Source organism: Schistocerca nitens, chromosome 9 (assembly GCF_023898315.1).
Source record: "Schistocerca nitens isolate TAMUIC-IGC-003100 chromosome 9, iqSchNite1.1, whole genome shotgun sequence".
NCBI classification, from domain to species: Eukaryota; Metazoa; Arthropoda; class Insecta; order Orthoptera; family Acrididae; genus Schistocerca; species Schistocerca nitens.
In genome coordinates, this window is record NC_064622.1 from 358,520,665 (window position 1) to 359,064,664 (window position 544,000).

General features: G+C 40.0%; 5 protein-coding genes across 5 annotated transcripts; 2 read left to right on the plus strand and 3 right to left on the minus strand.

The window, feature by feature from the left end:
• Positions 1–127,153: 127,153 nt before the first annotated feature.
• LOC126203769 (akirin-2) lies at positions 127,154–152,927 on the minus strand. Its single transcript, XM_049938138.1, has 4 exons — positions 152,414–152,927; positions 152,116–152,315; positions 131,742–131,904; positions 127,154–128,161 (listed from the first exon to the last, which is right to left on the minus strand). Exons 1-4 carry the CDS (start codon positions 152,586–152,588, stop codon positions 128,151–128,153), a joined length of 549 nt encoding a protein of 182 aa, XP_049794095.1. The 5' UTR covers positions 152,589–152,927; the 3' UTR covers positions 127,154–128,150.
• Positions 152,928–153,059: 132 nt separating this feature from the next.
• On the plus strand, positions 153,060–343,438 carry LOC126203768 (translocation protein SEC63 homolog). Its single transcript, XM_049938137.1, has 17 exons — positions 153,060–153,276; positions 190,642–190,744; positions 196,114–196,228; positions 206,454–206,559; positions 206,641–206,771; positions 209,040–209,132; positions 246,505–246,666; positions 252,441–252,669; positions 254,403–254,548; positions 256,834–256,981; positions 278,289–278,494; positions 295,871–296,005; positions 304,731–304,853; positions 320,312–320,437; positions 327,418–327,621; positions 337,631–337,799; positions 341,945–343,438. Exons 1-16 carry the CDS (start codon positions 153,153–153,155, stop codon positions 337,772–337,774), a joined length of 2,295 nt encoding a protein of 764 aa, XP_049794094.1. The 5' UTR covers positions 153,060–153,152; the 3' UTR covers positions 337,775–337,799; positions 341,945–343,438.
• Positions 343,439–371,979: 28,541 nt separating this feature from the next.
• LOC126203323 (anaphase-promoting complex subunit 15B) lies at positions 371,980–372,756 on the minus strand. The gene has a single exon (XM_049937590.1). The coding sequence runs from the start codon at positions 372,643–372,645 to the stop codon at positions 372,283–372,285; it is 363 nt and encodes a 120-aa protein (XP_049793547.1). The 5' UTR covers positions 372,646–372,756; the 3' UTR covers positions 371,980–372,282.
• A 38,885-nt stretch (positions 372,757–411,641) lies between these two features.
• On the minus strand, positions 411,642–449,172 carry LOC126203397 (uncharacterized protein CG3556-like). Its single transcript, XM_049937702.1, has 5 exons — positions 449,013–449,172; positions 439,409–439,478; positions 423,197–423,386; positions 419,687–419,841; positions 411,642–411,878 (listed from the first exon to the last, which is right to left on the minus strand). The coding sequence occupies exons 1-5, from the start codon at positions 449,082–449,084 to the stop codon at positions 411,817–411,819; spliced, it is 549 nt and encodes a 182-aa protein (XP_049793659.1). The 5' UTR covers positions 449,085–449,172; the 3' UTR covers positions 411,642–411,816.
• Positions 449,173–476,259: 27,087 nt separating this feature from the next.
• LOC126203088 (translation initiation factor eIF-2B subunit gamma) lies at positions 476,260–527,297 on the plus strand. Its single transcript, XM_049937329.1, has 10 exons — positions 476,260–476,412; positions 478,172–478,342; positions 480,176–480,330; positions 487,130–487,292; positions 499,452–499,647; positions 502,959–503,080; positions 505,197–505,390; positions 505,552–505,775; positions 526,526–526,629; positions 526,720–527,297. Exons 2-10 carry the CDS (start codon positions 478,186–478,188, stop codon positions 526,770–526,772), a joined length of 1,368 nt encoding a protein of 455 aa, XP_049793286.1. The 5' UTR covers positions 476,260–476,412; positions 478,172–478,185; the 3' UTR covers positions 526,773–527,297.
• Positions 527,298–544,000: the final 16,703 nt, after the last annotated feature.

The window sequence follows — 544,000 nt, forward strand, 5'->3', positions numbered from 1 at the left end:
TGGATAAGACGACTAATTCTCAACATAAATGTCAATGTAAGCATTAATTTCTGTTGGAACGTGCTTACTGGACCAAATAACATACATTTCCCTCGTCTTCAATGCGAATCATGTAGCAAATGTAATTTAAAGGACATAAAAAGATCGAGTGAATTTACTAACATAATTATGAACCACTCACGAACGTAAATCGATGGTCACATAGTTGTCAAAAGTATTCTATAGTATCGCCATTGTCCATTAGACTAGCAGCAGGAAGAAAACGTTCGCTCAGCTGTGCTGAGACATCTTGCACTGACAAAGCTCGAGCTTCGAAGACGCCACAGCATCGTCTGCCACCATTTCATGGGAAACGAAATATCTCAAGTATACAGTCTTAGACATAAAAACTAACCGCCAGCCGGCCGCCTCAGAGACTAAAAAAATGGTTCAAATGGCTCTGAGCACTATGGGACTCAACTGCTGAGGTCATTAGTCCCCTAGAACTTAGAACTAGTTAAACCTAACTAACCTAAGGACATCACAAACATCCATGCCCGAGGCAGGATTCGAACCTGCGACCGTAGCGGTCTTGCGGTTCCAGGCTGCAGCGCCTTTAACCGCACGGCCACTTCGGCCGGCCTCAGAGACTAAGTCCGAGTCGTTCACTTAACGTGGCCAATAAAACACAATCTGGCAACACTGTTAGATGCGGAAGTCTTAGGAGGAAGTGTTGTCTACTTCCGAGATGTTCTCGGATTGTGTGAGCCCTTGGTCTAGTGGTGCCCGAACGGTAGTTCAGTGTGTTCGGTCAGAGGGCTAGCTGCCCTCTAACAATAAAAAAAAAAAAAAAAAAAAAAAAAAAAAAGCTGGTTTAATGGATCAACAACGAGCTGAAACGGGTGTCTTTCGACGTCCGCCCCGAGCAGATACAACGAACGAAAACGAACAAATTGATATGAACTTTGTGCATTCTAAACTTATGGTCGCCTGTTTGCGTCCAACTGTTTTTTTTTTTTTTTAACCGCATTTCGGTCTAAAGTTATGAGTCTGATTGAGCATCGAAGATAATTCGCATAAAATTCTACTCACCAGCAATAACAAGTATTCCAGAAACAACTCCGCAGGACAGCTCGCGGCTGCGTCGCGATCATAACAGCTTACGCTCGAGCGTTTCCTCGCGCTGCAGCGGCTACCGGCCACCGGCCAGACGCCACCCGCCACCTGAAATTCGGCGCCGCCCATGTGAACGCGGCACCTCGCTGTCAGTGTATGTATCAACTGTCATTTTCAAATTTGAAGTTCTAGTTATCATCTTGCAGTTAAGCACTGGATTTTGCATACGTGAAAATCATGAACTACAGTTAAGCATTGTAAAATTGAGGCGCAAGTGGAAAGAGGTGTAACATCTGCAACACAACGTTTACTTTTGGTATAACAGAGGGGTGAATGCAGAGGAGGCAGCTAGAGAGATTTGAACTGTGTTTGGAGCGAGTGCTTTTGGGAAAAATACGCCAGAAAAAGATATTCGTGTATCAACAAAGATCGTTCTGGCGTGAATGATTTTCCACATTAAGGAAGTCTCGACTACTGATATATGTGATAGATTACCATTTTACCATCATGCGACATTTGCATTCAACAGGCAAAGTTCAGAAGTCTGGTGTAGGAGTACTGCATGCTCAAATTCGAAACAACAAAAATCAACGGAGTGACTATTATTGAACGTCATCAGGTCGCACATCGAGCATTCCTATGCAGTTCTGTTACTGGTGACGTGTCATGATGCCTTTATCGTTAACTTCCTAAGAGGAAATGAAAGGGGGAGCCCCACCAAAAGAAGTAAACTCGAGGAAAGAGTAGTGTGAACATAATATTTTACATCTGATAAATCCAAAAGTGTGTTTTGGGCTACGAATTCTGCCCCTAGGGTGTGTGCAACACAGCTGGAATTTGTTGCCAACAACTGAGACACTTTTCGGTATCAGTGTAAGAAAATCGAGGAACAAAACTACATCACCTGTGCTACTGCATGATAACGCACTATGTTGATTTGAGAAACAAAACTATCCAGGAGATCGATAGGAAAGTCGTCTCTCAGGCACTTGTATTGATAGGGAAGTCCTCTCTCAAGAACTTGTCCCTCTCGTCATATATTTGTAAAATTTTACCTTTCCCGCTCTTGATCGATCAACCATCAAGGCAATTCATTTCTAGACGAAAATACTCTTATAACTACTCTGGTTTAATGACATCGTTAGAACCAGTAGATTTCTACAGGCGTAGAATTTGTAAACAACTTTAGCATTGTCAGATCGTTTTAGATATCGTGAAAGAAAATTCTGCTGCTGATTAATTTCTCCTTGATAATCACTGTTGCGTTTAGTAAACTAATGGAAAATGCAATTAAAATACTCACTGTACTATTACAAATTAAATTCAGCTTACTACAGAAACATCACGACGGCAGTCTAACTTAATGAAGCATTAAGTGTCTGTGAGACGATTAAGCCTATGTTAACACGAATTAGTAGGATATTACCGACTTTTGACTTCGAAAAGATCTTTATTTATTTCATTTCCTGTACCATTCGTAAGTATTATGAAAATGTGACATATCATAGATAAAATTATGTATTTACAACAACAAAAAGTATGTCGGTAGAAAACAAAAATGGCATTATGAATTTGGCAGTACCGTAAGGTACTAAGGGTTACTGAAAGAAGCAAGACGAATTTTGCTCTAGCGTTGTCTTACGATTTCCTTATTGAGATTTTGTCTGCCTGCTTGTAGCTGTGCTACAAAAGAATGAAAAGTCTGGCTTTCAGCGAGTCTCGAAAGGCGTACGAAAGCAGCTTGCACCTGGCAGCTAAGCATGTTACCTGGGAAGTGGTTTTTTCCTAAAGTGGGAAGACATCCTTTTGTGGTTGAATTGTTGGCAAATTGTCAGTCAGACGCGTGCTGTTGGTCTAAGCGTTTCGGTGTGTTGAATTTGTACCAATGATTTTTCTACAGGTTTTTTTCTGTCCCAAATAGAGAGTTGAAGTCTCCCATTAGTATTTTCATGTCATCTTGGTGAATTTTGCTCATAGTATTTTCGAGTGGGTTCCAGAATTTTCGGCATTTTCGGTGTTTTTCTTATTTTCGATGTCGGTGGGGACACGTGCATTGATGAGTGTTTATTTTTTCCAGGGGCTCTGAATGAGCATAGTCGTAAGTCGCTTGTTGATGGGCCGGCTGCGGTAGCCGAACGGTTCTAGGCGCTTCAGTCCGGAACCGCGCGACTGCTACTGTCACAGGTCTGAATCCAGCCTCGGTCATGGATGTGTGTGATGTCCTTAGGTTAGTTAGGTTTAAGTAGTTCTAAGTTCTAGGGGACTGATGACCTCCGCTGTTAGGTCCCATAGTGCTCAGAGCCTTTTGAACCGTTTGATTGTTGATGGGTGTGATTTCTTTGACAGAGTTGATGATAGATCTGTGTTCGAGAAATGCAATGCCGAAGACTGGTACGCCTTTCGCTACCTTTTGTTGTATTTTGCTCTTGCAATGGTTTCCCTAATGCAAGATTTCATTGTCAGTTAGTCGTGGTTCTTAAAGAACAAGGATGAGAATTTTTTGTCGGTCGATTTCTTTTGTGAGATTATTTAGTTTTCGTGTTTGGATCAATGTATCGATGTTTATTTTACCGGACAGGACCAGAGGGTGTTGAAGCCTTTGAAAAATATTTTCAGCCAAGCTCATTGAGCTAACAGACGCTGACCAGAGTAACGGTGATTTTCACTCAGACGTGTCTGGATTTTGGGTTCAACGGACTGAGTAGCCGTTCAGGATTGTGTTAGTATTTGGTTCACCCCCCTGTATTTGATTTACTCGGTACCACCCATATGGGGGAGGGTTTCCCCTATCCGCCACACGCGATTATTATTATTATTATTATTATTATTATTATTATTGTCATTATGTCATCAGCAAATCCGATATGGTGTATCTTCCCACCACTGAAATAGACGTGTATTGTTCGACTCAGTATTTCCATCACATAAATGTGGGTTATAATTACGTTACATTGTTGCTAGTAGACATATTTCTCAATTTTTCGTAGACAGTTGCTACGTTACTCCATCATAGGAATTTATGTGCGCAGCATTGTTGCAATACAGACGTTCAAATTATCCGATTTCTGTAATTTGATTTCGATACCAGATCGTTCTAATCGGATTTAGCCAGGCAGTCTTAATGTGGAAATCCGACTACGACTCTCATCATATGATAGACGGGGTAAACCACATTCTTAATCGGACTGTTGAATATAGATCACTTATCTATGACAGGGCCTGAATTCTTAAACACTGTGGAAAATAATAATCCAATGTGCTTATTACAAATACGTTATTTAAATATAAATATATGAACTAACGAGATAACACTCAATTTACAGGAGCAGAGCCCCATCCATCATAGCAAAGCAGTGCGAGATTGGTTTCAGGGCCAAGAGAGGGTAAAGCTGTTGCCGTTTGTTCCACGATCACCAAACATCAACCAGATAGAGAATATGTCCATGTGGATCTACAAAAGCAAGCGACCTTTGCACAAATATAGAAAACATATGTTGGGAAGTAAACCGTCACGCTACACTGTCGACGGCTTAATGAAATCAACTCCCCTACGCCTTCGAGAAATCTTACGTAATGGTCGTGGGTGGTTTGGTTACTAAAAGTATAAAATATGTTCAAATGTGTGTGAAATCTTATGGGACTTGACTGCTAAGGCCATCAGTACCTAAGCTTACATACTACTTAACCTAAATTATACTAAGGACAAACACACACACCCATGCCCAGGGGGGGACTCGAACCTCCGCCGGGATCAGCCACGCAGCCCATGACTGCAGCGCCCAGACCGCTCGGCTAATCCCGCGCGGCTACTAAAAGTATACTCGTCCACAAAACCCATGTGGACAGTTATCTGATAATCGGTCAAGCTTTGCTTTGTCGCAGCTCTTTAGCATACAAGTCCATTTACTTTCTGTCTCCTCCTTGCAATTCTTGCAATGCAAGGTAATTGAAAAAACTCATCCACTCGACGCCAACTGAGGAACTGACTGGTGCATATGTTGTTCAACACACAGTAGTTGTCACCCTCACTGGAATCAATGATTGTGTGTGTGTGTGTGTGTGTTTTCGTGTTTATGCACAATCTGAATCAATACTATTAACATTAGAGAGACAACCAACAATAAATATTGAATCAGATATGACTGTAAAGTATTTTAATGCGATGGGAAGTTACAAACTGAATTTTCACCCAACCCACGTCCTGCAGATTACGTTAAGTAAGACATATTAACTACATGGTATCGTTAGCAGAGGCAGTGCGCTCTTCTTGTCGAGGTTCGCGACACGTGCAGTGATCGGCAGTGCCCAATGCCGCCGCGATTTGTTTATGCTGGCTGAGCGTGGACACTGCAGCAGACGCTTCGCCATAAACAGAAAGAAATCACCTTGGCTCTGACTGCAGTGAGCGGATATCACTGCCTGCGTGTTCTTATAGTAACCAACGTGAGACTCTACTCACAGGTGCCATGGAGCAATTGCAACGGGTATCATGTCATTAGTCATCAGAATATTAACCAGTGACGAAATGTCCACTCTATTTGAATCCGAAGAAAATAGGAACCTGCTCGCAAAGGAATGTGAGGTGATACCAAAATTTATCCAGCATAGAAAAATTAGCTGCAGCGTTTTCATGTATGCAGTAGTAGTACACAAGGAAATATTATGTTTTGGAAGCGTATATTTCATTTCCTCGTCTCATATTAACGCCCTTGTTTTAGCATGAAGTGAGAAAATAAACACGAAAACCTTAAGTTCCTGAGAAGCATATGAGTCATTTCCTCTTCTCGTATCATACCTGTTGTTTTAGTATGAGGTAAAAAAATAAAGAGGTTAGGGTTCTGAAACATTATATGACACCAGATTCTTATCGTAAGCGCTATCGGAAACGCTAAAAGCAGGGAGCTATCCATTCTTTTGTCCAAAAGTCTGTTTCCTTTCATGCATTACTCACGCTAGGAGATTCTTATTTAAGGATTTGTGAGCATCAAGTTCTTCAGCAGAACAAGCCTTATGTTATTGTGCTAATTACGGTATGGAAAAAATGCAACAAAGACGAGTTCCGCTGGAGCAGTGAGGATATTTGCACATGTCTGTATTCAGCAATGACTGCCAGCTGCCACAGAATCCTTGCGGCAGGCAACACAACTGTGCGTGCACTTCAGACTTCATTCAGTAAGTCGTCAGGAAATGGATGGAAACGACAAATTAACGTTGCTATCCGAGTCGTATTCAATCCAGAATGAGGTGTTATTAAGGTAGTTGAACGTCCTAGCAATTACACTTCTATAATTCCCGTATGAGTATTCCGATAGCCAAAAGAACTCGTTAGTGTGAAACCGTCTGGAACTGCATTAACCTCAAACTGCAAGAGCTTGAGACAATACGTGGACTCTTCTCTTCGCTAGGTGATCTATTACTGATAGCCCGCATCTCGTGGTCGTGCGGTAGCGTTCTCGCTTCCCACGCCCGGGTTCCCGGGTTCGATTCCCGGCGGGGTCAGGGATATTCTCTGCCTCATGATGGCTGGGTGTTGTGTGCTGTCCTTAGGTTAGTTAAGTTTAAGTAGTTCTTAGTTCTAGGGGACTGATGACCATAGATGTTAAGTCCCATAGTGCTCAGAGCCATTTGATCCATTTATTACTGATATTTAGGATTCTCTGCGTCCTAGGCGAACTTCAGAGGCGCTTTCCGCTATTCTTGACAAACATGAGAAACTTGTAATCACTGCGAGTTACAACTGCGTGATGATAATGGTTCAGGTTGTCAGTAGTTGTGGTTGTGTTATGCTGTCAAACTGCTTACAGCAACGTTAATGGTGGCACACATAATTTAGCGCTGACTACCTACTTAAGTAAAGATAGTGTTGTGGCGTCGTCGCTTGTCTTTATTTGGCCTCAGTTTGAGTAATCCGATTTAACGAACATAGTACTACATCCGCGGGCTGCTAATGATACAGTATGACTATAGAGATCATCTTGCGGGTATTACATTATTTCAGGAATGAATTGCTTAAAAAAAATTACCCTCAGCTATGCAGCTGGAATGACTCACTACACAGGTACTCTACGTTAAAGTTTGTTAAGTGATCAGTTCGCTGCAATCCTGCTTCTACTGTTTGTAAATACTTGTATACTTCAAAAACGGTTCAAATGGCTCACAGCGCTGTGGGACTTAACGTCTGAGGTCATCAGTCCACTAGAACTTAGAACTACTTAAACCTAACTAACCTAAGGTCATCAGACACATCCATGCCCGAGACTGGAGTCTAACCTGAGACCGTAGCTGTCGCGCGGTTCCAGACTGTAGCGCCTAGAACCGCTCGGCCACCCTGGCCGGCATACTTGTATACTGACCATTCGTTATTTGACTGAATATGAACTACAATCTAATTCGCATGTATACGACATGGGTTAGCGCCGGCACAAAGGTATGACTAGGGATTGGATGCCGTTGGAGTCCCGTTATTTTGATGGCAAGACAAATGTTCGCAAATCACCTCTATTGCCTCAAAAGACAATTGCATCTTAAATATCGAGGGACCGATGGCCACACTGTCACAGCGTGTTGAAATACAGCAACGACGGCAGTTGAAAATTTGTGACCGACTGAGCTTCGAACCTAGACCTCCTGCTTACTAGACAGACGTGCTGACCACTGCACTATTATTTGTTTAAAAAGTTTGAGAAGACTTTCAGCACCAGCTAGGCGGGGGCAAAGAGGGCAGGGGTCGAAAATCCGAGGCCTGGCCACAATGCCTCCCCCATACCTGTCACTGAGCAGCTGCATTATTCACATGTATTCCATGTGTGCATTCATATATTCCTTTAAATTGAAGAACAGAACTGAAGTAGTCATTAAGGTAAAATAAATTACAGATTGTCGCCTCCAATGGCGTGCGTTCCTTGTGGAACATAACTTATAACATTGAACAGGGTGACGGAAAAATAAATAGCAAACATTCATTCAGAAATATATTCACAATTTAAGTTATTATGCACTGGATGTATATGAGGCCTGTAAGGAAGCCATATATTTGTCAACAAATGGAAGAAGTTTCGGAGCCGGAGTGGTTTTGCCAAATTAGAACAGTTCTGATTTTAGAACCAACGTAAAAGAATATTCCAGGAATAGAAAAAAGTGAAAGAATATTATTCTGCTTCTAATCAATAAAATTGTCCACCTCTTTGTAGCCCACATAAAGCAATAGATAAAAAAATTTTAAACCATTCCTTATATTTGTTATTCTTCTTCAGCTTAAAATGTTCTTCTGCAATATAAAACATGCACTCTTCTAAGTTTTGTTTATTACGACGTAAAACACAAACTGTCCCAGAAGCCACGAATAACTGTTATTCTTTGCGGACGGGTAACATTTCCAGTCGGGCTGTAAAGCTTCAGTTATAGGTATATGACTTTCTGCGGTTCTGTTGATAGTGCTAATTTCTTCCTAGTCCAGTTCGAAATTCTGATTCTATTTTCACATAAGAAGGTGTGCGTTACAGTTTCTACAAGCCCACATTTGTCGCAGTATAGAGATGGTCTCAATTTTATTTTTCATAATCGTTCGGCTGTGGGTATGGTTTCGTCTACAACGTCGCACCGTACGGCACTGACTCTAGTTGGTATAATTTTATTGTTCATATTTTTCCAGACGTTCCTCCAATTTTTTGTAGGTTAATTTACCGGAATTGGTTTGTGTAGACGATGTCTGGTAACATAATCATAGACGGTTCTAGTGTTGGTTTGTGCTGGTAGACGTCTTATACAGCTCCAGTCGCCATAGTACTTTCGGACGTAATCTATGCTGGCGTGCTACATTACCAGGAGCGTTCCTGTCCCCAGGCTCTAACGAGAGGAACAGAAGTTTCGTGATGCCTGTCTTAATGGCGTGTATTAGTTTAAAAGCACGTCTTTAATTCCAAGTCCTCTGTTTTGCCTCTGCAAAGTCGCCGTGTGACAGGTTAAAGGCGAAGTCTACAAAGAAAAAGTAAACCCAAAAGCCGATTTGATCGTTCGGATTATGAATAGTGCAGCCCCCATAAAAGAACGCAAAGACGACCTAAGAAGAGCTACACGTGGTGTTATCTAGAGAAGTCAAATGTGCATTGAAGTTGGTGGCGGAATTTTTGAAAGTCAACTTTGAACGTTCTCATTTGCCTTTGATTTGAGTGTGTTAGGGTTACGTACTATCAGCTGTATCTCTGTCCTCAATAAAAAGTGGACCCATTTATATGGAAGTTTTTTATGCAATTCGTCTGTACTACCACCTGCTAAAATATCTACTATTCCTCCCGAAACACCCTGCCTATGGAGATATGTGTGGTGTCTGTTCTTTCGGACATGTCCGAAAGAAAATGCTTCATGGCATTCTGCCACGACCTTCGATCTAGTTACAGGGGCTGATAGAGATTTCAGAGCTGCTTGGCTGTCTGAATAAAAGTAGATGCTACGATTTTTGTAGGCTCTACTCCAATTCTCCTCCGTGCACATGCTGATAGAAGATGTCATGTAATACTGTGGCCGTCTTCCCTAAAGAGATTCTAGGCAGTACACCGGACCCAGTACTTTCATCTGTTTTCGACCTGTCAGTAAACCACTATATTATGTCTACTGCACGGTGTAGTGGTTCGTTCTTCCACTGCTCCCTGCTTCCAAGTGTTACATGGCAAGGTTTATTGAAACAGCTAGAAGTTATTGTATAGTTAGTCGGCATTTCCCCAACCATCGCCATACTGATTTGGGATTCCGTATATTCTAACTATATCCAGATATTTACAATTTATAGCCTTTATGTCCCTGCCGCTGCCTCCATTTTAAGCCACAGGTGTAAGGCGGGCATGTCTAGCGTAATATCAATCACAGGAGTGGATGTCCTGCTAATTCCATCTGTTTGTGAAAGCAGATCAGTCTCTGCACTTTGCCAGACTCCCTAGCAGCCACCTTCTGTTCGACTTTGTTCATATTATAGGCCTATAAATTATCAATGGTCTTTTTGCAGAGGTGTATATCCAGTAAGTATTGGGTTTCGACCCCAGTTTACCCTACAGCAGCTTCTAGTGCTTATAAGATTGTCTTTCGCAGTGGAACACATTCTTTATGTGAGGTGTTCATAATATTTTTTCCATCCAGGGCTACCTCTAGATACACTACAACCCAGCTATATGTATGTTCGATAAAAATTGGACACATGTTATATGTCACTGTTTCAACAATTTTTTCTATACTACCATTTCCTACAATGTTTACTACTTCTCCTGAAACATCCTATATAACTAATTGGGTCTCGGCGGCTCATCTATAGTTTTCAGTGCTAGACGCACGACATCGTCCGAACCCACGCGGGAATACAGTGTAGGGGCGAGCGAGTGAAATAATGGCCGGGGGGCCTGGTCCCATAAGTTCTTGTCACAAATTTACAAAATTTTAAATCCAAAATACTGTATCTCGGTTCTTACAGTAGTGCAATAGGTGCGCACTGGTTAGATGTAACTGCCGGCCTGAGTGGCCGAGCGCCTCTAGGCGCTACAGTTTGGAACCGCGCGACCGCTGCGGTCGCAGGTTCGAATCCTGCCTCGGGAATGGATGTGTGTGATGTCCTTAGGTTAGTTAGGTTTAAGTAGTTCTACGTTCTAGGGGACTGATGACCACAGCAGTTAAGTCCCATAGCGCTCAGAGCCATTTGAATCATTTTTTTTTGTTAGATGTAACTGAAGAGAGACTCTAACTCGGATTGTGATTAAGGGCGAATCCCAAGCGCATGGCCACGAACAATTGGGAGCGGAAACTTAATGTCATCAGAACCTTGTTGAAGGTCCATGACATGCGATCGTTAGACTGGCTGCAGAAAGTTCAGTTTATAAATACACACATACTTAGCAAAATTTATCATGTCGCAGCAGTCTTACCGATACTGCAGGTCACAGCACATTAAATATTAGCTGTAGCCTCTTGGTATGAGTGGAAAAAAAATCTTCAAAGTATCCTGTCACACGGCGACTTTGCAGAGGCAAAACAGAGGACTTGGAATTAAAGACGTGCTTTTAAACTAATACACGCCATTAAGACAGGCATCACGAAACTTCTGTTCCTCTCGTTAGAGCCTGGGGACAGGAACGCTCCTGGTAATGTAGCACGCCAGCATAGATTACGTCCGAAAGTACTATGGCGACTGGAGCTGTATAAGACGTCTACCAGCACAAACCAACACTAGAACCGTCTATGATTATGTTACCAGACATCGTCTACACAAACCAATTCCGGTAAATTAACCTACAAAAAATTGGAGGAACGTCTGGAAAAATATGAACAATAAAATTATACCAACTAGAGTCAGTGCCGTACGGTGCGACGTTGTAGACGAAACCATACCCACAGCCGAACGATTATGAAAAATAAAATTGAGACCATCTCTATACTGCGACAAATGTGGGCTTGTAGAAACTGTAACGCACACCTTCTTATGTGAAAATAGAATCAGAATTTCGAACTGGACTAGGAAGAAATTAGCACTATCAACAGAACCGCAGAAAGTCATATACCTATAACTGAAGCTTTACAGCCCGACTGGAAATGTTACCCGTCCGCAAAGAATAACAGTTATTCGTGGCTTCTGGGACAGTTTGTGTTTTACGTCGTAATAAACAAAACTTAGAAGAGTGCATGTTTTATATTGCAGAAGAACATTTTAAGCTGAAGAAGAATAACAAATATAAGGAATGGTTTAAAATTTTTTTTATCTATTGCTTTATGTGGGCTACAAAGAGGTGGACAATTTTATTGATTAGAAGCAGAATAATATTCTTTCACTTTTTTCTATTCCTGGAATATTCTTTTACGTTGGTTCTAAAATCAGAACTGTTCTAATTTGGCAAAACCACTCCGGCTCCGAAACTTCTTCCATTTGTTGACAAATATATGGCTTCCTTACAGGCCTCATATACATCCAGTGCATAATAACTTAAATTGTGAATATATTTCTGAATGAATGTTTGCTATTTATTTTTCCGTCACCCTGTTCAATGTTATAAGTTATGTTCCACAAGGAACGCACGCCATTGGAGGCGACAATCTGTAATTTATTTTACCTTAATGACTACTTCAGTTCTGTTCTTCAATTTAAAGGAATATATGAATGCACACATGGAATACATGTGAATAATGCAGCTGCTCAGTGACAGGTATGGGGGAGGCATTGTGGCCAGGCCTCGGATTTTCGACCCCTGCCCTCTTTGCCCCCGCCTAGCTGGTGCTGAAAGTCTTCTCAAACTTTTTAAACAAATAATAGTGCAGTGGTCAGCACGTCTGTCTAGTAAGCAGGAGGTCTAGGTTCGAAGCTCAGTCGGTCACAAATTTTCAACTGCCGTCGTTGCTGTATTTCAACACGCTGTGACAGTGTGGCCATCGGTCCCTCGATATTTAAGATGCAATTGTCTTTTGAGGCAATAGAGGTGATTTGCGAACATTTGTCTTGCCATCAAAATAACGGGACTCCAACGGCATCCAATCCCTAGTCATACCTTTGTGCCGGCGCTAACCCATGTCGTATACATGCGAATTAGATTGTAGTTCATATTCAGTCAAATAACGAATGGTCAGTATACAAGTATGCCGGCCAGGGTGGCCGAGCGGTTCTAGGCGCTACAGTCTGGAACCGCGCGACAGCTACGGTCTCAGGTTAGACTCCAGTCTCGGGCATGGATGTGTCTGATGACCTTAGGTTAGTTAGGTTTAAGTAGTTCTAAGTTCTAGTGGACTGATGACCTCAGACGTTAAGTCCCACAGCGCTGAGAGCCATTTGAACCGTTTTTGAAGTATACAAGTATTTACAAACATTAGAAGCAGGATTGCAGCGAACTGATCACTTAACAAACTTTAACGTAGAGTACCTGTGTAGTGAGTCATTCCAGCTGCATAGCTAAGGGTAATTTTTTTTAAGCAATTCATTGCTGAATTAATGTAATACCCGCAAGATGATCTCTATAGTCATACTGTATCATTAGCAGCCCGCGGACGTAGTACTATGTTCGTTAAATCGGATTACTCAAGCTGAGGCCAAATAAAGACAAGCGACGACGCCACAACACTATCTTTACTTAAGTAGGTAGTCAGCGCTAAATTTTGTGTGCCACCATTAACGTTGCAGTTTGACAGCATAACACCACCACACTACTGACGACCTGAACCATTATCATCACGCAGTTGTAACTCGCAGTGATTACAAGTTTCTCATGTTTGCCAAGAAAAGCGGAAAGCGCCTCTGAAGTTCCATTTCCATTACGCCTAGGACGGAGAGAATCCTAAATATCAGTAATAGATCACCTAGCGAAGAGAAGAGTCCACGTATTGTCCCAAGCTCTTGCAGTTTGAGGTTAATGCAGTTCCAGATGGTTTCACACTAACGGGTTCTTTTGGCTATCGGAATACTCATACGGGAATTATAGAAGTGTAATTGCTAGAACGTTCAACTACCTTAATAACACCTCATTCTGGATTGAATACGACTCGGAAAGGAACGTTAATTTTACGTTTCCATCCACCTCCTGACGACTTACTGAATGAAGTATGAAGTGCACGCACAGTTGTGTTGCCTGCCACAAGGATTCTGTGGCAGCTGGCAGTCATTGCTGAATACAGACATGTGCAAATAGCCTCACTGCTCCAGCGGAACTCGTCTTTGTTGCATTTTTTCCATACCGTAATAGCACAATAACATAAGGCTTGTTCTGCTGAAGGACTTGATGCCCACAAATCCTTAAATAAGAATCTCCTAGCGTGAGTAATGCATGAAAGGAAACAGACTTTTGGACAAAAGAGTGGGTAGCTCCCTGCTTTTTGCGTTTCCGATAGCGCCTACGATAAGAATCTGGTGTCATATTATGTTTCAGAACCCTAAACTCTTTATTTTTTTACCTCATACTAAAACAACAGTTATGATATGAGAAGAGGAAATGACTCATATGCTTCTCAGGAACTTTAGTTTTTCGTGTTTATTTTCTCACTTCATGCTAAAACAAGGGCGTTAATATGAGAAGAGGAAATGAAATATACGCTTCCAGGACATAATATTTCCTTGTGTGCTACTACTGCATACATGAAAACGCTGCAGTTAATTTTTCTATGTTGGATACATTTTGGTATCACCTCACATTCCTTCGTGAGAAGGTTCCTATAAGGTTACTATAAGAACACGCAGGCAGTGATATCCGCTCACTGCAGTCAGAGCCAAGGTGATTTCTTTCTGTTTATGGCGAAGCGTCTGCTGCAGTGTCCACGCTCAGCCAGCATAAACAAATCGCGGCGGTATTGGGCACTGCCGATCGCTGCACTTGTCGCGAGCCTCGACAAGAAGAGCGCACTGCCTCTGCTAACGATACCATGTAGTTAATACATCTTACTTAACGTAATCTGCAGGACGTGGGTTGGGTGAAAATTCAGTTTGTAACATCCCATCGCATTAAAATACTTTACAGTCATATCTGATGCAATATATATTGTTGGTTGTCTCTCTAATGTTAATAGTATTGATTCAGATTGTGCATAAACACGAAAACACACACACACACACACACACACACACACACACACACACACACACGCACGCACACACACACAGTCATTGATTCCAGTCAGGGTGACAACTACTGTGTGTTGAACAACATATGCACCAGTCAGTTCCTCAGTTGGCGTCGAGTGGATGAGTTTTTTCAATTACCTTGCATTGCAAGAATTGCAAGGAGGAGACAGAAAGTAAATGGACTTGTATGCTAAAGAGCTGCAACAAAGCAAAGCTTGACCGATTATCAGATAACTGTCCACATGGGTTTTGTGGACGAGTATACTTTTAGTAGCCGCGCGGGATTAGCCGAGCGGTCTGGGCGCTGCAGTCATGGGCTGCGTGGCTGATCCCGGCGGAGGTTCGAGTCCTCCCTCGGGCATGGGTGTGTGTGTTTGTCCTTAGTATAATTTAGGTTAAGTAGTATGTAAGCTTAGGTACTGATGACCTTAGCAGTCAAGTCCCATAAGATTTCACACGCATTTGAACATATTTTTATACTTTTAGTAACCAACCCACCCACGACCATTACGTAAGATTTCTCGAAGGCGTAGGGGAGTTGATTTCATTAAGCCGTCGACAGTGTAGCGTGACGGTTTACTTCCCAACATATGTTTTCTATATTTGTGCAAAGGTCGCTTGCTTTTGTAGATCCACATGGACATATTCTCTATCTGGTTGATGTTTGGTGATCGTGGAACAAACGGCAACAGCTTTACCCTCTCTTGGCCCTGAAACCAATCTCGCACTGCTTTGCTATGATGGATGGGGCTCTGCTCCTGTAAATTAAGTGTTATCTCGTTAGTTCATATATTTATATTTAAATAACGTATTTGTAATAAGCACATTGGATTATTATTTTCCACAGTGTTTAAGAATTCAGGCCCTGTCATAGATAAGTGATCTATATTCAACAGTCCGATTAAGAATGTGGTTTACCCCGTCTATCATATGATGAGAGTCGTAGTCGGATTTCCACATTAAGACTGCCTGGCTAAATCCGATTAGAACGATCTGGTATCGAAATCAAATTACAGAAATCGGATAATTTGAACGTCTGTATTGCAACAATGCTGCGCACATAAATTCCTATGATGGAGTAACGTAGCAACTGTCTACGAAAAATTGAGAAATATGTCTACTAGCAACAATGTAACGTAATTATAACCCACATTTATGTGATGGAAATACTGAGTCGAACAATACACGTCTATTTCAGTGGTGGGAAGATACACCATATCGGATTTGCTGATGACATAATGACAATAATAATAATAATAATAATAATAATCGCGTGTGGCGGATAGGGGAAACCCTCCCCCATATGGGTGGTACCGAGGAAATCAAATACAGGGGGGTGAACCAAATACTAACACAATCCTGAACGGCTACTCAATCCGTAGAACCCAAAATCCAGACACGTCTGAGTGAAAATCACCGTTGCTCTGGCCAGCGTCTGTTAGCTCAATGAGCTTGGCTGAAAATATTTGCTTTCAAAGGCTTCAACACCCTCTGGTCCTGTCCGGTAAAGTAAACATCGATACATTGATCCAAACACGAAAACTAAATAATCTCACAAAAGAAATCGACCGACAAAAAATTTTCATCCTTGCTCTTTAAGAACCACGACTAACTGACAATGAAATCTTGCATTGGGGAAACCATTGCATCTTCAAGAGCAAAATACAACTAAAGGTAGCGAAAGGCGTACCAGTCTTCGGCATTGCGTTTCTCGAACACAGATCTATCATCAACTCTGTCAAAGAAATCACACCCATCAACAATCAAAAGGTTCAAATGGCTCTGAGCACTATGGGACCTAACAGCGGAGGTCATCAAAAATGGTTCAAATGGCTCTGGGCACTATGGGACTTAACATCTATGGTCATCAGGCCCCTAGAACTTAGAACTACTTAAACCTAACTAACCTAAGGACATCACACACACCCATGCCCGAGGCAGGATTCGAACCTGCGACCGTAGCAGTCGCGCGGTTCCGGACTGCGCGCCTAGAACCGCGAGACCACCGCGGCCGGCAATGACAATAATAATAATAATAATAATAATAATAATAATAATAATCGCGTGTGGCGGATAGGGGAAACCCTCCCCCATATGGGTGGTACCGAGGAAATCAAATACAGGGGGGTGAACCAAATACTAACACAATCCTGAACGGCTACTCAATCCGTAGAACCCAAAATCCAGACACGTCTGAGTGAAAATCACCGTTGCTCTGGCCAGCGTCTGTTAGCTCAATGAGCTTGGCTGAAAATATTTGCTTTCAAAGGCTTCAACACCCCCTGATCCTGTCCGGTAAAGTAAACATCGATACATTGATCCAAACACGAAAACTAAATAATCTCACAAAAGAAATCGACCGACAAAAAATTCTCATCCTTGCTCTTTAAGAACCACGACTAACTGACAATGAAATCTTGCATTAGGGAAACCATTGCATCTTCAAGAGCAAAATACAACTAAAGGTAGCGAAAGGCGTACCAGTCTTCGGCACTGCACTTCTCGAACACAGATCTATCATCAACTCTGTCAAAGAAATCACACCCATCAACAATCAAAAGGTTCAAATGGCTCTGAGCACTATGGGACCTAACAGCGGAGGTCATCAAAAATGGTTCAAATGGCTCTGGGCACTATGGGACTTAACATCTATGGTCATCAGGCCCCTAGAACTTAGAACTACTTAAACCTAACTAACCTAAGGACATCACACAACACCCAGCCATCACGAGGCAGAGAAAATCCCTGAACCCGCCGGGAATCGAACCCGGGAACCCGGGCGTGGGAAGCGAGAACGCTACCGCACGACCACGAGATGCGGGCAGAAGGTCATCAGTCCCCTAGAACTTAGAACTACTTAAACCTAACTAACCTAAAGACATCACACACATCCATGACCGAGGCTGGATTCGGACCTGTGACAGTAGCAGTCGCGCGGTTCCGGACTGAAGCGCCTAGAACCGTTCGGCCACCGCAGCCGGCCCATCAACAAGCGACTTACGACTATGCTCATCAGAGCCCCAGTAAAAAATAAACACTGACTAACAATTTGCCAACAATTCAACCACAAAAGGATGTCTTCCCACTTTAGGAAAAAACCACTTCCCAGGTAACATGCTAAGCTGCCAGGTGCAAGCTGCTTTCGTACGCCTTTCGAGACTCGCTGAAAGCCAGACTTTTCATTCTTTTGTAGCACAGCTACAAGCAGGCAGACAAAATCTCAATAAGGAAATCGTAAGACAACGCTAGAGCAAAATTCGTCTTGCTTCTTTCAGTAACCCTTAGTACCTTACGGTACTGCCAAATTCATAATGCCATTTTTGTTTTCTACCGACATATTTTTTGTTGTTGTAAATACATAATTTTATCTATGAAATGTTACATTTTCATAATACTTACGAATGGTACAGGAAATGAAATAAATAAAGATCTTTTCGAAGTTAAAAGTCGGTAATATCCTACTAATTCGTGTTAACATAGGCTCAATCGTCTCACAGACACTTAATGCTTCATTAAGTTAGACTGCCGTCGTGATGTTTCTGTAGTAAGCTAAATTTAATTTGTAATAGTACAGTGAGTATTTTAATTGCATTTTCCATTAGTTTACTAAACGCAACAGTGATTATCAAAGAGAAGTTAATCATCAGCAGAATTCTCTTTCACGATATCTAAAACGATCTGACAATGCTAAAGTTGTTTACGAATTCTACGCCTGTAGAAACCTACTGGTTCTAACGATGTAATTAAACCAGAGTAGTTATAAGAGTATTTTCGTCTAGAAATGAATTGCCTTGATGGTTGATCGATCAAGAGCGGGAAAGGTAAAATTTTACAAATATATGACGAGAGGGACAAGTTCTTGAGAGAGGACTTCCCTATCAATACAAGTGCCTGAGAGACGACTTTCCTATCGATCTCCTGGATAGTTTTGTTTCTCAAATCAACATAGTGCGTTATCATGCAGTAGCACAGGTGATGTAGTTTTGTTCCTCGATTTTCTTACACTGATACCGAAAAGTGTCTCAGTTGTTGGCAACAAATTCCAGCTGTGTTGCACACACCCTAGGGGCAGAATTCGTAGCCCAAAACACACTTTTGGATTTATCAGATGTAAAATATTATGTTCACACTACTCTTTCCTCGAGTTTACTTCTTTTGGTGGGGCTCCCCCTTTCATTTCTTCTTAGGAAGTTAACGATAAAGGCATCATGACACGTCACCAGTAACAGAACTGCATAGGAATGCTCGATGTGCGACCTGATGACGTTCAATAATAGTCACTCCGTTGATTTTTGTTGTTTCGAATTTGAGCATGCAGTACTCCTACACCAGACTTCTGAACTTTGCCTGTTGAATGCAAATGTCGCATGATGGTAAAATGGTAATCTATCACATATATCAGTAGTCGAGACTTCCTTAATGTGGAAAATCATTCACGCCAGAACGATCTTTGTTGATACACGAATATCTTTTTCTGGCGTATTTTTCCCAAAAGCACTCGCTCCAAACACAGTTCAAATCTCTCTAGCTGCCTCCTCTGCATTCACCCCTCTGTTATACCAAAAGTAAACGTTGTGTTGCAGATGTTACACCTCTTTCCACTTGCGCCTCAATTTTACAATGCTTAACTGTAGTTCATGATTTTCACGTATGCAAAATCCAGTGCTTAACTGCAAGATGATAACTAGAACTTCAAATTCGAAAATGACAGTTGATATATACACTGAGAGCGTGGCGCGCGTTCAAATGGGCGGCGCCGGATTTCAGGCGGCGGGTGGCGTCTGGCCGGTGGCCGGTAGCCGCTGCAGCGCGGGGAAACGCTCGAGCGTAAGCTGTTATGATCGCGACGCAGCCGCGAGCTGTCCTGCGGAGTTGTTTCTGGAATACTTGTTATTGCTGGTGAGTAGAATTTTATGCGAATTATCTTCGATGCTCAATCAGACTCATAACTTTAGACCGAAATGCGGTTAAAAAAAAAAAAAAAAAAAACAGTTGGACGCAAACAGGCGACCATAAGTTTAGAATGCACAAAGTTCATATCAATTTGTTCGTTTTCGTTCGTTGTATCTGCTCGGGGCGGACGTCGAAAGACACCCGTTTCAGCTCGTTGTTGATCCATTAAACCAGCTTTTTTTTTTTTTTTTTTTTTTTATTGTTAGAGGGCAGCTAGCCCTCTGACCGAACACACTGAACTACCGTTCGGGCACCACTAGACCAAGGGCTCACACAATCCGAGAACATCTCGGAAGTAGACAACACTTCCTCCTAAGACTTCCGCGTCTAACAGTGTTGCCAGATTGTGTTTTATTGGCCACGTTAAGTGAACGACTCGGACTTAGTCTCTGTGGCGGCCGACCGGCGGTCAGTTTTTATGTCTAAAACTGTACGCCAATGTGTTTCTTTCACATACCTGTGTGGCGCTAAAGTGTGGTTATGGATAATAGGTATGCTCAGATTGCGAATCTTAAATCATAAATAAAGAGAGGGAAATGAATCAGGCGTCCTTCGTCTTCCGTAACATCTAATATATTTTAGTTATTCTATCTTAAATGAACTGCGCGGAAAATCATTCACCAGAACTAAATAACTTGTTAGCAACATCAGATGATATTAACAGCTTGCCGGCGCGGGTTAACCGTGCTTTCAACGGCGTCATTCCGCGGACCGCACGGCTGCTTGCGCCGTCAGTTCGAATCCTTCCCCGGGCATCGATGTGTGTTAGGTTACTTTGATTTAAGTAGTTCTAGGTCTAGGGGCTGATGACCTAAGCAGTTTGGTCGCATAGTTCTTGAACCCATTTTTTGACCTTTCGCGTAAATTTTCTTTACATAAACGGCCGTATCTTTAGATTGCGTTGACGTAGAAGGGTTCCATTTTTACCGGTTTAGGTGTCGAAATCCTAACAACGAAAACAGCTACGGCAGCTACTGAAGATGAGGGCCGCATAAATAACACCTACTCTTTATTCGAAATGTTCTACTTGCAGTCGATACATCACCGTATTAATCGTAGCTACGCTTTCGATCTAAATCACGTTTACAGGAATGCAAATAGAATCCATTTGCCTATACACGTGGTAATTCACATCCCAGTATTAATGCCACCGTGTTTTATAAGTGCGAACATTCCCATTGCTAGCTAGCTTAAGAAACACTTCGGCTAATTAACGTTTTCTGGCTGTGGCGAGTCCAGTGGAGAATTAGAAACAGTGTAGAATACGTTTGACAGCTATGTAGCCGTTTATTTCCAGGGGTGGTGCAGAATTATCCTACTAAATTTACTCTCTAATAACAGTATTTTGTTATTTCGATAAACATCCCGAATGATAGTCACGTAAGCGGTGACATAAAGGAAGAAAATTCATGTTTTTGAGTCCAGAAAGCTCTATGCAACAGACTCTGCAGATCATTTTGCCATTTTCATTGCGAAATTGCCGGCTTATTCATGTCTGGGGTAATAATAGAGGGCTGTTTTCCGGGGTTGTCTGCTAGCGTAGTGAAAGGAAGGTCTGGTTTGTTTTCGGTTCTAATCTCGATGGAGGCAGGTAGAATATCAGCAAAGCAATTTTAAGAAATTCTCGCGCCCCCAATACGTTTTATCGCTACCTTTATTCTGTACTGGCGCCCTGTGGATGTCAATATGACACTCTTGTAGAATTTCATACATGTTACTGCCTACTTTTTCCGCTTCTGTCAATAACGAAATTGACTTAAGTTTGGCGTTGAATGATTTTTAACTGAATTTCGTTATGAATCTTCACGCATAGCTAAATTTGCACACTTTCATGGTAAGTCAGCAACAGTAATCCAGTATGACTGGTCTGAACGTTAACACAGACCGTTTCGCGGCCGAATGCTGATAAAATTTTGCTAATTCGTAACAATCTGGGGTTCTTTGTCTTACTAAAACAGTTATGTTATGTCGATAAGTTGAAATTCATTTTTATTGATACAGTTCATACCAATCAGCGTTTCTTCTTTCAGTTCTGTCTTATATTTACGTGTTGTATTTAACACACTAATCAGCATTGATATAGTCTTACAAATTATTGAAAACAGTTTAAAAAAATTCAGATAGTTTGTCAATTTCACGCCTGTGCATAGTATGTTGGTAGCACTTCGTCGCCTTGCCTGTTATGCTGTGTAGCAGACTTTAAAGCCGTGCGGGTCAGCATAAAGAAAAGGCGAGGGGTCTCGCTCGTTTTGTCCACGACTGTACATGTACAGACTGCATGGGGGCTTAATTAAAATGAAATGCAAATAATTTTAATTTTTGCTTTAGTAGCTGTCTGTCCGATTACGAAGTCTCGTAAACGGTTGGCCCTGACTGTTATTATTACGCAATCTGACTGCTTAGAACAATAACAAAGAATGAAATGGAAATTTTCATTAACACAATTAATTAATTAAGTCCCCAGCAACTATAAAAACCTACGAAACCAAGCACAAGTGTAACTGTTCTGTGTGTGGAAGTATGACTCAACGTACGCATCTGGCACGGTTCTTCTTCAATAACACAAGAAATTTTAAATATCATTTATACTGAATTAATTAAAGAAAATAAAAATACCATAATTACTCAAGAGAACCACAATTACACTCTAATCCAAGAACACAAGCCAGATGCTTTGTTGACTGAACCTGTAATGACGCATTATTTAAAACATGGAAATAATGAAAAATAAATCAAGTTTCGTTACCTTCATATATTGACCAAAATCACTCTAATCATTACAATATATCTCCACACCGACTCGCTATTACCACATCTCAACAAGAACTTTTCAGTATCACATCTCAACAAGCACTCCCTACTAGCACATCTCAACACGAACTGACTACTACGAGTCCTCGACAAGCACTGCCCACTACGACATCTCAATAATCACTGCCAGTGGAGGCGGCGGAACAATGCTCTCTAGCGATCTCTGGCGCTGTAGCTCAGTGTAGCCACCTTTCATATGCCCTTCCTCCACGGCTAGAATTTGATGGTATTTTTGCCAGCATTGGTGGTGAAAATACCACCAAATTCGTCAAAAAAATACAGACAAAAATAAAAGATAATGTTAATACGTAAATATCATATAACTAGATAAAATTTTGGCTTTGCACTGACCTTTCAATAACCTAATATATAAAATACAGTAAGCAATACAAATTCTTTCATACATGTGACTTTACATAATAGTTTACACAAGTATTATGTGGTTAAACAGTTCAATCAATAGCGTCAGCAATGACGAATATGTGCAGGTAAGAGTCTCATAACTTTTCACAATCAGTAATACACAAAAAATCAGTTTATACAAATATTCACATAAACGCTTTCCATAGCTCAAGAATAAGCAGTTGACAGTTCCAGCAGTAGCACCCAGCAATGGTCAACAGGTGCAAAAACCAACAAGTAACATTTTTTCAATAGAAACAGTCCATCAGTGGCACCCAGTAATGTTGAATAGGTGCAGACACCAACAAGTAACACCATTTCAGTATAAGCAGTTCCATTAGTGGCACCAGCAATGTTGAGCAGGTGCACACAGCAACAGGTGACATCTTTTCAGTAGAAGCAGTCCATCAGTGGCACCCAGCAATGTTGAGCAGGTGCACACAGCAACAGGTGACATCTTTTCAGTAGAAGCAGTCCATCAGTGCCACCCAGCAATGTTGAGCAGGTGCAGACACCAACAAGTAACACCATTTCAGTAGAAGCAGTCCATCAGTGGCACCCAGTAATGTTGACCAGGTGCAGACAGCAAGAAGCAACATCATTTCAGTAGAAGCAGTCCATCAGTGGTACCCAGTAATGTTGAGCAGGTACACACAGCAACAAGTCACAATTCTCAGCAGAAGCAGTTCCATAAAATTCAGTATCACTGATCACACTGTTCATCAGAGTTTATAAGCAGAAATTAAACATGTCCTAGTGGCACCAATCATGTAGAAAAGGTACAAGTAACAGTCCATAATTTTTACAATCACTGATCACACAGTTCATCAGCAGAAATTAAACATGACTAAATGTCACACATCATGTTGAAAAGCGCAGCACCATCACTAATCAGACAGTTCAGGCATGAACAATAGTTTGAATACACATACAATGCTTTTACACTAAACATACAAATCATAACAAACACACAAATGATATCAGATAATTGTCCTATTAACTATTACAATACACAAATACCAGTAAACCTATAACATTTATGGGTGTCAGTGCAAGCCACAACAACAAATAAAATAATATTTAGGAGATAGGTGGGTAGGATTAGGAAAGGAAAACACACAAAACACACTCACTCATCTTTCAACCACATTAAGTACTACTGTGTAATTGAATAGTGTTAACTGTGTAAATGTAACTCTGTCCAAGATTTGATGTTCATCATGTGTACCAAGTAGTAGTGGCAGCAATGTATAACAGTCAATAATAGTTAAGTCAACGTCATAGTCATCATGTCAAGACCAATGTTTGCCAAGCCAGATCAAAATGTACGGTTGCTGAACAACTGTCAGTGTACCAAGATATGCAAATGCTTCCTCTCTCAAAAAAAAGTATATACTGCTTAGTGATTTGACAAAGTGTGTGTGTAGACAATCTTCCTTCTACTTGAGTGTTCTAGTCTGCCATCTTCATCCTCCTTGTTCCATATGGACCAACAAAAAAAAAATATGCTCCTCACTTACTTTACCTCTTATCCACCAAAACTCCAATAATCAACATAATCTCAATACTTCATTAATACCTCTTCAATACGTCGATACATATAAACCTTATCATCAATATCATTTACCTTACCTCTTGTCCACGCAAACTCCAATAATCATCACTTAATCTTAATACTTCAATAATACCTCTTCACTACGTCGATATATATAACCTCAGCACCAATATCATTTCACTTCCATAACAACTCTTTCCTCTAGTCAGTCTCCTCGAACAAGTACAGACAAAATCCTAGTGCAACTTCAATTCATGATCCCATACAATCCGAAGACACAGTGTCTACACACAACCTCTGTGTAATCCATCTGACCCAAATTTTCTACTCATTATAAATTGTAAGATACATTTTGGTTCCTTGTCCATCATTAAATAAAAGAAATGCATACATGACCTCTAACAGACTTAGTTCGAATAACTCTCAGTAATTAAGTACGATTACGGAGTGTGAATGATCATAATATTTCACAGTGTGTACACCACTTCAAGACTTATGGCAAACAGAAGCAAACATGTGGAGTATTTCTTGTGTTAAATGTCACTTCCTATTTCAATTGCTCACGAAAAATGCAGTGTAATGACTGTCAATAGTCTATACCTAGTTTCGGTATGTCATGTCGTTAGCTTCCTTCCTAGTAACATAAATTTATACAGCTTCCCTAAAACCTCAGCTCATGTGACTTCTATGAAGTTTCTTGTACTAATGTCGTTCGTCGAATTATAGCAGTTCATTTTCCTATCTTAAAAATATAAGGCACTGAGCGTAAGCAAAACAAGCAATAGCGAGTAAATTTACCAGTAGAGAACAGAATGTCAACAAGTGGATGCAGCACAATTCTTACAACGAGGCTCTGCCAAGCGAACAATCTATAATTAATACCACAGTGTAACCTAAACTCTATGTTCGTACACTGTACATCAGCAATGCTATATTCTAAATTGAAGAGTAATTATGACAACAAAACAGAAATGTGTAAATATGCAATCCATACAAAAAGCAGCAAACATATATCTTACGTGATAAACAAGTCATTAGCATCATATCAGCATAAGCAAATAAATGTTTATATGTAATCTTAATGAGTAAACATGAAGGCGCAAGCAGATAAATCACAAAGTGTAACCTACATACATAACAGCACAACTAATCAGGTGGCAATTATAATTTAAATAAATAAGCACAGCAGGCACATAAAAAATATGACATCAGTGAAAAAGCATAGCAGCCAAGCGATGCATAATATATACAAATAACAAGCCTGTTCATTAATCAATCATTGTCAAAATCAGTTAATGTCCGCAAGCACGTCGTTTCATAAGTAAATTCATAGAACATGAAATTTAGCACAAAGAATGAATCACGTAATCGCGAGCAGCAAATTACGTCTAAAGTGCGTACCTAAGTGGAAATATGTTACCTGAAAAATAAACTCAATTAATCGTTACCTTTTTTGTTTATTACTTTCTTTTCGAAATGACATTCTTCCTGAAATTTTCTCAATAGCAAGTCGTCTTAACGTCGGACACGCACAGAATTTACCTGAAGTTCTTAAATATTTTATAGAACCATATCCTGAAAAATACTGAACGTTAATAACATAATTTATCAAGTCACTATAGCTTTATACAGAATTTAGTCGGAGAAATTAGACTGTGTATTTGTTTACGTCTGTCAATGCATTCGCACTGAGCGCTCGATCAGCTGTAGGCGCGTGACGTAGGAAGCGAGTGTTTGCGGTCAACGACTGCCTTGTGCGGTGCGCCGACTTGACTGTTGCTTTGAGTATGTGCCGCCGCCGGAACACGGCGCGGTATCCTTGTACTCTCCGCATGTTTACATGTAGTTGTTAGTTTCTCTAAAGTATGTCATTCCACAAAAATTTTTACGTTCGATATATGATGTATTCCTTTAGAGCGCCGAGATTTAAGAGTTTCTACTTCAACAGTGTTATCATGAATGATTTTGCGAACTCTATATGGACCGTTATAAAGCAGAAAAAATTTGCGACATAAGCCTTTTCCTTTATGAGACAAACGATGAGACTTAATTAACACCTTTTGACCGACTGACAAAATTTTTAAACGACCAGGACGTTTAGCTGATTTCTCTCTTCTTGCAGCCGCAGACGCAAGACAACTTCAGAATGCCGCAGTTTCCGTGAAGGCGGAAAAGGGACGATTTCAGAAATGCGATTTGTTGGTACTTTATTTTTTAATATCAGTATAGGCGGTAAAGAAGTTGAGTCATTAGGAAGTTCATTCAGAATGTTTTGAAAAATATGAAGATACTGATTCCACGTTCTGTGATTCTGATGACAATAAAGACGACACAATTTATTAATTTCTTTCATCCATCTTTCTGAAGCATTAGATTGAGGGTGAAAAAGTGAAATAAAAATTGGTTTAATCTTACGACGCCGTAGAGTACGAAGCCAAATTTTAGAGCGAAACTGTGATCCATTATCTGATATAACCTTATCAACATGACCAACTTCTTTAAGAAAATGTTTGATGAAAGCTTTAGATACTGAACGAGCTGTTGCTTTGCGTATAGGTGTAAAACACACATATTTTGATGTCAATTCCACTGCTACGAAAATGTACGCAAAACCATTAGTAGAACGAACCACTGGACCGAACAAATCGACTGCAGCCATGTCCTTTAATTTCGCTGGAATGATAGGAAACAACGGTGCTTTGTGAGAAATAGTTGGCGGCTTAGCCTTTTGACATAATTTGCATTTGGCCAGAACAGATCGAATACGTTTTTCCATATTACTGAAGTAGCAATTTTCTCGTAATTTATGAAAGCATTTTCTGGGACCAAAGTGCGCATAACTGAAATGTGTAAACGAGGTGTGGCCATATCATCCAATCTAACAAAGCGTCTAAGAAAATTACAGACACCAAGGAAACTACGAACATCACGTTTTGTGGAAGGAACAGCATAATTACGAATAGCGTCTAGTTTTTCTGGATCAGGAAGAATACCTTCTGTAGAAATAATGTGACCGAGAAATTTCACCTGTGAACGACCAAATTCAGATTTTTCCAAGTTCACTGTCATGCCAACTCGTGCAAAAATACGTAATAATGAATCCAAAATTTTGTTGTGCTCACTCCAAGAACGTTTAGCAATAAGAATATCGTCAACATATGAAGTAATATTCTCACGAAGAGAAACAGGTAAAATTTCGTTTAAACTACGAATGAATGCTGCAAAAAATATAGTAAGTCCAAATGGTAATTTCCAAAGTCACTTTTGGGTAAAACAGTCAAATCCGGTTATTCTTTAACTACTGTCTAGATAGATGGATAGTAGAAGAATTGTTTTTATAGATGCAAAGAATAGTGAAAGAGTAGGCAGCGGTGCAGAAAACTAAAAGGGAAATAGCACCACTACAGCTCGGGGCCCTGTGATCGCTACGGCACATATTCACTTAGTGTAGTGAATCCCCTGAGGACTTTAATAACTGCACATAAATTTCATTTTGTGACTCAGTGGCAAATCTGGCTGAAGTGCGCACGTAAATCGATCCAACCATGAACATGGACGTATGTCATTCCTAGAATTGCAAAAGATCTTAAATTTCCGAACAGTCAAGAAGTGTTTACAGTCAAAGCTTCCGCCTCGCGGCGACAAAGACCTACCGCGTCTGTCCCAGTTTGAATGTCGATTATTGTCAAGTTCGCGCGCCTGGCGCTCTCTTGTTGCATCCCGTAAATGAAATAAATTACTTTCTTCCAACCCCTCTGCTATCTGTGATTCCAAATTTCTTTTGCTGTCTTTTCCTACAATTTCGCCTTCGATTTGTTTGACTTGCATTCGTAATGCCTCAACTTCCTTTTTAACGCTTTCATTAAATTTTGCCGGATTTTCAACATGCTTATTTATGTTCTGGTACTCTTCGGTTTCTGCAAATGGTAATGGAGCTGTATCATCTGAATCTCTGTCCCCATGTAAACTAAGATTTGTCAGTTTATCTGAAATCTCCTCAACTCTTTCCGATAAGTCACCTATTTTTTCTTTCTGTTTACCTACGTCTTCCGTAAGTGTCGCGACTCGGGTTTCAGTGTTGTCACATTTGGTAGTTAACTGTTCATATTGTTGTGTTAGATTATTTATTCTGTCATTTGGTACGGATTCCTCGATTCTCTCAAATATCTCTTCCTTATCGTGTGCACATTGTAAATTTAGCTCTGAAACTTTTTGTACTATCACGCGATCTCTTTCTTCCTGTTCTCTATCCTGTTCCTCTTGTCTGATTTCTACTGCAATTAATCTATTATTGTGAGAATTCAAAATCGGCTGTACTTCCTCTCTAATTTCTTTCTTTAATTCATCTTTCATGTTTTTGAAACATGTCCCTATTCGTGAATCCAAACGTGTTTCCATTGTTCCTATCTCAGTTTTTAATTCAGATCCTAACTGTGATCCCAGTGAGTCAAACCGTGTTTCCATTGTTCCCCTATCTGTTTCTAATTCAGATCGTAACTGTGATCCCATTGTTCCCATCTCTGTTTTTAATTCAGATCTCAAAGTTCCCATCTCAGTTTTAATTGTTCCTATTTGTGATCCCAAATTTAATATTGCACTCATCAACTGCTCCGTACTAACTTGTTCGAAATTCTTTTCGCCCCTAACATTTCCCGCAAAACCAGTTTCCTTCGTCACAGCTGTAAAGCTATCTGTGTTCGATACTATTCCAGAATCTTCTATCGTTAATCTCGTATTCTGTGAATTTTCTGATTGAGAAAAATTTTGAAAGGCTTCTGGACTATTTTCCTTGCTTATTAAATTGTTTTCAACTTCATTATTTATCATACTGTTCTCCTGTGTTGGCGAGTTCGCCATGTTAACAATTTCGTCATTCTCACTATCCATCATTTTTGCCTTTTTCATCGATCGAGTAATCATTTACAAAAAATACAAAACTCGTCACTGTACGAAAATTACACACAATGACTCTTTATAATCAACAATACCATTCACTCGAAATGTTTCCCTCAAACACGATTAACGAACAATTGAAATAATTGCGCTAAATCGTCAACGCGTATACAAGACAACAAATCAAATTCAGAGAAAAAATACCATTATAAGAATGACAATTACCAAATCTACACATGCAAAATAGACTATAATTACTAAACTACAAATTACTACAACAATGCTACTGTCTACTATTTTTACAATCAGAAGATTCCAAGGGACAATCCTGGCAGGGTCGCCACGTGCATGGGGGCTTAATTAAAATGAAATGCAAATAATTTTAATTTTTGCTTTAGTAGCTGTCTGTCCGATTACGAAGTCTCGTAAACGGTTGGCCCTGACTGTTATTATTACGCAATCTGACTGCTTAGAACAATAACAAAGAATGAAATGGAAATTTTCATTAACACAATTAATTAATTAAGTCCCCAGCAACTATAAAAACCTACGAAACCAAGCACAAGTGTAACTGTTCTGTGTGTGGAAGTATGACTCAACGTACGCATCTGGCACGGTTCTTCTTCAATAACACAAGAAATTTTAAATATCATTTATACTGAATTAATTAAAGAAAATAAAAATACCATAATTACTCAAGAGAACCACAATTACACTCTAATCCAAGAACACAAGCCAGATGCTTTGTTGACTGAACCTGTAATGACGCATTATTTAAAACATGGAAATAATGAAAAATAAATCAAGTTTCGTTACCTTCATATATTGACCAAAATCACTCTAATCATTACAATATATCTCCACACCGACTCGCTATTACCACATCTCAACAAGAACTTTTCAGTATCACATCTCAACAAGCACTCCCTACTAGCACATCTCAACACGAACTGACTACTACGAGTCCTCGACAAGCACTGCCCACTACGACATCTCAATAATCACTGCCAGTGGAGGCGGCGGAACAATGCTCTCTAGCGATCTCTGGCGCTGTAGCTCAGTGTTTCCACCTTTCAAGACAAACAAGTGATTAAAATTTCAGAAAAATTACATTTGATTTATTCAAGAGACAAAGCTTCACAAATTGAGCAAATCGGTAACGGGTTTGTCCACCTCCGGTCCTAACGCAAGCAGTTATTCAGCTTATTATTGATTGACAGAGGTGATGGATGTCCTCTTGAAGGATATCATGCCAAATTCTGTCCAATTTGCGTGTTAAATCGTCAAACTCCGGAGATGATTGGAGACCTCTGCCCATAAAGCTCCAAATATTCGCAGTTGGGCAGAGATCGGGCGACATTGCTGGCCAAGGTAGGGTTTGACAAGCACGAAGACATCAGTAGAAACTCTCACCAGACGCAGGCGGGCGTTATCTTGCTGAAATGTCAGCCCAGGATGGCTTGCCATGAAGGGCAACAAAATAGGGCGTAGAATATTGTCGACGTACCGCTGTGTTATAAGTGTGCCGCGGATGACAGCAAAAGGAATCATGCTATGAAATGGAGTGGCACCCCAGGTCATCACTCTTGGTTGTCGAAACGTATTGTGAGCAACAGTCTTGTTGGTATCCCACTGCCTGGGGCGTCTCCAGACACGTCTTCGATGTTGTTGTTTGTTGTTGTGGTCTTCAGTCCTGAGACTGGTTTGATGCAGCTCTCCATGCTACTCTATCCTGTACAAGCTTCTTCATCTCCCAGTACTTACTGCAACCTACATCCTTCTGAATCTGCTTAGTGTATTGATCTCTTGGTCTCCCTCTACGATTTTTACCCTCCACGCTGCCCTCCAATGCTAAATTTGTGATCCCTTGATGCCTCACAACATGTCCCACCAACCGATCCCTTCTTCTAGTCAAGTTGTGCCACAAACTTCTCTTCTCCCCAATCCTATTCAATACCTCCTCATTAGTTACGTGATCTACCCACCTTATCTTCAGCATTCTTCTGTAGCACCACATTTCGAAAGCTTCTATTCTCTTCCTGTCCAAACTATTTATCGTCCATGTTTCACTTCATACATGGCTACACTCCATACAAATACTTTCAGAAACGATTTCCTGACATTTAAATCTATACTCGATGTTAACAAATTTCTCTTCTTCAGAAACGATTTCCTTGCCATTGCCAGTCTACATTTTATATCCTCTCTACTTCGACCATCATCAGTTATTTTACTCCCTAAATAGCAAAACTCCTTTACTACTTTAAGTGTATCAATTCCTAATCTAATCCCCTCAGCATCACCCGATTTAATTTGACTACATTCCATTATCCTCGTTTTGCTTTTATAGTTAATTATAGAATTTCAATTCGAAACGGGACTTATCACTGAAAACAATTCTACTCCATTCAATGAGATTCCAGGCTGAATGTGCCCGACACCACTGCAAACTGGCTTTTTACTCAGCCCCCTTCCTGTGAGCCGGCTGTTAACGGTGCTCATCATCACTGAAGCATCAGCCGCACGTCGGATTGATGATAATCATGAATCCGGGGCTCTGAGTGTCTCTCTGACGATTGCTCCGCTTTCACATTCTGTCGTTTCTCTAGGTCGACCACTTCTTTCTTGGCGATGTTTTTAGACTATGGTCCACCCATTCCTCCCAACATCGTCCAATAGTGGCATCACTATTATTCAAATGTCGAGCGATTCGTCGGTTACTTCTTTGAGACCAACTACACGTCCTCTCTCAAATGCTGAATTCCATGTATATTATTCACATGCCTGTCTGTGAGGCATAGTTACTGTCTAAATGAGTACACGGAATAAAATGAATGAATGAATGAATTCCTAATATCGACATGTGCCCTGTTTACTGTCCTTGCCAGCTAAGCGTTGAAACTGCGTTGCAGCTTCACGCATTCATTCATCGGCCACCAAAGTTTACAATTTTGCGTTTTCCGCTGGTACCTATATGAATATCAAATTGTGAACAATTTGCATAACTCCATCGAGATCCATCTTTTTTTTCTTATAGTGTAATTGTTCAGAACTAGCTTTTTAACCAGAAACTTTCGCACTTTCAAATCGATTATTAATGCTGTTGTATTAACTTTAATAAAACTGTCTACAGAGCTACATTTCTTAAACAAATATTTCGAGAAAATCGTAATTCCTTTTAAACACTGTAGTTCTTTAACAAAATCTCTTATCACGCCCTCTAAACCCATGCTGATATTGAGACACCACCTAGTCTTTGTGAACGATTCACTGTGATTTACTATAGTCCTCCGTTAACTTGAGACCCATCTCAGCTTTCAGTTCTGTAATTTGGTGTAGTGCGTGGACAAAATCTTCATGTACCTGCCACTGCGACGAATCTGTCTTAAGGAGCTAGACACTCAAGACTAATCTGGTAAAACAGTCTCATTTTACTAGAAAGAAATTGTTCAATACCATTATTGACAATTTATATCATTTGACATATTCATACTAGAATCTTTTTCATATTTTCGTCTGATTGTTCTGGCAGACGATTCAGTGCGTTGACTACTTCCTTTTTTGACTCAGGCACTTAATTAGGATCAAAGATGTCCAAGCTGACAAGACAGACACAGGCATTATAAATGTTTTTTTTTTTCAGTCTTACATGAGAGGCATCATGATCTACAACCTGATGCTGGTTAAGCTTTAAAAGCATACTGAAATTCGGTTAATGTGCTTCGGCTGTTAAAGGGGGAGGAGGCTCCAGAAGGGCTTTCTAAATACGCGGTGATAAGGCAAACACAAATATAACGAACATATTCTCTTAATCTATTGTGATCATGATTCAGATTCATCAAAAATATCATTTTCAAGCAATAAATACCGCGTTGTGTAGCCCCTGCAGCATGGAAAGATATTCCACGAGGTCTTTCTTCAACAAGAAAGATCGGATTTAAATCTAAAACTTCATTATAATTGACTAGGCTGGGGCATAATTTTAGAAGCTGCTTGGATTTTCAGAGATGACACATTAATTTTGAAATATCGGATTAATTAATCTTCGTAAGTAATGATTTCCTGCAAAGGTACCATGGGTTTGGGGAAAGGAACACTCATCGAGATATCTGCAGTCATAATGGAAGATACTATTGGTGATCACTTAATGATGATGATATGAAGGAAATGCAGTTAAGGGGGGACGTTGATGAAAAACACACACTATTTCAAAAACGCACCAAAACCGGAGTTTTGGAGATATGGTAATGAAATTTTGTACTACGCTTTACATGAAAGTAAGACATTTACATATAAAATCATTTGATTACATATATTCAACTTTTTTTAATGAAATATCAAGTTTTATTTTCAAAAAATAATATATGTTCTTTTTCTCAGAAAGTATTCAAGAGATTTCTACAAAAAATTCTCTGTTTCATCTCTTTATATGTTGTAAGCTTCTCTCATGAAGTTTTTGGAATAGGTCAAATAGGAGAATTTTCACAATTTTTTAATTATAATTCCACAAGTACAATTTTAAATTCATGCAAAATTCCAATCACTTTGTCCCATATCTCAGCTTGCAATCAGAATTTCAAAATTTGATCTTGAAACAACGTTTATTAGGTTTACAGAAATATGTGTACAAAATGTCAAAATTCTAGCTTTCATAGAATTTGAGGAAAAGGAACATAAACTTTAAAAAACAAACTTTTCAGGAAACGCAATTTAAAGTTCAACCTAACTTTCTTCCTTATGTCACTTCTTCAGAAGGCACCACATTTGTACTCTGGGTCGTCTTTCCCTTCAAGGCTTCTCTTCTGGTTTCTTGTTGTCTGTCTTCTTTCCTTTACCAGGTCTTCTACTGACTTTTCAGCTGCAGAGAGGCGCTGTAAATCTGTTTTTCTCAGGATGTCTTGACTAAAATTTCCTATCTTGAAGCCCATTCTTTCTAATACCTTCATCCTCCCGACGTTCCCATCATTACAATAACTGCATCATAGGTTGCAATTCTGACAACTGTAGCAGATACAAATGTGTTTTTAGGGCATCGTTTTCATATGAGTGAATTTAGAGACTCATTTGGATTTTGGGTTTTGCCATGAACATACTTTTTGAGAAGTGCAGTATCGGTCAAAGATGATCTATAAAACCAACGAGTATGTATCATGGCCTTCTAGATGTATCCCTAGACGTTTGGTTGAAAGTAATGCACAGAATCGTTGTTCACTGAGCTGATATTGAAGTGCTGCTTCAAAACGTGGGCGTGGTGGGGAGGCCGGGTAACACTTTTAATTAATTTTCATGCACTTCGGATGCGATATCAACATTGAAACTTTGGGAGCTTATTGTCCATGAGTCGTACTAACAAATAAAAAATAAATCGAAAATTGATATTTTTGGTCAATTTCATCAACGTTTCCCCTTGTAATGCGGAGCCAGTTTATGGCGAATGCGGAATTTCATACCTGCGCCCTGGGTGTCACTACTGGCATTAAACTCCTCAATCTTAATCACAGTGATGTCAAGGTCATCTCCTTAGATCACAGCAGTGATGATAGGTGTGCCAATTGCTGATTGATATTGTCTGGGTCATGGAGAACCGAGAGGGAGCAGTGATGTTTGGATACCAAAATCAGGAGTGAACATACGAGGCATGTTTTTTAAGTAAGTACCGTTTTGAAATTAAAAAAAGACGTGCTAAGATATCTCAATAATTTTATTTTTACTTGAAAGCCTGTACCTTAATCTACGCACTGACGCCATTACAGTCTGATTCTTCCTTGTTTACGTTGTGTACTGAGTGTTTAAGATGCCTCCGATAATCGTGAGTCCCGCCGACTGTGAAGTACGGGCTGTTATAAAATTTCTTAGTGCTAAAGACCTAAAAGCGATCGATATTCATCGTGAGATCTGTGCAGTTTACGGAGAAAACATTGTGAGTGATGGAATGGTAAGAAAGTGGGTGAGAGCATTTAAAGATGGCCGCTGGTTTTAAATAGCCTAACTCCAGTCCATATTTTTTTTTTTTTTTAGTTTGACATTCTTTGATATTCTGAAGGTGGCAGGGGTAAAATACAGGAAGCGAAAGGATATTTACAATTTGTACAGAAAGCAGATGGCAGTTATAAGAGTCGAGGGGCACGAAAGGGAAGCAGTGGTTGCGAAGCGAGTGAGACAGGGTTGTAGCCTCTCCCCGATCTTATTCAATCTGTATAGTCAGCAAGCAGTAAAGGAAACAAAAGAAAAATTCGGAGTAGGTATTAAAATCCATGGAGAAAAAATAAAAACTTTGAGGTTCGCCGATGACATTGTAATTATGTCAGAGACAGCAAAGGACTTGGAAGAGCAGCTGAACGGAATGGACAGTGTCTTGAGAGGAGGGTATAAGATGAACATCAACAAAACCAAAACGAGGATAATGGAATGTAGTCGAATTAAATCGGGTGATGCCGAGGGAATTAGATTAGGAAATGAGACACTTAAAGTAGTAAAGGAGTTTTGCTATTTGGGGAGCAAAATAACTGATGATGGCCGAAGTAGAGAGGATATACAATGCAGACTGGCGATGGCAAGGAAAGCGTTTCTGAAGAAGAGAAATTTGTTAACATCGAGTATAGATTTAAGTGCCAGGAAGTCGTTTCTGAAAGTATTTGTATGGAGTCTAGCCATGTATGAAAGTGGAACATGGACGATAAATAGTTTAGACAAGAAGAGAATAGAAGCTTTGGAAATGTGGTGCTACAGAATAATGCTGAAGATTAGATGGGTAGATCACATAACTAATGAGGAGGTATTGAATAGAATTGGGGAGAAGAGAAATTTGTGGCATAACCTGACTAGAAGAAGGGATCGGTTGGTAGGACATGTTCTGAGGCATCGAGGGATCACCAATTTAGTATTTGAGGGCAGCGTGGAGGGTAAAAATCGTAGAGGGAGACCAAGAGATGAATACACTAAGCAGATTCAGAAGCATGTAGGTTGCAGTAGGTACTGGGAGATGAAGAAGCTTGCACAGGATAGAGTAGCATGGAGAGCTGCATCAAACCAGTCTCAGGACTTAAGACCACAACAACAACAACATCCGGTGATACCAATGTTGAAGACTATGCCGTGCCCCAGGGATAGGAGGTGGCGGCAACTTTGAAATCTCTAATAGAAATATTCCATATTTATTGGGGAATCTGATTTTACGGCAAAAAATACGCATCCTTTGTAAGCATCACTTTTGTCATTGCACAACATATAACGCTGTGATCGACAAATTACACAGTTGAGTTGCAAACTGGTATTACACTATGTGATCAAATGTGTCCGGACATCTCCAAAAACATAAATTTTTCATATTAGGTGCGTTGTGCTGCCACCTACTGCCAGGTCCTCCATATCAGTGACCTCATTAGTCATTAGACATCGTGAGAAAGCAGAATGGGGCGTACCGCAAAACTCACGAACTTCGAACGTGGTCAGGTGATTGGATGTAACTTGTGTCATACATCTGTACGCGAGATTTCCACACTCCGAAACATCCCTAGGTACACTGTTTCCGATGTGATAGTGAAGTGGAAACGTGAAGGGACTCGTACAGCACAAAATCGTACAAGCCGACCTCGTCTGTTGACTGATAGAGACCGCCGACAGTTGGTACAGGGTCGTAATGTTTAATAGGCAGACATCTATCCAGACCATCATACAGGTATTCCAGACAGCATCAGGATCCACTGCAAGTACGATGACAGTTAAGCGGGAGGCGAGAAGACTTGGATTTCTTGGTCCAGCGGCCGCTCATAAGCTGCACATCACATGGCCTCGCTTGGTGTAAGGAGCGTACACATTGGACGATTGAACAGTGGAAAAACTTTGTGTGGAGTGAAAAATTACGGTACACAATGTGCCGATCCGATGGCAGGGTGTGGTTATGACGAATGCCCGGTGAACGTCATCTGCCAACGTGTGTAGTGCTAACAGTAAAATTCGGAGGTGGTGATGTTATGCTGTGATCGTGTTTTTCAGGGAGGCGGCTTGCACCCCTTGCTTGCGTGGCACTATCACAGAACAGGCGTACATTGATGTTTTAAGCACCTTCTTGCTTCCCACAGTTGAAGAGCAATTCGGGGAGGGCGATTGCATCTTTCAACACGATCGAGCACCTGTTCATAAAGCACGGCCTGTGGCGGAGTGGATACATGACAATACATCCCTGTAATGGACTGGCCTGCATAGAGTCCTGACCTGAATCCTATAGAACACCTTTGGGATGTTTCGGAACGCCGACTTCGTGCCAGGCGTCACCGATCTACATCGATACCTCTCCTCAGTGCAGCACTCCGGGAAGAATGGGTTGCCATTCCCTAAGAAACCTTCCAGCACTCGATTGGACGTATGCCTGCGAGAGTGGAAGCTGTCATCAAGGCTAAGGGTGGGCCAACATCATACTGAATTCCAGCATTACCGCTGGAGGGTGCCACGAACTTGTAAGTCATTTTCAGCCAGGTGTCCGGATACTTTTGATCACATATAGTATATCCAGGAAAATTTTCTTAATAGGAAACACAAAAACAAATGTGTGTGGAAAACGACTCAGTGTTTTGCAGTTATCTCTGTGTGCCTGTTTTGAAACATTCATTAATAAATCATATGACTTGATTTCATTGCGTGTACATCGCCCCTCATTTGTTAAATACGATTCTTCCTAACCTCACTGAGCTATTAGAATCTAGATAGAAGAAAAAATTGAAATTGGTCGGATTTATGCAGAAAGTGGCAGGAATTCGATAATACTCAATGTTTTTCACGCCACTCTTTTTGTCGGTTTATTAGACAGTTCTCCACAGGTGTAACTGTAGAAACAAGGAAAAGTAACGGTCAAGGAATCGTTGCAGGACAGAACAAGGAAACTGTGACATTAGCTGCAGTGAATCATAACCCCCACAAAAGAACTAGGCAGTTAAGTCGTGAATCGGGTATCACTCGGACTACTGTCTGCAGAATTTTGAAATGTAGACAATGTCATCCGTTTCACAATTCCCCCAACCACGAACATCATGACAGTGATTTCTAGAACCTGGTAACATTTTCCACTGGTCGCTTCAGCTAATACAGAGCACCCCAATTACTTTTGACGCGTTGCACCTCAATTTTTAACATAAGCTTTCTGTTCATTTTTAGAACCTTCCTAGAAATCAAAGCTTCATTGTAAGATGGTAATCACCTAATTATTAAAATTGAGCCGGTGTTTGACATCGGCAAAAACCTATAGCATCATTGTTCGGAGTCCAATGACCGAATCATTTGTAACATCTCTTGGATGGAATGGTTGCAAGATCGCTGATTGCTATGAACAAGTACAAATTAATGACTGAACATAAAGCGCGTTCGGTTATTTTGTCTATCCACAATGATCTACTGACTCCACTGGATCCTACGGCAAAAATCATGACAATTATCAAATTTGGAGGAGGTAAATTTAAAATAATTGCATAGGTTCTTAACAGATATCACATTTAATTGCACTAAAACCAGAAAACCAAACTATAGCTTCCATCAGAGAATTTACATAGCACGTCTGCTTGCTAAGACAGACTACGAGAGAAAGACAAAGTAAGACAGACTGAGACTGACACGAGCTCCTTTTCAAAAACAAGTATAGCTCAGGACAGTAGTACCCTAATAGATAATGTATTTGTACAGCAAGAGGATGTAGAACAAACACATGCTTTCCCTGTGGTTAATGCATTATCTGACCTTGATGCACAACTGATTAACTTACAAAACCTAACAGGGTGTACACTTCAGAAACCATTAAGTAAAAGTATGAGGGTGCTCAACCCGTTATCTATACATCACTTCAGAGAAAGTTTAGGAAATGTAAACTGGGAAGATGTATATAATGATCCAAATGCTAATGATAAATGCAGCATATTTCTTGATAAATTTATATCGCTTTTTGAACATTGTTTTCCAAAGAAAATTACTACAGGTAACACCACAAACTTTTCAAAGAAACTTTGGATTACTACAGGTATTAAAGTGCCTTCAGAAAGAAAAAGAAAACTGTATGAGACAGCAAGAACTAGTAAAGATCCAGAAGTAGTTTTACACTATTAAAATTATTGTAACATACTGAGAAAAGTTGTAAGGAAATCAACAAATATGTATGTTAGAGAAGAAATTAAAAACTCCAGCAATAAAATCAAATCAATATTGAATGTTGTTAGAAGGGAGACAGGATAAGTATCCACTGGGGTAGGTAGTATTACTGTTAAAGAGAATGAGACCATCTTAACCAACAGTACACAGGTAGACAATGTATTTAACAATCACTTCTTAAGTGTAGGAGAAAAAATTGGTGAGAATAGTTCGAAAGAAAAAGCCAGGCAGTACATGGAAGAGTCAGTTTTGAAAAATTTTAGTCAGATTAAGTTTCACCTAACAACCTCTTGTGAAATAAGGAAAATTATTAAATCTTTGAAAAATAAATGTTCTGTTGGAGTAGATGACATCTCTAACAAGTTATTAAAACAATGTGGAGCAATTACAGCTTATATTTTGATTCACATATGTAATGCATCACTGACTCAGGGTATTTTTCCAGACAGGTTAAAATATGCCATTGTCAGGCCTCTCTACAAAAAGGGGGAAACCACAGATGTCAATAATTACCAGCCAGTATCCTTGCTTACAGCATTTTCAAAAATATTTGAGAAAGTAATGTACTTAAGAGTGGTTAGCCACCTGAACAGTAATGGGATACTTAGTAAATCACAGTTCAGATTTCAGAAATGCTGTTCCACTGAGACAACAATATACAGTTTCACTGTCCACATAATAGAGTCTTTAAATAGTAAAATGTCACCAGTAGGAATATTCTGTGACTTATCCAAAGCATTTGATTGTGTGAACCATGACATTATGTTAGAGAAATTACAATTCTATGGTATAAATGGAACAGCAAATGAGAGGTTTAAGTCATATCTACAGAACAGGAAGCAAAAAGTCTCTTTATATGCTTCAAGTGATTCAAATGAGTTTGCCACTTCATCTAACTGGAGTGAAATTACATTTGGTGTTCCACAAGGTTCGATCATGGGTCCCTTCCTGTTCTTGATATATGTGAATGACCTCCCTTCTTATGTAAAACAAGATGATGAACTGACACTGTTTGATGATGATACAAGCATAATTATTAATCCAGTAAAAGAAAGTCCGATAGAAAATGATACAATTAAGGTCTTTGGAAAAGTTATTAATTGGTTTTCTGCAAATGGGCTTGCTCTGAACTTTGAAAAAACTAGCTGAATTCTTGAATATGAGTAAATAAATCTGGAGAAATAATATATGCATTTTGTGCCATTTAAGGGAATGGTGTAGATAACAGAAATATTTAGGTATAAACTATAATGTAAACACAGTGTATCCAATTTTCTGCTGCAAAAAGTATAATTCCTTTAATGAACATAACACATCAAAAGAAGTCAGTAACCAGGGCAGAGCATACTAAGTTTTTGGGTGTACATATAGATGAAAATTGGAAAATTCATGTTTTGGATCTCCTAAAGCGACTAGGTTCAGCAACTTTTGCAATCAGAATAATTGCCAATTTTGAGGATGTAGAAATTAGTAAGCTAACATACTTTGCATACTTCCACTCTCTGATGTCATACGGAATAATATTCTGGTTCAACTCAACACTTAGGCAAAAGGTATTCACTGCTCAAAAGAAAGTAGTTAGAATAATGTGTGGGGTTCATAGTCGCACATCTTTTAGGCATCTGTTTAAAAGGTTAGGAATTCTTACAACTGCTTCACAGTACATTTCCTCAGTAATGAAATTTTTTCTCAACAACATGGACCAGTTTATAATCAACAGCGACATTCACGATTACAATACCATAAAAAAGAAAGACCTACACTATCCTTTACTTAACCTATCTTTGGCACACAAAGGGGTAAAATATACTGCTATAAAACTTTTTGAAAATGTCTGACAGACAGTAGTAATAGTTTCAAAAACAAATTGAAATCATACCTCATTGACAACTCCTCCTATACCTTAGCTGAATTCTTGAATATGAGTAAATAAATCTGGAGAAATAATATATGCATTTTGTACCATTTAAGGGAATGGGGTAGATAACAGAAATATTTAGGGTTAAACTATAATGTAAACAAAAAGAAAAAACCTGTGCACATTTCTTTTGCATTTGACACGTTCCACCTCATAACGGTTTTCTGTGCTATTGATAAATGGAACACGTAACTAACTAGCTGTCCTGGCCGTATACAAAAACGTTTTTTCAGGTCGTGAGGGTTCAGTTTGAAGCGGGACTCATCATGGAGACAGTTCTACTCCAGTCAACGAAATTACAGTTTTCATGCACATCACATCTACCTATAATTCCTTCTCGATGTGCCTTTTTTTTCCACTGCATCTCTTGATTCTTTGAAAGGCCGTTTCAAACTAGACATTTTTTCTGCTAAGTGTCTTCTTGCAACTGGATATGCACATCATCGCACGTCTGGAGATACTCTTTGTCTGTAGAAACTGACAATCCTTTCTATTGAGTCTTTGCTTAAGTATGCTTGGAAAATTAGATTGAACGATCCAATTTTGATATTTTCCGAAAATTGAGAGAGTACCAATATAGCTACTAATTGCTGCAACCACTAACATAGTAAAATATTTATTTCTGTCATGAGTTTCTACACCATTATGCCTTTTCTTCAGAAAAGGTGCACAGAAGAACGATTACCTCATTACTATTGAAGTGTCAGTGGAGATTATTTGATTGTGACAAAAGTTTGGATACTTTAATGTTGTGCCTTGAGTGACAGTTTCTTCTGCAAATTATGTCAAAGGTTTAGCTTGTAATGCTGCATTTAATTGGCTTGTGGGTAAGCTATAAAAATGTAAATTGAATATTGATTAGTTAATAACTAATTTTAAAAAACTGCTCGAGTTCAGAAGTAAAAATAAAGATGTTAAAGAACGACTGTGAGTGCCTGTTGCATTAGTGAAATGCATATACTGCGTGTTCGAGGAAGAGTTGTGTATAATACGAGGGGCGTTTGAAAAGTCCGTGTAAAGTCCGAGAGATGGCACCACCGGCGCATATCGAGGTCATGTTTAGTTAGTAGCATCTTTGGAAGGAACGCGCACGAAGTTTCAGCCATATGGGTCTATTTCTTTGCGTTCGGCATTCGTGTGAATCAAGGAAGTCGAGTGATTGTCAAAAAATGGACGAAAAAGAATTTATTGTGGTGATTAAACATTACTTTATGAAAGGCAAAACGCCTCAGGAGACTAAAGAGAAGCTTGATAAACAGTATGGTGACTCTGCACCTTCGATTAGAACAGTTTATAAGTGGTTTCAAAATTTTCGTCACAAGTGATGCTGAAACATCTGGACGCCCTGTGGAGGTTACGACTCCAGAAATCATTGATAAAATCCATGATATGGTATTGGTTGACAGAAGAGTTAAGGTGCGTGAGATTGCTAGTACTGTGGGCATCTCGAATGAACGGGTACATAATATTTTGCATAAACATTTGGACATGTGAAAGCCATATGCAAGATGGGTTCCGTGAATGCTCACGCTTGTCCAAACCCGGAATAGTGTGAAGTTTTGCAAGGATGGTTTGCAGCTGTTCAGGAAGAATCCACAGGACTTTAATAGTCGTTTCATCACTGTGGATGAAACGTGGATACATTACTATACTCCTGAGATCAAGCAACAATCTAAACAATGTGCTACCAAGTGAGAATCTGCACCAACAGGAAAGGTTATGGCGACTGCCTTTTGGGATTTGCAAGGGATAATCCTCATCAACTATCTGGAAAAGGGTAAAACTATTAGAGGTTTGAAAACCGAGCTGCTAGGAAAACACTGGCGACTGGACTGTAAAAAACTCCTTTTCCGTCATGACAATGCACCAACACACACCTCAGTAGTTGTGGTCGCAAAATTAATGGAAATAGGATACCAACTCGTTTCACATCCCCCCTATTCTCCAGACTTGGTTCCCTCAGACTACTGTTTTTTCCCCAATGTGAAGAAATGGCTGGCAGGACAAAGATTTTATTCAAACGAGGATGTGATTGCAGCAACTAATAGCTATTTTGCAGACCTGGACAATTCCTATTAATCAGAAGCGATCAACAAATTAGAACAGTGTTGGATAAAGTGTATAATTCTAAAAGGAGACTATGTCGAAAAATAAAAAAGGTTTACCCTAAACACATAAGTAGTTTTTATTTTTGCACGGACTTTTCAAACACCTCTCGTACAGCTGTTCTGTAAGTAATGCAACACCTTTTTTTTCTTGGCCAGCTTCAGTTGAAAAATGCGGTATTTGTTGAGGGACATTGTGGAATATTCCTGCTTCAGCTCCTGAAGTTTAATAAAGTTCAGACAGGTGACGATGCTATATGTAGCCTTTGAAATTGAATCTCTAAGGGAGGTGCATTCCAAGCGGAGACCTGACATTGAGTTTCTTCTGGCGGAGAACCAGAGCATAACGGATGTTTGTAGACCTGTCTACGGTGACCTGGCTGTGAACAAAAGCACGATGTATCGATAGGCGAGGCATCTGTCATCATCGCAACAAGGTCGCGCAAACCTGTCCGATCTCCTGCGTGCCGGCCGACCAAACACAGCTGTGACTCCTGCAATGTTGGAACGTGCAGACACTCTCATTCTATGCGACTGACAGATCACAAACAAACACCTTGCTGCACGACTTGATGTCTTTGTTGATTATGCTGACGCGTTTGTCCGCTATTTGGGGTACTCAAAGTTGTGTGCCCGCTGTGTTCCTTGCCGTGTAGAACAAGACCATAGAGAGCAACAAAGGACCATCTGTGCGGGATTGATTGTGCATTACGAGGCTGATAGTGACAAATTTTTGTCTAACATCACAGGGAACGAAACATGGGTTCGCCGCTTCAAACTGAAAACAAAACGCTGTTCATGGGGTGGGCCACATCACGTCTCCTTCGACGAAAAAGTTCAAAGACACACGCTCAGCCAGTAAAGTCATAGCGACAGTCTTCTGGGACACTGTTTAATTTCCTTCCTCATGGTGCAACGATCAATTTGGAAGTGTACAGTGCTAACCTCAGGAAACTGAAAAATGGAAATGAGCGTTTGGCGTCATTGTCCGGGAGGTCCCTTATGGAGCAGGTCCGGCTGCCTTGGTGCAGGTCTTATTACAATCGACGCCACATTGGGCGACCTGCGCGCCGGATGGGGATGAAATGATGATGAAGACAACAAAACACCCAGTCCCTGAGCGGAGAAAATCCCCGACCCAACCGGCAATCGAACCCGGGCCCGTAGGACGTCAATCCGTCACGTTGACCACTCAGCTATCGGGGCGGACAGGAGACTGAAGAAACGACTTCAGTGTATTCGTCGCCACAAAACTGCAAACGAACTTCACCATGACAACGCAAGGCCTCCCACAAGTCTGTGCTCCTTAGAGAATATCACAAAGCTTCTTTGGACTGTTCTTCCTCCTCCACCCTGCAGCCTGGATCTCGCACTTTCTGACTTCCATCTATTCCGCCCAGTGATGGATGCAGTAGACAATAACCAGTACACGGATGATGGAGATGTTATTGATGCAGAAAGCCATTGGTTCCGACATCGACCAGTAGAGTGGTGTCACGTAGGCACACAGGTCCTCCCAGTAAGGTGATATAAGGCCGTCACATTGAACGAAGATTGTTAAAAAAATAGGGTTTGTTGCCGAAAGAGTGGGGAATAATATGGTCTTTTGTAATCCTGAATAAAACCAACGTGCTTCTAGAAAAAAAAGTGTCGCGTTACTACACGAACACCACTCACATTTAAAACAGTCCATATACATGTGTTCTACTGCTCTTGTGTATAGGTATATTTGCTGGTTACAGAGAGGAGTTTTGATTTCGCTTATTGGTACTCCAGTTGCTATGGACAGATTTATCGATTGTCATTTTTGTTTTGAAATCAAAGGTTAAGTTGGGCTTGGGTTTACATTATTGAATTTTCCACCTGTGATCATGATGACGAATTGTTGGCAAATTCTACTATATCATTCAAACTAGCAGCACGGATTTTCAAATGCTAAATATGTCGATATAGTATTGCTGTGCGATTTTGTAATAAACGCCGCTGCTACTAGTAGAGAATGTGCTACATAGACTATTTTCCAGCTGCACAGTACCAGATGCAAGAGTGTTTACAATGTTCTCACTAACCTGGGTGAGACTGTTATAGTGCCCTGCAGCCATACTTCGTATGAATGTGCAAATTAACAGAGTGTGAACGAAGTAAAAGACAGTATTCAGTAGGTACATTGTAATCCTTACACAAGCACACACAGAATTTCTACACGTATCTGTGTTCTACACACGAGAGTAAGGTGGATGTTGCACATGCGCGTCATGTAGTCTTATCATTTGCAGCGAATTCGACACCTTCGAGGATACATTACTGGTATTTTGCTATCGGCTAATTGCATGACCCCAGCAGTCCACTTTATACATTTTACTGATAAAGCAACGTCCACTCGTGTCGGTTTCAACAACACTTGTCACTCTCTTACCTGTGAATCAAGGACGCCCGTGCCCCCTCTCCCTCCCCACCACTAGGTCTCGGGGAAGGAGAAAAATGGCTCAAATGTCTCTGAGCACTATGGGACTTAACCTCTGAGGTCATCAGTCCCCTAGAACTTAGAACTACTTAAACCTAACTAACCTAAGGACATCACACACATCCATGCCCGAGGCAGGATTCGAACCTGCGACCGTAGCGGTCGCGCGGTACCAGACTGTAGCACCTAGAACCGCTCGGCCACTCCGGCCGGCGGGGAAGGAGAAAATATAGTGCAGCCTCTGTTTTTCTTTCAAGAAAATTGTTTAAAAAGTTGGCACTTTTTAGAAATGGTTCAACAGTAAAATATTTCTTATACAGGGTGTTACAAAAAGGTACGGCCAAACTTTCAAGAAACATTCCTCACACACAAAGAAAGAAAATATGTTATGTGGACATGTGTCCGGAAACGCTTACTTTCCATGTTAGAGCTCATTTTATTACTTCTCTTCAAATCACATTAACCATGGAATGGAAACACACAGCAACAGAACGTACTAGCGTGACTTCAAACACTTCGTTACAGGAAATGTTCAAAATGTCCTCCGTTAGCGAGGATACATGCATCCACCCTCCGTTGCACGGAATCCCTGATGCGCTGATGCAGCCGTGGAGAATGGCGTATTGTATCACAGCCGTCCACAATACGAACACGAAGAGTCTCTACATTTGGTACCGGGGTTGCGTAGACAAGAGCTTTCAAATGCCCCCATAAATGAAAGTCAAGAGGGTTGAGGTCAGGAGAGCGTGGAGGCCATGCAATTGGTCTGCCTCTACCAATCCATCGGTCACCGAATCTGTTGTTGAGAAGCGTACGAACACTTCGACTGAAATGTGCAGGAGCTCCATCGTGCATGAACCACATGTTGTGTCGTACTTGTAAAGGCACATGTTCTAGCAGCACAGGTAATCCCGTATGAAATCATGATAACGTGCTCCATTGAGCGTAGGTGGAAGAAACTAAAAAGAGCTCTAACATGGAAATTAAGCGTTTCCGGACACATGTCCACATAACATCTTTTCTTTATTTGTGTGTGAGGAATGTTTCCTGAAAGTTTGGCCGTACCTTTTTGTAACACCCTGTATATTGTGTGGTGACCAGGCGAAACTACTTTCGTCTGGCCACAACTTTGGATTCTTTGATTGCTCTGAGAGAAAGCTCGTCATACTGGAACACATGATTAATTCACTTTATTACGTAAATGAATAAAAGATTTACTTGACCTCGATACACTTCTTTGACATAGGAGTACTGGATAACTTATAGACTAGCAAAGCATCGCTTGACACACTAAGTAACAAAGTTTTCTCTTGAGGTGCAATGTTCGAAGTTCACTATAGTACACGTTCATCTGAAACCTTAACGACCCTTTTTGGGTCTTATACTATGCTGTTGACTGCTGTAGCTGAGGTCTCGAACTGGTGCTCTGTTCCTATATGCTCGATACTGAATTAAATTCAGTGCGAGGGAGCTGCTGTTGCCGAGAGGGAGGCACGGTATCCTGGAGCGCCTCCCATTCGTCATTGCAGGTTGCTGCAGCGATACTTTGGTAACGTCCGTGGTACGGAACTGTGTTCACAACTTTGCTGTGGCACAGCGATCTCTGGACGATACCACATAGCGTTTTTCATATAATTACGTACTTCATTGATATATATGCAGGGTGGTCCATTGATGGTGACCGGGCCAAATATCTCACGAAATAAGCATCGAACGAAAAAACTACTAAGAACGAAACTCGTCTAGCTTGAAGGTGGAAACCAGATGGCGCTATGATTGGCCCGTTAGATGGCGCTGCCGTAGGTCAAACGGATATCAACTGCGCTTTTCTAAATAGGAACCTCCATTTTTATTACATATTCGTGTAGTACGTATGGAAATATGAATGTTTTAGTTGCACCACTTTTTTCGCTTTGTGATAGATGGCGCTGTAATAATCACAAACGTATAAGTACGTGGAATCACGTAACATTCCGCCAGTGCGGACGGTATTTGCTTCGTGATACATTACCCGTGTTAAAATGGACCGTTTACCAATTGCGGAAAAGGTCGATATCGTGTGGATGTATGGCTATTGTCATCAAAATGACCAACGGCCGTGTGCCATGTATGCTGCTCGGTGTCCTGGACGACATCATCCAAGTGTCCGGACCGTTCGCCGGATAGTTAGGTTATTTAAGGAAACAGGAAGTGTTCAGCCACATGTGAAACGTCAGACATGACCTGCAACAAATGATGATGCCCATGTAGGTGTTTTAGCTGCTATCGCGGCTAATCCGCACATCAGTAGCAGACAAATTGCGCGAGAATCGGGAATCTCAAAAACGTCGGTGCTGAGTGTGGTGTCACCGCCAGACACCACACTTGCTAGGTGGTAGCCTTTAAATCGGCCGCGGTCCGTTAGTATACGTCGGACCCGCGTGTCGCCACTATCAGTGATTGCAGACCGAGCGCCGCCACACGGCAGGTCTAGAGAGACTTCCTAGCACTCGCCCAGTTGTACAACCGACTTTGCTAGCGATGGTTCACTGACAAAATACGCTCTCATTTGCCGAGACGATAGTTTAGCATAGCCTTCAGCTACGTCATTTGCTACGACCTAGCAAGGCGCCATTATCAGTTACTATAGATATTGAATCATGTACCGTCAAGACCGACGTTCACCATTAATGGATTAAAGTTAAGTATTCCGCCAGCTACGTCCATTTATCTAAATTCTAATTTCCTTGTCCTGTTCCAGACCTCACGCCAGCCTGCGTGAGCTAAACGCGTGCCTTTCGGCCTCCTCTAGTAACACGGTGTTGGCTCTCCTGCCAACCAAAACACTGAGAATGCTACATCAACATCGATTGCACCTGTACGATACTTCTATGGGCCAGGAATTGGATGGCGACGACTTTGAATGTTGTGTACAGTTCTGCCACTGGGCACAAGAGAAATTACGGGACGATGACAGATTTTTTGCACGCGTTCTATTTAGGGACGAAGCCTAATTCACCAACAGCGGTAACGTAAACCGGTATAATATGCAATATTGGGCAACGGAAAATCCACGATGGCTGCGATAAGAGGAACATCAGCAACCTTGGTGGGTTAATGTATGGTGCGGCATTATGGGAGGAAGGATAACTAGCCCCCATTTTATCTACGGCAATCTTGGTTCAAATAGCTCTGAGCACTATGGGGCTTAACAAAAAAATTGTTCAAATGGCTCTGAGCAATATGGGACTTAACATCTGAGGTCATCAGCCCCTCGGCCATCCCGGCCGGCGATGGCAATGTAAATGGTGCAATGTATGCTGATTTCCTACGTAATGTTCTACCGATGTTACTGCAAGATGTTACACTGCGTGACAGAATGGCGATGTACTTCCAACATGATGGATGTCCGGCACATAGCTCGCGTGCGGTTGAAGCGGTATTGAATAGCATATTTCATGACAGGTGGATTGGTCCCCGGATTTCTTTCCGTGGGGAAAGTTGAAGGATATTTGCTATCGTAATCCACCGACAACGCCTGACAACATGTGTCAGCGAATTGTTAATGCATGTGCGAACATCACGGAAGGCGAATTACTCGTTGTTTAGAGGAATGTATTGCCAAATGCATTGAGGTTGGCGGACATCATTTTGAGCATTTTTTGCATTAATGTGGTATTTACAGATAATAACGCTGTAACAGCATACGTTCTCAGAAATGAGTTCACAAAGGTACATATATCACATTGGAACAACCGAAATAAAATGTTCAAACGTACCTACGTTCTGTATTTTAATTTCAAAAACCTACCTGTTGCCAACTGTTCGTCTAAAATTGTAAGCCATATGTTTGTGACTATTAAAGCGCCATCTATCACAAAGCGAAAAATTGTAAGCCATATGTTTGTGACTATTAAAGCGTCATCTATCACAAAGAGAAAAAAGTGGTCCAACTAAAACATTCATATTTCATTCCGTACTACACGAATATGTAAGAAAAAGTGGGGGCTCTTATTTTAAAATAACGCAGTTGATATCCGTTTGGCCTATGGCTGCGCCATCTAGCGGGCCAACCATAGCGCCATCTGGTTTCTCCCTTCAAGCTAGACCAGTTTCGTCCTTTGTAGTGTTTTCGTTTGACGCTTATTTCGTGAGATATTTGGCCCGGTCACGATCAATGGACCACCCTGTATACATATCCAGTTGCAAGAAGACACTTGCAAAAATCAAGAGAAAAAAGAGACACACCACGAAGGAATTATCGGTAGACGTGGTGTACATGAAAACTATAATCTCGTTGACTGGAGTAGAATTGTCATCGTGATGAGTTCCCCTTCGAACTGAACCCTCACGACCAGCAAAAACGTTTCTGTATACGGCCAGGTCAGGTGTGGAATGACAGCCTGACCATCGCCCGCTTTAAGGTCCAACTACCAGGAGTGATAGTCGGGTGTGGCATTTCATTTCATAGCAGGATTCCTTTGCTTGTCATCCGTGGCACTCATAACGCAGCGGTACGTCGAAGACATTGTACACGCTGTTTTGTTGCCCTTCATGGTAAGCCATCCTGGTCTTACAAGTCTGCTAGATTTCTACTGCTCGTTTCCACCCTCGCCAAACCCTACCTTGGCCAGCAAGGTCACCGGATCTCCTCCCAACTGACATAACGTTTGCAGCCTTATGGGCAGGGCCCTCCAACCATCTCGAGATTTTGACAATTTAATGCACCAGTTGGACAGAATTTGGCACGATTCTCCTCAGAAGGACGTACAACTCTGTCAATCAATAGTAAGCCGAATAACTGCTTGCATAAGTGCCGGATGTGGAACAACGTGTTACTGACTTGCTCAATTTGTGAAGCTCTTTCCCTTGTACATCCCGACTGTCCATTTCTGTCCCGTTCGGATAATTCCTTCGTGGTGCGTCGTTTTTTTTTTTGTTTTTTTTTTTGAGTGTATTATCATATTCCATATTCAAATGATGGCATTTACTTTTTATGTGCTGCAATATTTTTCTGCAGCTACAGAAATAACTCCAGAAGATTAAGGTTTTTACCACGATACAACATGGTCTTGCACCTGGAATCAAACTTCCATTAAAATTCATAAGCGTCATAGTCTAGAAAATATTGCAATACTGCATTTAATTGCTATCTATTACATAATTATTCTGCTACACATTAATGATCAGTAAACGAAATCAAATTAAGCAGAAGTATTAAAAGAGAAAATAGTTCCTAAACTTCTGCCAAATTTTGCAGAACATTAGGAAGCGTTTTCTTTTTTATTATAAGTTATCATGTTTTGCCAAGCTTAACAGTTAAGCTTAGCATGATCAAAAACCATTTCGAAGGTAAATATATTTTGTAGTAGAAGTTGCTGGGGACTATCACAAATTTTCTTTTTCAAGATAGGTAAAATTATTGAGGCATTGAAGGAACTTATTTCGTTTGCAAGTACCACATGTTCCAAGGTAAAAGACATCCTTGTGTTTCGAGGTACAGGATGTTGAACGATCGATGAAGATGACTTAACTGTCCTCGTTATATAAATAGTTCTAATAATATATATCATTTTACTCACTATAAAAGTTGTACCTGAAGAATTAACAACACATTCAAAACAGCTTTAATACGTTATACGGCTTTTAATGTGTGGAATGCGAATATTTACAAATCCTGTAAAAAACGCCGCCTCATGTCTAAGAACAACAAAAGCTGTGCTTACTGGCGGAAACTGTTTATGGCGGTCTCTAGCGCGCATTCGTTCATGTGATTCTAAAATTAGTCACTCGAATAAAGTACCGACCAAAAAGCATCGAGTGTTCCTAGGTTCACTTTCCTTTAGGTACAAAACTTTCCCCTGTCATTCGTACATCTAGTGATTGAAAGCTCCAAGCAATTTCCTTGAGAAGACTGAACAAAAAATTTTGGTCGGGCCTCTGTTAGCAACTGGAATACCCAACTCACCGTCAGTTCAAAGAAACACAGCTCCTTACACGAAACTAACTGTTCCTTTGAGTCCACCACACAAATCACGCCGACATTGCAGGGGTGTAATTTAAAGCATGAATGGTTGCCGTGACCCCGGCGCAATAAGAACGTTTCAAGCCTTTTAAGAGCCTCGTAAGGAGGAGCCATTGATCTCCAAAGTGGAACGACCGCAGCAGTATTACGCTCTGTGTGTTCCCTTTAAATTTAAGCCTTTGGCCCTCTGTCCCTTTGAAAGAACATCAGTACCAAATTTTATTCCGATACTTTTCTGTTACAGCATCCTGGTTGGCAGCCTGCCTGAGTAAAACCGCCCGAAGTCTGCAACGGACAGTCACCATCGTGTGTGTGTGTGTGTGTGTGTGTGTGTGTTTTAAATACCTCGATTATCGTAGAGTAATATGGTTTTTCGGAAGGAAAGAAGTGTTTCTGGTTATTTCAAGGAAGTTTGGCTGTGAAAAATATGAAAAATGTATCTTTTTTGTTTTCCGTTGCTTAACAAAGAGCTGTGGTAGTGCAGGTAACGAAAATGTTTTAGGCAAACTAAACTAATATAATGTAAGTTCCATCTCCTCAAACGGCTGACAATCATATATCCATTAACAGATTGTAGCACAGGAGTAAACAAAACGTCGAAATTTCGCCTCCCAACGTTCTTGGCCACTCCTCTTCTTGATGTATGTGTATGTACACTAAGGATTTTCTCAAAAACTGTGTTTCCCACACTATGAGAATATTAAACAAGTACTGGACTTAAGCATCCCATATGCGGCCAAAGATTGGTTCTTTGTAAAAACGTTATTTCTACTGTGTACCATCCTTGTCATAATAGACCTATAAGTATGCAAATGTATACAGGGTGGGTTTTTTATCTGGTGACAACGAAACATATCAAAAACTACCAATTGGCTAAAAATTCCGGCGATTTGAATTCTGACCGACTTGTCTCCGTCCCACCCCCTCCTTTTTTCTGGGACATTGGAGGCAAATAGGAAAATCAAACAGTGGATACTTTTTAGCAACCATCAAACTTCTCGCAAAGTACAATCAAGTATTACGCGATCTATTAAATAAACAAAAGTTGGCCTGTACACAATAGTACCTTGGCCCTTTAATTCAAATGTCCTATCCCATGTAGGTGAGAAAGAAAGTATTAACGACATTAACGTTGCCTCATTATTTTCTGTTATTACAAATGCAACGTAGGACATCACAAAAAGAGATCGGTTACCTCAGATATTTAGATACAGGGTGGCGCACGAAATGTGTTACCAATTCTTCCTTTCACAATTTACGACGCACTTTAGATATCCCGCTGGGATCTCTACAGCAGTACCAGCAGAGCTTGGAAAAACAAATGAGTTACGAAATGACGTGTAATTCACGATACTGCCGCTAGGAGACTAGTAAGCAGCAATGGCTGACAATGGAAGACTGACGACACAGCAACGATCGGCAATTGTGTTACTTTTTCATGAAACGAAAAGCCTTGTTGTGACTCAGAGGCGTTTTCGACAACAGTTTAATACACGATGGGTCCTTTGCAAGAAGACCACCCATGGGTTGTACGATAAATTTGTGTAGGAAGGAACAGTATTGGAAGCTAAGCGACCTCAGCCTAAGCTTGTTTGTTCGCCGGAGAATATTGAAGCGGTACGAGTTGCTGTACAGAGAAGTCCCGGGAAATGGTGTAGAAGAGGCAACAGTGCAACTGGGAATATCCAGACACTCCGTTCAACGCACTCTTAAAAGTGAGCTCCATGTGTACCCATACAAGATGACCTGTGCATAGAAGCTCACTGAAGAACACAAGCAGCAGAGACTACTGTTTGCTCAGTGGGCGGAGGATAGGGAAGAAACTCTCAACAACGTTTGGTTTTCGGACGAGGTGCATTTTCATTTAGACGGTGTGGTTAACAAACAAAATGTACGCTTACCCACAAGTGCTTCATGAACGACAACATTATGCTCCGAGGATTACAGTGTGTGTTAAGTCCCATAGTGCTCAGAGCCATTTGATTACAGTGTGGGCAGCAATTTCCAGTCACGGACTTATTGGATCCTTTTTCTTTGAAGAAACTGTGAACAGCGACCGTTATTTGAGCATGCTTCGCAATAGCTTCATTCCACAGCTTCTTGCTACTGCCTTGCCCTTCAACACGCAGTGGTTCATGCAAAATGGAGCAAGGCCACATACTGTAAAAACTGTGTTGGAGTTTTTACACGAGCATTTCGACATGCGGATCATTTCACTCAGGGTTCCAGGTCGCCTCAATGACGGACAAAATTGGCCCAGTAGTCCAGACCTCAATCCATGTGACTTTTTTCTTTGGGAGTACCTAAAGGAAAAAATTTTCCCGAAACGTCCACGTGATTTAATGGAGCTCAGAAGACTTATTCTTCAAGCTTGCAGTGAAATTACGGAAGACGTGTGCCGTAGGGTAACCACTAACTTCAGTGTTCGTTTGAAGGAAGTTAGGAAACGAAATGGTGGACATATTGAGCATGTGCTGAGTTAGAACAAATCTCCATGGACGGCTCTTCATTGTAGTATATGTTTCTTTCAGATTGTATTGACATTAAAGTTTATATTCAAAAACAAAATGGTAACACATTTCGTGCGCCACCCCTTATGTTACCGTGGAAAGCCTTGTGACATGAAATTAATGAAATAGTTTTAAGTTTTCACGAAATGAGATCAAAGTGCATTAGGAGTAGGAAATGAAATACTAAGCGCAATAGATGAAAAAGGAGCTTTTTAACTCAGTGCTGCGTCAGGGTTATGACGGTTGCGCCAATATGTCAGGGATACCCAAAGCTATCAGAACGAGAATACAACAAAGACAAAAGACTGCAAAATATGTGCATTATGCAGTGCACGCTTTAAGTCTAGCACTTAACAATGATATATGTGGAATTCAAGAAGTTAGGTCCTTTAACGACACAGTAGTGTTGTATCTTTTCATCAGTCATAGAATTAAAAGATGGGAATCTCTGGTATCTTCTTGTGCCGTAAAATGCGGTGAATTGGATCAGGTGGTGTCAATCCGATCATTTATCGGCTTTTCCACGTTTGGATATGCACCGCAGCTGACCATTGTCGTGAATTCTTGATAATTCATCAACAACAATGGCGTCCTGGAGTCCGCACAGTCAGCAAATCGCATTGGCAGTAGGTGTGTGATTCTTGTGCTATACTCGTGTAGTCAACACAATAGTGCGAAAACTTCTGCTGGCGCCTGTTACTTCCGTAGTGTAACTGGCAAGCTGCAGTATTATTTCTTGCATATGAACGTCTTAAGGGGATACGGAATCACCTATCCCCGCAATGTTAATATATGCCTACTATAGGTAACATTTTCTCACAAACTACTGGAGACAGAGAGGTAAAAATTTTACTGTATGTGCATTCATATGTTACAACAATACTGAAACAACAGTTTATTGTCAAAGTATTTTCTTACAGAGATATTGTACATTTATTTTTAAGTAAATTTTTTCCATCGCTTTTTACTAGACTATCACCCCTAAGTCTTTTGTAAATCAACTAATTAAAAAATCGTTGTTTCAGTATGTAATAGGGACCTATGTCACTACGTCATAAAAATTTCAGACTTCTAGGTTGACCAGTACCTGAGATAATGTTCCTAGATGAAGTAAAAAGTAAACTTACGGGAAACGGAGAAAGAAGATTAAAACATTCCTGATCCGTAGCTAATACCCCCTTCACAGTCTTCATAATCATCTTCAAGTCTTCTTTTGGCACCCCTCTGCACCTGTCTTGCTTTTTTCACTAATGTCTTGATTATATTATCAGCATGCCTTAGTCTGTGCTGATCTAAAAAGAACATAGCACGTACCGTACGGGAACCAACACACATACCCCACTTTTGAAGGACCTGGCATTTAGTTATATTTCCAAGATTGAAGGTTGCCACAGCATCATACACACCAAAATGTAGTGTATTAATTCCGACAAACACTGTTTTTGGGAGACGATGCCATATCACACTATTCAAGCACTCGTTGGGGTTCTGCGTTTTTCCGTGAAGACATTTCATCAGAAGACTTCTGTCAGCCAGATCTCTGAAAATGGGCTTTATTTCTGCCATGATGGCTGATGGTAGACTGTGGTGGTGAATGTATTTCTCTCCTGTTGTTAGTCCCCTATTGTATTTACACCAGCTGTTTTCACCTTTGGGGCACAAACCATGTTGTGGATGCTCATCCGTGGATGCGGTGTGGAAATATAAAGCCCATATAGCTCTCCTCATTTCTTCAAGATTGCCTGTATTTTGCCTGATTGCAAGGCCATAGCAGTTCTGAATGTGGTCTATTATGAAATCAGTCAATCTTCCTCTGCCATCCAAGGTTTTCCCATCATCTAGTTTTTTCCCTTTCATAACTGATTTTAACCTTCTCAGCCTGGCACCCATTCTCTTCTGCACATGTCCTATACATTCAAGTTTGCTTATATTTACACTGTTCCCATATGGTTTGCTTTCCAAAACTTCTTTGAATGCTTTAGAGTCACCATCTCCCAGATATTTGACATAGCGAACATTATACCACTGTGAAGAGCGATGAAAAATTTTCTTCACCCCAGCAACCTCCATGCCACCACTACTACCATAATAATTAGCAATACAGTCATCACTGTGTTCATTTTTCAGCCTGCCTGTGCACCTACAGTATTTAGACATTATTGCAACATCAATAACCTTGCCAGTATCAACACTAGTTGCTGTTACAACACCATTGTTGGAGGTGTGGCCCCTTTTCTGCCACGTGCCATCAAACGCCACTGTGAGGTCACGACTGCCGTCATTTTCTTCCACTGCTTCTTCCACAGCAACCTGCATTGACTTCTGTGCTACATCTTCAACTGCAGATCCTAGTACATAATTGTAAGCTTCAAACTTTGAAGGTGCACTTGGAAGATTTAGAACACCACATAGCATATCACCAGCTGCTTTGCCCTTACCAATTGCTCGCAATCCATAAACTAACCTAATATTTACACTATAAAGTTCAGTTTTCTTGTATCCATTATTTACAGTTACTGAAACCGAACTTGGAAACTTACAGCTGTATTTACAAACACTGCATATTAAATTAAACTGGGCAGCCAAGCCAACATGGGATTCTACTTTCAGAGAAACGTTTCCATGACATTTTTTGCTGCACAAACTGTTTTCAAGAGCTTCACACAATATATTCGTATCAATGAGTTCAAAAACTTCATTCCCTCTATCAAGTAAATTATATTTCTCTTCCAAATCTCTTAGTTTTTTATGAGAAGCACTGTTTTCATTTGGTGTAAGTTCGTTCGGCAAATCAGTAATAAGTGGATTCACATTTTCCAACAGTGATGATGATGAACTGCTTTGCTTTGCTAATGAATCATTATTTCTTTTCTTTTGCCAGTTCACACGCTTTTTAAATACTTTTGCTTTAGCTCTAGGCATTTTCACTGCGAAAAATGAAGCACTAAATACGAAATAACTCAACAACAACTACTTTCTTATATCACACTGTTTACAAAACAGTCCCGCCACAAAGTCAAAGAGTAACTTGAGGAAACCAGAGAGAAACATTTTCGGGCAACTAGTGTATAAATAGTCGCTGGAAACCGGGATATTTGAATTCATGTCACTTTAAAGGTACTGCCAAAAAGTTCATGGTCAGCCACGAGAGACGTGTATAACTAAAGCACAATACCCGATCTCACAAATATATAAAAATAAAATAGTTATAATTGTAGTAGAGCTATGTATGATACGTCATTTTAAAGAGGAAACATGGCAGAATATAATACGCCAATAAAAAAAAATTCGATTTTTTAACCCAAAATCCGATTCCGTATCCCCTTAAGTGATAGTTTTTTTTTGTTTTTTTTGTTAATACTGCTTAGTCACTGTGCAGGCCTAAATACAAAATTGCATTTTTGTAGGGTGAATCCGATCATGCGAGTACACCAAAAGGTTCTGGGACCAACACGGAAATCTAGCTACAAACTAGAATTTCTTCTAAATGCGGTGAAAGCCGTCAAATTAGGGAAATTAAGCATCCGGAAAGCTTCAGAGCAATACGCAGATCCATGTACTACATAAAATGGCAAACTCAAGGAAAGTTACAAATACATAGGCGGCTTACCAGCGTTAACCAATAGTGTGGAAAATAGCCTAGTTGAAGGACTATTGTGTTGTGGGAAATTGGGGTTTCCTTTGAGGAATAATGATGTTAGGGGCATTGTACAGGCATATCTCAATCGAGCACGGAGGATTGAAAAAAGATTTCGTGACAATCGACTTGGGCACAAGTGGGTAAAATCTTAACTGAAAAGAACTAAAGATCTAATGGTTAGAGTATGTGAAAATGTGGAGAGGGCAAAGGCAGCAGTTACCAGAAAAACAGTGATTGATTATTTTAAAAACTTGAAGTGACCTTGAGTGGTGTCCCTCCCTCCAACTTTATAAACTATGACGAAACAAACTTTTGTGATGATCCTGGACAAGTGCAAGTAATAGTGAAGCGAGGCACAAGACATCCTGAATGGATAATAGAAAGTTCTAAGTATCAGTATGATGACAGCAGCAGTTGCCGATGGCTGTCTTCCCACCATACACAGTTTATAGGGAAAAACACCTCTGCGATACTTGGACTGAAGGGGACATAACTGGTGCAGGTTATAATACGAATCAAAGTGGTTGATTTGATCTAACAATGTTTGAATCATGGTTTGTTGAAATTGTCTTGCCTTATCCCAGCAATTAGAGGGACTTAAAGTGATTATAGGTGAGTCATCTGTCATATAACATGATATCTTTGATATAAAGTGCCGGCAACAGGACATTAAAATTGTTCTTCTATCACCTAATTCTACTCATTTGTGTCAGCCACTTGATGTAGCCTTTTTTTTAGACCTTTAAAACCTGCGTGGAGAAATGTGCTAGATGACTGGAAAAGGAAGAATAGAGGAGTGGTGCCAAAATCCGAATTTCCTAGGTGTTGAAAGAAATCTTTGAGAATATACCTATCACGTCCAAATCAAATGTAACATCTGGGTTCATAAAAGCAGGAATTTTTCCTTTCTGTCCAGACAAACTCATTCCACAGATTCCAGAAGCAATCGATAACAATGCACACGGCACCAGCTGATCAAAAGCAATTGAAACAAGTGCGCTCCAACGAAACAAAACGAAAGCCGCGCCAGGCCAGGCCCCCACAACCGCACGAGTGGTCGACTGTGAAGCGCGGACAAATTGAATAGCTGGGCGGCGGCCATTAGAGTGCTAAACTGACGCGCGGGGTTCGAATGTTTATACATCGCTTTTGGTTATAAAATGCCTTCCCTTGAGTTAAGTCACAAACATATGCCTCATTTAAATACGTTACTACAATATACTTTTTAATTTATGAACAAACAGCAACTAGTCACTGTTTATGAATTTATCTTACGTACTACATGGAATCTGCCGTTGCTAAAAGTTTTGTACTGGACCCCTAGCATTTTTCGTAGTTCATTTACGATAGATGTACGCAAAATGCATCAAAATACTCGAAGATTTGCCCACTATATTAATAGATATTTTCTGACTCTACCTTGCTTTAGATTTTATAACGAGAAGTGCATTATATATGGGCATAGTGCTTTGGCAACTCACAACCAAATTATCAAGTTTCAACCTAACCTAGGCCATGAAAAAACAACCGATCAGCCAACTTTCTTCAAAATGATCGGAACATATAAAAAGTTATTATGTCGGTCGGAAATCTTCCCTCCTGACAGCTGTAACCATTTTTTTAACAGCTGTGGTTTTAGAAAGGAAACCTGCAAATAGATGCACAGACATTATGCTAATACCGTGTTACAAAAACATTTATTAAGCAAATGCACTGACATACAAAACAACTTAAAATACCCACATACCTGTGAAATGTAATATTCGTTCCTTTCTCGAATTTATTTGTACAATTAATCGCTGCACAACTCTTCACCATTGTACTTCTTTTGATAGGAACGTACAAACAGTAGAATTACGAGTAACAAATACTGTATGTACACCCCAACAAATATACAACGTTGAATCAGGGTCTTCATAAACAACAATACTACACAATACATCAGACTACAACCACTATAATGGCGTCCAGCCGAAGGTTCAAATTATACCGCGACTGCAGCGCCATAAGTGAGTCTAGTTATTTTTTACAAGTCTTTGCGCCAGGCAAAGCGTTTAACATTAACTCCAGGAAGAGGAATAGTTATCAGCGACTTCAATGAAAATGATAGTGACAGGGCGGCTAGCTGGAAGTTCCTATCCGGAACATCTAACAGTGATCTAGGACGTCACGAGTCAAATGAAAATGAAGATATGGACAAGGAGAAGGATAAAGATTGGCAGCAATTTAAAGAAAATTATTTCCTATGAAAAAAAAAAGTTCAAGTTTTTTTGGTAAAATTGGAAGCATCTCTAATGACACCTATGAAATGACATTTCAGAGAAAGAAAGTTCGTGATGGTAATGTTTATTTTGTCTTTCCAAAAACTGACGATGCAACTGAGGTACAAAGAGCCCAAATTATTAAAAAAAAATTGTTCCAGGACATAGAAGGCGAGGTAAATTTATTTTTGAAGGGACAGGCGATTATAACACTGAGTAAATACTTTTCACATTCATTATGACATACAATAAACAAAAATTAATATTTGTTTGTCAAATGCAGGTGTTTTTATTGCAAAAATCTCAAGTTTAATTTGCTTGTAAAAATTTGTTTAGTCAAGAAATTGTAAAATTTTGTTGCAAATACAGCAATATATTTTAAAAAAATCAAAATAGTGGTCGGATTCACTCCACTGGAAGTCTGATTCCGTTCCTGCCTACAAAATACAATGGTGATCGGATTCGCCCCAACTGAGGAGGTGAAACCGATCAACAATTAACTTAAAATAATAACTGTAGTTACAAACTAAAAATAACGTAATACTTGAATATGTCGTTACCAAGGTTGTGAAATTAACACACTGAATTTTTATTCCGATATCACAACAGAATGGACGAAATTTAAGAAAAACCGCCGTTTTTGATCGGATTCACCTCATTTTACGGTATCTTAAAAAAGTATGGCCCAACACATTCATCTTCAAGATACCAGTCCGTAAAAGCCATTCGTTATACTTGTGTCCACTAGACTACTTAAGGTTCCATAAAAAGCAATATAGACATCTAAGTAAAGAGAATAAAGAGAACAAGCTGTTATTTTGAAAAACCAATTGGAGAAAAGTGAATTCATTTTTCACATAGTGCGGCAATTGAACCTTTGCAATTTAGTCTCAGATTATGCAATCGGAAGATGTAGAGTTTGATGGAGCATGTTCTCTTTTTCAGATGCAGCTGATAATTTATCTTGCTATCGACACAATTTTTAAGAAGCAATATCATCGGCTACATCTATGGCAAAGAAATGGGACATCTCAATGACTGTCTAGACATCACTGTAACCAAGTAAATGGGAAAATTTGAGGGTCCGCGCATAATGTTAACCATTCCTTCAAAATTTTATAAATTCTGCTGCCAATGAAGAGACTCACAATGCATTAATAATTCTTCAAAATGAATATGAGGAGGATTTATCCAGTAAATTCCTAGACCAAAGAAGCTCTGAAAAAAGAAACAGCCTCATTAACCTCAGTAGTTGATTAACAAAACTTATAATAACAGAGAATTCAATTGTAGCTGTAGCATTCCAGATTAATGCACAAAATTTTACCTGCTTTTAACTATTCCTTAAGCTGTTTCTTCAGCATAATGCTTATTTTTGAAACACATACTTATAGAGAACTATCAGTGGAATTCTGTGATCCAAGACAAAGTAAGTAAACTCATCCTCCACAGTACCCAAAGTGACCTAGTATTGATGCTAGTGAAACAATAACAGAAGGTACGCTGCACGGCCCAGTTTCACCAGAGGTCAAGGTGATTACAGTGAGGTTTTATAATTACAAATTAATCAAACAACAGATAGAACTATAGGCCTGTGCTTATTAGTATTGACTGTCAATATATGCAATGTGTTTAAATTGTAATAACATTTGTCGATATTAATAATTTTTGTTTAATACTTTGATTATGGTAAACAAATGACCTCTTTGTGTATGGGATTTTACAACACACTCCATAAAATTTCTACTTCTACCTGCTGTAATGAAAGCTATGTTAGTTAATGACAGGGTATACATTTTATGTTAGGCAGGTCAGGAGTTTTATTTTTGCAGATGGGCCCTTATCGCTTATGTGATCTCATTTCTGTTTAAGTCAGCTGTGTTACTGACTGAGGTGACAGTCTCAGTGTATGCTTATAGAACTGGTATATTTTACTTCGTCAAAGTACAGATCTTTATGACACAGGCAACATTCATAAAAGATTACAAATGAATGGTAATCATTTCAAAAAATATTGAGGCTCCCCAGAAAACATTTATTACATTCCCCCACTGATATGCACACACAGAAATTTTGGAAAGACAGTGCCCTTGATCACACCCCACGTGAGACAGGGTTTATACTAAGTTACTGGGGATGAGACGTGTAGTGTAATGGACAAAGACAATTTTCGTTTACCACTTGACATATATTCTTAATGTAGTAGCTGATCCAAGAAAACAAACAGTGTGATTTTTTATAGCTACTGTCAATACTTTATTGTTCATTATCCAGTGTTGTAAAGAAGTATAAAATCTTATAAAACTTGCAAAAAAATATTATTTTTGTGCTAGAATTGGGTAAAATCAACATGAAAATGTTTATATTTAAAAGAATGTTCAACTATACATTATCAAAAAAACTGATGTAAAACATAGTACTTTCATATATGATTTTGTTAACATGTTAGCACATTTCAGCTTGATGTATTTATTATATAGTTTTATTAAAAATTGTTGTTAACTGTACTGATTTCAAAAAATTTAATGACAAAGAAACTTTGAATATTGTATCTGTGATTTACATTTCCAGGCAATCAGTAAACTGTATTGATGTCATTAAGTTATTGTAAAAGCTATAACTTTTAATTATAAGTTTAATTAACTGACCATTGTAGGAACACTTTTGTAACATTTGCATTGTAAAAATCTGATACTGTATAATGTGTGGTTGTGTCAGCCATGAGTGTGTGTACTTATGGTCATGTTAAGAACTAAACTTGATACAATTATTGTGATTTTTTTTTATAAAAAGGGATCATAAGTTTATTGAATCATAGTGATAAACTGAAAACATGTGTTGATCATTTACATAACCTCGAGCAATACAGAAATGATTGATTTTACATTTATCTGCAGCACAGCTGATAGTGGTATGACTGTAGCACACTATAATTAATATAATCCCATTCTCGTGATCACTAAGAGAGTAATTGTAGAGAATTGTAGTACATTCCTAGATCCATCAATTAAAGATAGTACTTCAAAATTTGTAAGTAGCCTTACCCAGCGTAATTTGTGTATATCTTCAAGTATCCGCCAGTTCAGTTTCATCGGCATTGCCTTGACACTCTCCCATGGACCAAACAAACCTGAGATGATTCACACTACCTTTCTCTAGGATGAGTTGCATGTGTTATGCAACCTTAGCTACCACTCTGAGACAATTTCTGACTGAAACCACAGGCAGCACTTTGAAGTTTGCTGCCAACCACAAGCTTGGCCTAGTCAGCAATCTCCACGCCACTGTCAATGAGATGGGCTTCTGCATTGCGATAAGTATCAACCACAGGAAGCAACAGACAGTTCATGTTTGACTTTGGCATACAACAGTTCTAGTATGTAGTTTCAAGGTTGCAGTTCATTGCTACCATTCATAGTGGAGATCTTCATGCAAGACATAGCCTACAAGTGGGTTTGCCTATAGTCTTCACACAGGGACAAGTGTTTACTACATTGATTGAGAGTGTAGTGCCCAGGATTGATGTAGTCTTGTTGACATTGTACTCAGTAACACATACTTTGACAGTGTGGCACATAGGACAGACATAGTCTTGCTGACATTGCATTTAGTAACGCATGCATTGACAGACCACTGCTTAGTTGTATCCGTCAGCCAGTGCATCCAACGAGTTGCTGTACAACTTTATTTAAGTATCACAGCACAATAAAGTATATATTTGTGTGTCACTAATTTGTTTGCACTCTCACAGCTCCTCTGGCCCACTCGGAGCACCTAAACCTAATATGACATGTGTGAGCTGTTTTCTCCAAATGACCTGTACACATTTGGTGACAAGGATCCCAAACTCACTGTGCTGCATCATTTCCTATGTCACTTTGCTATTCGTTGCTTTCTTGTTTCTTAACTTTTCGTGCTTGTGGAAATATTCTGTTATAGATTGGTGCTCTTTGCTTTTTCTATTTATTTCCTGTGCTGCCGCAGTTCATAAATTAGTTTTAGGATTTCTTGTGTGTTTATATACCATGTCAAACCCATCATTCCAAATCCCTCACTTGCCTGCCTCACAATTAGTGACGCCCCAATGCAAATTACTACAGCACCACCACTGTGCCACAAATGCAAATGCCTGTGGCACCACCACTCGATCTAAATCAGTTTCTTCAGTTACAGACACAGTCAATGAACCAGCTTACAGAACTGCTGAAGGGGTTCATCCAAATGCAGATGGCAACAACTAAGATATGGAATCAACTTCCATCACCCACAGCACTGCCACAGCATCAAATTCTCTGTTGCTGCCTCCATTTTGACAATTTTAAGAAGAAAAGGAAGACAGGTCAGAACATTTGCCACAGTTTGAAGCACACTTGGCTGCTCACTATCTTTAAGGTACTGTGAAGCAGTCTTTCTTTCTGTCCGCCATTCCCTATGACGAGACAAGAACTAATCAGCTATGAGGAGCTGTAAGCCTGTCTGGAATCTGCTAAATCCAGAGTCAGAGTAAGGGCTGCCAAAGATCGCTGCATCAGCCCCGAGCACAGTAGTGCGGCAGGCAGGTTGCTCACCCAATGGTTTGGAAGGCATTTCCCATAGGATGGTCTGCTATGGATGAGTCTGTCACCACAGTGTGTGTGTTTTTGGTTCACATGCTGTCCTAAGAGTACTCTGTTCCTCTCAGGTCACTGCCCATTTTGTCTCATCAAATGAAACATGATGTCAGGTGCCATGATGTGTTAAAGGCTGATCCTGGCCTGCCAGCTTGGTAGGCCATCTGATAAAAATGATACTGAAATTCCAGAGCAGTTGGTGCCCTGAACTGGAACAGTCTTTGTAAACTCAAGGACTAACCATCAGTGGTGGCTTCTGTACTGGGTGCTTGTTCATAGTCATCTTTGGCTACAGATTGACATTCATCACATTAGGCAGTCAGAGTATAACCAATATTGGAAACAATCTCACACAAAGTCTTACAATATAATTTCCATGTACCAGCAGTTCACCCAAAGGGATCAGCAACCCCTCAGACACTGAAGCCTCATGGTCTGGCACATGGACAAGGCATTGCCTCCCCAGACTGCGCCAATCACAACAAGGATGACAGAATAAGAGCCACCAGAGGTCCTCCATAACAGGGACCTATTTCCTCTGCCGTGTCGTGTGTGGAACTGGATCGGTGTGAATTCCTCTACACCCCAGTTATATAGGGTGGCACAAGCCAACGCATGGGCAGTTCCCTCCGCCAGAGCTCTGGGGCAATTCATGCACTGGCTCTTAGCAGCCCGTCAGTCAGAGCCCAGTCAGAAGCCACCGCAGCAGGACCTATGACTTTCCAGCAATATCCCAAGATGTACCTGTTGACCATCTATGCCGAACGCTCAACCTCTGACATTAGGAATTATCAGTGACATATTCTTCATGTCCCTCTATGTTTATTCACTGTGTTTTCCATGTGTATGCTGTTATTGTCTGAGAAGATGTATTATTTTTTGTTGAGAATAGTTCTCCTACTGTGGTTGTAAATGACCCTTGTTCTTGTTTACCTGTGTCTTATCATTTCTTATCAAGCATCTCCCCATGTGAACATGACAATAATAATCAGAGAATCAAGTTTAAATGACATGAACACCATTAATCCTAATGATAAACTCACTTCTAGGCTAGGAGGGTGGAGTATTTATGGCATCAAAGAGCGGCTTTGTTTATATTTGTTTATATAACATCATTTGTAATAGGCCTAACTGAATCAGTCTCAGTCATTATGAGGCATCAGCGGTCTTCAGTTTTGCTGTATTGACTTAATCGATTTGTTTCAGTATCATAACTGCTTTTAAACCCCAGACAGATGTTGCATCCTGCCTAGTGCTTCTTAAATAATATTACAAGAGTAATGGGGGCAAGTTGTTTGACACTTGTCTTATACTTTTTAGCTAAGTTCACTCACACTTTGACACTGAAGTGTTGATGTCACACTCTTGGTGGCTGACTAACTGCGTTGAAATTTTTACACCTAACAGCTGGCTATGTTGACACTTCCATGTGCATGAGCAATGCCAGGTTGCAGTGACTTAGAACAATTTTCTGTCTCCCATTCCCTTACTATCTTCATGCATAAGAAAACATAGATGTATGGTACTGAGTCAATACTTTTCAGAAATCAAGTAGTACTGCATCTATCTGATTCCCTTGATCAGTGGCTTTTAGGGTGACATGACAAAATTTCAAGTTGGGTTTTCACATGATCAGTGTTTTTGGAAACAGGAATGGAAAAACTGGTAGTAGCCAATCTTGGGGAAGATCATTTTGGATTTCAGAGAAGTGTAGGAACATTTGGGACACAACTTATTGTAGAAGAGAGGTTAAGGAAAATGCAAATCTACGTTTATAGTAATTGTAGACTTAAGCAAATGTGTTTCGATTTGTGACTGAATGAAGAAAAGACGTCAGCTCGGTTGCTCAGCATCCTTGCTGAAATAATTTATAACGGAAGATCCAAGAAGTTCTTTTAATTTTCTTAGAATGTCACCAGAACTGTTCACGTTTCTTCTAAATAGAGTTAATTATGCGATAAGGAATAAAGGTACTGCAATGCATGAAGCACTGTGGCCAGTAATGAATTACATATACTGCGTGCATTACATTCGAGAGCACTCGGCATGCTATAAGATACAGTTTTAGTTGGTGATGATGCTATTTCACTAACACCAATAATTATTGACATTAACAGTAATAATTATTAACATTCACAACAATAATTATTTGAAGCAGGCCGCATTAAGAGAAGAATGGTATGCAAACTACTCTCTTGAAGATAGATCTGTACAGTAACAATATTTCAAAAATCTAACATGTGAGTGGGGAGTACTGCAGTGATGTTTTAAATAGATGAATATTGAATAAAGAGTGCAGCTTCTTGAATTTGTATAGACAAGAGCATTCATAGCTAGAATTACACTTGCTTGTATTTTTATTAATTCAGTTGTATATGTGCTCCTAACTCAATACATTTTGCCCTGCAGCTCAGATATTGTCAAACCATCTATGTTATGATTGCACATGACAGTCTCAGGGGCAGCAATATGTTGCTTATTTTTGTAATCAGCATCACTGAAATCCCACAAACACTTATTCAAAGCATAGAGATCCAAAAAGTGAACATTATTCTCCATTCCCCACTTCATATTTCAGTTTATCTATACTCTACAAACACATATCCTCAAAACCCATGCAACTAGTGTCGCCAAAGTTGGAACACACCGAACGTGTGTAGTTTCACCAATGAGATACACAAACTCATGGCATGCATGCGCAGTGGCCGGTAGTGCAGTTGCCTGCAACTTAGTGTCGTTGTGTAAACTAGGCTTTAGAGAAAGCTTTTGGCAGTGTTGACTGGAATATTATCTTTTAAATTCTGAAGGCATTGGAGGTAAACTATGGGTACAAAAGAATCTTTATAGTTTGTATAGAAAGAAGATAACTGTTATAAGCATCGGGGAGGGGGGGGGGGGCATGAATAGGAATCAGTGATTGAAAGTAAGTGAACAGGGTTGTAGCACACCCCTATGTTATTCAATCTGTGCAGTGAGTAAACCACAGAAAAATTTGGAGAAGGAATTAAAGTTCAGGGAGAAGAAATAGAAACTTTGGAGATTTGCTCAAGACACTGTAATTCTGTCAGAGACAGCAAAGGACTTGGAATAGCCACTTAATGGAGTGGCCGTTGTCTTAAAAGGACAATATATAAGATGAACATCAACAAAAGGAAAACAAGGATAATGGAATGTAGTCAAATTAAATCAGGTGATGGTAAGGGAATTAGATTAGGAAATGAGACACTAAAAGTAATAGATGAGTTTTGCTATTTAGGTAGCAAAATAACGATGATGATTGAAGTGGAAAGGATATGAAAGGTAGGCTTGCAATGGTAAGAAAAGCATTTCTGAAGAAGAGAAATTTGTTAACATGGAGTATACATTTAAGTGTTAGGAAGTCTTTTCTGAAGATATTTATCTAGAATGTAGCCACATATGGAAAGGAAAAATGGATCATAAACAGTTTAGACAAGACGAGAACAGAGACTTTTGAAATATGGTGCTATAGAAGAATGCTGAAAATTAGATGGGCAGATCATGTAACTAATGACGAGGTACTGAATAGAAGTGGGGAGACAAGAAATTTGTGGCACAACGTGTCTAAAAGAAGGATTCTGCTACATCAAGGGATCACCAATGTAGTACTGTAGGGAAGTTGGGGGTTCAAAATTGTAGAGGGAGACCAAGAGATGAATACAGTAAGCAGATTCACAAGGATGTAGGTTGCAGTAGTTATTCATATATGAACAGGCTTGCACAGGATAGAGTAGCATGGAGAGCTGCTTTAGACCAGTCTTTGGACTGAAGACCACAATAACAACAGCTGGTCGGCATGGAAGAGGTCATTCAGCTTGAGACACCGCATAATATTTTAGCTCTAATTCTAAGAATTTACAGGTGGATGTTAAGGATATTGTGCTTATATAGCTTGTGCTTTCGGACAGCTTCTAGGTCAGTGCTAATTAACTTGAAAATGGTGCCAAATAACAGATTTTTTCCTCAACAATTATTTCTCAGCACTACCTGCTCTGCAACACGCTTTTCAGACTGTCAGACTGTGTCTGACGACACACTGCACAGTACAGTCCTCTGCTTTGTTATACACTGAGGTGACAAAAATCATAGGATAGCAATATGCACGTATACAAATGGCGGTAGTATCAATATACAAGGCATAAAGGGACAGTGCATTGGCAGAGCAGTCATTTGTACTTAGATGGTTCATGTGAAAAGGTTGAACTTTGAATGCGGAATGGTAGTTGGAGCTACATGCATGGACATTCCATTTCAAAAACTGTAAGAGAATTCAATATTCTGAGATCCACAGTGTCAAGAGTGAGCCGAGAATACCAAAATTTGGGCCTTATTTCCCACCACAGACAACTCAGCAGGTGAAAGTCTTCACTAATGCCTGAGAGCAGCACCAGTTGTGTCGAGTTGTCAGTGCTAACAGACTAGCAAAACTGTGTGAAATAATCACAGAAATCAGTGTGGTATGTATGATGAACGTATCCATTAGGGCAGTGTGGTGAAATTTGGCATTAATGGACCATGGTAGCAGATGACCGATTCAAGTGCCTTTGCTAACAGCACATCATCATCTGCAGCACCTCTCTTGGGCTAGTGGTCATATTGGTTGGACCATGGATGACGGGAAAACTGTGGCCTGGTCAGATGAGTCCATATTTTGGATGGTAAGAGCTGATGGTATGGTCTGACTGTGGTGCATACCCCACAAAGCCATTGACCAAGTTGTCAATAAGGCACTGTGCAAGCTGGGGGTGGCTCCACAATGGTGTGGGTTGTGTTCACTTGGAATGGACTGCGTCCTCTAGTCAGATAAACTGATCATTAACTGGAAATGTTTATGTAGAACTACTTGGAGACTGTTTGCAGCCATTCATGGACTTCATGTTCCCAGACAATCACGGAATTATTACAGATAAAAATGCCTTGTCACCAGGCCACAATTGTTCGCAATTGGTTTGAAGAATGTTCCAGACAATTCGATCAAATGATTTGGCCACCAAGATCACCTGACATGAATCCCATTAAACATTTATGTGATATAATTAAGTGGTCAGTTCATACACAAAATCCAGCACCGACAACACATTCACAATTACAGGTGACTATAGAAGCAGCATGTCTCGATTTTCTGCAGGGGACCTCCAACATCTTATAGAGTCCATGTCATCTTGAGCTGCTTCACAGTGCCAGGCAAAAGGATGCCCATTATGGTCATATGAGGTATTCCATGACTTTTGTCACCTCAGAGTACACCTATTACACAGTTTCTTTGCAGTGACTGTATACCACCGAGTTCCGTGCCATCATGAAGTGTTCTACTAGTCACATATCTATCAAGTGCATGGTCTACTATTCTTCTAAACCTAAGCCACAATTCTTCTACATGCTCCTCTCCTGAGCCATATGTTTTAAGTTCCTTATTAAGATGTGACACTGCTCCCTATTTATATAGTTTGCTGAACATATAAATCATTCTGCTTGTTGTTTTTGCCCTTGTACTTTGTTATCACTATTATTTCAAATTCCTCACAGTAGTACAATGCATCCAGGATTATATTCTTTATTAAGAGAACATCATTGTTAAATTGAAGACACTTACAAACTTTCGCTAGGCAAATATTTGCAGACCAATGACACTGTTATATATGAGACAATGAAAAGGACAAGCTCATTTACATTATGAGAATGTTTTCATCAATGATGATGATGAAGTCCCATACTCCTTGATAGAGCGTAGGGGATGATGCGGGAGACCCGCACCGCCGTACTAGGCAAGGTTCTAACGGAGGTGGTTTGCCATTGCCTTCCTCTGACCGTAATGGGGATGAATGCTGATGATGAAGACGACACAACTACACCCAGTCATCTCGATGCAGGTGAAAATCCCTGACCAGGCCAGGAATCGAACCCGGGACCCGTGCTCGGGAAGCAAGAATGCTACTGCGAGACCACAAGCTGTGGACTTTCAAAAATTAAAGCTACTTTTTATGATGTCGCAGAAATATAAAACCCAAAACCATCAATGATGTGAATCAAGAAGTTAATGCAGACCTGAGGGAAATGGAAATAATGGAGGAAGAAATAGGAGAAAGAGAGAAGTTTAGAGTAACAGTAAAAAGTTGCAAGGACTTCCAGGGAAAAGGAAGAAAATGACAAAAAAGAAGAACACAATGTAGGGAAAGAATGGAAAAGGAGAAAAGAAAGAAGGCACATGTTTGTTTATTTGTCCTCAGTAGGCAAAACCAATAATAATAATAATTCTTTACGTTCAACAGCCTAGTTTAAATTTCAATTGGATGTCACTGTGTCAACATGCATGTTCCTTCTTACGTCAGTAAACATATTGGGGGAAAGGGGACCTTAGTCCAACATGGAATCTGGACCACATGTCTTTCCTGGTGAAATTTCACACAATGAGAGATGAAAGTTAGGTTTAGGCAGACTGAAATATTCCGTGGTTCAACCTGGATTCAATCCCATGATCTTATGGTTTCCAAGAACACCCTCTATGACTAAACCGCCACACCAAACATGATAGGCATTGCTAGATGACTATAATATGGACAATTTTTCATTTCTGGTGCATAGCATTTATTGAAACTGTGGCTTGCAATGGTGTTGGTTAGATGAGTTTAATACAGTGGTCTGAACATTAAGACAAAGAACAATTTTGTATATGCAATTATACAAGGTGTTGAAAAATTTAACTCCCAAAATTGCACATATGATGATGGGAACATTAATAAATACATTTTGTCTAACAACCAGATGGCAGAAATGCATGTCGTGCAAGTAAGAAACATCTAGGACATCTGGGATGTGACTGAGATTAAAATAATATTAAATATGTTTACCTTTTATTGTTCTGAACAACTTTACAATAAATGTTCAAAATGAGCACCATTACCTTCAGTACAGCACTGGTATTGATGCAGTAGGATGTCCCATGTTTGACAGACAACGTGTGGTGTGTTTCTATGTTGGAATAATCCTTGACACTAATTTTTCCTCTGAGTTGTACAGGTCCTCCCCAGCCAATCCATCACAGTCAAAACTTTGTAAATGTACATGTAAACATACATATATATGTACATTCAACCATGTAATGTACATGCTGCATGTACTGGATGTGCAGAGTGCATCGAGGTCCTTTCATGCTTGAACCACATCCTCCCTCTGGTATGTAGGGGTACCTCCTCCAATAATGTTGACACATGCTTTTGCAAGAACAATCTGTACACTGGCCACTTGAGTTGAGAGGCAACTTGTAGGGCCCATGCAAGTTGTTGCCCATGATACCATCTCACATGTTTACTGCAAATAGTCTCTCATGGCATTGCATAACTGTTGTACATAAGTTTTTATCCACCCATACATGTCAGTTGTGACAGTTGCACATCCCTTCTGAGTAAAGTGAACCACTTCATAAACAGAACAATTTCAGGAAATTGAGGACCTCCATTAACTTGTTGCAGAAACCAGAATACAAACTCAAAATGAGGCGTATAATCTCCTGGTCCCATGGCCTACATTTGGTAGGACAAAAAGGATGAACCAGCTGCTCACGCAATATGTTCCATACTAATTATGGTGAACACAAGACTCAGCAGCAATTGCTCTCATCCTTGCCTCAGACCACCAGTTTTCATAGAGTAACAGCACATCTTTCTCAAAGGCAGGTGTACCTTCTGTCCAAAGCCTGCTTTCATTACGATGCTCTGAGCAAAAAATGTGCAAATTTAGAGAAGCAACTGCCTCTTAAAGATTGCTGTCATCTGAGCAATTCAAATACAAACAGTGACAAGGCACCAACCTAGAAATAGAGCAAAAACTGAAAGTGCAAACATATTAAATGTCACAAATAAATTTGCTGCTCTTGAGCTTGAAGAAAAATGCAGCAAAATGAAAAATGATAAAAATGTTTTTCGTTGCCAGAAGTGAACAACAGATTGAAAACACATGAAACAAGCGATACCATTATTGATACTGCAAATATCTCAATGAAAAATGACCCAAACAAACACAGAACATATACAAATATATATGAATGGTCACAGGTTTGTTTAATCCATGGGAGAGTGTCATAGAGATACTGAAGGAACTGAACTGGCAGACTCTTGAAGACAGACATAAACTATCTTGATAAAACCTATCAACAAAGTTACAAGAACCAGCTTTAAATGAGTACTCTAGGGATATACTACAGTGCCCTACATATTACTCACACAGTGATGATAAAATCAGAATAATTACTGCATTCAAAGAGGCATTCTAACAATTATTCTTCCCACACTGTATAGGTGAATGGAACAGACGAAACCCTAATAACTGTTACAATGGGACGTACCCTCTGCCATGCACCTCACGGTGGTTTGCAGAGTATGGATATAGATGAAGATGCAGATAATAGGTGTAGATGAAAATGAACTATGCACTGCGAAAAAGAAAGAAACAAAAATAAACGTATGAGGTGCTATCCAAAATTTTCGGGATTGGTGCTGCCATCTGTAGAAAACGTGACCTGTGGACTAATGTTCACCATCACCCTTGAAGTAATTGCCATCCCCACGTACACACTGGTCCCAGCACTTCTGCCACTGGTCAAATGTTTTCTGGAAGTCCTGTTCTTTGAGGGTGTTTATCACCGCCAGCGATGCTTCTTGAATCCTCTCTAGAGTGTCGAATTGACGGCCTTTCAACTTGAGTTTCAGTTTTGGGAGTAGCATGAAGTCGCAAGGTGCCAAATCTGACAAGTATGGTGGGTGGGGTATACCCACCATGTTGTTTTTTACCAAAAAGGTCCTGGTGAGCAAGGACGTGTGACAGGGCACTTTGTAGTGATGCAGCAGCCAGTTCCTTTGACGCCAAATTTCGGGCCATCGTTGCTGCACGTTTTCATGGAGCCATCACAAAACGTTGAAGTAGTATGTGGAATTCGCTGTTTGGTTGGGTGGGATGAATTCTTTGTGCACAATTGCCTAGATATCAAAGAAAACAATGATCATGCTCTTCATTTGGCTCTGCACCTGTCTCACTTTTTTGGGTCTTGGAGAGCCCGGGCTCTTCCACTGGCACGATTGTTGATTTGTCTCTTGGTCATAACCATGAATCCAGCTGAATCACTGCAAAGGTCTCTGTAGCACTTTTCCCAAGATTCGCACAGAATTTGATACACACGCGCTGTTCTGTTCGCAGATCCATCGTAAAATTGCCACACACCAAACACAGAGTATTACGGAAATCACTGTGGACACGCAACGCATCCTCCCAGCTGAACGCCACTCTGCACACTGACTCATCAGATATGCAGCTCTCGCCACGTAGCGATGCAAAGATCTACTACTCCTACTTTCCGGATGGCAGCAGCAGTCCCGAAAATTTTGGATTCTGCCTCGTATATAGAGACAATAATGCAAAAGGACTTTCTCAGGTACTTAACATCAGTAGTAATTCATTGGCAGTAAGAGGTATGATTAACCAGGTGCCAATTTCAAAAAGGTGATGAGAAATATCGTGAAAAATGACTACACTGAACAGGATGGAGTAATGACTTGTGCTGGAGCAAGTAACATTTACAAAAATAGAGCCTTAACCACGTTTAAACAGTTCTTGAGACTTCTGTTACTTCTCACTAATACAAATATCATACTCGGAAATTTCAGCCACAGACATGACCTACCAGAATGCTCACCTATGCACACCGAAATTCACAGAATAAATGAACACCTAAAAAACATATGTAAGTTGTCCAGTAATGTCAAACTAATAGAATTCAATTCACTTCATAAAGTATGTTTTGTCAGACATGGACTTCACTTGAATAGTAAAGGAAGTGTATGTTAGGAAAGTTGTAAGTGAAGCAATGAAAAGTAAGTCCCAGAAGAGAGTCAGTGAACTTGGGTGATGTGAACCATATACAAGTAGCCCAGATGCAAAATCTGCTCCTGCATGATAAGCAAAACTGATATAATCACGAAAAACTCAATGCATCCAAACTATTAAAGTTACAGACTTCATTCTTTTCTAAAAATAAGTAAAAAAATAATTAATTACACAGTATTAATAGCTGAAATCTGTGATTATGTTCTATACATTAAAATCTTAACTCAAATATTGACTTAGCAGTTTCTTCACTTGATTTACGCAGTTAGCAGGTTTTGCATATGTATTGATCCAATTACAAAACAAACTTTTGTTTGCAAAACCCACTATTCGGTGATATGTTAGAAGTGACAGAAAGGTGGAATTTAATCATTGCGAATGTAAACAGGATATGTTTTATTTGAAAGAGAAGTCTGAAAATTCTACAAAGATGGAATATAAAAATATGAAGGTGACATTATTGTACCAGGAAGAACTTACTTTCTTGATGTCAAAAAGAGAACAGAGATGAAAGTTTAACATTAGGTTTCTTTTAAAAAAATACACCATCAAGTTTTTGACGTCACGAGATATTGTAGAAAATAAAATAAGCTCCAAATTGCATCTTTGTAAAACATCAAAAAATTTTAGAAAATAATAAAATTGAAGGAAAAGTTGCATCTTAATTAAAACAGTGACAAAAAATTCTGGAAAATGAAACTGGGTGAAAAATGCTTTTAAATGACATCGACCTCAACACTGCCCATCAACTCAAAATCACTTCTGGCATCTTAAGATGGTTGGCAGTGGCAGGAGTGACTCTAGGGAGTGCCTTCCTGCTCATCTAACATCTCAGTGAAGAGTCTGAGTTTGTCATTGGTCACCCAGTCTCCACCAAAGCAGAGCTCCAAAACCTTTTTGATGTCTCCGAGTACGGCTTCTGAAAGTTCTGTACCCGCTGTGATTGGTGTTTGGCCATTTCCCTTGCTGAAATTTTTTCCCCTCTTCAGGATGTTCTTCCCGTCTCCAACTTCAGAGTTGTAGAACAGCTCTCCATGAACTAGACAAATCCTCTTGTTTTTGCTTTTTGTGAACATAGGTGTTTTTTTTTTTTTTTTTTTTTTTTTTTTTTTTTTTTTTTTTTAAATCTGGAAATGCCAGTTACCAGTAACTTTCACTAATCCTTTCATAACAATTAATGGCAACACACTATTCATTGCATAACACAGCTTTAAAAATATTTTTCGTGTTCCTATCTTTCTGACATTCCATTTCTTTCCCCCACTCCATTGACAGGAATGGGGGAAAGAAATACAGTAGAAGAAGAATGGGTAGCTTTGAGGGATGAATAGTGAAGGCAGCAGAGGATCAAGTACATAAAAAGAAGAGGGCTAGTAGAAATCCTTGGGTAACAGATGAAATATTGAATTTAACTGATGAAAGGAGAAAATATAAAAATACAGTAAATGAAGCAGGCAAAAAGGAATACAAACGTCTCAAAAATGAGATCGACAGGAAGTGCAAAATGGCTAAGCAGGCATGGCCAGAGGACAAATGTAAGCATGTAGAGGCTTATCTTACTAGGGGGTAAGATAGATACTGCCTACAGGAAAATTAAAGAGACCTTTGGAGAGAAGAGAACCACTTGTATGAACATCAAGAGCTCAGATGGAAACCCAGTTGTAAGCAAAGAAGGGAAAGCAGAAAGGTGGAAGGAGTATATAGAGGGTCTATACAAGGGCGATGTAAATGAGGACAATATTATGGAAATGGAAGAGGATGTAGATGAAGATGAAATGGGAAACACGATACTGCGTGAAGAGTTTGACAGAGCACTGAAAGACCTGAGTCGAAACAAGGCCCCCGGAGTAGACAACATTCCATTGGAACTACTGACGGCCTTGGGAGAGCCAGTCCTGACAAAACTCTACCATCTGGTGAGCAAGATGTATCAGACAGGTGAAATACCCTCAGACTTCAAGAAGAATATAATAATTCCAATCCCAAAGAATGCAGGTGTTGACAGATGTGAAAATTACTGAACAATCAGTTTAATAAGCCACAGCTGCAAAATACTAACGCGAATTCTTTACAGATGAATGGAAAAACTAGTAGAAGCCGACCTCGGGGAAGATCAGTTTGGATTCCATAGAAATACTGGAACACGTGAGGCAATACTGACCTTACGACTTATCTTAGAAGAAAGATTAAGGAAAGGCAAACCTACGTTTCTAGCATTTGTAGGCTTAGAGAAAGCTTTTGACAATGTTGACTGGAATACTTTCTTTCAAATTCTAAAGGTGGCAGGGGTAAAATACAGGGAGCGAAAGGCTATTTACAATTTGTACAGAAACCAGATGACAGTTATAAGAGTCGAGGGACATGAAAGGGAAGCAGTTGTTGGGAAGGGAGTAAGACGGGGTTGTAGCCTCTCCCCGATTTTATTCAATCTGTATATTGAGCAAGCAGTAAAGGAAACAAAAGAAAAATTCGGAGTAGGTATTAAAATCCATGGAGAAAAAAAAAAAAACTTTGAGGTCCGCCGATGAGATTGCAATTCTGTCAGAGACAGCAAAGGACTTGGAAGAGCAGTTGAATGGAATGGATAGCGTCTTGAAAGGAGGATATAAGATGAACATCAACAAAAGATAAACGAGGATAATGGAATGTAGTCGAATTAAGTTGGGTGATTCTGAGGGAATTAGATTAGGAAATGATACACTTAAAGTAGTAAAGGAGTTTTGCTATTTGGGGAGCAAAATAACTGATGATGGTCGAAGTAGAGAGGATATTAAATGTAGACTGGCAATGGCAAGAAAAGCGTTTCTGAAGAAGAGAAATTTGTTAACATCGAGTATAGATTTAAGTGTCAGGAAGTCGTTTCTGAAAGTATTTGTATGGAGTGTAGCCATGTATGGAAGTGAAACATGGACGATAAATAGTTTGGACAAGAAGAGAATAAAAGCTTTTGAAATGTTGTGCTACAGAAGAATGCTGAAGATTAGATGGGTAGATCACATAACTAATGAGGAAGTATTGAATAGGATTGGGGAGAAGAGAAGTTTGTGGCACAACTTGACCAGAAGAAGGGATCAGTTGGTAGGACATGTTCTGAGGCATCAAGGGATCAACAATTTAGTGTTGGAGGGCAGCGTGGAGGGTAAAAATCGTAGAGGGAGACCAAGAGATGAATACACTAAGCAGATTCAGAAGGATGTAGGTTGCAGTAGGTACTGGGAGATGAAGAAGCTTGCACAGGATAGAGTAGCATGGAGAGCTGCATCAAACCAGTCTCAGGACTGAAGACCACAACAACAACAACATCTTTCTGTTTTGGAAACATTTCTTTACCACTGATCAGGATGCATCTTCCTTTTCTGGGAGGGACTGTTGCCCTCGGCCGCATTCTTGTCTTTTGCAACTACAACTCTGTATTCAACTTTTTACAGAACTCCTACTGTTTCAATTGTTCTCACTTCATTTGTACCATCTTCTGCATTTAGACCATCCACAAAATCACTTATTTTCTTCAAAGCACTAATGCAAATTTGTCAACAAACATCCTACTGATCAGCTGAACTGTGCTTATCAGCGTATATTTCAACATCACATGATAGCAAGGGCTTCATTGTTGCATACACATTTGCTACAGTGCAACCAACCTAACTCTGAATAAGAAAAATATCCCTTCAAATTGTAACAAACGGAAAGGTTGCTTTGAATGTCCAGATTGGTAAGTCTGACATCAGTTGGCATTCCCTGCACCTGGACATGACAAGACAACCACCATGCCTAATGAACTTGGCAGGTTTTGCAAATGATGGACATTTAGTGGGCTTTGCACCAGAAGAGAACCTGCAGTTAGTGGCTTTTGCAACCAAACACAATTTTCTACAGCCAATTTCAATGTTTTATAACAAGTTTTGCAGCCTGAAACTTATTTCATCATATCCACACTGAAAAAAATCTATACAGTACAGTGCTCAAAAAATGCATTTAGTGGCTTTTTGCATCCGGGCTTCTCATGTAGATCCCACTACTGAGCCAGCAGCAGCAATCACTTCAACAGATCGTGAGAACAGTTACCTGGCCAAAACTTTAGATACAGCCACATCAGCAGCCAAGAAGAAGGATAGTGCTGCCACTTGTTCATCTACCAGAAGCAGGTATGTGAGTAGCTGCAGTGAAAATTTTCCGTGACCTGTCATGCTCCAGCCAGTGCCATCAAAGTTGTAAATACAGATACATTATGTTCTTTACATCAGAATAGTGTTCAGAGATGTAGCTCGAATGTACCAACAATTGAGAAGAATGGTAAAGCAATAAATTTAAAAACCAACATAAATGTTTCTACTGTATGATTTCTACACCAGCATGTATATATAGTATGTATCAAGTAAATTAGTTAGATAGAAGTACTAGTAGTAGCAGAACTATGACGTATATTTACTATGACAGAACATGGGTTAATAGAAAATGAAATTGGTATTTACAACATACAGACTATGGCTCAGCAAGATGGCCGCCGAGTAAGTGACGCCAGAAACCATTTCCAGAAAGTTAAGTGATTTAGACAGGAATATAATTTAGTTTAACGCCGACAACAAATTAAATACGTGCATTAGTGTATCGTTTAGTCTTGCCGTTAAAGGTTTGTCTTTTCTTTGCGTATTTTTTCAGAAAACACGAAAAGATCGTAACTTCGCGAAGTCGCGCTTAGGCTTAAATTTTGTAAACGTGTTTACTTCTTGTTTCACGGTAATTTAACTAGTTTCTCGGTAACAAATAAGTAAACTACCGTAAATAGCGAATAACTTCATTGTTTTAATACAGATTTCAGAAAAACAGCGTAACTTTATATCAGAAACTTGCTTATATACATTTGTTTATAGGCCTAATTCTCGTAACGTTTTTGGAGAATCAAAGTTAAAGTATCTCGTTTAATTGTCCTTTTTTTTCATTCCATCGAGTGAAATATATAATAAATTGCGTATACCTTCATTGTTTTAATACAGATCTCAGAAAACCAGCGGAATTTTAAATCAGAAACTTGCTTATATACATTTGTGAATAGGCTTAATTCTTGTAACGTCTTTTTTGATTTTCGGTAATTTAATTGATTTATTCTAGCTAAAGTATTATTTTTGCCATGAGTGAGAAGTGCCTGACTTGCCGTAGAATTGTTCGTTCCGGGGTTTGGTGTGATGGATGCAGTAGTTTTATTCACTGGGGGGACTGCAGTGGCGTGGGTGTTGGGAAAGTGGATCAGGCTCATCAGTGGTTATGTAGGATTTGCAGCAGAGATAGGAAGATAGTGGAACAGGAGGGGAAAATTGCTGCCCTTCAGGCTGAGCTAGATCAGGCTAGGGAAGATCTGGACAGGTTAAGGAGGGAGAAGGGCAAAGAGAGGTGGGAAGTGGCAACAGGTAGCAGAAGGAACAGGCCTAGAACTAAGTCTGACAGTTTTGTGGTGAATGTCAAAAATAAGTTTGACCTGTTGCTTCAGTTAGAAACTGTTGAGCCTCAAGCAGAGGTAGGTGTAGACAGGACACAACAAACTTTCAATAGGAAATTGAAAAAGAATGTAGGAAAGTCATCGAAAAGGAAGAAAGTTTTGTTGTTAGGCAGTTCTCATGCCAGAGGTGTAGGCCAACTTCTGCAGGAGGAATTAGGACCAGAATACAAGGTCACAAATTTTTTCAAACCAAGTGCTAGTCTGGATCAGGTGACAGAGGATTTAGGTTCACTCTGTAAAGGATTTACTAGGGAAGACACCGTGGTTATTGTGGGAGGGCCAGGGAACAGCATCGACAGAGATCCTAGGTACAGTATAGAGTGTGACCTGGTAAAGATTGCGTCGGCATCGAGACACACCAATGTTGAATTTGTATCTGTCCTGAGACGCCATGACCGGCCTCATTTGAACTCTTCTGTTGGGAGAGTTAATTTGGAGTTGGAATGGCTGCTTGGGTCGGGTGCGGGGGCTCATATTGGTGTGGTTCCTGTTGATTATCTCAGTAGGTGGGACTATACCAGGCACGGCCTACATCTCAACAGGAAAGGGAAGGGGAAACTGGCTGGGGTAATAGCAGGAAATTTAAGGGGTGGAGGCACTGCCATGAATGGTAAAATACCAGTGGTTACAGGTGTTGGAGCAGCACCTTTTTTAGGATAGGTAAGACAGAAAGATGTCAAGTTCTACGAGAGGTTAGGATTGAAACAAATCTTCAGTTTAGGAAAGAAATTAAACAGCACAATTCTAGCACATTGGATCACCAATCACAGCTGTCAATTATAAATTTTCACCAATCACCAGAAATTTTATCTCCACCAAGTTGTATCTCAGTCCTAGGTAATTGCATTGATCAATTAAAGTCACCCAACCCAGTTGACATAATCTGCCTCTCTGAACACCATGTGACCACTGGTATAGGAACTAGGCCTAAGCACAATGAGAAACTCAGACAGGAGAGTACTGCAAATGTTAGAATAAGGAAAGGTTCTCGTAAAAGTATAATTAAAAATAATGTAAGTATATTTCATCAAAATATTGGGAGTTTAAAGAATAAAGTAGATGAGCTTCTGGTTTGTTTAGAAGATTTAGAAGCTGAGAATGAAATAGATATACTATGCCTTCTGAGCATCACATTGTTACTGATATGGATAAGGTAAATGTAAGTGGATATAAGCTCTCTGCACATGTAATGAGAGAAAATATGGAGAAAGGAGGAGTTGCCATATATGTCAAAAGTTATCATTGTGCAAAAAGTATAGAATAAAAAAGTTTTGTGTAGAGAAACATATAGAAGCATGTGCCTGTGAGCTTAAATTAAATAAATGCACATTTATAATTGTAACTGTATATAGGTCCCCATCAGGAAATTTTCATCTATTTCTGAAAAATTTGGACTCCTTGTTGTGCTATCTGTCAGACAGAGGGAAGCAAATTATTATTTGTGGGGACTTCAATGTAGATTCTCTTAAAGAGGGTAATAGGAAAAATGACCTTGAAGTATTACTTGGTTCTTTCAATTTGACACCCGTTATTGATTTTCCTACTCGGGTGGTAAAGGATAGCAGCTCACTGATAGATAACTTCTTTATAGACCAAGATAAGTTTAATCAGATAAATGCTCAGCCTGTCGAGAATGGTCTTTCTGATCATGGTGCACAGCTAGTTACAATATATGACATAGCTCCATTCAGCAATACTAAACAGTCCTCCAAAGTAGTACGTTCAGTCAACGATTTAACAATTGCAAATTTCAGGGAAAGCCTACAGCAGTTAGACTGGGATGAGGTGTACCGTGAACCTGATGCCAATTTAAAATATAATTTATTTCATGACATTTTTGTAAATGCATTTGAAAACTGCTTCCCCAAGAAAATAGTTAAATATACTCATAAGAAACCTTATAACAAACCATGGCTTACTAAGGGTATAAAAATATCTTGTAACCGGAAAAGGGAAATGTATCTGACAGCAAGAAAGAGTAGTGACCCAGAAACTATCAAACATTATAAAAACTACTGTGTTATATTAAGAAAAGTTATTAAAAAATCCAGGAGTATGTGTATCATGTCTGAAATCAGCAACTCTGATAATAAAATTAAAACAATTTGGAATATTATTAAACGAGAAACAGGTCAACCAAGAGCAGAGGAAGACAGTATTACCATCAAATTGAATGAAAACTTTACGAACAAAAAGTCAGAAGTTGAAAATCTTTTTAATAATCATTTTCTAAATGTTGTGGATATAGTAGGATCCAGGTGTTCATTAGAAGATTTGATACAATTGAAGTCTCACCCACTTCTCCCTCTGGAATTAGGAAAATAATAAACTTGCTTAAAAGCAAAAACTCACATGGAATTGATGGCATTTCCAGCAAAATACTAAAAGCTTGTTCTCATCAGATAAGTAAGATTCTCAGCCACCTGTGTAATAGCTCTCTGGAACAGGGCATTTTCCCTGATAGACTGAAATATGCTATTGTTATACCTTTGCATAAAAAGGGGGATAGATCTGATGTCAACAATTACCGTCCAATCTCCCTTCTAACAGCTTTATCCAAAATTTTTGAGAAAGTGATGTATTCAAAAGTAGCTTCACATATCTGTAAAAATGAAGTACTAACAAAATGTCAGTTTGGTATCCAGAAAGGTTTTTCAACAGAAAATGCCATATATGCTTTCACCAGTCAAATTTTGAATGATATGAATAACCGAACACCACCCATTGGGATTTTTTGTGATCTCTCAAAGGCTTTTGATTGTGTAAATCATGAAATTCTGCTAGACAAGCTCAAGTATTGTGGCATGAGTGGGACAGTGCACAAATGGTTTAATTTGTACCTAACTGGAAGAGTGCAGAAAGTTGAAATAAGTAGTTCTCATAACATGCAAAGATCAGCACATTCCTCAAACTGGGGAACTATCAAGAATGGGGTTCCACAAGGGTCAGTCTTGGGTCCTTTGTTGTTCTTATTATATATTAATGACTTGCCATTCTATGTTCATGAAGAGGCAAAGTTAGTTCTCTTTGCTGATGATACAAGTATAGTTATCACACCTGACAAACAAGAATTAACTGATGAAATTGTCAATACTGTCTTTCAGAAAATTACTAAGTGGTTCCTTGTAAACGGACTCTCACTGAATTTTGAAAAGACACAGTACATACAGTTCCGTACAGTGAATGGTATGACGCCATTAATAAATATAGACCTTAATCAGAAGCATATAGCTAAGGTAGAATATTCCAAATTTTTAGGTGTGTCCATTGATGAGAGATTAAATTGGAAGAAACACATTGATGATCTGCTGAAACGTTTGAGTTCAGCTACTTATGCAATAAGGGTCATTGCAAATTTTGGTGATAAACATCTTAGTAAATTAGCTTACTACGCCTATTTTCACTCATTGCTTTTATATGGCATCATATTTTGGGGTAATTCATCACTGAGGAATAAAGTATTTATTGCACAAAAGCGTGTAATCAGAATAATAGCTGGAGTCCACCCAAGATCATCCTGCAGACATTTATTTAAGGATCTAGGGATATTCACAGTAGCTTCTCAGTATATATACTCTCTTATGAAATTTGTTATTAACAACCAAACCCAATTCAAAAGTAATAGCAGTGTGCATAACTACAATACTAGGAGAAAGGATGATCTTCACTATTCAAGATTAAATCTAACTTTGGCACAGAAAGGGGTGAATTATACTGGCACTAAAGTCTTTGGTCACTTACCAAATAGTATCAAAAGTCTGACAGATAACCAACAAGTATTTAAGAAGAAATTAAAAGAATTTCTGAATGACAACTCCTTCTATTCCATAGAGGAATTTTTAGATATAAATTAAGGGAAAAAAGTATTAAAAAAATAAAAATTAAAATTAAAAAAATAAAGAAAAACAAAAAAACACAAAAAATAAAGTTGTTATATTAACTTAAGTATGTTGTTAAATTAACCTAATTATGTCATGTATTGGAAAATTTGACTCGTTCCACATCATTACGAAATATCGTATTCATGATCCATGGAACTTGTATTAATCTAATCTAATCTAATAAAAGGGGTTACTTCTGCAGATGTCAACATTAAGGTGGAGGAGTTACAGACTGCCTACCATGGACAGTGGACCACAGTACAGAAATGCTATTTGAAGCAGCAGCAACACAGACAACATTTGAAGGGGAAAAGTGTTTGATATTAGGAATATGCAAATCACCAAACAGACAGGTAAATGGTTTTCTAAAAGAGTTAGAAGTTTTGTTAGGCTAGGCTGTTAGGCAATTCACATACATAATAGTAGCAGGAGATCTAAATATTAACACACTGAATGAAAGCTGTTACACAAGGAGTTTCAGTGATTTAATCAACACGATTGACGAGATACCGTGCTCAGTCATGATGAGATGTGCTAGTGTCATATCAGACCCACTCTCACACATCATAAACATATCATTTTCAGAAGGTGTCTTTCCACAACGATTAAAAATTGCAAAAGTAAAACCATTGTATAAAAAGGGCAATATACATGAAGTGGGAAACTATAGACCAATAGCTTTATTATCGGTATTTTCAAAAGTAATAGAGACAGTCATGAAAAACAGAATTACAAATTACCTCGAGAAATTCAATCTATTGTCTGTAAACCAACACGGCTTTCGCAGAGGAATGAGTACAGAGTCAGCCATCACCCAATTCATTGAAAATATTGTAACAGGGGTAGATAAGAACAACAGTACAATAGGAATAAATTTGGACCTCTCAAAGGCATTCGATACTGTCCAACATAATATCCTGCTAGACAAATTAGAATATGTCGGTATACGAGGAGTAGCTAAAAAGTGGTTTCAGTCATATCTCCATAGTAGGAAACAGGTAGTAGAAATTGCAACAACAAACAGTAAAAACCAAAGTATTGTTTACAGATCGGATATTCAGACTGTGCCAATAGGGGTACTGCAGGGGAGTGTTCTAGGACCTCTCCTATTTCTTCTTTACATAAATGATATCAAGATTCCAGTAAATGGTACTCATATAACCCTGTTTGCGGATGACACAAACATTGTAGTAACTGACATAAACCGGGTATTGCCAACATCTGCAACCAGAGTTATAGAATATTTGCAAAATTGGTTTGAAGTGAACAAATTAACCATAAATATCTCTAAAACTAATTATATCCATTACAGGAAAGCAAAGTCACATTCTGATCTAGATCTCAGAATACAAAATAAAGAAATTGTGAGAGTTGCTACCACAAAATTCTTAGGTGTACATATAGATGAAAATTTAGACTGGAAATCCCATATCCTGTATCTCTCGCATAAGTTAAGCTCTGCTTGCTTTGCTTTACGCGTTATTAGTTTTGTATGTAGTAGGGAATGTAGCAGAGCTGTTTACTTTGCTTATATACATTCTGCTATTACCTATGGCCTCATCTTCTGGGGTCATAGTAAGAAAAATCTCAAAACCATCTTCACTCTACAAAAACGAGCTGTTAGAATAATTACCAACAGTTCAAGGCTAACTCCTTCAAAGCAATTATTTAAACAGCTGAATATTCTACCCCTACCGTGCCTCTATATACAGAAAAGCGTAATTAATGTAAAACGAAATATTAACAATTTCCAATCCAACTCGGATCTACATACTTACAACACAAGAAAGTGCAATGACATTCATATAAAAAGAGTTAACAAGGCTTTGGCGCAGAAACAAACAAACATACAAGGAAGCAGATTGTATAACAAACTACCGTTAAAGATAAAAGAAATAAAAAAAATTGTCTTCATTTAAAGAAGCAGTATTCAAGTTTTTAATGACCAACTGCTATTATAGTGTAAAAGAATACCTGGAATAGCTTCATACTAAACAATTATATTTATGTACTCTGTGCCAATAGTAATTTTTATCTGACTGTTACTATGATCTAAATAAATAATATGTACAAAAGTGCTAGAATTGTATGTGTTATATCTAAATGTCAACTGTGTATTCCATGTAAAAAGTCTTTCTCATACATCAATGTAAATAATCAAAGTTGTACATGCTATTTCAATGTGGTCTGATGTTATGTAGTCCACTATGCACATCTGTATTTTGTATAGTATTGTTCACCCTATATGTGTGTGTATATATATACACTATGTATTTTTTGACGAAATCCATGCAATGTAAATTGTCTCGTGTATATATATACTATGTATTTTTTTGACGAAATCCATGCAATGTAAATTGTCTCTGGATGAATAAACAACAACAACAACAACAACAACAACTTAAAGATACAGAAACATTAATAGATGATGCAATTACCAATATACCACAGTACACACAAAAAGCGCATGTTATAAACACAGCCACTGATGATCACCATTGGGTATTAATAGAGGTATGAGATAAGGTAATTTTTGTTAAAGAGTTGCGACCAAAAAAAAGCAAGTAAACATATGAAGGCCACAAAGATTAATGCATTGTGACGACTGGAGTGATATACACCAAACAGCAAATGTAAATGAGGGATGGGAATCATACCCCAAAACATTATGCTATTGCACAGATATTCCATGTCCACTAATATGTAGGCATAAAAAAGTTAAGTACAATAAAAATTGGGTCACAACAGATATAAAAAGGAAGAGCTAAAAACTATGTATGAACAATCTCAGATAAATCCAACACAAGCAAACTGTGATACCTACAAGAATAAGAAGATATCATATAAGAAACTGATAAAAGAAACCAAATGCAGTTATTACACAAACAAAATTACACCTTTTAATAGTATCACAAAGCCCATACAGTCACACATAAAGAAAGAGAGGTAAAGTGTAGACATAAAAAAAGAGTGGGAATGTAAATATAAAGAAAAATGGGAAGGAAATTAGGGCCCCTTAAAAAGTCAGTAATATTTTAAATCAACATTATGTTGAGGAAGAGGGTAAATTAATGAAGCAAAACTCTCCTGACAGAAAACGCACACAACATACTGCTCATGAGACAAAAAATTGTTCCTTCTGTCAAAAATGAATTAGTAAAAATAACACACTGATTAAAACCAGAAAATACTTGAGGACTAGAGTAATTAAATGCTGCCCCATTGGAATAAATTATCTCCTGTTGGTATCTTCTGTGACCTTTCTAAGGCCTTTGATAGTGTTAGTCATGAAATCCTCTTAGCAAAGGCTGAATATTATGGTATAAGTGGCTCAGTTGGCTCATGGATTAAATCCTACCTAGCTGGAAGAAAGCAGAAGGTCATGTTGAACGACTCTGAGGGGTGCTCTGTGTCATCTAGCTGGGGCTCTATTGGCTATGGTGTTCCTCAGGGCTCTGTACTTGGCCTCCTTCTCTTCCTCATCTTTATCAATGACCTTCCCTTGCATACTAGCTTTAAAACTCACTTTACTCTTTTTGCTGATGACACCTCTATCCTCATCAAGAAGACTACCAACCTCAATCTTGAGGAATCGGCCAATATTGTCTTTAGTGAAGTATGTAACTGGTTTGTAAATAATGAGTTATCACTAAATGTTAATAAGACCCAGTTTGTGCATTTCCAAGTAAGGAAAAAAGTTGAGGATCAATTAAGTATTACATTAATGGTAGTGAGTTACTACAAGTTGAGTCAACCTAGTTTCTTGGTGTACACATTGACAACAGTCCAAAATGGTCTGAACATATTTTGCACCTCCACAAAAAACTCAGCTCAGCAACATTCGCTGTTCATATTATTTCCACTGTATGTGACCGAGACACCACAAAAATTGCTTATTTTAGTTATTTCCATGCATTATTTCTGTATGGCATAGTTTTCTGGGGTAATCAGCCACTATCCAAAAAAATATTCATTGCCCAAAAGAGAGTTATTAGGATAATGAGCGGAGTCCAGCCTAGACATTCTTGTAGGAACCTTTTCAGAAAATTAGGGATACTGACAACTGCATGCCAATATATCTCCTCCCTGTTATGTTTCATTTGTAAAAATGGACAATCGTACAAAACCAATGATTCATACCATACCCACAATACCAGGAGGAAGATGGGCCTCCATTATGAATCAAAAAACCTTACTATTGTACAAAAAGGAGTCCATTACATGAGCTGCAAGGTGTTCAGTGCTCTCCCACCATCACTGAAATTACTTATCCATGACCTTCCCAAATTTAAACAACAGCTCAAACAGTATTTATTAGATAATTCCTTCTATTCGGTAGAAGAATATTTCAGTAGAGTTAACTGTAATTGATTTTTTCATTTACTAATTTGATATGCTATTGTGCATTACCATACTCACAGTCACTGTTAATATTACTGTGTCTTTCATTTAGCTATTAAGATCTACCATATTTTTAATGTAATTTTTTCTATACCTATTAATGTGTATTTTGTCTTATACCAGATATCCTCTTGCAAGAGGTACTTTTATGTATTCCTTTTGTATTATTTGTAATAATTCTGACACGTCCTACATCCCTGCGAATGCCTCGCAGTATTGGATCTATGGGATATAAATAAATAAATAAAGCCTATCTGGCTTTTCTCATAAACTTAGCCATGAAGGGAGGGATATGTTTCATTGGTAAAAATGGACAATCGTACAAAACCAATGATTCATACCATACCCACAATACCAGGAGGAAGATGGGCCTCCATTATGAATCAAAAAACCTTACTATTGTACAAAAAGGAGTCCATTACATGAGCTGCAAGGTGTTCAGTGCTCTCCCACCATCACTGAAATTACTTATCCATGACCTTCCCAAATTTAAACAACAGCTCAAACAGTATTTATTAGATAATTCCTTCTATTCGGTAGAAGAATATTTCAGTAGAGTTAACTGTAATTGATTTTTTCATTTACTAATTTGATATGCTATTGTGCATTACCATACTCACAGTCACTGTTAATATTAGTGTGTCTTTCATTTAGCTATTAAGATCTACCATATTTTTAATGTAATTTTTTCTATACCTATTAATGTGTATTTTGTCTTATACCAGATATCCTCTTGCAAGAGGTACTTTTATGTATTCCTTTTGTATTATTTGTAATAATTCTGACACGTCCTACATCCCTGCGAATGCCTCGCAGTATTGGATCTATGGGATATAAATAAATAAATAAAGCCTATCTGGCTTTTCTCATAAACTTAGCCATGAAGGAAGGGATATTCCCAGCGTGCTGTTTTAAAAATATAAAGTATCCCTATTTTTAAAGGACGCAGCAAGGAAGACCCTGGAAATTACCAACCAGTAACTATTACACTTGTCTTATCTAAAATAATAAAATGTGTAACTATAGACAAAACAGTAACTTTTATAGAAAAATGCGACACTTTCAATGATGTACAGCATGGGTATAGGAAGGGTAAATACACCAATAGCTGAATTTATTGTGTTTGGAACTAAGGTGTCAGATGAACACAAGAAAGTTTGTGGTATGTTTCTTGATCTTTTAAAAAGCTTTTCATTGTGTAGCTGTGGCATATTATTAGAAAAGCTTAAATGCTGTTTATAAGAGGGATAGCAGCCGATATAAAATCATTCATGGAAAATAGAGAACATTGCAGGGAAATAAAACAAAATGTAAACAATACTATTAAAATGTGTACTCAAATTTTGAATTTTTTTTATATGCAATGCCTTGAGGATCAGTGTTGGGCCTGCTACTTTTATTTTATACGTAAATGATGTGCTAAAAATAGTTGGTGGAAGAGTTGTCATGTATGAAGATAAAACTTCATTTGTTATAAGCAGATCAAGGCGTTGGGGCAGGGTTGTACGGGGTTCAGCCAAGACTGGAGAGCAGTATCTCTCTAGGGAAACTGGCCTCTGTATTCCAAGCTGAAATTACTGCAATCAGGGCATGAGTGGAGGAGAATATGCATAGGTGCTACAATGATCGTAGCATCTACATCTATTCAGACAGCCAGGCAGCCCTGAAATCATTGGCAGCTCCTGCAACAAGATCTAAAATTGTTGCAGATTGCCACAGGGCTCTGGTGGAGCTAGGGGGAAGCAATAGGGTAAACCTAGTGTTGGTCCCTGGCCACTCAGGGATCTGTAGCAATGAACAAACTGATAGATTGGCTAGGATGGGGGCAACAACTCCATTTATTGGACGAACCTGTTTTGATAACCACCAAGGCTATGATCAAATTAGAACTACAAAACTGGCTTAGGAAACAGCACGTAGGATGATGGACCAAGGTCCATAAACAAAAACATGGTAAGGTAATAATGCCCAAGCCGTGTTTTAAAAGAAGCTCTGTAATCCTGGGATTGAACAGGAAAGAGATCAAACTCATGACTGGACTGATGACCGGCCATGGGAACTTCAAAAAACACCTACACACAATGGGTATAATGGAAGAGGACCCTAAATGTAGGATCTGTGATGAGGGTGAAGAAACTGCATCACACCTAATCTTTGAATGCATGGCATTGGAAAGTAAAAGATACGGAATCTTCGGGACAACTACACCTGAAGAAATTGTGTCTAACAAAAAACTGGTAGAGGGACTCCTTGCACTATTTAAGGGCACTGGTTGGCTTTACTAGATATACAGGGAGCAATAAACCTAGTTTCGTTGCAGGCAGTGGTGGGTTAGACCTAAGTTGTTTTAGCTCTCCTGTTAAAATCAAATCAATACCCCGCGTGGTGTAAGGCTACCTACTCAGGGATGTTGCCTGGTATCCCTGAGGCTCCATTTGCAACACATCTTCCCATGTGCCATGCACTCCTCGGCACAGATCACAACACACCTTGGGTTGAGAAAGGAAATTGCGTGGGACTAGGAGTGGAGAGGGAAGATGGGACATTATGGGACACTCTTAGTCTGATCCATCAGCTGAGGCCTTTCTGACAGTAGGTCCTCCAACTTTGGCATAGCCCTAAGCTTCACGTGGATACTCAAGCCTCTCCACCTGCACAGACAGTGCTTCGTCAAAGTGGTGTCCCCTGGAGATGAATCCCATCATGTACTGGTGCTGCTACTTGCAGTGTGGTATCAGTTGCCTGAGACTGCAGTCTCACGTGTGTGTGTGTGTGTGTGTGTGTGTGTGTGTGTGTGTGTGTGTGTGTACTTAGTGATCGAATTGCTAAAAATGTGTACAAGATCAATGGATTTTTAATGGTAACAGAGGAGGGGTTCATGATAATGTGTACAAATGAATGGTTGTAAACACTGGCAAGTTGTCTGTAGATGATGGTCATTCACATCCATTTGTCCCAATATGAACAAGACTTAACCCTTTCATCGTTGTTGGGACACATATGTCCCACTAATTTAAGACATAATTTAAAACACTGGGAGATGAGTTGCATACTTCTGCATAGTCCTGCCATCTGTTGGCAGCCCTTCTGAACTCAGAAAAAAATTAAGGTGCATGAATTCTCATTGTATAGAAGGCTACGACTCTTAAAATGGGCTGTCACATGAGTTTCCACTGTTTCTTGTGTCTCAAAATGGTTTTGTTGTTTTCTTGCTACTAAAAATGTCTTAAGTATGTATTTTTGCCATCTTATGTTTCTTAGATGTTTACGAACAATAACTACACTTTTTAAAACTCATTTTACTTCTAAAGCTTTTTTTCGGTGTATTTACAATATGTAAGATGCATGTGGCCCAGTGACCATTGTGTGGCCCTGTAGTGCCTTTATGTTGCGATATTGTAGTACACATATTTCAAAGCCATACACTATTTTCTGTAAATCTTGGTGCTAAAAAGCACAGCATGTGGTTCACAACAATTACCTATAATTTTAATTACAGAAGCCGAGAGTCAACGAAATCTGTTTTTTTTTTTTTTATTTTCACTGCCAGATAACCCAGAAGACCCATAAACTGAAGCTGATAACAATGACATTTATGAAGATATTTCATTTTGTGATCATTTGTCTACTCCAAGCACCTCACTAGAAACACGCACAGACAGTGTTATAGAACAGATTGGTACAAATAATATATTGATTTGTTGATAGAGGAAAACATCAGTGTTGCAAGTAAACTGAAGTGAATTATGATCAAAATGATGAAACTGGTGAGTCTGTAGATTCTGACTTGGATGAAAATTTAACACATTTCAAATGACTAAATTTACCTTCGGTGCTTGAACCAAAACCAACAACAAACTTCACTTTGACAGACAATGGATTTGTGTATTTTGAAAAATTATTTGATGATTCTTTCATGCATAAGATCTGCTTTCAAACAAATCTGTATACCAAACAGAAGAATAGTGCACAATGGAAAGAGCTCACAGATCAGGAACTAAAAGCCATTCTGGGCATGGTAACAGTAATGGGTATTCATCGGTTACCTGAAGCAGCCAGTTACTATATCTAAATGTAAATGTACTTGTCCAGACTGGGCAGGAAAATCGACCATTGGCCCAACAGGACAGGCATCCTGTGCTGTCTCAGAGTTATCATCAGCATTGGGTAGCACCTCGTACCTGTTGCTAAGACGTAGGGAGCCAGCCGCATAGCCTGCTTCCTCTTTCACCTTCTGCCCGGTGACATGTGAACGCAGCACTGTCTGCCACCCACTCTAAAGTGAGGATGGACCGGTCAGATGTTGCATATCAGAAGCCACAGCACTGTCCGGGTCAGCAGCAGATCCCAGTGGCACCAAATGTGTCACAGGTCTCGTCACTGGTGCTATAACATCACCTAAACTTTGAGCATTAGCTAGAAGCTTGTCAACAGTAGCCAATGCAGCTTCCAGGTGTTTACGGACAGCAGCGAACTGTCCTTGTATCTTCTCACAAGAAGCACAGACCATAGCCATACCGTACTGTGTATAAAATAGATATAAGGTCTCAAATGGCACTACTGAGTTTGAAAATATACCAGATGAGAATAAAGTAACACTAAAAGTTGCTGTGCAGATTTCTCACTGTATTCTGAGACCGCAAGCCATCAAACAGAAACAAATTTCTCTACCGAAGGGGGGGGGGGGGGGGGGGTTGGTTAAGACATAATATAGCTCAACTCAGTTGATTGACACCTTGGTCAGTGGCCGTTGTGCTCTGTGTTGAGCGTTCTCTCACTGTGGGTGATGATATGGTGCAGACTGAGTAGGACAGCCGAAATGGTGGCTGCACCATGCCGGTGTGTAGCACGATGTGTGTAAAGTGCCACAGATTGGTGTGCCCGATTACTTTACTGGTGCCATGCCGTGCTGGTGAGTGTGGTTGAGGAGGGCTGTGTGGGTGCAAAGCTTTCTGCCAATGGTGGGGCTGAAGCATCATGAAACAGTATTACTTTCTTCACAAAATCACCAGGGATGGTGAGAGGTTGTCTGGAAAAAAGGTTGGTCAGTGAGGCACTGACCTCTTCTCTCAGTATTACTGGAAGGCCAAGGAGTACCAGCCACAGTGTTTCCATCCACTCTATGTTGTGGCAAGTTAGAGAGGCTTTCTGTGTTCAACAGAGTCACTTGACCATAACATTAGATGCTCAGTTGTAGCTGGTGGTTCTGTGCAATTGCGTGCCACTCAGTCGGGCGATGTGTGTGAACAGTGCGCAGTTGAACTGACAGCTATGTTCCATTGTGATATGAGTGGGGCAGCTGAAGCATGCCAACCAGATGTTGATGAAGGCAGTAGTGACAGTCTGGTGATTAGCACTATGAGTGTTGCCTCGAGCCAACGAGTGAACCAGTCTCACATAGTCAATGAGCAACTCTTGCCATGGAAAAGGGGCAGTGGGCCCTGATGTCCATGTGGACGTGTGCAAAATGGCGTGTTGCATCAGAGAACGTGCTGATGGGTGCATGAGTGGACTGGTGTTGTTATGCTCTCGAAAGTAGGTCCTACTTATGTATTAGAGAGATTATTATTAAGTTACATTAAATGAAACTTTAAATATTTTAATGTAGTAACAGCAATCAACATTTTTCTTAATCATGCTTTAGCTACGTAGTTTTTATTTCAAAAATCGTGTACAGCCACAGTTTCTGTACTACTGTGCTCCAATTGTCACCCTGTTAATACACAGTATGAAAATGGCTGAGGCTGCTTCCTGCTCCATAGTGAAACGTGGGTATGGAAAGTGGTTAAAAAGTGCCAATAAATAGGTTTTTCTTGATGTTTTTCATAAATTTACAGAAATAATTTGCTTTGAAGTTTTCCAATGGACTATATTTCATCCACTTGAGATAGAAATACACATTGTATTTGTAAGGATAGTAGAATCACTAGTGTCAGGTGCAATTCATGGATTGCTGGTTCAAATCTCGCCTCGGTCATCCTTTTTTTTTTTTTTTTTTTTTAAGTAAATACATCTCATAGTTGTAAAATTCAAAAACATTTTTTATGTGCAATGCATGTCTTCTTGTTTCTAATTATACATTGCACGCAAAATTCCTGTTTTCATTTGAAATATAAATTCTTAATGGGAGATGGCATCAGTCTTGCACTGATGTCTTTATAATTCCATGTATATCTCTGTCATTTTTTGTTCAATCTCATCGAAATTTTGCGCACTTATGTATAGGGATCCAATACGGTTTAAACAATTTTTACATAATTGTTAACTGGTACAATGGGGCGTACCGTCTGCCGTGCATCTCACAGTGTTTTGCAGTGTGTAAATGTAGATTGTTCTTTCATATTTAGAGAAGCTTGCTTTTGAAGTCACCTGTTGAAACAGTGAACCAAACGATGTCCCCCGTACGGTGTCGAACTGTTTTCTCCCACTGCTGCCTACTTCCAATTATTATATTGTAAGGCTTGTCAAAGCAGTTAGGAGTTATTATATAGTCAGCGGGCATTTCCCCAGCCATTCCTATATTTACCTCACTCACTATGTTAGTGTGTGATTCTGGATATCCAAATGAGACCCAGTTTTGGCCAATTTTAAGTCTGTATGCCCCAGCTGCTGCTTCCATCTTAACCCAAAGGTGAAGTGGAGGCATGTCCAGCATGGCTTCCATTCCAGCGGTTGGTGTGCTGCTAATTCTGCCCGTTATGGCTAAGCAGGCCAATCTCTGCACCCTAGCACTTGAGCAGCAACCCGCTGTTCTACCTTCTTCCACCACACTACGGCCCCATAGGAAATCCTAGGTCTAACCACTGTGGCGTATATCCAGGGCATACCTCTGGGGCTTAAGCCCCAGTTTTTGCCACAAGCCCTCCTAGTACTCACTAAAGTGCTTTTTGCTTTGGAGCAGATACTCTTAATATGAGGGGTCCAAGTTGGCTTCTCATCCAAGGTTAGGCCTAGATATTTCACTGTCCCCTTCACAGGTAGATTTTCATCAAGGAGCTTTAGATTCCAACTTGCATGCTGAATATGTCTCTTTGTAAATGGCACCACAACAGCCTTCTTAGGATTAACTCTCAGATCCTGATTATGCACCAATTTTGCGCAACATCCAACCCTCCTTGTGCCATATTCCTAACTGTATCAGTGAATTTGCCAAGTATTACTATGACAAGGTCATCTGCGTATGCTTGGCAGAAGCATTGTCTGGAATTTAGTTCCTCAATGAGTTCGTTCACCTCTAGATTCCACAATAGAGGGGACAAAACTCCTCCTTGTGGGCAGCCTCTAGTGGTCTTAATTACCATCTTTTCATTCATCACGGTATCCCCTACCTTCCTTCCACTAAGCATGGCTCTGGTCCACCTACATATAGTGGTCCCCAGGTCAGGCACCTCTGCTGCCCTTACCATGAAATTGAAGGTCGTGTTACTGAAGGCCCCCTCGATATCCAGGAAGATGCAGAAGGCTATTTATTGGAAGTGAAGTGCCTTCTCCACCCTCCCAACAAGTTGGCGGAGAGCTGTCTCACATTATTTACCTGGTTGGTATGCATGTTGGTTCAGTTGTAGAGGGACTCTACATAGCCTCCTCTCCTCAACGTGTACATTAACCAGTTTTTCCAGCGTTTTGAGAATGAAGGAGGACAGGCTGATTGGTCTCATATCCTTGGCCTTGGTATGATCAATTCTCCCTGGCTTTGGAATGAAGACAACCTTCACTGCCCTCCAAACATTGGGAATGATTCCTACTGCTAAGCTAACCCTAAATAGCCTGCATAGGATTTTTATAAGCTTTCCTCCTGCCTGTTGCAGGAGAGCTGGAAAAATTCCATCTGTGCCAGGTGACTTGAAAGGCTGGAATGTTCCCACTGCCCACTGTATTTTGTTGAAGTTCACACACTCCTTGGCCGATTCCCAGTCCTCTCTTAGAGTATCTGAGAACTGTTGTCTCTCTGGGGTCACATACTGGTCGGTGTTAGCCGGCAGAGCATATTGAGGAAAGTGAGTTTTGAGGAGCAATTCCAGGATCTCATGTGCTGTCTTTGTATATTCCCAATCCTACTTCCTCAACGTACCTCCTGGGTTAGTTGGTACTCTAGTGAGAATCCTGTGAAGTCTGGCTTGTGCAGCCATGCCTTCCCCTTCCTCACAGAATGCCTTCCAGGATGCCTCCATTGCTTGTCTTATTGCAAGGTTGTAACTGACAAGGGCCTCACGATATTTAGCCCATTGTCCTTTGTGTCTCTCAATATTAAACAGTCTCTGTACCTGTTTTCTTTGCGTTACCAATTTGTTATTCCACCAAGGAACACTCCTGTTTGTGCACTTCCTGGTGATTGTGCAGTTATCCTGATATTAAGTCACTATGGCAGAGGTAACAGCCTCTGCTACTTCCTCAAATTCTACTGGTTTCCTTATCGTGGTTTTAATTTCCGATAAGCCTAAGTCAAGGTCCCTCCTATATGTCTCCCAGTCTGTTTTCCTGGGATTTCTATAAGTCATGGTCTGTCTGATTCCCATTTGAACCTTAAATTTAATGTACATGTGGTCCGATGAGGATGGCTCCAACACCACATGCCATTGTTTGACATAGCTACCCATCATCATGGAACCAAAAGTTATGTCAATTACTTCTTCCCTTCTGCTATTCCTTAATGTAGGTTCATTGCCCCTATCCAGGACCTCTAAGTTGTTAGCTAAGAAGAATTCAAGAAGGTACTCACCTCTACTATTGGTTTCCTTGCTGCCCCACACTAGGTTGTGGGCATTGGCGTCGCAACCCACCAGCAGTTGGTCTCCTTGCCGATGGCTAGTCTCTACCAGTCTCGTCACCTCCAAGGGAGGGGGAGAACTGTCTTCATAAGGAAGGTATGCTGAGGCCAAGACAATTTCCCCCATGATACCTTCCTCACATTGCTGCATTTTGATGGTCACTAAGTCCCTAGAGCAGAAATCCATCATTGGCATGAAAGAAATGCTGTTTCTAACATAGATGCATGTTCTAGAGTTTCTTAGATTTCTAGCATAGATCAGCTTACCTCCAGTGCCTCCGAGGCCCCCGATACACCCCCTTTGTATAAATAGGGTTCTTGTATCAGGGTCACGTCCACTTCCTGTCTCTACAGGCAGCGGCTCAGGGCAGCAGAGGCCCATTTACTGTGCTCTAGATTAATCTTCAGCACCTCCAGGCTCCATCTTACTGCCATCCTTGAGGTCCTTGAGAACCCTGACGGTGACCTGCAAGAACCCTAAAAACAGTTTCAGGTCCTGCTCCCGCATCACCAACCTCCACCACCAGGGTTCGTCCTTCCGGAGCAACCTTCTGGTTAATCACCCTCCAGTCTTCTGTCTGGACTTTTGGGTTCTGGGCCCCTATTTTCCCGAACAGAGTCTTGGGAAAGACTTCATTAAGCATCTTTGGTATCCATATTGACACCTTTGCAGTCTTAAGAAGCTCCGCTGCCATCTTGACCAGCAGCTTCGCATCTTCCCATGGGGATATCATGGGCACCTTGTCCTTAAGCCATTCTACTGTGTGCACCCCCTCACAGACAAAAATGAGTGCACCACGGTCTAGATAGACCCTCCTGAAGTTGGGACCTGGGCCAGTGTCCCCCCAATCTTTTCAAAGAGGGCCATCCGTACTAGTTCCTCCTGCTGCGAGGTAATGGCCACCAGTGGATAACTTTCCTGGATAACTGCCATCCTAAAAACTGAGACTATAGGTCTGTTTCCCTATTTCTTGCCTCAGTTTTTTCTGGACTCGCTTATCCAGGGAGGAGGGAGTCTTCGATTCCTCCCTTATCTGCTTACTACCTGTCTTTGACATTGTGGGGGTCTGCGTGTCCCCTTCAACCTGAGACAGTTTTTTCCTGGGGTCTTGGGTTCTTGTCCCTTTACTTTCCTCCATTTGTGTTTAGGAAGCCATTCTTTTCCTTCCTTTTCCCTCTGTTCCCTGAGTAGCTTCCACCTTTGGGCCCCAGACAAGCCTTTGATCTTAATCTGGTCTAGCTTCTCGGGTACAGTTCCCACTTCTGGCTAAGGTCTAGACCCTGATTCAGTAGTGGAAGTGCCTTCCATTGGTTCAGTCCCCGATGTTTGGGTATCTGAGGTCTCAATTTGCCCCTCAGTTTCTTTTTCTGTAATCATGTCCATGTCGGTCCCATGAGATTTGGGGATCTAGAAGGTTCACACCACAAATACCCCGCACGGTGGAAGGCTAATTACTCAGGGAGGTTGCCCGGTATCCCTTAGGCTCCATTTGCGACACATCTTCCCATGTGCCATGCACCCCTCGGCACAGATCGCATCACAGCTTGGGTTGGGTCAGGGAATAGGGTAGGACTAGGAGTGGATAGGGAAGAAGGGACGTTGTGGGACACTCTGATTCATCGGCTGAGGCCTTTCCAGCAGTAGGTCCTCTACCTTCGGCATAACCCTCAGCTTCCCGCGAATACGCAAGCCTCTCCACCCAAGCGGACAGTGCTTCTTCAAGGTGGTGTCTCCCGGAGAGGCGCGGGGTATTCGTGGAGTGGTGGACTGTGTAGATCTACAAATCTCGTGGAACCAATATGGACATGATTAGAGAAAATAAAGAAAAACAAACTGAGCGGCAAATTGAGACCTCTGACACCCAAGCATCGGGGTCAGGACCGATGGAAGGCATTCCCACTACTGAATCAGGGTCTAGACCTAAGCCAGAAGTGGGAACTGTAACTGAGAAGTTAGACCAGATTAAGATCAAAGTCTAGTTTGAGCCCAGAGGAGGAAACTACTCAGAGAACACAGGAAAAAGGAAGGGAAAGAATGGCTTCCTAAAGACAATTGGAGGGAATTAAAGGGACTCGAACCTAAGACCTCCAGGAAAAAATTGTCTCAGGTTGAAGGGGATATGCATACCCCCACAATGTCAAAGACAGGTAGCAAGAGGATAAGGGAGGAATCTGACTCCCTCCTCCCTGGATAAGCAAGTCAAGAAAGGAAAGAGGCAAGAAATAAGGAAAACAGACCTATAGTACTGAAGTCTCAGTTTTTAGGATGGCAGCTATCCAGGAAGACCATCTGCTGGTGGCCATCACCTCACAGCAGGAGAAATTGGTACAGATGGCCCTCTTTGAAAAGATTGGGGGTGACGCTGGCCCAGGATCCAACTTCAGGAGGGTCTATCTAGATCGTGGTGCCCTCATTTTTGTCTGTGATGGGGTGCACATGGTGGAATGGCTTAAGGACAAGGTACCCATGATATTCCCATGGGAAGATGCGAAGCTGCTGGTCAAGATGCCAGTGGAGCTTCTTAAGACTGCAAAGGTGTCAATAAGGGTACCAAAGACCCTTAAGGAAGTCTCCCCTAAGACTCTGATCAAGAAAATAGGGGCCTAGAACCCAAAAGTCTCAACAGAAGACTGGAGAGTGATCAACCAGGTTGTACCAGATGGATGAACCCTGGTGGTGGAGGTCAGAGAGAAGTCCCTGAAGGCAATGCGGGAGCAGGACCTGAAATTGTTTTTAGGGTTCTCTCAGGTCACCATCAGGGTTCTCAAAGACCTCAAAGATGGCAGCAAGACGGAGACTGGACGTGCCTCTGCTGCCATAAGCCGCTGCCTGTGGAGGCAGGAAGTGGACGTGGCCCTGATACAAGAACCCTATTTATATAAAGGGAGTGTATTAGGCCTCAGTGGCACTGGAGGTAAGCTGATTTATGCTAGAAATCCAAGAAACTCCAGAACATGCATCTATGTAAGAAATGGAATTTCTTTCATGCCAATGATAGATTTCTGCTCCAGGAAATGCAGCAAAGTGAGGAAGGTCTCACGAAGGAAATTAGTTTGACCTCAGTATACCTCCCTTACGAAGACAGCTCACTTCCTCCTTTGGAGGTGAGGAGACTGGTACAGGCTTGCCATTGGCAAGGTGACAAACTGCTGGTGGGTTGTGACACCAATGCCCACAATTTAGTGTGGGGCAGCAAGGACACCAACAGTATAGGTGAGTAGCTTCTTGAATTTCTTTTAGCTAATGACTTGGAGGCCCTGAATAGGGGCAATGAACCTACATGAAGGAATAGCAGAAGGGGAGATGTAATTGACATAACATTTGGTTCCATGACGATGGGTAGCTATGTCAAACAATGGCATGTGGTGATAGAGCCGTCCTCATCGGATCACATGTACATTAAATTCAAGGTTGAAATGGGAATCAGACAGACCATGACGTATAGGAATGCCAGGAAAACAGACTGGGAGACATATAGGAGGGACCTTGTCTTAGGCTTATTGGAAATTAAAATTTCAATAAGAAATCCAGTAGAGTTTGAGGAAGTAGCAGAGGCTGTTACCTCTGCCATAGTGACCTCATATCAGGACAACTGCACAATCACCAAGAAGTGCATAAATAGGAATGTGCCTTGGTGGAATAATAACTTGGAAATGCAAAGAAAACAGGTACGGAGACTGTTTAGCATTGTGAGACGTAAAGGCCCTTGTCAATTACAACCTTGCAATCAGACAAGCAAAGAAGGCATCCTGGAAGGCATTCTGTGAGGAAGTGGAGAGCAATGGCTGCTCAAGTTAGGCTTCACAGAATTATCACTAGAGTACCAACCAGTCCAGGAGGTCCATTGAGGAAGGAGGATGGGAAATATACAAAGACAGCACATGGGACACTGTAATTGTTCCTCAAAACTCACTTTCCTCAATATGCTAAGCTGGACAACACAGACCAGAATGTGATCCCGATGAGACAATGGTTCTCAGGCACTCTAAGAGAGGACTGGGAATTGGCCAAGGAGTGTGTGGACTTAAATAAAATCCAATGGGCAGTGGTAACATTACAACCGTTCAAGTCACCTGCCCCTGATGGAATTTTTCCAGCTCTCCTGCAACTGGCACAAGAGAAGCTCATAGGAGTCTTATGCAGGTTATTCGGGGTTAGCCTAGCAGTAGGAATCATTCCCAGTGCTTGGAGGGCAGTGAAGGTTGTCTTCATTCCAAAGCCAGGGAGAATTGATCGTACCAAGGCCAAGGATATGAGACAAATCAGTCTGTCCTCTTTCATTCTCAAAACACTGGAAAAACTGTTAATGTATACATTGGCGAGGGGAGGCTAATTAGGGCCTCTATACATTCAAACCAACATGCATATCAACCAGGTAAAGCATGTGAGACAGCTCTCCGCCAACTTGTTGGGAGGGTGGAGAAGGCACTTCACTTCCAATAAATAGCCTTCTGCATCTTCCTGGATATCGAGGGGGCCTTCAGTAACACGACCTTCAATTTCATGGTAAGGGCAGCAGAGGAGCATGACCTTGGGACCACTATATGTAGGTGGACCAGGGCCATGCTTAGTGGAACGAAGGTAGGGGCTACCATGCTGAATGAAAAAGTAATTAACACCACTAGTGGCTGCCCACAAGGAGGAGTTCTGTGCCCTCTATTGTGGAATCTAGTGGTGAACGAACTCATTGAGGAACTAAATTCCAGACAATGCTTTTGCCAGGGATATGCAGATGACCTTGCCATAGTAATGCTTGGAAAATTTACTGACACAGTTAGAAATATGGCACAAGGAGGATTGGACATTGTGCAAAATTGGTGCATCAAACAGGATCTGAAGGTTAATCATAAGAAGACTGATGTGCCATTTACGAAGAGACATGCCCAACACTCAAGTTGGAATGTAAAGCTCTTTGATGAAACTCTACTGTGAAGGTGATAGTGAAACATCTAGGGGTAACAGTAGATGAGAAACTAACATGGACCCCTCACATTAAGAGCATCTGCTCCAAGGCAAAAAAAAGTACTCTAGTGAGTACCAGAAGGGCTCATGGCAAAAACTGGGGCCTAAGCCCCAGGGGTATGCACTGGATATACATCGCAGTGGTTAGACCTAGGGTTTCCTACGGGGCCGTAGTGTGGTAGAAGAAGGTAGAACAGTGGTTTGCAGCTAAGGAGCTTGCTAAGGTGCAGAGACTGGCCTGCTGAGCCATAACAGGCGGAATTAGCAGCACACAAATTGCTGGAATGGAAGCCATGCTGGACATGCCTCTACTACACCTTTTGGTCAAGATGGACACAGCAGCTGGGGCATACAGACTTAAAACTGGCAAAACTGGGTCTCATTCGGGTATCCAGAATCACACACTAACATAGTGAGTGGGGAAAATATAGGAATGGCTGGGGAAATGCCTGTGACTGTATAACAACTCCCAAGTGCTTCAACAGGCCTTACAATATAATAATTGGAAGCAGGGAACAGTGGGAAAAAGCAGTTCAATACCATATGGGGGACATCGTTTAGTTCACCGTTGGGTTGACATCAGACGAAGGAGTTGGTGCAGGGGTGTACGGGGTTCAGCCAAGACTGGAGAGCATCATCTCTCTAGGAAAACTGGTCTCTGTATTCCAAGCTGAAATTACTGCAATCAGGGCACGAGTGGAGGAGAATATGCATAGGTGCTACAGTGATCGTAGCATCTACATCTATTCAGACAGCCAGGCAGCCCTGAAATCATTGGCAGCTCCTGCAACAAGATCTAAGATTGTTGCAGAATGCCACAGGACTCTGGTGGAGCTAGGGGGAAGCAATAGGGTAAACCTAGTGTGGGTCCCTGGCCACTCAGGGATCTGTGGCAATGAACAAGCTGACAGATTGGCTAGGATAGGGGCAATGACTCCACTTATTGGACCGGAACCTGTCCTGATCACCAAGGCTATGATCAAACTAGAACTACAGAACTGGCTTAGGAAACAGCACGTAGAATATTGGACCAAGGTCCATAAATAGAAACATGGTAAGGTAATGATGCTCAAGCCATGTTCTAAAAGAAGCTCTGTAATCCTGGGATTGAACAGGAAAGAGATCAAACTCATGACTGGACTGATGACAGGCCATGGGAATTTCAAAAAACACCTACACACAGTGGGTATAATCGAAGAGGACCCTAAATGTAGGATCTGTGATGAGGGTGAAGAAACTGCGACACACCTAATCTTCGAATGCATGGCACTGGAGAGCAAAAGATACAGAATCTTCGGGACAACTAGACCTTGTGTCTAGTAAAAAATTGGTAAAGGAACTTCTTGCACTATTTAAGGGCATTGGTCGACTTTACTAGATATACAAGGAATGATACTGCACAATAAACTCAGTTTTGGCATGGGCAGTGGTGGGTTAGACCTAAGTTGTTTTAACTTCCCTGTTAAAATCAAATCAAATCAAAATCAACGTGATGGGAGTGGTGACTGGGTGTGGGGAAGGAGGAGGTTGGAACGGGGAGGGGGAGGGATAGTATGGTAGGGGTGGCAGACAGTGAAGTGCTGCAGGTTACAAGGAGGGAAGGGAAGAGGTGGGGAGGGGGTGGGGGATAGTTGAAGAGGAGATAAGTAAAAATATTGTGTGTGGTGGTGGAAAGATGGCTGTGTAGCACTGTTACATTCCATCCCAGATTTTCCATTGTTTGGTTTGTCAAAATTATAGCTTACTTAGTAACCATTGTGTTTGTCTATTATGCATGATGGGTTCAGTTATTCACAAATAAAGATCTATTGCATAATGAACTTTTAACCTTCATTATTTTTCTTCATGTCATGTTTCAGTTTAATTTCAGAGTTTGGTTTACAGTCTTTAACATCACAATTTCTTGACAGGATCTTTAGAAGATCTCACTTCAAAACAGACATCTTCTAACTACTTGTACCATTACTCAACTTTCACTGCTTGTTATGCACAAATCAACTACATCCAAAGAGTCTTATACAGTTTATATTTCTTGTTAAATATTTTCAGAATAAATCACATACATATGAATAATGACAGTAGCTTCAAATTATAATTACAATTTTAAATTAATTTGGCAGTAAATCTTGTGTTGTTATTACATAGCAGTTGTATTTATGAGAAAATGAGGTTATTAGACAGTAAAAATTATTTATGTTGGATTGAGTTATAAATGTAATGTTAGTATTGTACTCTATGATAGGAGAGAGAGAGATAAGAGCACTGACCAGTTTCATTACACCATGAACAAGTGTTTTTACTGGAGAGAATGGAAGAGAGAACAAGAAAATTAGCATAGCCTGCCAACATTATGGACATTGCGTTATTGTTTTTTCGGCACTGACAATTGCTTTACAACATTGTCTCCAAACTGTTCCTCTACTGTACACAGTAAATAATTTTGTAAATTGTGTTCCTATTCTTCCACATTTAGTATTTTCTTAAGCACAATTTCCATGAGAAACACCCCCATACTGTAACATCACCTCCTCCATATTTCACTGTTGCCACTACACGCCATAGCAGCTAACATTCTCCAGGCATTTGCCAAACCCAGTCTCTTCCAATGAATTTCTACAGAGCACTGCATGATTCATCACAGCAAATCACTCATTTTCAGTCATCTACTGTTGAGTGGCATCACTCTTTACATCACATAAGCATCGCTTAGCACTGACTACAGAAATGTATGGCTTATGAGCAGCTACTCGACCTTCATTCCCCATTCTTTTTAACTTCCTGTGCACAGTGCACAGTCATTGTGTTATCTGGATGGCTGACTTCAAGGGTGTCCAAATGATAGCAAGGGGGGGGGGGGGGCGGAGGCTGCAATATTTGGGAGAATGTAGTACTTTCAGTATTTTGGAAGTTGAATGGTGACTCCCAAGTACTCACAAAAAAGATACAGTTCTGACCCTGTTAAAAACTTGCATAGAACCAACTTTTAAAACATTTTCTTGAATGAAAACTGCTTGACTACATTATATTTTTTCCTTTGTCTGAGAGCTATGGGGGGAGGAGGGGGGTTGTAGTACCTCCCTTGGCCCCTGGGTATGGTGGGCGTCCTTGAGTGGTAGCACTTGGGAAATCACGGGTGATTCCTTCCACTGTGTAAGAACACAGGACAAAAAAATTAGCCACACTCAGCAGGTATCATGCTAATACCATGTGACACTGGTAAAGTAGTCAAGAGGAAACTCCACAAGGTTGGTTATGCTTCTTCTTCCTTTTCTTTTCTTCCAGGGAGGTAGGGGGTTGTGATCATTTTTGAATTCATTATAAAACTGAAACTGAGCTAAAAGTTTCTCTTCTAAAGTGAACTGGACAGATTATTTAAATGTGATATTGCAGTACCATGATACAGCGGAGTGAATCAGGCTTATATAGTGTTTGCACTGATGAAGAATAAACATTGATATGGAGTCAGGCTAATGCTTATTTAATACACCAATAAGTACTCAAATACTTCATTATTTGAACTTTACACAATTTGAAAATAATTATTATTGCAATCATAGAATATATAACAGTGAATTTTTCACAGCGACAGCAATAAACAGAAAGTTGTCAAGACATTCAACAATGAGGGCAAACAGTAAAAACAATTGTTCCACAATATTTAGCCATCAATGTTAAATACAAAGAAAATTTTCTGGAAATTAAACTTTAGGTTTGAAGAATAAAAAACTGAAAATCAGAGCACTTTGTGTGCACTTTCTGTGGGAGATGACTGTGGCTCATTTTCTGGGAAGAGCAGCTCAAGACAGCAATGACAGAGAGTGCAGCGAGTGTGCTACAGCTGTCTAGCAGTGATTGGCACTAAGTGTTCACAGTCAGCAGTTCCACACATCGAAGGGAACCACAGATTGGGCTTCCACTGATGATCAAGCACATAGTCTCTATAGACATGACCTACATGAACTTTACATGGGATTTTCTTCATTAAAACTCAATGGGATCAGTTTAAATAACATACCATTTATAGTGCAGTAGATATTTTATTTTTATTTATACAGTGATCTTTTTAGGTAAACTCCAATTTATACAGTTAACTTGTTAAATGATTTTCAATTTAATTGGTTTACGAAAAATTTGGATCAAAGAAATAAACATCCTTTGCTATTAGTACCTTCCTACTTATTGTCAATACTATTTGCACATTTTTTAATTATTATTTGTGAAGACATTGATTACCATGGCACTCACAAAGGGAAAAGAGTTAACAGAAGCAATTATGCAGCTGTTGACACACCTGGCAACAGAAATGAAGGCACTGACACATCTGTCAAGAGAAATGAATGAAAACATATCTCAAATAAAGAACAGATTTTTCCAAAATGAATGAAAGATTTTCTCAAATGGACAGTACACTGCTAGATTTGCATCCTTAATTAAATGAAAGAGTGTACATACTACAAAAGAGAAACTGATACTGAATTTTGAAATATGTACAATATTTAGATGATCTTCTACAGCTGGTGAAAGAAAAGTTAGAAAATGAAGTTGAGCACTTACATATAATTAAATCAGTATAGGATATTTTGGTGAATAAAGTGTAAATATTAGAAAATTAATTCATAGAAACAAAAGGTAATTTAGAACAAGTCATGAATAAAAATGACAAAGCACTTAACAGGATAAGGAATGAAATGGAACCACCGTTGGGAAAATTAGAAGCTAGTAGAGATGTTCTGGTAGTGAGAGAAGTGATCAAAATAGAGATCTGATATGGGGTACATTCTTACATTCTGTTATTAATGTACAAGCTGAGATAGGAACATCATTACATAACAGCGGAGACAAAAGCTCTGCTACACAGTAGTCATATATAAATAATTACTTAAACTTTGAACATGTCAGACATGAAATAAGTTAACACAGCTGATCTATATTTTGGTCGCAAACAGTGTGTGTTGCAAATAAAAAATGAAAAGCACCATTTTAAGAACTTGTTTAGTACAGTGAAGAAAATACTGGGAAGATACAGCACATGTTAGAAAGTGAAAGTAATTTCTTTAGGTACATACAACAGTTTATATCAAATAACACAAGATTTTTTTAGAATCTTGTGGCTGTGAACATCTCTGGTTCATTGTCTCATTACTACATCATTTTTGTAGTAACACAAAAATACCAACAACAAATATTACAAATGTAACACAGAAATACCAACAATAAATATAACAAAACATGACAGAAATACCAACAACTAATATGTGACTAATATATGACACAAATATTAACGAATGTTTAAGAATGGAGAGAAAAAGAGTGGAAGAAAAGATCGACCACAGTTTCAAAATTTTGGGTACTGTAATATCTTCATGATCATCAAACAATGGTTTGGCACTGGAGGGGGGGGGGGGGGGGGGGAGCAAACATTCATTGCTGTAATGATTTAAGAGAATATTTTTGAGGACATCTCACAGGTAACTACATTTGTTTTATCTATATAAACTGTAATGGGCTGTTAGAAGATGAAATGGAATATGTAATTATAGTGTGAAAAGCAGGAAAGCTGTCTAGCAGAAAATGAAGATATGTATACAATATTACACACTGAAGCACCAAAGAAACTGGTATAGGCATGCATATTCAAAGACAGAGATATGTAAACAGGCAGAATACAGTGCTGCAGACAACAACGCCTATATAAGACAAGAAGTGTTTGGCGCAGTTGTTAGATCGGTTACTGCTGCTGACAGGTTATCAAGATTTAAGTGAGTGCACAAGCAATGGGATACAGCATCTCCGAGGTAGCGATGAAGTGGGGATTTTTCCCATACGACCATTTCACGAGTATACTGTGAATATCAGGAATCTGGTAAAACATCAAATCTCTAACATTGTTGTGGCCAGAAAAAGATCCTCCAAAAAATGGGACCAACAATGAATGAAGAGAATGATTCAGAGTGACAGAAGTGCAACCCTTCTGCAAATTGCTGCAGATTTCAATGTGAGCCATCAACAAGTGTCAGTGTATGAACCATTCAACGAAACATCATTGATATGGGCTTTCGGAGCCAAAGGCCCACTCGTGTACCCTTGGTGACTGCATGATACAAATCTTTATGCCTCGCCTGGGCCCATCAACACCAACATTGGACTGTTGGTGATTGGAAATATGTTGCCTGGTCAGATGAGTCACGTTTCGGATTGTATCGAGTGGATGTACGTGTACGGGTATGGAGAAAACCTCATGAATTCGTAGACCCTGCATGTCAGCAGGGGACTGTTCTAGCTGGTGGAGGCTCTATAATGGTGTGGGGCATGTGCAGTTGGAGTTATAGGGAAGCCCTGATATGTCTAGATACAGCTGTGACGGTGACATGTACGTAAGCTTTCTGTCTGATCACATGCATCCATTCATGTCCATTGTGCATTGCGATGGACTTGGGCAATTCCAGTGGGACAATGTGACACCCCACACATCCAGAATGGTCTTAGTATCCATTGTCCTCTGTGCAGAGAGGCATTTTTTCTAATTTTGTAGTCAGAATTTAGCTTACAAAAGGGAGTCCAACAGAAATGATAATGCTACTGTTGGAGAAGCTGCAGGAAAGATGACATCCTCGTGGAGTTTTCTGCTATGGGAGACTTGCTCTAAATTAATGATTGTGTCAATCCCCTGTCAAATTTCTAGATTAAGATTATGGGTATATAATTTTATTTATTTTTATAGTGGAATTTTGTAAGTGTGATTTATTAAACGGTGACATTTGATATGGGTTTGTACTGTTTTTAACAAAGTGGTAAGATTAAAATGGTAAAGCTTTTGCACAAATGGAATTTATACTGTTTGAATTATCTGAATGATAATATGGTTGGACTGTATAATTTTCTAAGAGTGGTCATCTTAACTGTAGTATAAGTAGTCAAGCTTATTTTCATTACTGCCATGCTCAATGATTTGAAGAATAGGTTGCATGTATCACTAGAGTTATTCAATCCAGTTTGTAGTCTGGTTCATATATCCAGACAGTGACCAGTCAATATAGCTTGTTTAATTGGTATCACACCAGACATGACATAAAATTTATCTAAATAAGAAATCATATTAACGCTTACTTTAAAATACACACATCAGAAAAAGTTTTGCTTCACCTCAGGTCCGAGGGTTCCCGAAACTGTACAGAAAATTGGAATAGAGACCAACATAAACATCATTTCTGCCCTTTTTATTGCTCATGAAAACCACACATTGCATGTTGTACTACCATACAGTGAGACCTTCAGAGGTGGTGGTCCAGATTTTTGTACACACCAGTACCTCTAATACCCAGTAGCATGTCCTCTTGCTCTGATGCGTGCCTGTATTCGTCGTGGCATACTATCCACCAGTTCATCAGGTCGCTGTTGGTCCAGATTGTCCCACTCCTCAATGGCGATATGATGAAGATCCCTCAGAGTGGGTGGCGGATCACGTCATCCATGAACAGCCCTTTTCAATTAATCCCAGGCATGTTCGATACGATTCATGTCTGGAGAATATGCTGGCCACTCTAGTCAAGCGATGTCATTATCCTGAAGGAATTCATTCACAATATGTGCATGAAGGGGCCACAAATTGTCTTCCATGAAGGCGAATGCCTCGCCAATATGCTGCTGATATGTTTTCACTATTGGTCGGAGTATGGGTTCACGTATGGTACAACTGTTACAGCACCTCCCATGACCACCAGCAGTATACGTCGGCCCCACATAATGCCATCCCAAAACAGCAGGGAACCTCCACCTTGCTGCACTCACTGGACAGTGTGTCTAAGGTTTTTGCCTGACCGGGTTGCCTCCAAACACGTCTCTGACGATTTGTCTGGTTGAAGGCACGTGTGACACTTATCGATGAAGAGAACTTAATGCCAATCCTGACCAGTCCATTCAGCATGTTGTCAGACCCATCAGTACCATGCTGCATGGTGTCATGGTTGCAAAGATGGACCTCACCATGGACATCAAGAGTGAAGTTGCCCACATGCAGCCTATTGCACACAGTTTGAATCATAACACGGCGTACTGTGGTTGCACAAAAAGTATTATTCAACATGGTGGTGTTGCTGTCAGCGTTAGTCTGAGCCGTAATCTGTTGGTAGCAGTCATCCTCTGCAGTAGTAGCCCTTGGGCGGCCAAGCGAAGCATATCATCGACAGTTCCTGTGTCTCTGTATCTCCTCCATGCCTGAACAACATAGCTTTGGTTCACTCTGAGACACGCCTGGCCACTTCCCTTGTAGAGAGCCCTTCCTTTCACAAAGTAACAACACGGACTCAATCAAACCGCAGTATCGACCATCTAGGCATGGTTGAACTACAGACAACACGAGCCGTGTACCTCCTTTCTGGTGGAATGACTGGAAAAGATCGGCTGTTGGACCACTTCTGTCCAAAAGGTGCTGCTCATGCAAGGTTTTTTACATCTTCGGGTGGGTTTAGCGACATCTTTGAACAGTCAAAGGGACTGTGTCTATGATACAATATCCACATTCAACATCTATCTTCAGGAATTCTGGGAACCAGGGTGATGCAAAAGGTTTTTTGATGTTTGTATATTGGGTGTACCAATATGGAGCAAATATTTTTGTGTAAAAGAAGTAAATTACCTAAATATCCTATGGTACTGTCACTGGGAGGTCATTAGAACCTTTGTTGTAATAAGTGGAAGATGGTGGGATGGTCACTGGAAAGTCAGGAGATCCTTGTTATAATAAGTGGAAGACTGTAACCAGCCAGAAGTGATGGGCCTGTTTGGTCACACATGGTATACTTTAGCATTAGCATAAAAAATGATATTAAAATTAATAATGTCCTTTCACTTTGAAAGAAAAATGAGAATAATAATAATAACAACAATAATAAAGGGTAATGATACAAAAAATATGTATTTACTTACCTGATATAAATCGTAAATCACTACTTTCGAGATTAAATCAAGAATGATACAAATGTTTTGAGCAGTTTAATATTTAATTAAGGAAATGAAAAAATAAACATGATTACTACTCAAGTATTTGTTGCACATCATAACTGAAGAATGATTCTTCTCATGGTAAATAAAAAATTTTAAAATGGTCAATTTTTTGTGAAATGATTTGTCTAAAAGTAAGAACTAAAATAATTACAGAAACATTTGATATGTTTCTCGTTCATTCTTAGAAACATGTACAGAAATTCAAATACCGAAGCAAAAATGTGGTTGACTTTGCTTGGCAAAAGCAAGTACACTCTAAGACAAAAAAAATTATGCATCATAAAGGAATTATCCAAACTGGATAGAAGTCAGAAGATGTGATGTACATATGATTAAAATTTCAGAAAAATTGGATGATTTATTCATTAGTTTGAGTTTCATAAATTGAGCAAGTCAATGAAGTGTTGGTTCACCTCTGGTCCTTATGCAAGCAGTTATTTGACTCGGCATTGATTGGTGGTGTTGCTGGCTGTCCTCCTGAGAGATGCTGTGCTAAATGGTGTGTTAAGATTATCAGCAGCACCCTTGCAGCATAGTGGTGCACCAACACTATTCAAGCACCGTTTTGTTGCCCTTCGTAGCAGGCCATCCTGGGCTTACATTTCAGCAAAATAATGGCCACCCACACACAGCAAGAGCTTCTACTGCTTGTCTTCATGCTTGCCAAACCCTACCAGGGGCAGCAACATCACTGGACCTCTCCTTAATTGAGAACATTTGTAGCATTATGAGCAAGGCCTTCCAACCAGCTTGTGATTTTGACGATTTAATCCACCAATTGGACAGAATTTGGCACAATATTCCTCAGGAGTACATCCAACAACTCTATCAATACCAAGCTAAATAACTGCTTGCGTAAGGGCCAGAGGTGGACAAAGACGTTATTGACTTGCTCAATTTGTGAAGCTATTCCTCTTGAATAAATAATCCAATTTTTCTGAAATTGTAATCATTTGCTTGTCTAAACAAGTACATCACATCTACTGTCAGTTGGAATACTCCCATGTTAATTACATAGAAAGAGCACTGAGGAGACTCTGCAGTTTGATTGGAATTGCTATCTGATTTACAGTTCCAATTTAATCCATTTTTTAAACTAATTTTTGTATCAGGAACAGTGAGTGCGCAAGAACAATAATATCAACAGCACTTGTAAGGAAGGCATTAGTTCCTGTGCCACATACATTCCCTTTCCTGATATTTGAAGGATTCCCTATTGAGAAACTACTTAGAATGAAAAATTGTTGGAATTTTTTTACACCTGAGACACAGCTGAGATAAATATGTCAAGGTCACAGACTGAAGACTGCATGGTCTACATAATCCACCTGGTTAATGTACTTTAGAACTCTTTAAATTTCTCTGATTATGAGTTAAAAATTGATCTTTAAATTCTCAATAGGCTTTTAATATGATGTACGTGATTGCAAGCATCACTCAGGAGCACATCGAATGTTTCTCTAATCTATTTTATTTCTTACTTTTAGCCAAATCATTTTACAAAACATTGACACTTTTTTTATAATTATTTTTTTTATTTTCATGTTTTGCTCAGAAAGCATGAAGAATAATATATTTAAATACCAACCAGTACTGGTATTTTATTATTATTAAGGGTACATAGATCAAAAGCAAGCAAATGAGGTGTCAGTTGTCAATTTAAATGTCTATGTTTAACTTAGAATTTTAAATAGTGCTGGAGCATATTTGTCTGGTGGATTTTTCTTAATCACCCAGATTACTTTCAAGCAATTAAATTGTTTCCAGTATGAATTTTCACTTTGCAGCAGAATATGCAAGCATTTTAAACTTCCCAGCAGATTAAAACTGTGAGACAGCCCGGGACTCAAACCTAGGACCTTTGCCTTTCATGGACAGGTGCTCTACTGACTGAGCAATCCAAGCATGATTCATAACCCACCTTCACATCTTTACTTCTGCTAGTGCCTCACCTCATACCTTTCAAACTTCACAGAAGTTCTCCTGCACATAATGCTGGACTAGCACTCCTGTAAGAAAGAATATTGCAGAGACATAGCTCAGTGACAGCCTGGAGCATAGCTTAGCGACAGCCTGGAGGACTGTTTCCAAAATGAATTTTTCATTCTGCAGCAGAGTGTGAATTGATTTGAAATTTTCTGGCAGTTTAAGACTGTGTGTCAGAGCAGGACTTGAATCTGAGACCTTCGGCTTTCCTGCGTAATTTGGAAAAGGGCACAGGTCATCCCCGTTTTCAAGAAGGGACGTCGAACAGATGTGCAGAACTATAGACCTATATCTCTAACGTCGATCAGTTGCAGAATTTTGGAACACGTATTATGTTCGAGTATAGTGACTTTTCTGGATACTAGAAATCTACTCTGTAGGAATCAGCATGGGTTTCGAAAAAGACGGTCATGCGAAACCCAGCTCGCGCTATTCGTCCACGAGACTCAGAGGGCCATTGACACGGGTTCACAGGTAGATGCTGTGTTTCTTGACTTCCGCAAGGCGTTCGATACAGTTCCCCACAGTCGTTTAATGAACAAAATAAGAACATATGGACTATCAGACCAATTGTGTGATTGGATTGAAGAGTTTCTAGATAACAGAACGCAGCATGTCATTCTCAATGGAGAGAAGTCTTCCGAAGTAAGAGTGATTTCAGGTGTGCCGCAGGGTAGTGTCATAGGACCCTTGCTATTCACAATATACATAAATGACCTTGTGGATGACATCGGAAGTTCACTGAGGCTTTTTGCAGATGATGCTGTGGTGTATCGAGAGGTTGTAACAATGGAAAATTGTACTGAAATGCAGGAGGATCTGCAGCGAATTGACGCATGGTGCAGGGAATGGCAATTGAATCTCAATGTAGACAAGTGTAATTTGCTGCGAATACATAGAAAGATAGATCCCTTATCATTTAGCTACAAAATAGCAGGACAGCAACTGGAAGCAGTTAATTCCATAAATTGTCTGGGAGTAGGCATTAGGAGTGATTTAAAATGGAATGATCATATAAAGTTGATCGTCGGTAAAGCAGATGCCAGACTGAGATTCATTGGAAGAATCCTAAGGAAATGCAATCCGAAAACAAAGGAAGTAGGTTACAGTACGCTTGCTCGCCCACTGCTTGAATACTGCTCAGCAGTGTGGGATCCGTACCAGATAGGGTTGATAGAAGAGATAGAGAAGATCCAATGGAGAGCAGCGCACTTCGTTACAGGATCATTTAGTAATCGTGAAAGCGTTACGGAGATGATAGATAAACTCCAGTGGAAGACTCTGCGGGAGAGACGCTCAGTAGCTCGGTACGGGCTTTTGTTAAAGTTTCGAGAACATACCTTCACCGAAGAGTCAAGCAGTATATTGCTCCCTCCTATGTATATCTCGCGGAGAGACCATGAGGATAAAGTCAGAGGGATTAGAGCCCACACAGAAGCATACCGACAATCCTTCTTTCCACGAACGATACGAGACTGGAATAGAAGGGAGAACCGATAGAGGTACTCAGGGTACCCTCCGCCACACACCGTCAGGTGGCTTGCGGAGTATGGATGTAGATGTAGATGTAGAAATGCTCTACTGACTGAGCTATCCAAGCGCAACCCATGACCCGCCCTCACAGTTTTACTTCCACCATTACCTCATCCCCTACTCCAAACATACATCTATTCTTCCAGGAGTGCTAGTCCCACACAGTATGCTGGAAAACTTCTGTGAAGTTTGGAAGATAGGAGATGAAGTTCTAGTGGAAACAGAGCTGTGAGGGTAAATCATGATTTGTGCTTGGTCCGATCAGTTAGTAGAGCACTTGCTCAGGAAAAGCAAAAGTCCCAGGTTCAAGGCCCGCTCTAACTACTCCAGCTGCTGTGACTACACTCCTAGCAATAACTGGTTAATTTCTCTCTTCATTTTGAAGTTATTTACATGCATTAGGTATGAGTAGTATCTGCACTATGTTTCATACAAATTCATTATTCCTATCATAATTTTTAATCTACTGATTGCAATAATATACATAGTTTTACTGAAAATTGTGTGAATTAAAAGTTGCTGATAATTGAACTTATCATAATGATGCAGGGATAGATTTTGAGTGAGCTAATCAGTCATATTAGACATACTGAACTTCACTAGTAGAAAGCTAAGAATCCAGACTTTACAACAACATGGTTAAATTTTCCTAAAACTAATTAACTTAGAGAAATTGCAATCAAAGTTTGCAGCCATCGAAAATTTCTGTTCCCAATTTAAACATTGTGCTTGTTAGATTCCAGCTTTCACTGCTATACTTCTGTTGCCTTAAATTTTCCGAACTGAATGACACCCTTTATCAATTAATTAAGAATGTCCATAAATTATTATAAGTGTAAATATGGTTGCCATACTTGTAATTAGGGAATTCACAGCATAGATACACTAAATAGTTCTGTTATCTTTTTTATTTCATTAACTGACCTATCTATTACTGTATGTTAACAAAATTATTGTGGAAACACACGGCTCAGCCAAATTTGTAAAATCTAATATAGCAGTTTTTCAAACCATTACATTTTTCCAAAATCACAATATATCTGTACGTAAGTCTTTATAGGGCCAGCTTCACCCCAAAATCTTCATCCTGCATTCCGCTACCACCAAGGTTATATCTCCCTGTCACTATGATTAATGTATTTGTGTAAATGTCACGTAATCTCGTACATTGTATCTTAATAAAAGCTCTTCAGAAAAAGTTAAGTTCACAGCTAAACATCGATCATGCAGTGTTTCATGGTCTCTACCAGCTAATAATGCGTCAATTGCTCAGTAACAACTATATAAATGTATGTTTATCATTACCAGCTGTTGTGCAACTTATTATGTCCACTAACTGTAATTTGGTACCAAACTGAGATTGTTCATTTTTCAGACTTCAAATACAAAATTGTAAATCTCTTACTGTGATACTGTGTGAGGGGATTGCAAAAATGCATACCTTTAAACAACCATTTCACATGAAAACTGGAACTGGTCATCATGTATATAATAAGAATAAATGTGAAAAATGTCACCTCAATTAACACCTTTGATATGTCACCCAAGACTCATTAGCTGCATTAGAGACTAGGGTATCATCTTGAAATTGTTAGAAGTGGTGTGATGTACATTAATGGAATATTTCCGATAACACCAGTTTTACAGCAAGTTGACAAACTTTCTTCATTGAGACACTGATAGCAGGATAAAGGTTTTCAGAAAGCTTGGATTTCAATTAACTCTTGGTTTGGGTATGAAAATTTGGATCAAAATGTTCTCTCAAATCTCTGATTAAATTTTTCTCAATTACCTCATTTACTTTCAAGCAATTACACCGTTTATTGAAAAACTAGACCTCATGTTGGACGATACGATATCCCATTTGTCCATTTCTGACTGTTCTTTTGGCTGTGAAAAATACATTTGTTTTTTGCAAACCCATACCTCATGCTGATCAATTTCATACGCCATTTGTCCATTTTTCACTCTTCATTTGCCTATGAAAATTCGGTCAAACACCCACTGCATAATTTATAGGAGGCTTTATTTTCTCTCCACTCAAACATTTGACCAGTTACATGGATAAGAAAATAGAAACATGTTTACTCATTTATATAGGTGGCATATGTGAGAGTACAGAATTTGGCTGAATTAAGTTTGCAGTTTTCTTTATGAAACTTTATGGTAATTTTATTATAATTTTAATAATAATTAAATGAGATAAGACTAGTACAGAAAGTTGTTATTTATGCATATGCTATGTTAACATATTTGTTTTCTGTTTTTATTATTTGTTTGAGGTACACTACAGGTGGTGTGTGGTGGCTGAGTTTGTAAGCAAGAAACCTTACATCACAATAGGTGCTCGCATGGAGCTGCCAATGCTGTATAGAGTGTCAAGGAGGACCTCAGTGTACCCTTTGCTATGAAAAACCATGGAGAAACCAGTTAACGATAACAAATGTGTCCAATAGGAATTGATGTAAAGTTTTAGTTTCAGTGTGAGCTCAGTCGCTGCTCAACATTTGTAATCATATTTGTATATATAATAAAAGTTTATAATTATTTGAAAAATGTGGAAATTACTCAACTCAAATAGTAACAGAAATTTATTTATTACAATCAAAGGATAAATGTATCCAGAATTGGTGTCCACTTTTATCACACAAAACAGCAGGTGAGTGCTTTTGTATTGTGAGCACTGAAGTAGAAAGCACACAACCTTCCTTAATGGTTCTCTGAAAGACCGACAAATACTGGAACACAAGAATGAGCACTTGCGAATATGAACCAAATATGACCCAATGCTATTTGCTCACACTTGCTTAATGTTTACCCCATAGAGACCACTAGGAGCACTTGCGAATGTGAACCAAATACGACCCAATGCTATTTGCTCACACTTTCTTAAAGTTTACCCCATAGAGAACGCTAGTTGGTTGATGGACATTCCCTTATGGTAGCCTTGGTTTAAATGAGGCCTTATTGATACACTAGGATATCTTGACCTAACTCTTAACCCCAAAGTAACTTGGTGTTCCTTGTTTGCTATCCATCAAAACGCCTACTACAGACTAAAATTACTAAAACTATTAACAGTTTGTTCATGGGAATTACACCCTTGCATCATCTTCCACTTCCACAAAAACCTTATTCTACTGATTCTTATTTCTGCCATCATAGACTGCATTGCAGACCCGTAAAATACAGGGTGATTCAAAAAGAATACCACAACTTTAAAAATGTGTATTTAATGAAAGAAACATAATATAACCTTCTGTTATACATCATTACAAAGAGTATTTAAAAAGGTTTTTTTTCACTCAAAAAGAAGTTCAGAGATGTTCAATATGGCCCCCTCCAGACACTCGAGCAATATCAACCCGATACTCCAACTCGTTCCACACTCTCTGTAGCATATCAGGCGTAACAGTTTGGATAGCTGCTGTTATTCTCTGTAAACTGTTTATACCAACGTTTAATACACCACCTATCAGGAGGTTTAACACCATACTTCGTTCGAAATGCACGCTGAACAACTGTCGTCGAGTCACTTCTGCCGTACTCAATAACACAAAAAGCTTTCTGTTGAGCGGTCGCCATCTTAGCATCAACTGACGCTGACGCCTAGTCAACAGCGCCTCAAGCGAACAAATGTACAACTAAATGAAACTTTATAGCTCCCTTAATTCGCCGACAGATAGTGCTTAGCTCTGCCTTTTGTCGTTGCAGGGTTTTAAATTCCTAAAGTTGTGGTATTCTTTTTGAATCACCCTGTATTACCAGTCTTTACCAGTCCTAGGAAAATGCTTTCCAAGTTTTCCCCATGGTGACACCCTTCTAATGTATACACTTCCATGAGACACCCTTTCACTATTCTATTGCAGAACATCATATTTTAAAGAAATATTAATTTTTATAATTATAAGTACAGTATAAACAACTATTGCGAGAAATCTACTAACAAAGTTTCAAGAACTGGCTTTAAATGATGATTCTAGGAATATAGTACACCCTCCTCAGTATTGCTCGCATAGGGATCATCAGGACAAGATTTAGAGGTACAACTGTTCACAGCTCAAAACAAATGTTTGCAGGTTAAATTACTGTTTACGGGTTCAATACTTTTCAGTACTATTATGAATTCTGTGACTCAGGTGGGCTTGACAAGCTTAACAAATCTGTTTAATACTACTTTATATTTAGGGCAAATTCACACATAATGCCTCATCTAACTTTCTTAAATTTTCACATTTAACTGTTTTTATATTAGTCATAACAGAAAAAGCACTTTCACCTGAATGTGTTGTACAATACTGCAGAAAAATGATGAGTGCTCATTTACTCAGGTGAGTTAATGCATAGAAATTCAGAAGTTGCTTGTACACACAAGTTTTAACGTGCAGTTTCTCTTGTCTGCCAGGTCACAAGTGCTGAAAAGTGTGAAAGGATTTCTTATCCATCATACTGGTTTATGTCTAGGAAAATGTCCATCAAATCTCTCTCTCTCTCTCTCTCTCTCTCAGTTGCACACCTACGTCTACGTCCATACTCTGCAAACCACCACAAAGTTCATGGCAGAAGGTACATCTCATTGTCCCAGTTATTAAGGTTTCTTTTCATTTCATTCACATATGAAGTGCTGGAAGAATGATTGGCTGAATGCCTCCTGCATGCTGTAATTACCGTGATTTTTCCTCATGATCCCTATGAGAGTGATACTTAGGGGGTTGTAGTGTATTCCCAGAGTCATAACTTATAGCCGGTTCTTGAAACTTCGTTAGATTTCTTGGGAAAGTTTGTGTCTATTTTCAAGACTCTGCCAGTTCATTTTCTTCGGCATCACTGTAACACTCTCTCACAGGTCAAACAACTCTATAACCATTTGTGCCGCCTTCCTCTGTATGCGTTCAGTATCCTCTGTTAGCCCTATTTTGTATGGGTCCCATGCACTTGAGCAGTACTCTCAAATTGGTCGTACGAGTGATTCATAAGCAATCTCCTTTGTATACTGATTGCACTTCACCAGTATTCTACCAATAAATCGAAGTCTACCACCTGCTTTACCCACCAATGAGCCTATGTGATCATTCCTTCTCATATCCCTACGAAGTGTTACAGCCAGGTATTTGTACGAGTTGGCCAATTTCAGCTGTAACTCACTGATATTATAGGATACCAAGTTTTTTTTTCATTTTGTGAAGTGCACACTTTTACATTTCTGAATGTTTAAAGCAATTTGCCAATCTTCGCACCATTTTTAAATCTTATCAAGATATGACTGAATATTTATGCAGCTTCTTTGAGACTGTACTTCCTTATATTTAACCGCATCACCTGCAAAAAGCATTACATGAACAGCAAGGATCCCAACACACTTCCCTGAGGCACACTCGAAATTACTTCTACATCTGAAGATGACACACTATCCAAAATAACTTGATGTGTTCTCCCTACCAAAAAGCATTCAGTCTAGTCGCAAATTTCACATTATAACCCATATGATTCAACTTCTGACAATAAGCATAGGTGTGGCACTGAGTCAAAACTTGGAAATCAAGAAATACTGCAGCTACCTGGTTGCCTTGATCCAATGCTTCCAGTATGTCACGTGAAAAATGTGCAAGTTGGGTTTCACATGATCAATGTTTTCAGAATGTTAGTTGGCATGGAGGAGGTCATTCCATTCGAGAAACCTCATTATGTTTTAGCTCGGAATATGTTCTAACATTCTACAACAAATCAGTGTCGAAGATATGGTCATGAGTCAATGACTGTATTTGTTACTGATTATACATTTAAGATGTCCATGGAAATATTTCAAAATTGTGTTTTTTCATTTTTCTCAAGCATATCTTGGCTTTATCTTTTAAGGATGCAATTTTATCTGTGGTGGTAAGAAGAATTAAATCCTTTTCTTGTAGATTAGTACTTGTCTTATTGAGTATTTCAAATAAATCATAAATGAAAGCTAGCACTGGGCTACGCAATTCACCTTTCAATGCATAAACAAACTCTGTTTTGTTTTCTTGCTCAAATAACTGCATCCAGAACTTCATACACATGACTAAGTATTCTCCCTCTGGACAGCCAATAGACTTGTGTATGGAGGAAGTGATTATAATTGCGTGTTTCTAGCTCACCACAGATTTGAGTGAAAAGTCTTGACTTGGAAGGCCTGCCTTTGATGTCATTTATCGTTTTAACAGTCTTGTCCAAAACAGATTTAAAACCCTTTTGAATTGTTTTTGCTATGAGCACTTCCATATGTAAAAAGCAGTGTGTAATAACAAAGTTTTCACTTCGTTGTTTGGCTGGTGTGAAGAATCCTTTTACGGAACCTGTAATTGATGGGGTGCCATCTGTGCATATGCTGACAGAATTCTTCCACGACAAATTCAATGCCCCATGTAGCACTTATTACTGAAAAAATGTCTTTGCTTTTGGTAGTTAAGGGAATTTCCTAGCAGCAGAGACATTGAGTTTTAACTGAATGTTCAGTGTTTCTAGACATATCCTGGATATGTCTTCTGACTGTCTTATCAGCTAATGGAATTTGTTTAACATCATGTTCATATTCAGGGACAAACATTGGTTTGGCTTTGGCACTGCAACTACAAGAAGTAACATGAGTTTGCATTAATCTCAGCTACAAGATAACTAGCTTCTTGAGATTTATCACATGGCTTACATTTCTTGGTAAACAAAGAACTTTGTGAGTCTTCTCTTAGAATTTCTTTGAAATAGTAAAAGCTTTTTCTTGTAAATGTCTGCACTTTGTTGAAATAAGGCACGGCAATTTATTCATTACCATGCTTGCACTGGAGTGCTTTTCTTCACATATCACACGCAACTGGTATAGGATACCATTCATCTCCACACCATATGAACCTCATTTTTAAGAATTCATCATACAGCCTTAGCCTCACTTTTGTTCTTGCTACAGCATGATGGTGTGGAACAAGCACAGAGCATTTGAGATAAGGAACATTGCTTGACTGTTGCTCTGCTCTGATGTTTCACAAACTGGCAAAGATATCTTTCTGACAATAAATTCATCCATTTTTAATGACTTCTGTAAATTACATCACGAATGTCACAAATGAAGCAAAGACAGAAAATGTACAATCTCACATTATTGCCACACGAACAGATTGTTAAGACATGGACTGATAGTGTGTGCGCCAATGTACAGCAGCAGAAAAGAAACATCTAGTGCCATATCTAATTGGAAGTTACATGCACAAAATAGTGGAATTCAACATACATGTCATTCATTTAATACATGATCTGATCAGTGGTTACACTGAACAAAGAGGATATTTTGCAGCACTTCATCATAAGTTTTTTTGTTTTAGATTCTGAATTTACCAGTCTCACAACATCCTTGATGCTACTACTTGATACCTGCATTGTCAGGGTATCCAGTATGGAAAGCTCTTTCCTAGAACATTGTGCTTTCCATATCAACTTATCTTTCCTGTATACATTATTAGCTGATTAAATTGCCTCCTAAATACCTTTGTAAATCCTATACTTGGAAGATCGAAATCCACTGCCTCCACAAACCTCTCCTACCCTGGGCTGCTGCCCCTCCTTTCACCTCCACACCCTACCCCAAACAAGCTTCAACAGGCTACCTCTTGCTAATATAAAATTCTGCTCTAGCATTTACTCAGCCCTTGCCCTTCTTAGCTCAAAGTTCCAATATCCCTCCAAACATCCTGGCCACCGTAACATGACCTGCCTCTTCCTTGTCCCAGTGCCCACTTACCCATCACTTACCAGACAAACACTCACCCTCATGTCCCATGTGCTCGCAGATGTATTGATACTCAGATCACGTAATAATTCTTGTCCAATCTGGAGTGATTCATACCTTCTGCATAACTCTACTTGGAAATAACCTCTGTGCACTTGCAAGAAGAAGCAACATCACCTATGGTATAGTACTCGCCAAAGCATCACTTACTGTCCCATAAAAAGGAATCTGTTTTTATTTAATTCATGTCAATTCTTCATACCTATATATTATATTTGTTTTAACACTGCTTTTTTAAAAATCGGCAATATGGCCTGTGTGGGATGAATGAGTGCGTGATGAAGAGATAGTGGAAAGGTACTACAAAAATTTGACCAATGATGTTTTTAATGTTGTGCTAAAACTTGCATTAAAACTGAAACATCCCAACCCTCACTACCTGCTATTACTTATGCATTTCAGACTGCACAAGCAGCCATCCTAATAAATACTAGTCCAACATCCAGAAAAAGTGCATCTGCAACTATTTGATTGTACAACTATTATCAGACCCCCCATGTGTGGGGGAGCAGAACAGTCTGTTGAACAAATTGTAGAGGAATGTTCCAATAGATGTTTTAGTGGAGGCTGGAATGGCATAATCAACGCCTCACCAACAGTACTGGATTGGATAGACTCTTCTGGATATCAGTTTGTGATATAATTAATGACCATAACTCTTGTACATTCCTTTTGTTATGTATAAATATTTCTTTTGTATTGTGTCAATATCGCTGTGAACTGAATGTGTATTTCCATATGATAAATAAATAAAAAATTCAGAAAAAGCCATGCCACTAGAAGCAAAAGGATGCCTCCAGTAACTGTAGAAATTAAAGCGGGAAGAGATTACAAGATATTCCGGGTACTATAGACTGAAAACATTTCAGGGACTGATGGTAAAATCACCAAGTCTGTGTTATCATCAAAAACGTACTTAATTGTATTAGTGACTAATCTGATTTTAGCCTTCATAAATCATTTTTAATCATAGATTACTATTCATGTAACATTTACAATCATCCCATTTGTTATGAAATACATAGGTACATTCCAGGAATCAACACTTTAAATTGCAAGTTTTTGAAAGTAAATTGTTTCCAACACAGTAATGATAAATTTCAGATCTGGTTGTTGAATTGAAATTTTATGATGGTGTGGCAATTTAACTCATTAGTGCAAAACCACACAGATACTTTAAGTTACTGTTGACCTGAATGCAAATTATGTGTAGGTACACAATGTATCAACAGGTGTCCGAAAATAATTCATTTATTATTTATGAACAATTCTAATGATATCTATGAAGTACTGAACAACTACCTGGCTGCTTCCATTTTATCAACAATTATTAAATTATTGAGTTAAAAAACAACACTGTTTCACTGACACCCATACAAATTATTTCAGCTGATGTATATTTGGCTTTTAGGAATTCCAACAGATGTCTGGAAATAGTAATTAATGTCATTGTGGTGATGGGGTATTGGATTAGTTTCCAATGCATGAAGAAACAGCTGTATTTCTAATATCCAAATTGGACTGCACATGAAAAGATAATTTTTGGAAATTTGTGGTTAAGTTCCTATGTGACCAAACTACTGAGGTCATTGGCCCCTAGGCTTACACACAACTTAATCTGACTTAAACTAACGTACACTAAGGACAACACACACCCATGCACCAGGGAGGACTCAAACCTCTGACGGGGGCGGGGGAGTCGCCTAAACCGCACCAAGGCACCTCAGATTGCGCAGCTGCACATGAGAAGGAAACAGAATCTCAATATATGTAACACTCCAAGATGCACAGTTTGGCTGCTAGTTTCCTACATAATGCCAGCAATCATTTGTTCCTTGAGATACACTTCACAATTATTACTTATCAATCCAGTCTTTTCTATAAAGGTGTAGTTCTTGCGATAGAAGTGGAACTACTTGGTACACAAAATCATTGCAGCCATACCATCCTCCTCTTTCCTGCTGCCAGAACCATGTGCACTTTTATTGTCAAAACTGCTACAGTAGGTTGTTTCTTGCTCTTTTATGGCATACAAAAGAATCATGTTCCTCACTTGCCAGTAGGCCAAAAACATTACTACATAAGAGACTGGGCCTAGGTTCAGCTGTAGACCAATCAGGTATGGCATTGATGGAACATTTGAAAGGAACATTATGGCTTGATGTCCCACTCACAATTAGGTCAGCAGGGCACAAGCTCAGATTGGCGAAATAAACTTGCTCTCTCTTCCTCAAATAAATAGTGCCAGTATTTGCTTCAATTAAATTTGGCAACATGTTACATGTGAGTTTTGGAAAGATAAGCCCGTGTCTTGGTTACATCACATCAGTGTTTGATGCCTTCCCCAACAAGGATGTGAACTAAATCACAAATGAGGTTATCAGTGCAATGAGACTGTAAAACTTACTCTAAGAAGTATTTACCACTGATAATACAAAACTTCTGAACAAAAGAAGTTGTGTATCCCATCTATATTTGTACTCTTACAATTTGTCACTTGACAATATTTTTTTACCACTTATAACTATGCACTAAATCGTTAACTGTATCTTGCAGCCACAGACAAATGTATAGCAACAAAGTTGACTTTGATGTCAAACACACCCATCACCAGTTTAGTGTCCAGTTGACAAAAGCATTAAGAGGCAGGCACTATTAAACAAGACAGATATAAAATAGCTTCAGAAACATATCAAACCATGCCACTTTTAGTTTAAGAAAAAATTCACAACTGATCAGTACTTAGACTTCTCTTACATATTCATGTCTCAAAAGCTATTATAACACACTGACTGCCATAAGTTTAGTGATGGATGTTTCCCAGCCGGGTCAGGGTGGTTAATTCTAATGTCATGACTCCAGTTTTACCCCCGTTCCACTATATCATTCAGCACATAGTTCTTGTACTGAGAAAGACAGTCTAACTATTGAGAACATGATTTTCAAATGCATTCCATTAAGTACAATCTTTAACAAAACCTCTCGAACTGCATAGAATTAAGCTGAAAGAAAATTGATGTCACCCACAGTTTTAAATATCCAAGTGGGTAGCAAAATGTTAAAAGCTTAACCAGAATGAATGAACGAACAAATGAATGAATGCACTACCAAAAATTATGCACCATTTATAAATTTTAGAACATTTAACCTAAACCTGTGACAGACTGCTGACCAATCCCATTCAAAGTGAGTGAGAGATAGCCATATGGAGATATGATGTGGGCAAAGGTATGTACTGATAATTCTAATATGGGAGAATTCAATGTATGACCATTATAAGAAATGGTTTACTATGATCAGAGTGTTCAAAGATTTAAAGCTTAACATTCTAGCTAACACTGCTTGGATGAATCACTTGAATCAGCTTTTGCTGTCCTCACAACAGCAATCGAAATTCATGCCTATGGATGAAAAATTCACTCTTTGGCAGGTGCACAACACAATGAAAGTATTAAAACACACACACACACACACACACACACACACACACACACACACACACACCTCAACAAGGCCCAAATTGAAAGAATAAGGATTCAAAATATAATGTATGAGGTGTAAAACAAGACAGTTATAGATTAAAATGAAAAACAACTATGCCATTTCAGTGTCTTTATTTTACATTTGATACGCAGCAGTTCATTTCCACTTGCTTTCAGACCAAATGATTGTGCATTTTTGTTATTTTTATATGCACCACAATGAAAACAAAGTAACATAGAATAATTATACAAAACATATCTACATTTCCTATAGCAGTCGCAAAATTAACAATAATACAAACAACATTGATGCCACAAAAACTACAACTTTTACTAAAACAGGGCTTGCCTATAAATTACAAAAGCTTACAATTTACAAGACATCTCACAAATCAGGCAACTGTTATGAATACTTACAAATATGCACAAATACTTAATTTGTAGACAAGTAAAACCTACTCTGGAGGAACAGATGTAGGGACAGTAGTAATGTGGTTTCAAACCCACAACTTAAAACCAACAATATGTTATATATACTTATAAATTACATCAAATGTTGTGATATGGAATATACTCAAATACAGCCCACATTATATTGTTCAATATCAATGTCAACATCAGGGACTATACACAAAAGAAGATAATCACAATGGGCACACTTTTCTTTTGGACCTGTCAAGTCACAAGTACAGTGTATTATAAAACTTAAATCGTGATCTGATGTTAGTAATAACACAAACCAGCTGACATTTCCCAATTCAAACATAAAAAATACTGGATAAATTACGTGAAATTCAGTCCTTTTGTAGTAAAAAGGATCACTTGTAATCATTTTTTATCTTCTTTTACACACAAACACCATAAATCTGGACAGATGTGAAGCTTAACAGGTTTAACGTCAGGAATAGAGCAACAAAAACAGTAGTTCACCCTATTCATGCATGGTATTCCACTTTTTTAAATTGTGCACAATGACAGAAGGTGTTTTCATGTTCACGTCTCATTGTTCTTAAAGCACTATGTGCAAAACACACACACACACACACACACACACACACACACACACACACACACACACACACACACACATACTTACCTTTCACTGGCTGCAGAATCAGTCACTGATTGACAATATTCCTATGTACGCCTAATATGTTACACTCAGCATTACAATCTACATTAACTAAATTATCAATTTAAGCACAATATCAATGAAACAGCATTTAGTGAATGAGGTGACAGTCACACTTTAATATTCTCAAAATGTTTGTTATACAATACAACAATAAACAAGGATTAACTAATTTTGAAGACAAATTTTCCACTTTACAGCTGTTCCACAGTACGATATGAAGTGCACAGTCCTACAGTTCAGTGTCATCAATTCCTCCTCTGCATGTCATGCCACTGCTTTCCACACTACACAGAAGTGCAATTATACTTTCGTAACAGAGCCTTCTGGGAATATAAGCTGATATATTAATATGTGCATGATGTGACAATGAATTTCTTCTACACATTCAAGCCAGTTCACTATTACTGCATCGACTTCATTTGTCACCAATCAGGTTTCCACAATTCTCAGCAAAGCGACTTTATCGCTAACATTCAGCATGCCTCCATAGAAATATCTTTACTTCTAGTACTTTAAGTGAACTTGTTATTTTCAACTGCCGTTCACTTTAAGATCTCAGTTATACTGCAAAACAATTCTAAACAGTTGCTCATTACATGGCACAACTAGGGTTCAAGTTAACTGTGGCAACCGGGACATGTACAAAATATTTATTATTGACAATATGCAGTCAACATAAAGGGAAATGCCTAGCAACATACATAATTCCCCACTGCTATGCACAGATTTCCTTTCTACCAATTTCGTCTTCTTATGAAGTCTGTTCATTGCATTTTTACTCAGCAATTTATATAATTATTAGGCACAGCATTTAAGACTACAAGGAAAACGTGGTTCTGAAAGAATTTGAGCTGCTGCATCATTCATGGCAGCAACAGTTGTTTAAGACAAATCTGAAATCACAAAATAAATAGGTATATACTATGTTCTAATTTTATAATACTACATTACAAACAAACATGAAATGACGTAGTTGAAAATAACTGAAAATAATTACTGCACATTTATAAAATATACGAAGTTAAATTTTAAAAAAGTACTTAATACTGAAAAACATTAATAATGCGATTGGAAAGTTTTCTACTATTTTGCACCTCTGTAGCTCTCCTGCAAACAAGGATGTTTTATTCACCTTCATTATAATAACTTGCAGATCCTTAATATACGGAGTGTTTCAAAATGACTATATGGGTTTTAATGCTTTATAACATTTACTGAATTCAGCTTATGATTATAAATAATACATCAAATGAAACAACAACTCAAACAGATTTGTCTGTGTACCCATGCTCAGAGTGAAGAGTATGGAACGACCAAGAATGACTGAAGAACGCGTTGAACAAGTGAGGGTCTTTCACGTGTAGCCCCAAGAAATTACTTCGGAAGTCTATTCGTGAATTAGCAGTTCCAGTGACATGTGTGTGAAGACTTTTAAGGAAATGCTTAAAACTACATTCGTATCATTTGCAGTTATTACAAGAGCTAAATCTGACGGACTATGGTTTACTTGCCATGTAATGGTACGGTAGCAACAAGACTCCCCTAAATTGAATGTTTTATCTGCCATATCCTGGTGGAAAGTTAATGGGCCATTGTTTTTCAGTGAAGCAGCTGTAACGGGTGTTTATATCTTGAGTATTAGAACTATGGCTGTTTCCTCAATTGGAAGAAGCTGTACCACATAATTTTATTGGCAGCAAGATGGTGCACTGCCTTACTGGCATAACTCTGTAAGCGACTGGGTAAATGACGACGTACCCGACCACTGAATTAGTCGCAAGGGGCCACATGACAGCTTGTTTTGCATGACCTCCACGTTTACACATGATCTCATCCCATGCAATTTTTAGCTTTGATGTACATGAAAGACAATGTGTATGTGCCTCCACTACCAGTGGATCTACCTGACTTTAGAAACAGCGTTGTTGCAACAATAACTCCAGACACACTGTTCAAGGTTTGGGAAGAACTCTTAATGACTGTGTGACAAATCGTGTTCACATTTAACACTTGTAAAAAACATAATTGTTAGTCGCTGTTCATATGTAATGCCATAAGCTAAATAAATAAATACTTGTAAAAAAAGTGTTCGAGCTGCTCTTTCATTTGATGTATTATTTTATAGCTGTAAGTTGAACATAATAAATGCTACAAATCTTTAAAACCTGTATATTCATTTTGAAACACACTATACTAGAAACCACCATAAAGCATCTACCTGGAAAATATTCGCAACAAGTCTCGTCTGTGTTTATATGCATGCAAACTATACAGGTTATACAGATTTTACAACTTTTTGGTCTCACCAACCTGCATATTTTTTGGTACAAAACTTGCATGGTCAGCTCTACTTGTTAGTAAAATATCAAACTCACATTATATATACAAGGCAATATTTATCCATCACGCACATTCTGAAGCTTCTCTTCAATGAACATATGCAAAGAAAATTGCATAAAAAACTGCTATGAATCAAAGTCAGTGCCTGACACTATGCATTATCACAATTTAAAGCAAATGTTTACAAACAGGTGACTAGCAGAAAATTTTGGTGTTCAGAATGAATTCTGATTTTTTAATAATGTGGCAAAGAGAAGAAATATTACAGAAAATAGAGAAACAGCCAGTTAAAAATATCAAATTAAGATTGTCACGCACAAACAATTTGGTCCGAATTCTTTCTGGCAACAAATGTGATGTTCAGATCTGGCAATTTGCTATAGATTTGGAGGATAGGTGGTGGAAAAAAGCTCCCACCCTTATACAGTGAGCCAATTCTCCTGGTGTATATATGAGGGCAAAGGCACATGCTACATCTCCCACCCCCACCCCCTTAACTGATCGTGGCTAGTGGAGTACTGAGGCACTCAAACCATAACTAAATTTGCTTCAGCTCTCTTCACTTCAATTTCCATGGGAGCATTCTCTCCATTGCCAAACTGACTATGATATTATACACTAGTCTATTTCCTACTTCTGAATTACAAAATAACAGCTGCAACCTAAATACCACCACCCAATAGCAATTTTAGCACAGAAAAAAGTTATTGGCTCCAGCAGTCAACCCTGTGTGAAAATATGGACCATAATTCTGACAGTCTGCCGTTCTGACCATCTGAAAGTACAGCTTTTAAATTTATTTGTATACTATTGATACGGAAACATCAGCCCAATGCGTTTTTAAATTCTGTCCAATAACACATTATTCTATATGGAAAATAGTAAGTAATAAGAGTATGAAATATGTCAACCTCGTGCACATATATGTTCAATATTATTTCAGTAATATTCTTGTACTGAAATTCTACAGCTATGTATATGCTTCAAAATCAAAGTGAAAAAACCTAAGCAACTGAAGAATCGTTAATGAGGTTAATTATTTTAGATCTACAGTTTAGTCATGTCCAAACATTTGGAAAAACAGTGCATTTGCCAAATGCATTTATCCTGCACTTGTGAACTGCAAGTGTTCTCTGGCAACAGTTACAGTTTAGAAACCATGCATTTTCACACAATAAACTAATCATTCTGCGAGTGTCGAAACAGTAATTAACAAACTTTTCTCACTTCACTGTATAGTACTTCGCACTCAGGCATAATGTGGCTGCAGTGTGGCAAAGTCAATGTAACAACTGGTAAGTGGAAAAATTTGAAAGCTGTAAGTTTCAGAAAGTTATAATTATAGCCTATATTTTTGCAGGATCGACTGCTGGGTCTGATATCTCACAAGAGTGCTTTTTTTCCCCTCCTTAAAATGTGAGAACAAGTTTGCTATGTTTCCTTGTTAGCTGACCAACATCCACATTATGCACAATCTAATGACATCCGCATGTTATGAAATACTGCCTTAAATCTTCAAACCCAGCAAGATGCTGACATCCAATCGACTGTAAATATAAGTATCTTTTCCACATTACTGTCATGTGGTAAAATCTGTTCTATGCAACTTTTCAGCTGTAGATATTCTAATCCTATCACTGACAGTAAAAAAAATCTTCAAGGAAATGGTGACCACTAGTTTATCTAACATTTAATTATGTCCATTTTATATAACAGCAAGTGTTACAGCACTTGTTTTAATAACACTCAGATCATCTGGAAAATCTCTCCAAACACAACTACTCCTGAACTCTGGAAATGGAAAGTGATTCTCCAATATGTGCTAGGCCACAGGTATCTGCTATGTTTTCACATTAATGTGTTACTGCTCTGAAAATCATGTCAGCGTATTTCAAAATTTCCCCATTTTAGTAGCTGACGAGTATACTGTCTCAAATCAAACAGATATTTTTCTGTGCATCTTTCAATTAAAAGTAACTGGTTCAAAGAACATCAACAAAAATTTCAATTACTATTTCCATTCTGTGGAGATAAGACACTTTCAATCATGAGATATTAAACATTAGATCATTGAAATTTTTTATAGTACAAGACTAACATTGAATTTAAGAAATCACAAATATCTACACTTACAACTTGGTACAGCAGCAGCCTCAAAACGTTTCTGAATCTGATCGTAAGTAAATTTCACAAAGGCATCATACTGCTCTGATAGCTTTATGTTTAAAACACGATCGTACTCCTCACGAATTTGGCTCTCTCGCTCCTTCAGCATGCGTTCACAAATCAAACCAACCTGGAAAATGTTGAAACATATAACGAGTATCAATGACATTGACAAAATCTGTACATTTTATTATAATTTTAATACAGTAATGCTAATTTTACACCAATAATCTATTCTTAGTGTTAGCAATACTCAAATTTTAACCAGCAATTGACAGACTGTCCCTAGAAGAATTACGTGAATAAATTCTCAAAACAAAAAGTAAGCCACATATAAAGCCTTTTATTGCTTATGAAACTGCTAGTGCACGTAATGTCAATGAATCTGCTTGCTCTTAAAGCATATGTGGACACAAATTTTGGGTGTAGATCACTAAGATGATTCTGTCTAACCCTGTGCCTGGTTAGTATTAAACAAAGATCTGGAAATTCAGGGTACCAGAATTCTGAAGCAACAGCAACCATTTTATCTTACATTTACCTTATTTTGATTACTACTTCTATAACAGTGGCAGTCCTTCCAATACCACAATGGTCTTGCTCTCCAAATGAACAACAGGAATTTATAAAAGTGTAGGATTAACAATGACATGGTACTGTATTAAATATTTCAACAGCCCACTACAGTTCACTTTCTTCCTGTTTACCACTGTCAACTCATCAAACCGAATGCCATGCATATGCAGAATTAGGAATTATGTACATGTTTCATATGCAACTATCGGATTTGTGCACAATGATGAAAACTGATGAATTGGGCAATAATTGAAGTTGCAAGTTTTCAAAACACAAGGTGCTAATCAAAAGTTACTGAAATTTAACTAAGCATGTTAACAAAAGAGTTAGTCAGTCCACTTTGGCACTCCACTATCCATATTGACAAATGTTCCTAAAATTGTAGCAAGCAGCACTGATTGGAGGCATTACATTTATCATCCATAACTGTAGTTTCATAGTCGTGTTTTCTGAGTGTACAGTTTTAACTGTACCTGGCATGAATGAAATACCAAAACAAGGCAGAACTGCGCAAAATGTCAAAGCAAACTTTTGATGACAATGCTAGTCCAACCAACTTTGGAAATAGGATTGAAAAAAAAAAGGACCAATAGGTTGATGATTACAGATAACTGAACTGGTATCACTGAGTCCATACAATGGGGAACACGATTCTTAGATGACAAAGACCTCTACCACTGACAAACAAAGTTACTGTATGCATCAATGAGTCACATTAAGGACTAATAGCATTAAGAGGGGGTTAGCAGCAAACAAAGGGTTACCTACAATTATTTGCTACTAATGCAATACATGGTTCATGGTGTGGGTTCCTGTAGTCATGTCATAGTTCATGAACCACGGGCAACGTATGAGTGGCCAAGTAAGTGGTCCCGACAGTCGGGATACCAGTTACTTTGGAATAAGGCTGGGCATCTCGGACAAATTCTGAGTCGTGGTCACCTTTGTGCTCATACGGCAAAGACTACCAAATCCACCGGTTCGTCCCTCAGCCGTTAGGGGTAAAACCCAATGGGACTCGGGGTAAGTAAGGCTAGCAACCTGCTTCCCTGGTACTTTAAATATGATGCTGGCAACAATCAGAGCAAAATGCCTCGGACCTTTGGAGGTGACAGAGTCCCACCTCTAACTGACAAACCAGGGACTCCTAAGATACGACTTGGCAAACAAATGGTAATGCGATGGGGAGCTATTAATATCAATGGGGGTTACTCTGGGAAGAAGGTAGAGCTGGCAGAGGCTGCAAGTAAGATGGGGCTGGACGTTTTAGCTGTTAGTGACATTCGGGTAAGGGGTGAGAAAGAAGAGGAAGTGGGAGAATACAAGGTCTACCTGTCAGGAGTCAAAGCAGGAATAGCACAATGGGGTGTAGGGCTTTACATCAGGAAAGAAATTGAACCCAGCGTAGTTGCAATAAGGTCTGTAAACGAACGACTGATGTGGATAGATTTGACAGTGTCTAGCAAGAAAATTAGGATTGTGTCAGTATATTCACATTGTGAAGGGGCAGATCAAGATAAGACGGATAGTTTTTATGAGGCACTCAGTGATGTAGTTGTTAAGAGTAAAGGACAAGGACAGTGTTCTGCTCATGGGTGATTTTAACGCCAGGATTGGAAATCGAACAGAAGGGTATGAAAAGGTTATGGGTAAATTTGGAGAGGATATGGAGGCCAACAGGAACGGGAAACAACTCTTGGATTTCTGTGCCAGTATGGGCATAGTAATCACAAACTCCTTTTTTAAACATAAGAACATTCACCGGTATACTTGGGAAGGTAGGGGAACCAGATCTGTCATTGACTATATAATAACAGATCAGGAATTCAGGAAGGCTGTGAGGGACACACGTGTATTCAGGGGATTCTTTGATGACACTGATCATTATTTAATCTGCAGTGAAATTGGGATTGTGAGGCCGAAAGTGCAGGAGGTCAGGTCCATATGTAGGAGAATAAGAGTGGAGAAGCTTCAGGATAAGGAAATCAGGCACAAGTACATAACAGTGATCTCAGAAAGGTACCAGTTAGTTGAATGTAGTCAATTACAGTCATTGGAAAAGGAATGGACAAGGTACAGGGACACAGTACTAGAAGTGGCTAAAGAATGTCTTGGAACAGTAGTGTGCAAAAGAAGGATGAAGCAAACAGCTTGGTGGAATGACACAGTCAAGGCAGCCTGTAAAAGGAAAAAGAAGGCGTATCAAAAATGGCTACATACTAGAACTCAGGTAGACAGAGAAAGTTATGTTGAAGAAAGAAACAAAGCCAAACAGATAATTGCAGCATCCAAGAAGAAATCTTGGGAAGACTTTGGAAACAGGTTGGAGACTATGGGTCAAGCTGCTGGAAAACCATTCTGGAGTGTAATTAGCAGTCTTCGAAAGGGAGGTAAGAAGGAAATGACAAGTATTTTGGACAGGTCAGGAAAACTGCTGGTGAATCCTGTGGATGCCTTAGGCAGATGGAGGGAATACTTTGAAGAGTTGCTCAATGCAGGTGAAAATACGATCAGTAATGTTTCAGATTTCGAGGTAGAATGGGATAGGAATGATGATGGAAATAGGATCACATTTGAGGAAGTGGAGAAAATGTTCAATAGATTGCAGTGCAATAAAGCAGCTGGGGTGGATGAAATTAAGTCGGAACTCATCAAATACAGTGGAATGTCAGGTCTTAAATGGCTACACAGGATAATTGAAATGGCCTGGGAGTCGGGACAGGTTCCATCAGACTGGACAAAAGCAGTAATCACACCAATCTTTAAACATGGAAACAGAAAAGATTGTAACAACTACAGAGGTATCTCTTTAATCAGTGTTGTGGGTAAAATGTTCTCAGGTATTGTTGAAAGGAAAGTGCGAGTATTAGTTGAGGACCAATTGGATGAAAATCAGTGTGGGTTTAGGCCTCTTAGAGGTTGTCAGGACCAGATCTTTAGCTTACGGCAAATAATGGAGAAGTGTTATGAGTGGAACAGGGAATTGTATCTATGCTTTATAGATCTAGAAAAGGCATATGACCGGGTTCCAGGAGGAAGTTAATGTCTGTTCTACGAGATTATGGAATAGGAGGCAAACTTTTGCAAGCAATTAAAGGTCTTTACATGGACAGTCAGGCAGCAGTTAGAGTTGACGGTAAACTGAGTTCATGGTTCAGAGTAGTTTCAGGGGTAAGACAAGGCTGCAACCTGTCTCCAAATGTTGTTCATATTATTTATGGATCATATGTTGAAAACAATAGACTGGCTGGGTGAGATTAAGATATGTGAACACAAAATAAGCAGCCTTGCATATGCGGATGACTTAGTTGTGATGGCAGATTCGATTGAAAGTTTGCAAAGTAATATTTCAGAGCTAGATCAGAAATGTAAGGACTATGGTATGAAGATTAGCATCTCCAAAATGAAAGTAATGTCAGTGGGAAAGAAATATAAACGGATTGAGTGCCAAATAGAAGGAACAAAGTTAGAACAGGTGGACGGTTTCAAGTACTTAGGATGCATATTCTCACAGGATGGCAACATAGTGAAAGAACTGGAAGCGAGGTGTAGTGAAGCTAATGCAGTGAGCGCTCAGCTACGATCTACTCTCTTCTGCAAGAAAGAAGTCAGTACCAAGACTAAGTTATCTGTGCACCGTACAATCTTTCGACCAACTTTGTTGTATGGGAGCGAAAGCTGGGTGGATTCAGGTTACCTTATCAACAAGGTTGAGGTTACGGATATGAAAGTAGCTAGTATGATTGCAGGTACTAGTAGATGCGAACAATGGCAGGAGGTTGTCCACAATGAGGAAATCAAAGAAAAACTGGGAATGAACTCTATAGATGTAGAAGTCAGGGCGAACAGGCTTAGATGGTGGGGTCATGTTACACGCATGGCAGAAGCAAGGTTACCCAAGAGACTCATTGGTTCAGCAGTAGAGAGTAGGAGGAGTCGGGGAAGACCAAGGAGAAGGTACCTGGATTCGGTTAAGAATGATTTTGAAGTAATAGGTTTAACATCAGAAGAGGCACCAATGTTAGCACTAAATAGGGGATCATGGAGGAATTTTATAAGGGGGCCATGCTCCAGACTGAATGCTGAAAGGCATAATCAGTCTTAAATGATGATGATGATGATGTGCAATACACTTTGTATTAAATGCATTTGCAATAGCTGCTGCAAAGAGAAATCTTCATTCTGGGACTAACACATTCCTCTGCCATACTGCATTATGCAGCTAAAACATGAAGTCACTACATTTCCTCAGAGTTTGTGACTTTGCTTTACATTTATTCATTACCTTTAGCTTCAAAACTTCTCATTTCTACATTACTGCATACAATACTGTTGTTTACTACTAAAGATCCCTAAACACTAACAAAGCCTAAATTTTACAAACTTATTGGATCAATGAGAGAAATTCAAAATTGTCTGTGTCAATGAACTTAAGGTACAGCTGTTGCAATTAAATCAAAATCTTTAACATCACGCATAATTTATTCAGCACAGTCAACATACGATCAAACTGACCATGCTTTCAGCATTTCATATTCACATGTTTATCCCCAATATCTGAAGTTCTGTGTATTCATAATGTGCAATCTGAAATAACTACAGAAAACAAAGACTGTGTTTATCTGCTGACAGAGGGCTCTAAGTCCAAAAGAACTACCATGCCTTGTATTTTACTTGTAAGTTCCTCTTATTATTAAAGATGATCACAGTATGTATTTAAAAAGCTTACATTGCTTTCACAATTTTCTGTAAACTTTTTACACACATTTTCCATCATATTTTATGCATCATCAGCTTCAAAAATCAGAGTAATTTCAAAGTTATTTTTTCACTTGAGAACACTATTAGAAACTAGACTATTAAAAATGAGAAGGGCATGATTTATTGCTGGAACCAAAAATTTGACATTCATTACTGGAAGTGACAGTGTGTAGAGGTGCGACAGATATAGAAGATGCTTCTCACTATTGCATCCTTTCACATAGCAACATAACTTTTGGTACCATTTATGTAGTGGCTCTTCCTAGTTTTTTTTTCCTCCCTTTTCTGGTGTCTTCATCCCAAAAATACATAGGGTTGGCACAGTTACTATTTTGCATCGATTTGGTATGGTTAATTTAAGGGGTGGCGTGATTCCCTTCCTATCATTTTTTTGTCCCCCCCCCCCCAAAGATGGAAAAAGAGGGAAACAGCCCAAAAACCACATCCAGGTGCTGACTGGCACACCAGCTATCATTAACCCACAGGACCTGCACACCTGGTCAAATCCCAGAAGTGGCCTACTGCTATCTGCATTTTTCAAGGTTTGTGGTAATATGTATTCATAACATGTGCCAAAATAATTTAAGGCATGTTCTATAACATAGCTCTAAACTCTGCCCCATCAGTACTAACTGACCATCATGTCATCCTCTGCCAGTACCTCTGCCAGGCCTCTGGTATTGAGTGGCACGCAGTCGGCACACCGCATTTCTATCCATTGCCAATTTTCACGACCTGGAACCACTACTACTGACATTACTGACTTCATCCAAATATGTTATACGCGGCGTTTAGCCAAAAATAAAAGTGACTGATGTAGGAGCTCCAGATGGCCAAAGATTTAGAAAAAATAGCATTTTTGGCATGGGTCAGGTGAGGCATTAGCCATTTATATAAGTGTACAGAGGAGTCTCAGAAAAATGTAGACACTCTTTGATAGTTACTATTTTTGGAACAAAATGACATACTGTTGCCAATTTTGTGTGGTAACATAGTCCATTGTTTTCTCAACAGATCTTCACATGCGTTTTTCCAACATATGATAGTTCAGTAATGAATGAAGCATAATTGTCATTTCAGCAATGAAAGGCCATATTGAAGTGGTACTGTAAGTACAAAAGTATGATTGAGGTACAACGGCAATGGCGTAATATATACAGAACTCAGCCAGCAACATGTGCAACAACTTATCATATTCATGATAAATTTGCAGCCAATGGTCCTGTTCAGGATGTGCATCAGGGGAGGTCTGGCCAAAGAAATACATCAACAAGTCCAGCTCCCAGCACTGCTGTGTTGCAACATTTTACTAGGTCACTTCAAAAACCAGTGAAGCAGCATGCAGGTAAAAGTGGGGTAAGCTGATCAAGCATACGATGAATTCTGAAGGCTGCAAAGTGAAAGTATACATTCCAAGAGCATTGCATGCTATGAACAAGGATGACCCGGATTGAAGGATGAAAAACTGAGTGGTTTGACAACATACTTCCCGAGAATGATCAATTTGCATTTCTGGTCTGACAAGGCGTAATGCAAACTCAACACAACTGCAAACTGCCACAACTGCATGTACTGAACCCACGGCGATTACAATCAGACGAGATCCCCTATCACTCAAAACAGCTCCACAATTGGCACCACGCGGCTGAGGAAAAACCTCTGGCAGTACCGGGAATCGAACCCAGGTCACTCAAATGGCAGTCTGCCACACTGACCACTCACCTACGAAGATGAGCCATTATAGAACATTTGTTTTCCAATTTTAATTTTTTAAGAGGAAAAGGGTGTATAAATGTGACATGAATGTAAACATTATGCTACACTATTGGTCAATCTGTTTGCAAATCTATATTTGGCGTTCACTTTTGTTGGCTTTGCCAACTCTCAACAGAATTATAACTTTTCAATCTAATCCAGACCTCGGGCTACACTGCAAATAAGTGTCACCGCAGCCAAAATTTCAAAGGGGTTCCAACATTACACTCTAGCCCATTTTTTAAAAATATAATACAGACTTTTTTATAGCTACAAATGTTACCACAATAGGTTTTGTTCTGAGAAATGCCTAATGATTTTGGCACATTAAATCTCAAAGTTCACACACTTCACTTGAAGATAGTTGAAAAATTAAGAATCTCTTCATGTTCTTTTTGCATATGTGCAGTTGTGTTAAGATAATAGCAGAAACTGGCTAAATCAGAATCACACTTAGCAACAACAACAAAGAATTCTGTAGAAAGAATTGCAAATTGCCGACAATGTAATAGATTTCAAACTGGTAGTAATATTAATATTGTAGGCAAGGCTAATTCTGAATAGCTCAACTGGTGAATCAAGGACAGACTCGTTTATGAAAACGAATAATTGACAGAACATTAACATAGTGATGCGAATTACAGCCAAGACGTGAAACTGGAATTATTAGCACTTTAGACAACGCATTCCCAATTTATTGCTATATACGTTCATAAAATGAACAGTAATTGCCACTTAATTCAAAGGTTTCCTCTCACATATTTTTTCTAGACACAAGGTGCTTCATTACTCAAGACTACCTTTCTCCCATCTTCATGAGAGCAACATTACACGACCTGTTCTATCCTCATAAAACATATGTATGCTGTGTGTGGTGTATTCTGGTCTATTAATTTGCACTGTATTACCTTGACAAACCCTGCACCATTGTGAGATGATCCTTGGATGAATAAAGACAAAGTTTTTTAGCTCAGTGTTTGCCTGACTAGACATCTACATAAAGTAAGTGTATGTTAAAGTGTTAAGTGGGTAATCAATATTTCTAATGTGGTATTTTAAAGTGGTTTCAAAACCATAGCTGTACAAACTTTCATGACGGAATCTAAGATCTATTCATGTCGTAACAAAAAACAACATCCTTTAATTTTTTTATTATACTGACTTTTCGCTGTAGCCAATTACCTTTGAACTCCACACATACTGCAAAAAGGAAAGAGAGCGCTCAAAGACAATGTTACGCGAAGAAGAGAAGATGGAAAGGGGAGGAAATATAGTAACATACAAATGTGTTTCTCATGTACAATGGTATATTTTGTGGCTTTTTGTGTCACTTCGGTTGAGCATCACTAGACTGTAAAGTGCCAAAGCTTGAACAATAATTCTGTAATTATTCTATTAGAAGTTCTCCTTAAATAACAACACTATATTAATGAAAAATTGTGTAAAGAACCGATATGTAAAGTAGGAAATATTTTTTAATTTGTTTCATAAGTATTGAAATTGGCACTTTCAATCCTGTTATACCCCTTGGAGTAACCAAACTCAATATTCAATGATACCAAATGTTAGCTCACTGAATTCACCTGGTATCAGACTCCACTATTTCAGTAATGAACTGTATTTTGAGACTTCAACTATTGCAATTTACAGATACTGGTTTATGATATACAGAAGGTTCATTCAAGCAGCTGTCACTGGGCTCACACACATGCACAGAGCTGACGTCACATTTGAGTAGTATCATCTCCAAATTCTGGTTATTCTGAGTGTGGCTGTTAGCTATTTGAGCAGGAAGTCATAAGTAGCCAGAAGCTTACTGGAAAATTTTTCTGTTGCTCTCACACTGCAACATTTGCACGTGTGAGTACCTGTCTCAGTTTTAGTGAAGGTAATCTCTCTGTGTCCCATGTTTATTGTTCTGGTGTTTCGTTTCCGAAGCTGTTGCAGTAGTCATGTTTACACTTCATAACTCACTGTTTAATTGTAATGTATTGACACAAACTTTATATAACAATGGAACATCCAGGATAGAATGTAATAATATTATGAAAAGGATAATTGCTACTAACCACATAGAGGAGATTCCGAGTCACAGAAAAGCACAAGACTGTCAGAAAGAGAGCTTTCCGTCAACATTCGTTATATATATATATATATATATATATATATATATATATATATATATATATATATATAAAAACAAAGATGTGACTTGCCAAACGAAAGTGCTGGCAGGTCGATAGACACACAAACAAACACAAACATACACAAAAATTCAAGCTTTCGCAACAAACGGTTGCTTCATCAGGAAAGAGGGAAGGAGAGGGAAAGACGAAAGGATGTGGGTTTTAAGGGAGAGGGTAAGGAGTCATTCCAATCCCGGGAGCAGAAAGACTTACCTTAGAGGGAAAAAAGGACAGGTATACACTCGCACACACATATGCAACCGCACATACACAGACTCTTTGCCTTTACAAATGTCTGCTTGTGTCTGTGCGCGCGCGCGCGCGCACACACACACACACACACACACACACACACACACACACAAAAGCAGACATCTGTAAAGGCAAAGAGTCTGTGTATGTGCGGTTGGATATGTGTGTGCGTGTGTATACCTGTCCTTTTTTCCCCCTCCCGCTCCCGGGATTGGAATGACTCCTTACCCTCTCCGTTAAAACCCACATCCTTTCGTCTTTCCCTCTCCTTCCCTCTTTCCTGATGAAGCAACTGTTTGTTGCGAAAGCTTGAATTTTGTGTGTATGTTTGTGTGTCTGTCGACCTGCCAGCACTTTCGTTTGGTAAGTCACACCATCTTTGTTTTTAGATATATTTTTCCCACGTGGAATGTTTCCCTCTATTAGACACACACACACACACACACACACACACACACACACACACACACACACAGTCGATGGCTGCTGAAGCCACACTATGAGCAGCTGCACGATGGGAAATGTGACCGTGTGCTGGGGTAAGGAGGAGGGATAGCAGGGTAGGGGTGGAGGACAGTAAAGTGCTACTTGTGGGAGCATACAGGGATGAGGTGGAGAGGGCGTAGGGCAGCCAGGAGCAGTCTGTTAGATGGAGGGCAGGGGAGTGGGGTTAATGGAAATGGAGAGAGGTAAAAAGACCAAGGGTGCATTGCTGGAATAGAGGACCGTGTAGTGCTAGAATGGAAACAGGGAAGGGACTGGAGTATGAAGACAAAGACTAATGAAGGTTGGGGGTTACAGGAACATAGGATATTTTGCAGATAGAGTTCCTACATGTGCAATTCAGAAAAGCTGGTGTTGATGGGAATGATCTGAATGGCATAGGCTGTGAAGCAGTCATTGAAATAAAAAAAACATTGTGTTGGGCTGCACACTCAGCAATGGCGTGGTCCAGCTGTTTATTGGCCACTGTTTGTCGGTGGCCATTCATGCAGACAAATAGCTTTTTAGCTGTCATGCCCATGTGGACTACAGCCCAGTGGTTGCAGCTTAGCTTATAGATCACATGACTGGTTTCAAAGGTAGCCCTGCCTTATGATCAGACTGGAGTAGGTGATGGAGGGAGGATGTATGGGACAAGTCTTACCTTATGTCTATTACAGGGATACGAGCCACAAGGAAAGGGGTTGGAAACAGGAGTTGTGTAGAGATGGATGAGGATAGTGTCTGTTTAGTGGGCAGTGGAATACCACTGTGGGAGGGATGGGAAGAATAGTGGGTAGGACATTCATCCTTTCAGGGCAAGATGAGATGTAGTCAAAAACCTGGCAAGGAATGCGAGTCAGTTGCTCCAGTCCTGGGTGGTACTAAGTCACAAGGGGAATGCTCCTCTGTGTCTGGATGTTGGGATTTTGGGAGGTGATGGATGACTGGAGAGAAGGCATGGGAGATTTGTTTTTGTACAAGGTTGGGAGGGTAATTACAGTCTATGAAAGCCTCAGTAAGACCCTCACTGTAGTTTGAGAGGGATTGCTTGTCACTACAGATGCAACGGCCAAAAGTAGCTACGCTGTATGGAAGGGATTTCTTGGTACAGAATGGGTGGCAGCTGTTGAAGTGGAGGTATTGCTGGTGGTTTGTAGGTTTGATATGGAGGGAGGTACTGATGTAGCCATCTTTGAGGTGGAGGTCAACATCAAGGAAGGTGGCTTGTTGGATTGAGTAGGACCAGGTGAACTGAATGGGGAAGAAGGTGTTGAGGTTCTGGAGGAATGTGTATATAGGGTGTCCTCACCCTCAATCCCAATCATGAATATGTCACCAGTGAATCTGAATCAGGTGAGAGGTTTGGGATTCTGGGTGTTTAGGAAGGATTCCTCCAGATGATCCATGAATAGGGTGGCATTGGACGATGCCATGGGAGTGTCCTACAGCTGTACCCTGAATTTGTTTGCAGGTAATGCCATCAAAGGAGAATTAATTGTGGATGAGGATATAGTTGGTCATGGCAATTAGGATGGATGGAGACCATTATTCATCTATTACCTTCAGAATGGTTACTCTTCCTGCGTAACTCTTGCATGTTATTTCCTGTACTTTTCTGTGCCACATGAACATGTATATCATCCCACCAACCCTTCACTAGCCCCCACTTCTCCTTGCTATTCCAGTTTACACATACTGACTTCACCTACCTAGTCTCATCTGCTGCCCCTTCTTCCCACTTATCCACAAACAACCCTCATTGCAATTTTTTCCCCCTTTTTGATCTCATTATATCTTCACACCAATTTCAGTTGGTTTTCACCTTTCACTATCATTCTACTCCCTCAGATTTCATCTTATTTCTCCCTACTCCATCTGTTTTAATTCTTTCCATGATTTTTCCCACATGTTTGGATGTATTTTGCAAATTTTTCTGTGTATTTCTACATTATTTACATTACTTTTGTGTGTTTTGATCCTCCTCCATGGATCCTTGTTCCTTCCATCTGCTTCAATACAGAAAAGTTTCCTTATCCTTAGCCACAACCATTCCCACATACTGTTCCTGCATTGTTGCTTGGCCATGGAATTTCCCCAAATGGTCTTACTATGAGATTACCCATCTCCAATTGTCACCCTTCCTCCTAAAATGATCATCTTTTCAGGTCCCGCCAGTCTTTAACCCTCACCAACACAGTCCTACAAAACCATATCAATCAGACCTACACCTCCTTGCAACACTTCCTCTTCATCTGTAAAATTCTCCTGCTATGCAACCTCAAATTCCTGGATCCCATATCACACACTGAACCTTGCCCTTCGAAACTAGAGCAACATGCACAATGCCACCTCAAAAACTCCCAATCCTGGTTCATTCCTACTCCCACCTCCGACTACTACTACCCACTACCTCCACGACAATCTCCAAACCTGCCCCCACCCCCACCCAACAAACACTGCCTCGCAAACTACTACATTCACGTCACCCTGAAAAACTCCCTCCCACTACCATTCAGAATCCAGAATGTACACAGCCCTGAAACAGTCATAAACCGTTCCTCCAGAAGCCTTAGCCCTGCAGAACTATCTGCCCTTTCCAAAGGCCTCAACTTTTGCCCCACTCCCATATCCAATCATGAAGGATTTGTTAAAGACTTTCTCCTGGTCCCTATAGTGTAAACACTCTTTTGCCACCATAGTGCTAGAATGGAAACAGGGAAGGGACACAACCAAAGTTCAATGTTGAACCCTGCCCCTGACTCACTTCACTCTTTCATACAACCGTGATCCACCCCCATTGCCCCAAATCACCCCATGCTTAACCTCAAACATTGCCTCACCATCGATCCCCAAATCCCTCAGCATACAAACTAACCTTACATTTGCAGAAAGAACCACAATCCATCACCTAAAAACTGATCCCAACCTTACAATCCTACCTCCACCACTGTTTTGAACTACAAGGACTACCTGGTGGAAAGACTACATCAGCTGTCAGATTCATCCACCTACAAACCCTGCCACAGTGACAATTCCAGAAATGCAGCAGGATCTCCGATCTCCCCTCAAATCCTTAGACCCATCCCAGGACCACTTCTCTCTCTCTCTCTCTCTCTCTCTCTCTCTCTCTCTCTCTCTCTCTCTCTCCCCCCCCCCTCCCTCCCACCTACCTTCTACATGCATCCTAAAGTCGATAAATCCAACCACCCTGGAAGCCCCATTGTGGCCGGTAACTGTGGCCCCACTGAGAGAATCTCTGCTCTCGTAGACCACCCCCATCAGCCTATTACGCAACCTACGTTGCTATATAATACCAACCATTTCTACTACCAACTCTCCACAGTTCCTGTTCCTTTACCACACGGTGCCCTGATTGTGATTATTGATGTCACCTCCCTTCATACTAACATCTTAATGCCCATGGGCTTACAATTATTGAACCTACCTTTCCCAACGCCTGATGAGTTCCAAACCTACAACCTCCTTCCTAATCGCCATGACCAAGTATATCCTCATCCACAATTAATTCTCCTTTGAAGGTATTACCAACAAACAAATTCAGAGTACAGCATAGGACACTTACATGGCACTATCCAATGTCACCCCATTCATGGGTTATCTAGAGGAATCCTTCCTACACATCCAGAATCCCAAATCCCTCACCTGGTTCGGATTCACAGATGACATCTTCATGATCAAGACTGAGGGTGATTCCTCCAGAATCTCAAGACCTTCTCCCCATTCACTTCACCTGGTCCTGCTCAATCCAACAAGCCACCTTCCTTGATGTTGGCCTCCACCTCAAAGATGGCTACATCAGTACCTCCCTACAAATCAAACCTACCAACCACCATCAGTATCTCCATTTCAACAGCTGCCACCCATTGCATACCCAGAAATACCTTCCATACAGCCTAGCTACTTGTGGCCACTGCACCTGTAGTGACAAGCAATCCCTCTAGAAACACAGGGGAGGCCTTTGCAGACTGTAATTATCCTCTCAACCTTGAACAAAAACTTATCTCCCATGCCTTCACTCTCTGCAGCCACCCAACACCTCCCAAAGTCCCACTATCCAGACACAGAGGAGCATTCCCCTTGTGAGTCAGTACCACCCAGGACTGGAGCAACAATCTCATTCTCAACCAGGGGTTCTGACTACCTCTTGCCAGGCCCTGAAACAATGTCCTATCACTATCCTTCCCATGCTTAACCCCCCCACCCCCACCCCCAAACCAGTGATATTCTGCCACCCATCAACCCTACACAATATCTTTGTCCATCTCTTCATAACTCCTGCTTCCCACCCCTTGTCTCATGGCTCATATCCCTGTAATAGACATACAGGCAAGATCTGTCCCATACATCCTCTCTCCACTACCTATTCCAGCCCAGTCACAAGCATCACCCATCCCTTCAAAGGCAGGGAGGGCTACCTGTGAAACAAGTCATGTGATCTACGAGCTGTCTGTCCACATGAATGGCCACAGACAAACTGCAGAAACAGCTGGACCACCCCTTTGCTGAGCATGCCACCCCACACAATGTTCTTCATTTCAATTACTGTTTCACAGTCTGTGCCATCTGGACCCTTCTCACCAAAACGAGCTCTTCTGAACCACACTGGTGGGAACTCTGCTTGCAATACATCCTACATTCCCACAACCCTCAACTTTTGTCAGTCTTTGTTCTTGCACCCTAGTCCCTGCCCTGTTCCTAATCCGGCAATACATAGTCTTCTATCTGAACAATGAACTCTCAGCCTTTTTACCTCTCTCCTTTTTTTCCGTTAACCTACCTAGCCTTCCCCTGACCTCCATCTAACCTCCCAACTACACCTAGCTGCCGTACCCTTTCCTCCATCTCGTCCCTGTATGCTCCCACAAGCAGCACTTTACTGTACCCCACCACGCCTACCCTGTTATCCTTCCCCCTTCCTGCCCCGGCCCCCTCCTCAACCCCCACCAAGCAGCTGCATCTCCCATCATGCAGCTGATCACAGTGTGGCCTCAGCAGCCAGAGACTAGGGTCATGTGCAAGTGTGAGTTGTGTTTGCGCGAGTATATCCTATCTCCAACAAAGGCCTTATTGGGCTAATTTTCTGACTGTCTTTTGAGCCTATCTGCAACTCAGTATCTCCGCTATGTGGTGAGTAGCAACTATCCTTTTCGTGATATTGTTAAACTAAGTATAATTTATTCTGTGTGTATGTATATCTTGATTTATTTGTATGTGTGTTTTATTTTCATTGTATTCCAATGACTAATCCCATATCCCTAGACGATTAGCTGTTACGTAAGAACTTGAGGCTTGTAAATTCAATTCTGATAGTTCAACTCATATGAAACCTTGTAATTCAGTAAGTACCATCGAAACAAAGCAAATGCTTTCATAAATAATATTTCTTGAAATAAAACCGTTGTTTTATCAAATAACCACCACATCTCAACTACATTCATGTATTTCATTTGATGCCCATAATAAGTAATGAATTCTAACAATTGTGTAATAGTTCATTCCCTGCAGAAATCCATTGTAATCTGCACTCATATTCTTACTGGTTTCTCTTAAGTAGGCCTATCTGAAGATGCACTGGTGACTTTTCTACATTGGTACCAAGGTCCTGTGATCAGTTTAGGTTTATCTGTATGTATCTGAATAGTCGCACACAAGGAAAATAATAACAACAGTTGAAAAATGTGTTCTAGCTTAGTTGGTGTTAATTTGACCCAACAGTTACAGCAGGCTGGGCTTGGCAGCTTTGTGCACTTACCTCAACTAATAACATAACAAAAAATTTGTACGTGCCTCTATGGCAACACCACACTGTTGTCACAGTTCTATACACGGCCACTGTTTCCACTTGCTGCCACTCGTGCTTCGGAGTTGACAGCTGTCAACAGCACTGTGAGCTGTCGGGGATCATCTTATGTTGTCTCTACTATAGTGCTCCATGCAGTGTGCTCCATACCAGTACAATTAGTAGGCAGTATTTTGCACGAGATTTATACATTGACGGAAATTTGCATTATTATGTAACTCAGTAATTAATTAACATTCACAAAAATGAAATACCACAGCATGGAAACATTAACGTCAGATTCACACATCTTGTATGATGGAGGTACAGAAGTTTTCTGCTTCAACATGTAATATATAAGCTACGGCTGTCTCATGTTTAACCTTTGTGCAGTGTTCTGAAGTAGTTGTAGAAGTAGCAGCACAAAGCTGCTAAAATGAACACTGCTTTAAATACAACATCCAACATTAGGCCCTGCAAAATACACACACACACACACACACACACACACACACACACACACACACAGTCCAATAAGTCAACTGTATAGAAGGGTTCCATTTTTGAACTACCTGAAGTATGTACCTCATGCTACGAAATACTTCCTTAAACTGTATTCCTGATCTGAATAGTATAATGTAAATGCTCAAATGCAGTAACTCCATATGCCTGCTCTTAAGAAAATGCCACAGAACTACACACAGTGTCGTGTTGTTCAAGTACATGCATAATTCCAAGCAGAAGTGGGATGAGGAGCATTTGAGCAAAGCAAACACTGAACATGGGGGGGTCCTGTGTCACTGTTCCTGTATATCCGCAGTAACACCCATTTTCTGGTGCTTGACAATACCGAGGATGGGCAAAATGGTATGAACACCTGACATACACACAATATTTGTCTATTAATAAGGAGTTGGATCACCAATGGCTTTGAAATAGTTGCAATTCTTCAGAGAATAGATTCTTAGAGTGTGTGTGAATAGTTTTGAACTGCGTGTCCTCCCATTCTTATACCAAAACATCCACCATTTTCTTCAACAATATTAGAAATCAACATCTGCTCCTCCCTCTCTGCTCTAAAACTCCCCATAATGGTTCAATGATGTTAAGGTCTGGCAATTGTGTTGGCCAGGAAGATATTATCAAATATTATGCTGCTCCACAGACCACACCTGGGCCTTTTCGGCTGTGTATCTGGGGACATCATCATCTCTGAATATGACAATGTTTGGCAGTAATATGCTAGTCACAATAAGCACTTCGTTGTCGAGATGTCAAAATATTCATTCATAGTAATCCGGCCAGCGACGGTAACGAACAGAACAAGCTACATACCACAGTATAGTCACCCAAATCATAACCGGATATCCCCGTACTTGACTGCAGGAAGAAGGCACGCTGGACTGTAGGCTTCCTTTGAAGTTTTCCACACAAAGCCAGCTCTTTGTAGAAAACAATGTAAACAATGATTCATTGGCCATATGACGTTCTTCCAGTCTTACCTGTTCAGATTTGATGGTTATGGCATCACTTCTTTGGCAACTTTGAGTTTGCTTCCATTATTAATGGTATCACAATTGCAGCCCTTTCATTAACGTTAATCCTGTGAAACCCTGCTGTACTGTTTTTGTCGGCACAGTATTACTCAAGTGGGTGTTGAGTTCTGCAGTCACTTTTGCTGCGGTAGTTTTATGCTGTGTGGCCACAATATTTTTTAATGCTCACCGGTCTCAGTCAATGAACTTCAGCTTTCCACCCACTATTCCTCTTCACCAATGACATTTTACCATGTTTTGTATATTGTGTCATTATTGTGGAGTCTTTTGCTTGTGAAATGCTAAAGAGTCTAACTGTTTTCACTACAGATTCTCCCACTAATCGTGCACCAATGAGTCTTCTGTTTTGAATGTAATATCACATTTCACCAACTGTTTACTTAAACTGCTGCAGAACAACGCATAGGAAACACTGAAAGATAACTTCCAAGACTTTCCAAATCAGCTGTTCTCTGCGAGCTGTATCACATTATTTACACATATGCAGTGGTGCAAACTTGTGACCAGATGTACTATATAGCACAGTGTTCGTCCCCTGTACCTCTGGCAGCTACTTGAACAAACCTATAATTACAGAGAAAAATGATGTTTATTACTCTACATTAAAATTATCTTAAGCTCAAGAGGGTGCGCACAATGCTGCAATTAAAAGTTTTGGTCACTTACCATATGCTATAAGATGTCAGGCAGCAAAGCAAAATTTGAAAACAAACTGAAAAAGTTTCTCCTAGACAACGTCTATCCTGTACAATTTCTATTACTGTCATGTGTAAAAGGTGGTGGGTACAAATTACTCACACACATCTGAATAGTTAAAAAAATTGTGTGTGTTCGGCAAACAGCCACATTTACAAGTTTGTGACACAAATGTACAACGATTCATTCCAAATCATCACAATTTATGGTGCAAATGATCCACAGAACAAGAAACTAACACACCACCGCAGGAAAATAAGATCTCCCCAACAAAGAGGCCTAGAGAGAATACCTGCCTTTATGATGGAATCAAGTGTTTTCTTCCACGTGATTTTTTTGTAAGCAGTTCTTAACAATAATATTGTAACTTTCAGCTACTGTTCACATTTGATGATGTATTACTAATAATGGCAAAAAGCAAGTATGACAACAATAAAAAATAACTTTAAATAATGAAAAAGTATTGTGACTGACGGAAGAAACATTTAAGTGGACAATGCCTAAAGGTAGATTTTCGAAAGTGAGATTTCAGTATTAACAGAGAACAATTAACTATCATATATTAACATGACTGAAGTATGAAAGGGAAAAATGAGCACAATTAGAAAAGAATTCACATCAACATACTGATTCAAGTATTAAAAGCAATCTCTTAGTTACTCTCAGCTACAACAAATCTGCACCCAATTTTGTTCGCGTTGCTTAATTCATATATATTGCAGTACTGCAAAGGATTTAATATTTCAATAACTCCCATTCTCTGTGTGAAAAGTCTTGAGAAGTCTTCATGTATGGTAATACCACAATGTTTCTTAATATGCCGAATCATCTAGCCGACTTTCCTCTACAAACTTAGGTGCAGCCTCAGGACCTATCACCACAATCGCAGCATATATAGCAAGACCATATGTAAGAACATACCATACCCCGACCAACCCCATTTTTCACTTTAAGACTGATACAAACACCAACTGAAATTAAGACAGACCCACACATTGTACAAAAATTTACACACAAAAAAAAATTAATAAAATTTGGGCATTTTGTAGATTAAACAATTTCAATTAATATGACACATGACAATGCAGTTACATATCTGGTAAGACCTAGTACTAGCCTCATAAACGGAATGGTCTTAGTACTGCTCTAGAAAGCAAAAAATTATATTACTGTGTGTCAAATTATTAAGTAGCTAGAATGAGATTTTCACTCTGCAGCGGAATGTGCACTGAAACTTCCTGTCAGCTTAAAACTGTGTGCCAGACCAAGAGTCGAACTCAGGACCTTTGTCTTTCGCGGGCAAGTGCTTTACCAACTGAGCTACCAACAGCTAGTAGCAGCTGAAATTCATAAAACCAAACTCATTTTAAGGCTGAAGAAGGGGAATGGGCAAACCAAAGAGGCAATAATGATTGACATAGCACTGTTTGTATGAAATTCATTCATCAAATAGGTACAAAGATTACTTACTTGATATAGTTTTCAGGATTCCACAACCGAGCAAATAGAGAGTGTAACATGTTCGACTGTCAGTTACATTATCAGGCAAATCAAGGTTTGGCACACACACTAGCAACAAAATACACCTACCAACAGTAGAAGCATTTAGGCCTACACCAACTTTTCTGGATTAGAAAAGGCCATAAGCGCTCTCATATGACATCGTTGTTTCCTGTCAAGTTTAACTTCATAAGAGATCTCTGATGACTAACACTAGACTTAAAGAAAGGGTGTGGACCAAACACCAACTTATTAATATGAGTTATCAAAATATTGGTAGGATTGTTGACACACTACATTCAGTGCTCACATGCCTGTATTTTGATATCTGCTTTATTTTGAACGTGAAAATTAAAGGCGCATTTTCTTTGCTGATCAGATGTATTTCTATGTCAGACTGACTTCCATTAAAACTTTTTGAGTGTTGTAAAGTAGACAAAAAGATACAATAGAATGGCAAACACGCTTTCTACATCTACTGGAAAACGAGGAGAAAAATTTGCAAAATATCAGTAACTTTACCTGAATTAATACTCACAAACTACACAAATCAGTGCCCTTCCCCTCCCAACAACAACAGTTCAGATGATGTCTTGCAATGTTTTGTTCCAAAACTCTAATACCAAAAGTAACTGTTCAATTCTTCTGTATATGTTCAGCAAGCCTAACACATTGTGGAATGTGTGAATTCTATTTCGAAAAATACTTTGGGTAAACATGCACATACACAATAGTCATGTGACATAAGTAATAGTACGAACAAATTCACAAACCTCTCTAAACGTAAATAAAGGTTTCTCCCGGCTGCTGGAATATGTCGTTGCAAATGATGCGGTAGACGGTGAACCTGGGGACTCCATCGCTCCATCTGATGATGATTCCTGATTTGAGCATTCATGACCCGGATAGAAGCCAAGCTGTTTTCGCCGATGAAGCCGCCGAATTTCCTCACGAATGCTTGCAGCCATTTTCTCTAATATACGAGAAAATTTTCATGAGACGTCTACATCTACAATCAATGATCTCTCTAATAACCCTCAATTATTATACCAAGGCCAAGGCCGTCCTTACCCGGAGTGAGTTTTGGGCAAACCTCCCCAAAAGGAGACGGATGAAGTTCAGGCTGGTTAGATGTTGATGAATTAGGTGATACACACATTGGAGCACAACGTCTACGTTTTGATGGTCTTCCGTGGTTGTGGACTGGATCGAAATCCAGCGTTCTCTTCAAAGTTGCGCAGGCCATCTTTACTCTTGGGAACTTCTACCACTTAATGCACGTCACGCCCTTCAGCACTCCAATAACAATGATATTCCTTACGTCAACAGCAAACGTTGCAGATAAAAATATCAAAGTTAGTCAGACTTATTTTTCGAAAGTCCAGCCGTTATTCGTTGCTTCCTCCCCAGGAACACGATACTCGACCTTAAATCAATATGGCGAACATTTAAATCGCTTTTGTATACAACTCCCAAGATTCTCGCCCTACCGTTTTACAGAATAATGCACTAAGACTGCTGCGTTCTTTGAATTTTCGATACGCTGAAAATTCTTTCTTCGAAGCACAACACCAAAGACATGAGAAGTTAAAAATAATTTTAATTTTTTATATTGCGAATTTGAGTACCGGCTTGATATCGAGACGTAGTATTCACGAAAAATTTAATGACAACCAGAGTGCCAGCTGTGAGACGGCCAGGTATTGCGGACACGTTGGTGTACCGTTACGTCTAACGTCTTTGGTACGTGTGAGGCCCACAACAAACTGAGCTTAAGTGACACTGAAAGCAGTTTATAGTAGTTTTTTTAATGGGTGGACAAAAATTTCAGTATGATGAAAGCGGTGGAACGTTTTTCTACTTTTTATTGTCATTTTTGGCGTTACTTCTCATACCAGGAACTTATTATTGGTGGCCACGTAAACGACGCGAAGGTAATGTTATTGTAAGCATGTTTTGTTTAGTAGTTCGTAACATAAAACGTTCTTCGTCTCTGAATTGACAATGAAGTCATGAATCATTTGACATTCACTTACTACCGCAAATCAATTTGCTGTTGTCATTTCTTTGCGTAAATACCCGGGATGTGATGTGGTGGTGACTGATAATAATTCGTGCCTCCAAATGTGGCTCATTTTACATTATGTTATGTCCTTTTGTTGCTCATAGCTTTAATACAAAGTACTCTTATTCTCTAAAGGAGTGTGAATCCTATTTGAAAATTTTCTGCAGCAGTTTGTGGAGATCGGCCTTCACTAAACACCAATATTTGTTTTAAAGGTTTGTACGTACGTCACAGCAATTTCACCCTCTACAGTGCTGTTTTAGTGCTTATGAGGCATCATGTATTACCTGCCCTCAGATATTTTGACACTATTGTAACTCCATGCTTGAGCAAGTCTGATTGACGTTGTATACCCATCATACACAAAATGCACATTGCAATCAGTAGTCCAAGATACTGTGCTACGAGGGATAGTGGATTTTTTTTTTTTAATCGTGAATATATTACCATCAGCCAACGCAATTTCCTGTTGGATAAAGGCCTCCCATTCCATATTTGGCTGTATGCATCCATGTTGCTCCTTCATGTTTTCTGATGTCAGCTACGCAGTTTCCAGTATGTTATCGTCTTTGTCTATTGGTATGAGCCAGCTACATCCATTCACAGTTACAATCATGCCCACTTCTAGTTCATAGTCATTATAGTTTTAAAATGACGGCCGGGTGTATTTGTATTTAGACCCACGCCCTCTGTCCCCATGCGCACTGACAAGTTTCTGAATTGTTTCACTGAAAGTGTTTTTTTCATTAACATTATAAGCCAAAATGTTCGATACCAGGCATTGGCTTTGGCGTGTGATATCATCAAAATAGCAGTCAGTCATCTCATCTCTACATTCAGTATGGTGGGTATTCATGCAATGATAACAAACACATAGCAGTAATAATGTCGTATAAAATAATATATTTAAAATCACCAAAAAATTAATATTGAATTAATGGATTACTCGTGTGAGAATCTGTGGTTTTGCTCTTAGCCAAACCTAACAAAAGATTTCCCCACCCCTAACACACCAATCAAATCCAAAAATTAAAAACCCACAAATCCCATACTGCATAAATCCCCCACAAACATCACAAAATTATTTTCATCTTCAGCTAAGTCGTCACCATGGTACCTTCTGGCAAAGAAACACCAGTTTTCACTAAAATACAACTATTGGCATCAATAAATCTGCTTGACCTGTGTTGATAAACAGCTAATGACAAAACGGTGACTTCAGTAAAAATAGATAAACATATGAAACTAATCACATGCTGGTTGAAAATTTCATGCAACCGATACAGGCACAATGAAGTCCATGATACCCACCAAAGATGAATCTCTGATATCAGAAAAATAACAAGTCAGTTAGAAAATATAAAGAATGTAATTGTATCCTTTTACCTACATAGCTAACGTCTACTCAGTAATGTCCATCAACCACCAATAGACAATGTTTAAAAAAAAAGATACAAGTTTCTCCTCTCTGTCACCTATACTTAATTCCTAGAATACACTTCTCTGCAAAAAGAAAACTTATCAGTAACAGAATGTTTGCTAATGCTCATCTTATGGTTATAAAGTCACTGACAGATTTATTTAAATGAAGTAAATTATCGATTACCAGGCTAGATTTGTCAAACTATGTTCTGCACCAGATGGACTCCCAACACTGTCCCCACAGCATCACCATATGAAACCATAACTAGTGCTTGCAGAGCAACCTTTACCATTTTCATTCACTTTTGACTGTGGGGACCGTTAATATATCTGTCAAAATAGTATATTTTTTGCAGATAACCAATGCCTTATGGTACATCAACTGTCACTAGGTTCGTCACATGACTATCACAACTGAATGTCAGGTATGTGGCGTCTTACTCCACAGATCAACTTTCAACAAATAATATTCCTGAAATTGAAATTCGACATCTGAGTGCCTCTACTAATAACATACCTGCTGCAAAGTGCTCTCTCTTTCATACTCTACTTTTCAAATATACTGCCCATACGTGTTCTGTAATGCATAGATATGGTAAATTTTCCATTGGAACTTAGTTTTTACAAATTTGAATATTTGTAGTTTACCAAAAGCATTCTATGCAGTTTTGCTGTTCTGTTTTTCTTGCTACCCAAAATACAAAACAATCATGAACTGGTTCTGTGACGTCATTATTAATTAGTACTCTTTTCATTTTGTTATGTTGGTTGTACATTATATTAATCTTGATGTAATTTGTTTTCAAGTCCACTTTCAAACTTCCTCAATTAAGTTACAGCTTCATTTGTGATTCAAGATTGTCTGCAGTAGAGACAAAGAGTGCAGTGTCATCAGTAAAATGAAGGTGTTTCAGATATATTCCTGTTTACTTTTTTGAGTTGTAAGGATTGGAAAACTTTCTCTAGGACTGCTGACAATAATTTTACTGGCATACACCCCTTGCTTAACCCATTTCAATTTCTGTCCCTACCACTGTACCCTGCATTCAGCTGTAAAATACACTCCTGGAAATGGAAAAAAGAACACATTGACACCGGTGTGTCAGACCCACCATACTTGCTCCGGACACTGCGAGAGGGCTGTACAAGCAATGATCAAACGCACGGCACAGCGGACACACCAGGAACCGCGGTGTTGGCCGTCGAATGGCGCTAGCTGCGCAGCATTTGTGCACCGCCGCCGTCAGTGTCAGCCAGTTTGCCGTGGCATACGGAGCTCCATCACAGTCTTTAACACTGGTAGCATGCCGCGACAGCGTGGACGTGAACCGTATGTGCAGTTGACGGACTTTGAGCGAGGGCGTATAGTGGGCATGCGGGAGGCCGGGTGGACGTACCGCCGAATTGCTCAACACGTGGGGCGTGAGGTCTCCACAGTACATCGATGTTGTCGCCAGTGGTCGGCGGAAGGTGCACGTGCCCGTCGACCTGGGACTGGACCGCAGCGACGCACGGATGCACGCCAAGACCGTAGGATCCTACGCAGTGCCGTAGGGGACCGCACCGCCACTTCCCAGCAAATTAGGGACACTGTTGCTCCTGGGGTATCGGCGAGGACCATTCGCAACCGTCTCCATGAAGCTGGGCTACGGTCCCGCACACCGTTAGGCCGTCTTCCGCTCACGCCCCAACATCGTGCAGCCCGCCTCCAGTGGTGTCGCGACAGGCGTGAATGGAGGGACGAATGGAGACGTGTCGTCTTCAGCGATGAGAGTCGCTTCTGCCTTGGTGCCAATGATGGTCGTATGCGTGTTTGGCACCGTGTAGGTGAGCGCCACAATCAGGACTGCATACGACCGAGGCACACAGGGCCAACACCCGGCATCATGGTGTGGGGAGCGATCTCTTACACTGGCCGTACACCACTGGTGATCGTCGAGGGGACACTGAATAGTGCACGGTACATCCAAACCGTCATCGAACCCATCGTTCTACCATTCCTAGACCGGCAAGGGAACTTGCTGTTCCAACAGGACAATGCACGTCCGCATGTATCCCGTGCCACCCAACGTGCTCTAGAAGGTGTAAGTCAACTACCCTGGCCAGCAAGATCTCCGGATCTGTCCCCCATTGAGCATGTTTGGGACTGGATGAAGCGTCGTCTCACGCGGTCTGCACGTCCAGCACGAACGCTGGTCCAACTGAGGCGCCAGGTGGAAATGGCATGGCAAGCCGTTCCACAGGACTACATCCAGCATCTCTACGATCGTCTCCATGGGAGAATAGCAGCCTGCATTGCTGCGAAAGGTGGATATACACTGTACTAGTGCCGACATTGTGCATGCTCTGTTGCCTGTGTCTATGTGCCTGTGGTTCTGTCAGTGTGATCATGTGATGTATCTGACCCCAGGAATGTGTCAATAAAGTTTCCCCTTCCTGGGACAATGAATTCACGGTGTTCTTATTTCAATTTCCAGGAGTGTATGTGGCAGAGAGTACTTCCAGCTGTTACTAGGGCTTCTTCCTATTCCATTCATGTATAGAGCTTGGGAAAGATGTACATTTTCATTAGTCTAATCAGAAAGTATTCCAAGATTTTATGTCAATTATATTTTAAGGATATTGGTCGATAATTTCGTGAATCACTTGTACTGCCCTTCTGGTAGACAGGTTTGTTCTTCAAACTACTTTGCGTGTTTTTTTGTTAGAGGAGGTTCAGTATATTACAGTTAAAAGTGGGTCTAACTCACCACAAATTTGGTATAGAATCTGATAGATATTCCATAAGACCCTGAACTTTCTTCAGTTTTAGTGATTTCAGTTATTTCTCAACACCACTGACACTAATAACAGTATCACTCATTTTTGCAGTGAGTTATAAAGTAACATTTGAAAATGGAGCTCAGCCTTTCTGCTTTTGCGTTGCTATCCTCCCTTGCAATTCCTGTCATTTCCTCAAGTCTATGGACATTAAAATTTTGACACCATTATTGGCCATTATACAGACTAGGACTTAGGCCTATTTGGATTTCCTTAGAGATACGTTGAAGGCTTGACAGCCAAATGCATTTCATTCAGCATCCCTCTGTCTATAACACTACATTTTGTTTTGTGCATGTTATGCAGTAGTATTTGTTTCTTTAAAACTGTGTGGCATGACTCTCCAGTCATGACTGGTTCTAACAAACAATCTTACATGCAGCTTCACTTTCTATCTTGTTACATTTGAGTTTCTTATCTCCTGTGACAAATACACCACTTCCATTTCCTCTTAGTTTATCCATTTACTGTTAAATTTTCCCTAAAACTCTTACTGCTATGAATTTCATGTTTTAACCAGCTTTTTGTATCTTGGTACTTTGTGATATCCACTACTTTTTTAGGAACACTACAAAGTTTGACACTTTGTTGTGAATGATTCTGTGGTTAATCACAAGGGTGTTAATGCTCTCAGTTGTTGAGGGGCATTTCTTTGGATCTTACACTGCTACTTCAGGGTCTTGTTACCTGGACTGGATAGTGTGTCACATGATCTACAGAAAAAAAACTCCTATGTGCACCCCTCACAGCACCTGGATAGCAGGCTTTGATGATTAATGCATACCTACCCCTTTAGGGAGGCCCTACAGTTCTTTACCCTATGACTCAACTCTATAATATTGCAATCTAGTCTCATAACTTCATGTCTTTCATCCCACTCAAAACAAGGAGGCTCTATTAGGTCAGGAACAATGTTGCAGATTATGAGGTTTGTTGGAACACTGCGAGCAATGCTGGTCTTTTCAATCTCCTCTGTCAGTAATTGGAATGATACATGTATGACCTCATCACTTAGATGACAGGCATCATGTGTTGCTCTGTGTGCCACATTTTGCAGTTAGTTAAACCTAGTTCCCTTAACAGTTACCAAAACAGCCTCATCAACATGTTGGTGCCATTATTCTCAGGTCAAGCGTCCGATTCCACCCGTCGTCTTTGACCCGTCACATAAGGCTGTTGTGGTGTGTGACGTTACGACGGCATGGAGTTTAGTTTGTGAGAGTGGTGGGTTTGTAGGTGTCATTTTGATGTGATCAGTGGTGCTCTATGGTGGTGTGTTTATGTGTTGTATGTTAGGTGATGTTTTTGGTTTAGTTTGCTTGTGTGGCGTGTTTATGGGTAGCGTATTGTTGCAGTCGGTGGTTCTCTCTGCTGGTGTGTTTATGGGTAGCGTGTTATGTGGCATATGGGGTTCATTCGTGTGGTAGCATTGCACGTAGGCCTATGTAGTATTGGAGGTGAGTGTGTTTTCAGCGGAATATTTTTCAGTGAGTTAACGATTTTGGTTTCGTTATGTTGACGTTATTGTAATTTTTTTCTGTTCGTTGTGTGTGAATTTTGGTAAATTGCTTTGTCTATGGCAGGTATGGATATGACTGACAAGGTCAACAGTTTTCGGTTTTTGGTGATGATGGGGGACAGTGCGTTGTCTCTAATAAAATTTCTTCAGCTATTCGGCCTGTTGCCTGAAGTCATGAAGTGTTCAGTATGTCGTGAAGAAATGAGGCTTACTGAAGTTCCGGCATCTCGGACCAGGGGCAGCTGTATGTAGAGATGTCTTAAGGATAACTTACAGCACTTGATTAGGCGAGGATCCTGGTTTGAGAAGTCTAGGTTGGGCATGCGAGAAATTGTGTTAATGATGCATCATGTTTCTTATAAATCCTCTCACAATATCTGTACGCATGAGGTGGGTGTGAATGACAGAACAGTGCTTGATTGGTATTCTTATTGTCGTGAGGTATGTTCTGAATATATTAAGTACAGGGGTAGGTTGGGTGGGCCTGGTGTTGTGGAGATTGATGAGTCGTAGTTTGGGAAGAGAAAGAATGAGAGGTGTAAGTCTTTGGTTGGTTTATGGGTGGGGGGTTCAGAATGTGTATGTAGGGTTCTGGAGGGCCGGACAGAAAGGTAATTAGTGAGATTGATTGAACATTTTATTGAAGAGGGTACCACTATAGTCTCAGATCCGTTTTCATCTTATAGGGGGTTGGGTCAGCAGGGGTACAATCTTTTAGTAGTGAACCACAGTGTTGAGTTTAAAAATTATGATACGGGGACCTGTACGAATGTTTTTGTTTGTACATGCACGCACGCACCTGTGTGTGTGTGTGTGTGTGTGTGTGTGTGTGTGTGTGTGTGTGTTTGTGGTGTCTGACCTTGATGGCTGCGCCGGAGCTTTTTAGTGGTAAGTTGACTTTTTTTATTTATTTATTTATTTATTTAAATGGTTGGTGGGGTGTTTGTGAGTTGTTTGCTTGTTATATTGGTGATTTGCTTTGCTGTTTACATGTATTACTTTAGAGAAGTGTTTGATTGCACGGTGTGGATGTGGCTGTGGCTGGTTTTGTATCGTTAGTTGCTGTTGACCTATATAGGTTGAGGGAAGTGTTTGATTCCAATTTTGATTTCCTAGGTGTTTTCTTTTGTGGTAGGATTAAGTGTGGTGGTGGTGAAAATTTTGAGATTTATAGTGTGGTGTCGGTTGTTTCTGTTGTCCTATATAGGTCAAGCGAAGTGATTGATTCCAGTGGATTTTGTGTGTAGTGGAATTTGGGAAGGTTGTGGGGTCTTGTTATTTTAGTGTTTTTTGTCATTTGGTGTAGTGGTGTGTGTTTATATTTAGTTTGACCCCATCCAAAACCCCCAATTTCCCCTGCTTGTCCTGTTAGTTTCATTATATTTTTGGAGGAATATCTGTTTGGTGGTTTTTCGATCTATTTTCGTGTTTGTTGTCATGTTTACGTGATGACGTCGTAGGAGCGGTATGGGAGTTGTTGTTAACGGTCTTTTCTGCCATATTGGTGATGTCATTGGTCAAAGCAGAGGGGTGCAATCGGACACTTCCGCTATCCCTTATTCTCAGTGTGTTTGAGCTGCCAATACGTAATAGATCCATCCCCTTTTGCATTTGCCTCTGTTTTGACACTGGACACAGCATGTTTCCCAACAACTGAAGTGAATCTCACTGGATCAACTTCAGTTTCAGTGGAAGATGGCAGCTTGAGCTTTTTGGTAAGGGGTATACATATAACAGACTTGAGCTGTACTTGGTCCCCATCTCCCCTCTACATGATACCTTGCCTTACCACTGCCACGCCACCCAAGTAGGGTGTCCATTTCATTTTCATTGATAAAGGGGACATTTAAAATAAATTAGAGAAAAACCTGGGACAATGAAGAAAAAAACGGGACATAAATATTGTATTGACTAAATTTAATACACATACAAGTTTACCTTTACAACGTGCACTCAGATGATCCCAAATCACTTTTTACAATTATTCTGCCACACTATCACCGTACTTTTCACTTTTATGTACTTTATCAAGAAGTGCATTTTCGTTTGAAATTGTATCATAAAAGTCAGTAAACGATACACCATTAAAGTGTGTTTTGACAATGAGCAAGGCCCTCACTGTTTCAACTTTCATTCTGTTTTTTTCATCTGACCACAAAGAGTTCACTAAAGAAAACACACATTCCACAGCAGCATTTGACCCAGGAATTGCCAGACAAAACTCCACCAAATGAATAATGTTTCTCATGTTAATGTTATTACTTTTGAAATAAGCAAATATTTTACACCACGTTGCACTAACACTTTCTTTGTCTCCTTCTTCACTTTTTATGAAGTTCTGTGCACATGAAAATTCATCGAACTACTTCGTCTTCATCAACAGGAAAATTTGGTACAATACTTTTAACAAAAACACAACAGTTCTGAATATCCTTCCACTGTAGCTGCTCCTTTTCAATATTAACGCAGTCAAATGCTTTAAAAGGTGTGAGAAATTGTAAACACCATTCTTTAATATACTCAATGCAAGAGTCATAGAAGATGTCAGCATAAATATGAAATTGTTGTACAGTAATTTCACCCTCTTCTTCCAGCCTTCTTAGAGTCTTACGTACAAAGGATGTGAGAAATCTTTCAGATTTTCTACACTGTAATTTGCCCAATAATTTGTTTATTTCTTGATAAACTTCCACTATTGTGATTTCTTGTTTCTCAATACATTTAATTGTTGTGGAATAAGGTTTTAGCTGGCTAACAAGAAAATGTAGAACAATGGACACAGGGTTATCAAAGAATTGTTTAAGGATAAAAGGACACTTATCAAGGGAAATGAAATATGATTTCAAAGCAGGAAATATCTCTACAATTCTTTCCAACACTGGCAGCAGAAATAGCCACCTTGTCTTGCTGTGCACAAGTACAGTCTTGTATTCAGTTACAGTAAACTTACAGAATGACTTCAGAGATTCAACCTTTACTGTATATATGTGGAAATGCTGGTAGATTTTGTTTACAATTAATTGACAGTCGATGGGTAGGCAATCTGAGCCAGTTTGTAAGGATTTGTGCACCACATGTGCTGGACAGCCAACACCTACTATACTATTCACTGTGTTCCGTTGCAGTTTATAGAACAAATTGTTTTTCCCTTTCCTCTGCATACCACCAAAATTGGTGTTAGTGTTGTCTGCAGAAACTGCAATCACCTTTCCCTCAAGATCATATTTCTTTAAAACCTCCAGCACATAATTCTGAAGTAAATCTGAAGTTTCTCCAGCTAAATTAACCAGTTCGAGCACTTTCACCGTGATGCCATTTTCAGGGTGAAAATACCTGACAAGAGAGGAACCAACTTCAAATCCAGATGATTCGATGTATCAATCATTACAGAAATGAATCAAGCACTTTTCAGTTCATTTAAAACCTGCTGAGGTGCATACGGTGCAATAACATTTGAAGTGATTGCATTACAGTTTGTGTGTCCACATGTGAATTTAGGATTGAAAAGTTTTTTTAACAACTGCTGTAGTACAGTCCATTGACTTAAAGCTATGGTTATGCATTGCACTGTGGTATGGAAACGTAGCTTCTTGTGCTACCAATTGGCTATCCATTTCTGTTACTGATTTTAAGTTTACATAGTAGTCACTCACTCATTTATTTGCTCTTTTCGTTTGATCACTCATGCGATGTTTCTTCGTCTTAATGTGATTCACAATGTCAGACCTTCCACCATGACCAATAGCAAATTTTGATCTGCACAATGTACATTCTACAGTTTCTCTACTACCAGTGATAAAAGGAAACTCGCTTTTTATATTGCTGTTAAAATTACACTTTCGTTTTGGCATAATGAAACAGTGATTGCACAGTGCAAAACATTAACAGTGTGATGACGAAAGCCAGAGAGCAAGTATCAGTGGTATAGAGTATCTCTGGACAGAAAGGACACATTCAGTGGATCGATTTAGAAGAGAAAAATCTTCGTTGTTATTCGTAACCTAAAGTGCGTTTAAAATTACTTGCGATTTTTGACAGTTCGGTACATGGCTCTGAGTGCTATGGGACTTATACATGTTTAGAGTATGCTGAAAGTCATCACACACTTCCTAGCGTAAATAATTGCGCAGTTAATAGCAAGTCAAACTACCAGTAGCGTAAAATACTGTAGCCAAGCGGAATCATAAAAAAACGGGACATATGAGCGTCCCCAAAAAAACTTTCGGGACAGCGGGACATTTTGGTAAAAAACAGGACTGTCCCTGGAAAAATGGGAGGAATGGACACCCTACACCCAAGTCAAGTGTGCAAGTAATGATAGACACAGTACTTCATGTAGAAGAGACAGAATCCACCAGAGAGGATAGTACGTGAGGTACCTGTGGTACCTCTGCTACTTGACTCTCGGTAGTCCTCCCAGTACACCCATTCACAATTGCTTGATGGTAGTCAGGATGATTTTGAGCTGCTTACAAACGCCAACTATCTCTACCTGTGCTTGAGAACAGCATTCACAGTAAGCGGCATTGTGGTTAGTGCAATGTTTTACAGGAGACTGTCCTCGATTTAGCAAATAAAAATACAAATTTATTAACATGTGGTGTACTGTCACAGGAATGTAACATGCACTGCAGGCTGTTGGGCTCTTTAACTGGAGGAGAAATCCATGTATCAGGGAAGTTTGTCCAATATGGAGGCATGTTAATATCACTTCATTCCATCTCTGTGACTGGAAGGATGTGTCCCACAGTTAGATTGTTCATTTCACTAACCATAGTTTATCTGCCGCTTCCACCGACACTTTCTGTCTGTGATGCAGGATCCATTTTTTTTTTTTTTTTTTGCTAGGAAAGGTTGTAAAGGGGCATTATGTTGAGTAACTATGAAAACTGCACAAGTGTCCTTGGCTGCTGCATATGCCTGAATTGCCACATGTCCTACCACCCAGCGGAATGCTACCTCATGGAGGATGTGCTGGGATTGCTCTCTCTTCTTGATATGTACATTGCATAGTTTGCAGCGGAATCGTATAAAAAGGGGAATTTCATATCTCAAAAAGTCTCATCTGTTCTACAGCCATCAAGTCTACCTGTACCATTACATTGCATAAAGTGAATTCATTTGCTAACCATACATTGAGGACACAGTCAGGATAAACTACAGTGTAACTTAGACCCAGCATTGTAGTTTGATACGCTGATTTAAATTATTATGAAAAATATTTTTAAAATGTAATCTGGAGGTCTCACTATCTTGTGTCTGTTGATTGTGAAATAATACTGGGCCTGGATAGCAGCCACGGTGGATGATGAATCCAACCCTGGGTGGGAAATAACTGATTCTTTATCCACACCTAGATCTGTGTGCTCTGCTTTCACATTGATTTCAAACGACTGTCACTTGTAGATAATTTGTTGAAGCCAATTCCATGGACAGCTGCACGTGCTGGCAGAACACTGGTAGTGTCTGCGGGTCAACCAGAAACAATAAGCGTGGCCCCTGAGGAGTTCCCATGGGTTGGATGGTTAAGACTCATCAGCCTCTTGCAGATACTAGGCCTGGAGCTGGTTATTCAGACACTTGTGTCTGGCCTAATCCCCTCATTGTGTAGGGCACATAAGATCCTTAAACCTGAAGGTCCTGCTGATCCAGGTGCGTGGCTTTTGTTATAGAAGTGGAGTCAGTACATTGTCAGCTCCCCTGATCTGTGGCCGAGACACATTAAAGTGTTCAGCACTTTGAGAGACTGTGCTTTCGTGTCTGTCTAGTCTGGTAGTTCCAAGGGCTTTTCTGGAAAACTAGGCCCAGAAGCTGCACCAAATCTCTGACACATGGAATGATCATGTTGGTGAACTACATAGTGCCGTGAATGGATGAAATCCAAGCACATTGTTTTAAATGTCAAGAACTTAAAATTTTTATACACTGAAGAGCCAAAGAAACTGGTACACCTGCCTAATATTGTTATAGGTCCCATGAGCTTGCAAAAGTGCTGCAACACGACATTGTATGGACTCGACTAATGTCTGAAATAGTGCTTGAGGGTGTTGACACTATGAATCCTGCAGTGCTGTCCATAAATCTGTAAGAGTACGAGGGGGTGGAGATCTCTTCTGAACAGCACATCACAAAACATTCCAGGTATGCTCAATAATATTCATGTTTGGGGAGTTTGGTGGCCAGTGGAACTGTTTTAAACTCAGGAGAGTGCTCCTGGAGCCACTCATTAGCAACTCATTCCAACTGCACACATCCCACACCATTACAGAGCCTCCACCAGCTTGAAAAGTCCCTTGCTGACATGCAGGGTCCAAGCATTCATAAGGTTGTCTCCATACCCGTAAATGTCCATCTTCTCACTACAATTTGAAACAAGACATCCAGTCATCGAGAGTCCAATGTCGGTGTTGACGTGCTCAGACGAGGTGTAAAGCTTTGTGTCATACCGTCATCAAGGATACACGAGTGGACCTTCGGTTCCGGAAGCCCCTTATCGATGATGTTTCATTGAATGATTGGCACATTGGCACTTGTTGGTGGTCCAGCACTGAGATCTGCACCAATTTGCAGGAGGATTGCACTTATCTTCAGTCATCGTTGGTCCTGCTCTTGCAGGATCTCTTCCCCGCCGCAGCAATGTCGAAGATTTTATGTTTTACTGGATTCCTGATATTCATGGTACACTCGTGAAATGGCCGTACGGGAAAACCTCACTTCATTGCTACATTGGAGATGCTGTGTCCCATTGCTCATGTGCTAACTATAACACCATGTTAAAACTCACTTATATCTTGATAACTTGCCATTGTAGTAGCAGTAACCAATCTAAGAACTGTGCCAGACACTTGTCTTATACAGGCATTGCTGACTGCAATGCCATATTCTGCCTGTTTACATGTCTCTGTATTTGAATATGCATGCCTATACCAGTTTCTGTGGTTCATGTAGTCCACTCCTCCAGTCTCTTTAGTATAAGTTGCAGCTGACATCTTGCTGTTGCTGGGTTGGGGAATAAGCCAAGTATAGAAAAATTCCACAAATAATGACATAGCTGTTGTTATTAGCAATACAGAAGAGAATAACTCTCAGTGTGTTACCTTGTGGAACAAATCAGTCTCTGATAAAAATTCCTCTGCTCTGTATCTGAAGGAACGCTGTGACAGAAAGAACGGCAGAAAGGTTAGTATCATTCTCCAGAAGTCCCACAAATGGAACTATCCAAATATTTTATGCACCCAAGTGTGAGGCACGCAAGTCTCCCCACCAACGGCAAGGTCCGTGTTTCATGCGGGGGGCCGTTTAATGACATAAATAAATATCATAATATGTAAATTTACTTTTGGTGATGGGCCCACATCATCAGTATTGTAGGCCTGCTGCAGATAGAAAAAGGTTTCTGTGAAGAGTTGCCTGCATAGGCAGACTACAACAATTTGAGTAGCCGTGTTTTTTGAAATGATCCTTTCCATATGGGTTGCAAACGGCTTGATGCCAAATGAGTATTTCTGCAGAGCACAGATTGCATGTGAATGCAGGAACACTGTCAATGTTTCCAGAATGAGTTTTTCATTCTGCAGTGGAGTGTGCACTGATATGAAACTTCCTGGCAGATTAAAACTGTGTGCTGGACCAAGACTCAAACTCAGGAACTTTACCTTTTGCATGTAAGTGCTCTAGCAACTGTTATCAGTTAGTAAAGCACTCGAAGGCGAAGGTCCCAAGTTCAAATCTTGGTCACTGTCAGTGTTTGCTTGAGGCTTAGAAAAGATTGCATGGATTGTTGAGTAATGGTTCATAAGCAATGCATGAATTACATGTGCAGTGCATCCCACTTCCTGAATTGGTAGCTCAAATTAATATGATGGTATCCTTGTGGGAGGGATGTGTAAATACAAATGAGAGTGAACCACAGTATATCTGCCCCATCACTGATATGCAAGCAGTACAGGGACCTGAAATACATTCAAATCAGACATTAAGTTGGATTTAAAAAAAAAAAGGGGGGGGGGTTGGCTGAAAATTGGCAGAAACATTCAGTACAGTGTTCAGATCAAACTCCCAAAAAATGCACTTTGGGGAAAGTCCACCATATTGGACTTGTCGAGTTATAACCATAGTAAGCGAAACAAGCCTCCAACTGGGTTCCTTTTAGTGTCAAATTAATGGGTTTAAGCACCACTATCATCTAAAAAGATAAAACAGCTTACTGTAGTGCAGTTTTGTTTTTGTACTCAACTAGTGTTGAAAAAATAATTGATCTAAAAATTTGCAGCTTTTGATCATACATTGCTGATTTTTTTTAAAAAAAGTGTGAGTAATGTTGTAACATACAATAAAAACAAAATGCAGTTTAAATAATTTTCATAAAATGGGAAAAAACAGCGACAATAATACATTGTTTTTCATGAAAGTGGGCAGAATTGTTGTATGCTTGAAAGGTTCACTTACCCACCACCAACTAATGACAGGAATACGGTATATGGAAAAAAAAACTAACATTACAGTTTCTTTTATAAAAATGAGAAAAACTATGTACAGGTCTTTTTACATTTTGTGGTTATTTATCTAAACGCATCAGTCACAGTCTTGATGTCTCGGTTTCAATGGCTGCTTCACTACCCGAGCCATCTGAATCCATCCCTCCACCACCAGCTTTTCTGGACTGCACAGATGGGAGTTATCCATACAACGCATTCTTCGCTCCTTTAATTATCCCGGTCTCAGCCTATGGTAACGTACTGTGCCCACCCAACAGTTTCCAGCCAGCCAGAGTGGCTGAGCGGTTCTAGGCGCTTCAGTCTGGAACCGTGCGACCGTTACGGTCGCAGGTTCGAATCCTGCCTCGGGCATGGATGTGTGTGATGTTCTTAGGGCAGTTAGGTTTAAGTAGTTCTAAGTTCTAGGGGACTGATGACCTCAGATGTTAAGTCCCACAGTGCTCAGAGCCAACAGTTTCCATCCCCTCTGTCCCATCATCTCCTCCTCATTCTCATCTCCCACCCTGTTTATTTGCGGCCCTCTGCCAACGCATCCGCCTGTCTTTCCCTGCTCCTCACATTTTGTTCCTTTTTTTTCCCACCTCCCTGCCCCACAACCTCCTGACTCTGCACCTGTTGGCAGTCTAGTCCCTGCACATTCCACCAGACGGCATTCGTCTCTCTTCCCACATGTACACTACTATCCCTTAGCCTTCCCTGACCCCTCCAGATGGCTGCTTGCATCCCACTTGATAGTTGCATTCTGGCCCGAGATGCTGAAGTTGGCAGTCATGTGTGCTTGCTGGTGTGTGTGCATGGTGTTTGTCTCTCTTTTACTGATGAAGGCTGTGGCCGAAAGCTTTATGTAAGTCCTGTCTGCAACTTGACATGTCTTCTTTACAGTAAGTAGCGATCTGTATTTTCCTACATAGTTGATATTCCTACCTGGAGTTTCCATTACCTGATTCTGGCTTTTATTTAAAATTGACTTGCTGACTTCTAGTATAAGTCACAATACCAACATGGACAAACATTATATATGGATATTATTATTATTACTATATTGAAGCAGGAGGATTGTGTAATGATGTAAATGTAGGTACGTTGTTATTCTATGTATTGCAGATCTTGGCTATAATTATGTGTGCTGTCATGTTAGTTGCTGCATCTAGCATTTTTGGTCCCACCTTTTGCAGTTCTGAAGATGGCAACGGGGAACTGCCAAAACTGGTAATCTGTATGAAGAAATGATTTTAGCGATCTTGACAGTCAACAAAATATTCAGTGTTCATACTGCTACACCCAACACTGACAATGTCAGAAGTGTATACAAGTACTCTTACTAAAGTTTTGGTGTACATGTAGTTGACTGCTGCAAAATTCAAAACCTAATGCAAGGAACACAAAAGACTGGAAGTATGAAAACAGTGGAACATTTTAAGAAAATATTACAGTTAGTCAACAAACATTGAATAGGTTTGGAGATTGTAAGAGTGAATAGGTACATTAGGCTCTTGTATAAAAAAGAAATTCACAAGAAAATCAAGGCAGCATAAGAAATCAATCATTGATAATTTTAGCCTCAGACATGTCTGTGAAGTGAGCTGTAATGAAGATCCATAACATAATGTTGTCTCATTCTAACTTCCCTGCACTAACATACCCCATATATTCACCTCTCACACCCCCTGCTCGCTAGCACCATCTTCACTCTTCCTAGACTCCTAACATCAAGAATAAGTGTCCAACAAAAACCAGTAAAAAGCCATCCTATTGTCTCCTCCACCCAGTAAGACCTCAACGGCTACACTTTACTGTGAGCCATCCACACACAACTCTTGCTCAGGATATAGTGCAAGTATTGGCAATACCTGTGCTTGTATAATTGGTGGTAGCCGATTGGAGACAGGTATTTGTAAAGCGAATAACAAGCTGTAACCGGAAAATATGAAGTACTTGCGTTATTTCTACACATTTATTTTTGGCCATATATTGACCTGATGTGTTGTTGTTGTTGTGGTGGTGGTGGTCTTCAGTCCACAACTGATCTGATACAGCTCTCCAGGCTACTCTATCCTGTGCAGACCTCTTCACCTCCGAATAACAACTGCAACCTACATCCTTCTGAATCTGCTTAGTGTATTCATCTCTTGATATCCCTCTATGATTTTTACCCTCCACACTTCCCTCCAATACGTGATGCTTCAGAATGTGTCCTACCAACTGATCCCTTCTTGTAGTCAAGTTTTACTACAAATTCCTCTTCTCCTCAATTCTATTCAGTTCCTCCTCATTAGTCACGTGATCTACCCATCTAATCTTCAGCATTATTCTGTAGCACCACATTTCGAAACCCTCTATTCTCTTCTTGTCTAAACTATTTAATGTCCATACATGGCTACACTCCATACAAATACTTTAAGAAAAGACTTCCTGACACGTAAATCAATATTCAATGTTAACAGATTTCTCTTCTTCAGAAATGCTTCCCTTGCCCTAGCCAGTAACACTTTATATCCTCTCTACTTCAATCAATGTAAGTTATTTTGCTCCCCAAATAGCAAAACTCGTTTACTACTTTTAAGTTGCTAATTTCCTTATCTAATTCCCTCAGCATCACCTGATTTAATTCGACTACATTGCATTATCCTCGTTTTGCTTCTGTTGATGTTCATCTTATATCCTCCTTTCTCGACACTATCCACCCCGCTCAACTGCTCTTCCATGTCCTTTGCTGTCTCTGACAGAATTACAATGTCATCGGTAAACCTCAAAGTTTTTATTTCTTCTCCAAGGATATTAATTTTTACTCCAAATTTTTCTTTTGTTTCCTGTTCCGCTTGCTCAATATAGATTGAATAACATTGAGGATAAGCTACAACTCTGTCTCACTCCCTTCTCAACCACTGTTTCCCTGTCGTACCCATCAACTCTCATAACTGCCATCTGGTTTCTGTACAAATTATAAATAGGGTTTCACTCCCTGTATTTTACACCTACCATCTTCAGAATTTGAAAGAGAGTGTTCTAGTCAGCATTGTGAAAAGCTCTTTCTAAGTCTACAAATGCTAGGAACATAGGTTTGCCTTTCCTTAACCTATCTTCTGAGATAAGTTGTGGGGCCAGTATTGCCTCACGTGTTCCAACATTTCTACGGAATCCAAACTGATCTTCCCTGAGGTCAGCTTCTACCAGTTTTTCCATTCGTTTGTAAAGAATTTGTGTCAGTAATTTGCAACCATGACTTACTGAACTGATAGTTTAGTAATTTTCACACCTGTCAACACCTACTTTCTTTGTAAATGGAATTATTATATTCTTCATGAAGTCTGAAGGTATTTTGTCTGTCTCATACATGTTGCTCACCAGATGGTAGAGTTTTGTCATGGCTGGCTCTCCCAAGGCTACCAGGCTATCAGTAGTTCTAATGGAATGTTATCTACTCCCAGGGCCTTGTTTCAACTTAGGTCTTTCAGTGCTCTGTCAAACTCTTCACGCAGTATCATATCTCCCGTTTTATCTTCATCTACATCCTCTCCTGTTTCCATAATGTTGCCGTCAAAAGATAAACAGCTTACTGTAGTGCAGTTTTGTTTTTGTACTCAACTAGTGTTGAAAAAATAATTGATCTAAAAATTTGCAGCTTTTGATCATACATTGCTGATTTTTTTAAAAAAATTATTATTGTATAGACCCTTCATATATTCCTTCCATCTTTCTGCTTCCCCTTCTTTGTTTGGGACTGGTTTTCCATGAGAGCTTTTGATATTCATACAGGTGGTTCTCTTTTCTCCCAAGGTCTCTTTAATTTTCCTGTAGGCAGTATCTATCTTACCCGTTGTGATATACGCTTCTACATCCTTACATTTGTCCTCTAGCCATCCCTGCTTAGCCGTTTGCACTTCCTGTCAATCTCGTTTTCGAGACATTTGTTTTACTTCTTTCCGCCTGCTTCATTTACTGCATTTTTTTATTTTCTCCTTTCATCAATTAAAGTCAATATATCTTCTGTTACCCAAGGATTTCTACTAGTCCTCATCTTTTTACCTGCTTAATCATCTGCTGCCTTCACCATTTCATCTCTCAAAGCTACCCAATCGTCTTCTACTATGTTTCTTTCCCCTTGTCAACCCTTCCCTAATGCTCTCTCTGAAACTGTCTACAACTTCCGGTTCTTTCAGTTTATCCAGGACCCATGTCCTTAAAGTCTTGCCATTTTGCAGTTTCTTCAGTTTTAATCTACAGTTCATAACCAATAAATTGTGGTCAGAGTCCACATCTGCCACTGAAAAGCCTTACAATTTAAAACCTGGTTCCTAAATCTCTGTCTTAAAAAACAATTATATAATCTATCTGAAACCTTCCAGTGTCTTCAGGCCTCTTCCACGTATATTCTACCAGGCGGCTTCCTCTTTCATGCCTAACCCCAGTCGGTATTCACATACTACTTTCCTTCTCTTCCTTTTCCTACAGCTGAATTACCCCATGACTGTTAAATTTTCGCCTCCCTTAACTATCTGAATAATTTCTTTTATCGCATCATACATTTCCCCACTCTCATCATCTGCAGAGCTGGTTGGCATATAAACTTGTGCTACTGTGGTAGGCATGGGCTTCGTGTCTATCTTGGCTATGATACTGTGTTCACTATACAGTTCGTAGTAGCTTTCTGTCTCCCCCCCCCCCTCCCCCCTCCGGATTGTTAAACCACCTCCTGCATTACCATTTGGTTTTGTATTTATAACCCTGTTTTAGCCTGACTAGAAGTCTTGTTTCTCCTGCCACCGAACTTCACTAATTCCCTATCCATTTCCTTTTTTAAATTTTCTAACCTGTCAGCCCGATTAAGGTATCCGACATTCCATGCTCCGATCCGTAGAATGCCAGTTTTGTTTCTCCAGATAACAATGCCCTCCTGAGTAGTCCCTGCCCGGAGATCCGAATGGGGGCTATTTTACTTCCAGAATATTTTACCCAAGATGACACCATTGTCATTTAATCATACAATAAAGCAGCATGCCGTTGGGAAAAATTATGGCTGTAATTTCTCCTTGCTTTCAGCCATTTGCAGTACCAGAACAGCAAGGCCGTTTTGGTTGATGTTACAAGGCCAGATCAGACAATCGTCCTGACTGTTGCCCCTGCAACTACTGAAAAGATTGCTGCCCCTCTTCAGGAATAACACGTTTGTCTGGCCTCTCAACTGATACCCCTCCGTTAGTGTTGCACCTATGGTACAGCTGTCTGTATTGCTGAGGCATGCAAGCATCCCCACCAACGGCAAAGTCCGTGTTTCAGGGGGGGGGGGGGGATGTTTATGACATAAATAAATATCATAATACACTCCTGGAAATTGAAATAAGAACACCGTGAATTCATTGTCCCAGGAAGGGGAAACTTTATTGACACATTCCTGGGGTCAGATACATCACATGATCACACTGACAGAACCACAGGCACATAGACACAGGCAACAGAGCATGCACAATGTCGGCACTAGTACAGTGTATATCCACCTTTCGCAGCAATGCAGGCTGCTATTCTCCCATGGAGACGATCGTAGAGATGCTGGATGTAGCCCTGTGGAACGGCTTGCCATGCCATTTCCACCTGGCGCCTCAGTTGGACCAGCGTTCGTGCTGGACGTGCAGACCGCGTGAGACGACGCTTCATCCAGTCCCAAACATGCTCAATGGGGGACAGATCCGGAGATCTTGCTGGCCAGGGTAGTTGACTTACACCTTCTAGAGCACGTTGGGTGGCACGGGATACATGCGGACGTGCATTGTCCTGTTGGAACAGCAAGTTCCCTTGCCGGTCTAGGAATGGTAGAACGATGGGTTCGATGACGGTTTGGATGTACCGTGCACTATTCAGTGTCCCCTCGACGATCACCAGTGGTGGACGGCCAGTGTAGGAGATCGCTCCCCACACCATGATGCCGGGTGTTGGCCCTGTGTGCCTCGGTCGTATGCAGTCCTGATTGTGGCGCTCACCTGCACGGCGCCAAACACGCATACGACCATCATTGGCACCAAGGCAGAAGCGACTCTCATCGCTGAAGACGACACGTCTCCATTCGTCCCTCCATTCACGCCTGTCGCGACACCACTGGAGGCGGGCTGCACGATGTTGGGGCGTGAGCGGAAGACGGCCTAACGGTGTGCGGGACCGTAGCCCAGCTTCATGGAGACGGTTGCGAATGGTCCTCGCCGATACCCCAGGAGCAACAGTGTCCCTAATTTGCTGGGAAGTGGCGGTGCGGTCCCCTACGGCACTGCGTAGGATTCTACGGTCTTGGCGTGCATCCGTGCGTCGCTGCGGTCCGGTCCCAGGTCGACGGGCACGTGCAACTTCCGCCGACCACTGGCGACAACGTCGATGTACTGTGGAGACCTGTGGTTCTGTCAGTGTGATCATGTGATGTATCTGACCCCAGGAATGTGTTAATAAAGTTTCCCCTTCCTGGGACAATGAATTCACGGTGTTCTTATTTCAATTTCCAGGAGTGTATTTTTCAAAGAATGTGAGAAACTTGGTGACAACAGAGTCGTCATGGAGATCGATAAGGCTTTGCTCAGAAGAAGAAAATTTACCAGAGGTAAAAAAAAAAAAAAAAGAGGAGGGTGTATTTTCAGAGAAATCCAAAGAGGAATCCAAGAGTGCTTCTTCACGAGTTGTTCTCAGACTTAGTGCTCAATATTGTCAAAGATTACATCCATTCAGGAGTGACTGTAATTTCTGACTTCTTTAGGTTGTACATATGCTTGAATAATGAAGGGTTCATAAAGTGACATTTAAATGTTCCAAAACTGGTGCACACACATATAGCATTGAAGGCACCTGAGCTTCCATAAGGAGATCTCTTCATGGAACCAGAGAGAGCAAAAAATTTTTTATATTATTTGTTGAATGTGTGTGGCACAAAACATACAGTCAAAATAAGGATTTATTTCTGCATTTTATGAAGACTGCAGCAACATTGTATAAGCCCTAGTTTGATACTTTGTTTTCAATAAAATCTTGGTGTTGTTATTTTTACATTTTCTGGTTTTTCTTAGTTGTTTCTGTATTATTATTTTCTTGTAGATGAGGTCCATGTATGCAGCTAAATAAAGGTTGTTTGTTTTTACGCTATACATGTTTCACATCCTTTTATTTACGAAGCGTCAATAGTGGCCTTTAATATGTGTCATAAATAAAAAGAAGCAAAATCTATGTACAGTAAAAATAAAGTATTATTTTGTTGCTTATACAGACTACATCTGCAAGAACATAATAATGTGATAACATTTGTTTTAAATAATTTGTTTTAAATGTGTGACGAGAAGAGGAGAGAACTGGACGAAGGTGGAAGAGGGGGAATGGTGGAAAGACAGAACACGATGGAGAGGCTTGTGTTTCCGACAGACCCAGCCAGTGGCTGGAAACTGTCCAAGATGATGATGATGATGAATTTCTTACGTGCTTCCTGTGTATCTGTCTTTTTCTGTGACACTTCAATTCCATCACACTACAATAGCTCTACATCTACACCTATATGTATACTCCGCAAACTACTGTGAAGGGCATGGCAGAGGTTACATCCCATTGTACCAGGTATTAGAGTTTCTTCCCATTCCACTCACACATAGATTGTGTGAAGAATGATTGTTTGAGTGCCCCTGTGCATTGAGTGCCCCTGTGCATGCTATAATTAACTTAATCTTATCATGATCCCCATGTGGACAATATGTAGGGGTTTCTAGTGTTCCTATGGTCATTTAAAGCTACTTCTTGAAACTTTGTAAGTAGGCTTTCTCAGGTTAGCTTACATCTATTTTCAAGAACTTGCCAGTTCAGTTTCTTCAGCATCTTTGTGACACTCTTTCACGGCTTACACAACCTGTTTGGTAAGGGTTCCACACACTTGACAGTATTCTAGAACGGGTCGCGTGAGTGGTTTATAAACAATCTTCTTTGTAGACTAAATGCATTTCCCTAGTATTCTACTGATAAACCAAAGTCTGCCACCTGCTTTACCCACGAATGAGCCTGTGTGATCATTCTATTTTATGTCCCCACAGTGTGTTACACCCAGGCTTCTGTATGAGTTGCCCAATTCCATCTGTGACATTTTGATACTTTAGTCATAGGATAGTATGTTTTTTTCATTTAATGAAGTGCACAATTTTACATTTCTGGACATTTAAAGCAAATTTCCAGTCTTTGCACCACTTTGAAAAAATACTATGCTAAAGGGTGTTATGTTAACATGTAATATTTATTTCTCCCGTGATTGGAACTAAAACATCGTTGTTATTGGGTTCACAAACTGGGTATTCCACCATATTAGCTTTCCATATGACTCACAGCAAGCATTACTAACAAACACTTTCTGGTAAGATTGCCTATGGCCCCTTGTAAAGTTCTTCTAGCCTCACCTTTTTACTCCAACCTCTTTTATGATGTGTGCATCTGCGCACCCTCAAAACGCACGCAACAAAGAAATGAGGACTGAATGCCATAGTTTTGCACAAAAATCAAAAGAACTCACATTCACCCCAAGACAACTCCTCCCAGGGGGCACACAACTCTTTTGTGAGTATGTGCTTGGCTACCATGGGTCCCCAGCCTATGCAGCATTACTTCCTTTCTGTGCTATAAGCTTATACTTGCACTGTCTCTTTCCCTCTCTGCCTCTCCATTGGGTGGTTGTGTTGGTGAAAACCCTGCTTGGATCTGGTTCATGATTGGGACTCGAGTTTCCGCTTCTGGAGTCTTCTACAACTTTTCTTTAAATAAACATATGGTCTCCATTGTTGAGTTCGACCTGCCACCAATTTTCAAAATTCTCCAGAAGTGTGGATTGTGCAGGGAAGGTCACCCGAAGTGGTGTATGCTCCACCTTTATTCCTTTCCATCTTTGCACCCTTCCCTACGCAGAACGGTAGACCCCTGAACGTGCAGGCATCACACTGTTGGTACCTGAGCTGAAAACTCCCCACTTGTAACAAGGAGTATGTGCCCATCATGACTTGGGACCCAGACTGTGACAGATTACTGGCCAGGTAGCTGTTGCTGAGGCTGGGTGGCACACTTAGGAAGAGCCACTGTTCAGAATGGGTGGCACCATGAGCTGCAAATCAAGTTGATGAAGTTATCTCTTGCTTGTGGTGATATGGCCCCTGCTGTGTCTATGGAAGGAAAATGCTCTTGGCTCCAGCAGTCTCTACAGAAGGAAAGTTCTCTTTTATACAGGGAAATATGACCCTAAAACCTTCCCTTCACTGGCTATGTCAGGGGAAGAACATAAGGCTAAGGCACAAGCAGAAAAATACCCCCCTCCCCCCCCCCCCCCCAAAAAAAAAAAAGCTTAGTTAATACAAGGGCTGATGGGAATTCCTTCTTGGTCACAGAGCCCTTATTAATTGTGGAGAACTTAGAAGACGAGTTTGGGATAGTGGCAGCCATCTCTGAAATAAAAAGTGGGTCAATTTTGATCAAAGCAGTACCCCCTGCCTAGTCATAAGTGCTGCTCACTTGTACCAAGAAGGGTGACGTACTGGTGACTGTCACTCCCCGTTATAGTCTAATTATGGTTCAGGGTGTCATTTTCCATCATGACCAGCTCTTGCAATCTGATGATGAACTACGTGCCTACTTTGAGCGACGGGGTGTACACGTTGTCCGTTGTTTACATAGGGGTTGATACTAGTGCCTTCATATTGGCCTTTGAGAGTGATTCTTTGCCTGAGAAGATCAAGATGATGGTATACCAATTTAGTGGTCAATTGACACCATGTGAAACTGTGTGTCCTCCCTCTTCCTTCACACACGCACGCACACCCGCGCGCGCGCGCGCACACACACACACACACACACACACACACACACACACACACAGTGCTTCAAGTGCTTGAAAGGGTATTCTGGTACATATCTTCACATCACAATGCTAGCCCCATTTGTAGAGGATGGGGATGAGCAATGCGTGCGAACACACCTTGTGCCCCTGCCCCCCATCTGTGATCTGTGTCACCTGTGTAAAGCACCATTCTGCTGCTCACCAGGTTGCACTGTTTTCTAGAGAGAGAAGAAAATACAAGAATAGAAGACTCCGGAAGAACTAACCTATGAAAAGGCCAAGAAAAAGTGTGAGCTCTTGCATGCAACATGTAAAACAACCTAATATGCTACAGCTATGATGATGTTGCCTCCTTTGGAGACGGTACTCCCACCCATTTCACCTTTTACACCGGCCCCTCAGGGCCACTCAACCATGCATGCCCCAATGGTTGGAGGCTCCCCTCTTATTGCTTACTCCCATATCTACTATGGGATCGATGACTTCCTGCCCAGCAGAGACATTGGTTCCCACCTCCCAGCTGGAGACAAATCAGCTTCCTTTGGCTTCTCTTTCCAGGAAGGGGTACCTTGGGGGGACACTTCTTTCCGAGGTTTCCGCTGTCTCCAACTGGACACCAGCCAGTGGCTGAAGGAGCCACAGGCTGCTGGCCACATGGCTTCATGATCATCATCTTTACCTGAAACTGATTCATAGAAGCCCTTGCAATCATCAAATTCGTCTAAGGAGAGGAAAGACAAGAAAAAGTCTTCCAAGAAGGACAATCCAGTGGCCCTTGCACCATTACAATCCAGCTGTTCCACTCCTGTGGCCAAGGTGTAGATTGCACCAGTGTGTGGTTTGCACAACTCAGTGGAACCCAGAAAAAATATATACCATAATCCCCCAACCAGTGCCAGCAGGCGACCTTAGGGCACAACCTGCCTCCTTTGTCCCTTCATGGCCTCACAGCACATCGAACAACATTATTTTCCACTGAAATTGTAACAACATTATTCTCCACTGAAATTGTAGCAGTTTTTTTCCACCACCTGGCTGAGCTACGACATCTTTTAATCACTTCCCATGCCTTCTGCATAGCCCAGGAGACTTGGTTTCCAACAAAGTGAACCCTGTCCCTTCATGGATACCTATGACAGGGTGTCGGGAAGAGTTTGCAAATATGTACTGGACAAGCTATACAGCAAACTTGTGCCTCTTAATACACCTTTGGAGGCCGTGGCTGTTCAGGTAAGGGCATTTCGGGATATTACCATCTGCAATGTTTACCTCCGTCGCGATGGTGAAGTGCCTCAGAACATTATGTTTGCATTGGCTTCACAGCTCCGTCCACCTTTTCTAATCTTGAGTGATTTCAGTGCCCATAACCCTTTGTTCAGTGGAACCACAATTACTGGCCATGATCTCTAGAACTGACTGGCGCAACTTGACCTTCACCTCTTGAATATTGGAATCCCCACACACTTCAGTGTGGCACACGGAACTTTCTTGGCCATTGCCATTTCCATTTGCAACCCTTGTCTTTTCCCATCCATTCTTTAGAGAGTCCACAATGACCTAAGTGGTAGTGACCATTTCCCGCTCTTCCTGTTCCTCCCTCAACATCACTCCAATGGATGCCAGCCCAGATGGGATGTGAGCAGTGTTGACTGGGGTGCTTTTGCTTCTGCTCTCACCCTTGGCTCTGCGTGACATGGAGATATCAGTGAGGCAGTCCAGAATACAACTACAGCTATTCTTTTGGCAACTGATCTGGTGATCCCTTATTCCTTGGGCCCATCGCGACAGAAGACAGTACCTTGTGGTCATCAGATTTTGCAGAGGTCGTTAGAGATCATAGACGGGCTGTCCAGTGCCATAAGTGGCACCTCTCGATGGATCACCTCAGAGCCTTGAAATGGCTCCCTGCCAGGTCCCCATCTAACAAAATGACAGAAACGAGAATGCTGAAAACCATATGTTTCGAACATTTGACCATGTACCTCCCCTTCACAGCTTTTGGCAAAGATCCGATATCTCTCTGTAGACATCTGCATGTCTACACTTACCCAGATGGCGTTGCTGAACATCTTGCTCTGCATTATGCTCGAGCCTCTGAGTCTGAGAATTATTAATCTGCCTTTCATGTCCTAAAACAGTGGGTGGAGCAAAAGCAATTATCTTATACTACTTGCCACCTAGACACACAACACTCCATTCAGTGGGTGGGAATTTGTCTGTGTCCTAGGCGTGATACAGCCCCATGGACGGACTGCGTCCACAGCCAAATGATCAAGCACTTATCAGTGGATTGTCAATGTCATATCCTTGCAATCTTTAACCACATATGGAGTGAGGACGAGTTCCCATTGCATTGGTGAGAAAGTGTCATCATCCCAGTACTGAAACCAGGTAAGCACTCTCTGGAGGTGGACTATCATCACCCAGTATGTCTCACCTATGATATGTGAGAGTTGCTTGAACACATGATGAACCGATGGCTGTGTTGGCTCCTTGAGTCTCAGGATCTCCTGGCTCTGTCCCAGGGTGGTTTTCACCTAGGCCATTCCACTACTGACAATCTCGTTAACCTGGCGTCTGCCATCTGAACAGCTTTTGCTCAACGTCAACACCTTATAGCTGTCTTCTTTAACCTGCAAAAGGCTTATGACTCCACATTGTTACATCACATTCTTGCTGCCTTACATGGGTAGGGTCTTCAGGGTCTGCTCCCGATTTTTATTCAGAGCTTCCTGTCGCACTGTATGTTCCAGATTCTAGTTGCACTTCCCACAGTACCCCACATATGTAAGAGAATGGGCTCCCGCAGGATTCTGTACTGAGTATCCCTGTCTTTTTAGTGACCATCAATGGTCTAACAGCAGCCGTGGGATCCTCATCATCACCCTCCTTGTATGTTGACAACTTTTGCCTCTGCAATTGTTCCTCTAATACGGGCGTCACTGAACATTGACTGCAAGGCACCATATGAAAAGTGCAGGCATGGGCTCTAACCCATGGCTTTTGGCTTTCAACCGCCAAGACCCATGTTGTGCACTTCTGTTGAAAGTTCACCCACAACCAGAACTTTACCTTGGCGACCAACTACTAGTCTTTGATTCTCAGTTGATGTGGATTCCCCATCTTCACCAGCTTAAGCAAATGTGCTGGCTGCTTTTAATACACTTTGCTGCCCAAGTAACACCAGCTGGGTTGCAAATCGCACTACCCTTCTGGAGCTTTACATGATATGATCCCATCTTGATTATGGGAGTCTGACGTATGGTTCAGCATCACCCTCAGTGTTGCAGATACTGGATCCAATACACCACTGCAGGGTTCGACTTGTGACAGGAGTCTTTCAAACTAGCATTGTGAACAGCTCACTGGTGGACACTCCATTGTAGATCAGGCGCCAATGAGGGATTATCAGTTATGGTACCCACATTCACAACTCTCCTAAGCATCTGAATGCCATCTTGTCTTTCCAAACATGAAAATCCATCTCCAGCAACAGTGGCTATATAAGAGATTACAATTGCAATCCACGTCTGGTGCCCCCTCTCGGAATTCCAGTTGCTTCCTCTTCCATCTCTCCTCTGGGCCTACTCGTGTACATCTCCATGGTGCATCTCTGGGCCACAGCTTATTCCAAACTTATCACAAGGTCTGGAAGACTCTGTCCTTCCCGAGGCCCTCGGCCATCAATTTTTCTCCATCCTTGCCACATTCTGGGGTTCTGAAGTAGTCTACACTGATGGCTCAATGGTTGCTGGTCATGTACGTTTTGCTTATAATCTTGCAGGACATACTGAACTACACTCCTTGCTGTATGTCTGTAGTGTTTCATTATGGAGTTGCTAGCCATCTCTCAAGCTCTTGAGCATATGTGTTCCTTCACCAGTCAAACCTTTCTCATCTGCAGCGACTCAAGCAGTTTCCAACCTCTCGACCAGCGTTATCCTTGCCATCCCTTGGTCATTTTTATACAGGATTCCCTGTGTGCCCTCAGACAGTGTGGATGCTTAGTGACCCCTTTCTCGACCCCGTCCCAAGTTGGTATCCGGGGGTATGAACTCTCACTAATAGCCAGACCAAAGTCACTACAAGTAAACCAACTCTTGGGATTGGTGTAAACAGACCTCCGATCGTTATTACACCGTCAAGTTTTAGGAATATCAAATACAGAATGGCTCACTCTGACTTCAGCAAACAAGCCTGATAACGGAGACTACAAATGTGTGGAGGTCCATCATGCAGGCCTCTTGCAGGGATACTACCATCCTTTGCTGGCTCTGCAACAGCCATATTTGGCTGACACGGGGTATCTCCTCTATCGGAAGGACACACTGCACTGTTGTTGTGGTTCCCATTTGGCTGTGTTTCACATTTTGCTGGATTGTCCCAACCTAGCACCATGCGGTGGACTTTTAATCTCCCTGACTCGCTACCCGTGGTATTAAGAGACGATGCCGCAGTGGCTGACTTAGTTTTATGTTTTATTAGTGAAGGGGGCTTTCAACCACTCTCTTTAAGGGAGGGCAACTTAACCTTATCAGACCATTGAGGTGTTGGCAGAACACTCTGTTGCCTCCTCTTCCCAGAGTGGGCTGTGGATGCCTGGGCATGGTGGGCTGCCCCGGCCCTCACCCTACCTGTTCTTTTACTCTTCCTTGCCTGTTTCACATGACCTGTTAAACGAGTTCATATTTTCTCTCTCTGTGCTTCTGCAGCCCTGTCCATGTCACTAGTCTTTTCAAGGCAATTTCTGAGAGGAATACATCTGGTATGCGGTGGGGTGGGGATGTGTCCCCCCTGCATTGCACTCTGCCTTTGTGGGCTTCCAGCTGCTCCCTAGAGGGCGCCTGGCTTTTTTCCTCTGTCACCCCCCCCCCCTTTTTTTTTTTTTTTCTTGCCTACGTTGACCTTTCATAGACCTTTGGGGGTTTTCTTCCTCTGGGTTTTACACGGTAGGCTATCTCTGATCTACAGTCATGTAGACGTGTTTGAGGAAAAAGGGACTAATGACCTAGTAATTTGGTCCCTTTAACCATCCATCCAACCAACCAAAGCAACAGGAAACATTACCGACCAATAAAGGAACAGGAAACAGATGTCCATCTATGAGTTGACAACATTATAAACAGTAAAATGTGCTTGCAAGTTTTACACAGAACTATTGAAGTGTACCTCCATTTCGGAAAAAGGTTTAACACAGGACAGGTAGAACACTGACTATGAACTAAAATGAAACATCAAATGCCTAGAACAGCTGTTTTCATAATCTGCTTGTTAGTCAATATACGTTTAGTAATACCAGTCTGAAGTGAATTCTTGTAATATTCTACTGAACTCTTTGATGCAATAACTAAGAAATGTAAGCAAATTCTGGAGTGGAGTTCAAATCCTTGACTGGCTGCACTCGTAGAAGTTTCCCAAATCTCTTTAACCAAATGCTCAGATAGTTCCTTCATACAATCTGCAGATGATTTTCTGTACTATCCTTGAACAAGCCAAACTTTTACTCTGTCACTAAGAAACTTGACTTCGACCATTCACTAAGCCTTGATCTCCCTACAATAATGATTGCTAGTGGATTTTTCCTCTTCTGTTAAATTCTTTTCTTTAGTCTTTTTAGCGATGAGAATTTACCCAATATATTGATGGCTTAGTTCTAACTTTGCACAAAAGAAAAACGTTTTAAGGACATACACAATTGAAAACAAATGACTAATGAAATAGTCATCAACGTTTCAAACATTAGATATTTATCTGTTGTGATACTCATGTTTTCCTTGGTCTTTCTGATGCTATTGTGGGTGTCATAAGTAGCTTTAGTGTCACTGAATGGATTATTAACCCAGGACAGTTAAGATTGGTGTTGAGGCTGCCATCACACCTTTCAATCACTGTGGTTTGGATTCAGTATTCAGTGGCAGATGTTGTAACTGAATGGGCGAACTGGCTCTCAGTTCTGAGACAGGCAAAAGCATTCCTCTTCTAATGGTATTAAGCTTAGTAAAGCACTGTAGAGCTCAGGTCAGTGTCCAGTCCACTTTTACCTCACTGACTGCTGTTGCAGGTGATTATCATGCATAGAGGATATTTGCTCCATCGATATTTAAAGAGTAAAATGTCATCTGTGCCATTGTTCGGATGAGAAAATATATATTTTTTATACTGACAAGAGGGAAACATTTTATCTACAAAAGGGTTTTCTCACAATTGTTGGTGATAAATGGATGATGTAAGAAAATTATTAAACTTTTGCATGGGGCAGAGTGTCTTACCAATTTTGTCAGACAGAGATTCAAGTGGCTTATAGGACTGTTGATTTATCCTATTAACTGCACAATCATCCAACCACCAGCCCCATACACGTTTTATTTTCTTCCAGAACTTAAAATATGTATAATCACATTGACAAAATTTGCACAGGCATTCAGGGAATGTCTATGTAACTTTTAACAATAAATTTTATAAATATCTACTCCACATTATGAATTTTAATTACCCTAGCTTCCCAATATTAAGCAGTGGTCACTGATAACCTTACTATTTAGTATCCTGTGACACCAATCCATCCATCCATGATGGAGGCATTTTACTCTTCAAAAGCACGCCTGCAAGCTATTGCAGCTAAAATCAGCATATAGAGAATATAAAAGATGAATGCCTGAACAGTTATTTCCCATTATTAAACCTAATTTCGTGGTCAGAAATTTCAATTTGATTAATGCAGCTGCTAATTAATCAATGGATGTGTTATAATTATGTTGAGGAATGTAAGTCATTTTGTAACACATTTCCAACTAAGTTTTCAATTTTTCTTTTATGTAGTACTGTAACATCAAGTGTTGTGATCACTCATGTGAATTAGGGGTTTGCTCACTATCTAGTCTTCAATCCAATTGTTAAGTAAAAACAGCTGTTTGCACTTTATTTGCAGCAGTGGCAGAACCCCTTATCTTATACCCAGCTAGATTTCTGGCACAGTGTTTTGAAAAAGTTTTTTAATTTTTCATGTTAAGCATTTGTTTTGAAAAGGTTTCTTATATAATATTAATTAATTAAAAAGTGTAAGTGCAACATGTTAGGCCTAACTGAATCTTCCATCAGTTCTTGGTAGAACAACATTATAATAAATGAAAAACATTAGTTTGCTTTTGTTCTACAGTATTACCTTTGTTGTGTTATCTGGTCAGCACAATAAAAGTAATATACGATGTTTATAAATGAATATCGGGGTTTTAATGCTTTATAATATTTATTACATTAAACTTACAGTTATAAATGATACGTCAAATGAAAGAGCAACTCAAACAGTTTTACCAAGAACCTTGTAAATGTTCATTGTGAGCACCATTTGTCACACGGCACACATTCACTGTACCCAAGTGCTGCCCAATGACAGGGCTTGCTCTGCATGGCCTCCATGTTCACCCGACCTAACACCATGCGAATTTTTCCTTTAGGGCTTAATCAAGGATCGTGTGTACATGCCTCCGCAACCAGCAGACCTCCCTGAATTAAGAAACCGGATTGAAGCAGCTGTTGCTACAATCACTGAAGATACACTTATCAACGTTTGGGAAGAACTCGGCTATATACCGTACTTGATGTGTGCCGTGCGACAAATGGTGCTCACATTGAACATTTATAAGGTTCTTGGTAAAACTGTGTGAGTTGCTCTTTCATTTGACCTACCATTTATAACTTCAAGTTTAATATAATAAATATTGTAAAGTGTTAAAACCCTGATATTCATTTATAAACACACTGTAATGTAGAACAAAAGCAAACTACCGCTTTTTATTTATTTAAGTATAACATTTAACTATAATGTATTAGATGATTGCAGACGGCTATTATTTCATGGCAGCAGCGACACAGGTGATGGAAGAGAATACTGGATTCTGCAGAAGCTCATGACCTGGTTATCACAGCAACTTTATTGGAGAAGCGAGCCTTGTATCTTTTGATGTACTACAGTGACAGCAACATCAGCCAGATTGACTTTCTTCTTGTGTGAAAACATGATCAAAAACTAGTTACAGAGGAAGGGTTGGACACACCAGCTGGCAAATGTGATATCTTATCACCTAGGATTGGAAGTGGCGACAGCTTTTGACAGATAGTAGACTTAGAGAACTTCTATGGCATCAGTGATAAAAAAAAGGTAAATTTATTATTGACCAAAAGAAGGCCCCAGAACACTGGTAGCAGTACTTTGAAGCATCCATCATGTTGATCAACAAGCCTGAAGTTCAAGAAGCCAGAGGGAAGATGACTGGGCTGGGTGACATCCCAGCAGTAATTTGGTGACAAAGACATTGGGAGGCGGCTGAATGGCTGACAGGTTTCCTCAATAATATCATTGAAGAGAAGAAAACATCAACTGTGTAGTCATTAAGCAGTACAGTCTCAGTTTGGAAACGAAACAGTGGTCAAGCTGAATGTTCCAACTACCAACTTGTATGTCATCTTCCACAAACAATCAAGATCTTAGAGTACAACATATAAGGTCTGTTAAAAAAATTCCAGAACATTCCTAATTTTGTACAAGTGGTGTGTTGGAAGACCGAGAGGAGGTCGCCGAGTAACCCTGTAGGGGCCACACATCGACTGCTCCAGTCAATGAAAATGTAACATGTATCCATGATTGTTAAATTCTGACCGGTGATTGAGCCTTCCGTTGATAGCTGAAACTATAAACATGATAAAAATAACAATTTGTCACAGTATAACCAAATATTTGAACTTGTAAAAGGTGTGCACCAAACTGGTCCCAAAAAGTATTGATTGACAAACAAAGGGATGTGTATGTGTTCCAGTGCCTAAAACTATTGAAAATGTGTGTCAAAATGATCCTGATTTTTAAACTCTTATTACCACCGGTGATGATTAATGGATTTTTGGGTACGACCCAGAGAAAAAAGGCAGAATTCAGAGTGGCATGCCCGGTGTTGCCCCACCCCAAGAAGGCACATATGAGCAAGTCAAGGATCAAAACTATGCTCATTGTCTTCTTTAACATGAGGCATTTTCCATCATAAACTCATACCTACTATTGTCTTCTTTGTTGCAAGACATTTTCCACCATGAACTCAAACCTGCTAGGCCCACTGTGAACACCAGTTTCTACTTAAAAGTGCTCAAAAGACTGAAAAGTAGCGTCACACACTGCTGAAGAGACACAGCAAATGTCTGTAATTTTGATAATTCATTCCTAAGATCCCTATCTTCAACAACCTTGTAAATTTTCTTCATATCTGTATCTGTTTCCGAGGTACAGAGGTTGAAAGTTACTCTACTTGTGAACTTAAAATACGCTTATAAAATCTGGTGTGAGGTGAAAGCTTAGTTTATAAAGAGATTTAGTATGGAGAAATTTGGTGTAAAGTGTGTGTGTTATCATCTGGGAAGCCCTTGTTGTAGTACTGAAGCACAGGCAAAAAAATTTTGCACGTAAAATCTGATCTGAGTTGTAGAATTAGTTTCACGTTATTATTTTTCATAAGTAACTATCCACATTTTACTGATCTGTACATTTCTTTTCCTATGAGTCACATGCCCAGCTGCAGCAGGGAAAGGAAGGGAACCAGCAGAAAAGTGCTTGTGTTTGAGCACAAAAAAGGTAAATTGCTCTTGTTTGAAGTACACTGAAAAGTGGGGTACCAGCTACCTTCCACAGCATCTTTAAAAATTTTCTCAAAAATTTTTATGCTCAAAGAGAAGAAGGTAGTGGCAGTGGCAAAGAGACGGAAAAGTAATAAATACTGGAAGATTGTAGACAGTGGTTGTGTTATAGAAAGAGCGAAGGAGACAGTGGCAGTGTGAGAGAAGGAGGGGGATACAGTGGCAATGGAACACAGTTGACAGTATCAGAACAGTGCTAGGAAAATAGTGGAGGAGACAGTGCCGGGAGGAAGTAAGAGAAAGAGAAAGTGGAAGTGAGTAACAGCCAGTGATAATGAGAGGCAAGAGTATGTGACAGTGATAAAGAGGAAGAGAAAGATGGTGACAATGAGAACAGACAACAGCAGTAAGAAGGAAGGATGAGATGTTAGCAGTAAGATAGAGAAAGAGGGAGATAGTGACAGTGAAGGGAGACAGTAGTAGCAGGACAGAACAAAGAGGACTGTGGGTGTGACACAGGAGGCAGTGACAGAGAGGCACAAAGAGATAATGACAATGAGTGAGTGGGAAAGGGCATCTGGGAGTGGATGGATATGAGCAAGTTACAGCGATCGACTAATGGGTGTGAGTGAGTTACCGTTAGGGGAGCTTGTGAGAGTTTGAGGTGAGTTGCATGTTAAAAAAAAAAAAAAGGTATGAATGTGTTTGCATACCAAAATTTTTGAGAAAATATTTAAAGATGCCGAGGAAGATGGACTGAGGCAGCTGGTACTCCACTTTCCAGTCAACAGTCTGTTACATAAACAGGAACATTTTTTGTACTCCAGTAGGAGCTTTTTTCTGCTGGTGTGGTATGGTTGGGTCAGCCTGATTCTCCAGCTCTTGTCTGGCAAGTAGTCTTCAGTTAACTCCACAGAACTTTTCTAAATAACAAAGAGGAGGATGCTGCACACTGTTGATATCCCACACAGGCTTTAGAGATTTAAGTGAGATATGTGGGGAACAAAAGGATTTAGTTGTTTGTGTAGTTTCTAGAAACTGATCCAACAAATGTCTCATTTAGTTTTTCAATCCACTGCCTGTGATGATATTATTTTAAATAAGACATGAAGCTAGGAAAGTATTGTTAATTACAGCTTGCCAGTGACAATTCTCAGCCTGACATCAGTCTTGTTGATAAGATTACTTCTAGCCCTCACAGGAGCACATTGTTTGGCAACTGCTCTGCAGCTTGTGCCAGTGAGCTTTCTAATAATGTTTTTAATTTTAATTTGTATACAGTTATGTATACGTGTTTCAGAGTAATACCTCTGAATTTTTTATGTGAAAACCCTTAAAGCTTTTTAATTAAAAAAAAAAACGTTATTAACATTCTACATCTTCGTTCTTCACATCTACATATTTATTTTTGATCATAATTCCCTGCCGATGAACACATTTCTCCCAATGAGAGAGCAATTTGTTGATATTACTGTAGAATGTTTGACTTCATTGATGGAGCCACAACCTCACTTCAGCTTGCACTGCTTCATCACTAACAAAGAGAAGTCCCCAAAGGTGTTCTTTAAGGTTTGGAAACAGATGAAATTTGGTGAAAATCAGATAAGGCTTAGTTGGGTCTGTATGGAGGGTGACCGATGACGTTGAACCCAAGGCGTCAGATTGTTGCAGGTGTCACAGCGCTCGTGTACAGTTTGGCATTGTGATGCTGAAATAGAGGATGCTCCAAGTGTGGATAAACTCTTCACATTCGAAACTCGATTACAGCATGCTGTTTCTCACACACTGACATAGTTATGTTACACACTGCCATGTTACACTCTAAAATTTGGAGCCCTCTAGTGGCAGGGGACTGCAAATATGTAGACACGAAGAAAAAAGATGTAGAATGTTACGTACCATTTGTTTTATCTAACAAGCTTTAAGAGTTTTCACATAAAAAAGTTGAGGGACACCACTTTTCCGCACACCCTCATTTTAGGTAATTATTGAATGTTACGCATGGATACTTATAATGCAGGTTATGGTTGACTTGTGCTCCATACAGGTCAGCATTAAGTTGTACTTATGTGAACTTTTTATTAAGGTTGAATACTGGCTGGAAAAGTTTTAACTGTTTTTAATGGCTGTTTAGCATATCTAGGTGCTCTGAGAGGTTTTCTCCTTCTTTTTTGAAAAAAAAAAAAATTGTGTTGAATTGCTAGAGTAACACAATCTGTGACGAAATTTTTCCCTCCTCCCTTACACAACTAGTTCAGACAAAATCACATCAAATCAGATGTGAAACTGGAGCTTTCAGTGACTTTTATTGCCACCACCATCATCTGGGTTAAAATTGATACCCAGGATTGTCATGCTGGTTTTTATATACAGTAAACAATAGGAATGTAACAATATTATGAAAAAGAAGGTTGCGACTCACCATATAGCGGGGATGCTGAGTCACGATAGGCACAACAAAAAGACTGTCACAAATAAAGCTTTCTGCCAGTAAGGCCTTCATCAGAAATAGATCACTCTCTCTCTCTCTCTCTCTCTCTCTCTCTCTCTCTCTCTCTCTCTCTCTCTCTCTCACACACACACACACACACACACACACACACACACACACAAATGCAACTCACTCACACGATTGAAGTCTCAAGCAACTGAGGCCACACTGCAAGCAGCAGCACCAGTACATGATGGCAGTGGCGACCGGGTGGGGGTAAGGAATAGGGAGCGTGCTTAGCAACAGGGTGGTCCACCTGTGTCTTAGCCACAATTTGTTGTTGCCCATTAATGCGGACAGACAGCTTGTTGGTTGTCATGCCACATAGAATGCAGCACAGTGGTTGCAGCTTAGTTTGTAGATCACATGACTGGTTTCACAGGTAGCCCTCCCTTTGATGGGATAGGTGATGTTTGTGACTGGACTGGAGCAGGTGGTGGTGGGAGGATGTATGGGACAAGTCTTGCATCTAAGTCTGTTACAGGACCATGAGCCATGAGGTAAGGAGTTGGTAGCAGGGATTGAGTAGGGATGGGTGAGTATATTGTGTAGGATCGGTGGACGGCAGAATATCACTGTGGGAGGGGTAGGAAGAATAGTGGGGATTTCTCTTTTCAGGGCATGATGAGAGGTAATTGAAACCCTGGTGGAGAATGTAATTCAGTTGCTCCAGTTCTGGGTGGTACTGAGTTACGAGGGGAATGCTGCTCTTTGGCCGGACAGTGGGACTTTGGGAGGTGGTGGGAGACTGGAAAGATAAGGAATGTTATGTAATATAACAGTGGGGGCCGTGCAGTTTGAGTATCTGACGAAATTGTACATAATCCTCGAAATCAGTTATATATGTGACAGTCATTGAAGACAATGAAAGCTCAAGTTACATATCTAATTTGGTGTATTTAGCATATGTTGTATATGCCGTAGACTGCTATAAACTGTGGGATCATACATAACTAGTGTGCCTGTGTGTGTTATTTAGAAAGAACTCTCTGAGACTGTAAGATCATGTTTCTATATCTTACATAATTTTTGATTGACAGATCCGGCCAAATATGAAAAGGAGTGCCATTGTGATGACTGCAAAAAGAAAAAGCTTATACTCCAGTCAAATGAACCATGGAAAGGCACAAAACAGATGCTTACGTAAGTTTTGATTTTATTCTATTTGTACTCAAATTGTATAATAAATTCTTTTTGTTGATTTTTATAGGTAACCCCTGTGCACCTCTGCACCTCTGCTTGTCTCAACTGCTCGTTCATGACTTTTACTTCTCTTTATGCCATGCACACCGAAAATAAATTTTAGTAGAAACTCGCATAACATTAAGCACTTCAAGAACGACCAGTTTAGTGTGGGGCAGGGTGCCCTCCAGTGTGCCGAGACAAGGGACATAATTGAAGGTATAGCAGTTGTGCGGCATGAGGGACTCAATATCAATACAAGTGATGCAGTGTTAATAATGTAATGCCATGTCTTCTTTTAATGATGGTGTGCTGGCTTTAATCAACTTAATTAATGTTAACCAACAAAAGTCTAAAACATGCTTAATGGTATAATAATGTGAACAAAGGTAGTGCTTTGAAGGTGTTTAAAGAGTTAAGTATGTGTCACACTGTCCTTTTATTTTTTGGGTAAGGGGGAGAGTGTGGTGGGGAGGGAGAGGGATAGCAGGATAGGCGTGGGGGACAGTAAAGTGCTGCTTATGGTAGCATACAGGGACAGAGTAGGGCAGCTAGGTGCAGCAGGAAGGTCAGATGGGGGATGGTGAGGAGCAGTGGAGGAGAGAAGTAAAAAGACTGTGGGAGTGTTGGTGGAATAGAAGGCTGTATAGTGCTGCAGTGGGAGCAGGGAAAGAGATAGGTGGGCAAAAGATAGTGACTAATGAAGGTTGAGCCTAGAGGGCTTACAAGAAGTAGAATATATCACAGTGAGAGTTCCCACCTGCACTATTCGGAGAAGCTGGTATTGGTAGGAAGTATATAGATGGTGTAGGAAGTATATAGATGGTGTAGGCTATGAAGCAGTCATTGAACTAAAGAACGTTGTGTTGGGCAGCCTGCTCAGCAAGTGGTCTCTTGGCCACCGTTTGGTAGTGACCAGTCATGCAGATAGACAGACAGCTTGACTCTGTCTGAGAGTTTGATTCAGTAGCTCCGGTCCTGGGTGGTACTGAGTCATGAGAGGAATGCTCCTTTGTGGCTTAACGGTGGGACTCTGGGAGGTGATGGGTGACTGGAGGGAGAAGACATGGGAGATCTGTTTCTGTACAAGGTTGGGGTAGTAATTTTGGTCTGTGGCCTCATTGAGACCCTTGGTGTATTTGGAGAGGGACTATTCGACACTACAAATGCACGTACTTCCAGACTCTTGAAAAATATCTATACAATCTCAAAGATGGCAAGGGTAGGTAAGTGCGAGAACTATCACACAGTTATCGTAACAGGTCATGCATTCAAGTTGCTGACATAAATAATTTACAGAAGAATGGAAAAGAAAATTGAGACTCTGTAAGATGATGATCACTTGGCTTTAGGAAAGGAAAGTCACCAAAGAGACAGTTCTGAAACTATACTTGATAACGTAAACAAAATTTAAGAAAAAGCAAGTCACATTCATTGGATATGCTGACCTTGAAAACACATTTCACAATGTCAAGTGACAGAAGATGTTACAAATTCTCAGAAAAATAGCTGTAAGCTAGAAGGGAAGATTAGGAGTATGAATTGTAGTATCCTAGAGGGGGGAAATAAGAATGGAAGATCAAGCAAGAATTGATCAGAGTAGAGAAGGCAGAAGACAGGGATTTAGTCTTTCCCCCTACTGCTCTACTTATAAATTAGAGAAGCAGTGATGGAAACGAAAGAAAGGTTCAGAAGTGGGATTAACATTCAAGATGAAGGGAGATTTGCTGATGGATAGTGCTATCCTCAGTGAATGTGAGGAAGTATTTTGGGATATGTTGAATAGAATGAACAGTCTAATGACAACTAAGACATACGACTCTCTTTTTAAAACATGGAGTGACAGCAATGTCCCAAGTGATACAGAGAAGAATGAAAGGAAATGTAAACATGGCAAGTTGCGTCCCCTGTAGCATGTATAGTAGATATTTTATGCTTTTAATTTTGCTACTACAACTTTTTTAAACTTCCAAAGTAATTATTTTGGCTAGCAATGTGAACGTAGCTGTAACGTTCTGCAATATGATAGTGACTTCAACACACCTTTATCACAGTACTAGTGGTATTTGTACACATATTTCAGGAAACTTGCACTATTAACCACTGACATTTTTAAAAATGTTTCTACATCTTAAAAGAAGTGGAAATGCTTCAACACAAAAGCAGAAATATCATCAAGATTAAGAGAAAAGTATCACAATAGGACATGGGGATAAAAACAGTAAAATTAAAATAAAAATTACTTACCACTTTTTATTTCTTAGGCAGGCAGTAAAATTTATCCCTAAAGTGTCAAACAGCTTACTTAATGATTAATGGAAAATCTCATATAAAGATGTGAAACAAATACTAACAAAGAGATAGAGGGGCTGGCCAGTACTTACCTCAGCTCAGTACAGCCGATAGATACACAAAAAACAGAACCGAAAATTTACGTTCCTAGCTTTCGGAACAAATGTTCCTTCATCAGGGAGGAGAGAGGGGAAAGAAAGGGAAGAAGGGAAAGTGGATTCAGTTACTCATAACCCAGGTCATGAAGCAACAGGGAAAGGAAAACAGGGAGGGTAGCAAGGATGGAGGCATGGTTGTCAGAGGGAAGCCAAAGATATTCTACTGTAAGTACTGTGCCAGCTTCAAACCAAAGAGGATGCATACAGAAGGAAAGAGGTATACAGTATAAAGATAAACACAACTATGTAGGATGAAAAGATGCGTGAATGGCTAAAGAGGAAAGGGAAAGAGGAGAAGACTGAAGAGTAAATGGGAGTGAGGTTGTTTAACGTAGGTTCAGTCCAGGGGAATGGTGGGATGAAAGGATGTGTTGGAGTGCAAGTTCCCATCTCCGCAGTTCAGAGGGACTGGTGTTGGGTGGGAGAAGCCAAATGGCACATACGGTGTAGCAGGTTCCTAGGTCCCTAGAATTATGCTGGAGGGCATGCTCCGCTACTGGGTACTGGACATCTCCTAGGCGGACAGTTCGTCTGTGTCCGTTCATGCGCTCAGCCAGTTTAGTTGTTATCATACCGGTGTAAAAGGCTGTGCAGTGCAGGCATGTCAGCTGATAAATGACATGTGTAGTTTCACACGTGGCCCTGCCTTGAATTGTGTATGTTTTACCAGTAGCAGGGCTGGAGTAGGTGGTTGTGGGGGGATGCATGGGGCAGGTTTTGCAGCGGGGTCGGTTACAGGGGTAGGAACCGCTGGGTAGAGAAGGTAGTCTGGGAATATTGTAGGGTTTAACAAGGATGTTACGGAGGTTAGGGGGGCGACGAAAGGAAACTCTGGGTGGTGTGGGGAGAATTTTGTCAAGGGATGATCTCATTTCAGGGGTTGACTTGACTAAGTCATATCCCTGGCGGAGTAATTTGTTGATGTATTCGAGGCCAGGATAATATTGGGTGACAAGGATGCTTCTGTGTGGTCTGGGGGTAGGAACATTGTTGTTGGACGGGGAGGAATGTATTGCTCGGGAGATCTGTTTGTAGACAAGGTCTGCAGGATAGTTGCGGGAGAGGAAAGCACTGGTCAGGTTATTGGTGTAATTGTTGAGGGATTCATCACTGGAGCAGATACGTTTGCCACAAATACCTAGGCTGTAGGGAAGGGAACATTTGATGTGGAATGGATGGCAGCTATCAAAGTGAAGGTACTGTTGTTTGTTTGTGGGTTTGATATGGACAGAGGTGTGGATGTGAGCTTCAACAAGATGAAGGTCAACATCCAGGAAGGTGGCTTGGGTTTTGGAGAAGGACCAGGTGAAATTCAGATTCGAAAAGGAGTTGAGGTTATGGAGGAAATTAAGGAGTGTTTCTTCACCATGAGTCCAGACCACAAAGATGTCATCTATAAACCTATACCAGGCCAGGGGAAGCAGCTGTTGGGTCTTCAGGAAAGCCTCCTCCATGCGGCCCATGAAGAGGTTAGCATAGGACGGAGCCATCCTGATTCCCATGGCCGTTTCCCTGATTTGTTTGTAGGTCTGGCCTTCAAAAGTGAAGTAATTATGGGTTAGGATGAAGTTGGTAAGTGTGATAAGGAACGAGGTTTTTGGAAGATCTTCGGGTGGGCGTTGGGAGAGGTAGTGCTCAAGGGCAGAGAGACCATGGGTATGTGGGATGTTAGTGTAAAGGGATGTAGCATCTATGGTGACAAGAAAGGTTTCAGGTGGGAGAGGAGTGGGAATGGATTTGAGGCGTTCTAGGAAGTGGTTTGTGTCTTTGATGTAGGATGGGAGTGTGCGGGTGATAGGTTGGAGGTGTTGGTCTACCAGAGCTGAGATACGTTCTGTTGGGGCTTTGAAGCCTTCTACAATGGGACGGCCAGGATGGTTCTCTTTGTGGATTTTGGGTAATAGGTAGAAGGTAGGAGTACGGTGCTCAGGTGGAGTGAGTAAGTCTATGGAAGCCGTTGTGAGGCCTTGTGAGGGACCTTGAATTTTTAGGATTTTCTGCAGCTCAATCTGGATGGAGGGAATGGGATCCTGGGTAACAGCTTTGTAGGTTGAGGTGTCGGAGAGTTGACGCAGTCCTTCTGCCACATACTCCACACGGTCAAGTACCACAGTTGTGGAGCCTTTATCCGCCGGGAGGATGACAATAGAGCGGTCTGTTTTCAGCTCCTTAATGGCACGGCATTCAGCTGGGGTGATGTTGGGGGATGTTCTTCAAGAAGGACTGTGAGGCAACACAGGATGTGAGGAATTCCTGAAATGTCTGCGTTACCCGCCAGGCCTCAACCTCCGCTAATTTCAAGTTGCCGCTGCTCATACCTCACCTGTCTTTCAACAACATCTTTGCCTCTTTACTTCCGCCTCGACTGACATCTCTGCCCAAACTCTTTGCCTTTACAAATGTCTGCTTGTGTCTGTGTATGTGCGGATGGATATGTGTGTGTGTGTGTGTGTGTGCGCGCGAGTGTATACCCGTCCTTTTTTCCCCCAAAGTAAGTCTTTCCGCTCCCGGGATTGGAATGACTCCTTACCCTCTCCCTTAAAACCCACATCCTTTCGTCTTTCCCTCTCCTTCCCTCTTTCCTGACAAAGCAACCGTTGGTTATGAAAGCTAGAATTTTGTGTGTATGTTTGTGTTTGTTTGTGTGTCTATTGACCTGCCAGCGCTTTTGTTTGGTAAGTCTCATCATCTTTGTTTTTAGATATATTTTTCCCACGTGGAATGTTTCCCTCTATTAATATATATATATATATATATATATATATATAACAGAGGGAAACATTCCACGTGGAAAATATATATATATATATATATATGTGTGTGTGTGTGTGTGTGTGTAAGTATTTGGCCTAACATTGTATTATGGCATTTATATTCCAGGAAACTTCTTATTATATCTGGATGGTTGATATTAGCACTCTTGGCATACAAAGTTTCCCAGTTTGATTATGAATATGCAAATTTTGATCCATATGAGATCCTTGGAATACCTCTGGTAAGTACTCTGAAAAGTATGTTCTAGCATTGTTGTATGGATGAATTCCTGTTCCATTCCAGCATGAACTTTTTACAATTTAATTCTCATGTTTGCTGGTGTATGCACAAAGCCTCTTTTTAAAAGAGAAATAGCAGAATTAACTATTATTGGTAAGAACAGAACAAGATCTATAAGAGTGTACAGGGTTGCCACAAGTTCTGGAAATCAGGGAATTTCAAATGTGTCAGGGAAATTTGAAAAAATAAAACTGGAAAATTTTTGTTTTTTGTCCCAGTAGATGAAACTGTTTGTTAATTGAAACGTCATGCAGCATCACTGGCTGGGCAGAGTGGAGCTGAGTATGTGCACCACTTCCCTACTCCCTTATTCCTACCACTTCCCTCGGCTTGCAGCTCAGTGCTGCCACCACTATTTGCCACTAGCCTAGCAGCTGCCAACAAGAGGAAGGGAGGCATGAGGTGTTGGTTATTTGGATCTGATTCTAAGAGATTGTTGACACAGCAGCCGGAGAAAGCAGTCATGTGTCAATGAGTTGTGTCTGAGTGATTGTGTGAATGTGTGTGTGTGTGTGCTCTCATTTTCTGATAAAGGCTGTGGCCAAAAATTTATTTCTGAGAATGTGATTGTCTTTTCTATGTGCCTGCCTGCATGTCATTGATCATCTTTACAGTGAGTTACTACCTATCCTCATTAGTATTGATTCTCAGAGTATTTGGACAAATTATCTGTTACATGGATTGACCATCACGATCTCATTTCATTAACGTGGTGTCTTTGACACACTGAATAGCTGGCCACATGAGTGGATTTCCATGACAGGCCAAAACTGCAGGCCATATCTGCGGGTACCTCTAACAGATTGGGCCTGCTGATCTGAAGCCTGTCGTTTGCCACTAATGTGCAGGCCCTGCCGATATAATCTAGTCTCTCCAATTTGTTCACAGGCCAGGTCTGTCTGTGTGTGGCATAATGCGGCGGATTTTTGTGATTTATCCATGGACCCAGGACAGTGGTGGTCCTCAGCAGGCCAGAGGCCATGGTGGGTGGATTGCAGTAATTGCTACTGTCTCACCACAAGTACATTGTACAGCGCTATGTTTTATAGACATTTTATTTATTGTAGATCATTTTGGCACTTCGAAAGTAGTTTATATATTAGAAAGTATGGACGATAATAAGAAGAAAATTGTGGCAGTCGCTGGCGGTTTGTACACTGTGTACTCATATACTTCTCAAAAGAAAAGTCATATACAATACCTGCAAAATAATAGACATAACACTGTGGATAATGTCTGACAATAACGAACATAGTAGAATCAACATTTTACTGGTAGTCACCTATAGTGTTGGTTTACACAACTCTTCCCTGCCTTATACACTTCTTTCAAGAGGCCTACTTTTTTCTGAGGTTATTTCTGAAAACAGGGAAGGTATTTTAAATCTGTCATACGACTACAAGGAAAAGTGTATTTTTGTCACCAAATGTATTTCGTTTTATTGAAATAAAATAACAAGAGTGGTCTTAATGAAACACACAAACCATTTGACTTGCTTTCTCCATCTAAGAACAGTTCACTGCAAAAGATGTTGATGTTAGTACTTAAGATTTTTGCTCACACGAGGAGAAATACAGAAGTCCTTACATTTTTTGACATCTCAAAATTTGTCAGTGAAGAATTCTAAAACTTGTCTGGAAATCAGGGAAATATGAGAAAATTTCACTTGAGGAAACTTGTGGCAACCCAACCCTTGTGTAACTTCACAGCTTGTAGTAGTAGTAGTAGTAGTAGTAGTAGTAGTAGTAGTATTGCTTGAATGACAAATATAGCAGAAGCATTGCTTGAATTACAAATAGAGCAGATTGTAAATTGGTGTTGTTGTTGTTGTTGTTGTTGTGGTCTTCAGTCCTGAGACTGGTTTGATGCAGCTCTCCATGCTACTCTATCCTGTGCAAGCTTCTTCATCTCCCAGGACGTACTGCAACCTACATCCTTCTGAATCTGCTTAGTGTATTCATCTCTTGGTCTCCCTCTACGATTTTTACCCTCCACGCTGCCCTCCAATGCTAAATTTGTGATCCCTTGATACCTCAAAACATGTCCTACCAACCGATCCCTTCTTCTAGTCAAGTTGTGCCACAAACTTCTCTTCTCCCCAATCCTATTCAATACCTCCTCATTAGTTACGTGATCTACCCACCTTATCTTCAGCATTCTTCTGTAGCACCACATTTCGAAAGCTTCTATTCTCTTCTTGTCCAAACTATTTATCGTCCATGTTTCACTTCCATACATGGCTACACTCCATACAAATACTTTCAGAAACGACTTCCTGACACTTAAATCTATACTCGATGTTAACAAATTTCTCTTCTTCAGAAACAATTTCCTTGCCATTGCCAGTCTACATTTTATATCCTCTCTACTTCGACCATCATCAGTTATTTTACTCCCTAAATAGCAAAACTCCTTTACTACTTTAAGTGTCTCATTTCCTAATCTAATCCCCTCAGCATCACCCGATTTAATTTGACTACATTCCATTATCCTCGTTTTGCTTTTGTTGATGTTCATCTTATATCCTCCTTTCAAGACACTGTCCATTCCGTTCAACTGCTCTTCCAAGTCCTTTGCTGTCTCTGACAGAATTACAATGTCATCGGCGAACCTCAAAGTTTTTACTTCTTCTCCATGAATTTTAATGTCTACTCCGAATTTTTCTTTTGTTTCCTTTACTGCTTGCTCAATATACAGATTGAATAACATCGGGGAGAGGCTACAACCCTGTCTCACTCCTTTCCCAACCACTGCTTCCCTTTCATGCCCCTCGACTCTTATAACTGCCATCTGGTTTCTGTACAAATTGTAAATAGCCTTTCGCTCCTTGTATTTTACCCCTGCCACCTTCAGAATTTGAAAGAGAGTATTCCAGTTAACGTTATCAAAAGCTTTCTCTAAGTCTACAAATGCTAGAAACGTAGCTTTGCCTTTTCTTAATCTTTCTTCTAAGATAAGTCGTAAGGTTAGTATTGCCTCACGTGTTCCAACATTTCTACGGAATCCAAACTGATCTTCCCCGAGGTCCGCTTCTACCAGTTTTTCCATTTGTCTGTCAAGAATTCGTGTTAGTATTTTGCAGCTGTGACTTATTAAACTGATAGTTCGGTAATTTTCACATCTGTCAACACCTGCTTTCTTTGGGATTGGGATTATTATATTCTTCTTGAAATCTGTGGGTATTTCGCCTGTCTCATACATCTTGCTCACCAGATGGTAGAGTTTTGTCATGACTGGCTCTCCCAAGGCCATCAGTAGTTCCAATGGAATGTTGTCTACTCCCGGGGCCTTGTTTCGACTCAGGTCTTTCAGTGCTCTTTCAAACTCTTCACGCAGTATCTTATCTCCCATTTCATCTTCATCTACATCCTCTTCCATTTCGATAATATTGTCCTCAAGTACATCGCCCTTGTATAAACCCTCTATATACTCCTTCCACCTTTCTGCCTTCCCTTCTTTGCTTAGAACTGGGTTGCCATCTGAGCTCTTGATATTCATACAAGTGGTTCTCTTCTCTCCAAAGGTCTCTTTAATTTTCCTGTAGGCAGTATCTATCTTACCCCTAGTGAGACAAGCCTCTACATCCTTACATTTGTCCTCTAGCCATCCCTGCTTAGCCATTTTGCACTTCCTGTTGATCTCATTTTTGAGACGTTTGTATTCCTTTTTGCCTGCTTCATTTACTGCATTTTTATATTTTCTCCTTTCATCAATTAAATTCAATATTTCTTCTGTTACCCAAGGATTTCTATTAGCCCTCGTCTTTTTACCTACTTGATCCTGTGCTGCCTTCACTACTTCATCCCTCAGAGCTGCCCATTCTTCTTCTACTGTATTTCTTTCCCCCATTCCTGTCAATTGTTCCCTTATGCTCTCCCTGAAACTCTCTACAACCTCTGGTTCTTTCAGTTTATCCAGGTCCCATCTCCTTAAATTCCCACCTTTTTGCAGTTTCTTCAGTTTCAATCTGCAGTTCATAACCAATAGATTGTGGTCAGAATCCACATCTGCCCCTGGAAATGTCTTACAATTTAAAACCTGGTTCCTAAATCTCTGTCTTACCAGTATATAATCTATCTGATACCTTTTAGTATCTCCAGGATTCTTCCAGGTATACAACCTTCTTTTATGATTCTTGAACCAAGTGTTAGCTATGATTAAGTTATGCTCTGTGCAAAATTCTACAAGGCGGCTTCCTCTTTCATTTCTTCCCCCCAATCCATATTCACCTACTATGTTTCCTTCTCTCCTTTTTCCTACTGACGAATTCCAGTCACCCATGACTATTAAATTTTCGTCTCCCTTCACTACCTGAATAATTTCTTTTATCTCATCATACATTTCATCAATTTCTTCATCATCTGCAGAGCTAGTTGGCATATAAACTTGTACTACTGTAGTAGGCATGGGCTTTGTGTCTATCTTGGCCACAATAATGCGTTCACTATGCTGTTTGTAGTAGCTAACCCGCACTCCTATTTTTTTATTCATTATTAAACCTACTCCTGCATTACCCCTATTTGATTTTGTATTTATAAATCTGTAATCACCTGACCAAAGGTCTTGTTCCACCTGCCACCGAACTTGGTGTTATATTTTCTATTGATTCTGGGAGCTTACAGAAAAGTGAGAGAGATAACATTTGGATAACAAAAATAGTAATTATGAAATCTTCTGGGTACAACTGAAAGAAAAATTTTGTGGAGAAGATGAGATGAAAATTAAGTTGAGTTAAAAGTTTGTATGAAATGATCAACTTGTGTCAGAATGTTGCAAGTTAGAAGCATTTTCCTGGTGAGAAAGAAAATTTGCTCTTGTAAGAAAAAAAGGGAAAGGACAATAATTAAAAGTAACAGAAGCACAAGAACAGCCCTCGACAAACTGTTAAGTTGTGGATAGTTATAGAAAAAGAACAGAAATTTTTAACTTCTGATCTTCATGTATATGTGCTGTGTAAGTCTTTCCCAGTGCAATAAATGTCAGTAAAGGTCTTAAATATTTCATTGAATGCTATTGGAGCTCTGCAATATACATACAAGACATATTCTTATCAACCTTGAACAGTTATATTGACTGTTTGTGGATGTCTGCAGCAAGGCTGCAACTGTTGTGACAGAACATAGGTGTACAGGAGTTAAACAATGTAGGAAAAGACAGATTGCTATTTATAGTAAAGAAGACTCATCAAGTTGCACGCAAACACAATTAAAAGACAGTCACACACAAGGTCAACATCTAGGAACACAAGACTATACACCAACATCGCTGAGTCTGCAGCTCATGGTCTAGTGGCTAGTGTTGCTACCTGTGGATCACGGGGTCCCAGGTTCGATTCCCAGAAGGATTGGGGATTTTCTGCACCTGGGGAATGGTTGTTTATGTTGTCCTCACCATCATTTGGAAAGTGGCGAGATTGGAACTGGAAAGATTCAGAACTTGTACAGGTGCTGATGACTTCAATGTGAGAATGAACCACAAACCATCATCATCATCATCATCGTCGTCATCATCATCCCTGATGCCCATGGTCTTACCACTATTGAACATTACCCTTCCCAACATCCTCAGACTCCAAACCCACTACATCATTCCTCACACACCATACTAAGTTTATCATAACCCACAACTACTTCTCATTTGAAGGGAAGGTATTAAACAAAGCCACGGTGCAGCCATGGTCAGACGCATGACGCACTCCTATGCTGACCTCATTATGGGCCATCTAAAGAAGACCTTCCTAGCCTTCCAAAACACCAAACCTCTAGCCTAGTTTAAGTTCATTGATGATATCTTCATGATCTGGGCACAGGGCCAAGACACCCTATCTTCATTCCTTCACAACCTCAACAATTTCTCTCCCATTTGCTTCATGTGATCCTCTTCAGTGTAGATGCCATCTTCTTAGATGTTGACCACCTCCTCTCTGACGGCTCCATCCTCACCCTTGTCTACATTAAACCCACCAACCACTAACAGCACATGCATTTTGACAGCTGTCATCCCTTTCACACCAAAAAATACCTCCCGTATAGCCTGGTTACGTGAGGACAGCGTGTCTGCAGTGACAAAATCCCTTGCTCATTATGCTGAGGGTTTCACGAAGGCCTTCACAGACTGGCGCTATCCCCAGACCTAGACCGCAAACAGATCTCCCATGTCATTTCCCCTCATAACCCCAATCCTCCCACCACTCCCAAAAAACCAGCTATAAAGGAGTGTCCCCTTCGTCACCCAGTACCACCTCATACTGGAACAACTGAACCACATCCTTCATCAGGGCTTTGATTGCCTATCATTGTGCCCTTAAATGAGGGACATCCTACCTGAGATACTTTCCACCCCTTCTAAAGTGGTGTTCCGTCACCCACCCAACCTCCACAACATCCTAGTCCATCCCTATGCCACTCTGTCCCAACCCCTTCCCACAAGGATCATATCCCCATGGAAGCCACAGGTGGCTAAACTTGCCGAATCCATCCACCCAGCACTTCCTATTCCAGTCCTGTCACAGGTTTGCCATACCCCATCAGGCACTGGGTCACCTGTGAAAGCAGTCGTCATTTATCAGCTTTGCTGTAATCATTGTACAGCTTTTTATATTGGTATGACTACCAGCCAACTGTTCACCAGGATGAACGGCCACCGCCAACCTGTGATCAAGAGCAAAGTAGACCACCCTGTGGTACAACATGCAACTGAACATAACATACTTGATTTCAATGGCTGCTTCACTACCTGAGCCATCTGGATCCTCCCCTTCACCACCAGCTTTTATAAACTGCGCAGATGAGAGTTTTCCTTGCAACACATTCTTGCTCCCGTAATTATCCTGGCATTTACCTACTGTAACATATCACCCAACAGTTTTCACCCCCTGTCCTATCATCTCCCCATTCTCGTCTCCCACCCTGTATATTTGTGGCCTTCTGGCAACGCATCTTTCCCCGCTTCTCTCAATTTTTGTTCCTTCTTTCCCCTGCATCTCTGTCCCTCAGCCTCTTGACGCTGTGCCTGTTGGCAGACTAGTCCCAGCACATGCCACTAGATATCGTTCATCTCTCTCCCCACCCATACACTACTTCCCCTACCCCTACCCCTACCCATTCCTCTTCCTCACCCCTCCAGATTAGTGCTTGCATCCCAAGTGATGGTGCATTCCGACCTGAGGTACTGGAGTCAGTGGTGGTATGTGCATGAGGTGTGCTGGCTTGTGTGTGTGTGTGTGTGTGTGTGTGTGTGTGTGTGTGTGTGTGTGTGTCCTTAATGATGAAGGCTGTGACCAAAAGCTATATGTGAGTGTCTTTTAATCGTGCCTGTCTGCAACTTGACATGTCTTCTTTATGGTAAGTAGCAATCTATTTTTTCCTATGTTGTTGATATTCATACCTGGTGTTTCCATTGTTTAATCTTTCTCAGATATTCCAGCGTAGCCAATGCAGGGTAGTATATTGCCCTGCTGAGGTTGCATCCCGTGTCTCTGTTGGTTAAATTATAATTCATTTAGATATGAGTAGCCTCTTTGTAATACCATTTCATAAAGAAGAAGTATTAGTGAGAGTCGTCATATTTTTGTAGTTTACACTGTCTCCTGTGTTCTGTATCAGACAGTACCCAGCAACTGCTGATTTTGCCATGTGCCCTAACTGTGTATGGTGCTTGTATTTGTTATATTTATGTATAGCAGTGTGACAAGTTTGATCAATGTAAGCTTTCTGGGCTGGCACAGAATATTGTAAAAACCTTGCTGTCAGAGACCCATTCAACCCAGGAGAGCATTCAAGCATGTCAAATGCCAACACACATTTAATTTATATATATTTTTTTTTCTCCCCAAAATCACACTAGTAATGGACAAAACTCTGCCAAGATGATCATTGTTTTGAGACCATCTCTTTCTTCTGTCTGCTGTTTTTGTTTCATAGTTACAGGTTGAAATGCATGATGAATCTATTGTTCAGAGCAGCCATTGTGGTTACAAATACTCTGTAGGTGGCTGAGCTCTCCCTGTGAATCTTATAGATTTGAAATGACTTAACTATGCTTTGCTGCCTTGGATGGAAATCACTAGTTATTTGAACACACGGGTCAGGATATGTGAGCTTTGGGGAAATTACATGACTCAAAGACTCTGAAATTACATGACCCAAAGACTCTTCTTTTTTTCTTTTCTATGTTTTCGTACAGCTAGAAAGTGTGACTTCGCATTTTTCTCCCCCTACATGGTAAACTGAATTAGGGCATTTTAGGATGTAGAGAATTAAGATGCAAAAACAAATGTAACACAGCCATTCCATGTGGCCAGCTGAAACATGTCTCTCCAATCAGTTGCTTCCTCAAAGTCTCCTTGTAAAAAAAAATTCATTACTATAAATTACATAAGGCTGCCACTAAGCGCAATGTTGACATAAAGTTTTGCTAGGTAATACGTTCCAATGATGTAATGAGCATGACTGATATTTTTGCAAGATTGGAATGCATATAATATGTAAATTTAGTATCATCTATATGGGAGGCATATGTTTGACAATACAATATCAGTTCAACTTCAAAGATAAAGGGCACTCAAAAAGTTTCCATTTGAGGGCCTTGCTGCATCTTATGTACACTATAGTGCGTCTCTGATGTGGGTATACAAGCACCGACATGTAGAAATTGGATTGGTTAGGGGTATGTGTCTTTCCAACTTGCGTGCGGTAAATATGGAAACCTGGACTACAGCAATATTATTACCAGATGTGTCCAAACAGGAGCAACCTGTTGTTGTTCTTGCCTTGGCTGAGGATAAACACTGGAAGACATCCACTGGAGAGTGAAGAATGTGTATGGGGCAAATATCTGTTGAAAATGTGGAATGGTGAGACAAATTCCATGCTGTTTGTGATTCGGCACAAGATTTTAGTTGATCTGGAAAGCCAGCCTCATCTATTACACAAAAATGGGAGATAATAGAGCATCTTCCCTATAATACTGATCTGTCTCCTGCGATTATCACACCTTTGGTGCCTCCAAAAAGGCCTTGATGGGTCAATGATTCCTGTTGGACAAGGATGTGCAGCAGGCAGTTACGGACTTCATCAAGCAGCAGGCAGGACATGACATTTTACGAAATAGGTGTCTTCAACCTGGTGTGCCGGTGGAATGGTTGCCTCTACACTCAAGGTAATTTGTCTGATTGGCATACTGATTCTGTACTGTACAGCCATCAAACAGAAACTTGTTGGTCGCTACTTGAACTTTTCTCCTGGTGTTACAGTTTATTTTGTGTTACATATTATCTCAGTTAAATAACATTTTTCACTATCAAAAGCAGCACCAACTTGTTTTCGTCATCAATATCATCTTCTTCTTCTTCTTCTTCTTCTTCTTCTTCTCCCGTGTTGGCATTATATCACTAAAGTAACGGTTTTCATTTTGACATGGGTTTTTAGGTTTGTGAATAGCTACAAAAATTTGGGGGGACCTGGTGAAATGCATAATGAGACACCTCTGGCAGAAAAATTCTGTAGTTATTCCCTTTGAATAACAATGAGAGTAGCTTGTATACACATGTAGCTTGTATACACATGTGAGTTTTATCTTCCTTCCAGGAGTACAATGCTTTTTGTTCTATTACATAACTGTATTCATGTGATATCGCATTGTTTTCTCAGTTGTTTGCTATACAAAAAATGGCTTGAAAGGAAATTTGATTGCCGTTCTTTTGTTTGATCTTGTGTGTCTTTGCCTTTTATTGTACATTATATAAAGGTGTTCATTACCATTCCATTAATTATTCACAGTTTGTAGCAGAGTCATTGCTTGAATCACAAACAGAGCAGGTTTTAAATGAATGTTATGTTTTCTATTGATTTTGAGAGCTTGTAGCTACGTGCAACTTTTTGGAAGTTATATGTAACTCATTTTCCTGCTTGGTAGCTATCAATGTTAATCAATTTTATAATCTAAATTACATTGCATGTGGCTGTTAAGAGGATACACAACAGAATCTACAAAATATGTAATTGTGGATCTTGTCTTTGACTCCTCTATTTAATTTTCATTTCTTATTTTAGCTAATGGATGATGGTTTTATTGTCAGTGCAAATGAGAATTGTTCACCTCTAATTGTGATGAGCAAGTCTTTTATGTTGTAACACTTTTACAATTGTTTATTTCATTTTTCACAGGGTGCATCACAAGCTGATATCCGTAAACAATACCGTAAACTGTCACTTATTCTGCATCCAGATAAGGAAACAGGAAATGAGAAAGCATTCATGAAATTGACTAAAGGTATGCATCTAGTCAAGGGAGTAAAGCAACGATTAATTTATCTCACTTTTTGTTAGTAAAGTTCATTGAAATTAATTACAGCATATCAGGCTCTGACTGATGAGGAGGCACGGCGTAACTGGGAGAAGTATGGGAACCCTGATGGCCCTGGTGCTATGAGCTTTGGCATAGCACTTCCATCATGGATCGTTGAGAAAGAGAACTCTGTTTGGGTATGCAAATAAACACAATATATATAACATTAAATTATCTTCTAAAAATTAATAAAGCAAATAAAATATTGTTAATTAGAACACAGGGTTTGTCAAAAGAGTCATTTAATTTTACAGGACTCTTATGTTGTGCATGAATGAAGATAGACACTTGGATTGAATTTTAACTTAGACATCGAAACTAGAAATTTGCCTCACCTGGATAGCTGAGTGTGTTAACAGACCACTTACTGGATTTGGGGAGGTGGGACTGTTCCAGATTGATTCTGCCTCGTGGATTAACGATGATGGCTGGAGAGCCGGCCAGCCTGCATGTGGTTTTAGGCAGTTTCCCACATCAGGATAGGTGAATATTGGGCTATTATCCATTTTCTGCCTTAGATGCATGCTACACAAACATTAACAAAATATTCTCGTAGTTGAACATAGGTTTACTCAAGACACAGACAGATTGAGTACGTAAGAGTGTGTCCCAGGGGGTATGTTGGTATCAGAAAGGACATCTGGCAGCCACTACCAGTAACATTGCCTCATTCTATATAGCATTGCCATCTCTGTCTATGGTGTATCCCTTTCAGAAAACTTTGGGTGAATTGTGATGTCACATAGCAACATATTTGGATGCTGTAGTGCCAGACATACTTGCAAAAGTATAGGAGGAGTTTGATTATCGTCTGGGTGTTTGTTGTGCACCCAATGGAGAGCGCATTGAATATTTGTGAAAGATGAACGAGAACTTTGCTCTTAAATTTTAAAAAAATACCACAATGGTTAATGTGCATGCATGTAGAAGATATACCTTCGTAAAATCAAGTGATTCTTTTGAAATTGAAAAGGTTGTAGTTCTGTGCATAAGTTAAAAATTTACCCCAAGTTTCTATCTTCAGTCATTCGGATAGTTTGGATTTTTGAAACATATTGTAGTTTTCTAGCCATATTTACCAGATTCTGGAGTGTGAATGAACTGACAGCTGTGTGACTTTAACAACTAAGGCAAATGACCAATAACGGCAAAGGTTTAATTTGGGTGTCAAATGAATAGCAATTTGTGCTTCGTAGAGTGTCAGTGTGCACTCAGCCCTTGTGAGGAAAATGAGGAGCTACTTGATTGATAAGTAGTGATTCTGGTCTCGTAAACTGACATATGGCCTGGAGAGCAGTGTGCTGCCCACATGCCCCTCTATATACACATCCAGTGATGCCTGTGGGCGGAGGATGACACGGCGGCCGGTTGGTACCATTGGGCCTTCATGGCATGTTCGGGAAGAGTTTAGTTAACTTAGTTTAGTAGATGTAGAGGGTATATATTAATTAAAATAACTAGGTGTGAGTGGACTCCAACATGTGAACAGTCAAGTACTGTGGATCAAATGATCTGAAGAAATACTTAGCCTGTTTCATCTTATGATGAAAATTGAAAGTGTTATACCATGAAGCATCAGTCTGATATTTATAAAACTTCATCACATAACAAGTTTTAAATGATTAAACTTCTCCATTCAGAACCTGTCTGTGATCGACATTAGTATGTGTGGCTCCCAATTGTCACAAATAAGCTCTTGTAAACACATGGCATGGAGGCAAACAGCCACTGAATGTCACCTTACGGAAATTCTTGCCATGCCACAAACTCACGCTATGTGAGTTCACAAACATTATTGGTTTGTGGCTGGTATGAAAGTATGTGTCTACCCATTACATCCCAAATCTGCTCTGAGTGAGAAATCAGGGAACTGGGCAGGCCAGTCAAGCGACTACAGATTCCTAATGATATTTGAACAATAATGTGAGGATCTTGCACTATCCTGCTAGACAATACCATTTGGTACCCAGAGAGCATTCAGCCTGCCTTCAACAATTACCAAATCATTTCCACTGTCATGTCAAATAGGAGCCACACCATGATTCCAGGAGTTAGAGGGCTGTAGGCCTCGAGGAACACTGCCTTTGGCATTTCACCAAGTCATCTACATATAGCTTTCATTTCCTTTTGTGTTTCTCAGTCTATGTGAAACATTTTAGAATGTAAACTATGTATCTATAGCTGTTTCTGTTTTTTCCCAAAATGCAGTGTAGTGTAAACAGTCAAGTTTAGTTTTAACTAAAGGATGATGATAACTATTCAGAATATGTATGAAATTTAGCTTTATTGTATTGCTGTTGTCTATCAGCTGATATTATGAATTTTCCAATTCTTTTGTAACAATTGTAAATAGTATTTCATATTATGAATTTTGTTTTTACTTCAAGAAATGTTTTTCATTGTAGGTTCTTGGATTATATGCTCTTGTTTTCATGGTTGCTCTGCCCACTGTTGTGGGAATGTGGTGGTACAAGTCCATTCGATATTCTGGAGACCAGGTCAGTATAATTATAATGTATCTCCTGAAACTGGTGGTTACATCAAACAATGGAAAGCCCAGTATGGGATGCCAACAATATAAGAACAGAGTGCTACTCACCACATAGAGGAGGCGTTATATGACAGACAGGTTAATGAAAAAGATTGGTAGGTATTATTCAGCTATCAGTCTGTATGTCTTTAAGGACTGAGTAACAAGTAGCAGTCTATTTAATTTTATCTGTCTGTGACTCAATGTCTCCTCTATATGGTGAATAGCAATCTATCCTTTCTATAATATTGTTGAAACTAGTGGTTAATTATACTAAAGCAGTCGAATTCTCGCTACATGGTTTTATCTTATCATCACTGAAACAATTTGTTTACGGGTAGAACCATGCTGTTACTACATTTTATAGTTTTTGCATTTAATATTCACATGAGGGAAATAAATTTTGTGTAACAGATAGAATAATCGAGTAAATTGGAATATATGACTTTATTTTTTCTCACAACAATATTATTGTTTTCTCTTCTTTTGTTTTTTCTGTTTTGACTTGTAAAGCAAATTTAAGAAATAGTTAACTGCGATCAGTAAAAATTCTGAATAATTGATAATACAGTGAATTACTTGTTCCCATCTTGCTCATGTATGTGACCTTGAAATTCATAAGGAACTGAATCTTTTTGGAAGTGCGTGGTATTTGTTGTTTCTGAAAATTAAATGAAAAAGTAGCTTTAATTTTTGCTGTGCTTTTTATTGCATTGTTTAATAGAAGACAATCCACCAAGTGTGCTTAAATTGCTGTAAGCAAATCAGTGTGTATATCAGGAAAAATCAATGACTGCATAAAAATGTTGTTGAACATTCTGCAACATTGTCAATCGAATAATTGGAATTTAAAAAAAAAAGAGAGAGAGAGAGAGAGAGAGAGAGAGAGAGAGGGGGGGGGGGGAAAAGAAAAAAGGTTTCTACAATTGCTCATACAGAATTTCTCTACTCTTCTCTAAATTTTTTCCAATAATAAAGACAATATTATGAAGATAGTATTTTTTACAATTTTGAACTGTAAATGTTACTGGAATAATGTCCAGATAAATGAGTTGTGACAGTTCTAGATCCACATCTACATCTACATGGATACTCTGCAAATCACATTTAAGTGCTTGCAGAGGGTGGTCGAGCAACCTTCTCAATAATTCTCTATTATTCCAATCTCGAACAGCACAGAGAAAATGAGCACCTGTGTCTTTCTTAGCAAGATCTAATTTCCCTTATTTTATTATGATGATCATTTCTCCATAATTATGTAGGTCGGTGTCAACAAAATATTTTCGAATTTGGGGGAGAAAGTTGATGATTGAAATTTTGTGAGGAGGTTCTGCCACATTGAAAAATACCATTTTTAATGGTCTTTGACACTCTCCTATTTCGTGATAATACAAAATGTGCTGCTCTTCTTTGAACTTTCTCAATGTACTCCATTAATACAATCTGGAAAGGATACCAGACCGCACAGCAGTACACTGAAAGAGAACGGACAAGCATAATGTAGGCAGTCTCTTTAGTGGATCTGTTGCATCTTCTGTTTTGCCAATAAAATGCAGTTTTTGGTTCACTTTCTCCTAAATATTTTCTAGGCGTTCCTTTCAATTTAAGTTGTTTGTAATTGTAATTCCTATGTATTTAGTTGGAATTTGTGGCTTTCAGATTTGACTGCTTTATCGTGTAACCGAAATTTAATGGATTTCTTTTCGCATACATGCGAATGACCTCACACTTTTCATTATTTAGGGTCAACTGCCAATTTTCATACTATACCTTTATCTAAATTGTTTTGCAATTTGTTTTGATCGTCTGATGAGTTTACTAGACAATAAACAACATCATCATCTGCAAACAACCTAAGGCGGCTGCTCAAATTGTCTCCTGAATCATTTATATAGATAAGTAACACCGGAGGGCTTTTAACACTACCTTGGAGAATGCCAGAAACCACTTCTGTTTCACTCGATGTCGTTCTGGCAGTTACTATGAACTGTGACTTCTTTGACAAGAAATCACAAATCGAGTCACGTAAATAAGATGATTTTCCATAAACATGCAATTACACTACAAGCCACTTGTGTGGTAGTGTCAAAAGCCTTCTGGAAATCTAGAGATATGGAATCAATTTGAAATCCCTTGTCAGTAGCACTCAACATTTCGTCTGAGTAAAGAGCTAGTTGTGTTTCACAAGAATGATGTTTTCGAAATCTGTGTTGACTGTGTGTCAATAGGCCATTCCCTTCATAATGTTTGAACACAGTACATGTTCCAAAGTCCTGTTGCATATCGATGTTAATGCTGTAGCTCTGTAATAGGCGATAACCCATGCTCTAGGGGTAGCGTCTTCGGTAAGTAATCACAACGTCCTTGGCCTCCAGTTTGAAACTCGCCGCCGCTTAAATGTTGGTTAATAATCAGCATTGGCAGCTGAAGACTTCTGGCTGAAGGGTGACATCTTATACCGGCATAAGAAGTCACTCTCCTTCTGCCAACAGCCTCGTCAAAGAGGGCGGAGGAGTGGACAAAGATTGAGGGCACTCTCTTGTCCTTGGGATGGGAAACTGTCCCTAAAGGGGGAAGAATTAATAATGATCAACAGCATGTGGATGCAGAAGGCAATGGAAACCATTGTATTAAAGACACACAACGTTTATTCACAGGACACGAGGCCTGTAATTGAAAGAATGTCGTCATCTCTCTATTTGCAAAATATTCCGAAAGAGACCTCATTCGGATCTCTGGAAGGGGGCTGCCAAGGAGAAGGTGACCATGAGAAAAAGATTGAATAACAAATGAAACGATTACGTTCTACAAGTCGGGGTGTGGAATGTTGGAAGCTTGAATGTGGAAGGGAAGCTAGAAAATCTGAAAAGGGGAATGCAAAGGCTCGGTCTAGATATAGTAGGTGTCAGTGAAGTGAAATGGAAAGAAGACAAAGATTTCTGGTTGACGAGTATAGGGTAATATCAACAGCAGCAGAAAATGGTATAGCGGGAGTCGGATTTGTTATGAATAGGAAGGTAGGGCAGAGAGTGTGTACTGTGAGCAGTTCAGTGATAGGGTTGTTCTTATAGGGATCCGACATCAAACAAACACCGACAACTATGGTGTAGGTATACATGCTGATGTCACAAGCTGAAGATGAAGAGATAGAGAAAGTTTATGAGGATATTGAAAGGGCAATACAGTATGTAAAAGTAGATGAAAATCTAATAGTCAGGGGGGACTGGAATGCAGTTCTAGAGAAAGGATTAGAAGATAAGGTTAAAGGAGAATTTGGGCTTGGGACAAGAAATGAGAGAGAAGAAAGACTAATTGAGTTCTATAATAAATTTCGGCTAGTAATAGTGAATACTCTGTTCAAGAAACACAAGAGGAGAAGGTACACTTACAAAGGAAAAGGTTCGGTGATACGGGAAGATTTCATTAGATTACATCATGGTCAGACAGAGATTCTGAAATCAGGTATGGATTGTAGGCATACCCAGGAGCAGATATAGACTCAGATCACAATGTAGTAGTACTGAAGAGTAGGCTGAAGTTTCAGAGGTTAGTCAGGAAGAATCAATACGCAAAGAAGGGATATACGGAAATACTAAGGAATGATGAGATACGTTTGAAGTACTCTAAGGCTATAGATACAGCCATAAGGAATAGCTCAGTAAGCGGTACAGTGGAAGAGGAATGGACATCTCTAAAAGAGCTATCACAGATTTTGGAAAGAAAAGCGTAGGTGCTAAGAATGTAACTGTGAAGAAACCATGGGTAGTAGAAGAAATACTTCAGTCGATCGATGAAAGAAGGAAGTACAAAAATATTCAGAGAAATTCAGGAATTGAGAAATACAAGTCGCTGACAAAATCAAATAAATAGGAAGTACTAAGACAAAATGGTTGCATGAAAAATGTGAAGAAATCGAAAAAGAAATGATGGTTGGAAGGACTGACTCGGCGTATAGGAAAGTCAAAACAACCCTCGGTGAAACTAAGAGCAAGGGTGGTAACATTAAAAATGCAACAGGAATCCCACTTAAATGCAGAACAGAGAGCAGACAGGTGGAAAAATTACATTGAAGGCCTCTGTGAGGAGGAAGATTCGTCTGATCTGATAGAAGAAGAAACAGGAAGTGATTTAGAAAAGACAGGAACCCAGTATTAGAATCAGAATTTAAGGGAGCTTTGGAGGATTTAAGATCGAATAAGGCAGAAGGTATAAATAACATTCCATCAGAATTTCTAAAATCATTGGGGGAAGTGGCAACAAAATGACTGTGCAGGTTGGTGTATAGAATGTATGAGTCTAGCAACGTACCATCTGACTTTCAGAAAAATATAATCCACACAATTCCAAAGACTGCAAGAACTGACAAGTGTGAGAATTATCATACAATCATCTTAATAGCTCATGCATCCAAGTTGCTGGCAAGAATATTATACCGAAGAATGGAACAGAAAATTGAGGATGTATTAGGTGACGATCAGTTTGGCTTTAGGAAAGGTAAAGGCAGCAGAGAGCAAATTCTGATGTGGTTGATAATGGAAGCAACACTGAAGAAAAATAAAGACAGGTTCATGGGATTTGTCAACCCAAAAAAAGTGTACCACAATGTATAAAGGTGCAAGATGTTCGAAATTCTGACAAAAATAGGGGTATGCTATAGGGAGAGACGTGTAATCTACGATATTTACAATAGCCAAGAGGGAATAATAAGAAGTGCTCCAATTAAAAAGGGTATAAGTCAGGCATATAGTCTTTCACCACTACTGTTCAATCTGTACATCCAAGAAGCAATGATGGAAATAAAAGAAAGTTCAGCAGTGGAATTAAAATTCAAGGTGAAAGGATATCAATGATACGATTTGTTGATGACCATTTTATCCTGAGTGAAAGTGAAGACGAATTACATGATCTACTGAATGGAATTAACAGTTTAATGACTACACATTATGGATTGAGGATAAATCGAAGAAAGGCAAAAGTAACGAGACGTACAGAAATCAGAACAGTGTAAAACTTAACATCAGGATTGGCTACGAAGTCTTTCGCGACGTATTTCTTGAGTAAAAATCTCTCGGTGTACATGCCGCGTCAAATCAGGATAAAACTCCAAGCTTTCGACCACTACCTCCATGGTCGTCGTCAGGGCTAAAACTGACTGTCTTGAACTAGCGAGGTTCCCACTTTTATATGCAAAGGACGGCTTCTGATTGGCTCCTGATTCAAGGGATGGCGCTGCAAGCAACGCGGGATAGCAACTACATCTATGGAAGTAGAGGGCACCACTTCACTACGCGCCATATCGCTGACGTATTCCAGCCAATCAGAAGCTGTCCTTTGCATATAAAAGTGGGAACCTCGCTAGTTCACGACAGTCAGTTTTAGCCCTGACGACGACCATGGAGGTAGTGGTCGAAAGCTTGGAGTTTTATCCTGATTTGACGCGGCATGTACACCGAGAGATTTTTACTTAACATCAGGATTGATGGTCACAAAGTAGATGACGTTAAGGAATTCTGCTGCCTAGGCAGTTAAATAACCAATGATGGACGGAGTAAGGGGGACATCTGTAGCATTGGGAAAAGGGAATTTCTGGCCAGGAGAAGTCTACTAGTATCAAACATTGACCTTAATTTGAGGAAGAAATTTCTGAGAGTGTACATTTGGAGCACAGCATTGTATTGCTAGTGAAACATGGACTGTGGGAAAACCAGAACAGAAGAGAATCAAAGCATTTGAGATGTGGTGCTACAGAATGTTGAAAATTAGGTGGACAGGTAAGGAATGAGGAGGTTTTGTGCAGAGGAGAGGGATATGTGCAAAACACTGACAAGGAAAAGAGACAGGATGATAGGACACCTGTTAAGACATCAGGGAATGACTTCCATGTTTCTAGAGGGAGCTGTAGAGGGCAAAAACTGTAGAGGAAGACAGAGATTGAAATACATCCAGCAAATAATTGAGGATGTAGGTTGCAGATGCTACTCTGAGACGACGAGGTTGGCACAGAAGAGGAATTTGTAGTGGGCCATATTAAACCTCTCAGAAGACTGATGACCAAAAAAACAGAATTGAGCAGATTACTCCCACTACTTTTCTTGAATATTAGTGTGACATGCAACTTTCCAGTCTGTGGGTACAAATCTTTCATCTAGCGAGTGGTTGTACATGATTGTTAAATATGGAACTATTGCACCAGCATACTCAGAAAAGAACCTGATTGGTGTACAGTCTGGACCGGAATACTTGCTTTTATTAAGTGATATAAGTTCTCACTGCTCTGAAGATATCTGCTTCTAAGTTACTCATGTTGGCAGCTGTTCTTGATTTGAATTCTTGAATAGTTACGTCATCTTTTTTAGTGAAGGAATCTCAGACAACTGTGTTTAGTAACTCTGCTTTGGTAGCACTGTTATCAGTAGAATTTCCATTGCTGTTGCACAGAGAAGGCAGTAACTGTGTCTAGCCGCTGGTACTACATACTACCAGAATCTCTTTGGATTTTTTGTCAGGTTTTGAGACAAAATTTCGTTGTGGAAACTATTATAAGCCTCTCGCATTGAAGTGTGTGTTAAATTTAGAGATCCTGTAAAAGATTGCCGATCTTAGAAATTTTGCAAATCATTTGAATTTGGCATGCCTTTTTTGTTGCATCTGCAACAGTTTCCTGACCCATTTTGTGTACTAAGGGGATCAGCTTCATTGTTTCTTAATTCATATGGTATTAATCACCCAATTGCTGTTGATATTATTTCTTTGAATTCAAGCCACATCTGGTCTACACTTACATTGTTAATTTGGAAGGAGTGGAGATTCTTTCTCAGCAAGGCATCAAGTGAATTTTTACCTGCTTTCTTGAATAGGTATACTTTTCATTTATTTTTAGAGGATTTGTGATTTACAGCATTCAGTCTCACTATGACAAAGCTGTGTTCACTAATCCCTGTATTCCTTTTGATGCTTGTCATTAGCTAAGGATTATTTGTTATTAAGATATCAAGAGTATTTTCACAACTGTTTTCTATTTGTATGAGCTCATGAACTAACTGCTTGAAATAATTTTCAGAGATTGCATTTAGTGCAATTTCAGATTTTATGCGTACCTTCAGATTTAAACATGTATTTACACCAACATATTGAGGGTAAATTAGTCACCACCAATGATACTTTTATTAGGATGATATATGTTTGTAATTAAATTCCAGTTTTCTTTGAACTCTTCAGCAATTGTATTGTGTAAGTTGGAAGGCCGGTAAAAGGATCCAGTTATTATTTTATTCTGGTTACCAGGAAGGACATCTGCCCATACCAACTCACAGGAACTATCTGTTTCAGTTTTGCTACAAGATAAATTATTTCTGCAACAAACACTCCACCACCAACTGTGTTTAGCCAATCCTTTCTGAACACAATTAGGTTCTTCATAAAAATTTCTGCTAAACTTATCACAGGCTTTAGCCAGCTTTCAGTGCCTATGATGATTTGAGCATCAGTGTTTTCTGCTAGAGTTTGTAGCTCTGCTACTTCCCCAACACAGCTACAACTGTTATACCGATGGTTCCTGGAACTACGTTCTTCCTGTGTTTGTCTTGCAGCCTTTGAGACTGAAGTTGTTTTTGTGTTTCCCCAACAGTCTCTAACTTAAGAAACTGCCCAGTTCACATCACACAGCCCCTGCTATCCTTGTAGCCACCCCTTGTGTGTAATGGACTACTAATCTATTCACCGGAACCCGAAACCCAACCACCCTGTAGCGCAATTTGAGGAATCTGCAGCCTACACGATCACAGAACCGTCTAAGCCTCTGATTCAGACCCCCCACTCGGCTCTGTAGCAGAGGTCCGCAGTCGGTCCTGTTGACTATGCTGCAAATGGTGAGCTCTGCTTTCATCTAGCAAGAAAGACTGGCACATTTATCACTTCTGTTAGCCACTTGAAACTAGAGCAAGTCTCTTCCGATCCAAAGTGACATGCATCATTGGTACCTTCGTGAGCCACCACCTGCAGTTGGCTGCATCCTGTGCTCTTTATGGCATTTGGAAGGACCTGTCCCACATCTGGAATGACTCCATCCACAGAGTGCACATTGGCTTTCTTCCCCATCTTGGCAGCCATGTCCATATGGTGTTCCATTACGCAACTAACATTGGAGCTCCCAGTTACCAATAATCCCACTCTATGTAATTGCCTGGATCGTACAGACTGAGAGGCTTCCTCTGAAACAGGACAAGCAACTGCACCCAGTTGAGGGACAGTGTCAGCCACAGACAGCCCCTGGAACCTGTTTCTCAGGATAACTGGGAGGTCTTACATGCGGCCCCCTGCGAAGTTTTTCGCCGCCTGCCATATCCCAAGGCGATCTCCCACTCGACCATGGGTGGGAGGTCAACCTAAGTGCGAACAGCAACTGGACTGGCCACCCGTGTGGATTGATTGGCGGACTCAGACATGCTGGGCATTCATTAGACTCACACAGCTGGTCCACCAACAGTGATGACCATACACTGCAACTTCAAGCTGTGCAACTGAATCACAGCCTGAAGCTGAGAACGAAATGTCATCAACTCGAATTCTATCCGCAAACAGCAATCTGAGTCCCTATCAGTACTAAAGACTGTGGAAAACTACACTACACAGGCAAACAAAGGACAATTGACACACGCTATGGAACTCTACAATAGACACAGAGGAAAACACAAGAACTGTGTCTAATAAATTAGATAAACACACAGAGATTCTAAGACTGAACTACCAAAGCATTCAGGCGGGGCTAAATGATTCACTCCTGATTAGGAACTTGTGACATTTCACAAAATTGATTTTACTTTATGACGCAAATAAGAACTTGAGAACTGTCTCCATTAAATATTAAACCAACACACTGAAACTGAACTACCAAAGCATACAGATTAAATTTTACAATTCGCTCCTGGATAGGAACTTGTAAAATGTCACAAAATCACTTACTTCCCTGTTGCTGCTTGTGTTTTAGCCAGCTGCTGCTGCCTGACTGTTCACAGTAATATTACACAAAGAATCAAATTTGAGAATATAATTAATTTTTATGAATATTTAATTGTATTGGTGTTAAATATGAACATAATTTTGAAACAGTGTGGTTTGAAGCTTTGATGCTGTGGAAACAGCTGTAGTTTTATCAGAAATCCTGAGGGGAAGTTACATTCTTAGTTACTTACTGTGATAAAAACAACTGCATCATATTCATTATGTGGGTTTCAATAAAATGAAATTGGAAAGTATTATTAGCAAAAGACTTGCATTCTTCAAGTTAATTACCACCTAATCCATTCATCAATTTTATTATGCCTTGTCCTCAACAGTACTTTGTCTGTTTGATGCACTACTACTTCAATAATGCCTCTGTTCACCATGAATTGGTACTCTCCCATACCACCCTTCAGTTTGCCAAAAACTGGGCAGAATCAAGGAATTCTCCCTTCATAATGAAATTCCATTGCAGTGGGTACTATGTGTCATGTTCCACTGATTATTGTGATGATTGCTGTGCAAGAGCTATATTTCATCCAGCATGTCTATATGATGCAGGAAATCATTCCCAGTACTGTAATTATTTCCTGAAAGTTCTATAAAACACTCTGGTTTTTTAATTTTTTGTAGTTATTTCCCAGACTCTCTTAATAGTGTTTATAGTTACTGTGTTTGCTTCTTGCGGTCTTCAAAATGCAATTTCTTGAGCGGGATCTGTAAGGCTTTAGTTAAAGTTGTTTGATATTATCCTGTTTCTGATCAATACCAACATTAGTTTGCTACAGTATTTTATAGCAGTAATTGTTATCTGTAGTAACAAGATTTTATTTTTGTGAACAGGTTTTTCAGAGACTGCTACTAGTCAAAGTTCTTTGTTAACTGGCTTAATTTACGTAATATTGCAACATATTTTGATTTGTAACCTGGTAATCAGGCAAAAAATGGTAATACATCTTCTTCGGTTTCTGTGATAGCGACTGAAAAGTCTCCCAAAATTGAGAACAGGAAGCACTGTCAGCTTGAATCAAAAGAGGAAACTATATTCATTTGAATATTCGAAAAAGGTTAACTTCTTCTTGAAGTGTCCATGTCAGAAAGAACAAATTTAGTCAGTTTCTAGAAGGAAACTCAAGAGCATTTAGAACAAAATAACAAGCAAAGTCACAATCCTGGCACATAATATGTCATGCCTTGGTTCTGAGTTAAAGTCTGTTAAGGGTTAAGAAAATTTGTCCAAGTTCGTTAGTCCCCCCTGAAAACTTCTCCAACCCATCCCCAGAAACACGTCTTCAAAAGCAGCCAGTGGCAAGTATTGGACATGACAGCAGCAGCGGTGGCAGCTTCGGTGATGAATATGTAGTAAGTGCGTAAATGAACTACCAGTTGCAGCCAGAGCGTGATCCTAAATCCTGGCCGTGTGGATGACTACAACTTTCTTTTTGGCTGGTTCCCTTGTTGGTGGATGCATAATATAGCCCAACTGGCATGCGCTGTTCACTTGTACTCGTGTCAATTGCTGGGTAGTTACAGCCGCTAGTATCGCCCTCTGGCGTCCCACTGGATGATGTCTTGTTATGGTCCAAATGTCGACTGCTAGTAGAGGCTTGATGCAGTCAGCTGTTGGCAGTTTACTGAGGGCACACGACAACATTTCCCTCTCCCTGCCTCCAGGACGGAAATGTCTAGGACGAGGTAAGTGTCGGAGTCCTCAACGACATCTATATCCTCCGAGCCCATGTGGGAAGAGCCCAGCTGCGGATTGATGTCCATCGGCATGAGCAGTTGGTGCTCTGGGATCCATGGATGGGCCTTCTTCCAGGATGGCACCAGGTCACCGGCTGCGGGTGGGAAGGAGGCTCTGGAACACATATTGGAGGTAGAACATTACTTGGTGGGTCAGCATGTCTTCTGCGATGAAGCTGGTTAACATGCTGCCAGTACCTGGTTCCATAGGCACCCTCAATCTCCACCACGGCATGGAAAGGTGCTAACAGTGGCCAAGATCCATCTTGGCCTACCACTGGTGAATGTGTTGGGCCAGACAGCATTTGGTTGCTTGTCCCACACGATAAATTCGCACTGCTGCAACAGAGTGGTGCAACCACTGCTCATGCTAATATTGCACCTGGGTGTTTCCTCGCTCGCCGAGTGGGCAGTTCTTCCTCCACTGAGCAAAGCCGTGGCTATCCTACCAGAGGACACAACAGCTAGTGCAACATTCCTGCACTAGTGCAGTTAACAGCAATATCTCGCCAGTAGCCCCAGATGCGGCCACGAAATAAAGACCCCTTTCTCCATTCCTTATACAACTCAAAATTTTGTTAAAAATGTGCCTTTGCTCTGACATTAGCTGAGACTCACTTGGGCAACTTGAGCTCCCAAGGCTGCAATGCTGTAACCGAGCTCCTTGAGCAAATCAGTGGACAACTCTTCCACTCATTGTGGTGTTGGCAAGCTAAAATCAGACAGATATTTTCCCACCATTGAGAAAACTTTGTCCTCATTAAGTTTCAGCACTTCATTCAAATGTAAGTCTTCGCTGGCTCATGCTACGCATTGGTGCTGACGTGCAATCACTTCCAATAATGCAGTTTTATGTTTGTTCCAGAATGTCAAGGGATTCGAGAGTTGACAGGTGCTCAGCTTGATCGTGAAGAGCTCTCTAAACTTGGCCAGTGAGTGGCACAATACAGCATCCTCCAGCATAGCATCCCAGTAGCCATAATCTACCACAAATCCCATTGCATCACATGCTTCCTGGAATGTGGCATTTTCCTGTTCAACAACTGTTTTGAGGACTGAAAACTGATGGGGTCCCAGACAAAGGTCAGCAGCAACCGAAAGCAGTAACACTCCGGGTATTACATGCCCAGTGTAAATTCTACCCAAAGAATCTGACACCTTTATAAATTGCCAGGTTTTGACAAGGGTGCCCTGCACACAATGCTTTGTTTCCATGATGTGTTCTATGTGTAATATTTTGGCAGTTCTCCATACAAAGTTTGGGCAAAGTCATCGATCTGGGACCGACAGAAAAATGTGGTGAGGGTGGTAGTTGTCGGTGTTGCTACTTGATCAAGTGACTTGCCCTCTGTGAAGTACACACATTCTCCATTGGTAAGTGCATCATAAGATGTGTCGTCGTCGGGTTCCTCTCAGGAAGTAGCAAGCTCAATATCTGCCATGCCGCTTCGTTGCTGCTCGCATATTGATATCTGCCATGCCACTTCGTTGCTGCACACATATTGACCTGCTCTAAACATCTGTACTTTATTTCTTGAGTTCAAGCATCAGTAGTTTTGGAAAGGAGGGGTGAGTACAGAACCACCCGCTGTTGTCCACTACATCGTCTTGCGCTATACCTCTCACTTTGTGACTTTGTCACCCGTCCCTTGGCACTCTGCATCTGTACAACACATATCCATTCTTGTTCATTTGGGTCTCTTTTTAAGAGTACCTGAGGCTACTCTTTGGTGCATTTCCCATTATTAATGCATGGGATGTAGGGTTCAGCACTCCATAAGAAATGCGGATTAGACTTGTAGTGACTGTGGCATATAGTGTTTGTCCACCTTGGGTTCGAGCAGTTCTGAACGTGCCTTGGGTGTATTCGTGGAGGTACGTGAGACTGTTCACAGATAGTGATTGGAGGATGGCCATATGACCTAAGTCATTCGGATTGACATTGCCGTCTTCCAAAATGGCGTCTTGCATGTGGATGTAATTCTCTTGCTTTGGTATAGTGCAGTGTACCGTAGGTACTCTTTCACCATCTTCATGTACAGGTCTACCAGAAATTGGGACAGAAGTACTCTACATTGCAGTGGCAAGCTGAATTCGTGTTTGTGGGCCATCAGATGAAACATTAAAAAATCCATGCATGTCACTTTTTTGTTCAGGTTTGATCACTCAGTGGATTGCTAGACAGTTTGAGGAATAATGAAATTATATCCTTCTCGCCCTTCCTCAAACATAATGGGCTACTATAGTGGTGTGCATCAGCAATCACGGCAAGAGAGTAGTTGTGCTTGCACTGTTTAATGTTCCTCAGGGCGTTAGGGTCCACATCTGTGGCCAGCACATTGTTTACTTGTGTACGTGACACCCGCTCAGCACGCAGTTCACGTGGATCAACAACTTACAGCTCTTGTTGGGCATCTTCTCAAGAGCTGTTTTAAAGTCGTGCACTAACACATTGTGATTGTACAGAACATGTATTTTTAGTACAGTTACCTGTCCAACTCCCTGAATCATTTGATACCATTGGTCACCTATAAAGCAAACTTGCAGAAATTGCAGAGGTAAAAGGGGCCCTATTTTATGGTGCACTTGCCCCTGCACCATAAAGGTTGGTGAAAACCCAGGCTTGGCAACAACACTCTCTGCCCCAAAGTAGGTTCTGTGAAAACATGAATTATACTTTTTTGTATGGTTTGGGAACATCTGTGGCTTATCAGTGTCGCCAGAAAATAATTCCTTTAAAGAATCGAAATGTGGGTATGTTTACCTTGGCCCCAGAGCAGTACATTCCCGCTGTTTCCTCCTTTCATTTCAGTGCCCACAAAATCTGCATGCCTTGTTCAAACAACAAATTTTAATGAGCCTGTTTGTAATCTGAAGTTGGATCACAGTCGACTGCACAGTTATTTTTAAAAAAATCTTCAAGTATCCATTGCACATATTTGCCGACATTCAAATTGTCATTGAGCGATAGTGTGTCAGCATGCATCTGCTTCTTCGACTGTTTCAGAGGCATGCGCAGACACCATGTGTGCTGCATTCTCCTGACACCGAAAATTCACATTTTTGGCTGTCTCAGAAGTACGCTAAGAGGCCAAGAAGTCTACTGTCATGGAGCATATGTCTGCTCTGGTGTCTCAGCTGCTTGCCAAGATGCAACATGTTTTGCTGATGTTGAACATCAGTCTGCGCTGAGTTTTCAGTTGCTCAAGCATTTGCTTGATACTCCACCTGCTCAATTCCCCACTGTTCAGCATGAACTAACAGCTGTTACTGTCTAGCAATCCTCATAGTTCAACCTCATTATGAGCCCTGTGAAAGATTTCGAATTGTGTTTGCTAGTCGTTAGGAATTTTAAAAAATTGTTCAGATGGCTCTAAGCACTATGGGACTTAACATTAGAGGTCATCAGTCCCCTAGACTTAGAACTACTTAAACCTAACTAACCTAAGGACACCACACACATCCATGTCCGAGGCAGGATTCAAACCTGTGACCTTAGCAGCAGCGCGGTTCCAGACTGAAGTGCCTAGAACCGCTTGGCCACAGCAGCCGGCAGAAATTTAAACAATAATAGCCAAACTGAAGAACTGATGTCGTAAGATAGCTGACGTAAACAACTTGCCCTAATAACTAACTACACCAACAACAGTACAGCCCCCCCACGGGGGCTCGCCACTCTTTGGCAGATTCGTGCTTGGCTACCACGGGGCCCCAGCCTTTGGAGCATTTTTTCCCTTCCATACTGCATGTGCTTGCTATTCTTTTGCCCCTCCCTTGAGAAACATGTCTGGGATGTTATTGGGAATGTTCTGCATTGTCTGCTGCTGGCGTAAGAACAGTCTCACCTTTGATTTTGCTCTCTTTTCCTTTCTTTGTTTCCCTTCTCCTCTCATTCCTCTGCTTCGGTATTTGAGGTTCCTATTTTTCTTCTTCTTCTTCTTCTTCTTCTTCTTCTTCCCTGTGCGCTCCTGAAGGCCGGCCCACGTGTCTGATGTGTAGCAGGTGACAGGGTAATGCGTAATTCCCAGCCCCGGGTCGACAGGTAAGGTTTGCACATACCCCCTGGTACAGGCCAGGCCCACGGAAGGGTGATTGACTGAGATGCAACCTTTCCAAATTGCCGATTGGTCTCTCTGTCAGGTGTTTGGGAGGTGTGAGCTGAGGTGTGAATAATCACCTAAGGCGGGTGAGCCCCCTTGTGAAGGGCACCATTGGAGATGCTGACAATCGTGATGAGGGATTTTATTGCAATGAGTCAATCATCTTCCCAATCAATGTCTACGAAACATAAACAGAATGAGGCTAATGATTCAAAGACCCTTCACACTGCACCACAGTTCCTCGTGGTCTCATGTATTGAGGACGGTCAGTCTTTCGCCACGGTAAATCCGTTTATTATCGAAATAGGTGTCGATGCAATGCTGACCCTGTGAAATCCTGCTCTAGTTTATGGAATGGCACTTTGCTTTTGGAGACTACTTCTGATTCTCAAGCACAACAACTGCTTGCTGCCTTGCTTCTTGTTCGTGTCGAGGCCCATAGAACTTTGAATTCTTCCCGTGGTGTAATTTACACTAGGCTGCTAGACGATCTGACCAACACTGAAATCCATTCCTGCCTCTCTGATTACGGTGTCATTGCTATCCATCATGTAATGAAAAAGGTAGATTCGTCCTTAGTGCCCACCCACACTCTTTTCCTCGCCTTTGATAGAGTGGTGTTGCTGTCCAAGATCAAAGCAGGCTATGAAATTATCGCAATCCAGCGGTACATTTCAAACCCGATGCGCTGCTACCAGTGTCATTGTTTCAACCACACTAGAACGTGTTGTCGACACCCAGCCAAATGTGTAACCTGTGGTAGGGATACACACGAGGGCAATTGTCCACCTTCTAACAACCCTACCACAACAAAGGTCAAAATTTAATAATGATTGTGGTGTTGCTCACGCTGCTAAATACTGCATTTTCGGGCAACAACAAAGTTATTATGTGGCAGGTGTCATTAGAGCACAGTTAATAAAGTCATGTCATGTAATAATGAATAAACTAGGCACTCATCTTTTCATGATTCCCACACTGGTCTCGTTGTAAAATCATGGCTCAATCGTTGAAAATCTAGGTGGTGATGATTCCAAGCTCGGATGCAAAGAGACCTAAGTTTTATTCTGCTATATTCAAAAGTTTTATGGATGTGTTTCACAAACCATTCTTGAAGATTAAACCTTTGAAAGTTAGCACAATGGTGATGTGAAAAAGTAATCAGCACTCCGAATTTAAGTTACACTTCTTTTTTATTGCTTTTGTTGCAATATCACGTAACACACAAAACATCACTTCACAATACAAAACATACTTGAAAACATCTTCCTCACTGTTATAAAGTTCACATTTTATAAGCTGACTACAATATGCGTCTTTCCAACATGACGTCCAAGACTTGACTTTTTCTAGGTCCGACACACTAACTAACTGCTTGTGCGCCCAAAAATCAAGAGTTACAAGTGCGACAAAGATCATAGTGACAAAAGAAAGAATACACATAAGAATAATATCATTGCAATATAAACATATCAATGAATCAAAGTACTTCCAAATTAATGAAATCAAACATGAATGTTGTCTCAGAAATATGTTAACTACTTTACAGAAACACAGTAGAATATTGCTGGTATTGAGAGGTTGAGTTGAGGTGTCGTAATGGTTACGTAATTCAAGTACCATTACAACCTCCTCCTTCCCGCTGTATCAACTGCAATGACGGTCATGCCGCTGCCTCTCGGGATTGTCCCGTGTATCTTGATGAGTGGTCTGTCCAAGAGATCCGCGTAAAGGAGAGAGTGCCTTATCCAGTCGCTTGCAAATTACTGACTAGTCGCAAACTCTGTGTTATCCCGTCTGGCACCTATAGTACTGTTCTTGTTACCTGTCGCTCCATGAAGGACATGGTCACGCTGACATGCAACCTCAAATTCATCTCTGAGGTGAAATCGCCCAGTATCAAGGTAGCATTGCCATCCCCCCCGTCCAGCTGTGCAACAAACCGTTAAACTCATGCCTCAAGGGGGCGAAGCCACCAACTACACAACCGATAGGCCGGACAGGACAGAAGGAGTACTCCCATGTAGACTTCCTCCGTTCCTCCAGCCAAACAACACCCGGGTCTTCCTCTAACCAGAAGGGCTCGAAGAAGTTCACAAAAGGCAAACAGTCTTCTCCTTTGCCAACTCGAAGATCTTCTTTGATGGTGTCGCCATGTGGTACATCAGCGCGGCTGGCGTCTGTATGGCCAGTGTGCACCGCCAACTGTTTTTCAGAGTTGGACTCCATGTACCGTCCACACAAGCAAGCCGATTCTTCTGTGGACCCCATGGAGCAGTCAGTATCCTCCTGCTCTTGTGCCCTGTAGTAGCTACTCTACACCTGCTGTCACTCAGCAACTGCCTAGTTGACACCCCTACGTCTCTTCCTCATCATGACTGTCCTCCAATGGAACATTCATGGCCTTCAGTCCCACAAAAAAGGATTTACAGCTGCTTTTAGCATCACAGCATACCCTTGTACTCTGCCTTCAGGAAACGAAATTGTGCCCTCACAACCGCTTTGAACTTTCACATTATGATTTGTTTCGACCTTCTCCCTGGGGTCAGTATTTCATCTCATGGGGGCGTGATGCTGCTCATATGGGATGACATTCATAGCCAACCCATCTCACTGACTACCCATCTTTAAGCTGCTTGCAGTTAGCCCTTACCTTCCCCACCTGACCATTTATGTCCCTCCGTCATTTGATGTAACCAGGGCAGACTTCCTTCAGCTTATTGGGCAGCTACCTACCCCATTTTTGCTACTTGGCGACTTTAATGTGCATCATCCCCTTTGGGGTTCTCCCAGGACCTGTCAGAGAGGTGCCCTCTTGGGGCTGAACATCTCAACCAACTTAACCTCTTCTGCCTTAACACTGGAACACCCACTTTCCTTTCTGACTCCTCGCACACCTATTCTCATTTGGTCCTATCCTTTTGCACTGCCCAGCTTGCCCATCGTCTTGAGTGGTCAGTTCTTTCTGACACCTACTCGAGCGACCATTTCCCTTGTGCTATGCATTTGCTGGCTCCTACCCCATCCACGTGCATGTCCAAATGCCAGCTCACTAAGGCTGATTGGCAGCTTTACTCCTCCCTGGAAATCTTCGAAGAACAAGATTTTCCCAGTTGGGATGACCAGGTGGAATATCTCACAAACGGTATCCTTACTTTGCAGAACGTTCCATTCCTTGCACTTCCCTTTTACCGCATCATGTACCAGTCCCTTGATGGACTGAGGCATGCTGCAACACAATTTGCGCACAGAGACATGCTCTCTGCATTTTTAACTGTCATCCTATGATGGCAAACTGCATTCATTATAAACAGATGCGTGCAAAGTTTCGTCACATTGGTTGGGATGGCAAAAGAGCTATCTGGATTTCATTCACTAGTTCTTTTAACAGTTCCATTACTTCCTCTGTCATGTGGGCCAACCTCCGATGGCACTCTGGAACCAAGATACATTCCCCAATTTCCAACACCTTGAGCCACCATTTTGCAGAAGTTTCGAGCTCTTCCCACTATCACCTTGCCTTCCTCCATCGGAAACGAGTGGAGGAGGCTCGGGCGATACCCTTTTCTTCTTTGAATTGTGAATGCTACAATGCTGCCTTTAGTATGAGAGAGCTAGATTTTGCTCTCAGTTCTTCCCGGTCCTCTGCCCTAGGACCAGACGCCATCCACATTCAGATGTTGCAGCACCTTTCTCTTTCAGGCAAGCAGTTTCTGCTTAACACGTACAACCGCATCTGGGCAGAGGGCACATTTCCCGGACGCTGGCATGAAGCCACCGTCATACCCATACCTGAGCCCAGTAAGGACATAAACCTTCCTTCTAGCTACCACCCCATCTCTCTTACCAGCTACATTTGCAAGGTGATAGAACGTATGATTCATGCCCAGCTGGTATGGTGGCTCAAGTCTCACAATTTACTGACGAATGGACAGTGTGGATTTTGAGCGCAACGTTCTGCAGTTGACCATCTCGTTACTTGTCCATCCATATCATGAATGGTTTTCTGTGGAAATCCCAGATTGTGGCCGTGTTTTTCGATTTGGAGACGGCCTACGACACCTGCTGGAGAACTGGTATCCTCTGTACTCTTTACATGTGGGGCTTCTGTGACTGCCTGCCCTGTTTCCTTCAGGCATTTCTAAAAGATCGAGTTTCCAGGGTGCGTGGGTTCTGCCTTGTCGGACACCTTTATCCAGGAAAACTGTGTGCCTCAAGGTTCCGTCCTGAGTGTCGTCCTCTTTGCTATCACCATAAACCCTATAACGGCCTGTCTCCTGCCAGGCATCTCCGGCTCCCTTTTTGTTGACAATTTTGCCATCTATTGCAGTTCTCCATGGACCTGTCTCACTGAGTGGCATTTTCAGTGATGTCTTGATTGTCTTTACTCCTGGAGCATTGACAATGGTTTTCACTTTTCCACTGACAAAACCATTTGTATGAATTTTGGCAATGCTAGTGGTTTCTCTCACCATCTTTACATTTTGGGCCTGTTGCCCTTCTGTTTGTTGAAACTACAAAATTCCTGGGGCTCATGCTCGATAGGAAACTCTCTTGGTCCTCCCAAGTGTCTTACCTGGCAGCCCACTGTACGCAATTCCTCAATGTTCTACATGTCCTCAATGGTACTTCCTTGGGTGCCGATCGAACCACCCCTCTCCCTTTGTACCGGTCCCTCGTCCGTTCGAAACTCGACTATGGGTGCTTTGTTTATGCGTCTGCACACTCATCCCTCTTATGCCATCTCAACACTATCCACCATCGTGGCGTCCGTTTGGCCACGGGCGCCTTTTACTCTAGCCCGGCTGAGAGTCTGTATGCTGAAGCTGCTTAACTACCACTGTCCTACCGCCATGACTTTCTCCTCAACAGGTATGCACGACGTTTGTGTGCAATGTGTGGCCACCCATCCTATGCCTCCTTCTTTGAAAATTTGTTTGATCATCAGTATGGGGCACATCCCTCTTCTCCGTACCCTCCTGAAGTCCGCTTTCGGCACTTGGTATGGCGGCTTAACTTCACACTGCCTGCAACTTTCCTGGTGGGTGTGAACGCTTCACTACCCTGGCTTCGTGAAGCAGCCCTTGTTAAACTTGGCCTTCATTCGCTTCCTAAGGACACTACTCTAGCCTCGGTCTATCGCCTTCAGTTTCACGACCTTTGCATGAAACTTCGCGATAGTACCTTTGTACACACTGATGGCTCTCGGACTGACCATGGGGTTGGGTGTGCCTTTGTCATTGGCAGCTGTGTCTTTCAGTATCAGCTTCTGGCACACTGCTCAGTATTTACAGCAGAGTTCTTCAAGTTGTATCAGGCAACGGAGTACATCCGGCAACACAGCATTTTCAATTGTGTCCTCTGCTTAGACTCACTCAGCGCCCTTCGAAGTCTGTGTGCGCTGTACACCGCCCATCCCTTAGTGCAGCAGGTCCAGGAAAACTGTCACTTGCTCACTCTTGGTGGAGCAGTATGATGTTTCTGTGGGTACCTGGTCAAGTCCATCTGCTAGAAAACGAGGCTGCCGACACTGCTGCCAAGGCTGCAGTCCTCATACCTTAGCCCGCAAGTACCTATATTCCCTCCGATGATTTCTGTGCTGCCGTCTGTACCTTTGGCATCGCCAATGGTCCTCCCTTCACGGGAATAAGCTCCGGCATATTAAGCCTCTCCCAGTGGCTTGGACCACCTCCTCTCGGCCCTCCCACAGGAAGGAAGTCATTTTAACTAGGCTGCGTGTTGGGCACTACCTTTTTAGCCATCATCATTTGCTAAGTGGCCCTACCCCACCACTTTGTACACATTCCACACGTTTTAACTGTTCGCCACTTCCTGATGAAATGCCCGTCTTTTAACTGTTTATGTTTCCGCTTGGGTTTGCCGTCCAATTTATCGACTGTTTTAGCAAATGATGCGCGGACTGTTGACCACATTTTACTTTTTCTCCGCCAAAGCAATATGGCAAGGGCAATTTAATTTTTAGTTTTGTACCTCTGTTTCTGTATGGTGTCTTTTTTAGCCCTTTTTTCCACGTGCCTGTTTTTAGCTGTCTTCTATTATGTCAATTGGGACCGCCTTATAGTCGTTTTTTAACTCCTCTCTGTCTTCATGTTCTATAGTTTTGACTTTGGTGCGTGTGACCCCAGTTGGTTTTTGTGCCCTAAAGCAAAACAAAACAAACAAAAACAAAACAGTGCAGCCAAATGGACAATGCACTCAGTAATACAAAACAAATATCAATTAAAAGAAGCAAAGAAACAACAGACCTAACTGAGAAACAAGCTGTCGAGATCCTATAGATCAATAAAATTATCAGAGAAACTATGAATCACTGAAAGCTAACCAGAAAATACATGTCCAGTGTCCAAAAAGCAAAATTTTGGTATGCCAGAAATAATCGAGATCGAAAAAGAAATTATGAGTCTTTGAAGTCCAAAGAGAAAAACTAAGCCAGTGTTCAAAATCACAGTAATATCATAATCTAATACACTTCCACAATCCAAACTCGCAACATTCATTAGCAATTTAAACAATAATGGCTAAACTATGATGTCATAAGATAGCTAATCTAAACAACTTACACTAATAACTAACTACACTAACAACAGTACAGCCAGTCCAGAAATGTAAAATTGTGCATTTCACAAAAAGAAAAAAATGTAGTATCCTATGACTGTAATATCAACGAGTCACTGTTGAATTGGCCAACTCTACAAATACCTGGGTGTAACACTGTGTATGGATATAAAATGGAATGATCCCATAGGTTCAGTTGTGTGTAGAGCAGGTGGTAGACTTTGACTTATTGATAGAATACTGGGGAAGAGCAATCAATCTACAAAGTAGATTGCATACAAATTACTAGTGCAACTGTTTCTGCAATATTGCTCGAGTGTGTGGGACCCATACCAGGTAGGACTAACAGGGGGTATTGAACATATATAGAGAAGAGCAGCATGAATGATCAGGTTTGTTTAATCCGTGGGAGAATATCACAGAGATACCGAAGGAACTGAACTGGACGACTCTTGAAAGTTTACATCACTTTCCTGAGAAAGTTTGTTAACAAAGTTTCAAGAACTGGCTTTAAATGATTACTCTAGGAATATACAAAGGGTGTTCAAAAAGTTTTGCACAGTCATCTCTAATTTTTTTATTTTTTGCTGGAGGAGAATGAAATTTTTTGTGAACATACTTGGAACATTTAGCTGTACATTGAGCCTACCCAATGTAGCCTCCATTAGCTGTGACGTATCTGGCCCCCTTGTTATTTCCATGATGTAAATGCACTTTGGTAAAATTCTGGGGCTTGACTTTTACACCATCGCTTGACACAGGAAATAAGGTCTTTCTGTATGGGGTTTGGCATTGTCATGTGGTGTAGTCTGATGAGCTGACCCTGAAGCTGTGGTCTGTGGGTCTTGATGGCACATTGCAGCTTGTCCATTGACAAACAGTAACGGTCCCAGTTAACTGTGGAGCCAGGCTCCAAAAAGTCAATGAAAATGAAACCACACTGATCCCAGAAGAAGGAGCCCATAACCTTTCGGCCTGCTGTTTGTGAATGTCTTGGTTTCTTCTTCTGATGGGAACCCAGATGACGCCACTCCATGGATTGGGTTTTGCTCTCAGGTACAGACAAAAACAACCGTGTTTCATCCTGTGTAATGATGCCGTCAAAACACTGTTTCCACTCTTCAGTAAATGTCTTCACAAGACCCTTGCACATATTCTTTCTCAACGTTTTCATTTCTCTTGTCAATAATTTAGGCACCCTATGAGCATAGATTTTTCTGTACCCTGGTGACTGTACCAGTGATACCACACTACCCAATGACAAACGAGTCATTTCAGCAAGCTGTCGCATTGTCACACATCTGTAATTTTGAATGATTTGATCAATGGTCTCCTTATTCACATCACTCACTGCCGTCAATGGTCTGCTGGATATTGCTGTAATCCACTGCGTCCTCCCCATCAACAGGGAGCAACTTCCTGTGGATCGATGTGGCAGAGTCATTTCCGGTCTTGAAGAGGAACTCCATCACCAACCGTTGTTGCAACCTGAAATCTACTTCATAGTCCATTATGGCTCACATGTAAATAAAAAAAAAAACTACTTTTATATACCAACTTATAGCTAAATGTTCCAAGTATGTTCACAAAAAATTTCATTCTCCTCCTGCAAAAAATAAAAAAAATTTGAAACGACTGTGCAAAACTTTTTGAATGGCCTTTGTACTACAACCCCCTACGTATTGCTCACACAAGAATCATGAGGATAAGATTAGAATAATTACTGCACCTGCAGAGGCATTCAGTCAATCATTCTTCCCGTGTACCATACGTGAATGAAACGGGAAGAAACTCTAATAACTGGTACGATGGGACATACCCTCTGCCATGCACCTCGTGGTGGTTTCCAGAGCATAGATGTAGATCAATTCTTCTGAACTTTCGAGACCTAGGAGGGGAAAGAAAAAGTTAAGAAGTCATTCAAATCCAAACAGAAAAGCCAAGTCACTGTTTAAGAATCCTGGTAATCCAATCCAATTCCCAAACATTCTATGTGCGGTGTAATATTTTCAAGCGTATATTTTACATTGGTTTGGAGTTGTCGATTCTGACCACAATCTATTGGTTATGAACTGCAGATTGAAATTGAAGAAACTGCAAAAAGGTGGGAATTTAAGGATATGGGACCTGGATAAACTGAAAGAACGAGAGGTTGTAGAGAGTTTCAGGGAGAGCATAAGGGAACAATTGGCAGGAATGGGGGACAGAAATACAGTAGAAGAAGAATGGGTAGCTCTGAGGGATGAAGTAGTGAAGGCAGCAGAGGATCAAGTAGGTAAAAAGACGAGGGCTAATAGAAATCCTTGGGTAACAGAAGAAATATTGAATTTAATTGATGAAAGGAGAAAATATAAAAATGCAGTAAATGAAGCAGGCAAAAAGGAATACAAACGTCTCAAAAATGAAATCGACAGGAAGTGCAAAATGGCTAAGCAGGGATGGCTAGAGGACAAACGTAAGGATGTAGAGGCTTGTCTCACTAGGGGTAAGATAGATACTGCCTACAGGAAAATTAAAGAGACCTTTGGAGAGAAGAGAACCACTTGTGTGAATATCAAGAGCTCAGATGGCAACCCAGTTCTAAGCAAAGAAGGGAAGGCAGAAAGGTGGAAGGAGTATATAGAGGGTTTATACAAGGGCGAAGTACTTGAGGACAATATTATGGAAATGGAAGAGGATGTAGATGAAGATGAAATGGGAGATAAGATACTGCGTGAAGAGTTTGACAGAGCACTGAAAGACATGAGTCGAAACAAGGCCCCGGGAGTAGACAACATTCCATTAGAACTACTGATGGCCTTGGGAGAGCCAGTCATGACAAAACTCTACCATCTGGTGAGCAAGATGTATGAGACAGGCGAAATACCCACAGATTTCAAGAAGAATATAATAATTCCAATCCCAAAGAAAGCAGGTGTTGACAGATGTGAAAATTACCGAACTATCAGTTTAATAAGTCACAGCTGCAAAATACTAACGCGAATTCTTTACAGACGAATGGAAAAACTGGTAGAAGCAGACCTCGGGGAAGATCAGTTTGGATTCCGTAGAAATGTTGGAACACGTGAGGCAATACTAACCTTACGACTTATCTTAGAAGAAAGATTAAGAAAAGGCAAAGCTACGTTTCTAGCATTTGTAGACTTAGAGAAAGCTTTTGACAATGTTAACTGGAATACTCTCTTTCAAATTCTGAAGGTGGCAAGGGTAAAATACAGGGAGCGAAAGGCTATTTACAATTTGTACAGAAACCAGATGGCAGTTGTAAGAGTCGAGGGGCATGAAATGGAAGCAGTGGTTGGGAAAGGAGTGAGACAGGGTTGTAGCCTCTCCCTGATGTTATTCAATCTGTATATGGAGCAAGCAGTAAAGGAAACAAAAGAAAAATTCGGAGTAGGCATTAAAATTCATGGAGAAGAAGTAAAAACTTTGAGGTTCGCCGATGACACTGTAATTCTGTCAGAGACAGCAAAAGACTTGGAAGAGCAGTTGAACGGAATGGACAGTGTCTTGAAAGGAGGATATAAGATGAACATCAACAAAATCAAAATGAGGATAATTTAATTATTTATTTATTTATTTAACCTGGCAAGATTAGGGCCATGAGGCCCTCTCTTACATCTAACCAGGCATTCTACTTATTTTACATTTATATGTTTTAGTAGGCATGTTAAATTACATCTAGTACAAAAAGTGAAATAAACAATTAGAAAGGTACACCTGGAAAAATACATACATATAGAGTTTATATTCGTAGATCATAAGTACTGTTATAATTAGACATTATTGAAGAGACAGATTTTATATAGGAGTGCTGGCAGCAGGGAGTATGAGGGAGACTCATGGTGAAGGGAGGAGAAGAATAGAGAGACATGATGAAACATAATTAAGGAAATATAAAGACTGCGTGGCTAATAGAGATAGATGAAGAGGAAGGCATCTCAGGAGCAAGATAGACTCTAGCTTTGCTATTTGACAGATGAGAGGATTGGCCTTGTACATTAATTTTGTGGAGTACTTTATGAGGATGATAGTAGGAAATGCTTCAACTTCTTCTTGAAAGCAGCAGGAGATTGAATTTTGCGCAAGGTAAGGGGCAATTTGTTCCAGAGGCGGACAGCGGCAACTGAGAAGGAGTTTGCAAAAGTTTTTGTTTTGTGAGTGGGCACAGTTAGGATACCAAATAAGAGTGACCTCGTGTTTCGATTATGATGGCATGACAAGTTTTTAATCTCTGAAGCAAGGTACTTGGTGCTTGCGCGACGAGGAGTCGGTGAAGTAGACATAGTGTGTGGTAGTTACGCAATTTGTCCGGCCGCAGCCACCCTAGCTCGGAGTATGAAGCACTAACATGATCATATCGGCGAATGTTGCAGGTGTAATGCACACAGGCATTCATGGTTAGCTCTAGCCGTCTTTCGATTTCACTACTCATGTCTTGTTGAATCACGTCACAATAGTGGAGGTTCGGTAGAACGAGTGCTTGCACGAGCTGGCGTTTCAAGTCCTGTGGAAACATGTTCCGAAACTTTTTGAGAGCATAGAGACAAGCAGACGTCTTTCGGCACACTGCGACTGTATTCTCCGCCCAGTTGAGATGCTCATCCAAAGTTACACCCAAGTTCTTCACTGTTTTCTGATATGGTATTGGAGTACCGTCGAGCAGAATAGGAGGTAGCCGTTCGCGGAAATCTGAACTTATTAATTTCTGATGGGCTATTAAGATTACTTGTGTCTTTTTTGCATTTAGTTTAAGCCCCAGGTTTTTCGCCCGTGTCACTACTGAAGACAGATCATCATTCATCTGAGTGATTGCAGTGTTTACATCTTCAGGTCTGACGCTTAGGTAGAGCTGGAGGTCGTCGGCATAGAAATGATATTTACAGGAGGACAGAACAGACGCAATATCGTTGACATATAAAGAAAACAAAAGTGGTCCTAAGACTGATCCTTGTGGCACTTCCGAGGAAACATGTTTCCAGGAAGATTTTTCATTTACGCAGACAACACATTGCTGTCTGTCTTTTAAGCAGCTTTCAAACCATCTCATTGCACTATCAGAGAAATTAAGCTGTTGCATTTTTCTGAGCAATATGTCAAAGTTAACAGTGTCAAAAGCTTTGCTGAAGTCCAGTAGCGTCAATATTGTTGCCTTTCGATTGTCGATGGCATATTTCAGGTCATCAGTTACTTTAATTAGAGCAGTGTTTGTGCTGTGATGTTTATGGAAACCGGATTGAAATTTGTCATATAGGCTGAATTCATGCAAGTGTTCAGTGATTTGGTCATGAACAATATATTCAAGTGCTTTGGAAACAGCAAGCAGTATGCTAATTGGTCGGTAATCACTAGGCAGTTGCGGGTTTTCGATCTTAGGGATGGGTCGAATTATGCTTCTTTTCCATGCAGTGGGGTATATTCCGTTCACGAGAGAAAAATTAAATATGTCAGTTAAGACAGGTACTAAGATATCGGCAACATTCTTAATCATGGTTATACCGATACTGTCGTTGCCTATTGCATCAGAAGAGATTCTCATTATTGCTTTTCTTGCCGTATTTGTTGTTATAATGGAATGTAGTCAAATTAAATCAGGTGGTGCTGAGGGAATTAGATTAGGAAATGAGACACTTAAAGTAGTAAAGGAGTTTTGCTATTTAGGGAGTAAAATAACTGATGATGGTCGAAGTAGAGAGGATATAAAATGTAGACTGGCAATGGGAAGGAAATCGTTTACGAAGAAGAGAAATTTGTTAACATCGAGTATAGATTTAAGTGTCAGGAAGTCGTTTCTGAAATATTTGTATGGAGTGTAGCCATGTATGGAAGTGAAACATGGACGATATCTAGTGTGGACAAGAAGAGAATAGAAGCTTTCGAAATGTGGTGCTACAGAAGAATGCTGAAGATAAGGTGGGTGGATTACGTAACTAATGAAGAGGTATTGAATAGGATTGGGGAGAAGAGAAGTTTGTGGCACAACTTGACTAGAAGAAGGGATCGGTTGGTAGGACATGTTTTGAGGTATCAAGGGATCATAAATTTAACACTGGAGGGCAGCGTGGAGGGTAAAAATCGTAGAGGGAGACCAAGAGATTAATACACTAAGCAGATTCAGAAGGATGTAGGTTGCAGTAGATACTGGGAGATGAAGAAGCTTGCACAGGATAGAGTAGCATGGAGAGCTGCATCAAACCAGTCTCAGGACTGAAGACCATAACAACAACAACATTGGAGTTTAATGATGATTTTATCCTGCAGAAGTATTTTTGCTGTCATAGATTTATGTTCATTGTTTTGACAAATGAAGTAACATTTGGTAGTTACCTTTTATGGATGACTTCTTAGTCATGTTACCCATACCATGGCAGTAGTAATGTTGACCATCCCATGGGGCTAGTGATTCTTTTGGAATAAAAGGCAGCCAGTGTTAATTCAGGATATGAGCTGCCTGCATTCCAAAGTTCACCAAATCCATCCACATGATTCAGTGTGAGGGAGTAACAAACATACTAATTTGATGAAGAAAGAGAATAAGCAATTTCTATGAGCAGCTACAATAAGTAATGCAACACATATTTATTTATTTATTTATTTTCCTGAAGGCAGGTTGAATTTATTCAGGATTCCAGTACTCCATATTATTCCCACACTTTTGGCTAGGCACTCAATGCCACAGCCTTATGTCACCTTAGTGGAAGGGCCTGAATGCCCGCATAGTATCACACTAATGCTTGACGATGGAGCCAAAGTCGTGCTGCATCAGTAAATTCCCCATCATTCACAAACTGTTTCCAGTGAAGTGCATCTGTCATTGGGCCAAACAGATGGAAGTCAGAAGGTATCGTATCTGAGCTGGGGGAGGATGGGGAAGAACAGTTGAATGAAGTTTTTTGAGCTCCACTCAAGTGTGCAGACGTGTGTGAAGCCTTACGTTGTCGTGGAGAAGGAGACGTGTGTTTGCATTTTTGTAGCGACGTTTGGGCTGAAGTCATTTCTTCGGTTTCCTGGGAGTAACATACGAGGTTTGAATGAAAAGTAATGCCTCCATCTCCGAAAATTGGGTTTGTATGGGAATATTTTAATAAATCAAATGCAGAAATAATCTGTAGAACATGATCTTTAATTACCAATATTCACTTTTCCACATAATCACCGGCCAGTTGAATACATTTCTGCCAACGATGAACAAGTTTTCTGAAGTCGTCATGGAAAAAGTCAACACTCTGTTTCCACAACCCCAGTCTCACAGTTCTCTCAATGTCATCATTAGAAGCATAATGCTGTCCCCGCAAATCGTCTTTCATTATCAGGAACAGATGTAAGTCAGACAGTGCTAAATCTGGACTGTATGGAGGATACTGTACGGTGGAGAGATTCAGTCTCTGAAGTTCTGCTGTGGTGGCACGTGAAGTTTGTGGGTTGGCATTGTCATTCTGCAGGAAAACATTTCCTTTTTCCTTTCGTACCCTTGGTAACCGTCATTTCAGAGTTCACAGCATTGTGATGTAACACTCTGAATTTATTGTTGTTCCACGATCAAGGAAATCAACATGGATAACACCATCTGCATCCCAGAGCACCGTTGCCATGATTTTTCCATCTGAGGGCTATGTCTTGAATTTCTTTTTCTGAGGTGAGTTTTCATGTCGATATTAAGGTGCGTTTACACTGCGATTTGTATCGGCACATGTATGAGATACATGTATATGCGACTTTGCGACATGTATCACGACTTGTATGAGTTGACAAGTATCAACCTCATACATGTATGAGCGTGCGTTTACACTGGTTGATATGTATCACTGTGCGATAGCTTCCGACGACGATTTGGAAGATTTCACATTTTTATGTGCTGATACACTTGCTCTTTTGGAAGATGATAGGAAGAAAAGGCGGAGGAAGCGTAGATGGTGGCACAGAGAGTTTCTCACGAATTAACGCTAGAGGATGGCGCGTATTTTAGAAATTATGTTAGGATGAGTATGGAGGATTTCCGCGGTTTGTTATCACTTGTGGCTCCTCTTGTGTCCAAAACCAACACAAACTTTCGGGAAGCGATTCCACCAGAGGATCAGTTGGCAGTAACACTTTGTTTTTTAGCCGCTGGGGATTCCTCATAAAATGAAGATTTCATGACAACACATTTGCATTGTCGCGCGATTGCTAATGCCAATGTCTCACGATTGTCGGCATCCGTTGTCAACATTATCATGCGAGGCCGCCGGAATAATAGCAAAACATTGATATACGTGCCAGATGCATGAAAAAATTATATAATGTATTACATACTCTGATATATATATATAAAACTTTTACCTTCACTTCTTGGGGTAAAACTTGCACAATGGCCTCGCAAACACGAAGAATAATGTTGCATATGGCACTTTTTGATATTCTATGCAGATACATTAACGTCGAAACGACAGTCGGCACCTTCAAAACTCAAACAGCCGCCAAAGAGCCTGGTACTACGCATGCGCTAATCGTCAAAATAAGCGGCAGTCGACAAGACGACAGGAAATGATAGTACTGCGCATGCGCGAGTTCTTCAAATGTCGCTCATACATGTCGCGTATATGGCCAAAAAGCGATATACAAAATGTATACGCGACATGTATGAGCTCGAGGGTCCACATACAAGTTCCGTGAATTTTTGTATGAGGTGATGTATCGCGACATGTCAAATTGACATGTCGCTCATACATGTCACGATACATGTATCCCAGTGTAAACGTACCTTTACATAGACTGACGTTTTGACTCCAGGTCGTAATGGTGTATCCACGTTTTGTCTCCTGTCACAATTGAATGGAGAAAGGCATCGCCTTCATTCTTGTAACGTGAGAGGAATTCCTGGCAAATTTTAAGTCTGTGCGCATTCATTTCAGGAGTCAGCATCCGAGGTACCCATTGTGCACAGATCTTCCAATAGCCAAGCAAAGCAATAATGTGACCCACACATTCTTGTGAAATGCTGATTGTGCTTGCAATTTCTTTTTGAGTGATACGGCGACCATCTTAAATGAATCTGTCAACATTTTGCTTGTGAAACTCGATAGTTGCTGTCACAGGACATCCAACTCTTTGTTTGTCATGCAGCTCAGATGTTCTTGCCCCAACATCTTTAAACTTACTAGCCCAACGATGCACAGTACTCACGTGAACACAATCACCGTAAAATGCTTTCATTCTCTGATGAATCTCCTTTGGGGTGACACCTTGTGCTATCAAGAATTCAGTGACTGCACATTGCTTAAATCACATTGATCGACCATCTGCGCATGGTTCCATGCTTTACACTGTAACAACACAACCGTTCAATGCTAAGGCTTCCCGCCAACTGGAGCTGTAGAGAAGAGGCTATGGAACAAACCAGTACCTGCCGCATACCGATGCTGCCAACTGTTGGAAGAGTTACAAAGGTGGAGGCATTACTTTTCAGTCAACCCCCATAATATATTTCAGAGTTCATCACTGGAACATGAGGGAGAACACAAAACAGAATAACCCCTTCAGAATCCCAGAAGACCATCACCATGACTTTACCAGCTAAGGTAGCTGCTTTGAACTTTCTCTTCAGAGGAGAAGTGGTGGCACCACTCCTCTGATTGCTGTTTTGTTTCCAGTTCAAGGTTATGAACCCATGTTTTATCACCTGTGATAATGTTCATCAAAAAATTGTCATAATCAACTGTGTAGTGCATAAGCAATACTGCATAGATAGTCCTTCATTGGTCTTTATTTTATTCTGTTCTGTGGTGAGAAACCTTGCAGGAACGCACTTTTGAGTACCCAAATCGGTTGACAAATGTGTCAGCCCTGTGAACAGACACATCCATTTGAGAAGCGAGATGTTTGATTATGATCAGTTGATCACCTGGAATTAGTGTGTCTACACATTCCAACATTGCAGAAATCACAGCTGTTTGTGGTTGCCCGCAATTGGACAAGTTTGCGCGACCCTTTTGTGAGGATGACAGACACTTTGCCCAACGACTCGCCGTGCTTTTGTTCAGTGCTAGGTCTCCATATACATTCTGCAATCAGCTATGAATATCTGTGATGCTCTGGTTTTCCATCAAAAGGAACTCAATGACACGTCTCTGCTTGGAATGCATTTACATTACAGACACCATTTTGAAGGCTTAGTATAGTGCCATCTCCTATCAAAGTTTCATGTAACTATATGAGCTGAAGTGGAAATATTCCATGATGTTTCACAATAAATTCCACACTTTTTTAACCAAAATTGGCCAAGAAAAAATTTAATTCTTGCATTACTTATTGAACATTCCTCATTGTTCAGAGTAGCACAAATTTTATAATATTTGTATGTGCAGTGGTGCCATCTGCCCTCGTGTGTGGCTATTACCACTGGACTTGTTTGCATATCATAATCAAATCCAGCCTCACTAAGAGTCCACTACTTTCTAAATGTAAAGGCATGTCATCTGCCTGTCACGTGGCATTTAGATGACACCATCATTGTGATTCTTCAAGCATCTCAGAAGCTATAAGATACAACTGACACTCAGCAGCTAAAAAGCCATGAGCTTTTATGGAAGTATGGATTAAACCCTTGGGGGATTGTATAAGCATTGTATTCGTTGTGTTGCTGGAGCAGGAAGATAGACAAAATAAATAAACAGTTACGCACAGTGCAGCAATAAGCAGTAAGCAGCAAAAACGTTACTTACTTGAGTACTGTTTATTTTTTGCTTTCGTTGTACAGAGTTAGAATATTCCATTGTTGATTATTCGCTTTTGTGTTTTACGAGAAAGAGAAATAAAGTTGTATGTTCTTGCATATACATATAAGAAGTTGTTATTTAATATGATGATATGTAGTGGCCATAAAGTGGTGGCTACAGATACAGATGAATTCACACAGCAAGAAGCAAACAAGCTAGGTGACATAAATTTACTGACACGTAGGACAGATGACAGAAGTCCTATGACACATTTAGTACAGCTATAGAATGTGCTGCGTAGTCTGATACAAGACTTATGGAATGAAATAGCGCAGCATGGAAAGTTTCACCAGAACAAATTAATGATGTGCATGTGACGGGCTCTACAGTCGACAAAATTATGAGAAATGATGATTCATGTAGAAGATGTATGAAGCTGTGCACACCTCAGTTCCTGCATGATAAACTGAAACTCTGGTTTTTATTGTTAGAGTTGGCATTCACTCATAATAAAGTAACAAACGATCAAGAAAAGTTTGCTATAGCAGTCAACATCTGGACGCCAGAGCAATGACGTTAGTAGAAGACAAAAGGATTCTGGCGGCAGTTTCGGCAAATAGTGACGGAAGCAGTATTTGCAGATGCTATGCTCAGATACGTTTGGACATCACAGCTTCCCATGGCAGCAAGAGTGGCAGTGCCTATGAAGGATGGGTGCAACATGATCACTATTCTCCAGCTGTCCAACAGAGTTTATGCAACAGTGGGGACAGCAAGTATAATGAGCGTCGCAGAAGCAGCAGTGAAGTCGGAAAAACATAAGGTGGTGGCAATTCACAAGGATCAGCAGGTGGATACAACCACAGAGTTTCAGAAACTAAAGGAACAAATAGACGGTCTGCAGAGACAAATCAAGGCTTGGAAGACCACTGGTTCTGAGGGACCTGCAGTGCAGTTACGGACAGTTGACTGACGAAACCTGAACAACTATGTTGGTATCATAAAAAGTTTGGTCAGTGAGCTGCCAAGTATATTCTGCCATGCAGTTACACACGCTGTGTCAGTATCATGGAGATTCTAAGCACAGACACTTCCTTTTTGCCTGTATCGTGACAACTGTGTGTATGAGAGATGAAGACGTTGTGTTATTATCTGGTAGAAACCAAGTCTGATGTAAGCACGTCGTCAGTAGAGAGAGATGTGTCAGTCAAGGACAGTTCGCTAGTTCATCTCACAGCAGCAGATAAACAGCTGGTAGCAACGTATAGCAACTGCAACAAGGACGTGAATTTAGGTGTTGTAATACTTGTCACTGAATGTTTGTAATGGTGGGTGTGGCTGAAGCAATCCAGGGGGAGGGGGGCAGATTCTCTGTATGCATACAGTATCAACATTGAAATTCAATTTGCTTGACTTGAGAAATGAGAAGAAGTGGTTACTACGCTTCTAGAAAGGTTCAGAGAAAGAGAAGGCCGTGTGGTACAACTGACAGAGGTAAACCAGCATTTGGACCCGACAGCATGAACACTAACCACAGTGGCACATAATACAATTCATCACATAAACACAATGCTAGGTCATCCAGTCTCTTTTAGACCGAGAAGATTGTCACCAGACAGGTTCACAGACGCAAAGGCAGAGTTTGAATGTATGTTAGATCAGTGAGTGATACGAAGATCTGATAGTGCATGATCCATCTCTACATCTAGGTAAAAAAGTAGAAGAAGAAGAAGAAAACAAGAACAAGAAGAAAGGCAGAAAGTGGAGTTCTTGCAGTGATTACAGGGAATTGAATGCTCGCACGATAGTCAATCAACATCCAGTGCCCACTATTTGTGATTTTACGAATGTACTAATGGGAGCAAAATATTTCAGTTTCATAGATTGTCAAAGGTCATCCCATCATTTACCAGTTGCAGACATTGAAGACAGCTGTCTTTAAACCTTTTGGCCTCTTTTAATTTTTGTGTATGTCATTTGGCATTAAAAACATGGCTTAAACGTGGCAACGTTTCATTGATGAGGTGTTATGGAGGCAAGACTTCACCTTCACCTATTTTGACGATATACTAGTGTTTTCAGCAACACAAAATCTTCATAAGGCACACCTAAAAGCAACATTTGATAACAACATATAGGTACAGGATAATAATTAATAAAAGTATGTGCAACTTGTGAAAAAACCACATTACCTACATGTGTCACTTAGTTTTAGCAGGTGGCATCTGCCTGTTGGAAGAGAAACTGGAACTTACACTACAAATACTTAGGCCGTTGGATTTGCAACAGTTACGTAAGTTCTTAGGTGCTGCAAATTTTTACCATCGACATCTGCTGGGAGCAGCTGCTTTTAAAGCACCGCTCGCAGAGGAGCTGACGGGCCCTAATACCGCTAAACATCAGAAGGTAGATGGGACACCCTGCAAGCAGAAAGCCTTTGAACAGATCAAGACAAACGATTTCATTGCCTCATCCTGAGAGAGATGTGGTACTATTTATAATAGCCGATAAATGTCAGATAGCCATTGGAGCAGCATTACATCAAGGGTCTACTCAACACTGGCAACCATTAGGGTTTTTCTTGCAGGAACTCATGGAAGCACAAAGGAACTGGAGTGTGTATGACTAAAAACTGTTATCGGTATATAAGACAATAACACACTTTCGGCCTTATATGGATGGTAAACCATTTATGGTGTTCACAGGCCACAAACTAATCACCTTTGCATTCAGCAAGCATTACAGATGCTCTGTCACTTAGGCAGTTCAGACAGAGTACATAAACCAGTTCACCACAGACTGAAATCATGTAAAAGAGGTGGAGAATATCATAGCAGACTATTTCTCAAGGGTTGTGGCGATAACCAATTCTGTAGATTACGCGAGATTGGCAAGAGAACAAAGAGAAGACACACAACTTCAGGTTTTTCAGCAGAGCACCTCCACAGTGTTGAGACTGCAGGACGTATGTCCGGAAGTGAGGCCATTTAAATATGTTGCGATACCTCACAAGGACGACCTAGACTGTTTGTGTCTGAACATTTACTGCGAAAGACATTCAGAAGTATTCGTAATTTGGCTCATTCAGGTACACGACCAAGAGTCCAAGTTGCTGACACAACATTTATGTGAACTGGAGTTAGAAATGATTGTCAAAGGTGGACACAACAATGCTCTGCCTGTCAACACTGTAAGGTGTGATGTCATGTGAAGAACCCCATGGGATACTTTGATAAACCATATTTTCAATGTTAACACATGCACCTCAGCATCACTGGCCTACAGCCAATGTCTGGAGGTTACTGTTATCTACTAACAGCAATTGATAGATTTACAAAGGGGCAGGCGTTGTACCGATTCGAGACATATCAGCGGGAAGAGCCAGTCAAAGTATCTTGGCGACACGGGTAGGAAGATTCTGTTGCCCAGTGCACGTCACAACTGACCAGGGTCATTAGTTCGAATCTTCATTATCTCTTGAAGTGGCTAACATTTGTGGAGTCCGACATCATCATACGACAAGTTATCATCCAGAAAGTAACTGTATGATGGAGCGATGGTACAGAACACTTGGAGCTGCATTGATGTGCCATGGTGACAGTGGTTCTGCAACATTTCTACTGGTGTTACTGGGTCTGAGCATTTATTTTCAAACAAGTCCAAGAGGCATCCACAGCAGAGCTTGTGTATGGGAAAACCTTGCACCTTCATGGCAATTTCTTTGAAGAGCTTAAGAACGAGATTGGCCTACTGTAGTTATTGAAGATGGTTAAAGCACAGCTGCCAAACCTCCGGCTACAGCCATCGAATTGGCAGGGCGACATTCCATCATTTGTGCACCGAGACTTCAGCAACTTTCACATGTGATGTTATGAGCCAACAGTGCAGCCACCATATACCATATGTTATAAAGTTCAGCAATGTAACACACACATAATGAAGCTCCAGATTCACAATAAACTGGTTATTGTGTCAGTTGATCGAGTGAAGCCAGCTTACTTACTGCCAGAAGACTTACAGCAGGAAGACATACAGGACTCGCAGTGGAATATGGTGTCACAGCGGGAGCAAGCATCTTCAAGAACAGCAAATACACCAAATCTGGTGGAAGAAAAAGTTGCACAACTGGTGATTTGTACAAGGGCACATCAAAAGATCCAATACAGGTTTCCAAACCTACCTGGAGTTCTACTCTAGCAGGAGGGGGTTGTGTGGGCGCGGGAAGATAGACAAAATAAACAAGCAGTTACACACAGTGCAGTAGTCAGTGGCAAAGACATTAATTATTTGAATACTGTTTATTCTTTGTCTTTGCTCTATGAAATGTTCCATTGTTGCTTATACGCTTTTATGTTTTATGACCGAGAAGTGAAGTTGTATGTTCTCGTATGTGCGTCTAAGAAGTTATTATTTAATATGATGTTAGGTAGCGGCCATATGTTGACTCTTGTTATGTAAGTCAATTCACAAAAATGAAGTAGTTCAAAAACTAAAGAGTAAATGGCTTTTTTTTTTTTTTTAAGAGTAATTATTGTTCCACATTTCGCATTATATTCTTCAAATCAATAAATTTGTGCTACTACACACTTTCAGGAGTGGCCTATGTGTTAATTAATGGTGTAAGCTCGTTTTATTTCTTCCAAATCCCTCCAGCCATTTCAGCGTGAAAGAGGGACAAACATACTCACACACAAGCTTTACCATTTATAGAAGTAATACATACAGGACATTATGATACAGATACATCAGATGACGGTGATTATGATTACTGTTTGTTATTCAACAGCTATTTGTCCTATGATTGTATTACTCAGTTTAGTCCATACATTGTGGTCCTGTTTCATTATTGCTTTCTTATTTGTTGTATGTTATGTATTTGAACCTGTTGCCTTGAACTCCTCTTTTTTGACCTGGAAGTGTATTCATACTTTGCTTGCTTCTGCTTGGATTTTAGCCTCTTTCACCCAAAAGAGGAAATATTTGTTCAATAGAACTACAGGATTATTGTTTTTGTCATCCTGTTTAGTGTTGTTATAGTTGCCATGGTCAGAGAATAAAACCTTTTCCTTCTTTTATAGCACTAAAATGTCAAATAAAGGTTTTGCTGAGAATAGATTCTGTAGGTGTCACAAAATTAATTTTTATGTTTATTTGATTTTTTGTTTTAGCCGCACGGTTTGAAAGTGCAGCATAACTTATATCTGACGTACAATTATGCTTGCAGGTTCTGCTTAATACTACACAGATGTATTACTATTTCTTTCATAAAACACCTTCAATGGCTCTAAAAAGGGTAATTATGATCCTTGCAGCCTCACTGGAGTTTGAGAAGAAGCACAACAGTGAGATTGTTGAGAGACCAACAGACAATGAAGAAGTTCCTCATGTAAGTATAACTGTATTTTCTGCTAATGTTTTACTGGATCTTAATTACACAAGAATTATTGTGACATTAAAGAACAACACTACAGACTTAAAATGTAATGCATAAAGGTACTATCATTTTAACATTTGAAACTATAACTTTTTAAATGTTGTTTATTTATAATTTATTCATATTTGTTTGTAATAATACAGTATGAACAATGTGTGTTAAGTTTTAAATGTTGTAAAGAGCATGTTTATGGAATTAAATTAAGGTCAGTTGTTAAATATATTGTCAGTATCTTGTAATTTGTTTACAATGTGCCTCTCTTTATAAGGATAATGTATGAATGATGATTGTAAGGACACACATTGTTTGTAATAATACTTACTCTTCAAATGCCAGTCTTGAGGTGATAACAATAAATACAGGACCTCAAGGGAAAACTGCAGTTGTAGGAATAGGTAAAAAATTTACAGCTGCAGGGCATTACAGGTGATACTGAATAACAGTTCTTCCTCTTAACTAAGTATTCTGTTCAGAAAATGTAGTGGATAGTGCCAGACGTTGTAAGTAGAGGAATAAGTCTGTCACATAAAGATGAATGTACAAGACATCAATTGTGCTATTGGAATACTGTTCTGCAGCTGGACTAAACCTAGAAGACATGTTACCTTTCAAACAATCTGCCACCTTGATTCTATCCTGAATATGTTTTATTTTAATTATTTTCTTGTACGGTCACTGTTATTAAATTATCCTGATGCAGTGGAACTGCTATGCAGTGCCACCATCCCTTGCCATGTGACTTCTCCATCTGCAGAGGGTCGAGGGCTGCAAGAGAGCTTCATAGTATTCAAGCTACATAATGATGTAAATGTCGTTCAGTAACGCTTTTGTATTTCATTGTTCCAATATAACAGTTACAACATTGGGTGAATGAATCAGTGCAGCAGAACATCATCTGTGAACAGTCTTAAGGGTAAGAAGTGATGCTATATGTGGTGTGGTAGAGGGATTGTGTTGCCACAGCAAAGTAGACAGCGCAAATTGAAACCACAGATATTAGCGACGGCTCCTGAAGACCACGCATCGCCTCTCAGCATGGCAGCGCTTTCACGCTGAGGTCAGTTTAGTGTTGAGCTAGCAAGAACTCTCCCAGTTCAAGATATTACTTGCAGCAGTCAACATCATTGAGTAGGAGAGTGACAGTTAAAGTTTCTAATGGACATATACTTTCATCAGTGTTGAACATTGTACCTCAAGAGAATGGTTTGTTAATTAGTGCGTTGAGTAATACTTCGCTAGCCCATGACAGTTGTAAATTATCCAGTACTTCTCCGATGAAGAAGTTTGTCAAAGTTAAGTAAATCTTTTATTCTTTAATGTGATAAAGTGAATTACTATTTTATGGTTTCTAGTATGATAAGCCTTCTTCCAGAGCAGTCAAGCAACCCACAGTTGTGACTAGACGAAATTAATTTCACATGGCCATAATACTATCCATTCATCAGATAAAATTAGTCTTCTTCTATTATCTTTGCCGTTTTCTTGCCACTTTGCTCTACCTAACGTTGCCTCATGCCAGTTGAAAAATTCTAAAAAAATTTTTACTCCTCCATATGGGATTACATTTACCTTCCCAACCAGAGCTATTTGTCCAGAAACTGTGTCAGTGATACAGCAGTCAGCACAGGATTCAAGGAAATAGTCATCTGAGTTATGACATTTCTAGAGATTTTGTATAAGAATCAACATAAATTACAAAAACAATTATCATATGAAACCCAGCTCTTTCTGCTCATCTACAAGATCTGGAGAACAGTAGATACTTGTGGCCAGGTTGGTATGATGTTCCTTAACTTCCAGGAGATATTTGATATAGCTGCACTCTGCCACCTAATGAACAAAACAAGTGTGTCCCAAATATCAGACTAGTTGTGGGATTGAATTGAAGAGTTTCTAGCAAATAGAACACACTAGACCTATGTCATTCTTAAGGGAGAGAAATATTCAAACATAACCGTGACTTCAGACAAACCCTGAAGGGGTGCTGTAGAACTCGTTGAAAGTTCCTTCAGGCTTTTTGTGGATGATGCTGTTATATACAGACATGCCTCACTAAAAATGTATTGTGTGGATGACTAATAATTATTTGTTGTATTGTTTTGTGTGTGTTGTTGTATAAATGATTATGGAATTAAATGAAGGGCTAGGGTGGAATCTGGTGATGGCACATAACTTACTGAGGTTACCTTCCATTAGGAAAGTGGGTGCGTAGAGTGACTGTAATATGATTTATAAATTATAGAGTGCAGCAATCAGTCCTCTCTCTCTCTCTCTCTCTCTCTCTCTCTCTCTAGGTTTTATTTGGCAAATCCAGATTTCGGCTAGTGCCTTACCATTATCAATGTACTATTTTCTAGTTTCAGTGCATGTCAGTTCCCTGTTGTTCGGGTGAAAGTCACAGTTCTTTGAAAACTACATACAGTATGCAGCACGTAGTATTCAAAGAACTGTGACTGATGCCTGAACAACAGAGAACTGACATGTGTCAAGACTAGAAAATAGTGCACTGATAATGGCCAGGCACTAGCCGATATCTGGATTTGCAAAATAACATGCAAAAATGTGGAAAAAAAAAAATAATACGACAGATTGCTGCACTCTATAATTTATAAAGCGTAACTTACTCCTCTGGAATGACAGAAATATGTTACCAAGCTTAACATTTGCCTCTAATTGACTAATTGTCAACAGTGACACAATCCCAAGAGACACTGCAGGAAGATTAGAAATATAACCCCTTAAATGTGAAGGACTGCCACAGTAGCCGGTGTGCTCCACGACCCAGTTGCCATTATTTTAACATAATTTCAATATCAGTGCAGCAGTTGGACCCTTATCACACAATGTCATTTGCATTAAACTGAACAGATAGGGAGTACATGAGTTTATTCTCAATCATTACCATCAGTGGATACTCATCGTATTGTATAGTTTCCATATTCTGCCAAGCAAAGTGTTGTAACCAAGTAACACACAAAACCAACCAAGTCACTCAACTATGACATTCTTCTTAACCTCTGAACATCAAGCCTCTCGGGATCCAGAAGACACAAACTAGAAATACAACAAAAGGTTCAGTGAGCATCCGCCGGTAGATGGCACTGTGGAAAATGTGCTGTGTGCACGCTTCCCACCATCGGCCACTCGTGACTGGCCTGCATTGATACAGTTGACAGGTGATTTGAGCGCACACATGGCAAGCCACACTCGATGCACTCAAACTCGCATGCACTAGTAGCAGGATACAGCACAAAACTCTTTAGTAAGGAATAAAATGTGCTTCAACATGTACCTCACTGAAAGGATTGGCATTAAACAATCTGACTTTCGTTTATATTATGTGCAGATATCTTGCAGCCGAAAATGTATTTACGTGTGCATTCAATGAAAATACATAACACATAAAAAGGAGGGAGTATGATGGAAAACGAAGAAAATGTCACAGGAATATTTAGAACGTTGGCTCAAAATCTGGTGACCTCTTCTGTCCCTGCTGGCTCAGTGCCAGTGGTAAAATTTTCTTTCATTACCAGGTTTCATACGAACTCTCTCTTGTGTGGGTACCACTACCTTCTGTGTTTTTATGACCTTGTCTTCAGAGGCCACTAAAATAATTTCTAAACGAAAAATAAATAAGAACCAGATTTTCCAAAGTATTAGATTGTTTCTTCTTTCCTTAGGCACAACTGGTGACGTTTGAGATGCTCATGTTATCTTGTAGTATTGTTCTTTCCTCACTGAATGACCACTTTCTTTCCTTCCAGGGCAGAAGGATTTCTACACGGTTCCTAATGTTGTCTGTTCCTTCAGACATGCATCCATGTCTGAAGGACATTGTAATGTGAAGGTACAGACACTCTATAAACACAGACATTGTGAGCATCAATGATGTATCCATGCCTCAATGGGCTAAAATGACAATAAAATATTTCTCTCATCCTGTGCAGGAATCACGAAATGGGCTATTGGACTTTTTCATGACATGTGGAAGTTTGGGTCGGTCCTGGAGGCTCGCTCAGATAACTGAAGTGTTTAATGTGACCACTCATGGTAACTGCGAAACATAGATTCCAGTATCAGTCTGGCACAAATTTTTGAGTATCACAAATAACTGACATCAACCCAGATTCACAAAATTCAAATCCATTTCAAAATATTCGACAGGGCAGCTTTCTATAATCTTATCAAAGTGTATACTTTGCTGTATACAGGTGTGATTAAAATGGCTGCTTTTCTGTTTTTTGCACACCTTATAGCCTTCCATCTATCTACAATAGAAGAGATGAACTATTTGAAGATTGCAGTCTCTTTTGATTTCGGTCTTTTGACTGTCTTCGGTCTTTTGACTGTCTTTGGTTTGTCCTTGCCATAGTAGCTGTGAGCTTTTTTAATTTGGAGTATCATTTGCATGCATCTTAGGCTGTGAAGCTTCAGTGTTTGATTTCCACAGTAGACAGCAGACATTTTCACCATAAAGTGTCATGATGTTGTGGCTAGAGATTTGATTTATTTTGCTTTCAGCTAGCATACTGATGAGACTGTGGACTTTCTACATTTTTCCTTCAAAGAAAGGCTTTGTTGTAAATGAAGTGAAACACGCTTTTAAAAAAGGAAGGATAAATTAGCTTAGAGCTCTTGATTGTAGGGCAGCCATATATAACTAGTACTCCTCATTGATACTCCTTTCATTTACACAAATATATTTGGGACCGATGACCATCGCAGTCTGGTCCCTTTCATCCCACAAACCAACCAACCACAAATATATTTATCTAATTAAATCTTATATAAGCTTCTTATTTTTTATTTACAAGCAGATTTACTGAGGGATCAGCTTATAACTTAAAAGAAACTTATTTTAGTAACTTAATAGATAAAATTGGGCCACTGCCTAACTGCAACTATTGATTTATTAATCTGTCATCCAATTCAGTCACTCCAGCATCACTTTCACCATAATAGTTTCGAGCCCTTGTGTCATACTCCAACCGTGATTCGGCTGTGTAGGAACTAGCTGAGACGGTCATAAAACAAAACATTATAATACTGCTTTTTTCCCCCTTTATAATAATTGACAGAGACATTTCTGTTCTCTTACTGGCATTTAGCTAGCGAATGTGGTTGATACCTGACTCCATTCTTCAACTTTGGGAAACTCTAAACTCTACTGTCAAGTGTGACTCTTGTATCTGCTGGCTGATGGATCTATGAGATGTTACTCACGTAGCTTACAGAAAATCTAACATTACAAAATGGGCTGTTCCCTTGTCATTGGGGTTTCCCTTCTCAGTCTAATGGACTTTCTACACAGCAAATAAATGAAAGTCCAAAATAATTAAGAAATGTTCCCAGATGCTGGATTTCAGAGTTCATAATATAGTAATTACAGAACTCTTTGTGTGCTCTCATTTTTGTTAGAGGTGAAATCTGATTACTGTATGTGATTTACTATTATACCATTGTAGGATCATAGTAAACTTAATTTTTTTCTTAGACTGCTGTGTAATTCTGTATTAAAGTATGGCAAAAGTGTATTATTTCTTTAAATTCTTTTATGCATAAGGATCAAACAGTGGAAAATCCAGGATGGAATGTAACAATATTATGAAACTTCAGCAACTTTCCTTTTCATAATATGTATACATAAGGGGTAACCCATCATCAATTTGGACAGTTTACATGGAGCCAATTATGTTGATTTTTTTTTTTCCTTTTTTCTTCAACAGCTCATTAAGCAGATACCAAACCTCAGTGAGAAGAATCGTGAGCGACCACTGTGCTTCCTGTACTCTTTGAAGGCACGTGCAATCATTCATGCCCATCTGTCTCGAATTCCTCTCAATCCAGAAACTCTTGATAAGGATCGGCAGTACATTGTAAAGAAATGTCCGTATCTTATCCAAGAAATGGTCAACTGTGTGTCCCAGCTCATTCTTCTGGCATATGCCAGGCGAAGTAAGTATTGTGTGAATGCTATAAGGTGATTTGAGCTCTGTGCATTTAGATTTCAGAGTGGAAGAAAGAGATAGCTCAAAGTGACAGTAGAAAACATTGTAATGTGATATGTATTGTTGTAGACCTATGCCCATCTTAATGAGAATTTGTTTGTAATTTGTAATGCTTAGCAGTACTATGTTCTCAGCTTTTTCTTTTGCTGTGCAGCTTGTATTTATAGCTGCCTTCTTATGTTTTCAACTGTAGCATGAAAATTCTATGTAAATCAAATAAACCAAATAACTTTTCTAAGTAGATTAGCTGTATTGGTACATGATTTTTTTTCAGTTATGTGAAAGTAACGGTTTAAAAAACATCATATATTTGCTGTAGATATAGTAAATTAGTAAGAGCCATGTCATCAAGTGTCCATGAATGGATATGAAGACAAGTGTGAATATTACTTGCCAAAATGCAATGTAGATGCTGTGGTGGGCAGAATAATGGTCAGGGTTCTCCAACAGATGGCAGCACTGTGACATTGCACCGAGGCAATAGCTGCAGACATACACAGTGTACAATCATGGGTTGGATCAGTGAGTAGTCGTAAGGCTGTTTGCATGTTGTGCTCAAGTGTTGTTTAATTGAGCAAGTCCATTGTGTCTGTGCATAGCAACATGCCGCATACATGCAGTAAAAGCATAACTCTAGTTTGGAGGCATTTAAACCAAATGTTGTATGTACATGACTCATTATTTGTGGAATTGTTTGTGTAAAGTACTCTGAGGATAACATACTTGTACTGTCTCATAGGGGTGGGGCTGAGAAGCCACGATATGAAAAAATATTAGATAGCAACCCATATGAGTATAGAATCCATTGTTTTTGGTGTCACAAGGTTCATTGGTGACAGAATCCGTAGTTTTCGGGGTCACAAGGTTCATTGGTGACAGAATCCGTAGTTTTCGGGGTCACAAGGTTCATTGGTGACAGTCCTGGTATGTTCCAATCGTAGAGGGGGAGAAGGGGGGGAGACACTGTGACGTAACACTGTGCCTCTGTAACACCTGAAGCAATTTCTGCCAAACTTGGCACAAGTATTACTTCTGCCTGAAAAAAAATTTGTAACAGACAAGCATATGAGCAAAAAAGCACGACTCAGAAACATCTGGAGCAATTTCTATTAAATTTGGCTTGTACGTGACTCCTTATTTGTAGATAAATACTGTGGGAGTAAGGTACCCCTACAACTACTGGAGGTGCTGTATTCCTTTCCGGCAATCAGCTGACTTCAAATACTTTAAAAGTATGAACTGCAGCATGTCTCTTACATGCCTCATTCATTGCGTCAACCAGGTACAAGACCTGAGCCGTGCAGCAACCCAACAATTTTGTTAACGTGTTTAGTGTCGGAGATCATGAAGCACGACAGAATACTTCAGGTACATTTAATATTCTCTCTAGAGTTGGGGGGGGGGGGGGGGGGGTTGCGCAAGTAGTTGAGTAAGAGATCATTTGCAGATGTTTTTTTGGGGGAAAATGTGGGATTAAGAAAGCTGACCATTAGCACTCAGTTAGATCATGGGAGAAAACTAGTACATATTAGTATTAGTTTGTAAATGTAATCATTATTATTTAATGTAATTTTTATGTTTTTCTATAAATTGTCCATGATATTTCACAACATATTCTCAGTTTAACTGAAAAAAGTAACACACAAATATTGCACGTGGGTACCTTTTATTATGTTTCAGTACCAAGACTGCCAAATATTGAGACAATAGAAAACTGTATGAAACTGTGTCCAATGATAGTACAGGCTATGTGGGAATATAAAAGTCCACTCTTACAGCTGCCATATGTTACAGATGACAATTTGAAGTATTTTGTAAATAAAAAGGTAAGTACAAGTAAGAAGACTGGTAATAGGTATCTGCATAATTTAGTTACGTAAAATCTGTTACTTGCATAATTATGATTCTTAGTGTATCCCAGCTGTGGAGTAAATGGGTTCTATGCCTGTAAATAGTAAGGAGGCAATATTAATGTTCTCGAGATTCTAGAGTGTTGCTAGACTGCCTTGTTAAAAACTGTATGATGTTTCAGTGAAGTGCAATGAAGGGACTCATTTTCCAAAATTTGGATGATTTTTTTTGTATATCTACCTTATAGGGTGATATTCTCAAAGTCAAAGTTATGCCCCACTCCAGGAATCAGCATAGGGGGAACAGGTGCAAGAATCCTGCATTGGCATTCTAGACAAGGTTGTAATGGAGGTGCTTCACCATTGCATTCTCCGACCTGTTATGAAGTGAAGTGTCAGTTGTGGGAATGGCTGTGACGAGAACTTGTACAGTGTAGTGTTGGATTTGTATTGTCACGAATGAAGGGAAGGGAGAAAGTAAAGTCAAGTGCCAGCATCTAGCCTAAATGTGTTGAAGATCACAAGGGGATTGCCGAGCTCGGCGCCCTCAGCCATCAACAGTGCTAGATGCCCTCACTTCATAAAGCCCTATGGAGTGTTGTCAGACTGCCTTGTCAAAAACTGTATGATATTTCAGTGAAGTTCAATGAAGGGGGACAACCAACGGCACTGACTCAAAGGCTGGTGACTTATCCCACTACCTCTCCTCCTCTTGTCAGCCGAATACTGATTGGAAAATTTTCCCCCACTAGGATTCTAACTGGCTTATGTCTCAAGTCTACTGCTGCTGCACAGACCTGTGTTGGTGACCTGCCCTACAGAAGCAGGTTCAAAGTTACTATTGATAATTTATTTCATGTAAGACACAGCATTCCTGAGGTAAGTTCAAGCAAAAACGCATATGTGCATCTCAAGTGCACACCTCGTATGTTGATTGCACAGAACTGAACAATAGTATATCTATTCATTTTCTTCACAATTGCCATTTGAAACAGCATGAGGCCCAAAGCACACTTTGTAATACCCTTTTTCTCTTAAACCGTGGTTTCTGGTCTGTTCGACTGGGCTTAAGGTAACAGATGAGAACATTGAAATTTGGAAAGAAAGTCTGCATAATGAGGCACAGGATTTTCTGTACTGTGAATTTTTATGAACATCTTGCTGACTTGCACCGTTGAAATAAGAGAATCCAGAAGCACGCTCACACTTTTAAAATGAACAAAAAGCACAAATAATCATGCATCTTTTTAAGGTACTGCTACTCTTTGATGCAGATCTGCTGACAAAATGAGATTGAGTCATTTTGTACAATGACTTACTTGTAGTTATCATCTCTGTTTCAACAAACATAGGATGAAGTGAATGATACTGAGTTCGACACAAAAGTTGGTCTCTATGTGACTGAACTGTTATGCAATGGTTCTTGACTGAACTCTTCTGCGACAGTTCTGAATCTGAAACTGGCCACTCTTCTGCACTAAAATGAATAATGATAATGTGTTGCCTGAAAATTCAGTTTGGTGGCCTTCTCATTAAGCCTTCTTATCACCTATGTACCAATTGTTCCAGGAATAAACTCCATTTTTTTCTCTACTTTTTTTTCCCTGCTTTCAGAGTGAACAGAATATTAGCAAGGCGAGAATTGAAATGTTACAGACATTAATGTTATGTAACAGCTTCTTTTGGTGAGATGACAAAGATATTATTTACATATCATTTAAAAGAAAAAGAAGAATGTGAGCTAAAAAGAAATGCTTTGCATCCGTCCACTAATGTCTCACCACAACAATTCGCTATTGTGGTCTTCCATTAATAATCAGAAATGATTTTCTGAAGATAATCAGTTGGTGATTCATTAAAACGTCACAGAAATTTAGCCACACCTGTGTCTGAGAGTCCAACAACATTTACTACCCCAGAAATCCTAAATGGAACAATTAAGTTAGGAAAAAACGACATTTCTGTAGAGCTGGAGATAACAGCAATTGTTTAATTGTAGAAATAATGTAATTATCTGGCATAATCACATACATGTCTTTAGAAATAAATGTGATTTAATTATTCTAAGAACAGTTAATGTAAATTTTTAAAACCATTAATTAATTTTAAAAGATTTTAAAATGTCTTATTTTATTTTTTTAAATAAACTTCTTTTGTATAGTTTATCACATCAGTACAAATTTTCTAGATTCATCTAACTACATCCAGTACAGAATTCTTTGCAATTATAAAATTTATAAAACATTTGTTCGCTTTTACAGAGATATATAAAAACAATTCAGCAGTTTGCTCAATTAAAACATGAAGAGAGGAGGAGCATTTTACGCAATCTTTCTGATGAACAATACCATGATGTTATGAAGGTTGCAGGGAAAATGCCTTATATTGAGTTTAAAGTGAGATCTGAAGGTGAGTATTTTACAGATTACAGTCATTGCCTGATTCCTGTTATTATTATTATTGTTATTATTATTCCTTCATTATTTCAATCAATTAGAGACCATAATAACTAACACTCTCTTTTCCTGGACATTAACTGCCACCCAGTGCTCCTGCATTTGTTTGAGGTGTTATTTTCTCTCTTCAGTCTACATCTTCAGCTTCGGCTTTTCCTGGAAACCTTTATGTGCTCGTAGTTTTTTCTTAAGCAGGTCATGTGACAGGATATCTTTAAAAGAATTATCCAGTTCTCGTAGACCTTTTTCAACTTCGTGATCTATGCTCCTTTGGGTTCCTTTAACTAGAAGGACAGTTAATATCCTTCTAGATATCCTTTCTGAACTCATTTGGGTCATGTGGCCATAAAAGGCAATCCTGTCTTGAATCATGTCATGTGTCTCCTCCACATGCTTATATAGATCATGATTGTGAAGTGTTTTGTACTAGCTGTTTTCTTTGACAGGACCTTGGACTTTTTTCTACATCTCTCTTTCTTTGGCCTCACGTTTCTCCGTTAGGCCTTTCCTGTTCATTGTAAGAATCCCTGTCTCACACTGAGCCTCCTATCGAATAATTGTGCAGCAGTGTGTAATTTTGGCATGTAAGGATATTGATTTCTTGGTGTAGGTGCCTTTAGTAAGTTTGTAGGCCATTTCCAGTTTCTAAATGTGGGCACAGAGTCTTTTGTCTCTGATATGTTAGGCTTTATCCATTCACCTAGGAATTGAAAGTTTCCTTGCCCAATTAATTTTTTGTAGTCGGATCTCCAGTTCTCTTGGCATTTATTTTATGTTCGTCATAAAGAGAGCCTTCTGAAAGGAGAACTGAAGTCCAGCCTTCACTGCTTGTGTCCTCAATTGATTAAGCTGTTTTTATGGCATATCTTCGGAATCTGAAAAGGTCATTAGATGATCTGCAAAGGCTAGACAGGGGTTAATGAGATTCGTGTACTTGTAGACTAGCCTTTATTGATTTTCTACCCCTGAACTCTTTCAGTCATTCTCAGATCATCTTTTCTAAAATACAGTTAGAAGTGATGAAGTTCAGATTAACAATCTGTTCAGCACATGATTTTGCTGAAACCCTTCGATATTTCCCTAACTGTGGATCGATTTGTTGTTCTATCTTATGCTGTAGAGCCTTTGAAAGGATATTGTGAGTTGTTAGCAGGAGAGATATGTCATGGTAGTTGTTCACATCTGTTCCGTCATCTTTCTTATGTAGTGGATGAATTATGGCAAAGGTCCATCCATTTGGAATTTTTTTGCTTTCCCAAATCTCTTGAATAATTGCAACAAGTTTATTGATTGCCTTTTGCCTTGCATACTTCCACACGTCAGCATTTATCAGATGTTCACCCAGTGGCTGTTTGTACTTCAGTGCTCGGATGATCTTCCTCATTTTTTCCTTTGTGGAAAGAGGTTTGGATGGGTGTTGGGATTGTTTTTGTACGTGAATGTGGTCTCTGGAACCTTGTATTTGAGGAGACATTCAAAATAACTAGTAGTTAGCAGTTACCTTTGACACAATACGCTACCTTCCCTTTGAAATCTTTGAATCATAGACTCGTGCCGTTGTACTTGTTCAGACTGTACTTGAAGGTTTTACTGAAGTTACATGTATTATCGCTCTGGAAGCCCTGCTCAGTCTATAGAAACTGCTTCATAACCAAGTGCAGAATTCACCCCGTGGATGGCTCTTTTATGCTAATTTTCTTCTGTTGAGGAAGTTGACCCTGTTTGCTTTATTTTTCTGGCAATTTCATTTCTGTCAAGCATTTGTCGTAGTTGTACTACTGCATCACATTTGTTATACCACCAAGCATGCTTTCTTCATTTTGTGAGTGAGACAGTCTCCTCAGATTTTATGACTATAGCCTATTGTAGTAGTTCACAGTTCTCAGAATTTAAAGTAGCCAACATGTGGGTGAATTTGTGGCTGCTCCTTAACCTGTCTCCGCCACACTTTTTTTCAGGAGTAAACTTCTTGCTAGTCAATGAAAATAATCAATTTTTGAAAATATTATGTCATTGTATGGATAAAAAATCTACTTATCAAGCAGTGGGAGGCAAACAAACTAATAAAGGTATTTAAATTTGCAAGCTTTTGGAGTCCATGGCTCTTTCTTCTGGCAGAAGGGTTGAAGGCTAGGGGAGAGGGGTGAAGGAAAAGCACTAGTGAGATTTAGGAAATGGGGTGAGTTTGAAAAAATCATCCAGAATCCCAGGTCAGTGGAGACTTACCATATGGGATGAGAAGGAATGACTAATTATTGGGGACTGCACTGGGCGAGATTTGGAATCGTGAGAGCTTAAAGTTGGAAGGTGGATAATGCACTAGACAGAGATTACTGCCAAAACATAGCGCATAAGTTAATAACAGTGTAAAGCTAAGTGTTTTGTGGTGATCAGTATATGATGGTGAGACAAGGCACCCGTGACTTGTTTCAATTTGCTGGTCTTAAGAATGGTGTTTGAATTGAAAGTAAGGAAAGGGCACCAAGGTCACAACTGTCATGTTCTAGAGAATGCGCTGCACCCACATATTGCCGGCCGCGGTGGTCTCGCGGTTCTAGGCGCGCAGTCCGGAACTGCGCGACTGCTACGGTCGCAGGTTCGAATCCTGCCTCGGGCATGGATGTGTGTGTGATGTCCTTAGGTTAGTTAGGTTTAACTAGTTCTAAGTTCTAGGGGACTGATGACCTAAGATGTTAAGTCCCATAGTGCTCAGAGCCATTTGAACCACCCACATATTGTGTGTTGCCAGTATACACCCTCTGCCTATGCCCATTCATCCTAATGGATAACTTGGTGGTGATCATACCGATGTACATAACAGTTGGTATATGAAATGCATCATTTTGCAGGTGGCTCACCCTAGATAGTGCGTGTTTTATCAGTATAGATGGTGTTAGGAGGATGAATAGGGCAAGTCTCACAAAGCAGGAACTATGTTGTTGTTGTTGTTGTTGTTGTGGTCTTCAGTCCTGAGACTGGTTTGATGCAGCTCTCCATGCTACTCTATCCTGTGCAAGCTTCTTCATCTCCCAGTACCTACTGCAACCTACATCCTTCTGAATCTGCTTAGTGTATTGATCTCTTGGTCTCCCTCTACGATTTTTACCCCCCACGCTGCCCTCCAATGCTAAATTTGTGATCCCTTGATGCCTCAAAACATGTCCTACCAACCGATCCCTTCTTCTAGTCAAGTTGTGCCACAAACTTCTCTTCTCCCCAATCCTATTCAGTACCTCCTCATTAGTTACATGATCTACCCACCTTATCTTCAGCATTCTTCTGTAGCACCACATTTCGAAAGCTTCTATTCTCTTCGTGTCCAAACTGGTTATCGTCGATGTTTCACTTCCATACATGGCTAAACTCCATACAAATACTTTCAGAAACGACTTCCTGACACTTAAATCTATACTCGATGTTAACAAATTTCTCTTCTTCAGAAACGATTTCCTTGCCATTGCCAGTCTACATTTTATATCCTCTCTACTTCGACCATCATCAGTTATTTTACTCCCTAAATAGCAAAACTCCTTTACTACTTTAAGTGTCTCATTTCCTAATCTAATCCCCTCAGCATCACCCGATTTAATTTGACTACATTCCATTATCCTCGTTTTGCTTTTGTTGATGTTCATCTTATATCCTCCTTTCAAGACACTGTCCATTCCGTTCAACTGCTCTTCCAAGTCCTTTGCTGTCTCTGACAGAATTACAATGTCATCGGCGAACCTCAAAGTTTTTACTTCTTCTCCATGAATTTTAATACCTACTCCGAATTTTTCTTTTGTTTCCTTTACTGCTTGCTCAATATACAGATTGAATAACATCGGGGAGAGGCTACAACCCTGTCTCACTCCTTTCCCAACCTCTGCTTCCCTTTCATGCCCCTTGACTCTTATAACTGCCATCTGGTTTCTGTACAAATTGTAAATAGCCTTTCGCTCCCTGTATTTTACCCCTGCCACCTTCAGAATTTGAAAGAGAGTATTCCAGTTAACGTTATCAAAAGCTTTCTCTAAGTCTACAAATGCTAGAAACGTAGGTTTGCCTTCTCTTAATCTTTCTTCTAAGATAAGTCGTAAGGTTAGTATTGCCTCACGTGTTCCAACATTTCTACGGAATCCAAACTGATCTTCCCCGAGGTCCGCTTCTACCAGTTTTTCCATTCGTCTGTAAAGAATTCGTGTTAGTATTTTGCAGCTGTGACTTATTAAACTGATAGTTCGGTAATTTTCACATCTGTCAGCACCTGCTTTCTTTGGTATTGGAATTATTATATTCTTCTTGAAGTCTGTGGGTATTTCGCCTGTCTCATACATCTTGCTCACCAGATGGTAGAGTTTTGTCATGACTGGCTCTCCCAAGGCCATCAGTAGTTCTAATGGAATGTTGTCTACTCCCGGGGCCTTGTTTCGACTCAGGTCCTTCAGTGCTCTGTCAAACTCTTCACGTAGTATCTTATCTCCCATTTCATCTTCATCTACATCCTCTTCCATTTCCATAATACTGTCCTCAAGTACATCGCCCTTGTATAAACCCTCTATATACTCCTTCCACCTTTCTGCCTTCCCTTCTTTGCTTAGAACTGGGTTGCCATCTGAGCTCTTGATATTCATACAAGTGGTTCTCTTCTCTCCAAAGGTCTCTCTAATTTTCCTGTAGGCAGTATCTATCTTACCCCTAGTGAGACAAGCCTCTACATCCTTACATTTGTCCTCTAGCTATCCCTGCTTAGCCATATAGGGAACTATAGGGTAAGGAAATGGATGCAGAAGAAGAATAGGGTCTGACAAGGATACTGCGGAGATTAGGAGGGCAATGAAAAGCTATTGTAGGTATCATGGGCAAGACCAGAATAACACTGAGTGACAAGAGGTGTACTCTTAAGTTGTTTTTGGAAGGATTGGATGTGCTGGCTCAGGAAATCTGCTTTTGAACTGGGCTGGTGGGGTACTTACATCAAGTAAGGGTTGAGATGAGAATGGTGATGTATAGCAGTAAAGAGTCTGCATCCAAACAAATACACTTGCCTCAAATGCCAAGATTGTATGGGAGGGAACGTTTGAGATGGAAAGGATTGCAACTGTCAAAATGTAAGTACTGTTGTTTGTTAGTAGGTTTGATGTGAACAGAAATCTGTTGCTAACCTTCAGTGAAGATCAGATCAAAGTTGAGGAAAGTGACATGGGATCTGCAATAGGACCACGAGAAATTCAATTGGGGGAATGTATTGAGAGGTTCCAAGAATTTTAACGGTCAACCTTACCATGAGTCCATGTGGCAAAGATGTCGTCAATGTGTCTAAACCATACTAGGGGCTGAAGGCTAATGAATCTTAGGGAAGTGCCCCCCCCCCCCTCCCAGGTGAGGCACGAAAAGGTTGGCATACAAAGGAGCCTTACTGATACCCATGACTGCACTCCCGATCTGTTATAGTTCAATTCTTTTATCTTGGCGGCTCGCGCATGCCCGCCTAGACGCGGGAGATTGCTGCGTTGCCAGTTGCACACGACGCACGCGCCAAGAGAAGCAGCGCCATAGTATAGCATAGTTCGCAAGCTTACGTTTAGGGGGGAGCGCGCAGTTCATGAAGTAAAGCCACCACGGCCGCATTAACCCTTTCGCTGCTACAAAGACGTGCTCCCTGCATTCCGCGCTGTGGGCGATTTTGTCACTGCACTGTTCGCCTGTGCAGACACATTGTGTTCCGACTGCTTTGACACTCTTTACCATTCGATTCCACAAAAACTATTTGGCTCAAAAATTAGATTTTTACCTATCTTCTTGACTGATACCTTCCCCCCATAAATGACTTAATTTTGTTTCGATGTTCAACACAGTTATTATGCAGCATTAAATATAGTAAACCATTGCACGAAATTTTGAAGAGTTTGCAGAGGTAAAGTCCATAGAGTATACTTTACGGATGGTCGATTTTAGTTGCCACAATGTTGAGAATGAAATGTGGACAAGATACCTATATATTTCATTTAATTTAAGAACCACATAAGTGTCGTATGTAATATTGAGAAATATTCCACCTTTTGCGACTATAACAAAAGTTTTACTTACACTGGGCACGTTTGGCTTTATTTTAAAGCACTTCAATCAGTCAAAAGGAAGTAGACAAAATACATTAAACAAAACTGTGGACTTACAAAAACATTAGGACTTGAATATACCGTCTGTCAGTGAAGTGCTCAGAGCTATGTCAAATATAATTTTGTTTGTGGCACACACAAATAGCATTTATTTGCTAAAACACTGATGAGCCAACACAAACGTTGAATATTGTGCTACCGCAGCACAAAACTACGAAAGGTGACTTGGCAATGGAGGACACAAAATACAGTCCTCTTATGATGCTTCAAAAGAGAGAAACGCGTCTGGTCTAAATAAGTCGCTTATTACAGTTGCAGAAGAGGGATATATTTCAATACCATTGGTAAAACTGCGACTGTGGAACAAAAACAAGAAATAGAACATGAATACCATTGTGTATGAGCCATACCTTTCACCGATGGAAGTGCTTTAAAATAAAGCCAAACGCGCCCTGTGTAAATAAAACTTTTATTACAGTCGCGAAAGACGGAATATTTCTCAATATTACATACGACACCTATGTGGTACTTAAATTAAATGAGATATTGTTATACAGTAAATATTATATGAAATTTAGGCATCTTGTCCACATTTCATTCTCAACATTGTGGCAACTAAAATCGACCATACGGAAAGTATATGCTATGGACTTTTACCTCTGCAAACTCTTCAAAATTTCATGCAATGGTTTACTACATTTAATGCTGCACATCAAAACAAAATTAAGTCATTTATGGGGGGAAGGTATCAGTCAAGAAGACGTGTAAAAATCAAATTTTTTGGCCAAATAGTTTTTGTGAAATCGAATGATGTGTGTGTCAAAGCAGTGGGAACACCATGTGTCTGCACAGGCAAGAAGTGCAGTGATGACAAAATCGCGCACAGCGCGGAATGCGGGGAGCACGTGTCTGCAGCAGCGAAAAAGTTAATGAAGAGGCGAAGCACTAGAAACTTCATTCAAACGAATAAAATTCGTGAAGTAAGGCACTCCAATATTGTTTTTAAATAAAGAAAATATGAAGAACCGCACAAGGTTTGAACTCACAACCTTTCACTCGGCAGCCCAACACCTTAACCATTCCGCTACATCAGCTCATCGAACAATGTAACTCCATAAGGACTCTTAACACCTCACGCAACTACTTATTAACACTGTTGGTATGACTGTGAATTACTCATTCTTCGTCGAAGTACAATAGGAAATAAACAATTACCACTGTTCTTTATTGCGAAAAAGCAGTTCGTGAGATTGAAACAAACACCTTTCCTTGCTATCGCCTGAATTAGGAGTCTTATTGCTTGTTTGGTTTAATTAATTAATATAATATGAAGCAATTGGTATAAAGAATGCTTTTTCCAAACTTTCTATAAAAGAAAGTCTGCTATCAAGACATTGCTTTTGTTCTATTTCTTTCTTTATGACTGAACGTTTCTAAAACTGAAGACACTCGTCCGTGCTCTGCACTGCAGTCGAGATCTGGCAACGTCGTTCTCTGTTCATTGGCTGACTGTGTTTTGTGACTTCAGATGCGCAGAACGAACCTAAACTCGGCCGCCAAGATATATGACGCGCACTTTAGTATGTGTGCCCCTCAAAGGTAAAATAGTAGTTGGTAAGCATAAAGATGATTAAACTGAGCGGAAAGGATGTCACAGGTTTGGAATCAGATGGATGCTGACTGAGGAAATGTTCAGCAGCAGACAGACCATGCACATAGGGGTAGCTAGTATAGAGAGAGGTGGCATCAGTGGTGACAAGCAGGGTATGTGGTGAGAGTGGGATGAGACAATCTACGAAATGGTCAGTGTCTCTATTATAGGAGTGAAGTCTTTGTATTATGGGTTATGGGTGCTGATCAACTAAGGCAGATATGAGTGTGGTTGTTGCTTTGTAGTCAGCAACTACGGGGCGGCCTGTTGTAGAGCATTTCTACAACATGAAAGTAATGACCTCGGTGCCTGTTCCATCACATGTGTCACCTGGATTCGTTCCCCAGACACCAGTTTCTCAGAATTGCGCAGATGGGATCTGGTATTGTAACCTGTCCTCTGTTCTCTCCACCCATGTGGCCTTAATTTACATTAATTTCTTTGGTTGCAGCATTTCTTCACAGCAACTATTCATTTCCTCTTTTCCTTTGAGTTTTCTGCACCTTTTATTTTATGATCTGTCTGTTCTCCCACTTCTGTCATGACCAAGGCACTTAGATTACTGCGATTATTAACTCGTGCACGATGTTTTGGCAGTAATATCTGTCTTACATATTACCCTATCTTTCACCTTTAATCTCTCAGGTTTACAAATCTCATTCAGTGCAGTCACCTAAAATCTGTCTTTCCTTCCCGTCTGATAAGTCTCCCGTGATCCAGGACTGTTGATGACTTTTCCAAATTCTCACCATTTACTAAATCTCACTAGTCCTTTTCCTTCACTCCTCAACCTTTCCGTTTAACTCTTCTGCCCAAAGGAGGAGCCACTAGATCCAAATCCTTGCAAATTTAAATATCTTTATATCTGTATTCCCCTTTCGCGACATGGTGAGTAGATTTTTTATCTATCTAATTACATTATTTGATCTTTGAAAGTTAGTTATCCAAGTCTACATTGGCATTTCTCAGAATCTTTACTTTCTGGATCTCTTGCACTTTCCATCAAATGACGAAGTGGACAATTTGGTATTTACCGAGGCTGGAGTTAGGAGATGTCCAGATCTTTAGTTTTCTGGGCAGGTGTTTGAAAGCAGTTGACTTAAGAACCAGATTGAATGTTCTGCATAACTCCACTAATCTCCCCATTGCAACTGGTTCTCATGTGCGCTCGATAGCTTGCAATAATCTTATGATGTTTTCTTTCTTTGTCAGGCTGGGCGTTGAAATTCTCATGCAGAATGGTGATCTGTGTGTCAGGTAACTTTGAAAGGATATCTTCTGTTTCCAGAATGCACCTCTTTCTTCTAGGTCCTTCTTAATTGCCCGATTGATTGGTGCATGTACATACACAATTGTATAAACTCTACTTGCACACTGAAAAGAAAGAGTATTGACTTGTCTGTTAGGGGAGGTGAAGTCCCTAATCAAATCCAAAATCTTCCTCCTGACAGTAATAAATCTGTGTCTAATTGTGGGATGGTTTTTACTGCTTGTTAATCATTCTTGCCTTTGAAGATTCTATAACCTTGTGATTGAAGAATTTTGATTCATGAATCTTGATCCCTAAATTGTTGCGATCAGTATGTGACCTCAAGAAATGGCATCATTGATTTATTCCAGTTTTTTGGTCTTAAGAATGAAGTTTGAATTGAAAGTAGAAAAATAAATCATCAGCATTTACATCCAAACAGTGTTAAATTCTCTTATATCTCCGAGCATCTCAGTACAGGTTCCCGAGGATCCAGAACTCTGCTTGGTTCACCAAAGGTGGTGGTGGTGATGGTGGATTCGTTACCACCTGGGAATTATTGATTCTCCACCTGCTACAGCAGCATAGTAGATTGTTGTTGTTGTTGTTGTCATTATAGAATGACACGTTCATTTCACTGAGATGAATGATTGGTAACACTGCAGATTATTTGTGGCCATTTTTATCTTCAGTCTTTATCTACATTTCAGTCATTCCATTTGTTTTGCTGTGAATAATGCTAAGGAGTATGGAATTCTAGGACTACATTGTTAAATACATTCATCATAGAACCTAAGATGTGAGACTTGCCGTTGTGATGTGTGTGCCCATTATTGCCCTCTCATTTCAAAGAGATCTGCACAAATGGTGATATTTTGTTTTCTGGAATTTTTGTAAGAATACTGATACAGACTACACAGTCATTTTGAACATTTCTTCCCCCTCCCTCCCCTCCCCCTTTCTGTTCCTCGATAGTTTATGATGGCTGATTTACAACTATTCTTCAGTTCACTTCTAAAGGCTCTAAGGGTCTCTGGATGCCTACCCTTCTCACTAAAGGTGAATATTTTGTGTCTCGGGACCCAAGTGATCTTAGTGATTTTGATCAAGATAAACTCACATTGCAGTGTTCTTCTTCGACATACCGGTGTGGAAATGTGCACAGAATCAGCTAAGTGAAAAGTCTGTGCAATACGCACGTTTATTTACATATAAAAAACTACATAGGAATTTTCATTTGTGCAAGACTGCATGTATAAGATATGTGCTGATTTAAAGTTCTAGATTCACATATTTTACTGTGTGTTGTTTCCGTGTAATCTTTCATTGCTTTGCCAATACTCATTTGTATTGTGGTATATTGTGAATTTCCAAACATTTGCGAGTGCCGCAGTAAACCCATACTGTTGTCGTCAGTTGTGGGCTTAAACTTAATTGTGCTCTTTTAAAAATTTTGAGAACAGTAGGCCTATCCTCATTCAGAACAGTCATTCTCTCTAATTTCACTGTACAATTATGTGAGAAGTGCATTATTTTGAGAATTTTTGGATGCTTACAAAAATATATTTTCATAAGTTACCAATAAGAGTGTTTTGTATATGTAATTTATTTCATAGGAAGTCAGTGTTTTGGTTCACAATTCTGCCAAACAATAAATCACCCTTGTACTTCATTATACATCAGCGCAAATAAACAGGCATTATTGAAAATTTTCGGAAGCTATCATTGTCCTTGCGTAATCTATAAGCAGTTCGCAGCAAATTGGCATTTGTGATTTTGTTACTGTAGCAGATTTTCTAACTAACATATTATATTACATCTATTTTTCCCTTAAAGAGGAGTAACCCTATATATTATCTGCATTTATTGTAAATTAGCTCTGTTTTTTTTAATTTCTAACAGCTACAGTTAACCTCAAGACATTTTAGGAAACTAGTAGTTTTTACCACAGGTTTTGTGTTGCGTTAATAGATATCTCATTTTGTGTATTTACTTCAATTCTTATAGGTAAGTAGCAACTTTTTAACTCGACAGTTTAAAAGATATTTGTAGTTGTCGTTGTTGTGGTCTTCAGTCCAGAGGGTGGTTTGACGCAGCTCTCCATGCTACTCTATTGTGCAAGCTTCTTCGTCTCCCAGTACCTACTGCAACCTACATCCTTCTGAATCTGCTTAGTGTATTCATCTCTTGGTCTCCCTCTATGATTTTTACCCCCTCCCCCCGAGCTTACCTCCAATACTAAATTGGTGATCCCTTGATGCCTCGGAACATGTCCTGCCCACCGAAACCTTCTTCTAGTCAAGTTGTGCCACAAATTTCTCTTCTCTCCAATCCTATTCAATACCTCCTCATTAGTTATGTGATTTACCCATCTAATCTTCAGCATTCTTCTGTAGCACCACATTTCGAAAGCTTCTATTCTCTTCTTGTCCAAACTATTTATCGCCCATGGCTACACTCCATACAAATACTTTCAGAAAAAGACTTCCTGACACTTAAATTTATACTCAGTGTTAACAACTTTCTCTTCTTCAGAAACGCTTTCCTTGCCATTACGAGTCTACATTTTATATCCTCTCTACTTCGACCATTATCAGTTATTTTGCTCCCCAAATAGCAAAACTCATGTACGAATGTAAGTGTCTCATTTCCTAATCTAATTCCCTCAGCATCACCCGATTTAATTCAACTACATTCCATTATCCTTGTTTCGCATTTGTTGATGTTAATTTTATATCCTCCTTTCAAGACACTGTCCATTCCATTCAACTGCTCTTCCAGGACCTTTGCTGTCTCTGACAGAATCACAATGTCATCGACGAATCTCAAAGTTTTTATTTCTTCTCCATGTATTTTAATTCCTACTCCGAATTTTTCTTTTGTTTCCTTTACGGCTTGCTCAGTGTACAGATTGAATAACATTGGGGATAGGCTACAACCCTGTCTCACTCCCTTCTTGACCACTGCTTCCCTTTCATGTCCCTCGACTCTTATAACTGCCATCTGGTTTCTGTACAAATTGTAAATAGCCTGTATTTTACCCCTGCCACCTTAAGAATTTGAAAGAGAGTATTCCAGTCAACATTGTCAAAAGCTTTCTCTAATTCTACAAATGCTAGAAATGTAGGTTTGCCTTTCCTTAATCTATCTTCTAAAGTAAGTCGTAGGGTCAGTATTGCCTCACGTGTTCCAACATTTCTACAGAATCCAAGCTGATCTTCCCCTAGGTCAGCTTCTACCGGTTTTTCTATTCATCTGTAAATAATTCGTGTTACTATTTTTCAGCTGTGACTTATTTAACTGGTAGTTTGGTAATTTTCACATCTCTCAACACCTGCTTTCTTTGGGATTGGAATTATTATATTCTTCTTGAAGTGTGAGGGTATTTCGCCTGTCTCACACATCTTGCTCACCAGATGGTCGAGTTTTGTCAGGGCTGGCTTTCCCAAGGCTGTCAGCAGTTCTAATGGAATATTGTCTACTCCCAGAACCTTGTTTCTACTTAAGTCTTTCAATGCCCTATCAAATTTTTCGCGCAGTATCAAATTTCCCATTTCATTTTCATCTACAGCCTCTTCCATTTACATAGTATTGTCCTCAAGTACACCGCCTTTGTATAGACCATCTATATACTCTTTCCACCTTTCTGCTTTCCCTTCTTTGCTTAGAACTGGGTTTCCATCTGAGCTCTTGATACTCATACAAGTGGTCCTCTTTTCTCCAAGGGTCCCTTTAATTTTCCTGTATGCAGTATCTATCTTACAACTAGTGGGCTATGCCTCTACATCCTTACATTTGACCTCTAGCCATCCCTGCTTAGCCATTTTGCACTTCCTGTCGATCTCATTTTTGAGATGTTTGTATTCCTTTTTGCCTGCTTCATTTACTGCATTTTTATATTTTCTCCTTTCATCAATTAAGTTCAATATATCCTCTGTTACCTGATGATTTCTACTAGTCCTCATCTGTCTGCATACTTGATCCTCTGCTGCCTTTACTATTTCATCCCTGAAAGCTATCCATTCTTCTTCTACTGTATTTCTTTCCCCCATTCATGTCTATTGTTCCCTAATGCCCTCCATGAAACTCTCTACAACCTCTGATTCTGTCTGTTTATCCAGGTCCCATCTCCTTAAATTCCCACTTTTTTGCAGTTTCTTCAGTTTCAATCTACTGTTCATAACCAGTAGATTGTGGTCAGAGTCCACATCTGCCACTGGAAATGTCTTACAATTTAAAACCTGGTTCCTAAATCTCTGTCTTACCATTATACAATCTATCTGAAACCTTCCAGTATGTCCAGGCCTCTTCCATGTATACAGCCTTCTTTCATGATTCTTGAACCAAGTGTTAGCTATCATGAAGTTATACATTGTGCAAAATTCTACCAGGTGGCTTCCTCTTTCGTTTATAAGGCCAGTATTACACTATCAAATTTCTTTGTCAAAGAGTTGATCAAAGATGTGGTCAAATATTCCGTCAAATATATTTGACAAAGACTTTTGACATAGAGCTAGAAGGGGTATTACACTGTCATCATATTTTTCGTCAAAGTTCAAGATGGCTGACAACAACAACTTGTTATTAACCGCAGCAGTTGCATGCACTACAATTGCACAATGTGCACATGTGGAAGAGAAGCGGTGGGGGAAAAAAGGAAACATACCTGGGTGAAGCCGTGGGTTTTACGACGACACGATAAAAGCATTCAACAAAACATGTTACATGAGCTTATAGTGGAGGATGTCAAGCCGTACATCAATTACTTAAGAATGGATGAGCATACATTTCTGTATGTGCCCAGTGAAGCGTATCCTCATATCACAAAGCACAATATTCACTTAAGAACTGCTACATCTGCAGAAGACAGGCTCACTGTAACACTCCAATTCCTTGCTACAGGGGAGGGTTGGGTCAGGTCAGGTCAGGTCAGGTCTCCAATCTTCTTAATCTGTTTTTGTATTCATTGTGCTTCATGTTGTAAAGTGCCTCATCAGCTTCATACATCTCTATTAATTTTGTAGTTGTCGGCACATACCAATTGTATTTACCGGCAATGTTTATAAAAACACTACAGACGACAGAACGCTGCAGCGATGCTAGAGCACTCCTTGTGGTAACATGTCACATTGCAGTGAACAGAATACAAGCAACTTCTTTGATCAAATCTACAGTGAGGCCCTAGATTTGATCAAAGATTGGATTTGACAAAGTTCTCTATTACACCATCAAATATCTTTGGCAAAGATATTTGACAAAGAAATTTGATAGTGTAATACCGGCCTTACCCCCATTCCATATTCACCTACCATGTTTCCTTCTCTTCCTTTTCCTGCTGTCGAATTCCAGTCACCCATGACTGTTAAATTTTCGTGTCCCTTCACTATGTGAATAATTTCTTTTATCTCATCCTACATTTCATCAATCTCTTCGTCATCTATGGAGCTAGTTGTCATATAAACTTGTATTGATTATTAAACCTACTCCTGCTTTACCCCTATCTGATTTTGTATTTATAACTCTGTATTTACCTGACCAGAAGTCTTGTCCCTCCTGCCACCGAACTTCACTAATTCCCACTATATCTAACTTTAACCTATCCATTTCCCTTTTTAAATTTTCGAACCTACCCGCCAGATTAAGGGATCTGACATTCCATACTCCGATCCGTAGAACGCCAGTTTTCTTTCTCCAGATAACGACGTCCTCCTCAGTAGTTCCTGCCTGGAGATCTGAATGGGGGACTATTTTACCTCCGAAATATTTTACCCAAGAGGACGCCATCATCATTTAACGATACAGTAAAGCTGCATGTTATTGGGAAAAACTACGGCTGTGGTTTCCCCTTGCTTTCAGCCATTCTCAGTACCAGCACAGCAAGGCCGTTTTGGTTAATGTTACACAAGGCCAGATCAGTCAATCATCTAGACTTTTGCCCCTACAACTACTGAAAAGGCTGCTGCCCCTCTACAGAAACCACATGTTTGTCTGGCCTCTCAACAGATACCCCTCTCTTTTGGTTGCACCTACGGTACAGCTATCTGTATCGCTGAGGCACACAAGCCTCCCCACCAATGGCAAGGTCCATGTTTCGTAAAGGAAAAGATATTCAGTGAACTTACTGTTATTTGTTCACAGCCTTGTAATACATTGCACAAGCCAAAATGCAGCACCACTATGAATACTGTTCTGGAAATTACCTTGATTGGTAGCAGTTGTGAATTGGTGTGTTGTAAGAGCTCTCAAGAGTAATGTACATAGGTGCCTCAAGGACTATCCTCTCCTGTGAATCCTGTCTCCTCTGCAGAAAGTACAAAATCCCTCTAACCAACAAGTTGATGTTCTGTCCTTCACTAAAACTGAAACTGAGCCAGTAAAACTGACTCCACCTGTTTTGGAGAAACCTGTTTTGTCTGGTGTCAGCCGGAGACAAATGCAAAAGTGTAGGGGTCTATTAATTGTCAGCAGATCAAATGTACAGCGAATGATGGTACCCCTTAGGGAAATGGCACCAAGGGACAGGAAAGGACACCAGGTGCACTCAGTATGTATGCCTGGGGGCTCATTTAAAATGTTGAAGAAGCTATTCCAGCAGCTATTTTGGGAACAGGATGCAACCAACAGCAGATTGTGGCACACGTTGGAACAAATGATGTCTGTCGTCTGGCCTCCGAGGTCATTCTTGGGTCATTCCCACGACTGGCAGAGGAGGCTGAGAAGACCAGCCTTCCCCAGAACTGATTGTGGGTCTTTGGTTCTGTATTGAGTGGAAGGACTGAACCAGAGACTTCAAAAGTTCTGTAACAAGCTAGACTGCGACTTTCCGGACTTGCACCATAGGGTTGAGAACTAGGGTCCCCTAAATAGGTCAGGATTGCACTACACATCATAGGCTGCTACTCACATAGCTGACTGTGTGTGAGGCGCACACAAGAGGGTTTTTTTTTTTTTTTTTTTTTTTTTTAGATTAGGTGACTCTCCATCCAATCCAGCTAACAATAGCTGTAGAATACCCAGAAGTACCTGTGTAAGATGGAAAGAAATGCCTCCCTCGGGTGAGAGTATTAAAATTCTAATGGCAAACTGGCGAAGCATTGCAACAAAGTGCCAGAGTTTGAAGAAATCGTGAAGAGCAGTGAAGCTTACATAATACTAGGTACAGAATGATGAAACCTGACTGAAGTTGATTGCAAGGAGATTTTTGAGGAAAATTTAAGTGTATACTGAAAGCATAGGCAAGGAGGTAATGGAGGTGGTGTATTTGTCGCAGTAGACAAGAAACTGAAATCCACTTAGGTAGTAACTGAAGCTGCATGTGAGATTGTTTAGGGAAGACTCAGTATCAGGGATGGGCATAAAATGATTATTGGATCCTTGTAATACCCACCAGACTCATGTCCTGATGTAACTGAAACTTTAAACCTTGGTTCACTTGTATGTAAGTTCCCCAATCATACTGTAATCATCAGTGGAGACTTTAATGATCCAACAATTAATTGGGAAAATTATGGTTTTGTTAGTGGTGGGCATGATAAGACATACTTTGAAGCTTTACTAAATGCATTCTCTGAAAACTACCGTGACTAGATATTAGCAACCTCATTTATGATGCAAATATATTGGATCTAAAGGCAAGAAATAGACCTGATCTCTTTGAGGATGTTCACATTGAAACTGGCATCAGTGAAAATGACACAGTTGTGGCAACAATGATTCCAAAGTACAAATGACAACTAAAACAAATAGAAAGATGTATATGTTCAGTAAACCAGATAAATAGTCAGTAGTGTCACGTCTCAGTGAGGAACTTGAAACTTTCAGCACAGAACAGGAGCATGTAGAGGAACTATGGTTCAGGTTTAAAAGAATAATTGAGCATGCTGTGGACAGATACATACCCAGTACAAAAGTTCATAATGGGAGGGAACCTCCATGGTATACAGTCACTGTAAAGGAACTTACAAAGAAATGGAGGTTACTGGATAATAGGTGTAAAACAAAGCAAAGGGTATAGAGGTATATGTTGAATTACATGCATTTGGCTGTCAAGGAAGCAATGTGTGATGATGCCTTCAGTGACTGTTGTAGCAGAATGTTGTTAAGTGATCTCTCACAGAAACCAAATAAATTCTGGTAATATGTAAAGGCTGTTAGCGGCATCAAAGCTAGTGTCCATTGAGGGTAGCAAAGCAAAAACTAAAACACTTAACTCCATGTTCCTTTACAAAAGAAGACCAAGGAGAATTACCCCAATTTAATCCTCATACCAGTTTAAAAAGGTAAATGACATAATATTAGTGCCAGTAGTGTTCAGAAATAGCTGAAATTGTTAAAATTGAACAAAGCTCCATGGCCCAATGGAATCCCTGTCAGATTCCATTCTGAATTTGCGGCTGAGATAGCCTCTCTTCTAACTGTAATATGATGTAAATGCCTCAAACAAAAAGCTGTGCCCAGTTCTTGGAAAAAGGCACAGGTCACATCCATCTACGAGAAGTGTAGTAGAAGTGATCCACAAATCTGTCCAATATCCTTGACACTGATTTGTTGTAGAATCTTAGAACATATTCTGAGCTCAAACATAATGAAGTGTCTTGAACGTAATGACCTCCTCAATGCCAACCAGCATGGATTTCGAAAACATCGATCATGTGAAACTCAACTTGCACTTTTATCACATGACATATTGAAAACTTTGGATCAAGGCAGTCAGTAGAAGTTCTATTTCCTGACCTCCAGAAAGCACTTGACTCGGTAGCACACCTACATTTATTGCCAAAAGCATGATCTTATGGGGTATCAAGTGAAATTTGTGACTGGATTGGGGGTTTTTGGTAGGGAGGACACAGCATATTATTTTGGATGGAGAGTCATCATCAGATGTAGAAGTAACTTTGGGTTTGCCCCAGGGAAGTGTGTTGGGACGCTTGCTGTTCATGTTGTGTACTAATGACCTTGCACACAATATTAATAGTAAAACCAGATTTTTTTGCAGCTGATGCAGTTAACTATAATTACTATCTGAAATAAGCTGCATAAATATTCAGCCAGCTCTTGATAAGATTTCAGTGTGATGCAGAATTGGCAGTTTGCTTTAAATGTTCAGAAATGTGAAGTATTGCACTTCACAAAACAAAAAAATGTAATATCCTGTTACTATAATATCAATGAGTCACTGTTGGAATCAGCCAACTCACACGTATACTTGGGCATAGCACATTGAAGGGATATGAAATGGAATGATCACAAAAGTTCAGCTGTGGGTAAAGCAGGTGGAATACTTCAGTTTATTAATAGAATACTGGAAAAGTGCAGTAAGTCTGCAAAAGATATTGCTTACAAATCACTCTTGCAACCAGTTCTACAATATTGCTCAAGAGTGAGAGACCCGTACCGGATAGGACTCAGGGGATATTGAACATATACAGAGAAGGGCAGCATGAAAGGTCACAGGTTTATTTAACCTGTGGGAGAGTGTCACGTAGATACTGAAGAAACTGAACTCGAAGACGTGTTAAGGTATACTAAACTATCCTGAGAAAGTCTGTTAACAAGGTTTCAGGAACTAGCTTGAATAATTACTCTAGGAATATACTACTACCCCCTACATATCACTCACAAAGGGATCGTGAAGATAACATTAGAATAATTGCTGCACACACAGAGGCAGTCAAACAATCATTCTTCCTGTGCTCCATATGTGAAAGGAACAGCAAGAAACCCCAATAATTGGTACAGTGGGATGTACCGCCTGCCATGCGCGTCGCAGTGGTTTGCAGAGTATAGATGTAAATGTAGATCTGCCGCTCCCTTCTAACTTTCCCCAGCCTGTCTCTCTTTCCATTCTGAAGAAGCAATGCACTCTTCTCTGAAGCATGAGTGTGCCCAAAGCATGAGTGTGCCCAAAACAGCGGAACAATGATCTAGGTAGTTTCGTTAGTCTGTAGTGTTGTATGCTGCAATGTTGGTGGATGAAGAAGCACATTTTCACTTGAATGGGAGTAGTGAATAAACAGAATTGTAGGTGGTAGACATTCCACAACAGCTGCACCAATGCCCCCTCAACAGTGTCGAGGTCAAAGTATCGTGTGGAATCATTGGCCTGTATTTTTTGAAGATAAAGATACCATCATGACAATTATGTTCAGGGTAGTGAAGCAGCCAAAACTGCCCTAATCCATAATCAACCATTTCTTACATATTATGTGACTGCCATGTTCCCTCATTTCTTCTTACCACACATAGTAGGGACACGTATCACTAAAATCACAATTTATTGCAAAATTTCAGTGCTTATGTTAGAGAGTACAGTGGATAACTTTGCCCAGCAACTATGAATATATACCCAGAACTATGACGTGTATATTCTGCATATTATTTACTTATTTCCTTCCTTTGTTGTGTGCCCTGGTCAGGTTAGTGTTTTCAAGTAACTCACCCCCCCCCCCACCCACACCCCTCCCACCCCGCTTACATTGAACTTGAGACATATTAAAATATTTTGTTTGTAACAATTAAGGGTCACATATAAATATATGTAAGCAGTTGGTGTTACAGAGGGTTCCAGAAAAATGTGTACTGTCTTTGATAGTCCATATTAATGGAACAAACTGATATACCATTACAATTCTTGTGCAGGAGAAGGTTATTTTATCTCTCTAGCAGCCAAACAACGTCGATGCTGCTGAACTATTGACCAAACTATGGCTATCAGTGTTGCTAATGTGTGTGACAGCTGCACAGGATGCCTCAGTAGTTTCTCGTACCTCATTCAGTGTATCTGACTTGTGTTGATAAACTCCATTTTTCAAGGTCCCTCCATAGGTAGAAGTCAAGAGGTGTAAGGTCTGGAGACCATGGTGGGTATTCAACAGACCCTCTTCGACTTATCCATTCTCCAAATAGATTTTCATCCAGATAGGCTCCGCCATCTCTACGGTGGTGAGGTGGAGCGCCATCTTGTTGTAGGAAAAATCTTTCATTTTCAAACACCTTTCGAATGACAGATAAAATTGGCATTTGCAGCATATGAAGATACATATCACCAGTTAAGGTACCTTCGAAGAAGAATGGGCCAGTCAAACCACATGATGACAGACCACACCACACATTAACACCCAGTATATTAACATGCTTGTTCATGTGAACATGAAGGTTTTCAGGAGCCCAGTATGCGCAGTTGTGCCAGTTTACAGTACTGTTCAGTTTGAATTGAGCCTCGTAAAACCAGATAACCGTCCCTGCAAACTGTTCATCCTCATATAGCATGCCTTCGGACCACTTAAAGTACTCCATCCTTCAAATCGGGTCACCCTCATTCATAGCACACAGCAAGCTTGCGGTGTAAACTTACCACTTTGCTGCCTTCAGAATTTGTTGCACACTTGATCACTTTACCCCGTGTTTACGTGCACCCTACTATCAAATTTTTGAGATGACCTAGTGAAATTCCGCAACACATCAGCACTGAAAGCTGGACTAGTTGATGTTTTTGGTTGGCCAGACCTTTCATTACGTACATCCTGAACAGTACCATTGGCTTCAAATTTGCCCCAAATACGATAAGTTGTTGTACGTGTTGGTGGCAGAGTTCCATACACATTATGCCATTGTCCTTCTACCTGCATCATGTTTTCGTACTTTCAGTACCGCTTCAGTACCGCCTGGCATTGCTCAGATAACAGTCTTAACTTCATTCATTGCTGCACTGTCACCCGCTGGAAAACATGCGCCAAGATCTGTTGAGAAAACAATGGACGAAGTTACCCCACAAAATTGCAATGATATGTCATTTTGTTCCAAAGATATTAACTATAAGAGAGTGTCTACACTTCATGGGCCCCTCTGTATTTATTTTATGATAATTATAACATCAAATTAAAGTTGTTTTCATTTTACCAATAATTTCTATTTATGCATTATTCTGCAGTGTTTTAGTGTGCATTGATGCATTATTTCTTTTAAGAGGACACTGTTCTTGTGTCATTCATGTTTGAATATTCCACGTGTATAACACAAAAGGAATCGTCATTTATAAAAGAATGTAGCCCTTCATATAATAATTGCTGTCAAATCCACATCATCCACAAGCTCACCAGGTGCGACACTTAACAACTAAAATTCTCCGAACCTGCTAGCGACACTCTTCAATGAAGCAAACAATATTTACTTTTCCTAACTGTCTACAAAGCTGCTTTTTTCTGTGTTTTACATGGCAAAATTTTAATTTTACCATTGTTTTATTTCATGTATTTTGCAGTGATTGATGATGAAAATCCAACTGTCTACACGGCAGGGGCAATTGTCACTGTGACGGTAACACTAATACGTCACGACATGAGCATCCTCTTTGGGGATGATACAAAGGCAGCACAACATGCTCCTCCCCAGGAGATGTTGGAAGATTTAGCAGAGAAAGAAAAAGAGCAGGAAGATCAGGAGCAGCCTCCAAAGAAAGAAGAACAGGTAAGTAAACTCTATCTGCTATAAGGAATTTTATGCTTTTTACTGTTTGTCTACCACAACACTTGTGAAAATCATTGCTAAAACTTTCTCATCTCTGGTAAGTAAAAAATAATTTTGCAAATTTTCATCTTACAGCTATTTTAGTAGTGCTTTGGCTGCTACAGGCGTGCCTTCTGCATCCTGTGCTGAGAGACAGCTGCCATTATAATCTGATACTAAGGAGCTGTTTGGTGAAAAATTTTATGTTTGCAAATCTTACAGTCTGTGTGCCAGATAAAAGCACTGAATTCCTTCTCATTATCTGTAATAATTACTGTGCTGCATCAAATTAAGTAACGCATTATGCAAAACTTTAAAGAGTTTGCTGGGATAGAAACTATTTGCATAAACTTTGCATATGGTTGATTTTAGCTCATAGATTGCTGTGGATGAAATGTGGTCAAGTTATCGAAATTTTATTTAAAATTGAGAGCAGAATATAATCTCGTTTTATTATCAACTTAGTTTTTATATCCAGCAGATGGTTGCACTCAAAGCACCCATTTCTGTACCTACAAATCAAGAAAAATATGGTCATAACAGTCATAATACTTCATGAACAGTTCAAGATATCAAAACAAAGTTCTTTGCAAATGATAGCAAAGAGGCATGTATATTATATGATGGAAATGGAAATGAGCATATGGCATCAGTGGCCGGGAGTTCCCAGGCAGGAAGTTCGGCCGCCAAGTGCAAGTCTTATCAAGTGCGACACCACATTGGGTGACTTGCGCGCCGACAATGGGGATGAAATGATGAGGAGGACAGCATAACACCCAGTCCCTGAGGGCAGAAAATCTCCCATCCCAGCTGGGAATGGAACCCAGGCCCCCATGCGTGGCATTTCCCACACTCTGACTTTTCGGCTAATGATAAATAGTAGGAATTGTTTTATTCACAGAGATATGAAAGCAATTCATTTGCAATTGTGTGCTGTTTTTGCCAAATTTGGATTCCCCCCCTTCAAATTTGACGGGATGGGATGCGTACATGCATCAGTAGTGCTTAGGAAAACTCAGAGGACAAGTTTAAACATGTCGTCGGCACCTGGGAAGCTGTGGAGCATGATGATTATCTTGTCCACAGCAGTCTAATGGTTAATTAGGCAAATATGTGACAATATTAACTTATAACCCCTATACACACACATGCACACTTACGTATTTCTCTGTTGAGCATTTATGTTACCATACGAATTAGGGTCAGTTGTCAAGAATTTCAGTGCTACAGGCAGACTGATGCTATTCTTAATGACTAATTTCCTGAAGGAATACATTTATTGAATGTAACTAATAGAGGGAATAAAGGTAACATCTCACTTTCCAGTTGAGGCATTGGTTCATTGATATGTAGGGACATGAAAAAATCAATCTATTTGTGACAAAATTTGATGTTTTCATCCCCAGATTCAATGTTATTTGTTGCTAAATTTTGTATGATTTTTGCTAAAATTGTTGCTATTTTTGTCAAAATAATTGTTATTAATTTGCTGTATTTGGTGTTACATTTTGCTACATTCAGTGCCACATTTGGCACTCTTTTTCTTTCAAATTTGGAGTTGTCTTTGGTGAATTTTGTGGTTCTTGCCAAATTCGGTATTATATTTTGCCAGATTCTGCGTTTTAATCAAATTCAGTGTTGTTCTTCTACCATATTTGGAGGTGGTTTTGCTAAATTCAGGAATTTTTGCCAAATTCAGTCTTGCTTTTTTTGTGAAGTTCTGCATTATTTTTTGTCAAGATCAGTAATTTTGTCAAATTTCCTGTTGCTTTTTTTTGCCAAATTATGTTTTTCAAATTTGGTGATATTTTTTACAAATGTGGCTTGTTTTTTGCCAGATTCTGTAACTTTTACCAAATTGTGTGCTGTTTTTGCCAAATTTGGATTCCCCCCCTTCAAATTTGGTGCTGTTTTCATCGTCACATCAAAGTTCGTTACTTGGTAAATGAACTTTCATTTTAAGATTGTACACTAACCTCAGTCTAGATGAGATTAGAAGTCAACATGTGGTTTTAACATTCAACAACTATCAATTACGAATTCTAGTAAAAATTGCTGCCCTCAGATTTATAAACTTTTGTGTGGCAAAATTATCGTTTCAGATATCTCGCAAAAATTTGACAGTTATTTTGCCAAAAAGTCTATTTTCACATTATTTTTCATGAAATTTTTCTGTGCCTATTGATAGGCACGTAAATGACTGAGAATGTTGCTAAGAATTCAGATCAGTCCTCCTCCAGACCTAACAGAGTACACACGCATGTGCATGGCTATGTTGCGCTGCCCGATTATATTATGCTAGCGCTGCAGTTTGATTGAGATAAGGCGTTCTGTCGGGAGGAATGGGTGAAGGAAGAAAGGAGTCGGAGGGAGTTCTGGAAGGAAGAGTGGTTGGCAGCTGGGAGGAAGGGCCAGCAAGCACACAGAATAGGAATGTAGCACCGCTTATCTCACTCTAATGCAGGGAAGAAGAGTATACAAGAATTTGGAAGAAGTAATTGGATAGGAGAGGCAGTATGGAGGAATAGGGAGACTGTGGAGATGGCGGGGAGTGAAGTGGGACTGATGGGGACAGCGTTAGACAACAGACACATACACATTTGTGCAGATGCAACTTGGACACACATGGCCACTGTCTCTGTCTGCTGAGGCCGGAGACAGAGACAGTGGTACTGTGTTGTGTTTGCATAAATGTGTGTGTTTATTATGTTGTCTAATTTGGAAGGCGGCTTTTTGGCTAAAAGCTTACTTGTTAAGTGCTTTTGTTGTGCCTATCTGCAACTCAACATCTCTGCTATATGGTGAGTAGCAATCTATCCTTTTCATAATATTACCTCTACTTAAAAAGCACAAGTGGATGATGTGGGAAGGAGATGAAAGAGAGAAAATCTTATTTCGGGACTTGCATTGAGATATTTATAGCATATATATGAAGATAGTAACTGTCCTCTAAAGAACAGATACCATTGATGACCGTGCAGCTTCTCTAGAATAAAGGATAGTTAATTGAAACCCTCACCTGCCGACAGGTGTTGTTGATATATCCTGATGGGGACAGCTGAAAATGTGTGCCCCGACCGGGACTCAAACCCAGGATCTCCTGCTTACCCCGGTCGGGGCACACATTTTCAGCTGTCTACATCGAGGTATATCAACAACACCTGTCGGCAGGTGAGGGTTTCAATTAATTATCTTTTATTCTAGAGAAGCTGCACGGTCATCAATTGTATCTGTTCCTTTGAGAACTATCTTCATATACAGGGTGGTCCATTGATAGTGACTGGGCCAAATATCTCACAAAATAAGCATCAAATGAAAAAATTACAAAGAACGAAACTCGTCTAGCTTGAAGGGGGAAACCAGATGGGACTATGGTTGGCCCGCTAGATGGCGCTGCCATAGGTCAAACGGATATCAACTGCATTTTTTAAAATAGGAACCCCCATTTTTTATTACATATTCGTGTAGTACGTAAAGAAATATGAATGTTTTAGTTGGACCACTTTTTTCGCTTTGTGATAGGTGGCGCTGTAATAGTCACAAACGTATAAGTACGTGGTATCATGTAATATTCCGCCAGTGCAGACGGTATTTGCTTCGTGATACATTACCCGTGTTAAAACGGACCGTTCACCAATTGCAGAAAAGGTCGATATCGTGTTGATGTGTGGCTATTGTGATCAAAATGCCCAACGGGCGTGTGCAGTGTATGTTGCTTGATATCCTGGACGACATCATCCAAGTGTCCGGACCATTCGCCAGATAGTTACGTTATTTAAGGGAACAGGAAGTGTTCAGCCACATGTGAAATGTCAACCATGACCTGCAACAAATGATGATGCCCAAGTAGGTGTTTTAGTTGCTGTCGCGGCTAATCCGCACATCAATAGCAGACAAATTGTGCAAGAATTGGGAATCTCAAAAATGTCGGTTTTGACATCGATTGCAACCGTACCATATTTCTATGTACCAGGAATTGCACGGCGATGACTTTGAACATCGTGTACAGTTCTGCCACTGGGCACAAGAGAAATTACGGGAAGATGACAGATTTTTTGCACGTGTTCTATTTAGTGATGAAGCGTCATTCACCAACAGCGGTAACGTAAACTGGCATAATATGCACTATTGGCCAACAGAAAATCCACGATGTCTTTGACAAGTGAAACGTCAGCGACCTTGGTGGGTTAATGTACGGTGCGGCATTATGGGAGGAAGGATAATTGGGCCCCATTTTATCGATGGAAATCTAAATGGTGCAATGTATGCTGATTTCCTATGTAATGTTTTACCGATGTTACTACAAGATGTTTCACTGCATGACAGAATGGCGATGTACTTCCAACATGATGGTTGTCCGGCACATAGCTCGCATGCGGTTGAAGCGGTATTGAGTAGAATGTTTCATGACAGGTGGATTGGTCGTCAAAGCACCATACCACCATAAAATTGTGAGCCATATGTTTGTGACTATTACAGCGCCATCTATCATAAAGCGAAAAAAGTGGTCCAACTAAAACATTCATATTTCTTTACGCACTACACGAATATGCAATAAAAAATGGGGGTTCCTATTTTAAAAAACGCAGTTGATATCCGTTTGACCTATGGCAGCGCCATCTAGCGGGCCAACCATAGCACCATCTGGTTTCCCCCTTCAAGCTAGACAAGTTTAATTCTTTGTAGTTTTTTCATTTGACACTCATTTCGTGAGATATTTGGCCCAGTCACGATCAATGGACCACCCTGTATATATAGTTAAAGGCTACCCAGCCATTGACCTTTGTCTGTGCGAATGCGGACAGGTTGCCCAAACTCTTACAGGAGTCGTCACCTTAGTGTGCGCGAGTAATGAGTGGATGGGCAAATATCTCTTAGGTTCATTACGTATGTAGATTGTGGACAGTTGGGAATGTGGGTCTCACGGGAAGCGTGTTGTTGCGCTATTCATCTGTGTCCTCGGTGGCTCAGATGGATAGAGCGTCTGCCATGTAAGCAGGAGATCCCGGGTTTGAGTCCCAGTCGGGGCACACATTTTCAGCTGTCCCCATCGAGGTATATCAACAACACCTGTCGGCAGCTGAGGGTTTCAATTAATTATCATTTATAGTATAGTTGAAATAATGTATGAGACCTTCAAGGATTGTGTGGCACTGGGTTAGAAGGAGGGTACTTGAGATGAGGTTGTGTTCTAGAACACATTGCCAATTCTGTAATCACATCCAGTGGAATGTTCACTTTAAAGTCCCCTTGAAACCTCAGCTATTGTTTCGTAGCAAACTTCATGAAAATGATGAGACTTGTCATAGCATAAAGATACAGTTGCAGTTCAAAAATAGGTGTGTGCTAAAATGTCACAGCAGATAGCAATCAACAGCATCATTCTACTTGTGCTGAGGTACAGTTACCAGATCAGAGATGGTCAAGAATATATTAAGTACAGCATTTTGTTACTCCAGTCAGCAAGTTGATTACTGGGTGCTTTACCTACAGGGCAGGGTTTTCATGTGTTCCAAATACCAACACAGAGCCACATGACATACTGGCTTTCCCTAAGATAAATCCTTTAAGAAGGTATGCAGAGGACAGGAGAGTGACTATGGTGGATTGAATCGCTTCGAAAATACCCATTTGTGGTGCTATCTATGATCATGATAACTTCTGTTTTTGTGTGGCATTAAACCAAGCTGTAGGGACTGTTCGGAGGATACAAAGAAATCATTTTCCAATGGTATAATATTCATTCTACTCAGATTTACATCTTAAATATTCATTTCATTATTGCAATTTGACGTAGTTTATTACACAGTCTTGCAGTGGAAGTAGTGATAGCAGATTTTAGGAATAATTCTTTACTGTTCACAATTCTGTTTTATTAAAGTACTTCACTGTGTAGCTGAGACTATCAACACCTATTTCCAATTTATTGGAATTAACAATTAATTGTGTTAGCTACTACATGTTGTCCATCATTGTTAGAAACCTAAAAAGGCAAGTGTACATATTTTTGAGTTTGCTGCTGTAATTTTTTTTTTTTTTTTTTAAGCAAGAACACATGCTAGTATTGTCTGCACTCAATTAAAACAAACTATGCGGCTGTACATTTTTCATAATTATGAGAGAACCTAATGCCATCTTGTGTAAGCAAGTAGGAGCAGGCCCTCTTGCCGTACAATGTCTCTGCCTTTTTTATAGCAGTATTTATGGTGAGAGGCTTCAATTTTAGGTGAAAAACTTACATATTTGTCTACATTAGAGTCGACACAGTTGAAGAAATAGTAGTGAGTAAAAGACATTTAGTGCCAGTAACTATATTTGCACTTTCAGGTAAAATACATCGAACACAACAACCAAGGAACATTATATTACCCACAAAAAAATCAGAGCATACAATAGCACCAGGGAAGTCTGTTGTATTTCACATTATGCACTTTGCCGCCGTCGAACAGATGTGCAGAACTATAGACCTATATCTCTAACGTCGATCAGTTGTAGAATTTTGGAACACGTATTATGTTCGAGTATAATGACTTTTCCGGAGACTAGAAATCTACTCTGTAGGAATCAACATGGGTTTCGAAAAAGACGGCCGTGCGAAACCCAGCTCGCGCTATTCGTCCACGAGACTCAGAGGGCCATTGACACGGGTTCACAGGTAGATGCTGTGTTTCTTGACTTCCGCAAGGCGTTCGATACAGTTCCCCACAGTCGTTTAATGAACAAAATAAGAGCATATGGACTATCAGACCAATTGTGTGATTGGATTGAAGAGTTCCTAGATAACAGAACGCAGCATGTTATTCTCAATGGAGAGAAGTCTTCCGAAGTAAGAGTGATTTCAGGTGTGCCGCAGGGTAGTGTCATAGGACCGTTGCTATTTACAATATACATAAATGACCTTGTGGATGACATCGGAAGTTCACTGAGGCTTTTTGCAGATGATGCTGTGGTGTATCGAGAGGTTGTAACAATGGAAAATTGTACTGAAATGCAGGAGTATCTGCAGCGAATTGACGCATGGTGCAGGGAATGGCAATTGAATCTCAATGTAGACAAGTGTAATGTGCTGCGAATACATAGGAAGATAGAACCCTTATCATTTAGCTACAAAATAGCAGGTCAGCAACTGGAAGCAGTTAATTCCATAAATTATCTGGGAGTAGGCATTAGGAGTGATTTAAAATGGAATGATCATATAAAGTTGATCGTCGGTAAAGCAGATGCCAGACTGAGATTCATTGGAAGAATCCTAAGGAAATGCAATCCGAAAACAAAGGAAGTAGGGTACAGTACGCTTGTTCGCTCACTGCTTGAATACTGCTCAGCAGTGTGGGATCCGTACCAGATAGGGTTGATAGAAGAGATAGAGAAGATCCAACGGAGAGCAGCGCGCTTCGTTACAGGATCATTTAGTAATCGCGAAAGCGTTACGGAGATGATAGATAAACTCCAGTGGAAGACTCTGCGGGAGAGACGCTCAGTAGCTCGGTACGGGCTATTGTTAAAGTTTCGAGAACATACCTTCACCGATGATTCAAGCAGTATATTGCTCCCTCCTATGTATATCTCGCGAAGAGACCATGAGGATAAAATCAGAGACATTAGAGCCCACACAGAAGCATACCGACAATCCTTCTTTCCACGAACGATACGAGACTGGAATAGAAGGGAGAACCGATAGAGGTACTCAGGGTACCCTCCGCCACACACCGTCAGGTGGCTTGCGGAGTATGGATGTAGATGTAGATGTGTTGTTTACACAATTCCAATCACCCCCCCACCCCCCCTTTTGAACATACATTTTGTGGTTTGCCTTCACAAGATAAACCAAATAGCCCCACAGTCTTTTCAAACTTCTTTTTATCCAAGGGTTTTGTCAGATGGTCAGCCAAAATGTCTTCTGTCCACAGCTGTGTTCTGTCGCTCTGTGTGGTCCCATATAAAATGGGGCCTTATGTCAATATATTTTGTCCTAGTACTAGTGACATCATTTTTACCTAGGCGAATGGCTCCTATATTGTCACAGAAGATCGTTATGGGTTCCACTATTAAATTGGGTTCTGTTTCACATATTAATATTCTTAGCCACAATGCTTCCTGTGTGGTGTAAGATAACGCCATATACTCAGCCTCTATGGTATTCAATGCAACAGTTTTTTGCTTTTGACAGGACCATGAAATGAGCCCCCCTCCCCCTCCCTCCCCTCAATTTAAAGCAGCAGCCAGTAGTGAAGTGTCTATCTTCCAATTCACTTCCCCAGTCTGCATCACTATAGCCTTCTTCTAGTTTTGCATTACCTTCTCTATTGTATCTTAATTTGTGGTTTGAAGTTCCTTTTAGATATGGGAATATCCTGTTCACAGCTTTTTAGTGCTTTTCCTGTGGGTCTTTGCAATATCTGCTCACTGCGTTGGTGGCAAAATCAATGTCAGGTCGTGACATTTGAGACAAATATAACAGACTCCGTACTGCTTCTAAATATGGAACATTCTTATCACATTCCACATCTGTGTCATTTATGTTTTACTTCATTCCTACTTCCATTGGAGTAGTTATGGGTTTACAATCACTCATGCCAAATTTCTTTAAGATTTTTTGCTGTATATAATGATTGATTTGTGCTCAATTCTTGTCTCTCTTCATCCTTAGTGATCTGCATACCTAAATAATGTTTAACTTTTTCCAAATCATGCACCTTAAACTTGGTTTGCAGCTGTTTCTTAAAAATTCTCATTTCGTTTTCAGTCAGGATAAAGAAGTCGTCCACACATATTGCCATTATTATTATCCCTTCTCTTCCCATTTTATAGTATATACTGGAATCTGCCTTAGATTGCTTCATATTCATATTTGTTAGAGTTTTATATAGACATCGACTCCAGCAAAATAAGTCTATAAATACTTTTTCGCAAATGCCAGATCTTTTCCCTTTCTGATCTGGTTTTCATAACTTCTCTTTGTGGAATGACATATATCTCCTCCTCCAATTTCTCATTTAAATATTCTGTTTTTACATCGGTATGATGAATTCTTAAATTTTGTTTTGCTGCCAGGGCTTGAAAGATATCTCAGTGAGGTATACTTGACTACAGGTGAAAAAGTTTCTTTGCGATCTACCCCTTGTTTTTGTGAATATCCTTTTATTACGAGTCGTGCTTTGTACCTTGGTGATGAATTTTCGGGGCTCTGCAAAGTGAATACCCATTTTGCCTGTAGTGGTTTCTTATCCGGCAGCGTATTTACCCACTCAAATGTTTCATTCTGAGATAAAGATTCCAATTCCCTCTCCATTGCTTCTTTCCAGTGTTGAGAGTTCAGGCCGATCATTGCTTCTTCTGCTGTTGCTGACTCATCATTAAAAGACTGGGCTGCATACATCTCAAAATCTGGATATTCTTTCGGTTTTGGTACGCAAGAAGAACGCCTTACATTGTTCTCTCCATTTTGTTCGACCTCAAACTCATTGTCATCATTAATATTCTCCATTTGCCTTTGACTGCCCTCTTCTTGTTCTTCACTTTCTTCGCATAAGATTTCACTCTCAGAACTAGGTGCAATTAACTTAGTAGTCTTGGATTCTTCATAGTCCTTTGTATTTTCAAAGAATACTACATATCTGATTGTAACTATCCTTATATTCAATGGGTCCAGTAATCGGTAGCCCTTTGAATTCTCACAATAGCCTAAAAAAAAGTGCTTTTTAGCCTTTGGTTCCCATTTTCCTCTCAGTTGTTTGGGAATGTGCGCCATTGCATCATACCCAAAAACCCTTATATTGCATAGGTCAGGTTGCCTTCCTACCCATATGTGATAGGGGGTTCTGTTCCTTAATGCTTTTGTAGTTGATCTATTGTTCCAATATATATGGCCGTTGATACCACATCTGCCCAAAAATCTTTTGATAATCCAGCATCAGTTATCATGCTCCTTGCTCTTTCAACAGTGGTCCTATTAGCCCTCTCAGCAACCTCATTTTGAGATGGGCTGTACCTTGTGGTAGTTTGATGCCTGATTCCCATTTCTGCCACAAATGTCTTCAATTTCTGGTTAATATATTCTCTCCAGTTATCAGACCTGTTGATCTTAACCCTTTTGGTGCCATGCGATTTTCAGGGTATCAGCTGAAAAGTGCCAGGCGATTTTGTAGTGAATTGCAGAAGTTTGTTAAAATTAAAATCTGAACCGTTTATCATAGGACCTTAATTTTTTTCTTCTTTTATAGGTAGTACCTTCAGCTACAGAAATATGAGCAGAGTACACCATTAGGCCTCATACAAAGAAAACAATATTTATATTAGAGGTTTTTTTTTTGTACAGAAACAGCCACATGTAATATAATTGAACTTAAAATTTGTGTTCATATTATCAATCTACATAGTATTCTGAATGATATAATATTTGTTTGTGTCTTTCTGTCACATATTTTAGAAAATAATGCAACCTGAAAAAACTGATGTGAAAAATAGGCAAAAAATCTATAATTTTGTCACCAGTTCCAACAGAAAATAACATAATACCAAGTGAGTTTTAGGATCATTTATTGACATATAAATGTTGACCAACACATTTGGGATGTAATCCTTTCTTACAGAGTACACACATTGTTCTTGATCGTCGCCTTGTATCTTTTGTAGAGCACACATCACAGGCTCGCTCCTCCTTTCCCGGTAGTATTTCTGCACCATACACTGTGGGGGGTGCTGCATTTGCACTTGATGTAGTGGATTCTAAGTTTTGTATCTCGAACCACTCCTGGGACAACCTGCAGATGATTTTGCTGTTGAATTTCAGATGTGTGAGTGGTTTCTCGGACAAAGATAGATTTTCTTTATAAAGAATGTAAGTATTCAGAAACATTCTGTAAATAATGCCGAAAACCACTTTCTTCCATTATTTCACAGTCTCCTCTCATCCAGATAACAGTACGTCGTCATATCTGAGGAATCCCTCCCTCCCATATGTTTATCATATTGAAATATGACATAAGGTTTCTTCAAAGTTGTCATTTGCGAATACTTCTCTCTGACACTTTTGCAGTAGAGGAGGAACTGATCAACAGAGCTGGATTTATCTGTGACTTCTTTTCCCTGAAGTCACAGAGAAGCACAAAGGCCTTTCTAAAGAATTTGACCTGCCCAATGTCAAATTTGGAAAGAAGATTAGGTGGGAGAAATTTTCCGTTCCTCCGTATTGTGCCAGTGAGGAAGGTTCCCATGGAATACAGTTTTTCCACTACTGGAATAGACGTAAAAACATTGTCACAGAAAATGTGGTACCCCTTGTTCATGTAATTTCCAAGAACAAGTAATTTTGTAATAACTACATTGCCTAATTCGTGCTCTTTTACCTCCACTCTCTCAGCTTCACATCTTGCTCCATGATACACATAAAATCCGAGGCAGTAGTTCACCACAGAATCACATAGCACCCAGAACTTTTCACCCCATCTGTGGTGATGTTTATTAGGGAGATACTGGATGAGTTGAGAATGAGTTTTAGAGCCAAGACTTTCGTCAACACACTCACCTGTTGATGAGGTGTATAATGGTGACGAAACACATTATTGGCAATGTTTAGCATAATATCAAACTTTGCAGTGGGGTCCTATGCTGGATGCCCAGGAGGGTACAATTTTGTATTGTTTGTCAAGTGGAAAAATTTTAGGAGCAACTGAAATCTATTTCGCGAAAACATGCGGGGAAACCATGGAGTTGCCATATTTTCGTCTGTGGACCAGTAACTAAAAATTGTCGGTTTCTTTATGAGTCCCATATTTAATATTATTGCCACAAAAGCCCTCATTTCTGGCACAGAAGTAGGATACCACTTTCTCACACGAGAGTTCACTGATAAGTTTAGGTTTGTTTCGAGAAATTGCCGAGCGTATCTGTTTGTTTCTGTTGCCATTATCGTAAACAGTTGCACTGTAAAAAACAAGTTAAAAAATCAGTTGAGGTAGCATTTATTGGTACATGTTTGGGACCCAGTAATTCTGAAAACGTGAAGCAGTGAGGAGCAAGATTGTCCAACTCATCAGTTCCAATTTCAGCAAACGTGTCGCTGGCTGCAGTCAATTCTTCAACATCGTCTTCATTGCTGCTGGGTGCAAATTCGGCTATTGATGACTCATATGATGAGATATCACCACTAGTAGATTGATCCACTGTCCGAAAAACCTGCAAAATCATCCTCACTTTCACTACTTTCCGCGGTATACATTGCACTCAAACGAGACTTCTTCCTTGGTGGCGCCATAGTACCTTCAAAACGAACGAAAAACAACCTTGTGTTTGGAACTCGAAAATATTGATTATTGGCATCGACTATCTTTCGACCTTCATTTGTCTTCACAACATCGATATACCATGATCTGTGCCTTAGTTTGAAAGAAAAGTGCGCGAAAACGGCAGTACGATTAGATCGTACGTGGCACTTTTCACGCATACCGTACGATCCGATTAGATCGTATTTGGCACTAGAAGGGTTAATCTTCTTTAGTGTCCACCTTTCGACCAAATTATAATATTCCTCAAAAGTGTCACTCACTTGGACTTTGAAACTAAGAGTATAAATATAAGTATATCGTGAATAACCATCAGTAAATGTAAGAAAATAATAACTCCCACCTATGGATTCACACTCCATCGGACCACATACATCTGTATGGATTAAATGTAAGACATCTGCAGATTTAGTTTTACTAGTCTTAAAAGGTAGCCTTGCTTGTTTTCCTTTTATGCACGTCTCACAAGGATCCTTGAATACATTATAATTCTGTATTCCCTTTACCATATCCCTTATAAAAGACGTACCCTTTCTATGTAGGTGTCCAAGTCTGCTCTGCCGTTAAAAAAAAAAACCTTCCGTTGAGTGTAATGAATCACTTAACATTTCTGTGTTTACTATCAAAGGTATCCAACTTAAAAATACCCCTTTCGTTACTTGCTGTAATTATAATTTCACTGTTTTCATTGATTACTCTTGCTCCATGCATGTCAAAAGTGACTGTATTTTTGTTCTTGACCATATCCACTACAGACAGCAGGTTAGTCACAACATTTATTACATAATGAACATCCAAGTGCTGTAACAATATCGGGTTCACCATTTACACTACAAGTAGTTCTAGTTTCCCAGCCAAATGACATTGGAGCTTGCTGCCATCAACAGTAGATATTCCTGTATGAGTCTTACCTTTAATATCATAAAGAAGACATTTGTCTTTAACAATTTGCACAGATGCACCTGAGTCTAAAATCCATTCCAGTTGACAATTACCCACATCTCCAAAAGAATAAAAACAATTGGTCCCTCTCTCTGAGCTATCAGCAGCATACCTCTTGCTGTGTGTCTGACCTTTGGTTTACTTTTTCTCTGCGCTGAGATGCAATATGCCCCTTCTTCTGACATCTATAGCACTTCACTGATTTCCTTCTTTTGTTTTTTTAATAAAGAACAGATGCAGTTTCCTTCTCCAATACATGACATCTTGAAGTACTCTTGACATCCTGTAGTATTTTCCCTTTAACTCTGTCGCCCATGATTGGTATAGCTGAGCTTTCCAGCTCCATAATCATAGGCGCATACCTTTTGGACAGTCCTGCCGACAGTAGTGCCCCTATCCATTTGTCAGCAATCTCAAACCCAATGTTTCTCAGTCAGTTCGACATAGCTATTATTTTATTGACATATTCGTCTACACTCTTGCATTTGTCTAGCTGAGTGGTAATTAACTCACGTAATAGTCCTATTTTCCTTGTAAGACCTACATCCTGAAATGCTGTTCGTAATTTGTCTCTGACTTCCTTTGCTGTCACAGCTTTATCAATGTGAACATAATTCACTGAGTCATCCAGTAATATCAACTTTGATTTTGCTTTCCTATTTGTACTTGAATAATTCTGATCTGTGATTTCCATTGTCCCGTCCACTTCACTCCATAGGTCGTCCAAACGTAAATACGCTTCTACTGCAAATTTCCATGTTACATAGTTTTTGCAACCTATAAGTTGTTCAATCTGCAGAATTTGTTCTGCACTCATTTTCACAGTAACTTTGGTCTTTCTTAACATAAAGAATAATACCAAAGAATAATACAAAAGAGTTGCATTCGCCTTGTAAGGATAACTCTTACTTCATGCACATGCACTTCTTGTAACTTTTCCAATACTTCCTCACTACTATATTATGAATATACATATTCCAAATGCATCGCGGGCCCATAATCTGTATTAGAGTCAACACAGTTGAATAAGTAACAGTGAGTATAAGACATTTAGTACCAGTAACTGTATTTGCACTTCCAGGTAAAATACATTGAATAAAACCACCATGGAACATTGTATTACACACATAAAACTTGAAGCGTACAATAGCACCAGAGACGTCTATTATATTTCACGTGATGCACTTTGCCACCGTCTCACACGAAATTTATTGTTCATACAATTCCAGCAGTCTTCCTACTTAATTATTGTACACTGCTAGAAGTTAAGAAAGATAAACTGTAACAAATTGTTAGGTCATGTGATTTTTTTCATTACTGTATTTCTCATTTGATTGCACTCCACTGCTCGAAAAATAACACATGCAGAGAAGGGAAGTCAGACTGACCTAGCTCTGGTTTATATGCCAGAGTCTGGTCTGATCCCTCAGAGGGAATACCTTGGGATCTACATCATCTGAGTCATGACACCCCATAGCTGTGAACACGGAGAGGAGGGAGAGGGAGGGGGGGAGGTAGAATAAAATAGGTTGTATGTGGTCCAGAGGTGCCGACATGTGGGAAGGTGGCAGAACGATGTCCATGACCATTACTGTGAAAAGTGTGGGCAATGGGAGTGCTCAATGGGAGTTACATGTTTCACCGTGGAACCGAAGATCTACAGGTGTGGAGAAACCAGCAATTGCTGGCCAGCATGGAGAGGCAAAACTAATGTCAGTTCTGCTGTAGAAATTTGTGAGCAGAGGCCGGGCTACATGATACGTCATAGACCCATGGTGGGCAGAAACCATCCCACAGATACAGGTTGCATGGCATCCACCCCTGTGGGCCACACAAGGGTGACAATCTGGGAAGGAGAAGCCTTGGTGATGACATGCCCCGGTACAAGGTGTAAAATGTCCAAGAGGATGCAGTAATTGGTGGCCATCAAACTGTTCTGGTGGACTGTGGCTTTTAGCCTAGATGGCCATGGACAATGCTATAAGAGCACTGTGTGTTAGGTGCAGTATTGGATGTCTTTTCCTTGCAGGTCGTGGCCATGAAAAAATCTTCCTCTTATTCAAGTCGTCAGCAGAGAGATTAAAACCCAAGTCCGTCACTGGCAGTTGCCTGTATGAATACTTGTGGAAGTAGCATTTTCAGTGTTTTACTGTTTCATGAATTGAAAATCCAAAAGTGTGAAGAGAATCTATCCTGAAAACATTGTTGACAGAGGGGGGGGGGGGGGGTCATAATAAAAAATTACTGGGTGAGTGGCTTTGTCGTAAGTAAGTAAAACTGTAAATTTTCCTAGCAAGGCTCGATAGCTCCAAAGGTTTGTCTCATCTATCTCCAAGTGTGGTGCCCCTAAACTTAAATAAGTAGATTGGTTTAGCAAGGCCACAGCTACTGTAGTGTCCAGAAATAATTTTGTGAAGTGCTTGCCTATGAATGCATCTTAAGGACTTTCTCTGGTTTGCATCCTGAAAAGGCGGCACTTCCATGGATTTATCACATACTTGGCAAACTTCCATAGGCTGGGATGTATTTGCATTACAACTGCTGAAATATATCTCTTGCAAGTGTCCTTTTTTGTCACATGTGTGGCATGTTTGTGCCGATGGGGGACAGACATGCTGCATGTGTGGTGACTGGAAACAATGTTTATAGCCACGCAATAGTGCTGCTGTTGATGCACAAACATTTGAAATTGCAAATTCTACTTAATTCCTGTAAATCAGCAGCCGAGTTCAGATATGATTATTTGGGGATTTTTATCAGTGCCAAATTCTAACATGCCTGTAATGATATGTCTCTTCGTGTTCTTGCAGGCGAAGAAAGGATCTAGGCAAGTTCCGCCAGATTCGTTAATGATGCTAATTTTTATATTAGATGGTAAAGTTTGGGGTTTCCTAACAAGAATGTGGCCTTTTGTCTTTCCAAGTTGGCAATTTGACAAGCCAAAAAATATAATTGCAGTAATCATCATTAAGCATCCCACTCTCCACATTGTTAAGTGGTAGAATGACTGTAAATATGCATGGAGTAGGAGACGTTCCTGCTACATTCTCCAACTCTTGTGCTGTTTACAATATAGCTATCATTAGCTCCTGATAATCCTGTGTTGCTTGCATTTGGAGTTACTGTAAATATTCCATAGTTGAAAACCCACATACCTGATTAATTCTGAAAGATCAATACTGCAACTAGAGTCCATCAGAGCCAATATAATAGCACTTGCAGCGTGCACCCCACTGCTTGCAACATAACGCACAGAGAAATAAGAGTGAGATTGCTTTGAGCTGACTTATATGCTGGAGTCTGGCATGATATCAGCAGAGGATGTGTCTGGATCAGTGCCAGCTGAATACTAGCACCACAGTGATCGATAGTAATGTTACACCTACTACTCACTTTCCGTGGTAATGTCAGGTGGCACCACTACAGGATTAAAATAAAAGGTTTATGATAATTTTGGAAAGTATTCAGAGGATGAATAGCAGTAGCTTGAGCTACAATTGCTGAGAAAAAGAAAAGTTGTAAGTGAATTGGAAGGCACTGATTTCTTATTTGCCAGTGCACTTCAACATTGGATTAATATTTCAAGAACAATTAATTACACTGTTTGTTATTGAGTTACAACAGTTCATCTCCCGACTCAGTGTTTGGGTTACTGTGATTTGATAAAACAAAAATAAAATATTCCAACAATATTACGAAAATTGCTACTTACCATATAGCAGATATGCTGAGTCACAGATAGGCACAACAAAAAGACTGTCGCAAATAAAGCTTTCAGCCATTAAGGCCTTTGTCAACAATAGACGACACACACAAGCAAACACAACTGACACAACTGCAGTCTCAGGCAACTGAAACCACACTGCCAGTATTGTTACATTCCGTCCTGGACTTTCCATTGCTTGAAATTAAATATTCCATTATCTGTATAACAAAAATGAAGAAATTGTTTCTTCTCACTCCCTTGTTGTACTGTTCATTAGAAATGTACTTTGATCTCCAGTCTTGTTTACCTAATGCCTTTCCCAATCTGACATACTTTTATGTCAGTTGTCACTTTTGAAATAAATATAGGAATTTTAATTTAGTATTTTTCTGCCTATTTTGATAGGCCAAAAAACCAGTGTGGCAAAAGCAACAGAAGAAGGGCAAAAAAACGAATAAGAAGAGCTCCAGGGGCCAAAAAACTTCATCCAGAAGTACACCTGCCAAGAAGGTTGATGAAAAACCTCAGGCTCCATCCGAGGTAACCTTAAAAATATTTTCAAGTTTTTGCAGATAATTATCAATAGTCCATAAGATATTGGCCAAAAAGGAATTATTTAAATATAGGAAAATAAATGTTTCGGAAAAGTTGCAAGAGTTGTAACATAAATAAATTATTGAAGCAAGTAATGTTTGAGCTAATGGAGGCACCACACTAAGTTACTTGCTTTAAAGTACTTCACGCATTATAAAACGAATATGTAAATGTTTTAAACAGGTAAATGTTTTAAATGGCTGTTGTGGGTTGATTGAATTTCTCCATCATTATATCAATTGTACTTGGTTTTTATTATATATTTACCAGTGAAAATAATTAAAAAGAGTTTGCCTTTATTTGTTTGTTAATTATACTCTTTATTATATTAGTACATTGATCACCCACAACATGGTGATCATAATGGCAGCAAAACTGAAGACAAAACAGATAAGCCTGAAATACTGTATTTGGAATTCCGAAACTATTTCATTGCAAAATGCCAGATATTGACATAAGTGACCACAGAATAGGAAAGCAACAAAAACTGCTCAACAGGTGAAAGGCAGTTGGACCAGATGAAATACCTGGAGGTTTTGCAGAGATTATGCAAAAGAACTCGCTCCACATTTAGCAGAAGTGTATCGTGGGTCACTTGAGCAATGAAGGGTATCTAATAATTGGAAAATTTGCAGGTCACTCCTATTTTTTTAAAAAATGTCATCAGACAAATGTGAGTAATTACAGGCCTATACTGCTGACGTCAGTCTGTTGTAGAATTATTGAACATCATTTTGAAAATTGAAAATGTTCTCTGTAAAAATCCAAATGGATTCTGGAAACAGAGCTCTTGTGAAACTTGGCTCGTTCTGTTCAATTCTGAAATCCATAGTGCCTTAGACAGAGGTGCTCAGGGTGTGATGCCACATTCCTGGGTTTCCAAAGGGTTTTAGAGTGCAACAGGCAGTTTCCATATTTCTAGATTTCCAAAAAGCATTTGACAAGATGTCCCACTGAAGCCTGTTAAGAAAGGTATGAGCATATGGAATAGGTTCCCATAATGTGAGTGGCTTTGAAGACTTCTTAAGTAATAGAACCCAATACATTGTACTTGGCAGCGAGTATTTGTGAGAGACAAGGGTATCATCATGAGTGCCCCAGGGAAGTGTGATACCACCACTATTATTTTCTTTCATACATAAATGATATGGCGGACAGGGTGGGCAGCAATCTGCAGCTGTTCATTGGTGCTGTGGTATTGGGGAGATGTCGTCGTTTCATGACTGTAGGAGGACACAAGATGTCCTACACAAAACTTGTAGTTGATGTGGTGAATGGCAGCTAATTCTAAATATAGAAAAATGTAACTTAATGCAGGTGGCTGGGGGGGGGGGGATAGGGTAATGTTCGAATACAGCGTTAGTAGTGTGCTGCTTGACACAGTCACGTCGTTTAAGTATCTGGGCATAACATTGCAAAGCAATATGGAATGAGATGAACATGTAAGGATTATAGTAGGGAAGACAAAGGGTCAACTTCAGTTTATTGGGAGAATTTTAGGAAAGTGTGGTTCATGTGTAAAAACAGACTACATATAGGATACTAGTGCAACCTATTCGTGAGTACTGTTTGTTTGTTTGGGATCCACACCAGTTTGGATTAAAGGAAGACATTAGAGCAATTCAGAGGCAAGCTATTAAATTTGTTACCCTTAGGTACGAAGAACTTGCATATATTATGGAGATGCTTCAGGAACTCAAATGGGAATCCCTGAAGGGAAGAAACCATTATTTTTAAGGAAAATTTTTGAGGAAATTCAGAGAACCAGCATTGGAAGTTGAATACAGAAAGATTCTAATGCCGCCAATATACATTTCGTATAAGGGTCATGAACATAAGATACAAGAAATTACAGTTTGTATGAGGCATGTAAACAGTCGTTTTTCCATCGTAGTGTTACAGTGCACCTTCTGCCATTCTGTACTGTAGTTTGTAGAGTATGTATGGCGATGCAGAGGTACTATACCAGTGATAAATATAGCACATGATGAGAAAATAATAAGTAGAGTGGAAACTTAAAAAATTTGAGATTTCCATATTTCTGAGAATTCAAAATGGAAAAGGCACATTTTGAACTCCTAAAACAGCTTAGTTGATCCACATTTGCTCTTCAAATCATTGCATATCCTTATGAGAGAAAACAGTAAGTTGCAATATTGTACATATTTTCATTCAATAACATCATATGGAATAATGTTCAGGGATAATTCATTTTCAAGAAAGAAAATGTTCTTTGCTCAAAAACACATTGTAAGAATATTATGTGGTGCTCACACACTATCATCTTCTAGACATCTGTTTAAGAAGTCAGGCACTTTATCTGACACCTCACAGTCAGTTTGTTCCCTCATAAGTTTGTTGCAAAGAATCCACTGCAGTTCAAAAGGAACAGTGATTTACATTATTACAGTACCAGAAGAAAAATGACATTCAATGCTCTACATTAATGTTGTCTTTAACACACAAAAAATGGGTGTTTAATGCTTCCACCAAAATTTTTGTCACTTACGCAATGATAAGGGGGGGGGGGGGGGAGAAACTTTCTAATGAAGTTTCTCCCTGACAATTTGTTCTACTCCATAGAAGAAATCCTACTTTTGTAATGAGTTAGAAAGTGGTGGGTTATAACTGATAACAACTACTATAGAATAATAATAAACAATTGTAAATGGTCACTGGGTCGCCATATTCTCACGTGAATGTGTAGCATACTGTGAATGTAAAACGACTCATTTCACTATACTAGTGATCCATGGAACGTGAAACTAGCTAACTTGCCTGATGTATTATTTGTTTATGTTCTTATTATGAGATATTTAATAATTTTTCTAATTTCAGTTTGTTTATGGAATGAAAATTTTTGCAGATCAATCTTTTGCTTTTGCTTGTACCAAAATTTGGTCTATTAACAGGATACACTTGCATACCTGGTTCAATGTTCCAGTTCATTTGATGATTATGATTCTAGTGTAAAAGTCATTGTATCCATCATTTTGACAATCTCTCTGTGCATTCGTAAGAGGTAAAGGTGTAGTGCAATAATGAAAACAGTTTTTGACAAGACAATGTAATGGGATGGATTTAAAAAATCTACTAACCAAGTGGCGGCAGAACACACACATTTAAAAAAAGTTGTTGTTATGCAAGCTTTTGGAGCCAGTGGCTCCTTTTCCAGCAGAAGGGTTGGAGGGGAAGGAAGAGGGTGAAGCAAAAGGACTGGCGAGGTGTAGGAAAAGGGCTAGATTTCAGAAAAGTCACCCTAAACTGCCGGTGAGGGGAGACTTACTGGATGGGATGACAAAAAAAAGATTGGTTTTTGGGGACTGCACCGGACAAGATTTGAAAACCTGAGAGCTTAAAGGTGGAAGACAGGCTAATACGCAAAATGAGATCACTCCTAAAATATTGTGAACAAGTTAATAAGAGTGAAAAGCTAAGACACCAACCATTTCCTAGATTGTCTAAAATCCGTGCCTGTCCGACTCACACCACACACCTTGCTAGTCAGCAGTGATACCACCTCCCTCGATACCAACATCCCCCACATACATGGTCTGTCTGGAGCTTATCATTTCCTCAGTCAGCGCCCAACTGATTCCAGACCTATGACATTCTTCCAGCTCACCTTAATCATTACAAGCAACTACTTCACCTTTGAGGGGCAGACATACAGACAGATTAGGGGTACGGCCATGGAAACCAGGATGGCTCCTTCCTATGCCAACCTTTTCATGGGTTGCCTGGAGGGGGCTTTCCTGGGATCCATACGTCTTCAGCCTTTAGTTTGGTTTAGGTACATTATCGACATCTTTGCCATATGGAATTATGGTGAGGCTGAACAGTTAAAATTCCTGGAATCTCTGATTACTTTCTCCCAATTAAATTTCTTATAGTCCTATTGTGCATCCCATGTCACTTTCCTTGATGTTGATCTCTTGCTCACCGAAGGCCAGCTACACACTTTTGTCCACATTAAACCTACTAACAAACAAAAGTACTTCCATTTTGACAGTTTCTGTCCTTTCCATGTCAGATGTACCCTTCCATAAAACCTTAGCATTCGAGGGAAACATATTTGTTGGGATGTAGACTCTTTTTGGCACCCTTTCCATGTCAGATGTACCCTCCCATACATAAAACCTTAGAATTCGAGGGAAACATATTTGTTCGGATGCTGACTCTTTTTGGCAGGACACCACCATTCTCACCTTAGCCTTCACTGAATGTAATTACCTTACCAGCAGGGGCCATCACATCCAATCCTGGTATTGCTGATCCCTCCATAAAACAACTTCGGAGCACACCACTTGTCACTCAGTATTATCCTGGTTTGGAATGTATTAATCAGCTACTTCGAGAAGGTCATGCCTTCCTAAAATCGTATCCTGAAATGAGCTCCATTTTGCCCACCTCATCTAGAATAGCTTTTCGTTGCCTTTCAAATCCCCGCAATGTCCTTGTCAGGCCCTATGTTCCTTCTGCACCCATCTCCCTACCCTATGGTTCCTACCCCTGTGACCAACCCTTCTGTGAGACTTGCCCTGTGCACCCTCCTACCACCACCAATACCAGTCCTGTAACTGGAAAAAGGTATACTATCAAAGGGAGAGCCATCTGTCAAATGACACATCATTTACCAGCTGATATATAAACACTGTTTGGCCTTTTACATCGGCATGACTATCACTAAATTATCAGCCAGGATGAATGGGCATAGGCAGAGGGTGGATACTGGCGACCCACAATATCTTGTTGCAGAGCATGCTCTACAAAATGACAGTCATGACCTCGGTGCCTCTTTCACCACACGTGCTATCTGGATTCTTCCCTTGGACATCAGTTTCTCAGAATTCTGCAGGTAGGAAGTAGCGCTACATGTCCTTGGTTCTCGCTAACTGCTGGACCTAAATTTACATTAATTACTTCCATCTCACCATTTCTTCACAATAACTACTCCTTTCTGCACTCCTTTATAGTTTTCTACATATTTCATTTTCTGACCTGTCTCCTTTTTTGCCATCCCCCTCCCACCTCTTTTACATACAATGCACTGAGCTTTTCACTCTTATTAACTTCCGCATGATGTTTTAGCAGTAATCTCTGTCTTGTGTATTACCCTGTCTTCTGCCTTTAAGCTCTCAGGTTTTTAAATCTCATCTGTTGTAGTCCCCAACGATCAGTCTTCCCATCTCATCCCATCCAGTAAATCTCTCCTCACCCACAGTTCTTGGTGACTTTTCCGAAGTCTACCTCTTTTCCTAGATCTCTCCAGTCCTTTACCTTCACCCCTCTTCTTTTCCCTTCAACCCTTCTGCTGGAAGATGGAGTCACTGGCTCCAATAGCTTGCATAATTATAGCGTTTTTTTTATGTGTGTGTTCAGTTGCCGCTTGGTGAGTAGATCTTTTATATATACAATTATGAGACATATGATGTGGCAGAAAATGAACTAGAAGTGTATGTAGTATTGAGTTTCCACTCAGTGCCTTGTAATAAGTTATCTCATAGCCATTGATGAGCTGTGTTACAGGAGGTTAGGTTTATTTAAAAGTGCTTTTCTTCCTGGCTTCATTTTGCTAGGTATTTTTCTTTTACCGAAATCTCTCTCTCTCTCTCTCTCTCTCTCTCTCTCTCTCTCTCTGTGTGTGTGTGTGTGTGTGTGTGTGTGTGTGTGTGTGTGTGTGTGTTTCTTTTGCCACATCACACATGATGTTTAAATTTAGAGCTTTCCTGCTACTAACCTTATTTACAATTAATTTCCCATACGCTGATAAATATGCCCAACAAAATTACATCATGCTAACACACATAGGTCAGGAGATATGATGTCATAAACACCGATATGCATGAAAACCTTCCACATCATGCATGACATTTATATTTATTACTTTTTTGCTCCCAACTATACTTGCAACATAATTTGCAGACAGTATCCATGTATGCTGCTGACTGTACCTACACAAATATATCATTGCATGTCACATAGTTCGAAAGATATGACATCGTAAACACAGAGTTGCATGAAGTTTTAATACATTTATTCTTTACTAATACCTACAGTCAAGTCAACTTAAGGAAATCCCTGACACCTGGCAGTGCTTGTGACACTTTTCAACTGCGAAGCGCAGGCGGCTGCAGGTGAAAACAATTGCAGCCTATAGAGCTATGAAGAGACGTTGGCATAGAGATCTTTACAAAATTGCATTGTACACACACAAAGCAACTGCACCAAGTGTACAGAAACTGTCTGGGATACCGTACATACATTTGTTCAGTATGTAAACTTCTTTGTGTGACTTTCATGATTTCAAAGGCATTTTCATGAATACCTGGAAATAAAGATTTTTCACTGTTACTCTACAGATACAGTTCATTTTTTATTTTCATTTCTAATTGAAAGTTGGCAAAATGAAAACCTGGGCAGTGTCGGGTTTGTCAACCAGTAGTAAATAATAAAACTGTTTTACTCTGGAGACAAGCAAAATAGGACCTATATTGCCAATTTCTCATCTTTGTTAACATCTGTTTTATATAAACATACTCTACAGTGCTTATATGGTCACTCATAGTAGCCAGAAAGGAATACAGACAACATTGTGTGTTACATGTTTTGTATGTTCACATTCGCCTTCTCGCCGCACCTCACAATTTCACATGCTGTATAAAGGTCATTGGTTGTTGTCTTTCATACACTTTGTATTTATTTTCAACAATGTCTTACAGTTCTGTACTAAAAAATAGAAAAGGGCTAACTGAAAATTCATTTTCTCAGCAGCTGAAACAAATAAACTTTTGTTTGACAGACAAGAACGATTGTGTTTTGTGAAATGAGAGGACGTTAGGAACTTATTTCTTTTGATGACAAAACACAAAATGATAGTATCTAGTGTCAGCACTATAACAGAACTATAAATAATACAGAAGATGAAACTTGACTGTATTTTGAATTATGCCAAACCAAGGCTGGTGTGGGAAGTAGTAGTAGTAGTAGTAGTAGTAGTACTTGTTGTTGTTGTTGGTGGTGGTGGTGGTGGTGGTGTCCACTTCTGGCCACCCATGGGTGTAAATTTGTAAGTTTTATACAGAAGTCAAGGCCTGCTAGCAAACATCATGCGTCTTGTTGAATTCATTACTAAATTGGCACTTGCTTTGGTGAACAAAGGTTGAATCAAATTCTACTCAAATTAGATCACCTGTAAACAGACTCAGGGAAAGACATTTCCCTAAATTGGATCTGGCTACAAAATTGTCTCGGAGCAGAAATAAAGCTTGCGCAGGCAAGATCTGTGAAAGTGGCAAGAAAAGATACCAGGTACTATTGTCAAGAATGCGATGTAGGACTTTGTTTTTCAAAATGCCTAAAAATTTTTGTTGTCGAGAAAAATGTAACTAAGTAATTTTCAATTCTTTTTTAATTAAGTTTTTATACAGTTTTTGATTTTAGAACCAACAACTTCTAATCCTATCTCCATTTACGAAACAAAAGACAAAAACATTTTTCAGTTTTTGTGAGAACAACACATTTTCATTTCAGTCTTAAGAAATCATCACTGATGTAAGTCTATTTCTTCACGGTATTACATAGAGTAGAGACCCCTCTTGCAGGCGCTATAAACTGACTTAGGTCCTGTGCAGTAGAACCTGATACACAACATTTAGAAAAACTGCGAAACAGCACAGTGTCAGCCTGTTGAATGACATCCTAGCTGCCCAGTCCTCAGAGTGTTAGTATGTAGTTTTATGGCAATCAATATCTTTAATCTTTCATTATCAATTTTTAATTTGGCGCTCTCTTCAAAAACCATACATTGAGTGCATGCTGTACATATTTAAAAACATTATGTGAATAGATCTTATGTGAGCAAGCCAAGACAATTATCATGGTGTCCCAAGGTGGATATTGTCTGAGATTGATCAACATGGGTATTCAGCCAGTTGGCCAAAGTCAGGGGGAGGCTTAACTTAACTGGACGGAGATCCTTGTGTTATATAGTGAGCATCAGAGGATGGTGTTGAGAATAATTAATTCAGAATATACAATTGGCTTCTTAGTTCATCATAAAAGTTTTAAATTTTAGGGAATGGCTGACATAAATGCAATAGTATTATTTTACACGTCTGGAGATTGTTTGTGAGTAGGTAATAATGACTACCTCTGCTGAAAAATGTGTGTGTCAGAGGCAGAGAAAAAGGGGAGGGAGGGGGGGATCAGGATGTAAAATGTTTTTGTTAGGAAACTAAGACTTATGGACATTTTGTCATTAGGTAAACTTTTGGCATTGTGTAGTGATAAATTTCTTTGTATTTCCTTTATTGAAAATAATCTTCCCGTGCAATATTTTATTTATATATGTTACACAGTTGCAAATTCACTATACTTGGGGATAATGCACTAATTAGCATCTGGAGGTGAATGTTTGACTCTTTGAAATTTCTGTTAACATTGTTATGTGAGAACAAGTATGATTTAGAATTTTTGAAAGCATTGTCATTTGCCAACATCAAACTTGGCGGAGGTGTATGGTGTTTCTTCCTCCTCCAATTGACATTCTTTTCTGGAGCAACTACAGCTGCCCATTGAGGTTGGTCATTTTAACATACTGAAAGCATTCGCAGATCATATAAGTGTACCAAAAGATTTTTTGTGAAATTGGTTAATGTTCTTTTTGCAGCAGTCTCATGAGATACCTACAAAGAAGGTTGCTGCAGAGTCAGGAGATGAAAGTGATATGTCAGATGATGATGTGGAGCGGTCTGATGATGAAGAGAATGAACATAGTCAGGGAGACAAGAAGGTATGGTAAATTGAGAACTCCTGGATAGTACAGAAAGAAACTTCAACACTTCTCTGTTCATAATCAACATTTATTTTTATAATTGTAATTGTTAATGTTTCAATTTCTTGTATTTTCTAAGTTCCATAAAAGTATGAGTTAAAAAACTGAAACAGTGACCTACTTTTAGTTGTATATTTGACATATCTTCAGTTGAAAACTGCTTCAATTAAATTAGATTAACTTTCATTCCAATTGATCTGTAGTGAGGTGGTCCTCCAGGATGTAGAACATGTCAGAAAAACAATAATACAGGACAAATATTTACAATTAAAACAAATAAGCTTATGTACTTCCCACAGGTCCCAAGTGGAATGATCGCCTTTCTTTTTATGAACACTATATCAAAGGATCATTTTACGACACTCATTTACTAAGATTGCATTAATGCACTGAATTTAAAATTTAAAAAAATGTTTTTTTATTTATAAGGTAATAAAACTACAATATTTATTTACAATGAACACATTACTGCACAGAAATGGTGCAGAAGTTAATTGTTCTTACACACACACACACACACACACACACACACACACACACACACACACAAATCAATTGATTCTACTTAGAAATTCATCAATGGAATAGGAGGAGTTGGCCACCAATAAATCCTGTAGGCTTCTCTTAAACTGAATTTCATTGGTTGTTAAGCTTTTTATGGCTGCTGGCAAGTTATTGAAAATGTGTGTTCATGAATAATGCACACCTTTTTGTACCGAAGTAAGTGACTTTAAATCCTTGTGAAGATTATTCTTATTTCTAGTATTGATTCCATGAACTGAGCTGTTGGTTTGAAAAAGTTATATATTTTTAAAAAGAAATTTCATTAAGGAATTAATATATTGGGAAGCAGTAGTTAGTATCCCTAGTTCCATGAACAGGCTTCTGCAGAATGTTCTGAGCTCACACCACATATAACTCTTATTGCACATTTTTGTGCCAGGAAAACTTTAGCTTGGCTTGATGAATTACCAAAAAAAAAAAAATAATCCCATATGACATTACTGAGTGAACGTAAGCATAGTATGCCAGCTTTTTCATTTTTATATCTCCTATGCCTGACAGAATTCAATTGCAAATAGATATTTGTTTAGACGCTTCAGCAGTTAAGTGGTGTGCTCCTCCCAGTTGAATTTATTATCAAGCTGTTGTTGTTGTGGTCTTCAGTCCTGAGACTGTTTTGATGCAGCTCTCCATGCTACTCTATCCTGTGCAAGCTTCTTCATCTCCCAGTACCTACTGCAGCCTACATCCTTCTGAATCTGCTTAGTGTATTCATCTCTTGGTCTCCCTCTACGATTTTTACCCTCCACACTGCCCTCCAGTACTAAACTGGTGACCCCTTGATGCCTCAGAACATGTCCTACCAACTGATCCCTTAGCAGATGGCAGTCATAAGAGTCAAGGGGTATGAAAGGGAAGCAGTGGTTGGGATGGGAGTGAGACAGGGTTGTAGCCTCTCCCCGATGCTATTCAATCTGTATATTGAGCAAGCAATAAAGGCAACAAAGGAAAAGTTCGGAGTGGGTATTAAAACCCATGGGAAAGAAATAAAAACTTTGAGGTACGCCGATGACATTGTAATTTTGTCAGAGACATCAAAGGACTTGGATGAGCAGTTGAACGGAATGGACAGTGTCTTGAAAGGAGGGTATAAGATGAACATCAACAAAAGCAAAACGAGGATAATGGAATGTAGTCGAATTCAATCGGGTGATGCTGCGGGAATTAGATTAGGAAATGAGACACTTAAAGTAGTAAAGGAGTTTTGCTATTTGGGGAGCAAAATAACTGATGATGGTCGAAGTAGAGAGGATATAAAATGTAGACTGGCAATGGCAAGGAAAGCGTTTCTGAAGAAGAAAAATTTGTTAACATCGAGTATAAATTTAAATGTCAGGAAGTCGTTTCTGAAAGTATTTGTATGGAGTGTAGCCATGTATGGGAGTGAAACCAGGACGATAAATAGTTTAGACAAGAAGAGAATAGAAGGTTTCGAAATGTGGTGCTACAGAAGAATGCTGAAGATTAGATGGGTAGATCACATAACTAATGAGGAGGTATCAAGCTGTAATCCCAAGAATTTAACGCTGTCCACTTCTTCTATCTGCTTGTCATCGTGTGTTAGGCATATACTCATGGGATACCTCTTACATGTTGTGAACTGCATGTAGTGTATTTTTGCAATGTTTAGTGACAAAGAATTGGCTAGGAACCAGTGATTAATGTCCACAAATATTTTATTAGCCGCTCTTTCTAAGACTGCACTTGATTTGCTATGTATTGCAATGTTTGTATCATCAGTAAACGAAACAAACTTGGCATCTTGTAATGTTACTCATGAAAGGTCATTGATATACACAAGAAAAATTAAGAGCCCTAAGGTGGACCCCTGTGGGACCCCACATGTAATTAGTTCCCAGTTGGATGATGCTTGATAGCTTAATACATGTCTCTTTCATAATGACACCCTTTGTTTCCTGCCAGAGATATAAAATTTGAACCATTTTGCAGCATTTAGTGTTACGCCACAATATTCTGATTTACTTAAAAGGATATTGTGATTTACAAAGTCAAATGCCTTTGACAGATCACAAAATGTACCATTTGCCTGAAATTTTTTGCCTAAAGAATTACGTACATTTTCACTGTAAGCGTAGATAGCCTTCTCGAATATCGGGACCGTTTACAAATCTGAACAGCGACTTTGACAGTATGTTATTTGTAATAAGATGGTTATAAAGACGATTGTACATTGCCTTTTCTAAAATTTTTGAGAATGCTGGCAAAAGTGAAATTGGACAGAAATTGGACGCTATTTCTTTATCTCCCTTCTTGAGCAGTTGCTTAACTTCAGCATATTTCAACCATTCAGGAAATATTCCACTGATAAACAACTGGTCATACAGATGGCTTAATATGTTACTTAACTCAGAATACATTCTTTAATTAACTTTGTTGACATTTCATCATACCCACTAGATGTTTTTGATATTAAAGATTTTATGATGGACATTACTTCTGCTGCAGCAGTGAGGAGCAAATTCATATTATGGAAGTTACTTGAAATGTCTGGTCTGAGGTATCCCATGGCAGCGTCTACAGAACCTGACAATCCCATCTTTTCAGTAACAGTTATAAAATGTTTGTTAAAAAGTTCTGCAACACTATACACATCTGTCACCAATATATCATTTACTCTTAATGTTATTTGCCCCTCTTCACATCTGATTCTACTGGTCTCCTCCTTCACTATATCCCGCATTGTCTTTAATTTGTTATCTGATATGACACTCTTCTCCTCGTAATATATTTGCTTTGATATTCATATTACAGTCTTTAATATTTTGAAGTATTTCTTGTAATGTGCTATAGCATCAACATCAGAACTTTTTCAGATTGACAGATACAGTTTTCTTTTTGTTTTACAAGATACCTATATTCCTTGAGTAAGCCATGGCTTCTTTGTAGGCTTTGCTCTAACCTCGGTTAGTTTTGGGAGGAAACATTGTTCAAATAAGGTAAGCACTTTATTAGCAAAAGTGTATTTTTCATTCATGCCATGAGCACTGTAAACTTCTTTCCAGTGTATGTCTCTGAGGAGTGTCCTAAAAAAATCAATTTTTGGCTCATTGATTACCCTCTTGAGTTAAGATTTTATATCCTGTTCAGTATTAACGTTTAACAGAAGAAACTGCATGTCATGGTCTGAGAGGCCATTGACTATTGGTTTTGTAATATAATTTTGTTCATTGAACTTTGCTATAAAGATATTATCAATGGCTGTTTGTGAGCAATTGGCTACCCTAGCTGGGAACTTTACATTGGGAATTAAGTTGAATGATAGTGTTACTAACTCAAATAAGTTCTTATAGGTAGAATCTTTAAGGAAATCTACATTGAAGTCACTAGCAACCACTATTTCTATGTTTTGGTATTTAAATGGGACAGTGCAGCTTCAAGGTGGTTTATGAACAGATTAAAGTTACCTGCAGGTACTCAATATGCACTTAATATTATGAAGGATTTTTTTATGAAATTCTACTTCTGTTGCACGTACTTCCATATGCTGTTCTAGGCAAAATTTATGAATGTTTATGTTCTTAAATTTATGACAGTTACCGATGAATGTGGCAACTCTTCCTTTCTCCATTTCTGCTCTACAAAAGTTAGATGATAACCTAAATCTTGTAACACTTAAAAGTTCTATACCAGTGGTCACATGATGTTCAGAGAGGCAGATTATGTCAGCTGGGTTTGAGGACTCTAATTTATCTCTGCAGATAATTAATTTATTAATTTCATTTCTCAGTCCTCGAATCTTTTAATGCAATAAAGACAGCTGACATTACACATTGACTGAGTTAAAACTGGGTAGAGTTGAAATTTCTGCTGATCGTTGAAAATTCTTAACCAACAGCTAGCTGTTTATGCTGATTAATAAGCTATAAGGTCTACAACTTTGCTTCCGCCATTTTGCAATAGATTGCAGTAGTGCAAAGTAGTGGTGCAAGTCGTTCGTCATAAGTGTCATAAGTAAGCTTAGGCATTTGAGAACAAAACTCCATCAAAATATCAGTCGATTTTTAATTGCATCATAAAGTTATTCTCGACTGAATACGTCAACTTATGAGCCCAGTTCTCGTCATCTGCGGGAGGTTTTAATTTTCTGCTTTGATAGGAAGAAATCTGCGGCTGAGGCTCATAAAAAGCTGGGTAAGACCTATGATGAGCTGCCTGTTAGTGACAGAACTTCGCAAAAAATGGTTTCCGTGCTTCAAGAATGGTAATTTTGACGTTGAAGACCGGCATGTTTGTGAAAGAGAGGAAGCTTTCGATGCTACTGCAACCCATGGGGACAATCACGGGAGATCATTATCGAAAGCAGTTGATGTGTTTGAGCCAAGCACTGAAAGACAAATGGCCACACTACAGCGATAGACATGAAAAAAAGATTTTGCATCGTGACAGTGCACGATCCCATTAAAAAATCCCGTCAAAACATACTTGAAACGTTGAACAGGGAAGTTATACCCCACCCGCTGTATTCTCCAGATACTCCTCCCTCTGACTGCCACCTTTCTCAATCTATGACATACGACCCAGCTGACTAACACTTGCGGTCATATGAACAAGTGCAAAATTGGATTGATTCATGGTTCCCCTCAAACGATGCCCAGATGCCTAGTTTAGACAATCGCCAATACTTTGAATCGTAAATTTTTTGTAAGTTTTTCACAATAAAGTCTCGAACTTTAAGAAATGGCAGATGCAAAGTTGTAGACATTGTAGAATTATTATTATTATTATTATTACTTTAACTAAAGGTTTGTCTCAATCCTAACCTCTCTTAAAACTTGGTTTCTTTCTGTCCTCCCTACCCTAAAAAGGGGGTCTTTTCCGATGATCTTGGAAGACTTTTAACTGAAACTAGCTACTTACACTTCTAAAGGAATCATAGTTGCCCCTTCATGCAAACGCTTCATTACTGTAGTGTTTAACCATTAGGAGTATGCGGCAGAGGGTCATAGCTCAAGGACATCTTGACATACAAACTGGTTTCTAATGGCCTCATTCCTTCAGTCCTGACTGAGATGGAGAAAATCCTTAATACCAGGTTCCTCACCAGGACTCACTACTTTCTCCATAGAACTCCTTACCCCTTGTGAGCATGCATCCCAGTCTTCTACCTACTTCCTAAAATACACAAAAACAAGTATCTTGCCCATCCCATAGGAGCTGGCTTCAAAGGCCACCACCGAACGTATCACAGTCCTGCTACTTCCAGCCCTTCATATAGTCGCCCAATATACATAAAAAACACCAACGTCTCAAATCAGTTCCCACTTCTCTCCCTCCCGGAACCATCCTTGTCACTATTAGTCCAAATTTGCTGTACAGAAACATCAAACACACATACAGTCCCTTAGCCTGAGAGATATCTCACTCCCAGCAGCCATCTGAAAGTCTCCCTAAATCCTCATGTATTGTCACCCTGTTGAACCTCGCCTTTGAGGGCCAGACCTACAAACAAATCTGGAGTGGGGGGGGGGGCTACTAAGGGAACCAGGATGGTTCCACCTTAGGCCAACATTTATGTGGGCGACATGCAAGAAGCATTCCTCAAGACTCAACAACTTGGCCTCTGGCTTGGTACAGATTTATCAACAACATCTTTGTGGTCTGGACTAATGATGAAGAATACGCTTCAAGCAATAGCTTAACTCTCTTTCCCAACTCAAATTCACTTGGTACTTATCCAAATAATAGTAAACTTCATTGTATTGACCACCTCCACCTTACTGAAGCCCACATCCAACCCATATAAAACCAACAAGTAAGCAACAATACCTGTCCTGTGATAGCTGTCACAGCTTCCATGTTAGATACACCACAAGAAACACACCTGTTCTAGTGCTGAATCTCTTAGCACCTTTGCCAACAACAGGCTTTCATCTTCAACAACTACTGCACAGACTTTATTCTCAAATGAATCTCCCATGCAATGTCTTCCTCTCACTGCTTCACTAATACAGCTCCCACTGCCAAAAAACTCAGAAGCATTCCCATGTCCCAGTACCACCCAGGCTGTGAATACCTCAGCACAGTACTCTGCCAGACATATGTCTTTCTCATGTCAAGCCCTCACCCTAGAATGGGGTAACTTCTTCCTGATATCCTCCCCACACCACCACAGTGGTCTTCTGTTACCTTCCATTGCTGGGGCATCCTTGTGAAATTGTATGACATCCCCAAACCATAATCCTTACCTCAAGGTTTTCATTTAGCCTCACTGAGGTGGTTTCCTCTCCCTACTTCAGAAATCCACTTTCTGTTCTTTCTGTATTTCTTGTGCCCAGTACTCTCATAGAAACAGTTCTTGAAACTCGTGCACATCTGCATACATTTCCATGACACCATGTCCTCATTTGGCAGTGTATCTCATTGTGTGACTAATAATAGAAGTAGTCTGTTTCCTTTGCCTCAATGAATTAGGCAAACTATTGTATGAGGGGTGTTCAGTAAGTAATGATACACTTTAAAAAAAGGGAAGGTTGGTTTTCTTTCCAGCTGGCATGAATTTGCTTTTATAGAGAATTCCAGTGCACCATGTTATTCCCCACTCTCTTAGCTACAAAACCCTAATTTTCAATATAATCTCCATTCAGTGTAGTGGCCTTAGGTCATCTTACTGGGAGGGTCTGTATGCCCACATGGTACCACTCTACTGATCGATACCAGAGCCAATGTATTGCTGCATCAATAACCTCCTCATCATCCAGGTACCACTTTCCACAGAGTGCATCCTTCATTGGACCAAACAGATAGAAGGTATGAAATCCAGGGTGTGGGAAGAAAAGTCCAATGAAATCTTGTGGGCTGCTCTCAGCTGTGCAGATTTGTGAGAGACCTTGTGTTGTCATGGAGGAGAAGGAGAAGGTTGTTTGCATTTTTGCACAGGAGAGTCACAGCTGTATGCTACCAGCCATCACATGTGGGGTTTGGACATGTTTGCATGCCCTCCTTGCGATGATAACAGATGGCAAACCCAATGACTCACCATGCGTTTGTTCACTGCTAGGTCTCTGTAGTCATGCTGCAACACCTCTGAATATCTGTGATGCTCTGGTTTTCCGCCAAAAGAAACTCAATGGCAGATCTCTGCTTGGAACACATTTCTGTTACAAACATCATTTTGAATTCTATGCTTAGAGGCATCATATATCAGAACATCATGAAACTATAGGGACTGAATGGGAATAAATGGTAATATTCCATAGTGTCCCACAACAAATTCTGGATTTTTTCAACTCAAATTGGCTGAGGAAAAAAAGTGTTGCATTTTTTATTGAATGCCCCTCATAAGTGATGTCCCAGAAAATCTCACAAAAAAATCTGAGCACTAACAGGGGAATAATTGTAATTATACAGCCATTAGCATCTTAAATACTATTGTCAAGACAACACCAACATGAAGTGCTAGCATGTTGGAGACTTACCGTATTTTACAAACTACAGACTATAAGACACACCTTAACTTTAAAACAGTTTTTTAAGTAATATTTTTACTATTTTTATTATTAGATTGCAAAGCCAGATTTAAAAAAAAAAAAATCCTTACGTTATAAAACCGAATTGACCTTTAAAATCCTTGAAAATCAACATCTGAACTCTTGCTTTAGCCATTGACACATTTTTTTGATTGTAGGTCATTTTAAAGCTCCCTTTGGCATGAATTCATGTTGGGGTTCATCCACCATCCATTGGTTCCATTGCTCTATCATATACATTTTAAATGGTTTATTTATCGAGACATCAAGAGGTTGTAATTGTGAAGTAAGTCCTCTTGGAATAACAGCAAGCTGTGTGTTTTCTTGTCACAATTTCTTTGCCACAGAATTTTTTCAAATGACTACTAAACTGATCTATCACAAGAAGAGAACTCTTCTTCAGTGAAACGTCTTTCCTTCTTTCACACAGTCTGTTAATCCAAAATTTCATACCAGTCTCATCCATCCAGCCCTTGTTATGTACGTGAACCCACCATCTGGCAGTATTTCAGAAGATTTTGGCATTGTTTTGTATTTGAAAATGTTGATTGGATTAAATTTAGTACCATCAGCACAACATGAAAGGACAACAGTGTAGTGCATTTTTTTACATCCACTTGTTTTCATAGCTACAGTTTTAGCAACTTTCTTGGCAGCAGTTCTGTTACTCAGCACATCAAATGTCAGAGAAGTTTCATCCACATTCGCTGTTTGGCTTAGTTCCACTATGATTTTCTTTTGCTATTGAATAATATCTTTTCACAAAATCCAAAGAAATTCTGGTTGTATGTAAAGGCCGTTAGTGGCACCAAAGTTAGTTTCCAGTCCCTGGCGAATGTGAGGCAGGAACTGAAATTGAGGGTAGCAAAGCAAAAACGGAAATGCTTAATTTCGTTTTCAAATGTTCCTTTACAAAGGAAAACCCCGGACAATTGCCCCAATTTAATCCTCATCCCACTGAAAAGATGACTGAAATAAGTATGAGTGTCAGTAGTGTTGAGAAACAGCCAATATGGTTAAAATTGAACAATGCTCCATGGTCCGATGGAATCCCTGTCAGATTCTATATTGAATTTGTGGCTGAGTTAGCCACTCTTCTCACTATAATATGTAATAGATCTCTCGAACAAAAAACGGTGCCCATTACTTGGAAAAAGGCACAGGTCACAACCCATACAAGAAGGGTAGTATAAGTGATCCACAAAACTACTGTCCAATATCCTTGACATTTATTTGTAGTAGAATCTTAGAACATATTCGGGACTCAAACATAATGAGGTATCTTGAACAGAATGACCTCCTCAATGCCAACCAGCATGAATTTCAATAACGTCGATCATGTGAAACCCAACTCGCCCTTTGCTCACATGACACACTAAAGCTTTAGATCAAGGCAGTCAGGTAGGTGCAATGTTTCGTCATTTCCAAAAAGCATTTGACTCAGTACTGCACCTATTCTTATTGTTAAAAGTATAATCATATGGGGTATTAAGTGAAATTTGTGACTGGATTGAGGACTTTTTGGTAGAAAGGACACGGCATGTTATCTTGGATGGAGAGTCACCATCAGATGTAGAAGTAACTTTGGGTGTGCCCCAGGGGAATGTGTGTGGACCCTTGAGTTTATGTTGTATATTAATGACCTTGCAGACATTATTAATAGTAAAATTGGGCTTTTTACAGATGATACAATTATCTGTAATGAAGTACCATCTGAGAGAAGCTGCATAAATATTCAGTCAGATCTTGGTAAGATTTCAACATGGTGCAGAGATTGGCAACTTGCTCTAAGTGTTCAAAAGTGTAAAATTTTGCACTTCACAAAATGAGGAAAATAGTATCCTATGACTTTAATATCAATGAGGCACTGTTGAAATCAGCCAATTCATACAAATAGCTGGGTGTAACACTCTGCAGGGATATGAAATGGAATGATCACACAGGTTCAGTCGTGGGTAAAGCAGTTGGTAGACTTTGGTTTATTGGTATAATACTGGGGAAGTGCAGTAGGTCTACAAAAGAGATTGCTCACAAATCAATCGTGCAACCCATCCTAGAATATTGCTCAAGTTTGTGAAACCCATACCAAATAGGATTAACAGGGGATATTGAACATATACAGAGAAAGGCAGCACGAATGGTCATAGGTTTGTTTAATCCGTTGGAGAGTGTCACAGAGATCTCAAGTTACTGAAATGGCAGATTCTTGAAGACAGACAAAAAACTTCAACAAGAAAGTCTATTAACAAAGTTTCAAGAACCAGCAAGGGATATACTACAACCCCAAAATACTGCTCACACTGGGATCGTGAGGATAAAATTAGAATAATTACTGAATGCACATAGGCATTCAAACAATTATTCTTCCCACACTCCATATGTGAATGGGGCAAGAAGAAACCCAAATAACTGGTACAATGGGATGCACCCTCTGCTACGCACCTCAAGGTGGCTTGGAGAGTACAGGTGCACAGGTAGATGTAGAAGATGGAGATGGGAAGATAATATTTTCTCTTCTTATTCTTAAGGATATTTGTGAGATATTTTGATTTTGGTTCACATGCTAAGTCCATGACACTCCATAAACCTGGAGCACCAACCAACTCCACCCTTAAAGTCTGTTAAGTTCCACTGTAATGCTAGCTTGCTAGTGTGTATTTGAATCATTTTTCTATTAATTCCAGTGACATTTTGAGTGTCCTTGAATCCATTTCAGTACAACATCTTCTAGTTTTGGCCATTTTGCATTCAGCAGACCTCTATTTGCACATTCAGTCTTCTCCTCTTCCACATTTTTGTTCCCCCCTCCTCCTTTGTCAGTCACAAATGCCAATAAATCTTTGTCCATAAAACTCTTTATGCGCTATTTTGTGTTTTCCCCCTGTTTAGGAAAGTAGATGGTCCTATTCTTGAAGCAAGGATGTATCCTTGCAGAAAAGCTATAAATATAAGAATTCAGTGGAATTATCAGTGTTCTATAAGCTCGGAGACCAGGAACTGAAACTGTATCTGGTATGTCAACCAGAGACCTCGCCGTAAATGCTTCTCCAATGAGAAGTGCCATAAAGTTGGCCATATTGGCTCCCAATGCTTTGGTTTCTGCGCAGCTTTCTGTCCATAATTCCAGCTGTCAGTAATGCAAAAAAGCACTTAGATACATAGAATTACCCAATAAAAATTTACTATTGCATTATCCTACATTTTCTTAATTTCTATAGGTATGCAGTGAATAGCTTGAAGATCGAATGGAGTTAGGACAAAAACGCAGTGTCATGCTGCAACATACAATTTCTCTCTCTCTCTCTCTCTCTCTCTCTCTCTCTCTCTCTCTCTGTGTGTGTGTGTGTGTGGGGGGGGGGGGGGGTTCCGGAAAATAATTACGAAAATTTGAACAGTCCATTTCCTCACTTCTTCGTTGCCTCAGTCTTTTTGCCGCATCATTTCATACATGACTGGAAATTCTTTCTTTCTGCCATTTCACAGGCTCTATATCTTTTCTTCTCAATATACACAAACCTTCAGTTGTAAGCTGAATATCCTCCATTCTCCCTCAATTTTAAACAAATTTTTCATTTTCCTTAGCAAAGTTTCATTCTAGTGACTTCTGCTTAACTTCATCTATCAAAAATACATTTATTTTTGTGTACACTAATGCAGATTCCAACACTGCCAGCACACACATTTATTAAACGTATATTTGCAGCAAAATGTACTGTTTGGCGTATTGCTCATATTGCTTCTTAATTGTATCTTCTTACATCTTGAGTCTCATTGACAAAATGCTTCATTTTGTGACAATAAAGTCTCACAGAATATCTCATTGTTTCCTTTCTTTCTTTCTTGTCACCCACCTCATCACATTATTGTAGCTATACTTTTTTCTTTTTAAATGTTTTTACAAGGGGAAGTCAAACTAAAACTAGCCAGATCAGAAAAGTAAACTGTTTATTATTTCTAAGGTAGTCCCTATAACTGTTAATACATTTATCCCTTGTGAGACAAGACAGTCAGTGCCTTCATGGAAAAAAGGTTTGCAGTTCTTACAGAACCAGGACAGTGGCCAGGCGTGCACCTTATTGCCGAAAGCAAATTGACGGCCATGAATTGCTTTCCTCAGGACTCCAAAAATATGTAAATCACAGGGGCAGATGTTGGGACTTTGTGGAGCAAAACTTTTGCAATGTAGTCTAAACAGCAAGCACACCAAAAAAGTCGTGATGACCTTTTTCTTCGTCTGCAAGGGCCCCACTGCTCATTGACCTTTAGGAACACGGTGCCACAACTAATTCACAGTGTTACATCGACACTTTGCAAAAATTGAAGCATGCTATCAGCAGCAAATTCTAAGTAATGTTGACGGAGAGCATCTTTCTGTTGCAGGATAATGATTGCTTGCATGTTGCCAAAGATGTTTCAATTACACTGCAGATGTTTCGCTTCAAAATCCGTACATATTCTCCTTACAGTCCTGACCTTTCCCATGTTTTTTCCATATTTTTTGAGCCCTGGAAAAAAAAAGAAAATAATGCCCATTGATTTGCTTCGGATGCAGCGGGTGCATGCCTGGGAAGGTATTGACCAGCTTGTCTCACAATTAAATAAATACATTAACCGTTATGGTGATCACTTTTGAAATAAAAAACAGTTTACTTACTTCCTTTAAACGCGCAAGTCAAAAGTTTCCAATCTTCTATAGAAACTGGCCGGATCACAGTTGAGTAGCCAATCTGAAACAATACGAACTTCTGCAATGACACTATGCTATTCTGTGACAGAATATGCATGTTTTGTTAGGTATAATTAGCATGTGCCAAACAAGAGGACGTAGCTCTCAATGACTCCTGCAGAATCATAACAGGCTGCTTGAAAACCGCTCAAGTCGAATGACTTTACCACCTTGTAGTAAAAGCACCACCTCCTATTCAGAGAGAAATAGCTGTGAATAAGGAAAGGAAGACAGTGGAGTAGGAAAGTACCCACCCTCTGTAAGAGCACAAACTGCACCCACAGCAATTGAATTCAAGGAGGAGTTTCCATAGAACATGGCACTTAGGATAACTACTAAAAAGCTAGGTTACAATTATGGAGGGCTACAGTCTACCTTCCCTCCGACTGGAAAAGGATTCCTGAAATGTTACCTCCTGGCTGTGATCGGGAATGGATGACTTGGAAATCCCTGAATAGACTGAGGTCTGGAGTTGGCAAATAAAAGGTTTCTTGGCAAGGTGGAATTAACACTGGTCAAAATTGTATTCAGTGTGACTGTGGAGAAGACCAGACTGTTCAACATGTCAGCCTCTTGCACAGAAGATGAACTTCATCAAGGAACAGAAAATGCATTGGAAGTGGCTATGTTTTGGAAAAAAGTGATATAGTCATAACTGTGTATAATTTATACAGGGTGTTACAAAAAGGTACAGCCAAACTTCCAGGAAACATTCCTCACACACAAAGAAAGAAAATATGTTATGTGGACATGTGTCCAGAAACGCTTACTTTCTATGTTGGAGCTCATTTTATTACTTCTCTTCAAATCACATTAATCATGCAATGGAAACACACAGCAACAGAACGTACCAGCGTGACTTCAAACACTTTGTTACAGGAAATGTTCAAAATGTCCTCCGTTAGCGAGGATACATGCAGTCACCATCTGTCGCATGGAATCCCTGATGCGCTGATGCAGCCCTGGAGAATGGCGTATTGTATCACAGCCGTCCACAATACGAGCACGAAGAGTCTCTCCATTTGGTACCGGGGTTGCGTAGACAAGAGCTTTCAAATGCCCCCATAAATGAAAGTCAAGAGGGTTGAAGTCAGGAGAGCGTGGAGGCCATGGAATTGGTCCGCCTCTACCAATCCATCGGTCACCGAATCTGTTGCTGAGAAGTGTATGAACACTTCGACTGAAATGTGCAGGAGCTCCATTGTGCATGAACCACATGTTGTGTCGTACTTGTAAAGGCACATGTTCTAGCAGCACAAGTAGAGTATCCCGTATGAAATCATGGCGGTGAATCGAGGAAGCATAGTACATACTGACGAAACTAAAATGAGCTCTAATATGGAAATTAAGCATTTCCGGACACATGTCCACACAACATATTTTCTTTATTTGTGTGTGAGGAATGTTTCCTGAAAGTTTGGCCGTACCTTTTTGTAACACCCTGTATATGTTTTTGAGTCAAGAAATAATAATTTAACTGCCCCTTGTAGACCAACAGCTGAAAATATGGTGGTTGTGTGATGCTGCATGTTCTTTGTTGGGCGCATAAAGTCCAGTCTTTTTTCACACGATTTCGTATTTGCAATGTATACTCTACATGCTTTTACAAGTGTGTGTGTCATCTTACTGTTGTAAACCTTACATCTTAACTCTTTGTACAAGCCTTCACCTGCCTTTTTTTTATTTCTGCCTAATTCTAACTGCTGTATGTGTGTCCCTTTTTTATCTGTCAATATTTTTATTCTTTAGTAAGTGTAATTGATTGGTAGCTTTCTCGTGGATCATCACGGTGAAAGTGACAGTAATTTCGGTAATTGTTTCTGTTCAAAGAAAATTATGCCATTACTGCATCAAATATTCCCACATTTTATCCATTTTGTTTCTGTATTGTCAGCAACCACTTTGTTTTGTCATTAAATTTAGGTTTTGCATATGCCACATAAAATTGTGTTTTTGTGGGGTCTAGCTTTTCTGTGTACTACACAACACTTGTAATATATGACAACCAGTGCAAATGCACATTAACAACAATAACAACAAATACACATTATATTTTTGTAAAGAAAAAGAAAGTAAGTTTTCTTTGTTTCATAATATTTACTGCTGACAACACACTTAAATGCCCTTTTGACTCTTTACCTTCAGGCTTGAAATCCGACAACAGCAGGACACCACCAGAAATTGGAACATGTGACAAACACTTGCTGCAACCTGTTATGTATACCTCAGTACATCACAACATAGAACAGTTCTGTGTAGGAGCGATCCACAATATTGTCAGTGACAAAAATAATTGCAATAATAAAGCAAGTAAATAACTTTGTAATGAGACATGGGAAACAAGCTATTTTTTATAGCAAAATACCTGGTAAACAACCAAACCCTGTCTTTAAAATGTGTCAATAGAATCCAAACTTGCCTTTTAGTCCGTTGTTCAACAATTTTTGCTGCTGTTGTGGTGTACCTTCTGAGAGTACCACTAAACTATTTTTTCAGAACCTAGGTTACTGTTATTATTCAGTAACACTTACAAAACAGAGGAACATAAAATGATGTTTCATCTTTCATCACAATACTGTTCACCTTCATTTATGGCATTCAAATGAATGTTTCTTATATTGAATCTCTTCTTTTTGCAGGGTTCTTCTGTGGAAGATGATGACACTGAATGGGAGAAATTCCAGGCTCGATTGCATAAACGAGAAAAAGTTTTGGAGGGTAGAAGTAAGCAGTCTCATAGTGTGCACTGCCCATTTTTCCCAGAGGTGAGTTCATTTGAAATTAAGGCTGCAGAATAATTTTTAATTTGATAAATAAATGTTTAAGATGTAAGTATTCAGAAACAGCATCTGCATAGTAATTTTATTTTCTATGTGCAGCATTAATTACACGACATGCATTACAGTTTGTTTGACCTAAAAGTGACTGAATGAAAAATAATAAATATAAAGCAAAAACTAATTTTAGTTTATTTGTTCTGTTTGTTTGTCATGTAAAAATTTTCACTTAAAAACTAGAATGGCAAAAGAACAAATGCCGTGCAACTGCAAAAAGGATTGTAGTGCATTAAAAGGAATGTGATAGGAAGTGGGAGGTCTCAGATAGTAGTTGTAACACTGTAAATGTGAATTCATTGCTGCGTGAGGGATGCAGTGACATATGCGCATACTATCAAAAGGCTGCACGTGCTACAGTGCTGTGTCATAGGCAGAGTGTGCCTAATATCACTGTCCTAGCCTGCCTTGACCCCCAGTCTATTTAAGGTTAACCAAGCTATGCTCAGACCCAATTCTCCATGTGTATTGCTACAGCTCTTTGTGTTCGTAATTGGTTCCTGTTGAATGTTACCTAAATATTCCATGGAATAAAGTTGTGTTCAGTCTGCTGATCATGTTGTGCTTGTAAGTAATTGCAACATGGTTGGTAATCAGTGTGACCCTGTTGTCTGCACAAAGTTCTACTCTGGTTGGTCCTCCTTTTATTCACACAATGACTGGTGGTGTTACAGAGGACATTTTACATTGATTGGCTGAACAGCAATAAACATTTGTTGCAGCATTGCACCACCAATCACAGGCACTGGACAATCAAGCTCAAGCACTTCAACCATTTGCTTCTGTTTTGTCTAGTCGGCATGCTCCTCAGTCTGTGTCACCTATTGTTTCGCCTTCCACAGCCCATGTGGTTTATCTACCTCCCTTTTCTTCATACAGTGAGTCCATTGAGAAATGGGATGCATACAAGAAAAGTCTGTGACAACAATTTCAAGCTTTTGGTATTACTGATGCTATTTTATGTTGTATCTTGTTTTTTCCATCGATATTGCCAAGAATGTATCAAGTCCTATGTCAGCTCATCCCTTTGCAGGATCCATTCTCTTTAACATTTGACCAAATGTGTGAACTTCTTTCAAAATACTTCAGTAAGTGCACACATGTTATTTCATCCTGGGTTGGGTTTTACTGCTGTGGGAGGCAACCACATCAATCCAATCGAGCATGGGCGGCTGAACTCCATGGGTTAAGTAGTTGTCATTTTGCATCCGATGTGCCTAAAGTGCCATATGCTGATCAGATGTTGAGAGATGCTGTCATTTGTTACCAAATTGAGTTATGGTGTGAGGTATCGGCAAACCAACTCTCTTCTCCACACCAATATTCTCACATAGTTAGCAGGCGGAAGATATAGCCACGGCAGTCCACACACATTCACAGCATCACGGGGGCCAGCCTCGTTCCCAGCAGCAGCCGCATGAACAAAGTAAACAGGCTAGTAGACAACAGTGTTTGCATTCCATGCTTCTGTCCTGTGCTTATTGTTCCATTAACTATGAGTACATAGCCTGCCCAAAATGCTGATCCGCCTGGTAAAGTTCTGGACATGCAGGTAGATACAGCAGTTGCAGTAAACTTGTTAAACTCACAAAATTACATTGACTTGGGCTCCCCTACACTTCTCCATGTGTCATGAAAGTTAGTAAGTTACAATAAACCGAGTATTCCTATTCTCCGCCAATTTTCCGCACCAATGACCTGCAAGTCAGTAGTCTCGTCACTTCATGTGCACGTTACCACCAAACCTTTTGCTCATCCTCATCTTTTTTGGGCCCATCTGGTTCCAGTGGCACTTTGGGAACAAGTCAAAGGTGAATTAGATTAACTCATGGAACCCGGCAGTGTTCGACTTATTGCATCAAGTGAATGGCCTATCCCTTTAGTTTAGCAAAGAAACCATTGGACCAGTTACACCTGTGCAGTGATTTTGAAGTTACTGTGAATGCACACTCGATAGTGGATACATTCCCAATACCGCACCTGGATGAGCTCTTTTCAAAGTTATCAAGTGGTCAATATTTCTCAAAAATTGACTTTTGGATGCCTGTTTTCCCCTTAGATACAGAGTCACGTCATATGTTAGTTGTCAATACTGCTTTTGGGCTGAACCAGTACTTGCAGTTGGATTTTGGAGCTGCCAGCATTCCCGCTATTTTTCAACCCCCCTTTTTATTATTATTATTATATATATATATATATATATATATATATATATATATATATATATATATATATTTTTTTTAACACAGCATCTATGCCAGGTTGTGCAAACTATTTGGATGACATTGTAGTTTCCACTGCCTCCACTGAGGAACATTTACAAAATCTTCCTACTATTTTTTTTTCCCATCCACGCAGCCGGATTGAAGTGTAATTTAGAAAAATGTCAGTTTTTTCAACCTTTTGTCATTTATCTTGGGTCTGAAGTATCTCGTGAGGGTCTCAAACCCCTGCATCGGTATGTTTCTGCTATTGTGTCTTTTCCAAGCCCTATGTCACTCGAAGAACTTCAAGTTTTTTTTTTAGGCAAAGTCGTGTACTACCATAAATTTTTGCCTGGGGCAGCGACAGTCATGCAGCCATTACATGTGTTGCTGTGTGAAGGGACTCAGTTTCGCTGGTCGCCATTTTTAAAACCACATTTTCCGCCCATAAGATCATGTTACACCTTGCACCCTGCTTAGTGACTTACCACCTAGGTCTCAATTTGATCCTTGCGATGGACACTTCACAGTACTGGTTGAGGGTGGTACTGGCTCATAGATGTCCTGATGACACCAAGTGGCCTATTGCTTATGCCTCGAAAATGCTGACTCCTGCTCAAACTAAGTACTCTCAGATGGAAAAAGAAGCTTTCGGCATTCTATATGCTGTGAAGAAACTCTGTGTTTTTCCCTACAGTACCAAATTAACACTTGGTCACCGATCACAAACTGTTGGTTTCCTCATTCAGCCCTTCTACGTTGTTACCAGATAAAGTAACATATCACATTCAACATTGGGGTCTTTTCCTGTTGTATTACAACTATGAGATTCATTTTTGCCCTATGAATCAACACATAAATGCCAATGCTTTGTTCTGGCTGCCGGCAGGTCCAGATCCAGGATTTGGTGAGGAGGAATTGCTTTGTTTCCACATTGATGTTGCCACACAGACAGTTGATGGTTTTTCTGCAACTAACACACGGATAACAAAGTCTGTAGCTTTGGATCATGTTTTGCGGAAGGTCACAACATTCGTACAACATGGTTGGCCGAATTCGCCACCTTCTCATGCATCAGACCGCTCTGCAATTATTACATCTTTCAACATATATTCCCTTTTGTGGATGGCCATGGATCACTTGTCTCATCAAGCTGTGATCCCCCCAGTGCTTCGTTCAGAGGCTCTTCATTTATTGCATGCATATGACTGGGGTGTATCACACAAAAGTGTTGGCTCATCGACATGTGTTTTGGCCCAGCTTGGATGGTGACATTACCCGCCTGGTTACCTGCTGTTCACAGTGTGCAATGCACCAAACAGCTCCGCAGATATCATCATCTCCTTTTCCAACACCACCGCGTGCATGGGACTGTAAACATGTGGCTTTCATTGACCCCTTTCTCAACCGTTACTTGCTGTTGGTCATTGACACAAAGCCTCAGTTTTTGTATGTTGTCTGTTGTGTTTCCATGTCCACAACTGCTATCATCACAGCCTTACACAAAAAAAAATTTTCTGTTGAAGGCTTGCCCATGATGTTAGTGTCCGATAATTGTCCAAATTTTCACCACAAGAGTTTGTGGCATTTTGCAATTCCCATGGTATCCGTCACATCCTCGCTCCGCTGTTTAACCCACCATCTAATGGTGAGATGAAGTGCATAGTGCAGGTGTTCAAAACTCAGTTGAAAAAGTAGGTTGCCAACTCTTTTGGGGTCGGTTTCTCTCCCTGTACCGTTTCATGCCATTCAGCAGAGCTACTCCATGGGCACCAGCCAAGGATGCTGCTACACCTCCTGTGCCCTTCACCTGGACATCAACTCATGCAGCTGCTGCACCTCTTCTGCTCAAGTGTAGCTGTCTGGGCACGTGGTTTGAAACATCGCCCTAAATGGGTTTTAGCTTCATCACCAGATGCCGGGGACGGCGTCTCTGCGACATCTGCTCGGAGTACATCCCCGAGGCACCATGATCAGCTTCACTCTCATGTTGGTAGCCAGGTGCCCCCTGATGTCACACCATCGCCTCTGAAGCCAACCTCATTGGGCATCGTATCACCTGCTGCTTCCAGTTCACAATTGCACATGCACGGGCATCAGTCGTCTGTGGCCGCACCAGCAGTTCCTCTATTGCTTCCAACACCATCATCAGTGATTCTATCACCATTTTCTGTGCAACCACTGATGCCAGTACCATCAGCACTGTGAGCAACATCACCAGAGCCGATGCCCATGGTCGACTGGAAACATTTCAGGTGTAGTTGGTCTTGCCATATGGTTTGACATGGGAAGGTGGGTGCAAAGTGTGTCTGCGCCTGAAGCACTTCAGACCATTTGCTCCTGTTGCAGCCTGCCACATTAGCCAGAGCCTAGTGAATGAGGAAGACTGCATGAATGTCTCAAGAATCTGTGATCTCCCTAAGAGAAGAGGAGTGCAATGACGTGCGCATAATTTCTATAGGCCACATGAATGCAGCAGTGCCATGTCATCCAAGAGGCACTTCAGACACCCCCCCCCCCTCTCTCTCTCTCTCTCTCTCTCTCTCTCTCTCTCTCTGTCTGTGTGTGTGTGTGTGTGTGTGTGTGTGTGTGTGTGTGTGTGTGTGTGTGTGTGTGTGTGTTTGCGAGAGAGAGAGAGAGAGAGAGAGAGAGAGAGAGAGATCACTGTCAGAGCCCACCACAGGCCTAAGTCTGTTTGAGGTTAGCTGAGCTACACCCAGCATCAGTTCTCCAGGTTTATTACTGCAACTGTATGTGTACATAATTAGTTCCTGCTGAATGTTACTTAAATACTTTGCCCAAGTTATTAAAGCTTCCATGGAGTAAAGTTGTGTTCAGTCTACCTGTCGTGTTGTACTTCAGGGTTGCCACAAGTTTTGGGAAATCACGGAATTCGAACATGCCAGGGAAATCAGGAAATATCTGGGAAATGTGAAAAACAAACACTGGAAAAATCTTGTTTATGTGTCTCAGTAGATGAAATGGGTTGTTTACTGAGATGTTGGGCATCGTCGCTGGCTAGGTGCAGCGGGTACGTGCGCCACTTCCCTGGTCCCACATTCTTACTCTTCTCCCCTTTCTACCACTCCCCACAGCTGTCAGTCATTGTTGCCACTATTTCTTGCTGCTTGCCTAGCAAGGCATGGAAACGTGAGGAGTGGTTTGTCTGGATCTGATTCTCAGAGACTGTTGACACAGCGGTCAAAGAAGGTTATCATTTGTGCATAAGTTGCGTCTGAGTTATTTTGTGTGTGTGTGTGTGTGTGTGTGTGTGTGTGTGTGTTTTCTGACAAAGGCTGTGGCTAAAAATTTGGTTGAGATAGTGTGATTGTCTGTTCTGTCTGCCTGTCTGCAGCTCAGTGATCATCTTCACACAGTGAGTTGCTACTGATCCTCATTTCTATTGATTCTCAGAGTATTCGCAAATTATCTGTTGCTTGGATTGATCATTGTGGTCTTATTTTATCAGCATGGTGTCTGTGACATGTGAATGGCTGGCCACAAAAGTGGAATTCCGTGATGGGCCAAAACCGCAGGCCTTTTTTGTGGGTGTCTCTAATGGATCTGGCCTGTCATGTAGCTGATTTTTGTGGTTTATCTATGGATACAGGAATGCAGTGTTCCTCGGCAGGTCAGAGGCGAGGGTGGTGGATTTCAGGGATTGCGACTGCCTTAACTGCAAGTACATTGTACATTGTGTATAAACATTTTATTTTTTTCTAGTAAAGTTTTGACACTTCAAAAGTAGTTTATATGTTAGAAAGTATGGATGATAAGAAGAAGAAAATTGTGTCAGTTGCTGGCAGTTTGTACGCTATGTAGTCATGCATTTATGGAAGAAAAACCACACAATACCTGTAAAATAATAGACATAGAAGCAGGTAATAACTGACAATAAAAAACATAGTAGAACCAACATTTTATTGGAGGTCATCTATAATGTTGGTTTACATGACTTTTCGCTGCCTTATAAACTCCTTTCAAGAGGCCTACTTTTTTCTGAAGTTATTTCTGAAATCAGTGAAGATATTTTAAATCTATCTTGTGACTCCAAGGAAATGCGCTTTTCTGTCACCAAACGTGTTTCGTTTTATTGAAATAAAATAACATCAGTGGTCTTAATGAAACATAATATACCATGTGGCTTGCTTTCTCCACCTAAAAACAGTTCATTACAAAAGATGTTGGTGTTAGTACATAAGATTTTTGCTCACATGTTTAAAAATACAGAAGTCCTTGCATTTCTTTGTTAACTTATGCCTTTACTTGCCCTTGAGATCTCAAAATTTGTCAGGGAAAAGTGCTAAAACTTGTCTTCAAATCAGGGTAAGTTGAGGCAACCCTGTACTTATATCTAATTACAATAATTACCAACAGGAATTGCTAGAAAAATTCTCTGCACACATATGCATATTTATGTCTTATATTCTTTATTTCAGAGAGGCAGTAGCAGCTGAACACAAGTGTTACGGTGTTATATGAGAGAGAACCTTTTTGTGAAAGTAAAATGTAAAATGTAGAATGTAGAAATTAATTTATTTTGCAGGGGTGAACAAACATAAAGAGTAGTAGAAAATGTGATTATTATATGAAATGTACCCCATAAGGAGAAATAGACACACTAGCTTTTTTGTTTTTATTTTTTTATTTTTTCTAAGAAAATTATTTTAGGCATTCAGAATTCATTATATATTTATTGTTACACAGGATAAACAGGAATACTGGTGGGTTTATATCAGTGATCGGAAGAGCCACACTTTACTAACTTCTCCATACCATGTGACAGCTCTTGTGGAGGAAGAGGAAGTGCAGTTAAAATTCACTGCCCCACGATGGCCTGGCATCTACACGTTCACTGTTTGTCTGAAGTCAGATTCGTATCTTGGCTTTGACCAAATGCAGGACATAAAGGTCAGTTCCATACCCAATCTCTATTTTGCAAACTTATCTACAACTATACTGCTTATTGAAAAATGATTTTCAGTGAATGAATATGTATTAGATTGTAATTTTTGTTAACTTGAGTAGTGGTACAGTAAGGAGAACAAACCAGATGTTTGTTCATGATATACATTTCTATTACCCTTCTTTTACTTTCATTGATGTTCATCTCATAAATATTTTCTATTCGGCTTGTCCTTTGCCATCTCTGACAGAATTACAATGTAATCAACAAACTTTAAAAATTTTATTTCTACCACATGATCTTTAATTCCATTTCTCAAATTTCTCTTTTGTTTCCTTTACTGCTTGCTCAATGTATTGGCTAATAACACAGTACATATACAACTTTCTCTCATTCGCTAAGATAGCAGTTTTGCCCTGTATTTAATTCCTGCTATCCTCAGAATTTCAGAGAATATATTCTGGTCAACATTCTAAAAAGGTTTTTCTAAATTTGTGTTAAATATGGTTTGTATTTCTTCAGTCTGTATTCTAAGAAAAGTCAAAGGATCAGTATTGCTTCATGAGTTCTTAAATATTTGTCCAGAATCAAAATTTATTTTCCTGCAGATCAGGTTCTACCAGTCATTCCATTCTTATGTAGATAATTCATGTAAATATTTTGTGAGCATGACTGTTAAAATGTTGGTTGTGCAGTTTTCATCCCTGACAGTAACTGTGTTCTTTGGTACAGGGACTATTACATTCGTATTAAAGTCTGAAGGTATTTTGCATGCCTCATATATCCACGAAACATGTTGAACAGGAAAAAAATTCCACACTGTCTTTGAACATTAATGATTGACTGTGTCAGAAAAATATAACAAATAAAAGACCCTAATCAGTAAGAATGCCGATCAAAAACAGTCATGGCATTATGGAATGTTCATGTGATTGTATGATTAAAATTTAAAATTCAGAATAAAAGAACATGTTGAATAGTGTTGCTTGTCTCGAAGATCTAAATAATTCTGAAGGAATGCTATTTCACTGTGTCAGATAGCTTATTTTGGCTTTGTTACATTCCATTGTGGATTTTACATTGTTTGATTGTTATTTTGGCTTACATATTTCAGTGCTCTTTCAAACTCTACTCACAATATTGCCTCTCTCATCTCATCTTCATTTACTTTCTCTTCTTTCCAGATAATATTGTCTTCACATTTCTTTTGTTTATACATCCCTTCTATTGATTCTTTCCACTTTTCAGCCTTCCAACTTTTGTGTAGCACTGGTTTGCCATCTGAGCTTTTGATGTTTTTACACTTGCTTCTGTTTTCTCCAAGAGTTTCTTCAGTTTCCCTTTAAGTGAATCTGTCTTGTCCATAGGCAAGCATACTTCTACAGATTTGCATTTCTCCTTTGGCCATTACAGTCCTGTAATTTTGCAGTTCCTCTCGGTCTAAATTTTTAAGCACCCGTATTCTCTTTTGTCTGCTTCATTTTCTGTATTTTTGTGTCTTCTCCTTTCATCAATCAAATTTAATAATTTATATCTAAAAACAAAGATGATGTGACTTACCAAATGAAAGTGCTGGCAGGTCGACAGACACACAAACAAACACAAACATACACACAAAATTCAAGCTATCGCAACAAACTGTTGCCTCATCAGGAAAGAGGGAAGGAGAGGGAAAGATGAAAGGATGTGGGTTTTAAGGGAGAGGGTAAGGAGTCATTCCAATCCCGGGAGCGGAAAGACTTACCTTAGGGGGAAAAAAGGATGGGTATACACTCGCACACATACACACATATCCATCCACACATATACAGACACAAGCAGACATATTTAAAGACAAAGAGTTTGGGCAAGCCTCAATCTCCGCTAATTTCAAGTTGCCGCCACTCATACCTCACCTGTCAGTCAACAACATCTTTGCCTCTGCACTTCTGCCTCGACTGACATCTCTGCCCAAACTCTTTGTCTTTAAATATGTCTGCTTGTGTCTGTATATGTGTGGATGGATATGTGTGTGTGTGTGTGTGTGTGTGTGTGTGTGTGTGTGTGTGCGCGAGTGTATACCCATCCTTTTTTCCCCCTAAGGTAAGTCTTTCCGCTCCCGGGATTGGAATGACTCCTTACCCTCTCCCTTAAAACCCACATCCTTTCGTCTTTCCCTCTCCTTCCCTCTTTCCTGATGAGGCAACAGTTTGTTGCGAAAGCTTGAATTTTGTGTGTATGTTTGTGTTTGTTTGTGTGTCTGTCGACCTGCCAGCACTTTCATTTGGTAAGTCACATCATCTTTGTTTTTAGATATATTTTTCCTACGTGGAATGTTTCCCTCTATTATAACCATAAATTTAATAATTTGTATGTTACCCAACAATTTTTATTGATCCTTGTTATTTTGTCTAGTTGTTCTTCTGCAGCTTTCACAATTGCCAATTGGTGACCAGTAGCAGTTGGTACTAACTCCGTGCACTGGCTCCTCAGATCATCTGAGCCTATTTCTGTCAGTTTTGCCTGATGTTCCCTTTGGAACTATCAGCTACTTCTGGCATTGTCATCCCATCCAGGTTCTATCTACTTAGTTTTCTGTTTTGTATTGTTTCTTCGGCTTTAAAATGCATTTCATAACATACATTATAGTCAGATCCCACATCTGACTTGGGAAATGTTTTACAGTTTAAAATATGGTTTCTAAATCTCTGTCATACCACTACCAGGATGTATACACTGTGGGACAACTAGGAAATTCAGGAAACACCTAGGATTTTTTTCATCTGGGAGAAAACTGGGAAAAACCTGGGAATTTTTTAGAATTCTGGGAATTTTTCATTGTTTTAGTTTTGAGTCAAATTTTTGTAATTTTGACTGGTAAGAACTGATACTCTAACAAAGAGTTTTACTGTAGCCCATTATTGCAAGATGTTGCAGCAATAAAACATAAACGAGAGAAAAACATCAATATAAAACTAAAGTTGAAAAGAAAATACACTGTTTACAAGAACAAAACACAGTGCGCACACAAATGTCCACCGACAGCAAATTTGTGAAAGATTTTAAGACAAAGACTACGTAATAGTTCTTAATAGCAAACTGCTTTCGATGAGTGTGGCTTCAAAAATGTTTAAATTAGGTTGGTTTGAGCAGTTGCCAGTGGGCTCATGTGAGTGTGCAGAGCTGAAGTCTCATATTAGCAGAACCTTCTCCTGCATCTCACTGCCGGCAGTGTGGCTGTTAACTGTATAAGCAGTAGCTGCAAGCAGCAACATGTTACCCAGAAAAATTATTTTTGCACACCTGTGCTGCCAGATTTGTGCTTGCACAGAGCAATCAGAATTGTAAGTGGGAGAAGTCTCCATGTGACCTGCATTCACATTTCTTGATTTTGCTATTCTCTCTTTGTTTAGAGCTCTTGCATCAAATGAAAACAAAATGGATTTCTGGGGCTGGGAGCTACCAAATAATTTAAAATACATTAATATAACTATGGAAGACTAAAATATGTTATTAGTTCCAGTTCTCTGGTTTTATTTTATTTCCACATTATTGGCCACCAAACATTAATTGCTTTGCAGAACAATGAAGTTATTTTTATTGGTTTGCTAAAGAAACTTTGTATTTATTAATCTTTTCCACAGAGGTAATCAGTTTATTTGAACAAAGTGTTTCATTTCATACTATTAGCTACTTTCAACTGTTCTGTAAATTTCAAGTGCACATTTTCATTTTATGGCACATATTATGTCATAATAATGTTACATGATAATAAAGAACCAAACATGAGGTAATATAGTAATGGTACTCTAAGAAACTTGGCTTTCCGAAAACCATACTAAAAAGCTTTAACAGAATTTTTCCTATCTGCCTTCCATGAAACACAATGCTTTTTGATTACAAGACATGTTTCAACATCTGTCTTGCACCTCCTCTAGGTTTGACATTATTTCTTCATTTGGGTTGTTTATGTGCAAGAAATTTATATTCCTACTTACTAGGTTTTTGCAGTGCTATTTGGATGTTAGTTTGATCGGAAATGCTGCATACCAGTATTCCAGGGTACAAAAAAAAAAAAAAAAAATCTATGTTAAAGTCACCACATAAGAAAATATTAGGGCACTTTGAACTGTAGAGTCTAGTTTTAAAACGATTATTGTGCCAAGGACTGCTTTCTAATTTTCCATTCCTTTTCTGAATAAGATATGATAAAAGCAATGGTTCTAAGTACAATAAGTCCATATGTCCCCCATGAACAACATGCCCTGTGGCATATGATCATTTGATGTCCCATCGCACACAAAGTTGCGAACAAAAATGCAACAAAAGGTGTATGAGCAGAGTGTCATTGTAGCTGTGCATGTGCAGTAATGCCTGACTTCTGGTGCTCTTTGGCAACTGCTTGAAATGAACCAATTTCGAACATGTTGTGAGTGGTAGTTTGAGAAGCATTACTTTCAAAGTAAATTTTCTTGTTCGCAAGATGAATTATTTTACTTGTGCAAATGTGTTATGAGTTTCTTAAACCACGGAGCATTTGACTCTCATTCATAACTTAACAATCTGAGGACCAGCCACTTAGAAAAAGACCAGATCATTTAAAATTTTACTGGCGCATATGTGTTTGATAGATCTTAAATGATACAAAAAAGACTGATATTGTATGTGAAAGCTTAGCTTTTCCTGTAACTATGCTGTATGTATACCGTATTTACTCGAATCTAAGCCGCACTTTTTTCCGGTTTTTGTAATCCAAAAAACCGCCTGCGGCTTAGAATCGAGTGCATAGCAAGCGGAAGTTCTGAAAAATGTTGGTAGGTGCCGCCACAACTAACTTCTGCCGTCGAATATATGTAGCGCTACACAGGCATGCTTTGTAGGCACAAAGATAAATACTGGCACCAAAACCTCTGCGTCAGTAAATAAATTAAAAAAAAAAAAAAAAAAAAAAAGTGGAAGACGAGCTTTTTTTTCTCTGCCCCGAGTTTCGACCACTGCATTTTCATACATTATCCAACGAAGTAAATACAAATTCCGTATTGTTCATCTTCGAATGTAGCAGAATTTCAATGTACTACGAAAATCCGACTGGCAAGACTGTTTGGGATGTTTGTCAATATAGCCAACTCTACGTTCTGAATTTTTTCCTACCTGTGAGAAGAGATGGTTGCTAATAGCAACCTGATGAAATGTGAATCACAAGCAGTATTCTTTTCACCATAAGAATAATACGAATATAAACATTTTGCCATGTATTGTTCCGTGTTTGCTGCTATCTCATTTAAATCCTGTCTGCCTAATAAACTATGAAACTAGAGTGAGACAACAGCAAACGCAGAAGAATATACTTATCGTGTCATGTTTATATTCGTATTATTCTTATGCCTAATAGTGATACAGTCAGAAATGGAGCACGGCAACTGACTAGATATTTAAATGTAAGATGACTCTAATTTCTGTGCAGAATTTGATGTAATAAAGAAGCGGCCGCAAAGATTTTCAAACGGAGAAAAATTTTCGCCTAACTCTCGTTCAGAACATGTTCTATCATACACAGTCTATTATTTGGTTCTTGTTGATCATTATCAAAGAAAGCAGCAGTGTAAGTAACAACAAATAGCAGTCTCTTGCCATTGCTTCGCTAATGAGACGATTCGCCTCTTTTTAGTTGTAAGTGGCGTTAGCACGCACAAAAGCAAGCCATGCTGCGAGCGGTGACAGGTCGTAAACACGCACTATCAGAATGCGACAAACAATGCATGACACAGTACAGTAATGCATTTTCAGCTTAGAGTGACGTAAAAACCTGTAACAGATCAAACGGCACTCATCAGATCAAAGCAAAATAAGCAATCGATTCAAACCAGACGAAACACGTGAAAAAGGAAGCGTACCCGTATAAATACGGACAGAGCACCTGACACATAGCAATGGCTACCTGGTAAAGCTTAACTGCTAAGCTTACGACTCTAACCAAACTACTGTAGCTATATCGTCATTCATTCGACCTAAATTGTGTCTCATATTACAATGGACCAACTTTGTTTCGATTTGGAGGTGCGGCCTAAAACTTTTCTCTCCCCTTGAATTTCGAGTCTCAAATTTCAGGTGCGGCTTAGATTCGGGAAATCTTTGTTTCCTTTATTTCGAGTTTCATTTTTCATGTGCGGCTTAGAATCGAGTAAATATGGTATTAATTTAAACCATGAACTTTTCTTATTTTTGTGTTCATGTTACTTAAGTGATGTTGCTATTGGCTGACTATATTACATGTTCTATCCTCTGTGTATCTGCTGTCATTTGCTGGCAAGATAATGTGATGTAAGCTATGATTGGCTAACAAAAGCGCATTGCAATCTCAATTCAGTGCTTAAGAAAGTAATGTGCTGTGGTTGGTGGAATTCATATTTATATTTTCGTATTACGAAAATATGCAAAGTATGTGATGTTGCGCATCAAAGATCTGTCCAAAACATGTCATTTTTTTTGCTGGGTTTAGTTTCCTAAAGTGACGCAAAGTACTACACCACTGTATAAAACCTTCACTGTTGTAAGGATTGATAATTTTCACAACTTCGAGGCAGAGTGTATTGTCATTTAACACGAGAAAGTGTATTTTCATCTGGGAAAAAGTGTATTTTTAACTGGGGAATGCCGGAATATTTATATTTTTTCCCCCCATGTTTACACCCTGATTACATAATCTGTCTAAAACCCTTCTGGTGTGTCCATGAATTTTCAGAATGCACTACCTTTTTGTCATGATGCTTAAATGAAATGTTAGCAATGGTAAAACTGAGCTCTGTACAAAATTCTACTACACTCCCTATCATTCTGTCCCCCAGATTAAATTCCAGTTCTCCATCGCAATTAAATTTTCGTTTGCATTAATGGAATGAAAATCTCATCACAGATTTGTTTCAATGCGACAGCCTCAAAGACGGTGTTCAATGGCACCTTGATACAAAATGTTCATACTGGGTGGATGTAGTGTTAATGATTCATTTGTCGCAGTCATCGGCAGTCAGGAGGCCTTTCTGTGCATCCTCTAGTTTGAATCTGCAGGGAGTAATTGTGCTGAGTTTAGGTGTAAACAGCGCAACATTCATTCTAGGCTACAATTGTGTCCCATTGACCAGTATGTATTATTGTTGAATAGCTTCAGCAATTTGAATGGGGTCACATTGTAGTTCTATAGGAAGCTGAACGGACACGTCGACAGATTGCTGCATGTGTTGACCACAATGTATCAGTTGTGTGTCACTGCTTTCAACAGTGGTGTGAAGAACATTCCCACACTAGTAGACTAGATTCTGAACATCTGCATAGGACAGATTCACGTCAAGATCGACGCATTGTGTGTGCCGTGGTGGCTGACCGAACATCATCCAAGAACGAAATCCACGCACATGTTGCACCTGCTGTGGCATCAGAGACCATCTGGAACTATCTGCTTGCAGCAGGATTAAGGCCATATGTGCCCCTGTCCAATCTGCCACTAACACCATGACGCTGCCAGTCGTGGATACCCAGGTGATGCAAAAGAATTGACTGGAGCGTGGGATGGTGCTTCATTGTCTTCAGTGATGGGAGGGGGTTCAGTGAGTATGCAAGTGATTGACATACATGTGTATTTCATGGACCTGGTGAGCTGTCTATTCCAGAGTGTATTCGCCATAACACACAAGTCCCATGCAAGGCTTCTTGGTGTAGAGGAGCATCAGATTTAACTCGCAGTCAAATTTGGTGCTACTGCAGGGTAAAGTAACCAGTACCTGCTACATTGCACTGCTGTTAACCCCGTACCCTGCCATTTCTTCGATAGGAAGGTGATGTGCTTTTTCAGCAGGACAGTGCGTATCCACATACTGCAGCTGTGATGCATCAATAGAAGCATTATTGTCTTGGCCAGCAAGATCACCAAATCTCTCACCAATTGAAAATGTATGGGACACGGTGAAGTGGTAACTTACATGGTAAAACCATTACTGAACTGCAACAAAAGGGACTGTGACAATCTATAACAGAATCCCATATATTCAGACACCCTAAATATTTAAAAATTGTTTGAAGTAGTAGCACACTGTTAAGGGGCTCCGGAACGCCCTATACTTGCAATGTTAAAATAACGCTTATAAACTACATCTTTCCTCACAAAGTATTTGAGGTAGGAAGTTGAACTTTTTACAGATTATTTATTGGAATATGGGCTACAACTTAACACAGGGATTTTACAAAATTTTAGTTCAGTTATTAAAGATGATTTTTTTTCAATTGTAATGAAAATTCACAACATCTTTTTGCAATTTTTTATTTATATATTCAAAAATATACAGTTTTTTGGAAAAAGGCTGTGTTAAATTATGCAGAAGGTACTGTGTAACATTTACTGAAAGTTTGAAACAAATATGTTTGGAAGATCCTTAGAAAACATGTAATTAGTACGAGAAAATAAAAGTTTTGGGAATCGAGCAACAAAGATTGGATTAACTTTTTAGTGCATTCCAGGTCCATAGGATGGATTATCTTCATCCTCTGCAAACTCCTCCTCCAGCTTCCTCTTGTTCTTCCTCCTGTTTACTCTTGCTTGTATTTCTAGACTCTTTACAGCCCTGTCTGCAGCCCGAAGGCGTTCCTTGTCTAAAGCAAGCATCGCTCGTACCATGTTAGAACCTATCTTCATTCCCATATTTCTAAATACCTTGCACCTTACAATATTGCCGTCATTGAAAGTCGCAACAGCATCATACACACCAAAGTGAAGTGTTTCTATTCCAACAAATACAGTCTTGGGGATTCTCGACCATATAACACTATTTACACTTTCATTGGGGTCTTGAGTGTTTCCATGAATACACTTTTTCAACAGTTCAGGTGCTGCTAAGTCTCTGAAAATAGGTTTTATCACCTCCATTATTGCATGAGGCAGACCATGCTTATGAGTGTACACTTCACCAGTTAGCAATCCTTTGTTATATTTACACCAACTGTCTTCTTCTTTGGGACACAAGCTATGTTGGGGATTTTCATCGGTTGAAGAAGTATGTTTACAGTAATAACACATACCTTTGGCTTTCCAACATTTCTCCTTTTCTTAAAAGCCTTCAGAGGATTTCTAATAACTTTACTTTTACTCATTATTATACTTCAACAAAACAGAGACTCAAGGAACAGAATTAATTACGAATATTTTCGAGATAACGACAGAGTAAATAAACATGAAGCAATCGACAATCACACCAGCGATATATATTGAACCATCACAGGTTAGCCACAACACATACTTTATATCACATCACTAAAATGTACCTGATGAACACGGACGTTAATAATAACACCATTTGACAGCAGTTTAACAGCGCCACAGTGGGTCACGCCCATGTAGAACACATTTCAAAAAAAATTTAAAAATAGTTGTAGTCTTCAGAATTGAATAAATTATATATCTATTAAAAGGTAATAGTCTGCAGATTCAGAAAACACAAAAAAGTAAAAATTGAACTTTTCATGATTTTGAGCCTTTCCGGAGCCCCTTAAATGCATTCTTGTGGAGTATTTTTTCATATTTGTATTTTCTAAAATTATAATCTGCCATTGTAGGAGGTGTAATATAAGGTATTGCTCATGTTAAAATTAATAATATGGAGATGCTTCGGGTTCTCAAATTGGAATCCGTGGAGAGAAGGTGATGTTCTCTTCAAGGAATGCTGTTGACAAAATTTAGAGAATCAGCATTTGAAGCTTACTGCAGAATGAACCTAGTGCTGCCAACCTACATTTAGCTTAAGAACCACTAAAATAATGTTAAAGAAGGGCCTGTATGGAGGCATATATGCAGTAATGTTTCCCTCTTTCTATGTGAGAGTCAAACAGAAAGGGAAATGACCAGTAATGGTACAACATACTCTCTGCAACATACCGTATGGTGGCTTGCTGAGAATGTAGATGATGATGATGATGATAATAACAATAATGATGATAATAATAATAATTGTTCTAGATTTTGTAGTAATATAAATAATGAATTCTTTGCAGCTGGATGTGAAAGAAGCTCCTGAAATACCAACAGAGCATCCTCAGTGGGAAATGTCAGATGAGGAGGAAGATGAACAAGAGGCTGAAGGAAGTGATGTGTCAGAGTTCACCACAGATGAGGATGTTGAAGATGATCAGGATTAACACAGTTTCAGGACAGATAGTACAGGTAAGAAGTGAGAGAGAGAGAGAGAGAGAGAGAGAGAGAGAGAGAGAGAGCACGCATGTACATTTTATTTTTTATACTGTACTTGTCAGTCTAATCATCTGTTTTAAAACAGAAGAAAATCTGAAATATGATTGACGATCTTAATGTGACGGACTTTTGTCATAGTGTCATAATACCATCTACCATTTACTGAGAGGAAATGTCATTAAGATACCTGAAACATGGCAAATCTTCAAGGTTCATAGGATGCATTTATCATTTATTCAGTAGTAAATGATTTTGAGTGCTGTCAAAAGGCCTGTGAGCTTACCTTAGCAGGAATCATACCTGGACCACAATCCTCATGTTATATAAAAGTGTTTTATCATTGCACTTCCTTTAATTAGATAGATTAAGATAGATGAAATATGTGCAGGATCCTTAAAATTTAATTGTCCTAGGTCACAGGAATGCTGTAACAGGGGAAGGTGCAGAAGGCAAAATTATCGATGTATATAGGCAGAATGAAACAAATGAGTGTGTAGAGAGACTTCTAAATTTCTACAGTAGTTTTTATGTGGTTGAAATCAGCAAATGCTATCCTCAAGAATCACAAGAGGATAAGGTGAATAAAGCTGTGATTAACATGAAAGTTGGTACTTTCACTATATACTATGACACAACACTATACTAGGTGTAGTCCTATTGTAGGTGTTAAGCTGTTGCCTTCCTCTGACCTTTGAACAGGCTGACCCAGCCAGTTATAGGGGGACCTAAAATTTAACATTACATTAACAAATTAACCATGGTACAGTTTGACGTTTTTCCACATTGACAAACATTTCCAGAGGTGAAAAGAGAGATAAGTGACAAAAGTCCTAGGACAAACCAGGGTAGTTAACCAATGAACCACTCGAGAATAATGTATGCAGTAAAATGGCAGGAGATGGATGAATATATTACTAGATTACACACTAGCTATACAAAGGTTTATAAATAATAGTGGACTGCAGTGCATACCTAAGTGTAGACAATAAATCAGATCATAACTTAGTATTACTGAACAGTTTGCTGAAACCCAAATGTAGTATATGAAGAAGTGGAACACTTAATGTTTAGAATAGAAAATGTTTAGAATGAAACAAAATGGGAATTCTCAGAGGCAGTGTCCAGTGACCTAAGTAAAAGTACCAATACTAGTTCAACTTAAGTTCAGTGTTATACAATATATAATGAAAGCAGAGGCACAAAAGCCGCAGAAATCACTAAAAATTCTCCGTCTTATTGATCAAGGTCAAAAATAGATTGCTAAGAAATGAAAGTAATGGATTAAATGAAAATGAATGAGAGACATATAAATAGAACAATGGAAGATCCAGGATGGAATAATGACAGTGTTATGAAAAGGATAGATTGCTACTGACCATACAGTGGAAATGTTGAATCACATGCAGGCACAACAAAAAGACTACTACACATGTAAGCTTTAAGACAGGAGGCCTTCTTCTGAAACAGGTAACACAAACACACACACACACACACACACACACACACACACACACACACGACCAACCACTGTCTCTGGCTACTGTTTCTGAAGGATGCAATCTGTTGTTATCCTACTTTAATGTGCTTTGTAGATTGTTCACTTTTTGCATAGGTTTATTTGCTTTTTTATAATTTTTGTTATGTTACTGTGTCTGTAATGTAATTTTATTACGTGCCAGTTGTCTTTTGTGGTTGGCACTGCTCCTTATGTAAACGCCACCAGGGCATAAGTTTCCTGATGGCTTGTCTATGTTGTGACTCGATCTTTCAAAGTGCAGCTGCGCAGTTACACGCGTCCTCTACATGCGGCGCTGTCTGCCAGCCATGCAGCAGCAGCACCACCTAAGCGGCCAGCCAGCCAGCCAGCAGACGCTAGACTCGGACTCAGTTATGATTTGACTGTTAAAGTGTACACACGTCTTACTCTGTTTACTTGATCTGTGACTTTCATGTATTGCGTCTTCCTTGAAATATATTTGTTCAACTTGAAGTTATAACAGTCTATTCTTTCCTGTTAGGTGTCCATTTGTGTGTATGATGCACATCTACCTTAGATTTTTCATGGATCATTTTTACTGTTGATAAGATTCCATATTATTTATATGGATCATTTTATTGTTATCTAAGCCCTATGACTGTTTCTCTTTTCATGCAATATGTAACATTTAAGTTTATTTTATATTTCCACTATATGTAATTTTTGATGTTTCTTTTTTCTGTGAATATAACTTCCATGTATTGTTGTAATATATCCTATTTGTAGGTGTTGTTACTTCTTTTCAGTAAGACAGGTTACATTTGTTGAAACCTAGGTAAAGGTTTGAATAAACTTTTGACATGCAACTGGTTGGCTGAATGATTCTCATTGTATCCATGCAGGATTTTGTTACACAGTAATAAAACATTCTAGTTCTGTAAAAGAATTTTGAAAGTTGCCTGGATGGGTAGAATGATGAATGTTAGTGTGCTGGAGTGTAGGAATGGAAAAACGTTTGATGAATACATAAGAAAACTTAACTAGATGGGTTGTATTTTGAGATATGATGAGTTATGTGTGCTATTTTGAAGATACAGTCAAGGGGTAAATTGCTACGGATAAATCGACCTTGTTGGAAAGCCAGTGTTTGGATTAATGAGTTGAAAGGAGGAGGAATAATCTCAAATAAAACACAGAACTCTCATGTAATTAAACGTAAACAGCATAGAATGCGTTTGTCTAACTGAATAACTGCCATAATAACGCTTGAGAGTACAGAAAAAGTAAACAAATTGTTTATTCCTCCAGTAAAACACCAAGCAGTAGATAGGGTAACATAGTGGATCGACGCAAAAGATGGTAAAGTGTCAAACTTTTAGAATTAGATATTTCTCATATTTCTCACTATAGTATTAGAGGTAACACAAAAAAGATATTGATAAAAGTGAGTCTTAATTGAAAAAAATTATTGAAAACAATCACTAAAAGATAACATCACAAAAAATGGAAATGGAAATGATCGTATGGCATCAGTGGCCGGGTGTTCCCAGGCGGGAAGTTCGGCTGCCAAGTGCAAGTCTTATTGAGTGTGATGCCACATTGGGTGACTTGCGCATCAAAAATGGGGATGAAATGATGATGATGATGATGATGATGATGATGATGATGATGACAGCACAACACCCAGTCCCTGAGGGGAGAAAATCTCCCACCCCAGCCTGGAATTGAACTCGGGGCCCCCGTGCGTGGCCTTCCAATGTGCTGACCATTCAGCTAATGGGATGGACATTACATCACAAAGTGGACCAGAAAGGAAATAAATAATTGAAAGCAAGTTTTGAAAAAAATTAAAATTTAAAATACTACACCAGCAGAGAGGGGATAAAAATTTTCTTTAGATTATAGGAAGACAAATGCCAAACTCATTTGGCAAATATTCTAATAATCAATGCAAGAGGAACTGTTGACGTGGTTGCAAAGTTCTCTGTAGGTGATTAACAGGAGGAGGAAAGCTCTTTTAGCAATGAATACTCCAGTTATCGTTTATCTCTACACAGTCAGAGTACACCTCCGTTCCTTAGCACAGTTCATTAAAATAACAATCAGAAGGGCTGCCCAGCACATAACCTTAAGCACTGCTGATAGTAACATACAAAAATAGATCACAGCACTCGCAGTATTCTGAACCAGAGGTTCCTTCTTCAGAGAGGAAAGAAGAATTGGTTTCTAAAGAAAGGCATCAATTTTTCATCATAAGATTGTTCCCCATTCTGGCTTGAAGCAAAGTGTTTTCAACTACACTTTTGTCTGTTTCATTCAGATTGCATTTATGGTTGAAATGTCTGTATTTATTTTCCGAAATTTCACACATAAATACACATCATTTCATGATTTGTAGAATTTCTTGCTCAGTTTGTTGTGTTTGTTGCCGGGTGTGGAATATTTTTATCTAGAAAATATTTTGTTTTGGCTGTGTTGTCTGCTTCCCAATGTAATTTACATTTTTTGTTCTGTTATTGTTGGAACTGTTATTTCACTTATTGCTGAATGTCATTTTTCATCTGCCTATGTTATTATTCAGTGCTCTCATGTATTGAGCGTACTAAAATTTAATAATTTAGAAAAAATGTTGTTGTTTCAGATCTGTACAATGTACTGAAGAAAGAAGAAGTATGAAGAAGTATGACGCTTGAGCTGCATGTCATATGGAGTTATGGAGTTACTCTCTCATGACACATAGACAGTACATGTGAACATGTGAACTGTTATACTTAATTTATTTGTTGTATTTGTATAATTTCCATGGGTGTGTTTTGTGTAAAGCAAATCTTTTTGCATTTTTTGTGTACATCATTGCCCAACCACAGAGCAGCATTTTCTTGTATGGTTCAGTGACTACTTCTTAAAATATTCAAAGTGATAACAAGATTTGAGTGTTACCTCTCTCTCTCTCTCTCTCTCTCTCTCTCTCTCTCTCTCTCTCTCTCTCTCTCTCTCTCCTCTGTTCTCTCGCTGTGGATGCGCTCATGCTGTTGAAGTGGAATGTGTGTGTGAGTCTGTGTTTGTTGCAAAAAATGGAGTTGGGACTATCATTTAATCATTCCTTGCTCGTACAGAATTAGCATGAAATGTTTTCTCTTGGATTCCTAAATGCAGCTTGTTTTGGCTTCCATTGAAAGCTATGTTTGTAATAGACATTCTGGTTTTTTATGTCACCATAGTCCCTTTTGTTCCTTTGTGACTGAACAGAGACAGGGGAAGGTTTTGCACATTATCTTGTAGTGAGGTATTTTTATTTTTGAAATAATAGGGTATTCATCTTTTTTATTGCTTTTTATGCTTGCCTGTGATTAGTGTGTGTAATGATTGGATCAGTGAAATTCATACTCTAAAGAAAAGAGGACAGCAACTTTTTAAGTAGATGTCAATACATGTGTTCAGAAACTGAATATGGTATTATCCAGAGAAAATATGTGGAGTAATGTGGCATGTTTGTTTTTTATCCAGTGTCAGAAGTTTAAAAATGATTTCAAAGGAGTCATATTATTATTGCGTAAGGAATAAAAAGCAGTGGAGCCTATTTGTGATTTATTGTGTTTAGTCACTCCTCATTTCATTGTGAGGGGGAGGAAAATCCTCAAATCACATTGAATTGTATTTCAATTTTGAGATCTTTGTTCTTCATTTTTGTCTGTGCTGTTAAACAGGGAAACTCCACAAGGTGATGAGTAATTTCAGCAAAAAACTATGCCTCTAAATTGGTTGGAGGTCAAATCAAAGATCCTATTTTTGAACATACATTTCTCTACAACTATGAGGTTGGTGCTATATCCAGTACTGCTCCCATTCCCAAACAGGCCTGCATTTGTATGAGGACTTATAATATTTTTTAACTTATTTGATTGTGAATCAGTTTATGTATGTGAAAGAATGAAATTAATGTTGAAGCATTTTTATTTGATAAAAGAAAAGGTCAAACAATATAATATTGTATATATGATAACGCAACAATGTACGTTAGAAACAAAAATGTTATAATTTGTGGGTGTTGAGTAACTATTGATGTTAAATATGAGACTGTATTTTCTCAAAGGTGTTTATAAACGTCATATAATACATTGGGCATGAGCCTAAACTTTTATAATTTTATTTCTGTTTTACCTTGTGTATTGTATGTTAAACTGGGGACCTAGAAACGCCGGAGAGTCTTTGCCCCGCTGTAGCCCTCAGTGGTTCACAACCCCACAACAGGCCACAGCAGTCCACTCACCTCACCACCGCCCCGCACCGAATCCAGGGTTTTTGTGTGGTTTGGCCTGCCAGGATCATCTCATGCTCATACCAGACAAGTGTAACCCTAAATGTTTGCGAGGTAGAGTAATTATGGTGTACGCGTACGTGGAGGCAGTGTTTGCACAGCATTGCCGACATAGTGTAACTGAGGTGGAATAAGGGGAACCAGCCCACATTCGCCAAGGTAGATAGAAAACCGCCTAAAAAACCATCCACAGGCTGGCCAGCACACTGGACCTTGACACTAATCTACCAGGCAGATTCGTGCCGAGCACACCTCCCACTCAGGAATCAGCGCATTAGACCACGCGGCTAGCTGGGAGGCTTTTTTACCTTACTTGCCTGAAAATGCAGCTCTTCACTTCCACACACAAAAAGTTTCTCAGAAGCTATATTTATGGTCATTTCCTAGTAATTGTTTAAATGCAGTGAATTAGTGCTGCCTAAAGTGCAGAGGCCAAACTGAAACTTCAGTGCATTCACATTGTTCACTACAAACATCTTCCAGTAGTGAGTCAGAAAATATCCACATTGTAAACCGACAGTCAGCTCAAGGCATTACTGATCGTGAAGTATAATGGCACAGCAGTTGTTTCTAGTGAGCACGTACATTTCTAATCTAGGTAGGCTGATAACTACAAGGGATAATGCTCAAGGTTTAACCAATAATTATAATGCTTGCAGCTTCCTCTGGCAGACAGATATAACTGTTATAAACAATTCTCAACATGTTGAGAATATAGGACAGTGTTCAGTGCACAAATAATTTCACCAATAAAATATTCCTGATTTCTGCCAGAGTTCCAGAAAAGACAGCACACTCAAACTATTATTGTGATACATATCTGAAAGGTATTTATTCATACACAGATACACCATGATTTTTTAATATCTAAATGTTAGCACCATTTTCCTATTCTTAACACATTTTTTTATTGTTTTGGAGACACCAATTACTTGATCTGAAAGTGCAGCCCTGATATTGATAAATTTTCCGAAATTATTCTAACAGTGACAAATCTGTCCCCTGATTAATTCAACCACCACTCATACCATGAACGAATTCAGTTTTTTATTGACCATTGACCATTCAGTTTTACTGAATTTGCTTTCTGTTACCGGACAATCCTAGCAGAAGTTCCTGTGTTTTTCTTCCTCCCCTTCCCAGCATAGTTAATCAGGACTAAGCCCTGCAGCACACCTACCTCTACTTTCTGCACAGCAGCATGGCTGTGTTCTGTTGCTTAAATATAAGTCAACTAGCTGACAGAGCCAGTTTTATCAAGGTATTCATTTTGCCAATATTCTATTAGAAATGTACAGTTTCTGTATACTGGGGCAGCTGCTTCTAGTATCTACAACACAATTTTGTACGAGTCTCTGTGGCAACACCTCTTCGAAACTCTATAGGCAGCTATTGTTTTCACCTATAGCCATTTGCACTACGCAATTGAAGGCTGTCAAAAGCACTGTCAGGTGTTAAGAATTTCCGTATGTTGACTTGACTGTAGGAGTGTCTTAGTAGTAAAGAATAAATGAATTAAAACTTCATGACTGATGCATCATTGTTCCACACATCTCAGTGTTTATGACATCATATCCGTGGCACTAAATGTCATACTACGATATATTTGTGTAGGTATATTCAGCACTATGTGTATAGTGTCTGCAAATAGACTTCTTAGTAAAGAAGTAATAAATTTAAATGCCATGCATGATGCGGTAGTTTATCATGCATTTCAATGTGTATGATGTTATGTATCCTGATCTATGTATCATACAGTGATGTAATTTTGTAGGTACATTCAGTTGCATATCTTGATACTGTCTGAAAAATGTGTTGTGAATAGAGTTAGTAGCAAAAACATCATGCATAATGCAGCAGTTTTTCACACATTATGCATCTTCAGAACTGTTTGTGATATCAACATATAATTTTGTAGGAGCACTTAGCAACATATGTGGATACTGTCTACTATTTTATTGCAAATATGTTTAGTAGCAGAGAAATAACATACTTAAATGTCGTGTATGGTAGGAAGTTTTTTGCACATCTCCTGAACTATGACAGGTAGAGTGTTCTTAACCCCACAGAAATTGTTGCCTCACACTAAGGGATACGTGTTCCAAGTTTGAAATCTGTCCAGTAATTTAGGAGGAGATATAGGAGGGACATATCTACATACATATATACATATATCCAAAAACAAAGATGATGTGACTTACCAAACGAAAGCGCTGGCAGGTCGATAGACACACAAACAAACACAAACATACACACAAAATTCAAGCTTTCGCAACAAACTGTTGCCTCATCAGGAAAGAGGGAAGGAGAGGGAAAGACGAAAGGATGTGGGTTTTAAGGGAGAGGGTAAGGAGTCATTCCAATCCCGGGAGCGGAAAGACTTACCTTAGGGGGAAAAAAGGACGGGTATACACTCGCGCGCACACACACACATATCCATCCACACATATACAGACACACATATACAGACACAAGCAGACATATTTAAAGACAAATAGTTTGGGCAGAGATGTCAGTCGAGGCGGAAGTGCAGAGACAAAGATGTTGTTGAATGACAGGTGAGGTATGAGTGGCGGCAACTTGAAATTAGCGGAGATTGAGGCCTGGTGGGTAACGGGAAGAGAGGATATATTGAAGAGCAAGTTCCCATCTCCGGAGTTCGGATAGGTTGGTGTTGGTGGGAAGTATCCAGATAACCCGGATGGTGTAACACTGTGCCAAGATGTGCTGGCCGTGCACCAAGGCATGTTTAGCCACAGGGTGATCCTCATTACCAACAAACACTGTCTGCCTGTGTCCAGTCATGCGAATGGACAGTTTGTTGCTGGTCATTCCCACATAGAATGCATCACAGTGTAGGCAGGTCAGTTGGTAAATCACGTGGGTGCTTTCACATGTGGCTCTGCCTTTGATCGTGTACACCTTCCGGGTTACAGGACTGGAGTAGGTGGTGGTGGGAGGGTGCATGGGACAGGTTTTACACCGGGGGCGGTTACAAGGATAGGAGCCAGAGGGTAGGGAAGGTGGTTTGGGGATTTCATAGGGATGAACTAACAGGTTACGAAGGTTAGGTGGACGGCGGAAAGACACTCTTGGTGGAGTGGGGAGGATTTCATGAAGGATGGATCTCATTTCAGGGCAGGATTTGAGGAAGTCGTATCCCTGCTGGAGAGCCACATTCAGAGTCTGGTCCAGTCCCGGAAAGTATCCTGTCACAAGTGGGGCACTTTTGTGGTTCTTCTGTGGGAGGATGAGGAAGTGGCTCTGGTTATTTGCTTCTGTACCAGGTCGGGAGGGTAGTTATGGGATGCGAAAGCTGTTGTCAGGTTGTTGGTGTAATGGTTCAGGGATTCCGGACTGGAGCAGATTCGTTTGCCACGAAGACCTAGGCTGTAGGGAAGGGACCGTTTGATGTGGAATGGGTGGCAGCTGTCATAATGCAGGTACTGTTGCTTGTTGGTGGGTTTGATGTGGACGGACATGTGAAGCTGGCCATTGGACAGGTGGAGGTCAACGTCAAGGAAAGTGGCGTGGGATTTGGAGTAGGACCAGGTGAATTTGATGGAACCAAAGGAGTTGAGGTTGGAGAGGAAATTCTGGAGTTCTTCTTCACTGTGAGTCCAGATCATGAAGATGTCATCAATAAATCTGTACCAAACTTTGGGTTGGCAGGCCTGGGTAACCAAGAAGGCTTCCTCTAGGCGACCCATGAATAGGTTGGCATACGAGGGGGTCATCCTGGTACCCATGGCTGTTCCCTTTAATTGTTGGTATGTCTGGCCTTCACAAGTGAAGAAGTTGTGAGTCAGGATGAAGCTGGCTAAGGTAATGAGGAAAGAGGTTTTAGGTAGGGTGGCAGGTGATCGGCGTGAAAGGAAATGCTCCATTGCAGCGAGGCCCTGGACGTGCGGAATATTTGTGTATAAGGAAGTGGCATCAATGGTTACAAGGATGGTTTCCAGGGGTAACAGATTGGGTAAGAATTCCAGGCGTTAGAGAAAGTGGTTGCTGTCTTTGATGAAGGATGGGAGACTGCATGTAATGGGTTGAAGGTGTTGATCTACGTAGGCAGAGATACGTTCTGTGGGGGCTTGGTAACCAGCTACAATGGGGCGGCCGGGATGATTGGGTTTGTGAATTTTAGGAAGAAGGTAGAAGGTGGGGGTGCGGGGTGTCGGTGGGGTCAGGAGGTTGATGGAGTCAGGTGAAAGGTTTTGCAGGGGGCCTAAGGTTCTGAGGATTCCTTGAAGCTCCGCCTGGACATCGGGAATGGGATTACCTTGGCAAACTTTGCATGTGGAGTTGTCTGAAAGCTGACGCAGTCCCTCAGCTACATACTCCAGACGATCAAGTACCACCGTCGTGGAACCCTTGTCCGCCGGAAGAATGACGATGGATCGGTCAGCCTTCAGATCACGGATAGCCTGGGCTTCAGCAGTGGTGATGTTGGGAGTAGGATTAAGGTTTTTTAAGAAGGATTGAGATGCAAGGCTGGGAGTCAGAAATTCCTGGAAGGTTTGGAGAGGGTGATTTTGAGGAAGAGGAGGTGGGTCCCGCTGCGACGGAGGATGGAACTGTTCCAGGCAGGGTTCAATTTGGATAGTGTCCTGGGGAGTTGGATCATTGGGAGTAGGATTAGGATCATTTTTCTTCGTGGCAAAGTGATATTTCCAGCAGAGAGTACGAGAGTAGGACAGTAAATCTTTGACGAGGGCTGTTTGGTTGAATCTGGGAGTGGGGCTGAAGGTGAGGCCTTTGGATAGGACAGAGGTTTCGGATTGGGAGAGAGGTTTGGAGGAAAGGTTAACTACTGAATTAGGGTGTTGTGGTTCCAGATTGTGTTGATTGGAATTTTGAGGTTTTGGAGGGAGTGGAGCTGGAAGTGGGAGATCGAGTAGATGGGAGAGACTGGGTTTGTGTGCAATGAGAGGAGGTTGAGGTTTGCTGGAAAGGTTGTGAAGGGTGAGTGAGTTGCCTTTCCGGAGGTGGGAAACCAGGAGATTGGATATTTTTTTGTGGTGGAGGGTGGCATGCTGTTCTAATTTGCGGTTGGCCTGTAGGAGGATGCTCTGAACAGCCGGTGTGGATGTGGGAGAGGAAAGATTAAGGACTTTTATTAAGGATAGGAGTTGACTGGTGTGTTAATTGGCTAAGTTGATGTGTAGGTGAAGGATTAGGTGGGTGAGGGCAATGGATTGTTCAGTTTGGAACTGGTATAGGGACTGATGGAAAGGACATACATTTTTATAATGTGTATGGATTACATCTATGGATAAGTTAATTGTCCCACATTATTCAAACTTTGCAAGCAGTATATCATAAGGGATACAGTTAAAAAAAAAAAAAAACTACTAAAATCACACAGCACTGGAGATATATTTCGTTTTCATGTGTAGTCAGTGCTTTATTAATTATGTCTAGGACAGCATTTGGAGCAGTATTTCCCTAACAGAAATTGAACTGCCTAGTGAAGAGAAAATCATACTTTTTAAGATAGATACCCAGTTGTTAGTACATTAATTTGCATTGGGGCAATTGAAACAGGTCACAAATTTTATTGAATGTGCCTATCTTGTTCTTTAAATAGTTGTATGCCCTTAGAAATTTTCATTGCCTCAGGGAAAATTCAAAATTCTAACCAGACATTAAACACCAAGCGAGGCGGTGCTGTAGTAACACACTTGTCTCATATTCGCAAAGATGGCAGTTTGACTCCTACCTGTCCTTCCAAATTTAGGTTTTTGCTGATTTCCCTTAACTGCTTAAAGTGAATGCTGAAACTGTTCCTTTTTCAAGGGCACAATTAGTTTTCTTTCAAAGACCTAGCTTGTCCTCCATCTATACTGGCCTTGTCATCTATGAGACAGTTAACAATCAGCTAGTGGACGACTGTTTAACTTGCATCTGTCACAAGTTGGAAAATATGAGTGAATATTCAACTGTGTGTAATCACAAAAAACTGTAAACTGCGGCTGCTTTCTGTTTATCAACTGCCTCATTTATTTCTCTATATTTTTATTTCAAATTCAGAAATTATTGCTTCCTAAAAAACCTAACAGAAAGTTCATACTTATGCACAAGAAGATTCTCAAATTGGCGGGAATTATTTGGTTTACCATATCCCATACAAGATGTGGAGCGATTGAGAATATAGTAGACTATGCTGCAAGGCCTTAGCGGGATCCTGAAGATAAGATTATAAAAAATAATTATAGTGGATCCTTAAATTAAAATATTTGTTACATTTTCTTTGCAATAACTGAAGTTTATTCAAGACTGTTTGCTGTTAGTTGATTAACTTAAGCCTCAAAGGACAAACGTGTTGCATAATTCATATAAATTAATCTTTGAACCCTACTCTCTTTAATTAGCTGTACAGGTAGAATTTGATTGCCGTCCTTCCAAGAAATTTCTTTCCAATGACTTGTGGTTTTCTTCAGTATTTAAACAGAAACAATATTCAATACGATATTCATTCTTAATGTATTGTCTTGTTGCTAACAAGTCAGTGACTAAAAATATTAGAACTATGCATTGCTAATAAACTGCTTCACTCAACATAATTAGCTTTGAAGTAGTCAACTCCAAAGTACTCAACTGCACTGGACACTTCATACGTTAGGATGTGTGGGACACAAACCATGAATGTATCTTCTTTGTTTCAACTTTGCAGGTAAAGCAGTAGAAACTAACTCTATTACCAAGAACATTATTCCTTACATTTAGCAGTCCTTCGGTACAAAATTTAATGAGAAAAACACAGGTTCCTTGCTACATATTTCTTTTTATTTCAAACAAACATGTCATGGATTTATTTATTTTTTATTACAACTGCTTAAACTTGTGTTAAAACAAATGATCATACTATTATGAATTGCCTGATCAATAATCTGATTTATAGTCGCTGTTTTATTTTCATACATCACCATAATGCACCCCCTTCGGAGTGGGTATCACTTGATGTCAATTGTGAATTCAGTAGGGAATTTCACCACATGTCCTGGTTAGTATCTTCCTGGGACACTTTGGATAATCTCATATCCTAGTTAGCTTACAGCTGATCAATGGTTTTGGATGCTCATGTGCAATGCCATCGAGAAGAAAAAGGCCTTGTTTGAGTCAGTCAATAGAAATGTTGACTCATCTATCTTTAATATTATTGGTGAAAAACTTGGGTATATGACAAATCAAATTGTAAGGAACTATTGTGCAAGTTCACATGGTTTGTGTGCATCTGAGATCTTTGTGGATGAAAGGAGTTTCTTTGGCCTTCTTGCTGTAATCTGTAGGTTTCAACCAATGTGTCCATTTCTTCCGTTTCGTATGAAAGTGGTGGAAGGTCATTGTCTGATGTGATTTGATGTCTCCAGCTAATTTCAATATTGTACCATACATCATTTCCACCACTGTAGAGTATTTTTTGCTTTTGGAGGCCTGGCAACTGTGATTTAGACAGCTGAATAATATTGTGGTTCAACTCATATTGGACTTTTTGCTTTGTAATATACAGTTTGTGTATATCTAATCTGTGAGGCTTATAAAAGATGAAAGTTGGTTGACATCGAGATGTAATGCTTAACTTAATGTTTAACTTCTTTTGGCATGACACAGGAGTTTGGCGACATGTATATGTCCCCTATATCTGGCCGCTGAGGCTAGATTTAGTTGCCTTTTGTCCGAAAATTTAAATGTATAGCTGTTGTCCTTATTTCACCTGTCTTCAACTTAACATGTCCTCTATATGGCAAGTAGCAATCTGTCCTTTTAAAATTTAGAGGAAATATGAAAGCAATTAATTCCTTCAGTTGCTTCAATATATTCTACATTCAACAGAGTGGTGTTATTAGTTACACGTTTGTTCTTGAGATCAATCAAAATGTGTAAATGAGTGTCTGGAGGTTTCCGGTGATTAAGGATGGTAGTGTGGTACTGGTGTGCAAGAATCACACTCCCCCTTGGCTATTGAACTTACTTGGAGTTGCTTCGCCGATCTTCTTTTCAGGATAGCCGGCTGCGATGTCCTGTACAACTTCTTCTCCGAAGATAAGATGCTACTTTGGAGGAATTTTTTATACTTTTAAAATAACTCCGTACACTCGATAATACTTTGAACTCAATCTCACTGTATTTGGATCATACATAACAGTTTTCATACAACTAAAACATTTTTCATAAGCTTGACACTTTCTGGTCTGTCAGAAACTATCACTTTTATTTTTCCGTAAGCACAGTCTACAAATCTCTCCGAGTTTAACAAGACAACTGTCCGGACCTTGCGAAAGTAAGAGAATGAATGAATAAGTAATTGTCTCTTCTCTTCTTTCAACAACATTCAAAATGTTCACACAATAATGTTTGACTTCGCACAGAGTACAGTGCGTTTATTCCTTGAGCTGGACGTGTAACTTCTTAGGCGGGCTCGGCGACTACCTGCCCACGCTGATCATCCGTCCAATACACAGCCGTCGTGTACACACATAATTGTGGTGCAGTAGACAAAGTTCTACTTTACCACACTCATCTCTAAAATAACGCGTGTTCGAGACGGTGGAAGAATTTACCCCGAAATTCTCAAGGCACTACCTATCCCTCCCCTTAGCTCGAACACACAATATTTTATACATGTTTGTTATGTACATCAATACTGTATTCATATATTACTACTTTACGTTTCCATCAATTTATATAACTTTTTTTTAGCCGTCAGGTACTTCGTTTATAGCTCTCTTTCCTTTTCCGTGTTAATACCATTATAATCATGGACTTTTTGATCAATGTAAACTTTGTAAGGACAAGAATCTTTCTGTTCCCTTTCCATTCATAAACTCCAAGTGCGCATTACCCAAACGTATGCTGTTATTTATCCTTAATACTTCGCGTACTACTTTTTCTAAGTATGGATTTATTCAGTACCTTTTACAATCTGGAGGAACTCTGGGTAAATAAAGGTGTTCTTTTCAACACATGTAAATTCACACAAACATACAGTGCGAGTGGAAACGAGAATTCAAACTTACCAGAATAGTCCCTACAAAATGTGTGATTTTTGTCACGATACTGCCCTTTTCCTTTAGGCACAGTACCTACACATCACCCACAGGTTGATACTATGAAAGCACTTCCTCGTTCCGTTTTGGTAAGTACACCCCTTTAAACAAATTCCTAATATACTATGGTACAGGTCAATCCCCTTCTTGTTTCCCTGCCCGCACAGTATAGGTCAACCTTTCTTAGGTCTGCCTACCTGCCCTTTTCCATCCAATAAATGCTGAGTGCGCCCTCCTCCTCCTTCCTGAGTATGCTTCATAGTCCATTGCCCTGGCATACACCTTTATGTACCCTAGAATTCGAATACCTCTTAGAGAAATTAACATCCTACTTCACTCCTTACACTGGCTTCTCAATACTTTCTTTAACCCTTTTGAGTCCTCCATTACTTTTCCAGTCCTGTGTTCCCAGTAGACACCACACTTGGAAATATTATTTAATACACATACATACACACACACACCTACATATATTCTGCTTGTCCCATTATCCTACAGTTCATCAGAATAGTCGTTAGACTGACACCAATTCTGTCCACTTAAGTATACGATGTATGAGGTGCATCCAAGTTCTAAGGCCTCCGATTTTTTTTTCTAATTAACTACTCACCCGAAATCGATGAAACTGGCATTACTTCTTGGCGTAATCGCCCTGCAGACGTAAACATTTTTCACAACGCTGACGCCATGATTCCATGGCAGCGGCGAAGGCTTCTTTAGGAGTTTGTTTTGACCAATGGAAAATCGCTGAGGCAATAGCAGCACGGCTGGTGAATGCGGCCATGGAGAGTGTCTTTCATTGTTGGAAAAAGTCACTAGGAGCCAGGTCAGGTGAGTAGGGAGCATGAGGAATCACTTCAAAGTTGTTATCACAAAGAAACTGTTGCGTAACGTTAGCTCGATGTGCGGGTGCGTTGTCTTGGTGAAACAGCACACGCGCAGCCCTTCCCGGACGTTTTTGTTGCAGTGCAGGAAGGAATTTGTTCTTCAAAACATTTTTGTAGGATGCACCTGTTACCGTAGTGCCCTTTGGAATGCAATGGGTAAGGATTACGGCCTCTCAAATTTATAATGTAAACCTTCGCCCTATGCTTCTAACTTTTCACTTAAAGTAGTACTTATTTCATTTCTCAAAAAGTCAATTTGAGCAGTTGAAGTTACACTCTGTGCTCCTAACTTTTCACTTAAAGTAGCACTCTGTGCTTCTAGTTTTTCATTTAAAGCAACATTTTGATCTCTTATTTCGAAATTTGAGCAGTGGCGGCTGCACTTTCCCCATCTATTTTTTCACTTAACAAAGCATTCTGAGCATCTAATTTGGTATTTAACTTCAGACTTAGTCCCTTAATTAAATTTGCTACTTCAGTCCAGTCTGGCATGACCTTAGTTTGATCTTGTGATCATTAAAAAAAATCACCTCTGTAAATAATGACCACCCTAGTTTACATTCAAATAGTTATTATCTTGAGCTCACCTGTCATAGGATTGTAGGTTGCATCGGTGAGGTGTAGAAACAGCACCGGTGAACCGCACAGGCGCCGGCAGCGTCAAATGTTGGTCGTGACGTCAACATTGGCGGGCGCAAAGTCAGCAACTCAAGCAGCAACCAGCAATGATGGTGGGTTACTGCGACTGCGTCAGCTGGTTATTGCATCGGTGTCGGCTGGTTACTTCGTGTGTGAGGATTGCTTCCTCCCCACAACCAAATATTCTTAATTGAATCTTGCAGACTAATTTTTTCGTCTCATTATTATGTGTTGCTATGGCAACTCTCAACTTTTTCTCATCTCAATCTTCTTCAAAAAAATTCCTCCTAGTTTACGGTGATTAAGGGTGGTAGTGTGGTACTGGTGTGCAAGAATCACACTCCCCCTTGGATATTGAACTTACTTGGAGTTGCTTCGCCGATCTTCTTTTCAGGATAGCCGGCTGCAATGTCCTGTACAACTTCTTCTCCGAAGATAAGATGCTACTTTGGAGGAATTTTTTATACTTTTAAAATAACCCTGTACACTCGATAATACTTTGAACTCAGTCACACTGTATTTTCATCACACATAACAGTTTTCATACAACTAAAACATTTTTCGTAAGCTTGACACTTTCTGGTCTGTCAGAAACTATCACTTTTATTTTTCCATAAGTACAGTCTACAAACCTCTCCCAAGTTTAACAAGACAACTGTCCAGACCTTTGGAAAGTGAGAGAATGAATGAATAAGTAATTGTCTCTTCTCTTCTTTCAACAACATTCCAAATGTTCACACAATAATGTTTGACGTCACACTGAGTACAGCGCGTTTATTCCTTGAGCTGGACGTATAACTTCATAGGTGGGCTCGGCGACTACCTGCCCACGCCGATCATCTGTCTGATACACGTCTGTCCTGCACAGTAGACACAATTCTACTTTACCACATTCATCTCTAAAACAACGCGTGGGAATACGAGCGTCTCTTAGAATTCACCCCAAAATTCTCGAGGCACTACAAGTGGACAGTTGCCTTGATATGAAATAACCTTTACATAGTACATTTTCAAACTAGGTCAACATCCAGTAACTCTGAACTGTAGGCTGGAATCTGAGAACCATTTGTTGTAAACAGTTAACATCCAGCCACTTTTTTAATTTCATTTTTTTGTTTTTATTCTTTGGGTCACTTTTTGTTGCGAGTAGAACAGAGATGTTTGCTGCTCTATCTACAAAACACAATCGTGTGTTTAGTTGCATTCTGTAATAAATAAGTGATACTGTCAACCTGTGACAACTTATTTGGTGAGCCTGTTGAATAAGCCTCCTGTTGTTTCCCCGATTCTTCCCGTTCACAAGGCAGAATGCATTTTTTTAGTCTATAGTCTACAACAAAATGAAAATATTTGTGCCAGTACTTCCTCAATCAGCTTGTGCTTCTGCTATGAGACTGGTGTAGCCCATGATTAACCCTCTTCTTTTCCAGTTGACATTTTTGTTCTAAGATTTTTAAGCACAATTTACATAACTGGAACATCTGCTCTATAGCTGATAATATCTTCTACATTGTAGTTGACTTAATTTCATTAACATATCATACTTTCATAATTTTATTGGCAATGAAAGCAATTTCATACACATCTTCCTCACAGATAGTTTAAATATTTTGAACATGACAGGGAAGTATACCTAACAATAAAATTTAACATTGTATCGCACACATTCTTCCCTGGATAACCTTCAATTTTTTGTTTTTTATTTTTTTTAGTTTGATATTCTTTGGCACCATCAGTTTGCCTGTTACATGTTCCAAACCACTTTCAGCTCATTTTCATTACATTTTCCTCGCCTAAAATCAAATTTGCTCTGTTAATTCCTTTCCTTATTTCAACTTAATATGCACTGAAGGCAAATAGTATGATTCCATCAACAAAACTGAGGTGATTCAGATATATTTTGTTAACTAGTATTGTTTTTTTCATTTGCCCTGTTTAGATACCTGAAAACTTCAACTCCGGTTCTTTAGAATATTTTCGGTGATTTGTCTCTTTGGCTGTTTTCTCTTTCATATTCCATTCTACACTTTCATTCATGACCATAAATTATCATTGTGCTACAATCTATATTACGAAACAGCTAACCCAGTTCATGGCTCCCAGTCCCAATTACAGGTTGCCATCCTAACAGCATCTAGGGACAACGAAATTTTGATTTCCAGTATTTTATATAATTATTGGCTGAATTTAAAAATTTTTAAGTTCTGTCATAATTGCTCATTAAGGGGTAAAATCTTATATTCAACACAATAAGACAAATATTACATTTAGAAACTGTGTGTATGTCTCGAGGCACCAAACTCACCACACACAAATATCTGGACTATATTCATACAGTAATAGAGACCGAGAGCACTTAGTGACTTGCAGCAAACTTCACTTCCAAAGCTTTTCCTCACAGACACCCCCCCCCCCCCCTCCCAACACACAAAATGAAAGCAAAAGTTTCTTACTTCCAACATTTTCACTGTCCATGCAGTAAAACTGCCACTTCAGGCATGACATGTTAATTTGTTACTGCTTTACTGCGAACTCTATTCATAACATATTTGCTGACAGTGTCTACACATACCACTGAATGCACCCACAAAATAATATCGTCGTACAATATGTAGTTCAGGATATATGGTATCATAAACATAGGGATGAACAAAAAACTAACTTTTGCTTAAAACAGAGTGCAAATTACTCAGTCAACACTTGTACAGTGTTTGACAATGAGAGCACTTAGTGACTTCTAACAAACTTTAAACACAATTTGAAACCTATTTTTGTCACTTACATTCATAATGTAAAATATGTAACATGTTAACTCATTTGCAAAGTAATCAGAACTTTCTAACTTTTATACGCTGAAAATCAATTCTTTTAAGAATCACTAGCTTACTGGTACTAAACTAAACTCCGCTATTAGCCCAAGAAGATCATGCAACGTGGACCGTGCACTGTGTCATCCTCTGCCATATGGTGTCATGGAGATCCAGTATAGAGGGGCATGGCATCAAATTCACTTCTAAGCCCATCTTATTCCTTTGCCTGCTTCACTGTTTCTACCCCTATGTTTGCTAATAGTTTTTCTGTATCTCTTGAACAGAATGGAGAGGAGCCCAATAGGTCTATGATGTTTTACATCTTGTATGTATCCTTATTGTGAAGGACAATAGTTAAAACAATATTCCAGTTTTGTAGTATTGTCTTTCATCACAGGAATTCTGTAAATAATTTTGCAAGCTCCTTTTTGCCCAGCTTTAACAATTTCAGTTTTTAAACCTAATTATTTCCAGACATGCTTTCTTTCTTCATACCCCAAATCGCTTTGTACATCTCATATGATTTTATTTCTGGAACATTATTAACTATTAATGTTATAACTATTAGTGCTTCTGTTTCATTCATTGAACTATAGGCAAATTTAAGCACATTGTGAATACTTGTATAATTTTGTTTATACCGAATATGTGCTGTATACCTGACAAGTTGCAGTTTTCTTTTCTTCATACTTTCATTGTTTTCACCTTTTTTTCCTTACCAATGTTTCATTGCATATTCACACATCGGCTCACAAACATTTCAGATAGTTCTATTTAATTCAGGTTATTCCATTTGAACTTTTCTTTTCTTTTGCTTTGTTCGTACCTGCTACATTTGCTGCTTCCATTTAGTGTGCTACCTTCACCTATGTTTGTATAACTTTCATTTTCTAAGATGCTGTACTTGCTGCTCAAATTAATCTCCTACACCTCTCTAGTATTAAATAAATTCTTGTAATAAATAATGAAGCAATATTTATCCCTCAGCTGACCATTAATAAGTATAATTGAAATTTAGATTATTTTAATCTCTGTCTGCCTCAACAAAGACTTTAACATAAAAAAGTGTGCACTTTCCTCTGTAAACACAGGAAGCTTGGTTTGCACAACTCTGGTCTCCTAAGATAATAAATCCATTAATCTGTCTTTCCCACTTCCATTGCAGATCATATGTTTACCTTCACCTGCCACCTATTGGCACAATTCCAGTGTGATTCCCACTATAGTTTACACTCTGCAAGAACTGTTTCTTTGCTAAAAGTTAAAAAATCTGTTGAACTGAGATTCAGTCCTGGATATTTGCTAAAAATCAGAAACATGGACAACATTAATGTGCCTCATGGTAAAAATATGAAGTTACAGCTCCAATCCAGTTCAAAGGTTTAATTTATCGGAAATGCTCACCTCATCAGAATGTACATTTTTGTCCTTAACTGGTGTTGGTCAATGCTGCTACCAACCAGAAAGTTCTCTCTCCAATTTGATTTTACTTACAAGTTGCCTAAAGGTGTACCACGACATGTGTACTGAACATTGCTTTCCCGTGTCACTGTATAAAGCCAGTAAAGCTTTTGGTATTCAGTTATAAATATTTTTCAGTTCAACACTGTCGACTGCTCTCTTCCTGGTATTAATTGAACATTTCCCACATTGAAACTTCCTGGCAGATTAAAACTGTGTGCCGGACCGAGACTCGAACTCAGGACCTTTGCCATCTACATCTACATGATTACTCTGCAATTCACATTTAAGTGCTTGGCAGAGGGTTCATCGAACCACAATCATACTATCTCTCTACCATTCCACTCCCGAACAGCGCGCGGGAAAAACGAATACCTAAACCTTTATGTTCGAGCTCTGATTTCTCTTATTTTATTTTGATGATCATTCCTACCTATGTAGGTTGGGCTCAACAAAATATTTTCGCATTCGGAAGAGAAAGTTGGTGACAGAAATTTCGTAAATAGATCTTGCCGCGACGAAAAACGTCTTTGCTTTAATGACTTCCATCCCAACTCGCATATCATATCTGCCACACTCTCTCCCCTATTACGTGATAATACAAAACGAGCTGCCCTTTTTTGCACCCTTTTCAATGTCCTCCGTCAATCCCACCTGGTAAGGATCCCTCACTGCGCAGCAATATTCTAACAGAGGACGAACGAGTGTAGTGTCAGCTGTCTCTTTAGCGGACTTGTTGCATCTTCTAAGTGTCCTGCCAATGAAACGCGACCTTTGGCTCGCCTTCCCCACAATATTATCTATGAGGTCTTTCCAACTGAAGTTGTTCGTAATTTTAACACCCAGGTACTTAGTTGAATTGACAGCCTTGAGAATTGTACTATTTATCGAGTAATCGAATTCCAACGGATTTATTTTGGAACTCATGTGGATCACCTCACACTTTTCGTTATTTAGTGTCAACTGCCACCTGCCACACCATACAATAATCTTTTCTAAATCGCTTTGCAACTGATACTGGTCTTCGGATGACCTTACTAGACGGTAAATTACAGCATCATCTGCGAACAACCTAAGAGAACTGCTCAGATTGTCACCCAGGTCATTTATATAGATCAGGAACAGCAGAGGTCCCAGGACGCTTCCCTGGGGAACACCTGATATCACTTCAGTTTTACTCAATGATTTGCCATCTATTACTACGAACTGCGACCTTCCTGACAGGAAATCACGAATCCAGTCTCCTCACAACTGATACGATACTCCATAAGCCCACTGCTTGATTAGAAATCGCTTGTGAGGAACGGTGTCAAAAGCTTTCCGGAAATCTAGAAATACGGAATCAAATTGAGATCCCCTGTCGATAGCGACCATTACTTCGTGCGAATAAAGAGCTAGGTGCGTTGCACAAGAACGATGTTTTCTGAAACCATGCTGATTACGTATCAATAGATTGTTCCCTTCGAGGTGATTCATAATGTTTGAATTCAATATGTGCTCCCAAACCCTACTGCAAACCGACGTCAATGATATAGGTCTGTAGTTCGATGGATTACTCCTACTACCCTTCTTAAACACTGGTGCGACCTGTGCAATTTTCCAATCTGTAGGTACAGATCTATCAGTGAGTGAGCGGTTGTATATGATTGCTAAGTAGGGAGCTATTGTATCAGCGTAATCTGAAAGGAACCTAATCGGTATACAATCTGGACCTGAAGACTTGCCCGTATCAAGCAATTTGAGTTGCTTCGCAACCCCTAAGATATCTACTTCTAAGAAACTCATGCTAGCAGCTGTTCGTGTTTCAAATTCTGGAATGTTCCATTCATCTTCCCTGGTGAAGGAATTTTGGAAAACTGCGTTCAATAACTCCACTTTAGCGGCACAGTCGTCAGTAACAGTACCATCGGCACTGCGCAGCGAAGGTATTGACTGCGTCTTGCCGCTTGTGTACTTTACATACAACCAGAATTTCTTCGGATTTTCTACCAAATTTTGAGACAATGTTTCACTGTGGAACATATTAAAGGCATCTCGGATTGAAGTCCGTGCCAAATTTTGCACGTCTGTAAATTTTACCCAATCTTTGGGATTTTGCGTTCTTCTGAACTTCGTGCTTTTTCCATTGCCTCTGCAACAGCGTTCAGACCTGTTTTGTGTACCACGGGGGATCAGTTCCATCTCTTAACAGTTTATGAGGTATGAATCTCTCAATTGCTGTTGCTACAATATCTTTGAATTTGAGTCACATCTCTTCTACATTTGCATAATCAGTTCGAAAGGAATGGAGATTGTCTCTTAGGAATGCTTCTAGTGACACTTTATCCGCTTTTTTAAATAAAATTATTTTGCATTTGTTTCTGGTGGATTTGGAAGAAACGGTATTGAGCCTAGCTACAACGACCTTGTGATCACTAATCCCTGTATCAGTCATGATGCTCTCTATTAGCTCTGGATTGTTTGTGGCTAAGAGGTCAAGTGTGTTTTCGCAACCATTTACAATTCGCGTGGGTTCGTGGACTAACTGCTCAAAATAATTTTCGGAGAAAGCATTTAGGACAATCTCGGAAGATGTTTTCTGCCTACGACTGGTTTTGAACAAGTATTTTTGCCAACAAATCGAGGGAAGGTTGAAGTCCCCACCAACTATAGCCATATGAGTGGGGTATTTATTTGTTACGAGACTCAAATATTCTCTGAACTGTTCAGCAACTATATCATCGGAGTCTGGGGGTCAGTAGAAGGAGCCAATTATTAACTTAGTTCGGCTGTTAAGTATAACCACCACCCATACCAATTTGCACGGAGTATCTACTTCGACTTCACTACAAGATAAACCACTACTGACAGACGCAAACACTCCACCACCAATTCTGCCTAGTCTATCTTTCCTGAACACCGTCTGAGACTTCGTAAAAATTTCTGCAGAACTTATTTCAGGCTTTAGGCAGCTTTCTGTACCTATAACGATTTCAGCTTCTGTGCTTTCTATTAGCGCTTGAAGCTCAGGGACTTTCCCAGCACAACTACAACAATTTACAACTACAATTCCGACTGTTCCTTGATCCAAGCATGTCCTGTATTTGCCATGCACCCTTTGAGATTGCAGCCCCCCCTGTACTTTACCGAGGCCTTCTAACCTTTCGCGGGCAAGTGCTCTACCATCTGAGCTACGAGTCGTGCTTGGGTAGCTCAGATGGTAAAGCACTTGCCCGCGAAAGGCAAAGGTCCCGATTTTGAGTCTCGGTCTGGCACACAATTTTAATCTTCCAGCAAGTTTCATATCAGCGCACACTCCGCTGCAGAGAGTGAAGATCTCATTCTGGAAATTTCCCACATTGCCTACGCCCATACCTAAATGTGCACTTAGTTCTTCACAGCACTCAAGTGCTGCTTGAAGCACACAACAAGGTTTCTCAATTTTGGTCCAGTCATCTGAATAAATGGCAATACTATCACCCCACAAAACAAATCTAAACTAGCCCCCAACAGCATGTTGTTGTGGTCTTCAGTCCTGAGACTGGTTTGATGCAGCTCTCCATGCTACTCTATCCTGTGCAAGCTTCTTCATCTCCCAGTACCTACTGCAACCTACATCCATCTGAATCTGCTTAGTGTATTCATCTCTTGGTCTCCCTCTACGATTTTTACCCTCCACGCTGCCCTCCAATGCTAAATTTGTGATCCCTTGATGCCTCAAAACATGTCCTACCAACCGAACCCTTCTTCTAGTCAAGTTGTGCCACAAACTTCTCTTCTCCCCAATCCTATTCAATACCTCCTCATTAGTTACGTGATCTACCCACCTTATCTTCAGCATTCTTCTGTAGCACCACATTTCGAAAGCTTCTATTCTCTTCTTGTCCAAACTGGTTATCGTCCATGTTTCACTTCCATACATGGCTACACTCCATACAAATACTTTCAGAAACGACTTCCTGACACTTAAATCTATACTAGATGTTAACAAATTTCTCTTCTTCAGAAACGATTTCCTTGCCATTGCCAGTCTACATTTTATATCCTCTCTACTTCGACCATCATCAGTTATTTTACTCCCTAAATAGCAAAACTCCTTTACTACTTTAAGTGTCTCATTTCCTAATCTAATCCCCTCAGCATCACCCGATTTAATTTGACTACATTCCATTATCCTCGTTAAAAGTACAATTTATATCAAATGGCTCTGAGCACTATGGGACTTAACATCTGAGGTCATCAGTCCCCTAGAACTTAGAACTACTTAAACCTAACTAACCTAAGGACATCACACACATCCATGCCCGAGGCAGGATTCGAACCTGCGACCGTAGCGGTCGCGCGGTTCCAGACTGTAGCGCCTTTAACCGCTTGGCCTCCCCGGCTGGCACAATTTATATCACTCAAGCTATATTTGTATACAGAAAAGGAAATTAATGTGACTTTGCTCTTGTTATTTGTCCAAGCTGCATACTAGTTATACTAAAATCTGAGTTATTTTCTGTTTTGCAACTATTTTGAATTATTATTTGATGCAGTATCCCACGGCTGAAACTTCATGGCTATTCAACTTGAAAAACTGCAGCACTGAGTGCATGTAGGATTCTGAGTATCCCATTATCATTTGTTGAATTTGACAAAAATTTTACGTGTATTTTTATTGGTGAGTCTTTTGTAGCTTGGTTGAAATTCAAGTTGCCAGCTGCTACTTTTCTGCATGAACCTCACTCTTATCCAGAGCATAACGAGGAATGTATGAATTGGCATCTCTAGCATATGAAAACTTTTGAAGCCAAATGCCATTCATCAATTTCTTAAGATACTCAATGTGGGCTATCAAACAACTGAATTCTTCTTTATAGTCCCATTGGTAAGTGTTTCAAACCCGTTTTTAAAATTGAAGAGAAGCATTGACATGGGGGTCTTTATTCCGTATGCTGTGGGCGTATCATTTAAGACTGGAGGAATTTTACAGAGATTTGACATTAAGATGTCTCTCATCCACCTGTCAATACTGAGGATTTACATGGCTCTGTGAAAGTGATTTAGGACTTACGAAGCTTTGCATCTACAAAATGCTGTGTCAGTGTGGGAAAGATTACATCAGTGGTCAGTTCTGCACAGCTATGCAGAATATTGTCATTATAAGCAGCCTGAAAATTGGCCAAAGTGGGTAATTGTTTAAACAAGGGATATGACCACAGCATAGGGAATGAATGGCACAGAATTACGCTCCTCTTCCCACACTTCCGTGGATGGCCGAAACTCCATAGCCTTACAAATATGTTTCTTGGTGTATCCATTTTTCTTAAAAACATGTTTCAAAGCATTTGAGTTTCTGTGTTAGACTATCTGCGCTAAAATAGCATATGCTCTGCCTACCAAGGACCCTAAGGATGCCACTGTGTTGGTATGGTGGGTGGCAGTCTTCGGGGCAATACCTGTGATGGACAGCGCATGTGCCATGTACGGTATGAGGACCCGTACAGGATTATGATTTCCAGCCTTGGCATCAGTTTTCAGCAGTATCTTTCCTGAATATGGAGAGCAGATGGATTGCAAAAATGGCAAGTCATGTTACCTAACGAGACTACCAAGAACTATTTACACTGGGATTGTCTATGCAGGACCTGGTATATATCTCCTTGGAGGTCATATTATAGTGCTAGATAACTGGTGATATAATGAAATTTTCACTCTGCAGCGGAGTGTGCGCTGATATGAAACTTCCTGGCAGATTAAAACTGTGTGCCTGACCGAGACTCGAACTCGGGACCTATGCCTTTCGCGGGCAAGTGCTCTACCAGCTAAGCTACCGAAGCACGACTCACGGCTGGTACTCACAGCTTTACTTCTGCCAGTACCTCGTCTCCTACCTTCCAAACTTTACAGAAGCTCTCCTGCGAACCTTGCAGAACTAGCACTCCTGAAAGAAAGGATATTGCAGAGACATGGCTTAGCCACAGCCTGGGGGATGTTTCCAGAATGAAAGCTGTGAGTACCGGCCGTGAGTCGTGCTTCGGTAGCTCAGTTGGTAGAGCACTTGCCCGCGAAAGGCAAAGGTCCCGAGTTCGAGTCTCGGTCGGGCACACAGTTTTAATCTGCCAGGAAGTTTCATATCAGCACACACTCCGCTGCAGAGTGAAAATTTCATTCTGGAAACATCCCCCAGGCTGTGGCTAAGCCATGTCTTCGCAATATCCTTTCTTTCAGGAGTGCTAGTTCTGCAAGGTACGCAGGAGAGCTTCTGTAAAGTTTGGAAGGTAGGAGACGAGGTACTGGCAGAAGTAAAGCTGTGAGTACCGGCCGTGAGTCGTGCTTCGGTAGCTCAGTTGGTAGAGCACTTGCCCGCGAAAGGCAAAGGTCCCGAGTTCGAGTCTCGGTCGGGCACACAGTTTTAATCTGCCAGGAAGTTTCAACTGGTGATATGTTGGTGTAGGTCATTTGCTTTTTCACCCAAGGTGTTATATACATCATAGCACAAAATATGTTAATTACAAAAAGAAATCTTAAATTTTTTGGATAGCAAAGTAATGAAGACTCTGTAAACTACATTCTGCCATGAATGTAATTTTAGTACACAATAAATCAGCTTTGGGTCTACTGCACACAGAAGAGACAGATCAGGGCAACAGAGTCTCTGCACTGCACTTGCATTGTAAAGTTCACTGCAAACCTATTGATGCAGATAGATCCAAATTATAAGTCTGATTTGGAACTCAGAAACATTGCCTTGTTGTGCTGTGTATAAAAGCAAAGAGAGTTCTCTCTGGAAAAGTAAATATATGAAAAAGTGAAGAGCATATGTTGTCACTAAAAGTTTCTGATCCCGTATTCACCCAATGAACTGATGCCAGTTCAAAGAGAATTACACACTGACAGAGCAAGGCAGAAGATGAGTAGTTCCTGTTATTTTCCTCCATATTCTTTTCTTTAGCTTACTCCGCATATCATTTGGATGACAGGTTATTTTGAACCAACTGAATAAAATGTTCCGTGTCTAAATGACTCTATGTGAACAACAAAAGTAAACTACTGCTGCAGGTGTGCACACTGCAACTGAAAGCTAACTGTTGATGACTGACACAGAGAAAAGTCAACAAAGACCTTGAAGCAACGAAAGCATATGCAGGTAAAGAGAAATCTGTAGTTCTCAGATAAAAGGATAGAGAACTGCTCTAGTCTACCACCTGCATTGCACTTAGGCTGTCTCCCTATGGAGTGTTTAACATATGCTGGGCTCCTTTTGTTTGAAATGCATATCAATTAGAGTGGAGAGAGAGCATTGGGAAATAATAATAAAATGCATTGCAGGCTGGAGCACATGATGAAGTCTGCTATAGGTGACCATACATAGAGCACACCGATTGCATAGTATAATTAGTGACAGAAGAGCCACTGAAATACGCAAGCATGGTAACAGCTTGAACAAGAAAGATAAAAGCCTTAAAATAAGTGGAGAATGGACTTCCCCTCTTGTAGCAAACTTCCCACTCAGGTAAAAAGAGAAAAGCCTCATTGACAATATGGATAGATTTCGCATACAGCTGTGAGCTATATTCCAGTCTGCAAACAAAAACGGAGGGATAATATTGACTAATTCTAGCCAGTTGTGCTGTTGGAATGGCAGAAAATCTTTTGACCAAAGCTCCCAAGAACATCAACAAACATTACACGAAGATATGGCAATGAAACCTCAATGAATTAAAACACAAACATACTAGCAGGCCCCATTTGAAACCGTCATGTAGATTTTATGACAGTTGTAGTTAAGCACTGTTTACCATCTTCTTTCTTTATTTTCACTCCCTGAATATTGTAGTACAAGTGAAATTGTGATTTGAGGTTGCCTTCTGTAACAATGTGTAATTACAATTTACATTTTTCATTGTTGCTTCAGTTCGGGCCTATGAAAAAAAATCCCAAATACTCTATTCATACAATGTTGCTTAGTGGCAACCAAAAAGAAGATATGATGCTGAATAAGGTAGAGTGAGGATATTTGAACCACTCACGTTTTCTCATCTGTGGGTCTTTTGTGTTTCTCCATAAGTATTTTCCAGTGGAAAAACATCAGTTGTTTAGGAGCAAAGTAGAAGTCGTACTGTCCATTTATTGTTATTAGCTCCCTGCAATTAATCCTTGCACAACTGGTTTCCTTTTTTTTTTTTTTTTTTTTTTTTTTTTTTTTTTTTTTTTTTTTTCCCCCCCCGCCCCCCCTCCTCTCTATAACAGTTTGAATAAACGATACGAAACTTGTGAATTGTGATTTATTAGTCTCATAACATACACTTACAAATCATGTGATTATGGTACAGGAGACACGTCAAAAATTACAAACTACAATCTAATATTAATTTTTAAAACTATATTTAGTCTATGTAACAGTATCAATATTTTCTTGATAATGGACAATTTTTTTTCCACAATATAATGCTAATTTGCAGTTGGATTCTGCTCAAGTTATCAGTTCATCTTCCATGAACTCTTCTAATGAGTAATAACATTTGTGTATAAGAATTTCGTGTAACTTCTTTTTTAGTATCCCTAGTTCCATGTTTAGAATCTTTTTGCCTTTAAGTTTGTGGTAGACTTTCATGCCCATATATTGTGGGGTCTGAGCATATAATTTCAATCTATGGGCAGGAAGCATAAAATTATATCTATTCCTTGTACTGTAGGATGATCAAATTGGTTTTTAATGAACAGTTCCGGTTTGTTGTGTAAATATATCATTAGCTCGTATATGTATAGGGAGGGGACAGTCAAAATTTTTAGTTTCTGTAATAATGGACGACATGATTCTCTTTGCTGTGCAGTGCACATATTTCTGATAACTTTCTTATGGAGCTTCAGTACACGAGATATATTATTGGAGCTCCCCCAGAAAATAATGCCATATCTTATCATTGATTCAAAGTAACTTAGGTATGCTACTTCGTGATGGACATGTTAGTAGCACTTGATAATATATGCATGGCATATGCAAAGCTACCCAATTTGCTGCACGGGTACTCAATATGTGTATTCCAGTTTAAATTCTTATCGAGGTGTAGACCCAGAAATCTGGCAGACTGCACTTCTGTTAATTCTTCACTTTTATGATTTATACTAATTTCCTCATCTCTTGACTGTTTGGTTATGAATTGAATCAAGTTTGTTTTTGATATGTTACACTTCAGATTATTTAACTGGAACCATGACTCTAGCCTGTCTAATGTACAAGTGACTGTATCAGGAATCATTTCTGTTTCTTCGCTTTCTATCAAGACAGACGTGTCATCAGCAAACAGAACGGATGGTGAATTTATTTTTAATGGCAAGTCGTTGACATACAATAGAAAGAGAATTGGACCGAGGATCGAACCTTGCGGGACACCCTGTGTTATTGTTTTCCAGTCTGAATGGTAGTTTACACCATTTGAAAAGATGATTGTTTTTTGTTTTCTATTACATAAGTAAGAAGTAAGCCACTAAAGTACTGCACCCTTAATCCCATATTTTTCTAGTTTGTGGATTAGCAAGGAATGATTTACAGAATCGAAAGCCTTTGTCAGGTCACAGAAAATTCCGGCTACTTTAATGTTTTTGTCGAGAACTGTGCTAATTTTTTTAATGAAATTATTTATTTATGGCATCTGTTGTATTTTTCCTTTACTGGAAGCCAAATTGATTGCACAAAATAATCCCCTGAAACTGCCACTTGGACAAAAATGGTCAAGGTGGGCATACTTGGGACTCTCAGATTGGAACTAGTTGAGCCATAGCTGAATAATCCTTACACTAAAATTACATTCATAGGTACATTTTATATTTTCACATACACAGTTTTATAAAACTTACATTACAAAAAAAGTGTCTGAAAAGTTTTTTTATAATTAAAAAATTACTTTATAGCCTAATCTGTTACTACTTCAACTAAATTTGCACTAAAATAGTACTTCAGATAGTCTAAATAACTATGCAAACATATTATTATTGCAAAGAAACTCTGATTTGAAGTTTTTTGTGTTCGTCTATACAGACTGTGCTACAGAAGAATGCTGAAGATTAGATGGGTAGAGCACATAACTAATGAGGAGGTACTGAATAGGATTGGGGAGAAGAGGAGTTTGTGGCACAACTTGACCAGAAGAAGGGATCGGTTGGTAGGACATGTTCTGAGGCATCAAGGGATCACCAATTTAGTATTGGAGGGCAGCGTGGAGGGTAAAAATCGTAGGGGGAGACCAAGAGATGCATACATTAAGCAGATTCAGAAGGATGTAAGTTGCAGGAGGTACTGGGAGATGAAGAAGCTTGCACAGGATAGAGTAGCATGGAGAGCTGCATCAAACCAGTCTCAGGACTGAAGACCACAACAACAAAACAACTATACAGACTAGTCAAGACATTATGATTGCCTGCTTAATACCATGTTGGCCCACCTCTGCAACACAATAAAGCAAAGATTCTGTGTGGTATGGATTTGAAAAGTCCTTGGTAGGTTCCTGGAGACACATTACACAAGACGTGTATGCACAGTTCATGTAATTCCTGTAAATTATGAGTCGGTGGTTTATGGGTGCAGAGCTGCTGACCAATTCTCAAATTGAATCTGGTGGCCATGACATCAATGTGAGTTCATTATCAAGTGCATCATACCACTATAGCATGATTCGGACTCTGGCCTTGTTACATGGACAGTTATCCTGCTGGAATATACCAGTTCCAGCAGAGACGGCATTAAGCATGAGCCATTTTGGTCCCTCAAAAAGTGAAACTAGTTTTTTCCAGAAACAGGGAGCTCACCCAAAAGCACCACCCCGTCGATTAAAGGCGTTACGAAAAGCAGCTTCTCCCAAATAAATCCAAAATGAATCTAGCAGAATCAAGCAGTACAAAGGCAGACAATTCTACAAAAAGCATGAGCTTGACCATGGTATAGTAATCCTAATGATGGGAAAAATGATGTGGTGAACAGGAAGTGAAGCATCAATGACTGACTGTAACACTTTGTGTGGGGAAGACAGGAGGTGGGGATATGCAAAGTAGTCTGTTGGAAATGTGAAAAGTTACTAACATCGAACAGAAAGTGCCAAAAGTTCAGTTGACAAGAAGAACTGCAGATTCTAGATTTAAATAGTCTCCAGCTGAAAACAACTTTGATACGAAGACAAAATTAATACGATACTTCAGTCACTAACCATCAGTACTAAAAATGATTATATGATAAGCTTAATTTTTGAAACTTGTTTTGAAGGATCTTCCTGTTTATTTTGAAATTATTTTTTAAAAATTGTAATGGTTTTAATATAAGACTCTTAAGCCTACATAAAAATGTTTTATGACTTCATGTATCAGGTATCCCCATCATGAGGATCCTTCAGTCATGGTGTAAGTAATTTTGTCACTGTTACATAATTTGCAATTCATGTTTTTAAATTTAACAGAACTGGCAATTTCTATTACATTTTCAGTTCCTTTTAAAAACTTGGAAAAAAAAGAAGTTCAAAATGAAAATGTGTGTCACAAACAATCCAGAAACCACACTGAAGGCCTTCAGGCATATGCTAGTTAAAATCTTTCAGCAATTTGTGATGCTGTCTCGTGGGCCAGACATACTTGCGACCATATGTTTTGGCCTTCTTTGTGTTCATTCAATAATGCCTGATGCCCTATTTGGTATGGGTTCCACACACTCTGCCAGTATTATAGAAGGGTGTGCATGAATGTTTTGTAATTATTTTCCTTTGTATTCTGATTGCAATTTCCTAGTATCCTTCGAATGAAATGAAGTCTACCTGTTTTACACACAGTTGAGCGTATGTCTTCATTCCATTTCATATCCCTGTAAATTGTTGCACCAAAGTATTTGTATGAGTTGAGTAATTCCAACTGTAACCCATTGATGTTGTAATCATTGGATACTATATTTTATGAAGGACACAGTTTTACATTTCTGTATATATAATGTTGGTTGCCAATGCTTGCACCATTTTGAGCTCTCATCAAGGTCTGCCTGAATATTTGGGTAGCTTGTTCCACACAATACTTCACTATAGATAAGTGCATTGTCTGCAAAAAGTCTGAGGTTAGTATTGATACTGTCTGACAGGTTATACAACATGAATAGCAAGGGTTCCAACACACAACCCTGGTGCACACCTTAAGTTACTTCTATATCTGTCGATGACTCTCCATCCAAGATAAAATACTGTATCCTCTATACCCAGATATCCTGTATGTGGTCACAAAACAATTTGATAGTCCATAAGATCATACTTTTATTAATAATTGGTGGTATGGTACTGAGTCAAAAGCTTTTCAGTAGTCAATAAATACTGCATCTACCAAAATGCTGAGATCAATGGCTTTCAGAACAACATGAGAAAAACTGGTAATTTGGTTCCACATGACTGATGTTTGGAATCCATACTGGTTGGCATGGAGGATGTCATTCCCTTTGAGATATCTTATTATGTTTGCACTCAGAATAGGTTCTAATCTTGTGCAACAGATAGTTGTCAAAAACAGTGGGCAGTAATTTCATAAGTAATTTCTACTGCCCTTCTTGCAAGTGGGTGTGGCCTGTCAACTATAGGGCATAGTTTTTGTTCGAGGGATCTGTAGTACATTAAGGATAGATTTTATAACAAATGCCTTTGGGCATTGAACTTTGTTCAGTTTTACTGATTTCAGCTGTTTCTCAAGCCACTAATACAAATATTTGTATCACTAATATTTGCACTCGTGCAAGAACTAAACTGGAGCAATACACCTGGAATTTCCTTTGTAAAGGAAGAACTGAAAACAGAGTGAACAGAATTTCATCTTTTGGTTTGGTACTCTCAACTAGGCCTACAGTTTCCGCATCATCCAGAAGGGTCGGGGCATTGCATTCAGTCTTTAAAAATTTTCCGAATTTCTTTGGGTTTGGGAGAGATGTTTCCACAAGAATTTTTTATGGTAGTTGTTACAGGCTTTATGCATCACCCCTTTACACAGCACAATATGTTACAGGTACTGTTTCGCTATTCGTGAGTCTATGCTTTGCATGGTGCAGTAATTCTATTTCTTTACAAAGACTGTATGCTGTAAAGTATATTTTAAAATACATATGTTATAAATATAATCCAAAGGCAGTAATCAGAAAGGCCATTTTCACACAATGATGCAAATGAACCAAATTTATTAACCAATATAAAGCTCTGTTTCCCAAAGAAGTAAGATCAGTGAAAGGGTGCAATGTTTTAATAAGTGTCACTGGCAAAGAGTCAAGGCAGTGTCTTGGTTATAATAAAACAACTTTATATTAGATTAACTCACTGAAACAGACAATGAGATTAATTTATTAGCCTTCACTGCTAATTACCCTGACAAGAGCATGTGCCATGACGACCTATGGGCCTCTGTACTTCTAAAACAATTCTTCATCTTGAAACAATTCTTCATCTTGAAGCGGTTTCCATACACATGAAAATTAACAATGCGGTATTAAAAAGCTATAGGAAGCAGGTTTTGTAGTTGTGGAAGAGAAGAACAACAATTAGTGCTATGCGTTCGTATTATTTTTATTTACACAATACTGCACTGATGTTCAAAACCAAAGTCCATTCGATTAAAGCACAAATGAAAATTCTATTTACAATCTTCTCGAATACTGACATCTGGAGGATATTTTTGCTTAACTGCAAATGTGGCTTCAAACTACTTAAGTATAGTTGAAAATCATTTGGCTATCCTGATAGTAAATGCACTTATACGGTATCAATGAAAACAAAGCGTTAACACAAATACCGAGCGCATGTGGCCGTCTGTGCACATTCATGACTTCAGATTTTACCACAATTCCCACTTCAACGTACTCCTGCTGCATGACTTCCTCCGGAACCCAAACGAATACTTATGTCCATCGGAGAATCCCTATCGTATGAGACTTCCATGTCCAAATCTTCGTCGTCTTCATCATCATGACTATCGCTGTCGTCATCATTATCATCTTCTTCTTCGTCGTCTTCTTCTACTTCCTCTAGCTGCTCAGAGGGCTTTTTACCGATAGGCAGTAAGTCACAGTTCTTCTGCACAATTACTGACATCCAGTTGCTCTGTTCATTTTCTAACGCGTGTAATTCGTTCTCGTCATCACAAGATCTATCAATACTAAACCACAAAGGATCTGCAATTTTGTTCTGTAAACTGGGAAACATTGGCACCGGCATTGTGAGTTTGCAACAGTAGTCAATATCAAAAACTCAACAGCACTACCACAAACATCAACCGTGCGACAAGCACTTCAAAAGTAAACAAATATCGACAACACTCACTGTCATATGATGAATCTTTGGAAAAAACATAAGCACAATGATTTCCACCAAGGATATTTTGCTTTCCGCGGACACGACAGTGAATCGATAAGGCTAGGCTCAACAAAACAACTTTTAATTGCAGTCACTAACATCAGCAGCTGTAGTGACTGTATTGTTTGCTACAAATAGCCAACAAAATTAATTTAAAAAAAAAACAGAATCAAAAACTTTTTAAAGGAATTTCTCTGAAGTCACAAGATCCACTCATAGAGAGGCACCTTCTGTCATCCATAAAAAGTTCAACTAGGGTTCACTTTTTAACGCCATTTACCTTCCACCACTATTCCTTGGTGGCTGTATTTCGGAGCACGAGTATTCTGTCACAGTTATTGTGGAGAAACTGCTGCTGTACTTCATTCTATTTCAACATGTTTACATTTTGTTAATCGAAAAAGTCAAAACATTGGTCAGCAGGAGTATTTTCGCAGCTTCTGGAACCATAAGAATAAAAACCTAATATTATCGTTAAAATATTTGTAGCAGTTGGTGTGCGTGTTTGTGTGTTGTGTGTTATGAGTGTGTGTGTGTGTGTGTGCACATGCAAAATATTTGTAAATGAATGATGTAACCCACATCTTTGAAAGATTTTTAGATGAGTGGATAAATAACTTAAAATGTCACCAAAAAAAAGAAAATTGTATGAACTTGTAGTTTGTGGGACCAAACATGGTATAAATTGTGCATTATATGCAGGAAATAATGCCCGAGTGTGATGTGACAGGTGTTAAACTAAAAATTAGTTATTCGAATTGCTTACATCAATTAATACATCAAGATTGTGAAATCTTGAAATAGCACTATGTCTGCAAATAATATGAACGTGCCAGCTGTTGATTAGTTTGCCATAGCAGACAGCGTTTTCGTCTTTGAGTTTCCGATGTGAAAGTGAAGTGGAACCATGATGGGGCACTTATAGCACACACAAAAGCGTACAGGCCACATCGTCTGTTGACTGACAGAGACGCTGACAGTTGAAGAGGGTTGTAATGTGTAATAGGAATACACCTATCCAGACCATCACACAGGAATTCCAAACTGCACCAGGATCCACTGCAAGTACTATGACAGTTAGGTGGGAGGTGAGAAAACTTGGATTTCATGGTCAAGTGGCTGCTCATAAGCCACACACCACTCTGGTAAATACCAAGCGTCGCCTAGCTTGGTGTAAGGAGCGTAAACATTGGACGATTGACCAGTGGAAAAACGTTATGTGGAGTGACGAATCACGATACACAATGTGGTGATCTCATGGCTTGGTGTGGGTATGGCAAATGCCCAATGAACATCATCTGCCAGCGTGTGTAGTGCCAACATTAAAATACGGAGGCCGTGGGGTTATGTTGTGGACGTGTTTTTCATAGAGGGGGCTTGCACCCCTTGTTTTTTTACGTGGCACTATCACAGCACCGGCTTACATTGATGTTTTAAGCACCTTCTTGCTTCCCACTGTTGAAGAGCAATTCGGGGATGGCCATTGCATCTTTAAACACGATCAAGCACCATTTCCACAGCCTGTGGCGAAGTGGTTACACGATAGTAACATCCCTGTAATGGACTGACCTGCACAGCGTCCTGACCTGAACCCTACAGAACACCTTTGGAATGTTTTGGAACGCCGACCGACATCGATACCTCTCCTCAGTGCAGCACTCCGTGAAGAATGGGCTGCCATTCAACAAGAAACATTCCAGCACGTGATTGAACGTATGCCTGCGAGAGTGGAAGCTTTCTTCAAGGCTAAGGGGGAGCCAACACCATATTGAATTCCAGCATTACCAATGGAGAGCGCCACGAACTCGTTAGTCATTTTCAGCCAGGTGTCCGGATACTTTTGATCACATAATGTATGTTAACAGATTTTTTTCTCCATTTAATAATGTTATGTCATTAGCCTTCTGTATTTTTCGATCTGTCTCAATGACTTCAATATTTTTTATAAGGGGTTGAACCAAAGTGATTCAAGTACAGATCCTTGAGGTATATGGTAGTTAATACCCCTGATTTCAGATTCGTATTCAAATTCTGTAGTCACATACTGCTTTCTGTTACCAACATATCATCTTATCCACTGTACTTCATGTCTGTATGCCACAGGTTTCAAGTTTTTCAATTAGTGATTTATGGGTGATCGTATCAATGATTTTAGACAAATCCAAAACATCAGATACCGAATTTCCTTTGTTTAATGCATCTATAACAGACTGTATTAGGCTTGTGCTAGCTGTTGCTGTAAAATTTTCTACTTGGAAGCCATATTGTACCAGAACCAGAACACTATGTGCCTTGTGTTAGGTCTGTTGGTCGATTCTGGAATAACCATGCTGGGAGGCAGCCCAACAGCTAACACAAAGAGTATTAATCGTCATGAAATTTTCATAATGGGAGATAATTACTACTTGCAGTACTGGAATTAAATCACAAGTTCTTGTTGTAAGTAATATTTAATAGAAGTCACTATTAAGTTACACTGACATAATTAATTTACCTCTAATTTTCTGTGGTTGCTGATCATACAGTCCATCCATGTATGTAATTCTTATAAATATGTATGTGGTCGAGTTGCATTTAGTTGCATTAGCTGATGGTCTTTTATCATGTCAGCTGTCTGATAATTAAATCTCCTGCAGCCTTGTTTACATGCACATGTGTGCAAGTTGTTGCTTTCACCTCGTCTGCTGACATATCTCACCGTTGCGATTACATCACAGTGTACGTTGCAAGTTCTGCTCTGCTTCGCCGCTCTTTGTGTCAAGCGAAGTGCTATAATGTTTAATACCCCTCTCAATTTCACTTACCTGCTACTTTATACATCAAAATACAAGTAAAATCTCTTATATCTAAATATGCTTGCTTAACACTAGTTTTCGAAAGAAAATAGAAGTTAAATTACTATTATGTACACTATGTACAGTCATTTTCCTTCTCATCTGGAATAGACACGCCCTCAGACCTCACATCTGTGCACAGATGGAATTTCTTCTCCATACTGGTGTGACTAAGCATATTTGCATTAACTAATGCCTCTTTTTTGTCACAAGGAATGGGATATGATGATACACGAAAGGTTTCATGTGGGTCAATATCCATTTTGTACTGATAATCCTTGATAACTCCAGGTTGTTTTCCAAATACATGTGCATACTTAAATAACAGATCTGTAAGTTCATGTTGCTCCTGTTCATTTAAGGTGGTGGACTCACTTACCTTTTTCTCTACCATTTCACAGTTTACATCTGATTCTGGCACTTGTTCATTAGAGTGAGTGTTTACAGGCAATACGGTATGAAATACGAATTGAAATGTCACATCAGACTCCTCCTTCTGCTTGACCTTCTTGTCTAACGTTTTTATTAAATCGACAGAAAACACCTGTTCGTTTACACTGAAGTAGCATTTACCACTTCCTGTGTCAATTTGCGTCTTATAAGTCCTAAACGTGTCCATCCCAATCAAACAATTTACCATTAATTTGTCAATGACGAGGAAATTACATTTGACAGTAAAGTGTCCTATTTTAAATGGACTAAGTGCTTCCAACTTCACTACTTTTGATTTGTGTCCAGTGGCCATCTGTATTCTACAACTGTGCACTGGGAACGTGGGAACTTTACCTCTTTTCTTTGACTCTTGGAAAAAATCCGTTGACATTAGGTTAGTCGTTGCAAATGTGTCTAGAACTAAGTGTACGTCCTTACAGGTTGGTTGTGGCACTTCGTGCGGCATCTGATTGTTGCCAATTGCTTGCCACTCCATCAGCAGGCTGTTACCGCTTAGAGGCGGCGGATAGCCTTGTACTGGTGGACCATAGTTCCATTGTCAATTGTAATTGTTCTGATAACCTCTTGTGTTTTTGTTTTTGCCATTTCCATTGCCATATCCATTCCCTTTTTGTATGTACTGTGCCCGATATGTTTGCCATGTTTGTTGCTTAGCAACATTATTGTTTACAGGTTGGTTTCCAAAGACAGATTGAGGTGTTTGTTTATCTACTGCTTTATGTTGCCTCTTCTTAAATCAGGTTAATGGAATCCAAAACTGACAAAAAGGACTCAGTGTCGTGTTCTGGTGTGCTTACTAATATTTCTCTTATGTGTGGCGAAATCGACTCTTTACTATCTTCAATACATCCACCTGTGATATGGGGTTGGTCCAATTTCTGGTCTTATTTAAATACTTTTCGACATGACCCCACAAGCTTCCATGCTTGCTATTTATTGGAGCCAGGTTAAAGACTTCACATCTTAATCGCTCTTGAATGGCTTCTGACCAGTACTTGTCTAAGAAAGCACATTCATATTGCTTGTAACTGTGACAAAGTTCTACCATTTCAGTAGTCCACAAAAGAACGTCATCTTGGATTTAACCAACAACAAATCTTATCTTCTGAATCTCTGTCCAGTTACACGGAAATACGTTGTGGAACCCACTGATAAAAACTACCAGGTTCATCTGATTTCCATCTGTTGAATACGTGGGAAATTGCCTATGTCTAGGGCAACCCTTCATCAGCGAAGATGGATGTTAAACATGCGGCGTTATCTGACATCAGTGTGTTGTTACAAGCGTGTGGAGCACTATGTGACAAATGCTCATGTATTGTAGGTATTGCTGTAGGTAAATTACGAATTTTACAGTCTTCACTTGCGCTCGCTATCGGGCTTGTGACAGGATATGGAAACTATTACATCCACTTGACCTACTTCATTTGATGATTCTGTTTCCCGTTTCTTCATGGCCTCTTCTACCACTATATATACTTTGCATTCAGATACTACCTTCTGCGCTAATGAACTACTTAGATCTGAGGTAACTGCTTCTGCTCTTTTACTTCCATTGTCTAAATTTTTCCTTATCTGAGTTCTTTCTCTTTTGGCACATTCAGACTCTAATTCAAGCTTTCAACTCTTAATGTTAGCTCCTCTACTACCAATCGTAAACCTTCATAGTCCTTGTGTAGCTTGTTAACAGTAGTGATCACGTTCTTTATAGTATTACACATTTGATTTTGATTTGCTCTTATACTATTATTCGTGTGCATGATTTTTTTTAATTCACTTTCTGTATATTCTTGATTGTCACAAATTGAACCTACCTTTTCTTTCAAGACATCAATACTTTCTTTAAAGTCAGAAATAACCTCCTGTTTTAGTTGGTTTTTTTCCATTTCTTTTAAGCTTTCGGATATCACTGTGTGCGGATTTTCTGTCAGATCATTGAATTTTTGCGTGACACTGTTTTGTAAATTTTCCATCTGTGTTGAAATCTGAAAAACCTTGAGACAAATCGTTAAAGTTTGTGAATCTTCAGGTTTTGGCGGCGCAAAGACTGTTCCATTAAGTTTCGGGTGTGCAGCCGCAAGAAATCTCCTTCTTCTTGGAGATTTCTTGCAGCTGCACACCCGAAACTTAATGGAACGTTACATTTTGTGTTCAACTTACAAAAGCTGTTGTATAACTGTATTGAATTTCATGTTCATGTCGTTCACAGTTGTCAGTAACTGCTGTAACAGCGCATTGGTGGTACTATTATCGTTGCTATTAGCTGTATGTTGCATGTTAATAACAAATTACCGATAATCAGTGTCATTCCTATATTGTCAAAATACATTGTTGTTTCACATTCCTCTGTTTCGTTCAGCAGCAATATATCGCTTCAGGAGATGCGTGAAACAGTCTCATTGATAGTATCATGGTATCGTCATAGTTTCTCCGCCTATCTGTGCTGTCGTTTGTTACATCTGTGATACCTATCTCTGATTTATGTCGGCTTTCTGCTAACTGCGCGGTTGGCGTTTTCATTTACCTGTTCGTGCAAATCACCGCCATCTTGGCCGATTGCACGTTCTGTATTGCGATCAATATTGCGTAATTTTTCGTCATCCATTTTGATCGTACCAGCAATTACCAAAAATTTAATAAAAACCAGTGGAAAAATTTTCATGTGAATATACCTTACACCTGAAACCTGCAATTTCCTGTGAAATCGTGTTTTGATAAATTCCTGTTAATTTGTCGAAAAGAACACTGACACAAATGATTGAAAATTTCGTAATAGTTTACACTATTCTGAGGAGTCAAGGTTAGGTATGATTTTTGAGTCCTTTCGATTAACAGATTTTCTGCTAGGGAAACAGTGAGGAAAAAGAAAGCTAACTACAAGAGAGGCGCCACTAAGCACAATCATGCAAGCTATTGTGGAAATTTCCTGCCTTCTCTGCATAGTCAAGCAGCTCACTTACATCTACCACTGGTGGATAAATTGGTCTTTTTAATTCTCTACTCCTCGTTTTTTACGTTATGCTCCTCGTTTTTATATAGTATGGCTTTTGTTGCACTCTTATTCATGCAATGAGAAAATAGAGAAAAATCAGTTATTCTTTACACAATAATGACAAAATTTTTGTGTGCATTCATTTAACATTCTCTAGAAGAAGTCTGTTCATGTTTAGTTATGACTTTGTCCTGGGAAACTGGTCGCCAGTTGTGTTAGGTCTGTTGGTCGATTTTGGAATAACCGTACTGGGAGGCAGCCCAACTGCTAACACAAAGAATATGAATCGTCATGAAATTTACATAATGGGAGATAATTACTACTTGCAGTAGTGGAACTAAAGCATGAGTTCTTGTTGTAAGTAAATTGATGCCATGAACAATAAGAAAAATACAATGCAACATACCAATACTGAAGTCACACCAACTGTATTTTGCAGCAAACGTGGTGCTTAACAAAAAGTCAATTTTTCAGTTATGACACACACATATATATTTAAAAGAAGTCACTATTACATTACGCTGACATCATTAATTTACCTCTAATTTTCTGTGGTTGCTAATCATATAGCCCATCCAGTAAATCTCGATGATTAGCACATATCTATTTTTAGATGCCATGCAGGATGAAAGAAATTATTGCCTCTTCTTATGATTGCAAGCAAACGTCATGCTTATGAACGAATATTGGCGTAGTAAAAATATTCTTGCGTCTATGATAACTCTTTATATATATATATATATATATATATATATATATATATATATATATATATATATGGCGTAGTAAAAATATTCTTGCGTCTATGATAACTCTTTATATATATATATATATATACTCCTGGAAACTGAAATAAGAACACCGTGAATTCATTGTCCCAGGAAGGGGAAACTTTATTGACACATTCCTGGGGTCAGATACATCACATGATCACACTGACAGAACCACAGGCACATAGACACAGGCAACAGAGCATGCACAATGTCGGCACTAGTACAGTGTATATCCACCTTTCGCAGCAATGCAGGCTGGTATTCTCCCATGGAGACGATCGTAGAGATTCTGGATGTAGTCCTGTGGAACGGCTTGCCATGCCATTTCCACCTGGCGCCTCAGTTGGACCAGCGTTCGTGCTGGACGTGCAGACCGCGTGAGACGACGCTTCATCCAGTCCCAAACATGCTCAATGGGGGACAGATCCGGAGATCTTGCTGGCCAGGGTAGTTGACTTACACTTTCTAGAGCACGTTGGGTGGCATGGGATACATGCGGACGTGTATTGTCCTGTTGGAACAGCAAGTTCCCTTGCCGGTCTAGGAATGGTAGAACAATGGGTTCGATGATGGTTTGGATGTACCGTGCACTATTCAGTGTCCTCTCGACGATCACCAGTGGTGTACGGCCAGTGTAGGAGATCGCTCCCCACACCATGATGCCGGGTGTTGGCCCTGTGTGCCTCGGTCGTATGCAGTCCTGATTGTGGCGCTCACCTGCACGGCGCCAAACACGCATACGACCATCATTGGCACCAAGGCAGAAGCGACTCTCATCGCTGAAGACGACACATCTCCATTCGTCCCTCCATTCACACCTGTCGCGACACCACTGGAGGCGGGCTGCACGATGTTGGGGCGTGAGCGGAAGACGGCCTAACGGTGTGCGGGACCGTAGCCCAGCTTCATGGAGACGGTTGCGAATGGTCCTCGCCGATACCCCAGGAGCAACAGTGTCCCTAATTTGCTGGGAAGTGGCGGTGCGGTCCCCTACGGCACTGCGTAGGATCCTATGGTCTTGGCGTGCATCCGTGCGTCGCTGCGGTCCGGTCCCAGGTCGACGGGCACGTGCACCTTCCGCCGACCACTGGCGACAACACGTGTTGAGCAATTCGGCAGTACGTCCACCCGGCCTCCCGCATGCCCACTATACGCCCTCGCTCAAAGTCCGTCAACTGCACATACGGTTCACGTCCACGCTGTCGCGGCATGCTACCAGTGTTAAAGACTGCGATGGAGCTCCGTATGCCACGGCAAACTGGCTGACACTGACGGCGGCGGTGCACAAATGCTGCGCAGCTAGCGCCATTCGACGGCCAACACCACGGGTCCTGGTGTGCCCGCTGTGCCGCAGTGTCCGGAGCAAGTATGCTGGGTCTGACACACCGGTGTCAATGTGTTCTTTTTTCCATTTCCAGGAGTGTATATATATATATATATATATATATATACACTCCAGGAAATGGAATATATATATATATATATATATATTGTAACCTCCCCACAACAAATTCTAAAATAAAAACAATATTTATTAGAAATGGTGCCACAGCTAAGTATAAACTCCCCACAAGAATATTAATGGCAAAGACAATTAAATGAAAGCTCGCTATCTGACTCAAGTACAAGTTCCCATTAAATAATAAACGCTAATCCCATGATAATGAAACTGTAATGATAACCTAAACTCAATTCAACCGAAAAGTCGGTGTTTGCCCTGTGCGAAACGAGAATAAATTTCTTACCTTAGTGAAACTGCATGTCAAAATTCTGCTCTTATTGTTCTCTGTTGCTTGCATGAAAAGCATTGGAAGTACCTTTTAAAAATCTTTGTTAAAAGGAAATGGAAGGAAATTTGAATGATTGTCTCTAAAATTGCTTTTAAATCAAAATTATTATTGGGGGCGATTTTTGAAAGTTAAATTACAATGACTGTTCGTTACATTATCTGATGAGCGCAAAGCTGCATGATTATTTATTTAAATAAATTATACCTCGTCCTGAATCTCGACCATTGCGATGCCGACGCCCGCCGACTGCTCTCCGCTACTGCTAGCAACCGACTCCAAGCACTACTGAGGACTGACTACTGCAGACTGACTGACTGCTCGCTACTGCGAGTCGAGCGCAACTGCTCTGGTCAGAGATTCTACAATGTCTCAGCATCGCTGCCGCACAACATACGTGTTTCATAACCCTCCACTGGGGGGGCAAAAATTTGGCAGCGATGGTGAGTCATTTGGACTTGCCATCGTAACAAATTTTTCCTTTAATTAACAAAATATTTAGATGTATCACATGAATTAAATGTTGTGCGCATGCACCGATTACAAAACATTACAGACAAGACAAAATATAAGTACAAAACAAATCAGGAAAGATGTATATACAAATTATTTGACAGATAACAAAGTGTACACACACTAAAAAATTCTTTAGCAGTTTCATAACAGGCAAAAAAAAAAAAAAAAAAAAATCATGTTGACAAGTGTCATGAGTGCACATGCACTGCAGTGGAGAACATATCAGTAAAAGACGAAATGTATATACAAGAGTAACAAATGACATAAATCATAAAAGGTATACAGAATGAACACAAATCATATCGAAAATTGAGAAGAGTGCACAGGCACTGTAGTTCAGTTGAAAACATATTCACATAAGTGCACATGCACTGAAAAGCTTTTGAACATTTTCATAACAAATAAACACAAGGATAGAAAAAATCATCAAATCACAAAAAGTATATACAATATAGATGACAAGAGTGCACACATACTGCACTTCAAAACAAATCGAAAATGTCTTTAGTATTTTGACAACAAATGGCAAAAATCATGTCGACAAGTGACACAAGTGTACTCGCACTAGAGTTCAACAAATCGAGAAAAAATGTATATGCCATGAACATAAATGGTGTTAGTCAAAAAATGATTTTCACTATTAGGATAGGAAAGGAAGGATTGCATCATGGTTGTAGCACTTTAGTTTGCACATAGCTGCACTGAAAGTCCATATCTTTCCACAGAATCACAACTAAGTGATACAATCTGCAGTTCCGTTCCCAGAAGTATTTATCAGCTTATCAAGACAGTGAAACGTCGTAGTAGTATTCCATACTATCATTTGGCAGTATACCAGGTACACCAAACAGTGGGACCAGAATAACGTCTTCATCGCTTACGGTGGTGGACAGCATGTCGTGTCAACACCACGCTCTTAAGAGGCGGCACACAGTGCTCCATAACAAAGTCTTGATTAGTGATTACATAAGTAGTTTCTTCGCCTACAGTGGTGGACAGCATGTCGTGTCAACACCACGCTTTTAAGAGGCGGCACACCAACGTAGAATTAGTGCAAAAACCAAATATAGTGCTCCATGATAATGAGGATGGACAAGACAAATGGATGTTACAATAATTTCAGGTAGTTAGGTCAGAAGGTGAAGGACATTAACTAACACACAAGTCTTGATTAGTGATTACATAAGTAGTTTGCGGTATCCATACTCTAGTCATTGAACATTTCTGTACCATGAATGTAGTATTACAGAAAAATGTTCATTAATTAATTTAAAGACAAGAGTGGTAATCAATCGCCATCAAGTATTGAGTATTACAAAACATTTTTCCTCATTCAAATGACATATTTACAAGTAACTATTAACACTCAGTGGCCTAGCAACTTTCGATTAGTACAAAATATTTATCATCATTCAGTATTAATATGGGAAGTCATCATTGAAAACACTAACAAAACGTTAAGTTACATTAATTATTGGCACTCAGTGGCCAGCAAGTATTGAATAGTATAAAACATTATTCATCATTCAGTATTATTCATATCATTAAGAAATCATTATTAAAAATCAGTTAATTACAGTCATAGCATTAATAAGCATGGGCATTATAAGTTACATTAATTATGGGCACTCAGTGGCCAGCAAGTATTGAATAGTATAAAACATTATTCATCATTCAGTATTCTTCATATCATTAAGAAATCATTATTAAAAATCAGTTAATTACAGTCATAGCATTAATAAGCATGGGCATTATAAGTTACATTAATTATGGGCACTCAGTAGCCAGCAAGTATTGAATAGTATAAAACATTAGTAGCATTAATAAGCATGGGCATAATAAGTACTCTCATTACTATAGATAGTGGCAATTATGTTTAGGTATCATTAAGAAGTCATTATTCAAGTGACATACAATTCAGAGCTGATCAGTGTTATTCAGAATTATCATAAACTAGTGACATTATCTGGGACTGTTAATACATTTTGTTTTTTCTGCTAGCAATGCATTGCTTTGGGTAATTATAAGGGAAAGCAAGAAGAAATAAGAGAAAAAATTGCTTCTAGGTTGTTCCTATAAATGAAAAGATTGTGTAACGTCATTCGTCATGAGTCAGCTGTAGCAAGGTTATCACATTCATAAATGATAGACACAAGTGGGTAAGAAAAATGCAAGTACTAGAACAGGTATAATAAGTAACAAGTTTAGTAACTATCATAAAAAGCTTTTCCTGAAAGAAAAATACAAAATGGATTATTGAACTGAAAGAAGAAACGCAGACTATGCTGAAAAGTAGTGAACTTCGAATTAACAGGTAGTGAAATGTGTATAAAAAATGTGTTCCATAGCTGTCCTTTCCAAAACCTTCAGTCATCCTACTACGCAATATAACACCTGCTGTCAAAGTAAACTGCAACAAATACTTAAATAACTACATAGCATAAATACATAACTTCAACATTATCCTCATCTGTAAAGAAAAACTTCATTATTCATATCATCATAACTCCATCATTATCATCACCTGTAAACAAAAACTTCATTATTCATAGTACCATATTCTTCATCATTGTTCATTATCAGCATTCATTATCATCTGCAAAAATCATTTCATTATTCATCACACAACTATTCCTAATCCCTAGCATATTTCATCACTTAAAACTAAAATGTGTAGTTCTGTCTGACAGCTTGCATCAATCGCTTTGTATTCTGAAAGAAAAAATTAGTTAAGACTGCTATTCTGCGATGTGTATAATATATTCTGGTTAATGCTTGTTAATTCTGATCCATTTACTCGTCCTCATTAGCTTATTGCATCTTCTTTCGTTTATTCCATAGGTGAAATTCCCACTTCTGTTTAATTCATTTCCTGTACGCATCATTTATTTCTGAAATTGATGAACAAAGATTAATGTCTTGCATTTAAATCATATACCCATTAAATAGTGACTGGTTAATGGTGACTCAATTAAGCATACAACATAACATGACAGAAAACGTAATATCTCAAAACACAGACAGTGTTTAAAGGCAAAAAGTGTACAGAGAATATCGTAATGCAGCAGCAAAAAAGGAAAATGTAAAACAGTCATGATGTTGAGATATCACAAGGCAAAATGTCAAAGTCAAATGGTGTGTGTTATACCTTAACTAGTTCACAGTGCATACAAACAAAACATGAAAACAATCGTACATACATAAGAAAGACAAAATGTGACATTCGTTGTGTTCAGCTTATATGTAGTGTAGTTAATAGATGCGATAATTAAAGACTTCAATGGAGAGAGAATTTGATAAAATTAATGCGTCATTATAGAGAATTGCATAATTATTCATAAAATGCGTAAGTTCATCTGAAAAAATGCACGGTCTAGTGTGTAACGACAAGAAGAGCGACCTGCTAACCTTACCTTGCCGGGCACTTGCCAAGAAAAAATACGATAATCATCAATAGGTAGTCACATAAATGTAATTGCATAAGTGGTCACAAAATGTGTAAGTTCATCTGGAAAATATGCACGGTCTGATGTGTAACGACAAGAAGAGCGACCTGCTAACCTTACCTTGCCGGGCACTTGCCAAGAAAAAAAAATACGATAATCATCAGTAATTAGTCATGTGAATATAATTGCATAAGTGGTCATAAAATGTGTAAACGGCCTCATAGCATGTTACATCGTAAAGTGGTTTCATTCGATAAAGGGTTTAATGTTTGACACATGATGGTTGCCTTTCGATTTTCTGGTTCTCAGAGTTTCGACGTGTACAACATTGGGGTGAGGAATGCTGCGAATCCGATATGGACCTGCGTATAGAAGTTCAAATTTACTGCACTTACCTTTTAATTTGCTGGATAAATAATGTGTACGTACTAATATCTTCTGTCCAACGTGAAAGTCTCGGTGTCTACAAACCTGTTTTTGCTGTCTTCTCCGGCGCTCTGCGGCACGTTTGATGTTGTTCAGCGCAATGTCAATTATTTCGTGGTGTCGTAATCGACGAGATGTAGGAAAATTTACTAACTCTTTGATTTTGTTGGGTGGTTCAACGTTTTTCAGTATAACAGACGGAGATAGCATAGTGGATTCATTTGGAATGGAATTAATTACATCTTGAAATGAGTGTACGTGTGTGTCCCAATTAACATGTCTTTTGTGGCAGTATATTCTACACAGTTTACCAATTTCTTTCATTAGTCGTTCACAAGGGTTCGAAGAGGCGTGGTACTTAGATATATAAATCGGAGAAATGTTTCTAGCTCGTAACATGCGTGTCCATATAGCAGAACGAAATTGTGATCCATTGTCAGAAATTACTTTCTTCACATGCCCTATATGAAATAGAAAATGCTTTACAAATGCTTTCGAAACAGTTTTAGCAGTAGCTTTGCGTAACGGAGTGAGGGTAACAAATTTTGAAGTGAGTTCAACAGCGACAAAGATGTAGCAAAAACCTCTGTTAGTTCTCGGAATTGGACCAAAAATGTCTACTGCGGCCATATGTCTTAATTTAACAGGTACAATGGGATATAATGGAGGAATGTGTGAAGTGGTGTCAGACTTAGCTTTCTGGCAAATTTTACATGACGCTAAAACTCGTCGTATACGTTTTTCCATGTTGGCAAAATAACAGTTCTGTCTCAGTATCAGAAAACATTTTCTTGCTCCATAATGTGCGTAGCTTAAATGAGTGTACCAGATTAATTTGTTAACCAGTTCGTCAGGAATGCATAATAACCAATTGTTACTGTCTGGATGAGAGCGGCGAAACAGAATGTCATTGCGTACAGTGTAGTGGTTTCTAATCGTAACATTATTCTTATCTTGCCAAAGGTGTTTAATTTCTTTCCACACATTGTCTTTGCTTTGCTCTCGTGCTATGTCCTGTAATGACGATGAAATAAAATTTTCAAATGCAACTTGTTGAATGTACATGACGCTGAAATTTGCTTTGCAGAAGTTGGTTGCTACGTCTTGCTGATTGTTGCTGAGAGAACGAGAAAGTGCGTCTGCTATAACATTTTGTGTACCGGGAATGTGAACAATCGTAAAATTAAATTCTTGTAAATACAGTTTCCATCTGCTTAATCTGTCGTGAGTAAATTTAGCTGAAAGTAAAAATTGTATAGCTCTGTGATCTGTGTAAACGGTGGTATGTCTGCCATAAAGAAAGTGCCGAAATCTCGTAAAAGCCCATACAACACATAATGTTTCTAGTTCAGTAACAGAATAATTTCGTTCAGCAGGTGACAAAATGCGGCTTGCAAATGCGATGTTTTTAATTACTATTGACCCATCTTCTTCAATTTCCTGAAAAATGTGTACGCCTAAAGCTGTGTTGGAACTGTCGGTGGCAATAGAAAAATTTCTGGTAAGATCTGGGTGCGATAAAAGTGGAGCATTCAACAAAGCATGTTTCAGGTTCACGAATTCAGAGTGCGCTTGCTTATCCCATGACCAAATAGTGTTTTTACCTGTTAATTGGCATAATCTAGGCGTGTCTAAAGCAGAGTGATGAATAAATTTACGAAAAAAGTTAATTAAGCCCAAAAAACTGCGTAATTGTTTCTTTGTTGTAGGAACAGTAATGTCACGTAGAGCTTGAAGTTTTTCTGGATCAGGCGCAATGCCTTCTGCTGAAATTACGTGTCCAAGAAATTTTATAGAAGTTTTACCAAAATGCGATTTACTGAGGTTAACTGTAAGTCCTTGTGCATGGAAAGTTTGCAATAGTCGTTCTAAAATCAGATTATGTTCAGACCAGTTAGCTTCTGCAATAAGAATGTCGTCTACGTATGTCGTAATTCTGTCTTTAAGTTCTGTCGGAAGTATTGTATTCAAACCGCGAATAAAAGCAGCAGAAGAAATAGTTAGGCCGAACGGTAATTTACAAAATTGATAACAGTCACCAAAACAGAGAAAAGCTGTATACTTTCTGCAATTCGGATGAAGTTGTATTTGCCAAAATCCCGATTTCAAATCTAATGTGGAATAAATAGCTGTACCGTGAAATTTCTGTAGTAGTTCTTCTAATGTCTGTGGTCGATCTGTTTCATTAATAATAATGTCATTAATGTGACGTGAATCAAGTACGAGGCGAAGTGAGCCATCTTTTTTCTTAACAATATGCATCGGGTTTATGTACGGGCTAACTGCTGGTTCAATAATTCCTTGATCGAGCATATCCTGCAATTCTTTTTTAACTTGTTCTCTGTGGATATATGGAATGGGATAATGCTTTGCTTTAAATGTGTCGTGCTGTTTGACTTGAAATTCGTACATAAAGCCGGACATAGTACCAGGAATGTTGTCGAAAACTGGAGCTTGTTGTAAAAGAATTTTATGTAATTGCGTTCGTTCGTCGTCTGTATTTGCACTGCTTTGTTTAACTTTATCAGAAATCATTTGCATTACGTCGTAGTCAGTTTCGTCTGGAGTGTTATAGTTATGTACGTACGTGTCGGTGAACAATGCGGAATTACAGTTTATGTTACGTGTTGCGGAAATGACCTCTGTGCAGTTAATTGTTTGTTCTTCTGCAGATAGTGAATGTTGAAATTCTAAAGCTAATTGCACATTTTCATCTTTTAACATTAAATAAGAATTTTGGAAATCAACCACTGCGTCGTGTTGTACGAGAAAATTAGTACCTAAAATTACGTCTGTTGTCAATAAAGGAACAATCCAAAAATTTGAGTGAAAAATATGACCTCCAATACAAAATGATAAATGCGTCTGTAATTTTACATCCACTCCTTTACTCGATACTGCTCCTTTCACTTTCGTTTTGCCTAAAGGTAATGTAGGATAAGTATTCTCTTTGTTACACTCGTTGAAAGTTTCCTCATTAATGACTGACATAGGTGATCCGGAATCTATTACTGCTGAAAATTTCGATGAACCTATTTTAATTTCGATGACAGGATGTGAAATAATTTTCTGAACAACTGGTCTTTCCTGCAAAAGTGTGTCTCTGATGTCGTCAAAAGTAATTACATTTTCATGAACAACATTCTGCGTGTTAAAAGTAGTGCTTGTATTATTGGAAGATGCGTCCTGTACAGTATCTAGTCAGATTCTATCTGACGTGTTATTACTATCATCACGAGGATGTTGTGGCATTTCTACAATTTGAACTGTCCTATTACTTCTTCCAGACGTATTACGCTCTGGATGATACCTACTGTCGGGTTCATTCATGAGAATAGGTTCTTGTGGATAATTTTGCTGTTGGTATGACCGACTGTTGTTAGATGTACGCTGAAAACTATCGTCATTATTTTTACGTCTATCGTAATAGTCATTCCTATACGGTGCATTGCGATTGGAATTGAAAAACTGTCTTCTCTGTACGTAGTTATTTCCTTGTTGCCGTGCGTTACTATTTGTTGTACCAGGGACTATACGTGTACGCGGCGAAACATTAAAGCCTGGTTGACCTTGTGCATTCCATTGTTGGTTAGGCATGTTAACCGGTTGACTTTCATGCTGTTGTGGTGGAAAACGTCTATTGTTACCAAAATGTGATTCTTGTTGCTCAGAATTTTGATGATATTGATAATGAGAATTTTGCCTGTTATTAAAGCTTTGGTGGTTTTCATTCCTAAAATGTCTGTTACTTTTCCTGTTGAAATTACGTCCTTGATCGTAATTACTGTAAGTTTGTTGACTTTGATTACTATATGAAAAATTTTTGTTTACAAAAGAATAATCAGATTGCTGCACTTCTAAAAGCTGCAATAGCTCTCTGAATGCTGAAATGTTTTCTTTTTGCTGACCTGTTAAGAGTGACACTCTTAATGATCGTGGTAATTTAGAGATACATAATTGAATAAGTGCAGATTCACTATAAGGTTCACTCAGGTACTGGTTTTGTTGCACCATGTGCTCAAAAAATTGCGTCACACTCGGAAAATTGGAGTTCTCATAATTTGGTAAGCTAATTAACTGATCTTTAATTCCGCGCTGTGTCGTTTTTGACCAATACGCAGATAGAAACGCATTCTGAAACTCTTCCACTGAATAACATTGCCTCGCGATCGGCCTCATACGAGTTGCCGGTTCGCCTTCCAAAAAACTGCAAATAAATTCAAGTTTATGCGTAACGGGCCAAGTCGGTGGAAAAGCAAAGCTAAACTGTTGTATCCAATCTAGCGGGTGAATCTGTGTTCTGTCGTTTTTAAACACTTTAAACTTTCTCACTGACAGAAAATGTTTGTAATCGAAATTGTCGTCTCTGTGTGATGAAACAGGTTCATGGTTGTAAGAGAATCTGTTGAACTGTGATTGTTCGGAATCTAAGTCCCGTACTCTCTGTAGATTACCCAAATTATACGCGTTGCGCGAGTCTGGCAAATGTTCGACAAGTGGTGTCTGCTGTGCTGTGTTATTAACTGAAGTGTTTTTCATCTCTGTTACTTCTTGCTGTAAACTTGACAGTTTTCGACGCAATGTGTTATTAGACGAATCAATCTCATTAATTGTCTGCTGTAAATTTTGAAATTCCGGTGTTTGATTAAATGCAACCGGTGAAGTATCGTCTGATTTATTGTCATTAGTAGTTTCGATGACGTCAATACGACTGGCCAATTCATCACATTTTTCAGTCAGTATTTTTACCTGATCATCGGTTTTAGTGTCATTGGCATTAATCTGGTTTTGCAATTTACGTGTAGTTTCGTTCAGTTTTTTAACATCAGCTTTCACGACATCGGAATCCTGTGTTAGTTCTAATTGTTCGAGTCTATCGGTCACTGTTTGAAAATCTGTTATGTATGTGTCTGTTTTCGATTTCAGATCAGAAATTTCGTCACGTAATTCTGTGTTTGACTGTTCGATGGTATTAATTTTGTCCGAAACTGTGGCAATATTATTGTCTACATACGTTTTTGCCTTCGCAAACATTTTACGTTTGTCTTCTTGTCTCTGTGCAGTGATTGTTTCCATTACCTGGCGTTTTACTTTATTTTGATCATCAATAAATTTACGAAAACGCGTATTACTGTTTTCTATGTGAAGACTAAGACGTTCGTTAATTTGTGTGTTCTGTTGTTCGAATTTTGCGTCAATCTTTTCATCCATTGTGCGCGAAAGTTCTACCGTCATTGCTTTAAACTCGTCGCGTAATTGTGTAGCTTTTTCAGAGCATTGTTTAGCGACTGTACTGATTTCCGCTCTAAGTGTTTCTGTTGCAGCTGTTTGCAATTCCCTTAATTCCTGAGCAACAGACTTAATTTCTTCGCTACTTTTTCGTGAACAAGCCTCGATTTCCTCGCGTAACTGTTCCTTAGTGTCATGGCATTGTGCGGCAACGGCCCTAATTTGTTCACTTAACTGTCTGCAATTGTTATCCAATTTTTCATTAAACTGTTTATTATCTTCGCTCTGTTGTCTGACCTGTTCACTAAGTTGTTGTTTGAGATCTTCTTTAAGACTGTCTTGTTTTTCAATAATTTGGTTAATTCGTTGCAGCAATAGTGCCATAATTTGATCTGAGCCAAAATTAACATTTCTATTCTCTGTGCTGATTAATGGTGGATCTGGAATCGTTTCGCTTTCTGTAACCATTTGGTTATTTTGCGATTTACAAGAAGGTTTGTCAGTCAGATGTACACTGTTAGACATTATTTCGGAATTAAATAAGTCTGGCGTACTTTCCGTACACTGATCATTTTCATTAGACAAATTTGTCTGTTCGTCACGTGAATTTAGTAAACCGGTTGTGTTAGGCTGGGCAGCGCTCATTACAATAGAGCGTCCCGCGTTATTGATTATCGTCAAATCCACAGAAGACATAACCGAGTTCGTTTGTTCATCATTAAGGTAAAAGTCGTCATTCGCGATTGGAACGCACTGACTGTTAGTGAACGCAAGATTGTCATAATTACACTGCGTGTCACAATTACTATCGATCACATTGTTTAGGTCGGTAAATTCATTCATAATACCTCGCGATACACTATTCACAGTCTTTCGCGGCATTTTTGCTATAGTCACAATTAATCACAAAACAAATAAGCACAATGCAAAATCAACACACAAATACAACAGAGCAACGAATTGCCGTTGACCTGTAGAAAGAAAGTCACAAGATTAGTAAAAGCGTTGCGCCAAATCCTAATTATATCTAAGAAATAAGAGCAGATATCTGACTGTTTTTCAAAAGATTCTCTACGAAATACGATCCTGGACCGGGTGTCGCCAAGTATAACCTCCCCACAACAAATTCTAAAAAAATATAATAACTATTTATTAGTAATGGTGCCACAGCTAAGTATAAACTCCCCACAAGAATATTAATGGCAAAGACAATTAAATGAAAGCTCGCTATCTGACTCAAGTACAAGTTCCCATTAAATAATAAACGCTAATCCCATGATAATGAAACTGTAATGATAACCTAAACTCAATTCAACCGAAAAGTCGGTGTTTGCCCTGTGCGAAACGAGAATAAATTTCTTACCTTAGTGAAACTGCATGTCAAAATTCTGCTCTTATTGTTCTCTGTTGCTTGCATGAAAAGCATTGGAAGTACCTTTTAAAAATCTTTGTTAAAAGGAAATGGAAGGAAATTTGAATGATTGTCTCTAAAATTGCTTTTAAATCAAAATTATTATTGGGGGCGATTTTTGAAAGTTAAATTACAATGACTGTTCGTTACATTATCTGATGAGCGCAAAGCTGCATGATTATTTATTTAAATAAATTATACCTCGTCCTGAATCTCGACCATTGCGATGCCGACGCCCGCCGACTGCTCTCCGCTACTGCTAGCAACCGACTCCAAGCACTACTGAGGACTGACTACTGCAGACTGACTGACTGCTCGCTACTGCGAGTCGAGCGCAACTGCTCTGGTCAGAGATTCTACAATGTCTCAGCATCGCTGCCGCACAACATACGTGTTTCAATATATATATATATATATATATATATATTCTTGCATTTTTGTCACATATAGCATTTACTATACACATTGTTGATGCATGAGTAAAAATTACACGTCTTTTTGTTGTGATATCTAAAACGTAAGTACTCCCAAGCAAAACTAAAACAAAAGTTGTTAAAAAAATGAATATTCCCATGACATTTCTCTTTTGTTAAAAACATAATTTTAAAAGCGTATCCTTGCTGTCCTCTGCGGTAGTGTACAAGTTTCCCAATTCTAACAATGAAAACAAAACATCTGTAGAAATTAATAGTGAGACAAAATGTATGATATTGGGAGCTAGTTGTTTAGGTACACTCCTGGAAATGGAAAAAAGAACACATTGACACCGGTGTGTCAGACCCACCATACTTGCTCCGGACACTGCGAGAGGGCTGTACAAGCAATGATCACACGCACGGCACAGCGGACACACCAGGACCCGCGGTGTTGGCCGTCGAATGGCGCTAGCTGCGCAGCATTTGTGCACCGCCGCCGTCAGTGTCAGCCAGTTTGCCGTGGCATACGGAGCTCCATCGCAGTCTTTAACACTGGTAGCATGCCGCGACAGCGTGGACGTGAACCGTATGTGCAGTTGACGGACTTTGAGCGAGGGCGTATAGTGGGCGTGCGGGAGGCCGGGTGGACGTACCGCCGAATTGCTCAACACGTGTTGTCGCCAGTGGTCGGCGGAAGGTGCACGTGCCCGTCGACCTGGGACCGGACCGCAGCGACGCACAGATGCACGCCAAGACCGTAGGATCCTACGCAGTGCCGTAGGGGACCGCACTGCCACTTCCCAGCAAATTAGGGACACTGTTGCTCCTGGGGTATCGGCGAGGACCATTCGCAACCGTCTCCATGAAGCTGGGCTACGGTCCCGCACACCGTTAGGCCGTCTTCCACTCACGCCCCAACATCGTGCAGCCCGCCTCCAGTGGTGTCGCGACAGGCGTGAATGGAGGGACGAATGGAGACGTGTCGTCTTCAGCGATGAGAGTCGCTTCTGCCTTGGTGCCAATGATGGTCGTATGCGTGTTTGGCGCCGTGCAGGTGAGCGCCACAATCAGGACTGCATACGACCGAGGCACACAGGGCCAACACGCGGCATCATGGTGTGGGGAGCGATCTCCTACACTGGCCGTACACCACTGGTGATCGTCGAGGGGACACTGAATAGTGCACGGTACATCCAAACCATCATCGAACCCATCGTTCTACCATTCCTAGACCGGCAAGGGAACTTGCTGTTCCAACAGGACAATGCACGTCCGCATGTATCCCGTGCCACCCAACGTGCTCTAGAAAGTGTAAGTCAACTACCCTGGCCAGCAAGATCTCCGGATCTGTCCCCCATTGAGCATGTTTGGGACTGGATGAAGCGTCGTCTCACGCGGTCTGCACGTCCAGCACGAACGCTGGTCCAACTGAGGCGCCAGGTGGAAATGGCATGGCAAGCCCCAACATCGTGCAGCCCGCCTCCAGTGGTGTCGCGACAGGCGTGAATGGAGGGACGAATGGAGACGTGTCGTCTTCAGCGATGAGAGTCGCTTCTGCCTTGGTGCCAATGATGGTCGTATGCGTGTTTGGCGCCGTGCAGGTGAGCGCCACAATCAGGACTGCATACGACCGAGGCACACAGGGCCAACACCCGGCATCATGGTGTGGGGAGCGATCTCCTACACTGGCCGTACACCACTGGTGATCCTCGAGGGGACACTGAATAGTGTACGGTACATCCAAACCATCATCGAACCCATCGTTCTACCATTCCTAGACCGGCAAGGGAACTTGCTGTTCCAACAGGACAATGCACGTCCGCATGTATCCAGTGCCATCCAACGTGCTCTAGAAAGTGTAAGTCAACTACCCTGGCCAGCAAGATCTCCGGATCTGTCCCCCATTGAGCATGTTTGGGACTGGATGAAGCGTCGTCTCACGCGGTCTGCACGTCCAGCACGAACGCTGGTCCAACTGAGGCGCCAGGTGGAAATGGCATGGCAAGCCCCAACATCGTGCAGCCCGCCTCCAGTGGTGTCGCGACAGGCGTGAATGGAGGGACGAATGGAGACGTGTCGTCTTCAGCGATGAGAGTCGCTTCTGCCTTGGTGCCAATGATGGTCGTATGCGTGTTTGGCGCCGTGCAGGTGAGCGCCACAATCAGGACTGCATACGACCGAGGCACACAGGGCCAACACCCGGCATCATGGTGTGGGGAGCGATCTCCTACACTGGCCGTACACCACTGGTGATCGTCGAGGGGACACTGAATAGTGCACGGTACATCCAAACCATCATCGAACCCATCGTTCTACCATTCCTAGACCGGCAAGGGAACTTGCTGTTCCAACAGGACAATGCACGTCCGCATGTATCCCGTGCCATCCAACGTGCTCTAGAAAGTGTAAGTCAACTACCCTGGCCAGCAAGATCTCCGGATCTGTCCCCCATTGAGCATGTTTGGGACTGGATGAAGCGTCGTCTCACGCGGTCTGCACGTCCAGCACGAACGCTGGTCCAACTGAGGCGCCAGGTGGAAATGGCATGGCAAGCCGTTCCACAGGACTACATCCAGAATCTCTACGATCGTCTCCATGGGAGAATACCAGCCTGCATTGCTGCGAAAGGTGGATATACACTGTACTAGTGCCGACATTGTGCATGCTCTGTTGCCTGTGTCTATGTGCCTGTGGTTCTGTCAGTGTGATCATGTGATGTATCTGACCCCAGGAATGTGTCAATAAAGTTTCCCCTTCCTGGGACAATGAATTCACGGTGTTCTTATTTCAATTTCCAGGAGTGTATTACACATCCCCTAGGACTGCAATCAAACCACTAGGCATAACAATCTCTGATATTTCTGAGAAATACTGGTACTACTTTGCTTATTTTTAGTTTTTATACAATTACTCCCTCTCTGAAGGAGAAGCTGTTATATCTGAAAGTGGTTCCATTCACTCACATGTGTTATTAGATAATTTGATATTTCACTGTCTGTTGCATACTTGTAGGATTGCAGTTGCTGAATTGTTTTTATCAGTTTTGAACTTATCGTTGGTTCCATGAAATGTGAGTGGAATGGTTGCCTAAGAGATAATATAGGATGCTATGACCCCTGGTTACTTCTTTCATGTTTTAACTTTTGTGTGGCACCTATAAATTCGTTGTTCAGTATATTAGCAATTTTTGTTCAATATGTAACTACTGTGCTCTCGGTTTTATTGACTTGTAGTGTTGATTATGTCCCACACTGTCATACTTTAATGATTTCAATTTGTTAGGGCTCTGTTTATTGAACTAACCTTTGCTGTCCTTATTAATTGCGTATATTATCCATGATACAAAAAGTTGGAACATAGTATCACAATTAAACAAACAGCAATGATAAATTTTGTTAATGCCTAACGCAAACTTCACAACTGATATCATTGTCAATGTATTTATGATAAAATGGTAAAATGTGAAAATTAGGAAACGTGTAATCCAAACATTCAGAACATCTTTATTTACTTGTTAAAGAATATTAAGCAATAATTAGACAGGATACATAGGGGCTTATTACCTTATAGAGAGACTTTCTTTTCTTTCCAAGTGGGTAAAATACAGGGAGCGAAAGGCTATTTACAATTTGTACAGAAGCCCGTTGGCAGTTATAAGAGTCGAGGGGCATGAAAGGGAAGCAGCGGTTGGGAAGGGAGTGAGACAGGGTTGTAGCCTGTCCCCGATGTTATTCAATCTGTATATTGAGCAAGCAGTAAAGGAAACAAAAGAAAAATTCGGAGTAGGTACTAAAGTCCATGGAGAAGAAATAAAAACGTTGAGGTTCGCCGATGACATTGTAATTCTGTCAGAGACAGCAAAGGACTTGGAAGAGCAGTTGAACGGAATGGACAGTGTCTTGAAAGGAGGATATAAGATGAACATCAACAAAAGCAAAACGAGGATAATGGAATGTAATCGAATTAAGTCGGGTGATGCTGAGGGAATTTGATTAGGAATTGAGACACTTAAAGTAGTAACGGAGTTTTGCTATTTGGAGAGCAAAATAACTGATGATGGTCGAAGTAGAGAGGATATAAAATGTAGACTGGCAATGGCAAGGAAAGCGTTTCTGAAGAAGAGAAATTTGTTAACATCGAGTATAGATTTAAGTGTCAGAAAGTCGTTTCTGAAACTATTTGTATGGAGTGTAGCCATGTATGGAAGTGAAACATGGACGATAAATAGTTTGGACAAGAAGAGAATAGAAGCTTTCGAAATGTGGTGCTACAGAAGAATGCTGAAGATTAGATGGGTAGATCACATAACTAATGAGGAGGTATTGAATAGAATTGGGGAGAAGAGGAGTTTGTGGCACAACTTGAGAAGAAGAAGGGACCGGTTGGGAGGACATGTTCTGAGGCATCAAGGGATCACAAATTTAGCATTAGAGGGCAGCGTGGAGGGTAAAAATCGTAGAGGGAGACCAAGAGATCAATACACTAAGCAGATTCAGAAGGATGTAGGTTGCAGTAAGTACTGGGAGATGAAGAAGCTTGCACAGGATAGAGTAGCATGGAGAGCTGCATCAAACCAGTCTCAGGACTGAAGACAACAACAACAACAACAACCAAGTTATGCTAAAAGAACCCGTTTTCGTTCAATAGAGCTGAATTTCTAACTCCTAAAGAGACTTTATTTCATGAAAGTTGTTATGTATGCACAGTGTAGACTTTTTCTTTGTCCAGATATTATTAAACCGATATCAATTTTATCTTTCAGATTTATAGCCTCCTTAGGGGAAGAACAGTCATGGAAGCAAAAGTTAAGTCATCATGGGATATTTTTGTTGTTTCACAAACACAATTAACTGCAAGGTGTTAAACAACTATTTAGAACATTTTATCGTTCTTCTGAAAAATTTATCTTGACAAGGGTTGTTTTTGCTATGAAGTCTTCAAATGTTATCAGCCATCCTGTGAACGTTGGTTGCATGATTTAAAATGATTAAATTAAATTGTCTCTTGCAACTGCCACCCCACAACAAAGACTTTGCGAGCCCCTGGGTTTCGTGATGCACATGTTGGAAAACATTGCTATAGTGAATACCATCAATGTACCCATAGTGGGACACTGCGGTGAGGAACTGAGTCGAATTTGTGGCCTTATTGAAAGGGACACAGCTGCAGGAGAATTTGCTGGTAGGCCTTAACGTAGTATCTCTTTTCATACAAGTACCTCTTTGAGACGCATTAGCATCCTTAGTAGATAATTTTGAGCCCCAAACAGTGAAACTGTTTGAATTTGTTCTCACCACAACCTACTTAAATACTGTGAGGAGACCTACGAACAAGTCATTGGAGTAGCGTTGGGCTTTCCACTTGTAACCAGAATTATCAGTCTCCGTAAGGAGCCCTTTGAGAACATGGCACTCAAAACTGAAGGGATCAAACCTAAACTCTTCTTCCATTACGTGGATGACACCTTCGTTGTGTGGAAACATGGCAGAGAGGCACTGAATGAGTTCCTCTATCACCTCAGCGGTGCCCATTAAAATATGCAATTTGTAATGGAGCTAGAACAGAATGAATGTCTTTCATTTTTGGACATTCTAATGGGAAGAAAGTAGACTTGGTTCTATGACATGCAGTCTGCAGAAAGAAACCCCCAAAAATCTCTCCCTTCATGCAACAACTTGTCATCATCTGGTGCAGTGGTACACAGTTCTAACGACTCTGGTACACAGGGCACCAACCATTTGTGACAAAGACAGCCACCCAGCTGAGCTGCAACACCTTAGAAATGTAGTTTGTCAAGACTGGTAAAACAAAGCGAATATTAGATGTGCATTGAGGAAAAATAATGAAACAGCCGTCCACAAAGAAGAAGCACTGAAAGAGGATGAGCAACTGGTATTGTACCACCCTCAGCCAAAATTGCGAGAATTCTCAGAAAAAAAATCAAGGTCATCTTTCGACCGCCACCATAAACGAAAGATGTGCTTGGCTTGGTAAAAGTTGAATCTCGCAATGCTGCATTGGACACACTAGATGCATATATCTGGGGCATAAGGATAAATCAGCAGTGGCAGAACTCAGGCTCGACGAGGGACGTACTTTCGAATTTGAGAAAACAAAAGTGTTGTACAGAGCTAGTGACTTTTAGGAGAAAATCGCCAAAGAATCAATTGAGATAATGCTCCATGACAATCTCGTCGACAGAGATGAGGGCTACTAGGTAAGTTCGCCAGAGAACCCTCAACTAGCATGCAAAGAATACACGCAGCAGTTCACGCTTCGTGAGTCTGAGCAAGAATGAATGCACCAAGAGTGTAATGGTGATCTGCTGCGCTCGCGATCGCAGGTCTCTGGAACCCGCACCTGAGGAGAAGATTAGAAAGAGACGGCCATATATATATATATATATATATGCCTGCACCATATCGACACTTCCCCAGAAGATAATCAGAATGCTACTCATCGAAATATTACGGAATTTCGATGCAGCGATCTGGATGGAAGCCTGAGAAGATTTCATCAGCAGCATATGTTGAAAAAGTCTATATATTTAAGAAATATTTTCTAATAGAGCATAATTTTGTTTAATCTACCTCTAAGATTATAAAATTTGCTAATTCTGCATACAAAAATTCCAGAAAGGTAATATTATGTAGAGGAGGCGCAGTTTTGGCAGTTCTACAAGGGGTGCAGAATCGCTTCAATGTGTCTTTACTTGTGGAATGTTTTGATGTTCTATCATTGTGCCATTTCATCAAGTGTGAATCGACCTTGATGGTGTAGAATTGTGGTAACGAATAACTGTAACTTCCAGAATGCTTCCTTCTTGCAAAGCATCAGAATACATTTTTAGCCATAGATATTAATGTCCAAAGTGTTATGAAGTTGTGTCTAGACCAGAACTCTATAGTACCTCGACGTAGGAAAGTATTCTCTGAGCATAAAATTTCAGAGCGTTTGTAGAATTCTGTCGCCTGTATCGCCGCCATAATGTAATTAGGTAAAACATTTTCATCAGCCTATATATGACTAAGGATTACTTACATGTTTGTGGTTATTAACTGTATCATTTGCTGCAACAGTTTCTAAGCAAGTAACTAGAAGGATCGTAGGATAGATGCATGTTTTATGCTCATTTTCAGGAACAGAAATCTCCTCTATAAAAATCAACATAGATTCTGCAAATAGAAGTCTCGTGAAACTCAGCCTGCTTTGTTCCCCCATGAGACCCATAGCGCTGTCCACAAAAGTGCTCAGGTTGATGCCTTTTCATTGACTTCAGGAAGGCATTTGACACAATCCACATTGCTATTTAGTAAAAAAAAAATTAAAAAATACCAGCTGACCGAGTACTGGGGCAGATTTGCGACTGGATTGAAGATTTCATTGTAGATAGAACTCAACACACCGCTCTTAACTGAACAAAATCGACAGATTTAAAGGTACACTACTGGCCATTAAAATTGCTACACCAAGAAGAAATGCAGATGATAAATGGATATTCATTAGACAAATACATTATACTAGAACTGACATGTGATTACATTTTCATTCAATTTGGGTGCATAGATCCTGAGAAATCAGTATCCAGAACTACCACCTTTGGCTTTAATAACGGCCTTGATGCGCCTGGTCATTGAATCAAACAGAGCTTGGATGGTGTGTACAGGTACAGCTGCCCATGCAGCTTCAACACGATACCACAGTTCATCAAGAGTACTGACTGGCGTATTGTGATGAGCCAGTTGCTCAGCCACCATTGACCAGACGTTTTCAATTGGTGAGAGATCTGGAGAATGTGCTGGCCAGGGCAGCAGTCGAACATTTTCTGTATCCAACAAGGCCCGTACAGGACCTGCAACTTGCGGTCGTGCATTATTCTGCTGAAATGTAGGGTTTCGCAGGGATCGAATGAAGGGTAGAGCCACGGGTCGTAACACATCTGAAATGTAACGTCCACTGTTCAAAGTGCCGTCAATGCGAACAAAAGGTGACCGAGATGTGTAACCAATGGCACCCCGTACCATCACGCCGAGTCATACGCCAGTATGGCGATGACGAATGCACGCTTTCAATGCGCATTCACCGCGATGTCGCCAAACATGGATGCGACCATCATGATGCTGTAAACAGAACCTGGATTCATCTGAAAAAATGACGTTTTGCCATTCGTGCACCCAGGTTCGTCGTTGAGTGCACCATCGCAGGCGCTCCTGTCTGTGATGCAGCGTCAAGGGTAACCGCAGTCATGGCCTCCGAGCTGATAGTCCATGCTGCTGCCAACGTCGTCGAACTGTTCGTGCAGATGGTTGTTGTCTTGCAAACGTCCCCATCTGTTGACTCAGGGATCGAGACGTGGCTCCACTATCCGTTACAGCCATGCAGATAAGATGCCTATCATCTCGACTGCTAGAGGTACGAGGCCGTTGGTATCCAGCACGGCGTTCCGTATTACCCTCCTGAACCCACCGATTCCATATTCTGCTAACAGTCATTGGATCTCGACCAACGCGAGCAGCAGTGTAGCGATACGATAAACCGCAATCGCGATAGGCTACAATCCGACCTTTATCAAAGTCGTAAACGTGATGGTACGCATTTCTCCTCCTTACACGAGACATCACAACAACGTTTCACCAGGCAACGCCGGTCAACTGCTGTTTATGTACGAGAAATCGGTTGGAAACTTTCCTCATGTCAGCACGTTGTAGGTGTCACCACCGGCGCCAACCTTGCGTGAATGCTTTGAAAAGCTAATCATTTGCATATTACAGCATCTTCTTACTGTCGGTTAAATTTCGTGTCTGTAGCACGTCATCTTCGTGGTGTAGCGATTTTAATGGCCAGTAGTGAAATTTCTGGAGTACCCCGAGGAAGTTTGATAGGAGCGTTATTATTTACAACACATGTAAGTGACGTAGTAGAAAGCGTTGGAAGCTCTTTAAGACTGTTCGTAGATGATGCGATTATCTATAAGAAAGTGGCAACACCAGAAGACAGTATCGATTTGAAAAGTGACCTGCAGAGAATTGATGAATGTGGCAGGCTCTGGAAATTCACTCTGCATAACACATTGTGCATATATAGGAAAAGGAATCCACTTCTCTACAACTACAGTGTGAACGTCAAATTGCTGGAAACAATGTCTACCGTAAAATTTCCAGGAGTAACTACCCAGTACGACCACATAAAACAAATAGCAGAAAAATCAGATGCCAGACTAAGATTCGCAGGAAGAATCTTCGGGAAATTAACTCATCCACGAAAGATGTAGCTTTAAAGACGCTTATTCGAGCGATTCTTGAGTACTCTTCATAAATCTAGGAACCTTACAGATAGGACTGATAGATGAGATAAAGAAGATCTAATGAAGAACGGTATGTTCCGTCACAGGGTCGTTTACTCTGTGCGAGAGTGTTACAGAGATGCTCACCAAATTCCAGTGTCAGGCGCTATAAGGGAGGCATCGGGCATCATGGAAAAGTTTACCACTGACATTTCGAGAGAGTACTATACGTGAAGTATCGGACAACATATTATTTTTTCCCACATACATCTCACGAAATGACTTCGACTAGAAAGTTCAAGGAATTAGAGCTAACACTGAGGCTTACCTACACCTATTCTTCACACGCGCCATTCACTACTGGAACAGGGATAGGGGCCTCAGTTAGCTGTACCTGAAGCATCCCTCCCACTACTATGTACTGACGTAGATGTAGAATTTTCACTTGAAAACATTTTCTCAATCTGTCACTTACTTTATTTCCATTGGTTGTTCTTGTTGTGGCCTTCAGTCTGAAGAGGTTTGTTGCAGCTCTCCGTGCTACTCTATCCTGTGAAAGCCTCTTCATCTCCGAATAATTACTGCAACTTACATCCTTCTGGATCCGCTTGCTGTATTCATCTCTTGGTCTCCAACTACGATTTTTACCTGCAAATTTCTCTCCAATGCTAAGTTGGTGATCCCTTGACGTCTAGAATATGTTCTATCAATCGATCCCTTCTGTTGCTCAAGTTGTGCCCCAAATTTCTTCTGTCCAGTACCTCATCATTAGTTTCGTGATATATCCATATAAACATCAACATTCTTCTGTAGCACCACATTTCGAAAGTTTTTATTCTCATTTTATCTAAACTGTTTATAGTCCATGTTTCACTTCCATACATGGCTACACTCCAGACAAATACATTCAGAAGAGACTTCCTACATTTTAAATCTATATTTGAAGTTAACAAATTCCTCTTCTTCAGAAAGGCTTTTCTTGTCATTGTCAGCCTATATTTTATCTCCTCTCTATTCGGCCATCATCAGTTATTTTGCTGCTACGTTAAGTGTTTCCTTTGCATCGCTTGATTTAAAACGACTACATTCCATTATCCTTGATTTGCTCTTGTTGATTTTCATCTTACATCCTCCTTTTAATTGTGCATTCCATTCAACTGCTCTTCCAAATCCTTTGCTGTCTCTGAGAGAATTACAATGTCGTTGGCAAACTTCAAAGTTTTTGTTTCTTTTCGCTGAACTTTAATTCCTGCTCTAAATTCTTCTTTAGTTTCCCTTACTGCATGTTCAGTGTACATATTGAGTAACATTGGGGACAGGCTACAACCCTGTCTCACTCTCTTCTCAACCACTGTTTTCGTTTCATGTCCCTCGACTCCTATTGCACATGCCCCAAACGTCTTTCCTTAACTTATATTCTAAGATAAATCGTAAGGTCAGTATTGCCTTGCATGTTCCTACACTTCTCAGAACCAAAACTGATCTTCCCTGAGGTCGGCTTCTATTCGTGCTAGTATTTTGCAACCTATACTTATTAAAATGATGGTTCCGTAATTTTCATACCTGCAAATTTTCCTTGGAATTATTACATTAGTCTTGAAGTTTGAGAATATTTCGCCTGTCTCATACATCTTACACACCAGATGGAAGAGTTTTGTCCTGGCTGGCTCTCCTAAGGCCATCAGTAGTTCTGACGGAGTATTATCTACTCCTGAAGCCTTTTTTCGACTTAGATGTTTCACAGCCCTGTCAGATTCTTCTTGCAGTATTGTATCTTCCATCGTATCTTCGTTTACGTTCACTTCTCTTTCTATAAAACTGCTGTCAAGTATATCTTCCTTCTATTGACCCTCTTTTGGACGGTTTCCCATCCGAGCTTTTGATACTCATACAGCTGCTTCTTTTTCCTCCAAAGGCCCCTTTAATTTTCCTGGAGGCGGTATCTGCCTTTGTCCTACTGAAATATCCTTCTAAATCCTTACATTTGTCCTCTAGTTCTTTCTGCATAGCCATTTTGCTCTTCTTGTCAGTCTGACTTTTTAAACATCTGTGTTCCCTTTCGCCTGCTTCATTTGCTGCATGTTTACATTTTCTCCTTTCGTCAATTAAATTCAATATCTCTAGTGTTATCCAAGGACTTATACTTAGCCTTGTCTTTCTACCTATTTCATCCTCTGCTACCTTCACTATTTCACATCTTAAAGCCACTCATTCGTCTCTTGCTTTATTCCTTTACCCTGTACTAGTCAACAATTGCCTAATGCTCCCTGTTAAACCCTAAACAACTTCTGGTTCTTTCAAATTATTCAGGTCCCACTTTTTTAATTTCCTACCTTTTTCCAATTCCTTCAGTTTTAATCCACAGTTCATCACCAGTAAAATGTGGTCAGAGACCACAACTGCCCCCTGGAAATTGTTTACAGTTTAAAATCTGGTTCCTAAATCTCTGTCTTACCATTATAAAATCAATGTGAAACTTTCTGGTAGCTCCATATCTCTTCCATGTATACAACCTTCTTTTATGATGCTTAAACCAAATGTTAGCGATGATTAAATTATGCTTTGTGCAAAACTCTACCAGGTGGCTTCCTCTTTCGTTCCTTTTCCCCCAGTCCATATTCACCTACTATTTTTCCTTCTTTTCTTTTTCCTGCTTTAGAATACCACTCCCCCATCACTATTAAATTTTCGTCAACGTTAACTATCGGAATAATTTGTTTTATACCACTATACACACACTTCTTCATCTCTACATCATCTGCTGAGATAGTTGGTATATAAACTTACACTACTGTGGTGGCGGTGTGGGGGGGGGGGGGTTGGTTCATGTATATCTTGCCTACAATAATGTGTCCACTATGTTGTTCATAGTAGCTAGTCCGCATTCCTATTTTCTTATTCATTATTAAACACACTCCTGCATTACCTGTCTCTGATTTGGAATTTATAACCCTGTATTCACCCGACCAGAGGAGGCTGCCACCAAACTTCACTAATTCACACCATGCCTAACTTCAACTTATCCATTTCTCTTTTTAAATTTTCTAACCTAGCTGCCCGACTAAGGGATCTAACATTCCGTGCTCCAAACTGTAGAATGCCAGTTTGGTTTCTCCTGATGACGACATCCTCCTGAATAGATCCCGCCTGGAGACCTGAATGGGAGACTATTTTACTTCCAGAATATTGTACCCAACACGACATCATCATTATTTAACCATACAGTAGAGCTGCGTGCCCTCAGGAAGAATTACCGCTGTAGTTTCTCCTTGCTTTCAGCCGTTCACAGTACCAGCACAATAAGGCCATTTTGGTTGACGTTATAAGGCTAGTTCACTCAATCATCCAAACTGTTGTCCCTGGAACCACTGAAAAGACTGCTGCCACTCTTCAGTGACTACACATTTCACTGGCCTCTCCACAGATACTTCTCCGTTGTGGTTGCACCTACAACACTGCTATCTCTATCACTCAGGCAAGCATGCCACCCCAGCAAAGGCGAGGTCCATGGTTCTTGTGGGATGTATTTCCATGGGTACTGTGTCTAATAGTTTTATAGCTGCATATTTCACACTTTATGCACCAAATTTAGATTCATTGGGAGGTAATGCAGATCATTTCCCCTTCCACTATTCTACCTGTCAATATCTCTGTTATTCTGAATCTCAGTTGGCTTATTGATAGCAAATATCATGAGCGAATAGTTGTGATAAGGTATCAAGACTAGCAACATTAGCTGCAAATTTATAGTATGTGACAATTCGTGTATATTATAAGTGACTTAGCAGAAGTAAAAAGAAACATGCTGCCTGTTGACATTACAAACAGATTTCCATTCTGTGCAATAAGAATTGCTTTAGCTACTTTCAAGTTTGGATGAATCCATCCAAAGACAAATAAGATTTATATTACATTGAGCAATACAATAATTTCCTTTAATATATCATGGGATACAAAGACAATGCTACAGTTTAGAAGTGTACTAACAACAGCAATAATCGATGTGCATTGTTTAACAAGATGTAGACAGCCAAAGGCATTCTCTCCTGAGAAAAGAAAACTTTATTCTCATTATTAGGAATAGTTCACCATATGAAATACTAAAAAAGTATTGCAGACGCTGTACTTAAATCGACAGAACCAATCATTATGGTTTTGAAGTAATACACTTCTTGCACGTGATGATACAAAGCAAGATTTTCCTTGCCTTTTTCTTATTTCAAACAAAGCAGAGCAAGCCATGACATCACTGTTTATTTTATTGAATAAAGAAGAAAGTAGAGGAAATATATCCTCAATTGTTTCTGTCAGTTTTTGGTGTCATCAGTCTTTGAACTGGTTTGATGTAGGGTGCCTGGAATTCTTCACATGTCCCTACCTCTTCATCAAAGAGTAGTACTTAGATCCTCTACCATTTGTTGGATGTATTCCCATCTCTGTCATCCCCTACAATTTTTACCTTCTGCATCTCTCTCTAGTGCCACGGAAGCAATTCCCTAAACATAACTGTTTCCATTTTTGTCATACTTAGCTGAATCAGTTTGAAATGTTTAGCTTTCGCATAGGAAAGAACCGATCAGAGGACAATATTGTTCAAAACACATTGACAATGCATGGATGTATGAAAATTAAATGAAAGGAAGGACAAGTTGATGTGAAAGTAAATCACTATTATACACTAATGGGGAAAAATCACAACACCGAAATACAATTAATGCAGGATAATGAAATTTCGGGAATACATTTATTCAGTTAGCCAACGGCCTTGCCACAGTGGTAACACTGGTTCCCATCAGATCACCAAAGATAAGCACTACTGGGCTGGGCTAGCACTTGGATGGGCTACCATCCGGTCTGCAGAGCACTGTTGGCAACCAGGGTGCACTCAGCCCTTGTTAGGCAAACTGAGGAGCTACTTCATTGAGAAGTAGCGGCTCTGGTCTCGGAAAATGACATACAGCCAGGAAAGCAGTGTGCTGACCACATGCCCCTCCATCTCTGCATCCAATGACGCCTTTGAGCTGAGGATGACATGGCGGCTGGTCAGAACCATTGGACCTGTTCGGGAGGAGTAAGTTATTTATCTAGATAATGTATTTAAGTGATTAACATTGTAAAATCACAGGTTAATGTAAGTGTGGGATAAGCCATTGTAAATGTGAAATGCTGGTACATTAATTATACCAATTGCCAGATCGTTGAATTGCAAGCACGCAAATGTGCATGTGTTGTGTTGTACAAGTGCCAGATGACAGTTTGCTGGATGGAGTTCCATGTCTGTTGCACGGACTGTCGATGCTGTTTGTGGATATTGCTGGAGATGTTATCTGATGATGTCCATCATGTTCTTGATTGGAGGCAGAGCTGGTGATCGTGCAGGTCAAGTCAACATGCTGACACTCTGTAGAACATGATTGAAGGCATACTTATAAAACTGTTGGAAGCTTACGAGTGTCATGCATAATGTATTGCATAGTAAATCGACCCTTGTGATCTTCATTTGTGTATTGAGTAACTTATGAAAGCAATGTGTTATTTGGAAAATCGTTTCCCCTTAATTCTAATATAGGCACTTACATCCCTAGTGCAATATTTCCACATTTTCCACTCAGTATCCACTTTTCTGTAAGGAAGTAATAGCTACTTTATGATCAAGTCATAACTTACAAAATAGTAGCCTGTAGTAGTGAAACTTACAGCTAAAATAATTTAAGAAGATATAAATGATTGACAATATTTTCGAAAATTTGATGGTTATGCACTGTACACTGTCTTTGGTATAAGCACTAGATAACTAGGGTCTCCTGGTAATTGTGTATAGGAAGGGGACATGGGAAATATGTGGAAAATAATGTGAAATGTGCATATGGGAAAGAAATAATAGGTAGGATGTAAGTGTTAGAAGATAAGTGGGATGCCAATTTCACAAGGAAACAGTCCGTTGGAGCCATGTATCTGGGATGTCATGTATAGGGTAAGATTTGATTTCAAGGAAGGCTATATTTCAGAGATGAATTCATGGTCTACGAAGAAAAGACGATAAGAATCGTGCTCGGAAAGGACATGTAGTGCTTGGAAATGGAGGAAAGATGGGACATGTTGACAGAGTCTGGCAGCAAGTCACGTTGCACTGTTGTCACAACATTAGGAATTAATAGAGTAGCAAGGGTGGTTACTTCAGATATCGGCTCATATAGCCAGCAATAGTATCCATGATCCTACCACCAGTGGTACTTTCAGCAGCTACATGATCTGACAACTTCTTTCGCTGCATAAAAATCTGCTCCATTCTCAAAGGTAAAAACTACACAATGCAGTGTAGTACCACCAGGCAATGAAAACGTAGGACACAACACAGCCTCTCAAATTCTGACACAAATGGTGATGATATCCACTGTGATCTACTTTGAAACGTAGTCAGCCAATGAGGGTAGAAGTTACCATCAGGCAATGAAAACGTATGACACAACACAGCCTCTCAAATTGTGATACAAACTGTGATGATATCCACTGTGATCTACTTGAAACGTGTAATATTGGAAGTACTCGTTACAGAAAGTTTTTATCAGAGAAAAAACAACAGTTTAACTTCTGTGGATAAACAGTAGTGTACTATTTCAATATGAAGATTTTTTTAATACTTATTGATGACCGAATAAGCTAAATAAGTAATAGTTTTAATGAATTCAGCGGGGATATGTTGCATACTATGCATCTAAAGCAGCTTCACACCATTATTCAGTAGTATGATTCACAAAAATGGTTCTACAAAGGCATTACAGGTCATTTATTATAAAACTCCAGCCACTATGACACTGATACAAGGCCAGTCTTTCAACGATTTGCTGAAATTAATACACTATACCAACACAATATTTCAAAAAGGATTATATAAAATTTCAATGAATCTTTTTGAAACACACTTTATTTTAATATTGTCACTTCTCCATTTAATGTACTTGCTGTGCCTACCTACCTGTCACACACGGACTTGATGGCTATGTTGTCATGTTCCACTATCTAAGCAAAAACTAATGTTGAAGTAAATCTCAATTATTTATATTATTATTATTATTAGAAACTAATAATCACTGAACACACCATAAATCTAATAAGTTTATTGTAAATTGTTATACTTGAAGAATTCGAACATCAGGAGATTTACAACATTTTTAGCTTAATGTTCATTCTTCATTGAGTACTGTCAGACTGTTGATATGAGCAAAATACAAGGAATTTTAGTTAAACCATTTTATAGTTCTATAGGCTGCAAGACTTTTTCGTGCAACAGAATTCAAATTCTTGAGTGGACAGAATAGATTTTCCCCATGCAGCAATTACATTATAAAGGCTAATTCACATTGGCTGTCATGTCTCATTATGTCAAAATATTCCATAATGCATTTAAAATGGTTGCTTTAACAAAGGCCGTGTCGACATCTGCTAACATCGGAAGTTAACATGTTTTCGCCATGCTTTATTGACATAGAAGTGAATTTTGTGCTTTTGTTTCTTCTTAATCTTTATTTTTATTACTGTGCTTTGTTTTTGTGGCAAATCGGAAATGTTCCACGATTTGAATACTTTTTGCATTGAGTGTTCTTCCAAAAGGGAGCTCAGATACCTAACAACCTAAAATTATTTAGCTTTTACAATAACAGAACAGAGCTGATGCCCACAGTTACATAAATAAGAACATACGTTGATGAAGCAGTTTTCAGTGTATAACGCTTTAAATGAGAACTTCAGCTGTAATGAAGAAGAAAATTACCGTTGTTTATGACAGAAATAGTTAAATAAGGGAAAAACATAATGGGTAAGGTGTGCTCTGTCTATTCCCTTAGAACTATTGTTTGATGTATTTGTGTGTATATATTTTCGCTAGCATATAAATGTCGATTTTTTGAAACGTTGTTTCATTTCTCAGAACTTTACTTCAAGTAACAGATCAGGGACATACGTTCGAAAGTTTGCTTTGGCCGTTAATAAACTTTATAGTTCCTCAATCCCAATAGTCTACTCCAACTTTTTGTATCATAGATAGCGTCTCATAACATCGCTTTCACCATCTGATACAGTACTAAGCAAACTGACATGTAATGGAAAGTGCGAATACACCTTGATGTGATGATGCCATAATGTGATGACATCCAGTGTAAATTGGCATCAACCTGTTGCAATGTTAGTGTGTAACTTGTAAACTATGTTTAGTGTACAGCACTATCGGTAGTTCACCTCCAGTGTGACATTTTTCTGTTTTCATGTGGTGGTAGAATACTACTGACCTGATGTAGCTGGGAAGTTCCACAGTAGTCAGTTCACTCACTGGAGCATAGAGCTGAGTGCGGTGATAAAGTAATTAATCGTCAGTGGGTGTACAAGAACGTCATGGAATGAGACAGGCAATGCATTTGCGTGTTTATTTAAAGCAGTTAGTGCAAGAAGTGATTTATATTTGTGAATGCCTGCCATGTCATATTGACCATTCCATATGCATTGAACTGGGACCTGAACTGCAAGGATTAATCTTGCAAGTGTTGTCTTGAGCATTCTATAGTGACCACAGAAATGTTATCGTAATATCTGAAACTGAAGTGACTGATTATCACAATAGGCAGAATATAATTATACTCGAGAAAAATTGGTCGCTAGAATTGTGTAAGATGGCTATAAAAGAGATTCTAATGTGTTTAAAATATTAGTGTATGAGAACTACAGTCAACTAAAGTAATATTTCAGAATCGAAATTGTACACTGGTAGAAATGAGTTACTTTGAACTGCAGAGTAGCAGCCAACCCTCTGCAATTGAATTGTAGCTTTGTACCTGAACGTTATAGTATTTCCAGCATCGATAGTGCCACAGATGAGTAAGCAGCTCGCCATGAAAATATAGGTAGGTGACTGAGGACATTGTCAAGAAGTATTCCCACATCTAACTGTGCAATATAGAGTGAGAACATCATTACTTTTGCAAATATAACGTTATTTATATCGGAGCTGCCTGCTTATACCCATTGTTAAAATCTCTAAGAATACAATGTGAGTCTATTTGCCACCTTGGACGTTACTGGTGCTCTGTTTAGCAGTACATCTAACTTTTTACCACTATTTTGAGTACACTGATGTCCTAACAGCAACTGTTTCTTAACAGTTGTAACAAAGAGGTAATTTGTTTTTGCTTGGACAATTTTCAGCTTTGATCTGCTTGCAGTTTTACATGTCTATAGGCAAGGATGAACACACTCTGCTCTCAAGATACCCAGGCTAAAGAACGAGGAAAAAATGGAATAATGACTTGAAAATGAAGTTTTTACATAACATAATATGTTGTATAATACAATATTTATATGATATAATATATGCATAAGTTTTTATGTAACATTATACTAATGTCATTACTGCAGGAGAGGCATTTATTGGGATTGTCTGGATACAACATTTCATTTCATAGCCATTCTGTGGAAAGTTACAGATTTCTGAGCCAGAACAAATAGTTGTCCCCTTCATCAACATACAAGCTGTCCACACCTAGAAAAGAAAAAAATCAACATGTTAGATTCTATGATTCGATTTTGCAAGACTTATTTATTGCATACAAACTGAACAAGTTTTCATCTGATATAACATTTCCCTTGGGCATGTCTTTGATTTTTCATACTCTTCCACATCATGTGATTTTAACATACTGGAGGTACTTCTGTAGAGAATCACAATTTTCTGTTCGTTTTATGAAACAAATAAGTAACACAACTGTAATAACTGTAAATGGTGCTATTAAATATACATGAATGGCACGTTTTTCACAACATAGTAAAGGATCAGATTAACCTATCAAATGACATGTTATCATTTCATTTCAGGGCATTCATCACATTGAGTTTCATTTCAGAAGTGAACGGAAGGAGGGAATAGAGATCGTAGAACTGTTACACTGGTGTCATGGCAGTAGTAGCGGATGCGGCTGGGGAAAATACGAAGAACACAGTTTGGCGATAATGTGTACATTTTCCACTCAATTCCTGTACGAACAGTGAGAAATCACTACAGTCTCCCCAGTGATAATCTCTGGCTTTCAGTGCATAAAACCATTAGATTGGGAGTTAGTGGTGTTTTCCTATTAGGAATTAAAACATATTCATATCAAATAGCAAGTCTGTTTGCTTATGAGTCTCTTCTGTGTCTTGTTTATGTGCTTGGTTTCAACTGACCATCTCGCTTCCCCACCAAAAAGAATAGAAATCGGATAGCTTTCCTTGCAAAACAGCAGAAATGTCAAAATATTAGCAAAAGCACATTTACCTAAAACATTGTTCAAGACCCAGAACTCAAGTTAAATGAACTGCTCAATGCAAGTGTTGCACTAACTATGAACATAACTGAGCTCAGGCTCCAGGGAAGCAGAGAGCGAAATAACAATCATAATAAAACTAAATGAAATAACATTACTGTGAAATAAAAACGAAACAGTAATAAAAATAAAGACAATGCATTCGAAAGTACATATCTCTGTATATATGTGAAATCAGATTCTGCTGCTGGTTATATACAGCAACAATGGCTCTAACCTAACTAGGCCTCCAGGTGAATAAGTAGTCGATGACAGATATGGATATGTGCTTCAACTTTATGCTAGCGTTCATCAATTTATTAATGTTAGTGGCTGGAAAGTGTCAGCCTGTCAGCAACTCATGGCCAGATATTTTTTTGTGAGTGAGAGATTTGCTGAAAGTGCTTAATAGGGCAGCAGTTGAATAGTCTTCCATGGTAGGACAGGGCAGCATGGACAGCATGTAGTCTTGCTTTATCTTGTTAAATAATAATATCACAGTGATCTCGAAGACAGGCCATGGCCAAAAGACTTAATGTGCCTGAAATGTGATGCATGTTCTCCAAATTACCAACTACGTGAAAGAGATATGCTCATACTGCGTATCCAGTGGCATCTTATACCATCATGCAAAGTGTTGGCCCAACATGTGATAATGAATGCAGTGTGGCAATTTTAGTTGTCCTCAGACCCTTTATACATGGATGCATCCAATGTAATCCTCTACACAGAACTGGAACTCGTTGGGCACACCGCTGTCAGTGTGCCTCTCTCTACTGTCTCGCCAAGGGAAATTACGACAATGGTCACCATGCCAACAGTCTACGGTGATCTAGACGTCGTCGTACTGTCTGTGTGAATACTTGACTTGCTGCAAACAAGCCTGTTTCCTAGTTCACAGAATGTGATATGGCCGTATAGTCCTGCACAGCTGAGCAAACCATATATTTCTCTTCTTGGGCACTAGTCACATGGGATTGTTGAGTATGGGTCTTCTGAACCCATAAATGCCAAATGTTCATGTAAGTCATGCGTGTCTTTCCAACACAAGCAGCAATATCACAGAACAATAAACTATACTATTAATAGGCTGTGGTCCCATCTCTCTGTATTCCAACACATGATATAGACATTCTCGTTCTTACACTAGGTGTAACACGATCTTCTCACAAACACTCTCAAATACAATTTGAGGAAATCATTTTTTATACAGAGAATGCAGATGATGTTACAGCTAGCTATTTTATGTGGCTGCAGTGATGCATATCCAAGCATGTAGTACATTTCGTATGTATCCTTGACGTTTTTTACATGTATATCAGTATATGTGAACTACATGACCGACATACTTCTGCGTGATATCATCTAGAGATCGCGCTATTACATCAAAGTCAGCAGCGCAAATCAATGCCACAGACAGACAGAGCTCACTGCAATCTGACATATGGAAGGCGCTCCAGAAGACCAAGCCTCCCTCTCACCAAAGGAGTGCCCTCACACTGAGGTCAGTGTATGAGTAGTGTCAAGCATTCAACAGCTAAGCCCCAGTTTTTTAGCTCAGCTTCAGAGTCAACAACATCATGAATAGAGATCTTGAAGTTTCAGAAGACCATGTACTTTAATTAAAGTTGAATATTGTACTCTAGGAGAACAGTTTGTGATTGTATGCATCAAGTGATACTTTCATAGTCAATAACATTTGTAAATATTCTACACTCTCCTGTTGCAAAGGACAGTCTCAAGTTCAGTAAATCTTTTTATTCATCCATGTAATAAAGTGAACTGATATTTCATCTGTTGTAGTTAAAAATGAACCATCTCCCAGAGCACTCAAAGAACCTACAGTTGTGGCCAGGTGACTGTAGTATTGCTTGGTCTTAATGGCCCAGGCGTTGTTTTTACTGATTATTTAATGTAAATTCTTTACATTTTTGGTGTAAGTGGGTCTGATATTTAGGGTCTGTGGGTTTATTGTGATGTGTCCATTAAATAGTCCCTGCGATATCGACGTAAATTTGTCGATGTTGTGGTCGTTGCAATCGATAACTCGTTCTCAAATAGATGGGGCGAGACTGTGTCTAACATATGCGAGGAGTGAAGTTCAAATATCGCGTGGACCATCTGTTTCAGCTTCTAGCTATGTCACGTGAATATCAGAATAGATCCTTCCCTCTTGCATCAGCTGGTAGCCCATTTTTATTAGCTACAGTACCATTTGTAGAACTCTCTCGCACTGTTCGCTCTCGTAATTTCTAGAATAATGCATAGTTTTTTTTTCTTGAAGCGGCACCAGCTGCCGTCTGTTGGTGTTTCTTTGGCACTCTTATGCCGATGAAGCAAACACGATAACATTTCGTGTAGACCTTTTCTTTTCTTCCATCAATACAATGTGATCAGGATCAAAAGTTGTCAGAAAAACATTCTGGTTTTTAGTCATTTTGTCACCTTCCTCAAAAGATAAACCACAGTTCCTCAGTATACACCAAAGAAATTCAGCCTGACAGTTTCTTTTTTCAAATAAATAGAATTCCATGGCACTATAAATCCTTCTGAGTTGATTTTCCTAGACATTTAACTGTCATGATTGATTCCAGTAGTCGTTTGACGCTTTTGTAATCAATGAATATGTAGTACTTTTGCCTATTTGCGCATGCTGTAGCCTTATATCACTTGGTGTGGTTCAAATACCAACACTGACACGCCTTTGGAGCCAACTGCTGTTTTGGCTAATGAAGAAGTCAAGCATAATTTTAGATTTAGTAAGATACATGAGAGACTACACACTTGCACACGTTTTTAATTCGATTTTTAGAGAAATCTTAGTTAAGCACCACAACTCTACACCCATATCTAAAGATGGGTCTAACCAGCTGCTCAATGGTTTACCAACGAATTTACTGTATGTGACGTAGAGTCGCATGAAGTCTTGACTGGCAGATCCTGCAAATGAAGTCGATTACCTAAAATATATTAGTTTCATGATAAGGTTCAGCAGAGGGTTAAGGTTCTGCAGAGGGTTCAATCTGTTGGAAACACTTGATTGTAGCTCTTTGCAGACATAAATGATAAGACAGGATGATGTATTAGGTGGTTCCCATGGTTGTGCTAGTCCAAGGAACTTTCCAGTCTTTTGTACTGTCACCAGATGTACTGAGTAGATCATATGATAAATCCAGTGACAGAAATGGGAAGTATTACACTATGAACAACTTGAATGGATGTTACCAATCTGAAACTGCAGTATTTTAATATCTGTGGGCTAGGTTGATTAAAATTTCATCTGTAGAATAGCTTACATTTAGTATTTCCAGTACAGAAAAAAGTCTTTCTTACAGATTAAGGTTGGAGTAATTACATGAAGGCTTGTGAATGTGTCTATCGTTATGGAACTTATCAGGCAGAAATTACAAGACAACATACCCAGATGATGTGCACATAGAGACTATCGCCAACTTGCAGATTTTAAGAAAGGTTGAATCATTGGCGTGAGCGAGATGGTAGCATCATAGTGACAGATCCTGGAGACAGTTGGCTGTGCTGCAATGAATGCAGAACGTGTGGTGACATCATGGACTCAGAAGATCAGTATGGCAAGGAGACTTCACTTCCAAAAGGATTGCACCATGACAAGACTTTATGATTGTCTCTCATGGCCAGGTCACCAAATATCATAATTAGTTAATTAATTTCGTGTTACATGGATCGTTTTGCATGATAATTTGTAATGATGTGGAACTGGTCATTTCACATTCACATTGCAAATTAATTTGTAAATATGGCTACATGCTGAACATTATTAAGTTTTTTTTAAGAAGAAACATACAGATGAGAGTTGTTAATTCCTACCCACTACCTTTTACACATTACAATCATAGAAATTCTTCTTTAGAAAAGAAGGAAGTTGTCAATGAGAAACTTTTTCACTTTGTTTTCAAATTGTACTTTACTGTCTGTCGGACATCTTATACCACTGGTTTAGCGATTAAATATTTTAGTTCCAGCATTGTGCACCCCTTTTTATGCAAAAGACAACATTTATCTGAAGGAATGGATGTCATTTTCCCTTCTGGTATTGTAATTAGGTACAGCATTGTTCCGTTTGAACTGCTGTGGCCTATTTACAACTAACTTCATGAGGGAATAAATATATTGTGAAGTAGTAGTCAGAATATCTAAATCCTTAAACAGATGTTTACAAGATGATCGTGAGTGAGCACCACATATTATTCTTGCAGCACGTTTTTGAAATATGAACACTTTCTTAAGGATGAGTTACCCCAGATAATTAATTCATATGATATTATAGGATTAAAATATGCAAAATATATCAATGTAATGATTTGTCTCTCTCCCCTAGGTTTATAGTGATTCTAAGTATAAATGTGGCTGAACAAAGTTGTTTTAGAAGTCCCAAATTTCCTAGTTTAAATTCTCATGTATATTGAGTCCTAAAATTTTTGATCTTTCCACCCTGTTTATTATTTCCTCACTATGTGTTACGCTTATCATTGGTGTAGTACACATGGATGTGCAGAACTGAATATGTTGTGTATTTTTAAGAACATTATTTATCATTCATTCTATTTCTGTATTTATGCTAGGACTAAATACAATACTAGTGTCATTTGCAAAAAGAACTAATTCTGCTTGTTATACATTAGACAGATGATGGTTTACATATATATATATATATGACAAACCATAGTGGACCTATGATTCAGCCTTAGAGAACCCCAAATGTGATTCCTCTCCAGTCAGAATAACAGCCCCAGACTAAATTGGTTGAATTGCTAAATTCAACTTTCTGCATTCCTTTGGTTAGATATGACATTATCCATTGGTTGACTATACCTTCAATCCCATAATTTATCCAGGAGAATATTGTGCTTCACACAGTCAAATGCCTTAGATAGGTCGAAGAATATACCAGTATTCCAGCAAAATTATGCAAGACCTCAAAGTGCAGTTCACATTACAGATTCCTTGACGAATGTGATGTGACAGATAGATGTATATATTCATGCCAGCCTGCAGAATGCAGTATTAATGGACTGCCAAAGCATATGTTTCACCCATGGCAAGAAATTTCTCAAAATGACATTCGGTGGCTGTTTACTTCTGTGCCACAAGCAATACAAAAGTGTTGAAGTTTTCCTGGCTGATCGAATATTCCAACATTTTTTGGGAGTGCACCCAGGATGTTATTAACTCTTGTTCCAATATTTCGGCTGACAACCGTTCAGCCACTCTCTAAGCGAGCCGCTTGCAAGATTTTGAAAGCACTTTACACTGAGGAGTAAACACACATGTGTAAAAGATAACACTGTTAGCAACAAGAGCGTCAGTCACAGTTAAAACTTAACGTCTCTAAGAGTAACACAAAACAATAACAGTCAACAAATCCACAATGCTTACTAAGTATTTGTTAAGTTGTTGTGCGTGGCACATGTAAGAATTCCAGGCTATGAAGACCTAGAGCACCTTTCGGAGCACAGATGTGAAATGAGGGGCTTCCACAATTTGTCAAGCTGGAAATCCTCGTCTTACGTGAGCAGGTTATTGGCTAATTGTATTTCCATTGGCCATCCCAAAAATTACGAAAAAGATAAGATACTGACCACAGCGTCGTCCTATTTTGATTCAGAGGTCAAGGAAGCTCGGAAATACGATTAGCAGACAACTTGTTCAACTGGGATGAGGGTTTCCAGCTTGACAAATCATTGAAACCTGTCATTTTATGTCTGCGCTCTCAGAGGGAAATTCTTCTAGGCTGTCACTACCTGGCATTCAAATATATGTCATCCATAATAATGAGATAAATACTTTGTAAGCACTATGAATTGGCTGATTCTGTGCTTGCTCTTAGAGGTGTAATATTTCATCTATGATTGATGCTCTTATTGCCAACAGTTTTATCTTTGACACATGAGCCTAAACTCCACGGTTTAGTGTTTTAAAAATCTTGCAAGTGCCTACCATTGAGAATGGATGAAAGGTTGTCAGCCGAAATATCGACACAAGAATAAATAATATCCTGGGTGCACTCACGAAAAATGATGGAATACAAGAGTGTATTCATGGCCTTAGCCGGTAACACCTCATACTGATGTTGATAGCAGAGATCAGTTTCAAACAAAATGAAAGTTCAATCACTTAATGTTTGTTATGTGTGGGTTACCACCACTGAGTTCATAAATAGTTAACTGGTGTTTCATGGCATAATACTTTCTATTTATGTTACCGTTTCTAATGAGCCTTGTCAATGTGACGTAAACCCCATGTCCTTCCATTTCAATCAGGGTACTGGGTGACAAGCTACAGTGGTTCAAAGCTATCCAGTCGTCCAGATTTAGGTTCCTTGTTTTCCCTAAATTATGTAAGCCAAGTGCTGGGACGGATTGTTTGAAAAAGTCTCAGCTGATAAACAGCCCTTTCCTTGGAAACGAGGAGATTGTGTTCTGTAGCTTCAGGAAGTAAACCACTACGTGGATTTCATGTACCTTAGATTTCCAGTAATGATAGTTCTCCACATACTAGTGAGGAGATGGATTTTTCATGTATTATCAAATAACATCGTGACTACTTTCAGTGATTGATTTGGGTACAAAAATGGTTAGACATTATCCCAAAAGACTTTGCTTACAGTACAATGCATGCCTATAGAAATTCACTTGGCATGACCATGAAGTTGTTTGCCTGTATCACCACTGCTGTTGGACATAACTTCAGTCTTGTGGCAGGGAACATGCCACTTCCAAAAGATGTACATTTTGAAGAGACAGGGAATCCTATGCAGCAGACTGTTCCAACATTGTTCTATGAGGCATGGGTGCCAACGCCAACATGCATGCTCTTTGTCTACCATTGCGATGGAACAGCCAGCTGTACAGTATTCCAAGGGTATCAGGTATCGTCTGACGTTACAGTGCCTTTGACAGACTTCAAATTAACTAAATAATTCACACAGTTGGTAAAGTAAGTAAGAATATTGCAGGTGCAGTGGCCATACCAACAGGAGTGAGGAGTTCATTGCCAGGTGGGCTGGCAGGGTCGGGCACCTGTGGTGTTTGGTAGATCAGCCAGAACAGGTAATTGGCAGGGTCCTCCCTGTAGCCAGCCAGCATCGTGATGTAATGCCCATAGGGCCACTCTGTCGCCTCAAACCTGTGAATTAATTCCAATGCTACAGTCCTGTGTACAAGTTTCCTTCACAGCTTCAGAAGAATGTTTCCTCTTTGGAATCTAATATTAGGTAAATATGTCGCTTTTCCATTAACATAATTGAGTAATCTTCAAGATGATACCACAAATAATATTATAAAAGATGTCATATCATGTAGACATTTAACTGTGGTGTGCAAACGAGGCATTTATTTAAGGATCGGTGCATATCCCAACTCAGCTTCATGGTCGAGGTCACTAACACCTATACTAATATGCAACTCTCGATTAAGATCCTGGCGGTAGAAAAAACCTTCACTGCAAATGTTTGAGCGACAAGGGGAGCAGAGGTGGAGGAGTGAAGCTTTTGGCACCCAGAATAGCACCAATTAAGAATGTAAGAGTCATATGTGATTGTTGGCTGGAAGATCCTGTGAGTTAGGTTCAGTCAGGTAATTGGAAAGGCGTTTTGTTCTTCTGTGCATATTTGCTGTGTGGATAGTGTGGCATCATGGCACATAGCCTACTTCTCTTGACTACAATCAGGAAGGTTGCTGATCTTAACATTCCCATTTGATGGACTGTTAATCACTAACAGTGTTATATGCCCTTATTAAATGAGATGCAGTGGAAAGATTTGTAGTTTAACCAAGGGGACTGCGGCAAAGTCTGGTGACAACCCCCTCTCCTCTCCTCGCCAGCCAAGTACTGATGGTGCAAATGTCTTCTACCACTGGGATTCGAATTGACAATCTCTGAGTCAGGCACCCCTACACAGGGGTACATGAGCAAGCTCAGGAATGGGGGCGAATTATTTGTGCAAGTGTTCTGTGCTATATTCAGTATCTTTCCACAGTGTCTCATGGAGAGAAGGTATATGACACTATTGGTAGGGGTGTTAAGTCCAACAGCCCACTTAGTGCTATTGGAGAGAAGCATGGTACCAGGTTCTAGCCTTTCCTTTCTTTTATTGTTATCAACAACTCAAACGTGATACAACACTCTACAGACAATCATTACAGTCACTTACACTGGACAGATACACTTAACACACATAATATGCAACTCTCCCAAGTGGTTTCATATTGAAAGGCTTGCACAAGACTGTGAAACACACAAATTTGTTCTTTTATTCATTATATACCCCGTGATGAGATATCAGTTTCTACAATTAGGGTAGTATTTAGGATTCAATAACGTATGCAGATGCCACATGGGAAATATTTGTCATACAAATAGAGTATTTGCTGTACAGACTTTGGCATGCAACTATTGAAACACGGTATGTCCTGTAGAGCAAAACTAAGTGGTAAATGATAAGTAGCAAGGGTTTTCGGGTGGTACAAGTCGTCAATATTATACGAATCCAGCTTATAAAGGCTCTTTGAATACTCAGGTGCAGCATCGATATGTCGATACATTTAGAGGTATCGCAAGTCAATTCCCTTGTCTCAATAGTTGTACCCGTAAGACCAAACAGTTTCGAGACTGGATTAATAAAAAACAGAGACAAGGTGTGTTGTGTACATAGTTCCGCGTAGTCAGCGCGTACACAACTTTCCCACTAGAGCGCGCCCCGCTAAGCACAACACCGCAGGCGCAGCGCTCGTCCATCTCCGCACTACGAGATGGCGCTGCCATAGAGACGGACCAAATTCTGCTTCCACCGATCTGCGTATTAATATGTAACGCAGCCAATGAGATTGCTGCTAACGTAGAACCTTTTCTCCTCGCAGATCACACTCGCGCAGTGATAGGTGAACGCGCGAGGTATTATAACCAGTGTACAGACCTCTGATTAGTGAGTCTGCATTTGTCTGCACCAGTCTGTACCAGTCTACATTTGTCTGTACCAGTCTATGATCAAGTTTCAGTCTGTGCCTAATAAGATTACCATATTCCGGTACATAGCCATGAAGATAAATGTATAGACACTTTTGTCAACTATCAGAGATATATGTGAGAATAAGATTAACGTACCAATACCAAAGGAACTTCAGGGGTCAATTGTAAATAGCATCCAGAACCAAGTTAAGTAATTTTTATGTGTCTTATTATTTTAATAAATGTGTGTGAAAATTAATCAAATTCTGTTTAAAGTTGGCCACCGTCAGTCTGCTACTCTAAGCGTGGAAGTGGCATTTCTATCGTCTGACCTAACGGCAGAAGATAAACACGCCACGATAAGACCACGAGACATATAGCTGACACTCGCCTACTTTGTTAGAGCGACAAGTCAAATAATCTGATATTGTGTGTACTGAAAGTCTTACAGTACGCACACCACAAGGTGAGATGGTAGTTTAGGTGTTTTACATTGTCGATCATACAACTATGTAAAGCTGTCTGAGAAGTGCTTGTTTGTGGTATTGTACGACCCACCCATCACTTTGACTTGGGTGTCAGTTATATTGTTAACGCATTGACCTCCCTTGTAAATTTCTGCACTTCGTCATTTTGTGGTACACTCGTACTGATGACACGAAGTCTCCTCACCTGAAGTGATTTTTTCCAGATCTTGGAATATGTCCACACATCTTTGTTTTTATTTGGGAGTCAAAGTGTGCAGGATATAATTTGCATACCTCTTTCTCTTCTTCAAATCGTGCTATAGAATGTATTGAACACTTTATTTAGATATGTTTCATTGCAAATTGTTTGACAACAAAGTTGACACACTATAACCACACGTTCAGTACTTGACACAGCCTTCTCGCAACTGACTGGTCGAATGCACGTCTGTTGTTTACAGGTGTTAGTTCAAGCTACCAGCGTAATTACTGCGCTGGCGTCGCTTATATGTGAGAAATTAATCAGTCACGGAACTTTTAGGACAGACGGTGTATTCTGCAGTGGTAGTGAGAGAGTACTTTCCGATACACTCACGGTCAATTACACCCGACTTCAAAACGTTGATCTCGTCACCATTTGACAGAATCAGTCAATATCTTCGACATGTAAAAAACAGGTAACAGTACATACTCTGAACAAAGCGTAACGAGACTTCGTTAAGACATATCAAAGAATGAAGGTGTGTTACACATTGCAGGAAGTTGCTGAGGGGACATTCGCTTGCATTGCCCCCAACACTTATTCTTTTGAATACCGTGTCACGATGAGACAGTGACATCATCAAATCAAAAATCACTTCGGCGAAATCTCTGAATCAATCATTAACCAGTGCAATTAGTTTGTTCGGCCACTACCCACAGCAAGTATATAAATATGCGTTTCATAAATTGAAACACCTTTTATTGCCGCAAAAAGGCGTTTCAATTTATAAAAGTAATATTACAAGCTGTTACAACGTCTAAGAAACATACGACGTATTCTCAGCGGGCCTTTTCTGAAGACTCACTGATAATGCTCGTCTATCGAAGCGGCGAGTATCATAACGTCATAGAAGGACGTGTTGCGCACAGGGTGAAGTAAAAGGGTGTACTTCTCTGATACGTTCGTTCCCACCCAGATGGAATATGTGATGGTCACGTGCGGGTCCTTTCGATGGTCCACGCCAGTGATGTCTGCCACTCTGAGGCGATCTGCAACTGTTTAACGAAATTAAGTCAGGTACAAATGTCTCTACACCATTATAGTTTTGTGTGATCACGAAGAGTAAAAGATTGTCGATCTAACTAAATACTTAGAGATAAAATTATGGATAACTTAATATGGAACCATAGCATATGAAATGTTATGAAGGAGCCGAACCAAGTACTGCGTTTTATTTCGAGAAAACTTAGAAGGTGCAACAAATCCACAAAAGAAACTGTCTATACTATACTTGTTCGTTCTCTTGTGGAGTACTGCTGCACAGTATGGGATCCTTACCAGATGGGACTAACAGAAAACAACAGAAATGTTAAAGAAAGGGCAACTTGCTCTGTATTATCACGAAATAGGGGAGACAGTGCCACGTTTATGGTAAGTGAGTTCGAGTGGAAATCATTAAGGGAAAAATGCTTTTTGTTGTTCTTTTCACAAAATGACAATAAATAACTTTCTCCTCTGAATGCCAAAATCTATTGTTGACTCCCACGTGAAATAAGAGAAACTACTGTCAATTTTAACCACATGTATTCGAGAGTAGGGAAATAATTTGAAGGTGACTCTTTGATTCCTGTGCACTACTTAAGTGTGAATTGTAGAATAATCATATAGATTATATAAATGTGAAATAGCCAGCGCCTTTTACTTACGAGCTATTCATATGAAAATTAAATTCTTAATTGAAGAATCCTGGGAAACAAATGTACAAAACATGAAAGCACTCTTCAAGCTACAAAAAAGGGCTACAAGGACAGCAACAAAAAATAGCAATGAGGTCCACTGTAAGAAGCGGTTCAAAATATTGAGGTTTTACGCCATGTGAGTATATTATTTACCAATTAGTTACACACGCGAAAAGATCTCGATAATTATTCGCCAAATAACTCTTTCCCATGACCGCAGAACGAGATCTAGATTTAACTTGCACTTACCAAGAAAGAACAAGTTGAAACCACCAGTTTCTACCAAAGAATAAAATTGCAGAATAAATTGCTCAGATTCATTACTAAAAGGAACGTATTTAAAAAGTTGCTAAAAAGTATCCATTATGCAAAACATTCAATAAAATGAAATGTCAATTACATTTCATAAAGTACAGATATGGTAAAAAAATTTAATATATGTAAACCACTAAACCCCCGATTCTTTATAGAATCGAACTGCTATTTATAAAACAGCTACAGACGTCTGATTGCTTTACAAATCATTTAATGAGTGCAATTTTAATGCTAAGTACATAAGCGAGAAAAAGTTCAGGAAATATTTTAAAGTTCATTGGAAGGCGTTAAGCGCTGTCATTATCAAATACTGGATGAGTATAACATAGGTAATGGCACTTCATTTTGAACAATATCTAGTTTTTCAAACATCTCAATGTTTGTGACGTTATAACTCTTGATCTGTGAATCATAAAATGACAGAATTTTGCAGATACATTCATTGGTATATGTATTGCGTTCGGAGTTAGTTGTTGTTGTGGTCTTCAGTCATGAGACTGGTTTGATGCAGCTCTTCATGCTACTCTATCCTGTGCAAGCTTCTTCATCTCCCTGTACTTACTACAACCCACATCCTTCTGAATCTGCTTAGTGTATTCATCTCTTGGTCTCCCTCTACGATTTTTACCCTCCACGCTGCCCTCCAATGCTAAATTTGTGATCCCTTGATGCCTCAGAACATGTCCTACTAACCGGTCCCTTCTTTTTGTCAAGTTGTGCCACATACTCCTCTTCTCCCCAATTCTATTCAATACTTCATCATTAGTTATGTGATCTACCCATCTAATCTTCAGTATTCTTCTGTACCACCACATTTCGAAAGCTTCTATTCTCTTCTTGTCCAAACTATTTATCGTCCATACATGGCTACACTCCATACAAATAGTTTCAGAAACGACTTCCTAACACTTAAACCTATACTCAAGGTTACAAATTTTTCTTCTTCAGAAACGCTTTCCTTGCCATTGCCAGTCTACATTTTATATCTTCTCTACTTCGACCATCATCAGTTATTTTGCTCCCCAAATAGCAAAACTCCTTTACTACTTTAAGTGCCTTATTTCCTAATCTAATTCCCACAGCATCACCCGATTGAATTCGACTACATTCCATTATCCTCGTTTTGCTTTTGTTGATGTTCATCTTATATCTTCCTTTCAAGACACTGTCCATTCCGTTCAACTGCTCTTCCAAGTCCTTTGCTGTCTCTGACAGAATTACAATGTCATCGGCGAACCTGAAAGTTTTTATTTCTTCTCCATGGATTTTAATACCTACTCCGAATTTTTCTTTTGTTTCCTTTACTGCTTGCTCAATATACAGATTGAATAACATTGGGGAGAGGCTGCAACCCTGTCTCACTCCCTTCCCAACCACTGCTTCCCTTTCATGCCCTTCGACTCTTATAACTGTCATATGGTTTCTGTCGAAATTGTAAATAGCTTTTCGCTCCCTGTATTTTACCCCTGCCACCTTCATAATTTGAAAGAGATTATTCCAGTCAACATTGTCAAAAGCTTTCTCTAAGTTTACAAATGCTAGAAACGTAGGTTTGCCTTTCCTTAATCTTTCTTCTAAGATAAGTCGTAAGGTCAGTATTGCCTCACGTGTTCCAAATTTCTACGGAATCCAAACTGATCTTCCCCGAGGTTGGCTTCTACTAGTTTTTCCATTCGTCTGTGAAGAATTCGCGTTAGTATTTTTCTGCCGTGGCTTATTAAACTGATAGTTCGGTAATTTTCACATCTGTCAACACCTGCTTTCTTTGGGATTGGAATTATTATATTCTTCTTGAAGTCTGAGGGTATTTCACCTGTCTCATACATCTTGCTCACCAGATGGTAGAGTTTTGGCAGGACTGGCTCTCCCAAGGCTGTCAGTAGTTCTAACGGAATGTTGTCTACTCCCGGGGCCTTGTTTCGACTCAGATCTTTCAGTGCTCTGTCAAACTCTTCACGCAGTATCGTATCTCCCGTTTCATCTTCATCTACATCCTCTTCCATTTCCATAATATTGTCCTCAAGTACATCGTCCTTGTATAAACCCTCTATATACTCCTTCCACCTTTCTGCCTTCCCTTCTTTGCTTAGAACTGGGTTTCCATCTGAGCTCTTTATATTCATACAAGTGGTTCTCTTTTCTCCAAAGGTCTCTTTAATTTTCCTATAGACAGTATCTATCTTACCCCTAGTGAAATAAGCCTCTACATCCTTACATTTGTCCTGTAGCCATCCCTGCTTAGCCATTTTGCACTTCCTGTCGATCTCATTTTTGAGACGTCTGCATTCCTTTTTGCCTGCTTCATTTACTGCATTTTTATATTTTCTCCTTTCGTCAATTAAGTTCAATATTTCTTCTGTTACCCAAGGATTTCTACTAGCCCTCGTCTGTTTACCTACTTGATCCTCTGCTGCCTTCACTACTTCATCCCTCAGAGCTACCCATTCTTCTTCTACTGTATTTCTTTCCCCCATTCCTGTCAATTGTTCCCTTATGCTCTCCCTGAAACTCTCTACAACCTCAGGTTCTTTCAGTTTATCCAGGTCCCATCTCCTTAAATTCCCACCTTTTTGCAGTTTCTTCAGTTTTAATCTAAAGTTCATAACCAATAGATTGTGGTCAGAGTCCACATCTGCCCCTGGAAATATCTTACAATTTAAAACCTGTTTCCTAAACCTCTGTCTTACCATTATATAATCTATCTGATACCTTCTAGTATCTCCAGGATCCTTCCATGTATACAACCTTCTTTAATGATTCTTGAACCAAGTGTTAGCTATGATTGAGTTATGCAATGTGCAAAACTCTACCAGGCTGCTGCCTCTTTCATTTCTTAGCCCCAATCCATATTCACCTACTATGTTTCCTTCTCTCCCTTTTCCTACTCTCGAATTCCAGTCACCCATGACTATTAAATTTTCGTCTCCCTTCACTACCTGAATAATTTCTTTTATGTCATCATACATTTCTTCAATTTCTTCATCATCTGCACAGCTAGTTGGAGTTAGTAGTGAGGAAGTAATAAATTAAAATGGCATGTCTGATGTCGAAGTTTCATTGCATGAACAGCAAAAATATAGTAAATGATGACCTTGTGAGGGTGTCAGTAAGAAAAACCGCTTGTTGGAAGTCGCCAAATTCTCTCATTCACAAATACTGGAGGATATATTTTGGATAATTGTTACACCACAAGTTACACTGACTCAAGACATATAGGCCTATATAGTTTCTAACTGAAATACTTAGCTTACTGTATTATACTTTTAACATAAGATTATACCTCTTAAAGAGTAGAATATCATAGCATTTTAAATTTTTAAATTCGGTCAATAATTACAGGGAATACCGAAAATCAAATATTTGTTACCCCTGGATAGTGCTAGACAAGCAGCTGGCAACTGAGACCATGGACCATAAAACATGAGTCGGGTTAGTTGTATAGAAAGAGATATAGTAATAAAACATCTTTCTACTTTCACAACTCACTTTCGGAGTATAATAGCTACCTTTCTGTAGCACCTTATGTCAAAGCTATGCAAGAGGGAATGGCAACACCATGCAATCTTTCTAAAATGAAATACGCACTATTATGGAGGAACAATTACTCATTGTTACAGGCGAGCATATAAGAGGTTGCGCTGTACAAAACGGAAAACAAGTCCATTTCACCTTATGAAATAATTTCTTTGTAAACATGTATAAACAATACATTCCTGTACACTAATGATTCATCAAAGGAGACTGCGTTTTTATTTTTATTTACTGGCCTTATATTCGAGAGCATGGAGTTTGTTCTCCCCATCTGGTCATTCTGAATCAAGTATTCCATGGTTTACCTAATTTATTGTTTAAATGAATTATGTTTTCTCTTTTTTCAGCTGTAAGACCATACCTTGTCGAATATCCTTGAAAAACTGATCGCTAAATAAGTCAGATTACTACTACTAATATACTAAAATACTATTCTGCAATAACAACTGAGGCTGCATATCTGATTGTTCTATTTTTTTTGTCTCACACTAAGTAATAATAAGTGAGGCCTACTACATTTTATAAACATCTCTACACATAAATGTGAAACTACTCCTCCATAGATCACTCAAACTTTCATTTATTATTTCCACACATCTATGAAGGCACTAAGAATTAGAAAACAAATATGCACACTGGATGTTCGTCCTACTGTGCCAGGTGGAGGCTTCGATTTTGGTGGCCATGCCCCTTTGATACACAATGTGATCAAAAGTATCCGGACACTTGGCTGAAAATGACTTACAAGTCAATTCGGTGTTCACCCACCTTTATGACAGCTTCCACTCTCGCAGGCATACGTTCAGTCAGGTACTGGAAGGTTTCTTGGGGAATGGCAGCCTATTCTTCACGGAGTGCTGTACTGAGGAGAGCTATCGATGTCGGTCGGTGAGGCCTGGCACGAAGTCGGTGTTCCAAAACGCCCCAGAGGTGTTATATAGGATTCAGGTGACTCTGTGCAGGCCAGTCGATTACAGGGATGTTATTGTCGTGTAACCACTCCGCCACAGGCCGTGCATTATGAACTGGTGCTCGATCGTGTTGAAAGATGCAATTACCATTCCTGAATTGCCCTTCAACAGTGGGAAGCAAGAAGGTGCTTAAAACATAAATGTAACCATGTGCTGTGATAGTGCCACGCAAAACAACAAGGGGTGCAAGCCCCCTCCATGAAAAACACGACCACACCGTAACACCACCGCCTCCGAATTTCACTGTTGGCGTTACCGACACTGCAGATGACGTTCACTAGGCATTCGCCATACCCACACCCTGCCATCAGATCGCCATATTATGTACCGTGATTCGTCACTCCACACAACGTTTTTCCACTGTTCAATCGTCCAATGTTTACGCTCCTTACACCAAGCGAGGCGACGTTTGCATTTACCAGAGTGGTGTGTGGCTTATGAGCAGCCGCTCGACCATAAGATCCAAGTTTTCTTACCTCCCACCTAACTGTCATAGTACTTGCAGTGGATCTTGATGCAGTTTGGAATTCTTGTGTTCAAATGGTTCAAATGGCTCTGAGTACTATGGGACTCAACTGCTGAGGTCATTAGTCCCCTAGAACTTAGAACTAGTTAAACCTAACTAACCTAAGGACATCACAAACATCCATGCCCGAGGCAGGATTCGAACCTGCGACCGTAGCGGTCTTGCGGTTCTAGACTGCAGCGCCTTTAACCGCACGGCCACTTCGGCCGGCAATTCTTGTGTGATGGTCTGGTTAGATGTTTGCCTATTACGCATTACGACCCTCTTCAACTGATGGCGATCTCTATCAGTCAACAGACGAGGCCGGCCTGTACGCTTTTGTACTGTACGTGTCCCTTCACGTTTCTACTTCACGGAAAAAGTGGACCTAGGGATGTTTAGGAGTGTGGAAATCTCGCATACAGACGTATGACACAAGTGACACCCAATCACCTGATCGCGTTCGAAGTCCGTGAGTTCCGCGGAGCGCCTCATTCTGCTCTCTCACGATGTCTAATGACTACTGGCGTCGCTGATATGGAGTACCTGGCAGTAGGTGGCAGCAAAATGCACCTAATATGAAAAACGCATGTTTTTGAGGGTGTCCGCGTACTTTTGATCACATAGTGTATCTACATCTACACACATAGTACGCAAACCACCATACGTTGCAAGGCTGAGGGTACCTTGTACCACTACTAGTTATTTCCTCCCCTGTTCCACTCGCAAATAGAACGAGGGAAAAACGACTGTCTAAAAGTCACAATATGACCCCAAATTTCCCGCATCTTATCTTCGTGGTCCTTATGCAAAATATACATTGTCGGCAGTAAAATCGTTCTACAGTCGGGCTCAAATGCCCGTTCTTTAAATTTGTGTAATAGTGTCTCGCAGAACTGCGCAAAATAGCATCGTCTTTCTTTCGGGGATTTGAATTTGAGTTCCAGAGGCATCTCCATAATATTTGCATGCTGATTGAACCTACCGGTAACAAATCTAGCATCCCATCTCCGAGTTGCTTCAATGTCTTACTTTAATCCAGCCTGGTGGGAATCTCAAACACTCGAAAGATACTCAAGAATGGATCGCACTAGCATTCTATACGCAGTTTCCTCCATGGATGAACCACACTTCCCCAAAATTTTCCCAATGAAACGAAATCGAGCATTCGTCTTCCCTACTATCAACCTGACGTGCACAATCCAAGACGGTGGCAAGCCACGCCACTCTTATCAATCACTGACAAGCCATGCCTCCCTTATCAGTGACATGATCAGCATCGTGTGGCACTTCAATGCCCCTCCCCACCCCTACTCCTACACTGTACCTCTCCTGCCCCACCCCTCTACAGCCAATAACAGCATACTATTAAAACGAAATAGCCGATCACAGCTTATAATTTTAGCTGGCATGAAAATGAAACAGCCAGTCACAAAGTAGCCTCAGAGCTGCCGTCTTGGCCATGTTCAGAAGTATCCGAATGATCAGAATCTTTTCGCGTCATTTACAAAAGCAACTTTAAAAAACCGTATAAACGGTGTCTCCTGACACTGAGAGCTGTTCAAAAAATTCTGGAACTTTGTCCACAAAATTTTTCTACCCTTAGCTTTTACTTATTGTGGATGGTCTCCTTCGAAATAAGCAGTCTTGGCATGCCTCTCGCTGCATCGCGCGAAGCGCCGTCTAAGAATTTTCTTTTATTTCGTCTACCGTTGCAAATCTTTGCCCTTTCAATGGGGTTTTCAACTTCATAAACAAAAAAAAGTCAGCAGGGGTCAGGTGAAGCGGCACAGTGATTTCGTTTCTTGTGCAATAGTCACGCACTAACAGGGATGAATGTGCGGATCATCGTGACGCTAGAGTCATGAAATGTATCGATACATTTCAGGCCGTTTCCTTCTCACATTTTCTCGCAGGCATCGCAACACTTCCCGACAGCACCATCGATTAACAGTTTGTCCCTGTGGCACGAATTCATGATGAAATAATCCTTCAAAGTCCAAGAAAACTATCAGCATGTTTCGGACATTTGACATGACCTAACGAGCTTTTATTGGTTTTGGAGAACATTGCTCGGCCCATTGTAAAGACTGAACCCTGACCTCAACATCATAACCTTAGACACACATCTCTTCTCTTAAGGGACACCTCGTTCTCCTTTGCACGATCCAAAAACTCTTCACAGATTGCGAGGCGAACGTCTTTCTAGTCTTGACTCATGAGCCGTGGGACGAACTTGGCGGCAACACAATGCATTCCAGATGCCGCATCGGGATTTCATGATATGATATGCAACTGAAATGTTACATTCTTCTGCAATCTCTCGGATAGTCAATCTTCTATTGGCACGCACAGTTTCGTTGACGTTCCTGACTAGAGCGTCGTCGTTAGACATCGAAGGGTGTCCTGAACGAGGGTCATCTTTAACTTCCGTTCGGCCATTTTTAAACCGTGTGAATCAAATGTAACACCGACTTACTTAAGCACGCATCACCATAGGCTTCCTGCATCATTTGGCGTGTCTCTGTAAAAGTTTTCTGGAGTTTCACGCAAAATTTAATGGAGACGCGTTGCTCCTCTAACTCCGCCACCTCGAAATTCGCAAACTGTGGGACAGAACGTTCTACTCAATACAGCACTGAACAATAACTAACACACATACAGCATTGAAACTCCCGACAGTTACACATTAAACACAGGCGTGTCCAGGGATGGCAATCGCATTTAGCTCCAACACACCGCTGGCGCGCGATTACGAATGTTCCGGAATTTTTTGCACAGACCTCGTATATTCCTGTTAGTTTGGTACGTAAAATATCATTGTGAACTCTCACATTAAGTGCCCCAATGCAGTTTTATGCCTAAAAGTTACAAAGCACCAGTGACTAAAAATAACATGAAAAACAGGCAGATGGTACTTCCTGTTAGGCCTGAACTAAGTTATGTAGCAAAACTAACCTGACCAAGTCTGTAACTGCAGAAACATGTTGGTTAAAATATTATGCTAAGCAGATAAGCCCACAAACAAATGGGCACTCTGAATTACTGTCAGCTACACTTAGTATGAGTCGCAATGGATACCTAAATTGTTCTATGATGCTTGTCAAGTGTTACAATGGTATCTCCACGTCTAAAACATGCAAATGGTATCGGAATTTGAGCCTGTTGCTACGTACTTGGTGGTTCATAGAACAGACTGTCATCACTGGAAGTTTTTAGAAGTTTTTTTAGATATGCTTCACATTAACAACCACAATTTTAGGAGGGCAAAGGAGGGGGAGGAGAATATTATGTGTCATGTTCTGCACTAGGAAAACACAATCGACGATACTGATTGACAGCTATTCCTTATATTAGGTTATGCACAAAAACAACTATTGAGAAATGCCGCAATATTCACAAACCGAAACTATGCTGTCAAGACTCCGTGAAACGTTTACAGATCGTATTTCCCATTATCAACCACTAAATAGTACCAAAATCTCATCAAAACACGCATTGTGCGGTGCTTTTGAACATGGCTACGATAGCACCTCTGGGGCTACATTGTGACTGGCTGCTTCATTTTAACGACCGGTAAAATACTAATCTGTGATCCACTGTTTCGTTTTAATAGTATGCTGTTATGCCTGGAGAGAGTCAGGGAAGGAAAGGGGTGGGCAGGAGAGACAGAAGGGAAAGGGCTTTTCGTGAACTGTCAATGATGATGATGATGATGTCATTGATAAGGGGAGCGTGGTTTGTCAAATGATTGATGAGTGTGGCGTAGCTTGCCGCCATCTTGGGTTGTGACGTCAGAGGGGCGTTGCCTTCATCTGCCACAGTCTGAGAATCCACCCCCTGTGGAACAGCTGTTGTCCAAATTTTGTTTTCGAATGCCTGTTGCCATTCTAGTCACATATACGAATAAAATGGAGAATGTGAGGGAATTTTAGATGTTTTGTTTCTTTTTGACGAATGGCATCTATATTAACCTGTTTTGTAACTCATTCTCCTAAGTCAACTTCAAGTTGGATGTACATGAAGATAAATGATTTCATTTAATTTTAATTTTAATTCATCGGGATAACTATGTCCATGTGAGACAAGGTCTCTTGGTCACGAATGAGTCATTACATGGTTTATGAAAAATTGATAATATATTTAAAAATAAAAAAGGAGAGCAGTAATCAATTAAATGAACATAAAGGATTCAGGCAGCAGCAGCCGTCTGAGACAGACGAAGTAACAGGGAAGAAACCGATTTTGTGACTTTTACGAATTCCTAACCAGGAGCGAATTTTATAAGATCATCTGTTTGCTTTAAGTACTTTAGTTTCTTGAATTCTGCGTGTTAATTTAATATCTAATAGCCACAGTTTTCGCATTTTCGTTTGCGTCAGAAAGTAAACCGAGTTTGTGACATATTACAAGTTTCTAATCAGAGGCGAATTATTTAGTTTCGCCTGAGTGCTTCGGTAGTTAGGTGTTTGAATCACTGCATATTATTCTAATTTATTAGATACAGTTACTGCATTTTCATCAGTGTCTAGAACAGAGTTGCACAGCATGTGCTGATAGTCTGTTTCTCTGCAAAGTTTAGTTTTCCACGATCTTTATTATGGACAGGGACTGTGATTGTTGTGTGCTGATGCGAGTCGAGTTGTGACACTTCGCTCTCAGCTCCAGGCTGTGATGGCTTCAGTTATACAGCTTGAGGCTGCAGTGGATGGCCACCACTGTTGTCGGTCAGCCATGGGGATCCAATGGATGTCCAGCACGTCCGAGTCCTCCAATCGGTCTTCACCAAAGGCCAGCCCTGTTACTGCTTGCACTGAAGTTGACCCCTCACCTGTGGTATAGTGGGAGGTCTCCCTGGGGCGTAGCAGGCAACGAAAGGCTTCCCAGGCGGCCGCACATAAGTCCTCCCCGGTTTGTCTGACAAACAGGTTCCAGGTGCTGTCTGTGGCTGACACTATTGCTGAGCCAAATGCCAATGCCTGTTGTGTTTCAGAGGAAACCTCTCAGCCTGCAATATCTGGACAATAACAGAGTGTGGGATTATTGATAGTTGGGAGCTCCAACGTTAGGCGCATTATGGCGCCCCTTAGGGACATGGCTGCCGAGAAGGGAAAGAAAATCAATGTGCATTCAGTGTGCATACCGGGTGGGGTAATTCCAGATGTGGAACGGGTCCTCCTGGTTGCCATGAAGAGCACAGGGTGCAGCCAACTGCAGGTGGTGGCTCACCAATGATGTGTGTCACTTTGAATCAGAAGAGATTCTCTCTGGTTTCGAGCAGCTAAGAGAAGTGGTAAAGGCTGCCAGTCTTGCTTGCAAGATGAAACCATAACTGACCATTTGCAGTATAGTCGACAGGACCGATTGCGGACCTCTGTACAGAGCCGAGTGGAAGATCTGAATCTGAGGCTCAGACGGTTCTGCGACCATGTACGCTGCAGGTTCCTCGACTTGCGCCAAAGGGTGGTTGGGTTTCGGGTTCCGCTGAATAAGTCAGGGGTCCAGTATACACATTAGGCGGCTACACGGGTAGCAGGGGCTGCGTGGCGTGGACTGGGCGGTTTTTGTAGGTTACAGGGTCTCGGGAAAACACAAGAAGGGCTTCAGTAAAAAAGGGTGGAGGTTCAAAGAATACTTGAGTTTGATTTCAAACACGTACCCGACTCATACGATTATAGTTGGTGGTGACTTTCATTTACCCTCGATATGTTGGCGAAAATATATGTTTAATTCCAGAGGTACGCATTAAACATCATCCAAAATTGTGCAAAACACATTCTCTGAAAATTATTTCGAGCAGTCAGTTCATGAGCCCAAGTGAATAGTAAACAGTTGTTAAAACACACGTGACCTCTTAGCAACAAATAATCCTGAGTTAATAACAAGCAACAAAACGGATACAGGGATTAGTGAAAACAAGGTTTTCGTAGCGAGACTGAATATTGTAACCCCAAATCCTCCAAAAATAAACGAAAAATATACCTATTCAAAAAAGCAGATAACAATTCACTTGACGCCTTCCTGAGAGACAATCTCCATTCCTTCCAGCAATTGAGAGGTTTAAACCAAATATCAAACGACGGAGCTGATCCTTCCTTGGTACACAAAACGAGTCAGAACACTGTTGCAGAAAAATGAAACAAACATGCCAAATTTAAACAGAATCAAAATGCCCAATATTGGCGAACTTTTACAGATGCTCGAAATTTAGTGTTGACTTCAATGCGAGATGCTTGTAATATTTTCCACAACGAAACTTGTCTCGAAACCTGGCAGAAAATCCCAAGAGAATCTGGTCGTATGTGAAGTATGTTAGCGTCAAGAAACAATCAATGCCTTCTCTGCACGATAGTAATGGAGATAGTATCGAAGACAGTGGTGCCAAAGCAGAGTTACTAAACACAGCCTTCCGAAATGCCTTCACAAAAGAATACGAAGTAAATATTCCAGAATTCAAATCAAGAACAGCTGTCAATATGAGTAATGTAAAAGTAAATATCTTCGGAGTAATGAAGTGACTTAAATCACTTAATAAAGGCAAGTCTTCTGGTCCGGACTGTATACCAATTAGGTTCCTTTTAGAGTATGCTGATGTATTAGCTCCATACTTGGCCATCATATACAACCGTTCGCTCGACGAAAGATCCGTACCCAAAGACTGGTAAGTTGCACAGGTCAACCCAATATTAAAAAAAGGTAGTAGGAGTAATCTACTAAATTACAAGCCTATATCATTAACATAGATATGCCGCAGGACTTTGGAACATATATTGTGTTCGAGCATTATGAATTATCTCGAAGAAAACGGTCTATTGACACACAGTCAACAAGAATTTAAAAAACATCGTTCTTGTGAAACACAACTAGCTCTTTATTCGCATGAAGTGTTTAGTGCTATGGACAAGGGCTTTCAGATTGATTCCGTATTTCTGGATTTCCAGAAGACTTTTGACACTATACCACACAAGCGACTTGTAGTTAAACTGCGTGCTTACGGAATATCGTCTCAGTTATGTGACTGGATTTGTGATATCCTATCAGAGAGGTCACAGTTCATTGTAAATGACAGAAAGTCATCGAGTAAAATAGAAGTGATTTCCGTCGTTCCCCAAGTTAGTGTTATAGGCCTTTTGCTGTTCCTTATCTATATAACCGGTTTGGGGGACAATCTGAGCACCGTCTTAGGTTGTTTGCAGATGACGCTGTCGTTTATCGACTAGTAAAGTCATCAGAAGATCAAAACAAATTGCAAAACAATTTAGAAAAGCTATCTGTATGGTGCGAAAGTTGGCAATTGACCCTAAATAATGGAAAGTGTGAGGTTATCCACATGAACGCTAAAAGGAAACCGTTAAATTTCGGTTACTCGATAAATCAGTCAAATCTAAAGGCCGTAAATTCAACTAAATACCTAGAAATTACAATTAAATTGAAAGGAACACATAGAAAATGTTGTGGGGAAGGCTAACCAAGGGTTGCGTTTTATTGTCAGGACACTTAGAAAATGCAAGAGATCTACTAAAGTGATCCACTACGCTTGACCGTCCTCTTTTAGAATACTGCTGCGCGGTGTAGGATCCTTACCAGGTAGGACTGACAGAGTACATCGAAAAAGTTCAAAGAAGGGCAGCACGTTTTGTATTTTCGCGAAATATGGGAGAGAGTGTCACTGAAGTGATAAGAAGAAAGGCGTTTCTTGTTACGACGGAATATTTTCACGAAATTCCGATCACCAACTTTCTCCTCCGAATGCGAAAATATTTTGTTGACACCGACCTACATAGGGAGAGACGATCACCGCGATAAAATAAGTGAAATCAGTGTACGGAAAGATATAGGCATTCATTCTTTCCTCGCGCTGTACGAGATTGGAATACCGAGGATTGTGAAGGTGGTTCGATGAACCCTCTGCCAGGCACTTAAATGTGATTTGCAGAGTATCGATGTAGATGAAGATTTGTAATAGACCAGAAAATAAGAAATATCTGCAATGTAAGACTCTAAACCACTGTGAGTAGCTTCTGTGTGGATTGAAAGCGGGGTTGCGGTAGGAAGCCGACATAGCGAAATTTGAAAATTTGGAGTGTATCATTGTTTTCAGTTCTGCAGGAAGTCCACTGAAAATGCAGTATTCGCCTGTAGAATAGCGCATACCTGTATCTACAACGGTTAAAGAAATGTTACCCAAGTGCAAATCATTTTTCCGTCTAGTGTTCAGAGAGTGAATGTGGCAATTTCTTTGAAATGAGTACATATTATTAATCACGAATACTATGAGGGAGTGCGTGAACAGGGCTGGAAGTGAAAAATCGCACAAGCTTTAGCTGCCTGCATATGTCGTGTTGCATGCATCTATCTCGCAGTAAATAACGTTTTTTAAAGTCAGGTACACGTAGCATACCAGTGATAATTAACTCATTTTGCCTCTTCCGTTTTCATACATGTGGATGCACCGCTGAAGTTGGTAACACACAGAGAGCAGTCTATGCTGTCTCTAATTCGATTTTTATAGCTTTAGTTACTCTCATCAGTTACATCGCCAGAATAATGTTCTTAGAGTGCATGTTAATATTCACCCAATGCATTCTGTGCTGCATACGTAACTGAAAGTTTCCTCATTGACACTAGAATTGCCTGAAAATGGCAAAAAGTCGGCTTTCCGAAATGTCACGCCTTCTGGACAACGCGACCCTGCTGCCTATTGTCAGTCTACGGTTATGTGACACCACGAGAGACTTGCAGGGAGATCAACTCGTAGCACCGACATCACATCAGTTGCCCACACCTACATGTGTCACTGATTGCATCATATGGTGAAATGAAGAATTTTATTCCCTTCCCTCTATAGATACCCAACCACTGAGTCGTGTCAGTGCCCTCTGATAGTTGCATTGATTATTTGTACATGATTATAATTCGCATACATGTGCCCCTGCTTTATTAATTTCAATTTATTCCATTTGCTTGACATTTATTAATCTGAATTTCACTAAAGCAAGCATGGCGACATCCCATTTGCAATTGCATATCGATTTCCTTATCCATTTTATTACATTTTTGGAACCCAATGTGGAGACATTTCCATCTCCTTACAGTGTAATGTGTTACTTCTTCAACATACAGGGTGATTCTCGTTAACGTTTGAAAACCTCTGAAGCGACGTAGGTGACGCCGAGACAAGTAATTTAATATAAGAGACGGGGGGCTGTAAATGCCGGGAAATACCGCAAAAGCGGATGACACGTGTTCAGTATGTGACGTCACCAGATGCCGTAATTCGCCGCACGGGCAGCGGTTGAATCTATCGGTCTGTCGCACCTCATTATCCAAATACAAGTTAGGTGTTCACGTCGGTGTGGCTCTGCGCCTACATGCGCGATTTAGCGCGTGGGGCTCAGGATCCGAGTCTTGCGCCTGGCAGGTAGAATTTTTTTCATTGCGTGAGACAGTAATGTGTTTACATTATGGTATTGATTTGTTAAATTATTTACCAGTTGCGTACTCTCTGCTGGTTTATTGCAAAGTGTAGCACAACAAAAACATTTCTCTTACTGAATAACTTCTGTAAAAAAAAAGGGGGGGGGGGGACAGAAGGACACAAACAAACATAAGAACAGCTTGTGCTTTGTTACAGCGAGGATAATATTTTTATAACTTCTATGTTTCCAAGAGGTCACATTTATGAAAGGTGTTCGAAATTTGCACCGTTTGGTTGACTGCAAGAAATGCATCGCTCCATCGTCCGTTAACGCACATGCTCGAAAGTATCCTTCATATCTTCGATGTGAAGTATCACGTTCAGTATTTGCCATCCACTTTAGGGGTATTTCCTGACGTTTGCGCCCCATGTGTCTAGTATTAAATTAGTTGTCTCAGTATCACATACGTGGCATCGTTTTTTTTTTTAATTTTTTGAATAAGAATCGTTCTGTATAGTTGATTCATAAGATCTTTTTTCTACGTTAGTAAAGCTATTTATACGAATTGTGTATCAAGAACAAATATGATAAACCTACCTGTGTGCACCTCTGCTGTGGCATCAGACAGTTCCCTCGATTTTGCGGATCCACTATCATTACCCTGCACCTGTGGACAACCACAATGTAGATCTCCATTATACTACGCAACATATATCTCCTGACAAAACATTTGCTTCAAAGCACGTTATGTGGAATGAATACTCTCCTAGATAGACTATTGAAGCCTTTTACATCCATGAGAGGTATCCAGCACTGTGTTACCTGCTTTTTATGTGTATAGGATCTATTTCTCGCCGACGACTCCAATGACACGTCACAGCAGAGATTCTACAAGATACTACAGAGCTACTGTTTATTTATTTGGTCTACCTTGCCGCCTAGTATTCTACAAAAGACAGTGTTTTCTCAGTACGGTAGTGTTCCTACTTTCAAGTGGGTCTGAATAATAATGTCAGTCAAGGCAATTTTACAAGACAGCAACAAAATAAAATATGTTCTTGGCTCAACGAAAGATTGAGTCGGTAAGTTACATACAGGGTTTGTATAAAAACTAAAGAGATTGAGCTTGTGAATCAAAATTTATTGCAGATGGCGCTACAACCACTTAGTACTGCCGCGCAGGGTAGCCGCGCCATCTAAGGCGCCTTGTCACGGTCCGCGCGGCTCCCCCCGTCAGAGGTTCGAGTCCTCCATCGCGCATGGGTGTGTGTGTTGTCCTTAGCATAAGTTAGATTAAGTAATGCATAAGCTTAGGGACCGATGGCCTCAGCAGTTTGGTCTCATAAGACCCTACCACAAATTTCCAAACTTAGTACTCTTCAATGTATGACCATTGAGAGTCAACAACCCGCTGCAAGCGAGATTTCCTCGCTTCGAACGCTGCCACGAACGCTGAGTCCGGGATGGCCTTCAAAGCCCTCATTGGGACAGCTTGGACCTCCTCCAGGGTCCCATGACGGTGTCCTCTCAAGGAAGTTTCTAATTTGAGGAACAAAAAAAAGTCTGGTGGTGCCACATTGGGACTGTAGGGGGGCTGCGGAATCGTTGGAATCCCTTTCTTGTCCAGGTAGCTGGCCACCATGAAGCAGGTGTGACTTGGCACGCTGTCATGATGCGTCTTCCCATCATCGGTGATGGCTGGCCTCATGCTATGGACCCTGGCTTTCAGTCTCTTGAGCACTTCACAATAAAAAGCACCGTTGACAGTTTGGACTTGGGGTACAAACTCATGACGAACCACGCGCCTGACGTCGAAAAACACAATCTGCATGGCTTTCACCTTCGATTTGCTCATGTGAGCCTTATTGGGCATGGGGATGCTGCAGTGGCCATTCGGCACTCGTGCTATTTGTCTCCGGGTCGTACTGAAACACCCTGGTTTCGTCTTCGGTGATAACATTATCTAAAAATTCCGGATCAGCTTCAAGGCCCTGGAGATTGTCTTGGTAGGCATCCACACGTGCTTGCTTTTGAACATCTGACAAAATCTTTGGGACCATCTTGGCGCAGATCTTCCTCATCGACAATTCTTTGGTGATGATGTTGTGCATTGTCATTTTATCATGTCTGAGGTCGTCTGTTATCATCCTGACACTCATCCGACGGTCGGTGTTCAATAACAATAATAGCTCTTCACTCATCTGAAAACCTAGGCCTTTGACAGGCAATCATCGCTGTACGCTTGCCCACACATATCCAACGTTTCCATACCCGATTTTCCTAGTTTCACACAAAACTTGATAGCGTAACGTTGCTCGATCGTTTGCTGCATGTTGCGCCACGACCGACAACTTTGTGACGTGTCCACTCAACGCACGATGCTGCCTAGACAAGAGCCCGCAGGTGACTGGCACGCCGCTCGTTTTCAGCCAGACACCCCACCACCACCAATCTCTCCAGGCGAGCGCACACTGCGAAGTACTGTCACGTCATGTGAGCAAAAAATCAGTCGCATTACTTTTTATACAAACCCTGTACTGCTGGAGTCTACGATATCAGCTGCGATTGTGGCTTAGTGTGTGTAAGCCGCTACACTCGCAGGTTCGAATCCTGCCTCAGGCATGGATGTGTGTGATGTCCTTAAGTTAGTTAGGTCTAAGTAGTTCTAAGGTTTAGGGGACTGATGACCTCAGATGTTAAGTGCCACAGTGCTCAGAGCCATTTGAACCATTTGGTGTGTGTAAGCAAGATGGGTGACCAACTAGTACAAGGATTTTCATGTTGAGATGAACATGAAAATACATTCGCCTAAGACAACACACCAAGCCAGCAGTGGAGAAACACAAGGATGAGTGTAGCAAACAAACAGTACAGGTATTTCAAGAACCCCGCATACTGGTGACACAGCCACTTACACTGAGGAAGAAGATCAGAAAGGCGATACAAATAGCGAAGCGACCTGCTATCTTTAATAGAGAAGATGGTTACAGGCTTCCAGCGTCTTGGCTGCCAGGTGTTGAGCGCTACCAGCAGAACGGCCAGCGGACCTGCCATGACGTCTCAGTGTGGTAGGGTCCTAACAGTGCTATGGGACAGCAATTTTTACATAGCAAGACTTAGAGGCGTCTTGGAGGGCACATCAGTAGTAGGTACACAGGTTACTCAAAAAATGGTTCAAATGGCTCTAAGTACTACGGGACTTAACGTCTTAGGTCATCAGTCCCGGCCGGCCGGGGTGGCCGAGCGGTTCTAGGCGCTACAGTCTGGAACCGCGCGACCGCTACGGTCGCAGGTTCGAATCCTGCTTCGGGCATGGATGTGTGTGATGTCCTTAGGTTAGTTAGGTTTAAGTAGTTCTAAGTACTAAGGGACTGATGACCTCAGAAGTTAAGTCCCATAGTGCTCAGAGCCATTTGAACCATCATCAGTCCCCTACACTTAGACCTACTTAAACCTAACTAACCTAAGGGCATCACAGAGTACTGGCACGCCTCAATCGCCATAAGACATCAAGTAAACAGTGCTATGTTTTTCATTCTCCTAGCTCCACCAATGACAAGAAACAAAGCAAACACCAATAAAGGTCGTCTAACACTCCTCCTCATCCTCAATACCCTAACAGATCAGGGAAACAGCTTCTTCCACTAGTATATAGGAATCAAAGTTCTTCTCATTCACAGTAAGGATTGGAGTCCCTTAACTCGCAGTAACTGATTCGCTAGAAGCTACTCTTCTAGATTTGGAATATGACGAGACCGCTCTTATGTCGCATCGGACTGTCACCACCACCGTGACACCCATCGCCAGCAGTGTTTACAAAATCGTCGCCGAGAGGTCAGCTTGTTCTGTCGCAGACAGACCCTACCACCATCGCCGGATTGCTATACGGCATCAGAATGACATCGTCCATAACCGCTGAAACAACAAACAGAGCCGCAGTCTACAGAACACCGCCTGCTACCTGGTCAACAACATGGGCAACAACTATCTTTCGAACGTCCACAGAGTCTGTTAACAACACTGCAGCACCATCAGCGGCGCCGCCGACAGCCCAGGGCACAGCACCAGCTCCATCAACGCCAGGTCTCTCAGCACCAGCCACATCATCACCAGCAGCGTCATCAGTCGCAGCACACTAGCAAGAGCAGCAGCCACAGCCACACCATCTTCTGGAGCAGCCCCGACACTGCCGGCCACAACATTAGCAAAGCCACAGATACCGATACCAGCAGGTAAACATTCCCTACATCCAGTCATCCCGCAATCTCCCTTCCACATTGTAACGGAACGTATTAAAGGCTTTACTTTACCGAAGTATGCGGTACCCTCCAAATTCAACCAGTTTAACGAGTATTTATGATTATAGAAAAGTTATTGTGTATGTTAACAATGATTGCATAACCGAGCTGGGTTAATAATTGGCTCCTTTTACCGACCTCCCGACTCAGCAGCGTTAGTGGCAGAACAACTGAGAGAAAATTTGGAATACATTTCGCATAAATTTCCTCAGCATGTTATAGTCTTAGGTGGAGATTTCAATTTACCAGATATAGACTGGGACACTCAGATGTTTAGGACGGGTGGTAGGGACAGAGCATCGAGTGACATTATACTGAGTGCACTATCCGAAAATTACCTCGAGCAATTAAACAGAGAACCGACTCGTGGAGATAACATCTTGGACCTACTGATAACAAACAGACCCGAACTTTTCGACTCTGTAAGTGCAGAACAGGGAATCAGTGATCATAAGGCCGTTGTAGCATCCCTGAATATGGAAGTTAATAGGAATATAAAAAAAGGGAGGAAGGTTTATCTGTTTAGCAAGAGTAATAGAAGGCAGATTTCAGACCACCTAACAGATCAAAACGAAAATTTCTGTTCCGACACTGATAATGTTGAGTGTTTATGGAAAAAGTTCAAGGCAATCGTAAAATGCGTTTTAGACAGGTACGTGCCGAGTAAAACTGTGAGGGACGGGAAAAACCCACCGTGGTACAACAACAAAGTTAGGAAACTACTGCGAAAGCAAAGAGAGCTTCACTCCAAGTTTAAACGCAGCCAAAACCTCTCAGACAAACAGAAGCTAAGCGATGTCAAAGTTAGCGTAAGGAGGGCTATGCGAGAAGCGTTCAGTGAATTCGAAAGTAAAATTCTTTGTACAGACTTGACAGAAAATCCTAGGAAGTTCTGGTCTTACGTTAAATCAGTAAGTGGCTCGAAACAGCATATCCAGACACTCCGGGATGATGATGGCATTGAAACAGAGGATGACACGCGTAAAGCTGAAATACTAAACACCTTTTTCCAAAGCTGTTTCACAGAGGAAGACCGCACTGCAGTTCCTTCTCTAAATCCTCGCACAAACGAAAAAATGGCTGACATCGAAATAAGTGTCCAAGGAATAGAAAAGCAACTGGAATCACTCAACAGAGGAAAGTCCACTGGACCTGACGGGATACCATTTCGATTCTACACAGAGTACGCGAAAGAACTTGCCCCCCTTCTATCAGCCGTGTACCGCAAGTCTCTAGAGGAACGGAGGGTTCCAAATGATTGGAAAAGAGCACAGGTAGTCCCAGTCTTCAAGAAGGGTCGTCGAGCAGATGCGCGAAACTATAGACCTATATCTCTGACGTCGATCTGTTGTAGAATTTTAGAACATGTTTTTTGCTCGAGTATCATGTCGTTTTTGGAAACCCAGAATCTACTATGTAGGAATCAACATGGATTCTGGAAACAGCGATCGTGTGAGACCCAACTCGCGTTATTTGTTCATGAGACCCAGAAAATATTAGATACAGGCTCCCAGGTAGATGCTATTTCTCTTGACTTCCGGAAGGCGTTCGATACAGTTCCGCACTGTCGCCTGATAAACAAAGTAAGAGCCTACGGAATATCAGACCAGCTGTGTGGCTGGATTGAAGATTTTTTAGCAAACAGAACACAGCATGTTGTTATCAATGGAGAGACGTCTACAGACGTTAAGGTAACCTCTGGCGTGCCACAGGGAAGTGTTATGGGACCATTGCTTTTCACAATATATATAAATGACCTAGTAGATAGTGTCGGAAGTTCCATGCGGCTTTTCGCGGATGATGCTGTAGTATACAGAGAAGTTGCAGCATTAGAAAATTGTAGCGAAATGCAGGAAGATCTGCAGCGGATAGGCACTTGGTGCAGGGAGTGGCAACTGTCCCTTAACATAGACAAATGTAATGTATTGCGAATACATAGAAAGAAGGATCCTTTATTGTATGATTATATGATAGCGGAACAAACACTGGTAGCAGTTACTTCTGTAAAATATCTGGGAGTATGCGTGCGGAACGATTTGAAGTGGAATGATCATATAAAATTAATTGTTGGTAAGGCGGGTCCCAGGTTGAGATTCATTGGGAGAGTGCTTAGAAAATGTAGTCCAGCAACAAAGGAGGTGGCTTACAAAACACTCGTTCGACCTATACTTGAGTATTGCTCATCAGTGTGGGATCCGTACCAGATCGGGTTGACGGAGGAGATAGAGAAGATCCAAAGAAGAGCGGCGCGTTTCGTCACAGGGTTATTTGGTAACCGTGATAGCGTTACGGAGATGTTTAATAAACTCAAGTGGCAGACTCTGCAAGAGAGGCGCTCTGCATCGCGGTGTAGCTTGCTCGCCAGGTTTCGAGAGGGTGCGTTTCTGGATGAGGTATCGAGTATATTGCTTCCCCCTACTTATACCTCCCGAGGAGATCACGAATGTAAAATTAGAGAGATTAGAGCGCGCACGGAGGCTTTCAGACAGTCGTTCTTCCCGCGAACCATACGCGACTGGAACAGGAAAGGGAGGTAATGACAGTGGCACGTAAAGTGCCCTCCGCCACACACCGTTGGGTGGCTTGCGGAGTATGAATGTAGATGTAGATGTCTCCATAAACAGTCAACCCATTAAATTATACTGAATAACTGACCCACACAAAAGTTAGTATCACTAGATCACTGATACAGCAAATGTCATCATGTAAAAACGCTAACTTCATCTTAAATAATTAATATGAAGTACGAAAAATAGCAGCCAACTTAGGTATTTTGGATCTCCTTAAATAAAAATCACCCAGTGAAACCTATTTGTTCACTAGGAGCGTTTTCACTCAGTATTCACGTAATCAATCCTATTTTAGACGAAAACCAATGTAATTCTTAATAATTCATGTTACTTACTTATTAATGCAAATTAGAGAAGTCAATTGACAAACTTCTAAAAAAAGGCCTTTTTGTAACAAAGAATTATTCTGTCAAGTCAACAAATCTGTCTGTCATTTTAACAACATGTTAAATTATGTCACTCGATGCAAATTAATAACTTTTCTGCACAAATTATGATAACAGATGTACATGTGACTTATAAACTATATCTCTTTTTAGTAGTTCTTTGACAATGTTATAAATACAAGCAGCAAGAAGGGTCGAGAGACAGTCGGAACGTCACTTTGGTAAAGTGTGTTTGTGTGTTATTGTTTGAGGTGGATAAACAATGCAAAGAACATGTAAAGGAAGTACTACTTTGTGTTGTGTCATGGTCTTTGGTGGACAGTGGAATTTAGATGGCCACCAGAGTAATAAATATTTGATGTTTACATATCTGTTGGTTTCGCTCGTTCTTTATCATCAACAGCACATAAAAAACACAGGACCTCATGTTTCTACCCTAGACAACCAGATTTAGAGCCAGCATCAGCATCGAGACACAGCAGCGATCCAGCAAGCAGCAGCGATTACTACAATGCATTTTAATGGCGCCAACCTAACATCAAGTGCTAACAAGCTCCGTAAATTGGAGTGAAATAGTGCGATTATAGCAATTAGCAATATCTACGACTAGGCGACCATTACAACATCCAGCCTAAAACTGGCACTAAAACTAACGAAAGACCGAATGCCAGCGATCATCAGTGTCAAACTCCCAGATGCTGATGACATGCAGGTCGAAATCATCTCACAACAGCAACACCTAGTACATTCCTTTCCGCTTTTGGTCAGCAGGTTTGACCCCAAATTTGTCAATCCAAAGACACTCCTACTAACTCACATTCAGCGCTACAGACTAACAATGCAAGTACAGCAACTCATCCATATGAGAAATTCCATCATCATTAAAACTAATGATCCTCATTCCCATTCACCCATCGTCCAAATTATTCCCTCTTTTGGAGGCAATTCTATCATTACAACCCTTACAAACTCTCTGCCTAAACAGCCCCCGATTACCAGATGTACATCTAACGGTTCTCGGCTGACGCTCCCGGTTACAGTAGTCAAGGATAACTCTTTATTAATAATTGTAATACAAAGTAATATCACCAGTTACAGTTACATTCTGGTTGGTTGGTTGGTTGGTTTGGGGGAGGAGACCAGACAGCGAGGTCATCGGTCTCATCGGATTAGGGAAGGAAGTCGGCCGTGCCCTTTGAAAGGAACCATCCCGGCATTTGCCTGGAGCGAATTAGGGAAATCACGGAAAACATAAATCAGGATGGCCGGACGCGGGATTGAACCGTCGTCCTCCCGAATGCGAGTCCAGTGTCTAACCACTGCGCCACCTCGCTCGGTTTACATTCTGGGAAAGTACACCAAGTCCTTTCATCCATACATGTATTTTTTCATCATTCTAACTTTTCTACAAGAGCGTGTATACAAAGTAAAAGGCGTATTACTATAGACAAAACTAGGTCTACTTTGAGTTTTGGGGTCAATTCCACAGTGCCCTATCTTGTAAGCTTTGAGCTCTATCTGCAACACTATTGAAGCATTATGCCTCGTCGACGTGTGTATCGTCAACGCCGACACCGCATGCCAGTCTACAAACACATAATCAGCCTCGAAAATAAACTTGGCACAAATGGCACTGTACAATCTGTTATTCTCAATGGACCCATATTCTTTCGTGGTGGTCGAGTTAATTTCTCACTTGACCGACCCCCCACATCAACAGCAGTGATCAAAAAGATCAACTTAGAGTACACCGACGAGGAGATCGAAAGCGAACTCAACTCCAAACCAGGAAACAATGTGCGCCAGGCACTCCATATTCAAAGAGATAATGGACTTCGCTTCTAAATAAAAGTGTTCTGGGAATCACCCGATACCACTGTCACATTTATTAAACGTGGGGCCTTGATTTATTGCAGGAAGCATCCTGTAGAAGCTTCTCAATCCACTACCCAAACATAGAGGTTTCATTGATGCCTCCAATACAATGACCATCTGATACAAAATTGCAGGCTTTAAAAACTATTCTAGCAGTACTTTCGTGAACTTCCTTGATTTTGCACAAGTCACAATTACATTTTCTTAAATTTGTGAGTCAAGTAGTTAACTCTTTTTTGAACAATCCGACTTAATTTCCGAATGATTCCTGCATACGTAAGAGAACGTATTGGAGTATCTTTCCTGATACAGCTACAGTGTGCTGTGCTGTGAAGAAATGACTGATCTTGTTCAAATCTATTTTTGCTCCTTGTTCTGTAGGTTGACTGGTACTTGCAGAGGGTCTGATCGATACTGATTACATAATCGACGTGAAAATTAGGGGTGAGTATTTTCTTCTGTAACTGAAATCATTCTGAAGGTATACAATTATTAGGAATTTTTAATACTTACCACTTTCGATGCTACTTAATGATATTCTGTACGATGGAAGTGAAAGAGTACACTGGCAGTGTTTGAAATTGAACTGCCATGGTCGTTAGCTCCTGCATTACACTCGGTCGCTCGAAGTACAATTACAATTACGGATAGAGGAGATACACATTAAAATTCAACACTGATACTGTCGGGAACTACGGACAATCGAATGAATAGCCGTTAGCTTTGTACTCAGGTCAGGTCCCTTTATAACATAGCTAAGACTGATCCAATCCGTAATTAACAGGTCTGATGGTCCCCTAGTTAGTGTGGGACGACATGTGTAATTTACATTCAGAAGTCCTTGCATATGTATGGTTGTTTATAGAAGATCTGATTTGTAATTTAGTTTCCTAATATTTTACTTCCTCCCATTTCCTTCTTTTTAAACAGATCATCTGCTGGCGATGGGTCGAAACCGATAATGATGCCAATTTTGCGATGCTAGACGGATGTGAATAGTAAAAATTTTACAAGGGTGTCCCTGTGTGCCTAGTGTGTGTAAGAATTTTCCAGAAGACGGCAACTTTCTCACCTCTGTTGCCGGCGGACCGGCGCGGACGGAGAGAAGGCAACTGCTGATTACCAAAATCGACGCCAGCAACATGGTCTGCGACTTTTCTGCAGCTGTGTGCTTCGCTACCACGCAGATAACTGGTACCGCAGTGGCTGGAGCGGCGCACGTGAAGGAGTGTAGGCCAGGAAGTTCAGACAAATAAAGATCGCGTGTCGCAACGTCGTAGCAGAGTGAAAGCCATACTGCGTCACTTCCTGCTTATTGGTATTATACCTGTCACGCATCTTGTTATGCTGCAAGAGATCATTACAGTGCTTTTCTTTCCGTGCAGTAAACGCATTTCTGTGGCTTTAAGCTTTGTAGCACAATAATGTTTAACTCGTGCTGTAGATTATCCAATTGCAGATTATCTGGTTTTCGGATTATCTGTCCATATTTCGGCGATTTCTGAGGAAATAAAAACAAAGCCTGACGTCTAGTATCACAAAGAAAACGAATTTTTTCACTTACAATACACTGTCACGGCACCTGACTTAGTTAAACCACCGGAAGAAAGTACAGACTGCACCCTCGACGTAGGGTATGCAAACAAAACATTATGGGCACTGCTCAGTGCGGGATATAGTGCTGCCTGGTGGTGTTAAGGTAATGCAGCGCGCTAAGGACAGTACACCCTCTGATCAAAAGCGTACTACACCCCTGCAGTGTAGGCAAATTAGACTTTTGATGCTCAATAAATATGTACAAACTGGAAACCATTTCAGTCGATGTTAAGCATCCAAATAAGAGGTAGATGAGTTTGCGGCGATTTCTGGCTTATGCTAAGCATTTGAGTCCCTCAAAACTACGAAATCTTTGGACTTTTTTCAGTTTTTTACTTATGCCTCAAAAACGATACATCCTACAGAAAATTCTCAAAATACCGAAACGAAAGAGCATAAAATTACCCGTAGAGTGCCCTATTTAAAAGTTAAAAGCGCTTCCGCTGTTTAGCCTCAATCTACCGCTAAACAGCCACAATGTTTACCAGCCTGCCGGAAAAGTGAGTTATGCTCATGTTCCAATGTCTGTAACTCAAAAACAGCTGCTCCAAAACAAATGTGTCATTTATGAAAGTTGGGGACCATCAAGAAAGGGCTCCTAAATTTAAAAATTGACTCACTAATTTGCAAATATATTAATAACAACTTGAAAGTATTCGTAGCACTAAATTCCTGCTAACACCAAAACCTCGAAATGTCAGACAGATCGGCATCAAACGTTGTACATTGGCAGAGTATCGACCAAATCTCCGATGTAATTTGTGCTATGCGCTATCGCCCAGGAGAAAGTGCGTTAACGGTAAGTACGAAGCACAGGAAAAGCATTACTGTGAACGTCTCTCGTATACAGCTTCAGCGCGGAAGTCGGTTGAGCTTCGTTTCTTGTACCGAGAGTCCCGAGTTTGACCCTTCGTCATGTCAGTTTTGTACCGCAGTGAGCGTGAAACAGTTACATGCGACAACACGCATTTGGCATGTAGATGTTGTGACTCCCTTTGCACGCTTTGTGATTTTTTAGTTGGATACAGGAGAGAGGCACAGATGCAGTTCGAGGACAGAGAATTCAGGTATTAATTTGTTCTACGAGGGCTATCCAGAAAGTAGGGAACGTTTCCGTCTGACGCCGCTAGGCGCGCGCCGATCTCGTACATTTTGGTATGTGCGTGCTCGGCAGTGCAGTCGGAAACCATCTGTGACGGCGGGAACGTCTCTGCGCGTCTGGTTTTTTCGGTATTCGAATTTGAAATGTACGCTGCAATCGAAAATCCCGCCAGTTGTGAGGTGCGGTCTGTTATACGGCTTTTGCTGGCAAAAAACCTAAAACCTATAGGAATTTATCGTGAACTGTGCGAAGTGTATGAAAACAACGTAATGAGTGTATGTTCCGTCCAGAAATGGTGCATTCGATTTAAAAATGGCCGCACCAACGTTCATGATGAAGATAAGAGTGGACGCCCGAGCATTGTGACTGACGATCTTGCCGCTAAAGTTGATGAAACGATTCGTGAAAACGGTCATTTCACAATAATGGAACTTCTGCTTTCTTTCCCACAAGTTTCACGGACTTAGTTGTTTGAAATTGTCACTCAAAAGCTAGGCTACCACAAATGTTGTGCACGATGGGTGACCAAATCGCTTACAGAGCAACATAAAGAACAGCGAATGGGGGCAACGTTGACATTTCTGGAGGCCTACCACAAACATGGCCCAGATGACTGGGCGTTTGTGTTGTCCTCATCATTTCATCATCATTCATGAGAGTGGCTAGATTGGGCTGAGCAAAGGTTGGGAATTTGTATGGGCCCTGATAACCGCACAGTTGAGCGCCTCACAAACCAAACATCGTCATCATCAACAAACATGGTGATTCATTACTGGATCGAATCGTAACCGGTGACGAGACTTGGGTGAAACACGTCAGTTGCGAGACAAAATTACAGTCCATGGAGTGGGAGCACGCAAGGTCCCCCCGAAAAGCAAGAAAATGTTTGCAAGTCAGCAAGGAAGTTGATGGTGACAGTGTTTTGGGATAGGCAAGGTGTGCTTCTTATTGATTTTTTCGAACGTGGAACAACCATAAATTCTGCCCAGTACTGTCAAACTTTGCACAGCCTTAGAAGAGCAGTCAAAACAAACGCCGAGGAAAACACTTACAAAATTTTGTTTTTGCACGACAATGCCCGACTTCACACGGGAAACCGCGCTAAAGAACTCCTTAATTCCATCAAATGGGAAATTTTCTCTCATCCGCCCTACAGCCCCGATCTTGCACCAAGCGACTTCTACTTGTTTCCCAAGATAAAGAACTGGCTTGCAACGCAGCGCTTTGATGACGACGTGGAACTCCAGGCGGGCGTGACTCACTGGCTGAAGTCTCAGGCGGCAGGATTTTACAACGAAGCTCTTTCAAAGCTTGTCCACCGTTGTGACAAGTGCCTCAATGTGTTCGGTGACGACGTGAAAAAGTAGTATTTCAGTCGTTCTTTCATATGTATATAATAAAATGTATTTCTTGTACTTAGTTTTTTTTAATGCTATAACATTCCCTACTTTCTGAATAGCCCTCGTACATCTAATATGAAATAGTAAAAGTAATACATAATTTTGTTTGCTGTAGTTGCAGAGTCAGTTGCTAACAGTAGATCTGAATGCTGAAATGTATACAGATACAAAGATTTACAATTCAGTCAGTGCTCAGTGCAATGATTATTGCGTAGATGATGAGTCCTGACTGCTATGAAAGTCTGTAAACGTTATGAAATGGCAAACATACCAAAAGCTGCTCGATGTCTGAAATTAAGTAGACCCGCTGCTGGAGCTCCAATAAGGGCATTATTACACAGTTGTAGCGCCCTCAGGTTGCTGTGATGGGCTGTGGGAAACGCAGCGGCGTGACTGGAGACGCGCGTGTTAAGTGCGGCCCGCAGGATGGCGGCTGATACCGCAGTGAAGGGACTCTTCGGAGTTAATAGCAATGTTCTGTGGACAGGCCGCTTTGGCTTCATTTACCTGAAACTAGCAAACCAATTGAGTTTATTCGTAGATTCACAGAATAATCATAGTTGGAACAGAAGAATAAGGAAACAATTGCATCACACACGCGCAATGATAATAGTAATAGTTTTGTGTTATCAGAAGAGCCAACACCGTGTTACGAGTGGAGGCCGAAATGCACGCGTTTTAGCTCACGCAGGTTGGCGTGAGGAGGGAAGAACTATACTGGCGTGAGGCCTGGAACATGACAAGGGATGAGAATTCAGAAAGCGGACTTAATCAGTTTGATACTTAACTTTAATCCATTAATGATGAACGTCGCTCTTGACGGTACATGATTCACAATATCATCTGTTCAGAATACATTCTTGAAGATAGTAATTATAGTAACTGAATATGGCGCCTTGCTAGGTCGTAGCAAATGATGTAGCTGAAGGCTATGCTAAACTGTCGTCTCTGCAAATGAGAGCGTTTGTAGACAGCGAACCATCGCCCGAGCGAGGTGGCGCAGTGGTGAGACACTGGACTCGCATTCGGGAGGACGACGGTTCAATCCCGCGTCCGGCCATCCTGATTTAGGTTTTCCGTGATTTCCCTAAATCACTCCAGGCAAATGCCGGGATGGTTCCTCTGAAAGGGCACGGCCGACTTCCTTCCCCATCCTTCCCTAATCCGATGAGACCGATGACCACGCTGTCTGGTCTCCTTCCCCAAAACCAACCAACCAACCAACCAACCGAACCATCGCTAGCAAAGTCGGTTGTACAACTGGGGCGAGTGCTAGGGAGTCTCTCTAGACTAGACCTGCCGTGTGGCGGCGCTCGGTGTGCAATCACTGATAGTGGCGACACGCGGGTCCGGCGTATACTAACGGAACGCAGCCGATTTAAAGGCTACCACCTAGCAGGTGTGGTGTCTGGCGGTGACACCACAAGTAGTAATAATAATAAGCATGATAAAAATAATAATAGTACTAATAAACAAAATAATAAGAATAATAACTACATAACGTTCAGGAATCAACACAAACACCAGCACACACGCACTGGTTCCTTCATTCAGGAACAAAGATTTCACAATAGTGGCTCCGTACAGGGAAGTGTGTGGAGAAAATTTTTTTCATACACCAAGCACAGAGGATGAATACCATATTTGCGTGTCCAGCCTGTGGATTGCAGAATGGAAGCTTGTGTCTGAAACAGAACTGTGTCGAAGTTTCATAGGATCTGGGCTCGTCAGCAGCTTTAGCTATTATCCAACCATGATGGTGATAATTATAGAAACGTGGAGAACGCAGTTGGTTGTATGTGAGGACTGCAACTTAAGAAGGTTATTCCGTCGTTGCAGATTAATCTCTTACGAAGAATCTCAAGCAACATCGGAAATTTTTTCGAATCATTTGCTTGCACAGTCTGAAGAAATGAAGATCAAGCATTTGGCAAATGGAGGCTGTGTTTGCTGGAAATATGTGAAAGTAATTTTGCTTTCTAGTAGATTATTTTGTACATGCAGGTCACGAAGAACTCTGATGTCTTCGTGGGGCCCTTGAGAATGCAGTACTGGCAGAAGTTTCTCTCCATTGACTTGTTGGAGTGTCCTGAACTGTTCTTTGCTAACTTTGCCGGAGGAGTGAAAGTGGGTGATCAAATTTGGTGCCGCGAACATGGACTGACGTATACGAGCAATCAAAGAACAGGGCTCTGGAAGGACTACAAACAGCTTTGGAGGGCGTTTGCGTGTCTGTGAAAGCAATGGAATAATTGTATATATATGGGCTGTAGCTTGAACATACAACCCCTATAATATCTGAATAGCCTCTAGCTGCAAGAGTGCGGTCCACAGTCACCTCCTCGTTGATTTCACTTCCGTCGTCGTTGTAGATATTTGCATCTGTGTTGTTGGGTGCCACGAGTGCACGAGCTGCTTCTTACCAGTCCTCTAAAGGTTTTTGAATGTCGTTTCTGTACTGGTACGATTTTACTGTAACAAAAGATTTGACTTTACGATCTATATAATATTGTTTTTACGCTTGCAGCGCAAGGCCCATCCGTCACTTGCGTCAAGGCTTGGGAAATTTAGCTGTCTGCCTTTTGTTTTCGCCCACACTTTCACGACATAGTGAACGCAGCGATCCTCGTGGAGAGTGTCTCCGAAGGCCTCCATCGTAATTTTTTTGTGCTTCTCTTTCATATGGTATATTAACTCCCCACTTTCCCATCGCCGTTTCCACTGATAAAACGTACATCGTGAAGGACATCTAGAGTGAAATCTGTTTTTCACTGCAGACATCGTGCGATGTGCAAATGTTCGGGTTGACTTTGGCTGCTTTCTTACTTTAAACCAATGTTTGAACATTTAGATTTTCTCGTTAATAAGATAAAACATTACCTTTTTCTCCTTTCGTGGTACTTCGTCATTTACATCACTTGAGGACTCTTCTGACGTTGACTTTTGTCCATGCAGATGGTCACAAGCGAACGATTCCGCTCCATCTTGAGTGCGCTCGTTGGTATTTAATGCGACGTTCGACCCGTCCCACTGATTAGTTATGTCCAGTAGGAATGCCGCACAGTTTCTCTAATCTTCACTTGTAGGCACACAATCGCCTCTATGGAACAGTCCACAAGAATATCAGTCAGGTTCTACAGATTACTATCGCAAAACAGCACTGTCAGCTGCAACAGTAGCAGCAGCGTGCGGTCTGGACAGCAATTTAAGACCAACTTGTTCGTGTGTGCACAAACACTAGCTCTAGCCACAATCCGTACGTCTGATGGTACGGAGTGCTGTTATCTATCAGTAAAAAATAATTATTATTATTATCATCATCATTGTTGTTGTTGTTATTGTTATCATGACTATTAATACTTCTGTACGTGTGAACCAGTTCGTTCTTCAACCTTCTGTTCCTATTGTTTATGTTTACTCTTGTGAAAATACTTGTGCACTCAATAGGTTTGCTACTTTCAAATAAACGATGCGAAAGCGGACTGCCAAAAGAGTATTTACATAAACTCCGAACAGTCCTTTTGCATGTCAGGAGAATGTTGTCCTATATAACAGTTTCACACTAAGGTGGCACGGCCAACGCTAGGAGCCGGGACCTAGCGACAAATTAGCACTGAAACGACTTCTCCACGGAAGCTCTTCACAACAGCCGGCCGCTGTGGCGGAGCGCTTCTAGGCGCGTCAGTCCGGAACCGCACTGCTGCTACGGTCGCAGGTTGGAATCCTGCCTCGGGCATGGATGTGTATGGTGTCGTTAGGTTAGCTAGGTTTGAGTCTAGGGGACTGATGGCCTCAGCTGTTAAGTCCCATAGTGCTTAGAGCCATTTGAACCATTTTCTTCTTCACAACAGATGCTCACCATTACTCTTTTCCCGCGCTCAGTAGGCCAAGTGTTACTTACTGCTCACCATTTACGCACGTTGTGGACAACAGCACATAGCACAAACTATATACACAAGTTGAAAAAGTTTTGCATCACCTCGGTTCCGGAACCTGCATAGAAAATTGGAATAGAGATCAACATTAACATCATTTCCGCCCTTTTTATTGCTATTGAAAACCACACATTGCATGTTGTACCACCATACAGCGAGACCTTCAGAGATGGTGCTCCAGATTGCTGTACACACCGGTACCTCTAATACCCAGTAGCACTTCCTTTTACAATGATGCATGCCTGTAATCGTCGTGGCATACTATCCCACAAGTTCATCAAGGCACTGTTGGTCCAGATTGTCCCACTCCTCAACGGCGATTCGGCGTAGATCCCTCAGAGTGGTTGGTGGGTCACGTCGTCCATAAACAGCCCTTTCCAATGTATCCCACGCATGTCCGATAGGATTCATGTCTGGAGAACATGCTGGCCGCTTTAGTCTACTGATGTCGTTATCCAGAAGGAAGTCATTCACAAGATGGTTATGATGGGGGCGCGAATTGTCATCCATGAAGACAAATACCTTGCCAAAATGCCGACGATATGGTTGCACTTGAAACCTCCCCTTAGAAAAATTTATGAATGATTGTGCCGATAAACCCCTTACGTTATTTGATTTTCAAACAGCTGAGCAAAACTGAACGTACTCAGATATTTCTCTCTTTACTTATTCTGATAATCACTAAACTGATACACAATATTTTTAGCGCAATGCAATCTGACTTTCAATAATCCCTACTCTTTGGCCCTAACTAACAATAACCTATAACTTTCATGAATCACTTACCTCACAAAAATCTTCGTTACTCGACCTACTGCAATACAGCGAGCGCCAATACTGCCAGCTAAATAAAAGATTCTAACTACTGAAGTCACTAGCTACTGATAGGCATAGTTAGCAAATGAAAGATTTTCATAGAGGACAAACAATGTATTTACCTTAATAGTGTTCAGAAGTCATAATATATATATATATATATATATATATATATATATATATATATATATATATATATATATATATCAGTTCATGACATCCAGTCTTACAAAAATGGTTCAAATGGCTCTGAGCACTATGGGACTTAATATCTGTGGTCATCAGTCCCCTAGAACTTAGAACTACTTAAACCTAACTAACCTAAGGACATCACACACATACATGCCCGAGACAGGATTCGACCCTGCGACCGTAGCGGTCGCGCGGTACCAGACTGTAGCAACTAGAACTGCTCGGCCAGTCCGGCTGGCTTCCAGTCTTACAAAGTTAACGTCTCTGATGGACACACGTCCAGATCATCCGCTCTCGAAACTCTGCCATCTCTCTCCCCACATCCACCACTGCTGGCGGCTCGCCTCCAACTGCGCAACGCTACGCGCTGTTCACATCCAACTGCCCAACACTACAATAGCAAATATTCCAACAATGCAAAACAGCCACTGACTTCACACAGCACAGTCAGTGATTTTCATACAGAGCGCTACGTAGCGTTACCAACATAAAAACCTAAACAGCCTACTTACATAGCCCCCACGCTCCACATAAAAAATTTTACAAATTGTTTTGGGCAGTGGCCACTAATGATTTGATAAAATTTTTCATAATTACAACAACAAAGATATCAAATGCACACACTTATTGATGTAATGTTGGTCAAAAGCAAAAATTGTTCTCATAAAGACAGTCCTGTCTCTTTTTTTTCTCAAAGTCTGAGCAGGAAAAGAAAATGCACACAGAAGTAGTGGATTTTCATGCAGTCTTGAAGAAGTAGTGTTGTCCTTCCAACAGAAAGACAGTGCTGTCTCTTGACATGCAGACAGGTAATGGGCCACAACAGAGCAAACCCACAGCAGAGTCAGTCGAAGTTTTGAAGAATATTGATAGGTAGGTCATCACAGAGCAGACCACTGTAGTCCTGTTAGAGATTATGGTATTGGTGGGCCACCAGAGGTGCATACCCACTGCAGTCCTTGTAGAAATAATGGTATTGGTGGGCCATCAAAGATGCAGACCCACTGTAGTCCTTATAGAGACGGCCAGCAGCCGTCTGTTGCGACTGTGCAGGTGCACAAGCACCATTGAAGAGTCTTGTGTACAATATAGCAAGTCCATAAACCACCACTTGTGCACTCACAAAGTTTTTGGAATTGTCCTTAGAACCAGCAATGCTGTTAATCAGTCCCTTGCTGAATTATTAACACACTGCAAACAATAACAGTCCCACCTTCTCACATATTATGCATATACTATGACCAGCAGAAATGTGTGCACTGAAATGAATGCTTACAAGTTACTTAATTTGATGAACTGGTGTCAATTACAATTTTATAACATGAGGATACAATCAGAAAGGTACAGAAAACATAATTAAAAACATAATACTACATATAACATTTGTAGTAATACAGGTTTTACAAAAGAATAGAAATAAACATGTACATCAGTGTTACAGGAATTATGACATAAGTAAATAAATAAAATAATGAGAATAGTTTTCGAAACATTAATTTCACTCATGAGCATTGGAACAGAACAGAATTAATAATGTCTAAACATCTTTACAATGTGAATAAAATAGTAGTAGAAAAATTCTACAACATAACTCTTATCAGATAAACACATAAAGACAGGAAGAACACAAATACACAAGAGTACACAAACACGTAGTGGAATAACACAAAAGGAAAGGGCAGGGTTTGTTTTACTGCAGTGTTTTGCAACAAAACTTTCTTTACTTCTTGGCGATCTCCCTTCATTCATCATCATTCCCAAAAAGTCCTATCTATACCTGTTGTCCCTAAACCGTACTGTTTTGTTCATATCCTCTATCAAAATAATTATTCTTCATTGTACACTACTCATTCTGGCCCAAATCTTTTTCATATAACTTCTCAATGCATTTCTTCCAATTCATCACAACTCATTCTCTTATACAGCCTACCCCCTCTTAAGCTAACTTAAATCTACTGAGCTCAGATGCATAAACTAAGGGATGAGGCAATGCAACAGCACAAAAGAATTAACACAAACAGCAATGGCAAAAAATGCAAATTGGCAAAGCAAGCAGCAGTATTTCCAAATTAGCAAAGCAAATGCAACATTACAACTAATATGAGCCAATGTGCAGCAACAAGAAAAATAAATAAGTAATAAAACTGGCATAACAGAGTAATACAAAGTGAAATTTAGTAGCACTATGCCTGGCAAACAGCAGCAGCAAATGCTATAACTTATACCTAAACATGACAAAGCTCAAGCAGAAAAATATTACAGCAAAGATGGCCATGTCTAATACCTATGTCACATCTCATCACTAGAGTGATGCCTCACGATAACTTACTCTAGCAGACAAGTTACCAAATCGTTAAAAAGTTACTTATCCAATTCCTGTGAAGCGAAATGTCTATTTGTGTTCCCTTTTTTTTAATGAAAGTAGATCATAAAATTATTGTTTAATGGATCTGTAGACAGAAAGTATTTACATTAGTACATCTATTAAATTTCATTTTAACCAATGCTGCAGTGCAGCTAGAAACTAGACATTAAACAAAATAGGATAATATATATATACAAAGCAAAGCATGAAACATCATTCACTAGCCATATGGCATTTCATAAGGCAGTAAATATCAGAAACTAGGAGCTCAAAACTGTAATCATATGTTTCAAGTATAAGTGTGTCTTATTTGAAATGCTTTCTACAAATAAATGTCAATAGCGAGGTTAATGGCCTCTTTTTTTCTTTTTCACCTAATGGCTTTTTCTCCAGGCGACTGGCACAGCTGGGCGCCCATAACACATTACATCAAGGTCACTTAGCTTTCTTACCGAAATATTTACGACTGCAGTTTGCGCTACAGTGACAGACTAATGTGTAGAAACAAAATCCTATAAATATAACAGTGTCCACAAAATTTTCGTCAGCATTGCGATACATTCATGCATTTACACACATTTCATAACTCTTAAAGTACGATTCTTGGTTTCCAACATCCTTTTTCACAGATCAGAGTCCCTAACCACTACTCATTATTCCTTACTTTATTACACATATACATTTTCGTCGACACTTCTTCAATATTTCATCATAATAAATACATAGCACAATCAAATTCCTCATATAGCATCAGCTTATTGATCATAAACATACCTCTACAGCATAATACACATCGTCGTCATAATAATAACATCATAACAACTCAGTCAAATCTCAAAAACGTCGTAGCTTTCTGCAATAATTTCAAAACCTAAAAAAAATTTTCTGCTCATTTCAATAGTGTCATCAACCTCAAACGTACTTTAAAAATCATGATCCCATACCAAATACATCATTCAAAGCTCTCATAGTATCACAATGGTTCCGAAAAAAATATGAACAGTGCACAAAGTACAGACAAAATACAATTTCATAAGTGTTAATTGCATAAACATGTGTCACTGACGTAACTGTAGTAAAAAAAAAATGTTTGTCTCTCTCAGTTAAATGATCAAATAGCTGTGTAATTATGTGCTAGAGAAATATGGTACTGATGCGTAAAGTTGTGTAAGCAAATATCGTATTAGCTAGGGCTCCTTCTGCTTGCCAAACACATGGTACACAAAGTAAGCGTGTAACCCCCTGAGGATTAACGTAATTACACCCTCAGGTGTTACATATTACAGCGATGGAATGAAATGTATCACGGAAAACCTTTGTATCTTTGTAATTCAAAAATCTTTAAAAATAAATGTTTTAAGTACAAAATTAATCATTCAAATACGTGTCCTGTAGCGCTAAATGTGCATCTTGCTGTAAGATAATTCTGTGGAAGTGTCGTAGTTATCGTCCTCCGTAAGCAAAGTTCTGCAGAAGTCAATGTACTCACCTCATCATAAACAAAAGTGAAATGCTTTGCATATAGATATCGTAGCTATTACGCTTATTGCTGTGATGAAGTAAGTACTGTACTGTAACGTATTGTTGTGCTACGGAAAAGGCTGTCTCATTGTAGCTATACCACAAAAGTTACTTTTTAAAACATGTTTTACTTTCCAGAATAATACAGAAAAACTGTGCAGATATAAAACAGATACACCGCAAAAGCAACTGTGTCATCTGGTGTCTCTCAGAAAGTACTTTAAATCCAGAATGTATTTTCAAGTAAACCAAAATGTTGCATTAAAATCTCATTAGCAGTACCGGTATAGGTTCTAACTAAGTAAATAGTCGTCACGTAATCGTGCAACTAACAAGCAGGAATTTACACACACTATAACACTGTTCACTATAACAATGCATTTGTAATTACTTGTCTAAATAAGTTCCCTAGGTTCTTGATTGGAAAGTTAATTTAAAACATAGGTGCATGTTAACAGTTTCTAAGTGTGACAAAGAGTACCAGTAACATGAAGCGAAAATTTTTATGGCAAAGACTAAGTTACAAAATAGATTATCTTTCAATAAACGCTTTTACATGTGAAATGTGGTGCAATCTCTTACCATTTCTAGTGCGCAGAGTTTCAACTTCAAAATAATTATCATGCTGTGTACGTCGGTAAGGAATGCTAAAATTTTTCTCGGAGCCAGCCAGCGCACATGGCTGCTTGCGGTGCGAGTCATTGTCTGTCTCTTTGCTGGTGCGCGTCGTTATTGGGATTAGGAGACCTAACTTCTACAAATTCGCGTTGTCGAGAGGGCCCTGCCCTGTTTGAATCCCACCAGTTCTGATGAAATTCAGGTCTGTCGTTACGATTATATCGTCTGTCGTCATGTCGGTATATTCCATAGTTTCTTTCTTGTCGGTCACATGGTGAAGAATTTCTCCCGGAATCGTAACTGCGCGGTGGACCGTTGCGTCTGAAGTTATTCTGTCTCCCTTGATAATAATTGTTTTGGTTCCTATATTGTCTGTTTCTATGGTTATCTATGTCATATTCATTACTACGGAAATGCGATCTTTCTCTGTAACTGTTACTACTCTGCCAACGGTTGTCATACGGGTGGTGATTGTTTTGGTCACGATTTACGTCATAAGAATAGCCTTGTTGTGTTCACTTATTATTTCTTTCATCGCGGAATTGTGAGGGATGTGACCTGTAATTGCTGTGTTCCTATTTTCGCGTCCCGAGATTGTCAGTGTCAATTTCCAATTCTTGTAAGAGTCTCTGAAAAGCTTCAGCGTCGTCTTTGCAACATCCTGCCAAAATGATATGTCGTAAATGTTCAGTCAATTTGATTAAGCAAATGCGGATGAGTCTGAGAGGCTGTATGGGTTTGACAGGCACTGATTCTTGTGCAACATCTCTTCAAAATATTTCACAAGAGGGGAAAATTCAGATTGTTCGAAATGTTTCATCATTATGATGCTATGTTTTACTCGGTCTTGTGTAGCTTGGGACCAATATGCTGAGAGGAAGGCAAGATAAAATTCTCCTTCACTGTGACAATCGTGAATGACCGATCGCATTCTTACAGCTGGTTCATTCTCTAAATAGCCACACATAAATTCTAATCTGTGCTCTAATGACCAGTTGTGAGGAAAACAATGAGAGAATTGATGAAGCCACGATTGTGGATGAATGTTGTTGCCAGAATTCTTAAATGTTTTGAATTTACGTGTAGTAACGAAAAGCTTATAGTCAAAGTCATCGTGTCGGTGAGTCGCATATCGGTCATTGTTACGTCGTGTCGGCGGTTCCATCTCAAAATTCGGTACACCTTGCCAATTTCTTTCATAATTTCCGAAATGCCCTGTGTTATTATTTTGTGGCTTTTCAGTATTTCTAAGTCCCTCTTCCTGTGTTGGAGCGCAAGTCTCCTCTGAAATTTGTAATTCTTATATTACTTGCGCCAACTGATCTAGTACTTCCCGGATTTCTCTTTTGTATTGCGTATTAATTTGATTCTGATTTTGTTTGAATTTCTTAATTTGTTCATACTTTTCTGTGTCAGTGAAGGCTTCGGGTCTTGTGTCATTCAGATCATCATCTACCTTTGTAGATAAGTTAGTGAACTGATCCGAAAGTTCGGCTACTTTCTCCGATAATGAACTGATTTCCTCAGTGTGTTTTTCTGAACCAAGTTTCAGAGTGTCCATTTGTGTTGAAAACTTATCTACTGTGTCCTTTAAGTTTTCCTGAGTTATTGCAAGTTGCGTAACACAATCGATAGATGCGACTGAGTCAATTTTAGCTTGCAAGGTGTCGTGATTTTCATGAACAATAGTTTGCAGTTCCTTTATGGCTACTTTGTGATTCTGTAATGCATTTTCATGATGCGAAAAAATAGGTTGCAAATGCTCACAAATTTGTGTGTTTACGTCATTACAGACTTTTTGACATTTTGATTCGATTTTAAGTAACTCAGCAGTTAAACCTTTACCTGTTTGTTCAAGCATGGTGTCTAACGTTTGAAGCTGTTGCTGTGTTTCTCTCTGGTGCTGTTCCATTGTGTCTAACTTTCGAAGATTTTGTTCCATTGTGCCTAATTTATGAAGCTTTTGCCCCATTTGTTTCTGATTTTGTTCAAGCGTTGTGTCTAACTTTTGTAGCCTTTGTCCCATTTGTTGCATTAACTGTAATAACAATGCACTGGTGTCTGAAACAAGTTCCACAGTGCTATTCGGCAGTGAATTTGAACCGGCCATATTCGCATTTTGAAAAGCAGAAAATGTGTCTTGACTTATTTGAGAAAATGTTGAGGACGCAAAACCTGAATCTACGGTATTTGCAAGATTGTGTCCTGTCATTTCGGTTTCCTGAGGCGAGCTGTTGCCGACCGATCGATCGATAATGCTTCCCATTTCACTAACTGTTTCACTGTCTACACCATTATTTGCCGCCCGCTCCATTTCCCTATGTACCATTGCCAAATTACTACTTTGAATGTCTCTTAATTCACTATACGGTGGTGCTGATAAGCTACATTCGTCGTCACTATCATTTCTCAATTTACTTTGGAGCCTAGTGTTACGTTTTTCACACACCATAGCTATCAGGTAATTCACACGATAACAAGAAAAGCACAATTTGAAGAGCAAAAATAAGAAAACACAATAACATAGCACTGAAAATAATATCTAGCTGCGAAATACTTGGTGCAATTCTACATGCATGTCCACATAACATATTTTCTTTCTTTGTGTGTGAGGAATGTTTCCTGAAAGTTTGGCCGTACCTTTTTGTAACACCCTGTATATACATCAGTTCATGACATCCAGTCTTAAAAATTTACTGTCTCTGATGGACACATGTCCATATCATCCACTCTCAAAACTCTGCCATCTCTCTCCCCACATCCACCGCCGCTGGCAGCTCGCCTCCAACTGCGCAACGCTACGTGCTGTTCACATCCAACTGCCCAACACTACAATAGCAAATATTCCAACAATGCAAACCAGCCACAGACTTCACACAGCAGAGTCAGTGATTTTCATACAGAGTGCTACATGGCGTTGTTGTTGTTGTTGTTGTTGTGGTCTTCAGTCCTGAGACTGGTTTGATGCAGCTCTCCATGCTACTCTATCCTGTGCAAGCTTCTTCATCTCCCAGTACTTACTGCAACCTACATCCTTCTGAATCTGCTTAGTGTATTCATCTCTTGGCCTCCCTCTACGATTTTTACCCTCCACGCCGCCCTCCAATGCTAATTTTGTGATTCCTTGATGCCTCAAAACATGTCCTACCAACCGATCCCTTCTTCTAGGCAAGTTGTGCCACAAACTTCTCTTCTCCCCAATCCTATTCAATACCTCCTCAGACTAATGACCTCAGCAGTTGAGTCCCATAGTGCTCAGAGCCATTTGAACCATTTGAATACCTCCTCATTAGTTATGTGATCTACCCACCTTATCTTCAGCATTCTTCTGTAGCACCACATTTCGAAAGCTTCTATTCTCTTCTTGTCCAAACTAGTTATCGTCCATGTTTCACTTCCATACATGGCTACACTCCATACAAATACTTTCAGAAACGACTTCCTGACACTTAAATCTATACTCGATGTTAACAAATTTCTCTTCTTCAGAAACGCTTTCCTTGCCATTGCCAGTCTACATTTTATATCCTCTCTACTTCGAACATCATCAGTTATTTTACTCCCCAAAATAGCAAAACTCCTTTACTACTTTAAGTGTCTCATTTCCTAATCTAATTCCCTCAGTATCACCCGATTTAATTTGACTACATTCCATTATCCTCGTTTTGCTTTTGTTGATGTTCATCTTATACCCTCCTTTCAAGACACTGTCCATTCCGTTCAACTGCTCTTCCAAGTCCTTTGCTGTCTCTGACAGAATTACAATGTCATCGGCGAACCTCAAAGTTTTTACTTCTTCTCCATGAATTTTAATGTCTACTCCGAATTTTTCTTTTGTTTCCTTTACTGCTTGCTCAATATACAGATTGAATAACACTGGGGAGAGGCTACAACCCTGTCTCACTCCTTTCCCAACCACTGCTTCCCTTTCATGTCCCTCGACTCTTATCACGGCCATCTGGTTTCTGTACAAATTGTAAATAGCCTTTCGCTCCCTGTATTTTACCCCTGCCACCTTCAGAATTTGAAAGAGAGTATTCCAGTTAACATTGTCAAAAGCTTTCTCTAAGTCTACAAATGCTAGAAACGTAGGTTTGCCTTTTCTTAATCTTTCTTCTAAGATAAGTCGTAAGGTTAGTATTGCCTCATCTGTTCCAACATTTCTACGGAATCCAAACTGATCTTCCCCGAGATCCGCTTCTACCAGTTTTTCCAATCGTCTGTAAAGAATTTGCGTTAGTATTTTGCAGCTGTGACTTATTAAACTGATAGTTCGGTAATTTTCACATCTGTCAACACCTGCTTTCTTTGGGATTGGAATTATTATATTGTTCTTGAAGTCTGAGGGTATTTCGCCTGTCTGATACATCTTGCTCACCAGATGGTAGAGTTTTGTCATGACTGGCTCTCCCAAGGCCATCAGTAGTTCTAATGGAATGTTGTCTACTCCCGGGGCCTTGTTTCGACTCAGGTCTTTCAATGCTCTGTCAAACTCTTCACGCAGTACCTTATCTCCCATTTCGTCTTCATCTACATCCTCTTCCATTTCCATAATATTGTCCTCAAGTACATTGCCCTTGTATAAACCCTCTACATACTCCTTCCACCTTTCTGCCTTCCCTTCTTTGCTTAGAACTGGGTTTCCATCTGAGCTCTTGATATTCATACAAGTGGTTCTCTTCTCTTCAAAGGTCTGTTTAATTTTCCTGTAGGCAGTAACTATCTTACCCCTAGTGAGACAAGCCTCTATATCCTTACATTTGTCCTGTAGCCATCCCTGCTTAGCAATTTTGCACTTCCTGTAGATCTCATTTTTGAGACGTTTGTATTCCTTTTTGCCTACTTCATTTACTGCATTTTTATATTTTCTCCTTTCATCAATTAAATTCAATATTTCTTCTGTTACCCAAGGACTTCTATTAGCCCTCGTCTTTTTACCTACTTGATCGTCTGCTGCCTTCACTACTTCATCCCTCAGGGCTACCCATTCTTCTTCTACTGTATTTCTTTCCCCCATTCCTGTCAATTGTTCCCTTATGCTCTCCTTGAAACTCTGTACAACCTCTGGATCTTTCAGTTTATCCAGGTCCCATCTCCTTGATTTCCCACCTTTTTGCAGTTTCTTCAGTTTTAATATACAGTTCATAACCAATAGATTGTGGTCAGAGTCCACATCTGCCCCTGGAAATGTCTTACAATTTAAAACCTGGTTCCTAAATCTCTGTCTTACCATTATATAATCTATGTGATACCTTTTAGTATCACCAGGGTTCTTCCATGTATACAACTTTCTTTTATGATTCTTAAACCAAGTATTAGCTATGATTAAATTATACTCTATGCAAAATTCTACCAGACAGCTTCCTCTTTCATTTCTTAGCCCCAATCCATATTCACCTACTATGTTTCCTTCTCTCCCTTTTCCTACTCTTGAATTCCAGTCACCCATGACTATTAAATTTTCGTCTCCTTTCACTACCTGAATAATTTCTTTTATATCGTCATATATTTCATCAATTTCTTCATCATCTGCAGAGCTAGTTGGCATATAAACTTGTACTACTGTATTAGGCATGGGCTTTGTGTCTATCTTAGCCACAATAATGCGTTCACTATGCTGTTTGTAGTATCTAACCCGCACTCCTATTTTTTTTATTCATTATTAAACCTACGGCTGCATTACCCCTATTTGATTTTGTATTTATAACCCTGTAATCACCAGACCAAAAGTCTCGTTCCTCCCGCCACCGAACTTCACTAATTCCCACTATATCTAACTTTAACCTATCCATTTCCCTTTTTAGATTTTCTAATCTACCTGCCCGATTAAGGGATCTGACATTCCACGCTCCGATCCGTAGAACGCCAGTTTTCTTTCTCCTGATAACGACGTCCTCTTGAGTAGTCCCCGCCCGGAGATCCGAATGGGGAACTATTTTACCTCCGGAATATTTTACCCAACAGGACGCCATCATCAGTGAATCATACAGTAAAGCTGCATGTCCTCGGGAAAACATACGGCTGTAGTTTCCCCTTGCTTTCAGCTGTTCGCAGTACCAGCACAGCACATGGCGTTACCAACATAAAAACCTAAACAGCCTACTTACACACTATCGGCAGTAGGATGGCATTCAGCTATCGTATTGTCGTTACCGCGCCATCCATGGCCACTAGCGGCGTACGTCGGCCCCACATAATACCACCCCAAAACAGCAGGAACCCCCACCTTGCTGCACTCGCTCTACAGTGTGTCTAAGGCGTTCAGTCTGACCGGAATGCCTCCAAACATGTCCCTGACGATTGTCAGGTTGAAGGCATATGCGACACTCATCAGTGAAGACAATGTGATACCAATCCTGAGCGGCCCATTCGGCATGTTGTTGGGCCCATCTGTACCGTGGTGCATGGTGTCATGGTTGCGAAGATGGTACTCGCCATGAACGTCGGGAGTGAAGTTGCGTATCATGCAGCCTTTTGCGCACCGTTTAAGTCGTAACACGACGTCCTGTGTAGTAGCCCTTGGGCGGCCTCAGCGAGGCACGTCATCGACAATTCCTGTCTCTCTGTATCTGCTCCATGCAAAACATCGGTTTGGTTCACTCCTTGTTGAGAGCCCTTCCTGGCACAAAGTAACAATGCGGACGCGATCGACCCGCGGTATTGACCGTCTAGGCATGGTTGCACTACAGACAACACGAGCAATGTACCTCCTTCCTGGTGGAATGACTGGAACTGATCAGCTGTCGGACGTCTTCCGTCTAATAGGCGCTGCTCATGCATGGTGGTTTACATCTTTGGATGGGTTTAGTGACATCTCTGAACAGTCAAAAGGGCTATGTCTGTGATACAATATTCACGTCTATATTCAGTAGTTCTGGGAACCAAGGAGATGCAAAAGTTGGTTTGATATGTGTATATGTTTTGGTTGATACTCTATCGATATGCAACGTTTAGTACCGGTCTGACTGACATCTAGAGGCTTGGGTATAGGACTTTTTTGTGAAGTCAGATTACATTTTAACCCCAAATCATCCAAATTTGCCCAAATATTCAAATTCAAGAGCAATTTAGATAGGTACCCACCTACGTAGATAGTTGGCTCTAGGTATTAAAATTAATTAAATCCCATGCCAGTCCAAGCTGACATTAAACTGGTTTAAAAATGAAAAAAAAAAAAACATGTCAAATGTAAGGAAAAGTACTTCAATTACCATATAAAACAGACGAGAGATAAATTATTTACAAACATTCTTCATAACATAACATAAAAGTAATAACAGATAAAAATAAAATGTTTATGAACCCAAAAAAATCAAGACACAAATTTAACTATACGCAATCAACAATATAACAAAAGAATCAGCTTAATTTTTCTAGGAACCCCTCAACAGAATAGAGGGAGTGATCCAAGAGGAAACTCTTCAGTTTCGATTTGAAAGAGCGTGGATTACTGCTAAGGTTTTTGAATTCTTGTGGTAGCTTATTGAAAATGGATGCAGCAGTATACGCCAAAACTTTCTGCACAAGAGTTAAGGAATTCCGATCCAAATGTAAGTTGGATTTCTGCCGAGTATTAACTGAGTGAAAGCTGCTTACTCTTGGGAATAACAGGAAACAACAGTAAGGAATATATATATTGAGAGGCCAGTGTCAAAATACCCAGACTAGTGAACAGAGATCAACAAGAGGTTCATGAACGTGCACCACTTATTGCACAAATCGCCCATTTCTGAGGCAAAAATATCCTTTTAGAATGGGAAGAGTTACCAAAAAATATGATACCATACAACATAAACAAATGAAAATAAGCAAAGTAGACTAATTTTCGTGTTGAACGATCACTTACTTTAGATACCTAAAAATGGCAGCATTAAGACTTTGAACAAGAGCCTGGACCTGGGCTTTCCATGACAGTTTACTATCTATCTCAACACCTAGGAATTTAAACTGTTCAGTTTCACTAATCATATACCCATTCTGTGAAATTAAAACGCTGGGTTTTGTAGAATTGTGTGTTAGAAACTGTAAAAACTGAGTCTTACTGTGATTTAGAGTTATTTTTTACAAGCCATGAACTAAGGTCATGAACTGCACTATTTGAAACTGAGAGAATGTGCACAACATCCTTTACTACCAAGCTAGTGTCATCAGCAAACAAAAACATTTTAGAATTACCCATAATACGAGAGGGCATATCATTTGTATAAATAAGGAGCAGGAGCAGCCCCAATGCTGAACCCTGGGGCACCCCCCGTTTGACCATACCCATATCACACTCATTCTCAACACTGTGAATAATGACCTTTCTCTGTCTATTACTAAAGTAAGAGGTGAACCAACTCTGAGCCAATCCCCGTATTCTGTATTTTGTGATCAACACAATCAAATGGCTTAGTTAAATCAAAAAATATGCCTAGCGTTCGAAATCTTTTGTTTAATCGATCCAGTACCTCACAGAGAAAAGATAGTATAGCATTTTTAGTTGTTCAACGACTTCTAAAGCTGAACTGTACATTTGATAGCAAATTATGTGATGTAAAATGGTCAATTATCCTTACATACACAACCTTTTCAATAACTTTAGCAAACATTTATGGAATAGAAACAGGTCTGTAAGTGTCTACATGATCCCTTTCTCACTTTTCATAAAGCGACTTTACTGCTGAGTACTTTAATCCTTCAGGTAACTGACCATTCTTAAAGGAAAAATTACAAAAAACGGCAAAATACAGAGCTAACATGTGCAGCACAGTACTTTACTATTTTGCTAGGCTCTCCATCATATCTATTATCCTTAGTATTCAGTGATCTAATTATTGACTCAATCATTCATTTCTCAGTATCACAGAGGAGTATTTCAGACAGCAATCTCAAAAAGAAATTTGCCAAGAGAATTTTCTGTTTCTCATTTTAGTTTCTGTGATATGTGTTTTTTGGTAGTGTGGATTATCAGGCCACAGCCCCCGAGTGTCTTGGTGGGGCTGCCACCTCATGACCTGGACACCTAGCACGGTTTTATTTCAGAAAACTTTATGGAAGAGGGAACTGAAATAGGTTGGCAAAAAATCAAAGACAGTTATTTAGATGTGGGAGAAAAAATCTTAGGATTTAAGAGACATCAAAGGAAGGCGTGGATCTCTGATGCAACATAGAATGAAATCGGCCACAGGAAAGAATTAAAACGTAAGTTAAATCTTTGTAAGACAAGAGGGCAGAAGAGCGAAGCGCATACAGAATACACAGAAGCGAAAAAAAGTGAAAATATGGCTACATCGAGATAAAATGAAATGGATAGGTGAGCAAGCAAAGTTAGCAGAAGATGCAGCAAGACAAGGAAATGTGAAAAGGCTCTACAATATAACCAAACGGTTGTCAATGAAGAACTTCAGACATGAGGGGCCAGTTAAGAACAAGGATGAGGTGATGTTTACAACTCAACAGGCACAGCTACAGAGATGGGAGGAGTACTTCAAGGAACTGTTAAATTGTGAAGACAGCCAAGAGGAACAGGTAAGAGATGTTTCAGAGGAAGTTGAAGAAGATCAAGATATAAATCTGCATTGCTCCACAGTGGACGAAATTAGGATTGCTTTGAAAATGCTAAGGAATGCAAAGGCTCCAGGCCTAGATAACATAGAACCAGAGCTCTTAAAAGCTGATATTGAAGGTCTGTTAAAATCTCTTCCTGAAGCATTGGCTTGAAGACAAATCTCCAAAGGAGTGAGGAGTGGAAAAATAGTTTGGTAGTAAAGCTCCCAAAAAAGGGATATTTGTCAGACTGTAACAACTGGCGTGATATTACGTTGTTGTCAGTGGCTAGTAAGGTCCTCACCAGTATTATTTTAAACAGAATTAAAAAGTCTCTTGAAAATCGGCCGGTTTTGGGGCACAACGCGGTTGTGATTATCTTATTAACACTCTTAGGATCATTTTAGAGCAAAGCAAAGAATTTCAGGCAACCCTGTACCTGGCATTCATTGATTTTCAAAAGTCCTTCGATTCTGCGAAACATAAAGTGATCTGGCAGGTGTTGCGGAAGTGTGGTAAACCACAGAAAATCTTAAACATCATAAAAGATCTATATGATGACTACAAATGGTGTGTACTCCACAAGGGAAATATGACAGAGCCCATAAAAGTAACAACTGAAGTCTGGCAGGGTTGATTTATCACCAACACTTTTTCTACTTGTTCTAGACTCAATTATGAGAAGAGTCACAGCAGGCAGGAGGCAAGGAATTCAATCGGGGATCCATGAACGTCTGGAGGATTTATATTTTGCGGATGACATAGTTTTATTAGCTCAAAGGCTGACTGATATGCAAGCTAAATTAAACTTTCTGAAAGAAGAAGCATAGACTGCTGGCCTCAAGATAAATATAGGCAAAACAAAGGAAATGAGAGTAAATTCAGGGAACATGGAGGTGCCACTATTACACCATTAAGGGGCTCCAGAAAGGCTCAAAATCATGAAAAGTTCAATTTTTACTTTTTTGCGTTTTCTGAATCTGCAGACTATTACCTTTTAATAGATATATAATTTATTCAATTCCGAAGACTACAACTATTTTTAAATTTTTTTTGCAATGTATTCTACATGGGCGTGACCCACTGTGGCGCTGTTAAACTGCTGTCAAATGGTGTTATTATTAACGTCCGTGTTCACCAGGTACATTTTAGTGATGTGAGATAAAGTATGTGTTGTGGCTAACCTGTGATAGTTCAATATATATCGCTGGTGTGATTGTCGATTGTTTCATGTTTATTTACTCTGTCGTTATCTCGAAAATATTCGTAATTAATTATGTTTCTTGATTCTCTGTTTTGTTGAAGTATAATAATGAGTAAAAGTAAAGTTATTAGAAATCCTCTGAAGGCTTTTAAGAAAAGGAGAAATGTTGGAAAGCCAAAGGTATGTGTTATTACTGTAAACAATAAGGACTATAACCAAGTGAGTGAACCTAACCTCTCAAGTACACCTGCCCATAGCAGTCAAAGTGGGAAAGAAAATACTTCACAGAAGAAGCTTGGTTCAATTAGTGAAAACTATGAATGTTTTATGGGCGAATCGGATGTGAATGAAATATTTGATATGTCGGTTCTCAAAGGAATTTTTTCAAACTGTGTAAGATGTATTCATTGTAGTGAAGTTGGTCTGGAACTCTCCATAATAAAGCACGTAGGACTTGCTAGTGAAATGCAACTGAAATGTGATACGTGTTCATACATGACCACCTTTTGGAACAGTGTTGCAGTAACTGCAACTGAAGAAAATGGTAGCAAAATCTACGAACACAACATTAGATTTGTTTATTCCTTGCGTTCAGTTGGTAAGGGTGCTACTGCAGGTGCAATTTTCTGTGGCATCATGAATCTTCCAAATCTCCCAACCAAGTTTACGACCTATAATAAATTAATAGGGTCTAAAGTAGAAGATGTCTGTATAGAATCTATGAAGAACGCTGTGGAAGAGGCAGTAATGGAAAATAATGGTAACAGAGATTTGACTGCAGCATTCGATGGTACCTGGCATAAATGGGGACACACATCTCTTCATGGTGTAGTATCTGCCACCAGTATGTATACAGGGAAAGTTTTAGATGTAGCAGTAATATGAAAGTATTGTAGATGTCCACAAAAATATAAAGGTACACATGAAAATAATTGCAAACCTAACTATAGTGGCAGTAGTGGAGGAATGGAAGTGGCTGGTGTTGCCAGTATATTCCAGCATTCTGAGGCGTGTGATAAAGTGCGATATGTTAATTACCTTGGTGACGGTGATTCTAAAAGTTTCAAACACGTTCAAGGACTGAAGCCCTATGGTGATGATGTTGTAGTGAAGAAATTTGAGTGTATTGGACACGTACAGAAGCGAATGGGAACAAGACTTCTGCGACTGAAAGCTTTGTACAAAAAACAAAAACTCAGTGATGGTAAAGGGTTGGATGGGAAGGGAAGGTTAACTGACAGTGTAATTGACAAAATACAGAACTATTATGGAATGGCTATTAGGCAAAATACACAAAGTGTTGACGAAATGAAGAAGGCTGTTTGGGCTCTTTCTTTTTCATACTTCTTCAACCGATGAAAATCCCCAACATAGCTTGTGTCCCAAAGAAGAAGACAGTTGGTGTAAATATAACAAAGGATTGCTAACTGGTGAAGTGTACACTCATAAGCATAGTCTGCCTCATGCATTAATGGAGGTGATAAAACCTATTTTCAGAGACTTAGCAGCACCTGAACTGTTGAAAAAGTGTATTCGCGGAAAAACTCAAAACCCCAATGAAAGTGTAAATAGTGTTATATGGTCGAGAATCCCCAAGACTGTATTTGTTGGAATAGAAACACTTCACTTTGGTGTGTATGATGCTGTTGCGACTTTCAATGATGTCAACATTGTAAGGTGCAAGGTATTTAGAAATATGGGAATGAAGATAGGTTCTAACATGGTACGAGCGATGCTTGCTTTAGACAAGGAACGCCTTCGGGCTGCAGACAGGGCTGTAAAGAGTCTAGAAATACAAGCAAGAGTAAACAGGAGGAGGAACATGAGGAAGCTGGAGGAGGAGTTTGCAGAGGATGAAGATAATCCATCCTATGGACCTGGAATGCACTAAAAAGTTAATCCAATCTTTGTCGCTCGATTCCCAAAACTTTTATTTTCTCATACTAATTACATGTTTTCTAAGGATCTTCCAAACATATTTGTTTCAAACTTTCAATAAATGTTACACAGTACCTTCTGCATAATTTAACACAGCCTTTTTCCAAAAAACTGTATATTTTTGAATATATAAATAAAAAATTGCAAAAAAATGTTGTGAATTTTCATTACAATTGAAAAAAAATCATCTTTAATAACTGAACTAAAATTTTGTAAAATCCCTGTGTTAAGTTGTAGCCCATATTCCAATAAATAATCTGTAAAAAGTTCAACTTCCTACCTCAAATACTTTGTGAGGAAAGATGTAATTTATAAGCGTTATTTTAACATTGCAAGTATAGGGCGTTCCGGAGCCCCTTAATAGGGGAGCAGCAGGTGGAGACTCAACTCATTCCTGTATCTGGGTAGTATAGTGACGGAAGATGTTGGAGCTGGAGATGACGTGAAAAACTGCATTAAAAAGGCAAATGCTGCCTTTATACAATTGTATGCAATATGGAAAAATTGAAATATCAGGTACAAATAAAAAATCCGTATTTTTAATAAAAAATGTGAAGTCTGTCCTTCTGTACGCCAGTGAAAGCTGGAAAATGGATAAAAAGATAACGTCCCAGCTATAAAGCTACATAAATAGATGTCATTGGTGCATCATGAATATTTGGTGGCCAGAAAAAATATGTAATGAGGAGCTCTGGCGAATAACAAACCAGGTACCTATAGAAGACCATATACGAGAGAGAAAGCAGGGGTGGTTGTGGCACACATTGAGAAACCCAGAGGGAGCCATCGAGAAAAAAAGCATTGGTATGTAATCCCCAGGGAACAAGGAAGAGAGGAGGACCCAGGGGCATATGGAAGAGGACAGTGCAAGGGGAAGCAAATAGAGTTGGAAAGACCTGGGCAGAAATGAGGCAAATTGCAGATGATGTGTTCTCCTGGATGCCATATGCCCCCATAGGGGCCAAAGGAATTAAGTGAAGTAAATGATATATGAGATTCTGATTTTCACAGAGGAAGGAAGGAAGATTGGGTTTAACGTCCCGTCGACATCGAGGTCATTAAGGATAAAGCACAATCACGGATTGTGTCTAGGATGGGCAAGGAAATATGCTGTGCCCTTTCAAAGGAAGCATCCCAGCATTTGCATGGAATGATAGAGGGAAATTATGGAAAAACTAAATCTGGATGGCCGGACATGAGTTTGAAACATTGTCCTCATGAATGCGACGTGCAATGTGTTAATGACTATATCACCTCACTTGGCACAAGTTTTTGAGGGCAACTGCTTCCTGCATCAGTAGGAGACTGGACATAGGGCAGTGATGTGTTATATACTCACAGACTAAAACTATACAAGGAACTCCGCACTAAACGGGCATGAAATTTATAAATATAACCTGTAAGGACAAATGCGATCCAAATCTAAAAAATACTGAAGAAGACCTAGAAAAATATTTGAGAAATAAGTGCCATTATAGTGTAGAAAATTTCTTGAATGACGAGTATGTAACATGGCATTATCTTTAAAAAAAGTAGTAGTATTGTAATCATGGATTCTTTTTTAAATGATAACAATGTAAAATAATACCTACTTATTTGAAGAGCAACAACATATATATTGTAGCCTTAGATCAAGTTTATTAGTCTGTATTAAGTTTTAGGATTTGCAAGTCGCCTGTTTCACAATCTTTGATTGTAGGTGCCATGTTATGTCATAATAACAATTTGATTTGATCTGAATCACCTAATGGTCCGCACAGGCACAAAACCGCTACTCTACTGAAGATATCCTCTGCAGATACGGATGACACATTGTGTTACATAGCAGATCGCAAAAGACCATGGTCCGAAGTATTTTCGTAACTTTAACCTTACCGTCTGTTTCAGTACGCAGTTATTCAAATAGTCTATGTATGATATTTCCTGCTTCTTTTGTTAATATGTATCTTAACTGTCACAAATGCTTGGACGTTCACCTTCAAGATATGATCTATAGAAAATTTTAGATAGTTAGACTGAATGAACGATGTACGACAAAAAATGAAGTTGAATGGCGCCAGTATCAAATACAAGTTTGTCAAATGACAAAAGGGACTGATAATCGATTATGGAACAAAATATCGATTGTTTTGCCGGTTTGTTTATATTCGTTTGTAGCAGAAGAGCTGTAGCATATGTTGATGTTTACGTTAAATCTAGTGTTTGTCTTCTGAGGAATAAATCACCGTTTTCTTCACACTGTGGTTGAATTTACGCTGTGAGTTCTCACGAGATCGTGTTGTTTCGATTTTATTGGTGTTTTTGATTTTCATGAGTATCTGTTCATTGTCTAATCCGTACAATAACGTGCGGCTGGTTAGAAGATTACGATTAAATATCATCATCTTTGTTTATTGTTTACCAACAGTCGTTGGAAAACATACACAATTAAAATTTACGAAAAGATTTCAGAGTACAAATACACGTGTGATTGTTCACATTTATGGATGCGTTAGTTAGTTCACAATTCTTTTTATAGAGACTGTCTACTCTCAGAATTAATGGTTAAATTTCTCACAAGTTATTATATTTTGTACATAGTTTCATGTTAATATATTTAAAAATTTTATCTCATATATCCAGTGTGCTGTATCGCATGTCTAAGTCTTCGTACTTTTATAGTAATCAGCAATTCACATGCACATTGTGTTTGTGCTGAAATTTTCTTTCACTAAAAGTAGAAAGAGTTAAATATAGGAGAACAATACTTTAATGTCATCACCTCTTTACTTTGAGGCTGACATTGTTCTATGCTGGTGTAGCTTCTATATGCCCATCTGATTTCTTCTGCTACATAGACAATGTTTGTGCATTGAATGAGTTGACATGTAGGATAAGTCTTTGTGAGAGTATGCAAGCTGTTGTTTAGCTACAAAGAATGTTACTGATACACCAGAGATATAACTGTGGATATTTTATTCTGCGTTTGTTGTTCCATTATTCCCTTATTCATTCATATATGATGTATTGTCACTTCTTTGATTACCTACCACCATGCCCAGAAAGTAGGGGCAGCCTACCAAGATCCTTCCCACCCGCTACTACAATGTCCTCAACATCCTAGCGTGTCCCTATGCCACTCTCAGTCCCGAGCACTTGCCACAGGGATCATATCCCTGTGGAAGATCCAGGTGCTGTGTCAAATCCACCCAACCAACACTTTCTGTCCCAGTTCTCTCACAGGTTCGTTCTACCCCATTAGAGGCCAGGCCATCTGTGAAAGCAGCCATGTCATATACCAGATCTGCAGTAGTCAACACATCTTGCTATATTGTTATGATTACCAACCATCTATCCACCAGAATGGACAGCCACTGTCCAGTTGTGGAGAAGAGCAAAGTAGATCATACTGTGGCACAACACGCAGCTGAACATAACATGCTCGAATTCAATGGTTGCTTCACTACCCAATCCATCTGGATTATCCCCTCCACCACCAGCTTTTCCGAACTGTGCAGTTAGGAGTTATCCTTACAATACATCTCTGCTCCTGAAATTATCCCATCCTCAACCTACAATAACCTACTGTCTGCATGCTGTCTACCCAACAGTTTCCATCTCCTGTGTCCTGTCACCTCCTGCCCATTCTGATTTCCCCTCCCTCTTTGTGTGCTTTCCTTAGCCAACACACTCGCCCATCTCTCTAGCCTTTGTTGCTCCTCTCCTTTCTTTCCTCACAAAAGTCTCTGTTAAACCACCAGTCATACACGTAAACAATACTCTGGTGGATCACCAGAGCTACTTATATTCTATGTAATTAATACAATGCTTATCTCTTTTAAAGAAATGATTTGGTGACAAGATGGTATATATTGAGTAACAAAATGTTAATGAAATTGTCACTGCAGTAGCAAGTATGCTTAAAATTTTAGTGTTTGTAGTAGCATCATGTAATTCTGGCAATCTCAATATGTTGCAGTGTCAGGAGACACTTTTTTGTCATGAAAAGATTGAATTATTTTATTACATCTTCTCAGGAAACTAGAACAACATGATACCTCAAGAATTTCAAGTAGTCTTGCTTGCTGGGGGCAAAGGTTCTCGGATGACTGAGCTCACAGCCAGCAAACCTAAATGCCTTTTACCAATTGGCAATCGGCCTGTGATATATTACCCACTGCGCATGCTAGAGAAAGCTGGTTTCAAAGGTAATGTATGTTTTCATACTTTCACGTTGCATGCACGCTGTCAAATAACCATGAGGTTGAGGAAAAATCAGCATCAGTTATCCATATGTTATCATTAATCATTAGTTGCAGCAGATACATTTTACTTTGGTTCACCAAGGTGAAGCTAATTGTCTTTCACGTAATATGTACACCATGCAGACAGTGTTACTTTTTTTAAGCTGCATACCACAGTTGATTAAAATTAGTAAACATGTGGTAGATGCATTATTTCATGCTTATCAAACAAGTCTTGAAAATTACCTTCGAAAGGCAAAATTAATAGTAAAGAAAAAATTGTTCCTGCTTTTGGAACGATTAGTTTTTTCCTCAGTGAGGTAACAGGGAATGGTTGGGGATGTTAAAAAGGAGGGACAGGTCACTAAGGCCCCCTGAAAAGAGTCACACCTGTTGTGAACACGAGGGGACATAGGAGGTCAAAGATAGTGTATTGGTAAGTACTGTACCATCTTCAGTCTGGAGATGCTAAGAACAAATTGGAGAATAAAGGTGGATAGTGGAAGAGAAATAAATACTGACATAGGAGGGAAAGTAGATGAGACAGGAATTACAAAAACAACTGAATAAATAAATATAAAGTAGTAGTAATAATAAAAGGAATGAGAGAATTGCATATTGACGGGGGTTAACTCCAGTAGTGTAGCAGGCTGTGAGGATATGTTGAAAAGCACATTTCCATCATTGGAGTTGAGGGAAACTAGTATTAGGAGGGAGCATCCAAACAGTCCATGCGGTATAGGAGGCATAGAGGTGTTCTGACTCATGCTGCATAGAATTAACAAGAATTGGGTAACGGATGTCTATAAAACAAACGTATTTCTGTGTCCCTTAACATGCTTAATCAGTTTGTAGGTGGTCATTCTTATAAAGTGCTGTGCAGTGAACACATGTTAATTATCTAACAATGTGAGTAGTTTCACAGTTTGCTATACTGTTTATATTGTTGTATTTACCAATGGTGGGACTGAAGTAAGTGTTTGTGGGTGGGTCCATGAGGCAGGTTATGCACTGGGAAAAATTACAAAGGTGAGAACCTAGGGGTAGGGATAATAGACTGGGAATTTCATATGGTTTGAAGAGGATGATATAGAGGTTAGGAAGGCAACAGTGAGTGGTGTGGGGAGAATATCGAAGAGAGAGGATCTTATTTCAGAGCTTTATAAGTCACTGTCGCAGCAGAGTAATATATTGGGACATTTAAGGTCTGGGTGGTACTGTGTGACCAGTGGGGGATGGTGCTTCTGACTTTTTTGAAAGTGGAACTATGTTTCTGAGAGAATGAGAGGAGGTTGCTTCCCTGGAGATCTGGATATAGACAATATGTGTGGGCTAGCTTTATGAAAAGAAAACATGGCAAGGTGTAGATGCTAAGTGGCTTGGCGGTGGAGCAGTTGTGTTTGCCTTGGTGCATATGCTTAGGAAAGGAAGTGTTTGATGTGAAAGGAGTCATAGCTGTCAGAGTGGAGAGTTGTTTACTGGTCGGCTATATATGAAATGACTGGAAGTGGACATAGGAATGGAGTTGATGATAAGAGGGTTTTAACAAAATTCTGATTCCTCATCATTTCTTTCACCTGAAGGTTGGTATGAACTGTAAAACAACACCCATCTACGTACTTCATATGTATAAATCATTATGAAACACAAATGTTTACTGAAAATTTAATATCCTAATAAGTGGTTATGTAGAGTTTTGGTGAAATGGTAGGTTCTGCCAGTATTCAATGTTATTGTTATTTATTTTTCATTCTTGACTTAACATTGTATTGTAGCTGATCTGTGGGAATTTTTCAGAGGTTATTATTGTGGTGCTAGAAACTGTGCGCCAGGAAGTTCAGACAGCAGTAGATCAGTGTGGTTTGAAGATCCACCTTGATTGGGTGGGAATACCAGCTAATGAAGACTGGGGCACTGCTGAATCTTTGCGACATGTTAGTGAGAAGGTGAAGGTAAGTCACATTGCAGTAAAGTAAAAATTTACATTTCCTACAATTCTATTTCTCCAGTTTCAGTGTCACGGAGCTGGTGGCACAGTGATGAGACATTTGACTTGCCAGGATGGCACTTCAGATCCCATCCAAACATACGAATTTTCCGTACTTTCCCATAAGCACTTAATGCAGATGTGAGGATGATCCCAGCTGATTCCACATCCCCACCATTCCCCAATCTGAGCTAGTGCTCCATCTCTAATGATCTCATCATTGACAGGTTGTTAAATTGTAATCATGCTTTTTTTTTTCAGCCAGAAACTGCAACTGTATTAATTTTGCTCACTGCAGTTGTGGCGTATCAAACATATATTGATCAACCAAAATGTTATGATCACTGCCCACCATGAGATTGAATGCCACAGGGTGGTGTTGCAGTCACATGACACATTACGGTCATATCGAGATACACCCTCATCCTGGTGAATGGCTGCTCAAAACATGCATTGTGCTGCTCATTCAGGCCAGTGGGAGCAGTATTGTGCTGTGGCATCTTCTTGCAGGATAACTGTCCATGCTGCAATACCAGAACCATGCTTGTGAAATGAAGTTGATGTCTTTGCTTACCAAATCTGCGTGGTCTAAACCCAGTGGAACACACCCAGAATGCCAATTGCAGGACCTGAGTGTTAACATCTGGTATCACATACCTCAGGAAACCTACCAAGGATTGGTTGAATCCATGCCAGGCAGATTCTCTGCTGTATTGCTTTCCAAAATGTCAATCAACATGCCATTACACAAGTGGTTTTATTTGGCTGATCTGTATATGTAATTGTGCCAATGTAATGTTTCTTGAGAAAGAATAACCAGGCGTGATCACAAACCTTGTGACAGCAAAAAGGTAAATGGCAACAATGTAGAGATGAAGATGGAAAATAAAATAAAGCCTTTTGTGATAGGAAAGTAGGGTACACATACAAGATCCAGTTGTCTTAGTAATCCAGTTACCACCATTACAGCAGTCCTGTAATTTGCCATGCTTGTCCAGAGGGAAGGCAACTTGTGAAAAATGCATCTCATTTATCAACTGCAATGCATCTACATCTACGTGGTTACTCTGTAATTCACACTTAAGTGCCTGGCAGAGGGTTTATTGAACCATTTCATACTACTTCTCTACCATTCCACTCTTGTATGGCGCGTGGGAAAAAGAAACACCTAAATCTTTCCTTCGAGCCTTGATCTCTCATTTTATTATGATGATCATTTCTCCCTACATAGGTGAGTGTCAACAAAATATTTTCACATTCGGAAGAGAAAGTTGGTGATTGAAATTTTGTAAATAGATCTTGCCACAGAGAAAACCGCCTTTGCTTCAGTGACTGCCACCCGAACTTGTGTATCATATCTGTGACACACTCACCCCTATTGCACGATAACATGAAACGAGCTGCCGTTCTTTTCACTTTTTCAGTGTCCTCCGTCAATCCTACCTGGTAAGGAACCCATATCGGGCAGCAATATTCCAGCAGAGGATGGACAAGTGTAATATAGGCTGTCTCTTTAGTGGGTTTGTCGCATGTTCTAAGTGTCCTGCCAACAAAGCACAGTCTTTTTTTCACCTACATGGTCTTTCCAGTTTAAGTTGCCCGTAATTGTAATTCCAAGGTGTTTAGTGAAATTGACAGCCCTTAGATTTGTGCGATTTATCGTATACCCAAAATTTATCAGGTTTCTTTTAGTACCTACGTGGATGACCTCGCACTTTTCTTTGTTTAGTGCCAATTGCCACTTTTCGCCCATACAGAAATTCTCTCTAGATCATTTTATAATTGGAATTGATCATCTGATGATTTTACTAGACGGTAAATTACAGTGTCATCTGTAAACAATCTAAGGGGGCTGCTCAGATTATCACCTAGATCATTTATATAGATCAGAAACAGCAGAGGGCCTATGACACTACCTTGCCGAATACCAGATATCACTTGTGTTCTACTCGATGATTTACCGTCGATCACTGCGAACTGTGACCTCTCTGAGAGGAAATCACGAATCCAATCCCGCAACTGAGATGATACTCCATATGCATGCAATTTGATTAATAGTCGCTTGTGAGGAACGGTATCAAAAGTCTTCTGGAAATCTAGTAATATGGAATCGATCTGAGATCCCTTGTCGACAGCACTCATTACTTCATGGGAAAGACCTGTGTTGCACAAGAACAGTATTTTCTGAATCCGCATTGGTTATGTATCAATAAGTCATTTTCTTCAAGGTGATTCATAATGTTCGAGTACAGTATATGCTCCCAAATCCTACTGCAAATTGAGGTCAGTGATGTTGTTGTTGTGGTCTTCAGTCGTGAGACTGGTTTGATGCAGCTCTCCATGTTACTCTATCCTCTGCAAGCTTCTTCATCTCCCAGTACCTGCTGCAGCCTACATCCTTCTGAATCTGCTTAGTGTATTCATCTCTTGGTCTCCCTCTACAATTTTTACCCTCCAATACTAAATTGGTGATCTCTCGATGTCTCAGAACATGTCCTACCAACCGATCCCTTCTTCTAGTCAAGTTGTGCCACAAGCTCCTCCCCAATTCTATTCAATACCTCCTCATTAGTTATGTGATCTACCCATCTAATCTTCAGCATTCTTCTGTAGCACCCCATTTCGAAAGCTTCTATTCTCTTCCTGTCTAAGCTATTTATCGCCCACGTTTCACTTCCATACATGGCTACACTCCATACAAATACTTTCAGAAACGACTTCCTGACACTTAAATCTATACTCGATGTTAACAAATTTTTCTTCTTCAGAAACGCTTTCCTTGCCATTGCCAGTCTACATTTTATATCCTCTCTACTTCGACCATCATCAGTTATTTTGCTCCCCAAATAGCAAAACTCCTTTACTACTTTAAGTGTCTCATTTCCCAATTAAATTCCCTCAGCATCACCCGACTTAATTCGACTACATTCCATTATCCTCGTTTTGCTTTTGTTGATGTTCATCTTATACCCTCCTTCCAAGACACTGTCAATTCCGTTCAACTGCTCTTCCAAGTCCTTTGCTGTCTCTGACAGAATTACAATGTCATCGGCGAACCTCAAAGTTTTTATTTCTTCTCCATGGATTTTAATACCGACTCCAAACTTTTCTTTTGTTTCCTTTACTGCTTGCTCAATATACAGATTGAATAACATCGGGGAGAGGCTACAACCTTGTCTCACTCCCTTCCCAACCACTGCTTCTCTTTCATACCCCTCGACTGTTATAACTGCCACCTGGTTTCTGTACAAATTGTAAACAGCCTTTCGCTCCCTGTATTTTACCCCTACCACCTTCAGAATTTGAAAGAGAGTATTCCAATCAATATTGTCAAAAGCTTTCTCTAAGTCTACAAATGCTAGAAACGTAGGTTTGCCTTTCCTTAATCTTTCTTCTAAGATAAGTTGTAGGGTCAGTATTGCCTCACGTGTTCCAATATTTCTATGGAATCCAAACTGATCTTCCCCGAGGTCGGCTTCTATCAGTTTTTCCATTCGTCTGTAAAGAATTTGCGTCAGTATTTTGCAGCTGTGACTTATTAAACTGATAGTTCAGTTATTTTCAGATCTGTCAACACCTGCTTTCTTTGGGATTGGAATTATTATATTATTCTTGAAGTCTGAGGGTATTTCGCCTGTCTCATACATCCTGCTCACCAGATGGTAGAGTTTAGTCAGGGCTGGCTCTCCCAAGGCTGTCAGTAGTTCTAATGGAATGTTGTCTACTCGGGGGCCTTGTTTCGACTCAGGTCTTTCAGTGCTCTGTTAAACTCTTCACGCAGTATCATATCTCCCATTTCATCTTCATCTACATCCTCTTCCATTCCCATAATATTGTCCTCAAGTACATCGCCCTTGTATAGGTTCTCTATATACTCCTTCCACCTTTCTGCTTTCCCTTCTTTGCTTAGAACTGGGTTTCCATCTGAGCTCTTGATATTCATGCAAGTGGTTCTCCATTCTCCAAAGGTCTCTTTAATTTTCCTGTAGGCAGTATCTATCTTACTCCTAGTGAGATAAGCCTCTACATCCTTACATTTGTCCTCCAGCCATCCATGCTTAGCCATTTTGCACTTCCTGTCGACCTCATTTTTGAGATGTTTGTATTCCTTTTTGCCTGCTTTATTTACTGCATTTTTATATTTTCTCCTTTCATCAAATAATTTCAATATTTTTTCTGTTACCCAAGGATTTTTACTAGCCCTCGTATTTTTACCTATTTGATCCTCTGCTGTCTTCACTATTTCATCCCTCAAAGCTACCCATTCTTCTTCTACTGTATTTCTTTCCCCCATTCCTGTCAATTGTTCTCTTATGCTCTCCCTGAAACTCTGTACAACCTCTGGATCTTTCAGTTTATCCAGGTCCCATCTCCTTGATTTCCCACCTTTTTGCAGTTTCTTCAGTTTTAATATACAGTTCATAACCAATAGATTGTGGTCAGAGTCCACATCTGCCCCTGGAAATGTCTTACAATTTAAAACCTGGTTCCTGAATCTCTGTCTTACCATTATATAATCTATGTGATACCTTTTAGTATCACCAGGGTTCTTCCATGTATACAACCTTCTTTTATGATTCTTAAACCAAGTATTAGCTATGATTAAATTATACTCTATGCAAAATTCTACCAGACGGCTTCCTCTTTCATTTCTTAGCCCCAATCCATATTCACCTACTATGTTTCCTTCTCTCCCTTTTCCTACTCTTGAATTCCAGTCACCCATGACTATTAAATTTTCGTCTCCCTTCACTACCTGATTAATTTCTTTTATCTCATCATACATTTCATCAATTTCTTCGTCATCTGAAGAGCTGGTTGACATATAAACTTGTACTACTGTAGTAGGTGTGGGCTTTGTGGTTATCTTGGCCACAATAATGCGTTCACTATGCTGTTTGTTGTAGCTTACCCGTACTCCTATTTTTTTTATTGTTATTAAACCTACTCCTGCATTACCCCTATTTGATTTTGTATTTATAACCCTGTATTCAGTTGACCAAAAGTCTTGTTCCTCCTGCCACCGAACTTCACTAATTCCCACTATATCTAACTTTAACCTATCCATTTCCCTTTTTAAATTTTCTAACCTACCTGCCCGATTAAGGGATCTGACATTCCACACTCCGATCCGTAGAACGCCAGTTTTCTTTCTCCTGATAACAACGTCCTCTTGAGTAGTCCCCACCCGGAGATCCGAATGGGGGACTATTTATACTCCGGAATATTTTACCCAAGAGGATGCTATCATCATTTAATCACACAGTAAAGCTGCATGCTGTTTGCAGTACCAGAACAGCAAGGCCATTTTGGTTAGTGTTACAAGGCCAGATCAGTCAATCATCCAGACTGTTGCCCCTGCAACTACTGAAAAGGCTGCTGGCCCTCTTCAGGAACCACACGTTTGTCTGGCCTCTCAACAGATACCCCTTCCGTTGTGGTTGCACCTACGGTACGGCTATCTGTATCATTGAGGCACGCAAGCCTCCCCACCAACGGCAAGGTCCATGGTTCATGGTCAGTGATATGGGTCTGTAATTCAGTGGGTTACTCCTATTTCCATTCTTGAATATTAGTGCGACCTGTGCTACCTTCCAGTCTTTAGGAACAGACCTTCTGTCAAGTGAGGGGTTGTATATGATTGCAGTCGCTGTGCATCTTTGTATGTGAGCATGATGATTATCAGAACTGGTCACATGGTTTAAATGTTGTTATCACACTGTACCAGTGACACTGTCCACTGTCTAGCACCTGTTACAAAGCAGGGTGCACAGCTCAGTGGAACGTGCTGAAACTGTTTCAAAGATTGTTTCATCTATGTCGTAGCACTGCTTCCCCTCACCCCACCCCATTTTCTTGTATAGCTCACAACCATGGTGCAGGAAGGAACTGAGCCATCAACACGTCCCAAAGTAATGCTGCAGTTATGTCCCTGTTCTCTATTAGACCCTGTCCACATACTAAGTGAGGTAGCACAGTATTTAAGGAATAAGACTCGCACATGTAATGAGCAGCATTAAAATTCCCATCAAATTTTATGATTTCTGTGGTTCTGTAAATCAAGGAAGGCAATTGTTGGGACTGTTCCTTTGAAAATGACCCTGTCAATTTCCTTCAGTATCCTTGTCTAACAATCTGAACTTGTTCTTCATCTGTATTGACCTTGTCATTGATGGAGCATTGCATGCTGATCTTGTTCCTTTCTATCTTGTCATCTGTGGGTGCCACATTTTCATTCCTCTCGTATTTTATTTAACTTTATTTTTATTCTTGCCTTGCCACATACTTAAAATTTTGATAGCAAAACTGTGCAGAAGGGGGTGAGAGTACAATTCTGAAAACCCGTCTCATCCTGTGAAGAAATGCACATAGAAGTGCTGAAAACAAAGCATTTTGGAAGATTTCATGAAAAATGGAAAAATTAATTCTGTGCTCTGCAGTAAATTGCATGTAGGTATGTCTGTCAACCATGACTTGGAGAGCAGCATCTGTAATATAGTTGATTTTTATGAATACATAAATTAATATACATTATTTTTTGTTTGTCAGCTGCTTTGAGAAAAGTTTAATGTGTTTAATTTCTTGGTGTAAAAACCCTGTGAGCGACTATTTGTTCTACACGCTTTAATTACAGCAGAAATTCAACTACTTAAGTACAATAAAAGAAAATATTCCATGAAAAATAAAATAATTGTTATTTTTATTCATATCCAAATACAACTAAGCTGCTTCATTTTTAATCTGTTCTCATTTTCTTGTTGCAGTCAGACATCATTGTCATGAGCTCTGATCTGGTCACAGACTTCAACATTGAGAATGTGCTGGATGTTTTTAGAAAACATCAGGCTTCTATTGCCAGTGTCTTTTTCCAGTCACCTCCCGATGTTGGAGCACTACAGACTGGTCCGAAACAGAAATACAGGCCAGGTATATGACACTTGTACCTATAACAGCAAGGCACTGAAGGAGCCTGTCTACTCTTTTGGAGTCCCTGGAATGAATGTCAGTCATTAAGCAATGTGATGTGGTATAGTAGAGTAATATTAAAGAAAAAAGTGATCTAGCAGCTTGCTTTTATGTATAAAGAGTCATGTAGTTCCCACACTTCTCCTTTGTGCATATTTAAAGATTATGCACCTCAGAAGATTGTGATGCATGTGCCGGTATCTCAAGCATAGAGAAAAGTTTATAATCGAATAGTTTTATATGTTGACTTGTGAGAGAACTGATACTTTTGCTCGTCCTGTCTGGTGGCACATGGCCAATTAGAGATATAATTCTTTTGAGTGTTATCACAATGAAGTTAAATCTTTGGACAAAATGGGTAAGGCAGCAGATTCTTCATTTATTATAATTAATATAAACATTTATTTCCAGCTTCGTATAATTGCTGTCCCAGATAAGACCTGATTTAATTATAAAATGTTATTTCTGTAATTATTCTCAATGGCCATGAATTTCTTTTAATAATTTACATCTTTGAAGTGAAGGGATTGTAATGAAATGTGTACACATTGTTTTATATTATAACATTTTTACTTTTAACACTCAGAATTATACACATACCTTTTTCTAAGCTGAGAATACTCTTCGAACAACTAAAAATGAGTGAATGAGTGGTATTTTACAATGGTTGTTTTAACAGTGCATGCAAAGAGTTCATTAGATTTTGTAAATAAACATGATGACTTTGCACCATTATCTGAAATATCTGCAGTGTTATTACACCATCAGCTTTACAGCAGTTGATGTCATTAGGCTCACCTGAAAATATGCTAGGGGAAGGATGTGTTACAATCTTTGTTTCCTACATGTATACAATGCTCTGAAAGCCACCATACAGTGCATGATAGAGGGTAACCTGCACCACTGTTAGTCATTCTCTTTCCTGTTCCATTTGCAGATGGAGTGAGGAAAAACAACATGTCAGTATGCTTCCATATGAGCTCTAATTTCACTTATTTTGTCTTCACGGTGACAGTCTGAAACAAGTGCCAGTTCTCTAGATTTACTCAGTAGTGTTTCAAGAAAAGAACATCTTCTTCCCTTCAGGATTCCCACTGGAGTCCACGGATCATTCCATTAAACTTGCATGTTCATTGAACCCGTCAGTAACAAATCTAGCAGCATGCTTCTGAAGTGCTTTGATATCTTCCTTTAATTGGACCTGGTGGTGATCCCGAACACTCAAGCAGTGCCCAAGAATGGATTGTGCAAGTGTTTTGTACACAGACTCATTAAAGTTTCCTTGAATTCTCCCAAAAGTCCACCATTTGCTTTCCCTGCAACTGGCTTTCATGTGGACACTCACTTTCAGCATTATGTCTGTATGTTTAATTGATGTGATTGTGTCAAGAAACACAGCACTAATACTGAATTCGATCATTACAAGATTGTTTTTCCTACTCATCTTCATTACCTTACATTTTTTCACATTTAGGGCAATCTGTCATTCATCACACAAAACAAAAATTCTATCCGAGTCATCCTGTATCCTCCTACAGTGACTCTAAGACTACACTTTCCTAAACACTACAGCATCATTGAAAAATACTCGCAGAGGGCTGCTCACCCCATCAGTTGGATCATTTATGTTTGTATGTCCCTGTGGCACTCCTGAAAATACCTTTGTCTCCATTTAACATGTGCTCTCCAGGACAATGTACTGAGTTCTATTAATGAAAAATTCTTTGAGGTCTCACATATTTGAGAACCTGTTCCAGATATTTGGATCTTTATTAACATTCAGCAGAGTGTTACTATGTTAAATACATTTTGGAAATATAGGAATATGGAATTTGCCTGTTGTCCTCCATTCATGGTTCATATCGCTTGAGAATAGAGTATGCTGGGTTTTGTGGGAGTGATGCTTTCTAAATAATTGTTGATGTGTGGATAGAAGCTTTTCCCTTTCAAGGAAATTTATTATATTCAAATTTATGATATACTAAAGGATTCTGCAGAAAATCAAGATTAAGAATTTTAGTCTGGAATTTTTCTGGTCTGGTCTTTTGCTGTGCACTTTTTTCCATCTCTGCTGGACTTCCCACTGAGAAAGGGGGGGGGGGGGGAACTCTTATAAAATCTACCATTCAGCAATTGCTTCAGTATCTGCTTTTATAGAAAGCAAATGAGACAGTGTATTTTGGCTTCAGTTTGTTATAACTCTTGAGATACAGACACCATAATAATACAGAGTCTCCCACTCAACCTCCCTGATTTCAAAGACCCAGGAAAAAAGCCACAGTAAATATGTCAATGAAAAATGCACCACATCATAGAGCATCTCAAAGAATTTATATTCCTGCATCAGAAGTGCCAAGTATCGTCACCATTGTGCAGTATGGTCGCATGAAGTGAAAATAGCAACTCCATGCAGCGCAAGTAAGCAGTAGTGTGGTTTGCAGAAACAAAATTGCCGATTACTGTTCAAAGAAATTATCGTCGTGTGTATGAATGTGATCCAGCTGATGTGAAAACAATTAAGGAATGGCATAGGAAATTTCTGGCAACAGAAAGTGTTCTGAAACATTCTGGTGGTGCACGTTTATCGAGTTTCAGAAGAGACGGTGGAGGACATCAGACAAACATTTCCCAGAAGCCCATGTAAGTCAATTCGTCAAGCATCTACACAACTTGATGTACCTTGATGAACATTGCATTGTGAAGTCCACCAGCGTCTTCGTATGTGTGCTTACGAAGTGCAAATTCTGCAACATCTGACGCCAAACGACAAGCCATGCCGACAACAATTTGCTACGGGTATATATGCTGCAGCGTATTGATATGGATGCCAGATTCCTGGAAAGATGTTTATTCTCAGATACGGCAACCTTTCATCCATCAGGAAGGGTTAATAGGCATAATGTTTGGATTTGGGGTTCGCAAAATCTGCACATTGTCACTGAACATGTTCGTGATAGCCCTAAACTAAACGTCTGGTGCAGGCTAATGCACGATAGGATTGTTGAATGTTTCAGAACACTTCCTGTTGCCAGAAACTTCCTATACCATTCCTTAATTGTTTTCACATCAAGTGGATCACATTCATACACACAACAATAATTTCTTTGCACAGTAATCGGCAATTATGTTTCTGCAAACCACACTACTGCTTGTGCGTGCTGCTGTGGAGTCACCTTTTTCACTTCATGCGACCATGCTGCACTCTGGCAAAGATGCTTGGCACTTCTGACACGGGAATATAAATTCTTTGAGATGCTTTACGATGTGGTGCATTTTTCATTGTTGTATCTACTGTGTGTGTGTGTGTGTTTTCCCCTCTGTGTCTTTGAAATCAGGGAGGTTTGAGTGGGACACCCTGTATTATCAGGACTGAACATCCTGCAATGTTCTCAAACATTAACAGTGGCATTGTACTGTGGTATTTTGTTTAACAGCACAGAATTTGTATAATTTCATGCATTGTAAAGTTTACTGATGATGTTTGTATCCAGAAGGAATTGTTTCAGACTTGATAGGGAAATCTTTTGTTAATCTTTCATTACGTTGCTCTGCAGTGGAGGTAATGGACGAGTGCACCTCCATGTTTTTTATTTCTGTACTGGAATAGGCCACGACAAGGAGTGCTGGTGTGTAGGGAAAAGAGATCCAAAGTCATTAATTAGTGTCACATTTTTTGTATTTTTGTCAGTATAACACATACATAATTACTTAAGCAAGTATGTGTACTGAGTTTTCTGTCAATTCCATTAATAAATTTTTCCAGCACGCACCTGGGTGAAACAGCAAGTATTCATCTAGTGGAGAGCTACTAGCCAAGAAAATATTATGAAATTCTAAAGCATGTTAAATGGGTGACTAATTTTTCTTGATTGATCTGGTGGATAAAATCTTCATGGTTATGTTACTTGCTACAAAACTGAGACAGTTTTTTCAACATTTTTTTCTGTGGAGGTAGAAAGTAGGAGAGAGAAAGAGAGGGGGAGGGGAGGGGGGGGAGAGAGAGAGAGAGAGAGAGAGAGAGAGAGAGAGAGAGAGAGAGAGAGAGAAGGGAATGAAACTTCCCCTTCATAGTTGTGCAAACTAAACATGAAGAAGATGCCAACTAAATTGCTCTGTGTATCGGAAAACTACACGCTTTGACACATATCAAAATGAAAGCTGTATATTAGAAACATGTTCATGTCACACCAATGATTGCACTGGAAACCATAGAAAGCTAAGATAACAACATAACCATGAAGATTTTATCCACCAGATCAATCAAGAAAAATTAGTCACTCTTTAACATGCTTTAAAATTTCATAATATTTTCTTGGCTAGTAGCTCTCCATTAGATGAATACTTGCTGTTTCACCCAGGTGCGTGCTGGAAAAATTTATTAATGGAATTGACAGAAAACTCAGTACACATACTTGCTTAAGTAATTATGTATGCGTTATGCTGACAAAAATACAAAAAATATTAATGAAGTAACAAAGCTTTGAGCCTTTATGGAAAATTTACTCTTATACGGATCTAAGAAGGAAGAGGTAGGGTAAAGTGTTTGTACTGTTAGGAAAAACAGTAAAGATAAGAAGTGACAAATTACTCAAACCTGCATATAAAAGAGTTGTTTGACCAAAGGAATGAAGAGAGGCAACCACATCCATACAGCTGAGACATTTTGTAGTGGGTAAGCACATGAGCCAGAAATAAGATGTGAGCACATACACACTACTGCATTCTCCTGGCATTGCACCCAGAAAGAGATGAAACTTTTACTTAGATGTATGGAGGGGATAAGGACTTAGGATTGGAAAATATTATGAATACTATGCCAGAGAAAGTTCATCCCAGTTATGAGCTGAGGTAATTGTGTGTGGTTCACTGAGACTGAAAAAAAGGCATATTTTATTTTTTGTTTCCTTTTTGTGTCAAGTTCTTTAAACTGGTGTCCACATTTACTTATTTGTCTATCTGCTGTTTTCTTTTAATTTGCTATCATGGTTTTAAAATAGGCTGCATGTTACACATAATGTTGTGTATATGAATATAAAGCATCATACATTAACATAACATTCAAAATGTGTTTATGTACCTCATCATTATATTGTTTGGGGAGGTAAATGAAATCTATAAGAGGGAAGAGGACATGGCAGAGAGGGATTAGTAGTTACATGGCAAGAGGGAATAAAAAGATCTACAGATTACTCTGTGGCCACGTGGCTTGTAAGAACAGTATGAAATCAAAAAACCACTGACAAAATTTCTGAAAATGTTGTCCCCTGCAGGTCCGGGGATTAGAATAGGCCTGAGGTATTCCTGCCTGTCGTAAGAGGCGACTAAAAGGAGTCTCAAATGTTTTGGCCGTCTGAGATGGTCCACTGTAGGGTTTGACCTCCATTCTCCAAAATTTTTCTGAAGAGCGAGCCACTTGGGGAAGGGCATCTTACATGGTGCATCATGTCCATTGTGCACTGATATCTTTAGCATACTTTATCGTCTTGGATTTGCAGTTCCAATCATTCTCCAGCTGTTCGGCAAAGAATCCTTCCTTGTTGCAATTTCCTCCATCCACTGTGCAGTGTCGTTTTCTATGACGACGATCATTGCCTTCTTTGCACCTCGTATCCAGAACAGTAGCCACCTCATATGCAGCACGGTAGCCAGTCCATTGTGGTGGGGACGCCATGTGCCCTATGGTTGTAGCCCCATGACTGCACAGGGATTGCTCTGCTGATGCCTGTGGCATTAACTCCCCACATATGCCAAGAAGTAGATGCACATCTACGTGGGGCATCAGGACTCCTGGCAGTGGCCATCCTGCCAGGTGGCCTTTGATGAGGTTGGATGGCGCCCGGAGGGAGAGCCCCTGGTCGGAGTGGGTGGCATAGGACAGATGACACGCCATGAAGCAAACAATATCATCTCTTTCTGGTGGTCAAACATCAGCAGCCTCTAAGCATTCCGAGGTCTCAATTTAATGCAAAGAAGTATGATCCCAAATTGTTCCCCTTCCTGGCCAAGCTATGGGAGGAATGCCAGGCTAAAGGTGGAAGCAAACCTTATTCGCACCAGTACATTGTATGTACAAGAGCTGATGGGGAATCCTTTATGTTGATGAAGCCTCAGTTTTTTGTGGAGTATTTAGAGGATAAGTCTGGGGAGGTGGAGCGATTGTCCAAAATGCGATCTGGGTCAGGCTTGATAAAAAAAGCACCCTCTGCCCAGTCACAGGCATTACTTACTTGTGACAAGCTGGGGGATGTTTCTGTTTCCATCACAGCCCATAAGAGCTTAAATTGGTCCAGGGTATTACATTTCACAGGGACCTTCTTTTGCAGTCAGATGACAAACTGCACCCCAGCCTAGAGCGAAGAGGGGTATTATATTTCACAGGGACCTTCTTTTGCAGTCAGATGACTACCTGTGCACCATCTTAGAACGTCTGGCGCATCTATAGGGGTCTGAAGGATAATCGTATGTCCACTGGGTGCCTTCATCTTGGCCTTTGAGGGTGATACATTTCCTAGTGATGGTATACTGCTGTAATGTAAAGCTATATATCCCTCCCCCGATGCTGTGCTTTAAGTGCTAGAAGTTCAGGCATATGTGTCCCCGCTGTACTTCCAGTGTCACATGTTGCAATTGTGGTTGTCCATCACATCCCGGTACTCAATGTGCCCCGTCTCCCATTTGTGTCAGCTGTAGTGAGCAACATTCCCCTTGCTCGCCTGACTACAGGATTCTACAGAAATAAAGAAAAATCATGGAATACAAGATCCTGGACCAACTGACCTACACTGAGGCTAAGATGAAATTTGGAAGGCTACATCTTGTGTGCATGACATCCTCTTATTCCGCCACTACAACAACGGTTCCAGCCCCATCAGTTCCACCATTTATAGTTGGCCCACAGGGCTGCAAACCTACACCTACCCCCTTAATGGTGGTGAGGGGGGGGGGGGTCGCAATCTTATCCCTGTTGCTCCCACACCACCTGCTTCGGGAACAATGCCTCCCCAACCATCGGGGATATCAGTGGGAAAGAGGACACCTGCCAGTGGCTGAAGCATTCACAGGCAGCTGGTCACAGGGCCTCAAGATCCTCCTCAGTCCGTGAGACTGAATCAGTCAAGCCCTCCCAGCCAGAGAAACCCAAGGAGCAGTGAGAGAAATCTAAAAAGAAGGAGATCCCAAGGACAAATAAATTGCAGTGGCACCCGCACCACTGCTGCCTACAAGCTCTCCATCTGAGGATAAGGTGGAGATTCTGGTGTTTGCAGAGGATCTAGATCTCACCAGACCCTCAGACACAGTGGATATAGAATGCACAGGTACTCAGTCGGTAGCAGCAGGTGACCCTGAGGCATAAACTGCTTCCTTGATTGCTTCGTGCCTTCCCAGCCTCACAATGACAACATTCTCCAGTGAAATTGCGACGGTTTCTTCCACCACCTGGCCGAACTGCAACAACTGCTAAGCCTTACACCTGCTTTCTGCATTTACCTCCACAAAACCTGGTTCCTGACAATATGGACCCCTGCCCTTCATGGCTATAGGGGATATTACAAAAACCATAGCGAATATGATTGAGTGTCAGGTGGAGTTTGCGTCTATGTCCTTCACTTGCTATGTAGCGAACCTCGAAGCTGTGGCTGTCAGGATTATGACAACACAGGAAATAACTATCTGCAATGTATATCTTCCTGCTATGGTACCATACCCCTGAACATATTGGCTGCACTGATTTGTCAACACCCTAAATCTTTTTTACTTTTGGGAGATTTTTAATGCCCATAACACCTTGTGGGGTGGCACCAAGCGTACTGGCCAAGGTAGAGATGTCGAAAATTTACTGTCTCAACTTGACCTGTGCCTCTTAAGTACTGAGGCCCCCATACATTTATGTGTGGCTCATGGTACTTACTCAGCCATTGATTTATCACTTTGCAGCCCAGGCTTTCTCCAATCTATCCACTGGAGAGCCCACGATGACTTGTATGGTAGTGACCACTTCCCCATCTTCCTGTCACTCCCCCAGCATCATTCCTGGACACCTACATAGATGGGCTTTAAATGAGGCAGACTGGGAGGCTTTCACCTCTGCCATCACCGTTGAATCTCCCCCATACAGTAACACTGATGTGGTTGTTGAGCAATTCACCAGAACGATCATTTCTTCGGCAGAAAATACGGTCCCTTGTTCCTTAGGGTGCCCCTGGTGAAAGACAGTACTTTGATGGTCGCTGGAAATAGCTGATGCCGTTAAAGAGTGTAGGTGGGCTCTACAGTGACATAAGTGGCACCCTTTCCTGAGGCACCTAATAGCTTTTAAATGGCCCCGTGTCCATGTTCGCCAGCTCATAAAAAGAGAGAACAGTAGTGTTGGGAGAGTTATGTTTTGATCATTGGGTACCATATATCGCCTTCACCTGTCTGGACGAAGACCAGATGTGTTTTTGGTGACCAGACGCTGACAGGTGTCCCTGGCATTAACACCAACGGCGTGTTATCTACTGACGCAAACGCAATTGCTGAGCACATTGCTGAGCCCTTTGCTTGAGCCTCTGCGTTGGAGAGTGGCTGGTTTATCCTTTTTATTCTTGTGATCAGCCAGCGACAGCCATCTGCGTCCATGTTTTAATCCCTTCTACATGTTTCTTGCGTCTCTCTGCGGTTTTCTTGTTCAATTTTGTTCATTATAGTATTTGTTGCCCTTCTATCATTCTTTTGGGTTTTCTTTTCTTCTGGTTTTCTGGCCATAAGTCTCATTTGTTTTATTCTTTCCCTTGTGAGAGGGACCAATGATCAAGCAGTTTGGGCCCTCCCCCCCCCCCCCCCCCCCCCATCCTTTATACCAACCAAGCAGCCAGTCTGAAAATGTTCAAGGATATTTTCTAAGTATTTTGATATTTGGACCAGTGGTCTGTAATGGCTTATTATAGAGTAATAACGTAATTATGGTTTATTTGATTTGTTGCCCCCAGTTACCTCTATTTCCATGCAGAGACCTTCACAGCAGGCAAAAAGCTTGTAATAGACAATCATGAAAAGCACTGAGCAATGTGAAAGGTATTGTGATGTAATTCTCATCATTGCAAGAAGAATTCAGCATAGCTTTATTTTGACAGTCTTCGATTGCTTTTAGTGAACCCATACATATGGTACATAACAGGCAGTTCATCAGTAAGCTTACCCATACTGCTGAGTATAACTGTAAACATAAATAAATACTGCCTACAATCCAACCCGAGACAAAACCAAGCAGTACTGGTTGCAAGATTGAGGTCAAAGACCAAACTTGGTATTACTGCTGTCAACAGCAAGTATTGTGAGTGAGTGGAAAAGATTCATTTCCCAAACATGACACATAGCCCATACCATTGACAGTTGTACTGTTACACAGATATATTCAGTGCACTATAGATATAAAGATAAATGGGATAAGAAATCAAGTGAAGTACAATTGACCTGTAACGAGCCACTGGAGATGATGCGTTCCCTTGTATCAAAATACTCGTAAAGTATTCGTGAGCAACCTCCCATATTTTTTCAGTTAGGTTCAGGTTCACACTGTATGCTCGTATGGAATCCAGAACAGATCCCAATGCTACACAGATTTTGCTATTTAAACACTACACAACACTACACTACACCACAGTACCCTACACTATACTACTTTGAGTCAGAACTGGAAACTGCTTTTCTCAATTTTTGGGGATTGTTAGTGCTGGTGCACTGATATATAGTGCAGGATTCACAGGGACTGTGTTGCGATTTCATGTTTGTGTGTCTTCCCCCTTATGAGGTGTAGAGTTTGGGAGAGAGATGACTGTCATGATCTCAGGATATTCTTTGTGGTCCTCCTCAAGGCTCATGTCCTCACTGCCAGTGGGAGGCTGTTCTGGTTGGATGTTCTGCCATGTTACATCTGATTGTCATGTCACATACCTTCTCCCAGCTTCTCTCTTGACTGGATTCCACAGCCTACATAAGGTTGTTGAGTTAAATCGTTGTTTCTGTATTTGACAGTACCAGTAAGTAGAAGGCTACACATCTTACGCAGTCAGCTGATTTCATGTAAAGTGGCCATTTTCATATGATCTTTAATTACAGACTCATTTCACTCCTTCCAATCGTTACAAATATTTTTGAGTAAATGAGATGCAATAGAATACTTACTCATTTATCAGAGCACAACTAGCCAATTGCCTTCAGTTGATATTCAGAGTTCGTCCAAACAAGAAAAACTATACTCCTGGTGTGTTCTTTGACCATGATAAAGCCTTTTATTGTATGGAGCATAAAATTCAACTGTGGAAACAAAAAATAATGGCATTCCTCTTGCATGATGGAAGTGTTAACAGATAGCAGAGGACCATATTGACCTACTGCACCCCTTGCATGAAACTGTACACTAAAGGTGTATAAATAAAATGTAGATTTCTACACATTTTGCAGCTTTGTGTCTGCTTCTGTTGCTAATAAAACTGAATGACTTTCCTACTACATCAGTGGGCTGTTCAAAAACTGTAGTGTTGACTGATGACAGAAGCATACTAATCTGGGGTACAAACTAAATCATACAAGATGCAGCATAAAATTCAACTGTGGAAACAAAAAATAATGGCATTCCTCTTGCATGATGGAAGTGTTAACAGATAGCAGAGGACCATATTGACCTACTGCACCCCTTGCATGAAACTGTACACTAAAGGTGTATAAATAAAATGTAGATTTCTACACATTTTGCAGCTTTGGGTCTGCTTCTGTTGCTAATAAAACTGAATGACTTTCCTACTACATCAGTGGGCTGTTCAAAAACTGTAGTGTTGACTGATGACAGAAGCATACTAATCTGGGGTACAAACTAAATCATACAAGATGCAGCCCAGATGATAATTGGACAGGCTAGCAACTGATTGACAGCAAACAGTGGTTCATATTATGCAGTGTGCCGGAGAAAATAGCCTGTTAGTACTGTTATTGACATTAATTACCATATATGAAATGAATCAATGTTTAAAATTCTGTGGGGTCCTTTAGATAACAAGTTTAATGAAGTCAACATATTACACTAATCAAGAAGGGCATTTCATAATGTTTTGCACTTAGAACTTTGGCTAATTTGGGTGACTTTAGAGCCAAAGCACTGGTCTATTTTACCTACTTTTCACACAATGTCGTCTTGTAAGGCATTATTTTTTTAAGACAATGCAGCTGATACAAAAAAACATTCATCCTATGAAAGTAGACAGTAATAATTTAGTATAGATAACTGCCCAATTTTCAGAAGCTTCTTAAAAGTTCTTGGCAGTATCACACTCACATTCTGGAACATTCACTTGTTTATAAGTAAAACAAATCAGTGTCAGGTGAAATGTGATTTACACAGTTGCAATGTGAGAAACAGAAATATTGTCCAAGTAGGCTTTCTCTCCTAGTGTTGGGATTCTGCATACTTGTACATAGGTTCTCGATGAGCTCCCTTCTGACGTAACACAAAAACTTGAAAAGTTTCAACAAATACAAAAGAAAATTAAAAAAAGGTTTAGCAGCCACTCTGTCTACATATTATTTGATTATTTAGACTCAACAGTAGCAAATTAATTTTAGCTGCACCACATGTGGTGATGCTCATTGACATTTAGGCCCTATTCTTATAGTATATAGATACCTGTTATAATCTATTATGTATCTTCTACATGTGTATTTCACAGAAAGATGCTTGCCCTCTCTCTCTCTTGGGGGAAGGGGGTGACTGGATGGCATAGGTTATAGGATAAGTGATATTGGGGTTTAGTCTCTTTCCTAACCCATCTGTCCAGTTGATTCAGTCATAATTCACTCTGCATTCCAAATTTAATTATTATGTTTGTGCTCTGAAGATGAATGAGGGTTTGTAAGACAATCTACATTTTTTTAAGCTCTTGGTTACGTGTGTATATGCATATCTCCAGTTCAACTATTCTGTTACAAAGTGACTCATGTCTTTTTCTTATTATGTTATTTGTGTCGTACCCTAGTGTGAGTATTGTATTAATTTGAAGGACATTTTTAATATGTTGTCATAAGCACAATCATTGACACAAAATAGGTTCTACATATTTTAACTTAACTTCTGTCTCCTTTTTTCAGAGCGTGATTTAGTTGGAATTGAAACAAAGACATCGCGATTGCTTTTCTTAGCTTCTGCTTCAGATTTTGAGGACAATGTAACTCTTCCTCGTGCACTGCTGAGAAAACATCCCCGGTTTTCAGTGTACAGTCATTTAATTGATTCCCATATTTATGTACTGAAGAAGTGGATTTGCGATTTTCTCAAGGCAGAAAAGTAAGTCTGGAAGTAAAAAAGTTATATTCAGTAGAGTGCTTGTGGCTCTGTGCATGCCATGTGATGCTGAATTATGTAAAGTTTTCATGCTAGGACAGAAACAATAAAACAAAATATTAATTTTAAATTACGGGAAGCTTAAGTAACTACTAATGGTGTAACAGATAAGTGTTGAAATATAACTGTTAGGTAGCTTTATTACCATCAACATAGCAAGGTTAATAAACGCAAATACTCGGATGCTGTAGGCTTAAATAATACATTGCGCATTTTCTTCCCCTTCACAATTTAAAGGTACTTTTGACATGTGAATTCACAAATGGCAGTTAATTATAACCACAACCATACATGATACAAAAGGCTTTTTTATGTTCTGTTTTCTTTTTAATCATCAGCAGGAAGTTAAAACTGTGCTCCAGACTGAAACGAAAACCTGGATATGACCTGTGCCATGTGTGCAAGCCCTTGAACACACTTCACATATTGTTTCAAAGCTTTTACTTTCCAGTCACTTGTTCTTTGTTTCGCCTCATTCTCACAATAGGGGGTCACTCTTATCCTGGACTCTTGAGTGACCTGCTGCTCCTTGATGACCTTCTCCCTGAGGAACATACTAACAATCTCATAAGCATTTATTAAATGTGTTTATTGGCAGCACTGAAATTTCACCTCCTGAAAGTAAGTACTGACCAGCCATTCTGTTTCTTTGTAGTTTTGTAGTTCTCTCAATTGAATTTTCCTTTTTATGCAACTCACTGTATATTCCTATTCCTCAGAAACATTATCAATGCAGTATTCATAGCAACTTAATAAAATGCAGTGCAGTTCATTTGACTTATACCACAGCTAACTCCCAATTTTCACTTTTGTTAATGAGTCTGTGTCAGAAACAGAACAGAAATGAACAACCTAATAATTATTGAAGTCTGACAGGAAAGGAAACTTGTGTCAGGTATGCTAATATTTCACACAACCATGTGGAAAGGATCTAGAAAAGGAAACTTGTGTGAGATGTGTTGAAATTTCACACGATCTTGTGGAAATAAACAAGAATGGGAAGCTTGTGTGGATGTATTAAAATTTCACATAATCATATGGAAAGAAATAATTGTTGATGATGTTGATGTGAGTGGAAAAGAAAAAAAAATAATTGATGCCTAGTCTGGCACTGTAGGTTAAGTTTCAGATGCTGTCAAAACTGATCAGCTATCTAATATGATGGAGCACTTCCAGGCAGTCTATAAAGGAGACCGCTTACAAATAACTTTTGTGACCCATTCACAGATAGGACCAACTGGGGATATTGGACGTATACAGAGAAGGGCAGCACAAATGGTCAGTGGTTTGTTTGACATGTAGGAGAGAGTCATAGAGATGCTGAATGACAGACTCATGAAACTAGATGTAAGCTATCCTGACAAAGCCTGCTTACAGAGTTCCAAGAAATGGTTTTAAATGGTGACTAAGAGTGTACAACCACCCCCTACTTGTCGCTCAGATGAGGATCTCGAAAACAAGACCAGATTAATTACAGTGCACAAAGAGGTACTTAAATGATCATTCCCATACGAGCATCGAATGGAAAGGATGTCTAATAACTGATAAAATGGGACATACCTTCTGTGATGAACTTCACAGAGTATAGTTGTAGCTGTAGAATACAATCATTGCCTTTGTAATATTTATCACAGTTTTGTCTTTATTTCATCATACTGTAACATTAGAAGTATAATGCCTAGTGAATTTACCTAAGCAATAATATATGGTAGGCCATGAAAACTCATTCACAGTCACTAAGTGATTAGTACACAGTACACTTATTCAACAGGATTGGGATTCTAATCTCTCCCCAGCATATCTTGATTCAAATTTTTGTCTAAATCACTTCATGCAAATCAGAGAATGGTTTCATCAACATTGCTAGAGCTGATTTCTTCCCCAGTTATCTGCTTTGAGGTTTTGCCTTGCCCTTGATGCCAGTAGGGCACTAAACTCTAAATTTTCTATCTCTTCCACTGCCTTCAAAAGTATGGCTTCTACTGAGGTTGCAGCCTTTTTCTACCTTGCTTTTCTTATGAAAGGTTGGGAGGAAGGAGGAAGGGGGGGGGGGTGTTGCTTCTACTCCTGATTTATTCCATTTCTTTATAGATTACAAAGGTAAACCTAGCTTTTTGCAGTCATGGCTGGTGTGATGAGAAACTGCCCTTCTTGTTGTACTGGAACTTCCTTAAGAGAAGACATGAACAGTCATATAACAAACCTTTCCGGAAATCCTGCTGTTGAAATAGGTTACTACGTTAAAAATGGTGGGACAAAAAATTTTAATCTTCTATCCTCCTGTTTTTTAGCACAGTGATATTCATTGTGAAGAATGCACCTCTTACATCTTAAGTAGTGTATGCACCTGGTTTTGTCATTCTCTCTTAAATATGATCTCATGGGCTATGATTATATCCACATCCCATAAGTTGCATCAGTTTCACATTGAGTTGATTTATTGCCTTGAATTGACAGGAATGTGCTTCAGTATTACCAGTTACCACACATTCTGACATTCAAACATGAAATTAAAAAAGTAGTAATCAGCCATTGAAGTGGAGATTATGATGGCCAAACAGGGTATATTTATGGGAGAGGATCATAGTTAATTCTTGTGAGAGTGATTGTAGGAATCTCTTGATACTTAAGAAAAGAAACAAAACATTTTTTTCTGTGAAGAAGTAAGTTTATATCTACGTGATTTTTGGGTTTTACAAAACAGAGAAAAATTAACAAGAGCTATGTGGATTGTTCCATTACATTTGCAATACGCATGAATACAGCTACAGATAATGCAAAAAACAATGTTTAAAAAGAATAAAGAGTATAACATTACTACAAAAAGATATTGGGCATTGGGTGCACATGCATTCAGCATCTTGCAAGAGGATATTAAATAATGAGTGGTATACTGGACTTAAAAACTTTCTGCAGAGCAGCTCATACTACTACATTGAAGGATAACTTTGCAAGACTGATAAAATTATCACATTTTAATGTAATGAATATTGGAACTGTAATATTATAATATTTCATAAAATTAATGGATTCTATTACTTGCAAGTAAATAAAATGTATATCTTTGATTTATTCTACATTCCAGACTCTTTCCTCTGTGGAACAGAATATGACCCACGTAATGTGATCTATAGAATTATTCCTTATTTTGGTTTGTCATTTCTTTACATATATCTGTTGTATATTTTTAAACTTATGTTGTTTGTGCTCTTTTGGGAATTGAGAATTCCTTCAAATACAGCTCTTTATTCCAGGTCATTCAGCACACTGAAGGGTGAAGTTATACCTTATATTGTGAAAAAGCAACTAGTAAAGCCGTTATCGCAGACTGCTCCTGATCCAAATGTTTCACTAATTGGAATGGATGTTAAAAAAGGTAGTGTAATGTTTCCTACTATGGCAGGAAATCAATATGATGAAAGTATGCCCTTGCACATGTAAGAACTGGCATGAACATGTAGACCTGTCAATATATTCTGCAGCAAAACTTCCACTACAAGACAGGTAGTTAAATTTCTTGGAGGTAAAGAACATGTACAAATATCAAAATTACTGCAAAATTATGCAACACATTGAATTGTTATCATGTTGCTGTGGTTTGCAGAGATTTAAAAACCGGAGTACTAAAGGAATACAAAATAAATTCGAGGAAGTTTTCACAGAAGTATAGAATATTATGATAAACAATGCCAAACTTCGTTTTTACAGTCAACTCAATTATTGTCTGAACATGGTAAACACACACACACACACACACACACACACACACACAAGGCAGTAGAGAGCAGCCTATTGCTGCACTCAGAGCAAAAGAAAATTAAACCTGTAGAGAAGTCTAAAATGTAAGTGATGGAAACCAAATAGACAGTTTCAGATACATTACAGTCTTGTAACCTCTGATTATGTCTACAAATCTGTTCTGATGAAGGAACCACCCTATCCCACTTTTTCTCTGTTGGCAAGACTAAAGTTCCAACCAGAGCAGAATGAAAAGGAGAGGAAATGAAAAACCGCAATCGATTGTCCCATTACTACAGTGGAACATAAACGGCTCCAGTATTCATGTGGAGGAACTTATGTCTTTAGTGTAGAGAAGACTTTCATGTAAATGTTTTTCAGAGACCAATTTCAACCCTCCAGACCGAGCGAGGTGGCGCAGTGGTTAGCACACTGGACTCGCGTTCGGGAGGACGACGGTTCAATCCCGCGTCTGGCCATCCTGATTTAGGTTTTCCGTGATTTCCCTAAATCGCTCCAGGCAAATGCCGGGATGATTCCTTTGAAAGGGCACGGCCGACTTCCTTCCCCGTCCCCTAATCCAATGAGACCGATGACCTCGCTGTTTGGTCTCTTCCCCCAAACAACCCAACCCAACCCTCCAGTGAGACCAATTTCAACCCTCCAGTTAGATGTACTCTGCAAGTCAGTCTCCTTATGTTCTGATTTGAATCAAGATTGAAGCCCCTTTAAACAAAGAGTATATTTTCTGAACATTCCTAAACCAGAGGACATTTTTCCAGTCCTGTGGTCACCTTACTTGGGAGTATTTCTCCAGAGAGAAATGAATGACAAATGATGATGCATTTGTTTTATTGGATGTAAATTTTGTCATTTTTTGTACATGGGAAATATTAATGAACAATTTGCCTTTTCAGTATTCACATTAAGTTTCCGAATTTTATGACTGTAAAAATCCCTTAAAGCCACAATATAAAAAAGTTCTTAGCTGTTAAGTAATGAAAGCTTGTAATAAAGACAAGTAATGAAAGCTGTATACCTAAATGTGGGGTGCAGTCAGAGAGAATTCAGAAGGAACCACAGAATTGTCGACTTCAGATCTTCATAAATCACAGGACAGAGTGAGAAAGGGAAAATACTGGGCAACACAGAAGACTAGAAATTACTTGGAATTAAGGATGACAAATTATATGCAAGGCATAATGTGGGAAATTTCCACGATTCTTGCACATGAAACTGACAACCAGTAACACAGTGTGCACAACACTCTTTACTTGTGGAATTTGCTGTATACCGTTGCATGTAATACAAATAATAGAGCTATGGCCGTACTGGACTCTTTTGGTAAAATTGATTATACTGTAAATTATAATAGTATAAACCATATTGATTATAAATATAGCACCATAAAAATTAAACCAGATCAATACAGTAACCATATTTCCATAAACTTTCGTACCTTTTTTTTTTTTTACGCACACACACACACACACACACACACACACACACACACACACACAATGTTTGTAATGTATGTCCTGCTGCAAGTGGTCATGTGTTCTGTGTACTGGACTGTGAAACTCAAAAATGTGAATTCATTGGTTAATTCATCATTGTTGTCCTCTGCATTCAGGTTAATTATAATTTATTCTTTGTAATTCAAGTTGGATAATTTAAATGAAAAGAAATCATATTTATCAAAGTTTTCTACATGTAAAATATATTCTACATTCCTAGATCTCTTCTCTTCCCAGATATCCACCAGTTCTCAGCAGAGGATCAGTTAGTGAATGAAATTCGCAGCATGTCAACTTTCACAGATCATTGTGGAGACATGCAGCCACCATATCACGCAGACACCATTAGGTGTTATGGTGTTGTAATGTCCAAAGAAACCTTTGGCATGCGAGCCAATACGTTAGCGGGATATAGCTTCCTGAATCATAAGGTATAATTTTGTATGCATTTTTTCAAGTTTTCTTTTTTTGTTTTGTGTTGAAATGGAATGCCACAATCCTTTCAGTCCTGTTCATTCCACCTAAAACATTCTTCAGTTTTAAGCTGATTGACCCATAATATAACATTAATTGTAATTTTCCATATTTTCAGCTAAATACTGTTTGGAATTCACTGAATGGAAACTTAAAGATGTTAAGTCCTACCAGCACCATCAAATCAAATCATATTGGGTCAGAGTGTATAGTTGGAGATGCGACGGAGATAGCGGAGAAAACAACGCTAACAAATTGCATTATTGGTTCAAATTGTGTTGTTCAAACAAAAACAAAGCTTTTTAACTGTATTATAATGAACAATGTCACAATTGAAGAAGGGTAAGTTTTCCTAGTTGTTGTTCTATGAGGGCATGCTGAAAAGTAATGCCACTGAATCTTTTATTCTGTTCTCAACATTGGCTAATGTATGACATGTCATGTACACTCCTGGAAATGGAAAAAAGAACACATTGACACCGGTGTGTCAGACCCACCATACCTGCTCCGGACACTGCGAGAGGGCTGTACAAGCAATGATCACACGCACGGCACAGCGGACACACCAGGAACCGCGGTGTTGGCCGTCGAATGGCGCTAGCTGCGCAGCATTTGTGCACCGCCGCCGTCAGTGTCAGCCAGTTTGCCGTGGCATACGGAGCTCCATCGCAGTCTTTAACACTGGTAGCATGCCGCGACAGCGTGGACGTGAACCGTATGTGCAGTTGACGGACTTTGAGCGAGGGCGTATAGTGGGCATGCGGGAGGCCGGGTGGACGTACCGCCGAATTGCTCAACACGTGGGGCGTGAGGTCTCCACAGTACATCGATGTTGTCGCCAGTGGTCGGCGGAAGGTGCACGTGCCCATCGACCTGGAACCGGACCGCAGCGACGCACGGATGCACGCCAAGACCGTAGGATCCTACGCAGTGCCGTAGGGGACCGCACCGCCACTTCCCAGCAAATTAGGGACACTGTTGCTCCTGGGGTATCGGCGAGGACCATTCGCAACCGTCTCCATGAAGCTGGGCTACGGTCCCGCACACCGTTAGGCCGTCTTCCGCTCACGCCCCAACATCGTGCAGCCCGCCTCCAGTGGTGTCGCGACAGGCGTGAATGGAGGGACGAATGGAGACGTGTCGTCTTCAGCGATGAGAGTCGCTTCTGCCTTGGTGCCAATGATGGTCGTATGCGTGTTTGGCGCCGTGCAGGTGAGCGCCACAATCAGGACTGCATACGACCGAGGCACACAGGGCCAACACCCGGCATCATGGTGTGGGGAGCGATCTCCTACACTGGCCGTACACCACTGGTGATCGTCGAGGGGACACTGAATAGTGCACGGTACATCCAAACCGTCATCGAACCCATCGTTCTACCATTCCTAGACCAGCAAGGGAACTTGCTGTTCCAACAGGACAATGCACGTCCGCATGTATCCCGTGCCACCCAACGTGCTCTAGAAGGTGTAAGTCAACTACCCTGGCCAGCAAGATCTCCGGATCTGTCCCCCATTGAGCATGTTTGGGACTGGATGAAGCGTCGTCTCACGCGGTCTGCACGTCCAGCACGAACGCTGGTCCAACTGAGGCGCCAGGTGGAAATGGCATGGCAAGCCGTTCCACAGGACTACATCCAGCATCTCTACGATCATCTCCATGGGAGAATAGCAGCCTGCATTGCTGCGAAAGGTGGATATACACTGTACTAGTGCCGACATTGTGCATGCTCTGTTGCCTGTGTCTATGTGCCTGTGGTTCTGTCAGTGTGATCATGTGATGTATCTGACCCCGGGAATGTGTCAATAAAGTTTCCCCTTCCTGGGACAATGAATTCACGGTGTTCTTATTTCAATTTCCAGGAGTGTATATTACTCAGTCAACTTTCCCGTATCACTGGCCCAAGTTGCAACCTTCTGCTGCTAGAGGGCTCCAAATTGTAGCATGTAACATGGCAGTGTCGAACATAAATATGTTGTGCGAGAGAAACAGCATGCTGTAATTGAGTTTTGATTTCAAAGAGTTCATTCACACATGGAGCACTCACCCCCTTCAGCACAACAATACCAAACCACACATGAGCACTGCAACATCTGCAACAATCCAGTGCCTCAGTTTCACTGCCACTGATCATCCTTCATACAACCCAATGTGGCGCCATCCAGTTTTCAGCTATTTGTAAAACTTAGAGAACACCTTTGATGACTTCACTTTGATAGTGATGAAGTGTTGCAAGCAGAGGTGAGACTGAGCCCTCTGACAACAAAGTCAAAAATTCTTCAATGATGGCGTCAATGAACCTGTCTCTCATCAGGAGAAATGTATTTGTCACCAGGGTGACTATATTGTTTAGAAATAAATATTTAGACATGAAGAATAAAGATATAGAATTTTATCAATGTTGTTTATATAAAAAGCTTTAAGAGTTTTCACACAAAAGATTTGGAGGCATTACTTTTCAGCACACCGTCGTACATTGTGTGGGGAACCAGGGCCACCTGTATGTTGTTGTGTGGTCTTCGGTTGAGAGACGGTTTTTATGCAGCTCTCCACGCTACTTTACTCTGTGCAAGCTTTTTCATCTCCGAGTAACCACAGCAACCTACATCCTTCTGAATCTGCTTTGTGTTTTCATTCCTTGGTCTCTCTCTATGGTTTTTATCCTCCACACTTCCCTCCAGTACTAAGATGGTTATCCCTTGATGTCTCCGAATGTTCCCTACCAACCAATCCCTTCTTCTAGTCAAGTTTTGCCACAAATTCCTCTTCTCCCCAGTTGTATTCAGCACCTGCTCATTATTTACGTTATATACCCATCTAATCTTCAGCATTCTTTTGTAGCACCACATTTCGAAAGCTTCTTTTCTCTTCTAGTCTAATTATTGATCATCCATGTTTCCCTTCCACATATGGCTACACTCCTTACAAATGCTTTCAGAAAAGACTTCCTGGCACTAAAATCTATACTCGATGTTAACAAATTTCTTTTCTCCAGAAACATTTTCCTTGCCATAGCCAGTCTACATTTTATATACTCTCTACTTCAACCATCATCAGTTATTTTACTCCCCTAATAGCAAAACTCATCTACTACTTTTAGTGTCTCATTTCGTAATCCAATTCTCTCACCATCATCTGATTAAATTCGACTACAGTCCATTATCCTTGTTTATGTTCATCTTATATCCTCCTTTCAAGACACTGTACATTCCATTCAACTGCTCTCCAGGTCCTTTGCTGTCTCTGACAGAATTACAGTGTTGTCGGCAAACCTCAAAGTTTTTATTTCTTCTCTGTGGATTTTAATTCCTACTCCAAATTTTTCTTTTTTTTCCTTTACTGCTTTCTCAATATACAGATTGAATAACGTTGGGGAGAGGCTACAACCCTGTCTCACTCCCTTCTCAACAACTGCTTCCTTCTCATGCCCCTTGACTCCTATAACTGCCATCTGGCTTCTGTGCAAATTGTAAATAGCCTTTCGCTCCCAGTATTTTACCCCTGTCATTCTCAGAATTTGAAAGAGAGTATTTCCGTCAACATTGTCAAAAGCGTTCTCCAGGTCTACAGATGCTAGAAATGTAGGTTTGCCATTCCTTGATCTATCTTCTAAGACTGATCTTCCCTGAGGTTAGCTTCTACTAGTTTTTGCATTTGTTTGTAAAGAGTTTGTGTTAGTATTTTGCAGTCATGTCTTATTAAACTGATAGGTCAGTAATTTTCGTAGCTGTTGACAGCTGTTTTCTTTGGGATTGGAATTATTATATTCTTCTTGAAGTGTGAGGGTATTTCCCCTGTCTCGTTTATTTTGCTCACCAGATGGTAGTGTTTTGTGATGGATGGCTCTCCCAAGGTTATCAATAGTCCTAATGGAATGTTGTTTACTCCTGGGGCCTTTTTTTACTTAGGTCTGTCCGTGCTTTGTCAAATTCTTCATGCAGTATCATATCTCCCATTTCATCTTCATCTACATCCTCTTCCATTTCCATAATATTTCTTTCAAGTAAATCACCCTTGTATAGATCCTCTATATACTCATTCCACCTTCCTGCTTTTCTTTCTTTGCTTAGGACTGGTTTTCCATCCGAGCTGTTGATATTAACACAGGTGGTTTTCTTTTCTCCAAAAGTCTCTTTAATTTTCCTGTAGGCAGTATTTATCTTACCCCTAGTGATATATGCCTGTACATCCTTACATTTGTCCTCTAGCCATTCTTGCTTAAGCATTTTGCACTTCCTGTCAGTCTCATTTTTGAGATGTTTGTATTCCTTTTTGCCTGCTTAATTTACTGCATTTTTATATTTTCTCCTTTCATCCATTAAATTCAACATATCTTCTGTTACCCAAGGATTTCTTTGAGCTGTCATCTTTTTAACTACTTGATCCTCTGCTGCCTTCACTATTTCATCTCACAAAGCTACCCATTCTTCTTCTACTGTATTTCTTCCCAATGTACTTGTCAGTCCTTCTCTAATGCTCTCTCTCAAACTCTCTACAACCTCTGGTTCTTTCAGCTTATCCAGGTCTCATCTCCTTGAATTCCTACATTTTAGAAGTTTCTTAAGTTTTAATCTGCAGTTCATAACCAATAAATTGTGGTCAGAGTCCACATCTGCCACTGTAAATGTCTTACAATTTAAAACCTGGTTCCTAGGTCTCTGTCTTACCATTATATATCTGAAACCTTCCAGTGTCTCCAGCCCTCTTCCACATATACAACCTTCTTTTACGATTCTTAAACCAAGTGTTAGCTATGATTAAATTATACTCTGTGCAAAATTCTACCAGGCGGCTTCCGCTTTCATTCCTTACCCCAGTCCATATTCACCTACTACTTTTCCTTGTCTACCTGTTCCTACTACTGAATTCCAGTCCCCCTTGACTATTAAATTATTGTCTCCCCTAACTATCTGAATAATTTCCGTTATTGCATCGTACATTTCTTCAATCTCTTCATCATCTGTGGAGCTAGTTGGCATATAAACTTGTACTACAGTGGTATGCAAGGGCTTTGTGTCTGTCTTTGCTACAATAATGCGTTCAATATGCTGTTCGCAGTAGCTTATCCATGCTCCTATTCTTTTGTTCATTATTAAATCTACTCCTGCATTACCCCTATTTGATTTTGTGTTTGTACTGTTGGGTAAAACTGCAGCCTTCAAATAAAGCTATAATCTGCTTAGTAATTAAAAGAGTAATTATGTCATAATTGGAAAGTTATGTTCATTACTTAACTGATATAATGTAAGTATGAATTGAAAGAGAGCCAATAGAATATTTTTTTTTTAATTTGTTGGATGAAATGTTGATTATACATAACTCTTTATGGTCTGTGATATGACATACTCTAATAATTTTCATTGAGCTGCTTTATATGCTTTGAGTATAGCTGTATGAGATGATGCACCAGTGTCCGTACCTAAAAAATATATACCTTAAGATGAGGGAAAGGCAACCACTTACCTATTGTGAATTGATGTGAGGAGCATAATAACAGAAAACAGCATTCACACTAGCTTTCGAGCACTAGTGGCCACAGGAGTGCACATTTGGGTGTCTTTGTGGTTGTGTGTGTGTGTGATGGTGTGTGCGGTTGCTGGAAAAAGCTAGTGCAAATGCTGTTTTCTGTTAGTGTGTTGTTGTGCTTCACATATTGATCTGCTGTAGATGAGTTGTTGCCTTTTCTTTATTTTATGTATTGCTCCATTCAGGAATTTCCAATATTGTTAGATCCTAACAAGAGACTATATGGTGGGTCTACTTTACATTGAGCCCTGCCCACACTTTGGTATGTGATTTTCATTAACGATGTTCACCTTGAAAATCATCATGACATTGTAAAAGCATGCTGTCAAGGTTCCAAGTACAAATGGTGCCCCACTCCGTATTTTAGGCTTAAACATTTCATAATTGAGCTGCTAAAAGCAGATACCGGAATAACGACTGTCTTTGTATCATATTTTGTGCCAGATGGATATGAAGAAATTGAATAAATAAATCTAGGAAAAAACTGGTACATTTCATGGCCACTATGACAGAAACGTGTAACAGATAATCGGTAATTCATCTCAGTAACACACTACAGTCATCTAATGGTAAATATTTTGTTCAAAACCAGTTATGGCAAACAACCACAGCTGACTTAAATATGTCACCTATTTAGTGGTTGCTTACTCTTTCACATATTTTCTTACCATACAGGCATAGTACCTTCATATCGCCAAATTTTTACAATATCTTTGGTATATTTAAATGCATTCTGCATTTTCCTTGAGATAGTGCACCACTTATGAACTGTATTGATTTTCAGAAGCAGCTCTGCATGAATAATTTTGAGAAAGCCATGCTCATGTGCCACAAGGACCAGACACAGGGACAGGGATAGTGTAGTTTAACAGTGTATTCCAGCCATTATAGCTTAATAGTACTAATTAAACTATGAGGAACACCTTCTGAGGGGGACTCAAATGATTAATGTTGGGTTCTGTCATCCACCCAACCCACATAATGTCGTGGCCCACATATACATGCAATGTGGAAGACACAGGTCTGCAACCTGTCTCATGCACTCATCTAACTCATCTTATTCCATTCCCATCACATGCCTGTCGTACTCTATCAAAAGAAGGGTCACCTGTGAAAGCAGTTATGTTATATACTAGCTCTGTTAGAATTTTTGCACATCTTTTATGTGAGCATGACTATTGTCCAAATGTCCATCCACATGAATGGCCACTTGCAAACTGTGGTTAATATCAGAATTGACTACCCAGTGGCAGAACACACTGTTGCACACAATATGATTGACTTCATTGGCTACCTCACAATCAAAACCATGGACTCTAGATCTTACCCCTCCCCAGGCTACAGCTTCTACAAATTGTGAAGATGTAAATTGTCCTTACAATGCATCCTTGCACACAGTCATCTTGATTTCAACATCTGCTATCCCATGTCTCACAAAAACTCCACCTCTGTGGGCTTGCCTCACTTCACTGACTCTGCACTCTCACTTTACTCTCTGCAGTCTCCTTTTTCATCTATTACATCTCCTCTTCCCAGTCCGCCCGATCACTTTGCTGTGTACCTCATGATATTCCCTCTGCCTGTGCCACAGCAAACTTACTTATCATACATTTGTATCCCATGCACTTGCTGTACCTCTCCCTCCCGGCTCTCAGGCAACCTCTGCCACACCAGGCCTTCACTGCCTTCCTGGTTCTGTGTGTGTGTGTTTTCTACATTAACAATTAGCTCTGAAAATTACCCAAAAGCTTAGCAATGTTTTTGGTGTTTTATATGTGCCTATCATCCACTCAAAGCCTTAACTGTGTGGTGAGGTGTTTACCTTTACTCCAGAATCAGAATTTTATTATCTCATTAAGTTCATACATAAATTATTGATTTACTGTTCAGGAGACTCATCAATATCAATAACGTAACTGAGATACACACAATTTGTTAAAAGAAACCTAAAATTCATCTTAATCTACAAACATCATTACAAGTTTATTACATTACTCTACATAGAAATCTTTATCATCATCTGTATTTAAAATTCCATTACGGAATAATTATTCTTAATAATTTATTTACTGGCCATGAATTCCTTGAATTGGCTTAGGTAGTTCTACTATCCAATAGTCAATCTGGAAACCTGTGCCAGACTGGGTCTCAAACCCAGGTTTCCCACATATTGTGAGTGGTTGCCTTAACCACTTCGTGAGCGTGCACGGATAGCTGAAGTGGTTAGGGTGACTCCTCGCAGTATGCAGGAAATCTGGGTTTGAGTTCCCATCCAGCACAAATTTTCATGTGTCATTATTGGGTAGTAGATCTACTCTAATACAGCTGATTTATCGGCCTTTGCAGTCAGGAAATAAATTTTGAAGTATGTCATATCGCTGTGTATAATCAAAAATGCCCTGTTCGGAATCCATATTCTGAATAACAACATTTTTGCATTAGGATGGCATAAGATTTTATCTTCACTAAACCTAGTAGTATATTGAGAAAGTTTTTGACTTTTAATTTGTTATAAATTTTCATAGCCATGTCCTATTGTGTCTTATGTACGTTGAAATTGGATTCCTATAAATAATTCTGGATTGGTATGTATAAAGACAAATAATTAATAAATGTAAATACATGGAATAGTTAAAATGCTTAGCTCCATGAATAGAGGTTGGCATGTATCTGTAGACATAATATTACACATATTTCTAAAAATAGTTTTTTGAAGCAGTAATAGCCTATTCACAATACTTGCATTCCTCCAGATCTTAAAATTCCATCTCATAAAATAGATTCAAAATAGCTTTGGTAAACAACTTTACTAGTGTTCATGTCACTTGCGTTGGGCAATATTGTCATTGTGAATGTGGGACTGGCTTGTTTGCCAGATAGCTTATACAAGAAGACGAGGATACATTTTTTGTCTAGAAATATCCCCAGGAATTGACAGAATCTGCTTCCCTAAGTTCCTGATTTTTATGGGTAATTTGGAAGTTACATAATTTTGATTGTTCGGTTTTCATCTGTGTTAGTTGGTTCTCTGTCATGTTTTATTGTGATCAGTTTGCATCAAACCAATGTTTTAAACTATTTATAATGTCAATGACGCTTTGGGAAATTTGTTCTGTGTCTCACATTCAGTGACTACATGTGTGTCATCTGTAAATAAAATTGAATAGGGTGTTATATTTAGAGGTAAATCATTTATATAAGATAAAAACAGAATCAGGCCTAAAATGGAATCTTGTGGTACTTTTTGTGAAATAATTTTCCATTCTGAGAAATAGTTTCCTGTACCTGATGTTACAACTAGTACTTGCTTTCTATCTGTTATATATGATTAGCTTAGCACCTGTTGCTTTGCTCACTTAGACTGTATGGCCTGCAGAGTTCTTCTTTTTATTTTTTTGTTCGTATTTAATTGAATTTTTATATTGTTCACAAACTGCAACTCCTTCTAAACTTTTCATACTAATTAAGGCCATATAAGTGTGATCTTTTCTGAATGTACTCGTGACTAAAAAGTGATTCTGGTAGCTGGAGTCCTAGGTTTTTCTTAATCATGGTGTTTGCATTCTTGTGGGGATATTTTCAAAGCAACATTCATTCTGTAACAAATATTTCTTCATTTCTAATCGAGAAGTGAAATACCACTTTTCATAAATTTAGCTTTATATTTTTTTAATGTAACAAAATATATTATTAAAAGTTTTCATAGTCTGTTGCACTCCCTTAGAGGTTGAACTTCCAGAAACACTGAGACACATATATTTGCACTTCTAACTGAGAACTCAAGTACCAGTTGTTATAAGTGTAGCCTTAAAAATCCTTTAGTAGTTCTTTAGCAATTTTTTATTTTCAAAAAAAGTTTTCACCCACTATTTTACCCCTTAGTGGCTGAATTTCCAAAAATGCTGAAACACATATTTTTTTATTTTCTGATTGAGAACCCAAATACCAGTTTTCGTAATTCTAACTTCAGAATTCCCTGAATAGTGAAATACTTTTAAAAAAGCCTTGCATCCCCTATTTCACCCCGTTAGAAGTGGAATTTTGGACAATCCATTCTTAAATGATGCCTACAGTGTAAGATGCGCACCCTCTCTGAATTTCAAGTTTCTATACTTAAGTGGTTTGGGCTGGATGATAATTGATTCAGTGGATCAGTCTATCCCTGTTTCACTCCATTAGGGGTTTAATTTCCATAAACAGTGACATGTGTGTGTTTAATTTCTAACAGAGAAGTCAAAAACAAATTTTAGTAGATTTAGATTCAGTAATCCGGGTGTATACGACCTGGGACGACAGGGAGATCTGGGAAAAACTCAGGATTTTTTTTGTCCAGGAGATAAACCAGGGAAATTTTTTAGAATTTTGGGAATTTTTCACATTTTTAGTTTTCAGTTAAATTTTTGTAATTTGATTGGTAAGAATCAATACTCTAACAAAGGATGTTATTGTATCTCGCTGTTGCAGAGTAACACTGCACCAATAAAACATGAATGAGAGAAGAAAGAAAAGAAAATTAAACTTAAGTTGCAAAGGAAATGCACCATATACAACAACAAAACACAGTGCTCATACTAGCATCTGCCAACAGAAAAATGTGTTAAAGGAAGACTATGCAATACTTCATAACAACAAATTGCCTCCAATGAGCGTGACGTCACAGCTGTTAACATTAGATTCATTTGAGCAGTTGAGTTGCATATGAGTAATACTTTCCCCTGCTTTTGGCTACAGAAGTGTGGCTGTTAGCTGTACAAGCAACAGCAGCAAGCAGCCAGCATCCTGTATGTCAACCCCTTAGGGATGGAATTTTGAAAAATTGCTTCATAAATAATACTTCAGTGTAAGATCCACGCCTTATCCAAATTTCAAGTTTCTGTCCTTAGCAGTTTGGGCTTGGGTGATGATGAGTGAATGAGTCAGTCGGTCAGTCAGTCAGTCAGTCAGGACATTACCTTTTACATATAGAGATTTGAACCAGTTCAAAGCACTAATGTTTATTCCATATCTTTCTATTTGCCTTATATTGGAGATGCTGAGTCGCAGATAGACACAACAAAAAGACTGCCTCAAAATGAGCTTTCGGTTGACAAGGCCTCTGTCAAAAATAGACAAAAAACACAATTCACACATACCTGACCACAGTCTCTGGCAGCTGAAGCCAGACCATGAGCAGCGGTGAATGATATGGGAGAGGCAACCAGGTGGGGATAAGGAAGAGGCTGAGGTGGGGAGGGGGAGGTATAGAAGGGTAGGGGTAGGGGACAGTAAAGTGCTGCTAATGGGATTGTGCAGGGACAAAGTTCAGAGAGGGTAGGGCAGATAGGTGCAGTTGGGAGGTTAACGGATGGTAGGCAGAGAGGGGAGGGGGGATAGAGAAGTAAAAAAGACTGGTTGTGTTGGTGGAGTAGAGGCTTGTGTAATGCTGGAATGGGAGCAGGGAAGGGGCTAGATGGGTAAGGACAGTGTTTAAAGGAGGTTGAGACCACGAAGGTTAGGGGGATGTAGGATATATGGCAGCAAGAGTTCCCACCAGCACAATTCAGAAAATCTGGTGTCGGTGAGAAGGTTCCAGATGGTGCAGGCTGTGAAGTAGTCATTGAAATAAATGTCGTGTTTGGCGGCATGCTCAGCAACAGGATGGTCAAGTCGTTTCTCGGCCACAGTTTGTCGATGGCCATTCATGAGTTAAGGCAGCTTGTTTGTTGCCATGCCCCACTTACAGTGCAGCGCAGTGGTTGCAGTTTAGCTTGTACAGGGTGTATATGACCCGAGACAACCGGGAGATCCGGAAAAACCCGGGAATTTTTTCATCCGGGAGAAAAGCAGGAAAAACCCGGGAATTTTTTTAGAATTCCGGTAATTTTTCATTGTTTTAGTTTTCAGTTAAATTTTTGTAACTAACTGGTAAGAACCAGAACTCTAACAAAGAATGTTACTGTATCTCACTACTGCAGAATAATACTGCAGCAATAAAACAAGAACGAGAGAAAAAAAAATAAAAATAAAAATTAAGTTGCAAAGGAAATGAACCATATACAACATCAAAACACAGTGCTCATACAAGTGTCTGCCAACAGCAAAATGTGTCAAAGGCTTTAGGAAGACTATGCAATGCTTCATAACAACAAATTGCCTCCTATGAGCGTGACATCACAACTGTTTACATTAGATTCGTTTGAGTGGTTACGAGTGAGCTTATGCGCGTGTGTAGTTTAGTCACGTATGAGTAGTACCACAGTCTAACATAGACTGTGGTAGTACCTTCTCCCGCTTCTGTCTACAGAAGTGTGGCAGTTAGCTGTATAAGCAAAAGCAGCAAGCAGCCAGATGCTATCCAGAAAAATTTCACTGGTGCGTCTAAGCCGTCAGATTCATGTATGTGCAACAGGCCCGGAACTAGGGGGCGGGGGCAAACTGGGGTATCTGCCCTGGGCGTTTCGGAGGGGGGGGGGGTGCCAGATTCATATTATTGAGGAGAAAGATCTTGTTTCACATTCGCAAAGCGCCTGGCATCCAGCATACGTTGGTCCATCGATTACTCATATCATTTTGAATGCATCCCTGTTGGTTTTTGAACAAATTGTAAGTTGATTTCTGAATGAATCATAAGTTGATTTTTGAATGCGTGCATAGTGTACGTGATGTCTTTGGCAGGGGAATCCCCGTCCCATGTAGAAGTAAACTTACCTGTAGACAAAAGTGGACGGCTCTATACGAGCTGAGCAGAATAAAGCCGAACAGGTGAATGTCAATCGCTGTTTATGTAGTTGACTGGGTTTGCAAATGATCAGCGTTGTCATAATTACAAGTGAAATCCATAGATTCAGACTACCAGAGTGGAAATAAACGACTAACAGGAATACGTATTGTCTTCTCCGTGTATCCAAGAGAATGAAATTTTGACAGAAAATTTTTGGCCAGACCGCTACACTACTAAGGGCCAGTTATACAGTCCCCGACTAGCAGCCGCTAAAGTTCTATTCTGGGAGTAGTGTGGAAAACACGTTGTACGAACAGGTAATAACGCCTAACTGGAGAATAAATGCGGGATACTAAACCGATGATTGTGGCAGGGTTAGTGAAGTTAACCAGAGAATAAGTTTTGACACTGGCAGGAATAGTTACAGAATTAGTGATGACAAGATTGTTTGTTAGACAGAGGAAGGAGAGAAACGGGGACTCACACAAATTACAGAAGAATATGGCGATTCCAAATTTATATAAAAATTTCATACTACTACTCTTCGATCTCATGCTTCAGAAGCTAGAGAGTATGAATGAAATGTGAAACTATTTCGTAACATAAAATTTTTTGCTTTTAGTAGGCCTAGTAGACATATGATATTGGTACTTCGTGAATTATATTCTGTCGTGTTATAAAAATGACTATTTGGTGTGTGTAACAATTGTTGCAATATTAGGTGGGCTTCTTTCGTTTTATCTAGCAGACAGTGACATAATACACGTAATCAGATCAGATTGGGCAATATTTGTATTAACAGCTTTTCTAGTATTAGACAACGACATTTCCTTTTTTCATGTAGCAAAACATTGATGAACTTTGATGAGGTAATAGATTCTTTCCCAGAAAGGAAAGTACGCCACATAAAGCTGTGGCAAGATAGAGAGGGAAAAATGCTAGGACTTAAGGATTGAAGAAATGTATACTGTCTTGCTTGTCTCTTGTCTTTACTCGTTTTGTGTGTCCTATATTTAATTTTATGTCACACAAAACAGCAAGTTATTAGATAATAGGCAGTAAAAAGTGCAAATTTTCTGAAGAGCTCTTGTTCTCCCGATTACGAATAATCCCATTCGCTATTAAGTGCAAGATTTTTTATTATTATTTTTTTTTATTTTTATTTTTTTTTTTTAAAAGAGGGGCAGGCTGTCACACTGGCCGACTGGGAGCAGGAGAGGCACCACAGGAGATTTTAATTTCCACTGGCCTGAGTATAGTTTGATGGCACCCTTTACAAAATATTAAACGTTTGAATTCCACAGAGCGAAATGCAGAGGTATGCAATGGAAGAATGCTGTGTGAAGAGGCGTGACACTGCACTTCAGCACACTTACGACCAAATAACGTGTCTTACGTTCCCTCAAACATATATGTTTTATGCATCAGACTCTTCAGAAAGATGTGAGCTACAAAATGAAGATGTTTTTAAAAGTCAATTTTTTAAATTTTTGGTGTCCTACCTCAAACGCTTGAGGGAGGGGTAGCGCCACTATCTAATATTGCCACGGTTCGGATGCACAGAGCAGTCTGAGCTGTAGTGGGGAGGTGGTAGTCTCCACGTGGCCCATGTTTACGTTAAGTGGTTTTGCTGTTTCCTCTTCGTTTGTTGCTCTCACGTCAAACGAAAACAAAACGGATTTCTGCAGGCGGGAGCTATCAAGTGAATTAAAATACATTCACATAATTATTGAAGGGTCTCCCGCATCGTCCCCTACTCTCCTCGGAGTATGGGACCTCATCATCATCATCAAAATATGTTATTAGTTTCAGATTTTATTTTGTTTCTACCTTTCTGACAGTCAAGCGTTAATCGCCTTTAGAACAATGAAGTTATTTTTTGTCGGTTTTTTAAAGAAATTTGACTTTTATTAATCTTTTCCACTGAGGCAATCAATTTATTTGAAGTGTTTAATTCCACACTATTGGCTAGTTTCAACTGTACAGTATATGCTCCCAAATCCTACTGCAAATTGAGGTCAGTGATGTTGTTGTTGTGGTCTTCAGTCGTGAGACTGGTTTGATGCAGCTCTCCATGTTACTCTATCCTCTGCAAGCTTCTTCATCTCCCAGTACCTACTGCAGCCTACATCCTTCTGAATCTGCTTAGTGTATTCATCTCTTGGTCTCCCTCTACGATTTTTACCCTCCAATACTAAATTGGTGATCCCTCGATGTCTCAGAACATGTCCTGCCAACTGATCCCTTCTTCTAGTCAAGTTGTGCCACAAGCTCCTCCCCAATTCTATTCAATACCTCCTCATTAGTTATTTGATCTACCCATCTAATCTTCAGCATTCTTCTGTAGCACCACATTTCGAACGCTTCTGTTCTCTTCTTGTCGAAACTATTTATCGTCCATGTTTCACTTCCATACATGGCTACACTCCATACAAATACTTTCAAAAACGACTTCCTGGCACTTAAATCCAAACTCGATGTTAACAAAATTCTCTTCTTCAGAAATGCTTTCCTTGCCATTGCCAGTCTACATTTTATATCCTCTCTACTTCGACCATCATCAGTTATTTTACTCCCCAAATAGCAAAACTCATTTACTACTTTAAGCGTCTCATTTCCTAATCTAATTCCTGCAACATCACCTAATTTAATTCAACTACATTCCATTATTCTCGTTTTGCTTTTGTTGATGTTCATATTATATCCTCCTTTCAAGCACTGTCCATTCTGTTCAGGTGCTCTTTCAAGTTCTTTGCTGTCTCTGACAGAATTACAATGTCATCGGCGAACCTCAAAGTTCTTATTTCTTCTCCATGGATTTTAATAACTATTCCAAATTATGCCATAATATATAAAGAACCAAACATGAGATAATACAGCACTGGTACTCCAAGAAAATTTACATCTGAATCTGGACATACGAATGTGCACTTTAAACCGAATTATGCATTTTAGTATGTGTCCACAAAATTCCCATGCTCTTGGAGTATCCTCTAATGTCTTGTTTCTTTTATGACATAATTTAAGATGTTTTAATGTTTTAGACGTACAAACATATGGGCTTCCTACGCCATCGTAGCTGCGCAAGCGAGGCAATGCTCTGGCAACTGCTGACACAAATCTATTTCTAACAGGTCATGGGAAAATATTCCGAATGGTTGTTTGAAAAGCATTACTTTCAAAGTAAATTTTCTTTTATGCAAGATGAACGCTGTGCACAAATGTCCGATGAATTACTTAAATCACAGAGCGTTTGACTCTCATTTAGAAATCAAATCTTTGAGGATGACTATTTAGAATATTTTCTAGCCCAGAAGATCAGACATTTATGTCGTAGTTAAAAATTTTAGTAGCACATTTGTGTGATGTATCTTAAAGCGTAACACGCGCAAAAAATATCAACATTATGTGTGAAAGCCTAGCTTCTCTTGCAGCTTCTTAATCTTACAGACCAATATTATACATCTACATGCTTACTCTGCAATTAACACTTAAGTGCCAGGCAGAGGCAACATTATATATATTAAGTTAAACAATTACCTTTTCCTGTTTGTGTGTTCACGCCACTTAACAGTGATGTTGCTATTGGCTGACTGCATCACGTGTCCTATGCTCTGAATATCCTCTGTCATCGGCTGGTGAGATGGCTTGACATGAGCTGCGACTGGCTTAAAACAGCGCATCGCAATCTCGATTTCGAATTTATACTTTTGTAATACAAAAATATGCAGTGTACATGTTGCTGCACATCAGACAACTTTTCAAAACGTGTTTTTTTCCCTGAGTTTTCTAAAGTGCAGGGAAATTCTACGCCAGTATATAAAGCCACAACCTTTGAAAGAATTGATAAATTTTACAGTTCCGAGGAAGAGTATTGTTACTTAACACGGAAAAAGTGTATTTTATCCAGGAAAAAATGTATTTTTAACCGGGAAATCCGGGAATTTTTTTTCCTCGTCCATATATACACCCTGTTGTAGATCAAATGACTGGTTTCACAGGCAGCCCTGCCTTTGATGGGATAGGTGATGTTTGTGACTAGACTGGAGTGGGTGGTGGTGGTGGAAGGATGTATGGGACAGGTCTTGTATCTAGATCTATTACAGAGATAAAAGTCATGAAGCAAGGTGTTGGGAGCAGGGGTCGTGTAGGCATGGATGAGGATGTTGTGTAGCTTCGGTGAGCAGCAGAATGCCACCGGGAGGGGCAGGAAGGATAGTGATTAGGACATTTCTCATTTTAGGGCACAGCGAGAGATGTCAAAACCATTGTGGAGAATGTAATTCAGTTACTACAGTCCTGGATGGTACTGAGTGCAATGCTCCTTTGTGGACATGTCGTGAGACTTTGGGAAGTGGTGGGTGACTGGAAAGATAAGGTGTGGGTGATCTGTTTTTGTACTAGGTTCGAGGGATAAAATTATGGTCTGTAAAGGCCTTAGTAAGACCCTTGGTATATTTCGAGAGGAACCCCTAATCATTGCAGATGCAATGGCCATGGGTGGCTAGGCTGAGTGGATGGGACTTCTTGGTATGGAATAGGTGGCAGCTGTCGAAGTGGAGGTATTGCTGGTGGTTGGTAGGTTTGATATGGGCAGAGGTACTGATGTAGCCATCTGTGAGGTGGAGTTCAACTTTGAGGAAAGTGGCTTGTCGGATTGAGTAGGACCAGGTGAAGCTAATGGGGTAGGTGTTGAGGTTCTGCAGGAATGTGGATATGGTGTCCTCACCCACAACCCAGGTCATGAAGATGTCATCAGTGAATGTGAACCAGGTGAGGGGTTTAGGATTTTGGGTGTTTTGGAATGATTCCTCTAGATGGCCCATGAAATTGGTTGGCATAGGATGGTGCCATGCAGGTGTTCATATCCTTACCCTGGATTTGTTTGTAGGTAATGCCTTCAAAGGAGAAGTAATTGTGGGTGAGGATGATAGTTGGTCATGGCGACTAGGAAGGAGGTTGTTGGTTTGGAATCCATTGGACGTTGGGAAAGGTACTGTTCAATAGTGGTAAGGACATGGCATTAGGGATGTTAATGTAAAGGGAGGTGGCATGAGTAGTGACGAGCAGGGCACCATGTGGTAAAGGAACAGGAACTGTTGAGATTTGGTGGAGGAAATGGTTGGTATCTTTATATAAGAGGGTAGGTTGTGGGTAATAGGCTGAAGGTATTGGTCTATAAGAGCAGAGGTTCTCTCAGTGGGGGCACAGTAACTGGCTAGGTGGTTGGGTTTATGGACTTTAGGAAGCACCCAACTGTGATCCACCTCCACTGCCCCCAGATCACCCTCTGTTAACTTTCCAGAATTTTTTTACATCGAACCGTACCTCACCATCATCCCCAAATCCCTCAACATGAATACTTTACATCCACAGAAAAAAGCACAATTCACCACCTAAAAACTGATTCCACCCTTATAATCCTACCTGCTGACAAAGGCTGCACCACTTTTGTATTGAACCAAAGGATTACATGGCACAAGGACTCCGCCAGCTGTCAGATTGACCCACCCACAAACACTGCCACAGTGATCCCATTCTAGAAATCCAGCAGGATCCTCAGTTTCTCCTCAAATCCTTAGGCCTGTCCCAGAACCTTTCCACAAAGTCCATCTCTGTCCTCACCCCTACCACTCCCTGCACTCCTACCTTTTAACCACCCTGGATGCCCCATTGTGGCCAGTTACTGTGCCCCCGCTGATAGCATCTCTGCTCTCGTAGACCAACCCCTTTAGCCTATTACGCACAGCCTATCCTCCTATTTGAAAGATACCAACCATTTACTCCACCAACTCTCCATAGTTTCTGTTCCTTTAACATACAGTGCCATTCTTGTCACTATTGATGCCACCTCCGTTTACACTAACATCCCTAATGCCTATGGGGTTACTGGTGTTTAGCACTATCATTCCTGATGCCCAATGGATTCCAAGCCAACAACATCCTTCATAGTCACTATGACAAACTATATCCTCACTCAAAATTACTTCTCCTTTGAAGCCATTACCAACAAACAAATCAGGCACGGCTAGGGGCACCTACATGGCACCATCCTATGCCAACTTATTCACGGGGTGTCCAAAGGACTCCTTCCCAAACACTCAGAATCCTAACCCCTCACCTGGTTCAGATTCACCGATGACATCTTCATGATGTAGATCAAGGGTGAGGACATCCTATCCACATTCCTCCAGAACCTCAACACCTACTACCCCATTTGCTTTTCCTGGCCCCGCTCAACCTAACAAGTCACCTTCCTCAGTGTTGACCTCCACCTCAAACATGGATAAATCAGTACCTCTGTCCATATCAAACCTACCAACCACCAGCAATACCTCCACTTCGACAGCTGCCACCCATTCCATACCAAGAAGTCCCTTCCACACAGCCTAGCCACCCATGGCCATTGCATCTGCAGTGACGAGCAGTTCCTCTTTAAATATATCAAGGGTCTTACTGAGGCCTTTACAGACTATATAATTATGGTCCTTGAAGACCTCAGTAAAGCCTTGTACAAAAACAGATATCCCACGCCTTATCTTTCCAGTTACTCATCACCTCCCAAAGTCCCACTATATGGCCACTGAGGAGCATTCCCCTTTTGACTCAGCACTACCTAGTACTGGAGAAACTGAAATACATTCTCTACTGGAGTTTTGACTACCTCTCGTCATGCCCTGAAATGAGAAATGTCCTACGCTCTATCCTTCCCACCCCTCCCACAGTGGCATTCCGCCACCCACCCGAGCCTACACAACCCCTGCTCCCAACGGCTTGGCTCATGGCTCTTATCCCTGTAATACATGCAGATACGAGAACTGCCCCATGCATTCTCCCACCACCACCCACTCCTGTCTGGTCACAAACATCACCTACCCCATCAAAGGCAGGGCTGCCCATGAAACCAGTCATGTGATTTATAAGCTAAACTGTAACCACTGTGCTGCATTGTACATGGACCTGGCAACAAACAAGCTGTCTGACTGCATGAATGGCCACCGATATACTGTAGGCAAGAAACGAATGGACCACCCTGTTGCTGAGCATGCCATCCAACACGACACTCATTTCAATGACTGCTTCACAGCCATCCGGATCCTTCCCACCATTTGCTCTGTTGGGAACTCTCCCTGCAATATATCCTACGTTCCCCTAACCCTCCTGCTCTCAATTTTTGTTAATCACTGTCCTTACCCATCTATCCCTTTCCCTGTCCCCATTCCAGCACTGCACAGCCCTCACCAATGCACCCAGTCTTTTTACTTCTCTCCTTTTCTGATTACCCCCCCCCCTCCCTCTCTCCCCTGCCCTCCGTCTAACCTCCCGACTGCACCTATCTGCCCTACCATCTCTCCACCTTGTCCCTACATGCTCCCACTAGCAGCATTTTAATGTCTTCCACCTCTCTCTCTCTCTCTCCCTCCCTGTCCCAGCCTCCTCCTTACCCCCACCCGGTTGCCTCTCCCATCATGCCCTGCTGCTCGTAGTCTGGCTTCAACTGCCAGAGACTGCGGTCATGTGTCTGTGAGATGCATTTGTGTGTGTGTGTGTGTGTGTGTGATCTATTTTTGACAAAGGCCTTGTTGGCTTAAAGCTCATTTTGTGATAGTCTTATTGTTGTGCCTATCTGTGACTTAGTATCTTCACTATATTGTGAGTAGCAACTATCATTTTCATAATATTGTTACATTCTATTCTGGAATTTCCATTGTATAATTTGTGGAACGGTAGAGAGTTGTTTATACAATCAACAGCCTTCAGAATCTAACATAAAATTGATGTGACTCTTCAGGATTTGCCCAGAGATAAGCAAATCTTCTCAACAAGTCTGTTGATGGCACATATTGTACTTGTCCCTTTCTGGAAGCTGAAGTGATTTAATGTGATCTTATTGGATTTCACTGTGAAATTTTGTCTCTGGATTGCAACACTTTTTCGAATATTTTTGATAATATTGGGAGAAGATATACTGGTCAGTATACATCTTCCTTTCTGCCTTTAGTGAACAATGGCTTCACCAGTGCATACTTTAAAACATGTGGGAAGCATTCTTCTTCAAATTACTGGTACAGTATTTCATATAGGGCTCCTGATATGACACTAGGAACTGTTTTAATTACTCTAATAGGTGTTTCATACAATCCAGTTGAATTTTTTATTTTTAAGGGATTATACTACTTTTTCTACATCATTAACTGTAATTTGCTCAAATTTGGTTCGAACTTTGCTGTTATCCTGATTCAAACAAAAGTGTTTGACATTGTCTAGGTAAAGTACATCAACAGCTGATTTTGATACATTTATAAGAAAGTCGTTGAAATATTGTGATACTTCTGAAGAATTTCCAATGGACTTGTCACCTGTCTTAATTTTGGAGATTTGTGGAATGCTGACTATGACACCAAGTCCAGATTCCACAACTGATTATACTACCTTTGATTTACTTGTATGGTTCAGAAAGAATTTTTGTGTCATTTCTTTTACTGCTTTTGGCATCCTTCTAAACATAGTTTTACACGTGGTTACATAGTTTGTAAGATGAAAATGTGTACTACTTTTCAGGCCATTATACAACTGTTTTTTTTTTTTCTACGGCACTTTACACTTTTGTAACAGCAGTTAATCATTTCAGTTTGCTTGTCATTTTTATGACTTTGTCTGCCAGTATTGTAAGGAGATGAATATAGTAATTGAGACTGGTTGTATTTTGTATTTAAGAGTTGGCCAACTTTGAGAGAAGTTAGTCAAAAGCTTGAGTTATCACTCAGACCTGATTATGCATCTAGACAACTAAGAAAATTTTGTACAAGATTACTATTATTAAAAACTATAGTTACATATACATGTTTCTGTGTGGTTTATGCAGGTCCAGCCTGTCAAACTGTATATTGTGTGATGGAGTAAAGATTGGTAAGCAGTCTGAACTTAAAGACTGTTTACTGGGAAGTAGTCAAGTCATTCAAGCAGAAGGTAGGTTCTCTTTCTCAGATATAATTATTGTTGTACATGTTATATACACAGTTTTGTGTTTATTTTCATTGTTGACTTTTTTCTTTTTAGCAAAACACTCAAATGAAGTACTGACAGATACAAAGAGGCTGATGGAAATATGAAGAGCGTATACTTGTAACATGAGATAAAGTTGAGACAGTTTCTTTGCAGCTCGAATATTTTATGAATGCCAATGTTTTGGGGCCATGAAATTGACTTGAATAGTTATAGATGTGACTTGTGAAAGGTTGGGAACAGTATGTAAACAGCAGTGAACATTTCATGTTTTCAAATTAATGTCATATGAAATTATATACGTATTTATGGAAGTAAGCAGATTTTTATCAGAACAGGATTGAGAACTGGATGATCATAACTACCCTGCAGACAGCAGCAATGTTCTGTGTCCGACTATCAGGATTGTCGCTTTTCAAATGCATGTGTGTTGCATGAGAAACAGTGAATAGAGAAGTCAACACCATATTATTTTTTTAAATAATATAAAACTGATGTTTGGTATGTTTATTTCTCTTATTCAGTCCAGTAATGTGGCTACATTATATTATGGCACTTTGCCAAGATATTAATTTTTGTATAATTTTATTGTTTCTTGTAATTAAAATAAATCATTGTTGATCCTTTTTAAACAGCTGGTGTTACTTTTTCCACTCTGTATGCCACTTTTCATAATTTATAATAGTTGCCTTAAGTCTATGAGTATAAGAACAATAGCTGACTTATTGTGTAACTTTTGTAGTATGGCGTGGTGGCCCTAAAGTTTTGTTTTTTATCTTAGGCTTAAGATGCTTTCAGTTTATAATGATCATTTTAACTTTAGTATCTATTTTAACTTTACCCTGTCAAGCAACTCAGGCCATAGTCCATAATCGAGTACCAGAAAAGAAACACCTGAACTGATATTCAAGCCAAAGGATAACACCTTAAATTGATAGCTTCTCCCTGCATAGATAATTTTGTTAATAGCTTTGGTGTGTAAAATGAATTTAACATTTACTTCCAGTTTGCCCACTGGAAATAGCAGTCTAAAGGGCTCCTGGATGATTTGATTATGTTAATCCAGCATTTTGGATTTTCTTTGGTGACCACATGTAATTTTACCCAGGGAATGGAGTAAGAATTGTGACAGTAAGTTTTGTGTGGTATGACAAGACTGTCTTCATAGCTCAGGACGATACCAAGTCTTTCTTCAAGAACGCCTGAATATTGTTAAAAAGTCCTTGTTAGATCAGACTGCTGATTATTGTTCAAATATGTAGACATGGTTATTTTATTCATAATGTGCTTTGTAATATAAGGAGCAAAAATTAAATCACGTTGGTGCTTATTTTTATATACTCTCCCCCTGATGATAAAGTCTACTTTGATGGCTTGGCAAAATGTACTGTAGTAAATGTCAGTTTTTATGAGCTCCAGAGATACTTCAATACCACGATGTAAAATGTGGATTTTTCCGCAATAAATGTCATCCATTTATCTCTTTCCTATAGGATTCCATGCCTAATATACAGGGTTTTACAAAAAGGTATGGCCAAACTTTCAGGAAACATTCCTCACACACAAAGAAAGAAAATATGTTATGTGGACATGTGTCCGGAAACGCTTATTTTCCATGTTAGAGCTCATTTTATTACTTCTTTTCAAGTCACATTAATCATGGAATGGAAACACACAGCAACAGAATGTACCAGCGTGACTTCAAACACTTTGTTACAGGAAACGTTCAAAATGTCCTCCGTTAGCGAGGATACATGCATCCACCCTCCATCACATGGAATCCCTGATGCGCTGATGCAGCCCTGGAGAATGGCGTATTGTATCACAGCCGTCCACAATACGAGCACGAAGAGTCTCTTCATTTGGTACCGGGGTTGTGTAGACAAGAGCTTTCAAATGCCCCCATAAATGAAAGTCAAGAGGGTTGAGGTCAGGAGAGCGTGGAGGCCATGGAATTGGTCCACCTCTAGCAATACATCGGTCACCAAATCTGTTGTTGAGAAGCATACGAACACTTCAACTGAAATGTGCAGGAGCTCCATCGTGCATGAACCACATGTTGTGTCGTACTTGTAAAGGCACATGTTCTAGCAGCACAGGTAGAGTATCCTGTATGAAATCATGATAATGTGCTCCACTGAGCGTAGGTGGAAGAACATGGGGCCCAATCAAGACATCACCAACAATGCCTGCCCAAACGTTCACAGCAAATCTGTGTTGATGACGTGATTGTACAATTGCATGCGGATTCTCGTCAGCACACACATGTTGATTGCGAAAATTTACAATTTGATCACGTTGGAATGAAGCCTCATCCGTAAAGAGAACATTTGCACTGAAATGAGGATTGACACATTGTTGGATGAACCATTCGCAGAAGTGTACCTGTGGAGGCCAATCAGTTGCTGATAGTGCCTGCACACGCTGTACATGGTACGGAAACAACTGGTTCTCCCGTAGCCCTCTCCATACAGTGACGTGGTCAACGTTACCTTGTACAGCAGCAATTTCTCTGACACTGACATTAGGGTTATCGTCAACTGCACGAAGAAGTGCCTCGTCCATTGCAGGTGTCCTCGTCGTTCTAGGTCTTCCCCAGTCGCGTGTCATAGGCTGGAATGTTCCGTGCTCCCTAAGATGCCGATCAATTGCTTTGAACATTTTCCTGTCGGGACACCTTCATTCTGGAAATCTGTCTCGATATGAACGTACCGCGCCACGGCTATTGCCCCGTGCTAATCCATACATCAAATGGGCATCTGACAACTCCGCATTTGTAAACATTGCACTGACTGCAAAACCACGTTCGTGATGAACACTAACCTGTTGATGCTACATACTGATGTGCTTGATGCATGCAATGAGTCGCATGTCAACACAAGCACCGAAGTCAACATTACCTTCCTTCAATTGGGCGAACTGGTGGTGAATCGAGGAAGTACAGTACATACTGACGAAACTAAACTGAGCTCTAACATGGAAATTAAGCGTTTCCGGACACATGTCCACATAACATCTTTTCTTTATTTGTGTGTGAGGAATGCTTCCTGAAGGTTTGGCCGTACCTTTTTGTAACACCCTGTGTGGTCCACCATTAAACAATCAACAAATGTGAATGTAAATTCCATTCTTTCATTTCCCAGTTCAATAGACAAGCAGGTCTGCAACTTTGTATTACAGGATATGGTGCCTATGGCTCTCAGAATCTTGGAGGTGCTGATGGGTAAACTTGGTACATTAACATTTTCTCATACTCTCTTGAATAGATCAGTGGAAACCATGTTAATGGCAGAGCTTTAATCTGAAATTACAATGATTTATATCATAGTAAAGCTCTAACATCACCCATTACTACAGTGTACTAGCAATACTGATAATGCTTTGCAGTTGCTAAATATGTAGGGGTACTGGATAACAAATGGCTCTGAGCACTATGGGACTTAACATCTGTAGTCATCAGTCCCCTAGAAGTTAGAACTACTTAAACCTAACGAACCTAAGGACATCACACACGTCCATGCCCGAGGCAGGATTCGAACCTGCAACCATAGCGGTCACGTGGTTCCAGACTGAAGCGCCTAGAACCGCACGGCCACAGTGGCCGGCTACTGGATATCCCTGGGTATTGTTTCAGGACACAAATTTTGATTCCTCGTTGTGAATTGTCCACTTCAAAGATATAGAACTCAAATTTATAACAAAACATTATAATATGAATGAAAAAGAACTGTTTTTGTTTTTGGTTTCTAGTGTTTTTAAGAATTTTTTTTTCTTTCTTTTTTTTATCTTTGTACACAATATAATACAAAACTTCGGAATACACAAAATTTTTCATTTGTTGGATGCTATGCTGTTTTCTTAATCCAGAGGCAAATTAGATTTATCCGATAACTGAAATATACTAAAGAAAATTTACCTTAGAGGTCGCCTCACTGGGTGAACTGTTGCTCCATAGACGTGTATAGTCTTTGGTGATAGATGATGACTAACTGGTGTCAGGAAAAAGACTGGAAGAACTTTTCACTTTTCTGAATTTGTATGGGAGAAACAATTTGTCTGATTGTTAAACTGAGCTGCTTCCATAGTTAAAGCTGATTTCAGGGAGGAATGTATACAATATTTATTAAAAGTTATATATATATGGAGAAGCAAACTGTCTGATTGTTTAAATGCCATGCTATCATAGTTGAAACAGGCTGCAAGAAAGAAAACTAAACCACACATTTTCATACCACAGCATTTTCTTTCTTGCTGTTTGTTTTAACAGAAAACCTGTTCACTGCTGTTTAAAAGAATACACAGCCTTTGTCTGTTTGAATGTTTATTAAAGACAGTGTAAAAGTCTAAAGTAAATTAGGCAAATACTCTGTGAGATTTTTGCTTAAAACATTTGCACTTTATATATATTAGTATAGATTAAAAGAACTGAACTATCACAGCCCTTACCCCACTCTGTGATCATATTCTTGGGGCACAGTGAGATCAAAGTTTTCCTGCACAGAGGTGCTCCTTGTGGTGTCATCCTTGTATCCCCATAGGCCAGTATTTTGCCAAGAAAGACTTCTCAAATTCATCGCACATGCAACAATATTCAGGTGGCTCTGTAGCCCAGAGGGCAGCATTCCCTTGAACATAGCCTAATATAAAACCTATTCCTCTACATCAAACCAAAGCAGAATTATCTGATGGAAACCATAGTATAAAGGCTCTTTTTTCTAGATAAAAACATTGGAATTGTCAATGCCTTGTTAAATTTTCTTCAAGCAGCTTAGAAGCAAAGATTGTTGCAGCTCCCATAGTATATGCTGATTCATGCACTATTGAACCGTAAGATCACATTACACATGCTGCTGCCAATTATACATTGGTTCAGAAGCATGGATATTTTCCCAGCCCTTTGCAACCTATTGATAAGTGTGTACCAACTCCTTTATTTCAGATAATTCTACTTTCACTGTTTCATTTGCTCACTTATGGCAACATGCATCATGCCATAATAAAAAAAATTGTTCCCTAATTTATCTGTAACAGTATGCATCTCAACCTGAACATGTCTGGCTGAATGGTCCATTCAGACATAACCTCATTAGTTATTTAGTAAACTGGTGCTTGGAATTTTGTAGCTCTGATTTCTGTTATTCATGTGTCCTTTTCAAACATCCAAGCCACAAATATGTCTGTCTCTGTAATTCAGCTTGATCATGCATAATTTTTTCTTGGTCGGCAGCTATATTATTTACTCTTCCAGAAAGCTGACAAACAGTTTCAGATAGCGCAACTTGCGCTTGGTTTATTGCTACAGTCTCATCACGTAATTTTTGTACAGCTTCTGGTAGGCCTGCTTTTAACTCCAGGATTTTGGTGGACATCACTTTTTGAGCAGATGACAGAGAGTCTTGCTCCTCTAAAATTTCTGTCAACTCAGCATCAGGTTTTGATAAAGTTTTGCCAGAGTTTCTGACAACAAAGCATCTTGTTTTTCTGAAGTTTGTTCTGTGCTGCAGACATAGCCGCTTGTGTGAACAAAATTTTGCCTATGCAATTTCGAACTACAGACATCATACTAGTCATTAAATCCATTTTTGGAACAATTTGATTAACTGATCATATGATTAACTTCTCTGAGTGGTAGATTCTCTCTCTATTCACGGAGAGATCCATGTTTAATTGCTTGGCTTTTTTATCGTAACATCAAAATAAAAAAAAAAAAATAAATAAAGAAATTAAAGTTCTTGGTCTCATTGTTAAAATAGTAAACAACGAAACCTATTACTGTTTTATATGACAGCCAACCATGATAGTTAAGTGATAATGAAATAATGGAAAATCCAGGATGGAATGTAACAATACCAGAAAAGGAAAGTTGCTACTCACCATATAGCGGAGATGTTGAGTTGCGATAGGCACAATAAAAAGATTCACATACTCATAGCTTTTGGCCATTAAGGCCTTTGTCAGTAGTAAACACACACACACACACACACACACACACACACACACACACACACACACACACAACTTGCACACACATCTGCAGTCTCAGAGAGCTGAAACTACACTGTGAGCAGCAGCACCACTGTATGATGGGCATGGCGACTGGTTGGAGGTAAGGAGGGGGCTGTGTCGGGGAGGAGGAGGAATAGTATGGTGGGAGTGGTGGATAGTGAAGTGTTACAGTTTAGATGGAGGGCAGGAGAGAAGGTGCGGAGGGGGGAGGGGGTAAGTAGCGGAAAGGAGAGAAATAAAAATAAAAATAAATTAAAAGACTGGGTGTGGATGTGAAATGACGGCTGTGTAGTGCTGGAATGGGAACAGGGAGGGGGCTGGATGAGTGAGGACAGTGACTAACAAAGTTGTGGCCAGGAGGATTATGGGAACGTAGGATGTATTGCAGGGAAAGTTCCCACCTGCACAATTCAGAAAAGCTGGTATTGGTGGGAAGGATCCATATGGCACAGGCTGTGAAGCAGTCATTGAGTTGAGGGATATCATGTTTGGCCGCGTGTTGAGCAACAGGGTGGTCCACTTGTTTTTTGGCCACAGTTTGCCGGTGGCTGTTCATGCGGACAGACAGCTTGTTGGTTGTCATGCCTACATACAATGCAGCACAGTGGTTGCAGCTTAGCTTGTAAATCACATGACTGGTTTCACAGGTAGCCCTGCCTTTGATGGGATAGGTGATGTTAGTGACCCGATTGGAGTAGGTGGTGGTAGGAGGATGTATGGGACAGGTCTTGCATCTAGGTCTATTACAGGGCTATGGGCACCTGCATGGCACCATCCTATGCTAACCTATTCATGGACTATCTAGAGGAATCCTTCCTAAAAACTCAGAATCCTAAACCCCTCACCTGGTTCAGATTCAGTGATGACATCTTTGCTATCTGGATTGAAGGCGAGGACATCTTATTCACATTTCTCCAGAACCTCAACAACTTCCCCATTTGCTTCACCTGGTATTACTCAACCCAACAAGCCACCTTCCTAGATGTTGAGCTCCACCTCAGAAATGGCTACATCAGTACCTCCGTCCATATCTATCCAACTAACCACCAGCAATACCTCCATTTCGAAAGCTGCCACCCATTCCATACCAAGAAGTCCCTTCCGTACAGCCTAGCCACCCATGGTCATCACATCTCCAGTGACGAGCAGTCCTTCTTTAAATATACAGAAGGTCTCACTGAAGCCTTCACTGACCGTAATTATCCTCCCATCCTTGTATAAAAACAAATCTCCCGTGCCTCATCTTTCCAGTCTACCACCACCTCCCAAAGTCCCACAGTCCGGCCACAGAGGAGCATTCCCCTTGTAATTCAGTACCATCCGGGACTGGAGCAACTGAAATACATTCTCCACCAGGATTTCGATTACCTCTCGTCGTGCCCTGAAATGAGAAATGTCTTACCCACTATCCTTCCCACCCCTCCTATCGTGGTATTCCACCGTCCACCGAACCTACACAATATACTTTTCCATCCTTACGCAACCCCTGCTCCCAATCCCTTATCTCATGGCTCATACTCCTGTAATAGACCTAGATGCAAGACCTGTCCCATACATTCTCCTACCACCACCTACTCCAGTCCGGTCACTAACATCACCTATCCCATCAAAGGCAGGGCTACCTGTGAAACCAGTCATGTGATTTACAAGCTAAGCTGCAACAACTGTGCTGCATTATATGTAGGCATGATAACCAACAAGCTGTCTGTTCGCACGGACGGCCACTGACAAACTGTGGCCAAAAAACAAGTTGTGGCAGTTTTTTTGTATCATCAACATGGACAAGTGCAATGAATATGGATGATACAATACTCTATGCTATTCTGCGGTTTGAATTCACTTTTTTTTTCTTTTTCTTTTTTTTTTAATATATAGCAGTTGCATTGATTTGATTTTTTAAATGATACTGACAATATTATACACATGTATAATGCATTATTCAAACTACAACTTCCACCGGATAATTATTTTGTTCAAATTGCACAAGAATTCCACATGACATAGTGTAATAATGTTGACTGTGCACATTTATTTCTTACACATCGGAATATTGTTTGCAGTTTCAAGTAATTTAAATTTGCCGCTGTAATAAAAGTTAAGATAGTGGCCAACAAAAGATAGAGGATTTCTTTTTTAATTAAGATTTTCCTTTTCCCAATAAATAGTTAATCATTTAAATTGATGCCACCAATAAAAAAAATTATTAAATTATTTTGCAAATTACTTTAACACAAACCCATGCTATTTTCAACTAGAAGTACAGACGAAGTTGCTATATAATCGCAACTAACAATGGCTGCACTTCTTGCAGCTATGATAAAACAATTAATACAAAATTATAATTAAAAGAGGAAGTGAATTTTCAATAATTAATCATAAATAGTTTTAATGCATTTAGCTCTATTTGTTTTTACATAAAAGTACAATAATTTTACATTAAATGTTTTTCATTTAACAGACCTCAAATCGATTCGCGTCTTGCGTCGGCGATGTACATCAGAAGAAGACAACAAAAGGGTACAAAACAAAAGAAAAGAATGACATAGATTAACAAAGAATGTGAGACAAATATTGTCTCTCTTTTACATAATTATCATCTTTTTAAGAAATAATTACATAACTGAATGAATATTATCCACACATTCATATTCCACTCGTAATAAAAAAAAATATATATAATGTGGATGTTATAAAGTGGACCACCATGCTGCTGAACACGCTGCCAAAAATTATATCCCTCATCTCAATGACTGCTTCACAGCCTGTGCCCTATGGATCCTTCCCACCAACACCAGCTTTTCTGAATTGTGCAAGTGGGATCTTTCCCTGCAATACATCCTACATTCCCGTAACCCTCCTGGCCTCAACCTTCGTTAGTCTCTGTCCTCACCCATCCACACCCCTCCCTGTTCCCATTCCAGCACTACACAGCCGTAATTTCACTGCCACACCCAGTCTTTCAATTTCTTTTTATTTTTATTTCTCTCCTCTCCGCTACTTACCCCCTCCCCCCTCCGCATCTTCTCTCCTGCCCTCCGTCTATACTGCAACACTTTGTGTGCAAGTTGCGTCTGTGTGTGTGTGTGTGTGTGTGTGTGTGTGTGTGTGTGTGTGTGTACTGCTGACAAAGGCCTTAATGGCCAAAAGCTATGAGTGTGCCTATCGCGACCCAGCATCACCGCTATATGGTGAGTAGCAACTTTCCTTCTCTGGTATTGTTAAGTGATAATGAGTCATATAAAATAAAAGACTAACACTGCCTGTCCATATTGTGAGCAAGGCATGCTAATTCCTCCATCTTATGTCTTATAACACTGGATTATAAATAAGTTAGTTGTAAGTTATAATAAAATTAATCTCTGGAAAGAAATCACAAAGTTGGAGGATCAAAACTATACTAAAATTTCTAGTTACAATACCTATTTTAGAATAGTTACTACTTAAAATAGCTATTGCAAAACAGAAAATGCTGATTTTTGAACCAGTCCAAGAGAGCAACCTTGTAGCAAGCAAGATAGCGTAGGAATAAGTAAGATTTTTTCAACTTGTGTTGGAGCTCCACCAATGGAAGTTTTCTCCTCTTGGCATACAACTTTTTAGTTTTTTTCAGTTTCTGTTTGTAGTACAATTATTTTTCTAGTGGACGTATTTCACTTAGAACATCTGACCCAGCCTGTGTGATGACAAGTTATTTCAGGCAGTTGAAAATTGTATTTTAACTTGGAACTATTACATTTCAGCTTTATTACAACGTATTTTCTGTGATTTACAACATGTCCTGGCATCAGTTACTAACTGTAAGGTATGAGAAATATTTGCCTGTACTGTCTGATGGCTTATAACATTGAAGTACAAAACACACACAAACACGTACACCATAAATTACAAGAATACATCTATCTCCCAATCAGGAAATAAAAAGATATAAATTAATGGTAAGTTGTATCAAGTAATATGAATAAAGGAAATATTATTTACCATTCACTAGCTCACCAGCCGAGCACAGTTATTTTTTTTTACAATAATGTATCACAGTATAGCATATATGGATGCAAATACATACATGTACACTTTTTGAGCTCTCAGGGACAGACAACATCAAAATGGTTGTAATATTCTTTTATGTTTTGTGTAATAGAGTCAGCAAAATAAGAAGGGTGCAAAGATCTGAAACTCACGTTCAAAGCATCTATGGATTGTCACAAAAGCTGCAGCAGAGACTGCTACTATAGCAGATTACGAGATTCTACCCACATGGATTCCTGTGGTGGTATGCTAGTGAATAAAGACACTACATCCAAACTTGCCAGCTGATCTCTATTAGTGAGACAAAGTTATTACAGATGTTCAAAATGAATAGAATTATTGATGTGAAGTCGTCGTTTCCCCATAGATGACTCAGGAAAGTAGTCGGATATTTTGTCAAGTTGTGTGTTACTGCTACTGTATTGATGACCATGGGTTGCAGTGGAATGTCCTCTTTGTGGACTTTTGGTAGGCCATACAGCCATGGTAGAGGAGCATCTTGGGGTCGAAGTTTCTTGACAGTTTTCACATCGAAAGTACTGCAAAGAAGTACATTGGTTATTCTTTGGAGGTGACAAATCATGTTGTTGTTGTTGTTGTGGTCTTCAGTCCAGAGACTGGTTTGATGCAGCTCTCGATGCTACTCTATCCTGTGCAACCTTCTTCATCTCCCAGTACCTACTGCAACTTACATCCTTCTGGATCTGTTTAGTGTATTCATCTCTTGGTCTCCCTCTATGATTTTTACCCTCCTCGCTGCCCTCCAATACTAAATTTGTGATCCCTTGATGCCTCAGAATATGTTCTACTAACCAATCCATTCTTCTAGTCAAGTTGTGCCACCAATTTCTCTTCTCTCCAATTCTATTCAATATCTCCTCATTAGTTATGTGAACTACCCCTTCTAATCTTCAGCATTCTTCTGTAGCACCACATTTCGAAAGCTTCTATTCTCTTCTTGTCTAAACTATTTATCGTCCACATTTCACTTCCATACATGGTTACACTCCATACAAATACTTTCAGGTTTGCCTTTCCTTAATCTTTCTGCTAAGATAAGTCGTAAGGTCAGTATTGCCTCACGTGTTCCAACATTTCTACGGAATCCAAACTGGTCTTCCCCGAGGTCGGCTTCTACCAGTTTCTCCATTCCTCTGTAAAGAATTTGCATTGGAATTTGGAGCTGTGACTTATTAAACTGATAGTTTGGTAATTTTCACATCTGTCAACTCCTGCTTTCTTTGGGATTGGATTTATTATATTCTTCTTGAAGTCCGAGGGTATTTCGCCCGTCTCATACATCTTGCTCACCAAATGGTAGAGTTTTGTCAGGACTGGCTCTCCCAAGGCCGTCAGTAATTCTAATGGAATGTTGTTTCGACTCAGGTCTTTCAGTGCTCTGTCAAACTCTTCACGCAGTATAGTATCTCCCATTTCATCTTCATCTACATCCTCTTCCATTTCCATAATATTGTCTTCAAGGACATCGCCCTCGTATAGACCTTCTATATACTGCTTCTACATTTCTGCTTTCCCTTCTTTGCTTAGAACTGGGTTTGCATCTGAGCTCTTGATATTCATACAAGTGGCTCTCTTTTCTCCAAAGGTCTCTTTAATTTTCCTGTAGACAGTATCTATCTTGCCCCTAGTGAGATAAGCCTCTACATCCTTACATTTCTCCTCTAGCCATCTCTGCTTAGCCATTTTGCACTTCCTGTCGATCTCATTTTTGAGATGTTTGTATTCCTTTTTGCTTGCTTCATTTACTGCATTTTTATATTTTCTCCTTTCATCAATTAAATTCAATATTTCTTCTGTTACCCAAGGATTTCTACTAGCCCTTGTCTTTTTACCTACTTGATCCTCTGCTGCCTTCACTACTTCATCCCTCAGAGCTACCCATTCTTCTTCTTCTACTGTACTTCTTTCCCCCATTCCTGTCAATTGTCCCCTTATGCTCTCCCTGAAACTCTGTACAACATCTTGTTCTTTCTGTTTATCCAGGTCCCATCTCCTTAAATTCCCACCTTTTTGCAGTTTCTTCAGTTTTAATCTACAGTTCATAACCAATAGATTGTGGTCAGTGTCCACATCTGCCCCTGGAAATGTCTTACAATTTAAAACCTGGTTCATGAATCTCTGTCTTACCATTATATAATCTCTCTGATACCTTCTAGTATCTCCTGGATTCTTCCATGTATACAACCGTCTTTTATGATTGTTGAACCAAGTGTTAGCTATGATTATGCTCTGTGCAAAATTCTACCAGGCGGTTTCCTCTTTCATTTCTCACCCCCAATCCATATTCACCTACTATGTTTCCTTCTCTCCCTTTTCCTACTCTCGAATTTCAGTCACCCATGACTTAAATTTTCGTCTCCCTTCACTACCTGAATAATTTCTTTTATCTCATCATATATTTCTTCAATTTCTTCATCATCTGCAGAGCTAGTTGACATATAAACTTGTACTACTGTAGTAGGCATGGGCTTCGTGTCTATCTTGGCCACAATAATGTGTTCACTATGCTGTTTGTAGTAGCTTACCCGCACTCCCGTTTTTTTATTCATTATTAAACCTACTCCTGCAATACCCCTATTTGATTTTGTATTTATAACCCTGTATTCACCTGACCAAAAGTCTTGTTCCTCCTGCCACCAAACTTCACTAATTCCCACTATATCTAACTTTAACCTATCCATTTCCCTTTTTAAATTTTCTAACCTACCAGCCCAATTAAGGGATCTGACATTCCACAATCCGATCCATAGAACGCCAGTTTTCTTTCTTCTGATAATGACGTGCTCTTGAGTAGTCCCCGTCCGGACATCTGAATGGGGGACTATTTTATCTCCGGAACATTTTACCCAAGAGGATGCTATCATCATTTAACCATACAGTAAAGCTGCATGCCCTCGGGAAAAGTTACGGCTGTAGTTTCTCCATGCTTTCAGCCGTTCGCAGTACCAGCACAGCAATGTGATGGAGCCCCTTAGAAAAATAGCGGAAAGGTCGGGGAAGGAGGCCAGTGTTCACTCTGTCTGCTTGCAGGGGGGGGGGGGGGGGGTCTCATCCGAGATGTGGAGGAGGCCCTGCCGGCGGCAATAGAGAGCAATGGGTGTACCCGACTGCAAATTGTTGCTCGTGTCGACACCAATGACTCCTGCCGTCTGGTTTCAGAGGTCATCCTCAGTTCATACACGCACTTGGCGGAGTTGGTGAAGGCGGAATGCCTCCCTCGCGGGGAGCTGACTATTTGTAGTATCGTTCCCAGAACCGATCGCGTTCCTCTGGTTTGGAGCCAAGTGGAAGGCTTAAACCAGAGGCTCAGACAATTCTGCGGAGATCTGGGGTGCAAATTTCTCGACCTCCGCTATCGGGTGGAGAAATGTAGGGTCTCCCTGAATAGGTCAGGGATGCACTACACGCAAGAAGCGGCTACAAGGGTAGCGGAGTACGTGTGGAGTGCACATGTGGGTTTTTTAGGTTAGAGAATTCCCTCCGTAGGCCCGACAAGACGCCTCCTGAGTTGCGGCAAGGTAGGAGTAGGCAAAATGCAACATGGAATAACAGTATTAATGTGCTAATAGTAAACTGCAAGAGCATCTATAGAAAGGTCCCAGAACTGCTCTCATTAATGAACGGTCACAATGCCCACATAGTAATAGGGACAGAAAGTTGGCTGAAACCAGATGTAAACAGTAATGAAATTCTAAACTCAGATTGGAATGTATACCGCAGAGACAGGCTGGACAGCGAAGGGGGAGGCGTGTTTATAGCTATAAGAAGTGCAATAGTATCGGAGGAAATTGACGGAAATCCAAAATGTGAAATGATTTGGGTGAAGGTCACGGTTAAAGCAGGCTCAGACATGGTAATTGGATGTCTCTATAGGCCCTCTGGCACAGCAGCTGTTGTGGCTGAGCACCTGAAGGATAATTTGGAAAATATTTCGAGTAGATTTCCCCACCATGTTATAGTTCTGGGTGGAGATTTTAATTTGCCGGATATAGACTGGGAGACTCCAACGTTCATAACGGGTGGTAGGGACAAAGAATCCAGTGAAATTTTTTTAAGTGCTTTATCTGAAAACTATCTTGAGTAGTTAAACAGAGAACCAACTCGTGGCAATAACATATTAGACCTTCTGGTGACAAACAGACCTGAACTATTTGAAACAGTTAACGCAGAACAGGGAATCAGCAATCATAAAGCGGTTACTGCATCGATGACTTCAGCCATAAATAGAAATATTAAAAAAGGTAGGAAGATTTTTCTGTTTAGCAAAAGTGACAAAAAGCAGATTTCAGAGTACCTGATGGCTCAACACAAAAGCTTTGTCTCAAGTACAGATGTTGAGGATCAGTGGACAAAGTTCAGAACCATCGTACAATACCCATTAGATGAGTATGTGCCAAGCAAGATCGTAAGAGATGGAAAAGAGCCACCTTGGTACAACAACCGAGTTAGAAAACTGCTGCGGAAGCAAAGGGAACTTCACAGCAAACATAAACATAGCCAAAGCCTTGCAGACAAACAAAAATTACACGAAGCGAAATGTAGTGTGAGGAGGGCTATGCGAGAGGCATTCAATGAATTCGAAAGTAAAGTTCTGTGTACTGACTTGGCAGAAAATCCTAAGAAATTTTGGTCTTATGTCAAAGCGGTAGGTGGATCAAAACAAAATGTCCAGACACTCTGTGACCAAAATGATACTGAAACAGAGGATGACAGACTAAAGGCCGAAATACTAAATGTCTTTTTCCAAAGCTGTTTCACAGAGGAAGACTGCACTGTAGTTCCTTCTCTAGATTGTTGCACAGATGACAAAATGGTAGATATCGAAACAGACGACAGAGGGATAGAGAAACAATTAAAATCGCTCAAAAGAGGAAAGGCCGCTGGACCTGATGGGATACCAGTTCGATTTTACACAGAGTACGCGAAGGAACTTGCCCCCCTTCTTGCAGCGGTGTACCGTAGGTCTCTAGAAGAGTGTAGCGTTCCAAAGGATTGGAAAAGGGCACAGGTCATCCCCGTTTTCAAGAAGGGACGTCGAACGGGTGTGCAGAACTATCTCTAATGTCGATCAGTTGTAGAATTTTGGAATACGTATTATGTAAGAGTATAATGACTGTTCTGGAGACTAGAAATCTACTCTGTAAGAATCAGCATGGGTTTCAAAAAAGATGATCGTGTGAAACCCAGCTTGCGCCATTCGTCCACGAGACTCAGAGGGTCATAGACATGGGTAGATGCCGTGTTTCTTGACTTTCGCAAGGTGTTCGATACAGTTCCCCACAGTCATTTAATGAACAAAGTAAGAGCATATGGACTATCAGACCAATTGTGTGATTGCATTGAAGAGTTCCTAGATAACAGAATCCAGCATGTCATTCTCAATGGAGAGAAGTCTTCCGAAGTAAGAGTGATTTCAGGTGTGCCGCAGGGGAGTGTCGTAGCACCGTTGCTATTCACAGTATACATAAATGACCTTGTGGATGACATCGGAAGTTCACTGAGGCTTTTTGCGGATGATGCTGTGGTATATCGAGAGGTTGTAACAATGGAAAATTGTACTGAAATGCACGAGGATCTGCAGCGAATTGATGCACGGTGCCGGGAATGTCAATTGAATCTCAATATAGACAAGTGTAATGTGCTGCGAATACATAGAAAGAAAGATCCCTTATCATTTAGCTACAATATAGCAGGTCAGCAACTGGAAGCAGTGAATTCCATAAATTATCTGGGAGTACGCATTAGGAGTGATTTAAAATGGAATGACCGTATAAAGTTGATCGTCGGTAAATCAGATGCCAGACTGAGATTCATTGGAAGAATCCTAAGGAAATGCAATCCGAAAACAAAGGAAGTAGGTTACAGTACGCTTGTTTGCCCACTGCTTGAATACTGCTCAGCAGTGTGGGAGCCCTACCAGATAGGGTTGATAGAAGAGATAGAGAAGATCCAACAGAGAGCAGCGCGCTTCATTACAGGATCATTTACTAATCGCGAAAGCGTTACGGAGGTGATAGGTAAACTCCAGTGGAAGTCTCTGCAGGAGAGACGCTCAGTAGCTTGGTACGGGCTTTTGTTGAAGTTTTGAGAACATACCTTCACCGAGGAGTCAAGCAGTATATTGCTCCCTCCTACGTATATCTCGCGATGAGACCATGAGAATAAAATCAGAGAGATAGAGCCCACACAGAGGCATACCGACAATCCTTCATTCCATGAACAATACGAGACTGGAACAGAAGGGAGAACCGATAGAGGTACTGAAGGTACTCTCCGCCACACACCGTCAGGTGGCTTGCAGGGTATGGATGTAGATGTAGAAGGCTGTTTTGGTCAGTGTTACAGGGCCAGATCAGTCAATTATCCAGACTGTTGCCCCTGCAACTACTGAAAAGGGTGCTGCTCCTCTTCAGGAACTACACGTTTGTCTGGCCTCTCAACAGATACCCCTCCTTTGTGGTTGCACCTACGATACGGCCATCTGCATCGCTGAGGCAGGCAAGCCTCCCCACCAAAGGCAAGGTCCATGGTTCATGGGGGGTGGGGGCTATTCTTTATAGTCATTGGTAAAAGGACTTATCCTTTTGCCAATGACTATAAATTTCATATCTGGATGTATTGGTAGTAATAAAGAGCACCCTCTCAACTTGCAGGTCCACTGTGTTGTTAAGTTCAAATTGTGTGTGAAGCTGCTATGGCATCACAACCCATCTCCACTATAACTACATTTACATTTATTTTTATACGTCTTACAACAGCACAAAACTGGCATCTAATGGGTAAGGGTGGGATGGAAAAGGACTTTGAGATGGGCCCCGAATGATATGTCGCTTGGGTAGAAAAATGCTCTTGAACCAACTGTGGATGGAAATGTTAGCTTTGTCATATTGATAAAGCCATATTCAGAGGATCCTGCATCAAACACATTACGTATGTTTCCTTTGCTAGCCGGTGTTCCAAACCGCATTTCCTTTCGAATCTTGCCAAGTGTGCCTCCTGGCCAGGTCTCATGGATAGAAACCTTCCTTCACAATGTTGAGTATCGTTTCCAGAAAAGTAGTTACAGGCATATCGGATCTCTCCATCAGAACGCGCCTTCCATTGTTGCATTTGCTGTACCTGAATCCCGAACATTTCAGAATTCTTTCATCCGAATGACTGCGTCCTTTGAAAGCAATCTTTTTTTAAAAACATTTGCGTTCTTTTGCCAAGGGCGTAAATTTCCAATAAAATAAATTATGATGAACAACATCTTTCTTGGAAATCGTTCATATCAGTGAAA

Coding starts and splice junctions, on each gene's coding strand:
- LOC126203769 (XM_049938138.1), bottom strand. CDS start 152,588: ATGGCCTGCGCAACTTTGAAGAGAACGCTGGATTTCGATCCAGTCCAC. Junction 152,316..152,413: donor TTGCCCAAAACTCACTCCGG/GTAAGGACGGCC, acceptor CTCGTATATTAG/AGAAAATGGCTGCAAGCATT. Junction 131,905..152,115: donor CTTTATTTACGTTTAGAGAG/GTTTGTGAATTT, acceptor AACATTTTCCAG/GTTGGTTTGATTTGTGAACG.
- LOC126203768 (XM_049938137.1), top strand. CDS start 153,153: ATGGGTGGACAAAAATTTCAGTATGATGAAAGCGGTGGAACGTTTTTC. Junction 254,549..256,833: donor AGTATTTTGTAAATAAAAAG/GTAAGTACAAGT, acceptor TCGCTTTTACAG/AGATATATAAAAACAATTCA. Junction 296,006..304,730: donor AACCTCAGGCTCCATCCGAG/GTAACCTTAAAA, acceptor TTCTTTTTGCAG/CAGTCTCATGAGATACCTAC.
- LOC126203323 (XM_049937590.1), bottom strand. CDS start 372,645: ATGCCGGTGCCAATGTTTCCCAGTTTACAGAACAAAATTGCAGATCCT.
- LOC126203397 (XM_049937702.1), bottom strand. CDS start 449,084: ATGTTGCTGGCGTCGATTTTGGTAATCAGCAGTTGCCTTCTCTCCGTC. Junction 423,387..439,408: donor CACAGCAGAGGTGCACACAG/GTAGGTTTATCA, acceptor TTCGTTAAACAG/TTGCAGATCGCCTCAGAGTG. Junction 411,879..419,686: donor TGAACTCCTCACTCCTGTTG/GTATGGCCACTG, acceptor TTTCTTTTCTAG/GTGTGGACAGCTTGTATGTT.
- LOC126203088 (XM_049937329.1), top strand. CDS start 478,186: ATGATACCTCAAGAATTTCAAGTAGTCTTGCTTGCTGGGGGCAAAGGT. Junction 499,648..502,958: donor GATTTTCTCAAGGCAGAAAA/GTAAGTCTGGAA, acceptor TCTTTATTCCAG/GTCATTCAGCACACTGAAGG. Junction 505,776..526,525: donor AATGTCACAATTGAAGAAGG/GTAAGTTTTCCT, acceptor TGGTTTATGCAG/GTCCAGCCTGTCAAACTGTA.